The sequence below is a fragment of the Malaclemys terrapin genome, chromosome 1, assembly GCF_027887155.1.
Source record: "Malaclemys terrapin pileata isolate rMalTer1 chromosome 1, rMalTer1.hap1, whole genome shotgun sequence".
NCBI lineage: Eukaryota > Metazoa > Chordata > Testudines > Emydidae > Malaclemys > Malaclemys terrapin.
This window is the reverse complement of record NC_071505.1, coordinates 316,890,535-317,467,250: the sequence shown is the minus strand read 5'-3', so window position 1 is coordinate 317,467,250 and position 576,716 is coordinate 316,890,535. Positions and strand designations below refer to the sequence as shown.

The 576,716-nt window shown below is 43.1% G+C and overlaps 2 protein-coding genes across 2 annotated transcripts; both read right to left on the bottom strand.

Annotated features, from left to right (window-relative positions):
- Window positions 1-156,425: 156,425 nt before the first annotated feature.
- Window positions 156,426-433,109, bottom strand: GUCY1A2 (guanylate cyclase 1 soluble subunit alpha 2). Its single transcript, XM_054015549.1, has 8 exons — window positions 432,710-433,109; window positions 411,464-411,525; window positions 407,810-407,931; window positions 393,354-394,072; window positions 294,294-294,779; window positions 251,995-252,138; window positions 189,800-189,954; window positions 156,426-164,315 (listed from the first exon to the last, which is right to left on the bottom strand). Exons 1-8 carry the CDS (start codon window positions 432,941-432,943, stop codon window positions 164,108-164,110), a joined length of 2,130 nt encoding a protein of 709 aa, XP_053871524.1. The 5' UTR covers window positions 432,944-433,109; the 3' UTR covers window positions 156,426-164,107.
- A 127,749-nt stretch (window positions 433,110-560,858) lies between these two features.
- On the bottom strand, window positions 560,859-574,963 carry LOC128829980 (vitelline membrane outer layer protein 1-like). The gene is made up of 3 exons (XM_054015547.1): window positions 574,742-574,963; window positions 562,785-562,888; window positions 560,859-561,232 (listed from the first exon to the last, which is right to left on the bottom strand). Exons 1-3 carry the CDS (start codon window positions 574,910-574,912, stop codon window positions 560,938-560,940), a joined length of 570 nt encoding a protein of 189 aa, XP_053871522.1. The 5' UTR covers window positions 574,913-574,963; the 3' UTR covers window positions 560,859-560,937.
- Between the last annotated feature and the right edge of the window lie 1,753 nt (window positions 574,964-576,716).

Genomic DNA, 576,716 nt, shown 5'->3' with positions numbered 1-576,716 from the left:
ACTCTGCAAAATATTCTTTTCATGCTATTATCTGGCGTGATCCAAAGACAAAAGTGTGGTGCCGTGTGGATTTCTGTGACGTCCAAGTGCTAATGCATTTACTCAGTGCTGCTGGAGTGCAGCATACACCGACTCAGGATTGTATGTGCTTGACCCAACGGAAAATGAATACCATACACTGGATTATTATAATCATTCATGATGTATGTGTTATGCTTATAAGAAGCACACGGAATCCTTTTTCTAGGGGATAAGGCAATACACGGCACTTATTGAAAGTACAATAAAAATCAGCATATGCTTACACACACACACACACACACACACACACACAAAGGTTCTGCAGCTGGATCTTATAGTTACCAGTCCTTAGCTTTGCTTGGTCAGTTCCAGTGGCCAGCTGAAACTGCACACGAAGGAGGGGAGGAGCAGGAGCTGGGTTTCTGTCAATGTTGATGCAGAACCAACCCAACGTCCCATGACAATACACCCTTCTTTTATAGTAATACCTTCTCATGCAAGTCTATGGACCTTGCTGTGTCACATCAGAGCTGTTAATCATGAGGTAGTTAAGGTTGCTCCCAATAAGCATTATTTTGGGTTGTTACTGGGAGTATCCGCAGCCTTAGATAACAGGTTGTGCTCAGGAGATTTCTTTGACGATTAGGATGAGGAAATGGAAATCTTCCCCCCCGGCTATTCTATTGTTTCTGCAGCCAGACTATAATCACAATTCCATAACGCCTTCCCCTCACCACCGCTTGCATTGAGACTAGGGGGTATCCCACAGAACATGTTTCTATGGTGTCTAAGAACTTTGGTCCAGATGCTCAAAAGTATTTAGGCACCTGAAATCAGTGTGAACTAGACTACTAAATACATATTAGGATCTGGGCCTTCCTTCATTCTGCATAACCATCCACAGCACTATGGGGGACAAGGGTCGGGTTTGACTCAGTTAAGTTTAGTATTAATAGATATATATTTATACTCATTTAATCATTTCATGCCACAGAACTCTAAAATATATTCCTTTTTGGTATTATGAAGACAATAACAATAATTAAAAGCTGAAGAGATAATGTAATTTTTGAACTGGAGTCCAGCTGCTATATGATGTGCACATCTTTATCTGTTTCACACAGTACTGTGAAAATATTTAATTTATAAGGACAACATGTAGCAGTGAGATTAGTAAATGACAGCATGCATTTCAGAACCATAGCAAGGCACAATAAAGCATTTTATCTGAAATGACTGGTCCAGTGCCCTTTAGATTACACCGTTCCATCCTGTAGACTCCTGCTGTACAGGAATCGACTGACAGCAGGGATGAGCTGATTACACTGCAGCCAGGCAGGTTTGTTTATTAGTAGGGAACTTCCTCAAAGAGGTGACCAGAGTTTGAGAAACTTGAGGATCAAATGTATTTGGCAGTAGCAGTCATAATATTGCGCTGACCAGAGAGGGTGGGGAAAAGCTAAAATTGCTAATACAGTGATGAATAGCGAAAGAACCTATCAGAATTCAGCATAATGCTGCTTTTGAAATGGGTCACATCACCCCTCATATTTTAATCAAGATGTGCTTGAATCTGGACTGGCCCCTTAGGGAAGGAAGGAGGATGCTGTAGTGGGTAGAGCACTGGACCTAGACTCAGGAGACAGGGTTCACTTCCTGGTTCACCTACCAACTTCCTATGTGATCTTGAGAAAGTCACTTAACGTAAGAACATAAGAACGGCCGTACCGGGTCAGACCAAAGGTCCATCTAGCCCAGTATCCTGTCTACCAACAGTGGCCAATGCCAGGTGCCCCAGAGGGAGTGGACCTAACAGGCAATGATTAAGTGATCTCTCTCCTGCCATCCATCTCCATCCTCTGACAAACAGAGGCTAGGGACACCATTCCTTACCCATCCTGGCTAATAGCTATTAATGGACTTAACCACCATGAATTCATCCAGTTCTCTTTTAAACGCTGTTATAGTCCTAGCCTTCACAATCTCCTCAGGTAAGGAATTCCACAAGTTGACTGTGCGCTGCGTGAAGAAGAAGTTCCTTGTATTTATTTTAAACCTGCTGCTTATTAATTTCATTTGGTGACCCCTAGTTCTTGTATTATGGGAATAAGTAAACAACTTTTCCTTATCCACTTTCTCCACATCACTCATGATTTTATATACCTCTATCATATCCCCCCTTAGTCTGCTCTTTTTTGGTACTTAATGTACCATATACATCAGCTCCCAATCTATATAAAGGGGGATAATACAACACTGCGGACTTGTGAGGATAAAATCCATTAATAGTGGTGAGGTGCTCAAATTCTAAGGTGATAAGGGCCATATAAGTAGATAGACATATGCAAAAATATGACTTATGCTAAAGTGGACCAGAGTGGAACACTTTGCAACCGAACCCTTATAGACCATTTCTGTACCATATTTATTCAAGTTTCCCTCTTCTAATTGTAGTTAAATTTTTTTTCTCCAGACTACAGTGCAACTGTGTCCAGAAATCAAAACAGCATATTATATGCTAAAAAGTAAGTGATCCATTATTATTCCCTTTATAAACAGTTAGCAATCTTTAAGATGCATATGCATTTTGAAATTTTATGCAAATATTATAAGCAGCAATATAACTAGCTAAAAGTACAAGATTTTTATACTCCTGAAACTCTGTTACTTGGGAAGGTCTATTTTTGGTTTTATCAGTATAATGCAAATACATCAATCACTGTACAATTGTACACCCATAGCATTTTTTTTCATTCATAGCTTCCAGGGCCAGATGGGACCATTGTGATCATCTAGTCTGATCACCTGTACGATACAGGCCATAGAACTTCCCCAAGATAATTCCTAGAGCAGCTCTTCTAGAAAAACATCCAAACTTGATTTAAAAATTGTCAGTGATGGAGAATCCACCATGACCTTTGGTAAATTGTTCCAATAGTTAATTACTCTCATTGTTAAAATTGCATGCCTTATTTCCAGTCTGAATTTGTCTAGCTTCAACTTCCAGCCACTGGATCCTATTATACCTTTCTCTGCTAAACTGAAGAGCCAATTATTAAATATATATTTCCTATGGAGGTACTTACTGACAGTAATCAAGTCACCACTTATCCTTCTCTTGGCTAAGCTAAATAGTTTGAGCTCCTTGTGTCTGTCACTAGACAGGTTTTGTAATTCTTTCATCATTCTTGTGGCTCTTCTCTGAACGCTTTCTAATTTATCAACATCCTTCTTGAATTGTGGTCACCAGTACTGGACACAGTATTCCAGCCATGGTTACACCAGTGCCAAATACAGAGGTAAAATAATCTCTCTCCTCCTACTCGAGATTCCCCTGTTTATGCATCCAAGGATGGCATTAGCTCTTTTGTCTGCAGCGTCACACTGGGCACTCCTGTTCAGCTGGTTATCCACCATGACCCCCAAATCCTTTTCAGAGTCCACTGCTTCCCAGGATAGAGCCCTCCCGCTTGCTTGTTTCTTCCTAGATGTATACATTTACATTTAGTCATATTAAAATGAATATCATTTACTTGCACCCAGTTTACTAAGTGATCCAGATCACTCTGTATTAGTGACCTGTTTTCTTCATTATTTACCACTCCCCCAATTATTGTGTCATCTGCAAACTTTAGAAGTGGTGATCTTATGCTTTCTTCATTAATCAAAATTTTAAATACATCTGAGAAACTACAGTAAGAAGATGTATAATTGACATACTTAAATCATTTTCTGTGCACTAAGACAACACATTGATCTCATGATACAATTGTCATAGAATTATTTCCATTTGGTTATGTATTGACAGGAGGCTTTTTAGCCAGGATGGGCAGGAATGGTGTCCCTAGCCTCTGTTTGCCAGAAGCTGGGAATGGGCGACAGGGGGTGGATCACTTGATGATTACCTGTTCTGTTCATTCCCTCTGAAGCATCTGTCATTGGCCACTGTAAGAAGACAGGATACTGGGCTAGGTGGACCTTTGGTCTGACCCAGTATCACCATTCATATGTACATTCAAGATCTGATTTTTAAGGCATATATTCAAATTGCTATCACCATAGTAAAATAAGAAGAACACCTCAGTACAATTATCCTCTATTTTGACCTGCTCGCATTTTAACACACTGTAGCCTTGTGTAGCGGGGTGGTCACCCTGCTCCTGCCCGGAGGGGTTAAAAGCAGCCCTGGAGAGGGCTGTGGAGGGGGAAAGGCTGATTGGGGAAGCAACCACAGCTGAGCCCACACCCCAATAAGGCCATAGCTGGCCCTATAAAAGGGCTGTGAGGTTGGAGCTCAAGACACTCTCTCTAGCTTCTTGGGAGAGAAGGACCTAGGTGCTGGTGAGAGAAGGGTACCTGAGGTGGAGCAGTGCTGGGGAAGGGCAGAGGGAGCTGGGGAGCTCCAGCCTAGAAAAGCCCCAGGCTGCAGGCCTTAAAAAGGGCCTACAAAAAGGTACTGGGGCTGCAGAGGGGCAGCCCAGACATAGCAAAGGCAGCAGGTCCAACCCCAGGGAGCGGGGGCTAGATGATGACTGGCAGTAGCCACTGAGGCAAGGTGGGTTTAGAGGGTTGGGGGTTCCCAGGGAGGGGAGACCCAAATTGGGGGTTATTGCTGGGGCAGAACCCCAGGGAAAAGGGCACTTGGTCCGGAAGGAACACCGGGGCCAGCGGCAGGCGAGACACCGGCCTGCAGAGGGCGCTCCAGGCTGGAAGAGCGAATTCCCAGGACGACCAGCGGGAGGCACTGCACCGGTGAGTCGTCTCCCCACCACACCTTGCAAAGATTGCTCAACCGTAATTGCGTATTATTCTTTCTGCTGTCACAGAGGCATTGAGGAGGTGATCACAAAGATGCTATGTATGTGGAAGTGTTTCTAAAAAATTTCCATTAGCCCAGAAGGACCATGTTCCTGAATCATTCATGATTGCTTATTATGTCTCTGCACTCGATCAATAGAGCTGGTCCTTGGTCTCACATCACCACTTCTCTTCTGAAATAATCCATACTGGTCAAAGCTTGATCAAGCACGATATGTCCTCAGTCTGTGCTTTAAGGTCTTCAAAGGCAAATATGAAATACTGTGAATTATGCTAATGATAATATCAAATTCCTGCATAACCCAAGATGATATAAATTATTTGCTGCCTTTTGCACAAACTGGTTATTTACTTGTTTCTGGTAGAGCCTACAATGTTTTCAGAAGCCCAAGGGCCAGCTGGATAGGACTAACTAAAGATCCCACCCTCAGAACCGGGACTTGTGAGGCAGTGTCTTGTTTCCCTAGAGTACAATATAAGTTGGAGCCCACTATGGAATTTTACAGGATCAATGCCCCTTTAAGAAAGCCCCGGCATCCTCTGGCAACAAGAGGCGTAGCAGAAGCAGGAGGTGGTAGTAGGAGGGAAATAGGTGAGTCCCATCTCATCTCCACCCCCGTTGCAGAGCCAGGGCTCTGGGGTCACATGGCCCCTTTCAGGTCCACCCTATCTCCCAGCAGTGCCAGAGGCAGCTCCTTTACAGCCTCAAGAGCCCTGCTGGGACACAACTTGCACAAAGGGCCCAAGGTAGCAAAAAGTTACCCTCACCTCCCCCTTGGGGTCCACCGGGCCAGAAAAGTGGATAGCACTGACTAAGGATGGGGCATAGCTGAGGTGAATGCACTGATTCAGCTCCTGTGGAGTCCATCTGGCGTTAACCCTGCCCTCTTCCGAGAATAAACCTGGTGAAAGGCCTGAGGTGGAATTACCACCAACATCCCTACAATGCAGAGAGCCTGGCTGGCATAGGGAGATGCAATCTGGATCTCTCAACATCAGCTGGGGAGAAGCTGGACCTCTGCATGTTTTTTAAATAGAGTATCAATCTCATAGTAGTTCCACCTAATCTTCAAGTCTCTAATTGTTTTAGGAGCTTGCCTTGTGGAGCCTATTAAATGCTTTACAAAAATCCAGCTATACTAAATCCGTTGCATTTCTTTATGCAAATTTCCCTCCCCCCTCATTCCACAAGATGTTTTCCTCAGATTATTGCTAATCCTAGAATCCACATGCATTTCTGCGGGCATCAGATATTTAAATCAAGCCATCTATTGATCAGTCCCTTTAAGGTTACAGCAAATCAGTTGAAAGGAAATCAATTTCTCAGATTGCCCACAGCATCGTAAAAATATCTTGGCTGCTGCAGCAAACAGAGTTTACAGCCTGGGTTATAAAAGCAAATTTAAGGGAAAGCAAGAGACGGAGAAACCTTCAGAGTATAATTAGGCTCTATCTACAAATTCCCAAAATGTCATAGATGAGGAAATACTGTGCAGTTCGTCAAGGTTGAAGCTAAGTGCCTTGAGATGCTTCAATGTCTGCTTACAAAACTGAGCTCTGGATTTTACCTGCCACTCTATCACTGTGGGCCAGACACGCATACCTGTCACCTGGCTGTCAGCTTTGACTTGGCCCTATTTTTAGACCCACACATTCAGGTTCTATCTAAATCTTGCTACTTCTTCCGACACCATATATGGCCTTTCCTCCTTCTCCACACAGCTAAACTCTTATCCATCATCTTGTGTCTTGAATACCGCAGCCTTCCCCTCTCTGCCATTGACTGTTGCAATCTTTACGCCCATCAAGTACATTTAAAATAGATTCTCAACTCACATAGATATAGCACCACTAGTTCTGCTTGAGGTAGCACCTAAAAATAGCAGTATGACGACAGTTGCATGGGTGGCGGCTTTGGCTAGCCACATGAGGATGTACCCAGGGGGTGGGGTGGGGTTGTACCTGGGGCTGCAAGTCTGAGCAGCTGCCCATGTGGCCATGGACACAGTGCTATTTTTAGGTGTTTGCAAACTGGGAATCACGCCTCCCAGCTCATATATAGATGTACCCTGAGTCAGGCCAAGTCAGGCCTGAGCACTTTAGAAAATCTCACCCTAAGTGTTTATGATACAGTGTGCCATAAAACTTTTGGGCCTTGTTTATTAAAAAAATCTTGTTTTCTGCTTGTTTGCCTTCCCATAGTTTCTAAAGCATGCAGTTCATTATGGATGATTGATTACAGACAGCCTCCTCAGACATTCAGAGCATTTCATTTTAAATCACATGTTCTATTCATATTTAAGTAATTATATTTTCTTATCTTGAAATGATTTATCATGTTGAAGAAGAATCTGATATCGACATGGATTCATGCTATAGCCTTTAAAAGTAATTGAAAGACTTTATTAAAATCATGCACAGCTTTCCACTGCATCTGTTTATCAAAAGCAGTGTGAACATTGCAATAAAAGTATTCATAAACATCTGTTCAAATAGAAAATGTAAATTTGATGAGGGCTGTGACATCACTTCCTGAACATTTGTACTAGCAGAGGTTTGTCTTTGAGAATGTTTGGAGAAAGGGAAAGTGCACAAACGTGTATCCTGCACAAGTGTACATGCATCCATTTTGTGGACTTCCATTCAGTTAGGGTGCAAGAACACTACTATATTATCTAGGGGACATCCAACAGCATGAGTAGTACTTTACAAATAGCAAAAGACTCAAAGCAGTTGACACTGTCCATGATTATTGAGGAATCTATAGGCTGAAATAAGCCCACATAAGCCATTCATTGATGAATTTGGAATAATTTGGAACAATACAATTTGGAACAAAACAATCTGCAATAATAAACAATAAATAAACTAAATGCTGGTTCACAGATAATTTACCACAAAGGGAACAGTGCAAAATTCTTCTACTAAATTGTTCACTACAAATAATACACCCAATTCTGTACTAAAGGAAAACCAGTGAATTAAGGTCAATTCTTCTTTGGCCAAAAATCCCCTTTATTCAATAATGGGAAAAACCAAATAAGAGTCTGAGTCAAAAATGAGTAAGGGGAGTGAACACATAGGCCCTACTTCAGCAAAGTATTTAAGTGTGCCTAACTTTAAGCATTAGTCAGTAGACATATTCCCAAAAGTTAGGAATGTGCTAATGTGCTACTTGAGCACCTAACATTCTATTGAAGTCAAAAGAACGACTCACATGCTTAAAGTTAGGCACATACTAATGTCTTCTGGTGAAGCAAAGCCATACATTCCAAGTGAGGAAAGCACTTAACCATACGCTTAAGTCCATCCCTGTTTCGGACAGGATTTAAACACGGATTTAACTTCTAGTGCATGTTTAATTCCCATTCACTTCAATGGGACAGAAACAAATGTTTAAAGCTAATGTTTGACTTCAATAGCATGTTTAAAGCTAAGCACATGTTTGGGTCCTGTGCTGAATTGGGGCCATAGTGACTAGCTCTCCTTGGAATAGGCTGTCTGAATTAGCATCAAAGGGCCAAAACCTAAAATCCTTATTTACTTTTTATTCAGCCTTTAGTCAGGCAAAACCTCCAACGACTTTATACTTTTGGGACCAATCCAGTTAGCCCAGTGCTAAAATGCTTACTGATTATGCAATTGTTGTCATTAAAATTAAAGCATGACTCACCTGAATCCAGATGGCATTTTTTTTTCTGTTTAATTCTAACTAGATCTTCTGTGAGGTTCAAAAGGGAATTGCTATTGTATTCCTGTGGATCACTCTGACCTGTAAAATATTGCCTGCTGATGCTTACAAGGACACTTGTTCTTTTAATCTAAACCCAAAGAGGCATTTTAGCAGCTAAAACACCGACTAATTAGAGGCATTTGTGCCTTTTATATCCTTCTTCTATACTTTTAAAATCATGGTTTGGTACTTCCAATGTCTTTATAACCCAGAGCTTCCCTCTCCATCCCTCCTTCTCATCCACTTTCACAATGTCTGCTTTGCATGTGGAATGGCCATGGTTCCAGGCTTGTCATCTCTTTACACTGGGGGTCTGGTACAGATTTGACATAACTAGTGGAGGGAGACTAAAAATGACTGCTAAGCATCACCTGTCATCAATGTCCCCTTGAATGTTGCATGTTGAGCTAGGGACATGGAGGAAAGTGAAATATTGGTGAGTCTGCTGTGCAGGAGAATAAAAATATATTACCGGTAATACAGGACTGCATTGTAGCAAGCAGCATTTGGTATGGAACACATGTCACACTGCAGGAACAGAAGATACATTTATCTCCAAGGGCTGGACCTTGTAAATTGTACATTAAAATGCAGACCATACCACAAGCTTTCAGTAAATTACTGCATAGTAGCAAATAGAAAATAAGCTTACATTCCCTCCCCCCCCGCCCGATAACCATGAGGGAGATTTGGTTAATGAAAAGCTTTTATCATCAATTCCTCTTACAGTCTGTTTGGAATAACCTTGTACATACTTGAAACAAGTAAGGAAAGGGCTGTATTGTACACTGGCTAGAGCACTGATTCCAGGCATACAAGCCACTAGCTCAATATGTGACCTTGGGCAAGTTATTCATGCCTTACTGAATAAAAATCCAGGACCTCTTCGTAAACCAGATGCTGCTGCATATAAACAGATTTTTTTCCAGGCATATACATTGCACATCGCATATTCACTGTATGAGAGAGAAAGATGGATATGGCAACAAAATAAAAACCATATTCATTACAATGGTACAGTAGCTGTGTCTTAAATATCACACTTACTTGATGGTAAGCGTGCATCATTTTCACAATAAAAAATCCCAGAGGACTTTGCACAATAGAGCTACAGCTACCCAGCTTTGCTACTAGAATACTAAAGTAAGTGCAACAGCTAGTTATTTGGTTTCTGGTAAAGAAGCTAGAGTTTGAGAGGGAAAAAAAATCTGTCCATCCACCTACACTGCCCATCACCATAGTATGTGAGTGATTCCCAGCGCTGCATAGTAAAGTCCAAGAGTATGCACTTTGCCCTTCCTAGGTGCCTCTGATGATGATATATATGTTTATTTACCTCAGGGGAGCACATGCTCTGGCACAAGGGGTGATATTGGGTGTATGGCCAACTGCAACCAGGGATTCTGGGCTCTGGCACAGCACAGGGGAAGGGAATGACCTAAAATTGCCTTCCCTATGAGTGCTTCAACCTCTGTATTTTGTTTTTTCAGACAGGGCAGCAGGGAACTTTCATAGAATCATAGAATCATAGAATCATAGAATCATAGAATATCAGAGTTGGAAGGGACCTCAAGAGGTCATCTAGTCCAACCCCCTGCTCAAAGCAGGACCAATTCCCAGCTAAATCATCCCAGCCAGGGCTTTGTCAAGCCGGGCCTTAAAAACCTCCAAGGAAGGAGACTCCACCACCTCCCTAGGTAACGCATTCCAGTGTTTCACCACCCTCCTAGTGAAATAGTTTTTCCTGATATCCAACCTGGACCTCCCCCACTGCAACTTGAGACCATTGCTCCTTGTTCTGTCATCTGCCACCACTGAGAACAGCCGAGCTCCATCCTCTTTGGAACCCCCCTTCAGGTAGTTGAAGGCTGCTATCAAATCCCCCCTCATTCTTCTCTTCTGGAGACTAAACAATCCCAGTTCTCTCAGCCTCTCCTCATAAGTCATGTGCTCCAGACCCCTAATCATTTTTGTTGCCCTCCGCTGGACTCTTTCCAATTTTTCCACATCCTTCTTGTAGTGTGGGGACCAAAACTGGACACAGTATTCCAGATGAGGCCTCACCAATGTCGAATAAAGGGGAACGATCACGTTCCTCGATCTGCTGGCAATGCCCCTACTTATACAGCCCAAAATGCCGTTAGCCTTCTTGGCAACAAGAGCACACTGTTGACTCATATCCAGCTTCTCGTCCACTGTGACCCCTAGGTCCTTTTCAGCAGAACTGCTACCTAGCCATTCGGTCCCTAGTCTGTAGCAGTGCATGGGATTCTTCCGTCCTAAGTGCAGGACTCTGCACTTGTCCTTGTTGAACCTCATCAGGTTTTTTTCTGCCCAATCCTCTAATTTGTCTAGGTCCCTCTGTATCCGATCCCTACCCTCTAGTGTATCTACCACGCCTCCTAGTTTAGTGTCATCTGCAAACTTGCTGAGAGTGCAGTCCACACCATCCTCCAGATCATTAATAAAGATATTAAACAAAACCGGCCCCAGGACCGACCCTTGGGGCACTCCACTTGAAACCGGCTGCCAACTAGACATGGAGCCATTGATCACTACCCGTTGAGCCCGACGATCTAGCCAGCTTTCTATCCACCTTACAGTCCATTCATCCAGCCCATACTTCTTTAACTTGGTGGCAAGAATACTGTGGGAGACAGTATCAAAAGCTTTGCTAAAGTCAAGAAATAACACATCCACTGCTTTCCCCTCATCCACAGAGCCAGTTATCTCATCATAGAAGGCAATTAGGTTAGTCAGGCACGACTTCCCCTTCGTGAATCCATGCTGACTGTTCCTGATCACTTTCCTCTCCTCTAAATGTTTCATAATTGATTCCTTGAGGACCTGCTCCATGATTTTTCCAGGGACTGAGGTGAGGCTGACTGGCCTGTAGTTCCCCGGATCCTCCTTCTTCCCTTTTTTAAAGATGGGCACTACATTAGCCTTTTTCCAGTCATCTGGGACCTCCCCCGATCGCCATGAGTTTTCAAAAATAATGGCTAATGGCTCTGCAATCTCACCCGCCAACTCCTTTAGCACCCTCGGATGCAGCGCATCCGGCCCCATGGACTTGTGCACGTCCAGTTTTTCTAAATAGTCCCGAACCACTTCTTTCTCCACAGAGGGTTGGTCACCTTCTCCCCATGCTGTACTGCCCAGTGCAGCAATCTGGGAGCTGACCTTGTGCGTGAAGACAGAGGCAAAAAAATCATTGAGTACATTAGCTTTTTCCACATCCTCGGTCACTAGGTTGCCTCCTTCATTCAGTAAGGGGCCCACACTTTCCTTGATTTTCTTCTTGTTGCTAACATACCTGAAGAAACCCTTCTTGTTACTCTTAACATCTCTTGCTAACTGCAACTCCAAGTGTGATTTGGCCTTCCTGATTTCACTCCTGCACGCCTGAGCAATATTTTTATACTCCTCCCTGGTCATTTGTCCAATCTTCCACTCCTTATAAGCCTCTTTTTTGCGTTTAAGATCAGCAAGGATTTCACTGTTTAGCCAAGCTGGTCGCCTGCCATATTTACTATTCTTTCTACACATCGGGATGGTTTGTTCCTGCAACCTCAATAAGTATTCTTTAAAATACAGCCAGCTCTCCTGGACCCCTTTGCCCTTCATGTTATTCTCCCAGGGGATCCTGCCCATCTGTTCCCTGAGGGAGTCAAAGTCTGCTTTTCTGAAGTCCAGGGTCCGTATTCTGCTGCTCTCCTTTCTTCCTTGTGTCAGGATCCTGAACTCGACCATCTCATGGTCACTGCCTCCCAGGTTCCCATCCACTTTTGCTTCCCCTACTAGTTCTTCCCTGTTTGTGAGCAGCAGGTCAAGAAAAGCTTTGCCCCTAGTTGGTTCCTCCAGCACTTGCACCAGGAAATTGTCCCCTACACTTTCCAAAAATTTCCTGGATTGCCTGTGCACCGCTGTATTGCTCTCCCAGCAGATATCAGGGTGATTAAAGTCTCCCATGAGAACCAGGGCCTGTGATCTAGCAACTTCTGCTAGTTGCCAGAAGAAAGCCTCGTCCACCTCATCCCCCTGGTCTGGTGGTCTATAGCAGACTCCAACCACGACATCACCCTTGTTGCTCACACTTCTCAACTTTATCCAGAGACTCTCAGGTTTTTCTGCAGTATCATACCGGAGCTCTGAGCAGTCATACTCCTCTCTTACATACAACGCAACTCCCCCACCTTTTCTGCCCTGCCTGTCCTTCCTGAACAGTTTATATCCATCCATGACAGTACTCCAGTCATGTGAGTTATCCCACCAAGTCTCTGTTATTCCAATCACATCATAGTTCCCTGACTGTGCCAGGACTTCCAGTTCTCCCTGCTTGTTTCCCAGGCTTCTTGCATTTGTGTATAGGCACTTAAGATAACTCAACGATCGTCCCTCTTTCTCAGCATGAGACAGGAGTCCTCCCCTGTTGCGCTCTCCTGCTTGTGCTTCCTCCCAGGATCCCATTTCCCCACTTACCTCAGGGCTTTGGTCTCCTTCCCCCGGTGAACCTAGTTTAAAGCCCTCCTCACTAGGTTAGCCAGCCTGCTGGCGAAGATGCTCTTCCCTCTCTTCGTTAGGTGGAGCCCGTCTCTGTCTAGCACTCCTTCTTCTTGGAACACCATCCCATGGTCGAAGAATCCAAAGCCTTCTCTCCGACACCACCTGCATAGCCATTCGTTGACTTCCACGATTCGACGGTCTCTACCCCGGCCTTTTCCTTGCACAGGGAGGATGGACGAGAACACCACTTGCGCCTCAAACTCCTTTATCCTTCTTCCCAGAGCCACGTAGTCTGCAGTGATCCGCTCAAGGTCATTCTTGGCAGTATCATTGGTGCCCACGTGGAGAAGCAGGAAGGGGTAGCGATCCGAGGGCTTGATGAGTCTCGGCAGTCTCTCCGTCACATCGTGTATCCTAGCTCCTGGCAAGCAGCAGACCTCTCGGTTTTCCCGGTCAGGGCGGCAGATAGATGACTCAGTCCCCCTGAGGAGGGAGTCCCCGACCACCACCACCCTCCTCCTCCTCTTGGGAGTGGTGGTCGTGGAACCCCCATCCCTAGGACAGTGCATCTTTTGCCTTCCAATCGGTGGAGTCTCCTTCTGCTCCCTTCCCTCAGATGGGCCATCTAGTCCACTCTCCGCATTAGCACCTGTAGAGAGAACATGGAAACGATTCCTCACCTGTATCTCCATTGCTGGTGCATGGACGCTCCTCTTTCTTCTTCTGGAGGTCACATGCTGCCAAACCTCCTCACAATCCTTCTGTCCCTGCTGCGCCTGCTCTGAATCTTCAGAACATTGTGGCCGTAGAAGCATCTCCTGACGTCTGTCCAGGAAATCTTCATTTTCCCTTATGCAACGCAGAGTTGATACTTGTTTCTCCAGCCCTCGAATCTTCTCCTCCAATATGGAGACCAGCTTGCACTTTGTGCAGACAAAGTCGCTTCTGTCCTGCGGAAGAAAGACAAACATGGCACAACCTGTGCAGGTTACAACAGCTGATCGCTCACCTTCCATATCACCGTCCTCTTAAGAACTTCCTCAACTGTTGCAGGAACGACTCGGAGAAACCTGCAGATGAAAGCCTCAGTGCGCTCTCCCCAAGCGAGCTCCCAGGCAAACTCCCGCTGTTAGCCTCTGCTGTTCGCCGCTCAGCTGGTTCGCTGCTGACTGCCCTTATATACCAGTCAGGCCCACTCAAGGCCCAGCTGGAACAAAGCACTCCCAATTCACACTTTTCAAACAAACAAGCAAGCAATCAAGCACACGGTCAAACTGACCAACTGTCCCAGCAGCAGACACTCAGATACTCACCAACACAGCCCCCCTAATGCAGCACTTAGCGTACCTCCTCTCGGACAGCTCCCAGGCAAACTCCCGCTGTTAGCCTCTGCTGTTCGCCGCTCAGCTGGTTCGCTGCTGACTGCCCTTATATACCAGTCAGGCCCACTCAAGGCCCAGCTGGAACTTTCCCTGAAGTATTTCTATTTGAAATGCAGGGTAGTGAGCAGTATTTCTGTGTGCACTTATCAGAATAAATAATCATTTTGTCTAAAATGCCCTTATATAATGGGATTTTTATAGATCCATATTCCACACATTTCCTGTGAAGAGAAGGTGCCCTGCTGCTCTGGCTTTTTGTTCAGAGAGAGTGTAGCCGTCAGGCAGGCTCCCACTGATTCAGTTCCATGTAGCTGGCCCGTGTTTTCAGCATCACTCTCAACATGCCCTCCTGCTGTACAATCTTACTGTGGCTGTCGCTTCCCACAAGGCTGTGTAGAGTGTGCATCTTGTGGGGAAGGGACTTGACACCCGCCAGGGTAGTCATTGTGAGTCCCTCACATGACTTCTAGACCCCACATGATCCTGCCTGCATAAATGTTGCTGTTACAGTAAACTTTGAAAGAGCTACTGTCTGAATTCTATCTACAGCTGATAACAGAGAATTTTTTTCTGTAACTATGGATTTATTTCCACTAATGTCAGAGCTTTTAAAATTTATATTTAGTGCAACCATTGCAGAATTAAGTAGGTGAGGTGCTGCGTATCCTCAGCTTCTACTTCACAGAAGGCACTCGATGAGTCAGAGGGTCAGACCATTTGACAAGAAAGCTTGAAATGATGGGCCATTTTTTTCAAAAATAGGTGCCCAAAGTAAGATTGCTAAATCATTATTTAGGGCCTTATAGGCAGGGCTGTTAACATTGCCTATAATTAAGGTTGCCAGATATCTCCCATTACAAACCCCTGTTTTCAGTTGCTTATAACTTTCCTAGTTTGGGCTAAAATTTTCCATGCTGGGTAACTGCCTCAGGCTGAATGTTTTTGGAAAATTTTAGCCCAAATGGTTTGCTAGCTTCAGAGAAGGAGGCTAGGGGAAATCATGTTGTTTTGCCCATGTTAAAATATTTTGGTGATCTTTTCCTTTCTAGTGAAATGAAGGATACGTGGTGTAAATCTGAGTTGCCACCTATAAGAACTCATTGGCAGTGCTTCTCTTTTTCCTTAGATTCTGTGTATATATATATATATATACAGAATCTGTAGTGAATGGCATGCTATCCTATATATGTATATGTATATAGGATAGCATGCCATTCACTACAGTCTCATGCCAGCAAAGAATTAAATATATATTTTTTGTAAATGTGAAGTTCCCATTGGAATAACACAAAGATCATTTGACAAGTCACTGCTGCTAAGATTCAGCTGGAATCATTCTATATAGCTCTAGTTTTGAACCAATATTCTACAGTTTAGAAAACCTGGTTTCACTTCATTACTAGATTAATATCTGCTAAAGACATTGCGGTAAAGTGTCCTTTACTGCATGTTGGCCCTGTGAAATAAATCCATAATATATCAGCTAATCTATCTGCATCAGTCCTCATAAAAAAAAAAACTCCAATAGGAAAAAAATGCCAAAGGAAATTCAAAATTCAGTGGTAAATTCAAAATATTTTCCCGTCGCCTCATCTGACTTTGTTAAATGAGGTCATATTCAACTTTAGCAGGTCTTTCAAGATCAATTTGTGAATAGAGCTATGCAAAAAAATGCAGAGAAATTCAAGGAAAAAAATGCAAATTTTTGGCAACTATTTTCCCTTAACATTTCAATTTTTTTTTATACATTTTGACCATTCTTGCAGCTGTCTGAAAATTTTCAGCTACCTCTGTTTGTTAACCTTTTTAGTGGTTCCAGTCAAACAGAATCTGGGAATGCTTTCTTCTAAGATACTGTCACCAAACAACATTCCAGCAGTTGAGATTCTCTGCAGCATTCATTCAAAGTAGGGCTTCCCAGTTTGATTTTTATTGATCCCACTTACATGACATAGTAAACTAATTCAGAATTACAATACATCTTTCATTTAGAAGGCTAGACACTAGAGATACAGCACAGAGGGAAAGTTGGCATATGTGACAGAAAATTGGCCCATCTTACTAAAAATTAGCTTCAGAGCAAAAAGGGGTCACCATAATCCAGTTTTCAAACTACAAAACTTGATTATGTGTGTGGTGCTGTTGAAGGGTCAATATTGAGATTACACTTTTTTTATTTTTAGAGCAGGGGTGGACAAACTACGGCCTGCGGGCCAGATCCGGCCCGTCAGGGCTTTGGATCCGGCCCCAGGCTTGCCATCCCCATGGCGCCATAGGCCCCGCACTCTGCTGGAAGAGGATGGCACCAAGTCCCTGCGGCTCCTGGTGGGGGGAGGAGCAGAGGGCTCCATGCGCTGCCCTCGCCCTCAAGCACCACCCCCTGCAGCTCCCATTGGCCAGGAACTGGGAACCACGGCAAATGGGAGCTTTGGGAGAGGTACCCACAGGCGAGGACAGCGCGTGGAGCCCTCTGCCCTTCCCTCCCCCAAGGGCCGCAGGGATGTGGTGCCGTCTGCTTCCGGAAGCGGCGCAGCATGGCGTGGGGCCAGCGCAGGCAGGGAGCCTCTCTTAGCCACGCTGCCCACACCCTGCCCCAGCCCTACATTCATGGCCCTGCATGCAATTTCCCCACCCAGATGTGGCCCTCAAGCCAAAAAGTTTGCCCACCCCTGTTTTAGAGAGAGGTCTTGAGATGTGGAATTATAAATAAGATTTCTAAAACACCCCAATAATACTAATTTAGGCCCAGTGTGACTAGTGCAGTGTGGTCATTGAAGTTTTGGAAAATAAATGTAGAACGACCGATCTGGAAGCAATGATCAAGAAAAGGAAATGCAAATTAGCTAAGACTGGTAGAACACGAAGACCAGACAAAGAAAGAACACAGGAAGTGATTGGGAGACGAGGATGCAGAATTTGCTTTGTAAAAGTGCAGAACATAAAGCTAAAGCAATGACATTATGGACGACAAATCGAGGCAACCATATTGGTTAGTATACATATTTAATTATGCAAATTATGGGTTAGACTGAGAGGTGAACACCATGCCCCTGCAAGGAAGTAAGTGGGCTACCCAGACTTTGGGTCTATATAGGAGTGAGAGGGTATTGCAGACTCATGTGCTCTCGCCCAAGAGCAAGTGAGTGGGGACTGGGCTTTGAAGAGTATGGAATTGGCAGAGTCTTGGCTTACCTTCTAGCTGGGCAACTTGGCAGGAGGGCATCATAACTGCTGTTGGCCTGTATTAACAGTAAAATTATTTACCCTTCATCCCGGGAGTAAGGAGGAACTGGAGAGAAATTATTATTTAAAATTATGTCTAAGTCACAATAGCTCCTGGGCTATTTCTGGAGTGGTGCAACTTATGCCCCATGCCTTGCTAAAGTCTGTCTCTAATGGCAGATTCCAGCCCTAACTTTTTATTCAAAAAAGCTGTAAGATAGGCAGTTGCCTACTATACATGCAAATGTCCATTTACACATGGAAATGAAAGTTTTGTGTGTGAGGCAGTGACACCACATTTTGTATTCAATATTCCAGTTCTCATTGAGTAGCTTGACTGTGAAGGTCAACAACTTAGACTCAAGGTTCACCAGAATTTGATTTATTTATAGGCTTTTTTAAAAAAGGAGCATAGTCCCATTTATTCTCGGCATTTAACTAACATCCATCAGATGTTCTGCTGCCTGAGTGTTTGAGTATCTGCCCAGAAATTTGTATCCCAAGAACTAGCTCTGCGTCAAATTGCTATTTGAATAGAAATATCATAACAGGATATGGGGTAAAAATCAATGTGCCCTTTGAAATCAGTGGCAAATCTCCCATTGACTTCAGTGAGGGTAGAATTTCTCCCATGCTGCATGTAAGTTTTCCAATTTTTCCCATTTGGAAAACATAACAAAGCGAGGAAAACTCCACAGTTTCAAAACAAAAAATGTCCGGAGTTTCCCTCTGAAATTTAGAAATTAATGGGAACTAGGTGTCCAACTCCTCTAAATAGTTTTGGCGGTCCCACCCAACAACTACGGAGTCTAAGTAATCTTCACCTCTGGATTTCTCAGCACATCTCATCTTCCATGCATCATCTGTCTTTAAATTGCAAGCTGCTTGAGGAAAGCACTCTCCGAAGTTTTGTGTGTTGCCTGGCACCGAGCTCATTGACAGCACTAACCAAATCATTACAATAATGCTAGATGAAAGTGTTGAAAGGGAAATTTAAACTGAAACAGAAGCAAGGCAATACAAATAAGTAGCCAGAACCTCAGGTGGTGTAAAATCAATATAATTATGTAGTCTTTGCTGGTGCTATGCCAAAGTACAGCTGCTGAGCATCTGGCCTAAAGTGTTTCATATTAATAATAGCAATCGGTCATTTGTATAGCATCATGCTTTAAAAACAGAGGCCTTTGCCTCTGCACATAACCCCAGCCTGTTAAGAGCAGCATGTTAAGTGCTGCACATAAGATACTATTTCAAATGCACATCAACAAGTTTTACTGGTCCCACAAAGCTGCATATTTTAGTGCCATCTACTGGCACCTTATCTATTAACCATTTACTTATATACAACATTTATCTTTTATAGAGCACTCCTGTAACACCTCCTCCTGCTCACAAGATTAATATCCCCTCCAAACCATCTGCATTGATACACAATTTCCTGCTTGCCATCAGACCCAACCTTCATCTTTTACCAGCTGAAAACACTGAGAAAAGTGTCCCAGTTTGGGAGAAATAAAAAATTGGTCACCCGAACCAGTGTTTAGCCCTGATTCTTGGTGAGAGATTTGTTCCAACTGCATCCAAATCTTAGATTTGTTTCTGCCACTGAATTAAACATGTTTAATATGTTTACATTTCTACTACCATGCCATCAATTAATATTATTATTCCACTAGATTGGTGAAGATCTTTATTTTATGAATAATATTTTAGAAACACACACAGCTGTGTTTATCTTCTGTACTACACATTGTGACCGAAATGAAAATGAAATAAAAGTTTGCATGGAATCAGGCAATCATTATCTCTGGTTATCTGGCAGTCAGGTTGGTACAGTAACAACAACACATTACAAACTATCGCTAGAGTAGCTTTCTTATTCTGTCTGCTACGAACTTTCCTTGTTTCTTAGCCTGTCCCTTTAAAAATCCTTCTCCTCTTCCACTCCTCCTACCATGTGACAAATGTGGAATATTGGTTGGTATCCCAAAATCTGCTTCCTGTATTGGATGATAGGTTGGACCGTCAGAGGAGAGCAGACAGTTTCCACACATTTCCCCCACAGGCAGATGCAGTCAGAAGACCAGTGAGGTGATATAAAGCCATTAAGCCTGGATGGGTCTAATGCTAAATAGTGGAGCCTCCATCCTAGGGGTATTCTCCTAAATGGCCTGTCTGAGGGAAAACAGTCTCGGGCAGAAGGAAGACTTCATACATCGGCCCTGTAACAAAGACCATTGCGCAAGATGGTAACTCAGCCCCAAGCAAATGGCGCTCCTAGTCCCAAGAGCTCCTTGGCTTCCCACAAGAATGTAAATGTTCTTTGTTCTGTTCCTGTAGCTGAAGAGAAAAGCCTGCCTAACTTAGCTTGTAGTAAGGGTAAGATTAGATGAGAGTAAACACGCAGGCAGGCAGTTTGCTGTTTTAAAAATCCCTTTTTCCTCTAATGCTTTATTCCATTACGAAATAAAAATGCTTTGTTTTAAGAAGGCTGTTGGCCACTATCCCTGATCACAGGATCGCAAAAAGGGGGAAATGCAGGTGTCCAACACCCCGCTGGCCCTGCAAGGTGATAGGTGGCTGGTATACACAGGGTTGTATAATCAGGGCTTGGTCTAAGAGAAGAAAAATCACAAGGTCTCACCCCAAGATAGATATGCATAAAGGCAAGAGACTGAGCAGCTGAGGGTTTTCACTCAGACAGATGAGAAAGGGGGCAGAGATGCAGCTAGCCCTGTAACTAGGGTGACCAGATGAGAGGAAGAAAATATCGGGACACATGGGGGGGGGTCAGCTGGCAGAGCAAAAAAAAAAAAAAAAAGCAGAGTGCAGCCGGCGGAGCGAAATATCGGGACAAATTGCATTCTGACAAAGATCGGTCGGGACGTGGGACAAACACCTAAATATCAGGACGGTCCCAATTTTATCGGGACGTCTGGTCACCCTACCTGTAACTATGACACCTCTTCGTTTCTTTTTCTCTCTCCCTTTTTCCTGCTTTCTATTTTTCTATTTATTATTTGAATTATAGCAGTACTCAGAGGTTCCAGTCAAGGATCAGGGCCCATTGTGCAAGGCACTGCACATATACATCCTAAGCGGCATTTCCTGGCCTGAAGAGCTTACAACAGTGGTTCCCAAAGTTGTTCCGCCGCTTGTGCAGGGAAAGCCCTTGGCGGGCCAGGCCAGTTTGTTTACCTGCCGCATCCACAGGTTCGGCCAATTGCGACTCCCAGTGGCCGCAGTTCACTGCTCCAGACCAATGGGAGCTGATGGAAGCAGCGCGGGCCGAGGGATGTAGTGGCCGCCATTTCGAGCAGCTCCAATTGGTCTGGAGCAGCGAACCGCGGCCACTGGGAGCTGCGATCGGCTGAACCTGTGGACGTGGCAGGTAAACAAACCAGCCCGGCCGCGAGGGGCTTTCCCTGCACAAGCGGCGGAACAACTTTGGGAACCACTGGCTTACAAACTAGTGGTTCCCCTTCACCATCCCTCAGCTGACTGGAGAGTTGTGCATGATTTCATGTTTGAAGTGAGCATTACTGCAGCAGAAAAGAGCAGCTTGAGCCAGTGGGGTGCAGCCCTGTACATGTGAGCTACTCTCGTGGTGGGCTGGAATAGGGGGCTGCCACAGGAAGGCTGGTGCACTCAAGCAGTAAGCCAGCAATTAGCCTGTAGCTCTGCCAGCACACTCAAAACAGAGCCTGAACTCCAGCCCGAGCCCAAATATCTACCCAGCTGTTATTAGTGCCATAGTGTGTCTGTAAGCCTGGGCTCTGAGACTCACTGCCACGGATTTTAAAACCGTGTACATGTTCCCTTGCGGGGCATCTATGCATGTGGTACAGGACGGAGGGAAGGGAGGAGTTTCAGGGTCAGCAACTTTCCCCATTCCCATTCAAAAAGCACTGGTTTAAAGGGCGAGGGGGGATTCTCTCATTGGGATGGATTGTATCTAGATGGTAGTGTCCCTTTTTGATGTTAAATGTTTGTGAAATAAATTCAGACAAAGACAGCAGGATCAAACCATCTGGTTGGCCCTGCTACCTTACCGAACATTAAAACTCACCATACATATTTTCAGGAAGAAATATTGCTTTTTGGTCTCGAGGGTTTAATGAAAATGGCATTGAAACTATGGGAAAGAAAACAAACCTCTGTAAGAGTAGAAACTAAAGTGCTTCTTGAGAGCCCTCTTAATTCCACAGGCTTCTGCTGGGCCCTCAGGAACCATCAATGTTACTCGTGCTCCCACGTCAGGCCAACTGTCATTGCAGCAGAGAGTCTGAAGGGCTCCAGAGGGAGCCACAGCTATGCCATTTCTCAGGACAGTCGCTGCACAATGACAACAGACCTTCCCATAGGACCTGAGCATGCTACCTGTCCAGCTTTCCTAAAACCTGCCAGCCCGGGACTGAGAGACGAGCGTGAGGCTCAGACTTTGACGCTCCACCATCTGCAGCAAATTTAGTAATCTGGAAAAAAAATTACTTTTTGAATGTGGAGTAAGGAAGTAGAAGAAAAGAAGGAAGAAAATCAACAATAAAAGGCTCAGTTATGGCTGTAGTGTAGTTGGTGGCAGCTAGTAATGAGGAGTTTATGGGACTAAGTCCCACCCATTGGAGGAAATGGGTCAGAAATAATTATTTTGGGCCGTGGGGATGTATCTAATTCTCCAACTACCAGCCCCAGCTCCACCACTTATCTTAGGCACCAGCTGCCAATGCATTCCTGGATTGCTTAATCAGGGCCAGCATTTGACAGATCCTGTGCAGTAATGGCACAAAACCAAACTGTGGTAGTGTTTGAGAATTAATAAAGAACCTCCTTTATGTTACTACACCTCAGCCCTGTCACTACGGATGCTACAGTTTATAGCCCCTAAGCTGATGGCAAGGACAGGGGGGAGGCTTGAGGAATTTTTCTGCTTGAGATGTTGACCAGAATCCTTATGGGGCACACAGAATGTACTCCTACCTAGTGTCCTTACATGCCCTTGTCACACTGGGCCGAGTCCCTCTCTCGGGATGGACACCAGTCTGTTCTGATGGGATCCAACCACTGAATCCAATGTGTTTCTGGGCCCCCTAGGTCTGGGTAGTGACTGGTCACGTACCTGGGTTGGGATCTGTCAGGTGCAGACCATGTGTCTAACACCCTTGTTGGCCAGTAAGACTCTGCAGGCTGGCAGCCATAGACCCCCAAACCAGTGCCACTCCCCTCCCACAGCCCAAATTGCCTAGACAAATTTTCCCAGAATCCACCTGGATGTGTGAACTCTGTTCCTAGTTAAACTCATCAGGGACAATATGGCAGTACAGCAAGAGACACAGGCTTAGAAAAGGAATTTGTTTTTAGCCACAAACATTTTACTCTTAAAAAAAGCACCAAACAAACAAAAACGCAGAAGAGTTACAGATCTAGGCAAACAACAAACAATCCTGAACGCAATCCCCTGGTCTGATCTCACCCCTCTTGGGAGTCCTGCAGTCTGGTGAGTGTCCTTATGCCAGGCAGTGTCTCCTGTCTGCACTATCCCCAGCAAGTTCTGCTTACAAGTAGTGATGGAATGGCCCTCTGCGTAGCAAAGCAGCCTCCTCTTATAACATTTCTGCCCACTTGCTTTTGGCTGGGGGGAGTTGCCAACTCCACCCCCCCGTTGGCTTTTGTGTAGAGCGTCCCAAGGGATAGTGTTAGTTGTTACAAATCATTCAAAGTGGCCCTGCTTATAGAAAACCTATTGCTCCAGGTGGGAAGACATTGCTGGCCTTTGATGGCTCTCTCATTGTTAACCCGACACTCTACCATGAACACACAGTGTCCAGAATAGACTGACCCTGTCAAGGGTTTCGATACCATGTCTGAATCCAACATGGAGGTTACAATACAGCCAGAAGGTCACAGCTAAGGTTGCAATCAGAAGATGGTGTTCTTAAAACAAAATGGGGTTCATAGCTTGACCCAGGCATACCCCCAAACTATTACAGCACCATGTGCTGGTGAGAGTGGGGCCATTGCTCAGAGCTGTCTGGGTGTGAAAGAGGAATGTGCTGTTCCCTCCTCTTCAGGGCTGGGATTGAGGCCATGATGGTGTGTGCTGCCATTGAGACCTCAGAAAGGATTGTGGTTTAATCAGCCCAAGATCTGCCCATGGATTCTGGCAGCAGTCTAGCCCCTCTGCAACTCCTCAACTGCACTTCTGGCCAAATCTAGCCCCAAATGACCAAAACCAAGCCTGGCTTTATATGTCGATGGATTTACATATTATGCTTTTCTCCACAGGCATCAAACTACATTATTTAAACAAGCGAAAGTCCTGTCTTTTGCAGCTTATGGTAACGCTATGCTAGTGGCTAGCTGCTAATGTGCCTTTTATTTTCCAAAGGTCACTGGATGTTGATATTGTTTTGATGCAGGAAATAAGTCTGGTGTAATACATTTTATATTAAATTCAGAGCAGTCATGTCAAGCCTAAAAGAAAGACACCATTCCCCACTGATGAGGAATAAATTGTGAACAGGACCAAATTGGATGAGGGTACACGCAGAGACCTAAAAGTGAGCACTGAGGGGTGAAAGCTGCAGGGCTTATGTGATGAATAGAGTCCTTCACAGTCTGGAGAATCAATAAAAAATTAATGATGTTTGTCAAAGCGAGGCTGAGCTGTGTGCGTCTCCCATACCAAAACTCTATTCTAGGCAGAAGCAAAGGGAAGAATGGGATGCCTCAAGGGATTGTTAGTGCAATATCGAACCTTTAACTTATTGATCACTGGTTAAAAACAGCCCACGGTGGTGCTGGCTAAAAATCTGGGCCAACAGACAGCTCTTTAATGAGCTCTGTAAAACAAACTGGCAGCCATGGTCCAGTTTTTAATATATCTATGTTTCACAGACCTGGTCAGGCTCACTCTGTGGGTGACTAACAGACTGCTGTGAGGGGATCCAAGCCTCTGGGTCTCAGGTATTTAAGCTCCCTCAGCCTAAACAGAGCCCAGCCACTACCTCAGACTTTGGGTCCCTAGGCACAGACTCTTTGCCTAGCACCCGCCTCCAGAGCTGGAACCCACTGTTCAGTTGCCAGGGCAGTGAAGAAGGTGGGTTCAAACAGTGCCAATGGAACTAGGCCCAAGCTGGTCAGGAGCCCATAAAAGGTTGCACTCCCCACCCCTGCCCTCTTTTTTTTTGTTTGTTTATTTCTTTTCTTCCATTGTGGGGCTGTAGCCTTCTCTGTAAGTGCTGCCATCACTAGACCTCGACTGACCTTACCTGTGTTCCTGAGCTCCAGCTCATTATCTCCAGCTCATTAATTTCACCCGATATAGCTCTGAGTTTCACAGAGTTATTATGTCCTTTCGCTTGATTTCTCTCAGTTTCACAGAGATATTGGTTAGATTTTTCATCCGCTACCACAGTCACTGCAACCTTAACAATTTATTCATGAAGAGCTTGCTGGTTGAATTCTTCCGGTCAACCATGATTTCTGTCATGAAAACCAACAGTCACAAGAGTGGGGCTCAAAAGCACAAGCTGCAGAAGGCCTGGGGGAGAGGGAAGTGGAATAAAAAAACTACAAAGTTTCTTGAAACATGTAAAGTTTGACCATGTTCCTTGTTCTACAGCTGGTTCTGCTTCTTGCATTTCTGAGCCTTTCTTAGCTAGCAAGGACATTGATTTGAGTTTATTGAAAACATTAACTTTGGCAAGGCAGATATGGCTACTTAGCCACAAGTGGTGGATTATATTCATTGGTTTTTTGGTAGAAAACGGTCCCATTGTTAATTTAGAGCATGACTTTTTTACCTAGTGAATGCAAAGGAAGGCAAGTTAAAACCCTGGCTCTTTCTCAAAATTCCTAATGGGGACTTATGCCAGCAATCTTGAAGTCCATTTCACTCTTGCCTCCTTGTTCCATTTCACTTGTTTGCTTTCCAGCCAAATTCCTCATCTTTCATAGTGAACTGTAAAATTAGGTGTGACGGGGCAGCTGCCCCTCACTGGCTGGCAAAGGGTTAATAGCAGCCCTTGGAGCAGTTGCGCAGGACCCAGCCAACCAGAGGAAGTCTTAGAAGCAGCCAATCAGGGCCAGGCTGGGCCCTATAAGAAGGGCTGCAGGGCAGAGAAGAGCTCAGTCTCTCCCTGGAGATTGAGGGAGAAGGACTGGCTGCCTGTAGGGAGAAGTTCCTGGGACAGAGCAGTGCTGGGCAGGGTCAGGGGAGTAAGCAGAGCTCCAGCCTGGCTGGCTCCCAGACTGAGGCCTTGATACAGGGGCTGGGGCTACAGGGAATTGGCCCAGGGAAAGCAGATAGCGGCACAAGGGAAGGAGAGGCAGTGAGCGGCGGCCAGCTATAGGGTCCCTGAGTCGGGACACAGAGTAGTGGGTGGGCCTGCCCTCCCCCTTGCCCCACTGGCCACTAAGGGAAGTGGCCAGCCAAAGAACTACAGTTTGCCCCTGAGTAAGGGGCTGGACTAGGGGCTGCAGTTCATTATTGTGGTAAAAGGCCAGACGAAGAACTGCTGGTTCCCCCGGAAGGAAGAAGAAAATGGAGTTGGGGCATGTGACTTCCCCTGGTTTTATCAGGACTGGTGATCTGCTAGGTCACTCCAATCCTTGACTCTGGGAGCCAGCCTTACCCTGCTCTGCTGTGAGAACCCCCACTCCTGGGCTGTTCACGCACAGCCTCTGGCATGTAAGCTGCTCCCAGCTACGTGAGTGGGCACTTTTGGCCAGCTCCTGCTTGGATTGGGCAACCGAATGACACTAGCCAATATCTCTGGTCCCAAACACAACCCTAGGAACCTCCGTCTTGCAGTGTCCAGTTATGCCCACTGGATGCTGCAAGCTTATATGAGTTCCTCAATTTAACAAAGAAATTGATATGTACCAGGTTTGTTATCCTAAGGGGAGTCTCTGACACACTTCAGACCAAATGCACTGCCACAGGTAGAATAAACAAACAAATTTATTATCTACAAAAGATAGATTTTAAGTGATTATAAGTCAAAGCACAAGAAGTCAAATTTGGTCAAATGAAATAAAAGCAAAATGCATTCTAAACTGATCTTAACATTTTCAGTGCCCTTACAAACTTAGATACATCTCACCACAGGCTGTCTGGTTGCCCTTCAGTGAGGCTCTCCCCTTTGATCAGCGCTTCAGTCATTTGGTGGTGATGTCTATAGATGGAGGTGGAAGAGAGAGGAAGAGCGTGGCAAACGTCTCTCCCTTTTATCATGTTCTTTCTTCCCTCTTGGCTTTGCCCCCCCCTTCAGAGTCAGGTGAGCATTACCTCATCGTAGTCCCACACTGACCAAGGGAAGGGGCATGACTCACTCGAGAGTCCTTTGTTCCTGAGAGGCTGGGATGGTTTGTCCCACACATGCCCTGATGAGGTGTGAACTGCCCCTCTGCTCCTGGAGAGTTTTACTTGTTTTAAGCCATGAGGACACATTTTCAGCCTTATAACTATATACCTGAAACTACAACCTATAACATTACTATAACAATGCTCAGTGCATCATGAGCCTTCCGAAGACAGCCAACATGACAAACTTTGCATTGGATACCACACAATCATATTATAAGGATGAACATGGGGGTGCAGGATGTCCCCCGAGATACAGAGTGTCACAGGGCACAGCCAGAGTGCCATGCCCTGAAGAGGACGCCACGGTCCGGGAGTGACGCAGGTCCCCACAGACAGTGGAGACGGCAGAGAAGCAGCGATGGAGACTGAGACACCACAAGAGGAGGGCACCCTGCTAATGGACAGAACTAATTCCCAGAGCAACCAGCAGGAGGCGCCACGGTGGTGAACACAACCTGTTACACTAGGTTCACAAGCTTTTTCCACTTTAGCAAGTGCGTATCCCAACATGAAGGTTCAGAAAAACTTGTGGAGGCAATCACTCTCTGAATGGAACTTGCAGAATTGTTGGAAAAGGGTCACATAATTGGCAAACATGTGCAACTATGCTATCAGATGCAGTAGGAAATGTGGAGCAACATTTTGCATCATCGCTTGGGTATTTTGCTGTATTTAGGTGAGACCCGTTAGTTTTGAGAGGTTCAGACAAAAAATTAGTCAATCTTCATAATGGTAGTTTTGGGGGTTTACTTGTGTAACCCTTCTGCCAGATGAAGTCGGCAGTGACAAGGGCCAGGTTCAATATCTAGAAGTTCCTTTTCAACAATACAACACAGAACCAGCTCGAGCCCCCACCCAGTAACTGGGGGGGAAATTACACACTACCTCCTGGGCACCTCTAAAAACCAATACTTGCCCTCTCTCAAGCACAGAGTTTGAGTATAGAAAAGAAACTTTTAATAAAAAGGAGGAAAGTAACACAGCATTAACTTGGGAAAATGCCACAAGCAGGATTCATAAGCATAAAACCATGAGCAAAACACTGTCCCCGAAGTATGTTGGACACTGTCCTTTTGCCTCAGATTGTTAAATCCAGTCTGAGGCATTCCTTTAAGATGCCCCTCCCATCTCTCTCCACCACATCCCCCTCACAGTTGTTGTCCTTGGTCCATGAAGACCCAGAGTTCAGAGGTGCGTTCATGTGAGTTCACCTCCCACCCAGATGGGGTGGGGGAAAAAGGCACCTTGCTCGCTCTGACAGCCACTCCACCAGCCGCTAGTGCAGGCTGGGCAGCCTCTTTCCCCAGAGACACTGTCTCATCACAGATCTAATGCTTAGATCTGGTTATTAGTGATTTCAGCAACAAAAGACTCCCAATTGAGTCTTAAACAGTTCTGGTAAAACACAGTGGGGAGGGGGAGGGTCAAATGGGGTCTATGACCCTTAAGCAGAGCCCACCCCACCAGGTACAAACCCCTGTCCCCCATCCTCTCTCAACTCCAATAGGCTTTGGCCCTGCTGCCCCCACCTAGTGAGTGCAGTTCAATTGAGGGTGAGTCTCTTAATCAAGGTATGCCAAGCTCAGTTCTGCTGCCCTTGATTCACACACCCAGCAGTATATTATCCCTGCACTCGATAGCAAAGTGACTTGTGATCCAACACCAGCCAAAAGTGATCTTTTGGGCAAAGCAGCCCCATGATGCTGCGCACATAGGCAGAGTGGGCATGTCTATGCCAACTTAGGCGGTTCCTGCAGTCTTCTTCCCCAGCTAGATATCAGGGGAGAGCTCATGCAGACCCTGCTTACACTTGAGTTGCTTGCAAGTTATGACAGTGTGTTGCAAGATCATGTGGAAGCTATTAAGGCCAGTACCACAAACCACATTTACAATTAATATATTGGTAGGGATCACAAGAAAAGTACAGCAGACTATTTTCAACAAGGTTAGGAAAACTAAAAACTTCTCTATCATGTTTGATAGCACTCCAGACCTCTCCCAAATGGAATGAATGTCTCAGATGGTCAGGTATGTTGAGGTTTTGAAAGATGGAGTGAAGGCTGTTGATAGCTTTGTAGATTTCATGGATATCCACACCAAAACAGAGGAGGGTATTACGGAGGTTATTTTACAGAAGCTGACAGGAGACAGTTTAAATATGGCTGACTTCCAGGGACAAAGCTATGACAATGGAGCTAACATGACAGTAGCATACAAAAGGTGTGCAAAATTGAATTCAGCAGGTAAATAAATATGCATCCTTCATCTCATGTGCTGTCCACCCACTATATCTTCTTGAAGAAGCTGCTACAATTGTTCCCCAAGTTGTTCTATTTTTTGGAATTATTCAAAGACTGTACACCCTGTTTTCCAGTTCTACTAGTCTTTGGGATGTGTTGAAAAACCATATGAGTATTACATTAAAATGCCAAAGCAAGACAAGATGGTCAGTAAGGATGGAGGCAATTTGTTTACTACAAAATCAAGCAGAGGGTTTTCCCGGTGCTTTAGAGGAGGGCGAGACTTCATGAAATCTTATGCCAGAATTCAAGGTCAGAAACTGATAGCTTGCAAATGAACATTTCAGACTTTTTTATATTTGTTTTGGCCCAGATGTGGCATCCTATCTTAACAAAAATTATCATTGTAAGCAAAAAATTGAAGAGTCCAGATCTTGACACTCAAATGGCTCATAGTTTGCTTGGTGATCTTTGAGATGCCTTATTGGAATTGCAGTCTTCTGGGTTAGTTGCTGTTTCACAGGCTGAAACATTAGGAATATCCATGCAGTTGGAAGAGATTTAATCTTGAAGGAGGAAAGTAATGCCAGGGGAACTTGCAAAAGATGAAAGGTCATCAGATCTGGAAAACGTTTTTAAATGAGAGGTTTTCAGCCCCGTTTTAGACAGAATAGTAACACAATTCGATGATACAATTGTAAGTATGATGGAGTTGGAGAAAGTTTTTTTTTGGGGGGGGGGAACAGGTGAAAAACTGAAATGTCTCAGCAGTGAAGTCGTAAAGAGGCATGCTCTAAGCTTAGCAATTAGCTACCCTGAAGATTTAAATTTTGAAGGCCAGGAGAACAAGACTGAGCAAATCTTTAAGGGTGAGTTGGAAACAAAGACACACATTGATCTTCTTAGCTACATTCACAAAAGTTCCTTAGATGTGAGTTTCCCTAACACAGAAACAGCACTGCATATTTTTTACTGTCTTCCTGTAACTGTGACTGCTAATGAAATGAGTTTCAGCAAGAAAAAAATAATCAAGACCTATCTAAGAACAGGGCAGGAAAAGTTAAGTGATCTGGCAGTTATTTCTACAGAAAACTTGGAAGCAAGACTGGAATGAGCTAATTAAGGAGATTGCCTCAGTGAAGGCTAGGAAGATCCCTTTGAAAAAATACTTAGCAGTGTTTTCTTTTGTGATAGTTGGAGGAGAAGGAGGATTCCACTAAGTGGCAGGGCACCAAGCAATCTGCGTTGCAGCATCAAACCTTTGTGGATTTAGCCCTGGGTGGATAAACATAGGGTTTCAGCAGACAGACACTGTCTGTCTATCTGGCTAGGTACATATGCATTAGAATTCATCACAGCACACTATAGTCACAGCTCTCAGCCCCATATCTGGGAAACAAACATTTCCTGAAAGAGACCTTTCAGCTGATGCAGATGGGAGGATGGTCTCATAAGCAGAAGGCTCTGTGCTAAAGGCCATGTCATGTCCTTCACCTCAGCTCTACAGTGAGAGTCAAACAAAACTTGTGAAACACTACAATACATTTCTTGTTTACTTAGACATAAGGAATGAGACTTTGCTGTCAGTGCCACTTCAAAGAGAATGTACACAAGTCCAGGGAACACCTCAGAGTCCAGAATACATCATGGAAACATTAACAGTCATAACAACTCCCACAGGAGCAGCAGTGAACTCTAAAGACCTATACTGTGACTGATTGGCTGCCTAGATTTGATACGTACTGAATCAAGGCTTCTGCTCATCCACCCAGAGCCCTATTTAAATAAACTCCAACGTCTGTACCAGTGGAAGATTATTTCTGAGATGAAAATTCTGGGTATCTGTCAGCGAGAGAAAACCCTTTAACAATTGGCAAAGGAGACCTTGGCTGAAGCTCCCTCGTGTAGAAAATAATTTGCCTTTTTCTAATATTTTATTATTATTTTTATTATTTAAATATATCAGATTGGCACGGGATACCATCCATTGTGAATTCATTGTTCCTTTTACTCTTGAAAACGAACGTGGAAAATTGTCCAGATGATTTATCTCCCCCTCAGATGTACACATCATGGGGTGAAGCTACAGAAGGAGGAGTACATGGAGAATTCCACTCTCTTGGTAACTGATCCAATTCACAGTGAAGTCAATAGAAAGACTGCCGTTGCCTTTAATAGGAGCTGGACCAGATCTTTTGTGCAACTGAGGTATGAGAGCTATTCTGCCCTCAGACTCTGCCTGCCCTTTAGGCAGCAAATGCAAAAATCAAACATCTATGAGTACAGCATTCACACCGTACAATATCTGAACTTCTGTGACTGTTACCATTAATAATGACTGAGATCTACACAGCATTTTTTCCCACCCACAAAGTTCCTAAAGGACTTTCAAAATTACAGGTCAAATAGAAACCCCATCTTCAGCCACTGCAATATAGCTGCCTCTAGGTTGAAACTTGGCAACTATTTAGCAGTGCACAGTCTAAAAGCACAATAGTTCAGGACTGGAAGTGAAGCATACTTTATCCAAGGCAAACGAGATAGAAAATTTAGGTAGGCGGAGTAAGAGTTACTAGAGTTAGAATTTAACAAGGACATCAGGGATAATACCCCGTTTTTGTGAAAACTGCCCCAGGAGCATTAAGGACAACACGGTGCCTGCTAACACCATGTTGGAGCACTAAGCTAGTAGTAAGTCCAGGGGAAGATACTCAGATACTATAGTGATGCGCGCTATCAAAATGCCTGGCGATTAAAGTGATTAAGATGAGATTCGGCCTGCGTAATCACTACCACTTCACGCAGCCTCTGGTTGTTCCTTGGACAGCAAACAAGCACTGAGCAGCCTTGGCTATGCTTTCTATGGCTCAGCACATGCCACCTGCTCTCTGTTTTTCAGAGCTGTTAAGGCCAGAAGGAAACATTTGGATTTTCATGCCACCGGCTAGATACAGATGATTGAATGTCACTGAGTGATTCCTGCACCCAGTCCATAACTTCCAGCTGAGCCAAACCATATATTTTAGAGAGACATCCAAATCTTTAGGTAAAGATGTCAAGTGATGCAGAATCCACCACATCCCTAGGTAAATTGTCCCAGTGGTTAATTACCCTCCCTGTTTAATATGAGCATCTTATTTCCAGTTTCAACTGGTCTAGGATCAGCTTCCAGCCAATGGATCTTGTTGTACCTTTGCCTGCTTCATCAGAGAGACCCAGGGTGCCTTCTATTCTCTTCTTTTCTATATTAGATTTTGTATACTACACCTTACTCTTCAGTCTCTGAGTAGCTTAGATCTGGATACTGGAAAGAGAACCTCCATTTTTCCTTTACTTCTTCCTCCTGTTCTCCTTCCCATGTTTGTGGGATTTTTCTCCCAGGCAGCACTTTAAAAACAACCAGTTTTATTGAATTTCAATGGGTATATACAGTATGTTACAGTTGCATAATATTATTGCTATAGAGATCAAATTGGCATGTACAATTACTCCTTATATACTATATTGTAAATATAACACATTTTGAGCTTCTTCGGAGTCAGATTGAATCTCTTAACAAGCTGTACATTTTAAAACTTTATTTTGTAAGTATTAAACATAGCACATATTCAGTCATCTGTTGCAACCATCTGCTGCAGACCTTATTTTGGTTTATCATCCTCAGTCTAACAGGGCCCAATACTGCTACAATGAAGTCAATTGGAGTTTTGTCACTCACGCAATGGAAATGAATTATAATATAGAATCAAAGACGATTAGGATTGGAAGAGACCTCAGGAGGTCTCAAAGCAGGACCAACCCCATCTAAATCATCCCAGCCAGTGCTCTGACAAGCTAGGCCTGAAAAACCTCTAAGGATGGAGATTCCACCCCCTCCCTAGGTAAACCATTCCAGAGCTTCACCACCCTCCTAGTGAAATAGTGTTTCCTAATATCCAACCTAGACCTCCCCAATGCAATTTGAGATTATAGCTCCTTGTTCTGTCATCTGCCACCACTGAGAAGAGCCGAGCTCCATCCTCTTTGAAACCCCCCTTCAGGTAGTTGAAGGCTGCTATCAAATCTCCCCTCACTCTTCTCTTCCGCAGACTAAATAAGCCCAGTTCCCTCAGCCTCTCCTCATAAGTCATGTGCCCCAGCTGCCTAATCATTTTAATTGCTCTCTGCTGGACTATCTCCAATTTGTCCACATCCTTTCTGTAGTGGGGGACCCAAAAATGGACACAATACTTCAGATGTGGCCTCACCAGTGCCGAATAGCGGGAAATAATCACTTCTCTCGATCTCCTGGCAATACTCCTACCAATATACTGTTAGCCTTCTTGGCAATGAGGGCACACTGCTGACTCATATCCAGCTTCTCGCCTGCTGTAATCCCCAGGTCCTTTTCTGCAGAACTGCTGCTTAGCCAGTCTGTCCCCAGCCTGTAGTGGTGCATGGGATTCTTCAGTCTTAAGTGCAGGACTCTGCACTTGTCCTTGTTGAACCTTATCAGATTTCTTTGGCCCAATCCTCCAATTTGTCTAGGTCACTCTGGACCTATCCCTACTCTCCAGAATATCTACCTGTCCCTGGGTGCAACCCATCCCACCATCCGGATCATTAATGAAGACGTTGAACAAAAGCAGCCCCAGGACCGACCCCTGGGGTACTGTGCTTGATACCAGCTGCCAATTAGACATCGAGCCATTGATCACTACCCATTGAGCCCGATAACTTAGCCAGCTTTCTATCCACCTTATAGTCCATTCATCCAATCCATACTTTTTTAACTTGCTGGCAAGAATACTGTGGGAGACCGTATCAAAAGCTTTGCTAAAGTCAAGATATATCACATCCACTGCTTTCCCCATATCTACAGAGACAGTTATCTCATCATAGAAGGCAATCAGGTTGGTCAGGCATGACTTGCCCTTGGTGAATCCATGTTGACTGTTCCTGATTACCATCCTCTCCTCCTAGTGCTTCGAAATGGATTCCTCGAGGACCTGCTCCATGATTTTTCCTGGGGCTGACCAGTCTGTAGTTCCCCAGATTCTCCTTCTTCCCTTTTTTAAAGATGGGCACTACATTTGCCTTTTTCCAATAATCTGGGACCTCTCCCGATCACCATGAATTTTCAAAGATAAGGGCCAATGGCTCTGAAATTACATCAGCCAACTCCCTCAGCCACCTAGGATGCATTAGATCTGGCCACATGGACTTGCACATGTCCAGCTTTTCTAAATAGTCCTTATCCTGTTCTTTTACCACTGAGGGGTGCTCACCTCCTCCCCATACTGTGCTGCCCAGTGCAGCAGTCTGGGAGCTGACCTCGTCTGTGAAGACCGAGGCAAAAAAAGCATTGAGTACTTCAGCTTTTTCCACATCATTTGTCACTAGGTTGCCTCTCCCATTCAGTAAGGGTCCCACACTTTCCCTGACCTTCTTCTTGTTGCTAACATACCTGTAGAAACCCTTCTTGTTACCCTTCACATCCCTTGCTAGCTGCAACTCCAATTGTGCTTTGGCCTTCCTGATTACACTGCTCTACAGCCAAAATGCTTCTGAAATAAATGTAGTCAAACTTTACTACTTCTGGGTCACTGAGAAAGAAAATGATGCTTAAAATTGTTGATTGGCTCTAGTTTTCAAGATATTGGGTCAGTATATACAACCCTGGACTTGGGAATGGCGGAGGATAAGTGAGTTATAAAGGGAAGGGATCTCAATTTAAACCATAAATGACTAAAATACATCTTTGACTGGATCTATGAATAAATCTATGACTGGGTTTGGACAGTACTTGCTTTTTAGGCAAAACAATGAATGATGCAATCTGAAGCTGGTATTGCATCATACATGATATGAATTGCATCATGTTATTCCTAGAAGTCATGGATGATGCAATCATAACAAAGCTTACATCACTCTGCTGAACAAATTGCCCTATATCAGCTCTAGAAATCATACAGTGTCGTACTCTCTTATTTGTCAGTGTTTGATTTTGCAAAGGGACACATTTCTGTTTAGCCAAAGTGAGCAGAGATGCCTCGTACTTGTGTGAAAGTGCAGATAACGTCTGTTATGTTTGTGGTGAAGTGACTTTTGCATCAGAAAAGCGCAGTATAACCACTATGGTTAAGAAAGCCTATCACCTTTATTTTGACTGCAAAATAGGAGATCAGGACAAGAGGTGGGCCCCACACATATGCTGCAACACTTGTGCAACAAATCTTCACTAGTGATTGACCAGGAAAAGGAAATCTATGCCTTTTGCAGTGCCGATGATTTGGAGAGAGCCAACAGATCATACCAGCAATTGTTACTTCTGCATGGTGCCTCCAGTTGGGAAAGGTGTGTCAAAGAAGAAAAAGTGGACTGTGCAGTATCCAAACATTCCATCAGCTATACGCCCAGTACCCCACGGAGAAGGACTGCCGGTTCCTGATGCACCAGAATCATTCTCACTTGAGTCAGACGAGGAAGAGGAAGAGGATGAAACTTCTGGTCCTGAACCATCAATGTCACAGGACCCACATTTTCTCCCATCCTCCTCCTCTGAACCACACCTCATAACACAAGGTGGACTGAATGACCTTATCAGGGATTTGGAACTACCCAAGAGTAAGGCAGAGCTGTTGGGCTCCAGACTACAGCAGTGGAATCTCCTGGCAGGTGATGTTAGGGTTTCCATGTTCCGTGACCGTCAAAAGGATCTTGTCCCATTCTTCTTCATGGAAGGTGATCTTGTAGCCTGCAACAACATCAATGGTGTGATGGCAGCCCTCAACATCGTTCACGATCCAGATGAGTGGAGACTGTTCATTGATTCATCGAAGATGAGTCTTAAAGCTGTTTTACTGCATAATGGCAATGTTTTGCCATCAATTCCAGTTGGTCATGCAGTCCATATGAAGGAAACCTATGACAACATGAAACAACTTTTGAGGTGCATAAACTATGACCAACATCAGTGGCAGCTTTGTGGCGATTTGAAGGTTGTTGCTCTCTGGCTTGGTCTGCAGACTGGATACACAAAGTACTGCTGTTTTCTCTGCAAATGGGATAGTCGTGCAAGAGATTCCCACTACATCAAGAAAGATTGGCCACTCCGACAGTCATTGGAGCCTGGGAGGAAAAGTGTTCAGCATCCACCACTTGTTGAATCAAGGAAGATTTTGTTACCACCCTTACACATCAAGCTGGGTCTGATGAAGAACTTTGTCAAGGCCATTGACAAAACACAAGCAGCTTTCAAGTACCTCCATGAAAAATTTCCAAGGTTAAGTGAAGCTAAGATAAAGGAAGGTGTCTTTGTTGGTCCTCAGATTCGTGAACTTCTTCGAGATGATGCATTTGACCATGCACTGCGTGGCAAGGAAAAGACGGCATGGAAAGTCTTCCAGTTAGTGGCAATAAATTTTCTCGGAAACAACAAGGCAGACAACTACAGGTTGTTGGTGGAAAACCTCCTCAAGGCATTCAAAAGCCTTGGTTGCAACATGTCACTAAAGATACATTTTTTGCACTCTCATCTAGATTTTTTTCCACCGAACTGTGGAGCAGTGAGCGACGAGCACGGCGAGCAATTTCACCAGGACATTGCAACAATGGAGAAATGCTATCAGGGCAAATGGAGCCCATCAATGCTTGCAGACTATTGCTGGACAGTGACAAGAGATGCTCCATTTAATGAATACAAGAGACAAGCCAAGAAGCGCCGAGTAGACACTGAATAGGACTAAACTATGTACATAATAGTTTTTTGCCTTTTGTTTCATAATAAATTTTATTTATATAACCCTTTTGCTGATTTTTAAAGTATTACATAAACAGGACAGGTGAAATATTATCATGTAAAGCAACCATAAACACATGAAAAGACCTAGGTTTACAATTTATTATTAAAACTCTACTATCTACACAATATACATAGACATAAAATGTAAAAACTTAAATATCTTAGAAACAGTAGCCAATCAGTTGTTTTAATTGTCATATTTGAATTCAGCACATCAAAATACACAATAAATAGCACATTTTATCTCTGAAGCTGACGACTTCTCAAAAATTGTAGACCAGTGTTACACCCCTGCATACTCGAGCAATATTTTTATACTCCTCCCTAGTCATCTGTCCAAGTTTCCTCTTCTTGTAAGCTTCCTTTTTGTGCTTAAGTTCACTGAAGATTTCTCTGTTAAGGCAAGCTGGTCGCCTGCCAAATTTATTCTTCTTGCTGCACATTGGGATAGTTTGTTCCTGTGCCCTCAAAAAGGCTTCTTTAAAATACAGCCAGGTCTCCTGGACTCCTTTCCCCCTCATATTAGCCTCCCAGGGGATCCTTCCCATCAGTTCCCTGAGGGAGTCAAAGTCTGCTTTTCTGAAGTCCAGGGTCCGTATTCTGCTGCTCTCCTTTCTTCCTTTTGTCAGGATCCTGAATTTGACCATCTCACGGTCACTGCTGCCCAGGTTGCCACCCAGTTCTACTTCTCCTATCAATTCTTCCTTGTTTGTGAACAGCAAGTCACAACCTTTTTTTATAGCTCTGCAGTAAGGTTTGCAATTCCCACACTGATGAGATAGGAGGACTGTAATTTTTTCATATTCCGGTTATACATCTCCTGCCTGTCACTAACATTGTGAGAGGGTCTCCTATGGTTACTAATATTTCAAAATTCTCAAGAAAAAAAGCCCAAAATTCCACATTTATTTTGAAGGATTTTGAGGCATAGTCAACAATTTCTTTCAGGCGTCACTTAATTTTGGTACAGCTCCTCAACACTGTGTGCATTAATGTTCTCCTTCCATTTGTACTTGTTACTCAGAGACAGACTTGATTTATATGCATGCAGTTTCCCTGGGGTATATTATTTAGTAACTGTAGAATATAAAACAACTCACTTCTGCACAGTATTTAGAGTTGATTGTTCCTGTCTTATATTTACCAATACTTATTAATCTGAAATAGTTTTCCCAAAGCTTATCACTGACCATAACTTGTACTTGCAAACATCATTTTTCACTTGTAGTTACAATTTGCCCTACATTTTTAAATGGATTGCTTTAAGCTTAGCTTACTGACTTCCTACAAAAACAGGAGGGCAGCATGTATTATCTAATTAACAGCAGTAATTCACACACTCCTATTATTTGTAAAGATTTAAAAGCCTCTTCATATGAAAGCCATATTGTTTTAAAATACTAACAGATAAGCAACTTCCATGGGCCTCAAACACACATTTTTTCCCCCTTAGGCACCTATGCCCATCAAGGTTTTCTTCTTGCTCGTATATCCTTCAGTCAGCACAGGTAAAAATATTAGAGGGCTCCTGCCTTTATGACAAAGCTTTCGTAGACCTGGGTTTCACAGAATCTTGTTCTAAATTAATTGTCTTAAACTGGAAAATGCAGCCGCCACAACAAACTTGACCACTCACAAGGCAGTTTCAGAATGGAATCGGGTTCAACAAAGTAGGATAGTCCCTATACCCCATTAAGTTTTGATACATCAGGTCTAGGTGAGATCAGGGCTATGTGCATGCAGCAGTCCATTACCATTCATGAGATTATTAAAAACTGTCTTTAATATTTGTCATACCTTCTCTCCCTGCATTAAAAATAAAGTGGATAGATGTGTGTAAGTCAGTGGTTGTGTGAGATAGTTCCCTCCAATTTACACACATAAGCTGCCTGTTTAATATGTTCCAAATCACAGTTTAAGAGCATGTGAACATAAAACATCACTATGTCAAGAAGCGAAGTTGTGTGTGCAAGTATTAGTCAAATTTATATGAACAGTTACTTTAGTCAGTTAAATGTTTGACCAAATTATGGATCTTTGCTCCATTGTGGACAGAGTGAAGTGTTGGTATTTGTAAAGTGCCAATTACTGAGGTGTCCAGGTGAGGACCCTGTGACGGGTTGGATCACAGAAACACCCTTGGAGCTGCCACTTGATGTGCCAAGACTACTTCTATCCCTGCTTTCCCTGCCAGCTCAGGACTCCAGCACCCTGTCTTGCTGAACCAGACACTCCCGTCTGTTCCAACAAAGACCCAGGATCTGAATTATTCACCCCAAAGCTGCAGGTTTACCTGAAAACAGCTCACAGAAGTGTGCTTGTGTTTAACACTCAGATGCCCAACTCCCAATGGGTTTAAACCCAAATAAATCCGTTTTACCCTGTATAAAGCTTATGCAGAGTAAACTCATAAATTGTTTGCCCTCTATAACACTGATAGAGAGATATGCACAGTTGTTTGCTCCCCCAGGTATTAATACATACTCTGAGTTAATTAATAAGTAAAAAGTGATTTTATTAAATACAGAAAATAGGATTTAAGTGGTTCCAAGTAGTAACAGACAGAACAAAGTAAGTCACCAAGCAAAATAAAATAAAATGCACAAATCTATGTCTAATCAAACTGAATACAGATAATCTCACCCTCAGAGATGCTTCAGTAAGTTTTTTTTCTCAGATTGGACACCTTCCAGGCCTGGGCACAATTCTTTCCCCTGGTACAGCTCTTTTTCCAGTTCAGGTGGTACCTAGGGGATTCTTCATGATGGCTCCTGTCCTCTCCCTTTTTGTTCTGTTCCACCCCTTTATATATCTTTTTCATAAGGCAGGAACGCTTTGTGCCTCTGGGTTTCCACCCCCCTCACTGGAAAAGCACCAGGTTAAAGATGGATTCCAGTTCAGATGACATGATCATATGTCACTGCAAGACTTCATTACCCACTTGCCAGCACACACATATACAGGAAGACTCACAGGTAAAACACAGCCATCTGCAGTTAATTGTCCTGGTTAAGGGGAGGCATCAAGATTCCAAACCACCATTAATGGCCCACACATTGCATAATTACAATAGGCCCTCAGAGTTATATTTCATATTTCTAGTTCCAGATACAAGAGTGGTACATTTATACAAATAGGATGATCACACTCAGTAGATTATAAGCTTTGTAATGATACCTTTTGCATGAAGCATATTCCAGTTACATTATATTCACTTATTACCATATTTTTATAAAACTATATAGACTGCACAACGTCACAGACCCATATTAGCAGAGTTCTCATGGAAGGAGGAATGATGTAATGCAGTGTGTAATCTGGGGGGCCTGGTAGGAGCCTACTCAGTAGCTGAACTTACTACATCTTTACAAAAGGTGCAATGTCTGCTCCCCCAGTGGTGCCCTCCTACACGAGTTGCTGTCCAAGGAAGCAGGGTCATGGCTACATCCTCAACCCACTCAGACATGCCCTTGGCGTATGCAGTATTGCCAGCAGTGTGAGTAGGCCAACCATATTGTCAGGGAGCATAAGCAATCACATTAGAGTTACTTGCTGCAGAGGTGCCCTAGCTGAGGGGAAAATGATTCTGTTCCTACTTCCCACAGCACAACTGCATAGGACTGAGAGTAATTTGGCACCTGATTTTTTATGTGCATACGTAAGTGGATTTACATTTCTGGTTAATATACATTTACAGGATGCTTGTCAAATAATACATAGGCCTTACATTATACATACATACTGCATACATATTAATACAAACAACCTGCAAATCCCCAAATTGTGAAGTAAGTTGTACCAAGCTGCTGAGCGCCAAAGAAAGTGTGAATGGAGATTACTGTTATGGACACAAGCATGGTTAACAGACAAACAAAAGAAAAGGGCAGAGGAAAGAGTTGCCTTCATCTTTTACACACACACACACACACACACACACACACACACACACACACACACACACACACACACACACACACACACACACTTTCCCTACCCTATTTCCTCCTCATCTTAACCTGAGATTTTATTTTCTTTCTCATGCCTGAGAAGAAATGGGTCTTCAAGATGCGTTGGGAAAGCAGACTGTCCTTTGTCCAGGTGCTGGGCAAAACGAAGGCATCCCACTAGGCTTCAGTAGTTGTTATTACTATTTTTAGTGTGAACGCAACTACGGAACCCCAAACAAGGATTAAGGTCTAACAGTGTGGGTGCTGTGTGAATACCCACAGACATTCCCAGGCCCAAAGAGCTCGCAATCCGGGATAAGAAACTTTCTTTTTAAACCACAGGGACCGAAATTCAGCCACTGTGTAAGTAGCTGTCAGTCTCAGTGATGTCAGTCGAGTAGCATTTACATCATAGCAGAATTTGTTCCAAAAGCTTGAGAACTGGCTGCAAACAGCCAATCACCTACTGTTCTCACTTAAGCACTGAGGCCTGGGTACCCAAACGTACTTAAGCACCTAACTCCTATTGATTTCACCTAAATACCTCTGAGGATCTGGGCCTGAGCTGTTAATTTGTTAATAGCTAGAGGGTTCTGCAGCGGCCATTTACCCAGTTCATAGGTTCCCCATCATATATATTTATTTCAACACCATTATTTTGGTAGCTTCACTATCTTTGCTACATTTAGGGAATCTGTTTTGTGTTAACATAATAGCCTGGTAGCCTAATTCAGTAACCAAAGAGTGGAATTGTGAGAGAAAACCACACCATACAAACTGCTGTTTATTACCTCCCATAAGAGACACTCTCACTAATAGCACATAAATATATGTAAGAGTTCTCAAGTGACACACAGCTAATATGCATCTGTTCCCAACTATGTGAACAATTGCAGCAAGCACTTATGTAAAAGGAAACATGTCTGAATAAAAGCTGTAAACAGTATTTGGCCAGTAACAGCTTGACAGGAAGGTTCAAGTAACAACTTTTCCCTCTTCCTATTTGTTTCTTCAGAAGTTCTAAGCTTTATTTACTTCTCTTTGCTCCCTATTTGAAAGTACATTTAAAAAATCCTTCAAGCTTAACAGAGTCTCTAGCCTGTTATTTAGATCAAAAATGTAATCAGAGTTTAGCAATTGTGAATGAAAGAGAGAAGGAATTGAAGCCCCAAACTGTTATTTGAGATGTCAGCAAAGGTTGAGTGAATTTCAACTATGGGCACATTAGGTATGAGAGGGTTGGGGTTTTTTTAATCTAGGCTCTAGCAGCCAAATTCTTCCCTGGTGGAAGTGGATGCAAATCCATTTAATGGAGCTGGGCTGTATTTGACCCTATGTTCTCAAGCACTTACAGGCACTGTTAAATTAAATGGGTAAGCTTTGTATTTCCTGCCTGCTGTGTGACCTTAGCCAAGTCAGTTCACCTCTACATACCTGTATCCCCCTTGCACCTTTTGACTATCTTGTTTATTTAGATTGTAAGCTCTTTGGGCAGGGACGGTCTCTTGCTATGTATCTGTACAGTGCTTAGTGCCATGGGCCTGCTTCTTGATCAGTGTCTTTAGGTGCTGCTGTAAATAAATAATCAGCATTTTCTGTTACAGGGCCATCTCTCTATTATAACTCTTTCAGGCATTCTTAGCACTCCAGCAAGATCTAGACCCCCAGGTCAGCAGGGGTGTTTCTCGCCCTCTTGGAGTCAATGGAAGTTTTGCCACTGACTTTAGTAGGGCCAGAATTTCACCCCTGGTTCCTAAAAGAAGGACAGTGCAAAGTATAGTAAGTACAGTACAGTAACACATCAGCACAGTTTAGTCTGTTAATGTAAGGCATAGGGAATTGCAGTACTCTACCAAAAAGCTGTCAAATTTGAGCTGAACTATCTTGAGGTAACAGCAGGGTGGATGGGAGGCATCTATGGACCCTCACTACAGCACTAGCAGTACTTCCCAGTATTGGGAATTCCTTCCCCAGATGAAGATGGGAGCCATCAACCATATACTCTGTTGCTTCCTTCATAGGCAAAAAAGTTGTGTTTTCAGAGATATAGCTTAAAGAATTCTATAGGTTCTTTGTGAATAAAGATGTGTCTTTGAATAAATCATTTTACAAGATCGTTCCAGCAATCTGAATGTGACATGATGGACAAATATAGCTGTTCACAGGCATAAATAGCTATGTCAGGGTTATTGTGGCAATCCACTTTGGCCATGTCTACACTAGAGAGCTTACAGAGGCACAGCTGTACCGCTGCATCTGCGCTGCAGTATGCTCTCCCATGTAGCCGCTCTATGCCATCGAGAGAGACATAATTAAATCACCTCCAACAAGCGGTGGTAGCTATATTGGTGGGAAACTCTCTGCTGCTAACATAGTGCTGTCCACACCAGCGCTTCTGTTGGAGTAACTTGTGTCGCTCAGGGGGATGTTTTCTCAGACCCCTGTGTGACATGTTATACTGACAAAAGTGCTAATGTAGACATAGCCTTTTACAAAGGGCGTACAAGCAGAACAGCTGTATTATATTAAAGGCGATCCCCACTACAGGCCATGGGAATGCAGTTGCCTAAGGAAATGGCAGCAATAGCAGCTATCTCAGCTGGAATGGTTGGCCAAGAGATCACTACGTGCACTTTTGGCTGGTATTACCCAATAAAAGTACATTTTAAAGTGTGTCCACTGTGTGTGAAAATAAAGGGCATCTTAGCCTATTGCCAACACGTATGCCAGCTCCACTCTAGTAGCGAGAAGTTGTGCCCATTCTTCAAGAGTGAGTAGCAGAACATTTAATGGGACTGGTAAATGAAGATCTTACCAGAGTTATTGTGTACACATCCTTGTCCTCCCTTCTCACCACACAGGGACCACGGGGCTGCATAACCTGCAAAGGGAAACGAGATGATTAGGAGCTGGGATTTAAATCATGAAAGTTACCTGGAAACCTAGTGTGTGTGGGCAGCAAATCTTCCACCATTGCTCCTTCTCAGTCACTCAAAGGGGGAGTTTCACTTCTGGACAATGCAATTCTACCTGCAAGAAGCCAGCTGATTGATAATGGCAAGGCTGACATCAGAGGAGTGAAGTTCCATAACAGCATTCTAAGGCTGTAGTAGAGGCAGAACCAGTCACTTGTTTTAAGACTGAACTTGATACGTTCATGGAGGGGATGGTCTGATGAGGCTACCTACAATGACATGTGGCCCCTCTGTGACTACTATTAGCAAATATCGCCAATGGACAGAGTTTGGAGGCTAGATGAGGAGGGCTCTGAGTCACTACAGAGAATTCTTTCCCAGGTGTCAGGCTATTGGGTCTTGCATACCAGCTCAAGCTATAACTGATCACCATATTGGGGGCCAGGAAGGAATTTTCCTCCTGGTCAGACTGGCAGAGACCTTGGGGGTGGGGCTTGGCCTTCCTCTGCAGCATGGGGTAGGGGTCACTTTCTGGGTTCAAAGAGGGTAAATGGTGGATTCTCTGTAACTTGAAGTTTTTAAATCAAGATTTTGAGGACTTCAGTAATTCAGCCAAAGATTATGGGCCTACTACAAGAATAGATGGGTGGGTGAAGTTCTGTGGCCTGCAATGTGCAGGATGAGATGATCATGTTTGTCCCTTCTGGCCTTAAAGACATTAACTGGGAACAGGCTATAGAGCTAATAAGAAACCCCAGAAGTTTAAACAAAGTCACCACATAAATTATTTGAAAATACAATTGTGTTACCAAAAGTGGCCAGTCTCAAAAATGATCATTGTATCCCTTCCCCCAACTGTTGTCCATCTCTCAGACCCCAATCTTACAGTGTATTGCACATGGGCAGACCCCTGACCCTAGGGGAAGAGCCAATGAGTTCAGGGGACACCACGGTCCATCCAGGTACATAGCACTACAGGATCAGGCCTGCAACTTTATAATCTTTGGAGCAGGGATTCTGCTTTCTTTTATTTTTGAAGAGCACCTAGCACATTCTGGGCATGATCAGAAACAAATAACTTGATAGTATTAATAAGGAGGGTGACAGATACTGTCTGCTCTCCCCATGGGCCCTGACCAGGTGAGATTACAATGTAAGAGACAAGAAAGTTAAATAGAAGTAGAGTGACATATAAGCAATAGTCAGAAGCCCAGAACTACTAATTTACATTAATGTTCAACTTGCCCCTAACAAAACAATCTGCCCCACTCTCATCCCCTGATGTCCCAACACAGGGGGCAGGATCCTCCTCAGCGGAGTGATATGTGAACAGATATTGAATGGGCTGCATACATTTCCCAAATGACAGCTCTGAAACTCTGCTTTGCTATCTCGCTGTAAAATTTTAGTGGAGACTAAGCACTGTAGTTTTCATTTCAATATAGCTAACCAAGGTAAACCTCAGGTCGGAAGTAGAGGGTTTACCTCACCTAGCTACGAGGTAAAAATTACCTGCACATTGTCTCCAGTAGGGAGTTACAGTGAGATAAGTACCTTAAGTTAGCTATCTCACTTTAAAAAACCTCTTTATCAGCAGCGAAGACATAGCCAAGGAAATTAATTGGGCAAGCTGAGCAGCTCAGGCCTTAGTCAGAGTCACAGACAGGACTTGGCTCTTAGGGCTTGTCTACATTACCCACTGGATCGACGGGCAGCAATTAATCCAGCGGGGGTCGATTTATCATGTGTAGTCTAGACACAATAAATCGACCGCCGAGCGCTCTCCTGTTGACTTCGGTACTCCACCAGGACGAGAGGCACCGGCGGAGTTGACGGGAAAGCATCAGCCGTCAACTTACCGCAGTGAAGACACCATGGTAAGTAGATCTAAGTACATCGACTTCAGCTACGTTATTCACGTAGCTGAAGTTGCGTAACTTAGATCAATCTCCACCCCTTGCTCCCCCCAGTGTAGACCAGGCCTTAGAAAGGAGTTTGCAGAGCGACAGAAGTAGTCATTTATGTTGAAAACTTTTCTTCTGGAGCAGGACACTGCCATTTTCTCCACATTTGTATAGCGGCTAGCACAATGGGGCCCGACCTGGTTGGCCTCCGTGCGCTACCATAAATATCAATGCTAAGATAAGTCCCCTTACATGTATTTTTATATTTATCAAGCATTTCTTTCCACTTTCCTGCAGTTGCTTTCTGACAGGAATAATAATGTGTACAAACTGTAGTACAGTAAGATATTCAGATGCTCTTTTATGAACAGTTATCCTGGTGAAAGATATTTTAAAATGAAAAACAGCAGCGTACTATTAGCCTATTACCCGGTGTGCATTACAATTTGCTTTTTAAAGGGCACATTCGCATTGATTGAAGTTAATGATTAAATCTTCTGCTTTAATTACGTGTCAGAAGTAATTTATCAACATAGAAGTAATTAATCTACACTTTAATAAGCAATACAACATTATCTGCAGAACAATTTTTAATCCCCTTTTCTGGCCTTCAGACATCCCAAGGATATTTTAAATGTAATTAAATGAGAATCATATTTTCGTACGCTATTTACTATTAGTTGGTTTTAGGTATATCTTATTAAGGGGGTCTGATCGGGAAACCAGAAATATTGATGAAACTCAGTCACTTTTGGGACTTCAAACCACAAAAGCTTTGAATGAATTATAACCCTTGGACTGCCTGGCTATTCACGGAATAGTCGGCAAAGTGGGATTCAGTTACCCTAGAACAAACAAGGCTACTCTGTGCCCATTACTGTTCTTATCACTTGATTAAGAAAGACAGTTAAAAAGGCACAAACCTGTTTGTTCCATGGTGTAGGAAAAGACCAGCGGATGAAGGAGAAATAGAGCTCTGGGACAGGTTTGCTGAGTTGGAAAATGAAGAAGGGGCATAGCAGGCTGTCAGTGAAGGAGGAAGGGCAAGGAAGAAAAGAAGGGTGGTTAGTCCTGTAAGAAAAGGGGAAGAGCCAATGGAGATACCCAGAGTTAAGAGCCCCAGAAGGATACAGGATGACTTGCAGAAGATTTCAAGGGAGAATAAAAAACAAGAGGACTTGCAGCCAGAAAGAACAGGAGGAAGGGCGGAGAATCACACCCTCACCAGGAAAAGGCAGGTCTACATGACTGAGGACTCCCTACAGGCCGGTCGCCAGAGCTGATCCAGAGAACAGAAGAGTGTGCCATCTGCCAGGAGCTAAGATACCAGATGTGGATCAGAGACTGAAGAGGATCCTAATGGGAGCAGGAAAGAATCCACTGACTGTCCCTCATGTGGGAAGAAATGACACAGCTAGATTCTCGCTGGAACATATCAAGGGAGACTGTGCCAGGCTGGGGAAGATACTTAAGGAAATGAAGGCTCAGTTGATCTTCAGTGGGATTCAGCCTGTCCCTAGAGGAGGAAAAGGAAGGTGAGACAAGATTATGATGATCAACAGATGGCTCAGGCAGGGTGCTAAAAGGAGGGCTTTGAGATGTTTGACCACTGGGAAGCATTCATGGACAGAGGACTGTTCTCATGGGATGAACTCCACCTGAGTAGGGAGGGAAATAGATGTCTAGAATGGAGGCTGGCACAGCTGATTAAAAGAGCTTTAAACTAGGAACTCAGGGGAGATGGTTAGGAGATGCTCATGTAATCTCCACACCCGATTTTAACATTGACAGAGAGGAAAATCAAGTAAGAAAGGATACAATGGAGAAAGGAACAGCAGTGGGTAGGAGAATGGACATTAAGAGGAAGGATAATGCTGATACCAGTCAGATAGGCAATACTGGAAGTAGAATGACTGTACCCAGTTGGGCGAGGAATGTGGGCATAGCTAAGTGGCAACAGTTAAGATGTCTGTACACCAGTGCAAGGAGTCTGGGTGACAAAATGGAGGAACTAGAACTACTGGTGCAGGAAGTAAAACCAGCTATTATAGGGTAACAGACACATGGTGGAATAGTAGTCATGACTGGAGTACAGGAATTGAATGGTATGTGCTGTTGAGGAAAGACAGAAATAAAGGCAAAGGTGGTGGAGTGTCATTGTATATTAATGATGAGGTAGATTGTAAAGAAATTAGAAGTGATGGAATGGATAAAACAGTCTGTTTGAGTCAAAATCACTTTGGGGAAGAAAGCTACTAGAGATTCTCCAGGGATAGTGCTTGGTCTGCTACAGACACCCAGGAGCCGATTTGGATATGAATAGAGACCTCTTTAATGTTTTTAATGAAATAAGTACTACTGTAAATTGTGTGATTATGAGAGACTTTAACTTCCCAGATACAGTTTGGAGGACAAGTGCTACTAATAATAGTAGGGCCCAGATTTTCCTGGATGTGATAGCTGACAGATTTCTTCACCAAATAGTTGCTGAAATAACAAGTAGTGATGCCATTTTAGATTTGGTACTGGTGAGTAGTGAGGCCCTCATAGAAGAACTGGCTGTAGGGGAGAACCTTGGTTCGAGTGATTACGAGCCAATTCAGTTGTAACTAAATGGAATGGATAAACAAAAATAGATCTGCAACAAGGTCCTTGATTTCAAAAGAGCCAACATTAAAAAAATTAAGAGAATTAGTTCAGGAAGTGGACTGGACTGGAGAATTAAAAAAATCTGAATGTGGAGGAGGCTTGGAATTACTTTAAGTCAAAGTTGCAGGAGCTGTCTGAAGTCTGCATCCCAAGCAATGGGAAAAAATTCACAGAGAAGGGTTGCAGATCAGGCTGAATGAGCAAGCGTCTCAAACGGGTGATTAACAGAAAGAAGAAAGCCTTTAAGGAATGGAAGGTGGGAAGGATCAGTAAAGAAAGCTACTTCTTGGAGGTTAGAAAGTATAGAGATAAAGTGAGAACTGCCAAAAGCCAAGCGGAGTTGGACTTTGCAAAAGGAATTAAAAACAATACTAAAAGATTCTATAGCCGTACAAATAAGAAGAAAACAATAAGCACTGAGGATGGGGTGGAGACTAAAGATTATCTAGGCATGGCCCAACACCTAAACAAATACTTTGCCTCAGCTTTTAATGAGGCTAATGAAGATCTTAGGGGTCCAGGGTGGCTAATGGATGAAATTTAATACTGCAAAGTGCAAGGTTATGCATGTAGGGACTAACAACAAGAATTTTTGCTATAAACTGGGGATTTATCAGTTGGAAGAGACAGAGGATGAGAAAGACCTGGGTGTATTGTCTGATCACAAGGTGACTATAAGCCATCAACATCATGTGGCCGTGGAAAAGGCTAATGCTGTCCTAGAATGCTTCAGGCAAGGTATTTCCAATAGAGACAGGGAAGTGTTAGTACCATTATACATGGCATTGGTGAGACATCATCTGGAATAGTGTGTGCAATTCTGGTCTCCCGTGTTTAAGAAAGATGAATTCACACTGGAACAGGTGAAGAGAAGGGCTACTAGGATGATCCGAGGAATGGAAAATCTACCTTATGAGAAGAGACTCAAAGAGCTTGATTTGTTAACCTAACCAAAATAAGGCTGAGGGTAGATATGATTGCTCTCTATAAATACATGAGAGGGATAAATACCAGGGAGGGAGAAGAGTTAAAGTTAAGTGCCATTGTGGACACAAGAGCAAGTGGATATAAACTGGCCATCAACAAGTTTAGGCTCAAAATTAGGCAAAGGTTTCTAACCATCAGAGGAGTGAAGTTCTGGAACAGACTTCCAAGGGGAGCAGTGGGGGCACAAAACCTGAGCTTGATAAGTTTATGGAGGGGATGGGACTGCCAATAATGGCATGTGGCCTCTCAGCAACTGCCAGCAGAAAAATCCCCAATGACCGGAGGTGGGACACTAGATGGGGAGGGCTCTGAGTTAGTACAGAGAATTCTTTCCCTGGTATCTTCCTGGCGGACTGTGCCCACATACTCAGGATCTAATTGATCACTATATTTGGGGTCGGAAAGGAATTTTCCCCTAGGTCAGATTGTTAGAGACCCTAGGAGGGTTTTGCCTTCCTCTGTAGCACGGGTCATGGGTCACTTGCAGATTTAAACTAGTGTAAATGGTGAATTGTCTGTAACTTGAAGTATTTAAACCATGATTTGAGGACTTCAGTAACTCAGCCAGAGGTTTAGGGGTCTATTACAGAAGCAGGTGAGTGAGGTTCTGTGGCCTGTAATGTGCAGGATGTCAGCCTACATGGTCATGATGGTCCCTTCTGACCTTAAAGGCTAAGTCTATGATGACATTAGGGTGAATGAGCCACCTATAAGATTTGCAAAGCAGCCAATAGAGTTACAAATAAAGTTCAGCATGGTTACAGCTTCTGTAACCAACAACAAATGGAGTTATCATAGTGAACTGGGACCACGTTTCAGTAACATGCATATGGTTTTTGAAACAGAATGGCATCATTTTAGGAAATTCAATAGATTTGGTTAATAACTAGCTGAAGTGAATAACCAAGAATGTTGTCATGAGGGCAATCAGTGACACCGTTTCCATTGCACAGCTATGCAAATTGCAAACTGTACTTATTAAAACAGTATACCTACATATTTGTTCATAGATTGAATTATTCTATTAAAATATCAGAGGGGTAGCCATGTTAGTCTGAATCTGTAAAAAGCAATAGAGGGTCCTGTGGCACCTTTAAGACTAACAGAAGTATTGGGAGCATAAGCTTTCGTGGGTAAGAACCTCACTTCTTCAGATGCAAGACTATATCTCCTACTTGATTGAAGCAGTATTTTGACCATACACTTGTAAAGCGGAGCTGAAACATACAGCACCTTGTTGTAGTTTTTCCTCCTGCTATAAAACACAATCTCATTCTTCTTGCAAATGCCACTCATAGAATGGCATTTACTTCCTCATAGCTACTTACTAAATTCTGTCATTTAAATGTAGACAGCACAAAATATATAATTTTTAATCCAGAGGAGAGTGAGGCCAATGGAAGCACTTACTTTGAACCGCAGATTTTCACTACTTGGAATTAAAGCTGGCCAAATATTATGAAAACTGTTTTGTAAATATTTTGTTAAGTTTAAGCATGCTAAGTTCACTCTATTGTTATTCATGGGGTAGTTATTTATTATTTGCAAGTATTCAGATGATCACTAATGTATTCATAAGCACTTTTGTGACTTCTGACAGTTTCATGAAGTTTAGTATGGATGATAACATACTGGGAAAGCACTGGTGGTTATTCACTACTTGTCATTCATTATTCTTCTGTTTAAAGAGTGTCAGTCAGCCTATCAATGGCAGAGATAATACCAGGTGATTCAAAAGGTTAATCGCATACAACAAATAGAAAAGAGTACAAGTGAAATATGTGTAAAAAACACTCACCAGCTGAAATTCATTCACAATATTGGTGAAGACTTATGAATAACAAGTACAGTACCTGAAAATAGGGTTAATTTGTGAACCATTAATAGAAAAATAAAAATAAGCCACAGTTACAATTTTTTAGTGAATTGTTCAACCAGCATTACTTGAAATGTGGACTGCTGTTCTACTAGCATTTAAAATATTTCAAAAAAGCTATGGTTCTTCCAGCTTTTAAGAGATTAATTGTTCTAATCACTTCAGATTTTCTGTACAGAAAGTGGCCTACACCCACTATGCAAGGTTCTCCTCTTAATGAGGCCAAAACCTTGACTTTAAAGATAGCCACAATAATTGACTTAATGACAAAGTGCAGAAGAATCTTGAGAAACCCTTCCAAGTAGATGGAAACAAGTGGTGAATGTAGATAGGAAGGGAATCGCCAACTATATGGAAACCAGACTGGAGAGTCAGACTAGAAAAGGCTACCTTGTTAGATTTTAAGCTCATATAGGTTTCTCCCCCTGACAGAGAAATCCCACAGTCCTCATTCTCAAGGCTGTGCTAATCAAGGTAGGCTTCCCCCCTGGCAGAGGAGTCTCACAGTCCTCTTTCTCCTGAGGGCCGTGTTAATTCCAGTCAATTACAGCCTTAGATTAGCCTCCCATAGGTTGCCAGTTTTTTCATAGTGCTATCCCTCTATGGGTTGGAAATAAGCATCTTTCCTCCACTAGTATCTCCCCTCTACTCTTATGAGGGAAGAAACAGGTTATAAGCCATACTCCTTCCTAGTACTTATTCTGATTGGCTGGGAAAGAGGGGACCCTTCACCCATCCTGCACCACAAGGGTCCTGGTCCCAGGTCCTTAAAAACTAATCATCATCATGGAACCACTTTCTCTCTCAATTCCTATCTCCACCTAGGCCTTCTTTTGTTCCAACATTCTTCCTCTCTGGCCTCCCAGACTGCCCCCTCTGGCCTTAAAGGGCCAGTATAGTGACATCAACTAGTTTGCACACATCCAGTTCCTAATCTGGTATTCCATACCTCATAGGCGTACAGATCAGGACGAGCTGCACTATTACTTAGGTTAACGGGTCTAAAGCATTCCAGAATATCTAGTTTCAAAGCTTCCAATATTCAGCGAACCAAAAAAACATCTAAAATGACAAACCCATTCATGGATAGTTGCTCAGGAATAATCAATCTGTGTCTAAACAGATTATATTCAGAGTATTTTACATCATTTTGCATGAAAACGGGAATAAAAATATTGTAGAAAATTCAGCCTTTCACACCCCTTGTCTACACAGGTATCCCAAGAATGGAACCCTTAAATAGTCTACATTCTTTGGTCTTGACTCTGTTTTCAGGGCTCTCTTCTCTGTAGGCCACATTCTAGGCTAATTCTCTATAATCCCCTTCTGGAGCATTCCAAAATCTTAAATCAGTTGAAGTTCACTTGCTCCTTCCATCCCTACTGGCTTTGTGCCACACCTTAGGACCAATGGGCTCTGGGTCCTTTGGAGCCCTTGGGCTGATGGCAGATCTCAGACCTTAATTTGCCAGGCCCTGGAGCTAGACAAAATTCTTAATGGGGTGGGGGAAGCCTCCACCCACTGGCCAGGTGAGTTAATTAATATGCAGCCCCTCTGACATCTAGGACTTTAAAATTAAAAGAAATCAAGGGCCAGCCAAATTGAAGAACACTTTATAAGAAGGATAGGATTAAATTAAGAAAGGGGTAATAATAGGAAGAACTGGGGTAAGAGAAAAGGCAGGAAAATCAAGGGGAGCAAATAAGTGAGTAGACAAATTAAATCCACAACCATAAACTATCTCCTCTGTGACAGGGTGCGACTCACCACTGTGGCATCTCCTGCTGGTTGCCTTGCGGATCAGCTCCATAGGTCAGTACGTTGACTCTCGGTGGTGTCTCGCCCGCCATCACTTTTGCTCCTGGACCCGTGTCGCTCCAAGGACTGCAGTCTTTAGGACACTACCCTCTGGCTGTGCCACGCTCTCTGCTCCCCTGTTCCAGGGGACAATACCACAGTCCGACAGTCTAGCTGCTTCCTCGGTGGCAAGTGGGAGGGGACAACCTGTGCCCTCCTACTACTCCAAGTCCCGGCCCAGGGACCCTGTAGATGGCAGCCACATGGTGTGTCCCCTCCAACCTCTCAGTCTACTTCCCTGGACTACTTCCCCCCAGCCCCAGCACCTTCTCTGCCCTTATCTCAGGGCATCAGCCTGCCAATCTTAGCAGTCGGCCAGGAGCTCTCTCAGTCCCCTGATCCTACCCAGCACTGCTCTGTCCAAGGTGCTAGCATTCTTCCTCCTGCAAGGCAGTCAGTCCTGCAGCAATGCAGTATATTTAAAGGGGCATTGTGAATGGCTGCTATCTATAGGGTCCCTGGGCTGGTACCTGGAGTAGAAGGTGGGCCTGGGGTCTCCCCCACCAGCCATTGGGAAAATGGCCTGGACTTTGAGGCATCCCAGAAGGGGAACTGAACTGTAGTGGCTCAGCTGAAGAGCTGGGGCCAGAAAGGCCCTGAGAGGGTGAAGACACTGCCTCCAGGGAAGGAACCCTGGGGCACTACTCTAGTCTAGAGCAGGGACAGACTGTGAGAGAGACTGCACAGAGGGCACTGAGTGCAGCCCCTACTGGATTTGAACCCTGAAAGGGGTTTGTGTTGCTTTCATCTCACAGACAGACTGTGTATGACTTGGCTGGAGGGATGAGTCACTGAAGACCCACCACGAACAGAGAGAGACTGCAGGCACATGCACTCGGCCAGGGGGCACTCATGAGAGGTGAGTGCGACCCCGTTACAGGGGCAGTGGGTTTGAAGAAGTCAGCTACAATTACAAATGGGACAGGGACATAGCAGATGGGTATTGGGAAGTGGAATTGAAAATATTTGACTATATTTAGATTAATATTATAGAATATTTAACCTTCTTCTGCCAGAGATTATAGTAAGGTAACAATAATAAGTAGTGTCATCTTAAAAAGGGAAACATTTACATGCATGAAAAATGCTAGGGTCTCAGTTTGGTGCCAGATGGCAGTAGACTGATCAAGTCCCAGACTCAAACAAGCTTTCTGGCTTTATACGTTTGTGTATAAAAAGAACATCACTGGGCTTTTGCTGTGTCTGATACTCAGACATCAAGGGGTTCCTTTTCAAAGTGCTACAGTAAACAGGAATTGTGCACCCAAGCCCCATTGTTTGTTAATGGTGCTCTCTGTGCATACCTGCTGCTCTCTCTTTTGAAATCTGCCCCTCACTGTTCAGAAAAGGATCTTTTGTTCTGAAAACTTGGAATTTGTATTTTAGAAAGAGACAAAATGTCATAGTCTGCCCTGTGCTGTGCAGGTATGCCAGCTGGGAGCAGGAAGAGGGAGAGAGAAGAAGATTTAGGGAGCCTGTTCCTCACCCCATTCACTATACAACACATCAGCAGGATTCCTACCCAAGGCCTAATCCAAAACCCCTTGAAATCAGTGGTAAGTTTCTTCTTGACCTCAGTAGGCTTTGGATCAAGTTCCTAGTTCTTAGTAGAATGCTAAGTGGGGGGGAAGGGGGGGAAGAGGGGGAGAAGGCTGCAGTGCAGATGTGACAGTCTGTGCCCCTATGTTCACCATTTTAACAGACTATGATAACTTTTGTACAATGTATGCTTTATGAGATATTATTTGAAAACTCATAATTTGCTGATCATTATTTTCCTGGTAAAATATGTGTGGCAACATTGCATGTAAAGGTATAAGATTCTAAGATTCTACTGTATAACATTGCTTTAACATGTTCCAAAGCTAGAAAGGCAGCCCAAACCAGTTTTCCAGAGACAAAAAACACATTGACGCCGCAGCCAGATACCAGCATAATCAAATAGACTATCAAGTGGGCTATCACCTGGATAAGCAGCCATGCTTTGGCAGGAAGAAGGGTGTAAGTGAGAACTTTACACATTGGCAATGGAACAGCTGGGGGGTTTCTGTGTAAGCAGACTGGCTGTCGCCTGAACCCCGGCTGGAGGTAATCCTTAAAGAGGGGAAGAGGATATAAGAATGAGAAAAAGAAGCCCTCAAATCACTTCTTCCTCATCTCTAGTTACATCAACAACGTTTGAAAGACAAAGCATCATTGAACTGTGGCGAGGGAGGTCCTGGCTGAAGCAATCCAGACAGACTGCTGTTAGTGTATGGCGAGAAAACCCTTTTTGCTTTTAAATTCACTTAGTTTGTGTTTTATTTCTTTATTTTCTTTGTAGCCAATTCTGACTTTTATGTCTCATTACTTGTAATTGCTTAAAATCTTTTTGTAGTTAAACCAACTTGTTTTACTATTTTATCCAAACCAGTGTGTGTTTGGATTGAAGTGTTGGGAACCTCCACTTGAGATAACAGGGCTGGTACATATCATATCCAATTGATGAAATGAGAGACTTTCTATGAGTATATATGATCCAGAAGGAAAGAGCGGGGCAGTACAAGATGCACATTTCTGGGGACAAGTCTGGGACTGGGAGTTTGCTGGTGTAATTTTGCAGCTTAGTTCAGGAGTGGCTTGCTGGAAGAATTCCTATAATTTAGCTAGGAGTGATTTTGCATGCTAGAGGCTGTGTGCAAGGAGGACCAGAAGTGGTTGTTCTCTCAGAGATGCATTGTAAAAGGTACCTCAGGTTGGAGATTTGTGGGGACACAGCTGTCCATCTGTCCAGATTGCATGCTTGGTAATGTCACAGCAGACAATACACCAGTATTTCAAGGAGGCCTGGTCTGGCAGCTTGGGGGCATGATCAGTCTCCTGCAGGCTAGTGTATATGGTGCCATTTGCAGCACCTTAACCACATTACTTCTTTGGGAAGAAATAGCAATGTGTGTTTTACTGTGTGGTGCTTGGATCCTGCTCATTGCCCCCAGTGTCACTGGTGTGCTCCTGGAAGGCCTTTTAGGGACTGAATACTGGCCACACTGACATTGGTGCACTACTGTTCCCATAACTGGCATTTGTATAAAAGCCAGGGCACCTTTGACAGGAAGGAGAGTCTTGTTTGTAAGGCACTAGCCTTAGGAAACTTGGATTCAGTTCCCTGCTCTGACAGACTTCCTGTGTGACTCTGGGCAAGTCACACTGACTCTGTGCGTCAGCTCCCCACCAGTAATATGGGGAACAATAACACTTTCTTTTCCCATTTTTACACCATTTTCTCATTTCCCATCTAGTTACACTATAAGCTGTCAAGTCAGAGGCTGCCTTAGCATGCATTTACTTAATGCCTACCACATTGTGGTTCTAGGCATCTACAGCTACCTTAATATTAGGCAAGATTGATAGCACCATCTATCATTAAGGTTGTCCAACATTTCTGATTATAAAAATCATGTTTTCAGTTGCTTATAAAGTTATGGATCTTTAAACCATTTGGACTGAAATTTTCCATGCAGGGCATCTGCCTCATCTGTTCATCCAGTTGTGAGAATGAGGCTAGCACCCATATGCTTTAGAACAGTGACATTAAATTTGGCGGCGGGAGCTTTTGCATTAGGGATATACATTTTGCTATCTCCATGACTCACCCACATCTAGCCAACATATACGCCTTTGGAAAAAATCGCAGTTTGCACATGCTAAGTAGTTGTCTTAGATTTTAACAACTAAAATCTCTGAAGATTCTGTCATCACTGAGCATGCCTGAGCAACTCACAGCTTCTAGTGCTGACCAGACTGTGCATGCACCATCCAGATATAGTGACCAAGCATCCTCCATCCTGTCAAAGCTCCTACCTGTGACCCGACTGAACATGTGCCATCCTCACAGAACAACTGAGCATGCTCCAGGCCAGAGCTATGAGGGCTCAGAAGGACTTTCCCTGAAATGACTGCTCCAGGCTATGGTGAGGCTGGGCAGCAGAACTGAGAGCAGGGAGTCACATTCTTTTCCTGTGCTCTCAAGAACTCTCTGCTGCCACCCAGGCAGCATGGAGGAGGAAGCTGTCTGATTTGAATGTAGAGGGAACAAAAGTTGGACCTGCGGGGCAGGACAGGAGTAGATTGGGACAGAGTCTGCTGAGACTGGTTGGTCAGGGAGACTGGGACAAGGAGCCAGGCAGGAGATGAGAGGGAGACTGAAATTGAATGAAAAGGCCAGGGAGGGAGACAGATTAAGAGCCAGTGAGAGGCGAGAAAGATCAGACAAGGATCTGAGAGGGGGAACTGGGACAGGTTGGGCAAGGAGGGTGGGGAGAGAGAGAGAGAGAGTGAGGTGGCTAGGGTACATTAGGATTTGAACAGCAATCTTGGATGGAAGATTTGAGATGGTGTTGAATTATTGTGATATGAATGAATATGGTGAACATGAGCTTGGTAGGGTGTGATGCATCTGAATTTGCTAGAGGATTCTGGGAGCAGGGTTCTCTTAGCATCAGACAGTTGGTATAGAAATTTACTGAGAGTGATCAGAGGCTCTATCTGCGTGTGTGTTTCAACATGGAACTTTGGAACATATCAGCCGATGGCCAGCTCATCAAGTAAAGAAAACGCAAAAACATGCAATCAGTGAGCTTGGCACAGGCTGATCTGGGTCAAAATGACCCTTTTAGATGGCACCACACTAAGAGCTCAAGTGAATGATTGAGAGGGTAAACGTCAACTAATCTTTGGTCTCTGTCTGTTTTGCAGTACCTTTTAAAATATTAATTAGGAAAAACCAGCAATGAAACACCCACAGGGCACATTTTGAGGACATGTGACTCCTTTGAGAGCAGAAGGTACAAGTGTTAATATCATATGTACTCTTCTTAGTTCCCCAATTAATATCTGAAGAGGTCTGTGATGCTGTAAGACAGAGAGCCTCGGGGTAACCAAGACCCTGCTTTGGGCGACATTTGACAGCCCAAGTTCTTGAGAAGAGACGAAGTCTCCATCTAAGACTGGTAGCTATACCTGCTTTGTTTGCCAATCAGGATAAGGCCAACATAGTTGCTGAGGGTTTATGCTTGGGGAATTGAGGCTTATTAGGAAGACTTATTATGTAATCTTTTTTCTGCTTGTGTGATTCTCTCAACCTGCTGTGCATTGAGCAAATTGAATCTGAATTTTCACGGGTACTGGTAACAATCTGCCCAGCTGTGGGCCAGTAAAGATCTGTTTCAACAGAAGAGACTAGGACTTCCTGGGAAAGAAGTCCAGTTTGTGTGTAGCAAACACAAATTGCACAGCCCTATCCCTCTTTGGAGTGTGTGTGTTTGGATAATCTGGCCCCACATTTTCTTGCACCAACGTTCTTCATCTCTGATTTTAAAAAGAAAAGGGTTAGTTAAAAATAAATAAAAAAAGTATCAAATAATTAATGAGAAAAAGTATGCCTGCATTTTAAAAGATATCTTGTTTTATAAAAATGGTGGTGCTATAAATAAACATGAGACTGAGATGTGTTCCACGGAGACAATGTCCTGTAGTTCAGAGCTATCTCTGGTTGCTCTGGTAACTTTACAAGATTTTTTTTCCTTATTAACTGGAGAACAAGTAGGCATATAAAATGCACATTTGAGCAATTAGACAGGGAATCAAACAAAAGCCAGGTGTCCAGGGTGAGATGAATTACCAAAGATACCACAAAATGAAGAGCTACAGTACCTATCTCCAGTGGTGTTACAGGAACTGCCCTGGTTCCTTAAACGTCTCCTTGCTGCATTCAGATTACAAATAGCTGCTGCAGTGGTGCAAAGAGTGCTATTGACAGCACAAAATGTAACATTTGAATGTTGGTAAAATTGTACATTGGAGTCAGTACTGCATTTGGATTTACAAGAGTTTACATGTATTTTTTTAAGAAGCACAGTCAGTCAACACATAGAGCCATAGTTTGTTCTCCTCTACATGTGTGCAAATCCAGTGAAGTCAGTGGGCCAATTTATTCCTGATATAACTCCACTGAAGTTAGCAGAATTACACCAAGGATGACGAATGTAGTCAGTGCATTTAGAAACTTTTGGCTGTGTGTTCACTGGATGTAAGCCAGATTCAGTGGGTGGCATAAAAGTGTCAGAAAATGAGTGTCAAACTTGCACCAGGTTGGCATCCAGTGGCATTGAAAGTGAATGGAGCCTACATGGCAGAAGGGATGAGTATTGTAGAAACAGCACCTAATAAATATAGGTTAAGGCTCAGATGTCACACTTATCTTACATCCTCTTATTTGCATTTCCTGCTACAAAGCTCCTTTCCTACCCTCGTTGTGTAAGTAAGGCTTGACTGCATTTCCCCCCCCCCCCTCCACTGGTGCAGTTACATCAGTCCAAGAAAGCAGATTGTAGATAACCGCTGATGCTAATTTTGCATAACAACTAGATGTCAAATTCATTCGTTACACAACCACACCTATATAGACCATTTTGACTGACTGCCCCAAACACGACACTCTAATCATCATTTATGTTTCAACTGAATTTAGTCCAGAGACTTACGTGGGAGTTGTACCTGCTTACACCAGTTCTGAATTTGACTCAGGTTTCATACATTTTAAAGTCTAAAATAGATCCATAGCGGAACAAATGTATCTCTGCTGTAACACCATTGAGTTCTCCTACTTCAGCCCCCAGCGCACCAGGCATGATTGTTTTCTATTGTTATTAATAATTACTATTATTACTGTAGTACCTGGAGATACCAGCCAAGATTGGGGTCCCCCATTGTACTGGGCACTGTACACAGACAGACAGTCCCTGCCTGAGGATCTTACAATCTAGTGGAAAACAGAGGTGCAGAAAGATGAACTGCCTTGCCCAGGGTCACAAAGCAGTGCTGGGAATGGAATACAGGTCTCCTGACTCTCAAGGGGTGCGCTATGCGTATGACCATGCTGCCTCTCAGCTAGCTTTCTACTGTAAAGAAGGCCTAGCACAATGACAAGTTAGCCATTGGCTAAAGACAAATGACTGTGCACTACCCAAGTCTCACTTAGGCCTTGTGCTGGCCCACTGCAGAGAGGTGCTTTTCTCCTTGGATGAATAGAAAATAGTGGGGGTGGAGGGGCGGGGGAGTGTATTCCAAAGTTCGGTAGAAGATTCACTTAGTTTGTGCAAAACTCTAGAATTAATCAAGCCCTTAATATGGAATGCACATTTCCCAACACAAGATTAGAAATGATATCACAAGAATGGATGACCAACTGTGAAGGGGCATTAAGCGCTGTTTCTATGATGACTAGTTAATAAATCTGAAAGAAAGGCAAAGGCCAGACTATAATTGCTAACAGGTAAGTGACTTTGCTCCTCTAGATATAGTGAAATCCCTGCATGAAACAGAACTAGGAAACAACGCTAATAGACAGTAATTTTCAAGTTACCTCATGGTAATAGCATCATGGAGATGTTATGACTGTGAGATACTTTGGAAGTTAACGTCTGAGAGGATACTAATATCCCGAAGCCATATGTTTTGGCACTCATGCAGAGTTCTCTTTTGGACTGAAACTTCTTTGCCAAGTGTGTGAAAGTTGAAGAAAATCATTTCAGCTGGTTTTGGCTTGTCAGAATTTGGCAAAAAGTGTGATTTCCCTCCCCCCCTCTCCCCAGTCATACTTCAGTAAAAATAAATACACAAACCCCAACCAAATCAATCAGTTGAGCTATACTGATTTACACTTAATGAGATTCTGTCCCAGTGCCCCAGGTAAGTATGTGGCGTCAATATTTATTCCTGACAAGATTATAATGCTACTATGTTCCAATTCCTTCTTTACACAGCAAAGCATGTTAGGATTTTTTGATTGCTGCTGTGCATGGAGCAGATGTTTTTATAGAGCTGTTCACAGTGATCCCCAGATCTTTTTCCTGAAAGGCTTCAGTTTATTTAGAACTTTCTAAGGTGTAAGACTATTTCAGTTTAAACCTTCCAGTCTTGGCAAATGAGAGGACAACTGGATTTCATCTCCCACCACATTGCCAGTCACCAAGCTTAGTTATTAGCCACATATTCCTACTCTTTGTTTTTTGTCTCTAAGGCCGTTTCTGACAGCACTTCATTTCTTACTTCATAATTACTTCGTTTCTTTAGCAGCCTCTTGAAAGGGATTTGGGAAGAGGCTTTTGAAAGTTCACATGAAATGCAGGAGCTAATTCTCCTTCAGTCTATTGTTGATATACTTAAAGAATTCTAGTAAATTGCAATGACATCATCCTTCTTTACAGAAACCAGTATGGTTTGTCTCCATATCATGTAGATGTGTTTTGTAATGCCAGTGTGACAATCTGTACCCCTATGTTCACCCCTTTTACAAGACTGTTACATTTTGCACAAAGCATACAGTGTAAGGTATCATTTGAAACCTCATGATTTGCTGATCATTATTGTCCTGGTAAAATGTGTGGCAACATTGTACGTAAATATATAAGATTCCACTGTATAATATTACCAAGACATATTCCAACATGTTTGTGACTGCTCTCCAGAACAAGTTCCCTTATTCAAGGATATAGTCCCATTGAGATCACTTGGACTACTCACTTTGGTCCAAACCGCGTAAAACAGGGGTACTTTGTGCCATCATTTAAATGAGTAAGGCCTGATTTTACAATTCTTACACTGAATATCATTTACCAAACTCCCTATTCCTATTCTCCCAGGAACAGCACTGTGAGGGGAAGGGAAGGTGGCTTTGCACTTCCAATATTCCGGGGTCCTCCATGGACCGTCATAAGTCTGGGCTGCTCTAGTATACACTCACGGCAGGGACACCCCTCCCCCCACCTCCTCCAAGAGCTCATTCCACACCTGAGAATAGGCTGGAGGAAGATGAGTTCAGCCATAAGGCTGGATGGTAGGTGCTGCAAAAGGGGGCACCGTGGAGCCATTCCACTACTCTTAGCTGAGGAGCTCCTTTATACTGGAGTATTCCTTGGGGGGACAGTTCTGCCCAGTTTCTGGTGCCTTTTCAAGGGATATACGGAACTGATGTGCCTTGGATGATTAATAACTAATGATTCCTTCTGGCCCTCAGCAATGTAGAAAAGCACTTCTGTTTATCCCAAAATAGGATTCACCTCTGAAGACAATAAGAAAATGGCTCATATCATGTTAGACACTTTGTCTAAGGACGCACAGATCAGCCAAAGTTGGGAGTTCCTGTCCCTAAGAATAAAAAGTCAAATGGCTAAAAGTGTTGTGAATCATCTGGGCAAGAATCTCTCGTAATCTGCATATGTGTAAGCAGAGTCAGGATGAGCTCTACCCTGACATCTGGTGGTGAATTATGGCGAGTGTGGAAAAGAACTCCAGGGGCTGATCTGGTTTGCATAGGCACACCCACTCGCCTGGCATGAAACAACAGCAACTGAAAGTGGTTACTTTGGCTGGTGTGGGATCCCCAGTTTCTCTATTATTGGGGCAGGAAGAATAAAGTTTTGTTACCCTGATTCTGTGAATCAAGGCTAGTGGAACTGTTGTATGACGGAAGGACTGAGTGAGTCCTTCACCATTACCTAAGTAGCACTTGCTTGACAAGGGGCATGGGTTACAAAACCCAGTGAATGGAGAGAGGATGTGGACAGGTATTTATACCTGATGGTATGGGCCCTCTTTGAGGGTTTGAAACACCAATTGCACTACCTCCTCTCTCCACTGTTGAATGTCAGAGCTAACTTTGATTCCATTAGAAGTCTAGTTACAGGCTGCTGAACTGAATTCACTTGGCCAATGGTGCACTAGCACTGGGGCTCCCCTACTATGAGCTGAAATTGCTAAGAGCTGAGATCACAAAAGAGCTAAAGTTATTAAGAGCTGAGATCACTGAGATTGTGTTAACTAGTGGGGGAGCCTGAAGCTATATTGCTAAGCGGCTGGCGGAGCAGCTAGCAGAGTGGAGCCTCATGGGGACGGTTGGAGCAGAGCTGAGCGACTCACAGGTCGGTAAGCAGGGCGGAGCGGCTGGAGAAGCAGCGAGCAGAGTGGAGCCTTGTGGGAGCGGCCCAAGGAACGGCTGAAGTGGAGCAGAGCTGAGCGGCTCACAGGTCGGTGAGCAGAGCGGAGCAGCTGCCAGAGCAGTTCGTGGATGGCGGGAGCGGCTCACGGGACAGCTGGTGGAGTGGAGCGGCTCGTGGAGAAGGCTGTGGCGGAACCCCACGGAGAGGCAGCCGGTCGGCCTCGGATCACGTAAGGTGCCCCTTAACACGCTGCGTGCCTCCTGCCCCCGCCCCCCCGCTTGAACTCTGGGGCTGCACTGACCAGGGACAGAGACTTTGGGGGGTTGTTGGACTTTTGGGACTTTGGTGATCCTTGGGTTGCTGGTTTCAAGAACCAAAGGGAAAGGACACAGCCCAATTTGCTGGGGTGGGTTTTTTTTTCATGAAGCCTGTTTGTGGTGTTTTTCCAATTTAATGCTGATGTCGTTTACCTCATGTTATTAAACATTTTCTGTTACACTCAGACTCCGTGCTTGCGAGAGGGGAAGTATTGCCTCTTAGAGGCGCCCAGGGGGTGGTATGCAATTGTCCCAGGTCACTGGGTGGGGGCTCGAGCCGGTTTTGCATTGCGTTATTGAAACGGAACCCCTAGATACAGAACCCGGCCCTTGTTGCTGCCAACTTAGATGGGCAGAAGGGTTACATATAGATAAAAACTCTCTTTCCCAACCTAGCTAAAAAGAACTCCAAGTTACCAAGCAAGGGTCACACTTTGCATTCCTATGCAAAGTGACCCGTTGCAGATTGAGTAAATCAAGAGATAGGTGGGGAAGCTGCAAGTTAAGTAAATTAGAAACATGGCTGTAAGATTGAAGCACAAATTGCCCTTTACCCCAAGAATCCAAACCACATGTTTTCACCCCAAATTATTAAATATATGTTGTTTTCCTTGTAAAGCAAGTGTACCCTGGATAATCTGTCTTTCGTTCCAAATTAGAAGCTTCACATTTGTTTGCCTTGTGAGTCAGATCTACAGCCTTCTATATGTGAATGTCTCTTGTTCTATTGTAAATCCAAAATAGGGATATTAAGCAACTTCTTTTAAAGGAGCATTCCAGTTGATAGTAGGGCTAATAATGGTGTCAAGTATCAGGGGGTAGCCGTGTTAGTCTGTATCTACAAAAACAACAAGGAGTCTGGTGGCACCTTAAAGACTAACAGATTTATTTGGGCATAAGCTTTCGTGAGTAAAAACCTCACTTCTTCGGATGCGAAGAAGTGAGGTTTTTACTCACGAAAGCTTATGCCCAAATAAATCTGTTAGTCTTTAAGGTGCCACCAGACTCCTTGTTGTTTTTTTAGGGCTAATAATGAAATTCAGTCCCCAAAATGAATCAAACAAAGCCTCCAATAAGAAAAGGATTGAAGAAATTTGTTATTCACCATCATCATCTACTAGATACCAATGGAAGCAGCAAAGAAACAGAACTAAAACTTAAGCACTCACTTGACATGTGCCCAATAGAAATAAGATGGCTCCCCGGGCTGGCCTTAGGCACGGGTGAATGAGGCGAAAGCCTAGGGTGCCATTAGAAACAGGGCAGCTCCTGAGCAGGGGTGCCCACCCTGCTGCTAGCGTCTGCAGCACCACGGCTCCTGGCCCTGCCTTGGAGTCGCCCCTGGCCAGCTACTCGCAGGAGCTTCCTGTCTGCTGTAAGGAGAGGGGAGAGGAAGGGTTCTGATGTCAGGCTGTCCCCTGTCCCCCACATGTACCCTATTTCCGCAGAGCGGGGTGTGTGGGTCGGGGGTGACAGGGCTCACCAAGAGAGAGACGGAGCTGCTGGTGGCTGGTGAGTGCCACTCTCTCAAAGCAGCAGCGCGCGATCTCACACACTCCCCCAGCTCACACACGCTGTCTCTTTCACACTCATCACCCGTGGGTTCTGGCAAGATGCAGCCCCCATGTGTGACAGCACGAAGCCCACCTTGAGCCACATGCCGAGCCCCAGGCACCACAAGCCACAGCAGCAGCGCAGAAGGGTGGCAATACACCATATGCCACCCTTACTTCTGCGCTGCTGCTGGCAGTGGCATTGCCTTCAGAGCTGGGTGCCCAACCAGCACCCATCAGTATCAGGCCACCCTGCCAGGGCTGAGCTCTGGCATCTTTCAATACAAATTAAACACTGTGGGAGGCAACAGGGCCCAGAGGTGATGGGGTGGGGGAAGCCCAGGAAGCCCCTGGGCGCCAGGAGTGATGGGGGGGTGTCCCAAAATAAGTTCATCCAGGGTGCCATTTTCCCTAAGGCTGTCCCTGATGGCCCCCTCCTATGAGCCCCGATACTAGGATATACAAAATCCTATAAAAATATAAAATGAAGTCACCGTATACTCAAGAGTTGTCTGAACCAATAAAAGAAGCAGCAGAATCCTAAATGTAACCAACACCTGGACCAGCTGTGTGAAAAGGATTTCACCAATTCCAGGGTTAAAAAAATAAGAAATGGTGAGATTTCATTTAAAAAGATTGTATTTCCCCTTTTGGTCTTTAATATAAATACCCGTAGGTTTTCTTGCTTAGTCTACACACTATAGTGAGACGGCAAGTAACCATATTTTAGATTTTAACTCCTTTATAAATCCAAGCAAGTTAGCCTAAGATTGAAAGCATTTTTTTTAATGTTCTAATATTAGTCCAAAAGGGACCATCTAGTCAAGACTGCATGAGACATTTCAAAGTGCCTGATCATATTTCCTTGGAAGTGTGATAAATGTGTTAAGAATTGAGAATTTATGATCAGTAAATGTCATAAGAAATCTTGGTAGTTGTATTGTTTCTTGAGATAACTGCTGAACCTCAACTCTAGGATGTGATTGCTTGCAAGACTGTACTGGGTGTACTATAACCTATAACATTCATTGTCTACACCTGAGTGTGAACCACTGATTGTATACTAAAGTGGTTCTGGGTGAATTAACAAATTGTTGGTTGGTTAAGAACAAGCAAATATCCAAACTTGTAAAATACTGTTGAAGTTGACCTGAAAAAAAAAAACAGTGTTAAAACTAGTAAATTAATGTTCCCTAGACTCCATCAGAAGGGGTTATCCAATTAGATTATAAATATACTGGCAAATCTAGCTTGTTAAATTTCACTTTTAAAGTCCGTCTGGCACCCTGGCAAATTCATAGATCGACCCCTCCCTCCTTTTAGCTTTGTGCTGCCAAAGCAGCATAAAGGGGCTGGAGTGCAACACAGAACCTGCTCCCTCCCTCCCGCAGCTTGCCTGTTGGTTGGCTGCCATTTTAGCCAAAACCAGGTATTGAGCCAGCAACCTCTAGAGACAGTAAGTACAAGTCTTTGCAGCTTGAGCTAAAGTGGCCAATTCTCGAGTGGAGAGCAGTAACAGACTCCCACCCTCTGGGTCAGACACAGAGGGACAACACACACACCTGTATTTTGGGGATTTATACTGCAATTTTGGCAGGCCTTTGCGGATCAGGGTAGCATAGCAAAGACCATTGGCTCCTAGTTACTTTTCCCTCCATCTGGATAAATCAAGATGTGAAAACAAAAAGAATGGAAGAAGCTATAAAGATTGCACGAGGCTGAATAAACAGATTCAAACCTGTGTCACAAGTTTCCTTTTAATTCTCTAATCTTCCAGGTTAAGGCACCTCCTCCGTATCAGCTTAATTAAAATCTCAGAGCCACGTGTGTGGCATAGGTTTGGCTAGGTCTTGTCTTACACAGCTGCTATTGTCTGGCAACCATGACTTTCAGTGACGATTATTTCTGCTTTGGAAGAAAAAGATATTCTTTTTTTAGAATAATCCAGACAATAGTTCTGACACTAGATATTTGTTTTCTTTTCTCCAGTGCAATCCTGTCAACTTCTAGTTAGCAGTCTACGTGAAAATTTTAGGGAAAGAATGACATTTTGAGAACACTTTAAAGTTGAATTACAAATGTGTTTCAGTGATTAAAGAGCCTAATGATGATACTTAGTCCCCGTCTCAGTCTGTAATATCTTAACCTGTGTGGGTCTGATTTTTTTCTTTCTTGTCATCCTTACTTACATTGAGAAAGACTGTGCTCCATGAGCACTCACTTTGAAGTAAATAGAGTGAGGTACATCTGTGTGAGAAAGGGTTGAGAATCAAGCCCTGAGTTTGTACATGGGACCATCCATGAAAGGCCCAAGCCTGACTTTGGGCCGTTAGGTGCTACAGTAATTATTTGACCATTCTCATCATCACTGTTTGTTTAATTTGTCATTGTAATTTACTTAAATATAAACCAAAATTAGGTTTATTGAAAAGCAAGTGCTGTGCAGTCACTGAAATGCATGAAAAAAGTCAATCGTAGTGAATTGCTGTTTCTTTTTCAAAACAAGAAACGCTTTCCTTGGGTTTTTTTCCAAAGGAGGCTGCAACAGCTGTTTTTGACATCACAAATTCACTATTATGCAAGGAATTTCATGGGGAAGATTTCTGCACTGATCTTATTTACAGTGACATTTTTACACGAATTTTATTTATTTTACATATATGGCATTTATATGAAATTGTACTTTGTTTTGCCCTTATCTAACCCAATGACAAATATCACTTTCTGTTACTGTAAAAAACTGTCTGAGAAGATGGGTTGGAAACAATATTATGCCTGTAGCTGCATTAAAAAAAAATGTATCTCACAGCTAGATGATCAAACCTTTTCCCTAGTCAAATTAAAAATGTGATCTGGGTCAAATTAGGCAGGGATAAGGCAACTGAGGGCCTGATTGAAAGCTCACTGAAGTCAATAGGTGTTTTTCCACTAACTTCAATGGGTTTTGGATCACTTCACCCAGCTTCATCTCTTTACCAACTTTTCTTTGATAGGTTTACATATATTCAACAAGAGCTGGACTTTGTGCTGTGCTCAGATGCCAAATGAGTAACTAGCAGGCCAGGGGCAAGAATAGGCAAATTTCCAGTGTCAATATTTTTCAATTTTGACTCTGCCATTGTAGACATGAACGTTGGAAGTTTATAGATCCCAAAGGCAGATGGGACCAGCGTGATTTTCTGACCCCTTTTTTTAAACATAGGCCACAGAATTTCCCCAAAATAATTCCCAGAGCATTTCTTTTGATGTTTTCAATAGTGATGGAGACTCTCTCATGATGCTTGGTAAATTGTTCCCATCGTCAGTTACCCTCACCATTCAAAAACTTACATCTAGTCTGAATTTGTTTAGCTTCATCTTCCAGCCATTGGATCATGTTATATCTTTCTCTGCTAGATTGAAGAGCCCATTATCAAATATTTGTTCCCCATGTAGGTACTCAGACTTATCAAGTCACCCATTCGCCTTCTGTTTTTCACACTAAATAGACTTAGCTCTTTGAGTCTATCACTTTAAGGTACGTTTTCAAACCCTTTAATCATTCCCATGGCTCTTCTCTGATCCACTCCAATTTATCAACATCCTTCTTGAACAGTGGGTATCAGAACTGGACACAATATTCTAGCAGCAGACAGACAAGTGCCAAATAGAGATAAAATAGCCTCTCTACTCCTGCTTGAGAGTCCTCTGTTTATTCATCCCAGGATTGCATTGGATCTTTTCACCACAGTGACAGTGGTGTAGTCCTAAACTGCAGTGTCTCCCTGCTGGCCTGGCCTTCTAACCCCACAGCAGCATGCTGCTCTAACCCCACCCCCCACACTGCCGGTGGCCATGCAAGCAGTGGTGTAGTGAAGCTGGAACACTGTTCTGGAGTATTCCAGGTCAGCTACACCACTGCACAGCATCACACTAGGAGCTCATGTTCAGCTGATTATCCCCCTAGTCTTTTTTAGAGTCATTCCTTCCCAGGATTGAGTTCCCCATGGTGGAAGTATGGTTTATATTGTTTGCTTGCACCCACTTTACCAAGAGATCCAGGTTGTTCTATATTAGTGACCTGTCATTTTTATTATTTACTACTCCCCCAATTTTTGGGTCATCTGCAAACTTTATCAGAGCTGATTTTGTGTCTTCTCCCAGTCATGGAAAACAAATGCTAAATAGAATAGAGCTGTGACGGGTGCCACTCACCCCTGTGGTGCCTCCTGCTAGCTGTCCTGGGGATTAGCTTTGCTCGCCAATGCACCCTCTTTTGGTGATGTGTTGCTGCCATCACTTGTGCTCCAGGACCCACATCACTCCAAGGACCGCAGCGTCCTCTTCAGGACACAGCCCTCTGGCTGTGCCACACTCTGTGATCCCCCTTTCTGGGGAACCTGCAGTCTGCTGTCCACCCACTTCTCTCAGTGGCAACTGCAGCCCATTGTCTGGTCACTTCCTCAGTGGCAAGGGGGGGCTGGGACCCAGGCTCATCCACTACTCCAGGTCCCAGGCCAGGGACCCTGTTGAAGCTGCTGCTTGAGGCGCCCCTGCCAACTGTTCAGGAGATTTCCCTGGGACACTTCACTGTGGCTTGAGCACCCTCTTGGTGCTTGCCTCAGGGCCTCAGTCTGCATATCCTTGCGGCCAGCCAGGAGCTGTCTGTAGCTCCGTGGGTCTCTGCCTGCAGCACTGCTCTATCCAGGATGATTGCTGCCTTTAGCCTGCAAGGATCCAGTCCTTCTCGAGCTCCAGGGAGTGACTGACACTGCTCTGCAGCCTTTCTTATATGGGCCTGCCCTGCCCTGGTTGGCTGCTCCTTCTCTGATAAAGTTAGACAGGATCTATTTTCCATTAAACCTATGTTGATTGGCACTAATTATATTACCCTCCTTTAATTCTTAATTGAATTATATGTCAGCTGCTCCATTATTTTGCCTGGGATTGATGTCAGACTGCAAAACCTATAATTACTCAGGACACCCTGTTTACTCTTCTTAAATCTTTGCACAATCTTAGCTTTCTTCCAGTCTTCTGGAACTTCCTCAAGACCCACTGAAAATCAACATCAATAGTTCAAAGAGCTCCTCAGCTAGCTCTTTGAAAACTCTTGGATGCAAGACCTGGACCCACTGATTTAAAATGTCTAACTTTAGTAGCTGCTTTTTAACATCCCCCTGAGCTATTCATGGAATGAAAAGAATGATCTCTTCATGTGATGATATTCCATCTGTCTTTTTTCCTAAATACAGAACAGAAATATTTATCGAACATTTCTGCCTCTTCTGCATCACTATTGATAATCCTACCATTTCCACCTACCAATACCATGTTCAGGATTCTTTTTGTTCCTAGTATACTTTTAAAAACTCCTTAACTGCTGGCCATTGTGTCCCTATGGTTCCCTTATCAATTTTCTGCAATTCTTAGCTTCTGATTTACATTCATTACTATCAGCTTCACCTCTCTTTGACTTGTTATATCTATCTATCTATCTATGTATCTATCTATCTAAATAGCTGCCATTACTTCACCTCTAAACCAGGGCAGTTTTCTAACCAGTGTAGCCATCTTCCTTGATTTGAAGGATTGTGGCTTTTTGGGCGTCAAGTAAAGTGTTCTTAAACAATTCCCTGTTAGTCACTTTTTTTTTTATTTAAAATTCTTCCTCCTAGCTGATTTGGCACATAATTAATTTCAGTTTTTGTGAAACTGGACCTCTTAAAGCACCAAATATATATAATCTATATATCACTGGACTTCATTTGTTTGCACAATATAAATATGAACATATCATCACTTGTACCAAAGTTACCATTAATTCTTAGTTCTGTGATCAGTTCCTATTTATCCATCAAGATGAGGTCTAATATAGAATTCTCTCATGTTGTTTGCAATATTTTTGCACTAGGAAATAGCCATTTATATTTAAACATTCCAAGAATGTTACAGTCCTGGCATATGTCAACTTAAGGTGACCAGACGTCCCATTTTAAAGCCAACCTGTATTTAAGCCCACCTGCAGGTGTCCCAACTCTTTCTTAAAAACAGGCAAATTGTCCTGTATTTTCTGTCTCTCCCCTCTACCCCTCAGATCCCAGCTCGCCAGCCGCCTGCTCACCAGCAGTGAGTAGGGGATCCAGTGGCCAATGATGGGGGCGGGTTTGCAAGGCTGGTGGTGGGGCAAAGCTGCAGCGTGCGGGGCCGGCTGCTCACCCTGCTGGTCCATCAGCACAGCCCCCGCTGCGTGCTGACTCTCGGCCAGCAGGACCTTGCCCCCTGTCCTGTTTCCAGACGTCACTGACTGTGCACTGTGAGCTGCGGTGGCTGGTGAGTGTGGGTAGGTGCCAGGCAGTGGCCAGTTATGTCTCTTCTGCTGCCCACCCACCAGCCCTTTATGTGCTCCCCATCTCACTGTCCTCTCCCTGCTTTGCCCCTTCACCCCCTAGCCCCACTGCTCTTCCATATCCCCTGTGGCAGGGTGCGTCCCGCTCCCAGTGCTGTGCGGGGAACCAGCCACTGGTTGGAGTGCTTAGGTAACCAACAGCCTGGCTGGCAGGCTCCTTCCTTCCCCCACTGCTTCTGACTGGGCCAGCACCCTGGGAAACCCCAAGACCCTGCGGCTTGTGGGGCTGGCCAGGAGGAGCCAAGCCCTGCATGTGCCAAAGCCCCGCATAGCGCTGGCACAGGGAAGCCTCTCCTCCCCTCAGCTAAGCTCTCGAGTGGCAGGGGGGAAGCAATTTCCAGACTGTTCATGCCCAGACCCTACAGGCTCCACAGCAGCCCCCCGGATAGGGGCTTAGTACCCTCTTCACCCGCCTTCGCCTCAGGGAGCAGGGGGCTGCTCCGTACCCTAGGCACCCGCCCCTGCTGAGGCACCTCTCTGGCCGGATTCACTGAAGCCCCTGCAGTCAGGTTTCCTGGGCCCTGGTGCACAATGCATCCCTTAGGGCTTAACCCCTTCCTGCCTATGCTGTAGCCAGAGGTGGCTGGGTTATATCGGTGGCCACGAGCAGCCTGGAGGTGTTAGCTGCCTTTTGACACTGTGCGGGCAGGAAGGGACAATCTGCTTCCAGCCACAGGGGAGTGGGATGGGGTGGAAGAGATGAGCTCTTTAAAGACAGGGGCCAGGTCATCCCTTCTCCCTACCCCCTGCCCTGAGGTTGGAAGTAGCTCCCATCCCTTCCCTTCTGCACAGTCCCAAAAGGCTGCTGCTGGCCACATTCTGGTATGAACCCTGGCAGAAATCTGGGGTGGGATGGGGGAAAAGGGGGGCAAGTGATCCTGCATGCTCCCCCCACATGTTACCTCAGGAAGACATGGCGCCAGGTACCAGGAGAGGTACCTGTAATTTTACCCTGTGTTCCATATTCAGGATAGGGAAATATGATCACCATAAGCATACTCAAATTGAAGTCCCCTATGATCACACAGTTTTTTCCCCTACACATTATAGACAGGTATATAAAGGAGTGGGTCATCCTGTTCCTTATTGTGATTGGTGGTCTGTGGCAGACACCAACTAGCTAACACAGAAACAAGTAATACTATTTTTGACAGCATGCCTGTGCCACTCCCCCTCCCTCTTTGCCTAAATGATCCTTCATAAATAGGTTACATTTCATTTATGTAAATTGTTCCAACAGGCTTCAGCAATACCATCTAAATTGAATTTATGCTCATAAATGAGCAATTCCAATTCTTCTCAACTATTACCCAGGATCTTAGAATTGGTGTATAGGCAATTAATGAATTTCATCTCTTCCTAGCCTTTGGTTCCTTGATTAATTTTGTTCTCAACATCTTGACTCTGTGCTAAATGAGTGCTCATTTCTTCCCTCTTTTTACTCCCCTCTTTTGCTATTAGTGTAACACCCTCCTGACTATTCTAGCCAGCTCATCCTCATGGAGATTGGTTCTCTAGCTTGTAGATTCTGGGGGGCCTCTTTGTAAAAGAGATGCCACATGGACCACCCCTTTTCTCAGCCTCCTATTTTCTCACTACCTGGTTCTCAACTGGAATTATTTTGTGGATTATTGCATGAGAACTGCTGCCCTACTACACTTCCACAAGTATTACCACCTCTCTATTGAAGACTAAGGGAGTTGTTTTTTTTCTGTCTATGCAACTCCAGCTTTTAATGTGACCCTCACTTGGGCATCTGTGTGCCTGAGTATTTCAGAGTATGTCAGGCAGCAACTAGTTTGGGGTTTCTTTCTCCATTTCCCCCCTGTGCTGGATGGACTTAACTGGATACCATCCATTTTCCCTTTCAGTGGAGGGTGCCAAATATTACACTGAAATCAGCCAGAGTGGAGAGGCGTTGTTCTCAAATGATGCTAAGGGAACCTCCTCATGTACTGTATATGTTCAGAATGGCTTTATCATACAGGCTTTGGCTGTCAGCTGACTGTTTACAGCGCGTCTCAGTGTCAGGAGAAGAACTGCAAGGAGAAAATGAAGTGATTTAATTTAAAACAAATGCATTCATTTTAATTGTTTCTGGATGAGTTGAAGTCCCAAGCGTTTGGTTGAATTACAGTGCTCTACCCACAAGATAGAGCCCTAGCATTGACCTATGCTGTTAGCTCTAACTCACCCAGAAATAATAATAATTGTGAGCAGGGAGCCCAGAAGATATTTTTTGCTGATTTTTTTTTAAAGATGAGACAAGTTACAGGGGCCTGATTCTTCCTGCTTACACAATGCAAATTAGAAGAAACTACACTGAAGTCAATAGTTCACAACTGTAAGTGAGAGGAGACTCAGACCTCTGTATCTTTATTACTTTCATGGTTAGTTCCTTTCCGAATAAAAGTGTTCTCCATTGCTTTGGTGTTTCACCTTTTAGAAATGAGAATTATGTCTGATCCTAATTCCATAGTATGTGGTGACAACTGGATAAAATATCCTATATCCTCCCTCAGGGGCATCTGATGGTAGTGTGGATTTCCCTTAAATGTCCGTGTGTGTGTATGTGTGTGTGTGTGTGTGTGTGTGCGTGTGCATAGATATAGATATCTATATCTCAGAATGAAGGTTTCCCTTCAAGGGTTTCATGTTGTGTAATGGGAAAGAGGGAAGAGTGATGAAGAATCTCAGAATGTTAATAGGTTTCATGTCTGCTGTCTCTGAAAGATCCTGTTCCTTTAAATATATCTACGTAGGACCGGGGGAGGAGAGGTGCTGCAGTGCTTTTTACTAGGTGGAATTACCTAAGTGCTGAAGGTTTCATGCCCAGGTATAGCTCATTGCTGTAGTCCAAATGAGAGGTGACAAAAGCATATTAGACAATATGTAGCAGTTACCTAAGCAAATGCAGAGTGCAAGGGTGGGAGAAGGTAGCAGATGTAAACTGGTGGTACACTTGAATAAGTTAGCCATAACAGTGGACTCAGTCATATCTCACATGAACCCATGCCCGCTAGCAAGCAGCCTGGGTTATTTTAAAATCCCTCTGTCCTTGAGTATTACAGTCTTGTGTCAAAATGTTTTATTTTTGGTTTGTGGAGATAAAGAGATAGTAGATGCTGCTTCTTTAACAGCAGTCCATCATTATTTGTTTGCTATCAATATGCATTCTTATCCGGTTATAAATGGATTGGTTTTCTATTCCTCTCCCACACTTTGGCACACGAAATCCTCCTCATTTATTTAAATTAAATATATAAAGTTGACTCCATCCAAGCACATCAGCATTCATTTTTCCTGAGCCTTGTTTACAGCCGTGCTGACATGAGCCATGTAGAAATGCAAATGAAACAATTTGCATAAGAGCCCTTGGAGACTTCTGGTTTTCTTTTCTTAAAGGCATCAGAAAGGCTTGAGTGGGGATGCTGGCTAGGCCTGGTATGAAGGAAAGAAGTTCATCTGGGACTAACACAATCTACTCTCACCAAAAATCTCTGCTTAATGGTAGCAGAGGGCAAGGCCCCGCAGGTCACTTTCTCAATGAAGGAGACATCAGTGACATTGAGTCTGGGTATATTCTTAGTGAAACTTCTTTTGTTTGCATCTGTTCCGAGACTGGTGTATAGAAGTGGTTACAAATGCCAATCGCAGCCCAAATAACGATGGTCATTTGCTAGGGAGCAACTTTGCCCCAAGAAGTGACTAGTTAGAAAGATTAAGGCAAAGGAAAGACTCCCTTTGTGCTTGCCACAGCTTCAATTATAAAGAACCACACCACAAAACACCAACAATTAGAACGTTTCTTCAGAAATTGAACAGCACTCACATGCTAAGAAAAATAACTTGTAAGATATGTTGCCACCTAGTGGCTTCTGCCATAGCAATACAGTATATTCCAATACCATCTACTATATAGGACCCCATTGCTGCTTATCTATCCTACCACTTCAGCCTTGATGTTAGCAATACAGTGCAGTTACTGGAGCTGGACTGACAGCTACGTTCAGCATCATATCACTTTAACTTTCTCAAAACAGGTTCAGTTAGTGAATAGGGCACTGAATATGGCTGCTGGAGCCAGACAGACATCTACACTAGAGCTCCCAAGTTTGCTAACACTGATGGAACTGAAATAGGATTAGCAACAATGGAGTCAGACTGGTGTTAGCTTAGTGTAGACAAGGCACATGCAGATGTGCATGCACCACTGCTATAATCGCAGATGTGCACGGTTACAAGTAGTCTAAGGGACCCGCATGGTTAAGAACTATTTGATACCATCCTATATATTCAAATTGTTAAAAGTTTTTCAAGTTTAAAACTATCTATTGTTAGGGCCTAATTATTCCACTAATGCAGTTCCAAGTAGGGGACAGTTTATTGGGAGCTAAATAGAATGGCACCTGGTTATAATCCCCCGTCCTTTCTCCATATTTCCCAACTCTGCCTCTGATTTTATGGCATATTACTGCAGACACTGAAGTCAATAACAACATTCCAATCAGTATCAATGGGTACGGTGTGATGGTGCATTCCATATGCTTTATGAAAATATACTTGGAATGTGAATATAATGTAACTGGAATATGCTTTATGCAAAAGGTCTCTTGTAAGGTATCATTACAAAGCTTATAATCTATTGAATGTGTTCATCCTATTTGTATGTATGTATGGTTCTTGTATCTAAAGCTAGAAATATGAAGTTAACTCTGAAGTCCTATTGTAATTATGCAAAGTGTGGGCCATTAACGGTGGTTTAGAATCTTGATGGCTCCCACTGACTGGGACAATTTGTTGTAAATGGCTCTGTTTACTTGTAAGCCATCTTGTGTTCCTGTGAGTCAGGCCAGAAAGAATGGAGGCTTGGGGTCTCACAGGACATGTGACCATATCACCTGGTACTGGAATCCAACTTAAAATCTGGTGCTTTTCCATTTAGAAGGAAGGGTGGGGACCCAGAGAGACAAAAGATTCTCGTCTTGGGCCAAAGCTATAAAAGTGGGTGGAACAGAACAAAGGGGGCTGCAGTCATGAGAAAATCCTTAGTTACCACCTGAGCTGTAACTAACAAGAATTGTACCAGGGAAAGGATTGGGTCCAGACTAGGAAGGAGTCTAGTCTGTGAAAGAAGCTTATTGGAACATCTCTGAGGGAGATATTTACCTGTATTCAGTTTCTTAAATGTATTAGGCTTAGACTTGCGTGTTTTGTATTTTGCTTGGTAACTTACTTTGTTCTGTCTGTTATTACTTGAAACTACGTAAATCCTACTTTTTATACTTAATAAAATCACTTTTGTTTATTAATGAACCCAAAGTAAGTGATTAATACCTGGGGGAGCAAACAGCTGTGCATATCTTGACGTCTGATTTGTGTCCATTTATTCTTTTACGTAGAGACTGTCCAGTTTGACCAATGTACATGGCAGAGGGGCATTGCGGGCACATGATGGCATATATCACATTGGTAGATGTGCAGGTGAACGAGCCTCTGGTAGTGTGGCTGATGTGATTAGGTCCTATGATGGTGTCCCCTGAATAGATATGTGGACAGAGTTGGCCAGGGGCTTTGTTGCAAGGATAGGTTCCTGGGTTAGTGTTTTTGTTGTGTGGTGTGTGGTTGCTGGTGAGTATTTGCTTCAGGTTGGGGGGCTGTCTGTAAGCAAGGACTGGCCTGTCTCTCAAGATCTGTGAGAGTGATGGATCATCCTTCAGAATAGGTTGTAGATCCTTGATAATGCGCTGGAAAGGTTTTAGTTGGGGGCTGAAGATGACGGCTAGTGGTGTTCTGTTATTTTCTTTGTTGGGTCTTTCCTGTAGTAGGTGACTTCTGGGTACTCTTCTGGCTCTGTCAATCTGTTTCTTCACTTCAGCAGGTGGGTATTGTAATTGTAAGAACACTTGCTAGAGATCTTGTAGGTGTTTCTCTGTCTGAGGGGTTGGAGCAAATGCGATTGTATCTTAGAGCTTGAACACATTTACCTAATCTCACTGCACTGTTCTCAGTTTCTGGATGGCTGTGGTTATTCTCCTTCAGAGAATTACATACAATCCCTGGCCCACAATGATACATACATTTAATACAGTAAGATGTCCCACAGATATGACAGGAAATGGCCACATCTGTCACATACTGTCCATTCTTAGCAATCAACACAACTCCCTGGACTTCTTAGTTCTGCTGTCTTTTAACAGGGGAGCACTTATGTGCTTGCTTTTAATTTGGAAATTCATGCTTCGTTTACAAAGAATTAAAAGTGGGAGTAGGAACAAAGGCAATACAATACCAAAGAGGGGCATTGTACACAGAGTGCATACACTGATGAGGGATGAGTTGCAAAGTTCTGGATCCAGACTGGTGCTTCCTCAAATCATGGTGGTATTTGAAGCCAACCGTCTGTTTCAGGCCTCTTAGCCTACCCTGTGCTGTGATATAAAACAGGTCCTAGAGTATGTCTACACTACAGCTGCTGCAGTCGCATAGCTGTGGCGCTGCAGCTACATTGCTGTATCGCAGTAATGTAGCTGCTTAGACAGAAGGGTTTTTTCTGTCAATGTAGGTAATTCACCTCTCAGAGCTAGTAGATAGACTGACAAAAGAATCTTTCCATCAACCTAGCCATGGCTACACTGGGAGGTAGTTCAACCTAACTATGATGCACAGGTTGAAATTTTTCACAGCTCTAAGCAATGTAGACCTTGTCCACACTAAACTAGCAACCTGGCTAATACGACTTCACTTTTACTCCATAATATAAATAGGATCTTGGTACAATTATAATTTCAGATAACTGTATCATTTTATACTTTGGTTAAGTTTACAGAATAGCTTTTAAATTTGTTTATTTGGCTCGGTTTGTTCTATTTTTGCCATGCAAAATTCATAATGCCATTTTAAATAGAGAGATATAAGATTAGTAATTGAAGCAGTAATAGTATCGTTTTTTAAACTAGGGGCCAAATTAATCCATTGACAGCAGCAGTCACACCATGACTGAATTTAGCTGTAGAGGATTAAACTCCAAGAGTAGAAATACCTCATTATGTAATAAGTCCTAACAGAAATATTAAAATGTTAATGGAATAATGGACCCTTGAAAGAACTTGGAGGATAATAACATTCTGTTCAGCAGAAATTAGTGGTTTTCCATATCGATAAGGTACTTCTACTTCTAAGCACAGCCTTGAAACATGAATTTAATATGAAGAGCAAAGATCAGAGACTGAATTCTGTGTCCCCATCTAATAGATCGAGAAAGACTTCAAGCTGCATTACATGCCAGTCAATCCTATCTCATTATAAGAAACTAATGAAAAATTATTCCATTCTCTAACCAAGTCAGTCTCTCCATCTCTTTGCCCAAAGGGAATTAATCTTGACAGGCTCTGGTCCCAGTTATTCATCAACTAAGGAAGTATGCCCATTCCAAAGTACTTTGCTTTAACAATAAGGGCTGAGATGTAGAAGAGTTATGCCTCTCCATTGGGGTAGGCATTTTTCCCCCACATGAGGAGAAAAGGGTGAAATATTGCATGCAGGAGAGTTTTCGTTCTAAGGGCTTGATCCAAACCCATTGAAGGCAATAGGAAAACACCCCAATTGCCTGATCCTTGCATGTCAAAATTGTGGTAAACTCTGGCCTCAATTATGAGCCAGACTGCACACCTGTGCAGGGGAATTAATGGGTGCAGGTAGCCCCCATTGCTCTCTGGTATGGGATACCCACATTCACAGACTCTGCTTCGTTGGGAGGGGAGCAGCAAGAGCTGATGTGTTGCTCCTTCTCAGGTGGGTAAGGAGTGGGACAGCTGGGGTTGGCAGAGCCAAGTCCCCCATAAAGCTGCCATCCAGCACAGTTTAGCCGGCATGGAAGGAGAAGTAATCTGTGCTAGGAGAAGGTCTAGTACAGTGGTCCCCAACCTTTTTCATCTAGCGAGTGCCAGATGACGAGCCACGGAGGACCGTGGCGGCGGATGAGCATCCACCGAAATGCCGCCAATGAGCGGCAACATCAATAGGCGTCACCGCCGAAATGTCGCCAACAAGCAGCGTCATCCAGAGGCATCACCGCTGAAATGCAGCTGAAAATCGGCAGCATTTCGGCGGTGACGCCTCTGGATGACGCCGCTTGTCGGCGGCATTTCGGAGGATGCTCGTCTGCCAGCCAGTATGCAGGTGCACTTAGATGCCCCGGGGGGCACTGTGGCACCCATGGGCACTGCGTTGGGGACCCCTGGTCTAGCAGAAGGAGCAAAGGGGGAGCAGGGGCTGAATTGTGGTGATTTGGTCCTTGCACTGCTTCTGGAACACAGCTAGGTCTTGCCCCTTACTCTGGTTAGTTTGCAGTGCAGGCTTTTGTGTTCTTTCTCAATCCTCCCTACCCATGGATGGTGGTGTCCAGGAGCCAGTGGTATGCTAATAAAGCACACAAGGACATCAAAGCAGGCAACACCTTAAAAAAAAAAAGACCTGGTCTTTTGTAGGCCAGATTCTGATCTCATTGCCATCAGTGACTTCAGTGGAGTTGCTTCAGATTAACCGACTAGTGTAACAGATTGGATCTGCGCCCAGTAAATCCAGCTGATCTGCCTGCAGCTAGTGAGATACGAGAGACTACTCACCTGCAGCACACTCATTTGAGCTGACACACACTCCAAGAGAAGTGCTGAGCACCAGACTTGCTCCCTTTGATGTCAATGGCAAAACTCCCACTAGCTTGGGGTAGCTACACAAATATTTAGTTCGTGGCTGTAGCGGGGTGCTTACCCCACTCCTGCCTGGAAGGGCTTAAAGCAGCCCTGCAGAGGGCTGCAGCTCTAAAAGCTGGGCTGATTGGGGAAGCAGACGCAGCTGGGCCATACCCCAATCAGGCGCCAGCTGGCCCTATATAAGAGCCTGGGAGCCAGGAGCTCAGGAGTCTCTCTCTGTCTTCAGAGAGAGATGGGCCTGGCTGTAGGGAGCTAGATAGGGTGCCCGTAGTGGAGCAGGGCTGGGGAAAGGCTGAAGAGCTGGGGAGCTCCAGCCTGGATAGCCCCAGGCTGCGGCCTGGTAATAGGCCAAGGGGTACTGGGGGTTGCAGAGGGCAGCCCAGGGCTAGGCCAAGGCAGCAGGTCCAAACCCAACCTTGCCGATGATGAATGGCCTATACTGCAGTCTGCCCCAGAGAGTGGGGGCTAGACGGGGACTGGCAGTGGCCTTATCCTGAGGTGGGGTTAGTGGGTGGGAGTTCCCCTGGGAGGGGAGACCTAGTGTGTGTGTGTGTGGGTATTGCCAGGGGGCAGCACCCAGGGCAAGGGGCACCGGGGTCCCAGGAGGGACACGGGGCTAGTGCAGAGGACAAGGCGGATCACCGGCCTGCAGAGGGCGCTCCAGAGGCTGGTGAGCTAATTCCCTGGACGACCAGCAGGAGGTGCCGCAGGGGTGAGTCCGGACCCTCTTTCAGTGGCAAACTGGGGTGGAAAGCTACCCCGCACCAGCCTGCTACACACTAGCTGTCCACGGGGACCCAGCTTATGTGCACTAACAGTTTCTTATTGCTCTTTGATCTACTCCTGTTTCAGAGATCAAAGTGCACTATGGGACTTTTAGTGTACATCAGCAGGGTCCACAAAGACCATTAATACACGTGAATGTTTAGTTTGTGGAAAGCTGGGATGTGAATCTACCTTAATACGATGTAGCTTCACACCCCAGCTGGTCACACACTAACTGTTCATGTAGACCAGAGGTTGGCAACCTTTCAGAAGTGGTGAGCCGAGTCTTCAGTTATTCACTCTAATTTAAGGTTTCACGTGCCAGTAATACATTTTATCATTTTTAGGTCTCTTTCTATAAGTCTATAATATATAACTAAACTATTGTTATATGTAAAGTAAATAAGATTTTTTAAATGTTTAAGAAGCTTCATTTAAAATTAAATTAAAATGCAGAGCCCCCCGGAGCAGTGGCCAGGACCCGGGCAGTGTGAGTGCCACTGAAAATCAGCTTGCGAGCCGCCTTCGGCACGCGTGCCATAGGTTGCCTACCCCCGATGTAGACAATCCCTTGAATAATAGCATTTTGGGGCCCTAGTATTTGTGCAGCGATTTACTGGATAATCATTACATGGTCCCCAGCTATTTCAAAAGTTTTCCTTTTAAAGCTCGTCTCTTCCTGTTCATTGTGAAAAAAAATTAGAAAGTCAACCATGTGGTACCATAGTATTCAAATGCCTTGAATAAAATAAATGAAAAATCCAGATTTAATAACTCCCCAGCTAGCTAGCCCTAAATGTTTAGATAATTCTGAGCGAGATGTAATCAAATAGTTGTTAAATATTCTGGACAGCACTAACAGAAAGCGCTTATCAACTTCTATTGGACTGATGTACACACTTTCCACCGTCTCTTCTGTGCATTGTCTCAGAGGTTTGATAGATTGAGGGCCAAGTTTGTCCTCAGGGTAACACCATTATGATAGTGGAATTATTCCATGCAAAACAGCTGGAACAAAACTCATGAGGAAGAACCAGTGGTTTAGGGACTACTAGATTACAGTAGTTGTCTGCAATTTGTGTGTTAAGACTTGATGCATTCTGATTTTCAGTTTAAGATACTATGATATGAGTAAAAACAAGGCGGTACAGCTACTCCTGAGATATTATATTCAATGTTAAGGTTAGCCTGGTTGCAGTACAATGAGCGATTCAGGCATATGAGCAACCTCAGAAATCATCTCCTTGCTTGGCTACATTGCAGAAGCAACATCACCTATTCTGGTTCAAGTACAAGATGGATGGTGGTTCTCTTCGCTGGCACCACCTGCAGGATAATGTAGAGAGTGGTACAGGTATCTGTCTACTTTTCCACTACCATGATCAGAATTTTCAGCTGGCTCAAGTGTGGGAAGATTAGCGATTCATTACAGGGTGGAGGTTTGCAAACTTCCTTTAGAAAGATTTAGAAAGTCATATTTGTCTGGAAGAGATGGCAAACCCTGACTTTTCCCAGTATTCAAATGATCAGAAAAATTCAGAGATCTTACTCCATGCATAAGTGAAAACTATGACATACCTGCCGACTGGAATATATATGATATAATCCATTGCCTCTTCACCTGTCAATCAGTATAATCCATTTTCAAATACAAAGCAGTCTTATCTTGCCATAAATATAGTTCCTCTTGGGTCTTATGATCACCATGGTATTTTAGCGCTGCACACAGTTATAAATTAAAGAGCATGAGAGCCCAGATGAATAAAAGGTGGTTTTTAATCTCTATTTCTCCATGCTGAGAAGCAGGACTTTGGTGCCTAGAATTTTAAATACAGTAGAACCTCAAAGATATGAACACCAGAGTTACGGACTGACTGGTCAACCAGACACCACGTGAAACCTAAAGTAACGGGTCAGGCAGCCCCCCCACACACACACACACATTCCCCCCCCCCAAGAGGTGAAGTGCTTGCCAGCCCAAGGAAATCAGAGCCAGCAGAGCAGGAGCAGTGCTGGGGTCTGTGCCACTTTCTGGTCCAGATCTTCTCCTTCTCTCCGCATCAACTGACTGTCGTGCTCTAAGGGCTTGTCTTCTCTACAAGGGTAAGTCGATCTAAGTTACGCTACTCCAGCTATGTTATTAATATAGCTGGAGTCAATGTAGCTTAGGTCGACTTACCCCGGTGTCTTCACAGTGTTGAGTCGATGGGAGACGCTCTCCAGTGGACTTCCCTTACTCTTCTCAGAGAGCTGGAGTACCGGGGTTGACTGAAGAGCACTCTGCCATCGATTTAGTAGGTCTTCACTAGACCCGCTAAATCGATCCCCGCTGCATCAACTGCAGCAGTGTCGATCTCCCCGTAGTGGAGACCAGCCCTAAGTGTCTGGCTTTATATATTGTGCTATAGGGACTTCCTTATATACCCTTAAGCAGTTACCTCATTTGCACATGTTCAGTACCAACCATTACCTAAGAATAATGATTGACAGCTCTGACCTTTAAAACAAGTTGTGACTGGTATGAGTGGGCTCTGACCAACTAACTTCTCAGTTAATTGACCTCTGTCACCCCTTACTGTACATGTCGAATAGCCACCAATCTTGCACATGCTCACTGTTGTCATTTACCTCAGACCAGTGATTTGGCCGATACACACACACACACACACACACACACACACACACACACACACCTCTTTGCTATTTTAGCAATCCTAGGTTTTCACTGAGTATGCGCAGGGTCCACACTGTCCATCTCAGGGTGGAGTGACTTTTGCTTATTCAGAATAGAGATTAGAAAAACAAAGTGGAGACTGGAGAATTTCTCTAGTAATAACAGTGAGTTTCTTTCCCAGACTTGAAGAAGAGCTTGGTGTAAGCTCAAAAGCTTGTCTATTTCACAAACAGAAGTTGGTCCAATTAAATATATACCTCACCCACCTTGTCTCATTACTATATGTAAGATAGATGCAACAGAGTAGAATTTAGCCAATCAATTCTCATTTTTTGTAACAATTACTATAGCTACAACCTAAAACTACCATCAAGACACAAAAATCCACAGATGTTTAACTTGTAGGTATTGCTAGTCTTATAGAATACTCTGTGAGTTAGAAGAGTCCCATCTGATTTATATTTTAGGTGCCAGAATTGCTAAGATGACAATTATCTGACAAGATGTAATTGAACTTCAGTCATATGTTTTTATATACTGCCAGTTAGAAAACAATCATATCGCATTAAGAGCCCTATTTAGTAGTCTTATCTATGGCTAAGTTGTTGAAAAGGCAGTGCCTAAATTTAGCCTTCTAAATGCACATTTGAGTACCTTATTAAGGTCACCTGATTTTAAAAAGAGTAGAGCAGTTCCCAAAGACTTTTACATTTGTAAGGGATAAGGAATAGAAAGCAATCAATTGGTGTCTGAGTTTCTTCATGAAGATAGGGTATTCTGTGGATGTTTCTGAATGCTGGTTTCTGGAATGTTGATTCAAGTTCTTGACTTTCTGTGGGACAAGTGGAATCAGCTTCACATCTTTCATAAATTCACAGATCAATACCATGGAGCCTGGGAACAGGCCCTGCAAGGAACATCTATACCACCCTGATGTTATGTATTGGTATTCTATGTTTCTGACCTTCACACAAACAATTCTGCATAACTAGGTCAGTCCATCTAACTATATTTTCCACTGGAGGGTGCCATCCTGCAAGCTCTCCTTGCGTGGAGCTCCTATTATTTAAATTACAGTGTTTTGTCAACTGGACTCTCTTAGCCTTATTTCTAAAATATTAACTCACAGGGAACAGTTTAATGCACAATGGGACAAACTCCTGTCAGCCTCCTACACTCAGAGCAAGCACTGTACAAGTACCCTTCAGGGTAAGACTAGTAAACACTTCAACTCCTCACAAATTCTTCAAGCTGGAGCTTTCAAAGCATTCTCTTTGGTTATATATGTCATCTCTTGTTTTCCTGAGGGAAGGGTTGAGGATAAAGTGCTTTCCGATCAATCTTTGAAGAAGAGGGATGTGATACAAGCTGAAGATGATGGGTCTGAAATATTTTGAAGAAACCTTTGCTAAATTAAAGCTGCACTGGGGATTTTAATTTTAATAAACACTTGATGCAAAGCTAACTTGCTCCAAGAAAGTGTTCTAGGGGGCAGAAATAAACCCTAGGCCCTCCAGCAAGACACTTAAGCACATGAATAGTTCCATAGAATTAAAGTGAAGCACAAGCCCAAGTATAGATTCATAGATTCATAGATTCTAGGACTGGAAGGGACCTCGAGAGGTCATCGAGTCCAGTCCCCTGCCCGCATGGCAGGACCAAATACTGTCTAGACCATCCCTGATAGACATTTATCTAACCTACTCTTAAATATCTCCAGAGATGGAGATTCCACAACCTCCCTAGGCAATTTATTCCAGTGTTTAACCACCCTGACAGTTAGGAACTTTTTCCTAATGTCCAACCTAGACCTCCCTTGCTGCAGTTTAAATCCATTGCTTCTGGTTCTATCCTTAGAGGCTAAGGTGAACAAGTTTTCTCCCTCCTCCTTATGACACCCTTTTAGATACCTGAAAACTGCTATCATGTCCCCTCTCAGTCTTCTCTATTGCTGAATTGGGGACCTAATAAGTTAGGCTCCCTCCTTTCCCTTCTTTGATTGTCATTTCTTGTTATTGCCTAATAATGAACCCAATTCTGCTAACCCTTACTCACAAATAGCTCCATTGAGTTCAATGGGATGACTTGCATGAGTAAGGCTATTCACATAATAAGTCTTCTGAGCGATAGACCCCTTCTTTGAATTCTCTCTATGGTAGGGACCACGTTTGTTTCCTGTAAGACATCATGCAAACTTGTAGCACTTGATAAATAAAAGACAACTATGATTATTTAGGAAATCTGTCTATGAACAGCTTATAAATTGTTTGATAATGGGGACTTCGTGTGTGTCTTAGTCTGCAATCTCCATTTTGAATGTGGGGCTTGCTGCATTCTCTGCTGTGCTTTTACCTCCATGTTGGACAGAAATTCCAAAGCTAGTGACACAGGGGTGAAAATGGAGAGTTGCTGAACTATAATGATCATCCATTCAAATAGAGCAACCTTGGACAAAGATTGTTGCAGCCTAGGGCACTCCAGTTATTCAAGTCTTTTCCCTCTGGAGTTCAAACTAAGGAAGTCACCTAGTAGGGTTGCCAACTTTCTACTCGCACAAAACCAAACACCCTTGCCCTACCCTCTGCCCTGCCCCTCCTCTGAGGCCCCAACCTCTGCTCACTCCATCCCCCCTCCCTCTGTTGCTCACTCTTCCCACCCTCTCTCACTCATTTTCATCAGGCTGGTTCAGGGGGTTGGGGTGTGGGAGGAGGTGAGGGCTCAGGCTGGGGGTGCGGGCTCTGGGATGGGGCCAGAAATGAGGAGTTCAGGGTGCAGGAGGGGGCTCTGGGCTGAGGCAGTGGGTTAGGATGCGGGAGAGGGTGAGGGCTCCAGCTGGGGGTGTGGGCTCTGGGGTGCAGGAGGGGGCTTCTGGCTGGGGGGCATGGAAATGAGGGGTTCAGAGTGTGGGAGGGGGCTCTGGGCTGGGGCATGGGGTCAGGGTGTGTATGGGGGGGTGAGGGCTCCAGCTGGGGGTGCAGACTCTGGGGTGGGGTTGGGAATGAGGGGTTGGGGAGCAGGAGGGTGCTCCGGTCTGGGACCAAGGGGTTTGGGTTGCAGGAGGGAGCTCCAGTCTGGGGTAGGGGGTTGGGGCATGGGAGCAGGTCAAAGGTGCAGGATCCAGGCGACACTTACCTCAAGGAGCTCCCGGAAGCAACGGCATGTCCCCCCTCCAGCTCCTACACAGAGTCGCAGCCAGGCAGCTTTGTACACTGCCCCGTCCGCAGGCACTGACTTCACAGCTCCCATTGGCCAATGGGAGCTGTGGGGGGCGGCACTTGGGGCAGGGGCAGCATGTGGAACCCCCTGGCTGCCCCTACACCTAGGAGCCAGATGGTGGACAGGCCACTGCTTCCGGGAGCTGCACAGAGCCAGGACAGGCAGGGAGCCTGCCTTAGCCCTGCTGCGCCGCCAACTGAACTTTTAATGGCTTGGTCAGCAGTGCTGACAGGAGCCACCAGGGTCCCTTTTCGATCAGGCGTTCCGGTTGAAAACTAGACACCTGGCAACCCTCTCACCTAGTGAGGGACTGATCACCTGAGAAGGTTGATCAGATATCACCTGACAAAGGTCTCAGGAGGTTATAAAAGACAGGGTCTCTTACAGCCATTTGAGAGAGAGAGAGCAGAGGGCAGTGACTACAGTGATTTCCAGGAGAAGACTTGAACTTCAGAAGGACCCGCAACAACCGAGAGGACTCTGATCTAAGCAAGTGCTCCAGAGCAATGAGGAAACTGAAGCAGGAAAATGCATATGATTTTAATCACTTTTGTCTGGATCTGTATAATTTCTATGGTATAGAAAATAAAGAGGAATAATGTGCTTTAGCTAATGGTAGTCTGTGGGTTCAGCACTTGTCCTGGGGGCCTCAGGCATCTGGGCCACTTGGTCCCTTTTCTTTCTGGAAAGGGGTAATGGAGAGCCTATGCCCCAAAAATGTGTAAGATAGGCCAAAGAATAAGACACGACACAGCCCACTCTGATCAAGGGAAGTTTAGGAGCACATTGGGACACAAACCCAGCACTGAGAGAGTGTCCACCCAGCGGGAACTTGACTAGGCTATGCATGACAACATATTTAGGTGTGCCTTATTGATCTTGGCCATGATAATTCTAAATCCTTTCTGACTGAGAACTGCAGTCTATTTCCCTCTCCAAGGCAGCTCAACTGAGCTGGATGGCATATTGTGGGAACTAAGGCTCAGCTCTGCCTGCCCAACTGAAAAGCAGGGGGCGCAGTAACTCACCGGCAGCTCGTAACTCTTAGGCCTGGTCTACACTAACCCCCCAATTCGAACTTGAATAACGTAGCTGAAGTCGACATACCTTAGTTCGAACTTACCACAGTCCAGACGCGGCAGGCAGGCTCCCCCGTGGACTCCGCGTACTCCTCGCGCCGAGCAGGATTACCGGAGTCAACGGGGAGCACTTCTGGGTTCGATTTATCGCATCCAGACAAGACCCAGAAGTTTGATTGCCTTCCGCCGAACCAGCGCGTAAGTATAGACAAGCCCTTAGGGTACGTCTACACTAACAACTTAAGTTGACCTACAGACACCGTAGTAATTACTGCGGTGGTGCATGTCCACCCTACTATCCTTGGGTCGGTGGTGTGCGTCCTCACCAGGAGCGCTTCAGCCAAACTAATAGGGACAGTGTGGGGAGCAGGACAGCTGTCCAGGGCTTCCCTACCATGGGCGGGGAAGGGGGGGGGAAGGATTCATTCTTGCCATTCACTCCAGAGGAGCAGTGGGTAGCTGGGCTGTAGTTGTCCAGCTTTCTTGTCCATTTCACAGCTCTGCTGGAGCTGTGAAATTGATGAGAGCTAACTGATGTAAGTAATAGTGTCTACTCAGGCTACATCTACACTACAGGGGGGAGTCGATTTAAGATACGCAAATTCAGCTACGTGAATAGCGTAGCTGAATTCGACGTATCGCAGCCGACTTACCCCGCTGTGAGGACGGCGGCAAAATCGACCTCTGCGGCTTCCTGTCGACGGCGCTTACTCCCACCTCTGCTGGTGGAGTAAGAGCGTTGATTCGGGGATCGATTGTCGTGTCAATCCCTGAGAGGTCGATTTCTACCCGCCGATTCAGGCGGGTAGTGTAGACCTAGCCTCAGACACTGCATCATCCGAACTGCACTGACATAAGCCCCAGGCCTCTCGTGGAGGTGGAGTTATGTCAGTGTAATATGGCACTTACATTGGTGGGACAGGGCTGCAGTGTGTACACTGACATCATTACATCAGCATAAACTACCTTATGTTGCCCTAACTGTGTAGTGTAGACCAGACCTTAGACAGGGTGTGACAATGCTCATAGCCCACACAAGGGAGCAAAGGCGCGCCTTACTCCCCTGGATGGCCACACAGCCAGACACAACAGTGAGCACAATGGATCAGACATTTAAAAGTGCTCAGCAACAAGACCCTCCCATTGTGACACTTAAAGCCAGACTTGCCGAACCCTTGAAAATCTAACCAGGCGTATAGTTCCTAGTAAATTGGAGCCGTAATCTGAGTTGGGGGCCCCAGGCAAATACAAATACAGTAATTCCTCGCTTAACATCATCCCGCTTAATGTTGTTTCATTGTTACGTTGCTGATCAATTAGGAACAGGCTCGTTTAAAGTTGCGCAATGCTCCCTTATAGCGTTGTTTGGCAGCTGCCTGCTTTGCCCACTGTTTGCAGGAAGAGCAGCCCGTTGGAGCTAGCTGGTGGGGGCTTGGAACCAGGGTGGACCCCTTAAGTTCCCTGTGCGGCAGCCGCCCAGCAGGCTATCAATTGCTGGGCAGTTCAGCTGTCCCTCCCCCCACTGCCGTGTGCTGCTCCTGCTCTCTGCCTTGGAGCTGCTCCTGGGAGCCTCCTGCTTGCTGTGCGGGGGAAGGGAAGGGGAAGAGGGTGCTAAAGTCAGGGTGTCCCCCTCCCCCTGGCTCCTGTCCCCCAGGGATGAAAGTAACACTTAACACTTACCGGTACGGGGGCCAGCTTCGGCCCCCGGAAGGGGTGGGGCCTTGGGCAGAAGGGGCGGGGCTGGGGGGGTCAGCGTCCCCCAGCCAGCCCATCTGGGCTGCCTAGCCCGCGCCACCTGGGGCTCCAGCAGTGATGTAAAGAGCCCAGGGCTGCAGTAGCAGCAGTGGCGGCCAGTGCCCCAGCCCCTTTTAAATCGTGGCCCCAGGGCAGATGCTCCTTTTGCCCCTCCCCCCCCCCATCGGCTGCCCAGGGGAGCCAAAAGGGGCAAGGACGTTAGAGCACTTCCGCGGCACAGGACCCTGCTTAAAGCACTGCCGCGGCAGCGCTTTAACATCGGCTGATACAGGCCGGTACCGGTGGCCACTTTTTACCGTTATGCCATACTGGCCCATACCAGCTTACATTCACCCCTGCTCCCATCTCCACAGAGCACGGGGGGGACAGGACAGGGCTCAGGACAGAGAGAGCGTGCTGGCAGCAGCTGCTGTCTCAACTTGCTGATCTACTTAAAAAGGCAGTGTACATAGAGTGGGGTCAGCATACTTAAAGGGGCAATGTGCATCTCTCTCTCACACACATTGTGTGTGTCTCTGTCTCTCTCTGCCATGCTGTCTGCCCTCCCTCCCTTTGTGCTGTGAGGCTACATTAACAACGTGTTAACCCTTGAGGGCTCAGCTGAGTGCTAGTTCATCAGCAGTAAGGCATTCCCTGAGAAATATCCCACCCTCTGACTCCACCACCTCAACCAAGCTTCACAATCATCATTGCTGTGTACAGTATTAAATTGTTTGTTTAAAACTTATACTGTGTGTGTGTGTAGTCTTCTGTCTGGTGAAAAAAATTTCCCTGGAACCTAACCCCACCTATTTACATTAATTCTTATGGGGAAATTGGATTAGTTCAACATCGTTTCGGTTAAAGTAGCATTTTTCAGGAACACAACTACAATGTTAAGTGAGGAGTGCCTGTAAACAATGTTTTAGTTGAGGGTCCTTTCGACAAATATGCAGCACAATACTCCTTCCTTAGGGATTTTAACTGTAGTGTTTTACTATAATATGTAATAGTGTTTTTTAGCACCATGTATTTAAGTGGCTTTAACTGTACTAGACATGTTGCATTATATTAATAGTGCTTCACATTGTTATTTAATAAACTCCAGGAAAAAATGTCAACCAGATGATTATGCTTTTAGGTTGCACTATACCAGTGAGGAGCAGCTATCCTGCAATCTAATAAAAAGATCTTGTACAACATGGAGTTGAAAACACAATTTGACAGCCTAGAAAAGAATTCTATTGCTTTTCCGGAGGTAGCGTACTTTAAAAAACAATTTAAAATCTCGTTTTCAGCAGAAGAGGCGGGATGACATTGATAAGCTGTCTGTAGAGATTGCATCATTGATATCTATGGATCGATCCCTCTTCTGAAAGTTGAAAAGTCCATCTCTTCAATGGCAATAGCCCTTTCCTAATTGCTCAGCTTCCTCTTTGCAGAGAAGCAAAGGGAGCTGAGCCTTCAAGGGTCTGACACTCCTGGTAAAAACAAGCAACCCAAGCAAGGAGGGGATCTGCAGGGAAAGGAGTAAAAAGGAATACTAGAAAAGAGGAGGGCTGAAGGAGCAAGGCTCTGAAATAGGAAAGGGGTAGGGAAACAAAGAAAATGAGAATCAGAGCTAAGTAATTGAGAACACAATTGGAATACCTTAAGGAATAAAGCAAAAGCCAGGGGAAATAAATGCAGGCAAAAATGGACATCTTTTATGTCTCCAGAGTTCCACAAAGAAACAAACTGTTCAGTGAAGGTTTCGAAAGAGTTTCTAGTGTTTGGCAAAGTTGGAAGTTTTCAAGTTTCTTATCCCTCTGACGTGGATGCTGGAATTCTGTGTTTGTTTACATCCAAATCTACTTACAGTGTAAGTTTATTCAGATGGTCCAATGAGATTACCATCTTTTAGTTACAGCTGCATACAATGCTTAGCGCAATCGAGTCCCAGGAAGGGTTTGGGACCTATAAGTACAATCAAAAATACTTCTAATAATAGTTTCTGAAAACATGGCTTTGGGTGGGGGTAGGAGGGAATCTATCTTCCAAATTTTGTAAAATTTTAGAAAATTGATCCATTTTAAGACCGTATGATCTACTACTTATGCCTGTGCTTTAGGAGCCAAATTTGAAAATATTATCACTAGTAGGGCCATCCCTAGGGGACTGTGGGGCCTGGGGTGGAAGTGACGGATTCGTCTCTTTCAGTTCTGACCATGCCAGCCAATCACACTGGCCCACGGGGCCCCCCAGAGCACAGGGCATAGAGCAGTCACCCCGATTTGCCCTACCCAAAGGGAACAGGAGTACTTGTGGCACCTTAGAGACTAACAAATTTATTAGAGCATAAGCTTTCGTGGACTACAGCCCACTTCTTCGGATGCATAGTGGGCTGTAGTCCACGAAAGCTTATGCTCTAATAAATTTGTTAGTCTCTAAGGTGCCACAAGTACTCCTGTTCTTCTTTTTGCGGATACAGACTAACACGGCTGTTACTCTGAAACCTACCCAAAGGATGGCTCTGATCCCTAGCATTTCCTATCATATCAACACTGGTGATTTTTTTTTTACTCCAAAGAGGAATTATTCAGAATATCTGAAGTGTATTTCTTAACTAAAAAAGATACTTGCTGAATTAAAAAGGAAACCTTACTCCTAGCATTTATATTATGGACCCAAAGAACAAGGGGTCAGGCTGTTGTTTGATCCAAACCGATTCACCCATGTTGAGCCTGGAATCTAAAATTTCCCAGAGACCAGGAGCATTCAGATCCAGTGACCCGATTCAGTCTATTTCAGAGATATGAAGTTTGGATCTATATCCATATACTTCCTTCCCACAACTTCATATTAGTTTGGATCTGTGATTTTGCTTCAGACCAAGCTGTAGTTGCAGTTGGACCGTGATTCAGCTACCATTATAGTCACTGCAAAGACTCAAAAATATTCCAAGATTCAGCTAAAGATCAAATAAGACATTCCTGCATGAATTTTAGTTCTTGCTGCTTTCACTGGTAACAGAAATACCTCACAAAAAAACTTTCATGGTATTTTGACACTTCTGTTTTTGGTCCTGGCTGGAATGTTCCGTGTGTGCAAAAAATCTCACAGGTGGGATTTTCCCAAGAGTGCTAAGTGTCTACCTATTTCTGCTCCCACTGAAATAAATGGGAGTTTTACCAGTGGTTTCACCAGAAGCACTGTGAGGCTAGTGCTGAGTGCTTTTGAAAATACCACCACAAATGTATATTTGCAAACTGCATTTATACATAAAGCTACATGGAACTACCTCATTCATGAATGCAAAAAATAAAATCAGTATGTGTGCATACAATCTGTTTTATTTGCACTAACACCGGCATGGAAGCATGTCCATATGAAAATGTACACATGCAGAGTTAGAGTCCAGCAGGGAAGCCATTTTGAGAAAGATTTGAAGACAGTGGAGAGTAGCCTAGTTCTGACATGCATCCTCAATTATAATGCAAAGGCTGCAGTTAATTTCCTTCAAGTTGCTGACAGAGTCAACAGGAATACTTTTAAAAAAGGATCTCTATTGTACTAATTACTTGCACTAATCTGCTACAATTATTTTGCTGGGTGAGACAATTAGTAAATAATTGCAAATTTCTCTTTAGTCATTTCCATTAGTGCTATTTTAGAGTCAGAGACACATTGTTAGCTATGGCAGCTTATGATTAATTCTCCCTCCTTTTCCCCCCTAACGAGGCTTAGTGCTCCCAGAAGCTGACTTAATCGGTATTGCATATTAATGAATTGCAGGCAAACAGTACTAATTTGGCAAAAAATATATAAAAATTGTCAGTGAGATCCCTGGGACTGTAAGATGCCAATGGAAGGCAACTGAATGAAGACAAGAGGCTCAGGTATTAAATATACTGATTTACACCCATCATGCATGTGAAGTAAATGATCATGATTAACCAGTGTTATGAAACTTTCTAAATGAAATGGTAACATTAGCAGATCATGAAACCCTTCCCTGTTTCCTGAAGAGAAAAAACTAAAGATTCCCTGGCAAGCTTTCCTGATGAACCAGAATGCTGCTGTTTTGTTTTCCCAGGTGGACGGAATTTCAGAAATAATTATCTTAGTAAATTTTCCAGATAGAAAATTGACTACGTCCGGTCATCTTTCCAAAAAGAGATCTTAATTAACTCAATAATACTTCACAATCTCAAAGCACTTTGTAACTGATAAGAAACTTAGCCTCACAGCACCCTTGAAGTGAAGTTGTATGGTATTAGCTTCATTCCATTTTTAACAGATAAAAAAATAGGCAGAGATTAAGGTTCAAGTTTTCAAGAGTGGCTTTTGTGCACATGTAGAGCCTGAAAGTCAAGAGGAGTGGTTGATGCTCATCACCTTGGGCGGGTGGGGGGGGGGAGCAGGAGGAAGGGGAAAACTAGAGAGTCTGTTTATCACACAGGAGTCAATAAACCCATCTTTTTAAAAAAGTGTTGGCCTAGATGTCTCTCCCAGGGTAACACAGCACACCAGGGACAGAAACAGGAAAAGAACCCAGATCCCCTGACTTCCAGTCCTGTGCCACAATAAGACCAATTTCTGGGGACAGAGAACCCATTTTGGATGAAACACCAAATTTACCCTTGTCACTGTCAACTCAAAACAAACCTTATTTGATGTTCCAAAAAAGCCAAAATAATGGTTGTTCTCCCCTCTTTGCTTAGTTTCTCTTTTTCTTGCTTTTGGGTTCCTTCCAACACCAAAAGCAGAAGTGCCATCGTATTTTGAGATCCTGTTTTCATAATGATATTTCCAGCCAAACCAAATAATCAAACTCTAGCAACCAAATGTGTTCTCATGTGATGTCAACCCAGTTTGCAGGCCCAAGAATTCCAGATAGTTTGACTAAATACTCCCAGGAGTAGAGGTTTATATCTCAACCAAAATTACAAACCTTTTAAGGTCCATGCACTACTGTTAGTGAACTATACTGTTGGACATTTGAAGATATTGGTATCCTGACCGAGTCAGAGTTAATGGCCAGAAGGGACCACCAGCTCATCTAGGTGTACAAGCCTTTTAAACACTGCCATTCCCCTTGTACTTCCACATTTTTAACTGTGACAATACACTCTTTCTCAGCCATAAAAGAATTACCATTACCTCCGGTAATAACTATGTTGACCTGTACCCTTCCTCACCACCACCATAGGCCAGTCTCATCACACTTCCTGAGCAGGGCCGGCTCCAGCATTTCTTCCACCCCAAGCAAAAAAAAAAAAAAAAAAGCCGCGATCGGCAGCGGCAGTTCAGCGGCAGGTCCTTCGCTCCTAGAGGGAGTGAGGGACCTGCCGCCCCCGAATTGCCACCCCTCTCCCTTGGCCACCCCAAGCACCTTGCTTGTTAAGCTGGTGCCTGGAGATGGCCCTGTTCCTGAGTCAATTCTTTCTTTTAAATATAAAATGATCCGTCAGAGCAGTACAAGACCAGGAATAATCCCTCAGCCTCAGCTATTCTCATGGAGGACCCAGATCTTCACCTGCTGTAAGTTGGCTGAAGTCAGTGGATCCATATTGATTTATATGAGCTGGGCCCCTGTCTCTTCATTCTTCATTAAAATGTTTAAAAAGTAACCCAATATATTAATTCATGATCACCTGGCATTGTCTTGGGAAGCATTCCCAGTACTCCACTCAGATTGGCCTCCTCTGGAGCACGGAACTCCTTGCATTCCACTTACCTCTCACATAAAGGAGAGGTACCTGTTGCAGGCAGTACATTAGAAAAAATTATACAGGCATGAGACCTTAGTTATTCAGACCAAGTCTTGCTAAGCTATCTTAAAGGCTGCCATTCTATGCGGAGATTATTTAAGGGAACAAAAGTTTATCTGTGCTCCACCACCAAGATCCAGAGACTGCTTGCTTTCCTAGGACTCTTGAGAGGAGACCATCAATGGCCAAAGTTAAGCATCAGAACGTTGCAACAGCAAGACCATGAGGACATGTGTGTCACACGAACAGACTGTCACTTGGCAGTTCTGAATGCCCTCTCATTGTTAAGACACATGATCACCCCTCCTTAGCCAGCTGGGACAGCCAGCATTGACCTTCACTGCTGGTTATGAGTAAGGCTACGATTTGATCTTGAAGGTCATGGAAGTCATGGACTTCCGCAGAGCTCCGTTACTTCAGCCCACAGCAGCTGGGAGCTGCAGGCCACCCTGACCTCTCCTGGTGGCCAGCAGCTTCATGGTACCCCTGCCACCTGGAGTGGTGGGGGCCCCCCACAGCTCCCCAGCTGCCATGGGTGCTGGGGTGGAATCCCCCAGAGCTCCTGAGCCCCATGGGCAGTGGGGGATCCCTGACAGCTCCTCAGCCACTGCTGGTGGAGGAATCCCGCAGGAGCTCCCCAGTCCCTGCAGGTGGCGGGGGGGAGAGAATCCCCTGGCAGCTCCCCCACCAGGAGGGGAATCTCCCAGAGCTCCCCAGTCAACGGGGGATCCCCTGCAGCTGCCCAGCTGTCACAGGTGGGGGTTCTACCCAGCTCCCAGCCACTGGGCTGGGGCTGCAGCTCCCAGCCAGAGCAGGGCAGGGTGCTTGACCCTCCTCCCTCCCCGTTTTGTCATGGATATTTTTAGTAAAAGTCAGGGACAGGTCACAGCTTCTGTGAATGTTTATTAATTGCCCGTGACCTATCCGTGACTTTTACTAAAAATGTCCATGACAAAATCGTAGCCTTAATTGTGAGATATGAAAGAGAAGGAAGTCAACAAGTGGGCCAGCAATGCACTGAAGAAGCAACTCAGATGGCAAGTGGTAAAATGGAGATGTATCTAATAGTGCCTGCAACAACTCCTGCCAGCCTCTGAATATGACTTGTGGGAAGGAACTTAAGAGCAGAGGAGACTTTCGCTGCCCACAAGGGTGCTAGCTTGCAGAAAGGTATACATGGGCACTGCTGTGTTGCAGGCTATTCTTGCCAGTCCAACTCTGGTTGGCACCTATTCCTCTTTGAAACATGTATATCTGTTTGAGAATGGGCACAATGCCACCCAAGAGATGGCCATGAGTGTAGGCAGGCTGGAAAGCCATTATGTGCATATATAAAGCCAGATTTCCTTTCCAAAAAAATAAAAAATAAAAAAGGCAAGTTGCGTAAAGCTTCTACAATCCTAGTTTGTTAAAATTAAGACAACTCTGAAGCATTTCAAAATAGCTCACAGAGCAGTTCAAAGTGATCTTTGGGCTCTGCTGTATCAGGGTTAGTCATTCAAAAAGAAAACATTATGAAGTTTCCATCCGTGGAAAGTGTGGTGTTAAGCAAAATCTCCTAGCACTCTAGGTCCTCCAATTCCTCCTGAGGACAAGGACATGTTGGAGGGTGGTGGGGAAACTTAATAACATGTGCAGCACTCCTGGGTAATCTTGAATCAAGATCTTACCCTGGTTACACATACCTCCGAGCAGGACCAGATTAACTCTCCTGTGGGCCCGGGGCTATTAGATTTTGTGGGGCCCCTGTATACAAGTCTTTTTCCTGGGAGGGAGTTTGGTGCAGGAAGGGTCTGGGGCAGGGGATTGGGGTGCAGGAGAGGGTGTGGGGTCTGGGAGGGAGTTTGGTGCAGGAGGGGATTTTGACCTGGGGCAGGGGATTGGCGTGCAGGAGGGGTGCGGGGTCTGGGAGGGAGTTTGGGTGCAGGAAGGGGATTCTGATCTGGGGCAGGGGGTTGGTGTGGAGGACGGGATGTGAGGCTCAAGCTCCGGCTGGGAGGCGCTTATCACAGGCGGCTCCTGGAAGCTGCTGGCTGCTAGCACGGCTCCGCGGCCCCTGGGCGTAGGGGGGCAGCGTGCAGAGCTGCCTCCCCTCTCCCCCCCACGCCCCGCAAGGGGCCGCAGAGATGTGCCAGCAGCTAGCCACTTCCCGGAGCGGCATGGGACAATGGCAGGCAGGCAGCCTGCCGAGCACCCTTTTTAGCAGCCCAGAGATCGCTGCCTATGATTTATTTTTGTAGGGCCCCCCCTTGAGCCAGGGCCCTGGGCTGCAGCCCTTAAAGCCCCTGATTTAATCCAGCCCTGCCTCCGAGTGCTCCTTGCTCCTGCTTCCCCTACAATATAGTAGGAGGCTTGGTACTGTCAAGTTATCTGACCAGGATATTAAAGAAGGTAAACAGGGTATTTTGCCTCCCAGGGCTTAGGGGCTACATATAATTTATGCCAAAGCAAACAAAACAGCAGAACATCTCATTTTCCAGTGGCAAACTGGTGAAATTCACACCCCAAACGTTCCAGGGAAAAAATCTATAGCTCGTCAGGTTAAATGCCTTCTCCAGTGTTAACGTTTCATTTGGAAAGCGATATTTTTTCGAAGGCAGAGTTACCTAAACTTTTCTCCTTTCCCTGTCCTTGTTTTCAATTTTTCCTTGAGCAGCGTATAGCACAGAAAGTGATTTTCCTGTTCATTGCTACTGTCCCTGCTTGCTGCCATCAACCTTGACTATTTTATTGCTTGTTTATCTGCTTATTTCAGAACCAATATAACGGAGCTTCTTCTGCAGCAATCAGACCCCTTCCAAGGCTTACATTTTGTTTTCGATCTGAATGCTCCCTTTGTTCTAGTAGCTGTCCACAGTTCACCCCACACACTGATTTTTCTTTTATCACACAGATCTATGCTATTTGATTTCCTCTGCTTTACCACACTTCTTTATAGTTGGTCTAATATGATGTCAGGTTCTCTTTGTGGAAAATTGATTCTGCCAGGCTGCTTTGAACAAATGACTAAGTGCTCCATTCAGCAAAGGGGCATGAGTTTCATATCATCCATATCATCCTCTGCAAGAAGTGCTGGAATTACTTCTCCAGCTACCTTCTACCTAGGCTCCTATTTCTTCTACTCACTGTCTTATCTCCTCCTTATGTCTCTCATGCTCCTGTCTTCCTGTTTCTTTCCGTGCTGCCTGGCAATCCCTCATGTCATGATGCGCAGAGCAACCTTGCTCTTTTCCGTTGAACACTTCCTGAAAGCAACCAAAGCTCATCTACACACTAACCCACCTCATTGAAAATGGTGTCACAAAAGAAATCATGCTGTTTTCCAAGGGCCTGATCCTCAATGGGAGTTTTACCATTGAGTTCAATGACAGCAGGATCAGAAACTAAGGCCTTATCTACATACGGGTAGTAGTAGTGTTACTTTGCACTTACTTTGGGTTCTGAGCATTAAAATGACCTGAATCCACACAGCACAATTCTTAAAGTGTATTAACTGGCCAGTTGATATGTATTCTGTAATCCATTTTTAAAGCGGATTAAGTTAATTGCAGATTAACATTCACTTGGGTGCATGTCTCCTCCTCACTAGCTTGGTGGTGTTCCAACTATCACCCCACACTGCTTTGCATTATTCCAAAGACAGTCCTGTCTGTTTACCTATGTGCCTTCTACTGCTTTGGGGGTCTGATGCCCAGATGTCACTGCTGTTTAAATTCTGGCACAAAGCCAGGATCAATCTGTTTGCTGCTGCACATTCCTGGAGTCACATACCTCAGCATTATACTTTACTATAGCAGCACTATGCCACACTTGAGTTAGCTGCCTCGAGCCATGTGGACACAATTATTGTGGATTGACTAACCCACAACAGTTTGTGCACAAAAACTCACTGTGAAAATACCCCCTGGTTTAGACAAGGCCTTAGAGCTTCATGCTTCTCTCCCCATGTTTGCATGAAGGGGAGCCTTGGCCCACAGAAAAGGGAAATTCTCCCTTGAGAAATGTGCAGGGTCGGGGAATAGAAGCCTGATTTCTTTTACTAATGTGAGTGCTGTAAAATCTGAGTCAGACCTATGAGCTAGAAAGCTCCAGATTTAAAGTATATAGTAAGGAAGTCTCAAATCCTGCTCTCATATTGACCTCAGCTAGAGATGTGAGCAAAAGTACAATGTGCACCTACACCTCCTCTTGCCTTGACTATTAGAGTTATTGGACATCATTCATTACTGCATTAATCCAGTTTTACACTGACAAAAATCTGGCTCAATGGAGAGGTCATACCCCGTATTCTTTCAACATATTCTGTCCTTTTAATCTTTATCTCTTAGGCTACCAAATTAAGAGGCATTGGAAATATCTACTGCACTTGAACATTTTCAGTTTTACACAAAGATATTATCTCTAGCAAGGGAAGTAAAACCTCCCTTCTGTGCCCCCAGTTTGACATACAAGTCATTCAGAATATACAGGTGGCTGTGCTCTTACGCACACATGAGGAGATCAGCAGCAACCTCACTGCCTTCCTAACGCAACCCCTTTCAAAATGGCCCGTCCGTCATATGCAATTTAAAAATAAAGACGCTATCCAAGTGTAAAGGAGTGGAGTCACCACCGGACGTGCCTTTGTGGCAAGTGTAGCAGGCTCCTCCTCTAGCACTCCATCCTGATCAACAGTTGCACCAGCCCTGCAGAGGTCTGCCTCAGCTTGTGACTTGGCCCTCTGGTAAGCAAGTCTCCCCCCTTCTGAGGTAGTCCAAAGCCAGAAGTCCAAACAAACAATAGTCCTGGGGCCTCAAGCCAAGACTTCAACCTAAGTTCTGACTCACTAGTTCTTCTACCCCTGGTCTGGAACGTCTTCATACCATCTTTTCTGGCATCCAAGAGGGGAACTCAAGGTCTCCCCATCTTCTCTGGATCCCACCCACAGACCCTGTAGTAAACAGGCAAGGTCTGTCTATTCAGGCCCCCAGTCTCCTCCCTGGGCTATTCCCACCTCAGCCTCTCTGCAGGCCTTTCCCACCAGCCATTCCTGGGCTCACTGCATTCCTCTCAGACTCCCTGTCAAGGCTGCTTCCCCACTTTGAACTTTAGGGTACAAATGTGGGGGCCTGCATGAAAACTTCTAAGCTTAACTACCAGCTTAGATCTGGTCCGTTGCCACCATCCCAAAGCTAATTCTCTTCCCTGGGTAGCCTTGAGAGACTCTCCACCAATTCCCTGGTGAATACAGATCCAAACCCCTTGGATCTTAAAACAAGGAGAAATTAACCATCCCCCTCCTTTCTCCCACCCACTCCTGGTGGATCAAGATCCAAACCCCTTGGATCTTAAAACAAGGAAAAATCAATCAGGTTCTTAAAAAGAAGGCATTTAATTAAAGAAAAAGGTAAAAATCCTCTCCGTAAAATCAGGATGGAAAAATAACTTTACAGGGTAATCAAACTTAAAGAGCTCAGAGGACCCCCCTCTAGCCTTAGGTTCAAAGTACAGCAAACAGAGATAAACACTCTAGTAAAAAGGTACATTTACAAGTTGAGAAAACAAAGATAAACTAACACTCCTTGCCTGGCTGTTTACTTACAAGTTTGAAATAGGAGAGACTTGTTCAGAAAGATTTGGAGAACCTGGATTGATGTCTGGTCCCTCTCAGTCCCAAGAGCGAACAACTTCCCAAACAAAGAGCACAAACAAAAGCCTACCCCCCCCCAAGTTTTGAAAGTATCGTGTCCCCTTATTGGTCCTTTGGGTCAGGTGTCAGCCAGATTACCTGAGCTTCTTAACCCTTTACAGGGAAAAGGATTTTGGAGTCTCTGGCCAGGCGGGATTTTATAGTACTGTACACAGGGGAGCTTGACAGTGACGAAGGCTGACCTTTCCTTAGCGGGCTCATCTAGTGGTACTTGCCAGTACCCTTTGGTTAAGTCTAAAGTAGAGATGAATTGGGCATGTCCCAATTTCTCCAATAGCTCATCTGTGCGTGGCATTGGATAGTTGTCAGGACGAGTTACAGCATTTAGCTTACGGTAGTCCACACAAAAGCGTATTTCCCCATCTGGTTTGGGAACTGGAACTGCTGGAGATGCCCATGCACTGTTAGAGGGGCGGATTATACCCATCTGTAGCATGTCCTGGATCTCCCTTTGTATAGCAGTTTGAGCATGAGGTGACTCCCGATAGGGTGGGGTTCTAATTGGGTGAGCATTACCTGTGTCAATGGAGTGGTATGCCCGTTCGGTCCATCCTGGAGTGGCTGAGAAAATTGGTGCAAAGCTTGTGCACAGCTCCTTGATCTGCTGTCGCTGCAGACGTCCAAGGGTCGCGGAGAGGTTCACCTCTTCCACGCCACCATCCCTTTTTCCTTCGTAGTAGACACCTTCAGGCCACTCCGCGTCATCTGTTTCCTGGGCTGTAAATTGGCAAATGTTTAATTCTCTGGAATAAAAGGGCTTAAGAGAATTAACATGGTATACCTTAGGCTTTATGTTGGAGGTGGGGGAGGCTATGAGATAGTTAACAGCTCCTAGGTGCTCCAGGACCGTGAATGGTCCTTCCCACGATGCTTCCATTTTATGGGCCTGGAGCACCTTTAAGACCATGACTTTGTCTCCTACTTTGAAGGACCGTTCTATGCAATGTTTATCATACCAGGCCTTTTGCTCTTCCTGAGCATCCTTTAGGTTTTCTTTAGCAAGGGCTAAAGAGTGTCGGAGGGTGCTTTGTAGGTTGCTTACAAAGTCTAGAATGTTAGTTCCTGGAGAAGGCGTAAACCCCTCCCATTGCTGCTTCACCAACTGTAATGGCCCCTTAACCTTGTGGCCATACACAAGTTCAAATGGTGAAAACCCTAAACTGGGATGTGGTACAGCCCTGTAGGCAAAAAGCAACTGCTGCAACACTAGGTCCAATCATTGGAGTGTTCATTTACAAATTTACGTATCATGGCCCCCAAAGTTCCATGAAACCTCTCCACCAGGCCATTGGTTTGATGGTGATAAGGGGTGGCAACCAAGTGATTCACCCCATGAGCTTCCCACAGGTTTTTCATGGTCCCTGCCAGGAAATTAGTTCCCGAATCTGTAAGGATGTCGGAGGGCCACCCTACCCTGGCAAAAATGTCTGCTAATGCCTGGCACATGCTTTTAGCCCTGGTGTTGCTTAAGGGTACTGCTTCCGGCCATCGGGTAGCAAAATCCATGAAAGTCAGCATGTACTGCTTTCCTCTGGGGGTCTTCTTTGGGAAAGGACCCAGAATATCTACAGCTACTCGCTGAAATGGGACTTCAATTATAGGTAGTGGCTGGAAAGGGGCTTTAACCTGGTCTTGGAGCTTTCCCACTCGTTGGCACATCTCACAAGACCGGACATAATTAGCAACGTCCTTGCCCATTCCCTCCCAGTGGAAGGACTTCCCCAACCGGTCTTTGGTTCTGTTCACCCCAGAATGGCCACTGGGATGTTCATAGGCTAAGCTCAAGAGCTTTACCCGATACTTAGTGGGAACTACCAACTGTCTTTGAGGATGCCAGTCTTCCTGGTGCCCACCAGAAAGAGTCTCCTTGTATAAAAGTCCTTGTTCTACAACAAACTGGGATCGGTTAGAAGAGATGAGAGGCGGTGGGGTGCCTCTGTGCCGCCGCCCAAGCTTTCTGAAGGCTGTCATCTGCTTCCTGCTCGGCCTGGAACTGTTCCCTTGATGCTGGAGACATCAGTTCCTCCTTGGACTGTGGACTTGGGCTTGGTCCCTCTGGAAGCGATGCAGGTGCTGGGGCTGTTTCCGTTGACTGTGAACCGCTGTCCGCTGGTGCACTATGTTGTATTTCAGGCTCTGGCTGAGTCTCTTGGGTAAGGTTATCTGCTGCTTCTGCCAGTTCAGGCTCGCTAATGCCCTCTGGCGTTGGAGTTGTAGACGGGTTTGCAAGCGCTGGACTCAGTGCTGGTAATGGTTCTGTTGCTGGTTGCGTTGCCAGTTCCGGTTCTGGGACTGGCTTTGGCTGGGTCTCTGGGATTGGATCCACTACAGCTGTTGCAGTCGTTGGCAGGGGATCTGGTTCCACCACCTTTGTCTGGGTCTCTGGTAACACAGACGGGGCCCTGGTGGATGTCTCAGGAACAGGGATGGGGGTGAAAGCTTGCTTAGCCTGGCTGCGTGTGACTATTCCCACCCTCTTGGCTAGCTTCACATGGTTGGCCAAGTCTTCCCCCAGCAGCATGGAGATGGGATAATTGTCATAGACTGCAAAAGTCCACATTCCTGACCAGCCCTTGTACTGGACATGCAACTTGGCTGTAGGCAAGGTTACCGACTGTGACACGAAGGGTTGAATTGTCACTGGAGCCTCCGGGTTGATGAGTTTGGGGTCCACTAGGGATTGGTGGATAGTTGACACTTGCTCAAGCTCCTGTTAACCCTCTCAGTACCAGTGTGGCTTACAGGCTTGCTTTAGGCAACCGATTGTGATGTTAAGGATGTTAAAGTCCCAGCAGCAAAGTAGTTATTTTAGCAGGAACTCAGCCAGCCAGAGAACTACAGAAACCTTTCCACCCCTCAACATTATGGGAAGCATATCCTCAGGGCTCTCCTCACCCCCTATCTAACAGATGGCTTCTGCAGTGTGCCGAGAAGGTCACCATATTTATACTGGTCCTTCTGTTCATGCTATCACTCGGATGTGGAAGCATTTTACAACTGCTTTGTTCGCATGTGAATGACAGACCCATTATATTTAGACACAGCACACAATGTTTGGGGATTACTTTTCTTTAAATGAAAGAAGCTACACAAAATAAAGTTGCATTTGATTGTGCATTCCAGTCATAAGCTGGTGAAGCAAGTATATAGCAAGAAATATTGGCATAAGTGGGAGTTACTGATTGTGTGTGTCCAGGGGACATTCCGAGCACATGAAGCATGCAGAGGGTGAAATATATTTCTAAGTGGGTTATCTGAGGGTACATAGGGAAAGTAATTGTGAGTTCTTTCCATATGTGGCAGAGCGTCATTCTAGGAAAAGACAGTCAAGGCCTGGCCTGCACTTAAAAACCTCTATAAATATGTGGTTAGAGGTGTGAATTTTACCTACTTAGGGTTTCTCTTCACTGTAACATTAACTTGAGTTATCGACACTCAAGTTCCTACTCTCAAATTACTGTGACCATACTGTGAACACACTGATAAAAAAAGGAAGGAAAAGTACTACTGCTTATACACCTTACAGGGTTCTAAATTAACTGAATCAACTGAGTTAAGGGACTAGCACATTATTGTGCTCAATGCACAACAACTAAAAAAAAAAAGCAAATGAGAAGTTAGGTTGTATAAGGAACAGGATGGACGATCATATAGAAAAATGTATAATGTCATAATATCGATTGTGTGGCCAATAATGCACCCCACTTCAAAAAGAAATATTGCAGAAATTGAGGAGGTTCAGAGAAGGGCAAGGAGAATTAGGGGCATGGACAAATCTCATATGAAGAGAGATTGAGGAGACTGGGGTTGTTTACCTTAGAAAGGAGACGTAAGAGGTGACATGATGACAGTATATAAAAAACAATGAATGGTATAGAGAAGGTAGATTTGGAACTTCTGTTCCTATTTCTCATAACACAAGAACAAGACAAGACAGTAGGTGAAACTGAAAAATGGCAAATTAAAAACTGATAAAAGGAAATAATTTTTCATAGAATCATAGAATATTAGGGTTCGAAGAGACCTCAAGAGATCGTCTAGTCCAACCCCCTGCTCAAAGCAGGACCAACCCCAACTAAATCACCCCCGCCAGGGCTTTGTCAAGCCTGACCTTAAAAACCTTTAAGGATGGAGATTCCACCACATCCCTAGGTAACCCATTCCAGTGCTTCACCACCCTCCTAGTGAAATACTGTATCCTAATATCCAACCTAGACATCTCCCACTGCAACTTGAAACCATTGTTTCCTTGTTCTGTCATCTTCCACCACTGAAAACAGCCTTGCTCCATCCTCTTTGAAATCCCCAGTTGAAGGCTGCTATCAAACCCCCCTCAGTCTTTTTTGCAGACTAAATAAGCCCAGTTTCCTCAACCTCTCCTCATTGCCCTACACTGGACTCTCTCCAATTTGTCCACATCCTTTCTGTGGTGGAGGACCCAAAACTGGACGCAATTCTCCAGATGTGGCCTCACCAGTGCAGAATAGAGGGGAATAATCACTTCCCTCGATCTGCTGGCAATGCTCAAACTAATGCAGCCCAATATGCTGTTAGCCTACTTGGCAACAAGGGCATACTATCGACTCATATACAGCTTCTCATCCACTGTAATCCCTAGGTCCTTTTCAGCAGAGCTGCTGACTAGCCATTCGGTCCCTAGTCTGTAGCAGTGCATGGGATTCTTCTGTTCTAAGTCCAGGACTCTGCATTTGTCCTTGCTGAACCTCATCTGATTTCTTTTGGCCCAATCCTCCAATTTGTCTAGGTCACCCTGGACCCTATCCCTACCCTCCAGCAGCTTAGTGTCATCCGCGAACTTGCTGAGGGTGCAATCCATGCCATCCTCCAGATCATTAATTAAGATGTTGAACAAAACTGGCCCCAGCACCAACCCCTGGGGCACTCCGCTTGATACTGGCTGCCAACTAGACATTGAGCCATTAATCACTACCCATTGAGCCCGATGATCTAGCCAGCTTTCTATCCACCTTATCGTCCATACATCCAATCCATATTTCTTTAACTTGTTGGCAAGAATACCGTGGGAGACTGTATCAAAAGCTTTGCTAAAGTCAAGGAATATTACTTCGATTGCTTTCCCCATATCCACAGAGCCAGTTATCTCATCATAGAAGGCAATCAGGTTGGACAGGCATGACTTGCCCTTGGTGAATCCATGCTGACTGTTCCTGATCACCTTCCTCTCCTCCAAGTGCTTCAAAATGGATTCTTTGAGGACCTGCTTCATGATTTTGCCGGGGACTGAGGTGAGGCCGACCAGTCTGGAGTTCCCCAGATTCTCCTTCTTCCCTTTTTTTAAGATGGGCATTATATTTGCCTTTTTCCACTTGCCCAGGACCTGCCCCAGTTGCCACAAGTTTTCAAAGATAATGGCCAATGGCTCTGCAATCACATCAGCCAACTCTCTCAGCACTCTCGGATGCATTAGATCTGGACCCATGGACTTGTGCATGTCCAGCTTTTCTAAATAGTCCTTAACCTGTTCTTTCACCACTGAGGGCTGCTCACCTCCTCCCTGTACTGTGCTGCCCAGTGCAGCAGTCTGGGAAGACTGAGACAAAAAAAGCATTGAGTACTTCAGCTTTTTCCACATCATCTGTTACTAGGTTGCCTCCCCCATTCAGAAAGGGTCCCACATTTTCCCTGACCTTCTTATTGTTGCTAACATACCTGTAGAAATCCTTCTTGTTACCCTTCACATCCCTTGCTAGCAGCAACTCCAATTGTGCCTTGGCCTTCCTGATTACACCCCTTCATGCTTGAGCAATATTTTTATACTCCTCCCTAGTCATCTGTCCAAGTTTCCTCTTCTTGTAAGCTTCCTTTTTGTGCTTAAGCTCACCGAAGATTTCTCTGTTAAGCCAAGCTGGTCACCTGCCATATTTGCTATTCTTTCTGCACATCAGGATGGTTTGTTCCTGTGCCCTCAAGAAGACTTCTTTAAAATCCAGCCAGCTCTCCTGGACTCCTTCCCCCCCGCCATATTACTCTCCCAGGGTATCCTTTCCATCAGTTCCCTGAGGGAGTCAAAGTCTGCTTTTCTGAAGTCCAGGGTCCATATTCTGCTTTTTTCCTTTTGTCAGGATCCTGAATTCGACCATCTCATGGTCACTGCTGCCCAGATTGCCACCCACTTCTACTTCCCCGTCCAATTCATCCCTGTTTGGTTGTAGTGGCGGCAGCAGCCTCAGCAGCAGGCAGTCAAGAGGAGGGATAGTTCAGTGGTTTGAGTAGTGCCTTGCTAAACGCAGGGCTATGAGTTCAATCCTTGATTGGGCTACTTAGGGATCTGAGACAAAATCAGTTCTTGGTTCTGCTGGTAAAGGCAGGGGGCTGGACTTGATGACCTTTCAAGGTCCCTTCCAGTTCTAGCAGATTGGATATCTCCATTAATTTTTTTTTTATAATTTTAATTTTATTTTTAAGAGGAGCACGGCCCAGTAGTTGATTTCTCCAGCACTTGCACCAGGAAGTTGTCCCCAACACTCTCCAAAAACTTCCTGGATTATCTGTGCACAGATGTATTGCTCTCCCAGCAGATGTCAGGGTGATTGAAGTCCCCCATGAGAACCTGGGCCTGTGATCTAGAAACTTCTGTTAGTTGTCCAAAGAAAGCCTCATCTACTTCATTCTCCTGGACTGGTGGTCTATAGCAGACACCCACCATGACAGCACCCTTGTTGCTCTCACCTCTAAACTTAACCCAAAGACTCTCAACAGGCTTTTTTCCAGTTTCATGCTGGAGCTTTTAGCAATCATACTGCTCTCTTACATACAGTGCAACTCCTTCACCTTTTCTCCCCCATCTGTCCTTCCTGAACAGTTTATACTCATCCATGACAGTGCTCCAGTCATGTGAGTTATCCCACCAAGTCTCTGTTATTCCAATCACATCATAGTTCCTTGATTGTGTCAGGACTTCCAATTCTTCCTGCTTGTTTCCCAGGCTTCTTGCACTCGTGTACAGGCACCTAATATAACTAGCTGATTGCCTTGCTTTCTCACTATGAATTAGGAGGCCTCCCCTGTTACACCCTCCTCCTTGTGTTTCCTCCCAGTATCCCACTTCCCCACTTACCTCTGGGCTTAGGTCACCATCCCCCAGCGAACCTAGTTTGAAGCCCTCCTCACTAGGTTAGCAATCCTGCCTGCGAAGATGCTCTTCCCTCTCTTGGTTAGGTGGATCCCCTCTCGTCCTAGCAATCCTTCTTCCTGGAACAACATCCCACAATATTTTTAACACAATATAATTATACTGGGGAACTCATTGCCACTGACGCCAAGAACTTAGCAAGTTCAAAGAGGGAATGAGTGATTATATGAATAACAAGCATATCCAGAGTTACAATAGATAATGCTAACAAGAAGTACTGGAGGCAGATAAAACCTGATGTTACAGGGTTTAAGCCAGTCTCTGATTACTGAGAATTAGGAGACCACATTCACAGAAGGCAGATGCCAGTAAGGTGTCTTGAACCTTCTTCTGGCAGCATCTGGTACTGGCCACTGTAAGAGACAGGACAATGAACAGACAGACCATGGGTCTGATTGAGTGCAGCAACTTCTATGTTCTGAGTTAGTCTGAGAGTCAAGCTTATTAGAATTGTATCTGAACTGGTTTCCTCATTACTATTGGCAAATTTTCCATACCACGGCCAATGGAATTTCTAACAAGAATCTTTTTCAATGCTGCTCTTATTGAATTTTGGATCAGTTCACAGTAACATGACAGCACTGCAGATGGTGCAAACGCCTATATCCACAACACAACCCAGTCATTGCTTTCCTTTCCAAAGTCTAGATATGAATCATCCCCCTCCCACAGGAAAAAGTTTTTGTACCAACTTCAAGTTCTCTAAAACTTCTTAAATGTACCTTCATACTGAAAAATTGCAGCAGAGTCCTCCTCTGTATCAGCCTAGAGGTACAACCCACCCTTAATAGGACCCCATTTTTGGGAATAGTAATTAAGCCATTTCGATCTCTAAGTACTTAATTAGCAGACACAATTTGGTGGCAGAACTGAACTGTGGTAAGGGAGAGTGAGGAGAGGAAGGGGGGGGAAATAAAGATATAAGGGGTGTAATGATTGTGAGTGTCATTAGATAACAAACCAGTGAATGATAAAGGAATAAAACTTTAATAAAACAAACTGGAGAGCATCTCTGGTGACCTGAAGCACACAACCCCCACCCGCAGGGCACATCTCCGAATTCCTAGGTTCATAATATTGTCCCTTATGAGGGAGCATCTCTATCTTATAATCTTCTACAAACATATCTGTACAAGGGAATAGAATAGGATTCATTAGAGCCAGACAATATCCTGCCAGAGAGGTACCCAGTAGGATGAGAGGAAAATGTGAGGAAGAAAGTGAAAAGAAACAGAAGAGGGATTTGTTCCGGCCACTCCACCTCAAAAGAAACAAAACAAACTGGCTAAGCTATATTATGCCAGTGAGCTCCTCCTGCCCCGTCTCAGCCGTTCACAGGGTCCTGCCCATTGGCAACCTTGAATCTTCTTCTCCAGAACACTCAGGAGGAATGTCTTCCTCTCCATGAAAGCCAAGCCCCTTTATAGTGTCCTAAGCAACTCCCTCTGAGCCACCTCCTGGCCTACATCAACCCTTTCCATGCTCTTCAGCTACATGGGTTTCTGCAACCCAACACATGCATATAAAGAAATATGGGAAGCAGAAGAGAAAGGATAGAAGGAAAGATAAAGGTTCTGGTAAGACAGACTAAGTATCCAATCTTTTTAGTACCTGTCTAAACCGAACCTCTAGGCCCTACACCTGTCATTCCCATTTGTTACCAGATGTGCCCATTACTTTGGGGTATGCTCATTCATTAGGGTTACTCTTCTGGAGGGGGGAAGGGGTTCTGTAATTCTATTAATGTTCTGCATCACTTGTGTGTTCATATGGAGCTCTACTTCTTCCTTCTGCAAGTCCCCTCCCAATGGAGCTATCTTGCAGGACCTAGGTTCCCCAGGGCTGGGTTACTCATGCTTGGTGACATATGTAGACCTGCAAGGAAACCTTACGTTCAATTGGTGAGCCACCAAGGCTTCCCTGGTGGGTAACTTGCCATTCCTAGAGTCTGAGATTCAGAAATAATTGGGGGGAAATGAGGGGCGGGTAGAGGGAGAAGAAGGGAATCAGAAGTGCCTAAGTCCCATGAAAAGCCAATTAGGCACTTTTGAAATTTTATTACAGCATCTCAACTCTAGGAAGCTATTGTCACTTTGTATAGACAGGTTCTTGCAGAACTTGGGTTAGCTAATAATTAGCGAGAGTACCCAAGAGTATTATCTCCCTTTCCCAGGGCTGCAGCAGTAGAATTGATGGCTGTACACACAACATATCTAAATGCAGCACATGGTCTGCCCAAAATAGGTAGGTTTCTTAATATAAAATAATTAAGAGGAACTCAAACCTCATAGTCAATGTTAATGGAAATAACTATAAAATATTCAACACTTCCAGTTGCTGCTCTGCATTCATAACAAATACAGCACAGGAGAAGCCTACCTGTAAAATAAGCTGCTCTGACAGTCCCTAGGGGGTCACAATCCCACATGAAAACATTAATTAGCCTCAGTAGTGATCTGCATTGCTTATATGGAGGCAAGGGGACATACTCAGTGAATGCAATGATACAAGAATAAAGGGAAAGGAGGCTACTAACAGAGCATGCAACAGCAGTGGGCATTGATTCCAATCCATCTTGGAGCCTGATGCAAAGCCCATTGGAGTCATTCCAATGAGTGGCTTCCCTGAAGTCAATGGGATTATTTTGGGGTGAGAGGCAAAACATGCCTTTAATTTTTAAGATGGCCTCAGCTCACTCTCCCCTTGGCACACCCATTACTCTGTGCATATGTACTGGATGGGGGTGCTTACATTCAATCCTGTTTGCATGTGCCAGAGGTGGGTGTCAAATGAATAAAATCCTTTTGGAGATGTGGTTTATGCATATAACAATTCTATCACCTGTACACACAGGCTAGAGTCTACTAGAGCATCCAGGAGTTAGAACACAGAAAGCATGGCATTTTTGAACCACCATTTGAAATTCAGACCCTAAATGTTTCCAGTGGTGCAAATTGTCCCTCCTCTTTTGCAAAAAGAGCTTTCAGATCTGATTGAAAAGTCTCTGTGAAATGTATTAAAATATGGCAAGAGTGCTAAAATTCAGCCCTTACTGCAACTGCAGCAAGCTTATAGGTCTCTGTTTTCAACACTGCAGGCTGGTATTGAAGATTCAGGCACTCCACTGATAATGCTTGCATGGGGCTCATGGGGAAAAAATCTAATGAGTCATCCCTACCTGATTTCCACAGCATGGTCCAAAATTTCTAGACCTGCTGCAAGCACAAGAAATGATCCAGTTGGGTTTACCATGCAGCACCATGTCATTGTGATCACCCATTGTGTTCGAGCTCATCAGGTTCAGGTGAGGAAAGAGAGCCAAGGAGTTGAGGCATAGTCATAGAAACATAGAATCCTAGAATATTAGGGTTGGAAGGGACCTCAGGAAGTCATCTAGTCCAACCCCCTGTTCAGGACCAATCCCCAACTAAACCATCCCAGCCAGGGCTTCGTCAAGCCTGACCTTAAAAACCTCTAAGGAAGGAGATTCCACCACCTCCTGAGGTAACCCATTCCAGTACTTCACCACCCTACTAGTGAAAATGTTTTTCCTAATATCCAACCTAAAACTCCCCCACTGCAACTTGAGACCATTACTCCTTGTTCTGTCATCTGGTTCCACTAAGCACAGTATAGATCCATCCTCTTTGGAACCCCCTTTCAGGTAGTTGAAAGCAGCTATCAAATCCCCCCTCATTCTTCTCTTCTGCGGACTAAATAATCCCAGTTCCCTCAGCCTCTCCTCATAAGTCATGTGTTCCAGCCCCCAAATCATTTTTGTTTCCCTCCGCTGGACTCTTTCCAATTTTTCCACATCCTTCTTGTAGTGTGGGGCCCAAAACTGGACACAGTACTCCAGATGAGGCCTCACCAATGCCGAATAGAGGGGAATGATCACGTTCCTCGATCTGCTGGCAATGCTCCTACTTATGCAGCCCAAAATGCCATTAGCCTTCTTGGCAACAAGGGCACACTGTTGACTCATATCCAGCTTCTTGTCCACTGTAACCCCTAGGTCCTTTTCTGCAGAACTGCTACCTAGTCACTAAGTCCCTAGTCTGTAGCAGTGCATGGGATTCTTCCGTCCTAAGTACAGGATTCTGCACTTGTCCTTGTTGAACCTCATCAGATTTCTTTTGGCCCCATCCTCTGATTTGTCTAGGTCCCTCTGTATCCTATCCCTACCCTCCAGCATATCAACCACTCCTCCCAGTTTAGTGTCATCTGCAAACTTGCTGAGGGTGCATCCACACCATCCTCCAGATCATTAATGAAGATTAATTATATTATGTATGCAACATGGATAAACAATAATGCAATATTACAATATGTTCAAACTGCTGTGGTCAGATTTTCCATTGATGTAAATCAGCATAGGCCCATTGACCTCCAATGAGGTGGTCTCTGACACAGCTGGAATCAAGCCACCTGCGGTCTTATAAAGATTTGGATCAGGTGGCCTACTCATCTGCCCCAGGAAGCTGTGAGAAAAGTGAGGGAGCGCTGGTGTCACGCAGCTTGGAAGAAGAAACTTAAGAAGAGCTGGAATGGTTATATTCTCCTTTACTTGAGGGTGTATGAAAAATACTTTTAAAAGCCTCACAGACCTTTCCCAAAGTGCCTGTGTAATCTAGGCCTAAACGCAGACTTCCCGTGCTCTGTTTCCGCAGCTGTGAAATGAGGATAATAATATGTGCTTTTTGTGAGAGAAGCTGGAGTGGGGTTTATGACTGGAATGGTCTGTAAAGTTGTTACACGCTTGTTGTGATTGCACAGTTTTAACTTACAAGCAATCAGGCCATGCACTGAAAGTTTCTTTCTCTTCAGTCTCATTCATGCTTCGCTGCAGATTCTATGCCAGTTTTCACAGTTCCTCTTTCTTACGCTCCTAAATTGACCCATTCATTACTTCGATGTTTTTCAAATCAAAATATCCCTTTCCGCAGTGCTGTTCCATCTGTTGCTATTGAGGGATATTAACACAATACATCAGTGTTTATTGCTGTAATAAAGGAAAAAAGAAATAATCTGAAACAATTGATATTGAAGGTACTCGTTCCAATACCCAATGTAATATTTTAATATGAGCTCACTTTATCCATTATTTATGAACACGGTGTCTGCCAATTTGTTCTCCTCAGAATGAACTTACTACAGCTACTATCAGTCATCCCTAGAGAAATAATCCAAGGTTTGACTGGAGAGTATTAACAACAAAACATAAGCTTCCCAGAGCTATATCTCAGCTGAGAAGGACTTCCACAATTTATACCTCGCTTGTGTTCTTTCATGAGGAACATCTGGCAATTTGTTATATCCCTAGACTGAAAAATAGACTTTATCTATAGGAATTCTAGGCACAGAGCCACATAACTCTCTGAGCTCTTCACATGTACTCAATCTAATACTTTCTGAACACATTGAAAAGTTCATCCTCTGCATATGAGTCAGTCGCCGGCTGCTATTTTTAAACTAAGCATTTGTCAGGGCCTATGTACTACTGTGATAGGCTTTTTAGGACTTCTTATGGCAAGAATATATTTCACCTAAAAGTCAACCAGTGCTCTGTGCCGTTATTTTGAATGGTGAGACATAACAAAAGCAAAGGTGTCTCCACATAACAGCGTATTTATTAATTATTATTGTTATTATTATCTGTATTACAGTAGTGCCTAGAGGCCTCAGCTGTGACTGGGACTTCACTCAACTAGTCCCTGTACAAACACATGGGACTTGTCTTCACTGTATTGTCAACTCGAGCTATAACTTGAGTTTTGTTACCCATCTGATTCCTGTCCACACACAAAAATCTCTAGGTCCAGAGGTGCTTTAAACTCAGACTAGATGACCCACCATGGAAATCTGAAGTGTTGCTAACTGAGGAGGTAGTAATCAATGCAGATGTAGCAGCTCAGATTACAGCGACTCATCAATCACACTGTGTGTCTCCAGTGTTTCACAGTGTGGTCACACTCACTCCAGTTAGTGGAGTAACTCAAGTGCATTAACTTGAGCTAACTGTTGTAATACAGACAAACCCACGGTAAGAGACAGCTCCTGCTCTGAAGAGCTTTGTTCCACTATATTGGTGACATCACAGCAGAATTTTCTAAAGCCTTCATGAGCCATTGCTAACTTCAAGCACTCAAGAGCTTTAAATTAATTTCCCTTCCTGTGATGCCTGCAGCAAAGCCAATGTTTTTCAGTGGAGAATTCAGTCCCCTTTGCCAGAACCAAGGAATTATTCTAAGCAATCTTCATCTGCAGTGATACAAACATTGGTGGCTAAAGTTCCACTGATTGCTGCCAGCATGTCCCCAGGAGCAAAGCCCGTAGTGGTGAGAAGTCTACCAGGGTAGAGGCTGGGCCAGTACAAAATGAGCATGGGGTGTTGTGGAGGACCACTGCTTGCGCTCCTCTTGAGAGTCCTTCCTGGGGTACAGCAGGCCAGGCTGCAACACGCTTCATGCAGCAGTAGGAAGAATTAATCTGGTTTTGTGTTAGTCTGAAAACAGGTTAGTTTCAAAGCTGTTGAAGAGGTGCTGATGTGGAATTCTCAGAGGCAAGGTACTTAAGCATGTGGCTAACTTTATGCAGGGTGGAGTCACACCCCTGGGGCAGGTCCACACTATGGGGCTAAGTCAACCTAAGTTATGCAACTACTACGTAGCTGGAGTCAACGTACCTTAGGTCAACTTACTGTGATGTTTACACCGTGCTTCGTCGACAGGAGAAACTCTCCCGTCGACTTACCTTATGTTTTTCATTCCGATGGAGTACTGGAGTCGATGGGAGAGCGATCAGTGGTCGATTTAGCAGATCTTCATTAGATCTGCTATATCGACCCCCGGTCGATCGATCACTGCGTCTCGATCCCCCAGTTAGTGGAGACAAGCCCATACTTCAAGCTAGACACCTGCTGGAGTACCTTGCTGAATAGAGGCCAGACTGAGCTGAATAGAAGCCTAGCTGTACTTGGACACCAGGAAACTGGAAAAACAGGAGTGATTCCTCTGAAGTTAAAGGAATTTTAACTTACGAATGTCCTTGTAACTGCTATGGAAAAGTTCTGTGGAATTTAATATAAAATGACAGCCTTTCTGTAGATTTTTTCAACGACTTAATAGAATTAAGTAAGGAGTCATATATCGTCTTTAGAGTTTTATAGCATGGTTCAAAAGCCCTCTAGAAAGGAGGTCATTCACTATTAAATTCTATGAGTTTCTAGAAAAATTTCTTTGGGACACTACTGGCTGATCCCTAGTCAATTCTTTAGGATTTTTCCAGAAGGGTTTTATTATTACTACAAGTGTTTATAAAACTTCCAGCCCAGTGAGAGTTGGTAACTTTATGTACAACAGGGCCGGCATTTCAAATGATTCTGCCTCCTCTTTAACGCACTGAAATCAATAGCTGATCCTTGTGTTTGTCATCAGCCACTCATTTATACACCCACAGCATGATTTGTTGTTCATTTGCCTTTTAAAGTACTGTTCCGTCTCCCTCAATGTGCTTCTTAAATTTCTCTGCAGTTTTTCCCCTATTAAGAAGTGCAGATGAAGATGGCAGCACAGCAACAGCCTGTTGCTGTCGAATGTATATGTTGAGAGCAGAGGTTTGCTTAGACAGATGCAAAACAAAACAAAAAAGAATCCAGCATCCTTCATTAGTATTTAAAATGCCATTAATTTTCCTGCACAATGTAACACTTTTCCTTCTCCCCTGTGCCTTTATTTATCTTGTTTCCCTTATTCTGTAGCCAAAGCATAATTTCACACCTGCACAATTTCCAGACAACCAGAATTTTCCATATCAGTTTAAACAATAAAGGCAGGCTACTAAAAAGGAACAGAGAATCATAGAATCATAGAACTGGAAGGGACCTCAAGAGGTCACCTAGTCCAGTTCCCTTCACTCAAGACAGGACTAAGTATTATCTAGACCATCCCTGACAGCTGTTTGTCCAAACTGCTCCTAAAAATCCCCAATGATGGAGATTTCACCCTAGGCGATTTATTTCAGTGTTTAACCCAGGGGTCAGCAACCTTTCAGAAGTGGTGTGCCAAGTCTTCACTTATTCACTTTAACTTAAGGTTTCGCGTGCCGGTAATACATTTTAATGTTTTTTAGAAGGTCTCTCTCTCTCTATAAGTCTATATTATATAACTAAACTATTGTTGTATGTAAAGTAAACAAGGTTTTCAAAATGTTTAAGAAGCTTAATTTAAAATTAAATTAAAATGCTGATCTTACCTCACCGGCCCACTCAACCCGCTGCCGGCCTGGGGTTCCATTCACCTAGTTTGGCAACAGGCTGAGCGGGGCCTGCGGGACCCTGGCTGGCAAGGGGCCAGCAACCGGGACCCCAGACCGGCAGCGGGTTGAGCGGGGCCGACAGCTGGGACCCCAGACCAGGGGTGCAGGTGGGAATGTGTGTGGGGTGTGTGTGTGTGTGTGCAGGAGCTCATGTTTGGTGCTCAGGGTGGGGGTGGGGATGTGGGTGTGTGTGCAAGAGTCAGGGCATGGGTTGTGGGGGGGCTGGGTATGTGGGTGGGTGCAGGAGTCAGAACAGGGGCTAGAGGTGTGTGGGGGTTCAGGTGTCAGGGCAGAGGGCTGGGTGTGTGTGAGGGGGTGCAGGGGTCAGGGCAGAGAGCTGTGTGTGTGGGGGGGTGCAGAGGTCAGGGCAGAAGGCTGTGGGGGGGGGTTCAGAGGTCAGGGCAGAGGGCTGGAGGGGATATGCCCCATCCCCACCTCTTCTCCCAGAGCCCCGTCCCCACCTCTTCTCCCAGAGCCCCGTCCCCACCTCTTCTCTGCCTCCTCCCCGGAGCAGCAAGCACGCTGTGGCTCGGCTCTGCTCCCACTCCCTCTCGCAAGGGCAATCAGCAGTGGGAGGGGAAGGGGCAGGAAAGCACCACACTGGGGGAAGAAGAGGGGGAGGGGGAAGCTTGGCTGCCAGCAAGACCAAGCTTCTGCCTCCTGCCCCCGCAGGAGAGAGTGGTGGGCGGGGGGACTGAGTGGGGCCAGGACCCCGGCAGGCAGTAGCATGTCATTAAAAATCCGCTCGCGTGCTGTCTTTGGCACGCGTGCCACAGGTTGCCGACCCCTGGCTTAACCATTCTGACATAGAATCATAGAATATCAGGGTTGGAAGGGATCTCAGGAGGTCATCTAGTCCAACCACCTGCTCAAAGCAGGACCAATCCCCAACTAAATCATCCCAGCCAGGGCTTTGTCAAGCCGGGCCTTAAAAACCGCTATGGAAGGAGAGTCCACCACCTCCCTAGGTGATCAATTCCAGTGCTTCACCACCCTACTAGTGAAAAAGTTTTTCCTAATATCCAACCTAAACCTCCCACACTGCAGCTTGAGACCATTCCTCCTTGTTCTGTCATCTGCCACCACTAAGCACAGTCTAGATCCATCCTCTTTGGAACCCCCTTTCAGATAGTTGAAAGCAGCTATCAAATCCCACCTCATTCTTCTCTCCTGCAGACTAAATAATCCCAGTTCCCTCAGCCTCTCCTCATAAATCATGTGCTCCAGCTCCCTAATAATTTTTGTTGCCCTCCACTGGATTCTTTCAAATTTTTCCACATCCTTCTTGTAGTGTGGGGCCCAAAACTGGACACAGTACTCCAGATGAGGCCTCACCAATGTCGAATAGAGGGGAATGATCACATTCCTTGATCTGCTGGCACATTCCTTGATCCCCCACTTATACAGCCCAAAATGCCATTAGCCTTCTTGGCAAAAAGGGCACATTATTGATTCATATCCAGCTTCTCACCCATTGTAACCCCTAGGTCCTGTAGCAGTGCATGGGATTCTTCAATCCTAAGTGCAGGACTCTGCACCTGTCCTTGTTGAACCTCATCAGATTTCTTTTGGTCCAATCCTCTAATTTGTCTAGGTCCCTCTGTATCCTATCCATACCCTCCAGCATATCTATCACTCCTCACAGTTTAGTGTCATCTGCAAACTTGCTGAGGGTGCAGTCCACGCCAACCTCCAGATCATTAATGAAGATATTGAACAAAACTGCCCCCTGACCGACCCAGGACTGACAGTTAGGAAGTTTTTCCTAATGTCCAACCTAAACCACCCTTGCTGCAATTTAAGTCCATTGCTTCTTATCCTATCCTCAGAGGTTAAGAAGAACAATTCTTCTCCCTTCTCCTTGTAACAACCTTTTATGTACTTGAAAACTGTTATCATGTCCCCTCTCCAGACTAAACAAACCCAATTTTTTCAATCTTCCCGCATAGGTCATGTTTTCTAATAATGTTTGTTGCTCTTCTCTGGATTCAGTGGATGGTCCAACAGTTCCACCCCTGCAGTGGACCAACTGGAGCCAGCTATTTAAAGTCAGCCATGACCTTCACAGGACACCAGTCCAGGGAGTCAGGAGAGGACCTTTCCCCATACCTGGGTGAAAACACTGTAAGAAGTCCCATTTTGTTTCCTTTAAGACAGCCAGTATTTGCTGCTCCCATCTCCGGATACATGTTAGGCATTCCATCTTCTGGGAAGGAGCCGGGAGGAAGCTGGGGGTTGTGGTACAGTTGGGAATATTGGGAGGTGGGGAATTTGTTATATTGTAGATGTTTTAGTGTTTTAGATAACCTTAACCCTTTCCTTCCCTAGAGCCTCTTTTTTTCTGCCCCTAATAAAGTCCTCTTTGTTATAGTGTTGTTTTGGGGTGTGGCATTTCATTTGATAGGGCTCGTATTAATGTATTTTGTGGTTTGTGTGCTGGTTTGTACTCCTTGCTAACAGTGATAGCAACAGTCATTTCCTCAAAGGACAGCACCTCTTATGTTGCAGGTACAGAGGGTGGGGTGGAGAGTTACCTTGGGTGGAGACACCGGGTGTTGCAACAAAGAACTCAGAATCCAACTCCCTGTGAGGAAATAGGAGAAGCCGCTCCAAGGAACAGCTGTCAAACAGGAGATTAGAGCCACACATGCTAATTAGCAGTTTGCATCCATGAACATCCTAGAGCCAGAATTTCAGACATCTGCTAAATACCACAGCCATGATACCTCTGCTGTGTGCTCTGGCCAAGGGAATTTTCAGTGTTGTTATGGGCTACAGGGTGTGAACTGGGGAAGTGAGACAAGGAAGAGATAAGTGGAAGAAGCCCATAAAATAACTTTCATCGTGCAGGATATTTGTTTAGTCTATGCCTGCATAATGCTTTGTTTATATGTATTCCTGCGCAAGATCGGATTCCTCACCTTCTGCCTGAATGCATTTGATGCAGTGAAGTTTCTACAACACTCCAAAGGCCCAGGATCTCAGTTAACTGAGTGTCCTCACCAGATCTACGGTCAGATACAGGGGCGTAATATAATAGGAATGTATTTTATATTTGAGCAACTTAGAATTGTAAAGAGCAACTGCTGGGATACTTTGCTACAAGTCCAACAGGCAGCACTGAGCATCTTCCAGCAGGCTGTGACTATGAGAGTCGAAGGAAGCATCAGCGTAAATCAAATTCTGTAAACATGACTTTGTAATGCGGTGTCAAGGGACAACAAACAAACAAACACACACAAAATTACAAGGGCACATCCCTGATGAGCCATAAGAAGCTACAATAAGAGTTCGAATTTTTCCTGAATTCAATAGGTGGCTCAGACGCTTCTGTGAGATGCAAATGAAACTCTGTGCTGCTGATAAATTGCATCTGCCATATTGCTGAAATATGATCACAATATACAGCAGAGAGGAAAGCTCCAACTGCAGATAGGGCACATTATTACAAAATAACTCATGTGAGGAGCAGTACAGCCTGATATTGTGGAAGCAGTTAAGTTTATTGACTGACCCCATACTGCTGTGAAGCGTGCCCTGCAGTAGCCGTGTTTTGACAGCTCAGTAACCTAACACTGCTGATATTATGGTGGTCATTGTCTCATTTAAAATGCTTGAAAACAAAGAGGCATCCAGGGAAGGGTATTGATTCTGTAAATACATTGATGTCTGGTACATGCCTTTACAGTTCCATTATTTATTAGACTAAAAGCCCTAAGGAACATTCCACCATTCACGTTTCAGATTGTGGGGATTGGGATTATAAGAATCATCTGGGGAATAGGACCTGCCAGGATTAATACCAGACTGACTTGTGAATTCTTCCTCATATTCAAACTGTAGAGTAAGCTGGATGTTTCAAAGAACCAACACTAACCTGCAGTTGAGAGAGCATGGAAGAGCATTACTGTTTGTCATCTTTGTGGTTTTTGGACAAAATAACAGCAGAGTTAGGATAAATTGCAGTTATGCAAGGAGCTATCCTAACAAGTTTCTTGCCAATAGCTATTGTGTACCAATCAGAAATTGGAATGGTCATAGTCTACAAAGGGAGCCATAGGACATTACATATGGATATATATATGTCATGTAATTCATGTACATCAGAATTTGCTATAAAAGGTTATCACTAAATGCTTTGTGTTTATGAAGTCCATACCAACCAAGGATTGGATATGAGCCATATATTACGGAATTTATCAGGAACACATGTTGGCCCTGTAGGCATAACATTCCTGGCACTTCAGTGGACATTTCAAAAGGTATGTTGACAAACTAGAAATGATTCAGACTAGATCTACACAAATGGCTTAAGAGCTGGAAAACATGCCTTGTAGTGAAAGACTAAAGAAGCTCAATCTACTGTATTTAGTTTGTCCAAGAGAAGGTTAGAGGCAACTCAATCATGGTATCTATGTGGGGAAGAGATTTCTGATAATAGACCTCTCTTTAATCTAGCAGGAAAAGGCGTAATCAGAGCCAATTGTTGGAAGCTGAAGCTAGACAAATTCAGACTATAAATAATGTGCATATTTTTAACAATGAGGTAATTAACCTTTGAAACAATTTACCTAGGATATGGTGGAGTCTCCATCACATGAAGTCTTTAAATTGAGACAGGATATCTTTCTAAAAAATGTGCTATAACTCAAACAAGAAGTTATGGACTTGATGCAAAAATTACGAGATGAGGTCCTTTGGTCCACGTTATGCAGGAGGTCAGACTAGATGATCATAAAGGCCATAAAATCTCTGAGGATGCCAAAGAGCATAGGGTCTTTGGCTATACTCTGTCTGATGATGAACTTGGTATCATGTGAACTTATAATACTTGTAAACAAATAGATCCTGGAGTTAGAAGAAGATGCAGTAGAACAGCTGTGGGGAGACATGGTGTGACGTTGCACCCCATAATGCTTTATAGACATATGCTTATGAATGTAAATATGACATAACTGGAATATGTTTTATGTTACATATGCCATGTAACATATCTCTGCAAAGATTATGATCTACTGAATATATTCATCCTATTTGTATGCATGTATCATTTTTTGTATTCGACATTATGAATACTGGCTGTGTACTTGTTTGATTTTAAGTAGTCTCAGTGAAGCATTTTGTCAGCTTCTTGAGAAAAGACTATTCTCAGTAAGTGCCCAATCAAGAAACACTTAATCTGACAATAGACTTTGATAGATGCCAATCCACATCTGAGCTTTCCTGGGAACGTTCCTGGAGAAATCTAAGTCATGCACGTACATGTGATTTGCCCAGGTGACTCCAAAACTCCATCTTGTAGAGGGGATTCTACACAGGGGGAGGGAGGGGTTTCCACCCACAAGAGAGAAACTATATAAAGTCCTGGGAGACCCCTCCATTTTTGTCTTCAGCTGGCTCAAGAGATAGCCTCCACCCTCAAAGGATACCTGAAAGAAACTGGAACAAAGGACAGTAACCACAGGGGTATAAGTGATTGCTGGACCCAGACTAAAAGGATGCTAGTCTGTAAAAGAAGCTTAATGGAGCATCTCTGAGGGTGAGATTTCATCTATAATCACTTTCTTACTGTATTAGGCTTTGACTTGCGTGTTTTATTTTATTTTGCTTGGTAATTACTTTGTTCTGTCTGTTATTACTTGAAACCACTTTAATCCTACTTTTTGTATTTAACAAAATCACTTTGTACTTATTAATTAACCCAGAGTATGTATTAATACCTGGGGGAGGGGGCAAACAGTTGTGCATATCTTGCTATCAGTGTTATAGAGGGCAAACAATTTATGAGATAATCCTGTATAAACTTTATACAGGGTAAAACAGATTTAATTGGGGTTTGGACCTCATTGGGAGTTGGGTAGCTGAGTGCTAGACACAGGAACACTTCTTAAGCTGTTTTCAGTTAAGCCTGCAGCTTTTGCAGGACATGATTCAGACCTGGGTTTGTAGCAGGCTAGCGTGTCTGGCACAACCAGGCAGGGTTCTGAAGTCCCAAGCTATGAGGGAAAACGGGCTGAGAGGTAGTCTCAGCACATCAGGTGGCATTCCCAAGGGGTTTCTGTGATCCAACCCGTCACACTTGGGACCACAAGGCAATTAATAATTAATTGGCAAAGTTTTAATTTACCTGAAAAATAGAGGGCATTATATTTAGTATAACTCAACTTGATTGCTAATGTGTACCTTGCCTGGATTTTACTAAAGTCATCTTGTAGATTTATGATGGTTAGAATGCTACTGGAGGATGTAGTTTCAGTGCTATCTTATTAAAATCACTGCACTGTCTGTATGGTTAGTACCTTTTATCTATGTAGGTTATTGGGGAAAATATATGTCTTCTGTATGAGGCTTTCCATTGGTTTCATTTGCAATGAAGTGGCTCAGTTAAGACTTCACCATTGAACCAATAAGTCATATATTGTCCCAGGTGTTCCTGAAAATTATGCCTCAGGCCTGACCTGCTTGGCTAAGGAAAAAAAGTGTAAAATAGAAATAGTATTGTATGACTAAGGTGACTCATCATAACTCAGTTAATTCCAGTTACACAATACTCACTACAAACTGTTTGGGAGCAATCCATAGATTCAAAAATGTAGCATAAAAACATGTAAATAATGAACAAACTCAAGAGAACTGTGATCTGCTTGTGGGCATACCATGTGTGATGCTGTAGAGAAGAAAGGTGACCATTTCTATTACGACTGTTGTTACGACTGTTGCTACGACTGTAATAACTCTTGTACAAAGTATGTCATGTAAGAGATCAATAGAAACATTATGCTTTGCTGAGTATGGTCATCCTGTTTGTATCTATGTATCATCTTTATATTTGAAGTTATGAATATTTGCTATGTGTCTGAATCTGAAACATGTTCTGTTCTTGTAACTCCAACCAGACAAATTTACATTCAGACTAGCCATCACTGGTTGATGGGTTATTCATGTGGTGATGGGCCATTGAGGGAAATCAGCTCTTTAGTGACCCCCTTCCTGAGGATGCCTCAGACAGCATGGAGCCAATGGCTACCCCTATGATTCAGCAAAGTATGTATGGACATGTGATGAGGACATGTGACCTAAGACTCCATCTTTTTTTCCAGTAAGTTTCTGTGCTCTTGGGCTGAAGGTAACTGAGTGGAGACTTTGACATCATTCTTTTGTCTTCGTTTCCTGCTTCATTTCTCAGGACTGCTTTCTAACAAGGAAGCTTTGAACAAGCGATTAATGACCCCAAACCAGTCTGGGTAATCAGAGAGATTCAACAAGCTAGCACATTTACATCACTGCTATGCTCCTGACCTGCATCTCTGAAAATCAGTTGTAATGTATATAATTCCTTAACCATTTAATAACTCTCTTTTCTTTTTATATTATTAAACCTTTAATTTTTAGTTACTGAAGGATTTATGTCATATGTCGACCTGCTGAGGTGGCTGATCCTTTGGGATTGGAAGAACTTTATGAGTGATGAATCTGGTTTTCAGGAACCTCTCATTATAAAGTCCAGTTGTCTGGCTGGTGACTCAGCAGCTGGAATGCCTAAGGAGACTGTGTTTTTGGCTTCTTGTTAATCAGTGTGGTGATACAGAAGTCCACTTTCGTTACTGGTTTGGTAAACTCTAATGACAGAATAACCACCAGTTTGGGGTGTGTCTGCCCTATTTCTCAGCAGTCTGTGCTGAGTTGGCATTATCAGCTGTGACCCACGTAGGCACCTTGTATCTCCAGATAAAGACCATTTAACGTGCTCTGAGATTGATAGAAGGATAAAATTTGTAACAAGGACCTACCTGGAGTGCTTCAGTTAGAAAGCCAAGATACCACTAACATTTTTATCTTGCACACCAGGTAAGCTTGTATAAAAATACCCTAATATGGGGCATACATTTGTCCTAAAGGAAATCACATCATAGAATCATAGACATTAGAGAAAGAAATGCCCCAAGTCATTTTGTCCATCCCTTTACACCATGCTTACAGACCACAGTGATAGACATCCTATAAAGGATAGGCTATAGTACAATATTATTCCCAACAACATATCATCATCATTAATTGAATACTGACAGATTGCTCAGTATATATTCTTAAACGCTTAACAGAGTACCCCTTGTATGTCACTTTTTACAAAGTTTTTACAAAGTATATGTTCAAAGTAAGTAGGATTAATTTTATCTTCCCCAATTGCATCACAGCCTAAACATTACAGGGCCCTATCTGGAAATGCTTTGCTTAGGAAAAGCTCTTTTGACTTCACAGGAGATTTTCCTGATAAGGGCCAATATCTTTTCCAGATATTCAATTTATATTTCCATTTGTTCCATGTCAGATATTGATTCTAGCCTTGCCCCATTAGAAATACCCTTAATTAATCCTGTGTGTCTTTGGTGTTTAGTACTTTCATATATCAGCTACCACTCTTCATTCCTGCCCTCAGTCAATATTTTGCCATGCTAGACATGTGTTTTGCTTTTAAGTCTTTCCTTCTCAGTTACCCTCTTCATCATTTTTGAAAGGTGAAATCTCAAACCATAGGTCTAGAAAGGGGATCAGGGAAGGTCGTCTCAGAATACGGGTACCATTTTTTTCTCAATTTCTATTGATCATTTTAGTTTTTGTTCTTTTCTGAATTTCCTAGTGTTTAACCCTGTCTCTGTACATAGTGTCCAAGGTGCAGTATCCTACTCAGCCTGTGATGTGGTGATGTGTCTGTGTGTTGGTTTATTTTATTTGTTTGCTAAGACATCACACTGCTGTACAAACACAGAACGAAAAGACAGCCCCTGCCCCAGCTGTGATGCACTAAGATGAATGCAGATTAATCAGACCAAAGGATGACAATATCCACACCAATAGTCATTTGTTATGAAGAGGAGATCCGAGGGAACGGAATATTGTCACAGGACAACAAATGTCTTGGCTTCATCTCAGCATTTGTTTTAAATAGAAGTTTCATATTTGGAAGAGACAGAGTGGACCGGTGAATAGAACACTAGCTGAGCTTCAGTAGCCCCTGGTTCTATCCTGGCTCTGCCGTATAACCTGGATCGTCAGTTTGCATGTTTGCTCTGCCCATTTAGACTGTAAACTCTTTGGGGCTCTTACAACTACATGTTTGTACAGGATAGCACCTCAGATGGGGCCTGATCTCAGTGGAGCTTCCAGGCACTACTGTAACACAGATAATAAGCATTTAAGCAATAATAAGTATTTAGCCATGAGACACAATTATCTGTGACAGCTTTGCAACACTGCCAAGGGCCTCCTCCCTCTGATATATTTATCGAGAGCAATCATATCTCATCTCAGCCTTCTTTTGCTTAGGCTAAACAAGCCAAGCTCATTGAGTCTCCTCTCGTTAGATAGGTTTTCCATTCCTCAGATCATCTTAGTAGTTGTTCTCTGCACCTGTTCCAGTTTGAATTCATCTTTCTTCAACACGGGAGACCAGAATTGCACATAGTCTGCTAGATGATGTCTCACCAGTGCCTTGTATAATGGTACTAACACTTCCTTGTCTCTACTGAAAATACCTCACCTGATGCATCCTAACATTGAATTAGCCTTTTTTCATGGCTGCATCACATTGACGCCTCATAGTTATCCTGTGATCAGCCAATACACCTAGGTCTTTCTCCTCCTCTGTATCTTCCAACTGATAAATCTCCAGCTTCTAGCAAAAATTCTTGTTGCTAGTAACTAACATTTTTCACTATTAAATTTCATCCCATTTCTATTACTCCAGTTTACAAGGTCATCCAGATCTTCTTGATCTTCTGGTCCTCCTCTGTTTTGGGCAATACCTCCCAACTTTGTGTCACCCATACATTTTATTAGCACAGTCTCACTTTTTGTGCAAAGGTCAGTAATAAAAATGTTAAATAAGATTGGTCCTAAGACCAGTCCCCAAGGAACTGCACTTGGAACCTCCCTCCAGCCTGACAGTTCAGCTTTCAGTATGAGCCCTTGGAGTCTCCTCTTTAACCATTTTCATATTAATCCCCATCTTCTCCAATTTAACTAAGCATTTCCCATGGGGAACTGTATCAAATGCCTTATTGAAATCCAGGTAGATTAGATCTACTGCATTTCCTTTGTCTAAAAAATCAGTTGTTTTATCGAAGAAGGAGATCAAGTTGGTCTGGCACGATCTACCTTTTGTAAAACCATGTTGTATTTTATCCCAATTACTGTTCACCTCTGTGTCCTGAACTACTTTCTTTTTCAATATTTGTTCCAAGACCTTGCATACAATTGAGGTCAAACTAACAGGCCTGTAGTTTCCTGGATCACGTTTCCCCCCCTTTCTTAAAAATAGGAACTGTATTAGCAATTCTCCAGTCACAGGGTACGACCCCCGAGTTTACAGATTCATTAAAAATCCTTGCAATTGGAGTTGCAATTTCACATGCCAATTCGTTTAATATTCTTGGATGGAGATTATTCACCCTCCCACCCCGATTTAGTCCCATTAAGCTTTTTGTTAGCCACCCTGCCACTACCCCTAAGCTGTTCATTAGCCTCATTAAAAACTGAGGCAAAGTATTTGTTTAGATGTTGGACCATGCCTAGATAATCTTTAATCTCCACCCCATCCTCAGTGCTCAGTGACCCCACTTCTTCTTTCCTTGTTTTCTTCTTATTTATATGGTTATAGAACCTTTTACTGTTGTTTCTAATTCCCATTGCAAGGCCCAACTCTGCTTGGCTTTTGGCAGTTCTCACTTTAACCCTACACTTTCTGACCTCCAACACGTAACTTTACTTGGTGATCCCTCCCATCTTCCATTCCTTGTGGGCTTTCTGCTTCCTACTCAACATCCTCTGATCAATGCCCATAAATCATCCTGAGATAATTGTTTATAGTCCCTGCCGCCTTTCCCTGAGGTAGCTTGGACAGTCTAGTCATGGGAGCATGCTCTGCCTTCCATCAGGCCTCTCCCTGGGAGCTGGCAGACTAGAGGTCTGTCCTTCTCCCACAGCTGCCTCCTACAGAGCTGGTATTTTCCCCTTTTGAACTCTTCCTCTTGTCCTGACGTGCCTCGGAGGTGTTGTGGGGCATTGTCACTTGAGTCCATAGCAACTCCTTAACCCCTTCCTTTCTGGTGAATGGGTTACACACATCATCATAAATACATACAAGGAACAACATTCACAAGACAAATGTTGGCTCTGGTCCTGCACTGGCTAAGTCAGTAGGAGCCTTTCTGACTCATCCAATAAGGCTGCCACTTATTGACAACCAGTTGTACTAGTAGTATGAATTTCAGCTTCAGTAATATATAGAATACTCATCTACATAGCAATCCCAGAGAATCCACTACCTGGTTATCAGCTCTCTTGTCTCTGGGTCATCGGTTGAAATACAGTTGTGTTTGGGTCTAGTAGTACTCTCCTTTTTATGAACTATTCTTCTATTCATTTTTAGAAAAATACAGTTGGCAGATTCTGAGCTCAGGAATCTCTCCTGGCATTGCAGTGTTATTCAGCCTCAGATGCCCACAGGACACACTTACTAAGCAGCCCTCTCACTACAGTCGGTGCATCGGGATGTCATTTTAAAGATACCTAAGTTACATTCTATTTCCAAATTGGTTCTGCAGCGGGATCATCAAACTGTCATTCTGGATGGTAATGAGATCAGCAAATATTGCCAGGAGGCATGAGGTCCGAGGATGGCTAGTATCACCTGGACTAGAAAGTGTGATATTACCACAATGTGTGTCACACCACACAGCCCTGTCCTGACAACATGACAGATCAGGTACAGCTGCACTCATTTACACAATATGTCTCAGGCCATGGCGGCAGCACCTGGCATAATGATGCTGAAATTGTATCCATGATCATTTCCAAATGCCAACCACTCTGTTGTCTTTCAGCAGGTTCTAATCTACATGAGTGTAAATATATATAATACGTATCCTTTTGTTGTGGCTATTCACTTAGCAAGCAGCCAGCATTAGGAGACATGTAATCTAGAATAGTGTGATCCATTGATTGCAAATGTTCCATAAACCACTGGCCACAAAGATATGGCAGGGCAAAAAGTATTGGCTCCCCTCATTGAATCCAGCTGCCAAATCACATTAAGAGATGGCTAACAATTCACTTGATCCTTTACTAATATTATTTTTCCATGTGAACAATTGTAGCGGTTGCCATAAAGGCATGCCAGTGGGAGGAGGAGTCACTGCAAATCAGAGGGGTGTTGCTTCACAAGACTCTCTCTGTTAAAATGAGGTTACTGGGTTCAGTACAGGAGTGCCTGGATGAAATTCTGTCTATATAATGAAAAAATCTGAGCCCTCCTTCCCTAGAGAATCCTTCGGCATAGGGTATGTTTACACTGAAGCTGGAAAGTGTAATTCAAGATCAAGTAGACGTACTCATGCTAGCTCTATTCGAGCTAGCTCACTAGAAACAGAAGTGTGTCTGCAGGAGTGCGAGGGGTTCATCATCCCAAGTACATACCTAGGAACTTGGTTGGGTATGTACTTGGGGGTGATTAGCCCCTCCTGCTACTTGCACCACTTCTATTTTTAGCATGATAGATGTCTACACGAGCAGGAAATTACATCATCCAGTTCCAGTATAAACATACTTGTAGACCTGTTAAGTCTATGACCCATGGGCTAAACTAATCTACCCACCAGCAGGGATATTCTACTCACAACGTTGGAGGGTCCTCAACTATTCTTTTCCAATGGCAATTTTTTAAAAAAGTGTTTATTAGTGATTAGTATCTTTTATAGCTGATGAATGAGGAAGAACAAAATTGCCCTCCTCTTTTTACTGACATACCCTTGTCTCAATAAACCATTCAATCACAATTACAAACTTGCAGCATGTTCCAGTGCAGTACCCATGCTCTGACATTGCCAAAGTTTACTTTAATCAAACCCTTTTTTCACTTGGGACATTCAGAAAATGTACAAGATTCATAGACTCCAAGGCTATCTGGGACCATTGTGATAATCAAGTCTGACCTCCGGTATAGCACAGGCCATAGAATGTCCCCAAAATAATGGCTAGAGCAGAGCTTTTAGAAAAACATCCAAGCTTGATTTAAAAATTATCATTGATGGAGAATCTACCACAATACTAGGTAAATTATTCCTATGGTTAATTACTTTTACCACTAAAACGTACATCTGATTTCCAATCTGAATTTGTCTAGCTTCAACTTCCAGCTATTAAATGATGTTATACCTTTATCTTCTAGATTGAAGAGCCCGTTATCAAATACTTGTTCTCCATGAAGGTACTCACAATTGTGATTAAGTCACCCCTTAACCTTCTCTTTGTTAAGCTAAATAGATTGAGCTCCTTGAATCTATAACTATAAGGCAGAGATTCTCAAATTGGGAGCAGGCCCCCCTGGGACGCCACAGAATGTATTCTGGGGAAGCATGAGACTTTTAGGGGGAAAAAAACATACTGAGCACATTTTACCCACTACAATGAATAACTATCAACGCTGATTGCTCCAGACATATCAGGGCCTCAGAAGGCGCAGTGCATTTGACTCTTGATGGTGCTGTGCATTTTGATGACTTTTTGTTGAGCTTGCATAGCATTAATCAAAGTCATTGTCATCTGTACGTTAATCCATTTACTATGACACAGTGTGCACATTTAACTGTAAGCATGGACCACAATCACAGTTTTGCTTTTGCTCTCATTTACAATGGATCTTTGCTTCATTCATGCAACAGAAAAAACTCAACTCAAGTTAAAAACTGAAACTGATTCAAGTGAAGCACTGCCGCCGCATATATCCATATATGTACTTGTGTGGCAAGGGTGTAAATTACCACAGACACAAGGAAGGGGGGCTACAATCAAATAAGTTTGAGAACCACTGCTGTAAGGAATGTGTTCTAGTCTCTCAGCCATTAATACTTAGTCCTGCCTCAGTGCAGGGGACTGGACTAGAAAAACCTATCAAGGTCCCTTCCAGTCCTACATTTATGTGATTCTCGTGGATCTTCTCTGAACCCTCTCTAGTTTAACAACATCCTTCTTGAGTTGTGGACACCAGAACTGGACACCAGCAGTGGTCTCACCAGTGCCAAACAGAATGGTAAAATAACCTGGCTACGCCTACCTGAGATTCCCGTTTATGCATCCAAATATTGCATTAGCCCTTTTGGCCACAGGGTCACACTGAGAGCTCATGTTCAGCTGTTTATTCACGATGCTAAACCTTTTTCAGAGTCACTGCCTCCCAAGATAGAGTCCCCCCATCCTGTCAGTATGTCTTACATTCTTTGTTCCTAGAGGTATGCAATTACATTTAGCTGTATTAAAAGGCATATTGTTTTCTTGAGCCCAGCTTACCAAGCGATCAAGATCTCTCTGTGTCAGTGACCCGAGAAGACAAGCTCTAATATAGAATTCCCCAGTGTTGGATCCAACACTTTCTGAATTAGGAAACTGTCATCTATTATAATTAGAAATTTTCAAGGATGTTTTAGTACTAGAAGCATGAGACCTCCACAATACGTCACTCAGATTCAAATCCCCCATGACCATGTAGTTTTTTTCATTCCGATTATAGATAACTGTGTAATGAGCCAGTCATCCTGTTCCCTAGTGTGATTTGGTGGTCTGTAGCAGACACCAACTAATACCCCATCTTGTGCTTTACCTGTTATGACATTGATCCATACACATTCAAGATCATTTTCTTCTAATTACCAGTGATTTGGAAACAAATAATGTCATTTCTGATGGAGTGCCACTCTCCCTCCCTTTTTGCCCACTCATTCCTTCCTAAATAGGATATAACCATTGATTTTAACATTCCAGTTCTGCGAACCATCCCACTAGATTTCAGCAATGCCAACTAAATCGAATTTATGATCATAAATGAGCAATTCCAATTCCTCTTGTTTGTTCCTAGCACTGGTGTATAAGCAATTAAATAATTTCTTCTCTTCATATCCTCTGGGTCATTAATTAGTTTTGTTCTCAACATCTTGATTCTGTGCTAAATGAGAACTCAGATCTTACCTGTTTTTATCCACCCCTTTTGTTATTAGTCTGATGCCCTCCTGACTACTCTAGCCAGGCCATCCCCAAGGAGATTGGTTCCCCTTCTACTGGGGTGGAGACTATACATCCCCCTCTTTCCATAGAAAGTGGACCTATGTTCCAAAACCCCCAAATCCTCCACCCTACACCACTTGCCTCTGCAGGGTTCACTTTCAGAATCTTCTATCTCCCTCACTTGTGGGAAGGATCTCCAAGAAGTTTGCTTGAACATTATTTTATTTCTGAGTTTCCTAAAGTAATATATTATCTGTGAGATATCTCGAGATGCAGTTTCATTAGTGTCTATATGAACCATTACCAATGGATTCTTGTCCGTTGACTTCCGAAGCCTATCCAATCTTAGGGTGACATCTCGTTTCTTGTCTCCGCGGAACCAGCATGCCGCCCTGTTTTCCACCTGTCTCCTGCAGAATGTTCTTTTGATTATTCCGAGTATAGAATCTGCAAAAAAGATCTTCTCTCTCCTTTGGATGTTTGGAGAGTATTTGTGGGCAAGCTCGATTTTCTTGGAGGTGGGGTTGAGCTGCCATGCACAGATGTGTCCCATACATTTCTCCATTCGCTTGGAACAGCTGGATCTTGAGAGATACCTTCCATAGTTTCCATGTTGAGGACATGGTATCAGTTTAGAACTTTGAACTGTGTGAAATTCTTCCTTCTGGAAGAATGATCTGGAAAAAGGTGTAAACAGTGAGGTGGCAAAATTTGCAGATGATACAAAACTACTCAAGAGAGTTAAATCCCAGGCAGACTTTGAAAAGCTACAAAAGGATCTCTCAAAACTGGGTTACTGGGCAACAAAATGGCGGATGAAATTCAATGTTGATAAATGCAAAGTAATGCATATTGGAAAACATAATCCCAACCAGACATATAAAATGATGGGGTCTGAATTAGCTGTTAGCACTCAAAAAAGAGATTTTGGAGTCATTGTGGATAGTTCTCTGAAAACATCCACTCAATGTGCAACGGCAGTCAAAAAAGTGAACAGAATGTTGGGAATCATTAAGAAAAGGATAGATAATAAGATAGAAAATATCATATTGCCTCTATATAAATCCATGGTGTGCCCACATCCTGAATACTGCATGCAGATGTGGTCACCTCATCTCAAAAAAGATATATTGGAATTGGAAAAGATTCAGAAAAGGGCAACAAAAATGATTAGGGGTATGGAACAGCTGCCATATCAGGAGAGATTAATAAGCCTGGGACTTTTCAGCTTGGAAAAGAGACAAATAAGGGGAGATATGATAGAGGTCTGTACAATCATGACTGGTGTGGAGAAAGTAAATAAGGAAGTGTTATTTACATAACACAAGAACTTGGGGCACCTAAATGAAATTAATAGGCAGCAGGTTTAAAACAAACAAAAGCAAGTATTTTTTTCACACGACACATAGTCAATCTGTGGAACTCCTTGCCAGAGGATGTTGTGAAGGCCAAGACTATAACAGGGTTAAAAAAAAGAACTAGATAAATTCATGGAGGATAGGTCCATCAATGGCTATTAGCCAAGATGGGCAGGGATGGTGTCCCTGGCCTCTGTTTGCCAGAAGCTGGGAATGGGAGACAGGGGATGGATCACTTGATGATTACCTGTTTTGTTTATTCCCTCTGGGGCACCTGGCATTGGCCACTGTCAGAAGACAAGATACTGGGCCTTTGGTCTGACCTAGTATGGCCGTTCTTATGTTCTGGTCTTCTTCTCTGGTGGCCAGAGCCTGTCATCTTTCTCTGTCTCCAGCTATGTGTAATGCTGCAGTGACCACTACTTGCCTTTAGTGGTTATGAACTGCCAGGGCTCCTCTCAACTTCCTTTCTCTTAATGACTCCTGGGTGGCCAGCTCCTGTCTTCCTTGAAGCTTTAGAATTTGTCTGTGTCCATCTTCCATATAGTAGAGGTCTTCTGGGTTCACTCATGAACTGCTGAGGTCCTTCTTGATTTTCCAGGCAATGCAGAAAAGTCATAGCTTCTTCTGAGCTATAGAAGAACTTAGCTTGAGTTCTATATATAATAAATCCTTTCTTGCAGGAAAGCAAAGGATGATCCTTTGTCTTTTAATAATTTTCTTTTTACTGGAATAAAATGCATCCTCCTTCTTTGACTGGCAGCACAGACATCAGGGAAGACTCTCTTTTCTCCTCATAAATTATAGAGTCCACATCTCAGGTTAATTTTCAAACCCTCTATTTAGCTTGGAAATTCAAGAATATTATCATCACGGCTGTTGGTGTTTTGTCAGCAATAGGTTATGGTAAAGGGCTGCAATGTTCTTTTTCTCATTCAAACGCAGGATCAAAGTTCTCTCATAAAAAGATTTCGTATAGAAAGCTATTTAAAATCGACAGCATCGCTCCTCCTCCTTCCCCCTCAGCAAGACATAGCAGCCTCGTATTCAGCCTTTATGCTCTGTCTTACCATTTTTCTTGGCATTTTGTTGTTGTTATAGGTTGATTTCTGCTCATTTGAGTTGCAGCTGTAATTGCTTCAACCTCAACGACCCCTGTCAAGCTCTTTCCTTCCAAAAGTCTTTCTTGGAAGTCCCCATTACCATAGTAAAGATCATTTAATGCTTTGTACATATAAATCATCTGTTCAGTTACAAGATACATACTGTTTTTGGATTTCCTTTAGAGATTTCTCATTGCAGATTCAGGATTTCTTGTGTACCCTGCCATGATGGAGGTACATGCATCTTTATAGTGGTATTTATTTATTTATTTATTTATATTGAGATAATGCCTACAGCCTCAGTCACAGCCTTGGGCCCTATTGTGTGAGGCACTGTGCAAACACAGGACAAAAAGATGGTCTCTACCCCATAGAGCTTACTATCTATGTGCAACTCTTAGCATATCTCATTTAGAAAAATAGTAATATTCTTGAAGTAATGTATAGGGTGAGGTATATAGAGAATTAAAATATTGTGTATTATGCATGAGACAAGCTGGGGTGAGGTAATATTTATTGGACCAACTTCCGTCAGTGAGAGAGACAAGCTTTGAGCTTATACAGAGGTCTTCTTCAGGTCTGGGAAATGTGCTCAGAGTGTCATAGCTAAATACAACATGGAATACAATAGCAAGGACTGTATTTAGCTGTGACACTCTGAGTACATTTCCCAGATCTGAAGAAGAGCTCTGTGTAAGCTTAGAAGCTTGTCTCTCTCAGCAACAGAAGTTGGTCCAACAAAAACTAGTACTTCACCCACCTTGCCTCTCTAATATCCTGGGACCAGCACGGCTACAACAACACTGTGCATACATGTATCATGTGTGGCACTATTCTGTTAGGAACACTGACTTTCCTTAACCTAACATTCCAACTTTGTTCTTTATATGATGAATGTTTACAGTTGCCTATGGAAGCCCAGGAGACTTCAAAATATTCCATATTTTTGGGGGTATGTCAGAACATGCAAGCAGATCTCAAGGAACTGCAAAATGCAAGTGTGCCACAACCCCCGACATATGTCGAGTCCCCATTTGGAGACACCACCCAAGATCTCTGTAGAAAGTTCACGGGTGCCACAATCTCAGCCAGATCCATCAATGCTATGTTAGGGCCCTATAAAGTGTCCTTAGACGTCCACTCTTACTTGGGCACACTTCTGTAAAGGATGAGTAAACACAGAGGTCGCAAATCACCAGCCAGTAGAGAAACTGAAATTGACAGGGCTGGGGAAGAAAGTCGATCTAGAACTACTAACCTACTAAGAAAGATTTAGATGAAGGAGAAATCTATTACAGTGATTCAGAATTGAGTCCACCATGCTTCTTTCCTCTGGTGATGATGTTTATGTTGGTGGAAGAGAGTCAAGTGAAGATGCGGGGGAATTCAGTGCATTCAGAGTATTGGTCACATGTCTTTGTGCCTTAGTGAGACAGGCAGAGAGGACTTTAGTCTATTTTATTCAGGCTGTTATCCTGCACCCTTCTCCCCTGCCATCTGAATACCTGACCTGGACTCCCACAATAGCCCTGATGGAAACAGCTGGCCCACAGCTGATGTGATGTGGTAGAAGGGGTTGTTCTGTTTGAGCTTTATGGACGTACATTGGCATCAGCTAGGCAAACAGTAACAGAGGCTGGAGGAGGGTCTTCAGATATATGAGGAGTTCTCTGTCAAAGGTTGTTCTTGCCTCCAGCCGTCAGCCTTGGCAAACACAACTGACAAGAATCAATAGTAACACATCCACAGTGACTGACACAATGCTTGATATTTCCAGCTCACTGAAGGAGAAAAGCTGTAAATACAACCATCTTTTCTCTCATGATGGAGTCCTAAAGGCAACTCCTCAAAATAAACTGAATTATGGAGCTAGATGCTGTACTGCTTCGCTGGACTCGAGAGAGAGAGATGAGAGAGGAATCCTTGCCTGAAAATAGAGTATGATTCACTGTGCAGTTTTCCATGATAAATATTTGAGAGGGAAAAAACATAGCTGAAAGATATGAGCTGCAATCCTGAACCCGAAGAAAAGCCAATGCCTGGGGAAACTGAATGAGAACAGTTCATAAGTTACCCTTGCTGTAGTTGCCAAGGTATGTTATACAGCTGTGAGCCAAATCCTAAATCGATGACACATGGGTAGACTGCTGCAACCATGCAGCCCTCCACTGACATTAGTGAACTTTGCAGGGACTGAGCAGTCAACCCACATGCTACCAATTGCAGAATTCAGCCCATCTTCTCTGCTAGTGAATGTTACATTCAGTTTTCCACACGCGTCGCAATGGCCTGTGATCACTCTCATTTCCATATTCAACGCAAGAAGCAGTGACAGCTCACAACAAAATACTGAAATGCGAGGGTATTTGCTGATCTGTCACCAGCAGCATAGCACAAGCTGCCTGCTGGGCTTTATGCATCAGAGAGTTTATTGATTTTCTTAAAGTAATTGTAATAAAGAAACAACTTTGCACAAGAAATAGAAAAGACAGAGCATGTATAATAGGGGTCCTGGCTGGCAAAGACAGCCTATATATAAAGGAAAATTCTAAATATATCACACTATGGATACTTCCACACAGTCTAGCAGAAGTTTTCAAAGTCAAGTAAAGGAGATCGGATCACAGTTCTGTTTTTCTTGCTGCTAAGATTTACACCCATGTATTCAAGTAATTTATTAAGCCACTTGATAAATGAGCATTTCTATGTATAATTCCAGTTACTCATAAGAATTCTCTGGACAACTCTTAGACTCATAGGCTTTAAGGACAGAAGGGATCATCATGGTCATCTAATCTGACCCCTTGCACATTGCAGGCAACAGAACCTCGCCCACTCACTCCTGTAATAGATCCCTAACCTCTGGCTGAACTACTAGAGACCTGAAATCATGGTTTAAAGACTTCAAGTTACAGAGAATCCACCATTTATTCTAGTTTAAACCTGCAAGTGACCCATGGCCCATGCTGCAGAGAAAGATGAACCTCCCCCACTAGGGTCTCTGCCAATCTGACCCAGTGGAAAATTCCTTCCCGACCACAAATACGGTGATCAGTTGGACCCTGAGCGTGTGAGCAAGACCCACCAGCCATACATCTGGGAAAGAATTGTCTGTAGTAACTCAGAGCCCTCCCCATCTAATGTCACATCTCTGGCCATTGGGGATATTTGCTATTAGCAATCACAGACAGGCCACATGCCATTGTAGGTAATCTCATCATACCATCCCCTTCATAAACTTATCAGGCTCAGTCTTAAAGAGGTCTACCATTTAAAAAAAAAAACATATGTGGCTATACCTGTGGGCATAGCTTTTAGATTAGCTATTCCTAAAGACAATGTAATATCAAGGTCTAGGGGATTGATAGTAACATACCAATACTCATGAAGTATATGACATTAAGAACAGATGTAAGGAAGTAACTGTCTTTCTGACATGAAATATACATTTGATTGTGATAATCCAAGGAAAAGCTGAAGCCCCATTGCCTAGCACTTTGAGGCATCCATGAAACAAAGCGCTAGTAAAGGTACAATGGGGAGCATTGAGGGAGAAGACCTCATGGGCTTTTATAGACTTTACATTCTTTCTACCAGCACCACATTTTGCCTACTCTGCCCTATGGGCCAAATTCTCTGCTAGTGTAACTTCCGTGGTGTCAGTGGTGTTATGCTGGCAGAGAAAGTACCTCTTAAGAACGCATTTCTGAGACAGAATAGTAACTCCAGCTAACAGAGCAACCTGGAGCCTGGGCAGTGTCACTCTATCCAGTTCAAACAATTTTTGTGGTTGCATACCCCTAATTCTGAACTCAGGATAGGTGATTTCATCCAATGTTCTTCAGTGGAGCAGAATCTGGTTCTTGAATTAATTTTTCTTTAGCCTTCATGTCCCCCCTTGCCAGCAGAGTCACATTTGTTCAAGTCAATGTTTTCCTTCTAAGCCCTTCATTTCTTCCTAGGGATTTGAGCCTTAAGCAGAAGAGCTGAAGTAGTACTGTGCTTCATTAAAAGACATTGTAAACACAATTCATCTTCCTTACCATGCTTTTCTTTGTCCCACAAGCTTTTCTGCTTGTTTCATCTTTCACAGAATCTGTTATTTTTCTTCTTGAGTAAATGACACCAGTTAAAATGGGATACAACTTTGGACCAAACTCTACTCTTGCACGCACATGTGGATTGAAATCAATAGCAGTTGCTTGCATGAGTTAGAAGATGGAATGTATCTGTCATTAATCGGTATCTCCCTGAGGCCTACATGTTCCTCTGGCCACATTGCTCAGCTAGTGACCAGGATTTTGGTGAGGGCGCAATGCCTTCTGCAAGAAATTTTTGATTCTGAGCAATGATCTGGGGTTTTTTTCTTCCTCACTTAACATCACATCTTGGCCATAAAGTTATTCAAATGTTCCAATCCTATGCTAGCTTGGGAAACCCATTTACTAACGTGCCTTTTAATCCATTTTAGACAGTGCAAATGTCTCATTCAGGCATCTCTCCTGTGAAGCTCTTGCACCTTTTGACAAAGAGCTATGGTTGCCCAAGTGGTAGCTTATCAGTTTCTTAACTAAAACAATTTCCTTGGTGATAGTTTTCCACTCTAGAAAAGCAGCCTAAAATTCAAAGTTCCACTTCCCTGACTTCAATATCTTTAATGAAAAATTGCAAGAAATCCTCAGTTCTCCACACTCATTTGCAGACTCCCCCCCCCCCCCCAAGACATTTTTTGGGAAGCTTAAAATATTGTTTATCAGAGAGCAAACAAACCAAGCTCTCTTTGCTCTATTATCATCATGTCCTGGTTAAGAAGGGCAGGGGGTTAGGGTGGGGTGAAAGGCTATAGTGGTTGCTGCCAGGATCAACATTTTCATTAATTACCCTCATTTCAGAAGCGTATTCTCCATGGGCAATTTGACTCCATGGCTCGGGATCTTCTAATGCATTGCATTCTTCGATTATTGGGGCCAAATGGATGGTGAAGGTAAACTATCTTTCTAATGGCCTCTTGATCTGCATACATTATTCTCCAACTCTAATTCTTTCCAGAGCTGACTTTCACATGCTGAAACTATAAAGAACTTCACTTTAAATATTTTTCAGAATAATTTTGAATAAAGGAACAGGCAAATCTTCCATCAGTTAATTTTTTCTTGGAAGCAGGTGCCAGGCTTGAAACCATACAAGGCAAAGGCAAAGGAAACTCCATGGGCCAAAATCACTAGTGTTTTAACTTCATTGGAGTCAATGCAGATGTAGTTACACCAGGAATAAATTTGGTCCATTTATCCTGAATTTAAACAATCCATTTCTGAATTTTAGTTTGTTGGACTTTTTCTAATGAGTAGAATCTTTTTTTGTCACATGAAAATGAGGTATTACTGCTTTTGGGATGCCATGTTTTGGGGAAGACTCCTTTCTAGTAGTCCAAATTTTTTAAATTAAATGAAATTAATGGAGATATCCTATCTCCTAGAACAGGAAGGGACCTTGAAAGGTCATTGAGTCCAGCCCCCTGCCTTCACTAGCAGGACCAAGTACTGATTTTGCCCCAGATCCCTAAGTGGCCCCCTCAAGGACTGAACTCACAATCCTGGGTTTAGTAGGCCAATGCTCAAACCACAGAGCTATCCCTCCCCCTATTAATTAGCAATGCAAATAAGTGTAGCCTTTAGTGTGTATCTCCATTGCATGATATAGTTCAGATCACATTACACCTACCAGCACTACTGGGAGCATATTTCTGTTGTAGTTTATTTCCCTTGGATCACCCCTCTATAAAAACTACACCACTGGTACTGATCATAATTATGTGTCTCCCAAAATATTAGTTACTATCTGTGAAAGAAATAGAAAAAACAGTGAGGGATTACTATTTGAACTGCTCGTAAAATAAAATATTGATCTTGTGGGAAATTCCCACATTTCAAATTTTATTTTGATCCCAAATTGGGATGAAAGTTAAAAATTTGCTGCAGAATGGAAATTCCAAAATTGTTCCATTCAGAAACATCAAATTGATCAGAAATCAAAATGAAGTATTTCATTTTGTTTTGACTTTTATAAACTAGGATATAAAAGTGAAAACAAAACAGTGCATTTTGATTTTGAATTGTTTCAAAACTTTTCCATAGTAAATTGTCAGAATAGAGATGTTCCCGCCAAGTAGTCTGGTTTTACTGAAACAGCCTTTTCCAACAGAAAACTGTTCCATCAAAGTTTTTTGTCCAACTCCAGTTAATATGTATTCTTTAAAAGATGGTGTTACAAAGACTGAATGAAGCAAGGAATGCATTCAGTTTAGTTACTGTAGATTGTAAAGGTCAAGGGGGAGCTGAGAATATGTAACATACATAGGATCTCTAGCACTGGTGAACTTATATTATGGTAGCTTCCTTTTGCTCTAATCTTCATACCAAGGAGCTAGCACTGATACCTTGATGTATTTTTGCACATTTGTCTGATTAAGATGCATTATTTCTTTTTTTTTTTCACCTGTTCTTCCTGACTTAGCCCCTAGTCTTTTCTCATCACTAGAAAATTCCAAAAGGAAATGTGTCATTTTAGCATGATCCAAAACACACATTCTCTCCCGACATCATACTAAATCCCTTAATCCTAGATGGGTATGTCTGAGCCCTCTATAAAAATGCTGTCAAGGGAACAGTGCTTAACATGTTTTCCCTTGTGCTCCAATTTATATACAAATTGATGTTTACTTTTAATGTCATAATCCCTTTCTAATATCGTTAGTTATATCCACTGTCTGCTTGGAGAGTTTTAATCATCTTAATTTGCTAGTAACAGTTACCGTCAGATATCAGGATTTCCCAGCACGAGAGGGCTGACATCTGGAAGAGTTAAGGTCTAAAACTCATGTGCATTTTAGTTCCAACTTTAGAGACACAAAGTAAAGCAACTTGGGTAAATTCCATCTGCTGTAGTCTATACTTGCTATCTGTCCACATCAGAATACAACCATCCTGTTTGCTCCAATTTTTATACTTCTTTCAAGAAAGGCTTACATTGGAATAGCAGATGTAGGTTAGACTCTGTACTAATTGGTAAATATCTGTACAGAAGTTTGCACAGGACTTATATATAATGGGCCAAATTCTGTTCTCAGAATGAAATAAAGTGAATTGAATTTCTCCAGATTTTTATCATCTGCTCTGGGTTTACACTAGTCTTAGACCAGAATGTGACCGAATACTGTCTGTCTAGCCCTAGAAACGGATATGTATGAATCATACTAGCAAAAAGCATGTTACTTCCATTCACCAGTCACTACAAGGTAAGACAAGACATTGGCCCAGTGGCTTAGGCAATATTTAATATTAGGGTTCTCAACTCTTTGCATATCATGCATCCCAGGCTGAAGGAGTTCAACTATGCTACCTGGATGAAGAAGCATTGGTGACATGAGGGGAACAGTCCCTCACTCATCCTCCACTAGGTGGAGGTGGTTTCCTGGGTAAAATCCTTAACTCTTTAAGACCAGGGTTTTTTGGGGCTACATGCAGCAAGGAAGTAATCTCTCAAAGGCCACACATAGGGATATATCACACAGAACAAAATTAAAATAACAGCACAGTTACTAAAATGTGATATTTTATTTATGGGTTTTTTTTAAACACATCGTTACAATCCTTGCTGGTTCATTGGTTAGCAATATTCGCTGGTTATGCTGTCTGTCCTGTGGGGTTATGTAATGTTTCTAGTGTATTTGAGGGGGATTTGTTTGTTTATTTCTTAAACTCTGCTTTTTATAGGACAATTACCAACAGGCAAAGCTAAAATTTCAATGATTCATCATGCCTTTTAATATATTTTTCTATGTTTTATTGATGTAAATATACTGTAAATAACTGGACATTAAAAGGCAAATAAAAGTTTTTTTCTTTAACAGACAATTTAGAAATGAACAGTATAAATAGGTCACACAACAGTCATTACCACTTTATTTTATGTCATTCAGATCAACTGTTAATTTTTTCATATACAAATTCACCTTTTTCTGTAATCTGTAAATACCTAGAAATTTTGCATAATGAATCGTGCTATTTACACTGTGTATGACTCACAGATATAAGTTACAAAGAAAAAGTATACCAAATGATTAAAAGATATTGTTGCATGAAAAGCAAGGAAGATACACCGGATGTTTTGATTAACTCTATAAATGCTTACATACTTGTACATATACTTCTCATCTCAAATGGCTAGTGACAATAGACAGATTTGATCATTTCATTTAGGAATACTGGTTCCTATGCCTGCTACTACTAGAGGAAGGAAAATATTTTCCAGACACTATAGGAAACATTTTTGGAACTGGACAGATTTTGAGATGCATCTATTTTAGAAAACAAAAATATCTGACATTGCAAAATATAAACGATTTAAATCATGCCCTACAGATACATTTGTACATTAAACCCAGGCTGTATGATGTCATTGTAATTAAAATATGACATAGCTAGAACATTCCAAAAAGAAACAATTCACAGGACATATATTTGTATAATAAAATAGCAGATGTACAATATTATTTACACTGCAACCAAAGAGTTAACCCCATGAAACTGCAGCAAACAAATTGGTCACGATGTTGAAAGTCACAGACCTGATTCATAAAATAGATGTATGTAGTCTAGTGTGGAAGAGACATCTGTATTCTTTATTTTGATTAATGAGCAAAGCCTTACAAATCTTTACCATATATTTAATACAATATTTGAGAAGGATATTGAATGTGTAGCTCCTCCACAACCACCAACAAATGAGATTTGTGTGGAAATATATCAGGCCCAGTCCTGCAAATGCTTTATTCACTTGTGTAGTCTCCTTCAGCCTGATTCAAAACACACTGACATCAATTGGAGTCTTTCTGTTGACTTCAGAATACTTTGGATGAGGACCATAGACTTCAATGTGATTATTCACATAAGTAACATTCCCACACACCTAAATATTTGGAGGGGTGGGGCTTAAACGTGTCATGTAACTAAGCCTGAAAGAAAAATGCTGGTTTGGGAAAGTGCTCTGTGTTATTAGATGGAATGATTTATACAGTCAAGAGTCAGAATAGTTCTCCTCAGTGGCTCAGATATGGCCCAATTCTTCTTGCTTATTTAAAAGGAGTAGCATTTCCTTATGCAGAAAGAATTGCAGAATTGACCCATAGCAAATAACACTAATCTGTTTGGCTCTGCAGTGCATCCAGGGTACAGTTCCAAAGCTTTTTTTTTTTTTTTTTTTTTTTTTGCAGTGTTAGCCAGGGGACTCCTATTAGCTATAAGGAAAGTCATATGAGTTTTACTTTTTAAGGCCAAAAGCTTAGGGGTCAGGAAATCCAAGACTGTTCAAAACCCCAGGTTTCTGACGTGGCAATACTTCCACTGGCCCAGGTTTCTAGTGAGCAGCTGTACTGTCTGAAGTCTAAACTTTCAACTTTATGGTCCCATTCTAACACCCTATAGTGGGACAGTGCGTTCAGGTCCCCCAGAAATCAGAGTAATGTACTGTAATGTACAAAATGCCTATTGCAAAATCTTGTTAGGAGGGAGGGAAGAGTGACATTTACTTGTGATCACTGCCTGTATACTGTCATTCGTATGCTCAATTTATTCTAGTGGCTGCTGTTAAAAAGAAAATCACAGACTAGAAATGAACCGTGGGATCGCAGGTACTACTGTGTAGAGACAGTTGGTAAATACTGGCTTTAATAGCAACCATTGTGCTTGAATGGTGTAAACTCAATGAATGGTAACGGGGCATGGATCTGTATTCACGTTGCACTCCCTGTCAGTACCTGGCCCAGGCCGGGGAAGCTAATGATCCAGCCTGCAGCTCGAATCGGTGATGAATCCTGGTCACATGCCACCCAAGGCATGTTGAATATACACTAAGAAGAAGAATGTATGGTAATGATAAGTAGGGAAGATGGCACATGCCATGCAGTAGGATAAGCTGTCTCTTATCACCATGCTTGCATTTTTTCCACTTTTCATTTTCTGTTACAAAAGGTTTATCAGCGAAAAAATGGGGAAGGAGGAAGTGTGTCAACATGTGCATCTGGACCACATCTCATACTTGGAACAATAACTAGATGTCCATTTTGTCTCACATCTTTCTTTTAAAAACAATGGGGAGAATAGTACTAAGCATGGTCTGTTTAGTTGGTGTTCCGTTGAGTACATGGTGATTACTCAGTACCAGTGCAAACCACCAGGAGATTTGTTTCATGAAAGTAAAGGCAGCTCAACCTCAACCCCTTCCCTGCCTTATCACGTTTCTTCCTGGAACATCCAATTTTCCTGTGTCAAATCTGTGGCTCTGCATTATTGTTCCATCTGATCTGAGCAGTCTTTTTGAAGGGGAGTTGCCTACCCTGGAGCTGGATAGCAGAGATCTGCCTATAATCAGGCCACAATATGTTTTCACTTGAGTTACCTATTCAGTTTCCCTCAATGAGATCTTTCTGGGTGTTAATAATGCGAACAAGAGAAAGTAATGTGAACAATGGACAAGGAAACTAGTCAGACAAAATAAGCATGGTCATGAGCCAAATCTGAACTATAACCAAACCCAAGTCAAACCTTTCTGAGGTTTGTGAACATTTCTGATTTTTTAAAACCAATTATTTCTCCATTTATATTGAACTTCTGGTGAGATTGGAAACAGGAGTGATAAAACACTTCAATAAATGAATCAAGAATTTCAGAGAGCCTGAATAAGCATCCAACCCCTTGAGTGCTTATCCAAACCGAACCTCTGTGCCTTTTGCAGATTTGCCCATCATTAATAACCCATAAATGAGATGTTGGATTTATTTTTCTTTTATGAATCAGGTACTGTGTCAAGGTCATGCAATAAAGTAGCTCATTCATTTTCCCTTTCCTTTTAAAATGCATTGGTGGGGCGGTCATAAAGACGATAGAGTCTATTGTGAATTAGACAAGTGGGAGAAAAAGCGTTTGTTGAATTAAAGTGTTGTTACATTATTATTTCGACAAGGCAAAGCTTCTCTGCTTGGTTCAGTGAAGAACATTAAAACCTGCATTTCATCTAGAAACATTTATATGAGTACTAGTCTAAAACTAGAAGATATCTAGTATATTGTATATTGCTTTCTTTATAGAGTGTACCTTAGGCATCTAATATGGCAACAAACAATGAAAATTCTTCAGGACAAACTAACAAACAGCATTACAGCAGCTTGCACTGTGAAAGCAAGATGTATAGTCACAACACATAGTGGGTGAGTTATTAAAAGATAATCTTGGGCATTTTTTTTTAATCCTGGCATTTTCTATTAACAGCTCACCCACACTGAGTTTGTAAAGTTTGCTCTCCTTGTTTGAGGCATGAAGTGACTTTGTGAAAAGGAATCATGTAAAATAAGAGGAATCTTTTTTGCCCCCAAATTACTTACACCTTACAGGAATCAGATCACAAGTTGAACACAACCTGCTTAAAAGAAGTGGAAGGAAGGACAGTAATAAAATTGGCAGAGGCCGAACAGTAGGAGGCTGTTTAAAAGGCACTCTGTTCATGCTATCTGCCTCATTTTCTCTAACACGTTTAAACAATGCTGTTTATCATAAAAGGATTTAGGCTCCCCAGGATAGACATTCACTGCTCTCTTTAGCTACAACACTTGCAGATAGCATCTGTCCATCCCTTCCCCCAACACCTGCAAAAAAAAAAAACATCCTGTAAGGAAACCCGTGTGCACAAAGGCTCATAGAATGGAATCGAAACAAGAAGAATAAACTTCAGAGCAATTTTCTTTTTAGTAGCTCAAAGGTCACAGCTATCAAAATATACATTCTACTATTATGAAGAGCAGTACAGATGTTAAAGCTTTAAGACCATGTGTAGTTCACTGCACACACAATTTTCCCATGGCCTATACATATGGCACATAAATTTATTACATAGATTCATGTCCCCATACAGGGATTAACACTGAACTCTGTTCTATTTTACTGGTGCTGCAACCTTGAGTAATTCTTGCTCAGTTTCATTCATACTACAATGCAGATTTTGCTGGTATATTTATTATGTACTTTAACTACTACCAGTTAAAGACATCATTACAGAACCAAATTCTATTAATTTTCAGGTAGCTAATTCAACTCTTTGGTTAGAGACAAATTCAGTTAGTAAGGAAGCAATCATAAGTTGTCATTTTTAATCAGACAGAACTACTGTTACTTCCAGAAAGCACAGACCTTTAAGTGAATTCCAGTAAACAAACTGTTTTTATGAAATGGGAGGCGGAATACTTTGGATAGACTTTTTTGGCAGGTAGATTGCTTTGTTAAATAGTTGGGGAAATTAGGCGATTTTTTTCATGTAACTCCATTGGTTTAAATGGGGTTATACCACAGAGGAGCTTGGCCTAATAAATTCATCAGTAAGCTTTTCTGTCCACATGAGAGTTCATAATGGTAAAACCAACATATACATATTAAAATATTGACCTGCCACATGCATATACCACTAGAGGGCAGTTTGCTCATTTACATGACACTATAATGAGGTTTTTACTATTAAGCTACCGGAAATGGCTACAGACACCACACCATGTCATTCACTTGAGAAATGAGAAATACCCTGGCCAATTATTTTCTCTTAACCCAGAAAGCTAATGCTATTCGAAGGGAGCAGTGCATCAGACTGCAAAGTCAAAAGTGTTCTAAAAACCAACACTGATGGACAACTTTAACATTGTTGAATGAGACTCAATTTGATGTCCATACAAGGTCTCTTCTGGTGCTACTACAAGATGCCACTTTTTTGTTTCACAGGTCTCTAGATGTTTGTACAAACAGTGCATAAATCTTTAATGAAAACATTTAACTGAATCAAAACTTATGGAGCACATAAAAATTATGTTATGCAGCTATGAAAAAAATGTTCACACCAGAGTGAAACCAGTCAATTTCCACTTGAATGCACACACATTTCCGGCATTTTAACTTCATATTTTGTATTGCAGTACAATTTCCTTCCCTGGTCCTCAAGCTTTCAAAATATAAACACTGCTTTTCCTGCCCAATAACCCTCGCATGACAATTCACACAACTGACATTGTAGCCACTCCGCTCTGGACAGACCATAGGCTGGGAGGATTCCATAGAATATTCCACAGCCTAGAAAGGAGGAGGAGGGAACATAGAAAGACCCCTCCATAATCAAAACTTTTCACTCATACCCAGATACTACCTTTGGATACACATGGAGCGCTGCTATTGAAGCTGCATGTGAGCAAATTGGAGCAGGATTTAGTCCTCAGTCTTTACATAAGCAAAAATTCCACGGAAATCAAAGGGAACAGACTAACATCATCAGCACTGGGCCAATGACTTCAACCAAGTTGAATCAGGCCCTATAAGATAAAGGAAGGGAGAGATCGGATGCTCCTCAACTCAGCATCAGCAGTTTGGGGCTGTGCCTTGCGTGGTTTTCCATTGCCAGGGAGGTTGGGACAATGGAAGTAGACAACTGGCAAAAATATTTTTTGCTAAGCAAAATTTTGCACACGAAATACAATTAATTGTCAAAAATGTTTGGGAAGTGAACACACTATGCCTTGCTGCAGCTCTGTCTCTGAAGTCCACACCATTAGTCCTGGTTCATTTTACAAAAGCTTCTTGTAATTCAAAAGCCCCACTCTATGAAAAGAAAAACAAATCACAAAATGATCTGTTTATGGAACACAGATTCCTCTCTTAAATCAAAGGTAGCTGGGGTTGTAGAACAATAAGATTGCCCTATTCCCTATTCCATCCCAGCAGTTTTACGTGGGTGTACAATGAAGGTATAGCAGTGTAGCGCTGGGGTAACAGAGGGGAGATTCAGCCCCTCCAGAGTCTCGCTAACACAATATGGAACTTTGTACCCTAGCAAAAGGTAACTATATGTAAAGTAAATCACAGCACTGGAGACCATTATATTAAAAGAAAACAGTGCCAATACCATTACAATATTTCTTTAAACATTGCCTTCTATTAACTCTATAATGTTTTAAAGAAGCATTTTAGGATACTTGCGCCATAATATGGCAGTGATTAAGGACCCAATCTACAAGCTCTTGTGCTCATAACTCCAGTAAAAGACAGGGCCTTACTTCCCTGGCTGGGCAACCTGTATGCGGAGCTGCAAGGTGTGGGGAGAGCAGCCTCTGCAGGGACGATGTTGTCCTTCCCATGCAGGTCAGTGGGGCATGGACAGAACCTTGAATCTGCACGGCCTAACATGGTGACCAGCTTAATCTGGCACAGTTTACTTCTCCCTCCACTGGAACAAGATGTGGGCCAGACACCCTATTATATCACAGTTTGATCCTCAGGCAGCACAACTATGTGCTAACACTTTCCTAGGGCAGGGAGTAAAACCCAAATTAGCTCTGTTGAATCAGAGTTAAGGCTGCAGTGTTAAGATCACAACCAGGAACTGCAAAAGGTAGGGTCCAACAGCGATCTTCACTCTGCTGAGTTGCACACATCTAGTGTTTCATATTCCTAGCTATCCCATTAAAGGTGTAGCAAGGCATGCTATTTATGTTATAAAACAAATATCATGAAACCTAGAATGTATAATGCAGCCAGGTTAATGGTGATGGAGTCTTAACCTTTGCATTTCCTGGGATTTTGTTCTTTTAATTGTACAAGCTTAACATTATAGTAATACTGGTATATATATATATGTGCTAGTCATGTTGCATTAATACTAGTTAAGTCCCACACCCGATGCAGTCTTCTATGCTCTGTTGTGGTTTGATTTCTAATAGCACACAATGACCAAAAGTTCCTACACTACTAGGGCCCTTTCTGTTGATAATACACTATTATATAGGAGGTGCTAATGTAACACTGACAAACCCCAGTCATTGGTGGACAGAAACGAATCTGGGACCTCTGAAGTACATGAGCCTCTACTACGTGAGCTGAAAGCCACATGGCTGTTAGCTAAGACTGTAGCAGACTCATTAATCTCTAAGTGATCTTGATGCCACTACATGGGACAGAGCACCACCTCCAGGGGTTACACTAACAACACTCAACATAGATTCTTTACAAATATGTTTCCTAGGGATTTGATGACCTAATTTAAAGATTATTGATGGCATATACATTTCAATGTTTTGGATTTGAAATGTCGGGATTGAAGAAAAAGATGAAGTTTGTGGATAAGAGATACACAGTAGAGGGAATTTCTAGAGAAAACAGGGACAATTCTATCTGAAACATACAGAGACTAATTCCTTTCACTTTTACATTAGAAATAGTGAAGGGGAATTCACTTGATTTTGGATATGTGCATGTACATGTGGAAGCGCCATTTTTAATTTTGCCAGGAACTGAACCCACTTCCTCCAGCGCTTACAGTATGAGTCTCTCCTGCCTGAACTAAAAGGCTCAATTCCCTTAGCTGCAGCAGGTTAACAGCCACATTAATGAAGCATGCATAGACAAGGGGCACACAACACACTGAAGAGTAGGTGACACATACAGAATATACATATGAACTTAAGAGAAAGTCATAGATGCAAATTAAATTTTGCCAAAAAAGCCAAACAAAAGGTAAACCTACTTCACAAAAATGGCAAAATTGTACTGTAAAATAGGCAAATTCTCATATATATAATCAGGACCAGCCCCAGGGCTTTTGCCACCCCAAGCAGCGGAAAAAAAAAAAAGAAGAAGAAGAAGCAGCTGCGATCGCAATCACGATTGGCGGCACTCCAGCAGCAGCTCCACCGCGCCGCTTTCTTCTTTGGTGGGAATTCGGCGGCAGGTGCTTCCCTCCGAGAGGGACCCACCGCTGAATTGCTGCGGAACAGCCCGACGTGACACCCCTTCCCCTGCGCCGCCCCACACAGCTGCTTGCTGGGCTGGTGCCTGGAGCTGGCCCTGTATATAATATGAATGTTTGATGTGAATGTTAAAAAGCAAAGGACTCCATTTTCAAACTTTTGACATGGTTTATTTTTATGTTTGTTTTTAATTCACTCATTTCATATCAGTTTTTGGCTTTTGTTTAGGTCAGTTGAATCACGTTGGCCAAAGACATTTCAAAATTGTAGGGGTTATGCAAGGTGCATAAAAATTGTTGATTTTGTTGAAAAAAAATTGATTTTTTCAAATTTAAATTGTAATGATTTTCTTTTTACAAATAAACCCGTTTAAAATGAAATCTGAATTTAATACAAAATATGTTAAGGCCTAAACTTATTATAATCTCTTAAAACATTTAAATAAAACAAATAGGCTGAAGCCATGCACCTCTATCAAAAACTTTGCCTTAAAAGCTACTTTGCTATGTAAAGAAAGAATCAGGGGAAAAACACCTAACTTTTGAGGTCAAGTTTTATAAATATGGCACAATGTACTGTATTAAGGGCTTGAATGTTTTGGGGACCCAGCGGCTGTGCTTCTGGTTGCAAAAGACTGGCAAAGTCATCACAGGCATTGGGACCAGGCCTCTGACTCCAGGAGATACCACCATGTATCTCATCAGGATCATTTGCTGAGCCCACCTGGGTGGTATCATATTCCTATTTTATAACTTCTCCCTCCCTAAGCTCTGATTGGCTCAGTTCTCAAATTATGCAAGAATGACTCCATCCCTCATGGAAATGTACTCTAGTTATAGTGTGATTGCCTACGTATCAAAAAGATGTACCAAATCTAGTGTAAAGTCTGTATTTAGTTGTAAATCAAAATGTTTTAATGGTTATATCAGTCAATGAGAATGCACCTTTCTTTAGCAATAGCTGAAGTATAAACGGAAAAGGTGATTAAAACTGATGATTTAAATCTAGGTTTTCTACTTGGTGATTTACATCATGATTTTTAACTGGGTTATGTTAAGCCTCAGGGTCCATATCCTGCCATCTAAACAACCGGCTTGATTTGCAGAAGTGCTGGGCACCAGCACTTCCATCTGAAGTTTTTGGGAGCTCAATCTCTCTGAATTCAGTAGCACAGCCTCTGGGGCCCTCAGAGGAACAAGCCCAAATTAAGGCACTCAAGTTTGACATTTATGGCCAAAGTGACTCAACTGATCAAAGCAACCTGAAGTTGGTATGTAAAGGATAAAAATTAGAATCAAGTCTAAATCTTGTCAATACTCCACATGGTAATTCATGTTTATTTTAGTTTAATCTCTGGAGTGTGTTGCTTTGGATTGAGGATTCCTTGTTGCTCTTTCTCCAGATGTTCTGACATTTTGATTTACCTTCTCTGTTACTGAATTTAGGCTTCTCTGCCAAGTCCATAGATTATTTATTTTTATCCCTGTGAGTTACTAATCCAGTCCCTCTAAAGTGTAGATTTGTTGGAAAGAAGCCTGGTGTTGCCTTGTCTCAAAGCTACGCACACCACTTGAGAAATTAGCTTCTTAGCTGACCTTTAAAGTGAGTGAGAATAATAGCCATGCAATTCAGCACAGTTTGGGTTTCATTATCACAGCAGTTCATGTCAGATGGGGCGCCACTATCTCAGAACTTTGTTTTTTTCCTAGTAATTACAGGAACCATTTACTGTACATAGAAAATCTGCAAGGTTTCTCAGCTTTTAGGCATGATAGTATTTCTAAATTTCATGTCTCTTGAGGAAATGATCATTTGCAGTGTGAATGACTACGTACCATTTCCTCCATCCTTCTGCCAAAATAAATCATTCCCACGGCCTCTGTAACCATCATTTTTCCAGTGGAACTCTGCATGGATGGCTTAGGAATGGAATTGGCAATTTTAAAAGGAAGAGAGGAGAGGCATGCAAGCAATATGTCACTTAATCTATAGACAACAATCATTCCCATTAGGTTGAGAGCCAAAGCTCAGCACAGAATTTCCTCATGTGGCAAAAGATTAAAGAGTGGACTCTTGCTCTCAATAATTATTTGTTTTGGCCAGGCAATTTTTACTCATTGTCAGGTAAGTAATACTGAAGTTCCCAGATGTCAAATGGTATAGTGGAGGGCTCAAAGCTACATGGCAGTAGTCTGACAGCAAAGACACCAGAAGTGTGCAATTTAACAAAGTGCTAATTACTTAGCTGGCAAATATAAACAGGAAGCATAGACAAGGTGTATTGGGAATGCAGGGGATTTTCAAAATCATCTATGACCTTGTCTAGACTAAGATAAAAGGTGTGATGTTAGAACATGTTAACTAACAAGTTCTAATTAACAGACATGAAGTCTAGTATAGATAAGGCAGTACTGTATGTACTTTAACACATGCTAAACTGGTTGAGTGAAATCCTAGCCCCTTTGGAATTAGCTGCAGACTCCCATTGACTTCAGTGATGCCAGGATTTCACTCAACACTGGACTTTTCAAATATGTAGTTAGTACATGTCAGCGAATGCATCCCAACATTGCACCTTTAAACCTTATTCTGGAAAAGACCCAAATGAAACCAGTCGAACTTGTCATCCTAAATCATGTAGGTCCTTTTAAAATCCCACACACCGAACTGTCTCTCAGGTAACAGTACAAAGTGCTTAGCTTTGCAACAGACACAAGCTGACTTCATTTCTCTACACCATGGGCTGAGATACATACAGATTCCTCCAAATGAACTTTCAGTTTAGATATCATCTTCCAATAAAAGTCTCTTGCATAGCAGCAGAGATTCCACTTATTAACAATAAATTTACTACATTCCTATGATATATTTCCAAAGCATCCATCACCACAATGCAACTATATGCTACAAACTCTTCAAGCTGCCTCATTTCTATAGTTTCTTTCATATCTATCCAAAAGTTTCACATTCACTAACTACTGTCTAGCCGACCCCAAACATTCAAAAATTAGGACAAGCACCCCCCAAAAATCACAAAATAATAAAATCAATATATTAAAATAAAAAAAATGGTTCTTTTTCTTTGCCCTTTGAGCCTTTAAGGCTTCACTTTTTTCAAACTTTTCTCTAAAAATATGTGGTCTAGAAACTTGACTGACATTTTTAAAAAGTGAGATTTGCACATAATCACATGACTCCAGGTGGTGGGGTATAACAAATGCATGAAATATTGCAAGACTCATGACAATTTTATGAGAATTAGCAACACTAACACCTTTCTGTAGGTTTGTGCTTTGCGGTATACTGTGTATAATCTATGTGTATCAGTGACTCATCTCTCCTTATCTACCTTCACACAACATATACATTTGTGACAGGCTCTAGGCAGTGTGGCAGCTAGTTGCCCTAAGGAAAAAAAGAAATCTACACAACCTGTTTGAATCCTTCTCTTACCCAGTGATGGATCATCATTCTTTCATTGGATATAAATAACAAAACCTATAGTATCAACTCGGACGCAAAATAAATAAAAGGTTCTAGCTATTTTTAGTGGTCAGCCAGTAATGTGTCCAATTTAGAACACCCATCCTTCCACCTCATTTCTTACAGGAGAGCTTTTGTCTGTTGGATTCATATTCCCACCCTCTAGGAAACCCAGCTGCCTGTTGATAATTAGCCTTGATAAACCATTAGGTGTTTCCTGAGGAGAATGCTAACAAACTTAAACTTGACCTGAAGACGAGCTCTGTGTAAGTTCGAAAGCTTGTCTCTCTCACCAACAGAAGTAGGTCCAATAAAAGATATTACCTGACTCAACTTGTTTCTCTAAACTTAAACACAGGCAGCAGTGGGGTATCTGGTTACCTGAGTCTAGGCTTTAATCCACAACTTGCCAAATGCTATGGAGGCCCTACTCACCTCATTACATTCTAAAGATACATTCTATAGGCTAAATAAGATGATAAAAAAAATCATCCAAAGCACAGGACTTGGTGGTGATGGGGGACTTCAACTACCCAGACATCTGTTGGGAAAATAATACTGCAGGGCACAGATTATCCAACAACTTCTTGGAATGCATTGGAGACAATTTTTTATTTCAGAAGGTAGAGAAAGCAACTAGGGGAGAGGCTGTTCTAGATTTGATTTTGACAAATAGGGAGGAACTGGTTGAGAATTTGAAAGTGGAAGGCAGCTTGGGTGAAAGTGATCATTAAATGATAGAGTTCATGATTCTAAGAAAAGGCAAGAGGGAAAACACCACAATCAAGACAATGAATTTTAAGAAGGCAAACTTTACCAATCTCAGGTTGTTGGTAGTTAAGATCCCATGGGAAGCAAGTTTCATGAGGAAAACAGGTCATATTACAAAGGATGAATATAAACAAACAACACAAGCATGAGACAAAATTAGAAAGGCACAAAATGAGATTAAACTAGCTAAAGACATAAATAGTAACAAGAAATCACTCTACAAATACATTAGAAGCAAGAGAAAGAGCAAGGGCAGGGTATGCCCATTACTTAATGAGGGGGGAAAGACAATAACAGAAAATGTGGAAATAGCAGAAGTTCTAGATGCATTTTTTGTTTCAATTTTCACCAAAAAGGTTAGTAGTGATTGGACGTCTAACAGAGTGGAAGACAGTAAAAATGAGGTAGGATCTGAGGCTAAAACAGGGAAAGAACAAGTTAAAAATTATTTAGACAAATTAGATGTTTTCAAGTCACGGGGTCCGGTGAAATACATCCTAGAACACTCAAGGAGCTGGCTGAGGAGATGTCTGAGCCATTAGCAATTATCTTTGAAAACTCATTGAAGACAGGAGAGATTCTAAAGGAGTGGAAGAGAGCAAATATAGTGCCAATCTATACAAAGGGGAATGAAGACAACCTGGGGGATTACAGACCAGCCAGTTTAACTTCAGTACCTGGAAAGATAATGGAGCAAATAATCACGCAGTTTGCAAACACCCAGAAGATAATAAGTAAATAAGTAACAGTCAGCATATATTTCTCAAGAACAAATTGCGTCAAACCAAACTAATAGCTTTCTTTGACAGGGTAATAAGCCATGTGGATGGGAGGAAGCAGTAGATGTGGTATTTCTTGACTTTAGTAAGGGTTTTGTTACTGTCTCGCACAACATTCTCATAAACTAGGGAAATGCAACCTAGATAGAGCTACTATGAGGTTGGTGCATAACTGGTTGGAAAACCATTCTGAGAGAGTAGTATCAGTAGTTCACAATCAAGCTGTAAGGCCATATCAAGTGGGATCCCACAGCGATTGGTCCTGGGTCCAGTTCTGTTCAATATCTTGAAAAATGATTTTGATAATGGCATGGAGAGTATATTTATAAAGGTTGCAGATGATACCAAACTGAGAGGGGTTGCAAGTGCTTTGGAGGATAGGATTAAAATACAAAACGATCTGGATAAACTGGAGAAATGGTCTGAAGCAAATAGGATGAAATTCAATAAGGACAAATGCAAAGTACTCCACTTAGGAAGAAACAATCAGTTGCACACATACAAAATGGGAAATGACTGCCTAGGAGGAATACTGCGGAACAGAATCTGGGGTCATAGTGGATCACAAGCTAAATATGAGTCATCAGTGTAACACTGTTACAAAAAAAGCAAACATCATTCTGGGATGTATTAGCAGGAGTGTTGTAATCAAGACACAAGAAATAATTCTTCTGCTCTACTCTGCACTGATTAGGCATCAACTGGAGTATTGTATCCAGTTCTGGTGCCACATTTCAGGAAAGATGTGGGCAAATTGGAGACAGTCCAGAAAAGAGCAACAAAAATGATTAAAGCTCTAGAAAACATGACCTATGAGGAAAGATAGAAAACACTGGATTTGTTTAGTCTATAGAAGACTGAGGGGGGACTTGATAAGTTTTCAAGTACGTAAATGGTTGTTACAAGGAGGAGTGAGAAAAATTGTTCTTGCTATCCTTGGAGTTCAGGACAAGAAGCAATGGGCTTAAATTGCAGCAAGGGGGATTTAGGTTGGACATTAAGAAAAGCTTCCTAAATGTGAGGGTAATGAAGAACTGGAACAAATTGCCAATGGAGATTGTGGAATCTCCATCATGGTAGGTTTTTAAGAACAGGTTAGACAAACACTTGTCAGCAATGGTCTAGCTCAGGGGTTGGCAACATTGGCACACGGCTCGCCAGGGTAAGCACCCTGGCGGGCCGGCCAGTTTTATTTACCTGCTGACGCGGCAGATTCGGCCGATCGCGGCCCCCACTGGCCATGGTTCACCGTCCCGGGCCAATGGGGGCGGCGAGAAGCCACGGCCAGCACATCGCTCGCCCGCACCGCTTCTCGCCACCCCCAGTGGCCCGGGACGGCGAACCGCGGCCAGTGGGGGCTGCGATCGGCCGAACCTGCCGCATCAGCAGGTAAATAAAACTGGCCCGGCCCGCCAGGGTGCTTACCCTGGTGAGCCATGTGCCAACGTTGCCGACCCCTGGTCTAGCTATTACCTTGCCTTGCTATAGCCTTGAGTTCAAGGGACTGGACTAGATGACCTATTAAGGTCCCTTCCAGTTCTGCACTTCTACGATTCTGTAAACAGAGTCAGACACTTCCATCTAAGGATCTCACAACACATTATAAAGGTGGGTAAAAAGTCTTATCCCCATTTTACAAATCAGAAAAATGAGGTGCAGAGAGATTAAGAGTTTACAAATCAAATCAGCAGCAGATCTGGGAATACAATCTTGAATAAGGTGTGAGTACCTGGATAGAACAGAACTCAGGTCTCCTGACTCCCAGCCTGTACACTGATACCACATTACTTCCTGGAGTAGTGCTAGTGCTAAAAAAGCAACAAAACAACAAAACCCACATAAAACAAAACAAAACAGATACATAGCTTTTGGCTGCATATGTCACTAGGAATAAAATTTTCAAAAGCATCTAAGTCACATTTTCAAAAGTGATTTATGCGTTTAGGATCCTAAGTCTCATGGAAAGTCAATGAAATGTAGGGTCCTAAGTGCTTAAATCTCTTTTGAAAATTGGGCTTTGGAGCTTAAATCACTTAGGTGGGTCTAAAAAATGTGTTCCTTATAATGAATACAAATAATCTGGCACCACCACATCCCTTGATTATCATAAAATTGCAGGAGAATTTCAACCAATCAGAAACCTTAGAAAAATCAAAAACTGTATCCATGTATCCGACTGCATCACTTTGTTTCTGCACTTTCCACTCCCTCAAACAATATCTCACTTTTTAAGAACATCCCTTGCTCGGTTATTTATTCATAATCATGTCCTACATGCAATAGGTCCCACAAAAACCAGATGTTGAGGCACACCATGTCCAGACCTCATTAGGGAAGGATGAATAATGACTTTGTAGTAAATTGGCAATAAAAATATGATGAGATAGATTAAACCCAATCTCTTCTCTTGGACTATTAATCAGTCTCAAAAGTTATCCCCTTACCATGCACCTGTTTGCTTTATTGCTGATATACAGTATGTATCTATTTCCCAATAATGACCCAGAAGATATTACAAGAATTAACACTTCCCTGGCTTAATTTATTGCTTCAAGAATAATCATAATGTGGTATTGCTAGGGGAATTTTTTTCCAGGCCATATATACAATTCAATGCAAGCCATTATATTAATTCAACGTTAACTTTGAGATTTAAGTGCACAAAAGCCAGAAAACTCAATTTTAAGGATTGCCTGGCAACCATCTCTCTGCCCTCTAGAGTTTATGCATTTTGCTTCCATCTTTCATTACACGATTACTTGTGAGTTATGTATACTCTCTGGCAAATGCTTCAAGAGAAGGCCGCCTAAAACTCTTTCTGAATTGGGCCACGGCGAGCTAGTCAATGGGTCGTAAGCACGTGCTTTGTTAAATCACACCCTAATGGCTCATATCCAGTAACTGAATATTGACCTCCTCTTTAAAGGTTCCAGCCACAAGAAGGAAGAGATTGTTTTATAGTCACTCTTTCCAGCCCTTGTTCCTGTAAGCCACTGTGGTGGCTACCATATTGTAATTGATTCAGCCCAGGATATGCTTATGTACTTGCTAAGCATTTATTTTTGTTTGTTTTGCTTGTCAGCAATACAGTTCTATGAGCGGTAGAATAGATGACAAGGTTAAGATGCACCATTATGTTTGGACAAACGTATTGTGTATTGCTCACTAAGAATTAACGTTCTGAGCTCTACAGAGAGAATATGAAGGTACTGATTAGGCCTCTGTCAAGTATCAACTCTGTTGTCTTTCACTTTCCTCTCTCCCTTCCATCCACAAAACAATAAACATGTTTCTCTGGAACTACCATCCTATTTTTATCCACTGATCAAATTCAAGTTTTCCCTGCCCTCTGTCTCACAGTGTCCACGTAGAACAAACTCCTAGAGCAAGAGGCTAGTTCAGCATCTGTGCCCATTGGAACCCTTGGCTTTTCTGCTAAGACTGCTAACAAGGGTGCCACTTCACATCACTTGGTGCAGTGGCCTTTGCAGAGTAAACTCTTGTCCCGTAGGAAACACACTAAGGCCACTTATGTCATTTTGCAAAGACCACTGAACCACTGCAATGAACTAGTCATAATGATTTGGATTGAAGGTGAACCAGTGACCTACTGTAGAGGTGAATGCTCTGCATCCTAATACTGAGCTATCAAGTTCCCCCCATTATGTATTGTTTAACTGATTTTTTCTGATGGCCAAGGCTGAGAACATCTCTCATTCATGAGAGGTTTAATAGTGTGTACGTTTTTGTTGCAGTGCTGTTAGTAAATGACTGCAATTAATACCATTGTTAAAAATATCTTTAAAATACATGGCTGAATGTTTAATTTATGTGAACGTGAGGGACGAGTTCACTGGCTTCAGCGGACAGATGTTGGGCAGTTGCTATGCAAACTTCCCCCACCTCAGCTCTGCCAACACATAGGCCAGCATATATGTTACACTGCAGTCCTGAGACTCTCTAGAAAAGAGACTGCCAAGCATGCCGGACCAGTAGTGGTTTTGTTATTGGCACGAACAGGAGCTAGAGCAGCCCTACTTATGCTTGGCAGAGAGATCCCAATGGGAGCATTGGATAAGTGATCCAATATGAGTGTTAATCTGAGTTACAGTGTTATGTATGAGCTGCGTGTGTTCTCCTTATGCATCTCTGTGAAAATGGGCCACTTTGTTCCTAAAGTTTGACAAGCCCTAATATATTGTTTGTTTTGCTGCTAATTTGCTGCTTCTCCCTCTGGGCTATTCCAAGTTGAAATCTTTGCAGAAGAGCATCACAACAGCAATGCAAAGCTCTGAGCGACGAGATTATATTGGAGCATGAATTCAACTTTTCTCAGCAGGAATTGAGCATTCGGCAGAAGTCAGGTAATATATCTCGTTTGGAAGAGGGGAGGCACTAGCAGTTTTCAGTGCTTTTGTTGGATAACAGAGAGCTGGCTGCACGGAGTGAATGTGACAACTTGAGTAGTCTGAAGAATTTCAGAGCACAGCAGCAATTATACGTGAAGATACATGCACTGACAATTTGCAGTGGTTTCATATCCACGTGCAAGTCAACATAGCTTTTATACATTTAAATATGCCAGGGGAACTGTCTGTTCAGAGGAAAAAATCTACAAAGTTAAAATGGTTAGCAGAGTGTAGCAAGTCCCAAGTATACAGGACATGTCATGATACTGCATTATCTGCTGACTGAAATAACTTGGGAATTGAAGCATGTCACCCTAATCACACCTGCAGCAGCATCTCAGGTGCATATGTGTATGTTAAACGGAGATAACACATGTGCAAGTTTGTGAAAATGGAGACAAGCTGCAGGTACAACTCTTAAATGTGCAGGTCAAGGCAGGTGGCATGGTTTGGGTATTATAGTATCATGACATATCCCATGCACAGAATAAGTGTGGTAGTACTGCACGAGGACCTGCTACCCAGTCAACTTTGTGGATTTCTTCCTCTGAATAGACAATTCCCATCAAAGGTTTTATAGGTTTTAAAAGCTTTGGGGTTTGTTTGTAGAGGCAAGTTGCCAGTCTTCAATATGCCTTTCCAAACAAACCCTCGGCTCAGCAATCAGATGTGGGAATGAACAGTAAACTCAGAGCGACAAACACGGTTAGTGTGGGCAGGCTCTCGGGAATTGCACAAGTCAAAGGCCCTGGGATCCTGCAGGACAACCACACTTCTAGTGTACTGGTATAGTAGTAAGTGTCTCACGTCAAAGCCTGTGGCATTGTATGGCAGATATCGCCACAGAGGCTTGGAACTTAACTTTTGCCATCACTCTAACATCACTACCACTATTTTTTCCTTGCTCAGTGGGTCAGTCCCTGAACCCTATGCACAATGTTACTAACAGCAGGTATGCTGGGGAAATTCAGCGGGATGAAGGAATCCTTCCTCTTAGGGTACACTGACCTGTGGTTCACACTACAGCCTCACAACTGGTGTAGTCCTTGTGGCTGTTGTGTTCCCTCTCACAAGAGGAGTCAACTAGTGGGTCTGGATTGTTGTAGATCCATTGTCTCCACCCCAAAGTCCTTTGCACTGGAGCAGAGGGGGCCTGAGAGAACAAGTCTATGGCATACACAGGTTGATGAGCCCTTGGCTGGGCTCATTGTATCCTTCCCTTTGTCCTGCACACAAGAATAACTCTGTATTCAGCACCGTCAGAGAAGGCAGATTTTATCCTTGTGGAAGCTACGAAACAGCAGATGCTGTTGCCTACAATTAGGCAAATAAGTTCTTGTGCAATTTCTAGACCATGGCCATACAAAGAGCTTTTACTGTATGGGTGAAAGGGAGGTTCCAAAAACCGGTATCTGGTTTCTGCACAGATTTCAGCACTCCCCAGAAGTTCACCTCTATGCCAGCTAGCCCTCGCAAAATCAGCCAGGGAACCCAAAGACCCACTCCCATAGGCAAAAACGTCCACAGACAGATGAAAGCTACACACAGAAAGGTTTCTCTTCCACCAAAAGTGACCTTCACTGATAGAGTCTGGTGTCTTACTAACATCCTGCTGAGTTCCTGGCTAACACTTTACAGAGCCATCCACAAAAATGAATTAAAAACTAGCTAGCAGTATTACAGCAGGAGCAAATCATAAATTGAACACCACAGAGAAATTTTCCACACTTTTCTCTCACTCTGCGGTAGGGAAATTATTCTCTAGGGAAGGCAGTTTTTGATCAACTTTACTTGTCATAACACAGAAGCAAATAACACAGTACTTTGCATCATTGCTGATGCTTTGGATGTGTCACCTTTATACATGCAGAGATTGTATATTCTTAGTGTGAATCTATTCGGATTTTGGGAGCAGCAGATTTATTTGCAAACACTGCCATTATCTCCCTGGTGATGCTGACAACAATTTTTAGTTTTTGCACTGATCTCTATGATTAGAAATTCACTTCTACTATAAATTAGCTGCTTGGAAGGACACCCTGCAACAGGTTTCTTCAGGGTATCATTCCTACCTTCTGCATGCCATTTTCCAAAGGAATTAGAATGCCTATCACATCTACCTACCCATAGCGCTTTTCCATAGAATTACCATGATGAAATGAGCTATTGACAGGGGTGGGTGGGTGATGAGAGGAAACAGTAGGGACAGGAGAGGTTGTTATCTTCAGATCAAACTATTGCACAGTGAAGATGTGTCAGCAAAGTCTCAAATTTCACAGGTTAGAAATATAGATGTGCAATATATGTACATTACTGTCTGTTCTAATAGTTTGCACACTGATAAATTAGGCAGCAACACCAAAGCTGTGCTGGGGTGGAGGTGGGGGTAGATAAATTGGACCATTTCACCATCTGTGATTTTAGCCCACACCACTTGTTTTCACTACATGATAAATGCACGTTACATACTGTACATGTGTAAACTAATGGTTAAGGCTAACACATGTCCTCTTTTGCAGAAAGCCAGGAGAGGTCTGCAGTGAGGCTGGAAACTCTGCAATCTCAAGTCCAGAGTTTTCATCAGGTCAGCCTTTGGACGGCGGATGGTGGAGGAGGAGCTGCATTTGCTCTGCTGCATAGCAGACAGGAGATAGAGACCTCTAGCCCGAGGGATGCTCTGGGATCCATGGGAGAAACTAGCAGATGAGTGTATTCATGGATGGTTGGGGCATTCGCATTAAAGCTATTCTCAGTGCTAATCCTCAGGTCCCCTCTCTCTCTCATATGCTAGCAGGACACCCTGGTGACAGGATCAGATTTCTCTTACATGAAGCGATCCCTTTGGGTTGGAATTGGCCCTTCCACACCCCGCCACGTTTCCCAGAAACTAAGTAACCCCAAACATGCAGAGTGGTCATGAAATAGATTCTAGGATTGGAGGTGAGGCTGTGCTGACTGATCCCCCACCCTGGCCACAAAGTGTCGGTCAAAGGAGCGAGTTTCTGACTCCTTTTATCCTCTCCATAGCATAACGTGCAGGGATAATTTCACCCAAGGGCCAAGTTTTTTTTAAAAGTTCTCAAATTAGGACCTTACACCAATACTTAGGCAAAATAAGTGGTCTGATTTTGAAAATTGCTCAGCACCCAGCAGCTGCTGGTGAATTTGAGATTTTTTTTTTTTTTTTTTACTTCAGTGGGCTTTGGATCAGGCCCATATAGAGCTATACCTCTTCAAAAGCACTGTACAAACATTAGCTAATGATCCGTTTTCTCTAGGAATAGAACAGCGTTGGTCTGTAAGAACAGGACCCTACTGTGGGTAGGCTTGCAGAGGCAGTTCTACAGCTAGTGCTAACTGAAAAGGAAACCCAAGGGAAAGGGTGAAATCAGAAAAAAATAAAGTCTGTCTGAAGACATGACCATTGGGGGCCAGATCCTCCCCTGGTGTAAATGAGCATAGCTCCAGAGTTGCATAAAATTTTCAATAGATGAGAATCTGGCCCTTTATTTTCACTGACCTTGATTAATCTACATTTTGAACAGTCACTTGCATTATGCTACAGGTAAGCATTCTCCTTTTTTAAATGTGTGCCTGTCTTTTAGTCTATTCTGCACTAGAAAAAGCAGCAACATTTCAGCTAAGCCAGCAGCAGATAAAACTTCCAGCGTAACATTGCTAATAATGGATGTGATTTTCAAAAACTCCCAAGTGATTTAAGAGCACAAGTCCCATGAAAAGTCAATGGAACCTGAATTCCTGTGATTGAGCTGCTTTGAAAATCCTTCCCAAAGTGCTTCCCATATCTGCTGGAGGCTGCTTTCAATAGGCTATATCATCCATTGTAAGGACGTCTACATAAAATCGATGGTATGAGATATGGCCCAGGGTGTGCAAACAAACTTTTTTTTAACCCATCAAGACATTGATCTTCAAGCCTTTGTTTGCATTGTTCTGGAGAGACTGGACACATGTTACTAGTAGGACAAATACTGAACATCTGAACATCATTATATATTATATATGCGAGACAATGTTCATCTAAACCATAAAAGCCATGTAAGAAGACTTATCAATGTATTTTTCTTTTGCAAAATATTAATGTTTTTGTTGCCTAAGTCAAAAGTCTTGCCACTTGTATAATAATAAGCTTTGATAGATAGAGAGAATATCTGAAATATACAGAAGCTTATTCTGAAAAGCTCACTCATTTTACAGTATATGGAATGTAATTGTCCAGAAAGTGAAATATGTATAAAAATAGGTAAAATCCCCACAATATTGTACTGAATTATATATTCCTCCTGCCAGGAAGGTTACAGCACTCTACAGTATATGTATGAAATGTTTGTTCAGAAAGTTAAAAAACATTGTTACCTTGGTGAATGACACATTAATGTAGGAATGCATAATCAGAACTGATGCTCAATTCTGCTTAGCTGGTGCAAATCTACAGACAACCATCACCCACTTTTGTTCAAACAAAAATCAACCCCAAAGATTTGTTTGTTTGTTTTTTAAAAGGGGCCAAATTGAAATTTACAACCAATAATTCCTCTGGAAATACAAGTATTTTGTTTCATTTTCCAGTTTGTTTACTGACAGCAGTCACCCACCTTTTAAAATAATTATTGCCTGACATCAGATAGAGCTTTTACTGCTTGTCCACGACAAGGCAGTGAAATAAAAAGAATATCCAACTTTCCTCTCATTACCCAGTTCTGGGCTTGTGCTTTTTGGACTAGTCTTTGATCTGCAGCAGGCCTCATAGGCTTGTCTCCCGAAGGAACATAGTGCCAATGTTGTAGGAAACCTTTCTCACTCTGGCAGACGTAATGGAGGGCTTTGGCTGCTTCTGACCACTTGTGACCTCCAGGAAGTAACAGATCCCAGGGATTTCCTTTGGAAAGTTGTCTGGAAGCTCTTCACGGGACCGAGGGATAAAAGTAAAGTTTTCTTCCTTTTTCAAAAGCCTAGGGAAAAAACAAAGAGCCAATCGAAAATGTTCTGGCCTTTGGTGAAATGCATATTTGCAAATATGTTAGCTAAATGCAAAACTCTTAATATAATTTCCTAATGTCATTTTTACGTAAATGGTAAAAAGCTTTTGTGTACCAACAAGGATTCTAATAACCTAAACTAATTACTAATGTAATAAGCCATTTACATATAGAATACTTATATTAATGGGAAATTAGCAATTACTGGTAATGCTCAAGCAACTCCCTCACCCAACTTAGGAAGACAAAGAATCATCTCTCCAAAACTGTTATAAAGAATCAGCAACTTCTTTAACAATTATTAAGTTAAAGACTTTAAGAATTATTTAATTTTAAAGGACTGTTTTGAGAACTAAAAACATTTCTATAAATAATAGGAATGTTTGGACTTTTTGAAAACAGAATTTAATTTCCTGTTGAACTCTAACAAAATTGAAGGAATAGTTCAGAAAAGGGACTGAGTAAAGAGAAACTCTTAACTTTAAAAGGTTATCTGGAATGTTCCTGCCACAAGAATAACAGGCAATTAGAAATGTTGCATATTCTTTAAACAGATGACATAGTCAGGAGCTGAAGGTGCCAGCTAAGCCAACCCTAAAAGGCATGAAGCCAATGAAAGAGTGACAACAACCAACTTTGAATCTAAACAAAGCCAAAAGAGTTCAGTTTTCGTATAATTTCATGGAAAGAAAAAGGAAAAAAGAGTGCCGTGACCACTCCTCACACAGATACTCCTCACACTCCTCTGCTACCCTGTTTAAACAGCAAGCACTTCACAACTCATCCTATTTCTACAAGAAAGCTACTACACAGACAACAAGAACAGAGAAGGCTCAAGAAGAAACCAACCAAGGAAAAGCTCCCCAAAACTTCAACTTGGATTAGTGAGAGTGCTTACTTTGCCCATCTATAAACCAACAGGGTCCACCTTTTCCAAATGAAACTATTTTGCCCATCTATATCTAAGATTGGCTACAAAATAATTTGTGGGAATCAGATCTTGGTCTCAATTTACCAAGAGAAAAGTGCCCCATGAAAGGCTGGTCCATTCTTAAAGGTGTAATCTCTGCTAAAAGCACTCCCCAGAGAGGCATACAGAGGAGATTGTAACAGAAGTAACAAGTTTATCATTTGTGTTGTTTTCTTTAATTTTTCTTCCCTTTCTTTAATAATAAAATAGTCATGGTAAATAATAGCTTATTTTACTAGGTCTCAATCATAGGGTCTGCTAAGGTATGTAAAAGTAAACCTGTGACTACAATAGCGGAAGTCACACCATTGAGCTGGCAATAAAAGAAACAATTAGTAAGAGCTGGCCTATCATTTCTTGTTTCTCTAAACTAAAGACTTTTAATATTTTTAAAAATCAAATTGCTTGGCTTCAAAGGAGCTAGACCGATTTACACCAGCTATGGATACGGCCAGCACATGCACTCTAAGAAAATCACTACTGGTGGATACTGTACTCAAAAGGAAGGCTAGATTCATAATGAATATTACCCATAGCACATAGCTTGGCTAGCTTTAATGCGAAGCAAGTTCAGTTTGGCAGAAATGCCCACTACAGATTGCACAGAGGCACTGTCCTGCTATCCAGAAATTCTGGGTGAAATTTGGAATGTACTGGAATCAGAAGTGCTATCAAGGTAGCTAGTCCTTTGCTTCGCTCATAGGCAAACTTTGCAGGCCAGACTATGTTATCCTTCACAAGTGGCTCCGATGATTTCATCGAGACCCCTCACAAAGCAAGATACCCTTACTTGTACTGAAGAGTATCAAAATCTGGTATTATACCATTAAAACCATCCAGCATAGTTGAGAGGAGCCTTACAAGTATAATCTATGCCAACTGGCTATAGTCACATAGAGACATTATGCCAGCATGGGCACACAGCAATAACCCAGTCACATCTACTTACTCCTGGGGGTATTCTGTGCAAAAAAAATTAAAATTCTGCACACTTTCTTTAAAATTCTGCAAATTTTATTGTCAAAACACTAAATAATCATGCCAGTTTCAATTATTTTGATAATTTATTTCAAAATTCCTGCCAGCAAGTATGTCTGTAACAATACAGACACACACAAAAATCCCCCCAGGATTAGAGAGTTAAAGAAACCGCTATGACAACCCAGTTCCTGCTTCTCTGCCCCCTCGTCCCCAAAGCCCAGCGAGGGGGCCAGACACTCACACCTGCTTCCCCACAGAGCCTAGCCATGGCCCCCCTCAACCCAGACACTCACACCCCTATCCCTACTCCACAGAGCCCAACTGTGGGCCCCCCCAGCCCAGACACTCACAGACCCTACCCTCCTAGAGCCCAGGGATCCAGAGGGAGGAACAGCCTGATGCCAGGTCCTGGGCTTGCACAGAGTTTCCTGCATACCACCGCCTCCTTACTCCAGGGTGTGCGGGTAACTGCAGCTGCTGGGAACCCTCCAGTTCCCTCCCTATTCTGCTCCCCCCGGCCTTGTCTTCTATATGTGAGCTGGGCTCTGCTGGGGCCAGCGGCCCATGATGGTGGACAACATCTCTGCAGCCCATTTCTGAGGGGGGAAAAGGAAATTCTGCACGCACATTAATTTCTGCAAAATTCTGCATTGCACAATGGTGCAGAATTCCCCCAGGAGTGATCTACTTTCCTGTAGCTATGGCCACTATGCCCCAGGCAAGAAGGGGCAATGGTACAGACCTGCCTATGCTGGCTTTTTGTCATCTGGGGATTCCTCCCATAGCACAGAAATACTCGGCTGGTCAGAACTGCAGGCCTTGTGGCCCCTTTGTCAAATGTCTTTCCTCAAATAAATTACTGATATAGAAGATATAGTCCCAGAAGAATAAAGAAGTCTAAACAAAGGCACTCTTCCCACCCCCCTGCCCTGAGACTGAGTGGGGACTGAGAGAGTAGTAGGTAACCCCGAGGAAGAATTTTAACAAGCACCACCATCACAACAGCTCAGATTTGTTCTATAAATCTTCTTCCTGTTGTTTTCAAGCTAACAAAAAGACAGTGAAGAAAGTGGAATTCAGTCTCTTGCAGGGTTTTGAAGAACCTTACATTGGAGTCATGGTGAATTCTTAGAAATCAGAAAGCAGTTTGTGCCCCTTTCCTTTCCAGGATATTTATTCTCTCTGAAAGCCTCATCCAAAGCCCACAGAAGTCAACTGAAGGAATCCCATTGGCTCCAAAGGGCTTTGGAACAGGTTCTATATTCCCTTCTCTTATTGTTACCAAAACTGAGTCAGGGGAAGATGCAAAAGAAATACTGCTCCCCGGTGAATTTTCCAGGCTTCCCAGCACATTCTCAAACTTTCCCCTTGTCCTAAAATCCCAGAATGTCTATTATCATGGCACACAGGCTGCCTCTTGTTTGGGTTTTGGCTGAAGAATGGATCTCTGCTCTAACTACTTCCTATGTGCATCTGAAGGCATTTTCCTTCCATTGCTTTAGAATCACGTTGGTTACAAATCTAATCATGTTTTTGTCTTCAGCCTCTGCTATGGTGCTTGTTATCCTGTGGTTTGAGTGTCATGATCTGTTTTCCAGGTCTTCAATTCTATGATCAAAAATACTGTAATCGTTTCTGAATTGCTTGAAATCCTGTGCTGGCCTCTACAGAGGAGACACTCTCCTTTAATCTCAGCAATGCTTGCAGTAAATGTTCCTAGCCTTAAATCTACAGGTTTAATAGAATGCAGGAACTTTTCTCTGGCCCACAGATTTCCAGCCCAGATTTCTGCAAGCAGCAGCAGCTGCTCTTGGAATATTCTCAGAATGAAATCTCCAGGCTCCCTCTGCTTAATCCTTGCTGAATTCTGTATATTCACTGAAAAGCACTTGGCTTTGTTGAAGTCAAGGGCTTCCTGCCTTGGAGTCATTTTAACTTTATGGGTGAATTGTTTAGTCCCAATGACCTTTCACTTGTGGTTTTAAATTAAAAAAAATGGTGCTTTTAAAAGATTGATGTAGGAATGAGCAGATTCGAGCTGAAGCTCGGTAAGGGAAGGCAGATTTTAATAAAATCATCACAGCTATTTCTTATCTCCTGCTGGGAGAAAATCAGTAGTGGTGTATCTTGCATCTTGTGTTGTCATTTAGGCCTTGATCTTTGCAATTTACTATGCTGTGTTTAACCTGGGTTAATGCACAGCCAGGTGCAGGACTGGGGCCTTACACCTGTGCAAAGTGGGTGAGAAATGTTACAATTTTGAGTGTCAGTGATGGCACAAGGTGCAAGGAAATGAATAATCAAGCTCCAGAAGTTATGAGCTTGTGCAAGTTGCTGGAAATTGCAAGTGGAAGGGTGGGGCAGTAGCAGGAAGATCAACCAATAGGAGGGCGTTAACAGGTGTAAGAATTAGCCCCACCAGTTTGAAACTCATTTTTTTTCTTTGAAGCTCAAAGAGATAAAACTAGACCCTCTAAGCTCTCCTGATCCCGAGGATAGACAGGGGCTGCACTGGTATCCAGCAGAAGTTAAAGGAGCCACAAAACTATCAATATTTAATACCAACTGGAACTGTCCCCTAGGGAATGTTCTACCAGCCCAGGATCACCAGAGCATGCTACATTTCAGCTCTGCCATATAAAACCCCCTGTGCCAAAGGGGAGGTGGGTGGATAAGGCCAGCTACATGGCTTTGCCCCATTTGAGAATTCAGGACTTCTCAGTCGCTTGGCTGAGACAGCTTTCAGGACCCTCTGTGCTGATGGAGGGGCACAAAAGTGACTTAACCAGAGTTGAAGATCTGGCCCATGGCCTCAGAATGCAACTATTTCCTTATTCCTTTACACTGTGTATGGCCTAAATCAGTGAGAAAAGAGTCATGCAGTGAACTGTTGCTTAGGTAAGACATTGCTTCAGGTTCTGAAAGTTAAGCCAAGAACTCCTCCTTTAATATACACACACGAAATAGAAAGTCAGAGGTAATGTTTGACCCATGGACCCCATCTCAGCTTGGGAAGCAAATAAGATACGAAGAGAGAATGAGTAGCAGGGATGACACTTTGGTGATGTCTGAAGAAATCAGCATGGCTGAAATGTGGTTCTAACTCCCTTTTTAATTTGGATTCTACAGTTGTGCTACTTTGTAGCCCACAGGTGTTAATATCATTCTAATAGTTTTGATACTAACCCCAGTTGGGCAAAGGAATCTGTTTTAGAACGTAAAAGTAGAATAAGTGGCATAAAATGCGATTTAAAAAGATTTTCACTAGAGTGTGGTGCAGAAGAGGATTTCCTGCCACTGTGTCTTGGGAGTTGGAATTTTATCCAAATAAAAGCTTTATGACTTATGAGGAGGAGCTGAGGGATTGTTTAGTCAGCAGAAGAGAAGAATGAGGGGGATTTGATAGCTGCTTTCAACTACCTGAAAGGGGATTCCAAAGAGGATGGAGCTCAGCTGTTCTCAGAGGTAGCAGATGACAGAACAAGGAGTAATGGTCTCAAGTTGAAGTGGGGGAGGTTTACGTTGGATATTAGGAAAAACTTTTTCACTAGGAGGGTAGTGAAGCACTGGAATGGGTTACCTAGGGAGGTGGTGGAATCTCCTTCCTTAGAGGTTTTTAAGGTCAGGCTTGACAAAGCCCTGGCTGGGATGATTTAGTTGGGGATTGGTCCTGCTTTGAGAAGGGGGTTGGACTAGATGACCTCCTGAGGTCCCTTCCAACCCTGATATTCTATGAAAGGCCATTTGGACAATCTCCAAAAGCAAGAGGCTAATAAAAAATAGGTCACATAATATAGGACTGTGCAGTATATCAAGAGTCATAGTAGTGGATAAATTACCGAATAGCTGCATGGGGATTAGGTGGTCAGTCAACAGTCACCCTGGCACTACTAATATCCACTGAGCGTTTACTGATTCCAAGTCACAGTGCTGGCTCTGTGAGTCTGATAGCACAAGCCATTCCTTCAGTTGGAAGCTTAAATTCTACATAAAGCTATTCTAGCCCCAGCGTGTGTCATACTGATGGGGATGAGGTTGATGTACAACCTCAGTGCCTCAGCAACATCTATTTACCAACTCTTCTGAAAATACTCAAATGCACTTCTCCCTGCTCTCCCTTCTGTGGATTTCATTTTGGACCTTTTATTGTACAAGATGCTTTTACAGAAGGATTTTAATAGATGAAGATGCTGGGTGCCACTCAAGTATCTGGCTACATACAACACCCAAGTTGTTGTTTAGACCTGATCACACAAGTGCTCATGTGACTTGCTCAGGATTGGTCCCTAATTCAGCTTGGTCCCTTTGTTGATGTTTGGGGGCTGGGGGCAGAATTCCTCAAATATTCATTCATAATGTAATATCTTTGGCAGTTTCTTCTCCTAATCTGAAATTCTCCTGAGCCGTTTAAATTCTTCCAAAAAAAGCAGCTGTCACTAAACTACTAGAAGCATTGCTGCCATTGCCCAGAAATACACTGTGTTTGGGAATACATTATTCTGCTTGGGAACATTTTTTTCTAAATTTAGCTTCCCCAATTTTATTTAAAGGCATCAGCATGAAAACAGAAACAGGAAGCATTTGAAAGACTGGGTGTTTCTGGGTGGGGTCAACTCAGACAGGGCTTTAGGGAAACCCTTAAATCAGAGGTGGGCAAACGTTTTGGCCTGAGGGCCACATCTGGGTATGGAAATTGTATGGTGGGCCATGAATGCTCAAAAAATTGGGGATTGGGGTGCGGGGGGGGTGAGGACACCAGCTGGGGGTGCGGGCTCTGGGGTGAGGCCAGAAATGAGGAGTTCATGGTACGGGAGGGGGCAAGGATGTATGAATGGGGGTGAGGGCTCCAGCTGGGGGTGCAGGCTCTGGGGTGCAGGAGGGGTTGGGACCGAGGGGTTCAGCGGACGGGATGGGGATCAGGGATGGGGCAGGGGATTGGGGTGCAGAAAGGGGTTGGGGTGCAGGCTCTGGGCGGCGCTTACCTCAAACAGCTCCCAGAAGCAGCGGCATGTCTCCCCTCCAGCTCCTACACAGAGTCGCAGCCAGGTGGCTCTGTATGCTGCCCCATCCGCAGGCGCTGCCCCTGCAGCTCCCATTGGCTGCAGTTGCCAGCCAATGGGAGCTGTGGGAGCCACAGCATACGCAGAGCTGGACAAGCACCTCGGCTGGTGTTTGAGGCCCTGATTAAAATGTCTGAAGGTCCGGATGCGGCCCCTGGGCCGTAGTTTGCCCACCCCTGCCTTAAATGCATCTTCCTTGAAGCTTTTCTAAATATCCATTTTCTTAAACAGTAGGTGGAGCCATAGTGGAGAGTAACAAGATTTCAAAGGCTATTTGGCAGGAAATTTAGGTACATCTTCAGCTGTGAGTCCTTAAAGCCCCGTTAATGTGGTTTCATCTACAACTGTCTATTTGAAAGCAAATCTACTGCCACTATTTTTTTTCCAGTTAATTAGTGCAAGTATTTGTTGAGAGGCATGGTCTGGATAGCAGAGCACATGACTTTTGCTGTGACACTAACTCCTCCTGTGGTCTTGGGTAAGCAATTAGACCTTTCTGCCTCAGTTTTTCAGCCTCAACATTTGCTGCTTTCCATTAGTGTGTATAACATTCCGATTTAGAAATCAGATTGATAAAAAAATACAACTGCTGGTGAGTAATCCTTTTGAGTCTGCTTAATCTGCTTCACTCAGTAACTATTCCCCATGTTTAGATCTTCCTTCTGTAGGCAACCAGAGGGTTTCATTACTTGCCACAGAGTACCTGGATAATTACAATTCTATCAAAACTAGAGAAGACTGTGTAAAAATTTGGAGGGAGCTAACAAGGCTATATGGAGGGGGAGTAACATGACAGATCAAATTGATCTGGGGTAAAATGTTCAAAAGTACCCAAGGGCCAAATATTTAAAGATACTTAGACATCTAGTGATGCAGATAGCCACGCAATAGGAGTTTCAAAAATTCCTAGGTGCACAACTCCCACTAAAATCAATGGGAATTAGGTGCCTGGGGGGGTTTCAAAAGCCTGAGTCCTGAATGCGCAAAAAGGAGTTAGGTGTTACACCTAACTTTTAGGCACCTAGAAAAATTATTGAAATTCACATGGAGGGTAAAAACCTACTGCTGCAACCAGTTGCTCAATTAGTTCAATTGGTAGAGGTTTGCGCTGTGGATCTAGAAGACCCAACCTTAATTCTGGCATTTCCTAACTTTTGAGTGCTTGACTCTGAAACCTTAATAATGTTCTTTTAATGGGGCTTTTTTTGTATTTCATTAGCCAGATAAATAGATCATTCTGTAAATTGTATAGGATCAATATACACATGTATGTATACATGTACATATCCTGCTGCTAGCTGATGTGATTATAAATAAAGCTTCCTCTGTGAGCAGGCTGTCCTCAAACTGTCCACCCCTCGTTTCTTATGCCTTCCTCAGTAGCATCTGGTATTCGTCACTGACAGACAGGATACTGTACTACATGGATGACTGGTCTGATATGACATGGCAAGTCTCTTGTTCCAATATGAATTGAAGTGACAGATCATTACGGTACCCAGTCAGAAGTATTTCTAAAGTACAACTGATGAGGATGTTAATTTGCTTTTGTAATGTCCAGGATGGATCCATTTTGTCCAAAATTTTAGTGACTTTGGCTTCCTACTACAATTTGTATTTATTGTGGAAAGATTCTTTGGATTCGGAAGACTTATACTGAGCTAAGATATCTGGTTCTAATTCTTTTGACATTTTACCCTATGGTTTTGGCATTGATGCAATGGTCTTGGTATTTTTCCTTCTTGCAGCTCAATTGTAACATATTTCCAAAAGGGACAATGTCCTGTGTTTTGCTTTTGTTATAGGACATAATGTACATCACCTGGAGTGCAGTATAGCACCTGAGAAATGCCCACCTCTGGCTTCGCAATATTGCTATTTGTATTTCCCATTAATCTGGTGAGGAGGATCCTGTTGTGCCTATACACTGCAGCTCAGCAGCTAGTAGGTCTGCTGTCTGTTTTAGAGCGTTAGAAAAAAGTATAACAGCTTGGCAGTATCTCAGAACACTGTACATGCACCATCTTGAGGAACCGATAGATGTAAAACTAAAGAATACTGTAGAAGCGACCAGAAATAGCATTGATTAACCTGAAAAGCTCTTGAAAGAATCCTCAAAGTGCCTGATCATTCAGGAGAGAGAGCCTCGTGGTAAACCATTCTACAGAATTTAATAGAGATTAAATATATCAATAGAGTCCTACAGAAATGAATCTGGCTTCTGTTCAAATTCCTCTACAAGCCTATATAATTTAGGAGAGAAATATATCCTTTCCACACTTTCTTTAACTATTTATAGCATGGATTATTTTATATAAAATTCTATAAGATGGTTAAAAAGTCTATACAAATGATAAGATTTCTAATAAATTCTGCAGGCCTTTTCCATAATGGGTGTATATGCGTGTGTTGGGAAAAGCAGTGCAGAGGAAAGGAGGCGGCAAAAGGTAATTATTTTTAAATGCAGTAATCTGTGAAATAGGAATAAGGATGCTTACCCTCTTTTGTTAAATGCTTTGAGATCCCCAGAGGAAAGGCATTTTATGGTAATATAATTAGACAGGATAAAGGTAGGTATATTATAGTATTATGTAAACAAACAACACATTAAGGCTGTAAACAATAAATAAAAATGGAATTAATCTATTTTACATGCTGCAGAAGGGACCCATGAAACCACAGATTGTGTTTGCTTCCAGAGTATGGAAAACAGGGAGTTTTTATTCATCCACGCGAAATTAAGGAATGAGCCCAAACTAGACAGTTTATTGAAGGAACAGAGGACTGTGTTATTTTCCTTCAATACCTTTTCTAACCCTGATGTAGACAAACACTTGGGTCCTGTACTCCCTAAGCAATCCCTATTGATTACACTGGGAGGTTTGCTGGAGCTGTCCCAGTGTTTCCAATCAGGATCTATTGGTGATGGTCAGGGATTCAGATCAAAGTGGGGTCTTCAGCCCTTCAGAACATTTTGAAAGCCCTAACTGAGACAAAAGCGAGAGAACAAGATGTTTTGAGCAAAAATGAGCTTTTATCCCCAATAGATTCAAAGGCAACCTTTGTTAAGTCCCGCTGTCTTACAGCTTTGAGTTCTTTCCAGACAGGTGTAATTGGAGCAAGGCTGCCCAAGGTTCGTTGCTGTTGCTAGGCAACAGCAAATGTTATATTTATATTTTTAAACTCTGGTTCTTATACAGGCAGATTATGGACTCAAAAGGAAATATCTGAAGCCAATAAAGGCCTTTTAAAAATGTGACTATATTTTGGGAGCTGATGACTGTTTATATTATACAATGTTATATTATCATTTGGAAGCTGAAGAGTGTTAGACACATTGTCAGGACCTGACTGCTTCACAAGCACAAAAAAGTGGGGCAGAATCTCCGTAGCGGGGCACCGGAAGTTACAAATACCTAATGAGGAATGTCAGTAGTTTTAACTGATATAAAGATGAAAATCCAGTTCATTTTCATACCATTTTCTGTTTGTTTTTTTAAAGAACTACTTTTTTAAACAACAACAAAAATATTAGGTACATTCATCAACACAGCAATATAGCAAGAATGGAAGTATCTGATGTGATGTAATGTCAGCACTAAAGGTGTCTCCCGTTTTATGAATTGCACATGCAGATCCTATTAAACAGAAAGTTATTCACAACCATACGGGATTATTATTTTTATTGGTATTGCTGTATTAAATTCAAGTTCTTAGGGCCCTGCATAGTTCTGCCCCTTCCAACTTATCTGCCATCAATTCTTTTTGTATCGCTCACTGTCCCTTCGACTCTCAGTGATATTCCATTTGTTGACTTCTTCCAAACCATCATCTAATGTCCTCCACACTAACTGCTACGTGTGGAAAATCTTTCTTAAGTGAGCTATAGCTCACTCTTCTCTTTGAAATCCCTCTGGTAAACCCACTTCTTTTGAGAGGCCTAGAAGAAATTTGTTGAAAGCCTTCTACTGATTGTTTTTATCCAGTGAGCACACATTTGTTATTATTTTTTTCCTACATCATGCTGTGCACTATAGCCATCATGAGTAACCACCCTGGAGCTCACCCTGGAACTTTCTCCCCTTTCTCCTTTGGAAAATTTGGGCATATGTATATCATGTTCAAAACTATGAGGTTATCCCAGACACTATGAGGACATGGGGTGAAATCCTGGCCCCATTGAAGTGAATGAGAGTTTTGCCATTGGCTTCAATAGAGACAAAATGTCATCTCTGGATTCTCAGGCTTTACTTCAGTGTGCAAAACCCTAATTTGAGGAGTTGTTTTAAATGTCTACCGGGGGAAGGAGCCAAGATACATCTTTTCCAAGCAAGGCTGACCCTTTTAGAGGCTCAATGCACCCATCAAAATGGCAATGTATTGAGAAGTGTTAAACCAGCTATGAGCAAACTTCACCCCAGGACACCTTTAAGGAGAAGGACGACAGTCAAAGCTGAAAGAAAATTGACACTTTTCAACCAAGAAAACTGGATTCCTGGAAAGCTAGAATAGTGCTTATGGCCTATTTAATAACAAAACAATGGTAATAAAATGTCAAAGAGCTTTCAGATAATTTTTCTTCAGCTTTCTGAAATAAAGGGATAAAATCCCAACAACTCAGAGGACATTTTTCTGCTGTTTTCTGGTGGCCTGTTTATAGTGCTAGGAAGAAGCAGGTGAGGTCAGGTAAGCAGGCACACCAGACAGTTTGCAAAAGCACTACATGGATAAAGGAAGCTCTGAATTTAACTTTAAAACAACAGATTAAAGTTAGGACACTTGCAAATATCCTGAAAAAAGGCTCTTGGTATGAGTGAAGTGAAGAGCTGCACAGAGTGCTGCTGAATCCAATGAAAAGATAACCATGGGTTTTTAGATTCCAGCCCTACTTCCTTTTTGCACTGCCATAAAGAGAGTGCACAGGTATTGTAGGAGTAGCTTTTTCTCTTAAAAGATCAAGTGGTTTTCACATAAATACATTAAAATGGGTCTAACATCTTGTTCAGGTTTTCTAGATACGCATTTTTATCACTGAGCTTTGCATGTCTAATACTAATATGTTTATCAACAATTGGGTAGACAGAATAACAACTCTTAAGAAATAGCTCCACGTTTCCATCAGAGAAGTTATACTGAGGGCCAGAGTTTTATGCTAGTGTAAACTGGGCATATCTCCACTGGAATCAATCATTACCCTTTGCTATAATGATTTACATTAGTTGAGGATCTGGCCTTATGGCTTCAAAACTTTTGCTTCTTAAAATATGTAGTTTATTCCTTATTCCAGCCAGAAGAGTGGCATTACTAGGCAAGACAAGTTGTGAATAAATAGAACAAAAAATTAAATGAAACTTTAACTATGTCTGATTCAGAGGATAAAGCTTTCTTTATTCTCAATATTTAGGTGACAACTCTGAGGAAAAGACAGTTACTTTTTCCATAACTGGTGTTCTTCGAGATGTGTTGCTCATGTCCATTCCATATTAGGTGTGTGTGTGCTCGCCACATGCACCAGTTCCGGAAGTTTTTCCCTCAGCTGTATCCATAGGAGACCGGCTCTGGCGCCCCCTGGAGTGGGGCCTACATGGCGCAGTATAAGGGGTGCTGCCGACTCCCCCCGCCCTCAGTTCCTTCTTGCCGGAAACTCCGACAGTGGGGAAGGAGGGTGGGTTGTGGAATGGACATGAGCAACACATCTCAAAGAACACCAGTTACGGAAAAGGTAACTGTCATTTCTTCTTCGAGTGCTTGCTCATGTGCATTCCATATTAGGTGACTCCAAAGCAGTACCCATGGAGGTGGGTAGGAGTTCACGGACGTGTAGATTGCAACACAGCTCTGCTGAACCCAGTGTCATCTCTGGCCTGCTGAGTGATGGCATAATAAGCCATGAATGTGTGGACAAAGGACCACGTTGTGGCTCTACAGATGTCCTGGATAGGGATGTGCACCAGGAAGGCTGCCGAAGACGCCTGCACTCTCGTTGAGTGGGCTCTGACAATCAGCGGCGGCGGAACACCCACCAGGTCGTAACAGGTCCTTATGCATGAGATGATCCAATTGGAAATTCTCTGTGAGGACATCGGAAGGCCCTTCATCCTATCTGCTGTAGTGATGAAGAGCTAAGCTGATTTACATCAAGGCTTGATACGTTCTAAATAAAAAGCCAAGGCCCTCCAGATGTCTAGGGCATGAAGACATCTCTCTTCACAGGTCTTGTGCCATTTGGGACAGAACACTGGGAGGAAGATGTCCTGGTTCATATGGAAGGTGGATACCACCTTTGGCAGGAAGACCAGTGGGGCCACAGCTGAAACTTATCTTTGTAGAAGATCATGTACGGCGGTTCTGAGGTCAAGGCTGTAAGTTCAGAGACTCGTCTCGCTGACATCACTACCACCAGGAATGTGACCTTCCATGACAGCTGGGAAAGGGAGCAGGAATCCAGCGGTTCAAAGGGCGGACCGCTGAGCCTGGAGAGCACCAAGTTAAGATCCCACTGTGGGACTGAAGCACGCACTTGCGGGAAGAGTCTCTCGAGCCCTTTCAAGAATCTGACCGTCACGTTATGGGAAAACACCATCTGTCCTTGGATCGGCAGGTGAAAAGTGGAGACGGCCACGAGATGCCCTCTAATGGAAGAGTGTGCCAGGCCCCGGTTCCTCAAACGGAGCAGATAGTCCAGGACAGCCTGTATGGAAGAACATGAGGGAGAGATGCCATGTTCGGATACCCAGTGGGAAAACCTCTTCCACTTGGCCAGGTAAGTCAATCTAGGGCTTCCTACTCACCAGGAGGACCTGTTGGACTCCTTCCGAACAGGTCTGCTCCTCTGGGTTCAACCATACAGCATCCACACTGAGACGTGTAGGGATTTGAGATTGGGGTGTAGGAGCCCACCATGGTCCTGTCACAGCAGGTCCAGGAGGTTGGGCAGGGGCCAGGGAGGGACTGTTGACAAGTTCATGAGCGTGCCAAACCAGTGTTGGCGAGGCCATGCCGGGGCAATCATGATAACCTGTGCTTTGTCTCTCTTGATCTTTGCCAGAACCCTGCTGATCAGCAGAATCGGAGGGAACGCGTACATCAGGCTCCCTGACCATGACAGGCATCAGAGAGAGAGCCCTTGCTCAGACCTTGCCAAGAACAAAACCGGTGGCATTTCCTGATCTGTCTGGTAGTGAACAGGTCCACTTGGGGAGTTCACTCACCTTTGGAAGATCATGCAGGCTACCTCTGGATGGAGCGACCACTTGTGGTGAGAGGAGAAGTCCCTGCTGAGATGGTCTGCCAATGTATTTTTGACACCAGGAAGGTGACAAGCTTCCAGATGGATTTCATACCTGCTGCAGAAGTCCCACAGATGGAACACCTCTTGACAGAGAGCCGACGAGTGCGCTCCCCCTTGCCTGTTGATGTAGAACACAGAGGCAGTGTTGTCTGTCAGGACTTGTACCACCTTGCCCAACAGGTGTGGCAGGAAGAATCCGCACACCAGCCAGACTGCTAAGAGCTCTTTGACATTTATGTGCAACTTTGCCTCCTCCAGGGACCACATTCCCTGTATCTGGAGTTCGCCGAGGTGCACACCTCAGCTGAGGTCCAAGGCGTCTGACACCAACTTGATGGAGTAAGTAGGTTGTTGAACAGAACCCTCTTGAAGACTGTCCTGCGGTCGGTCCACCATCGTAGCAAGGTGAGTATTGGCTGGGGAATAACGATCTTTTCCAGGGAGTCTCGGGACTGGGAATAGTCCCCAGCCATTGTTGCAGGAGCTGCGTTCAGAGACTGGCATCACGGGTCATCTAAGTGCATGCTGCCATGTGACCAGCAGGTGCAGACAGACCCTGGTTGTAGTCAAAGGGAACACGGAGACTTCTGTGATGAGGTTCGTCAACGCATGGAACCTTTCCAGCGGCAGGAATGCTCTGGCGCAGGTCGAGTCGAGGACTGCTCCGATGAACTCTATCCTCTGCACCGGCACTAACATTGACTTTGTTGTTTACCAATAAGCCCAGAGAGCAGCATCGCGACATCCCTTTGGACTTGAGACCTGGAGCTGCCCTTGATGAGCCAGTCGTCAAGGTATGGGTAAATCTGGATAGCCCGGCATCTGAGGAAAGCTGCTACTACTGACATGCACTTGGCAAACACTCTCGGTACTCTCACCAGGCCGTACAGGAGGATCGCAAACTGGTAGTGGTGGGGTCCCACTGTAAACCGGAGGAAGCATCTGTGTCCTTGAAAGATCACTATGTGGAAGTATGGGTCCTTCAAGTCGAGAGCAGCATACCAATCTCCCGGATCCAGGGAGGGGATAATAGATAGAAGCCAGGGAAGCCATGCAGAACTTTAACTTCTTTAGGTATTTGTTGAGGTCTTGCAGGTCCAGTATAGGCTGTAGACCACCCTTGGCCTTTGGGATTAAAAAGTACAGGGAATAGAACCCCTTGTTCTGGTATTTGAGAGGAACTTCCTCCACCGTCCCCAGCTGTAGCAACCCCTTTACCTCCTGCGCAAGGAGACTCTCGTGAGAGGGGTCCCTGAAGAGGGATGGGGAAGGCGGGTAGGAAAGGAGACGTAGAAAGGAACTGGAGGGTATAACCCTGCTCCACTGTGCTGAGGACCCATCGGTCTGAGGTTATAGTGGTCCAAGCAGGGAGGAAAAGGGAAAGGCAGTTGGAGAACACTGTGACAGATGTATCCGGGGAATAGTCTGGTAGTTGGCCCTCGGGCGCACCCTCAAAACAGCCATTTGGCCCCTTGCTTGGCACGGGTCGAGCCCGACTGGGCTGAGGGTGGAGGCAGGTGGCTCAGACGGCACTTGTACCCATGGCTCGTTTGTGGAGATGGTCCTGCTGAGGCTGGCTTCCCTGGCCCTGAGGCTGCTGTGGTTTAAACCGCTTACATGCTGGGGCTGGGACATAGAGACCCAGGGTTTTCAGGGTGGTGCGGGAGTCCTTGAGGCCATGCAACTTGTTGTCTGTTTGCTCCGCAAATAGGGCTCGGCCATCAAAGGGCAAGTCCTGCATTGACTGCTGAGCCTCAGAGGACAACCCAGAAAGGAGCAGCCAGGAGGGTCGCCGCATGGAGATAGTGGAAGCCCTGGTGCGGACAGCAGCATCAGTGGCGTCTGATGCCGCCTGGAGTGTGGCCCTGGCCGCAGTTGTGCCTTCATCGAGGATCGCTCGGAACTCCTTCTTGAAAGCCTCGGGGGGTGACCCTTCAAACTTGGCCATGGCTGCCACATATTAAGGTCATATCAGCCAAGGAGGGCTTTGTGATTGGCCACTCTCAGCTGAAGGCTGGAAGATGAATAAATCTTACGTCCAAAGAAATCCAGTCTCCTCAAGTCTTTATTTTTAGCGATGGCCCTGGATTGTCCTTGCCTCTCTTTGTGGTTAACCACCTCTGCCATAAGGGAAATGGGGGCAGGGTGGGAGTACAAGTACTCATGTCCCTTGGTTGGCACAAAGTACTTGTGTTTACCCCTCTTAGAGACAGGGGCCAGGGAAGAGGGGGTCTGCCACAGGGCATTAGTGATTTTGGAAACCCCTTCATGAAGGAGTAGGGCCACACTTGCAGGAGCTGAGGAGCAGAGGACGTCAAACAGAGTCCAAGGGCTCTTCCAGTTCCTCTGTCAAAAGCCCCAGGTTGGACGTGACCCTCTTCAAAAGTTCCTGGTGTGCTTTGGCGTCGTCTTGAGGAATTGAGTGTGGGGGCTCCTTGATAGCCTCATCTGGCAAGGACTAGGATGATGCTGGTACCGCAGGGACCTCTACTTCCATTGGTCCATCAGTTTGCTCCTCTGGGTCCTCCTGGACCTGTGGGGTCTTACACAGTGAAGTCTTGAGCACTGGAGGGGAACGGGATACCGAGGCCACTGGCTAGACCAAGGCTCCCGATGCCAACCGGGCAGCCTCGGAGGGTTGGGTGAACCCCCAAGGGTTCCACGGGTATCATGGCCCCACCCACTGCACCTGGGGGCCATGGGACAGGTTTTGGCGCTGATGCTGTAGGTGGCACCGCAGGTACTGGGGTTTGTCCTGCGGTTAGGGAACCTCGCTCCATGCTGGAAGTATAAACGGAGTGGTTGGTACCAGGAGACCAGGATCGGATGGAGTGGCGGCTCTTGTCCGACCAGTGACGATCACTGTGTCCCCAAGCTGACCTGTCTGAGCGAGATGGGCATCTTGGTCGGGATCTTGGAGACCGACCACGTTCAGCAGATCTGCGTCGGAGACCCAGTGATCCATGCCTCAGGCTACTCGACCGGTACCGGGACATCAAATGGGACCAGGAGCTAATATGGGTCGACTGCCAGGAGGATCTTCCCGAGTAGGGCGACCTACTGTTAGGAAACGGGCAATTATGGCCCGGTGATCTGCGATCTCTGATCCTCAATCAGTCCCATGATCGGTACTGGGCCCTTGTAGACTGTTGGGGCTGGACCTGGAGTTCTTGCTGGGTGGCGGGTGCCTCAAAAGGTCTGCACCAATCTACCGTCGAGGATCATCTCAAGTCCCTCGATTGGTGACCAAAGAGGGCTCCGCTGAGCCTGTCTCTCTAATCCTGAGGTGTGATGGCTTCAGGCAGGCGAGTGATGGCGAGACATCCCTCTCAATGGGGAATGGTGCTGCTGAGGCAGGGACACACGCATAGGCCCCAGCATGGGTTTTCCCTGAGACTGGGGTACCGCTGGAGCCAGTGTGGATGGCACTGGGAGCACCAGGATCTCCTGAGCTGCTTGAAGGACTTTGGGTGTCGATGGCACCTGAAGCTGGCCGGGGTCTGCGCCGCTATCCGGAGTCGCAGGTCAAATATGGGATGGGCTGCACCACTCGACTTGAGCTGGGGCCCAACCGAAGCTGCCTGGAATGGGTCGTAGCTCGCCCCCCAGCCCTCTCCTTTCCTTTACAGGAGGTAGGAGATCTTCCCCTCATGGTCTTTTTCGGCTTCTTGACTGGAGCCGTGGAGGGGGACTGATGCCGGCTCGTGAACAGCACCAGCGGAGCACTGCAGACGGAGGCTGTGGTGCTCTGTGCTGAGTCAGACCGCTGCTCCGGTGCTGGAGTGAGTGCCAACTCCATTAGGAGCGCTTTCAGATGGATATCGTGTTTCTTCTTCATCTTAGGTTTAAAGGACTTGCAGATACGGCACTTGTCACTTATATGCCCTTTGCCTAAGCACCTTAGGCAGCTGGTATGAGGATCGCTGACAGGCATTGGCCGTTTGCAACGATCGCAGGACTTAAAGCCTGGGGACTGGGGCATGCCCCATCCCCCGGCTGAGTCCCATCTGGGAATAACAAAGCGTTTGAGAACTACTACTAAGGGTAACTAAGAAATGACTAACTATATACAATTATATTACAAATTTTCAAAGTTCGCAAGAATAGAGAATGAAACAACGCTAGCCAAAGCAGCAGACATTCCAGTACCGTCACTGGCAGCAAGAAGGACCTGAGGGTGGGGGGAACCAGTGGCGTCACTTATACCGTGCCATGCTGGTGCCACTCCAGAGGGCGCCAGAGCCGTTCCCCTATGGATATTGCTTAAGGAAAAACTTCCGGCACTGGTGCATGTGGCGAGCACAAACATCTAATATAGAATGGACCTAATATGGAATTGACATGAGCAAGCATTCAAAGAAGAATTGTCCAAGGTGGAGGTATCAATAGAGGAAGTTTTGGAACAAATTGATAAATTAAACAGTAATAAGTCACCAGCACCAGATTTGATTCACCAAAGAGTTCTGAAGGAACTCAAACATGAAATTACAGAACTACTAACTGTGGTATGTAACCTATCGCTTAAATCAGCCTCTGTACCAGATGACTAGAGGACAGCTAATGCAACACGGATTTTTTAAAAAGTCTTCAGAGGTGATCTTTATAACTACAGGCCAGTAAGCCTAACTTCAGTACCAGGCAAACTTGTTGAAACTATAGTAAATAACAGAATTATCAGACACATAAATAAACATGATTTGTTGAGGGAAGAGTCAACACAGCTTTTTAAAAAGGAAAACATGCATCACCAATCTATTAGAATTATTTGATGGTGTCAACAACATAAGGCAAGGGTGTTCCAGTTGGAGTCTGGTTTTGAAGTTTTTGAAGTTTTTTTCAAAAACAGACTCCCATAAGAAACTGCAGAACTGGAATTAATTTGCAAACTGGACACCATCAAATCAGGCCTGAAAAAAGACTGGGAGTGGATGGGTCATCACAAGAACTAAAAAAACGAATTTCCCCATGCTAATTTGCCCCTACCGTTACCCATACCTTCTTGTTAACTGTTTGAAATGAGCCACCCTGATTACCACTACAAAAGTGATTTTTCATCCTGTTAATAATAGCCCACTTTAATTTAATTGTCTCAACCCCCCACTTGGTAAGGCAACTCCATCTTTCCATGTACTGCTATATATATCTTCCTACAGTATTTTCCACTCCATGCATTTGATGAAGTGGGTTTTAGCCCACAAAAGCTGACGCCCAAATAAATTTGTTAGTCTATAAGGTGCCACAAGTACTCCTCATTGTTTTTGCTGATACAGACTAACACGGCTACCACTCTGAAACCAGTGGATATAGTGTACTTGGGCTTTCAGAAAGTCTTTGGCAAGGTCCCTCACCAAAGGTTCTTAATAGATCAGTAACTGGTTAAAAGACAGAAAACAAAGGGTAGGAATAAAGGTTAGAAATAAATGGTCAATTTTCACAGTGAAGAAATGTAAATAGAGGTGTCCCGCAGGGATCTGTACTGAGAACAGTGCTGTTCAACATATTCATAAATGAACTGGAAAAATGGGTAAGCAGTGAGGTGGCAAAGTTTGCATACGAAACAAAACTACTCAAGATAGTTAAGTCCAAAGAAGACCATGCAGAGCTACAAAGGGAGCTCATGCAATTGGGTGACTGGGCAACAAAATAGCAGATGAAATTCAGTGTTGATAAATGCAAAGTAATGCACACGGGAAAACATAATCCTGACTACACATACAAAATGAGATCTAAATAACTAAATAACCACTCAAGAAAGAGCTCTTGGAGTCGTTGTGGTTAGTTCTTTGAAAACATTCACGCAGTGTGCAGCGGCAGCCAAGAAAGCTAACAGAATGTTAGGAAGCATTAGGAAAGGGATAGATAATAAGACAGTAAATATCATAACGACACTATCTAAGTCCATGGTACTCCCACACTTTGAATACTGCATGCAGTTCTTTTGCCCCATTTCAAAAAAGATATGTTAAATTGGAATATGACAGAAAAGGGCAACAAAAACAATTAGGGGGATAGAACAATTTCCGTTTTGAGGAGAGATTAAAAAGACAGGGACTGTTGAGCATGGAAAAGAGTTAGGTAAGGGTAGATATGACAGAGGTCTATAAAATCATGAATAGTGTGGAGAAAGTGAATAAGGAAGTGTTATTTACTCATTGACATAACGCAAGAACCAGGGGTCACCCCATGAAATTAATAGGCAGCAGGTTGAAAACAAACAAAAGGAAGTACTTCTTCACATGACATACAGTCAACCTGTGGAACTTGTTGCAAGTGGATGGTGTGAAGATCAGAAGATTAGCTAGGTTTTAAAAAGACTTAGATAAGTTCCTGGAGGATAAGTCCTTCAGTGGCTATTAGCCAATCCCATGCTCTTGGTGTCCCTAAGCCTCTGACTGCCAAATGCTTGGACTGGGTCACTTTATAATTGCCCTGTTCTGTTCACCCCCTCTGAAGCACCTGGCATTGGCCACTGTTTGAAGAAAGGATACTGGGCTAGATGGACCACTGGTCTGACCAATATGGCCATTCTTATGTTCTTATTTTAATTACCCTTCATTATTTGTACTGTGTGCAACAGCAAGTGAAATGGTGTTAAAATGACTGAATATACAACAAAATATGGTTCCTAGTAGCATGTCCAATGTTTAACTAGGTTAGAAATTAGTAGATAATGTATTTCTTTTAATTTTAATTTTATGTATTTTGCTGAACATATATGCTAAATATTTAATACTTATTGTATTGATATTGCTCTGTTGCCATAAATGTTAATATAATACTGTATTTTATAATACATGCAAAAATATACATAAAATATTTTATAGAAATAGACAGAACATGTACCTTTGAAATATAAGACAAGGATAATTTCAAAGGGTAGGCTATACTTTTCCAGCATGAGGAACACACAAGACAGCTTATATGCTCAGTGAAGTAAGGGTGAGTCCTGTAGGCTCCTGTGGGTTAATTTTTGGCATTATCTTCATGGATATCAAGGCAAATCAAACAACAAGCCAAATCAACCCTCTCATGGAAAAGTACTTGGGAGAAGGCTGTGGAGGAGGAAGAACTTCCCCTTGTGGAGTGCCCTTCACGTTCTTGTCAGGATACAGGGGTTGCCTCCCCATTGTGGAAGAAGAAAAAGGCAATCTGGTCCCCAAGACCCTTCAAATCCTCTGAGAGCCACTCAGATGTTTAGAATGGGATGGTTTCCGAGGGCTAATCTAAAAACAAAACCCAGGCATCCTCCACAAACTAGCAAAGGGAAAGAGATTTGGGTATTAAGAATGATTTTCAGATGTAAAGGCAATTAAGTGAACTTCCTGTTTTCTTCTCACCATGGGTGTTGTAAGGAAAAGGAATTAATTCTATTCAGCAAAATCATTATTATTCATGCTATTTCAAAAAACTGTGGATATTAACCCTAATATAAACAATTATTTTAGTTTCATAGCTCAGTGGCATGTGTTTAGGAAGGCACGTATTTGTAGCATGTTTCAGAGTAGCAGCCGTGTTAGTCTGTAACCGCAAAACGAACAGGAGTACTTGTGGCACCTTAGAGACTAACAAATTTATTAGAGCATAAGCTTTCGTGGACTACATTCGAAGAAGTGGGCTGTAGTCCACGAAAGCTTATGCTCTAATAAATTTGTTAGTCTCTAAGGTGCCACAAGTACTCCTTTTATTTGTAGCATGTGTTTCTTTTATCCCCTGGAATGAGTAGGTTACAAAGTGAGTCAGAAGCTATACATTTTGTTAGTTTAAGACAGGAATTTCAATCATTTGAAGCTCAGTCTGAAACACATGAATGGAAGAGACCTTCTTTCCTGCCCCTGTCAATACCTTGAAAATGTAAGGCTATAGTTTCCTTGTTAGGTTAATTTTGGGAGGGACAGAGAGTGGGGTGGGAGGAGCAGGGAAAATTGCTATATTGGCCCATTCTGTTAAAGTCAATGGGAGTTTTCCAGTTGACTGAGGTGAGAACAGGATTGAGCAAATAAAGTTGGATTAATAAAAATACTTGGATTATATTTCCTGGGACTGCACAGAATGGAGACAAATTTTAGAGCCCCTTGGCCAAAGTGCTAGTGATACAATGTTATAAACATAGAGCTAAAGGTAGCATAAAATCCCTCTTTACCTGTAAAGGGTTAAGAAGCTCAGATAACCTGGTTGGCACCTAACCAAAAGGACCAATAAGGGGAGAAAATACTTTCAAATCTGTGGGCGAAGGTTTTTGTTTTCATGTTCCTTTGCTCTCTTCGAGTCAGCGAGGAGCCAGGGCAGGGAAAATACATTTCCCTAAGCCATATCTGAACTAAGCATCTAATATTACAGAAATAGTAAATAATAGTAAGGAAATACATTAGATTATTTTTTGTTTTAGCTTGTGAATTTTGCCTGTGCTAAAAGGGAAGTTTATCCCTGTTTTTGTAACTTTAAGGTTTTGCCCAGAGGGGAAATCCTCTGAGTTTAGAATCTTTTTGTTACTCTGTAAAGTTATCTTCCATCCTGATTTTACAGAGGTGATTCTTTTATCTTTTTTTAAATAAACTTCTTTTAAGAACCCAGGGGATTTGATCTGTGCTCACTTTGTAACCAATTGGTTAGGATATTATTCTCAAGCCTCCCCAGGAAAGGGGGTGTAGGAGCTTGGGGGGATATTTTGGGGGAGGTAGGGCTCCAAGTGGCCCTCCCTGAATGTTTGTTTAAATCACTTGGTGATGGCAGCGATACTAAGGGCAAGGAAGGAATTTGTGCCGTGGGGAAGTTTTTAACCTAAGCTGGTAGAAATAAGCTTAGGGGGTCTTTCATGTGGGTCCCCACATCTGTACCCTAGAGTGTAGAGTGGGGAGGGAACTCTGACATACAACCTAGGGGATTCACAGGTGGTGCAATGCTCACTTTTGTGCTCCTCCAATCCTGAGTGGCTGTTTCCAGGGTTTCGCCCCCAAAATACCTTACAGTAGCCGAAAAGCTATTCTGTGTCATGCAAGCAGCCAGTTAGCTGAAGCATTGAATTGGCAGTAGGGGACTGGCAGGGTTGTAGGAAGACATGGTCACATCCCCGTTTCTGTAGCCACACCCCTCACTTGCGGCACAGTGGAAGATGATGTAAGAGAGCCTTTGCACCAGCCTATACTACCAGGAGATCACACACAGGGGCAATCCTCCCAGGGCTAGTTAAATTGGCTTTAAAAGTAGCATGGTGCAAAGCAGATACAACACATCCCAGGATCCGTTCTCCAGTCCCATAGTAAGGCTAATGTTTCACTGTTGCAGCCAAAGTAATAACAGAATGGCTACTGAAACCACTAGGAACAGCACTGGACATTTAAAAGGTAAGAATTCTAACATTCTATGAATGGTCTAAGTAGGTAGGTTACTTCTGTACAGAGCTTTCATCAGACTCACAAAAAACATATATCTACCTTTCCTGGCTGGATTTCCTCTAAGGGCCAAATTCTCTCTCAATAACAACAATGTCAACTGGCACCATGGCCACTGATTTCAGCAGAATTCCAGCCCTCCAGGTTTATATTTGTGTAACTAACATCAAAGTCTCTCACTTCTTCAAAGATCTCTCTAACATGGACAGGACTTCCAGAACCAGCAATAGGAACAGATGGGAATGGAGACAGCCTTCAGCAATAGAGGGCAAAAAGTCTTCAAAATATGGCTGAAGGTAGATTTAAGTGCTGCAAAGACCTGGTGCTAGTCTAAACAGGGGTGACTTTCACCCACTGACTTCTATGGGAGTTCATTCACTGAAGGATAAAGTAACCGCACCTAAGAGTCATTAAGCCCTTGAACCAGGAAAAAACCCTGAAAAGACTTTTTATGTTTTGATTACACTGAGGTCAAGAAGCTAGGTTCCGATATTTTTAAAGAGAAGAGAGATTTTCTAATTTTAATTTAAAATAATGTGCAGAGTTTTGCCCTACTTAAGATTAGTTTGGGTCCCGGTTCTTCTTCTCTATCACAATGCAACTGTCTGAAGCCACCGCTGGGTACTTCATGATCAAAAATCTGCTCAGTATGTCTGCCTCTTACTCAAGTAACTGCACATCTTCTGTTGTGTAAGTTTTATCTGACATGAATGGGTTCTCCAGATGAATGTCATTTCATTCACCAGTTTTAATTACTTTTTAACTTTAGTTTCCCACTGCTTTATATTTTAGCATATCAGAAGCTTCAAGTCTTGGATGAAGAAATTCCATTTAAAACTTTAATTTACATAGATAGGTACAGGAAAAATAAATATGGAAATGCATGACTGAAAAAAAAAATGCAGCATGGCTTAATTGCTGTAATACTGTAAACCACCATTCAGCTAAATGCTGAAGCCTGGGCAAAGCGATGCTTCAGAAAATTACTTCACACGACAAATAATGTAGAAGAACAAGAGAGATATAGATCTCTTGACAAAGAAATGAGCACGTAGGAACTAATCAAATTGCAGAAATTCTTATAGTCAAGCTGTCAAATTTGAACAATTAGAGGAACTTTTCTTTAGGCCAGCTGTTTCTCATAACCTGATTTAATCAAAAGTACTCTGAATTTGCATACTTTCTCCAAAGGGTTAGCAATGAGAACGCTTTGCCATTTTCTATCTTTTTCTTGCATTATGAAAATGTTTTTATTGAGTGCCTCTTGACAGTGCTAAACAATACATTTTCCTCCAACTATACATAGAACTCTGAAATCTCAGCCTCATCAGTAAAATTAAATATACTCTTATAAGCCATTGGAATAGCACCTTCCTACATCAAGTCCACATAGGGGTGAGGAACAGAACCCTCAGCCAAAAACTATAACAATATCCATGGAGTACATGGTATGGGGGAGGTAGGGTAGACATTGCCCACTTATGTGTTATTTTAGGCTAGCTGATATATGGATTTACTGGCCATTTCCCTGCCATTCCTTTGGCCTGCCAACAGCTCACTCTTAGCTCTGCAGCAGTATGTCCTGTAGCAATGAAAAGGGCCTTTGGAATGCTCCTTCCCAGCCTCTCCCAGTGTTTCACTCATTTCATTTGGTGGGAATTTTGCAGCTGCCCTGGAGGGGGTGGAGACTGCAGGATGCATCACAAGATTTCACTCAAAAACCAGGGCTGAAATCAAAGCAATCCAGAAAGACTAGCAGCACTTACTGGTATGTGGTTGGACTGACATTGATGCGACGCGGATGACTTCCTGACTCAAACTTGCTTGCCAGAGTGACGTTGTTTCCAAAGAGACAATAACGTGGCATTCTCACACCAACAACTCCAGTCAGAACTGATCCTGAATGAATTCCTATCCTCATCTGGGGAAAAAACCAACAACAAAATAACTCAACAACCTGTGTTAGTAACTTCTGTAGCTCTATCCATTGCTAATGTAGTCAGAGGGCTTTTACAGTACTCGCCCAGGTCATTCCCAAGAGCCAATTTAAACAGATGATAAACTGTGGGGAAAACAGCAGGCTCTTCCCATGCAATACAGACAGAATTAAAAAGTAAAGGGGATGAATGCACCTTTGCATTATAACTACATCTAGAAAGATAAGACTTTTTAATCGGTAAATGTCAATTTCTCTGCGTTCACGCACACACACACACACACCAACGAAAATATTTCTGTTGATGATAATATAAATTTACAGATAGATGAAGAAAGAAAAATGCTGCTTGAGACCCTATTAAAGTTTTATTTAAGAATACTTACTTTGTGTATTTTGACATATGATGTTGACAGTTTGTGTTTTTAACAATTCTAAAGCATTAACTTTTTGAATCTCAATGTCTACTGTCATTAATTATTGTTTGACACTCCCATTGTCTAACTCACCCATAATTTCCCATGTCTGTGAAAATTTAAAATAAACAAAAATTGAAAAAATGCTTTAAAATAAACTTTGATATTATCCATTGAAATTATGTATATATATATATAATTCTGCCAAGCTTAAGTATAATTTACATATGCAGGGGATTACTGATATGAAAAAAATAACCACTTACAGGACACTGTAGGGGAAAGATCTCAATATTGATACAAAAATTATATTTACAGTATAACACTTTTTTAAGGTAGTTACAAACTTGTTTCTGCCTTTGTTGACTACTAAGATATAGCTACAAGTATGTATTAGCCCGCATGCTTGAAAATATAACAGTACATACTACATTTAGCTAGTTATGTTACCAAGCATATAGCCAATCAAAGACATTCCAGCAGGTTTCTGCTTTCTGTCCCCCAGGACAAGCAAGTAACTCCTTCTTAGCCAAAAGGATTTTTATTGCCCCTAAGTGCTGTACAAATTCAGAAAAGCTGGATTTTAAAGTATATCTTGCTTTAACTTTGTACTACTTTCTGTTGTGCCATGTTTTAAAGATGAACTTATTATTGAAATTTGTGCTTTGAACAAAAGATCCAATAGACGTTTACTTGCTATAACAAGACTGTAACCATGTAAAACATTCCTCTTTTAGGAAGAGACCTGATTGCAAGAAGGAGTGAAGGAATTTATTATCGATACATCTAAGTCATAAAATGAGCCTATACCACAATCGCCACCCTTTTCTTTTCAATGGAAAATCCCTGCTTGTGTCTTTTAAAGCTTAAGGAAAACCATATGTGCTTGGAATATTTTACTGCTGTTGTTTAGTTCTTAAATATTGAAATGGCAAAAATCTTTGTGAAATGCAGATCTGCAAATAAAGTTAATTAAATGCAAAGCTCCTGACACAGCTCCTAATACCACTGTTATGTAAATGGTAAAATGCTTTATGTACAAATAGAGCAAAGCCATTTGATGCTATAACTAGTTACTAACATAAGAAGTCATTTGAGTAAAGAAATGCTTATATTAATTGGGAAATTAGTTATCTGGCAATGCTTCAGCAATCCCTTATCAAACTTTATGAAGACAAGAACCACCTCTTCAAAGATTGGTAAAAAGAAAAGACAATACCTTCTTTGATGGCCATTGAAGCTTAAAGACTCCAAGAATTTAATTTAAAAAGGCCATTTTGAGAGCTAACGTTTATAAAGAGAACAGGAATGTTTGGACTCATTTGAAACACAATTTCTACTCCTTTTAAATCCTGATGGAACTAAAGGGATATCTCAGAAAACTGACTGAATAAAAAAAAAAAAAAAGATGAAAACTAACTTTAAAATGTATCTGATGCTTTCCCACCACAAGAACAACAAAAGCAGTTAAAAGAAATTTTATATATTCATTAGGCAAACTGCACATGTGGGAGCTGAGGGTGTCACCTAACCCAAACCTCAACAGCATGAAGCCAATGAAAGGGTGACGGCAACCGACTTTGAATTTAAACAAGCCTGAAAGAGATGTGTTTTCCTAATTTCATGGAAAGGAAGGAAGAGAGTATAAAACCCTGAAATGAGAATTCCCCACCACATCCCCTCTGCTACCTTGCTTATACACAAGTGCTCCACAACTCATCCTGCCCATCTCTACAAGAAGCTGTCACAGATAGATATGAAAGGACTCAAGAGGAAACCAACCCACGGAAAAGCTCCCCAAGACTTCAATATGGATTGGTTAACTAAGACACTGCCAAGTGATTAGATTTAAACTCTTGTAATGATTTTATTAAGATATGAAATTGCTGTTGTAATTTAAAATGCTAACAGTTCTTCAGTTACACACCAAGTGGTTAGACCACATATTCTTGGAGTGAAGACAGGGGCTAAACATTGTAAACAGAGAAATTGTGGGATTTCATTGGATTTTAAGATAGGCCATTTATGAATACTGCATATCTTAAAGCAGTTCCTTAAATAGCTTCTTCTAAGTAATTGATTTAAATATTTCCTTCACTATCCTATGATTTAGTTGAGATTGCTTACCTTGCCCAATTATGAACTCTGTGGTTATTCTTAATAACCAATAGGATTCACTTTTCCCTAAACAAAATTATTTTGCTCATCTATAACCCTTCTCAGTTATCTAAGGATATAAAAAGTTTGGCTTCATGATAATTTGGGAAAATAAGACCTTGGTCTCAACTTACCAAATGAATTGGCCCACCAAGGCAGTTTCACTCTCAGAGGTGTAATCTCTGCCAGAAGTACTCCATCGAGACACATATAGAAGGGATTGAAATGGAAGTAACCAGTTTATCATCTGTGTTCTGTCATCTGTGTTTTGTTTAATGTTTTCTTTTCCTTTACTTTATTTCATAATTAGATAGCCATGGTTAATAATTATGATTATTTTGCTTGGTCTTGATTATTGTGTGTGCTAAGGTATGTAAAAGAATCACTGTGACTAAAATAATGGAAGTCACACACCTGAGTTGGCAGTAAGAGAAACAACTAGTCAGAGCTGGCTTTTCTTGTTTCTCTAGACTAGATATTTCTAGTCATTTTAAAAATCAAATTACTTGGCATCCAACAATTAAAATGACCCTTTCTACCCCATAAATGGATGACATGACCAGGAACAATGGTGACGGGGCCATAAAAGTACCTTGAAGGATACTTTTTGCCACCAGAGTTAGCACATACCTTAAAATAACTTCTTTAAATTAGTGAGAAGAGGAGTGAAGTGTAATGAATGAATGTGGTATTCGTATTCTTCATTTCAGTTTTCCTCCACAACCTCAAGGCAGCTTTTATCACTTTGTCAAACTGAGAGATGGCAAACACGAAGATGCTGAAGATTGAGACAGTGGTGCTTTTAAAATCATCTTACCACCAGGATGTTCAGGAGGCACAAATCCCTGACAAACTAAAGAAACCATATCTGTTCTAACAGCCATTCCCTTGTAACTGTCTGGGATGTAGAGATTTCATTGGGATATAATGTGTGGAGGCACCATCCAAGCCCCTTTCAAAGCGAATAATCAAACAGAAGAGATTTATTTTGAACATATTTTGACAACCAACTGTGCTGGCCAAGAAAATCAGCTTCACAAATAGGGAACTCTCTCTCTCTCTCTCTCTCTCCCTTTGTTTTTTAACTCGCTCTATAAAAAAAATCAAAAGCAGATAGTTGTATTTACATCTGGAGAGGTTACTCTTGTGCAACAAAATCTAAATAGCCCCAGTGCACAAAATAATAGGCAGGTAATAAATAACAGCTGTTAAAATAGCCACCACAGTGGATCTGAGCTGGGCTCAAACTGGTGACCTTGCAGTAGAAGTCTCCATATCCTATTATTAAATCCCTTGATTCATCTAGTTTACAGTTATTATCCCCTCATCCCTTCAATCACTAGTTTTTTATATCAAGGAAAATATCATATGCAGAGCATAAATATAAACTGGAATGACTGCATCACTAAGCCTATACACAAAACGAATAATTGTTGACATTTCTTAGTGTTACTACACATCCTAACATTTTATTAACCTGTTTACCTGTTCACATGTTTGTGAAGCTCTGAGAAATGATAGGTGAAGAGCATCCTACGTTATTTCACAGCCCACATTTCTCCGCATGTGTCCATATTTTTTCCATGCAAACACACATGCTCTTGGTTTGGTTCCTTAGCTACAAACCACAAAATGACTTCCTGAATAAATATAATATTATACCCATTGTGTACTAAGCCTATGCCTAACAAACACACATGGCACTGATTCTAGATTCACTGAACAATTCTAAACCATCCCCACAAGCACTGCAATGTTCACAATAATGCTGTCAATTACAGGCTAGGACAAAACCATTCTGTAAGTAAATAGCACTTTCCTTCAATTAAGCTTTCAACCCTTTTGGTACAGTTTTCAAGGCAACTATTGAATTCACTCAAGTACCTTTAAGCTACGCGGTTGGAGAATGCCCACAAACTTGCTTAAGAACACCATCTGTGACTTCTCATTTCATATTTTATTTCAAAAATATTATTGGGTATGTAGCTTTACCATTTTTGTTACAGCATATGTTTCAACTATGTTGTCTGTTTCTGATCAAGAGACAGATCCTGCAGCCAAGACCCACACAAATAGTCCTTATGCATACAAATAGCACATACAATTGTTGCTGGAGTAATGACTATTCACATCAATGAAAGTCACCAGACTTGCCCTCAGTAAACTCATTAGAGGCAGTGATATCTCCATCTTTGTATAGCATCAAGGATGCTGTCAGTTCTCAATAAGTAATAAGTAAGCCCTTTTATGATGTCTTGTTATTGTGGGATGAAAGGGGTGAGGTGAAGGGTTAGTTGCTTTGTGCCCAGTTTTAAGAGAATGGAATTGCACTCCTAGTGCTACCTACTTACTCCACTGCTATTTTGTGCGTTTAATAAAGGTTCGCAAACAAAACTACTTATTGTGGTTTGGTTTGTCTGCACCCTCAGTACATTCAATTACATGCTAAAGCTAGGTTGAAACTAATAGAAGAAATGGTTATGTACTGTAACAGTGAGTCTTCGAGATGTGATGCAAACATATATTCCACTTAGGTGCGTGCCTGGCCAGCGCACAGGAGCTGGAGAATTTTGCCTAGCAATACCTGTAGAGGGGCGGCGCTCACGCCTCATGGCCAGAGCTCCTCCCCTGGCTATATGAGGTGGCAATGTTCTGACCTCCCTTGGTTCCTTCACACCAAAACACCTAGAGACTAGATTCCAATGTAGAGGGGCTGGAGGGTGTGTCATGGAATAGACATCTGCATCACACCTCAAAGAACCACAGTTACAGTAAGTAACCATTTCTTCTTCTTCAAGTAGATGCGGCTGTATATTCCTCTTAAGTGACTCACAAGCAATACTCACAGGAGGTGCGGCTTGGAGTCTATTTAAACAAGGTCTGCAGGACAGCCCTTCTAAAGGATTTTTTTTCTCAGTTTGAGCAAAGGGCAGTAAAAAGTTGGAAAGAGATCTATGTTTTAATATCTTTTAATGTGTCTTCCCTCTAATAAAGTGGAGGTTCATTGTTTATTTCAAAAGAAGCAGTCACATTAAATATGGGAGGTAGAAAATGTTAATAGGATGCATAGAAAAATAATAGAGTCCTGATTAATAGAGTAATTCCATTAAGCTCATGGATGAAATCCTTCATATAACAAGGCTTTCACAATTTGAAAGAATGAATCATCAAAAAACATTCTACCCACTTTAAATATGTAAATGATTATGCATTCATCATATGCAAATATTACATACAGGTTTGACACTTGAAACTGGCCCATATCATGTAAGGAAGAGTTTTCAAGCCCATACTTAATACCTGGTATTAGGTAAAATAACCATTATTCAATGTGAAATGTATTAATTTAATAAACATTTACTATTTCTATTGTGGAAGCCCAAAGAGGCCCCAATCAGAATCAAGGCCTCACTGTGCTAGGTGATAGACAAACATACAGGAAGACTGTCCCTCACATTGTTTGCCCTGAAGAGCTTACAATCTGGGATGACAAGCAATATACGAAAGGGCTGTGAGGGATACATCCAAAACATGCAATATTTATTTATACACCTCTACCTCGATATAATGCTGTCCTCAGGAGCCAAAAAAATCTTACCGCATTATAGGTGAAACCGCATTATATCGAACTTGCTTTGATCCACCGGAGTGCGCAGCCCCGCCCCCCCGGAGCACTGCTTTACCATGTTATATCCAAATTGGTGTTATATCGGGTCGCGTTATATCGGGGTAGAGGTGTATATTATACAAGTTTATAAACAGAGGCTTTTATTGAACAGAATAAATACATGCACTTCAACTATGCTGACTGCTCCTCAACCTACTCTTACTTAGCTGGCTAATTACTTGTGAACATCACGTAAGCAGGTCTGAAGGATGGATTTGAATGATGAGAAGCGTAGGGGCATACAGATAGATTTGGAGAAGGCAACCCCAGGCATGAGTGGCAACTTGGAAGAAGGTGAGAAGATGGTTGTGGAAGAAGTCAAAGTTCAAAGCTCCCACAGTTGAGGGAGAAATGGATGGATGGACAATGGTAGCATCCTTTGGCAAAGGTGGGGAAGGCCATGTGGTGAGACAAGATTGGATGTATAAGGAGAGGCAGATCTATGATGGACTTTGAAGATGACTACAAGATACTTGAACTGGATGCACTGGAGAATGGGGAGTGATGTGAGCTGCACAACAGGCACTGAAAGTGACCTTAGCAGCAGTGGTTTGAATGGAGTGGAGAGGAGGTGATGTAGGTGTCAAAGAGGGCAAACAAAAGTAGTTTGGCATGATCAATATAGAATATGAGGATGGCCTGGACAGACCTTTGGTTGTGTGCATACAAAGAATAGGTAGGATTTCCAAAACTTTAGAGAAGGAGTGGCAGCATTTGGATGTGACCTGTATATGTGGGACAAAGCAAATGGAGGAGTCAAAGATGATACTGGTTATTGGCGTGAGGGACAGAAGGACGGGGCGGGGTGTTAACAGTGACAGAGAAGGCAGACTGGGGAAGAAAGCTAAAAAGTACAGCTTTGGTCTTGTTCAAGTATAATTTGATGGTGAAATATCAAAAAAGTGATATCAAAGAGAGAAGTTGAGAGATAGGACCAGACTGAGGGAGGCAGACAGAATGGAGAGGGAGACACTCAGCAAATGGAAACTACTGTTGGATTTGCTTTCTTGAATTACTAAACCCTAGAAGATTAAAATATTACACTGACTTGGAAGCACAATTCCAGAATTGCTCACAGCCATCTTTATTCACTCCATGTTTTTATTCCATTGCTGTAAAGTTTCATCACCTTCCAATGCCAGAGACAACAGCTCTGTGCTTTCAAGAGGGGTCTGTTGTATCTGACTTGAAAGTGGATCCTACGCTGAGAATTCACAAGCACCCCCAATTTACATCATTTTAAAAGAGAGCTATAAATATTTCATTAAATGTATTTGTATACTAAATGAGTGCAGCTGTAAGCATGCATGAACTCAATTCCACCATTGCGAACTGATTCCTTAATAGCTTTCTTTCCTAATCACATTACTTCCACACCAGGCATGATCCAGTTAATTGCTTAAAATTCAAAGCTCCTGAGGATTGTGTCTTTTGGATCCCTGCTGAAAAATTCAATCTCCCCACATAAATATTGAAGAAAACACTCCAACATGAAAATGCAAATGGAAAAATAATGCTTCTATAAAATGCTGTGCTCTCCAGTAAGAGGACATAATTAGCAGTATTTGTCTATTTGAGCACTTTTTAAAAAAAATCTCTAGGAAACTTATTTCTTGAACAATACAGTGCTGTAGATTAAATGTCACCTACATGCAACCTGTGTTTTCCAGCTGAACTCCAGCCATTGTACTGTATGACTTAAAATTGCTTTCCTTATTGTTCAGAGCCCATAACCAGTGCTCAAATTGTAAACATTTCTCAGAGGAAAATTAATTATTTATTAATCATGGTTATTAAAACCATTTATGTAGCTCCCACAGATTTACACAGTGCTTTGCAAACATAGATAAAGCATGCTGCCTATTCCAAAGGGTTTACCATCTACTGTAAACAGGCTAAGGCATCACAGACAAGAAATTCGACAGAACAGTTCAGGGAGGAGTAGGGAAAGAAGAGAAAAAGCCATGAGGGACTGCTTGAAGAGGTAGGTTTTAAGAAGGGATGAGAGTAGGGGCTTCTGATGGATGGGAAGACTTCAGAGCTATATAGGGGGTGAAATGGAGGGTAGGGGAAAGAGCCTGAGAGGAGTACGGTTTCTCCTTGTCCTACAGTAGATGCATTTCGCCTCAGTAGCAGTTCCATTTCAGTAGAGGGGAAAGGGATTGTGTGTACAGCAATTTCTATATTAATTTGTGATGCATTTGGGGATCCCTTAGGATAAAAGGCACTATATAAATAAAACGTAAGATATTCTGTTCTCACATATCCACGGCAGCTACATGTAAATCTCAGTGCAGTATTACAATTTCAACATTAAGTGCATGAAATGTCCTACACTGAAACATCTATTTGAAACATTTATTAACACAAGACAATATCCGCAAAGCACAGCACTATAAAATCAGGGCCTCAAAAACTGTTGAATCAAATGTATATTCCTGCTTGATGGGATTGACAGTTGTGCCCTGATGCATGCTTTAGTGTGTGGGTTATCCATATTCTTAGATGAATTTATAAACATCACGGTGTCGTTCTGAAAAGGGACATATGACAGTACAGCTCATATGGGATTGTTGCCAAGGAACAAACACGTTTACAGAGAAATTCAGCCTGAATTTCACAAGATGGTCTATGGAATCAAACCGTAGGATACATTTTGTCTGCATTCTGAATGGCATTTAGAGAGAGAAACTCTTGACTTTTTCTAATGAAAAACATCTAGTCTTTTTCTGCAAGGGTTAGAGTTCTTGTATCTTGTCCTAGGGTTGAGTGACATACAAAAGTCAACGTAAAGCACTCAAATTACAATAATACACTGACAACAATTAAATTTCCTGTGATCAAAATCACCTATTAATCCATTTAACTAGCCGGTTGCTCTATCGGGTTATTATATGATTTTTGCAAAAAAAGATAAGCAATTATTTATAATCAATATCATGCAAGCCAAACAAATGGCACATGCCACACCCAGACTGCAGTCTTCTGGTCTGTATATAATGTCACACTAAACAGTGCTGAATGCAGAATGAGGATTTATTAAACTATTCTGCTGAAGGCAGCCTCAACCATTTCTTATGGCAATGGTGGAACAACATAAAATAAACATTCAATGGCCAGAGAAGATTTTACTGCCTAGCTTTTCCCCTTAAGGCTTCTGCCTATGTAGTAGAAAATTATGTCTGTAGTTGCAAGGTGGATGTTCAAGGGCAGTGTTGAGTATGGTCATTCAAGATGAGAGGCAACACACACTGAAGTCAATAGAAAGATTCCCATTGGCCTTAATCATCATTAGTTCAGGCACAAAGAGGAAGCGGCTCATTTAGGCCTGATTCCCACCCTGAACTCTGTAGTGTTGCACAGAATGTATATCAGGACAAAATGTGGTCATCTCTGAGTAAACACCTGACCTGAGAATGATTTAGGACCATATGGTGTCCTTGAGCCACATGGCAAAACCCCATTAACATCAATGGGAATGCCTGACGGAAGGCAGAATATCTTCTGAAACCTCTCCCCAGAGCCATGAACCCCCAAAGAACAGACATTGATGCTAATGTGCTTTTCATAAGGTTCATCTCGTCTCTCACACACAAATAATAATACATCTAATTGCTGACACTGCATTAAATCAAAAACAATTATTTCATTGTTTCCTTTGAATAGTAATTTTCACTGCAGGAACTTAATTACTACGTGAATCTGTGCACTGAAGCACTTAAAAAGAGCTAATCATTCAAGGGAGCCCACATAGCAGTGGAGAATTTTTCCGAGCCTCCCCTCAACTCAAACCCAAAAACAGGAAAAAAAAAATCATCCATAAATTCTCCAGTGTGGGAGGACACCTTTGTGTCTGAGTGCCATCACATGAAATACACTGAATGGAGTGGGTGATATTTTAACAGAGATAAATGACACAGGCTCAAAATACATAGTGAACAAAAAGCTTTATGTTTAAAAAATTGGTGATATTGGTTTTAGTCTTACAAAAAGTTCTCTCTGCTTATGTTTTTTTTAAACTTAGTCCCTCAAAAAAGACAGTTTATAAGAGATGTTTGTCATCTTCTCCCTCATCCACCAAAAGAAACAAACCATCAACAAAATGTGCTTCTTGGATTCCAGAGACAAAGGAGAAAAAGTAAGGTCCTAATCCTGTGAGCATTCCATGTGTAAGAACTCCCGTTACTGTTCTGTGAATAAAACACTCCTCGAATCAGGCCCATCTATAAAAGAGCAAAACTTAATTATATCTTAACTATGGCACCACAATTGGTGCCTTCATAACAGAAAATGGCAAGACACGTACAGATCAAATTCATCCTGGTTTCGAAGACTTATTTTGCAGAAACCCTTCCAGTCCTAGAATCTATGAATCTATGATGCAAGGGACCTCGAGAGGTCATCAAGTCCAGTCTCCTGCCCTCATGGCAGGACCAAATACTGTTTAGACCATCCTGAATAGACTTTTATCTAACCTACTCTTAAATATCTCCAGAGATGGAGATTCCACAGCCTCCCTAGGCAGTTTATTCCAGTGTTTAACCACCCTGACAGTTAGGAACTTTTTCCTAATGTCCAACCTAAACCTCCATTGCTGCAGTTTAAGCCCTCATTTAAGTCCTAAGTTCAGAATGGTAAACAGAAGAGGGTGTCAAGCGAACAGATATGCATGGAATCCTCTATGCTCCAGGATTGGGTCTCCCCACCTGCCCAGCAAAGGCCAGCACAGAAGGCAGAGATGGAGGTTGATAAGGAATGGGGACACAGGATTTATATTTGCCTGGATTCTATGGTGCTACCACTCCATAAAAGTCATGCAAATGGGATTCCAACCACTAATCATGGTTGTAGGCTGGGATAGTGTATATCATTCTCCAATTCTCTCTGCACATTACCCTCCTAAAGTTCTGGCTTTACGCGGGTGAAGTGAATTTCATCCTCAGTGAGCTCAAAAGACAGGTTAGAATAGGATGAATTTCTAAACTCCCCAGGAAGAATTACACTGAAGTGAAGAAAACAACTCCAAGGGATAATGAAGAAGACCTTGAAGTTATTACCCTAGCCCAGGGGTGGGGAACCTACACCTGCAGGCTGGATCTGGCCTGCTGCTTAATTTCATCCAGCCTGCGGAAAGTCTCTGCGCCTCAGGCCGGAAGTCCCAAGCCTCGGCACTGCCCCACCCCCCAACCCTGCGGGGCTGGAGCTCCGAGAGCCAGCTCGCCCTGCTGCAGGGGGGAAGCTAGGATTGCCAGGCTATTAAAAGTCTGGTTGGCTCCACGCAGCACCCAGAAGTGGCTGGCATGTCCCTGTGACCCCTAGGTTCAAGAGCAACCAGGGAAGCTCCGCATGCTGCCCCTGCCCCCAGCGCCAGTTCTGCAGCTCCCATTGGCCGGGAACCATGGGGGTGTGCCTGCGGTCACGGGCAGTGCACATCATGCAGAGCCACCTGGCCACACCCACGTCTAGGGGCCGGACATGCCAGCCGCTTCCGGGACCAGTGCGGAGCCAGGGCAGGCAGGGAGCCTGCCTTAGCCCCGCTATGCTGCTGAGCGGAAGCTGCCTGAGATAATCGCTGCCCAGCCAGAGCCCACACTCCAAACCCCCTGCCCCAGGTTGGAACCTCTCCTTCACCCTAACTCCCTACCCAACCCCGCACCCTCCCCTGCACCCCAACCCCCTACCCCAGGTTGGAACCCCCTCCTGCACTCCAAACCCCCTCAGCCCCAGCCCAGAGCCCTCTCCTGTACCCCAACCCCTCATCCCCAACCCCACTGTAGAGCCCACAACCCTAGCCAGAGCCCTCATCCCCTCCTGCACCCCTACTCCCAGTCCCACCCCTGAGCCTGTACCCCCAGCCCTCACCACCTCCTGCACTCCAATTCCCTGCCTCAGCCCAGAGCCCCCACCCACACCCTGAATCCCTCATGTCTGGCCCCGCCCTGGAGCCTAGGGGAAGATCAATTAATTTGTTCATCAACATTCCACACACACAAAGAGAGAGAGAGAGAGAGACTCTCTCAGTCTCTCTCTCTCTCGCTCTCTCCCTCTCGATCACACACACACACACACACACACATATCCAGATTAGGCTTCAGTTATCACAGCACATTCTTCTGAAAATGGCTAGACAAATTAAACACTGATTTGGCTTTGGATGCTGCAGCAGATGATATGCCATGCTCTTTAACTTCTTTGGCACTGCTTCACAGCCAATATCTAATGCAATTAGTTAGGTGAATTTGGCAGCTAAAGGACACAGACTAGCCCTGGACTTCACCTCACCAACACTATCATTGTGTGCGTCTTTCCTGGTGTTGCTCTTGTCTGATTTTGCTTTGTGTGAAATTTAGCCAGTTGACTTCTACTCCTAAAGACATTTTCTCTTGACTCACCCTTTGTTGGTGAAAATTCTTGCTAACCTGTCTAACATTTGATGACTGATTTCCAGGAAATGAATGCACTTTCAAGATTAAAGCCACCCCACCTTATTCTTTGTGCTCTAGGTTTTCAATTCCTGCATATATGTCAGCCTTGTAATCAGGATAATTGGCCACCCTGGAGTAAACTATGCATGCACGCGCACGCGCGCGCACACACACACACACACACACATAAAGAGCAATCAATACAACAATATTTTTTGTGTTTTAAATGTACTGTTATAGACAGACAGACGGAAGCTGCCTTTGAAAATAAATACCAGTTTCTCAGCCAAATATTTAATAAACTGGAGGTAGGGGAAAAAAGGCAGAAAGAACCAGGAATTCCACATACAAGTATCTGAATACAGGGAAAAGTGCTATTCCCACTGTCATTTTGTAGCATGAGACTAGATGGGAAAAAGGTGGTTGAGAAGTGATATTTCCATTGCTGTGCCTGTGAAAAGGTTATAGAAAGTTTCCAAAGCTAATAAATATTTTCTCTTTGTTATGTCATATTTATTTAGTAGGTCACATCTAGGCGACATTCACAGAATTATAGAAATGTAGGGCTGGAAGGAACTTCAAGAGGCCATTTAGTCCAGTCCCCTCTGTTGAGGCAGGATTAAGAATATCTAGACTATGAAGAGAATTAGCTAAAATGTATTAATCCACTGACAGTTGTTTCTGAAATTTATGGAAAACTGAAGAGGTACAGAAAAACTAACCATAGTGATGATTTTCTAAAGAGAAAAGAAGAGTGATCCTGGCCATTACTGACCCATAGATTATCTTTTAGCAACATTAAATAGGGAAACAGTGATTAAGACAAAGATATCACTAAAACATTTAGGGGGGCCATGATCACAGCATCATAAAGAATAAATCTTACCCAATGTAATTGTTTTTAACTAGATTTAAAAATTAGTGGATGAATGAAACATAGTGCATATAGTAGGCCTGCATCTTGATTGCTTTGCACCTAATAAATGATATTGATAAATAATACAGATGGGTCTTATTTAACATATTCATTAATGATCAAGAGTAAATAGTAATTAAACTTATATGATATATTAAACTGAAAGGCACTGCAAACACCAGTTAGGACAGAGAAAGAATACAAAACGGCCTAGAGTGATTGACTGAATTTATTTTCCCTGTCATATATCCAATGTAGGAAAATGCAAGTTATACATCTGGGGAAAATAATCCAAGACACATACCCAATCCAAGGGAGGAACTTGGAAATTAGTAATACACAAAGTGTCTCAGAGGTGAAGGCTAACACCAAATTAAACTTGAATTATCAATATGATTTTGTTGCAAAAACATAGAAAGGGCAATGTAAAAGTTTGGGCTGTGGTAACATTATTTTCAATGGGGATCTAGTTCATAAGCACCTAGACTACTGTGCTCACTTCTGTGTGCCACATTTCTAATGTAGATAATGCCAAACTGGAGTGAGTTCTGAGAAGATCAACAAATCTGTTCAGAGTCAGTGAGGGACTGATGTCTGAAGCAAGATTAAAAGAGTTAAATATTCACAGCTCAGCTAAGCAATGATTGAAGCAGGGTATGATAATAGTTTACACATATTTGTAGGGTGTTAATGCCAAGGAAAGAAAGGAATTATTTACTGTGGTAGATGGGAGCTGTAGTGAGGTAGAGTGGCCTCCCGCTGAGCCAGAGGGGGAGGAACCATTCTGTGAACCCTGGTGAGCGGAGCTAGGCCATGTTTGTTCCTTCCTCCAGAAGTCAGAGGCTGGAAAAGGAAGTATAAAGGACTGGTCCTGGGGCTCATTTCAGCTGCAGCTGCAGAAGGAGACAGATGCCTCCTGCCCGCTCCCGAGCTGGGAGACTGCAGCAGATCCCCACCGAGCTGAGGACTGGCCAGAGCTGCTGGAGCCACCTGCTGACCCAGGCACCGAGGAGCCTCTGGGACTGCCACTGGCCTTCAATCCAGACAAACCGGAGGACCCCTATGGATCTATGTACCCCCCGAGGGGAGGGGAGGAAGTGGCCCAGGGGCATCCGACCCTAATTTGGCTGCATTGCTGCTGGAGACCCTGTCAGCCTGTTGTGGCTGGATTCCCTGCTTACCCAGTGGCAGAGTACTGTTAGGGCCCTGTACTAGAACGCAGTGGAGTCGAGGGGGCCCGCATTCCCCTACCCTGCCACCCCTTTCCTGGGGTGGCAGTCCCCCCTCTCTAGGCCAAGGAGCCTGTGATTGTTGGAGCAAGTATACCCGACCCTCTTGCTGCTCGACCCTGAGCTATAGGCCCGAGACATAGACCCTTTACCGCCCACCCTGACTGAAGGCCTGGAGCTCATAACTAACTGTTTGCTGCTCAATCCTGAGTACAGGTTTGAGCCATAGACTCTTTGTTGCCCTGTCCTGATGAAGCATTTGAACTTGTAACTGTTTGCTCCTTTGCCCTGATTGCAGTCTGGAGACCCTAACTGACTACCATTCCACCACAGGCTAATTCCCTAACTGTAGGTGACGCCCAGCAACATAGGGAAGCAGAGTGGCCTCCCACTGACCCAGAGGGGGAAGGACCATCGCTAATCCACTATACGGGCATAACTAGAAGTAATGGGATGAAATTTTTAAAAAGTACAGTTTAGGCTGAATCTCAGGAGAAAATTCCCAATGTCAAATGTACAATAATAATCCGAGTAATAGACTCCTAAGAGAAAAAAGACACATCATATAGGTGTTTTAATACTAGTTTATACAAAACATTTGAAAAGGTCAGGTAGGGACATGTGACAGACTGCTAGGTATGAAAGCCTGAGTCAACACACTGTTCACAGCAGCTCAATCAGGTAAAGCAGATTGGAGCTGACTAAGCAGCTGTGCCTAATTTGTGGGTGGGGCAGGGCAGAAAAACTATTTAAGCCATTAGCCAGAGCCCACAAATAGGCACAGAAAGGAAGTAAAAAGGGGGGAAAGCAGGCAGTAAGGGGAGACAGAGATTGCTCTCCCCTGTTTGTTACAGGTGCTATATAAGCTATGAAGGTGGTGGGACTCATATATAAATAAATTGCACAAGTTGTAAGGACCAGCACAAGAGTCTCTGCGTGATTTGTAGACCGAGACAGAAGCAGGACCAAGGAGGCCCTGTTACAGGACACTGGCAAAGAAGATGGATTGGATGATCTAACCCATATGAGTCTTTTCCTTCTGTTTGTTTATGCTAATTTTAGGGAAGACTGATTAGACAGTGGTGATAAATGTTTGACTTGTAAGTGATTACTGGGGAATGCATCTGTTTTCATGCTGATAAACAAAATTCCTGCTGAATAGGGACACAGGGAAAAGATTTAGTGCAGTGCATTTCAGATAGGGATGGGAGAACTCGTTTGGCCTAATTTTGAACTCTCTTGAAGATTGAAATCCCCCACATACAATGTTAAATTGAACTTAATTATGTTCACATTCTGCTTGAGTGACACTAGAAAAAAATGGATCATGGGAGGACAAGAAAAAAATAGAGCAGAGAGAACATTGAGTGAAAAACAAATAGAGACTCTGAAATAAGGAGCACAGATGAGAAGCGAGAAATTCTAGTGAAAAATTAAATGTAATATATATACACATATTTCATATGGAACCCCACTTGTCTCTCTCTTCCACAGTCAAACTTATCAGAGTTCTCTTCAACTTCAATAGTGAAAGTTTGATTCAGTGGCCCACTTGATCTTGAAGAATCAGAGGAAATGGATTTTCTTCACTTTTCAGATGAGCATGAATGCTGCTTAATAATATAGTTACATTTTTCATTACTTCAATATACACAACCACTTCCTCACCTATAGATATGTAAATTCAGACAGTAATGTTTGGTAATCACTGAACAGTAATCACCCATTTGTAGTTTTGTTCAGCAGCTTTCACATTTACTACAGTTAGAAACAGAAACAAAAAAAACCCCAACAGTTACTAACCTTTCCATAACTGTTGTGCTAAACCAATGCTGGTGCAGCCATGCTGGGGCTATCAGAATAACTCTCTCCTTGTGCCGTTTGATTTTTTAGGAGGACCTTGTGAGCCAAGGGGATTGGGGGAAAAGCATAAAGTAGGAAGTCTGTCCACAGGAGCAGAAAACCGTCAGACATGGAGCCTGGGCTGTGTCCGCACAGCAAACAAAACTGATGGCATTTCCTGTTATGCCTGGGTGCGAACAGGTCTACCTGGGGAGGCCTCCATCTTTGGAAGATGAATCCGGTGACCTCCGGGTGAAGGGACCACTCATGGTGAGAGGAAAAGGATCTGCGGAGGTAATCTGCCAGTATATTCCGGGCTGCTGGAAGATGTGACGCCTTGAGATGAATGGAGTGCTGTGCTTCACGCAGAAGTCCCATAGATAGGTGGCCTCCTGATACAAGGCTGAAGATTGAGCCCATCCCTGCTTGTTGATGCAAAACGTTGGCTGCTGTATTGTCTGTCAGGACCTGCACCATCTTGCCTGAGATCTGGGGAAGAAACACAGGGCACGCTAAGAATATCGCCCTGAGCTCCCTGGAGTTTATGTGCAGGGAGAGCTCTTCTTGGGACCAGAGGCCCTGAGTCCTGAGGTTGTTGAGGTGGGCTACCCACCCTACGTCTTATGCGTCTGAGACTAAGGCTACCAACAGTTCAGGGGTAACAAGACATCCCCATCATTACCGATCTTGGGTCTTTCCAAAGGTCCAGGGAGGCGAGGACCAGAGGAGGGACCATGAGCACTGACTGCAAGTGGTGTCTGCTTTGGGAGTAAACTTATGCTAGCCACATCTGGATGGGCCTGAGGCACAGCCTGGCGAGCTGAACCACATAAGTACATGCCTCCATTTATCACGGTAGCTTGAGGCAAACCCGAGATGTTGTGGGCCATGACATTGGATATCAGGTCTGACAGGGGCAGGAATCAGGCTTCCAGCAGGAAGGCCGTGGTTTGGGTCAAGTCAAGCTCTGCCCCAGTATATTCTATTCTATTCTCTTAACTGGGACAAGAGTGGACTTCTGCTCGTTTACCAGCCGGCCCAGTGGCTTGGACGATGCTGTTCTGTACTTGAACCTGCGACTGACCTTTGATCAGTCAGTCATAGAGGTACAGATAGACTCGTACACCTGGCTGTCTGAGGAAGGCTGCTATGACCACCATACACTTTGTGAAAACATGGGGGGCTGCCAATAAGCCAAAGGGAAGAGCAGTGAATTGGTAGTGGCTTTGACTCATTATAAACCTGAGAAATCTTCTATGGCCACGGAAGACAAAAATGTGAAAGTATGCATTCTTTAAGTCAAGGGAGATGTACCGGTCTCCTGGATCCAGGAAGGGAATGATGGAGGCCATGGAGACTATGTGGAACCTCAACTTGTTGAGATCTGTGTTTAGGTGACACAGGTACAAGATGGGCCGGAAGCTCCTTTGGCATTAGGAAATACCAGAAGTAAAACCCCTTCCCAGTCAAGTCTTGAGGAACCTTCTTTACAGCCCCCATATGTAGGAGGCATTGCACCTCCTGGACAAGGAGTTGCTCATGAGAAGGGTCCCTGAAGAGGGACAGGGATGGGGGGGTTGGAGGGAGGGATGAATAAAAACTGAAGGGTATATCTGACTGTCACTGTATTCAGGACCCAATAGTCCGATGTTATGTATGATCATGCTGGGCTGAAGAGTTACAGACAGTCCAAAAATAAAAGGCGCAGCGGATCTGAAACAGTGACTGGTACAGCGCCCTTGGGTGCACCTTCAGAAGGCCTGCTTGGATCGGCTGGAGTATCTCTCAGACCACGACTGGGAGGCTGAGGGGGACGGGAGTGCTTGGCACCATTTATAATCTCCTCCTTTTCTTTTGTAGGGCTCCTGTCTTGAAGGCACTGAGAACTGAGGAGGCTGCTGGGGCCTGAAGTCCTTCCTAGAAGCTAATGGAGTGTGAAGGCCTCAGGATCATAGGGTGGCCCTCAAGTCCTTCAAGCTGTGAAGTCTTGTGTTCGTCTTCTCCAAGAACAGAAAGGAGCCTTCGAAGGGGCGGTCTTGGATAGACTGTTGGACATCATGAGGAAGGCCAGAGGACCGGAGCCAAGAATAATGCCTCATGGTGACAGCGGAGGCCATTGTCCTGGCTGCCAAGTCGGCAGTGTCCAGACTGCCTGGAGAGAGGTCCTGGTCATGTTCTTACCCTCCCTCAAGAGGGAAGGAGTTCTCTGCTTTGAATCTTGGGGCAGGGAGTCTTTAAATGTACTCAAGGAGTCCCACAGATTCAAATCTTATCTTCCCAGCTGAGCTTGCTGGTTGGAGATACGTAGTTGAAGGCAACCTGTTGAATAAAACTTTCTTTTGAAAAGGTCTAGTCTCTTGATGTCGTTTTGCTTAGGGGTAGTGCTCAACTGGCCCTGCCTGTCCCTTTTGTTTGCTGCAGGCACCGTGAGGGACACTGGGGGGAGAGGGGCGCATGAGTACTGGTATTTGAACCCGTGTGCTGATACATAGTACTTCTTCTCTGCTGTCTTGGAGGAGGAGTACAGAGAAGAAGGAGATTGCCACAGGGCCTTGACAGGTCCCATCACCACCTCATTGATGGGCAAGGCCACCTTGGAGGGAGCTGCTACAGCCAGGATATCAATAAGGCTGTGTGATGTCTCTTTGAGCTCCTCAATGTCCAGACCCAGGTTTGCAGCAACACGCCTCAGAAGGTCCTGATAGGCCCAGAAGTCACCCTTTAGAAGCAGGCTACTGGCTCCCACAACAGTCTCCTCTGGGGAGGAGGAGGAGGAGGCTTGTACCAGAGGAGGGGCTCCGTCCCCTGCCTCAACTATGTCCATGAGAGCTATCTCCTCGACATTGGTACTGGGTTCGGTACAGGATTCAGGGTCTGGTGCCAAGCAGGAAGGAGCAGCAGCCCATCTCTTGGAAACCACCGAGTAGAAGCGATGGGAAGGAGGATCCAGTACCGGGGAAAACCCCCAGGGGTTCCAGTAAGGCCACTGCATCAGCCAGTGACCTGTTGAGCAGGTGCCGGCAGGGGGACCGGCACCAAAGTCCACTGGCGCATAAGCTGGGTACCAGTGGTGAGCTTTAGGTGGCACAAAAGGTTCCCCTTTGGACTCAGAAGAGGAGTCTTCTCTCAGAGACCAGGGTACCTGCTTCTGCCTCCATATGATGCCAGGGTCCCAGCAACTGGCAATGGACCAGTGATTGAGATGCCGGGATCAGGGAAGGCTTGCCCCTAAAGGGTGCCAGAGGGGGCCAAGTGCAGCAAGGAGCCTGACGCTTCTTGTTCCCTCTAGTTTCTGGTCACCAGAACTGGTAGGTGTTCCATTGGAGTCGGCGGGACTAGCAGAGAAAGAAGGTCCCTAGCCACTTGTAAAGTCTCTGGGGTCGATAGAACTGTCAGATCGCTGGCACCATGGTGGCTTCTGGCAGGGGGTCCCATACTCAACTCAATGCTCTAGGTGGAGTCGACGGTGCCATCGTGGGTCCTGGAGAGGAAGAGTGCCCAGCACAGGTCTCACTGTGCTGTCTTCTCCCTGCTTGTCTCTCTTCTGGACCAGTGAGAATCCTCTGTGGATGCGCTACTTCTTGTTCTTCTTTCTCGGCACCGGAGATGGTGAACAGTGCTGAGAAGAGCTCAGTGCCGGGGGAGTGCTTCTCAATGACACCGAAGTACTTGGCGCTGAATCGGAGAGGCTGAGTTCTGAGACTGGCCTGAGGGAGTCTTCCACAAGGATAGCCTTCAGCCTAATATCTCTGTCCTTTTAAATGCGGGGTCTGAAGTCTCGACATTTCTGGCACTTGTCCCTCACGAGAGTTTCCCCCAAGCACTTTAAGCAACTGGAGTGTGGGTCGCTCACAGGCATATATTTGCCACAAGAGGCACAAGGCTTGAAGCCTGGGCATGCCCAGCCCCTGGGGTGGAGTCCTTCGATGATAGGAATTATACACACTAACACTAATTACAAAATATATATATACTAAACTATGATAATACAAACAAAGTTAGAGTCCGAAAGCCTCGTTGGAGCAAGAAGGGTCATTCCAGCCACCGCAACAGGTGGTATGAAGGAACTGAGAGGGTGAGGGGCTAGTGGCACCCCTTATACTGGCGCATAAACACATGGCTCCAGAGAGCGCTAGAGCCCGACAGATACCACTGAGGGAAAAATCTCTGGCAACTGTGCCCGCGGCGTGCACACACCTAACATGGAATGGACATGAGCAAGCACTCGAAGAACTTAAGAATTCTGTACCATGAACGCTGAAAAAGATGAACTGGCCAGCTTTATACAGGACCACATTATGATTCACAGATTTTAAGGATGGAAGGACAATTATTTCTTCTGATCTCCTGAATAACATAGGCCATAGAATTTCATCCAGTAATTCAGGCATCAAGCCCAATAACTTGTGGTTGAACTAGAGCATAGCATTTAGAAAGACATCCAGTCTTCATTTATATACATGGAGAATCTACCCCATCCCTTGGCAAATTGTTCCAATGATTAATTAACGTCACTGTTATAAGTGAGTTCCTTATTTCCAGTTTGAATTTGTAAAGCTTCAACTTCTAGCCAGTGGGTCTTGTTTTGCCTTTAAAGAGCCCCCACAGGAACAGATATTTTTGCTGTGTGTGGGCACCCAAAGGCTGTGAGCAAATTTCACCTTCAAAAAGTTTCTACATTCTAAGAAATCAAACCCCTGCAGCAGTCAACAACTTCACTCGTCCTTCTCTTCTAAGTCTAAACCCATTAACCATGCCCTCTCTCGCCTAAGCTTAGCAGGAATCTTGCTGTTCTCAACATTTCTCTTTTAACTGTTTAGAGTTAGAGTTTTAGTGTTAATTTTCACTTACAGGTAACCTAATTTTTCTAATATATGTTCTGTTCATGTGAATACTTCAGAGTGTCAGATAAATGTAACCCCCCCCCCACATACACACACAATAATATCACCAAAACAATATAACTAAAAATATTTTGCTGGATAATTTTTAAGGAATAATTGGGTTTTTCATAATCCTGGTTCCAAGAATGTTTAGCAGAAAAACTGGTCAAATAATAGCGCATCAGAGCCCAAATTCTTGTAGAAGTTGACAGAATGCTAACCATCTCCCTACTCCAGTGGAAGTAACAGTCAAAGCAAAATAAAGCCAGCATTATTTAAGCAATACAAATGAGAGTAATAAACTGAAAATGGTATCTGAAAAGATCAGTCTAATGATCAGGTTACTTAACTGCTCCATACCTCAATTACCTGATCTGTAAAATTGGGATAATAACCACCTTTGTAAAGTGCACTGGGCTACTCAGATAAAAGATGCTACAGTTTGCTATTATTATTATTGCAGAATGCCTGGTGGTGCCAATTTTTATATACACTAGACAGGACATTCAGGATGTGCAAGGAGAGATTGTCACAAAGTTAGCTAAGACTGATGCAACTAAATTCCTGGGAGATTTGAAAGATATTGCAATTCCAGAACTTATTGAATTACATCATCTGGGTTTTATGAATGATCAGGAGTTCCAAACTTGGATTCAAAGGAAGAGTCCCATCTAATAAAGTAGTAAAGTGAGTAATGCAGATACAAAACATGTACACTGTTGTTGAAAGCAATGCAAGGTAACTGATGTCTTTCAGAAGGTATGAAATGGTGGACCAACCCCACACCAGGAAAAACAAATAATGCCAGATGCAGCATATTGTGCTGTCAGAATAGAGATGCAGTAAAGGGATTGACTTTATTGACATAATAAAATTCTAGATTATTAGCATAGTTTTAAAATATAATACTTTGTGAAATGTTTACTTTTCAACAATCAACGTGAATACACTATGCATAATGCATCAGCATAATCTCATAAAAGTGAAGAATTAATAATGCTAATTTGAGCCAGACTTGATGTGGGTGTGTGTTGTGTCAGTTATATTAATACACCACATCCACATTCTTCCAGCCCTGGTCTGCTCCCAAGCAGACATTGTCAAACATGTTGACTTGTGTGTTAGTGGTGTAAAGTTCTACCTCAGAGGGACCAGAGTCCAGACCTGCCCCTTTGATTTGAGCTGATAGGACTCGGGAATGTTACAGGAACTGTGCATTCAGTCCCTTTGGTGATCTAAGCAGACAAATTAGGACCATTCCTGAAAGAGTGACCAAATTTAATATAGGCACCCAAATCCATAGGCAGGCATCTAAAGAGTGGCCTGACTTCCAAAGATGAAACAGCTCGTGTTGACTGAATTTTTATATTAAGTTCAGCCTTGAGTGGAATTTTTATGCCTTTGTTATGAACTTTGAGAATGGAATTAAAATGGAAACAATGACAACTTTAATTAAAGCAGGAAGGCCCATAAATTTAAAAGTTTCACTTGAATAAGATGTAGATGAATCTTGAATGTATTTAGTCAAACAACATCTAAATTCCCTCAGCATCAGATTATTTATTCCCAGAAACCACACCGTGCTCACTGACAAATGCTACACATGTTGGTCCTCACACATATTAAAGCTTTACCATGCTAAATTTCAATTAAATGACAAAAGGGATACACTGTATATACAAAAGAAACTTTTAACAATTGCCCTCATTATGTGTCTCTCAAAGCTCATTACAAGACAACTACCACAGTGGACTAGGTCTGAAGAATAACCACAATTTTTCTTCATTTAGTCTACTTTCAAATATGTCTGGTTTTGTAAGCAAATTCAAAGAATCCTAATATACTTCTCATAATCTCCACAGGAAAGATGAAAAACGTTCAAAGTCTGTTTTCTACAGCCACCATTCTCCATTGTACAAATTCTGTGAACATTAATTGACAGGTTTTTTTTTCTTTGAAATCAATCAATTCTTTTCTCTCTGTTTTTATAAAAATAAACAGGCGCTTCCTTCACATTAGAGCAACAGTCCAACATCAGGCAGCCAAGCTTACTGCCAATACTTTAGCAAAGGAAATTCTTTTGAATCCATACATCTTGGCTATATTGAAGAAGGGATTTCACATTTAGTTCTGAAGGCACCAATTACTGACATTGTGCATGTCTGCAAGGTTTTTTTCCCCACTTCCCCAAAAATCAAGCATGCCAGTTAAATTCAGACAGGTAAGAGGAGCCCCTGAAGCCAAAGAGGTTTGTCCTCTTTACAAAAGCGAACCTGAATTACTAAGTGAAGAGAAAAATCTAGAATAAATATTTTGGAATTGCTGAAAGGATTTTGGCTACTTGTGATAATGAAAGAATCCTTCAAAGCAGTGGCTGTAGTGATTTGTTTTGAGATTTTTTGTGAGTCAGAGGTTAGCTAAGGGTTATACACTTTTTTTAGAATCTCTTGGTATCAGTAAAGAAAAATATTGCACAAGGGTTGGATTCTTCAGTGTTGCTCCTCGTTATTTAACAACTGATTGTGTATTTCTGTTCATGCTCTATCTATATCACCACTTAACTTAAAAGTGAACTGGAGAATTATCATCATTATTTGAATTGCCATATACTTAAGCACAGAGATCACTATTTTCTACAGCTGACAATTAGCTCAGGCTCAGTCACGGCATTTAAGCTCTGTCCTGCATTGAGGCTGGTGGGTGGCTCATTATCCTAGAAGTCCAGAATGCTGCACCTTCAGGAGCTGAGCCATACTCCCCTTTGCACACACAAGCCAACTGTGTTGTTCATGTCCAACCTCCTCCTCGCTTCTCTTTAGGAGAAGCAGACACAGAGAGATCATTCCCTGGGCCCAGCTACTTGTATCCTCCCCAATCTTTGTGCCCACACAGCAGGCACAATTTAGCCCTTAATGAATGTAGCAAATCTACTGTACAAAGACACTATTTCATAGAACAGATCAAACAAATTAGATTATTTTCATGGAATCTATTTAATGTATCCTGAAATGCAATAAGTGTCACAGAATTCTGAGCAAGATCCTCAGTTGCTGAAAATCTGTGTAGTCCCAGTGACTTTAATGGAGCTATGGATTTATATCCTAAATGTGGCCCTCGTTTTCTTATGTCAACACTAGAGATGATCAAAAATTGGCATTTGTGTCCCACAGGAAATTCTGATATTTCAATATCCTCAATCACAACAAAAAGCTGGAATACCTAAATTTTTCACAAAACGAAAATAAAAAATTTAATAGGAAATTTCAAAATATTTTGACATAGTCCACCTAAGCTGTCATGGTGCCTCATGGGAGTTGTTGTTTGGACATCTCTTGTTCCCATTTGCCCCCACAAACTTTTGTCTGAAGCCCAGAACTTATGGGTTTAATGCAGAAATTATTGGGTGAGATTCTTCGGTCTGTGTTATGCAGGTCACAACGGTCCCTTCTGGCCTTAAAATATATATATATATATATATGAGTCTATAAATACAGGCCCTTACCACCATGTAATAACTTTATCTAACAAAATCTACCTTCTGAAAATATCAGTACTCAAGAGAATGAGCCCCTTTCAATGGAAATTGAGTCAATACTATTGAATCTTGATAGCTTTAGGATAATTGAAAAGCCTCTTATTGATATTACTTAAATGAGTCATGAAAAGTAGGGCTGTCAAACGATTAATTTTCTTAATCGTGATTAATCGCATGATTAAAAAATTAATTATGATTAATCACATGATTAATCGCACTGTTAAACAATAATAGAATACCATTTACTTAAATATTTTGGATGTTTTCTAAATTTTCCAAATATATTGATTTCAATTACAACACAGAATACAAAGTGTACAGTGGTCACTTTATATTTATTTTTCATTACAAGTATTTGCACTGTAAAAAAACCCACAAGAAATAGTATTTTTCAATTCACCTGATATAAGTACTGTAGTGCAATCTCTTTATCATGAAAGTTGATCTTACAAATGTAGAATTATGCACAAAAAACTGCATTCAGAAATAAAACAATGTAAAATTTTAGAGCCTGCAAGTCCACTCAGTCCTACTTCTTGTTCAGTCAATCGCTAAGACAAACAAGTTTATTTACATTTGCAGGAGATAATGCTGCCCGCTTCTTGTTTACAATGACACCTGAAAGTGAGAAGAGGGGTTTTCATGGCACTGTTGTAGCCAGCGTTGCAAGATATTTTCGTGCCAGATGCACTAAAGATTTACATGTTCCTTCATGCTTCAACCACCATTCCAGGGGACATGCGTCCATGCTGAGGACAGGTTCTGCTCGATAACAGTCCAAAGCAATGTGGACCAACTCATGTTCATTTTCATTATCTGAGTCAGATGCCACCAGCAGAAGGTTGATTTTCTTTTTTGGTGGTTTGGGTTCTGTAGTTTCCGCATTGGAGTGTTGCTCTTTTAAGACTTCTGAAAGCATGTGCTACACCTCATCCCTCTCAGATTTTGGAAGGTACTTCAGATTCTTAAACCTTGGGTAAAGTGCTGTAGCTACCTTTAGAAATCTCACATTGGTACCTTCTTCGCATTTTGTGAAATCTGCAGTGAAAGTGTTCTTAACATGAACATGTGCTGGGTCATCATCCAAGACTGCTATAACATGAAATATATGGCAGAATGCGGGTACAACAGAGCAGGAGACATACAATTCTCCCCCAAGGAGTTCAGTCACAAATTGAATTACATTATTTTTTTAATGAGCAACATCAGCATGCAAGCATGTCCTCTGGAATGGTGGCCAAAGCATGAAGGGGCATACAAATGTTTAGCATATCTGGCATGTAAATACTTTGCAATGCCAGCTACAAAAGTGCCATGCAAATGCCTGTTCTCACTTTCTAGTGACATTGTAAATAAGAAGAGGGCAGCATTATCTCCTGTAAATATAAACAAACTTGTTGGTCTTAGCGATTGGCTGAACAAGAAGTAGGACTGAGTGGACTTGTAGGCTCTACAATATTACACTGTTTTGTTTTTGAGTGCAGTTATATAACAAAAATAATCTACATTTGTAAATTCCACTTTCATGACAAAGAGATTGCAGTACAGTACTTATATGAGGTGAATTGAAAAATACTATTTATTTTATTTGTCATTTTTACAGTGCAAATATTTATAATAAAAAATAATATACACTGATTTCAACTACAACACAGAATACAATATGTATGAAAATGTAGAAAAATATCAAAAAATATGTAATAAATGTCAATTGGTATTCTATTGTTTAACAGTGCAATTAAAACTGCGATTAATCACGATTAATTTTTTAGAGTTAATCACGTGAATTAACGCGATTGACAGTCCTAATGAAAAGATAACCATTTTTTGTTAACTTTATTTCCCCACAAACAACACAGAGATGTTACTTCATATATCATCTTCTCATAGATTTTTAGAAAACTTAAGGACAGAAATGCCCAGTATGATAATCTAGTCTCATCACCTCTACATCACAGGCTATTGAATTTCACCCAGTTACCCCTGTACTGACCCTACTAACTTGTGTTTGACTAAAGCATAACTTGTGACATGTACACAGAGCAATATTTAACTATAAATTAACTTACCATTGACTCCATAGCTCTTCTGATGCAGCAGCTGGGCTAAATCAGAGGCAGGGGAAGATGGTGGGATTTGAGGGGAAATGTAGAGTGGAAAGACTGCTGGATGGAGTGGTGGAAAGGAGGCAAGGTATATGGTGGGATAGAGCTGCGCTACTTGGCTTTGGAATGGAGGCTGGGGGAGGAGGCTGGAATAGATTTATAGATTGTAAGGCCACAAGGGACCACTGTGCCCTCCTGCATAACACCAGCCACAGAATTTCTGCAAAATAATTCCTGTTTGCATTTGAAAGTGTTACCCTTTAAAGTAAGTGGATGCAGTGAAGGGGGTAGGGGTGCACAGAAGATAGGCAGGGTACAGAAAGAGGATGAAGGGAATGAAAGGAGGAGGGAAGGAATGGAGGCAGGTGGAGGATGCATGGAAGACGACAGAGAAAGGTAGAGTCTAATCCATGTTAAACTGGAAAAGGTTAACATTTTGTAAACCTGAAACTTCAAATGCCTTGGGCCTGATTCTTGCTTCTACTAACACCCCTTTATGTTGCTCTGGGTAAAGGGGCCCTGGTGTAAATGAGATTCAGGCCCTTAACGTTTTCAATACAACTATTATTTATCACTTGCTCAGCTGCTCGGGCTAGTGCATTATGGGGATGGAGTCAAAGTCCCGTCAACTTCAATAGGAGTGAGGGGAGCCACCCTGCAGAGGCTCCTCCTTTTTCCTCCTCCCAACCCCATATTGTAAGCCCTGGGGAGCCTTATGTTCCCTTACACATGGCAAATGACAATCTCACCCTTAATAAACCATACATAAGTTCACCCACAGCGTATTTCCATTACAGGCCAAAACAAGAGTTAGGGGTGGGGAATGACAGGTGGGGGAGGGCCAAGTAAACACGGTGGGGTGACAGTGACTGATGAACAAGTCTGGCTCTTTGTCGTGCAATAAATGGGAAAAGCCATGGCTCTGTCAGAGCAAAAAATGGAGAAATCATTATGAGGTTTGCTTATAATAGTATCATCTTCTGTTAGCCCAAAATAATGACAAAACACATTCAGAGCTCTCTCATTTTAGAACCTTGTCACAGTAAATTGATAATATGCTCAGAGAAAAACATGAAGTGACTGTACCAGGCTAGTGGCCCTGCAAAGTACATTATTCATAGTCTTGCTATTGTGATGCAAGTCACAGCACAAAAACAGCTCAGGAATGTCTGCAATCAGACTCATTGCTGGTTATAACAGCATGTATTAATATGTATGTTTTCCTGAGATAGCCTATCAAATTATATTCAGTACTGTATAATTCCTACCGCCTTTCTCTATATTTGGTTTATATCTCCTTTTTGACCTGTGAGGAGAAAATAAGTCAAGTACTATAGTAGGGAAAACATGGGACAAAGCAGAAATGTGTTTTTCTCCAGTGACATGGATGAGGGAGGGCTTTCCTAGCGTCCAACACTGCAGACTTCCTACAGGCCAACCCCACACACCTTTCTCAACTACATTCCCATTGACATCACTGCTTACTACTGGGCTGTCAACCTACTGTAAGACTGACGTGGACATGTCACCCTGAGCTGTACAATTATATATGAAAGTTGTTCCCTTCCTTTTTTGTGTTCTTTTTTTCCTTTGGGAGAGCGTCTGCACTCCCCATTGATATCCCATCTCCATCCTCAAATGCTTTGGCTGAAAGTGACCCTCTGTTGCAATCTAGCCAAGGAGGTCTGAACAGAGCTCCCCATATTATGTCCATTAATACTGCTCCAGATGTCCACTACAGGGAGATAGTTAAGCATTTAGCAAAATAGATTCAGTATTTAATCTGCATCTATGCCCCTGGACTTAATATCTTTTAAACTTGCCCTACAAAACATTATTATGGCTGTAGATCTCATTTTAAATTTTCATATGGGTAAAATAAATAAGTATTTTTCTATCTAAATACTTTAGCTATGTCGGCTGCAGAATGATATGATGCTTATGGCACTGTCATAAAGCAGGGAGATACAAATATTCCTGACCCACACATCTAATTTGCATCTATACTTGTCAGGATAAAGTAATGGTGTGTTCTTACAGTATAAATAAGCACATATACATATTCCATAACCACATCTGCACAATCCTTTTATAGTGCAAATGGGTGGATCACCATATGTCTTTGCATAGTGGAATTAGTTGCATTTAGGATGTGTGCAGAGTGCACATTGTGTACTTGTTCAGCGAGGCTTATAGAATAAATATAGTTACCCTAATCCACATATAGCAGGCAACTAATATTATTATTTGTTTTACATTACAGGTCCCAGCTGAGATCAAATCCCCACTGGGCTATACACCGTACAGACACACAGTAAGAGACAGTCCTAACATGAAAATAAACTTAGTATTGCAAAAGAACATGTTTGCAAACAGTAAATTCTGAATGACTATTATTTCCTACCATGCTCCTATTCATGAACATTTGTGAAACCAAAAAACTAATTCACTATGTTTATTGGGGGAAGACTGTTCTTTGTAAGATTAATCACATTTCCTTGTAAACAAGGGAAGAAGAGTATGCGTGTGAACAAAAGAATTTTATATTTTGCTGTTTGTCACTTACTATTCAGTTTTAAAAGTTTGTCCTCTACTCAGGAAGCTGAAGTGATGCCATGCAATTTAAACAACCAATATTCAAACAATGTAGCAAAAAGCAAAAAGTCAGGATGGAGAGGTTGTGAAAAAACACAGAGGCTAAAAATAGTTTGGCAAAAACTTATGAATAGCAAAACTTTTGTATAAATCAGGATTGACTCGTGGATGATTGGTTAATAGAAGGAAGATACTAAATTCACTGGATATTGTATTTACAACTAGCAACAGAGGGTCCTGTGGCACCTTTGAGACTAACAGAAGTATTGGGAGCATAAGCTTTCATGGGTAAGAACCTCACTTCTTCAGATGCAAGTCAGTGAGGTTCTTACCCACGAAAGCTTATGCTCCCAATACTTCTGTTAGTCTCAAAGGTGCCACAGGACCCTCTGTTGCTTTTTACAGATTCAGACTAACACGGCTACTCCTCTGATATTTACAACTAGTAATTCAACCAGATCTTTTCTAAGACATTAGGGATGGGAACCATTAGAAGCCCAAGTCCAAAGTGAAGTCAATGTGACTTGGGCTTGTAAGTCACTTAAGTGTTTTTAAAAATCCTACACTAAAAAGAATAGACTAAAGAGAAGGTTACTACTCACTCTGTGCAGTAACTGAGTATTCAAGATGGGTGTCCCTGTGGGTGCTCCACTTCAGGTGAATGTGCATCCCTGCATCTTTCATCTGAGAATTTCAGTAGCAGTGCTTGTCTGGGTCGCACATGCACTCTCCCTGTCTTGCGCTGTTGTTGAAGCCGATCTAGCACTGCATGACCAGACCTCCCACCCTCCCAGTTCTCTCTACCGCAGAGTCTGTAGACTGAACTCCGAAGTTGAGGGGAGGAGGGTGGGTAGTGAAGGACCCATAGGGACACCCATCTCAAAGAACATCAGTTACTGCAGGGGATGAGAGACCTTCTCTTCTCCTTCGAGGAGTATTCCTGTGGGTGCTCCACTTCAAGTGACTATTGAGCAGTGCCCTTTGGGGGATGGAAGGGGTTTTGGAGTTGCGTGAGTAACTGATGATAATTCCTAACAAATCATCTGATCTTGAGCCCTGGTCTACATCATAGCATTCTGTGAACCTATGTGCTGATGGCCAGGTGGCTGCTTTACTTATGTCCATGATTGGTACATTGTTTAGAAAGGCTAGTTTAAACTCTAAGATACTGATGGAAATTTTAGCCAGAATTATCGCAGTTACGCTAAAAATAGGATTTCACTTATTTAAAATTATTGTTCAATCGACCGGTAAAAAAGCTATTGTTCCAGAATGACATTTACCCCATGTAGAGAAGACAACACATGGCCTATGCACCACTTACACCCTATTTTGATGCCAAAATAGGGGATACGTGGGATATAAATTCTGCACATGCCATACTCTGGTACAGGGATGAATTTAATAATTACCAAAGGCATAAATATTGACTAATAGACATATTTCATGGCATCAAACCCTACACACCAAGATTAAATGATTTAAAGGTCATGTGTAGGCTGGTGTGCAGACTTGCCAGTTATGGAAGGAAACATAAAATCCCAGCTACAGGTCATTTCACATTCCTTTCCTCTGGGCTGGCTTTATTTCCAAGAACAAAATGCAAAACCAGAAAAAAAATCAACTCTCACTAGTGAATACAACCATCTGGGGCTTTCCAATTTCAGCCAGCTGGCAGGAGAGAAGACGCATCCTCACCCGTAAGGTAGCTTCCTTTGCACCAGCTTCCCCTTTCCTTTTATAACAGTCATGCCATAGGTGAGCAACCAGTTACCCCTTACCTGCCAGAGCATCTTTACATTTTATCACACCTTGTGTTTTCCACGTCCCCCAAATCAGAAGAAATATATTTGGGGATTCCCCTGAAAATTTTTCATTTAAAACTCAGATTCTCTTTTATTGTCACGATAGTGCTTATTTTCTTTAAAACACAAATTAAAAAATATCTTAAAACTGTCAAAAAAACCCTGGAGGTAATGAAAGGGGGGAAGGGAAGAGAGAGGGAGAGGCAGACCCAATGCAGTCTTTGTAGCTAGCTGTTTAAACTGAATGAATTTTACCCTAGTTTGGACTTAAGGAAGAGACCTGAGACAGCAGCTTCTGTTCAAGTTCCCCTGAAGTGTTAGCATTTTTGCTGAAAATACTCTGTCTCAAATGAAAAGAAGCTAACATGGTATTAAACATTTAGCGTGTGCACTTATTTATGGCAGGAAATGCATTTTTTCCTCAGGGAACTAAGCTATTCTGGAACAGTTCAACAATGCTGTTGAACTTGTCAGCTTCAACCAGAAGGTCAAGTATTATCCTCCAACACCCATCTGATTTGCTCGCTCAACTATAGTTCAGGACAATGATAATAGTTATGAAAGAGATTAAAAAAGTCACTGAATCCAGCAAATTATTACTTTTTCCTCTCACAGGAGGTGATGGGAAGGGAATTGCTATTAACTGCTGCATCTTCTCCTTTACATCAAAAAGGTTTACTGTCAGCGGCCCCTGAAACTCTATTAACGGGGTCTCTAGAGCAGCAGCATCTGCAGAAAAGTTAGTGGATCCACAAGATTCTCCAGTGGGTTTGAGAAAGGGACGATGTACACACTGCTCCCAATCCAACAATTCCTGGACTTTGGGGAGAGTTCTTCTTACTTTCTGGGGCAGGAGAAGATGGTACCCTTCATGAAGTAATGTCTTTGTGCATGTGGGACTCCATCCTGACCTGGATCCTACAGTATAGGCACCATCCTTCCACTAAAACTAGCATGTGCTATATTAATAATGGGAGGAGCCTGGAGAAGGAATGAGGGAACCAGCAAGGTCACAAAAGTGACCTAAAGAGAAGTGATGGGCATCTAAAATGAATGAAGGTAGACCTGTTGTGCTCAGCACCAGCATTTTTTAATTATTGCTTGAGTTAACTGACGCTAAAAGAGTCTGGCTTTTGGAATTACAGCTCTAAGATGAAAGAGATAAACTTCCGCTTCCACTGAAATAGGCACAGTCCAGTCTGGCTATAAGAAACTCTGAATCACTTCTGTTATGGAGCTGTGTCAGGATAAAATGACTTGACACTATCACAGCTCAATATTGCTGTGTGATATTTCAGCCAGATTGGCCAGTGTTATTTCTTCTCTGCTGTACAGAAAGGGAATGGCAGTAGGACAGTATTACTGCTTTTCTCCTTGACATTCACACAAATGCAATATGTATCCCATGAGAGTTAATGTAAGAGCCAGATTGTGGCTTATCCTTGCACCTGTGCACAAGGAAGGTTGGAGGCAGGTGTCACATCGAGGACATGAGCAGTCTGACCTAGTGCCCAGAATGTTAGTCAGGAGCCGGGCTGGGTCAAACACCCAGAGGTCCGGGTTGGAGACAGGCCAGAGGACAAACCGAGAGTCGCCTGGCAGGGTCAGGTTACCAAGAGACCAGTCAGGCAGTAGGAGCAGGCAATGCAAGGGAGGCAGTCCTAAACAGGGGAAACCCAACTTCATGGACCACTTCCTATTCCTGTGCTTGGTTTAAATACAAGTAGGGAACCAGTCAGGACCTCCAGCGTTCCACCAACCAGATCCCAGGATTGGAGTCCTCTGTCAGAATTCAGCTTCTAATTCTGGTGACTGCTAGGAGGTCACTTGGTGGCAGGCTGGAACTTACATACTCCTAAGAACCCCATGGACCAGAATTCAAGACCTGTGGTCCCTGACAGCAGGCAGCCTAAGAAGCCTTCACCATAGTTGCACTTCCCCCACCCCCCGTGTTCATCTGAGCCCAGGGATTGCTTTCCCTGGTGTGTAAGCAAACCTGAGAGTGTAGGGAGAATATAGCCATGGTACCACTCTCACTATGCACTGGAAGCACATGCTGCAATTGTCATAAGAGGTGCACACCTTCTGTGTGTTGGGGAGCTCCTGGAGCAGGGGCGACTCTTTTTTTTTCCTGTCCCAAGCACAGCAGTCAGGCTGCTTTCGGCGGCATGGCTGCGGGCGGTCCGCTGATCATGCGGATTAGGCAGCTTTTCTGCGGGTGATCTGCCGGTCCCGTGCCTTCGGCGTACCCGCCGCCGAATTGGTGCCGAAGCCGCGGGACCAGCAGACCTCCCGCAGGCATGCCGCCGAAGGCGGTCTGCCTGCCACCCTCACGGTGACTGGCACACCGCCCCCCGAGGCTTGCCGCCCCAGGCACGGGCTTGCTGTGCTGGTGCCTGGAGCCGCCCCTGCCTGGAGGCATTGTGCCACCTGATTTTTTTTGTGCTCAGGGTTATGAGTTAGTGGCACAGTCTGGCCCTGGGCACAGAAATGGCTTTAGACAAGACAATTTTTCCGTTCAGACATTTTGGAGAGAGAATCAGCAAATGAAGATGGGGCAAATGTACTGGCTCTGAGACAAATATCACCACAGCAGAGACAAATGGCTGAGGAAGAACATAAAAAAAAACCCAGGACAATGAGGGAAGTGCCCAGTCTGATTCTCACCAAACAATATCCCCATGAAGCTTCTTTAAACAAACAAACTGAAAGGCAGGTGCAGACTGTGCAATCATTGACACAGCCACAGCTCAGGCAGTGACAGATGCTACAGCAGTACAGCACAGGGAAGCAGCTGGTTGAAATAATCTCAACAGCCATAAAGACAGAAGCAACTGCTGCTAAGGTAGCATGTGCCACAACAGCTATAGTGGGCATGGTATTTTCTCTTCCTACCTAAAGCCAGCATTAGAAGCACCTATTCCTAACTCAATAAGGCTGCAATCCAAGTCTATCAGCATTCACTACGCTGCCTTTTAATCCTGCAGTGCTCCTTCGTATGTGGTTGCATTGCATAAAATTTCCATTTTTATTAGTACCCCGTGCTAGCATCTGGTGCATACTACTGATTAGCTTCTGAGAGTCCTGGTGTGTCTGTGTGTTGACTCAGACTACTACTGAAATTTAACTTTTATATAATGCTTCCCATCTCTTCACCGCCACAAAGGAGGGAAAGAACAGTCTTGTAGCTAAACAGTGGAAATCTGACTCTGATTCCTACATGGCAGGATAGAACACTGACAATAGTTACCATATTTAGGACTTAATAATATTGTATATGTTGCAAAGCATTGTACAAATACTAACTAATGAATCTTCCCAGCATCCTGTGAGGTAGGTTAATATTATAACCTCCATTTTACACATGGGCAAACTGAGATACAAAGGGCCTGATTCTTCTCTCATTGACACCTATCTTGCACTGTGGTAATGCCACTTATATCAGTGGAGTCATTCTTAACTCACACTGGTACAAGTGACATCAGATCAGAAACAGGCCCAAAGAGGTTAAGTGACTTGCCAAAGGCCATACCAAAAGCCACTGGCAGATCTGGGATTTGAAATAAGGTATTTCTGGATTCTAGACTCATTTACAAGCTACTAAAGCCAAAACATTTAAAAAAATAGAGTCGAAAGGCTACTAAATCATTATAAATAAGTGGCTTCATTTTCAAAAATGCTAAGCAACAGTTTTCATTGACCTTTTTTGAAAATCTGGCTACCTATTTAGGAACCTAACTTCAGGTACCTGTCTTTGAAAATTTTAGCCCCTTTCTTCCAGATGCAATGAGTGCCTTTGGCACAAACTCAGATTTGGAAAGCCTGTGGGTCAAGACAAAAAAATAATTCAAGGTGCAGCTGTGGAAATAAATTTAAAGAAACTTGAGTTTTTGGCAACCCAGAAATGTATGGGTGTTTGTGGGTCCTGGACTTTGTACTGACAGACATGCTCACACAGTTTGGTTATTACAGTAGCTAAGACCCTCAGCACATTTCTAAGAAACACATGTGAATTGGAGGAGCATTCTAGGTGCCAAAGAAACTAACTTTTCTTCCAAATTTTCTTATCCAGTGATGCTATTCATCCAGGACAGGCTCTTCCCCAGACTCCACCTTACAGAACATATCTTCTTCCCCTGATCACCATGATGCCATTCCACAGTGATGACCTTGCCAACATATATAACATCCCTACCATTAATGGTGAACTTAGGCTCCAGCATGGCAGTTGACTAGTCATCTAGAGCACTGGTTCACAACCAGAGGTATGCATATCCCTGGAAGTAAGCAGAGGTCTTCCAGGAGGGACAACAATTCATCTAGATATTTACCTAGTTTTACAACAAACTACATAAAAAGCACTAGTGAACTCAGTACAAACTAAAATTTCATACTTGTTTATACTGCTCTATATACTATACACTGAAATGTAAGTATAATATTTATATTGCAGTTGATTTATTTTAGAATTCTGTGGTAAAATGAGAACGTAAGCAATTTTTCAGTAATAGTGTAGCTGTGACACTTTTGTATTTTTTTTTCTGATTTTGTAAGCAAGTGGTTTTTAAGTGAGGTGTAACTTGGGGGTATACAAGGTAACTCAGACTCCTGAAAGGGGTACAGTAGTCTGGAAAGGTTGAGAGCCACTGACCTAGAGCATTATATGAGATTTGGATCATTCACCAAACCGTGTAAATCAGACAGGGGGAAATGTCAAATTCAGACCCTAAATTTAATCTGGTGCCATGATTACAATATGAGTACAGGGGTTCCCAACCAGGGGTCCGGGGCCCCCTAGGGGGCTGCAAGCAAGTTTCAGGGGGTCTGCCAAGCAGGTCCACCATTCGACTCGCTGGGGCCCAGGGCATAAAGCCGAAGCCCCACTGCATGGTGGCTGAAGCCTGGGGCCCTGAGCCCTACCACTGAACTGAAGCCTGAGCAATGTAGCTTTTCAGAGGCCCCTGTGGTGTGGGACCCCAGGCAATTGCCCTGCTTGCTAACCCCTAATGCCAACCCTGGCTTTTATATGCAGAAAAAACAGTTGTTGTGACACAGGTGGGCCGTGGAGTTTTTATAGCATTTTGGGGGGGGGCAGGGGGGGCTCAGAAAGAAAGGTTAAGAATACCTGTGATAATAGATACACAGGCAGCATTTAGTCAGAAAAGGAAAGGTTATTTACTACAGTAACTAGTTCTTTGAGATGTTTGTCCCTATGGGTGCTCAACTTCAGGTGTGCATATGCCCTGTACTCCTTTGATTGGAGACTTTTAGTAGCAGTGAGAATTCAGTCTGCATATGTACCTTGGCTTTCCTCATGCCCATATCAAGGGTATATAGTGCAGTGTTGGATGAACTACACTCAGATCCCCTGCAGGAAAAACTCCAAAGCAGAGGGGAAGGAGAGTGGGTAGTGGAGCACCTATAGGGACAAACATCTTGAAGAGCATCAGTTACAATAAAAGGTATGTAAACTGTCTTAAAAAGTCATTTGGGCCAGAGAGACAGCAAACAAGCATGAGAATGACTCTACAGCCTGGGGTTAGAGAACTCACTTGTAATGTGGGAGACCCAGGATCCAGTCCCCCTACTCCAAAGACTCTATTTATCCACAGTGTAACAGCTTCATCTGGAGAGAGAGGGAGGTCATGGGTTCCATGACTTTCACAGACCTCAGTGACTTCTGGCTTCAGCTTGAGCCCCAGATGGCGGGGGTTGGGCAGTCAGCTCTGTGCAGCAGCAGAGCTCTGACTCAGGCAGTCAGCCCCACTAGCTCCGGCTGTCATTCCCCTGCAGCAACAGGGCTCGGGCTATCAGCGCTTGGAGTGGCGGAGTCGGGCAGTCGCCTTTGGGCGGTGGGACTCTGGCTGTCAGCCTTGCACTGCAGGGCTGGGTTTCTGTGATTTATTGTTTATTGCCCATGTCCTGCCCATGAATGCTAATAAAAATCCCTGTGCCAAAATCTTAACCTTAATAATAAAATAGAAAATATAATGCCCCTATATCAATCCATGGTATGCCCACACCTTGAATACTGTGTGCAGTTCTGGTTGCTCCATCTCAACAAGCATATATTAAAATTGGAAAAGGTACAGAGAAGGGCAACAATGATTATCAAGGGTATGGAATAGATTCCATATGAGGAGAGATTAAAAAGACTGGGACTTTTCATCTTGGAAAAGAGACGACTAAGGGGTCGGGGCAGGGATATGATAGAGGTCTATAAAATCATTAAAGGTGGGAAGAAAGTGAATAAGGAAGTGTTATTTACCTCTTCATATAACACAAGAACCAGTGGTCACACAATTCAATTAATAGGAAGATGGTTTAAAACAAACCAAAGGAAGTACTTCTCCAAAGAACACAGTCAACCTGTGAACTCATTGCCAGGGGATGTTGTGAAGGCCAAAACTATAATGGGGTTCAAAGAAGAATTAGATAACTTCATGGAAGATAGGACCATCAATGGCTATTAACCAAGATGGTTAAGAATGTAATCCCATGCTTTGGGTGTTCTAGCCTCTGAGTGCCAGAATCTGGAGTGAACAACAGCAGATGGGTCTCTCGATGATTGCCTGTTCTGTTCATTCCCTCTGAAGCACCTGGCATTGGCCACTGTCAGAAGACTGGATACTTGGCTAGATGGACCATTGGTCTGACCTAGTATGGCTGTTCTTATATTCACTTTCAATATAAAATGAGGATGAGGTTGGAGAGAGAGATTGAATTTATATAAAGCTGTGTAGGGAGGCTCCTAGTGAACAAATTCTCCTAGTGGAGGTGACAGTCACTAAGAATTCAGTCTTCATGGACAAGTGTAAAAGGGAACACTTGGTTTGTGGCTCAAAGGGAGGTTTCATCAGAGAGCTGAGGACCAAATTCAAATCCTGTGGTGAGGTGGCTTCCTTGCCATGCGGAAAAAGGTTAGATAACCCTTTGATGAATCTGGAATTGGTGGAATGAATGAACAAGATAACCCTCCAACAGGGAAATGGAAAGCTGTGATAGCTGCTAAATTAACTTGAATGGAACTCAGGAAGAAGCCTGAATTCTTCAAACTCAAAAGATAATCTAAAATATTCAAATGGGAAGAGTCAATAGGGGGAAATGCCACTGGGTACACTAGTGAGAGAATTGCTTCCATTTTTGAAGGAAAGTTTCTAGCTGACACTTTTCTGCCACTCAGCAATACGTATTGTACTTCTTTCAAAAACAAGACCTCTACCCCAAGATCCATTTGGAAACAAAGCCTTGAGTCGTAGTGTGTTCAGGTTAGGGTGAAGAACGTTTCCTTGGACCTGGGTTAGCAGGGTGATTATTATTGGCAGACGAAGTGCAGAGTGAGATGAGAGGCAAATCAAGTCTGGGAACCATATTTGCGTTGGCCAAGATTCTGGCTCTGCCCTACTTGGATTTTGTTTAGAACTCTGAGGATCAGTGGTGTTGGAGGATAGGGTACAGAAGATTCCTCGGCCAGAATATGAGCAAGGCATCTCCCAAGGAGTGATGAGCTAGACCTCCTCTTGAGCAGAATTTCTGACACTTCTTGGGGGTGGTGGTGAAGAATCTATTTCCAGGAAACTCCAGGTGAGGCATATTTGAGTGTCAGGGTGTTGAGTTCCCATTTGTGAACCTGGCATAAGTGTCTGCTCAGACTGTCAGGTATGGTATTTTGAAGTCCTGTTAAGTACATAGCTGAGATGAGGATCTAATGGGTTATTCCCCAGTTCCACAGCTTTACTGTTCTACACAAGAGAAGGAGGATGTTGCACCCCCTCTATGGATTTATATAATAGATGCTGCTCTGTTGTCTGTCATTATCCTGATTATCTTAGGTAGGAAATGTTTGTAGGCATATATAAGTTCCAATAGGTTAATATGGAGAGTGGATTCTTGGGCAGTCCATTTTGCCTTGAATGGTATGCCTTTGAAGATGAGCTCCCCATTCTGTAAGAGATGCATACAATATTGTGGTTCGGAGCAGGGGGGTGAAGGGAATTACTGTGCAGACCTTGTTTGGGTCTTTCTGCCAATTGGGGGAGATTAATACCTGCCATGGGAACCAACACTAACTTGTTTAGTGTGTGTTTGGGGGCATAAACAGTCCTCAACTAAGCCTGGAAGCAGAGAAAATGTAACTTGGGTCACATGGCAGCATGCACATTTGTCATGTTGCATGCCAAGACTTTCTTCTCAACATATGTTTGAGATGGGACCCTGAAAAGGGAAAGGAAGGAGAATGGTGCAGGGAAATGGAGACAAAATGTATAAAATAGCATATTATAACCTTCGAAAAAGATCTTTTTGAAGTAATCTGCTCCTAGGAGGTTTGAAAAATGGGAGAGATGATCCCTAAAGGGTGGAAGGACAGAAGAACACCATTGTAGATCTGTAAGGTGGAACAGACCATGATCCTTGACCATGATATCAAAATGGATGCATGCTCAATGAAGAAGGTTGAGTTGTAGCTGTGGTGGGGGCAGATGGTCTTCTCTTCTGGGATGCAGGCTCCTCTAGGGTGGTTATGAAGATCTCAGATAAACTGGAAATTGTATAGGGTGAGATCTTGAAGCGATCTATGACCTGGTGAATTGTCTTTTATTTACAGGTGTGCAGATACAGAGGGAACAGGGAGTTGCTCTTAAATCCTTAAGTAGGGTGACCATACATCCTGGCCATCCCGGCCTTTTTTACAAAACTGGGCATTTGTCAGTTGTCAGATCATCAGTTGGCAAGAGCAATTTTTTGTAAAAAAAATTGGGGTGGAACCCCTACCAGGGCATGGAGGAATGTGTGGGGGGGGAGTCGGGGGGTTCAAGTGGCAACACTGGCCCTGTACTGGAGAGAGGGCTAGGGAAAGTGGCTTGGGCCCATCGACCCACCCTGCATGCAGGGGAGAGAGGGGGGCCTTGGACCACCAGCCCTGCGAGGGACAGGGGAGCTTGGACCACCAGCCCTCTGCGCAGGGGGGTAGAGGGCTGTGGGAGGGGGGTTGCAGGTTGGAGGCAGGTGGGGTCTTGTCTAAGAGTCTGTGTTTGGTCTCATGAACTTCCTCTAAGGGGATTTCGAGGGAGTCTGAGTCTCTTCATGAGCTCTTGGAAGTGCTTAAAATCATCCACATGTGAGGGAGGAGGAGACATTATCATCTCATTAGGTGAGGAGGAGGTGGGAAAAAAGTTAGTCCATGGAGTAACTTCCTGATCAGTTCTTTCCCATGTTTCTCAAAAGAGTCCTCTTGGGGTGAATATTGACATGGAGTAGCACATGAGGGTGGTTGCTACCTCTGACATTTCCACTGCAGAACTGTTGTCTATAGGCAACATACAGGTCCCAAAAAGGCCACTGAAGAGGGTCATAGGGGAAAGGTGGCCACACCCAAGATTGGTGGTACCAGGAAGAGTGCATGGTGACCAAAGTGCCTTTGTCTTGAGGTTTCCCCTCACAGAATAAGTGTCTGGAAAGGCAGCTCTGGGTCAGTAATCAAGCAAGCCTTAAACCGAGATCTGGGAGTCCGAGGAGCTGTCCTCATCTTAGTCCAGAGTAGGGGCAGATGGCAGTGTTGCAACAGATTGTCTGCCCTTCTAGTGGGTGCCAGGAAGCAAAACAGTACCAGAGAATGATACCAGTGACAGATGTGATTCTGGTACGAAGTCTTTCTATACTCATTAGCCAGGGAGACTCAGGCTCACCAGAAATAAACAGGTCCCTGGAGTATATGAACTCTTCCAGTACTGAGTGCAACTGCTCAGGAACCTGGTGAGGCTCAGGGTGAATGACTCAGTTCTGCTGCCTATCTTGGCTTCATCAGTATTGTCGGATCAGTTTGTGGCATTAACTGAGGTACCAACAAGAGTGCAGCAATAGGCACCAATTTTTTTGTTACCAAGTCCTTAGGGTCGCTACTATTACAATTGTGCTTAGATGGTCTGGGCCTGGCCTCAGTACCAAAAGATGCTGGGTACTGTGGGGCATAGAGGTTCCTAAAACCTTGGATGACAAGGGTCCCTCTGCACTAGGAGCACTCAAAGCATCCGCGGTACCCTTCTTGGGAGGCAAGGACTCTGAAACTGCAGGTCTCTCAGGTAATCTAGATGTCTTAGCACCAACTTCTTTGAGGGGATCTAGAACTTCTTTTTTTCCCCTAAGTCTTGGCGCTGTCCATCAACATTTTCTTCCAATAAGGCCTATAAGGCAACTGAGGTGTGGAAGTCCATGGGGCACTCTGAACACTGGAGGACTTCTGTATAGGAAGGACATCAGGATCCAGGTCTGAAGACAGTTGAAGAGAGTTCTCCATCATGAGAAGCCTCAGATTTATCTCCTTGTTTTTTCTAGGCCAGCTCGTAAACCCTGAACAAATTCTGCACTTATATGGGATGTGTGTGTGTTCCCTAAGCAGCAGAGAAGGTGAGAATGGCCATCACTAATTTGGATAGAATCCTGGCAAATGAGGATTTAGATATAACCTGAGGGAGAAAATACACTTCTTAGAGAAAGCAGGAGGCCCCCTTGGGGATGAGCTGGGGAGAGGCATCTTCCAAAAGTCCCCCAAATACACTATTGAAGTATTAAAAACTAATAAAACTAAAAGAAGCTCAGTAAAAACCAAATTACTCAGAACTGCTAAAAACTACACCTAAAAAGGAAGCTAGTTAAGGAAATGGGCACCACAAGTCATTCTGTCTCAGGCCAAGGCAGTTGAGAAGGAACTGAGGGAGACATGTCCTACACTGTCCTTGGTATGGGACATGGGGATAGCTTGGGGTGGGCAAACTTTTTGGCCTGAGGGCCACATCGGGTTTCCAAAATTGTATGGAGGGCCGGTTAGGGGAGGCCGTGCCTCCCCAAACAGCCAGGCATGGCCCAGCCCCTGCCCCCTATCTGACCCCCCTGCTTCTCACCCCCTGATGCCCCCCCCGAGACTCCTGCCCCATCTATCTCCCTCCTCCCCCCCCATTCCCTGTCCCCTGACGGCCGCCCCGGGAACCCTGCCCCATCCACCGCTCCCTGTCCCCTGACCGTCTCTGGACCCCCTGCCCCTGACTGCCCCCAGCCGCCCCATCCAACCCCTCCTCTCATTCCTGATTGCCCCCCCCCGGGACCCCTGTCCCATCCAACCACCCCTTCTGCCTGACTGCCCCCGGAACCCGTTCCCCTGACTGCCCCCCACTGCCCCATACAACCCCCCCCTCCTTCCTGACTGCCCCCCAGGACCCCTGCCCCATTCAACCCCCCTGTTCCCCACCCTCTAGCTGCCCGACCTCTATCCACACCTCCGGCCCCTGACCACCACCCTGAACTTCCCTGTTCTCTATCCAACCCCCCCTGCTCCCTGCCCCCTTACCGCGCTGCCTGGAGCACTACAGCCGCGCCACCCAGAGCGCCAGGATAGGCAGCCATGCTGCCCAGCTGGCTGCCAGCCACGCCACCGCGCAGCACAGAGCACCAGGTCAGGCCACGGCTCTGTAGCTGTGCTGCCCAGCAAGAGCTCACAGCCCACTGCGCATGTGCACCTGAAGTGAAGTCCCCATATGAACATTACTCAAAGAACTATGGGGTTATATTTGGATAGATTTCACTGTAATTGACCTGAGTGCTCCCTGGTATGTTCCCAAAGAATCGGGATGTCTGGGTATCCTGGTGTAGGGCACATTCTGAAGAGAATGAGGTCTCAGAAAAAGTGGCAGCATGGGTGAAGAATGGCCAGATCTGAAGAGGTATCTGCTTCTCTGCAATCCTCCTCTTGCTAATGAGGCAATTAGCAATGTGCTTCTCTCTCAGGCCTCACTCTTCCTAGTAAGCAGAGGAAGAATAAGTTGGTGGCCCTGTAGCTGAACTGTCGTTAGTTCAGGATTGGGTTCCGCTCTGCTGCCCAATTTGATCAGCATTACTCTGTGGTTATAGGCACAGCACTCTGTACAGTTTTCAAACCCTACCTTCTACTTAGAACTGACATTGTCACAGTCTCTGATTAATAAGAGAAATGTTTTTGATCCCAGAAATCCACATCCTCATAGTAGTAAGGGATGAAAATACCATTTCAGTAAAATAAATACTCCATTCAATTTCTCAGATTCACATATACCATTAAGCTGTTGTACCAGAGCTACCAAGTATGTTAAATGCCCTTATAATTGCCCTTGTTGTTGCAGCATATGTGTAATAACTGTTTCAGAGAAGGGGTGCACTGCATAACTGGATATTAAGGAGTCCCTTCAAAAAGAATAGAAATTGTAAATAAAGGGTGTGGTTTTCTTTACAAAATTAATAAAGCACATGGGAAGTACTTGAGTTAAAATGGCTGGAGTGATGAAAAAGCCCCTGAAGAGGCTAACAAATTCTGCAAATACACATAACCCAGAAACCAGGGAAGCATGCCGAGTTACAGGCCAACTCCTCTTAGCTGGTATTTGTTAAAGACACTGAGCCAAATTCAGCCATGGTGTAGTTCCATTGACTTTGGTAGAGTTTCATCCCCTGACGCCACACCTGAATTTGGCCCACGCTGCCCACATTCCTAAAAATAAAGTACAAAACTTATAACGTCCAACTTCCTTATGAACTATGCAGTTTTTCAAATCAAATACACAGCAACGGAATCACCTTTAAAGTGAGGTGCTGGTGAGCTCAGTAACTCAGCACGTGAACTACAGTTGCATAATCACATTGTTCAGACATTGTCTAAAAATGGTTCTATATGCAAACGTGCTCTTTCGCAGTAACGTTTCCACATAAAAATGACAAATTTCTCATTGAAGTTAGCCAACCTGAAATAGGATATTTTATAGCTTACGGAGACTGATTTAGACATTAGGTAAAAGGAGACGTTGCTAGGAAACCACAGCTTGAGCAAGGAACGTTACCGTACAGATTTCCACATGCTGATGATGAGAATATTCGCATCACCAACAGTCTTAACAATTTTAAAAGAAAACTGCAGCATTTAACTGTTTAGTTAAAACATACACAACTTGAGTGATTTAAGCAGCTGCTTGTAAAAGTGGGGACCAGCCCAGTGATAAAAAAAGGAAATCTGAACTAAAAACAAGCAGTGAAGAGCACTACCCCGGTAACAATATATAAATAAATGATTCCATTCCTACCAGTTCTTTACTGAACATAGTGTTCAGCAAGTCTGCTCTATCAGAAGCCATTAAACACAGTACATTCTAGAAAATTATGATTTTTTCAGTGTACAGAGCATTTGGGGCCACATGCCATATAAAAGTATGAGAGGAGCAGGGATCAGAAAAGGATTCCCCCACCCTAGAGTATGCTGATGGGTTGGGTTTTTGTTTGTTTGTTTGTTTATTTTTGTCATCTTATCAGAAGCATCAGAGATGGCCGCAGCAGGACATAGGGCACAGGAAGGGATGGACCATTGCTCTGAGGTGGCACCAAGCCACCTCTCTCTCAGGTGTTTGGCTTGCTGTTTCTTTCTCAGATGCTCAGGGTCTAACTGATCACCATATGTGCAGTTGGGAAGCAATTTTCCCTCAGGTCAAGACTGGCAGTGACCTTGGATGTTTTTCGCCTTCCTCTGCCACATGGAATGCAGGTCACTTGCCAGGATTATCTGAGTATATCTCACTTAATCAATTCTCTGCCACTGTAGGGGCCTCAGGCACTGGTGCACTTCAGTCCCTCCTATTCTCTGCCTGTGGCACGTAATAGTCTAGTAGTCTCCTGTGGGCTGTGATATTTTGGTCTAATTTTTGGTTGTTGGGTTCAATGTGTGGATGCTGGCTGGTGCTGGTGGCCTGTGATTTATCAGATATTTGATCTGGTAATCCCTTCTGAGCCTAAACTTTATGATTCTAAATTGGTTTGTCTGAACAGCCAGAAGATTCTGGTTACATTAACTATGTCATGTTGCCTGCCATTTAGTTGGAATGGAATTTTTTTGTTAAATTCACTGTGTACATAAGCAATTGCAATTCCAGGGTGTCCCTTTTTCTCCCTGGTGCTCTGATTTAAATGATAAATATTCATAATCCCACACTCCCCATTGATCAGTTTAGCGATCCCCAACTGAGAGAAAAAAAGACAATTTAAGTAGACAAGACAGACAAAGAAATGGGAGGAAAGATTTGTCACTCACATTTTACAGATGGGGAATTTAGTGACTTGCTCAAGGTCATATGGAAATGCTGTGGCAGAGCACGGAATTGGAACTGAGTCCCTGTCCAGATTTTTTTTAAACCACAAAGAACTAGGGAAAGTTCTTATACTAGATGTGAATTGGTCTTTTATTTGTAATTCTGTATTTCTCTCAAGCCAATATGTAAAGCTGTGTAATAGTGGTGCTAATGTTAAGACCACACTCTTAGTATAGAGTTTACAAATTCACTTCAAAATTAGGCTAGTAAAATCACATCCGAGCAGTGTCTCTTGATAATGAAGAAAGAAAGGAAAAGACAATTCTGCATTGCTTTATATCATTGCAATCTAAGTAGATAAAAGTTCCAATCTGACCTAAATGATAATAAACTAATCCAATTTAACCCAGTATCAACTAAGCCATGTTCTGTACTACTCTATTTAGGCTATGTTATTACCTAGTCATTAGTAAGCAAGCAAACAGAGACCAGAAGGGAAGCAGAGTATGTTTTCATCCCTACCCTGATGAAAGCATTTATATTTCTAATTCTTATGCAACTGTAACATTGTAATTTCATAGAAACATGATATTTTTCCTCTGTTAAGCAACATATCCTAAAGCATGCTTTGAATTGCTCTGATAGGGCACAGTTTTTATGCTTTCAACAGGAACAGCTGCACACAACAAATCTACATAATTGTAGAGTTAATTTTAGCAGCTTCATGCAAATCAATGTTAGCTTTTTCCTCTGAGTCTTCTGAGTTCTCTTTCTCTCTCCACAAACCTATTAGTGCCACCTTTGCACACTGCAAAAATATGCAGATAATATTGGAGAATGACTTCTTAGGAAAACATTTTGGTCAAACTCATAATAAAACCTATCCAGCAAGACCAGCACGCTGAAGAATAAGCTTATATGTGAAGCTTTTTGCTTCCTGATAAACTGGAAATGTTACAAATAGAATATTATTGAATAATATTAAAGCCATCAATTCAGCTAAATCACTAGATTACAGTTAAGCAGTCAGAAATAAACAGAAAACCTTTTTGTTTCACTGGAATACACACTTCACATTAAATAATTAGGCAGCATTTTAAGCATGATAAAAAATGATGCCAAAAATAATGCCAAGGATTTTAATACATTAAATGACATATGCCTGTGACCTTTATCTCTGAAGGTCAACACTCTGGAGAATTCCTTTTACAGTATTAACTCTAGCTATTAAGATTAATATGCTGCTACCATATATAAAAGAAACATAAGGAGATAAGAAACAGATCTTGAATAACAGACATCCCAACCCGCCCCGCCCCCCCCAAAAAAAGCCACACAGAAATTGGGCTTGTTTTTTGGTTTAACTGGCTTGTGAATTGCTTGTTGGCTAATTTTTGGCTTGTAGCTTGTTGCTTCTTTTTTTTTGATCGGCTCCCGGCAAGTGGGGGCAAGAGGCAAGCAGGGGCAAGGTGGGGAGAGAGTCAGGGTTGCACAGCTGGCCCACCACAGTCCCAGATGCACACTAGGGGGGTGGGGTCTAGTCACAGAGTGTTGGGGTTCTTAGGGATTAGCTTGTTTTGGCCTTGTTCTGAAATGGGATTAGCTTGATTTTTGGTTTATTGTGAAAGTCGGGGTGCTTCATTACCAGATGAAAGTTGGCAACTGTGCCTTTTAAATGTATGAAACAGTTTTAAATCAATATTGTCATACAACCAGTGGCACATTAGCCACTGGGCAAAGGGGTCTCGTGCCTGGGGGCCCCAGAAAAATGGGCACCCCTGCAACCCCACCTGCTCCATCAGCTTGCCCCGCTCTGCCCACCCGACGTTCTTGCTGTGGAGCAGGGTTGAGGTGTGGGAGCATGCCCTGCTCCGTCCACCCGGTGCTCCTGCCAGGGAGCGGGGTTGGGGCGTGGGGGCTTGCCCCACTCAACCTGCCTACTCAGTGCTCCAGCCAGGGAGTGGGGGTGGGGCAAGCCCCCCCAACTCCGCTCCCTGGCAGGAGCGCCAGGCAGACAGAGCAGGGCAAGTCCCTGCGGCCTGATCCCGCTCCCTGGGTATGGACAAAGTAAAAAATAAATCATGAGCTCAGGATTTGCCCACTAGTCAAAGTTGCAATATCAATGCATTCACTGTTAGCAATATTTTGTTCAGAAACAAATCACAGAAGAGATTCTGTATTACAACAATGGTGACAGGATGTGTGAAAGCTATCAGGTGTACCACTCTCCTGCTTTCTCTGCTAAAGCCAGCAAGCTTTTAGTACATTGTAAATCACAGGACATTGAAGCATGTGCAAGGAATACAGGATCGGCCTCCATTTTCCTCTCACACTTCTGCTTCCTTTAGCTCTACTGAAAGTGACAAAGCTCTGGAAATGCTTTTGCTGCATACCAAGTCTCATCTAAATGCTGAGAGATGTGAGTCATAGTGTAATGTGATGTGCTGGAAATAAAACAAGCCTTTTAACAGACCCAAGTCATATACCTGCAGCCAATCTCAAGTTTCATCAAGATTAAATGTAGTTTATAAGGTCACATGAATATTGTTTTACAGGCCAGATTTTCATAATTGCATGCCCCAAAATCTCTGTGTGTGGTTACCATAATTCAGTGGTTCTCAACCTTTCCAGACTACTGTACCCCATTCAGGAGTCCAATTTGTCTTGTGTACCCCAAGTTTCAACTCACTTAAAAACTACTCGCTTACAAAATCAGACATAGAAGTATAAAAGTGCCACAGCATGCTATTACTGAAAAATTGCTTACTTTCTCATTTTGTTTGTATGAAATTTTAGATTGTACTGACTTTGCGAGTGCTTTTTTTATGGAGCCTGTTGTAAAACTAGGCAAGTATCTATATGAGTTGATGTAGCACCTGGAAGATCTCTGCGTACGCCTAAGGATACACTTACCCTTGGTTGAGAACCACTGCCATAATTATTATAATACCCATGCTAACTGCACGTACAAATGGCTAGTTAAATGTATGCATAAGAATAGTCATATTGGAACGACCAAAGATCCATCTAGCCCAGCATCCTGTCTTCCAACAGTGGTCAATGCCAGGTGCCCCAGAGGGAATGAACAGAACAGGTAATCATCAAGTGATCCATCCCATTGCCCACTCCCAGCTTCTGGCAAACAGAGGCTAGGGACACCATCCCTGCCCATCCTGGCTAATAGCCATGAATGGACTTATCCTCCATTAACTTATCTAGTTCTTTTTTGAACCCTGTTATACTGTTGGCCTTCACAACATCCCCTGGAAAGGATTTCCTTTTGTTTGTTTTAAACCTGCTACCTATTAATTTCATTTGGTGACCCCTAGTTCTGGTGTTATGAGAAGTAAATAACACTTCCTTATTTACTTTCTCTACACCTGTCATGATTTTATAGACCTCTACCGTATCCCCCCCTTAGTCATCTCTTTTCCAAGCTGAAAAGTCCCAGTCTTATTATTCTCTCCTCACATGGCAGCCGTTCCATACCCCTAATCATTTTTGTTGCCCTTTCATGAACCTTTTCCAATTCCAATGTATCTTTTGCATACTGCATGCAGTATTCAAGATGTGGGTGTACCATGGATTTATATAGAGTCAATATGATATTTTGTCTTATTATCTATCCCTTTCTTAATGATTCCCAACATTCTGTTAGCTTTTTTGACTGCCGCTGTACATTGAGTGGATGTTTTCAGAGAACTATTCACAATGACTCCAAAATTTTCTTAAGTGGTAACAGTTAATTTAGACCCCAGCATATTATATGTATAGTTGGGATTCCGTTTTCCAATGTGCATTACTTAACATTTATGCACATTGAATTTCATCTGCCATTTTGTTGCCCAGTCACCCAGTTTTGAGAGATCCTTTTGTAGCTCTTAGCAGCCTGCTTTGGACTTAACTATCCTGAGTAGTTTTATATCTGCTGCAAATTTTGCCACCTCACTGTTTGGCCCCTTTTTCCAGAGCATTTATGAAAATGTTGAATAGGACTGGTCCCAGTACAGACCCCTGGGGGACACCACTATTCACCTCTCTCCACTGTGAAAACTGATAATTTATTCCTACCTTTTTTCCTATCTTTAACCAGTTATCAATACATGAGAGGAACTTCCCTCTTATCCCGTGACAGCTTACTTTGCTTAAGAGCCTTTGGTGAGGGACCTTGTCAAAGGCTTTCTGAAAATTTAAGTACACTACATCCACTGGCTCCCCTTCTCAACATGCTTGTTGACCCTGTCAAAGAATTCTAGTATATTGGTGAGACATGATTTCCCTTTACAAAAACAATATATTAACAGTATATCTGGTCATCTGTGGATGCATTTTGTTTGTGCAATTTTATGTAACTCTGGCACAAATTTTCCAACTTTGATACTGTAGCTTTCCATTTATTGCTTTTTTTACTATTGTTTTTCTAACTTGTTGACTTCCTTTTTCTGTTATCTTACAAGCTGTCAGTTTTCATTATAGCAATCATTACTTCAAACATGAACCAAATATGTAAACATTTACCTTTTCATGAATTCAACTCTCATAAGACCACAAAATATACCAGAAAAGTGGATTTCTAATGTAAACACGCTCAATGACCCATAATCATATAACCCCAAACTCCATTAAGAGCCAAATAAATGTTTCCTAGCCCCAGAGCAGCAGCTAGGCCCTTCATATTCTCTAGATCTTTACCCTTTGTTCTGTGGAACTAAAACCTCTGTAGGCAACATAACTCAATGACGTTCACAATTGGAGGGATATGTTTTAAAAAAATCCCTAAACAATCAACCATTTAAAATAATTCAGCATAGAAGTCAGTATGACTACACATTTCTAGTGGTTCATTTCTAAATTCTCAGCTTCAACTATGATCTCATAAGTTAGCTAAGAGTTGTCTCTGGAAAAGAAATCCCTGTAAATACCAATATGGCATAATAGGGTCTGCTTCACAGTAGAAAGTATTATCAAAATAAAAGGGGGGGTAGAGGGAATAATTTTATACTAAAAGCTGTAAGCTCATTAACAAAATTAAACTTCAATTGTTTGCAGTTTAATTTATTCCATGGAATGACTGAAAAATGGTTACTAATCCTGTTTAGTAGTTGTTGTTCTGGGAGATGCATTGCACATGTCCATTCCACTCTTGGTGTCTGTGTGCCCAGCGCACAGCCATAGGAAACTTGTTCCCACAGTAGTACCTGTTGGATGACTTAAGCATCCTCTACTGTTCTGCATGCAGATATAAAGGGTAGAGTCGCCCCTAGCCCCTCTCAGTTCCTCCTTGGCGGAATTCCAATGCAAGGGGTAGGAGGGCAGGTCATGGAATGGACATGTGCAATGCATCTTGAAGAGCAACAGCTACCTACTGGTTAGTAACAGTTTTTTCTTCTTTGAGTGATTGCACATGTGCATTTCACTCTTCATGACTCACAAGTAAGACTAACATTTTGGCTTGGATATTTTTATTAAAAGTCACAGACAGGATGTGGGCAATAATAAAATCACAGACATGTTCAAAAGGCCAGTGTTAGGGGGTAGCAACCAGGGCAATTGCCTGGGGCCCCATGCCACAGGGGGCCCCGTGAAGCTAAGTTATGGACAACGGGGTTTGGGTTCCAGTCACAGTGGCAGGGCTCAGGGCTTGGCTTCAATCCTGCACAGCAGGACTCAGGCCCAGGGCCAGAGCCCGAGCCCCATTCCCTGGGGCCAGAGCCTAAGTCTTGCCACCTGGGGCCAGAACCCAAGCCCAGCCATGCAGGGCTGAGTTAGTGGAATTTTGAGGAAGTTGCTGATCTTGTAAAATCACGAAGTCTGTGACCTCCATGATTGACTTGTAGCCTACTACCAAGTCACGAATACATCTCTGATGTTAATGTGTCAAGCTAAGTCTTCTAGGGACCACAGACATGGAATCTGTAGAGAATCCAGATGGGCTTCCCACCCAGGGCAGTTACATTTGTCACTACAGTCTATTTAAATAAACACTGGAGGACAACTTTTCCAATTCTAGCATCATCTCTGAAGTCTTGAGCAACAGCATAATGGGAAGCAAACGTGTGGAATGAGGACCAACTTGCCACTCTGCAGATGTCTACAATCAGAACCTGCTCCAGAAACTCTGCTCAAGTCAATATTGTGATCTTGTTGAATGAGCTGTGATTCTGCTCGGTGGGGTGACTTTAGCTAAGTCATAGCACGTGTATGCAGGAGACTATCCAAAAAGAGATTCTCTGAGTGGAGACTATTGTCCTTTTATTCTGTCTACCACTGCTACAAACAGTTGGGAGGACTAACAGAATCCTGGTCCTGTCCAGGTAGAATGCCAGAGCTCATCTGACATCCGGGGTATGCAAATACTCCTCTTCCCTGCTCAAATGTGGCTTCTGAAAGAATGCAGGCAAATAAATGGGCTGGTTGATATTGAAAGAAGACACTACCTTTGGAACAAACCCCGGATGAGGCCCCAAGGAGACTTTTATCCTTAAAGAATATCATACAGAGAGGCCTGGACGTTAAGGCACACAGCTTTCCTACCCTTCTGGATGAGGTGATGGCCATTAAAAATTTCACCTTCATTGACAGATACAGCAGAAAGCAAAGTAGCCAAAGGCTTAAACGAGGCAACCCATCAGGGCATGGGGTTTGGGCCTGAGGATACAGCTTGATAAGGCCTTTCAAAAACCTTATGGACATGTTAGAGAAAAGGGAGCAATTAGCCACTTTAGGTTGGAATGCTGAAATAGCTGCCAGTTGTTCTTTTATTGAACTAACAGCTAAACCAGGTGCAATAAGTAGTCCAGGCTATGTTGAGCCAGTGAATGGGACAGTGATACCCCATACTGGTGAGACCAAATGGAAAAAAAAAACCTCCACTTAGAGCGAACTCTCTCTTGTAGAAGGTTTTTTTTTTTTTACTATTTAGCAGGTTCTCTTGAACCTTTTTCAAGACTGTAAGCTTAGATGGAGTAGGCACCATGATCTTGGGAGATTAGGTCTGACTCTAGTGGAAGTAAGATTGGAGATTTCACTGACAGCACCAGAAGAGTGGAGAACCAATGTTGATGGGCCCCACACTGGAGCTGGGCCCGTCTTATCTTTATTGTTAGTAACACCCCATGAATAAGCAGGACTGCAGGAAAAGCATAGAGAAGCCTGCCTGACCACAGTAGCAAAAGCTGTCAGGGAACCTGGACTGTGATCTTGTAGAAAGTAGAATTGCTGACTTTTCCTGTTGGTGTTTGTCGCAACTGGGTCCCCTTGGGGAATCCCCTACCGATGGAAGATGTATCTGGCCACATTTAGATAAAGAGACCACTCGTGGTGATATGTAAACAATCAGCTCAGGTGATCTGATAGATTTCTCAGGAAGCTTCTAGATCTATAAAGTTGGCAACACAGAGCTCCCAGATCAGAGTTACCTCTCGACAGAGTGGGGAGGCGTGATCTCCTCCTTGCTTGTTGAGATAGAACATAGCTGCTGTGTTGTCTGTGAGGACTAAGAGGCTGTTTCCCTTGATCTGCGGCAGCAACACTTGGCACACCAATCTTACAGCCTTCAGCTCTCTGATGTTGTGTCAAGTCTTCTAGGGGCCATAGACATTAAGTCTGTAGAGAACCCATCCAAGGGAACTGTCTGTCACTAGCGTGAACAGTGGTTCTGGATGGGAAAATGGAATGCCTACACATACATTGGCTGGATTTATCCACCAATCTAGAGATCTGGACAGGCATGTAGAAATCCAAGGACTTTAAGGTGGCTTTTAAGTCCTTAAGCCCATGGAGCCTGCTATCCATCTACACTGGGAACAGAGAAGGACCCTCAAATGGCAAGTTCTGAATAGTATTCTGGACTTCATAGGGGAGACCAAAGCACTGTAACCAAGAGGGTCTCCACATGGCAACCACAGATGTCCTGGTCCTAACTGCTGAGTCTGCTGCATCCAGCCCAGCCACAAGCTATGTTCTTGAGACTAGTCTGCCCTTGTTCACCAGGGAAGAGAACTCCTGCCTTGTGTTCGCCGGAAGCAGCTCTTTAAACTTCTCCATGGAGCCCCATAAATTAAAATCCTAATGCCCCACCAGAGCCTGTTGGTTGGCAATTCAAAGCTGCAAATCCCCAGTTGAATAAATCTTCCTGCCAAACAACTTGAGCCTCTTTGCATCCTTTGATTTGGGGGTGGCAGCCTGATGCCCCTGTCACTCTCTCTCATTAGCTGCTGTAATGACTAATGACCCTGGAGGTGGGTCAGTGTAGAGATATTCGAAGCCTTGGGAAAGCACATAGTACTTGCGCTTTGCCCTTGAGGTGGGCGGCCATGAAGATGGGGTCTGCAATAGTGTTTTTATAGGCTCTTGTATTGCCTCATTAATTGGTAGAGCTACTTTGAAGGGACCTGCCATCAATAAAATGTCAATCGGGCAATGTGAAGATTCCCTAACCTCCTTGACCTGAATGCCCACGTCTACAGCCCCCCTCTTTAACAATTCTCATCAGCTTTAAAATCACCAGGAGGGGGTGAAGTTGCCTCTGCAGAAACTGCCTGTCTGGAGAGGATGAGGAGGAAGCCAAGAGTGGAAGTGGTTGAATTTCTCCAACAGACTGTTCCTCTGCTTCTATGACCTCTTTCTAATGCCTGGTAGCTTGGTGTGCAGTCTCCCCCTGTCTAGATGAGAGCAATGAGCAGGCATAGTGAGAGGAAAATCTGGAAGCTGAAGGGAAACCCCCATGGTTTCAAAAAGGCCATTGATACAGGGCAGGAGCTCCTGATTACACAGAGCTCCTGATTACATTTCCATGGCAGCATTATGGGTTGTGAGGATCTCTGAGGGGACTGGAGGGTCCTGCTTCAGGCTTGTGAGACATAACATCCCACTCCAAGACCAACTAGAGAGATTTCCCTTCCTCCAGCCATGGAAAAGGCAGTTCCCCTCGGTGCCAGGGACTGGTGCCAAGAACCCGCGGATGGGAGGAACCCCGCTATCATTGCTGGCTCCCCCCGGGATGGTACCAATGGGCCCACTCTCTGAGAAGTAGGCAGCTGGTGCAGTACTTCAAGCTGAACTGCTGGAGCTGGTGCCAGATGGGGCAATGGTGCCGAGGGACTGGACTCCTGCACTGTTGGAGACTCCAGCACTGAGAGGCAGAGCAAATTCCTTGCTGCTGCAAATGCCTCCTGTGTGGTCAGCATGGAGATCGCTTCTTGTTGCTATGCCAATTAAGTTGATGGTGTCACTTCTGGCACCAGGCTCAATGGTGCCCTTTGCAGTGCTGGAGACAACAGGGCCATCTTAGGAACTGATTTGGAGGAGGAGTGGTTAGATTTCCAATGCACTCAACTCGACTCCTTGCCCCTCTTCCTAGACTTGGAAGGTGGATATCTTTCCCTGGTCAGAGCCTCTTTACAAGTCTTATATTTCTTCCTCAGTATGGCTGGGGGGAGATCAGTGCTGGGACTCCAACAGCACTGGAAGTGTGCTTCTCACTGAAGCTGCAGCACTCGGCACTGAGTGAGACTGGGACTGCTCCAATGGTGGGCTGAGTGCCACCTCAATCAGCAGGAATTTCAGCCTAGCCTCCTGGTCCTTCTCTGTTCTAGGTTTGAATTCCCAGCAAACTTGGCACTTGCCTTTCACATGTATTTCGCCCAGGCAGTTCAGATACCTATTGTGCTCACCAGCCTGGGCCTGGAGCAAGAAACATACGGCTTGAAACCTGATGACCGAGGCATGCTTCGGTGCTGGCAGCAGGACTCCGAAATGGGAAACAACAACAAAATCGAAAAACTCTATTTTTGTAAAAAACAGCTAAAACTTACTAACTGTGCTAACTATACTAACTACTAAATTAACTATATTATACAGAACTGAGAGAAACTGTTCTGGCAATGAACAGGAGATCCAACGACTGCCACAGGCAGTAAGAAGGAACTGGGGGGTAGGGGGAGGGTGGCTCTGCCCTTTATACTTGGATGCAGTGGCATGCGGCAGTAGAGGACACTTGAGCTTCCTAACAGGTACCACTGCAGGAAAAAGTTTCCGACAGCCACACATTGGGCACACAGACACCAACAGTAGAATGTACATGGGCAATTGTTCAAAGAATAACCATTTCCTGCAGTTAAAGAAGCAGTGTCATAAACAGATAGTTAAGGGTTAATGTCTCTTTTACCTGTAAAGGGTTAAGAAGTTCACCAAGCCTCGCTGACACCTGATGAGAGGAACCAATGTGGGGATAAGATGGTTCAAAAGGAAAGAGGGAAGTTTCCTTTGTTTAGAGTTTAGTTTCAGTTTTTACCAGAGTGGGAAAGCTCCAGAAATCAGCCTCTTATCAAGTAGTGAGTATTAGTGAAGGGAATAAATAGGTTTATGTTTATTTTCTTTGTAACTTGTCTTGGGCATTAGGGAATAATCAAATTGGGTAATTTTTGTGTAACTAAGTTTTTGCCAGGGGAACATCCTCTATGTTTTGAATCTGTTGTCTGTGAGATCCTCTGGTATGCTATCTCCCAGAGGGTTTTCTTTTACCTTTCTTTTCTTTAATTAAAAAAAGTCTTATTTTTAAGAACCTGATTGATTTTTCCTTGTGTTAAGATCCAAGGGGATTGGATCTGGACTCACCAGGAATTGGTGGGGGAAAGGAGAGGGGGTGGTTAAATTCTCCTTGTGTTAAGATCCAAGGGTTTGGATTGGTGTTCACCAGGAAATCGGTGAAGAAGTCTCTCAAGGCTACCCAGGGAAAGGAGTTAGAACTTGGGAGTGGTAGCAGCAAAACCAGATCTAAACTGGTAATTCAGTTTAGGGGTTCACATGCAGGTCCCCATATCTGTACTCTAAAGTCCAGAGTGGGGGTGAAACCTATGACAAGCAGTTATTAGCCATTTTAGTGGGAGAAACACAAAATGTAGTTCTGATTAGAAACTGTGAACAGTAGGTAATTTAGTATTAACATGATTACAATTTAATTTTAAATTTGTATCTGTGACAATGTAGTAATTGACTCACTTCTCTAAACTGCTACTACAGTATACTGTCTAATGAAGATAGTTTTGGTCACACAAATATGTTAAAGCAATTAAAGATATTAAAAAGATAGATGTCAAAAGAAACTGGCAAGACTGGTGTCTAATTTTGAGTGGTTTTGAAATATATGAATACTTACATAAACGTTATGCTAAAATACAACCTCTAAACATATCAGCATTCTATCTACAACAATGTAGACAAGGAGTAGGGAAATGTGTATAGTTCTCAGGAGAACCTACCATGGACAAGAAAAAAATATCACAATTCATCTCTCACTGATGTGAGTGGAAGGTCTGCCATTGATTTCAGTAAGAGTTACAATCAGATCCTGCAAAGGGGGACATGTCATGGTGTACCTTCATTCAAATAACATCTCTAACCTAGGCATATAGCAGCCTTACATTTTGCACCCGTTTGTATCCAATATATCTTTTAAAGTAGGGCTGTCAAATGATTAAAAAAATTAATCACTATTAATCGTGCAATTAAAAAAATTAGTCGTGATTAATCATGCTGTTAAACAATAATAGAATATTATTTATATAAATAATTTTGGATGTTTTCCACATTTTCAAATATATTGATTTCAATTACAACACACAATACAAAGTGTACTGTCTCACTTTATATTTATTTTTATTATAAATATTTGCACTGTAAAAATAAAAGGAACAGTATTTTTCAACTAATTTAATAAAAGTACCATAGTGCAATTTCTTTATAATGAAAGTTGAACTTACAAGTGTAGAAATATGTACAAAAAATAGAAATAGTATAAAGTGAGTATTGGACACTTTGTATTCTGTGTTGTAATTGAAATCAATATATTTGAAAATGCAGAAAAACATCCACAATATTTAATACATTTCAATTGGTATTCTATTGTTTAACAGTGTGATTAAAACTGTGATTAATCACGATTAATTTTTTTAATTTTGATTATTTTTTTGAGTTAATTGCATGAGTTAACGGCGATTAATTAACAGCCCTATTTTAAAGTCAATATATTATCTATAAATACAATAGCTTAATTACAAATATAGAGCCTGATTTAAAGCCAGTTGAAGCAATGAAAAGACTTCAACTTGTATAGAAACTTAAAGACCCCTTACCATACAGTCAGATCCACACAGGTACAAATGTCCCCACTATGTGAATCTGATTGCAGGATAGGTGCCTCCATGATTTATAAACAAAACATACTCTAATGGGCATCTTCTCGGGTGGGGAAAATCATCATAGTTACGTCAATCCTGGCTGCAAGTTAAAGCTAGAAAAGTTCATATTAGAGATAAGGCATACACTTTTAACAGTGAGGGTTATTAACCGTTGGAACAAACTACCCAAGGAAAGGGATGAATTCTGTCTCTTAATGTATTCAGATCAAGACTGGCTGCCTTTCTGTAAAATTTGCTTTAGCCAAACCCAAGTTATTGGGTTCAATACAGAGGTTACTGAGTGAAATTCTATGGTTTGTGTCATACAGGAAGTCCGACTAGATGGTGATATAATTAACTCTTCTGGCCTTATAATCAATAAATCTATGAATGGAGCTAGGATGATTTACACCAGCTAAGGTTTGTCCCCTTAATATTTGTAGAGTTAAGAGTGGAGCCAGATGGATTTTCAGATTAAAAAGGGATAATATCTAATTTTTAGGTGCAATATGTGATGTATCCAGATTGCTTTTTTTCTTTGCTGAACCAGAAAGAGATACAGTTAAGATTTTTAGGCATAATATTTGAGCGTTCGTGACTGTATTCCCTTCAAAAGCACTTTTCTTCTACCGTCTTTTCATGTTCTTATGATTTTTTTAAAAACCAATTGTTGCAGTGCTCGGGAACTTACTATAAAATAATAATGACATAATAATAAAAACAGTTCACAATTTACTATGTGTCGGATGTAATACGTAGAATGTATATTTTAGGTGTTGGGACATATGAAAAGGTGCCTGCTTGTCTGTCAAGAAAAAAGAACAGCCAGGCAAACAACTTGGTCAGCAATCCAAACAGGTAAACAACTGAGTCAGCAACCTAATCTTAGTGTTAGGCAGAAAAGTGTTTATACAATATATAATTAACTTTGTAACAATAGGAAATGACTGCCTAGGAAGGAGCACCACAGAAAGAGATCTGGGGGTCACAGTGGATCACAAGCTAAATATGAGTCAACAGCGTAAGGCTGTTGCAAAAAAAGCAAACATCATTCTGGGATGTATTAGCAGGAGTATTGTAAGCAAGACATGAGAAGTAATTCTTCCGCTCTTCTCTGTGCTGATTAGGCCTCAACTGGAGTATTGTGTCCAGTTCCGGGCACCACATTTCAGGAAAGATGTGGACAAATTGGAGAAAGTCCAGAGAAGAGCAACAAAAATGATTAAAGGTCTAGAAAACATGACCTGTGAGGGAAGATTGAAAAAATTGGGTTTGTTTAGTCTGGAGAAGAGAAGACGGAGAGGGCACATGATAACAGTTTTCAAGTACATAAAAGGTTGTTACAAGGAGGAGGGAGGAAAATTGTTCTTCTTAACATCTGAGGATAGGACAAGAAGCAATGGGCTTAAATTGCAGCAACGGTGGCTTAGGTTGGACATTAGAAAGAACTTCCTGTCAGAGTGGTTAAGCACTGGAATAAATTGCCTAGGGAGGTTGTGGAATCTCCATCATTGGGGATTTTTAAGAGCAAGTTGGACAAACACCTGTCAGGAATGGTCTAGCTAATACTTAGTTCTGCCTTGAGAGCAGGCTACTGGACTAGATGACCTCTCGAAGTCATTTCCAGTTCTATGATTCTATGAATGTATTTAAGGCAAGCACCTGAATGTGGGTGTGTACTTGCATTTAATCCTATGCTGTATCCTGTTTCAGTGGACTGCTCACTCACTGAAGCAGTGAATAAACAACCTACTTCTTCAGATCAAGAGTCTGTCTGTGAACCTGTTCTGGGTAGCGGGAAAAAGAATTGGTCAACACTATGACTCTTCTAGTCAGTCACACACCTGAAAATATCACCATGATCACAGCAATTTATTTAAAAAGAACAACAACCGATATCTAGAACAAGTAGTCTAGAATAGTGGTTCTCAACCAGGGGTCCAAGGCCCTCTAAGAGCCATGAGTAGGTTTCAGGATAAACCCAAAATAAACCAGAGAGCAGGGCCTATGTTCGACTTGCTGGGGCCTAGAGAAGAAAGCTGAAGCCCAAGCCCTGCCACCCAGGGTTGAAGCTAAAGCCTGAGCAACTTAACTTCGCGGAGCCGCCTGTGGAGTCAGGCCCTGAGCCACTGCCCTGCTTACTACCCCCTAATGTCAGCCCTAGCTTTAAATCTACTGAATATGGAGAAAAACAGTTGTTGTGGCACAAGTGGGCTGGGGAATTTTTATAGCATGTTGCGGGAGCCTCAGGAAAAAAAAAGTTTGAGAACCCATGATCTAGAAGGCAGCCCTTCCCAAGTGTTACACCTTCGCTACAAATTATTAATCAGCCTTCATTGTTTGGGAATTGTTTTGTTTATCCAATAATCTGGGAGAAACGGTCCTTCAAAAATAGGATCAAATGAATCAATTGAAAATGTCCATAGGTCAAATGCTGCCTTTTTGTTGTCCGTAGGAACAATGTGTGCCTGTTTATGCTTTCCCACCCGCCCCCCATCTTGAAATGCCCATATGAGAGCTGTATGCAGAGTAGTTGTAGCCATGTCAGTCCAAGATATTAGGGAGACAAGGTGGATGAGGTAATATCTTTTACAGGACCAAATTCTGTGGGTGAGAGAGACAAGCTTTCAAGCTGAAGAAGAGCTCTGTGGAGCTTGTCTCTCTCACTAACAAAAGCTGGTCCAATAAAAAAAAAATCACCTCACCAATCTTGTCTCTCTAATACTAGAGCTGGATGAACAATTTCCACCTAAATAGGTTTTTGACAGAAAATTGGGGTTTCTGCAAAAAGTGTCTGTTTTCTGCAGAATTTATTTTTTTGTTAACCCGCCTTCTCCCTCAAATCCCTAAAACATCTATGTGAAGATGCTATCGCGTTACCTCATGGGATTTGTATTTTGGTTGCCTTAGGTCCCCATTCTCATCTACGGGCTGGGCTCCCAGGATAGACCACATCCCCCATGATTCGCCATGGCCTGGGACTTTCATGCTTGGAAATGGGTGGTGGTGCATCATGGCACAGTGGTGCATGGGAGATTGTAATTTGCTCTGAGAGCGCATAAGGCACCCCCAAAACAATTCCCAGGAGACACCGCAGCAGCATTTCTGAACTGATTTTTTGAAGGATTTGCCTAAATATTTTTAGTTTTGGCCAACAACATTTTTTGGTATTTGAGTTCTTCTATATTTATAGAAAATATAAATTTTTCTATTGAAACCCCCCTCATTTTCCAACCAGCTCTAGTGAGTAGACTCTTCATCATGTGATTCAGAGAACATGCAAAGCGCCACTGGGGGGAATCAGCCTAGCCTTCTCCCCGGCATGGCCTTTGTCAAGCAGTCTGCCCTGAAAACTGCTCGACATACAACTCTCCCATTTTCTATAATAGTTTCTCTTAGATAGTGCTTTGCCTTTTAAAATTAAAAGTCTGCATTTCAGGAAATGCAATTTAATCAGGAAAACAGTATAATAGTAGGAAAAAGCCCTTTCACAGCAGTGGAGTACAGTACTGTATACAGATATGTGCATGAGTCTTCCTTATTTCATGTTGTTCAGGGGGTCCGATTAAAAAACTGGACATTCCAGGGCATTTTTTTTCCATTGAGCACCCATAGTAAAACCCACACATGACATGACCATTGGGAAAGGAAGCCATGTGTGTCCCTGTCCAATTCCTTCTGCATCTGTGACCAAGTTCCCCATCAGACACCCCAGCCCAGATGCAAACAAGCTGAAAGGTTAGCAGGGCATGGTAAGAAGCAACACAACTGACACTGAGTTGGGAATTCCTACGAAAAGATCTATGGTTTTCCTTACCTTGCTAGTCTGTGATGCCAGACTATGAGGAAGCAATACAAACTAAATAGGGAAGGAGGTTCTGCCTGACAGAGAGGGCAGGTAACCCCCCAACAGCTTCATTATTAGGGTTGTCAGCAGTTTGGCAGTGGGGACAATAGATTGATAGAGCCCTATGTGACTGTTGAGGAATATCAAAAAAATTAATATGCACAAAAGACACATTGTCGCATATGGGGACATCTTGATTATGCTGCAAATTCCTCATAACTAAGAACAGACTTCCCTTTCAATCACCATCCAGAATCTGGTGCACAGTGCTTGATCAAATATACGGATAGGTTCCAGTGACTAGCTGGGAATACAGAGCAGTGGTTACCTTAATAGGTCTCCCGTCCGGTGTAAGTACCTCTTCTGAAAGTTCCATCATCTTCAGAGCCATCAAAGCAATGGGTTTCGCATGACTAAGACTCTTCCTATGGAGCCCTGCTGCAACACAGTATGCATCACCTATTGTTTCCACCTGCAGCAATCAGACAAATCAAATGTAAAAGTATGATAATGAGCAGAGATCTGTGCCATTAGTTATCTGCAATCACAAAATGTTGCTTAAAAACATGTCAGCAAAATATCAATAAAAAAAGCAATTAGACAACGGAGCATAATTACCCGAGTTTGCAAACAGGCATAGTCAAAACCTGACATCTCATTGCATAGTTGTTCATCATCATCAACTGCAGAAAATCATTAAATCTAGGACAATGTGCACTATCAAATGAAATATGATAACATTACCCCACAGGAAAATAGGATTTTCTATATTAGAGTTAGACCAAAAACTAGTTACAGCTAAGAGCTGGTGCCACCATTTATTCTGCTGTGGAGTAAGACTTGTACTAAGCAGTAATAATTCATAATTATTATTTACTCTATTTGAAAAATACATTAAGATGAGAGTTACAGGAGCCTAAATGTTTCCATAAAAAAAAAAAAAAAAAACAAGTGAATAGTACATCACTTATCATTAGAATCTTGTTCCTCTTAGGGCTGGGAGAATTCAAGAGAAAGGATTTTATAGCTTACCATAATTTCTGTTTCTCATAATCACACACCCACTGGTACTAGAGCTGACTGCTGGGTACTGTCTGCCTGTCTGTCTACCTAGGTATGCAGCTCTTCTGAAACCTCTTATTTTTGTATAGGATATTTAGGCTCTCTCTACTTCATAGATTACCTGAGCACCAGTTCCCTGCCTCAGACCAATGAGTGCAGCAGATTGCTTCTCCTACCCCTTAGCCTCACTGTTCCTGATGGGAAGCCAACTTACTGGAGTAAGGGGTGCAGGGGAAATTAAGGGAGCTCTCTGGCTTAGGACAAAATCAGCCTATGAAAACAACAAGTCCTATAATCCTCCAATTATACTGACAGAATCACCCTTTGCAAATTTTGTCTACCCACACTTCTGTAGCCACCTCCCTGCACAATCCTTCCGTGCACTCTCAAGCAGGCTTGGCTTAGAAGCATGAATGTAGGTTTTACTATTCACCACCAGTCTCTTTCCCTCCCCTCACTGCAGCTCTATTAAGAGAATGGCAGAAAAGCATTCTGCAAAGATTAGCATGAGAGGAGAGACATAAGTGCTACTGTAGAGCTGCCCTGGCAGCCACTTTGTGCCTGGCCCTTTTGTCCCTGGGATGTCTACTTATATTTTGTCCTCAGGGTTGACAGGTAAGAAATCAGGACATTCAACTTGATTAATTTCCAGTCCTGGTAAGGCACCAGTATAAGACAGACTTTGAAATCCCCCCACTACATCTGATCATTACACAGGGCACCAATCCAGAAGATCAGCTGACCTTAAGGTAGGTAGAGAATCATCACACCAGCCAGGTCACCAATTACAGTCTCCTGTTCTGGGGAAACGGAGTCCAACAAAATATATAGAATTCAACATCCCCAGAAAGGAAAGGGTCTTCAGCCTGCCTCTAGGACCCTGGCGGTAGTATGTCCTTGACTCAGCAGCTTACAATGTATCTATCCTGTCCAAGTAGGAAAGTAGAGAAAAGGGGTTGGTATGGGAGCCTGGGCCCTCTCTCTCCACCAGGCTCCAACTCAGGGCCCTGCAAGAGGCAGTAATAGCAAACACTCCAGAGCACTTTGGGGATGCCTCCATGGACCACTTCTTACCTCCTGCTTCCCCACAGACCTCAAAGTCCTTTGCTTAAAATCCAACAGAAAATAGTAAAAACAACAGACTCTTCAGCTCAGCTGGGCTCAGCCGGTGGTAGTCTTCTTCTTTGCAGGCTCGCTCCAGCTTCACAATGGTCAAAGTTTCTGGGTTGCATCTCACTAGGGATGAGTTGAATCTATCACATTCATTAGTTGCATCTATCACATTCTCCATCTATCCAGAGTTTCAGGCAGGCTGCAGTCCCTGATCAGTCCCCATCTCCAGTCAGGCTCCCAGCTCAGAACTCAGGCTCCCAGACTTCTCTCACTCTAGCCCAAGAGAGAAAGAACCCTCTCACCTGGGTTTCCTCCCTGGATCTAGGACCTGGGGTAACTGCTGCTTGCAGACCCCTCCTTTGCAGTAAGGACTTCTGCTGTATCCTTCTTCAAAAGCTTTCAAAATAGGTCTGTCCTCCTATCCCCTCTGTCCCCCTTCTGAGCTTTCTGGCTCCCTTTCAGGCTTCTCCTCCAGCTGCAGCAGGCTCGGCAAGTGCAGTGGGGTGGCATCACTTGGGCCCGAACTGCTCCTTAATCCCTTATGTCCCAGTGTGGGGTTTGTACACCTCATCATAGGATCCCACAAGGGAGAGCAGAGGACCAGCAGAAGGTGGGGAAAGCTGCTAAATCTCTTCCCTGACTTCAGGAAGTTCCTGGAGGTACTTGCAGATGGAGAAGACAGCAATTGGTGTTCACTCATGGCAGCCATTCACTGCAGTAATACATGTGGGGAGCCACTATTCTGTCCACTCACTAAAATAGCAGAGCTCTTTTCCCCTAAACACCAGTAGATGTGGTAAGTAGACAGAGACTACACGGCAGGAAAGGCAGTAGCTAGAGACACTGAGGAGCGAAGGCAGGACCACCAGCAGCAAGGAGAGAGAGGCGAGGCTTAGAATAGATATTTTGTGTGTATGGGAAAGTGGAGGGGCACGAGAGCACCACTTTAAAGTCATAACAAGGCCTGCTCTGAATGTGTGTTTAAGGACCCATTTGAATATTGTGATACTTCTAAACGTCGGCCTCACAGAGAAACAAGGGCAGAAAGGCCAACAACACTACCTTAAAATAAGAGAAGACAACTGGACTGGACCCAGATAGAAGAAATTACAACCTAAGGAGCTGAGATTGGGCTATCATAATAAAAAAATGATGGCCAAATTCTGTTGTTGTTTTTTTTACAGTGGTGTAAATTCAGAGTAACTCCACTGATGTCAGTGTAAAGAAGAAATTTTGGCCCATAGACTATTTTTTTTCTTGTAAAATTTAGATACCTTTATTTTGTCAGAGACTTCCCCTCTTTGGAAATATCCATTGATATGTAAGTAAAATTAAGAACCAAATTACATTCATATATGTTCACTCAAAGGGCGCCCATATGAGTGCAGAACTGAGTCAACAAAAATCAGTGACAAAACCTGCCCAGTTTTGAAACCTCCCCTACATGGAACAAATATTGGATTAACAGAAGAACATAAGAATGGCCATACTGAGTAAGACCAAAGGTCCATCTACTCCAGTATCCTGTTTTCTGGCAGTGGCCAATGCCAGGTGCTTCACACCTGGTGCAGAATAGGTAATCATCAAGAACCATCACCTGTTGCCCATTCCCAGCTTCTGGCAAAGAGAGGCTAGGGGCATCATCCCTGTCCATCTTGGCTAATAGCCATTGATGGACTGATCTTCCATGAATTTATCTAGTTCTTTTTTGAACCCTGTTATAGTTTTGGCCATCACAACATCCTCTGGCAAAGAGTTCCATGGGTTGACTGTGTGTTGTGTGAAGAAATACTTCCTTTTGTTTGTTTTAAACCTGCTGCCTATTAATTTTATTTGGTGACACCTAGTTCTTGTGTTATGAGAAGGAGTAAATAACACTTCCTTATTTACTTTCTCCACACTAGGCATGATGATTTTATAGACCTCTATCATATTCCCTCTTTGTTGTCTCTTTTCCAAGCTGAAAAAGGAGATCTGCTCCTGCAAGTTTTCTGCATGTACTGTCAGTATGAGGGAATCAAGCTGCCTGGTGATGATCACAGTTGGGAAATGAATGGGACATAAATATGATCACTGGAGTATATGCGACTCCATCCCTTAATGGCCCTCACTGCTACCAAGCTCCTCTCGCATTAATGGTGAAATGTGAAACACCAAAATTGCTAAGACTGCCCTTACAGGTGGATCTGGTATCAATTCCTACTGTGAAAATTGCCTAACTCTTTTTATTATGTCAAGTATCAGGGGGTAGCCGTGTTAGTCTGTATCTACAAAAACAACAAGGAGTCTGGTGGCACCTTAAAGACTAACAGATTTATTTGGGCATAAGCTTTCGTGAGTAAAAACCTCACTTCTTCGGATGCATCCGAAGAAGTGAGGTTTTTACTCACGAAAGCTTATGCCCAAATAAATCTGTTAGTCTTTAAGGTGCCACCAGACTCCTTGTTGTCTTTTTATTATACCACCATTGTCAGCTGCTTATAACTTTGCCAACCTTTAACCATTTCTGCTGAAATGTACCATGTTAAGTGTCTGCCTCTGACTGGATTTTTTTTTTTTTAATTCTCTCATTTCCTGACTTCTGAGTCCTTGATTTTACAACCTTCATATTCTTTTAACATAGGATTTTGTATGTGCCAATATATAAGAATAGTGTAAACATGCTGCATTTGCACGACAGTGTTCAGAAGAGCCTTAAATCAACACACTTTATCTTTCTAGACAATTCCTTCCTTACCCATTGCCATTCCCACAATTCTTAAACAAGACTATAGTTTTATGTGTACAGTATTATGAGGCGTAACAAAGGTGGAAGCCAGCTTCCAGCTATTAGCCTGATCTATGTATAATTTATTATTAAATTTCTGTATTTAATTAACCATTGATGGTAAAGATTTTAAAATAGTTATATTGCTATATACAAACCTGATCTAAAGTCCATTCAAGTCATTGGAAAGGTTCAGATTGATTTCTGTAGTCACAGGTAAGGGTCATAGTGATTTCTGTAGATTTTGGATCAGGCCCTCAGGTTTAAATACATAAATCATTGAAATAGTTTTGTGCAAATCAGCAATTCTGTTCTAATCTTTTGCTGTAGATCCTGAAACTAGGGTATGTAGAGATGGAGTGTGGTCTCCCTCCCTGCCAGACGGGGAGAGAACTGCAACTGCCCCCTGGTGGGCAGAGCCAGGATACCCACAGCTGCCCCGCTGGAAGCAGAGGGGTGGGACAGAAACTGGAAATATATAACTGAACTATAACTATAAATATATATACATATATAGCCGGCCGTCCAGCTCAGATGGGGGATTGCTGCCAGAGAGCAGTACGTCTCCCTCCCACACCCTCTCTGCTGGAGCCTGGACCTGACGGAGTCTGCTACAGTTCCAGAGACCCACAGGGATTGCTGGAGCTGCCAGACACTGAGGACACCAAGGAGCTGTTGGGGCTGCCACTCGCCATTTATCCCAGTGAGACCGGCAACAACCTCAGAACCCAGGTACCTAGGGTGACCAGACGTCCCGATTTTAGAGGGACAGTCCCAATTTTTGGGTCTTTTTCTTATGTAGGCTCCTATTACCCCCCACTCCATGTCCCGATTTTTCACATTTCTGTCTGGTCACCCTATAGGTACCCCCGGACGGAGAGTGTAGGAAGGCGCCTAGGGAAGCCGAATAGGGTTCGGCTGTGTTACTAACTGCCAGCTGGGCAGCATGTTGTGGACACATTTCCCTGCTGACCCAGTGGCTGACCACTCTGCCACTCTTAGGGCCCTGGGCTGGGACACAGTAGAGCAGGTGGGCCTTCATCTCCTTACCCCCTGCCACCTCACCCCTGGGGGTGACAGTATCCCCACCTTTAGGCCAGGAGGCCTGCATTGGTGTGGTCCCCGCCCAAGCTGGGATGCCACAAGGTTTTTCTGTCTCTCTTGCTAGAGAGCTAATCTCCTCCTAGATTGCTGGGCTGCTCTGCCTGGCAGGCAAGAGCTATTACCTGATCATAGAATCATAGAATATTAGGATTGGAAGATACCTCAGGAAATCATCTAGTCCAACACCCTGCTCAAAGCAGGACCAACCCCAACTAAATCATCCCAGCCAGGGCTTTGCCAAGCTGAGCCTTAAAAACCTCTAAGAATGGAGATTCCATCACCTCCCTAGGTAACCCATTCCAGTGCTTCGCTACCCTCCTAGTGAAATAGTTTTTCCTAATATCCAACCTAGACCTCCCTCACTGCAATTTGAGACCACTGCTTCTTGTTCTGTCATCTGCCACTACTGAGAACAGCCTAGCTCCATCCTCTTTGGAACCCCCCTTCAGATAGTTGAAGGTCACTATCAAATCTCCTCTTACTCTTCTCTTCTGCAGACTAAATAACCCCAATTCCCTCAGCCTCTCCTCATAAGTTATGTGCCCCAGCCCCCTAATCATTTTCGTTGCCCTCTGCTGGACTCTCTCCAAATTTGTCCAGATCCCTTCTGTAGTAGGGGGACCAAAACTGGACACAATACTCCAGGTGTGGCCTCACCAGTGCCGAATAGAGGGGAATAATCACTTCCCTCGATCTGCTGGCAATGCTCCTACTAATATAGCCCAATATGCCATTGGTCTTCTTGGCAACAACGGCACACTGCTGACTCATATCCAGCTTCTCGTCCACTGTAATCCCCAGGTCCTTTTCTGCAGAACTGCTGTTTAGCCAGTCGGTCCCCAGCCTGTAGCAGTGCATGGGATTCTTCCTTCCTAAGTGCAGGACTCTGCACTTGTCCTTGTTGAACCTCATCATATTTCTTTTGACCCAATTCTTCAATTTGTCTAGGTCACTCTGGACCCTATCCCTACCCTCAAGCATATCTACCTCCCTTCCCTCTGCCAGCTTAGTGTCATCTGCGAACTTACTGAAAGTGTAATTCATCCCATCATCCAGATCATTAATAAAGATGTTGAACAAAACCAGCCCCAGAACCAACCCCGGGGCACTCCGCTTGATACCGGCTGCCAACTAGACATCGAGCCGTTGATCACTATCTGTTGAGCCAGACAATCTAGCCAGCTTTCTATCCATCTTATAGTCCATTCATCCAATCCATACTTCTTTAACTTGCTGGCAAGAATACTGTGGGAGACCGTATCAAAAGCTTTGCTAAAGTCAAGATATATCACATCCACCACTTTTCCCATATCCATAGAGCCAGTTATCTCATCATAGAAGACAATCAGGTTGGTCAGGCATGACTTGCCCTTGGTGAATCCACTTTGACTGTTCCTGATCACCTTCTTCTCCTCCAAGTGCTTCAAAATGGTTTCCTTGAGGATGTGCTCCATGATTTTGCCGGGGACTGAAGTGAGGCTGACCGGTCTGTAGTTCCCTGGGTTCTCTTTCTTCCCTTTTTAAAATATGGGCACTGTATTTGCCTTTTTGCAATTGTCCGGGACCTTCCCCGATCCCATGAATTTAACATAGGATTGTTGCCCCGCCCTGATGGAGGGTCCTTGGTAGACAGATTCTCTACTGCTCTGCCTGACTGCAAGCCAGAGCCATTAATGGATTATGCTTCCACCCTGATTAAGGGCACCGGGCCTGTAGACTTACAGCGACCCTGCCCAACCGTGGGCCAGAAGCATTACCTGTGTGCTGCCCTGCTCTGGCTGAGAGCTGGGGCTCACAGACCCAATTGCTGCCCGGCCTGGGCTGCAGGCTTGGATCTATTAACTGTCGGCTAATTCCCCCAGAACGGAGTTTCTCTAGGAGTATTGCAGGGAGAGGGTGTGGTCTCCCTCTCTGCCAGATGGGGAGAGAGCCACGACCGCCTTATGGGGTAGAATATGGAAACTGCTTAGTAGCACACAGCAACAGTGCATAAGCACTGCAGAAACAAAGAAGGATATCTTGTCCAATTGAGAGTTCAGTCACTTTATATTCAGGTTGTATGTATCATTAATAGATTTTTCAGACAGGAGCAGTATGGGAAATAGATAAAACATCTATTAATCATTTGTTTATTCCAATTATAAATGGAACCTTAATACAAAGTGTGATTGAAAATTCAGTACTGTAGGCAGGATGTAAGTTCCCTAATTAGAATAAGGCCGAAACATAGGGGCTAGTACTCAATCTCTTGGAGAAAGTGCCATGGGATCTTTAATAACTGCTAATGGTTAGGCCTTCCATTATCCTGATAATCTAAACGAATGGAACCTTCAGCCGCATAATGTCCCCTATTACAGTGCTGACTCAGTCCTAACTCAGAAGGGAGCAGGGATATAAGTAACAACAACTGCTTTCGCTTACTTCGTCATGAATTAGCATCAAACATTAACTGAATGTGTAAAGTAATAAAAGAACTAGAGTGTCACACACAATTTCCCAGGCTTCTTTACATAGGGGAGTAAAAAAGCACATCTTGTGTTTGAAACAACAAACCAAAGGAAGTGATAAAGATTTTCATCTCACACGCCTGAGAATCCCGATGCTCTCGGGAATCTATTAAGCACCTTTTTCAAAGTGCTGTTTAGAAATAAACATCGCAAAATGTAATCGCGGAGGTCACTCTTGTGGGCTGTCTGATGTAATGTTCCTTACAGACAAAACAAATCCACTGAAGGCAGGAGCTACTGGCTGCTGTGGTGGTCCTGCCCCTCTCAGCAGGTTCTCCGTAAAAACGTAATAGACAATTTGGATTAACACAGTTGCAGCCGAGCACTTGTCACTATTTTTCTTAAGCACAGTGAATGAGCACATGTGGATTTTTTCTTAAAATGGATTTAAATTATACCCACCTCAAAAAGATCAGCAATAACCTCCTTGCTGAATATTAAAGAGAACCAACTGTAAAAGAATCTGGTCTGACAATTCAAAACTCTCTCTTTCTGGAAGAAAACTTCACTTTACAGGTTTTCCCTCATAGATTCCCTTCCTCCCTGTAGAAGGGTTCGGCCGGGTTCGACCCTCTCCGGGGTGGCGGGGAACCAGACCGCCTCGCTACGTCCGTTGGGTTATTTTGAGGGAACTAGCCTGGCTGTGGGGTTTCACGCCGTGGCAATGGTAGAGACCAACAAACAGCTCTATCCCACAGACCCAGGCCCTAGTTCAGGGCAGGGCAGCTCAGGCCCTTTGGCAGGGGTGGAGCAAACAGTTTTAACTCAGGCCCTAGCCTGGGTCAGGGCGGGGCAGTACAGAGTCTATGGCTCAGGCCCTTAGGCAGGGGCTGTGCAAACAAATGAGTTCAAGAGGCCTAGGCCCTGGGTTCGAAGGGCCTGGGAGATGGGAAGACTGCCACCCACATGTTGGGTGCCACGGGGGACGCAGGCCCACCCACTCCACTGCGTCCCAGCCCGGGGCCCTAACAGCGGCAGGCAGCCTGCTGCTGTGTCAGTGGGAATCCTGGCCACAACACACTGACATAGGCTCTGGGTGTGCTGCAGCCAGACTAGGGTCGGCTGCCCTCGGGCTACTTCCTACCTCTCCCTCTAGAGGTACCTGCGTCTGAACAGTGTCCTCCACGGAATCAAGCACCATGGGCTCCTCAGGGTACTCGGCAAGTGGTAGGCTTGGCAGCTCCTCTGCCTAGCTTGCCACAGGCAGGCTTAACAGCTTCTCTGGGGTCTGGTCGGCATCAGGCCTCAGCTGGTTTGGCCAGTCCTCGGGTCGGTCGCAGACTGCAGAAGTCTCCCCACCGGGAGCTAGGCCACAGGCGTCTGGCTTCTCTGGTGGCCGGGCCTCTAGTGAGCTGTGGAGTTGGGTTTTTGTACTTCCTGTCCTGCACTCTGACCTCTGGGGGGTGGGCACAAGCTCCACTCGCTCCGCCCACTTTGGCGTCCGGAGGGGCTCGTTCCTCTCCGGAGCAGCGGGGAACCAGACCACCTCGCTACACTCCCTTAGAAATCACTTTGTACTATAGTTTACTGATGACATCTTCAGTTTAGTTCCCAAAATAATGTCAAAGATGTGTAGATACTTTCATATCATACTACGGGTCCATCAAGCCTAGTAACTTTCTTCTTCACTCTGAGCATCTAAGGGTACGTCTATACTCAGTGCTGGGGTCTGATTCCCAGTCCAGAAGACATACTTACACTAGCTAATGTGCCAAAATCAGAGCGTAGTCACAACAGCACCAGTGGCAGGAGAGGCTAACCGCCCCAAGACCCTAGGCTCATTCTCTGCATAGCTAGCCCGTCCCATTGCCCACACTGTCACGGCTACACTCTATTTTTAGCATACTATCTTGAAACAGTTCAAGTATTTTGGGGCAATCATCACTGATGAAGGATCCAAGGCACAAATTCAGGCAAGAAATGCACAAACAGCAGCAGCAGTGGCAAAGCTAAAGCCAATTTGGAGGAATAAAAATATCACCCCGGAATCCAAACTGAAACTGCTGCATGCACTGGTCATCTCCATTTTTCTGTATGCGTGCGAGACATGGACCCTTACGGCAGAACTTGAATGGAAAATACAGGTAGTAGAGATGAGGTACTTCTGTAAAATCCTGGGCATCTCCTACTTCGACCACGTCACTAATGAAGAAGTCCGCAACATCGTTACTCAATGTGCTGGGTCATATGAAGACCTCCTGACGACTGTGAAGAAACGCAAGCTGAAGTGGTACGGCCGTGTAACAAGATCATCTGGCCTATCCATGATCATCCTCCAAGGGACAGTACAGGGGAAGAGAAGAAGAAAAAGAGGTAGACAGAAGAAGAGATGGATTGACAACATAAAAGGGTGGACGGGAATGGACTTTGCGGAGACTCAAGCACTGACACACAATCGTCAGGGGTGGAAACAATTGGTTGATTGCTCATCAATGATGGTGCCCCATGACCAATGAAGTTATTGGAGTGATGATGATGATCTCGATGAGGGTTAGCATTAGTATGTCATCTTGAGCTGCGAATCACAGCCCAGCTTGAAATGTAGACATACTCCAAGCTAGTCTTCTAAATTCTATTTTGTAAAAACGAAGATATCAAGAAAAACGTGACTTGTCTTCATACAAAGTTAACTCCAGTTATAACTCATGTTGCCCCAACTCGATTCCCTTCCACACACAAAACCCCTTAAACTTGAGGGTGGTGATGCTTTTAACTCAATTTGGCTGGCCTGTTGGCATGTAGGTTAACATCGAGTTAGCACAACTTGTCAGCTGCTAACATGACCGCTCTGCAACGTAGACTCAGGCTAACTCCACTCAAGTGATGCTTTTCTTCCAGTGCCTTCCCACAGTTGCCTCCACGTACCCAGGAAGGACAGACAAGTTCTTCAACAATTTACTGGGAAAGAATCTATAGAGCTGCTCAACTTACGGCACTGCTGAGATCCATGACATATGCTCCCGGAAGTCTATTGTGACAAATGGGACTACAAATTTACCTGATTTGTGAGCTCAACTGTAAAAAGTATGTAACAATGCATGAGATGTTACAGCAAGTTCAGCAAGGTTTATCTTAAGCATGTGCCACAGTTTAAACTTGTGAATAATTCCACTGAAGTCAATGAGGTTACTTTTGTGCTTTAAACTAGGCATGAATTTACAGTTTGCTGAACCAGGGCCTTGAGTACAGAAGAATATTACTACACTATTCCAAGAAAATAACATAACTCAGATGTTGATTACTATAAACAATCTGCATCTGTTTCTATTTCTTTGATTCCCCTTTGGATTGATACCCATTTTTTAAAGATTCATTTCAGCTTCCAGCTGTGACAGATCATGTCCTTGGTCTCATGTGTTTTTGTTATCTAAGTTTGTGTTTGCATTTCTGCTTAAATAGGTATGTGTTCATGGTTATTGTCATTTTAAATTGGCAGTGAATTTGGAATCTTGAGCAGTTTTCTTCCAATTCAGCAGTCCCTTTTCGAGCCACAGTACACAGAGTGGATAAAATACATTTAAATGAAGATAAGTTTATTATTAGGAAAAACAACGAGGAGTCCTTGTGGCACCTTAGAGACTAACAAATTTATTTGGGCATAAGCTTTCATGGGCTAAAACCTACTTAATCAGATGCATCTATTATTATTAGGCTGTTTCTTATCATTTATAAGTAGGCTTGGAAGAATAAGATTTTTATTGGTAAACATTGGTAAATGTCAATTTCACTATACACACAGAAACCAACAAAAATATTCCCATGATAATAACAGAAATTTATAGATAGGCAAAGTAAGAAAAACCCTAAGAAGTTCTCTAGCAGTACTTGATTTAAAGATATTCACTTTGTATATTGACATGTGATATTGATAATTTGTGTTTTAACAACTATAAAGCTTGAACTTTTGAATCTCAGCATCTTCTGTCATTAAATAATTGTCTGACACCTCCCCCTAATGTCCCACAACTGTGAAAATTTAAATTAAAAATTTAAAAAATGCTTAAAAATAATATTGTCTGTTGAAATTCCAAAAAATAAAAATTGAATTCTGCCAAGCCTCAGTTGCTATGAGATTGTTTATGACGTTTCATGTTATAATATTAAAATAATAACAAACTGCAATGACAGTGCTATTAGTCTCCTGCTAAAAAGCCTCACAGTTGAAAATATAGCTATAGCTGCAGAGCAAAGGCTGATAGTTTGGAAGAAAAAGTGTTAGTTAACATTCTCTTTTACCACCAATTCCCACCCACAGTACCTTTCACTTTTACAACTCTACCCAATTTTTACCTAAAAGAATATTGAATAAGGAGAAACTAATCTTGAGTAGGCCCTAAGTGACAAACATTTGTTCAAGAAACTACCACAATTAAGACTACAGTGTAATAGAATTCAATATCCTTGTGGGTTAGGAGAGTAAGAAAGCCTGTGGAACTCACTGCCACAAGATATAACTGAGGCCATAGATCTTAGCAAGATTCAAAAAAAATATCAGGTGGGTGAAAAGCCAAAACAAAGACTGAAAAAGGATGTGGAGTGAGGGGTTGAAAACACCAAATTATTGGTTAAGTACATTTAAATACTTTATTTAAATTGTCATGGAAGAACATGACTGCTTGTGATGAGGGATATCCAGTGATGTACATGGCTAAAGACTGAGAGGAAGAAGTTTACAGGCAGTGTTGGAGAGACTCATAAGATTAAAAAAAAAGAAACCTAAGAAATATGAGGTTCTGACATGGTTGTTTTTCTAAAAGTAATTTCTGTGCTAAAATGGTAGGCAATGTGCCATATGCCGACACCACTTAGGCTCAAAAGAAAAGACTAGCAGCTCAGCATAACAATCTATTATACTACACAATACAACCTTGATTAACTGTCAGATCAGGAGATGGCAAGAAAAAAAAATCTTGACAATTTAGATGACTGCTTCTTAGAACAGAGAGCTAGAAAGCACACATGAATGAGATGAGTCTACTTTTGAGTTATTCCTAAATAACACACATAATTTCAAGAACTACTATAATTGATACTACAGTATAATAAACTTCAACATTCTTGTGGGTTAGAGAAGGAAGGGAGTCTGTGGAACTCATTGCCACAAGATATCACTGAGGCCATAGAGCTTAGTAAGATTGAAAAATGAATCATATTATCTATGTGGACAATAAGAACATGCACAGATACATTAGAAAAGATAACACGCTCAGAAGGGATAACAATCCTTGTGTTTCATGGCATAACTCAATCTAAAAGGGTTAGAAAGAAATTTCTCCTACATGCAACTTACTCCATAATTGGTCACTGTGGGTCATCTTGTTCCTTCCTTTGAAACATCTCATGTTTGTTACTGTCACAGTCAGGTTACTGAAGTAGCTGGACCAGGTAATGACCCAGTGTGGCAATTCCTACTATTCAAATCTTAATTATGACACTCCCTGTCCCCCATATATATCTATTAATTACACTGATAATTCCCTCCATTATCCAAATTTATTCTATGTCTCCTGTGACATTTGGATAATTGAGGTTATATTGTTTTCAGTGATGTTTTCCCCGGTAGTTTATCTTTCAATTCCAAAGAGAAAGATCTGCTAAAGCAATCACTCTGAAAGCGTTAAAGTTGAAAACTGTTGATTTTCTCTGATTTGCTGATGATATAGCATATGAACTGCCCAGGGAGGCAGCATTAAAATACTAGTAACATTTAAAGAGGATAACATTTTTATAACTTGTTCATTGAGATAATCTATGACCTTTTCTTTAAAAAGAAAATATTGCTATCAAAATCTATGTATTGTGATCTTTTATTTTAAGAGAACCTTGCTGTCAGACTGATTCACGCACTTGTATGTTGTTTGATGCCGCAACACTGCTGCTTCCCTGCTGATAACCATGCAGGATAGTATCTGCCAGAATGTAGTTCTTTCTTTAGCTTTCTCTGGTGATTATCAGTAAAATTACCAGCTCGATTCCCTCAGATGATGAAATACTAGCTTATTTTTCTCTTCTCAGCTCAGAGAAGAGAACTGAATTGGATAAAGGGCAGAAAAGTGAAGGATTCTACAACAATCATTTATGCCTTATGGGCAGGGCTGGCTCCAGGGTTTTGGCTGCCCCAAGCAGCCAAAAAAAAAAAAAAAAAAAGCCGCGATCGCAAGGCGGCAATTCGGCAGGCGGTCCTTCGCTCCAAGCGGGAGTGAGGGTCCATCCGCCAAATTGCCGCCGAATAGCTGGACGTGCCGCCCCTCTCTGGAGTTTGCCAGGCTGGTGCCTGGAGCTGGCCCTGCTTGTGGGCTCAATCCTGCAAGGTGCTGAGTGCCTTCAATGAGAGTTAAGTGTGCTCAGAACCTCACAGGATCAAAAATAGTATCGTGATTTCATTTTGCCTTGCCCTTTGAGGTCTAGACCTGGACTACTCCATAAGATACAACAAGGGAGCATACTGTGAGGCAGCACTACACCCTTAGCTCAATGGTGATGAGAATTATTTTAATGCCAGCCCTACATAATGTAATGAGATCACTTAAGATGGTATTCTTTCCAGAAATTTATGACAGTGCAACATAACTTCATTTTACACACAGTATTATTCATGCAAAATGTGTTTAAAATATTTTATAAAGTAAATAGTATAGGAGCAAAATTATAAAAGCAGATGGGGAGGAAAAAATAGAAATTATAAGCAAGGGCAGGAAAGATATTTTCAAGGAGTTCTCAGAAACCTGTGAGATTATAAATTGAAGAAATATAGGAAAGTTGTTTCAGAAGCTAAGAAAAGAAAGATTGGGTAGACTGTGTGAAGGGACAGAAGTGTGGAGAGATATCAAAGAGAGAGATGAGTTCTTTGAAGGCTGGAGCAAAATGAAAATTTTAGAAATGAGGAGGGTGGGAGGGAGGGCTTAGTGAAAACTGGAAGGTGCAACCAACTGTTATAGTGTTGAGCACCCAACAGTCCGAAGTTACATATGATATGGATTATATATGATATACAGATTGTCGGGTTCAACGGCTTGATGTCTAATTGGCAGCTGGTATAAAGCAGAGTGCCCCACGGATTGGTCCTGTGGCCGGTTTTGTTCAACATCTTTACTAATGATCTGGATGATGGGATGAATTGCACCCTCAGCGACTTCACAGATGACACTAAGCTGGGGGGAGAGGTAGATATGCTGGAGGATAGGGATAGGGTCCAGAGTGACCTAGACAAATTGGAGGATTGGGCCAATAGAAATCTGATGAGGTTCAACAAGGACAAGTGCAGAGTCCTGAACTTAGGATGGAAGAATCCCATGCACCACTACAGGCTGGGGACCGACTGGCTAAGCAGCAGTACTGCAGAAAAGGTCCTAGGGGTTACAGTGGACGAGAAGCTGGATATGAGTCAGCACTGTGCCCTTGTTGCCAAGAAGCTAACAGCATTTTGGGCTTTATGAGTAGGAGCATTGCCAGCAGATCGAGGGAAGTGATTATTCCCCTCTATTCGACAGTGGTGAGGCCACACCTGAAGTATTGTGTCCAGTGTTGGTCCCCCCACTACAGAAGAGATCTGGACAAATTACAGAGAGTCCAGCAGAGGGCAATGAAAATGATTAAGGGGCTGGGGCACATGACTTATGAGGAGAGGCTGAAGGAACTGGGGTTATTTAGTCTGCAGAAGAGAAGAGGGAAGGGGGATTTGATAGCAACCTTCAACTACCTGAAGGGAGGTTCCAAAGAGGATGGAGCTAGGCTGTTCTCAGATGGCAGATGACAGAACAAGAAGCAATGGTCTCAAGTTGCAGTGGGGGAGGTCTAGGTTGGATATTAGGAAAAACTATTTCACTAGGAGGGTGGTGAAGCACTGGAATGGGTTACCTAGGGAGGTGGTGGAATCTCCATCCTTAGAGGTTTTTAAGGCCTGGCTTGACAAAGCCCTGGCTGGGATGATTTAGTTGGGATTGGTCCTGTTTTGAGCAGGGGATTGGACTAGATGATTTCCTGAGGTATCTTCCAATCCTAATATTCTAGGATTCTATGACCATGCTGGGCTGAAGGGCAACAGGCAGTCCAAAAACAAAAGGAGGGATGGATCTGGAATCGACTGGTATGCCATCCTCAGGTATACCTTCAAAAGGCCTGCCTGGTCCTGCCACGGTATCTATGTGAGTACAACTGGGAGGCTCAGGTAGAAGGTAGGGATGGACATCATTTATAGTCTTTTCCCTTTGTCTTGTAGGGCTCCTGTCTGGGAGGTGCTGGAATTCTGGGAGACTGCTGGGGCCTAAAATGCTTCCTGGAGTCTGGAGGCATGTAAAGAACCAGGGAGCTAAGCATGGCCCTCGAGTCTTTGAGGCCATGAAGTTTGGAGTCCATCTGTTTGGAGATCAGGGAAGTACCCTCACAGAGGAGGTCCTGGATGGACTGTTGCACTTCTTGAGGGGGGCCCAATGACTGGAGCCACGATCAGTGCCTCACAGTGACCACTGATGCCATACTCCTGGCTTCTGAGTTGGCCACATCCAGAGCTACCTTGAGGGAGGTCCTGGCCATCATCTTGCCCTCCTCCAGGATGGCCAGGAACTCCTGCCTCAACTCCTGCAGAAGAGTCCTTAAATTTGGCCATTGAGTCCCACAGGTTAAAATCGTACCTCCCCAGCAGGGCTTGCTGGTTAGAGATACATAACTGGAGGCTGCTCGTCAAAAAAAAAACTTGCATCCGAACAGTTCCAGTCTCTTCATCTCTTTATTTTTGGAGGTAGCGCTTGACTGCCCATCTGTCCCACTTGTTTGCAGCTGACACCACCCAGGGACCCCGTGGGAGTTGGGGTGGGGTGCAAGAACAGGTAGTCAAAACCACTGGCTGGGACATAGTATTTCTTCTCCACCATCTTTGAGGTAGGGGACTGCCATCGTGCCCTGACAGGTCCCAACACCATTTCATTAACTGGCAGGGCCACTCTGGAGGGGGGCATTGCAGCCGGGATATCAATTAAGCTGTGCGCAGACTCCTTCAGCTCCTTGACTTCCAGCCCCAAGTTTGCAGAGACCCTTTTCAGGAGCTCTTTATGGGCCCAGAAGTCAACTGGCATGAGTGGGTTACTAGGGCCTGCGACTGCCTCATCCAGAGATGACAAGGAAGAGGCCTGCACTGGAGGAGGGGCTGCCTCTTCTTCCTCCATCAGGGCTACTTCTGGGACTTCAATACTGGCGTCGGTACTGGAGTCAGGGTCCAGTTCCGGACAGGATGAAATGGTGGCTCGCCTCTCAGACACCACCGAGTATGAGTGGTAAGAAGGGGGTCCTGGTACCGGGGAAACCTCCATAAGTTCCAATACTGCCACTGCACTGGCCAGTGGCCTGGTGGCCAAGAGCTGGCTGGGGGGCCGGTATCAAAGTCCAGTGCTTAGGCTGGGTATTGGTATGTCTTCAGTGGAGCAAAGGATCCCCCCTCTGACTTTAAATAGAACTCTTCCCTTGGAGACCATGGTGGCTCAGTATCCGCTTTCACCTCCAGGTGGTGCCGGGAAACCAGTGACCAACGATGGGCTGAAGACCACTACACCGGGACATTGGAGGGTTTTCCTGTAGATGGTGCCATTATGGTCAGTGCCATGATGGAGCTCACCGCTCCTTGATCCCTTCTATCTCTGATTGCCTGGGGCAGGGGGGGTAGCAGGGGGAGAGGGAATCGGTGGGATCGGAAGGGACATCAGGTCCTTTGCTGCCTGAAAAGTCTCCAGAGTCGAAGGGCGGGCCCACAGGTGTGAAGTCCAATAACCGCTCCCAAGAGTTGGAGGTGGGTACCAGACCGTACTTGGTGCTCCAGATGGAGTCACTAGAGCCAACAGTGGCTCTGGGGAGGATGAGTGACTGGGGCAGGTATCACTATGCCAGCCACTCCCCACTTGTCCCTCTTTAGCACCAGAGAGTGCTCTCTCTCAGTATGCTGTTTCTTATGCTTTTTCCTCAGTACCGGGGATGGAGAATGGTGCTGGGAAGAGCATGGTCACGCTGGTGAAGCGCTTCACACAGAAGCTGAAACACTCTGCGCTGATTTAGACTGGCTCAGCTCTGATGGCAATTTGAGGGCTGCCTCCATGAGTAAGGCCTTCAGACAAATGTCTTTATCTTTTTGAATGTGCGGTCTGAAACCCTGCAGATCTGGCACTTCTCTTTAACGTGAGTGTCCATGAGGCACTTTAGACACCTAGAGTGCGGGTCACTCACTGGCATGGGCTTGCTGCAGGAGGCTCACAGCTTGAAGGCCAGGGACCGGGACATGCTCAGCCCCTAGGACAAAAATCCCTTGATGACAGGGACCACTCTTCACACTATATACACTAACACTGACTAGGAACTAGATACACTAACTACAATAACTATACAATACACTACAAAAACTCCAAACCCCTGGGATAGATGCCTTGCAAGAGCAAGAAGGATTGTTCCAGGCAACCATCATGGGCAGTAAGAAGGAACTGAGAGGGTGCAGAGCCAGCAACCCCCGCTTATGCCAGCACATACACGCATGGCTCCAGGGGGTGCTAGAGCTGGTCCTATGGATACCACTGAGGGGAAAATCCCTGGCAACTGTGCACGCAGCACGCGCACACCTAAGATGGAATGGACATAAGCAAACACTCGAAGAACAACTGTTAGTGGAAAGTAGGTCAAGTTGCTTTCAACAATGAATGTTATAAACAGGTCTCAAGGTAATCCGACAAAGACAAAATTACTGCAAAAAGGCCACATTGCCATAATTCAGTTCAAGGATTATGTTGAAATCAAGCTTGGTAAAAACAGAAAATAAGGAGCTGGAAATTAATGAACCAAAACTGGTGTGTTGGATATCAGGCATAATCAGTGCACAAAATATGGGGAGATGTGCTATTCTATCCATCACTCCCTTTGGGGGCCTTAAAGAAAGATTTGAAAATATGAAAGAACAGATGGTGGCAACTGGCATGAGCTTCACCATCATGGCTGCCACCCCAGCTGTCTCCTGGGGCCCTGGGCCTTCATCATCCTGATCCTGAGAGATGTCCTGACAGACAGAGCTAAAGAGAGGGATCCAGATAACATTGCCACCCCTACCAGCTCCAGCTGAATTTCAACCAGCACTTGATGTAAAATGGGATCAGGCTTTCAGAGCAACAGCAAAAGTTCTAGCTCACCTCAACTAACCTTCTCTTTTACCACTATCTTTAATATCAGCTAAGAAACTGACGAACAAGGGGGCTTTTCCTTCTAAAACTCTCCCAGCTAAAGGGAAATGGAACAAAAATTTTGCTAAAATTAAAGTCTTATTATTTTACATTTTGAATGTTTTAACTGTTTCTCCTTTTCTGTATCATTAATAAGCTGTTAAAGGGATATTTAATGGAGTGTTTGCTATGGTGCTAAGCTGGCTGAGGTCTCTATATACCAACCCATAGACTTTGTTAAACACTGTTTAATGTTGGACAGTGACTGGGTTAAAAGAACAGGAGTACTTGTGGCACCTTAGAGACTAACAAATTTATTAGAGCATAAGCTTTCGCGGACTACAGCCCACAATATATGTATATATGCATCCGAAGAAGTGGGCTGTAGTCCACGAAAGCTTATGCTCTAATAAATTTGTTAGTCTCTAAGGTGCCACAAGTACTCCTGTTCTTTTTGCGGATACAGACTAACACGGCTGCTACTCTGAAAAGTGACTGGGTTATGTCAACAACTTTGGCCCATTTATGTCACCTAAATTAGTACAACAGGTAATTAATCTTGATACATACTGTGATGTGTGGTGAATAAACATTCATAATTATTTTAACAGCCCTCAGGTTAGAGAAGCCTGTTTGTTACCCTAATGCTTTAAAACATCTACTTAAAATGTTATGTAAAATAAAATACAGAGGTGCTCAGGCAGAACAGCAGAAGGAGCCCTAGACAGGTTACGTAGCTGGACACAATCTAAAATGCCTTCCATTCTTACTTAGAATTAAATGTAGATTCAAGCAAAATATTTATCACAGTTTGAGCATATCCAGTTCAAGCAGTTCCTATGCGCTCATTAACACAATCATGATTTAGTATCAGGCCAACTGTCTGAAACACTAGTAAAAGACAGAATTGTGAGACACATAGATGAACATAATTTGTTGAGGAAGAGACTACATGGTTTTTGTAAAGGGAAATCATGCCTCACCAATCTACTAGAATTCTTTGAGAGGGTCAACAAGCATATGGACAAGGGGGATCCAGTGGATATAGTGACTGAGACTTTCAGAAAGCCTTTGACAAGGTCCCTCACCAAAGGCTTTTAAGTAAAGTAAGCTGTCATGGGATAAGAAGGAAGGTTCTCTGATGGATCAGTAACTGGTTAAAAAGATAGGAATCAAAAGATAGGAATAAATGATCAGTTTTCAGAATGGAGAGAGGTAAATAGTAGTGGTGTCCCCCAGGGGACTGTACTGGGACCAGAACTATTCAACATATTCATAAATGATCTGGAAAAAGGGGTAAACAGTGAGGTGGCAAAATTTGCAGATGATACAAAACTACTCAGGATAGTTAAGTCCAAAGCAGACTGTGAAGAGCTATAAAAGGATCTCACAAAACTGGGTGACTGGGCAACAAAATGGCAGATGAATTCAATGTTGATAAATGAAAAGTAATGCACACTGGAAAACATAATCCCATCTACACATATAAAATGATGGGATCCAAATTAGCTGTTACCACTCAAGAGAGTCACTGTGGATAGCTCCTGAAAACATCCACCCAATGTGCAGCGGCAGTCAAACAAGCTAACAGAATGTTGGGAATAATTAAAAAGGGGATAGATAATAAGACAGAAAATATCATATTGCGCCTATATAAATCCCTGGTATGCCCACATCTTGAATACTGTGTGCAGATGTCCATCTCAAAAAAGATGTATTGGAATTGGAAAAGGTTCAGAAAAGGGCAACAAAAATGATTAGGGGTATGGAACAGCTGCCGTAGGATGAAAGATTAATAAGATTGAGATTTTTCAGTTTGGAGAGGGATATGATAGCAGTTTATAAAATCATGACTAGTGTGGAGAAAGTAAATAAAGAAGTGTTATTTACTCCTCATAACACAAGAACTAGGGTTCACCAAATGAAATTAATAGGCAGCAGGTTTAAAACAAACAAAAGGAAGTATTTCTTCTCACAACACACAATCAACCTGTGGAAGTCTTTGCCAGAGGATGTTGTGAAGGCCAAGACTATAACAGGGTTCAAAAGAGAACTAGATAAATTAATGTAGGATAGGTCTATCAATGGCTATTAGCCAGGATAGGTAGGGATGATATCTCTAGCCTCTGTTTGCCAGAAGCTGATGATCACTTGATGATTACCTGTTCTGTTCGTTCCCCCTGGCACTGGCCACTGTCAGAAGACAGGATACTGGTCTAGATGGATCTTTGGTCTGACCCAGTATGGCCATTCTTATGTTCTTCTGTTGACTCCTAGATTATTAATTTTGTTTCAAAGACCTGGGTATGGTTTCCTATATGTGCGAACACTGGGGATGAGGGTTACGTGTACTCCCCACCTTTTTATTGCCTTGTTTGTGTCTGCTTCATTTTGGCTGAAGGACAAGCATTTTTACACCCATTGTCCCTTTGACTCCTGACAACTATTTGTTATAAATGCAGTTGAACCATTATATTCTGACCACACATCAATGACACACCTGAAAACTTTCTGTAAAGAATTCTGTAACATACTAGATGTAACCTGAAAGATCTCTGTTCTAAAGAGAGACTGCAAAATTCGATCTGGCCAGCAAAACTTTCTCAAGCTTAACTTTGTCAAGAGTCTTCCAAGTTTTTATGAGTTCTCAATGGACCCTCATCTCACCAATACTCTGACCCATGTTTTACTGCAGGAGAATTTATGAAAATGCAGTGGTACTTAGAAAAGTGACTCTGCAGACCTTTCGTAGGGTTTCATCATCACCACCTTTTAGTGTCTTCCAGATCAATGGCAAACCAGCCACTTTTTTGAAACTATGTGGTGCAAAGCACACTGTAGAAAAGAGGGTCTGGCCTCTCTCCTTTATCTTTAAATTAGTTCAACAAGGATTTGACAAAATCATCACTCACAACAAGGAGTCATTACCTTGTCTTCAGATCCTACCTCAAAGCCGCCAATACTCCTTTTATCCAAATTCTGCTCTTAAATATTTCTGTACAGATCTGTAATTACCATAGCTGTCCTGTCACTGAGGGCATGTCTACACCAGAACTAAAAACCCACGGCTAGGTTTTCTTTCTGAGCTTGACCACTGTCCACTAATGTGTGGTCCCCACCCTCTGTGATTTTAGGACTCTCTTTGGGTCCAAGTGGATGTAGCCAATGGAAGCCATTTAAAGAAGTTTTCGCTCCTGAGCCACCACAATGTATTCATGGCATTTGATGGGTCATTATCACTCTTCAGACTGGCTTCTTAAAACAACTACCAGTAATGACAGAAGTGCAGTTCTGACCAGGGAACCGGATCCCATGAAAAAAAATTAATCTTAAAAACTTCTGGCAGAGGTTTTGGGTTTTTTTGGTTCAAGACTTTGGAGATCAGTCGGCTCTCTGGCTGAGAAGACTAGGACACAGAGTCTAGATCTAAAGGGGCTTCCAGGTGATCTCCTTATTCCTTGTTCATCTGTTAACATCTCTAATACTAGATGATGCAACTCTCACTCTGGACTGTGTGCTCTGCTCTGAAAAAGGTACAGTGCATCAGCGAACAGATCACAAACTAGTATTATTGTTACTATCAAGACTGTTATTTTTTCAGTAGCAGCAGCAGTGTCATGCTCAGCTCCCAAACTCCTCACTGCTCTTAATGCCCAACAGTCAGTTCACTTGTTTCACTAAACATAACCATCAAGGGTTAACTTCTGCTCCCAGTTACACTAGTGCAAACCAGCTCATTCCATTGCTGTCACATGGGTGTAACTGAGTGCACAATGCGGCCGCATCTTTATATTTTGAGGGATTCTGGGTGCTCATCTTGTCTTTTTATTGCGTGATCTTGTCAGAAAAGCTTGGAAACCTATTTGAATTAAGCAATACTCTGATGTTTAGAAGATCGTATCAGATTAAAATACTTGGGTTTTTATGCCAGAATCCAGAAATGAACTCTAACTGCAGGGTATACCATTAAGTACACAGCCAAAACAATGTTTAGCTTTCGCTTCATAGAACTTTGCAGAGTAGGATTTGAGAATAAGATAGTGTTCAAACTGAACCAGGATTCTCTCCCTGATCCCACCTCTCACTCCAATTCCTTCAGCATCTTTCCTCCTGCTCAGTACTTCCTGCTCAGTGAGAGCTGAGAGGTGCTTTTTACGGTAGCTCAATGATGCTGTAATAGTACTAGATTCAGCTTTTGAAAATTCACCCATAAGATGAATGTGAGCAGGGCGCAGATGTTTGGCAGATGGAAAACTACTCCCATATGAGCAGGAACAGATTCCAAGTTCTCTCTCTAGTGGAGTTTGGAAATCAGTTCATATAGTAAAGCTCTTTCTTTTAAGACCTGTCTCTTCTACAGATCCCAGCTCCTTCCCGGAGACCCTAGTTATGAAGCAACTGCTCTGACCATGCCTAAGGTTAAGGGCATTTTTATAAAGAGAGCGTTTAATGATGCTACATACTGGCAAACTCAGGACTACTGCAGGAAAGCTCTTATTCAAACATCTTTCTACAGCTCCTGCTAAGTAGGCTGGGGCAGAATCCTCTCAGTTAGGGTGACCAGATGTCCCGATATCAGAGGCTCTCTCTTATGTATGCAACTACGCCCCGCCAACCGCCTGAAGAAAAAAGTGTCCCAATTTTTCACACTTGCTATCTGGTCACCCTACTCTCAGTAGCCAGTATAAAGGGAATTCTGACTAGTACTGCATTGATCTGTAGACAGTTATTTCCCATAGGAAAGGCAAAGAAACAACCAATTCATATATTGTAGGCTTTGTACCTGGCATTAAAAAGAAGACTTTTTTTTTCATTTTTCATTAGTAAAAAGAAGTTTTCACTCCTGGGACTATGGGACCACTGTGCACCCTTAACGCTCTCCAGCCTGGGCTGTCTCTCACAATGCTTTGCTAGTGACAAGCAGCAAACCCCACCAGGAGCTATCATCACTCAGCACAACAGCAGGTGGAGCCCGCACACCCAGCTAGAGTGCATGAATGCTCCCAGAGCCACTCATGAACCATACAGGGAAATGCACCAGCCAAATCCCCCCCAGCTCCCAGCACTGTACCTCAGGAATATACCATCTTGCACTGCTCATCTTGAGCAGTGCAGAATTATTAATTGGTTCACCACTTCATCAAAGGAAAGTGGACAAACACCAGCCTTTGTAAACCTGAGCACATTTACCATTCACTTCAGGCAAACTCACTGGTAAAGATAAACAGTAAAACAAATGTATTGACTACAAAAGATAGATTTTAAGTGATATTATGTGATAGGCAAAAAGTCAGAGTTAGTTACCAAAATAAAATAAAATATAAGCACTCAGTCTAAACTCTCAACCCTATTAGACTGGGCACCATCTAGATAAAGCAGTTTTTCCTCACCCCACTGAATATTGCAGTTCATAGTACACAGATTTCACCCTTGAAATCTGGGCTGGTTCCCTCAGTTGGAGTCTTCACAGTGTCCTTGTTGCTTGCAGAGTAGGTGGGTGAAGGAGAAAGGCTCTGCATGGGCCCCGCATTCAGTTTTATACCCTCAGTCCATGTGATTGGAAAACACAAGTCCAGGCATGGCTGGGTGCACTGCTGAGTCTCCAGGCAATGTTGAGCAATTCACCTGGTGTGGCTTCATGCAGGTGAGTCATTGCATTATAGCTCCCTTGCTGGACAATGGTTGTTGGTGGGTTGATTGACACCCTGTGCAGACGTTGGCTACTTTGCTTGCTGTTGCCGCTGGGGAGCGAATATCTGGCTGATTCCCCAACTTACAGCATGTTTTAGTGACCACCATACAACACAATTCTCATAACTTCATATGCATTAATGATATACATATATGGATAGAGAAATGACTTTCAGCAGATCATAACCTTTCCCCAGATACCTTACAAGGCATGCTTTATATGTAAGATCACAATTGTATATAAATGAGGAATATGGGGGGTTACAGGGTGTTCCCCCAAGGTGCAGAATGTCACAGCAATAACTTGTAAAACAGTTGGTTAGAGTCAGGTGGCTGTTTAACAAAGCTTGGAAAATGTGAATGGAAACATTTTTTTTAAGCTCTGATACTGCTCCCATTCAAGTCAATGGCAAAATTCTTATTGCCTTTAATGATTATGCATTAGCTAATTAACAGTATGGGATAAATTGCTATTGCACTCTTGTACCCCCATGCTATACCAATTACTCTGATAAAGAAATTATTAAAATATTGCAATATTTTGCACACCTGGAGTATTATTCATGCAAGGACGTCAATGGCGTTTACATACTTTAATTAAGCCTCAAAATAGCCTCAGGTCGTCTGTATTTTTGTTTTCATTCCAGAGACGGGTAAACCAGGCATGGAGAAGTGAATGGTTCGCTCAGGGTCACACCATAGCCTACACTCGTGGCTTCCAGTCCTCCTTCTTAATCACTACACAACTTCTTATAAGATCCAGCCCTGTGTCAGTTGAATATTTAGTGCTATGTATAGTCACCCTTCCTCCACTGCCCATGAATAAATTTAGACTGAAAATTAGACAATTTCTACCCATCAGTGGAGTGAGGTTCTGGCACAGCTCTCAAATGGGAGCAGAGACTGCTCAAGACAAGTTCCCGCCCTACAGAAGGTCAGTGTGCCGCTAGCCTCTTACTACATTGTGTGCACCCTGCGCACATTAACATAGGTGCTAGGTTTGTAAAAGTTTTGGTAGGGCCCAGGGGTCAAGGGGCATAGCTCCTAGCAGAGGTGTAAGTGGCAGAGCCCCCTATATTTGGGGGGCTGAGAGGATGAAGCCCCCCAGGTAGAAGAAAAAAAATGAAAAGAAAGGTACAAGGGAAAGTCTGGGGCACACAGATTGGATCACACTGTAGTGTGATAATATAGTTACAGCTCTGGTCTGTGTGGGTGGATAAGTGACCCCACACACTTGCCCAGGATCTGTTATAAAGGCGGATGGGACCTAAGCGATTCCTTTAAAACAGCACCCAGATTTCAAAGGAAACACCCCATGCCAGTTCCCCTTTTGGAGTGACAGGGGCAAACAAAGCAGCACGTTCCTCCATAAACAGGCTTCCCTGGAAGGACTCCCCATTAGGGTCTCCCACCCTGAGGAGCCAGCAGCCCTTTCCAGTCCTGTACAAGGATCTATCTCCAAGAGCACCATGTACTGGGGCTCATGGCCTGGGACCATAAGTGCTGACTCTGTGGGTGCTCCGGAGCTGGAAAAAATAGTGGGTGCTCAGCACTGACCAGCAGTCCCGCTGATCAGCTCCTCCCTCTACCCCCTAGCACTTCCCGCCTGCTGGTGATCAGCTATTTAGTGGCATGCAGGAGGTGCTGGAGGGGAGAAGAAGGAATGGGAGGAGGAAGAGGGGGAGTGAAGGCAGGGTGCACTCACGGGAAGGGGAGGAGCAGAGGTGGGGTCTGGGGGGGGGAAGGCTGGAGTGGGGGAGAGGCGGGTTGAGCAGTCCTGGGGAAACCAGAAAGTCGACATCTCTGCCTGGGGATCCATCTGCCCCCCAAGTTGGGCTCTGCCCCCCGCATCTCAAGTGACCCTCTGAGTATCAATCCAAAGAGCAGCCCCTAAGGTGCAGGGGAAGCAGTAACAAGCCGGGGGAGTGGGTCTCTGATGTAAGGCTGGGCAAGGGGAGGCCCATGCAATCTAGGGGTGGAACAATGGGGAGGATAATACAGGGGGACTGGAGTATGAACACAGAGTAGGGATGGGGCCAAGACCCAGGAGGAGACCAGGACACAGGAACAGATGGAGTGCAGTTCAGGACACAGTGGGGAACAAACTGGGTCGAAGGACTATAACAGGGGCAGATGTATGGGGAGGCTAGGGAACTAGGGAGCAAGATCATGGGGCAAATGAGGTGGGGACAGAGGGGACAGATGAGGCAGGATGCTAAAGAAGGCGGCCATGAACTGGTGGGGCACGACCCCAGAGGCAAATAGAGTGGAGGAGCAACACACAATAGGGCAGAGCTCTGGAGAGGAGGAAAGATCCCAGGAGTCAGGTCTGTGGGTGCCAGTAGGAATGAAAAACAGGGGACCACCACCACCCCCACGAGCCCGACTCTCCTTCTCTCCCACCAGCCTGACTATCCAGAGCCCCGGCTCCCCCTGCTCCTTATCTAGCCTTCCCTGCTGGTGAGCCCAAGGGCTGAGGGCACCAGATATCCTGTTTCCCTGTCCTAGCCTGTCCCCAGTGCCAAGAGTTAATGCCGCTGAGAGTTTGGCAGCCAGCAGGTGAGGGCCAGGCTACAGCACGCTCCCAGCCAGATTTTGGCATGGGAGCAATGGCTCTGTCTCCTGCTGCCATCTGCAGCCCCTATGGTGAGGGGGCACATGAGGTGAGAGATAGATGGGGGAGCAGGACCCTGACTGGAAAATGGGCTAGGACACCGGGGTGAGATGGGGACAGGAAAGCTAAGGCAGGGGGGTTAAGGCATGGCAGGGAAAATGGTGGGCAAGACCATAAGGGGGCAGAACAAGGCTGGGGGCAGATGAGGCTCGGGGGGGGGGACCACTTATCTGGTTGCTGCCTGCCCCAGGGGGCCCTTTGTCCCCAGGCTCATCCAGGGAGAGGCCATCAGGGGTCAGGCCTCGCTGGGAGATTCCCCAGGGTGCCTCCGCTGCATGGTCCATGCCAAGGCCTCTGCGCATGGGTTAATGTGCGCAGGATACACACTGTGAGCACCCTGCTGATGCACATTAACAGTTCATTCGTGCATTTTGAGCTCATCCTCTTTGTAACAGGGCTAGATCAAAGTGCATTAAGGAACTGTTAACGTGTGTCAGCAGGTTCCACACGGACTATTCTGCCCACCTCAGGGCAGGCTAATGCTGGGTAGATCACACCCCAGCTTAGCGTAAATCTGCCACCTTAGGCAGCTGCCTTGCTTGCCTATGCCTAGAGTAGCCTGGGGGGGGGGGGTAGAGGGAGGGGGAGGAGAGGGCAAAAATCCTAGCTAGTTTTAAGGCAGACCTTGATATGTTTATGAACTGATTATATGATGGCATTGTTTTCAATTGCAGAGCACTGAACTCAATGACCCATGATGTCCCTTCAAGTCCTATGCCTCTGCAACATAAGAGAAGCAACCTACTGTACTTAGTATTTGCTGAAGACGCAGCAACACACAAATGAGAGAGTTAAGTATGAGGAAGAGATTAAAAGAAAGGATGCATCTATGTACCCTTAACAGTGGCCATATGTCTCAAGAAGATTTGCAGCAGGTTATGACTCATCACTTATTAAATATAAACCTCAGCATAGTTTGGAGCTCATGATTCCCAGCGAGCCTGTTGTGAGGATATTGGTTAAGACTGCACCTGGGCATATGAATATAGACAGTCCTGCCCCCTGCTAAGGGTCAGTGGTCTCCCTTGAAGAGGGTCTTGGGGTTTTCTACTTTTCCAGCAACTGAAGTTAACACCTATATGTTCAACTTCACAAGAAAAAAAAATTAAAAACTAAAAGCACAATTTTTCAAAACTGTATGCTTGAAGTTCGGAGTTTTGGAGCCTTTCTTCAACATCTAAATAAGTGACTTAATTTTCAAAACTACCGAGTAACAGTTTCTCATGTTACTGGGTTTGCTGCACCTTCGATACTTAAGATTTTCAGTGGAAGCAAGAATTGAGTCTGTATGCAGAGCTGACCACCAAGGAATAAACATGAGAAAATGAAGGGAAAGGTTTTTCACTATGTCACTGGAGGAAAAGGATAAGGAGTGAATGGGACACTTTTGCCAGGATTAGTGCCTGAAACACTGGAACAGCTGATTAAGTTGTTTGATGAGTACAGTCTCATTCTGTCTGAGGTGACAGTAGAGAGATACTGTTTTTACCTGAATCCAAGAAGAAAAAGATGGAATAGATACTTATGTTACAGAGCTGAGAACTCTGGCATCTCCATATAACTTTGGAGATATTAAAGATTTCTGAAAAATAGACAGGCTCGTTTGTCAAACAAGTGATGTTAGTTTCCAGGAGAGATTGTTGAGACAAACAAATCTAACGCTAGAGAAATGTGTCCAAATATTATTGGCAGCTGAACTGACCTAGGAAAGGATCAAAACAACGATAGCCATCTTTGCGGAACAAGTACAAAGGCTCAAGCAGGACAGAGACAGACTGACCGACCAAGAATTCAGGCATTGTGGTCCAGAACATATACTACGGAAAGCCACATTAGACAAAAAGAAAAATACCCAAACTATGGGCAATGGTGATCATGGAGCAGACAACTTATATCAATTGAGGAGCTTCCCCCTGGGGTCTAGTCTTGGCTCTGCTGCAGAGTTCTTGTGTGTTTTTTCTACAAGTCACCTGGAATAAGCCTTCAGAAAGGGGTCGGTCCTGGGGCCAGTTTTGTTCAACAACTTCATTAATGATCTGGATGATGGGATGGATTGCACCCTCAACAAGTTTGCGGATGACACCAAGCTGGGGGAGAGAGGTAGATATGCTAGAGGGTAGGGATAGGGTCCAGAGTGACCTAGACAAATTGGAGGATTGGGCCAAGAGAAATCTGATGAGGTTCAACAAGAACAAGTGCAAAGTCCTGCACTTAGGAAGGAAGAATCCCATGCACTGCTACAGGCTGGGGACCAACTAGTTAAGCAGCAGTTCTGCAGAAAAGGACCTGGGGATTACAGTGGACGAGAAACTGGATATGAGTCAGCAGTGTGCCCTTGTTGCCAAGAAGACCAATGGCATATTGGGCTGTATTAGTAGGAGCATTGCCAGCAGATCGAGGGAAGTGATTATTCTCCTCTATTCGGCACGGGTGAGGCCACATCTGGAGTACTGCGTCCAGTTTTGGGCCCCCCCTACAGAAAGGATGTGGGCTAATTGGAGAGAGTTCAGCATAGGGCAATGAAAATGATCAGGAGGCTGGGGCACATGACTTAAGAGGAGAGGCTGAGGGAACGGGGCTTATTTAGTCTGCAGAAGAGAAGAGTGAGGGGTGGATTTGATAGCAGCCTTCAACTATCTGAAGGGGGGTTCCAAAGAGGATGGAGCTAGGCTGTTCTCAGTGGTGGCAGATGACAGAACAAGAAGCAATGGTCTCAAGTAGCAGTGAGGGAGGTTTAGGTTGGATATTGGAAACACTATTTCATTAGTAGGGTGGTGAAGCATTGGAATGGGTTATCCAGGGAGGTGGGGAATCTCCATCCTTAGAGGTTTTTAAGGCCCAGCTTGACAAAGCCCTGGCTGGGATGATTTAGTTGAGGTTGGTCCTGCTTTGAGTAGGCGGTTGGACTAAATGATCTACTGAGGTCTCTTCCAACCCTAATCTTCTATGATTCTATGTACAAATACCCAGTATGTGTATGCTAACATCAGTTTGCATCTGTTTACTGACCAGAGTTTGCATGTGCCTAAGTCTGCTTTGCAAAAAAAAAAATGCATGAACTTGTGCATGTATACTTTGAAGCCCTTCATCACTTTATGTTTTATCTGTTAAGTGAGATAATAAATATTTAATATTTACATCGCAGGAAGTTGTCAAGGAAAGCTATTAATTATTGAGAAGCATTTTGAGATCCTTGGATGCAAAGTGTGAAATAATGGTGAACTATTACTACTTTTTGGTTCATTTCCCTTTCTAAGTGCAAGGTCAAAAGCACTCTCTCACATTGCGATTCTGAATTCAACACACTTTAAAAAGTAGAGCTGGGTGAATAACTGGTAACAGGTAATTTATTTGATGAATTTTGCCTCATTTTCTGTTTTACAAACAGATGTCAATTTCCCCAAATTTGCTATTCAAAAGTACTCACCAACTAATCTCTGCAAATTATTCTTGATCTGTTACTTATACAGAAGGGTATTTGAAAACTGAGCTGTTTTGATTGCACATAAGTCAAACATGGTATGTTTCTGTTCCCTGGTTAGATGAGCATAACACTTAAAATCAGGTTTCATATACAAATACTGGTGACTACAAATTCCCTTTCTGCAAATATTCTGCTAAAATACTATTTTGCTATTTTGGTGAAAAGCAAAAGAGAGGAGGGAGGCAAACACAGTAAGAAGTTTTGTTTAAAAATTTATACAAATATTCAGTAGAATTTTTATTTTGGTTTACTTTTTGAAGCTCTGCTTATAACAATCTGATCTCAGTCACCTCAGCAATGTACTACCTTATTGCAGTGAACAGAACAATACTTACTTTTAACTACCATACAATAATTCATGATGGAAAGTGGCACACAGTTATACAAAAAGCAGTAAACCATAAAATAACTTGTCAAAGTAACAGGATGATTAACAATTAAATGTTCCTTTTTATTTTTCTCAGAGGACTTAGCCAAGCTTCCTTCAAAACTAATGCCAGCCAGATAATTTAAGTACTGTGATGTGGTCTTCCCATGAACCCACAGATTTCAACAAGGAATGTCTCAAAGCAGTTAACTAGAAGTAATAATCCTCAGAATGTATAACACATACATGTACCATATACAGCACACATGACAGGGTCATTGGCATCACTCTTGATTCTGGCTCAGAAAATAATAGATTCAAGTGTTTCCTCATGATTCGGGCTCACATCCAATGCTCACACTGCAGGGCAGTAATTACATGGGTGATGCACTAATGTAATATGTTAAATTGATGTCACTTCCATCCATCTATGATGAATTGTTGGTGACAGTTAAATATTCCATGCCAGTGTTCAAAAGGAATGGGAGATAACACTCATTGTATTCCTTTCTTGGTACATGCTTAAAGATAATCATGTGCTTAGGTGCTTTGCTGAATCAGGCTCTGTCGTGGGGCAGCTGCCTCACTCCTGGAGAACGGGTTAAAAACAGCCAGGCTAGGCTGTTTGGGGAAGCAGCCACAGCTGGGGCCATGCCCCAATCAGGCCCAGCTAGCCCTTATGAAAGGGCTGGAGGCCAGGAGCTGGAAGAGTCTGTCTCTTGCTCTGGAGAGGGAAGGACCTGCCTGCCTGGGAGTTTAGGTTACTGGGAGTAGAATAGGGCTGGAGAAAGGCAAGAGGAGCTGGGAAGCTCCATCATAACAACTCCCCAGGCTGAGGCCTTGGTCAAGGCCTAAACAGGTACTGGGGCTGCAGGGATGTAGCCTGGGATTAAGCAGAGGCCTTACTGGAAAACTTCCTTGCCAATGATGAGTGGCCATTACAGACTGCAGTCTGCCCCAGTTAGTGGGGGCTAGATGATGACTGGCAGTAGCCACTGAGGCAAGGTGGGTTTAGATGGTTGGGTGCTCCCCTGGGAGTGGAGACCCAGAGAGTCTGCTGGGGCAGAACTCTGAGGAAAAGGGTACCGGGATCCAGGAAGGACACAGGGCCTGAGGCAGGCAAGACATCAGCCGTCAGAGGGTGCTCTGGAGCTGAAAAAGAGCTGATTCCCAGGATGACCAGCGGGAGGTGCCGCACCAGTGAGTCTCACTTCGCTACAGGCCCCTAATGTCCAAGTCTGTTTGACAACTATTGCAGAGGATACATTGTCAGATTTGCTATTATAGTCATTTAGCTGAAGGGTCCTCAAGCTTTTTCTACTGTTTTTTCTGACAACTTTATAGATGTTCCATGACACCACCTCCTCGCCCATTTGTGATCACATGAACTATTTTCTCTGTGATCAAATAACATCTCCATAGCAACTACACCAATTACTTAACATTAGGAAAGTAATGAATAATTTTAGATTCTTTTTCATGTGATTTAGCAGCTGGAAACCAAAAGGGACAGCCATCACCATACAGACCACCACCAAGTGCTCTTCAGGCCATCAGACTCCACAGAATCTGTTTGAAAACTGCTGATCTTTCAGATAGAAAATAAGCTCATCATAAAATTTTGCAACCACCTTCATTTCTCTGATCAGTACTGCACTATAGGTACCCATCCATTATTCTATTTAAAAAATTGCCATACACCACATATGAAATGTGTTTTATAGAATTAATTATATTCCATATGTAAGATATTTTCCTCTATGGATTTTATAAGTTGATTTCACAGATAGATGTTATCAGAGCACCTGATCCCTTACTGAACTGAAATACCAAATATATCCCTGGAAGAAATGGGTGTAACTCCGCTTACTTAAGTGGAGTTACTCCTGCACCTGTGGCTCACTGGTAAGTGTTACACATCCCTGTCTGTGCTCGATCCAAGAGGATATAGGTCTCTTACAGAGGTAGGCTTAAGATCCCTGCTCTTTAACTCAAGCTGTAGCAACTTATGCTTTCAGGTCCCGAGGGGCTTGGTTCAATCCCTTGTATGTCAACCAAGATGGCCACTGGTTACATAAGTAAGACTTCCCATGATTTAAAATGGTGTGGGCCTCAGACACTCAGGATGAGCCTCCTCTGTAAAGAACAAGTGTGTAACCTACTGCTCAGTCTGCATCATCCTCTGTGCCCATCCACAGAGGACACAAGTCTGCTCCCATTAATATTCTTTTCTTCATAGTTTTATTACCAAAACAGTTTTAGTCAAAGGCAAACTGTCTAGAATAAAGAGGACTATAGAGACAATTTCTAAAGGTCCCAGGCTCCTTCTGGATGTCCCTCAGGAATGTGCACTTGGAAGCATGTGTATACTCTCTCTATCCTTGGGGAAGGTTAAGATGGACCCTAGTCTAACTCCAGCATGCCAGTGGAGAACTCCAACAGTTTTACCTAAGACCAGATGTGCTGTCAGCCTTGACGTCCTTCATGCATAAGTATGAATAGCCCCTACCTTTTACCATATTTCAGCTTCCTCACCCTCATATTTTTGGGGTGTCCTCATCCTAATGGCTACTATGTTTGTTAGTTTAAGACCAGGGAGCTGGTGTTTCCACAGTTCTGTTCAGGCTATAGGAGCAGAGAGAAACTGAACTTGCCCTTTGCATAGCACTATAATTTCACTGGCATGCTCTTCACTAAGCTGCTAATGGAAACCATTTTCACTGCAGGCTGTTATGTCTGTGATTAATGTATTTATTGTTCCAAAAGTAGAGAGATAAAAAGCTCAAGGGTAAAGTTACATATTTTCAATTTTTTTTTCATTTCAAGTAAGTCAGGGCTTGATCATGCCACACAGACAAACCCTATGGCAAAGAGTGACAGCTGGTGCGACTGCCTGGAAGGCAGATCTAGAAGACATTGTGCTTGGGGGAAGGGAGGAGATGGAATGACTCCTGCGTGCACTCAGGACATATGTTCAACACTACGTTTGTTTATGAGGCACAGCTCTATGTGGACCGAGCTACGGCACTGTCTCCTATTCCCACTGTGCCTTTCAGGGAGATAAGAGGGAGCAGCCACTGAACACGCCACCGTTTTATATGTAAATACCATAATAGTTCCATGAAGTTCCTCCCAATTTACACCACTGCAGCTGGGATCAGAATCAGGTCCAGAGCCTCCTTCTGGAGCACATGATTTCAGCAGTGGATGCCTTATTGGAATCTTATTAAATAGATCTTATCCACATCCTTCAGATAGCGACTACAGGTCTGACTAGTCAACTGTTGCTTGACAGGCATTACTCACGTGAGTAGTCCCATTGAAGTTAATGGGCCTCATGGTTCCTTGAATCTTGACAGCCCACCCTGTCACATTATGTAGGGGTAGGGCTACATTGTGTTTACATCTCCCCTTTTTGAAACCTTCCATGTTACTGCTGCCTAACCTCCCTAGCAGTCCATGGTGGGTAAGTGTTCACTAAGGCTATGTTTACACTAACACTTTTGTTGCTAGCAACAGAGAGTCCTGTGGCACCTTTAAGACTAACAGATGTATTGCATGCATCCAACGAAGTGGGCATTCACCCACGAAAGCTTATGCTCCAATACATCTGTTAGTCTTAAAGGTGCCACAGGACTCTCTGTTGCTTTTTACAGATCCAGACTAACACGGCTACCCCTCTGATACTTTTGTTGCTATAACTTACATTGCTCCGGGGTGTGAAAAAAACCACCTCTCTGACTGACAAGTCCCACCGACAGAAGCGCTGGTGTGGACAGCACTATGTTGGTGGGAGACTCTCTCCCGCTGACATAGCTACCACCACTTGTTGGAGGGGGTTTAATTATGTTGATGGGAGAGCTCTCTCCTGTCGGCATAGGGGGGCTACATGGGTGATCTTACAGCAGCACAGCTGCATTGGTACAGCTGTGCCGCTGTAAGCTCCCTAGTGTAGACATGGCCTTACATTAGTAAGGATTACACTAGTGGACCTAAATTTTTAACTTCAGAAGCAGTTAGTGATTTACTAATATAATTTTATTAAGCTACTTCACTGGCACAAAAGAAAATAAGATGCTCGCTAACTATTATCAGTGATGTTTACAAGTCTTTTGATAGCAAAAAAAGGGGAACGTAAACCAATGTGTGTTTGTTAATCAGGGTGTTTTATCAGTATCTTTCAAGGATCATGTAATGGGAATATCACCAAATATCACTGAGTTTCACCTTCCAGTTTGTTTACAAGAAGGACTAGGTATTATAAAAAGTTAGTTTCATCAGGTTTGCATTTTTACACTTCAGATCTTGGGAAAAAATTATACATAAAAACCAGCCAGACATTATAAAAAATAACCAAATTCCAAGACACTTATCTGATGGATCCCAGGTCACACTTTGTCAAGATTGGTTACAGTTTGGTTAGTCAAACCGTATCAATTCTCTGACAGTAAAATGTAACACACTGAAACATAGGAGAAATTTTCTTGTTCATAAATTTATTAAGCAACAACTAGAGGTTAATGTATAGGGAATTTAAAATGTTTTTATTAGCAGCAAAATGATTATATCCAATGAACCTCCTAATGGAAAGGAGGAGAAAGGTCAAGAAATCAGGAATAGGGAAGGACTGAAGAGCGCTAGATCTAAAGCATGATTCACAAAGATAAACACAGGGGGCTTTAGATGCCTAAGGGCTAGTCTACACTACACTAGAAGTGCTACAGTGGCATAGCTGCACCAATGCAACTGAGCCACTGTAGCGTGTCTGGTGAAGACACTCTATGGCGATGGGAGAGAGCCCCGTCGGCAAAATAAAACCACTTCCACGGGAGGCAGTACCTATGTCAATAGGAGAAGCTTTCCTGACAACAGAATGCTGTCTGCACTGGCAATGAGGTCGGTGTAACTTACATCATTCAGAGGGGTGGCTTATTCACACCCCTGAGCTACATAAGTAATACCAACATAAATGGTAGTGTGTACAAGTCCTAAGGCTGGTTTTAGGTGATGTGACAGTCCCAGTTTTAGGCTCTACAGCAAGTCACAGAACTCCCACCCAATGGTACAGGTGCCTATGCTGACTCGGTGCCTAAGTTTCTGCCACCGGGCATGTACCCTGCTGTCTTTCTCTAAGGTTATGTCTACACTACGAGAGTAGTTCGATTTTACTTAAAGCGAATTTGTGGAACCGATATTACAAAGTCAAACGTGTGTATCCACACTAAGGACAGTAATTCGACTTTGTGAGTCCACACTAATGGGGCAAGCGTCGACATTGGAAGCGGTGCACTGTGGGCAGCTATCCCACAGTTCCCGCAGTCCCTGCTGCCCATTGGAATTCTGGGTCAAGCCCCCAATGCCTGCTGGGGCAAAAAATGTGTTGAGGGTGGTTTTGGGTAACTGTCATCATTCAACCGTCACTCCCACCCTCCCTCCCTGAAAGCGCCAGTGGGCAATCAGTTCGCGCACTTTTCTGGTGATTGACAGTGCGGACGCCACAGCACTGTGAGCATGGAGCCTGCTGTGATCATCGCTGCAGTTATGGCTGTTGTCAACACCTCACACCTTATCATCTGCCTTTTTCAGAGGCAGATGCTGAGAAATCCGGCGAGGAGGCTACGGCAGCGCAGTGAGGACATTAAGTCTGAGAGGGGCACAGACCTCTCACAAAGCACGGGACCCCGCTTCGTGGACATCATGGTGACAATGGGTCATGTTGATGCGATTCTGGGCCCGGGAAACAAGCACAGACTGGTGGGACCGCATAGTGCTGCAGGTCTGGGATGAATCACAGTGGCTGCGAAACTTTCGGATGCGTAAGGGAACTTTCCTGGAACTTTGTGAGTTGCTGTCCCCTGCCCTGAAGCGCAAGGACATCTGGATGTGAGCAGCCCTGACTGTCCAGAAGCGAGTGGCTATAACCCTCTGGAAGCTTGCAACGCCAGACAGCTATCGGTCAGTCGCGAATCACTTTGGAGTGGGCAAATCTACCATGGGGGTTGCTGTGATGCAAGTAGCCAACGCAATCGTTGAGCTACTGCTCTCAAAATAGTGACCCTGGGAAACGTGCAGGTGATCATAGATGGCTTCGCTGCGATGGGATTCCCAAACTGCAGTGGGGCTATAGATGGAATTCACATCCCTATCCTGGGACCGGCCCACCAGGCCACCCAGTACATTAACCAAAAGGGCTACTTTTCAATGGTGCTGCAAACACTGGTGGACCATAGGGGACGTTTTACCAACCTCAACGTCGGATGGCCGGGCAAGGTTCATGATGCTCGTGTTTTCAGGAACTCTGGTCTGTTTAGATGGCTGCAGGAAGGTATTTACTTCCCGGACCACAAAATAACTGTTGGGGATGTGGAGATGCCTATAGTCATCCTCGAGGACCCAGCCTACCCGCTAATGCCCTGGCTCTTGAAGCCCTATACAGGCGCCCTGGACAGTGAAAAAGAACTCTTCAACTACCGGCTGAGCAAGTGCACAATGGTGGTGGAGTGTGCTTTTGGACGTCTGAAGGGGAGATGGAGAAACTTACTGACTCACTCTGATCTCAGCGAAACCAATATCTCCATTAAGAACAGGAGTACTTGTGGCACCTTAGAGACTAACAAATTGATTAGAGCATAAGCTTTCGTGGACTACAGCCCACTTCTTCGGATGCATACAGAATGGAACATATAATGAGGAGATATATATACACACATACAGAGAGCATGAACAGGTGGGAGTTGTCTTACCAACTCTGAGAGGCCAATTAAGTAAGAGGAAAAAAAACTTTTGAAGTGATAATCAAGCTAGCCCAGTACAGACAGGTTGATAAGAAGTGTGAGAATACTTACAAGGGGAGATAGATTCAACGTTTGTAATGGCTCAGCCATTCCCAGTCCTTATTCAATCCTTTGTTGATTGTGTCTAGTTTGCATATCAATTCCAGCTCAGCAGTCTCTCATTGGAGTCTGTTTTTGAAGTTTTTCTGTTGTAATATAGCCACCCGCAGGTCTGTCACTGAATGACCAGACAGGTTAAAGTGTTCTCCCACTGGTTTTTGAGTATGATGATTCCTGATGTCAGATTTGTGTCCATTAATTCTTTTGTGTAGAGACTGTCCGGTTTGGCCAATGTACATGGCAGAGGGGCATTGCTGGCACATGATGGCATATAACACGGCTGCTACTCTGAAACCTGTCAATATCTCCATTGTTATTGCAGCTTGCTGTGTGCTCTACAATCTCTGTGAGAGCAAGGGGGAGACAGTTATGGCGGGGTGGGAGATTGAGGCACATCGCCTGGCTGCTGATTACGCCCAGCCAGACAGCCGGGTGATTAGAAGAGCCCAGTGGGACGCGCTGTGCATCCGGGAAGCTTTGAAAGCTAGGTTCCAGAGTGAGCAGGGTAACCTGTGACTATTAAGTTTGTTTATTCAGAAGCTGAACCTGCCCCCATTTCTTTACCCAGTTAATGTTGACTATCCTCTGCAGTTACCAACCCCTTTCCACCTCTTCCAACACACCTTTAAAAATAAAATAAATGAAACTTTGTTCATTAACACAGTTTTCTTTATTAAGGATTTTGTGGTAAAGTTTTGAAACTGGGACGCAGACTGTGGTGGGGAGCGGGTGTAGTGATGGAAAGGACGCTTCTAAACTTGAGGAATGACAGGCTCCTGCTCCTAGAGCGGTCCACAGTGGTGGACTGGTTGTTTCAACGGAGCCTGCCACCCCTCCTTTTTGGGACTCTGTGGGGGGGGGGGGGGGCTATGTGAGTTTGTGGCGGGGGAGGGCGGTTACAGATCCCCTGCTGTGTGGCTCTGTCATCCAGGCTAAGGACAAACGAGCCTGTCTATCTTTCAGAAATCTTTAATATCTCCAAAGTTATATGGAGATGCCAGAGTTCTCAGCTCTGTAACATAAGTATCTATTCCATCTTTTTCTTCTTAGTTTCAGGTAAAAACAGTATCTCTCTACTGTCACTTCAGACAGAATGAGACTGTACTCATCAAACAACTTAATCAGCTGTTCCAGTGTTTCGGGCACTAATCCTGGCAAAAGTGTCCCATTCACTCCTTATCCTTTTCCTCCAGTGACATAGTGAAAAACCTTTCCCTTCATTTTCCTAAGTAATGTAGATACCTGGACTCACATTTGGGGCCCGATCTGGTAAGTGTACTCAGAGACTGCTGACTGAATTTCTAGCCAGAAGAGGTGGTGGTCACCTTAACATTTTTAGCCCAGTAGTTCGAGCCCTTGTAATCTGAGAAAGATAGGTTCAATTCCCCACTCTGCTAAAGGGGGAGAAGGGATTTGAACATGGGTCTCCCATATGGGTGCCCTAACCATGGGGTTAGAGAGTCATTCCCACTTTCCTTCTCTCTTTGGTTCAATCACTCTCATTCTTTATCCAGAGTGGAACAGCTTCAACAAGAGAAATTTGAGGGATGCCCATGTTAGAGAACCCCATAGCTCAGTGGTTATAGCACTTAGCCCTGTGGGAGACCCCGGTTCAAATCTATTTCCCCCTATTAGTAGAGGTGGGGAACTGAATCTGGGTCTCCCACATCCTGGAGGAGTGCACTAACTACTGGGCTAAAAGTTACAAGGTAGGCACCACTTCCTCCTATGCGTGTTTTGTGTTGGGTTAGGTGCCTGCCTAAATTATTCTTACCTAAGGCACCTAAGTGCCTGACTCCAGGAGAGCAGTTCCTGGTTCTGAATCACTTGCAAAGACTCCTCCCTGCAGCGTGAGCTTGGGCACCTATCTCCATGAGGGGGTGGGGTTTAGGACATATCCCTCTAGTCAGTATCTCCTATTGGCTAGTTTAGGTGGCTCCCCGCCTAGCATGCTTGCTGTTGTTAACTGTATTCTAAAGTGCCTATCTTTCTCCATTCACTGTATAGAAGCAACTAACTCAGGCTTTCTGGGTCACAGGATTGTTCCTGTGATTTTTCTAGACACCCATAATGTAGGTGTTGGGACTGCCCCAACATCTAAATCCCTTGTGAATCGAGCCTAAAAGACTACATTGGGCCCAGACCCCACAATGTTACACAAGCAGTCTTTCATAAAAACATGTATGTGCAAATTAGAAGTAGATCTGTGGGCTTTTATTGCTTGTTGTCACAAAGAGACACCCAGGCCTGTTACTTGCTGCCTCTGCTATCCCTCTGAAATGCTGTTTTGTTTTTAATATTTCTTAGAGTCTGTATTTTAAATGTATGGATGAAATCTTTGTGTGGATCGGTTTACTGTTACCCATCATATTTCAGTTTCACTTTCCATGTTGTGCTACTCTCCTTGACCCATCTGATTTTTTTTCCCTTTGTTACACCTTGTATTATACTGTAGTTTCTTAACAAGTAGAATGAGATGAGGAATCAGTGTTCAGATCTAGAGCCAGATTAGCATTAAGGTTCAGATTCAGTGAAATCTCATGAGCTGTTCTCAACTAGATTTGGTCCTATTGATGCAAATCAACTGAGATTGTCTCCAGTCAAGGGTTCATAAATCTGCTAGGATTTGTCAATCTCACAATGTCAGCTGTTCATGAGATTTCCACCAACTTGTCACATATGAACCCGAAACAGAAAATGCAACCCTTTAATTTTGAACCTGGAACATAAAACACACAGGTGGAGTTTGGGACCTCAGAATTACAATAGGAACCATTCAAATCTGAAAGGACTTAGAAGCAAGTGCAAATGGGATAGAATGCATTAACAGTGTTCTTTTGCGTAAAAAAAATAAAATAAAAAGAGATTCTAACAGATTACTAACAAGGATATTTTCCTGAATCTCAACTGGTTTAAATTGGTGTATTCCCATTGGCTGCAATGGAGTTACACTGATTTACACCAGCTGAAGATAAAGATCTGGCCCCTTCTTTATTAAATCACAAAACACAGCATAACTTGTGAATAAACCATCCTTTAAAGCAGAACTCTCCTACAATATTTTCTCTTAAAGGGTCTGCATGTACATCTCCAAATAAGAGTTATTTCTCCTTTTTTAAACTAACAGAGCCTGAAAACTAGGGTTAGTAAACAAATTACATTGAACCTTTTTCCTGCCAAAAAACAAGGTTTACCAATAAAGATTTGTTGTGAAAACTGTCAGCTTTCTGTGGATAATATTGATTTATTTGTTGAAAAACTGTCCAAAAAATACAAATATTTCAGTTTTTGGCCCAAAACCAAAGTATTTTGACATTAAAAGGCCACTGAAGTACCTCATGGGAGCTGTCATTCCAGTGCCTCATTCTCTTCTCTGAAGTAAGGTCTCCAGTCTGACTTCTTCAGTTGTAATACATGATGGCTATGCATCTATCATTGTGCATCACCTCCTCTCAGAAAAAAGGTGAGACTGTTGTGCATCATGGAAGACATAGTCTGACTAGGGAGCCCAGCCCACAGAGGAAAATGAAAGGATGAGACAGTTAAACTACAGCTCCCATAAGGTACTGCAGTGGCATTTCAGAATCAAAAATATATTTGTTTTCAACCAAGCTATTTTTTATTTCAAATTTTTCCACCAAAAACTCAAAATTCTCCACAAACCAAAACCATAACATTTTCCAACCAGCTTTATTAAAATTGTTTTTGCAACTTAGGAAGTAAGCGAAGAGGGCAAGCTAGGATATGCTTTCCCTAATGTATGAACTGAAGTACCTTACCTTATAGATATCCAGGAATCCACACTGATGGTCAAATCGAGTGTACAGCTCATTCAGCATGCTGATCACCTGCATGGGGGTGCACTGGGCACACACAGCTGTGAAGCCAACGATGTCTGAGAAGAGCATGGTAACATCATCAAACTTCCTGGCCTGAACTTGCTGCCCCTGCCACAATCGTTGAGCCACCTCTTCTGGGAAAATAGAAATAAGAAGATCCACTGTCTTCTTTTTCTCCTCTTCCAGAGCTTGGTGTGTTCGCTCTAACGTTGCCTTCAGTTTATCCATTCGTTTCTTCAAGCCATCTTGGGCCTTTGCCTGCTCCCCAACCAATATGACGTCACGGGTAGCATCGTGGATAGGTATGTCAGAAAGATGTAGGCCTCGGCCCATCAGTTCATCCAGCTTGTCCACGCAAGGGGAACCCAAAAACAAAATAGAATTTGACTCGGGCACATGGATCATTTGGCCTTTGACTTCCATCACCTGCAAAATGTAAATGGAGTTTAAAAAACAAAGTTATTAATTAATAAGTGTACATGGACCCTCACTCCACTCTCAACTCAGCACACATGCAATAGGCCAATTGGTGGGGTCTTCTTATATCCTTAACGTAAACAATAAACATAAACCTTACCCTAAGCACCCCTCTTAAGTTGGCTGTTCCTAGGGTTTCTATCTGCACAACTTCCTATCTCTCCTTTTGCCTTGGAGAGACTCAGGTCTTTTATACTCTCAAATTGGATCTAAAGAGACTCATCCAGAGGTGCTGGAACAATTTGTATAGTGGGGGTGCTGAGAGCTAATGAATCAAACTGTAAGCCTGCATATAATGGAAACTACATCAAGCCAGAGGGTGCAGCAGCATCCCTCACACCCATAGTTCCAGCACCTATGGACTCACCTGGTCTGGTTGCCAGGGTGAGTCAGAAAAATAGCCTTGTATCTCTTTGCATGGCTCTACAACATTACTTTCTGTCACAATGATACCCAAAAATGAGATCCTGAACCCACCTGCATCACATTTAAATGTGAAAAACCATCACAGTAAAATATGCTTCTTAGGATGAGCATAACTAATTGCAGGGATAACTTAGCTGACATGAGCAGGCCCAAGTTAAGACAAGACAACCCCAAACAAGTACTTGCTGAAACAACTAACTGTTGTGTATGTTTAGAATAAATAAAGGAGGCAGGAACTAGCTAAGCTATTGTGTGTATGTTTATAGTAAAAAAGTAGGCAGAAACATCTTGAACTGATTAGCTTGCCTTATGCAATATGGTCCTTACATACAAGTAGTATAGATCAGTGGCTCTGAAGCTTTCCAAACTATTATATCCCTTTCAGGAGTCTGAGTTGTCTTGCATACCCCCAAGTTTCATCTCACTTAAGAATTACTTGCTTACACAATCAGACATAAAAATACAAGTGTCACAGCACACTATTACTGGAAATTTGCTTACTTTCGTTTTAATCGTATAATTATAAAAAATCAATTGGAATATAAATATTGTACTTGCATTTCAGTGTATAGTATATAGAGCAATATAAACAAGTCATTGTCTATATGAAATTTTAGTTTGACTTCTCCAATGTTTATGTAACCTGTTGTAAAACTAGGCAAATATCTAGAAGAATTGGTGTACCCCCAGAAGACCTCTGCATACCCCCAGTGGTACGCATACCCCTGGTTGAAAACCACTGGTATAGATGTTAGCAGCTAGGAAATATGTATATAAAGTCAAGTGTGTAGTGTGTGACATGAATTGGAATTGTGGTATCCTCATATCTAAACCCAAGAGCTGTTACATGCCTAATAAAGTAACTGGAGTGACGAGCTGGAGTCGAACTGAGTTTTTTGGATCCCAGAGAACTGGATGAAGGGTTCTTCCAGAACTGAATAAAACATTCTGGAAAAGTGGAAAAGTTCTCTGAGGGAATCCCAATGCTAATGTTACTAGGTTTGCTACTAGAATGTGGTTGGCCTGAAAAGCAAATTCCACAGTAGCTATCTCTCTATTAACTAACAATAATTCACAACAAGCATGAAAAGAGATTAAAGGGGAAGAGGGAAGTCATTTGAATGAGACTGAGACAGTGAAATAGCTTAGGTTCTATTAAAAAAAAAACCCAATTACTGACTGAGTCAGAGGAGGCTGAATTAGAGAGGAAGCAAATAAGGGGACATGACAGAAGCATACAAAATAATGAATGTCACAGAGAAGGTAAATTAGGTGCTCCTATTGACCCTTTCATTTTGCTGGCTGTCTCTCTATTCTTGCATTATAAGAAAGGACACATTCTGTTACAGTTCATTTATTACCTGCCAATATAGGATTCACGAGATACTTGAATTGTATTTACAAAATGGAAAAAATAATCAGAAAGGTCAGACGGGATAGAAAAGTCTTGTGAAGGATCAGAATGTTCCCAGGCCTCAAACATGATCTGCAGAAACATTCATCTCAGTTACTGGCTCAAATCTAGCTCAGGCTGTTAGTTGTCAAATGTCACTTCCCTAAGGGAGATCTTCAGTGGCCTATGCGAATGAAGCCTTAGGGCTTGTGTACACAGCCCTACAGTGCAGACTACAGCAGTGTGAACTGCATGCGCACCAAAGAGTTACTCTAACTACATGCTGCTAGACCCTGCTAGTGCAAATGAAAGTGGACCACATTAACAGGAACTAAGTACATTTTCATTCAGTCTAGCAGGGTCTACACAGGGCAGTTACAGTGCAACACTTTAGGGCACACTACAACTTACACTGCCATATTCTGCATATTCTGGCAGTATAAGTTCAAATGTCAATGCCTGAGAGGGCATCAAAGCTGAACTATATTTAAATGCTTAAGTGCAGTCTTTCAATTTCAGCACTGAGGCATGTCAGCAGGGCATCATGCGGAAGCTCGCAGTGCCACTGAATGTGTTGTACTCTTCAGTGGATAGAGCACTTAAGTTTTTCATACATCTAGCACTGTTCACCAGCACTCCAACTGAATAATATGTTTCCTAATGAAAAAGTTTATGGGCTACACTCTGATCTCCATTGACTTACTCAGGACTACATTGGTTCGACTGAGATAAGAAGTGGTCCTGTTGTTTCTTCAGGAAGACAGTCAAAAGACAGCTCGGGAGACATGTATGTTTTAAGTGAACAGAAAATCAGTAGAGTAGAACTCCCAGTGACTATTCTACATTACTTTCAATCATAAGTAAAACAAGCCTGGGTCATTCTAATAATCATGATTCAAGTTCATATTCCAGTAGTGCCCTAAGATCACAATCAGCACTGAAGCCCTATCATGTTAGGTAATGAACATACACATAGGAGGACACATTCCCTGCCCAAGGAGTTTACATTCTAAATAGGAAAGACAGAACGATGGACAAACAGCATCCGGAGCACAAAGTTCAAGCTGATGTCTAGGGATCATGTTGTCTGAATTAGATACTTTTCTTTCCTCAAAAACATCTTTTCCTGCTACCCCTCCTTTCACCTGGCCAGCTGCCCAAGCAAAAAGGTTTCATCATAGCTGCTGCTGCAACACTTTACCCTTCTTCCACCCGCCCTAACCTCCAAAATAAAACCAAAAGCCCAACCCATCCAATCTAATGTTATCTGTAATATTGTCTTACTGTAAGTGCCTAAAGGCCAGAAAGCATCTGCTCAGTATCCGCTCAGTGGCTTGGGGAGATGTTGGGAGATTCCTTTTTCCAATGGGGGTTCCCTGAAGTGCAGCCATTGGCCAGCATAGCCTCTCCTGCCCCTCAGTCTGCGGCTGATGACTCCATGCCCCTTCCCAAGCCTGTGTTATTGATTGCCATATAGTACAACCCAGATAACAGCAATACACATCTTACTGCCAACCTCAGACCGAGAATTCAGCAAGTGAAAGATCTTGGGCAATTGAACTGCCACATGCCTAATTTATTTCCCCGGGTGCCTATTGTTAGTGTTTGTATTTCTATGCCTTTACTCCCTAACTTCATTCTGGGAAATTCATTTGAATGCTGCTTGTGTGAGAAAGCTACTAAACTATATAACCCAGCATACGAAATTCTCCAAGATTAAGTGCTCTCTCTCATTTTAAAAACATAATGATCCTTATTTAATACGCAAGATAAATAGGTGACTGTTTCATATGCACAGCATAGCAGTTTAAAAGGGCACATCAGGAAATGTTTTAGCTCTGTAGTGCAAATTGCCAAACGTTAAATTCTCATGTATGGCATTTTGAATTTTTTCTCCCTTTTCAGGGATTAATAGGCAGCAGGTTTAAAAACAAAAGGAAATATTTCTTCACACAACACAGTCAATCTGTGGAACTCTTTGCCAGAGGATGTTAAGGCCAAGACTATAACAGGTTCAAAAAAGAACTACATAAATTCATGGAGGATAGGTCCATCAATGGCTATTAGCCAGGATGGGAAGGAATGGTGTCCCTAACCTCTGTTTGCCTGAAGCTGGGAATGGGTGACAGGGGATGGATCATTTGATGATTACCTGTTCTGTTCATTCCCTCTGAAGCACCTGGCATTGGCCACAGTCAGAAGACAGGATAATGGGCTAGATGGACCTTTGGTCTGACCCAGTATGGCCGTTCTTATGATTGTTTTCTTCTTTGTGCTAATTATTAATTGCCTATAAAATAAACTGCCCTGTGCTACCACCACTAAAGGCATGTCTACACTGCAAAAAAAGGTGTTATCTTAACTCAGCTTATCTAACCTGCATTAGCTAACTTGGGTTTATGTAATAGGCTTCCCTATAGACTTGAACTTGAGCTGCTAACCCACTTTAAAGTCAAGTTGTCATGTCTTCACTGCTGTTTTTAACCTGAGTTAGCTAACATGGGTTAAGAACACACCTTTATTTTGCAGTGTAGACGTATCCTAAATTGCTCAACCTCCAGCTGGCTATATGGTGTCACTTTTGAGAGAAGTATGAGCATAAAATAAACTGAAGGAGACAAGATTAGCCCTGGCCTGGAAGGGTGGTCAAGAACTTCACAGATTTTCACTTTTATTATATATGGGGCATTTCTTAAATTTTAATTAACTGTATTTAATGTGCAGGATGGAAGCATTTAAATTTTTATTTTAAAAATAGTTAGTCATACTGTGTAGGATAAGTCCTCTTGAAATGGATGTGTATCATTATTACCTATATAATAAATACTTTAAAGGGAAATTCTGCTCTCCGTTACATCAGCATAAATTGAGAGCAATTCCACTGGCTTGAGGAGGCGTTACTCCCAATTCACACTAGCATAATTGAGAAGAATAAACCCTCTGAAAATAATAATTACACATTATTGTTTAAAGGATTATGTTCTTTTGCAATTATTGTGCAGTCTAACAGCCTCAGAAAGATAAATAAAAATGCAGCCTCTAAGAGATATTTACTTCCATTACAAACTCAGGCTCATCAGAATGAGGACAAGTAGAGTCTCCTACTAACCTTCCTCCCAAAGATCTACCAAGTACATAGTCACATTACTGTGGTAAGTGCCAAGCCTATATTTTAGAAGGTGAGGGACTGCCTCTGAGTTCTCTATGCCAACAGCTACCTCATTAGATTTCCCAGGCTTGGTAAACTCTGGATTCACACTGTTCTAGGAATACACTGTTCTCTGAAGAAGAGAAGAATGAGGGGGGATTTGATAGCTGCTTTCAACTACCTGAAAGGGGGTTCCAAAGAGGATGGATCTAGACTGTTCTCAGTGGTAGCAGCTGACAGAACAAGGAGTAATGGTCTCAAGTTGAAGTGGGAGAAGTTTAGGTTGGATATTAGGAAAAACTTTTTCACTAGGAGGGTGGTGAAGCGCTGGAATGGGTTACCTAGGGAGGTGGTGGATTCTCCTTCCGTAGAGGTTTTTAAGGTCAGGCTTGACAAAGCCCTGGCTGGGATGATTTAGTTGGGAATTGGTCCTGCTTTGAGCAGGGGGTTGGACTAGATGACCTCCTGAGGTCCTTCCAACCCTGATATTCTATGATTCTATGATTAATCATGAGATCAAGAGCCGACAAACTGAATGCCAACTCTATCACCTAGTCCTTACAGAAAAATCTGGTGACTACCGCAGCACGTGGTGAATTGATGAAAGGGTAAAGTAGATAATCTGGAAAATTCTGTTAACTGTAGTGACTGACAGGCCCACGGGAAGCACAGGGGAGATACTGATGGGCATCTTTGAGAAAGTTTTTGAAACAAAACTTCCTGCTTCTTTGAGCAGGTCTCATATATTCTGTAGCCTTCATAATATTCCTATAAGCAGACAGCTTCCGCTTTGACTTTGATAACTATGCAATTTTCCCTGTGCTGTGACTATTTCCTTTTCCCTTCTAGAGGAGAGGGTCGGGATTATGGCATTGGGCCCCACACCTGCAAAATATAGTTACGAACGTGCTTTATGCATAAGAGTGGATTAAATGGAACTTCTTGTGCAAGTAAAGTTAAGCAGTCTAAGTACTTTAGATATGTATATTTGGCCACTTTGTTCCCTCAACAAATTAAGAAGTCATGTTTAATAATCTGAATCTTGCTTTTCTGTATGATTATGAGAAATTTATAATTGCCCAGTTGGAATGCTGGAGGGGAAATGGAGAAGTGCATTTTCCATACTAGAATGCAGGGTGTAGTGTAAATAGCTGGCTGGATAGGTGGGTAATTTTACCCTGAAGGGTGATTTTTTAGGGAATTCATTTGTACCAGAGTTTTTATTTAATTCATCACATTTGAAACCCTGATTCTTCTTTTACTTACATTTGTAATGTCTACATGGCAAATCCTACCTTCCTTCACTGCCGTTGCTTGCAGTGAGTTAGGTGTGCAAGGGCACCATAATTTAGCAAGCCTATCCAGGGACTCTGCACCTTCTGCATGCAGGAGCTCCCTCCACATTTCTGCACAGTGACACTTGCATGGAGGTGGGGTCGGAATCGGAGAATCACTGCTGCACTGAGGAACTGGTCATTTTCCCCACACTGAGTGGTGGGAGTAGAGGGCACAGGAGCACACAGGGCTACTATAGACTCAAGGCCTGGTTAGTGCAGGATTCCTTCCTTGTCCCCACAGAACTTTCTTTCCACAAACCTGGTCACTTGGACTTGGTGCTGAAAGGAGGGTCCAGCCTTACCTATGCAATCAGTTCTGTACATTGCAATCTGTAAGATTATTTTTCTCTTCTTCTTTCACCTTAACTACACAAGATCTATTTTGTCTGAACTGAGTGTTCAGTCTGAGGACAGACACTTTGGCCCATATCCTCAAGTCAACTGTGGGATGTCCATTTACAGCAGCTGAAGATCTGCCCTTTGTTTCACAAGTGCTTATGATGATTTATTCTAAATCTGTGAACTTCCTAGAATATTTTTTTTTAAATTAAAGATACCTCTTTTTCTATCAATTTTCCCCCTTATATTTGCAATTCCTGGCTATTTTCTGAATTTGTGAAAAAAATTATAAAACGGGATCAGGGGACGAATAGTATGCCATGATATTGTACATATTGTGAAACATACTGTATACTGAAGGCCACTGAAGTTGGCTGCTACACTGAAGAGATGGTTAATGCCACTAAGCTCTGCTGTACTGCAGAAAAGCAATTTACCGTTCTTATTATGAGGCAGCTTTGTGCCACGCAACAAAATACAACAAAAGCCAAGTACTATTATTAGTTGTCATTTATTTATGCATTTAAATCATCGTTACATCACCAAGACACAAAATATGCCAAGAAATGCAGTTTCATCTCCCACTAGAATTCCTAGCTGCCCCACAAGTGGGGCAATTTAGTTAGCTATAGTAATGAATAGCTCATGTGAGCTGCAGGCTGAAATATTGCTGTCTTGCCTTTCTTGATATTTTAAAAAAAAAAAAAAAAAAAAAAGTTGGACACTTCTACGTCTAAGTTTTTCTAGGTTTTATATTTACAATTACGTCAAAAGCAATAACACCAAACTGGAGAGCAAATTTCACACTGATATTGACACCTCCAATTTACTACAAGCACTTTAATTTACCACAGTCACTTTATAACCTTTTAACAAAACTGGTAAGCTTCAAAGGGATCCTTCCTAAAAATCAAATGGCTTTTGACCACTGCACTCAAAAGTTCTAATTTGCTCCAGTATTTTAGATTCAAGCATCTAAGTCCCAGTTTTGAGACCACTGCAATTCACACAATTCACCTGCTGAATCCTGTAGGTGCCTAGACTCCCGGAGCACCTAATTTTTTTCACTGAAAAGTTTCCTCGGTACCCATGTTTCTGCCTCTGCACATGTGCACTGCTGCTTCCCTCTAGGTATGACTATCTCCCACCTGAGCTCTTGTGCAATTCACAAACTAGGGAAGACAGATAGATGTTCACCAGCCTAATTTGTGTGTGGGGCCCCGATGAGTACGCCTACCAGGCTGGCCTTCAGGCAAGTTCACACAAAACAGCCACCAGGTGGAGAAGAGGCCTCCCTCAATACCTTGAGCCCAGAGGGCAGGGTACACACATGGGAGGTGGATGACCCCCCCCCCCCCCCCCCGCAGTTCAAGTCCTCCCATCTTCTTATGAGATGAGATTTGAACAGGGATCATCCACCTTTGAGGGATGTGCTCTAACCACTGGGCTACGGGATATTCTGATGCAGCGTTCCCTCAGTCTTTCCTGTTGAAGCTATTCCATTGTGGATTAGCTAAGTAAAGAACCAATTGGTCAAGTCATTCTCACTACACCTAAGTTAATCACAAAATCTAAATTGGATATGAGAATCACTGATTTCATTCAGCTCTGATTTCAACCAAACCAAGTTTTTATCTTAGAGGGAAGGGAGGACACAAACCTTTACCAGAGGTGCATGGAAACATGTGTATGCATTTAAGGACTGATGCACCGAATGAAGTGCATTGGAGCTGACAGTACCCAGTACTACTCAGCAGATGCTCAGGATCTTGCAGGACTGGAACCCTTAGTATTTGCTCATAAACTCAGCTCCGAGCATTGTCAGACGATGTTATGCCATCAAACAGCAAAGTGACTTACACGTTTCAGGTTATTTTTAGAAATCCCCAGGGTGTTACATAATGTGCAACAGCCTCCTAACTGAAGAAAGGAATTTTAGCATTTTCTATTGTAATTTTTTGAAGAACACAAAATGGCAGTATCTATGCAGCAGGGATCTATCTTAAGGAAAATCAGAGTACTGGATGGAAAATAGTAATTTGCTGTAATGTGAAAGCAAAGGAAAGGAAAGGAAAGGAAAGGAAAGGAAAGGAAATCCTGCATTTGCAGCTACCGCCATAAAGCCAAGTTCTTAGATATTTAATTTTCAATGAATAAGAGTGGGCTAGATTGAAACAAAAAAAGTAAAGTAACCCGCAGACGCACCCCCTGCCTTTCTGCACGTGGAGTAAAAAATTAGATTTTAAATGGAAGCAGTGTAATTGATATCCTATACTACGAAGGCAAGATTCCTGCATAATCACACCACAGAGTAAGGGGGAATCAGGTTGGACCTACTCCAGTTGCAACTTGGGTGTGCATGGAAGGAGAAAGCATGGGTTAAAGACCTGCTATTCCCTTGCAACCGAGTGGACAATACAGTGGGTAATGAAAAACTTAAGTACTGTATTTTCTGGCGTATAAGACTACTTTTTAACCCAGGAAAATCTTCTCAAAAGTCGGGGGTCGTCTTATACGCCGGGTGTCGTCTTATAGGGCGGGTGCTGAAACTTCCGAGCCAGACTGGAAAATCTGCGGTCGCCGCATATGGTGGGGGGAGCTCAAAAACGGCCGCGGCCGCATCCCCGCCCTATGACGAGGTGAGGGGGCGCCTCACCGGGAAGGTGTAAGTGAAGGGCGGAGCAAGCTGCAGGCGTCCGGGACGCCCGGGGTATGGAAAAAAGAGCTAAAGCGGCGCTGTGCCCAGAAAAACACGCCTCTTTCACCCGTCTGGCCCGCCCTTGTATCCTATTACCGTACCTCCTTCTCTGCCTCTCAGATCTCGCTCCTGAGGACTGCAGTGAAGCGGCGCAGGCGCGCATGTGCGAGATCTGAGAGGCAGAGAAGGAGGTAATAGGATACAAGGGCGGGCCAGACGGGTGAAAGAGGCGTGTTTGCGCTACCGCTCTGATAGTCTTAGAGACAAGGAGGGCTGGGCAGGCAGGGAGAGCTGACCAATCCAAGCAGGCTTTGTATACAACAACCAGCCAATCGCTTGCCGTGATTGGCTGGTTGTTGTATACTGGGTACCACATACAGTACAGCACCAGTATCTGTACCTGTTCATACAGTATAGCACCAGTACATACAGTACAGTATACAAATGTCCAACAGTCAAAACCCCATCATGGCTCCACCAGCAAGAAGAAAGAAATATGAAGCCAGTTTCAAACTTAAAGTTGTAAACTTTGCCATGGAACATAATAACTGCGCTGCTGCAAGACAATATGGAGTAACAGAAAAGATGGTTCGGGACTGGAAAGCAAATGAAAAAGCATTAAAGAGTATGCCAAGGGGTAAGTGTGCATTAAGAAGAGGCACTCCACATTGGCCAGAACTCGAAAAACATGTAGCAGACATGGTGAATGAGCATCGCCAAAACGGTTATGTAGTGACACGAAATAAAATACATTTGTTTGCACTTCAGTGGGCCAAATCTAACCCAGATCACAGCAACAGATTTAAGGCCACTGTATCCTGGTGTACTAGATTCATGGGAAGGCATAATATGGTACTGAGGCAAAAGATGAAAATTGCCCCAAAATTACCTGCAGATCTTGATAGCAAAGTAAATAGTTTCCATCGATACGTAATACAACAGCGCACTAAACATGGCTATGCGTTAAGTAGTATTGGAAATATGGATGAAACTCCAATGAATTTTGATATGGTTGGAAATAAAACTGTCCATCAAAAAGGTGAAAAAACAATTTTAATTAAAACAACAGGACATGAGAAGTCCAGTTTTACAGTGGTACTAGGATGCACAGCTGATGGCGCCAAACTGAGACCAATGATTATTTTTAAAAGAAAAACAATGCCGAAATTCAAGTTCCCTGTTGGTTGTTTTGTACATGTGAATGAAAAAGGCTGGATGGATGAAGAAGGGGTAAAGCTATGGCTTGATAATGTATGGAGCAGGCGACCAGGTGGACTTATTCAAAAATGTACTCTACTGGTGTGGGATATGTTCAGGGCTCATTTAACTCCCAGCACCAAGCAAATGCTTGCAAGACTAAACACAGATGCGGCAGTTATTCCTGCAGGATTGACATCGTTGGTACAGCCACTGGATGTGTGCCTAAACAAGCCATTTAAAGATCGCATTCAAGAACAGTGGAATGAATGGATGGTTATCGGTGAAAAGTCATTCACAAAAGGAGGAAACATGCGTGCTCCACAGTTGGATGTTTTGTGCAAGTTTGTCATAAAAGCCTGGAATGATATTGATGCAGAAACAGTAATCAAGTCTTTCAAGAAGTGTGGCATATCAAATTCATTACATGGTATGGAGGACGACTACTTGTGGCAAGATGAAGAGGAAGCCGAAGCTGAGACCACACCATCTGATACGGAATTCTATCCATACGATGACTGCCTTACAAATGTATCACAAGATGTCATTGATGTACTTATGATATCAGATGACGAACAGGAGGATTTTGAAGGCTTTTAAAGGGAAACTGTCACGCCAGCAAAACCTGTAAAAATACCGTAGCTTGCAGTTATGATGGGCGTTGCTAACTCGCCAGGGACTTGCCCGGCACTTGCTCTCTCTCTCTTGTTTGTTATCTTCCTCCTATCATCATCAGTTCCAGTTTGGTTGACAGCTTAGAAAACAAACAGCATGGCAGCTCCCATGGGTTTATTGTCTTATCCTTCCTTTCAGCTTTAGAGTGAATTAGGAAAAGTTTAATCCACTTGCACTGTTTTATGTTTACATGTTTGATGACAAACAGCCTTATGTTTATAAGTGACAGTTTTCCTGCTAAGTACCTGCATGTCATAAGCATTTGAATTAAAATTACCATATTGAAATCAAATCTGTTTTTTTAATTTTTTTTGGTGTGCGTTGGAAGAGGGGTAGTCTTATACGGCGAGTATATCCCAAACTCTATATTTTAACTGGAAAAGTTGGGGGTCGTCTTATACGCCCAGTCGTCTTATACGCCGGAAAATACGGTAATGTAAATGATTCATGGGGTCTTCTACAGTCCCTCTGCACTGGCGTGAACTTCAGTATCCAGTAAGTTTTTTCATGATATGATTACACCACTTGCCAGCCAGTGGAACTGGCCCAGCACAAGATGAGGGAGGAAGTAACTACACCCTGAAAACAGGTTTCACAACCTAGAATGCCTCTTCTCTTGCTACAGCAGAGACAAGACTCTTCCCCTTTTTCAGTGGTGTAGCTACATGCTGCTCCCAACCCAAGCCTGAGCCCAAAGGGTCAATCTAGCTTTGGATGGGACACTATTGAAAAACTCACGTGTCCTCCCTTTCTTAGAATGAATCTTCTTATCCCAAAGCAAGAGGAGCTCCGCTAGAACAAAGAGCCATAATTCAAACATCCTATGGCAGATTTTCTAAATCTTGTCCACTTATGGGTATTCCAAAATAGAGCGATGACTAATGTGGAATCTCTGTAGAGGGTACAGGATGTGGTGCTTAAAGTTCCCTTTCCCCATCAGACACAAAAGAGTGAAAGGCATTCAGCAAAATCACAAAGTAAAAACAAATCCTCTGAACTGGCCTGGACATTCCAAAACATCTCGCTGAATAAAAGAATGATCTACAAACCATTGAATGAAACATTTTGGAATACAGAGTTTAGAATATATAAAATATGACCTGAAAAGATTTTTTTTCTTTAAAATTGACTTTTTAGTCTTTTGCTGGAAAACCTACTGCAAACTTTAGATGCCATTATTAGAACTTTGATTGGAATCTGAGATTTTTGGCATCAAAAATACAAGCAGGGAATTGTAGTAGATTCCTAGGGTAGTGTTTTCAAACTGGTCTGAGTTAGGAGCACAGTTCCCTTTGGCTGACTATTTTGAAAACCCCATCTTTAACCTCTATGTGAACCAGCCACTAGGGGGATACAGGATCACATACATTTATCCAATGTGTTATACGTATATAATAATTTTGCCACAAGGTTATTATATTGCAGGAGGAAATCCCTGGCTCTACTGGTTAGGGTCTTAAAACAACAAACACATGTACATTAATTCTGCACTGCAACTGCCGCAGAATCCATTTGTTTTATTGATAGCCATTTCACGGTTTGAATGCAATAAAACCAACACCAATCAAGTTGTAAGACAAGCATAAGGAACTTCTTATCCTTCAAGTTCTCTCTCTATATTTGCAAGGTGTAGCAGCACTCTGCATTTCCAATAAGTGTTCACCAAACAAGTATTTCCCAGAATACAAACGACAGTAAAGTAGTACAAGTTAAAGAGGGAGCAAAAGCGCAGGAGGTCAAAAATAAGTCATTTAAGTCTAAAGATGAGAACTGTTTAAAAACAAACAAACAAACCAAACAAACTTTGTGCTTCCTGAAAAGTTGGTTGTACAGATTAAAGTAACCTAGGGTGACCAGATAGCAAATGTGAAAATTGGGACGGGGATAATTGGCCCCTATACAAGACAAAGCCCCAAATATCGGAACTGTCCCTATAAAATTGGGAAATCTGGTCACCCTAAACAAGCCCTCCTTTGGTCTAACAAGGCAGCAATCCAAATGCTCAGTTTGCCAGCTTCACAGGGGTAAAAATCATATTTGCTACAACTAACCCTCCTGAAATAAGCAACAAAGAGTCCTGTGGCATCTTATAGACTAACAGAGGTATTGGAGCATAAGCTTTCGTGGGTGAATGCCCACTTTGAAATAATTAGCCCAAATTATTAGTTGCATTTTCCTTCTACCTCCTGCCTTCCTTCTGCACCTGTTTATATTTTAGGAGCATTCAGAGTGAATATACACTTATGCACTGTGGGTTATCCCACTTGCTACCTGCATTCCTGATGTCTCCTGATGTCCTTAACTCTTACAGTGTATTAGGTCAAACTCACACCTTTCTCATTTGAGTCTCCTCTCAAGGTCCTACTCACAAAAAAATAGTCTAAAAAAATGAAATGGTGTTTCAATAATTTCTAGGTTAAATATGTCAAATTTACAAGTAAAGCCACCTGCACCCCTTCCTCCACAGGCCGGTGACAAATACAGATGGAACAGGCCTAAGGATAAGGGATAGCATATACAGTGTAACACAGCTGGGTCACTATTTGGGTGATTAGCTCCATCAACTCTGAATGACAAGCCATGTCAACCTAGAAATCAATCCAATCCCCACTGATGTCAATGGATTCCCATTGACTTCAGAGCTTCATCAGGCCCCTATTACATATTCAGTTTCACCTGCATTGAATATGCTGAATTACAAGCAGTAGAATTGAATCTTTAATTGAAAATTTTATGCACATATTAAGTATGTTTGTCTGCTGACCTATTTAAAAAAAAAATCCTGTCGTTTTTTGAAAATATCTTGGTATCTCTCTTACCACAAATTAAGGTAACGATCAGCACTGAGAGCTAAGTATCATCAGTATGTTTCAATGTATTCCACTGGAACCAATTTTCACAAAAAAGACAGACATTTACAGGGGGAGTTTCTCTTATAATAAATATCTTGACAATACTAATCAGAATAATCTATGGAGTAGCTTTAAAAGTTGTAACTTTTTGCTTTTGTTACAAATTCTATTTTTACCTATTCAGACGCAGCAAGCATCAAAGCCCTTCCCATTCCTAGTGAATTATTTGACAAAAACCTCAGAGTAGATTGAGTAATGCAATAGCTGTAGTGCTCCATAGAATTGTATTAATGAAAGTCTCAATCATGCACATTAAGCACTGGTCCACTTTCCCACAAAGCCAGTCATAAGGTAAATCTTTTCCTACAACTGTGGATGGGCCAATGTCATTTTCTGATATTCAGAGGAGTTTGTAATCATGTCATGAAAAAACCTATTGGAGACTGAAGTTCATCCCAGTGCAGAGGGACTACAGAAGACCCCATTGATCATTTACTCTACTTAAGTTTTGTATTACCCATAACACATATGCACAAGGGAGATATATAAAACATAACATATAAACATTATAGATAATTAAGCACCAGAAGCCCCATTCAGGACTGGGACCCCAGTGTGTTGTACAAACAAAGACTTCACTGACCTTGCAATTTGAGGCCCTAATCCTGTAAATATTTTATTCCCATGCTGAACTTGAAGTCAATGGGACCACCTATGTGCTTATAGATAAGTAGGTGCATAAACATTAGCAGGATCAGGGCCTTATTACTTAGTGTTTGTAAAGCACTTCAAAGATGTAAAGCATTATATAATTGACAACTATTATTCTTTTGTTAAATCAGCCTTTTACATTATTTATTTCAATTTCTATCAATGTGTACATGACGGGGCGCACTTGCCCCCTTCTGGTACTGCGAGGGTTCTCTCTACTTTCTGGGCTGAGGAGGCCAGGCCCCAAGGGCCCTGCTGGGCATGCTGTGGCTGGAGACTAGATATAAAAAGGAACAGCTCAGCTCATTCAGGGCTGACCACCGAAGAGAGAGGATGGACACTGCGAGCTCCAGCCTAGGAACCACGGAAGCCCCAGGCAGCGGAAACCAGGGACACTTAGACTCCGGAGGACACCCAAGGAATGTCAGAGCTGCTAGAAGCCACACCGACCGAGGAGCCCAGAGACCCGAGTGACACCGGAGACGCTGCATCAGGAACAATGTAGGAAGTAGTTCAGGGGGACCAGTTATTGTGCCACGTGGGGTCAGTGTGTTTTGGGTGGATTCCCCACTGATCCAGTGGCAGGCATACTTGCCACTGACAGGGCCCTGAGCTAGGACCCAGTGGAGCAGGAAGGGCCCGGGTCCCCCTACCCAGCCACCATGTCCCACCTCCCAGGTGGCAACCCACTCCCCGACCTGCCGCCAGGCCAAACAGCCCTACTGAAGAAGGCCATTATACTGACTCCGACCGCTATGCCGCACAGCCCTGCTGAACAGGGCAGTCCTATTGGCTCTGGCTGCTAAGCCACACAGCCCTGAGAGGGGTCAGCCATATTGACTTCTACCCCTAGGCCAAGCTATCCGAAAATAAGGGATGGTTGTATAGACTCAGCCCTGGGGCCATCATTACCCCCACTCTGTCCCAAGAAGGATCTGGGTGCACTTGCTCCAAAAGCATAGTGGTTTTTTGTACACTGCTGTGGGGCATGATCCAAAGCCCTCTGAAGCCAGTGGAAGGGCTTCCAGTCTTCACAATTTCAGATCTGCCCCTAAGTATCTGTGACAAAACAAAAGTGCAACAGTGAAAATAAAACCAACAGCTAACCCATGAAAATTCAACTCCCAACAAAACTTCTACTTTTAATTTGACCAGTCCTGCTGTCTTGATCGATCGGTTAATGGATTATGTCCTTTGTCACTCCATGGCACTGCCCTCTCATTTTATTTCTTTTACAGCTCCAGGTATCCTTTTTTTGGTGCTGTTTTATTTTTAAACCAAAAGCAGTGAAACAGTTAACTGAGAATATAGGGTTATTCATAAAGCCAGGAGACAAAGAAACAGTAGTAGCTCTCCCCTTTGATCAGTACAGAACAGATATAGATATATATATTAGAGAGAGAGAGAGAGAGAGAGAGCGCGAGTGCGCGCGCACACCTGCTAGTATATTTGACATTCCATAGATCACCAAAAGGGTATCTGAAAATTCTTGAGATTAAAAGGTCTTTTAGACTATGCATTAACTGGACAGTAGACTGTAGCCTGCAAAAACAAAAACAATGTTCTTTTGTCTTTAAGACATATATACCAACTCCTTCCTGTTCCACTTAATCTGAAGTATATAAACCAGCCTCAGAGCCCTTCCACCGCCACACCAACTAAATAGATTAAATCTAGGATTTAGTCTCTCTTTTTTTTTTTAAACTTTAGTACACCACCTATCACCTGCTTTACTAACAGATTTCACATCTATCATTCCAGCCTGACATGGGCATAATTTATTTCTTGCCAGCGATTTTAGGTGTACCACAAGTGTTCAATGTACTATATCAGGAAAGCTCTAAGGCTGCTTTTCCCAGACCGACCTCCTCCAAATTAGACGTAGATGTGCATCTGGGGCCCAATCCATCTCCCAGTGAAATCAATGTAAGGATGCCCATGGATTTTAATGGAAATTGGATCAGACTTTTTTCTTTTCTTTTTTTAAAAGGACCTTTTCTGTATTACACATAGGGGCCTGAATTCCCCATCAGAATGTACATTACAATACATCATGGAGACAATAAGCCCTCCACTTGTGTCATTCTATTTAGAAATCTCTATCTGGAGTCTCTTAAAGGGCCCTTGGCAAAGTAATGTATTTAGGCCAGAAGAACTGACCTACTTTGACTGTCCCATGTTGAAGGTTTTATTTTTAAGGAATTCACTGTGTATTTTACAACCCAATCCTTGCTGCATCAAGACATTTAAAGAAACCCAAAACAATTAACACTTCTACAACTTTACTATAAAAGGTAACAGCTCACACAATAGGGAAGAACAAGGCCCTCATGAATGTTATTTCCCCCATTTATTTTATGTTAAAACATCTATTTAGAGTTCTGTTTCATTCATTATGAATGATGTATTTTTCTTTGCATGAGTCACAAAATTGGAAAATAATTACGTAAATGGTGTTATTTCAGTTTGGGACATCTGCCATCTGCCAGGATGCCTGATTAGTCTCGTCCCAATTCAGGAAACTGCTTAAGCAAATCATAGCTGCATTCCAGTGATGCTATAGGTACACAGGTTGTCATGTACTTTGTGTCCTTTGCTAATAAATGGTAAAACATTTTTATTATTGTATTAGTTGAAGCTTATACATTAGGATTACTGTGGATGTGACAACTTGGGTTCACATATAGCAGTCTGATTTCAGTGTTTCATATCGTAGGGTGAGGAGTTGGTGTAAAAACTTAGATAAACAGACTAACAGATTAGATAACTAGGAATTCCTCTACAGTTACTGAGGGTAAAATTTTCAAAAGTGCTTAAATGACTGGTAGCAAGATTTAAGTTTATGACTGCTGATTTCTCATGTGAGTGACTAAGAAACGCTACTTGACTGGCTATATTATATTTGTAAGAGAAATAAGATATATTGATAAGAAAAATATATAGTTATGAAAGGATCCTTCTGCAGTTTAAACACTTATTTATGCAGAGAGAGTGCCCCATTTCCAATTCTAACAACAAAATTAGCAGCAAAATTATTCCGCAAGCACTGCAGCCTCAGAGTTTGTGAATAAAATTCCTCAATGAGATGGAGTATTCGCAGTACTGCTTAGAGGAGGGTACTGCTGAAAATTCAGCAGTCTTAGTACTTATTACATCTCAATCAAGTGTCTTAAAGTCAGGAAATAATCTCTCTCCTAGACTGGGTACACCATTCTCTGCACACAATCTGAAGGAGCACTGCACAAATATGAAGAGCAGAGGTTTCCTCCTCATCTCCTGCAGAACCCAGTGACTCTGGAAGTTTGAGGGATGCCGCTTGAAAGCCTCCTGGAGCTCTGAACATGCAGAGAGAGCACATGCACTGTCCCACTCCCATGCAGGGAGTCAGCAAGGTTTGAATCCTATTCCTTCAGCACCAAACCACAGATCTCTTACCATCTGTTTCTTGGTTTGTTGAGTGACGAGCACAGTGGGGTTGGCCTTTGAGTTCTACTGCAAAATAACTTTTTATTAAACAGCAATAAATAATAATAATGGACTAAATCCATTAGCTGGCAGCATTAGCAGGTATTTATTTCTTGCGGACTAGTCACAGAGTGGAGCACGTAAAATACTTTCCATGTGTATTACAAGTGTAATGTGGGCTCTCTTCTGCAGTTGGCCCACACTCTTTCCCTCTTCAACTCTTACAGGGTGATTGCAAAATATATTTTTCCCTCTTGACACTAGGGCGTAACTCTTGCACAGGTGTTCAGTGGGAAGGTTGGAGAGGGATGCACCAGAAACCCCCACCTTCTGCTCACACCCCCATGCAAGAATCAGCCACAGTGGCAAAGTTTCACAAAAAAATTGCTGGCTGCTTTTAAATGAAAAATAAAACAAAATATGGAAATGTTCTGACCTACCTAAATTGCCAGCTGTGCAGTAAGACTGATCCTTTATAGTTATGGTTTTGATCCTATATTGCAGTTTCTTTCATCAGACATTCACAAAGACAAATCTATTCTGATTATACCTACAGTATATATTTATGGAAACTGATGAAAACATGCTTCCTCTCAGATCAAATGTGGTAGGGTAATAAATGGAACTGCAATGAATTTTTATTTTTTAAAGGAAAAGAGACTATTGCTTGGGAGCATGGACAAAAAAATCAAACAGACAGAGCAATTTAGCTCTTGCACGAGCAAAAGAAAGAGTGAAAGGAAAAAAGTGAAGTATTGTTTTTTTGAAGCCAATGAAAGGTTAATGGATTTACTTGTGGGGGCTCACTGGAGGCCCAATAAAAGTAAAACAATAAATTAAAGCTTTTCCCTGGCAGTCAGGAATTCAGTTTTATAAAGGAGCCTCAAAGGGCTTGGCTCCTCTTTTGGCTTTGCTTTTCCTGTATATTCTGCTATAGCCATGTGTCAGACTACAGCTATACCAGAAATCCGAGCTTCCTCGCACCAATGGGCTACTAAGGACAGGAAATAAAAATGTTTCAAGAGAAATACAGTATTTTAATTAAAATGATTGTCACATGACAATTTTGGTTAGTGTTGCTGTAAATCCATAGACACTTATGACAAAGATTCACTGCAGGACCATGTTGCACTAAACCCGTTATGGTACCTATTCTTCTTGCACCTCACTTTTTATGAATCATCTTATTTCTTTGGACCTAATCACCGGGCTATGGGGAAAACAATTACATGCTCAGACTCACCTCAGTGTTTGGGCACAACTCACCTGCTTTCGCTCAAGCAATAAACAATGCCAAGTTCAGACCTGGTGATACACAGATACACCTCTAATGATTTCACACTGAGGCTTCAAGGCTATGATGTGTATTCCTCCTGAAGATTTACACTGGGCATCCTATCCCTTTCATCCTATGCTCTGTTGTCCAACCAGAAGTACACTTCAATTTTACATGTTGCTTGCTGTGATGAAGTGGGAACGTTCTGTAATATTTTTATGAATCCTACACGTGCCTCAGTTTCCATCCCATTTTGAAAGACTACCCAGTGACGGCACTGGGGATGACTGTTTGTTCTCAGGGTAGGCTGAGTCATAGGTATGAATGTCACCTTGCTGTCTGAGCCTGAATAAGACATTGGAAAAAGAGTGGCTGAGGACAACCCAATATCAATGGAGAATCCACTAAAGGAATGGCAAATCCAACCACCAGGACATTGACACCTAGCAACCAAGGACCCAGAGGGAGATGGATTTCCCCATCTCTCAGCAGGGAAGCTGAAAAACGTGCCCCAGCAGAGAATGTAAGGACTGGAGAGGTGTGAGGTGGCATGATAAGAGCTGAGTGCTGGAAGGAGTTCAGGGCTTTCTTCTGGGAACTGATGGAGGTCAGAGAGAGAGACAAAGCCTGAACAATGTGGTTCACTACCACTTGGCTGAGGCTCTGGCTAACCAGAAGGGACTTGGAATAAGTTTTAACCTTCCTTTCTCTGTACTAACCTAAAGACTTCCAGATACTGTAGCCAGGTGACTAATAAATGATTACCTTGTTTTGCAAAGGCTGAGTGTGTCACTGTAAATCAGGGGTAGGCAACCTATGGCACGCGTGCCAAAAGCGGCACGTGAGCTGATTTTCAGTGGCACTCACACTGCCCGGGTCCTGGCCACCAGTCTGGGGGCTCTGCATTTTAATTTAATTTTAAATTAAGTTTCTTAAACATTTTAAAAACCTTATTTACTTGACATACAACAATAGTTTAGTTATATATTATAGACTTATAGAAAGAGACCTTCTAAAAACGTTAAAATGTATTACTGGCACACAAAACCTTAAATTAGAGTGACTAAATGAAGACTTGGCACCCCACTTCTGAAAGGTTGCCGACCCCGGTGTATATACTCCCCGAGAGCATTGCGTCCTGAAGGGTTACAGTATAAGCCTCCTGCAGCAGCCTGGCTTGGCTGGATTCACTGCAGGGAGCCATAGAGAGAGACAGGGAATGCTGGATGCTGAAGGCCCCATCTTGGAGGCCATGGACCTATCCCAGTGGGTCCCTGTGTGGGTCCTTAGGGCCCATCCCACTACAGGGGTCACTACCAGGAGATCAATTACAGGCTGGGGGCATAGACCAGACCCTGACTCTGAGACTTGCATCAAGGCTAACAAGAAATAGCAAACTCATTGTTTTTATTTTGTTTTCAAATACCACTTACAATATTAAGCTGTGCATAACTGTCCTAATCAAAGATTTTCATTAATGAATGTGCTGTTTAATATAACTGAGCTTAATGGAACTGCTCACATGAGGAAGTATGGCACAATCAAACCCTATTAGCATTTGTGAAGTATTATGAAAACAAAGCATTAGCGAGGTACTAAGCATTAATATAATACTGAGCTGATAGTTCTGTGAAAAAATGTAACTCAAAACACTAGGTTGATGGAGTGAGGATTCAGAAGGTTTGATCTGAGCTTCTCACTGCTATGATATTTGATGGACTTATTTGATTGCGGGAGAATTGGCAATGTATTATTGATTTTAATTTTTGTGCAAAATATTAGTTTGCTTTGGGTGGCATATCTAGATTATTCTGATTTTTATAAGGTCTGCCTAACAAATATTACCCAAATCCCCAAAAATCTAGTCTTGCACAGTACTACCTAATAAGAATAATCAGATACACAAAAACTCTGGAAAAAAAAATCAGTTCTGCAATCACCTGGTAATTAACTCCATAAATAGGGTGATTTAAATCAGTGGGACGACTCAGAGTAAATTACTACTACTCAGGGTAAATTCACAATTGGACCTTGTATCAGCAATTTGGAGCATTTGGGTTATTTATTTAAAAGGGAAGCTTTTTAAAAATTTTCAATTAAATATTCTACTTTGACTGTGAAGTTCAGAAAGAGTGAGGGTATTAGTCAATCTCAGAGATGAAGTACCACAGGAAAACAGAACAAGTGCAAATATTCACATGATAGCATCTCTCATAACAACTTTTCTTTAAATACTTTCCTAACGGCCTTAAATAGCTGAACAAGTGAGGGCCTGTTTCTCTCCTCACTTGCACTGGTTTTACACCAGTAAAACTCCTTTGACTTCAATGGTTTTACTCCTGACTTTTCCCAGTGAAAAGGCCTGATCCAAAGCCCAGGGATGCAGTTAAGGTCAATGGGAGTCTTTCCAATAGGTACTGAATCAGGGTCTAAGTGAATGGAAAATCATTCATTTTTGAAAACATCAAAACAAATTCATGAATATATTTTTAAAGAAACAAGAGTGTCTAGGTCTGATCTACCTCTCCCTAAGTGGCACAGCTGCACCGCTGTAGCGCTTCGGTGAAGATACTGCCTATGCTAATGGGAAGGGTTCTCCTGTCAGCATAGGTAATCCACCTTCCCAAGAAGTAATAGCTAGATCAATGAGGGAATTCTCCCATCAACCTAGCACTGTCTACACTGGGGGTTAGGTTGGTTTAACTGGGTCACTCAGTCGTGTGGATTTTTCACACCCTGAATGACATAATTATACTAACCTAATTTCCTAGTGTAGACCAGACCTAATACCAATGTATATCAGGAGTAACTCTCCTGAAATAAATGGAACTAGACTGGTGTAAACCAAGTGTAATTGGAAGGAGAATCAGCCTCCTCATTTCTGTTAACACTGGTAGCGAAACAGCATAGTCAGTCCCTCCTCATCTCCCCACTGCTTCTTCACAGACACATTTAAGGAAATTACACCCTTTAGTGAGGAGGTGAGATAATAAAAAATTGTTTACTGAAAACTCAATTTTCATGGATCAACAATCTGTGAAAAGATTAAAAAGTGCAATCTCCTTTTCTCATCTTTCTTCTTTGATCAAAGGCTCTGCAGTTGATCTAACGACAGGGCCGGCTCCAGGCACCAGCCGACCAAGCATGTGCTTGGGGCAGCACCTGGTAAGGGGCAGCCAATCTTGGGGTGGCAGGGGGGCACTCAGGGTTTTTTTGTTTTTTTGGGGGGGGTGTCGGTGGGGCGGCACTGGGGGTGGGGTGGGAAATTCAGCAGCGGCGCTCCGGGGGGGAGTGGCGGCGCGGCGGGGCGCTCCGTGGGGGGGGAGGGGGTGTTCGGCAGTGCGACTTGGCGGTGGGGGTGTTTAGCAACGCTCGGCAAGAGGTGTGTGTGGCGGCGGGAGGGTTCGGCGGCACGGCGCTCCGCAGGGGGCTAGGAGGGGGTTCGGCTGCGCTCTGCGGAGGGTTGGGGTGGGGGTTCGGCGGCACAGTGCTCCGCGCGGGGCTGGGGGGATTTGGCGGCGCTGGGGGGGTTCGGCGGTGCGGCGCTCCGCGCAGGGGGGTAGCAGCGCAGTGCTGGGGGGGGGGGGGTGTTATGGCGGCGCTATGGAGGGCGGCACTTTTTTTTTTGCTTGGGGCGTCAAAAAAGTTAGAGCCAGCCAGGTCTAATGAACAATAATATGTTTTAAGACACAAAACCACAAAATATATTAAAACAAGCGCAAGATGCACTTAGGCCTCCAGAGCAAAGTCCTGGCCTTTCAAAAGCCAATGGCTAAATTCTGATGGACTTTAATAGGGTCAGAATTTCACAACTGGACTTGTCTACATGAGCAAACTACACAATATTAGAACCTGTGTTTAACACAATGAAGAGCACTCAAGTAAAGCAAGGACTATCAAGGAATAACCTGACAGCTGGTTATTCCCAGGGTCCACTACATATGAATGCTCATATTTCATTATGAACAGCTCAACTGTCAAGTCAACAAACGAAGTTAATCAAACCTTGTCTTGTGACTAAGTTCCAGAGATCATCTTCACAACTTCAGAGTTATACTGCACACATGGCTTGTTAAAATCATTGAAAAACCACACCTATTGTAGGTCAGACTCTGCTGTCAGTTCTGTGACAGAAATGGCAATTTCAAAGAGAAACCTTAGTGAATACATTTTATTTTAGGAGCTTATTGCATTGAAAATGTAAATGTTTATGTATTATTGTAGAATTGCATGTAACCTCTCTAGGTGGGATACATGACTAATGCAAACCCTGGGAAGCCTCAAAGGACTATTCAAAACAATGGGCCAGACAAGAGTGAACTTTTAAAGTTAAATGGGTTTTCCAGGAAATCTCTAGGACAGTGATACTCAACAGGTAGCCCCTGGGCCAAGGCTTCCTGTGTGGCCCATCAGCTCACTTCAAAAAATGTTCATAATTAAAATTAATGAACAGCGATGCGCTGCCTATCATTTTCCTATGACTTCCTTAGTAAGTAACTTACTGGATTTTAAGTTCGCGTGATAGCATCAGCTACTATTGAGCTAGAATGCCACCCATTTTTTCATTAGTGATGGAAATTGTACCAAAAAATGAACGGGAGTGGGAGGAAATGTTGCAAAGGTGACAGTGAAAACTGAGCTTTTGCCCCAAACTGGATAGCAGATTTTCTTTTTATTATGCCACCTCATTTAAATGCAAAGCCTTTGTATTTAATATGCCAAACCACTGTATCTTACTGTACTGTCATGAACATGTGGCACCACTTTGAATCAAAGCACAGTAACTTCAACGCAACTTCTCCTCCTGGAAGTATTGCAAGACATGACAAAATTGAAAATATGAAGTCTTCGTATCTCGCTTCAAATAGCATTCTCACAAGATCAGCGACTGTATAGGAAAAAGCTATAGCTGCTTCTCTTCGGATAATATGGGGACTAGCTAAAGAGAAAAAGCCTTTCCTGAATGCCAAGCTTGTGAAGGAGTGCACGTTGGAAGTGCTGGGGGAGCTTTTTGTCGGAGATAAAAACAAAGCAGCCATGAACTGTGTGAAGAAAGTTCCCCATTTGATTCCATGGAAGTAATTTATGAGGATTGTTTGTCAGCACTGCTTTCCAATTTAAAAACAAAAAAACAAAACACCAAATACATGTCTCTTGCCGTGGACAAAGCAAGCGATTTAAGTGACATTGCCCAGCTATTGCTGTTTGTTAGATTTTCTGATGGTGACATTTTCCAGGAAGAATTTTTGCGCTTAATACCATTAGAAATCTACACCACAGAAGATATCATTTTTGAAAAGGTAAAAGGCTTTGCTGGAAATAAAATAGATCTACAGAAATTAAACTTGTCTGTTACAGACAGAAGTCCCTCCGTGACAGGGAAAGAGAAGGGCTTTGCTTCATGTTTGGCAGTGATACATCCTTCATTAAATACACTTCACTGCATCATTCACCAGACTGTCCTGTGCAGTAATTTGTTTGGGGACATGGAAAAAAAAAGCAATGAGTATTGTGATGAGATTAGTGAACTACATACGCTCAACTTCTGGCTTGCAACATCGTCTTTTTAAAGCTCTTTTACAAGATGTTTCGGCTGAATACAGTGACATGTTGCAGCACAATGATGTTTGCTGGTTAAGTAGGAGACGCGTGTTAGAATTTCTTTCAAACCACAAGACCAACAAGGCTTGTGAGTTCCTGGAATTTATTAAGGTTGTCCTTTATATGTCACAGTAGTTTTTCTATGCGATATTACTGGTCACTTGAATTCCCTCTATTCGCAGCTTTAAGGCTGTGCAAGCAGTGTCAGGGATCTGTTTGAAAGTGTGTGCCTTTCAGAGGAATCTTGAAATCTTTCAGACAGACTTAACAGGAAAGATGTTGCACTGTCCCACATTATGTGTTGTTGCTACAGATGAAACGTCAATTAAAATGATGCAAGAATTCCTAAACAATCTGATCAAAAAATGTAAAATGCAATTTGAGAATTTTAAAATTCTAAAGGATTTGCTTTTATTCGTTCATGAACCATTTGTTGCCTCTGCCAATAGACCTCCTACCCTTTTGAAGCAAAGAACGTTCTTGATTCAATTGATGAAGGTGCCTTCCAATTAGAAATTGTAAGGCTCCAGGGCTCAGATGTCTTGAAGTCAAAATTCAGAGAAGTGGGACTTGGTGATTTCTGGTCTCAATATGCTGACCAGTTTCAGAATAGCCAGAATCTAGCCATGTATCCTTTAACAATGTTCGAATCAATGTAACCTCTGCGAATCTGGGTTTTCTACCAAAAACCAAACACTGCAATTGCCTGACAGATGTGCATCTTCACCCATGCATACGCCTTGCCCTGACCTCCTACAAATCACTCTTCACAAAGCTTTCCAGAGATTGTCGAGGTCACCCCTCCAATTAGAGATTGCCACAAAACACAGATAACGTGGATTTATAAACTTTGTTAAAAGATCGAAAGACTAATACTTACGTTGCAATCACGGTCTTTATTTATTGGCAGCTGAAGTTTTACTTTTTTTTAAATCTTGTCAGCCTGATGCTCAATTGGCCCGCCTCTTGACATAAAATTCTCAAATCAGCCCACAGGTAGGTCTAATTGAGTATCACTGATCTATAACTCCATTGCTGATTTTATTGGGTATATAAAAACACCATCATGCAGACTGGTTTCATGATAATGATCCTGAAATATTAAATCTCCTTGATGCCAGGCAACAAGCACATGCTGCGCTCTTAGCTGGCCCAATTTGAGTAAAAAAAAGCTAAAAATATATGGTAGCTTGCAGCATGCTCCAACACAAACTCCACCAAATGCAAAATATATGGTTTGACTGTAAAGTGAATGAACTATAGGCCCTTTCTGACAAGCATGACTCCAAAGGTTTCTGTGATGTGGGCAAAGCTGTGTAAAGTCCTACCCACTCGGCCTTTACACTGCTAACAAGTGCTGATGGTGAATCTCTCATCACAGATCACACTGCCAGCCACCAGTGTTGGCATGAACATTTTAGTAAGCTACTTAATCATTTATCTACTGTTTCTGACGAGTCACTGGATAATGTCTGCAAATTACCCATATATAACTCACTTGCACATCCACCCACACGAGCCGAGCTGTTGAAAGCTGTTCAAGGAATGAAAAAACAACAAATCTCCTAGTCTCAATGCCATTTCAGCTGAAGTTTTTAAGTATGGAGGAAATCTTCTCATTGACAGGCTTTTTGAATTTCTTACATATCTGGCTTCAAGAAATCATATTGCAACAACTAAAAGATGCCAACATTTTGTCACTATCTATATGCTTAAAGGCTTAAAGAGTGACTGTGGTAACTACATTGGTATCTCTTTGCTCTCTGTGGCCAGCAAGATTCTTGCACAGATCCTCTTGAGCTTGCTCGTGACCCAAATCACTGACAGTGTTCTGAGTCACAGTGAGGCTTTCGTGCTCAGCAGAGCATTGTTGACATGATTTTCATCATCATCATATAGGAAAAATTTCATTAACAGCACCCACCTTTGTACACAGGTATTTCTCGATCTAACCAAGTCATTTAACACAGTGAACCGCACCATCCTCTGGATAGTGCTCATTACATTTGGATAGCCAGACAAATGTATTAACATTGTTCAAAGCAACAAAGTGTCCTGTGGCTTCTTATAGAGTAACAGATGTATTGGAGCATAAGCTTTCGTGGGTGAATACCCACTTTGTCAGACGCATGTGGTGGAAATTTCCAGTGGCAGGTATAAATATGCAGGCCAGAATCATTCTGGAGATAACTGATTCAACAGTTCAATCATGGAGGATGAGGCCCTCTTCTAGCAGTTGAGGTGTGAAAACCAAGGGAGGAGAAACTGCTTTTGTAGCTGGCTAGCCATTCACAGTCTTTGTTTAATCTCTTTGCAGTCTGGTCCTGAATTTTTTTTGCTGCAGGATGGCTACCTTTAAATCTGCTATTGTGTGTCCAGGGAGGTTGAAGTGTTCTTCTATAGGTTTTTGTATATTGCCATTCCTAATATCTGACTGGTGTCCATTAATCCTTTTACGTAGGGATTGTCCAGTTTGGCCGATGTACATAGCAGAGGGGCATTGCTGGCACGTGATGGCATATTTTATATTGGTGGATGTGCAGGTGAATGAACCAGTGATGTTGTGGCTGATCTGGTTCGGTCCTGTGATGGTGTCGCTGGTGTAAATATGTGGGCACAGTTGGCATCGAGGTTTGTTGCATGGATTGGTTCCTGAGCTGGAGTTACTATGGTGCAGTGTGTGGTTGTTCGTGAGAATATGCTTAAGGTTGGTGGGTTGTCTGTGGGCGAGGACTGGCCTGCCTCCCAAGGCCTGTGAAAGTGAGGGGTTGTTGTCCAGGATGGGTTGTAGATCACTGATGATGCGTTGGAGAGGTTTTAGCTGAGGACTGTAGGTGATGGCCAGTGGAGTTCTGTTGGTTTCTTTCTTGGACTTGTTCAGCAATTCCATGAAGGCATGGCAGAAAGAGTTAGCATAGATTGTGATTTAACAGACCCATTTCTAATCATGAATGGGGCGATACAAGGAAGTGTCCTTGCTCCTAGCCTTTTTGGTCTATTCTTTATTGTGCTGCTAGATGAAGCTCTTCAAATAAAGTCTTTATACGCTTCTGTACTGGTAAGTTCTACAGTCTTCCCTGTCTACATGTGAACCCAAAGGCAACAGAAACATTGATTCAAGAACTGCTCTACACTGAGGATTGAGCCTTGATGGCGCACTCTGAAGCAGCACTAGAAGATCTTACAAATTGCTTTTCTGGGGGGCTCATAAGTCTGGCCTTACCATCAGCCAAATGAAAACCAACATTATGAACCAGTGAGGTCCTCAACAAAACTTACCAAGGCCAATCAATAAGCTTGGAAAGTACTGTCAAATAGTTTACTCGTTTCAGCATCATGTTGAACAATGAAGTGACAATTGACCATGCAGTGGATGCACAAATTAAGGAAGCGAGCACTGCACGTGATTGCCTCCATCACCGAATCTGGAAGCAAGATAGGATCTATCTACAGCAAAAGTTAAAGTCTATAATGCTGTCATCCTCATGACATTGGTCTATGGGTGCGAACATGGATCTGTTATCAAAGACACATTAAATAGCTTGACAGTTTGTGACACCTACAACAATTGCTGGGCATCAAATGGTGGGATAGGTTTCCAACATATAAGTCCTGGCTAAAGTTCCGTCAGCATTGAGGCTCATTTGATCTGCAGCCAATCAAGATGCATTGGCCATGTAATTCGTATGCTTGAGACTTATTTTGATAAACAAGTCGTATATTCTTTATTAAGTTCCAGAAATTGTAAGCATAGAGGACAGATGAAATGCTTCAAAGCCATTTTGAAACAATACCTAAGCAAAACAAACATTTCTGACTCAACCTTTGAGCAACTGGTGATTGATTGTATTGCATGGCACCACACCATAATGGTAGACGTCCACATCTTTAAGAATCACATTGAGCAGTTGGAAGCCCAGCACCAGTCATGGAAACAACATGCAGCTCAATCAAAACAACTAGGCAAATGGCTCTGTGCAGTAAACTTTGTTCTTCCCAAAATTGGTCTATGGAGTGAAGCAAAGACCCAATCGCTGCAAACTCTGAATGTCAATTTTATTTTCAAAATCCAGGTGGCTAGCATCGGCATCATGATGCACGCCATAAATAATGATTAGAGCTGGTGAAAAGCTTTCAGATAGAATATTTTTCCATCAGAAAATGCTGGCTCCACAAAAATTAAACATTTTATGGGAACATATTGTCAATTTTAGATAAATAATTACTGAAACATGTTTATAAGACCAAAGCTCTGTGTTTTGATTTTATTATTTAAATGTAATTAATATATAATATGTAAAAGTTGAAACAGTAAAGTCAAAATGAAGCACTTTGACCTTATCAAAACCAAAATTTTTTGGAAGTTTCATTTCGCAGGAAATTTCAGCTTTGTCCCAAATTGGGACAAAAAGGGAATTCTGAAATGACAATTTCTTGAAGAACGAAAATTCAGAGTTTTGACCAGTGCTAGCAAGGATAATATCACACCACCACTGTAGGGCACCAATCACCTAACTAATAAACTGCAGTAGTTTCCTTCCCAGTATAGAGAAGTGGAATTGTCCTGTGATACAGAAGCAAGTCTCTTAATTAAATACATGTTAATAGGAGAGGAATCTAAGAAATCCTACACTTTGGTACCCACATGCTCGGAGGCTATTGTGCAGCGGCCATAGTCCAGCACTGACCCAGGAAAAAAAATATGACAAAAGAGGGCAAAAATGACAAATCATTAAAAATATATACAAATGTTTTAGGTTAAAGAAGGCTTCATCTTATTATTGTGTCAGTCATCATTTATCAAAGTCTCTTTGTGTTACAAAAGTTAATACTCTAATGAGATTAAACTACTTTGACTAAAATGTCTTTAAAAATACAGCCTTTCCACTGAAATAATGCCAAATTTGTATTTTTAAATATATACACTTTCAGATATATCAACACTATTCAGTTTAAATTAAGTACGCCTCTACCTCGATATAACACTGTCCTTGGGAGCCAAAAACTGTTTACTGCGTTATAGGTGAAACCGCATTATATCGAACTTGCTTTGATCCACCGGAGTGCGCAGCCCCCCCCCGGAGCACTGCTTTACCGTATTATATCAGGTCGCGTTATATCTAGGTAGAGGTATATGTTAAAACAAACGTATAATTAAATCTCCCTTATTGAGATCTGGACCAACTGGAATAAAAATAGCTATTTTACAAGCATGTTACATCAGACTTTTTAAAAATTGTTTTAAATTAATGTATGTATGCCTTTCGAGTAGGTATTTTAAGAACTTTTTAAATCTATACATTTTGGGAATACCTCAGTGAACAGTTGAATAGTTGCTTCAGTTAATATAATAAGGTACAGAAACATATTTCCTCCCTTCTCCCCTCAAACTAAGTTTTCCTTACTCAGACCAGTAAATCCCATATGTCATACTTTCTCATGCCTATTTTGCCGCATTAACATTCTCAAAACATTTTGCCAAGGAACAAAATGTCTCTGCAAGCCACATAAGACTGCATTACACATTGTATGACAAGGCAGGCTGCCTTTCTGACACAAAAGAAAGGACTTTCATAGGGGTTTTTTATTTTATACACAAATCTTTGATTTGATATTTAGGGATATTTGCAGCTGGAATGTTATGATTCCACTATAAAAATATAGACATTGATATATTAAATCAGATCAGTGGTCCATCTACTCCAGCATCCTGTCTTTGACTAAGACCAGACAATTCAGAAGACGCAAGAAACCCTATAAAGGAATCATTTTCCCTTAAGTGGATGGCTTATTTCCTGTGACATGAAGGTCTACATTTGGTCATAATGACAGTAAATCTTTCAGGTGTTGGGCCCTCTATTTCTGACATAGCTAATGGCTGCTTCATGATTTTCACATGGCCAGATTGTGAACCCCTGATTTCAAGGGGGGATACTGTTGTATTAATTTGGAAGGAATATATGGGCCCAAAGAGTCAAAGGTGTTAACACGATGCTGAAACTGTCCAATATTAGAAAGTGTTAAACTCAGTTTGAGGTTTGGCACACAGAGTCCTCAGCCTGCTTAGTATCATGGCAATCATATCATTACAAATCTTAACCTTTTATTAAAGACACAGAAAAGAGGGGGAATAGTTAAGGCATTTGAAATGTAGATTACTAAGTAATCTTTCATTTCAACAAGTACTTGCATTTTAACATCCTTTGTGCCCGTTCCTTTTAGCTGGAAAGAGGCTTTAGAAGTGGGGGGTAGAGGGGAGGAGACCATCAAAAAAAAGTTAGTTGAGAGGGGCTGGAGCTGTTGTTGAAGTCCAATCCCGTGTCCCAGAATACCTCCCACACACACGGACACAAAAAAGAACAGTGAAGATAGACAGAAGCAGCATTTTCTCTGGGGTTGACTTTCATTTGCAATTTCATGGCTGGAAAAGCCTGGGCACAGCACACGGTTTCATCTTTCACTCTGAGACCTGGCAAACTTGTACCAGTGCCTGACTGTTTTGGGCTTCACTTTTTAGCTGCTTCTTTCTGGGAAGAGACTAACAGCAGCCCTGCAAGACATACAGAAGGATTGGAAAGAGAAGAAATAAGGTGAGGAAGGAAAAGGACACATGGTGGGTGGCAGGGGGTGAGAGAGACAGAGACAAAGTCTCATATCCTTAGTGATTTTGGGAATTTAGCCAGAGCTGGCGAAGGTGACAATGTCATCTTGGTCCCTCTCTCTGGCTTGGTTTGGTCAGGATACCTCTCAGGATCAGGTTGACAAAGGCGCAGTGGTTTTATGCTGGCACCCAGGGACCCAGGAAACGGTGAGGTTGGCAGCCATGATGGCGAAGCTCACTCTTTCCCCTTCTTTCAGTCAGCGTTGAGGTAGCCAATCCCCCTTTGCTTCCCAATCTTCCCTCAAATGTCTTCTAAGGACCCCAAGAGGGAAGTGATCGGCAGAACAGCCCATCCCCTTATTATTTTGTCCCTCAATTAAGCCTAGTTTCCAACACACCAATTTTGGTTCCACACTTTTCTTATTTACTAGAAAAGATCTTAACACAGTCCTTGAATTACATCAGTAGGCCTTTTTGCTTGGACTAATTCAGTCTGTCTCCCTTTTGCACCTTTACCCATCAACGTTTATTGCTATAGGTTATTGTGACACATTATAAACGCTGTTTTTACAGTTGAGCTCACAGTTCGGATAAATTTATAACCTTAATTATCATAAGACTGCTCACATTAGTAATTACTTAACTGTGGCAATAAGAGTTCACAGTCTGTTCCAGGTGTTGAAGAAGCTTCCCTCCTCCTTTGTAGATTTGGTCTCTTAGCCATTTAGTGGCTCTGTTTTTTCTCCTTGTGATCCACGGCCAATGTCCATATTTTATCTTCTCTCCCATTTTACTTATGAACAGCTACAATCTGCTCCATATGATATCATCTGGCAAGCTAATCTTTCTATCTGAAGAGGGAGGTTACTCTTTCTAATACTACTCAGCCTTCAAAATATTTGAGTGCCTTTCAGAAGTCCACTAATGACACAACTACAGATTTTCACATAGGATTCTTGACTTCACTATTTTCTCCCCTTCTCCTCTCCAAGGGAGAAACTATGTGAGATTTTAGTTAAATTAAAATGTATTTACTCTCACATAATATCTGAGCACCTCCAAAATATTTAACAAAATGCCACAAACAGTTACAATCTCTTTCTTCCTTCCCTTTCATTGTTCCAGTGGAAACTAGCTGTTGCAGGAGATCATAGTCACAAAGGAAGAGATGTATCAATCCCTTGGAAACTTTGGGCAACCAGACAAGTACTATGAAGTTGACTAATGCAATGAGAGGGGCATGGGTCCAATAATCTCGAATGCCGCTGATCCCTATTTAGCAATCTAGTTATCTGCTTCTATACCTTCTCTTTTTGACCTCTTTACTTCTGTATCTATGATCTCAAGCACAACTATGCTCAATTATGAGGAACCTAATTCTGCATGGCCTTGCACCCTGTGCAGAAAAACCGCCTTACACCTATGCAATGGGAATTCAAAGTGGGTATAAAATGCTACCACTCAGTTATTGGAGTGTTCAACACTCAGGGCAGGTCTACACTAGAAGTTCTACATTGGCGTCTGTGAATACACTCTGTCAATGAAAGAGCGCTCTCCTGTCGGCGTAATTACTCCACCTCCACGAGAGGCGGAAGCTATGTCGATGGGAGAGTGTCTCCCACAGACGAAGCACTGGTGTGGACAGCACTTAGGTCACTGTAATTTGCGTCGCTTGGGAGGAAAGGCGGGGGGGTTCACACCCCTGAGCAACATAGACCTGCAATACTCTGCACTGGTGGAAATAACCACACAAGCTGCAGGGCACTCAAGAGTCAGGTCCATGGTGTTGGGTTTTTAGGATATGTCTGCACCTAAAATGCTACAACAGCACCTCTGCAGCCGCACCACTGTAGCGCTTCAGTGCAGACACTACCTATGCTGACTGGAGGGATTCTCCCATCAGCATAGGGAATCAACCTCCCTAAGATGCGGAAGCTAGGTCAACCTACCACTGTCTTCACAGTGGGGATTCGGTTGGTATAGCTTTGTCTCCTATAGGTGTGGAATTTTCACATCCCTGAGAGGCATAGCTACACGAAAATAAATTCCTAGTGTAGATGAGGCCTTAGGGTGTAGAAGATATACTATTTTTAGAATTAAAAGGCAGGAAAAGCAACAGAACTTGATCAATGCTGTGACCTGCAACTGGCTAGAGATTTCTTCCTTCCAGTCCTGAATGATACAAGCCTATATTTTAACTGTGTATCTAGCCTTCCAGCAGAGCCCAATGAGAGTGCATATTCAACTGATTTTCTTCTTTTCTAAAATACACAACAATTGCAAACAAATATACTATGAAAAAAGCAGAAAAAAAAGCAAAATCTGAATTTGTCTTTATAATTTTTTCTTGCTATATCTTTGTGCCTCTTTCTAAAACAGCGTGAGCAATTACTGACATCATGTGGCATCAATTATGTTTTCAAATCAAAACAAGAAGCAGCAGATTGCGATAATTTTAAGTGGTAATAAATCTAAGATTAGATTAATCAGAAGCCTAATTGAGAACCAAGATAGTTTCAAGTGACATGTTCAAACCAGAATTAAATTTTGTATTCATTTTTTAAGTATGAATAATTTAAACTTCCCAAAAGTGTTGTAGTTTTACACAGCGATGGGAATGGCTTTTGACTCATAAATAATACATCATGCTGACCACATATGCTTAATTTATGGTGTATGTGGAATACACCCAGGTGAGTCATGGTGTAGAAAGATCCAAGGAATTGAGAAATCTGCCAAAGTGTCAAAAAGGAACCCAATCATAAAAACTCCAGAATTCACCCTTAACTGTGTTTCTCATCAGAACTTGCCTGCATAATTATTTCAATACATTCTCTCCATCTTGAGGTCGTTGAGAACCAAAAGCAAATTATAGACAGACACTATTACTTAATTTTGTTGTGTGTTTTCCAAGTGAGTAAAAAGCAATTTGGAGAGGATCTTTAACCTGAACACTCACCCAAAGTTAATCGGTTCAATTAACCTGGAAGCACATGAAGTATCTCACAGCATCTGAGGGACCACTCATGTAAGTAAACAGTATGAATAAGTGCTTGCAGGATTTGATTCCAAGAGTCCCCATCGAGTAGTGACCCTCTTTTTCCTTTTCTATGGCTTCAGTTTTTTAATTGCTATAGCAGAGCGAGTCAATATATCTTAAACCTTATTTTAATATTAAAAACATCACCCTCAATAGTGCCACCAAGATGTGTATTTTGAGTGTGATTTTATTGCTATAGCTTGTCCTTCCTTGCTCTATCGATTCTTTTGTATTCTTCACCCTCACTTACAGTCCAACTCTTAGCTGTGTCCTCTTTGGGGAAGGGGCTTTATTTTTGTACCTTCTGTGAAATTTCTAGCATGCGTGTGTTGCACTGCCTGAAGTGGCTCATGACCATGACTGCCTACCTCAGGGTCAAATGTCAAAAGCAGGGCAGATACCCCAAAATGGTGGTGTGTTCCATAATTAGATCTTACCAACACAGAACAAAATGTGAACTCCAAGTACTACAATAGTCTTACAATGGGGTCACAGACTGGAGTGTCTAGGGGGACTGACTGTCTTGCCCCAGAGGCAAGCTGGACTGAGAGATAAATTGTCACTTACATCAAAAAAAATCACAAATATTCCAGATTACTCCCAGTTACAAGAGACCAGTCACTCACCCAGGTCAATTTGCATCCTAGATCTCACACCAAAGACAACAACACTGTAGCCAATTATACAGTAAACTCACTAAAGGTGCATTAGCTGAGAAAAAGGAATGAGTTATTGATAGGTTAAAGCAGGTAAAATATATGTACAAATGAGAAATGGTCTATAATCCAAATGGTAGCAGAGATGTCATAATCTTCCAGTTTCCCAAAAGTCTCTCATGGCTGCCAGGGATGCCCAGAGGATTCAGGGGGCTGGGATCTTCGGCAGCGGGGGGACCCCCACTGCCGAATTGCCACTGAAGACCCGGCGCTTCAGCAGCGGATCCCAGGGCGGAAGGACCCCCCGCCACGGGTCTTCAGGGCACTTCGTCGGTGGGTCCCGAAGCAGAAGGACCCCCCGCCGCCGAATTGCCGCCGAAGACCCGAAGTGGAAGAAGCTCTGGGGGCCCGGGCCCTGCAAGAGTTTTCCAGGGCCCCCTGAGCGAGTGAAGGACCCCGCTCCAGGGCCCCCGAAAAACTCTCATGGGAGCCCCTGCGGGGCCCAGGGTCTGGGGCAAATTGCCCCACTTGCCCCCCCCTCTAGGCGGCCCTGATGGCTACCCAGAATAACTCTGGGGACCTCCATCTTCTCGTTCAGTTATTCTGCCCTGTTTGAAGCCAAACAGTCCAGAGATGCAGGATCTATCCTGAGTCCATACTTATTGCTTCTTCTCACAGAAAACAAGCTGGTGGTGGAGAGAGAGGAGCACATTTAGAGTCTTTGATCATCATACACAATGACCATTTGTCTTCAAATGTGCAAGAATTAGTATTTTCTTGCTGAAGTTCTTCATTTGCATTCCACAAATCTTCTTTGATGGGTTATATAGTTACAGGGGTACATACAATGTAAATGTTTGCTATTACATTATAATAGGATCTAAATAACTGAAAACAATGCATGTAACATCCCATTAGTTTTCATGAAATTTAAACACCAAATACACTCTCATACATTTAACAAATCAGTTTGATCTGTACTAATACACAAGTGAATTGGCCTGAGGCTTTGGAATGAGCTGGCACCTGATCTGCCAGTGTCCCAGTGTATTACAAGTAATTCCTCCTACTTTAGAGCCCAATACTACAAACAGTTATGCTTGTGGTAGACGCTCCAACATTTGGGACAGCTAAAACTGGACAAAGCATTAGAAAAGTTGCCATGAATAACAATAGGCTGTTCCCATTAGGGTGACCAGATGAGAGGAACAAAATATCGGGACACTGAAGCGGGAGGTGAGCCGGCGAAGGAACCAAAAAAAAAAAATCCTAGTGCTGCCAGCGGAGCAAAATATCGGGACAAATTGCATCCCGACCAGAGATCGGTCGGGACGTGGGACAAACACCGAAAAATCGGGACGGTCCTGATTTTATCGGGATGTCTGGTCACCCTAGTTCCCATCCCTCTCTATTTTTAAATTTTATTATATAAGCAGGTTGAAGGGACCTTGCCAAGGGGAGTGGATCTTCCAGGAGACAATACCTTTAGTTTTGTAACTATCAGAGACTGATGCAATCCAGATGTGTCTTTCCTGGACAAGAAAGGAAGCTAATACTGGGAAAATTCTAGTGGTGGAACCAATTATGTATTACATCTTCTTGCTGATAAGAAAACAAATCCTACTGGATCAAACGCTGCTCTCATTTATTCTGGGTTTACACAAATGTAAATCCATTAAGTCACTGGAGATACACTCTAAATCCAGAGTAACTGAGAGCAGAATTTTTCCCCACGGTTTTGGATGAGTTAAAGAGAATTTGGCAGGAAAAAAATAAACAGTTATCAATACAAATTCTAGCTCCTATTGAAGTTAACAGCAAATCTCCCATAGACTTCAGTGGGAGTAAGATGAAGCCAACACTTTCATTAAAATGTATTTTTTTAAAACCTGGTAATTACTGCATAATTGTCTGGAACAAACAGCTATTAAAAGATTATAGATGCTGAAAGAAAATTACAAAATATAATCTCTGCTACCAAAGAAAGTAAACTGTTAATGAATAAATTTTCTTTACTCTAAACTAAATTCTCTTCCACAAATAATGAAACTCTTCAACAAACAGCTAATGAACTGCTAAAAGAATACATTTTTCCATCAAAGCATTAATACTTTTAGTTTTTCTTCTCGACTGAGCAGAAGGTAAATCTCCACTAAGAGACAGTAAACTGGAAATGAGAAATTACATAGTTAGCCAACCATATCCAATTTCATACTAGTTTTCTGTACAGTAGCAATTCAGTGCCCCTTAAATTAATGCACTGAAGTTAATTTAGCACAGCCTGTAGCATTACTTCTGTCTGAGTCATGCTGAAGCCTTCTCTTCTATAAGCTAAGAAGTCTAAGAATCCAGAAACCGCTGGATTTGCGCCACAAATTGAATAGCCAAATTACACAATTAAAATTTTAAGTGTATCATTGTGTCATCTGGCAGTGTTATCAGCCACTTTATGGTAAAGATCTCATGAGGGAGATCACTCTAAAATATAGGTCGCAAATGGATTTCATTGTAACGAGCCCCAGAAATCTGTTTTGTGGTCTTACTAATTCACAGAACTGCACCAGCAAGTGGTTTTGTGAGTTCATATTCTTCCAGCCAGCTTTTATGAGGAGCCTACAGTCTGAAAGGTGGTAATCTGGACTATCTTTGTATGTTTATTAGTATATATATATATATATATATATATATATATTGTGAGCATCCAGAAGTGATCTGAGTATTTTACGGGGGCGGGGGGCAGGAAAGAGGAAGAAACGGAAAGGCAACCTGATTCTCCACGGTTCTTGCAACTGATACTTGTCAGAGATGTATATGAGTGTGAGTGTCAAATGCTACCAAATTAGAATGGTGACCCTTCAGACCTTCTTTGCACTGTTCTTTCATAGGTGTAATGGGGTATAATGGACTTTTAAGAGTAGAGGGGATCAGACGACCCCATTCCTAGGGTGACCATATTTCCCTAAACTGAAAACAGGACATCAGGCAGCTCGGACCAGCCCTGCCGAGCATCACCAGCCATCTGATCCAGCCCCATTGAACACTGCCAGCCACCTTAGCCCCACTGTGCAGGACTGTCAGCCCAAGCCAAAAAAGTTGTGACATCTGGGGCAGAGCTTAAAAGGGGGTCTGTCCCAGCCAAAACAGGATGTATGGTAAGCCTACCTATTACAGGAAGCTGGAACAAATAAATGCCATGGAAATGGCCTTGTAATGGAAGAGAGGAAGTGGACCTGGGGGATTGGTAGTTGGATGGGGAAAAAATACACGGACACTGGTAGGAGAAGGAAGCTGAGCTCCAGATAGAAATGGCTAAAAAGTGGAAACCTTGCATGCTGGCAGGAGAAGAGCTCCATCTAGGTGGTAGAAGAGCTAGAGATAAGTGTGAAGTCTTGGGTTGCAATGATGAACTTTACTTCTGAGACATTAAGGTCTATGTGGAACTGTCTGAGGTCACTAAAATCAGCCCAAGTGGAGTGTCGTACTACTCATAAGAGAGATAGTGTGGAGCTCATGAAGCAACGAGAGAGAGTAGAGGAAGGGTGCTGTGTGGGGACCTCTGGCCATGAAAGGACGCTCAGTAAGTGGTAGCCCTGTTACAGCATAAATGACCAACTGAAGTGCAAGTTAGTGTAGAATCAGGCCCTCCATCCCAACTGCAGAGAGCTTACAGTATAAATTCAGAAGTCACACATGGGAGGAGAGTATTACAAATAAAATAGGACTAAAAATGAAGTAGACCAAGGGTTTACAATAATAAGATAATAAAGTTGGTCAGGGCTTGATCCAAAGCCCACCTGAAATCAATTGACTTCAATGAGCTTTAGGTCATGCCCCTATAGCACATATTGTTCTTTTGATGCTAAATAATATTAGATGGAATCATGGCTAGTTGGCTACATTTCAGTAACAAATCACTAACAGAATTTTTTCTATACAGCAAAATGTTCTCTGGCTTTCAATTCACAGGCTTTTACTGTTAATTTTTATCCAAACTACTTAAAAAAAAAAATACACCATCCTTAGTATTCCAGTATCACAAAACTGGTTATGGCGCCCAATCATGAATTAAAGATTAAAGGAAAAACTGCTTATTTATCATCTTTAGCATGGAAGTGGATTCACAGCGGTTCTTTGATATCACCTCTGCAGGGCTTAAATTCTCAAAGTATTTCCCAGAACCGATCCCCACCCCCCCAAACATGGTATAAAAACTCCATGGGAGTTGAAAATATTTACCAGAGCTCCACTCTGTAGAACTCCATCTGAATTTAAGCCCTGCACCTGTGTCATGTCACCTTCATGGTGAGATCATGGTCATCTTAACTCCCACCAGGGTGGAGACAACTGTATCCATGGGACTTGTAAAACTCTGACGAACATTCTGTCCAACCATTTGGACCACTTTTTTCCTGGCCTTATGGATCATTTCAATGTAACTGCTATGTGAGCCCCAGATACCTACTTCTCCCTGATGTCCTATTGACTTGAACTGAATTGAATGTTCTGTCGTTTCTGATGCAGACCTGTCACCTGATCATAGCTAGCTATGCCCCTGTCACCTCTAGTCTGGACTACTGAAATGAACTCTGCTTAGGGCTATCCCCGAAGGAGACCCAAATGCTTCAGCAGGTATTTAATGTTTATACTTTCATAGCGTACAAGTGCTCCATTCAGGATAAGAACTTCAGTGAGCTCGGTTCTGTACAAATAGAGGAGGATGAATAGCTTAGTGGTTTGAGCACTGGCCTGCTAAACCCTCAGGGTTATGAGTTCAATCCTTGAGGGGGCCACTTAGGGATCTAGAACAAAATCAATACTTGGTCCTGCTAGTGAAGGCAGGAGGTTGGACTTGATGACCTTTCAGGGTCCTGTCCAGCTCTATGAGATAGGTATATCTTGGTGTATATATAAATAAATGGAATGTAGCCCCTGTCCCAAATAGTTTATGTCTAAGAAGTGTCAACAGAATGCTGATGCCTACCTATTAAACAGAACAGTTGATGTGAATGTACAACACAGTAAGTCCTAACACAAGTCATGGTGTTGATCTATAAAGTCCTGAACAGCCTGGCACCTGCTTTCTCAGAGATCACTTATTTTCCTATGCTCCACTAGTACGCAAACTGTCAGAAAACACCTGGGGTCTATCCCCAAGTCTAATCACCATGTGATGTGTGTCAGAGAATTCTTGGCCACTGCTCTGGTAGTTGCTTCCTCAATGCAGTCTTGCAGTTCCCATGTTTGGAGATTTTTAGGGTGCAGTACAACACTCATTTGCTTGTGCTATCCCTTTTTTAATTTGAGTCAAGCCAGAGGATATTGATGATAGCCTAGGCCTGGTAAAGTTGAGGGGAATTTACTTGGCACCCATTTTTGGCAACAATCGTTCATTTTAATCTTCCTAATGTGCCCTGATATAATAATGAGTGCAATACAAATAAAAAAAGTAAATAAGTTAAATTATATTTGATCCTATCTAATAATCCATAAACCGGTTAAATCCTTACATGGATTAATCTATAATTCAAAGCCATTCTTGAGCTCTTTACAATCTTTGTTTCCTGTGAGTTCCAGCTAAATTCAATACAAACTCTCCAGAGCTATTCAGGACATTCATCAAATTGGACTATTGCAAGGGGAAAAACAAAAAAAACTGAGTAACACTATTTTTATGGTACATTTAACAAATGTTGTATTGCAATTTAGCTTCTGCAAAAGAAATAACATCCCCAGTGGTAGAAAAAAAGAATTCATTATGACCTCTGCTGTTCCCATCAAACCCAAATGATTCTCTTATATTATTTCAAAAATATCACTGTTTATATGTATTGCAAAAATGCAGCATTTTAAAATTCAGTGCCTCAGACCATTTGCTGTCCAAAGGGAGAGCGAGATTTCTAGGTTGAAAATTTTCAGACCAGGTATACTAATAATTTGATTCTATAGTCTGTCATTTGCAACCTACAATAAAAATCAATGCTTTCCTCTCCTAGACTCTGATTCAGGAAAGTACTTAAGCACACATTTCAATCCATCCCTATTCAGGAAAGCACTTAAGCATGTACTTAAATCTAGCTGACTTCCCAATGGGCCCTAGTGAATGGCTGAGAACAAACACTTGGATAAGGAAAAACTGGTTTAGATTAAATCTCAGCAAGACAAAGGTTATGCTCGTATCTAGAAAGGAACATTTGAAGAGTTTGCTGCAGTGGCACATCCCTATCAAGTACATACATCAATGATATATGTCCAAAGAGCATCAAAGCAGTCCACAACGTCAATCTGATTAATACTTGATATGTACCACAAACGGAAGATGTCGGACTCAGAAAGACATGAATCATGCTGGTGGTTGGTTTTTAAAACTAAAGTCAGGAGAAGTTAAGAAACGTATTTTAGTTTTAATCTTCTCTTTTTGTACACATCTCAAGTTGATATCTAGATTGCTGGATCAATCACTTGGCTGAACATCGATGGTAGCAAAGCGCTGCAGTCCACCCTCTAATCTTCTAATTGTGCTCTCCTCCACCAGGTGTCTGACGGTCTACATCGCTACTCCGCAGCCACACTGGGAAGCCTGGGGCTCAGCCAAATGTCTGTATTGTGGCAGCCACTCTGGCCTACTTAACCTTGCGTTCTAAGTGACCTTAATTTTAAATAGTACTTTAAACTCTTTCATTCATTAAAATTACTAAAAAGGATAAAACAATCTAATAAATAGTAAGCTGCTGCCAAATAGAAAGAGTAAACATTCAGATCAGACTCATAAAAATCTAGTCCTGAAACTATTCCACTGTAAAAACAGAGCCTCTGCAGACTTACAAGGTAAGAATTAATGAAGGAAAATTCACAAATGTATCAAAAGAAGATCGCTACTATTTAAAACAAGCTAAATGCCCACCAACAGAATACAAAATGATATTCACAAGAGAAGAGACCAGTATAGAAGACAAGCTTGGACAGTCCGGAATACAATACGTCTCTACTGGCTGTTCATTAGAATTCAGATTAATATGCACAATGAACCATCACCAGTCATAAATTATTATAGTAATTTATATTACAGTAGTGTTCAAAGGCTTCTTGCAGGATTGGGGCCCCACTGAGCTGAGCACTGTCAATTGTCTGAGACTTCATCACTGCATACTTTAGTCATATGGGTATTCTTTTTTTTTTTTTTTTTTTTTAATTAAAGAAACCACCATCTACTGCTACTTTCATGTACATTGCTCTGGATTATTCCACTGTTTGGTCTCCAACTTCTGCGCATAAATGAGCATTAGTTGAGCCCTAAATGTATGCCTACCTGCCAGAGTATGCAACTAAAGCTCAATTCAGAAGCCATGCTACATTTGGAAGACATTATGGTCCCAATTCTCCATTGCACAGTACCTTGCATTGTTATTTAAATCTATGCAAAGTGAGCATAAGATGCTACCAATCTGTATTAATGAAACTACAAATGATTTAAGACAGTGAAGAATCATGCCCCATATTGTTTTTGCTTGCTAATTAATTTTTCAGTTTTTCCTCGCTGAGCGCTCTTAAAATATCTTGGAGCTATAACTATTTGAGAAACTAATTTATTATTGTGATCGTGAAGAGTCATTCATAATGGAATTTTGATTTGAAACACTAAATAAATCAGAGAATATCAGAGTTGGAAGGGACCTTAGGAGGTCATCTAGTCCAACAAGAAGGACCAATCCCCAGACAGATTTTTGTCCCAGATCTCTAAATGGCCCCCTGAAGAATTGAACTCACAACCCTGAGTTTAAAGAGGCCAGTGCTCAAACCACTGAGCTATCCCTGCCCACAATACACTGTAAGAAGGAATTTCAAAAGCACACAAGTTACTAGGAGCACAATTCTCATTAGATATCAATTGGACTTGTGATCCTAAAATCACTGGGGTGCTTTGAAAAAAATCTCACCCTACAAGCATAAAGCATGTGGTCCTTGTCCACATTTATAAACATTGTTTGTCCTGCCATACTATGTGGCTGTAAAAATAGAAATAATTGTTGTTCGCTTTAAGGAGAAAATAAGTGTGTGACAAGACACTGGAGCTCCAGCAACAATTTGAAGTTTCAAGTCCATTATAAACCCTCATATTCAGGGTTTGAAATTTCTTAGCCCTTTGGCAAGGCTTTAGGTTGAAACTAGGGCTCTCAATTAATTGTAGTTAACTCAAAACAATTAATCACAATTAATTGCGCTGTTAAACAATAGAATACCAATTGAAATTTATTAAACACTTTTGGATGTTTTTCTACATTTTCAAATATATTGATTTGTGTTACAACACAGAATACAATGTGTACTGTGCTCACTTTATATTATTTTTATTACAAATATTTGCACTGTAAAAATGATAAACAAAAGAAATAGTATTTTTCAATTCACCTCATACGAGTACTATAGTGCAATCTCTTTATTGTGAAAGTAACTTATAAATGTAGATTTATTTTGTTACATAACTGCAGTCAAAAACAAAACAATGTAAAACTTTAGAGCCTACAAGTCCACTCAGTCCTACTTCTTGCTGAGTCAGTCGCTAAGACAAACAAATTAGTTTACATTTACGGGAGATACTCCTGCCTGCTTCTTATTTACAATGTCACCTCAAAGCGAGAACAGGCGTTCGCATGGCACTTTTGTAGCCGGCGTTGCAAGGTATTTACGAGCCAGATATGCTAAACATTCATATGCCCCTTCATGCTTTGGCCACCATTCCGTTAAAAAAATGCATTAATTAAATTTGTGACTGAACTCCTTGGGGGAGAATTGTACGTCTCCTGTTCAGTTTTACGGGCATTCTACCATATATTTCATGTTACAGCAGTGTCGGATGATGACCCAGCACATAGAATCATAGGACTGGAAGGGACCTCCAGAGGTCAGCTAGTCCAGTCCCCTGCACTCATGGCAGGACTACGTATTATCTAGACCATCCCTGACAGGTGTTTGTCTAAGCTGCTCTTAAAAATCTCCAATGATGGAGATTCCACAACCTCCCTAGGCAATTTATTCCCGTGCTTAACCACCTTGACAGTTAGAAAGCTTTTCCTGACGTCCAACCTAAACCTCCCTTGCTGCCATTTAAGCCCATTGTTTCTTGTCCTATGCTCAGTGGTTAAGAAGACCAATTTTTCTTCCCCCTCCTTGTAACCATCTTTTATGTACTTGTTCATTTTAAGAACATTTTCACAGCAGATTTGACAAAATGCAGAGAAGGTACCAATGTGCGATTTCCAAAAATAGCTACAGCACTCAACCCAAGGTTTAAGAATCTGAAGGCCGTCGAAAACCAGAGAGGGACAAGGTGTGGATTATGCTTTCAGAAGTCTTAAAAGAGCAACACTCAGATGCGGAAACTACAGAACCTGAACCACCAAAAAAGAAAATCAACCTTCTGCTGGTGGCATCTGACTCAGAGGATGAAAATGAACATGCATCAGTTCGCTCTGCTTTGGATCATTATTGAGCAGAACCCATCATCAGCATAGACGCATGTCCTGTGGAAAGGTGGGTGAAGCATGAAGGGTTATATGAATCTTTAGCACATCTGGCACATAAAGATCTTGCGATGCCAGCTACAACAGTGCCATGCGAACATCTGTTCTCACTTTCAGGTGATATTATAAACAAGAAGTAGACAGCATTAACTCCTGCAAATTGTAACCAAACTTGCTTGTCTGTGTGACTGGCTGAAGTAGGAGTGAGTGGACTTGTAGGCCCTAGAGTTTTACATTGTTTTAGTTTTGAATGCAGAGGGTTTTTTTTGACATAATTCTATATTTGTAAGTTCAACTTTCATGATAAAGAGATTGCACTACAGTACTTGTATGAGATGAATTGAAAAATACTATTTCTTTTGTTTTTTACAGTGCAAATATTTGTAATGAAAACTAAATATAAAGTGAGCACTGTACACTTTGTATTCTGTCGTAATTAAAATCAATATATTTGAAAATATAGAAAACATCCAAAAATATTTAAATAAATGTTGTTCTACTATTGTTTAACAGTGTAATTAATTGTGATTAATTTTTTTAATGACTTGACAGCCCTAGTTGAAACACAGCAGACCATTTGTCAACTCAGATACAAGTTTTATCATTTCTTTGGCAATTGTGACCTGACCAGGTTAAAGATGTTTGATGTATATAATATAAGCTACAAGTAGGACTCAGTTTCACACTTTTGCATGGCTCTCAAACCTTAGTTTTAAAGCCAGAGTGCCTAACATTTAGTTCTTGGGATGACAATTGAACATGTGGATCTACCAAACTACCAGAGAGTAAAAGGGTAGAATGAGGAGGATAAGGTCATCACAGGGAAGTTAAATAATTTCTGTATTGGGAAGTTACTTGCCACAGATACACTGTCAGAGACTGAAGGGGCAAAAGAGGAGCTGCTGGAACAAACTGGCTGAATAATAATATCAGACCCACTTAGTATTCAAGCTGGCTGAGTTGCTACCAAAAAAATACACAATGTCTCGTTGTAATCCGTTAAAAAAAAACCAGAAAAAAACAGAAAAATGGCAAGTTTGTACTTTTCTTTTTTCTTCTTCTTTTTTTACGTGGAGGGGTTTAGGGTTGACCCTGTGAATTTCAGGCTGTAGACTGTCTCAGTACCAGCTAAATTGATTGAAACAATAATTAAAGATGAAGTTAAAACCCACCAAGAGGAGCATGAGATAATAGGGACCACCTAGCATAGCTTTTCTAGAGGAAAGTTGTGCTTCTCCAATCTACTGGAATTCTTTGAATGTTTCCAAAACAAAACCCCACTGAATAAAGGATATCTGGAAAAGCAAATTTTGTCAAAGGTTTTCTGAAAGTCTAAGTCCCTCCAAGTGGCTGTTAAAGTAACTTAGCCATGGGATAAGAGCTAATGTTCTGTCATGGTTTAGCAACTGATATGAAACAAAATGAAGAACAGGAGATAATTGTTTTTTCTATGTTGAAATATTGACCACACAATGGGGTGCTCAAGAACTGGTGTTTAATATAATTGGCAATGAGTTAGAAAGAACAGAGTGAAAAATAAGGTCTGCAGATGATTATTACACAGGTTTGGTGAGGCACCCACTTGGGAAATGATCATAAAAAATTATTCATTTTAGAGAGAATGAAAGAGGGGATCTGTTAGAAGTTAATACAGTAGTTAGTGGTACAGAGTAGGTAAATTAGGTTCTCCTATTAATCCTTTCTCATAATGGAAGAGCAACGATAGGGGTTCCCCTAGATATTTTTCATGTGGAATGCCCTGTTTTAACTTGTGGTGCCACTCAGGTTTGGCCCAGCTGCCCTTCTGTCGCAACAGAGGAACCACCATGCCAAATGAATGGCATTGCGACGTAGCATGCCAGATCATAATGCCACTCCCTTTGGGGGCCTCTCATACAGGGAGCCAGGGCAAAACTGTCCCTTTTGCCTCACCCCCAGCAATGGTGCGCATGACATGAGTGCAGATGCAGGCACTACCAAACAAGGGGGCAATTGATTGAAGTGAAAGTTAACCAGTTTAGAGATGAGAAAAAAATATCTTTTCCTCCCCTTTTTTACCCAATGCAGAATTGGACTATGGAATTGCCATAAGGTATGAAAGCCAAACATTTAATAAGATTCATAAAAGGATTAGCCATGTATCTGGATAATGAGAACCTCCAGAGTTACATAAGGGATAAAACCCTCATGCTTTGCAGCATTAGATGAGGAGTGGGAAGAAACTTTCCCTATGTCCAAGTTAGTTTATAGTTTGCTTGTACCTTTCTCTGAAGCATCTGGTCCTGGCCAGCGAATGAATCAGGATACTGGATTTGTTTGACCAGTAGTCAGGTACAGTAAAACAATTCCTATCTAAACTCCCCCCCCCCCCCACACACACACACACAGATTGGTTTTTGCCCTTGAACAACAGTCAATGCAAGCTTTTAGGAAAGGAAAACAAGCACTTCCCCAAGGATGTCCCAATAACAGAGGATAGATCAGACCCCCTCAGGTCAGAGAAGAATAACTGACTTTAGCCTCAGAAGGAATAGCTTTTAAACCATCCCTATCATTCCACACAGACATTCCAAGCTAGGGCAGAAGCACTGAGACTACCATAGCTGGTATCAGCAAAACCACAGACCCAAAGGAGGAGATCATTAAGTACACCTGTACCCAGATATAACGCGACCCGATATAACACGAATTCAGATATAACACGGTAAAGCAGTGCTCTGGGGGGGGCAGGGCTGCACACTCCGGTGGATCAAAGCAAGTTTGATATAATGTGGTTTCACCTATAACACGGTAAGATTTTTTGGCTCCCAAGGACAGCATTATAGCGAGGTAGAGGTGTATCTTTGGAGAATAGGAAAAAAAGCAAAGAAAATTAAATATGAAATCATCAAGTTGAGGTATAAATCTATAAAACATTTTCAGAGTCTCTGCAGGATTGATTTTTTTTTTTTTTTTTAATATCCCATTCCATGTTGAAAGTTTTCTTCTCATCAATGTGAAATGAATGCATGGAAATGAACAGTTACACTGTGGCCCTTTTATTTATTATATAATAAATCATAATAGATTTGTAAAGAACCTCCATTGGCCTGAGCCAACACCATCCATGCATTTTAGAGTTATGTCCTGATTTGAAGGAATCTCAATGAAACATTTGAAAAGCATTTGTTTAGAAGAGGTTCTATCTAAGTTACCTGCAGGGCTGGTAGCACTGCCACTTAAGAGTGCCTGATATTTCCCATCATAAGACCCTTTTCTCAGTTGCTTATTATTTTACTAAACTTTAACCATTTACACTGAAATTTTCCATGCTTGGTGTCTGACTCAGACTGAAGTTGCTTGAAAAATGTCTGCCAAAAAACAGTTAAGTTGTTTTCAGGAACAAGGCTAGGGGAAAATGTTTTGCCCATATTAAAAAATTCTGGTGACTTTGTCTTTGGGAAACTCTGGCGCCCCCATGCGCTGGAGCAGGGACTTGAAATTTGTCAAGGAAGTGATTTTTGCTGTCCCTGTGAAAATCCACACAAATTTGGCCACAGCATAAAAGTCTTTGAAAAAGTTCAGTTTGCACATGCTCAATACAGACTTCAGATTTTAACTGCAAAATTCTCCAAAGATTCCATGCAAACTGGGCATGCTCCAGCCCTGAGAATAGAAGAACTTTCCCTGTAACTGCAGCCCATTTATTGTAGAAGTTGGAAGGTGTCTGGTTAAATGAGGCAGAGGTCTGTAGGAAGAGAAAGGAGGGTCTCATAGTTAAAGCAGTTGAATACTGCCCTGGAAAACTGGATTCTATCCCTGCACCTGCCATAGGGTTCCTTATGATGATCCCAGTCAAGTCATTTAAACCATACTTTTTAAAGTTGGTCACTAGTTGTGCATTCTTCATTTTCTGGGTGCCTGACTTGAGACCCTGGGTTCTGATTTGCAGAAGTGCTGAGCATTCATGGCTGCAACTGAAGTCAATGGGAGCTGTGCTTTGAACATATGAAATATTTTATAATGTTCAGTACTTTAAGGGGGAAAAAAAAAAACAAGCCCTTGGCATCTGAAGTTGGGCACCCAAAATTAGTAGGTACTTTTTATCTTAATCTCTGTGTTTCAGTTCCCTATGTGAAAAATGAAGTTAATACCCCCTTGTTTCATATGGATTCTGTAAAAATAAACTAATGTTTATAAAGCACTTAAATGCTATAATGATGAGCATCGTTAATTTCCTCATGGGCTTTTCTGTAATTCTGTCTTTAGATAAATGTTTGAATAAATTCACCACAAGAAATAAGACCTAGGGCCAAACACTACACAATGAGGAGAAAACAAATATTAATAGGGGCTCATTAACTCAGCACCATCCATCCTTTACATTTTCTCTGACACATTGAATGAGGCAGAGGTCCTGTGGGAAAAAAGTAGTACATGATCATGTAAATAAAGATTGTACCAAAATGCATAGGCACAAAGAGGCTGAATTAAGAGGCAACAGGCAACCTTAATTATATCATTTCCTAGCTTCTGAATGCTTGATTTTGCAACCTTAATATAGTCTTTTTGCATTTGTAGTATCATATTGTGATGGGGCATACAGACTACTAACTGTGATATGTAACCTATCATTTAAATCAGCTTCTGTACCAAATAACTGGAGGATAGCTAATGTTTTTAAGAAGGCTTCAGAGGTGATCCTGGCAATTACAGGCTGGTAAACCCAACTTCGGGACTCGGCAAACTGTTGAAACTGTAGTAAAGAACAGAATTATCAGACACCTAGATGAACATGATTTACTGGGGAAGAGTCAACATGGTTTTTGTAAAGGGAAATCATGCCTCACCAATCTACTAGAATTCTTTGAGAGTCAACAAGCACACGGACAAGGGTGATCCAGTGCAGTTGTTCTCAAAGCTGATCTGCCGCTTGTTCAGGGAAAGCCTCTAGCAGGCTGGGCCGGTTTGTTTACCTGCGCGTCTGCAGGTTCAGCCGATCGCAGCTCCCACTGGCCGTGATTCGCCGCTCCAGGCCAATGGGGGCTGCGGGAAGTGGCATGGGCCAAGGGATGTGTTGACTGCCCCTCCCGCAGCCCCCATTGGCCTGGAGTGGCGAACCACAACCAGTGGAAGTCACGATCGGACAAACCTGCAGACGTGGCCAGTAAACAAACCAGCCCGGCCCACCAGGGGCTTTCCCTGAACAAGCGGCGGACCAGCTTTGAGAACCACTGATCCAGTGGATATAGTGTACTTAGATTTTCAGAAAAACTTTGACAAGGTCCCTCACCAAAGACTTTTAAGCAAAGTAAGCTGCCATGGGATAAGAGTGAAGGTCCCCTCATGGATCAGTAACCGGTTAAAAAGTAGGAAACAAAGGGTAGGACTACATGGTCAGTTTTCACGCTGGAGAGAGGTAAATAGTGGTGTCCCCCAGGGGTCTGTTCTGGGACCAGTACTGTTCAATATATCCATAAATTATCTGAAAAGGGGTAAACAATGAGGTGGCAAAATTTTCAGATGATACAAAACTACTCAAGATAGTTAAGTCCAAAGCAGATTGTGAAGACCTACAAAAGGATCTCACAAAACTATGCATCCGAAGAAGTGGGCTGTAGCCCATGAAAGCTTATGCTCTAATAAATTTGTTAGTCTCTAAGGTGCCACAAGTACTCCTGTTCTTTTTGTGGATACAGACTAACACGGCTGCTACTCTGAAACCTGTCACAAAACTAGGTGACTGGGCAACAAAATGGCAAATGAAATTCAATATTGATAAATGCAAAAGTAATGCACATTGGAAAACAATCTCAAATATACATATAAAATGATGGAATCTAAATTAGTTGTTACCACTCAAGAAAGATCTTGGAGTCATTGTGGATAGTTCTCTGAAAACATGCACTCAATGTGCAGCGGCAGTCAAAAAAGCTAACAGAATGTTGGGAATCATTAAGAAAGGGATAGATAATAAGACAGAAAATATCATATTGCCGCTGTATAAATCCATGGTATGCCCACATCTTGAGTACTGTGTAAGATATGGACACCCCATCTTACAAAAAAAGATATTATGGAATTGGAAAAGGGTCGGAAAAGGGCAACAAAAATTATTAGGGGTACGGAACAGCTTCCATATGAGGAGAGATTAATAAGACTGGGATTTTTCATCTTGGAAAAGAGACAACTAAGGGGATATATGATAGAGTCTATAAAATCATAACTGGTCTGTAGAAATTAAATAAAGAAGTGTTATTTACTCCTTCTCATAACACAAGAACTAGGGGTCACCAAAGAAAAATTAATAGGCAGCAGGTTTAAAAACAAACAAAAGGAAGTATTTCTTCACACAACACATAGTCAACCTGTGGCACTCTTTGCCAGAGGATGCTGTGTAGGCCAAGACTATAACTGAGTTCAAAAAAGAATTGGATAATTTCCTGAAGGATAGGTCCAGCATTGGCTATTAACCAGAAGGGTATCTCTAGCCTCTGTTTGCCAAAAGCTGGGAATGAGCTATGGGATGGATCACCTGATGATTGCCTGTTCTGTTCACTCGCTCTGAAGCACCTGAAATTGGCCACTGTGAGAAGACAGGATATGGGCTAGATGGGCCTTTGATCTGGCCCACTATGGCCTTTATGTTCTTATGCTGTCTCAGCCACTAGAGAAACTGACTGCTAAGCTGGGGCTGATTGCAGCCATTGCGGAGCTACCAGAGATAAAAGGGTAGCAAGTCAGAAGGGGAAGGTCACTACCAGAGAGGGTGAGGAACCACTGAGAACAGGAACCTTCAGCAACATTCTGGTTAGAAGTAGCCCAGGAAACCAGATCATCTAGGAGAAAGAATCACATACCATGGTTTTGTGAAATAGCCTTCAAGAGAGGGGGTAGGCAGCAGTCTAGGGAAGCAGTAAGGAATTGGGAGAAACTGGTTCCAATTGTTTCAGACAGGGTCCCTGGATTGGAGCCCAGAGGAGTGGATGGATTCACATACAACCCCAACAACAGGGTTAGTAAGGCTGCAGAGAAGAGAGTCTGAACCTCGAGAGGCCAAAGACTCTTCACTAAGGTTAATCTCACACAAGAATCTGTACTGCCCAGAGAGGGGAGAGACTATTGAACAACCTGGCAGGAGAGATGAAGTCACAGCAAAGAACTACCAAGCACAGAACTAAATGGTCATTGGACAAAACGAAGGGGAAACTGAGGGGCTCACCCTTATATCCCACTCACCTAAAGGGGGAACCAGGGGTTAAAAGCAATCCCTGAAACATTCTGTTTTTTCTGTTTAATGGTATATGACAGCAAACAGGATCTTTGTTAACCATCTGCATTAAAAGTCATAGTGCCAAATTCTTTGCTGGCATAACTCCAAAGAAATCAAATGCTCGTTTCTTGTGAGGTTAGTGGCCATTTTTTGAGTTTAGATACTTGTCCAGGAAAATACTCAGCAAAAACAAGTGTCTATAATGAGAAAATCCATTCTACATTGTTGGCCATATACTCAGCTGCTGTAAATTGCTGCAGCTCTACTGACATCAATGGATTTATGTAGAGCTATCCCAATTTCTACCACCTGATAATTTGGCCTTGTGCATTGAATTTCTTCTTCAAAAACTTACAGCAGGGCTCTAATTTTATCAAAGAAATGCTGGATTTGAATAAAGTCCATGAAATCTTGGATATGGCTATAAAAACACATTTGATTAGGCCCTCAAACCGTGTGGTGTTGCAACCTGGTGGATGTGATTGCAGTGCCACTCAGATCTGGCCCATCCACCCCTCCATCTCCATTCACAGGCTGGCAGATGGGCCTAACCTAAGTGGTGCTGTGACCCAGGGTGCCAGGTCGCAATGCCTGGAATGGGTAGCCAGGCTCAGCCCTGGGAGACACAAGCCATGGCTGTGAGGAGTGAATGCGTGATGGGCTCCCTCTCCAACCTTCCCCAGACACCGCAGCCAGGGCCGGCTCCAAGCACCAGCCCACCAAGCATGTGTTTGGGGCGGCACCTGGAGGGGGGCGGCGGGGCGCTCCGGCCCAAAAGCGGGGCCATGCCTGGGCTCGCTGCCCTCCTCGCGGCGCTCCGGCCGGTCAGGGAGAGCGGGACCCCAGCCGGGCTGGCAGCCCTCCCCCCGGCGCTCTGGCCGCCGGGGAGAGCGGAGAGCTCCAGCCGGGCTCTCCGCCCTGCTCCCGGCACTCTGGCCGCCGGGGAGAGCGCTCTGGCCACCTAGGGCGGCAAAAAAGCCAGAGCTGGCCCTGACCGCAGCCTCACCTTTCAGCACCCCCACTATACTCTTGTGTATGTGGATATAGAAAAAAGTACATTTGGTGACCTTTCTATGATTTGCTTTTTCCCTACACCTGTGCCATGAAATTTCCATGCCAAAATTGTAGCCCTACTCATAAGGGCTTAAGGAAAATGAAGTTAACCTTGTATCTTGCCACTACCCTACAGCCTTTGAAACTTTACACTCCATTCAGAAGCCACCAGGTAGCCACAGCAGAACACAAAGCACTGGTCACAACCACACAGCAAGATAACCCACTTAACAACCGGGCCACCACTTTCTTTACTTGCTTCAGCTTCCGAGTGGATTTAACGCGTTGAGCCATAGGAGCCTGAGCCCAGAGGATTCAGGGGGCCTGGGGTCTTCGGCGGCGGGGGTCCTTCCGCTCCGGGTCTTCGGGGCACTTTGGCGGCGGGTCCCGGAGCGAGTGAAGGTCCGGCCACCGCACTGCCACCGAAGACCTGGAGTGGAAGAAGCTCCAGGTCTTTGGCAGCAGGTCCTTCACTTGCTCTGGGTGTGTTCAGCGGCACTGAAGGACCTGCCACTGAAGACCCACCAAAAACTCTCATGGGGACCCTTGAAAAATCTCATGGGGGCCCCTGCGGGGCCTAGGGCAAATTGCCCCACTTGCCCTACCCCCACCCCCCTCTGGGCGGCCCTGCCTGATCCAGAGGTGATAAAGGCATTGATTACAGTACCGAGGAATATGAAAGAAAAGGCTAAAAGCTTCTGACCAGATGCAGCTGGGGACAAGTCACCACCGCTACTTAATTATATAAAAGCAGCTGGGAATGTAACAAGCCCCCAAACAGTGTACTCAAACAACAAATGATCAGCAAACCCTGCATCAAAGGGACAGAAAAATCTCTGCCTTAATTTTGAGTTGCTTACTGCAAACGGTTCTCACCTTAGTCTGGTCTGGACTGAGCTCAACTGATTGATTCACATCAATGCCCCAAAATCTCCCAGTCACAGAGAAAGAAATTGATTCAGTTCTGGACAGAATAAGCTCAACTTTTCAGGACAGCTACTGCTGCCATTGCCACATCTGCAAATCTTTGCCAAACCAATCTGTTTGGATACTGGAAATGGGGACTATAGGTAAAGTAGTTGCAAAGAGGATTTTTGTTCAAAGCAATTAGCATTTGTTCTGCAGCATATTTCTACATGTAGCTTAGGAAGCATATTGGTTTTTGTTGTGTGTCCATTAAGCCACGGGCACCTGCTGTGAAATGTGAACTCTCTTTCCATTAGACAGTTACCAGGCAGCTTAGCTGATGGTGTATGAGCTTCAGAATTCCTCTTGTGCAAGCTGACACAGGCCATACGCATTGCAGTGGTAAGAGTTTCAGACTATGTTTACCAGTTCAAATGCTTTTGAATGAACATACTGGTACAATAAAGGTAAAAGGCCAGAAATGTTAAGGACCTGTATGAGGATATACAGTAAGGACCCAAACCAACCTCAGCTGAAATCAGTGACAAAACTCTCCTGATTCAACAGGTTTTGGATCAGGCCCTTAGTAAGGCTGTAAACAAAACCCAGGAATCCAGTTCAAAGCACTGAACTACAACTCCTCTGGCAAGAGTCAAATATATGAGGAGACTTTGCTCGTGTCAGGGATGTTCAATGGGCTCTTATGCTGAATTCTCACTCTTGAAATACTGTAGAAAACACAAAATTTAAGCCTGCAATTGACTGGAAAAGTAACATCTATGTAATGAGATAGGGAGACCTATAACAATCACCTTTTCCAATCGAGCCGCTAAGCGCTTAACAAATTACATACTTTGGGGGCAGCTTTCATCAGAATGAGCTTGCTCCAGATCACATACTGTCAAATGCACAAATTCAGCACTCATATTGTACAATCACTGCTGGATTTAAGACTCGTTTTCCCCCTCGCTTCCTAGTCACGAAGATCCGGAGGTCCCAGCGTTGATCCCACTGCTGACAGCCCAACCCAGGGACATTGGAGTTACAATATCGAACACAGAAAACTAAAAAAACACCTCAATTCCTAAACAGAACAAGAGGTTCACTGACAAGTTAACTGTGCTGTGTTTACACTATTAAGGAACGATTAATTCAAGGGGGATACACACATATAATGATTCGTGTGTGTAAAGCTATTGGCAACTAGAAAAGGAATCAACAAAAGTCACAAAATAAAGATGACTAGACAATAAAGACGGTGCCAGAAGATTCAGCTTTGAACGGAATGAGAACTGAAAAAAGTAGATACACGTCTGAAAATAGGTATATACACACACACAGTAGAGAGTGACTCATCCATAAGAAAAACTGAAAAATATTGTACTATTTCACTGTGATAGAGAAAAAAGACCCATTAATCTATTATTCACTTGCATATGACAACATGCAACTAGATTAACTTTTTATTAAACTACTTTAGAACTATGTTTTTTTTTTTTTTAAATACATCCAAGTGTAGAACCATTAAGCCTGGAGGGGACTAATATTAGGATCATCTAGTTGCTCCTCCTGCTTTTTTTCCTAATCTCTCTAAAGAAACATATGTTTAACATTTGCAATGAAGTGTTTGCTCAGTTTGTAATATTTTTTTGAATGTTCTCCAAAATATAGGAGCATGAACATTTTCTAGAAGGCACAGTTTGTATCTGTTTGACAATTCTGTCGCAAGTGAAAGGACAAGAGAACAATTATCACCAGACTCAGATTAAAGAATTTTGGGGCCCTGTGAGCTATGGAAATTGGGTCCCCCGCAACCTTCCCGAACCTCAGCCTTTGCTGCAGCTGCTGCTAGCCCTCCACTGCAATCACAGAATGCTGAGCTCTTCATAGTGGCTGCTCAGCAAAGTGCTCCTGCCCCATACATACCAAGCCCAACAGATGCCAGAATGCCCCAATTCCCACCCCACATGTACCTCTGAATGTCCCTCCACCAGCCTCACTCATCCCGACAGCCCATACAAATATCCCAGCAGATGACATACATCCTGCTCATCACAGCCACCAACACCACCTCGGTCCCACCAGCCTCAGCCCCACTCACTCAACATCCCAGCCTCCAAAATCCACCAGTTTCCCCCAACCCTTGACCCTGTAGTACCCCCCAGCACTCCTCGCTCACCCCATAGCCCACCACCAACTTGCCCACTGCTCCTCATTCATTACTTCCAGGACCTTCCTGGCCTCTCACTGGTACCCTCTCCCCACCTCCCAGGCTCGGCACTCCACTCCCATCCTGATCTAGGGCAGCTCCTCCCAATCCAAGCTGCCCAGCTCTTTTTGCTCCCATAATCCACACCACTCTTACAAGGCCTCACGCTGCTCAGGTTTGACCCAGTTGCCCTCGTGATGGAGGGGAGGGAAGGCCAAATTTGAGTGCTCTGGTACATGGGGTCATAGTGCCACTCCTTTTTGGGTGGAGGGGGTTTCTGGTGGTCAAGAGGCCCCTTTGAGATGGGTGCCTGTACAAGTGCATTGAGTGCACATCAGTTCATCTGGGCCTGGTTACCGCATGAGCATCATCTCCCTCTATAGAGTTGCATAAATATATGCAGAGCAACAAGAACTGAATATGAATTCATAAAAATTCTGACCTATGATTTTGAGTAAGATCTGTTAAAAAAAAAAGTCTAAAAAGGATACTAAAAATAGTTGTACAATACAAGTTTATACACAAAAAAAGCCTGGAACCAAAAGGAAGCTACTTACTATAAGAACAATGAAGATGGGATGCCAAGATACCTTCACAGCGGAGAGTAAGATGACAGAGGGCAATACAAGGCATATGGAAAGACATGGAAAAACATGTCACCATAGGAACCATTTTGCAGAAGTGTGTAGGAGTAAAAGAGCGCAAGTGATACAATAATTTAATTACAAAAACCCCCAAAGAGTAATATGACATACATTCTACCACAACTGAAGGACAGCTGAATGTGTATGATGCCTTATATGCGATTGAATCACTATTAGAAAGAAAACATGGTTTGGCTCCAAAGCAGTGACAGACGCACAATGAAATATGCCATCATTACAGTAGGAGATTTTTAAAGCAATCCAGAGGAATACATCATGAGAAAAACAAAGTCAACTTCTGCACATGGAAGAATCCAAGTAGGAGTCAAAGGCAAGGTGTGTTATCATGGAAAGATGGAAACAAAAAAGTTATGTATGTGTTTAATCTCAGCAGTATTTTCAGAGACAAACATGCTAAGACTAATATTAAAGGGCTTGATTCTGCTCTCAGTTACATTTATGTAAGCCAGAGTAACTCCTTTGAAGTCAGCAATTATTGAGGTGTAAAACCAGTGTAAAATCAGAATCAAGTCCACAGATTAAGTGTGGAACTAGATTTGTTCACGTAGATAGAGATTTATTTGTTAAGATGGGCCTTAAAGCAAACCAAAGACCCAAACACCTTGAATTTGAAAGTTGAATTCCATATCCAAACATGGATCCTAATTTCACAACATGCAGATCTTTCTCTAATGGATCAAACCAAAAACCTTGCATGTGAACTTCCCTGAATTTTAGAAGTTCAATCCAAATTTAGAATCCCCATAGTTCAGATTCATTTCTACTCATCGAAGATATAGATATAAACAATTGGGGTATGTATTTAGAAGTGTAACACGCAGACAGCCAAAGCAACAATGTAATAGGTTACACTTATAGCAAAGGATGATATTCTTAGGCAGATAAAGTCACACTGAATTATAAGTTCAGGTTTACTGTAATTGCAAAGGTTTGTATTTTTCAGTAGTCATAAAGCAAAGGGCTACCAAGAAGACAATACAGACTATTCATAGATTTAGAGATAAGGCCAGGAGGAACCACTGTGATCATCTAGTCTGACCTCCTGCATAACACACGGGACTTTCCTGAAATAAATCCTGTTTGAACTAGAGCATCTCCTTTAGAAAAAAGCATCCAATCTTGATTTTAAAGATAGCCAGAGATGGGCAATCCACCACAAACTTTAGCAAATTGTTCCAGTGGTTATTTACCCTCATTGTTAAAAATCTGCACCTTACTTTCAGTCCAAATTTACAAAGTGTTGGCATAAGCGGCCACAGGATCCAATTGGTTGATGCCAGAGATCTCCCAATTTTGTTGCCAGCCCAACCTTTGCACTCTGTGATGCCTCATCTTCATGGTCTCTCATTGAGTTTCCCCCTCTAATCAGAAGCATCTTGTTCAAACCAGCTGATAACACAAGTGCTATGACCTCACTCAAAGTCTGTGATCACAGATGATTGAATCAAAACCTGCATTAGAGAAGATATCAGAATTTCTGAGCCAAAAAGGCAAGTCTGTCCCATTTACAAATTAATCTAGATCAGTGGTTCCCAAACTTTAACAACCTGTCAACCCCTTTCACTAAAATGTCAAGTCTCGCGAACCCCCTCCTAAAAATGAATATTTCGAGGGATTTTCTCCTTCACCAGAGTATAAATAATAAAAGTAGTGATCTTGGAAATATAAAATTTGTTTTTATGTCATGCTTATTACACATTATTATTTATCATTACAGTATTTGTATTACATTATGAAAATGGCAACTCTCTTCCAAGATCTCACTTTTGTAGCTTGTATCACTTTGAATAAGCCTGTTATAAGCCAAGGCTCCTATGTTTCATCAAGAAGTATCAGATGTGAAACAGCATGAAGGTATTTAAGAAGCCAACTCAGAGTTCCTCCTACACAAGCATTCAGGTCTTGAGCAGTGCATGCAAAAACCCACGTTACAACAAAGCTTAAACTTGTTCTTGATAATAATTTTAAAAACAATACTAGCTGTCTATTTAATTTTAAAAACAGCAAAAAATATCCACCTTCCTTTCCATTTCTTATAAGGAGTCTTGAAGTTTAAATCTCCTCAGTGTGATAGATATGCTTGCTTTGATCTGGTTAGCTCTTGGAAGTCCAGGGGCTCCGGGTTGCTGGCAAAGTGCTGCTTGGGGTCCCTAGGGACAGCTCTGTCCGCCATTAGGGAATTTTTTCCTGAGAACCCCCTGTAACATTTCGCGAACCCCCAGGGGTCCACGAACCCCAGTTTGGGAACCACTGATCTAGATGGAGAATGGATACTGACTATTGTGAGGTACACAACACACATTACATTGTTTTCATATATGCAATAATGGAGGGTAAAATAGTTATTGCTTATTTCAGATGTTTCTGACTTCTTAGTAATAAGTATGCACAATATTAGAGACTACAATGAAGAATTGACAAGTACAACAGTTTCAAAGTTGCTGAATGATATAAAGGTGACTGAGAATCTAATGGAAATATACTACAGAATTCAAAAGAGTAAGCCACAAAGCACTAATATGAAGACTGTATAGATTCATTAGATTAGGGTTATGTAGCAGGGAGGATATAATAGCTCTGCTATTTACTTTCTCCATGTTCTGTGGGCAAGACACTTAATCGCTGAAACTTGGTTTAATTATGTGCAAATGGGATTAACACCTATCTACCTGATAGGAATGATCTGAAAAGTAATCAATGTCTGTAACGCACTCTGTTCATATAATATTTGCAATTTATAGTACACTTTATATATTTTCAAACAGGAGAAATTAGTCTCCCACCTGCTAGGAAGAGCTCAGTAATGTAATTCAAACTCCAGTCCAGAGAAGGTAAAATTATTGGTTTCAAGACTTCCTTCTTAATAAGAGAAACATACTGACATTAGTGAAACATTAAACACAGTTCAGGCCAGAGTGACTTTCATGGAAAAGAAGCTGGATATTTTGACTCACAGGAAGCGAGAAAGGGCGGGGGGGGGGGGTGAAAGAGGAAGAAATCCAATTGTAATGATACAATTTTAGCTGAGATTACCAAGAACTACATGATGCCTTGAAAACTCAAACTGATGACCTGGAAAACAGGCTCAATTTAAAAAAAAAAAAAAAAAAAAAATACAGGCTGGTAAGCTGCTGAGGGTGGGAACAGGGGAGATGTACAACGATATTTTTGGAAATGGATTTCAAACACTACAGGGCAAAATTCTGCTCTCAGTCACACCAGGTAACATAAATCCTTTTATTAAGCCAACTCTCCTCTCAAATGGATTTAAATCAGGAGTAACTCCATTGATATTACACAGATATAAAAAGCATAACAAAAATGTGAGAATCAGACCCACTGACTTTGTCAGATTGAAGTCAACATGATTGGCACTCTGCAATACAGCATGCTGTGTCCTCATACCAGACAATCAAACACCAAATTGCGCTGTGCTTCTAGCTCGTGCAAATCTCTGTGTAAGGAAGGGAGTTCTGAAGCTGAAAGTCTGTGGGTGAAATCTAGTGCCATGAAAGTCAATGGAAAAAAAAAAAAAAAAAAAAAAACTCCCAATGACTTCAACAGAGCCAGGATTCTACCCCTTAAATCCATTATTATGATGTCTATTGTGGCTGCACATAGGTGCCCCAGTCATGGGCCACAACCCGAGAGAGAGCTAAAGGACTGTTCCTGTCCCAAAAAGAGCATAAAGTCCTTATTTAATTTCTTATATTTCAAGCGTCTGATGATGAGCTTGGAGAAGTTGGGGGGTTGTTTGAAGGCCAGAGGAGGGGGGGGGGCGTTTCCAGGAAAGTTGTCACCTACCACCCCACACTGGACCCATATGAGGTATCATCAAACAACCACCCATACTTGTTGGGGACCTCATCCTGAAAGAAATCTTTCCTGGCCCACAGACGAGGATACACCAACTCAAAGCGGCAACAGACCTTGCCAGAACAGATGTAAACCTGCGGAAATATCTCCATTGCTACGCTGATTAATACCCCCTACAACACACACTTCAAGATCCATGGATCCTACACATGCCTATCACAACATGTGGCATACCTCATACAGTGCACTAAATGCCCCAATAGCAACTACGTGGGTAAACCAGACAATCACTCCGCTATCGAGTGATCTTACACAGGAAAATGATAAGAGACAAAAACATCCCATCACCTGTGGGTGAACACTCTTCACAAAGCAATCATTCTATAGCTGACCTATCAGTCCTCATCCTCAGAGGAAACTTGCACAACACTTTCAAAAGATGAGCCTGGGAGCTTAAATTCATAACTCTGCTAGACACTAAAAATCATGATCTTAATAAAGACACTGGATTTATGGCTTATTACAACAATCTGTAACCCACTCACCCTGCTTTTGGCCTATGACTACAGGGGTATTAACTGGCCACTACACCTTGAATGGTCCCTTATTAGAATATGTACTAACTACTTATGTTAACCAATCTGTTCCACCTTGTATTTAGTTGCGACACGGGGTACATTTTTCCCAGACCTGAAAGAGAGCTCTGGGTAGCTCAAAAGCTTGTCTCTCACACTAACAGAAGTTGGTCCAATAGAAGATATTACCTCATCCACCTGGTCTCTCTAGGAAAAATGCATAACAGCTCCAATAGCTAAAATACCTCAAAATTCCCACAACTTGGAAATCTAAACTGGGTAACATAGCAGATCAAGGGCTAAATTGTCATGGGGCCAAAAGACAGACTCTGCCTCCGTGCCTGTAATTTTGCACACCAAACCAGCAGCATTCCCCCCCGCCCACAAAAAAAATTGCAAGCACATAATATCAAACTCCTTAGTTTGTGCCTTCAGAAGCCATTTGTGACCATAAAGCCCAATTCTTGCTGGCACAAAACTTGCAAATGCAAATTTAGAGATTCTGACAATCTGGTTTAAGAAATCTGCTTTTCATTTCAAAGATATCAGGTTCCAATCCCGTTATGTGCTTTTATGCAGTTTGCTATTAACTTTCTTCAGTCAATACAATTATGGATTGAAAACTTCATTCTGCCACCTCTGCTACTGAGGAGAAAAGTACTACTCAGCATGAGTCAGAGTAGCAGAATCAGGCCCTTAGAAAAGAAAAAGGTTATATCTGATCTAACAAATTCAGGTTAGAAAACAAGCTGTACCTTTAATCTGAAAACTGTACAAAGCAGCACTGGTCAGAAAAACAAGACTGAGGACTTCTGTTTTCAATCAAATTTTTTCCAACAATGTCTAAAATATTTTGACTATTATGTTTTAAAGTTTTTATTTCTGGGGGTTTTGTGCTGTCAAATTAACCAACCAAATATATTTTTTTAAAAAATTACAATTGGGAGTATTATACCCATCTCACAGATGGGAAAACTAAGGCACAGAAAACTTAAGTGACTTGCCAAAGGTCACAGAATAAAAGAGACACTGTTTTCAGAAGGGGCTTACTCATGGTTCCATTTTGATTTATATATGCGACCATGACCTCATTGTCGCTCTTTAAAACTATAACCACATAACTTGTCCAACATCATACTATGAGTCTGCTGCAGAGCCAGAATGTAGGTGTCACAAGAAATGAGAAGTTGCTCTACTCTGTAGATCCTAGACCAATGCACCTACAGTGCCAACTGAAGGTGTTGCAGAACAAAGAGATCAGGTGACCTCCTGGCCCAGAAAAAAGACAAAGGGAGAGGAGAGGCTGGAAAGTTTCAGTTTTGGAGCTGGCTAGGAAAATGGAGGGGAGGCCAAACAGCCCTCCTGGCCTCCTCTGGCCCCCCCAAGATGAACCTGACTGAGGGGGTCCTGTTGTCTGTACCTGCAAGACCTGTCTTGGACTGTGTTCCTGTCGTCTAAATAAACCTTCTGTTTTACCGGCTGGCTAAAGGTCATGGTAAATTGCAGGAAGCTGGGGGTGCAGGGTCTTGTCTCCCCCAAACTCTGACACTCAAAAATCCAGGTCAACAAAGACCTTGAATTTAAGTCCGCTGGGACAACAGAATGCCTTTCCAGTGAAAGGCCCTGGCAGAACATTTAAGAATATCTTAACAATTAAAGCCCAACCGGATTCATATAATTTTAAAGTCTGCAATGTTTACCCACTGGAGAGGATATAGAAAAACAATATTGCAAAATAGCATTTGAATCTGAGGAGTTCCGGTATAAAATAGCCCCATACAGAGAAATGTAACCACTGTAGGTGGCCAGGAGACAGGGTGTCGGCCAGTCTCTGTGTAGACCCTTGCACATCCCTGCCCTCTAGGGCTCTACAACAATCGCACACCCTTATTCCACCCCCTAGATACTTAAGAAATGCATAGGGGAAACTGAGGCACCCACACAGTATTCAGAGAAAACATTAAGAACGTTCCCACTTCATCACAGTGAGAAAGAGCAATTTATGATTTGAGCTGTGATAAGGATATCAGGACTGCAGCCTGGCCTAATGCCAACACACAGCATAGGTTATAATGTGATGTTGTATTTATCCAAAAATTTCATACCAAAATAAAAGAAAATATTGTTTGTTAAAATTCTACATTGGTACATTGGCCAAACATCTCTTTGCTTGAATTCCAGCAACATGTTAGTCTATAGCTTGCCTATGTTATGAAATAGTCCATTAATAAATTACTAGTTCACTGAGACTACAAAATATATAATGATGCCAGTCACTTCATAACTGAATGGCACTACATTACATCCAACTTTGGGGCAACTTCAATGATTTCAGTGGAGTTAGACAAATTCATCACTGGTGTTACTAAAAAAAAAAAAAAAAAAAAAAAAAAAAAAAAAAAAATCCTTCTTCCCTTCTCCCTTCCTACTTAGGTAGTAACTGGACTCAGTTTAATCAATTAAATCTTTCAAGGTATGCTCAATAAGTGGCCAGTTTGTGGTTGACAGTCCATATGGGAAAGAAGAGAGAGTGTGACTTTCATAGTCCAAGGCCCCAATCCTGCATTTCACAATCAATGCATGGAGCCTGCAATTCACAAGGGATGCATGGATTGCTGCTCCCACATGGAGCTCCTCTGGATTGATAGCAGGCTACCTACAGGTTGTAAGTTACAGAATCAGTGTCCAGGTGAGGAGCTCTATTCTATTCTAAAGGGGCTAGCTCATTCCTCTGCAGTTCACATTCAAAGGATGACAACGCTTCCACTCCACATATGTTGCCCCTCAGGACATTTTAAGAGGCTTTATATAAAGTTATTTTTCCATGTGAACACTGGAAACAATGTTTGTTCATTTAGATTGGTAAATGAATTACCCTAGAGTGGAATAGCTAGCTCCCCATGCTTCCTAATATATACTGCCTCATTGATTTACACATGATTCTAGTCACATCTTATGCATTTTGTTTTACAAGGAAATTGTATTCTAAATTGAATACATCTGACCCAAGAGACTTGTATTCTCAGAAATAATAGAGTCTGGAAATGTTTTTAGATCCCTCATTAATACTACCCATTAGAAGCATTAGAGAACATTGTCAGCCAATAAATAAAATCGGTACAAACCAACTTCAGATACAATTAACTCATTTGTTAGATAGTGATGGAACTTCCAGGGTAATGTCAGACTCGAATGGCACCTCCTGAAATGCCTAGTGCTCTGAACAAACAACAAAATTACTCAGAGCTAATATCTTGGTTTAAAGAATGCTTTATAAACAAAAAAGGATCTCAAAGGGCTTCACAAGTTTATTTCATATACGAAAGACTATATCTAGACTGACAGATCAAGACACCGAATTGCTTCATCCACCATTGAAACGCAACCATCTCCAAGGTGTAGCGTGGCAAATATTTAACAGCACACAGCAACACTACAAATTCACATAAGAACATAAGAACGGCCATACTGGGGAAGACCAAAGGTCCTTCTAGCCCAGTATCCTATCTTCCAACAGTGGAAAGTGCCAGGTGCCTCAGAGGAAATGAACAGAACAGGTAATAATCAAGTGATCCAACCCCTGTCGCCCATTTACAGCTTCTGGCAATCAGAGGATAGGGTCACCATCCCTGCCCATCCTAGCTAATAACCATTGCTGGACCTATCCTCCAGGAATTTATCTAGTTCTTTTTTGAACCCTGTTATAGTCTTGGCCTTCACAAAATCCTCTGGCAAAGAGTTCCACAGATTGACTGTGCATTGTGTGGAGAAATACTTCCTTTTGTTTGTTTTAAACCTGCTGCCTATTAATTTCATTTGGTAAACCCTAGTTCTTGTGTTATGACTGCTTACTTTGCTTAAAAGCCTTTGGTGAGGGACTTTGTCAAAGGCTTTCTGAAAATCTAAGTACATTATATCCACTGGATCCCCCTTGTCCATATGCTTGTTGATCCCCTCAGAGAAGTCTAGTAGATTGGTGAGGCATTATTTCCCTTTACAAAAACCATGTTGATTCTTCCTCAACAAATTATGTTCATCTAGATGTTTGACAATTATTTTCTTTACTATAGTTTCAATCAGTTTGCCTGGTACGGAAGTCAAGCTTACTGGCCTGTAATTTACAGGATCACCTCTGGATTCCTTTATAAAAATTGGTGTCATATTAGCTATCCTCCAGTCATCTGGTACAGAAGGTGATTTAAATGATAAGTTGCAAACCACAGTTCGTAGTTCTGCAATTTCACATTTGAGTTCCTTCAGAACTCTTGGGAGAATACCATCTGGTCCTGGAGACGTATTACTGTTTAATTTATCAGTTTGTTCCAAAACCTCCTCTAATGACACCTCAATCTGGGACAGTTCCTCAGATTTATCACCTAAAAAGAATGGCTCAGATTTGGGAATCTCCCTCACATCTTCATTCATGAAGACCAATGCAAAGAATTCATTTTTAGTTTCTCCGCAATGGCCTTATTGTCCTTGAGTGCCCCTTTAAAATCTCGATCGTCCAGTGGCCCCACTGGTTATTTAGCAGGCTTCCTGCTTTTGATGTACTTAAAAAACATTTTTTTATTACTTTGAGTCTTTGCTTAGCTGTTCTTCATATTCTTTTTTGGCCTTCCTATTTTTTTTTTTTTTAAAGACAGTTTATGCTCCTGTTTTCCTCACTAGGATTTAACTTCCACTTTATGTACTCTTGAGATAGTTCTAAGATAGTACTTGTATAAGGATATTCACAGAGTTTCTACTACTTGATCCCACAATTTAGCACATGGCTTAATTTATTACATGGATATCTCTACCAGGTATACAGTATGCATGTGTGTGAAGGATATGAATAAATACAACTTTTTATATAAATTATAAAAAGCAACAGAGGGTCCTGTGGCACCTTTAAGACTAACAGATGTATTGGAGCATAAGCTTTCGTGGGTGAATGCCCACTTCGTCACACGCCTGACGAAGTGGGCATTCACCCACGAAAGCTTATGCTCCAATACATCTGTTAGTCTTAAAGGTGCCACAGGACCCTCTGTTGCTTTTTTACAGATCCAGACTAACACAGCTACCCCTCTGATACTATATAAATTATACTTTTCAAAACTTAAATGAGGCACCACAAAGTCTTAGCTCTTTTAAAACGATGTAATCTAAACTTAAGAAACAATACAAGGATAATTTAAAAAGCAAGCAAAGACCAGATTTCAAATATTATAACGTTTTAATTAAAATATGTTTCACACATTAGGGTTGAGCCACTTTATTTGTGAACCCTAACACACATCTTGATAGGTTTAAAAAAAAAAAAAAAAGTAAGCTGTCCAATAAGATTTGAGAAAATTAATCAAACTGAGACGCCTACAGTAAGCACACTGCTGGAATTGTAGGCACTGCATTTCTAATCTGCTGGGGGTGCTCCCCCAACCCATTCCACCCCTTCCCCCAATGCCCCACCCCACTTCTTCCCATCCCTGCCCCGCCTCACCTCTTCCTGCCCAGTTCTGCCCCCTCCCTGAGTGCACTGCGCCCTCACTCCTCCCGCCTCCCTCCCAGTGCTTCCTGATGCTGCAAAACACCTGATCTGCGGCAGGTGGGAGGCAGTGGGAGGGAGGGGAAGACACTGACCAGCAGGGATGAAGGTAGGTGGGAGATGCTGGGGGGACAGGGAGGTTCTGATAGGGGGGCTGCCAGTGGATGCTCAGCACCCACCATTTTTTCTCCCATAGGTGCTCCAGCCCCGGAGAGCACCCACGGAGTTGGAGCCTATGGTTGGAATGACAGCAGCATTACACTGTTCGTATCATGGGGTAGGTTTCTGTATCTCCTTGCACCTTGTCTAGTCACATACACCTGTGAAAGAAAGTGTGAAGTGGGCATAAAATGCGAGCAAATTAGAATTTTTCACTCTTTTACCCAAGTGCAAGGCTGGAGAATCAGACCTGTGTCTTACAGTGCAGCGCTAAAGTTATTCATCAAGATGCTACAAGAAAGTACATTATTCAAATGAAGCTACACTCGAATTCAAATCTCATTTGATACCTTGGATGAAATCCTGACTCCAGTAAAGTAAATGGCCCAATTATTTACCTATGATGATCTGTGTTAGGTAAGCACTGGTGCATGAATAACTAGCTACTGTGCTTGCACATGTGTAAGGTCCAGTCGGGATATCGCTGAATCTTGTTTGGTTAAATACATTCTATTCTATTCTACCACTCTGAAACCTATATAAAATTTGTCACTCATCTGATAAAGCTTCTTAGTTCCACCCAACTCTCTAATTTAAGAACGTTTTTATGATAGAATAATGGAACCTCAATAAGTGAGGCCTAACAATTAATTATTAAACTCTCCAAAGGGAGATATTGCTGAACAAACCCACAGAATTTACTCTCAGTCTTATTTCTGCTAAAGGAGCTTTAAATCAATGTGCCTCAAGTATACATGTGAACAGCTTCAGCATAGCAGTCTTGCTCAGCACAGTAGCTAAGGTAGTGTATGAAACCAGGATTAATATACATGGGGGGAAAAATCATATCTTTTTGGTAGTACCTTTACAACAGTGAAAATGCAAAAGTTGAAGAAATTATAAGGGGAGGGGGAATCTCCATTAATCTTTTTGCTTCCAATGTTTGTATCTGTGATTTTCTTCAAGCAGGCATGCCTCGCACCTAATAAACTATCCATTGACCAGAGAACACTTCATCCAAAAGTTTAAAAACAATCAACAAAAATGATCAAAAAGTCTGACTTCTCAGAAGTTTCATTTCAGTAGTGGCAACTAACTAGCAACTGTAAATGCCCTAAAAATTAATTGTTTAAAAATAACACTGCAGCATCTTATAAAATTAAACATTTTTTTGGTTAACTTCTGCTTTCCCAGTCATGCGAGAGCCCTTCATTGTGCTATACCAGACAATTCGTTCTCTGCTTTGGCTGCTAGTATTACTGACATTGGTCTCATTTCTGCGTAACTGATCTTTATTGAAAGGAGTGGTCCCATTCAGAGAATCCCTATTCAGGAGAATCCTCCTGAAACAGAGCCTACAGAAGGACTACTCATGTAAGTACTGTAAATGTTTGCAGTATCATACCCATTGATTACACTGCCCATATTGCATTTTAAATGAATGAAAAACAGATACTTTGTACCACAGAGGTCTGCAGTATCAACAGTTTAAGATCATTCTCTGCCAGTAAAAATCAAGATCAAGGAAACATCAGTTTCACTAGAACTGATTTGTTTCAGCTGTTAAATAAACTGAAGACCCTCATATAGGGCAGGATTGAGCCTTTAGGCACAGCTAGGACAAATGTGTCCCTGCAGGACATCATGCCAGGACAAGCAACTTCCATAAAGTAAGAACTAAAGACAATTGTTAATTTTAAAAAAATAGTTAAGGATTAAAAACCCAATGGTTTGATCTTGCAAACACTCAGGCATATTGTGACAGAGTGGGATATGTCTGTATCAAATTTTGCATTCAGTTGTACTGCGTGTCTGCACAAGTCTGGCTTGCCCAAGGTGAGTCTATTGTGCTGCATTCCAGACAGCTGCCCTGCCAAGCTAAGGTGTTTGGAGACTCCCTGAAGGACGATCAACCCCAGAGATCCATCAAGAGCAAACTGGGGAGGGGCTATCAACGTTGGATGACTCAACTACTAACCCACCCCCATGGAAAAACAGGTTCTTCTACAGGAGCAAACATAATGGGGAGGGGATGAGGGCTTCTGAGTGTGAGCACATGGCACAGACTCAGTTGCCTTTAAGGAGTGAAGTTCTGCTCTGTGCAAGGGAGAGAGGGGGCTGACCATCACCACAGGTAGGAAAGGACTCATCCCCAGCCTGAAACATCAACAAACTCACAAAGTGCGAGGGTGAGATTATGTAACTCACACACGTCCTGGGTGTGGTGCTCTGTTCCATCTAGTGGCACGGAGAGCACTTAGAGAGAGATTAATGAGTCTGCTCTACAGCCTTAGCTGAGAGCCACATGGCTTTTAGCTCATGCACTAAACTCCAGAGGCCCCACATTCGATCCTGCCTGCTGACGACTGGGGTCTGTCGGCGTTACAAGTGGGGGCTCATCCAGGATTTCAACTGGGAAGACTCTGAAGCTCAGGACATGCTTCCTCCGCTAGGAGAAGTATGTAACCCACACACCTCCTTGGTGTGGTGGTCTGTCCTCCTTTAGTGGTGCCGAGAGCACTTAGAGATTAATACGTTTGCTACAGCCTTAACTAAGAGCCATGTGGCTTTTAGCTTTTAGTAGAGGTTCATACACTAAGCTCCAGAGATCCCAGGTTCAATCCCACCCGCTGATGACCTGGGTCTGTCAGTCTTATGTTAGACATAGGGAAGATGCTTCTCAGGACTTGTTTTTAAAGATGTTTAACTCTCAAGCATTTCCATAGTAAAGTCACTGTATCTAAGAAATTCCTTTGCTAAGCCTGTGCTCCTTGCTTTCCTGCCACATTGTCCCCAAAGGGGTTCAACTGCAAGCCCAGAGCACCCATAGCCCAGGTGGAGTTCTGGGGAAACATGTAAGTGACTGGGGGACTTAGGAGGTCTCTAGCACTGATTTTGGGAGCTATGATAGCTGAGTGGCAGCACCCCATATCCCCAAAACAGGCACCATACACACGGTCTGAGCCCAGTAGTGTGTCCTAATGGCCCCAGAGCTAGAAACAGTGACTAGACACTACCCATACCCAATTAGTTTGGAAGCACAGACACAGCAAGTGGATCCACTGGTGACCATCCAATGAGTTGCTGGGACAGTTTGTAACACATGAGTAACTTTATATATAAGCAGCCCCACTTACGTAAGTGTTCACAGGATCAGGCACTGAGCAATAGTGAGCCATATCAGACCAACAGTTTTTGATCAGAGCATCCCATTACATTCAGTGGGGAGTGCTGCTGGACAACTGATGGGATAGTAAAAATAGTAGCATTTAATCGAACATCAGGAAAAGGAATCAACAATAGCTAGGCAGAGAGGCAGCTGGGAATAATTCATGTATGTGTCTAATATTAATAATTTGAAATTAACAAGACCCAGATCAATCATCATGATTGACCACTTAGCTTGTATGTTTTGTTCTTTTCCCCATACTATATGTCTGTTTAGACTATAAAGCAGTTTGAAGCAGAGAACGGGTCTTCCTACATGTTGTACAGACATAGCATTGTTACCCAAAAAGTGCTATTTAAACAAGTTACAAGAATAAATAATTGCATACAAAGGAATTTAACAGGAAAAGAATCTAAAAACTTTCCAGGTAATATTTATTCACATTAGTGCATGCAGGATCCAGCCTTTAGACTATACCTTCACGTGGCAAAATGTATTTCATGCTATGTTTACAATACAAAGACTGGCTTAGACTAGTCAGAAAATCCTGGATGATGTTAGAGCTGTTTTAACAATGTGTTATTTTGCTCATTTTGGTACAAGAGAGCAGCACTCAGACAATGTTTGTTTTAGGCAAACAGAATTGTGAAGCTGTAACATTTATTTTAAATGTTAACTACAATTTTGCTCTTTTATTTACTATTCCAGTATATTTTAACGCACATTGGGTAGCTTAATTTCATATTTTTGTCAAATGTGCAGCATAGAATCCTGTTTTAATGTGAATAGCACTATTTCACTAAACTGAAGTTCCATGTACAATGCTACAGTAGGGCAGAGGAAGGACAAAGAAAGCCACAAATAACACACACACGGATTGTGACAAGCCAGGGAAAACCCAAGATAGAATTCAAGGCTACAAACAAAACATTTCGTATTTTTTAAAAACACCACCACATTTTTAAGTAGGAACATCATCTTGTGAGGAGAAATGGACTATGTGGTACGATGGATTGAGAGGGCTGGATCAGAATTGGCACTATGCAGGTGGAGCACAGATTTTGAGTTGAAATGAAATGTAGACACAGCTCTGGCCAAAAAAAGCGGGGGTGGGGGCAGGTGTGAGGGAGGGCTGGAGAATTCAATACAGCAAAGTACACCAACCAAATTCAATCTAAGATGCTAGGTAAAATGACTGTATGAACATAAATGTAACAATGTACAAAGTTACGTATTGCAAAATTCAAGAAAGTAGTTCGTACTATGTTGCCCAATGGAGGAGCTGGCTGACAATTCTGAAAGGGAGCGTCAGCTGGGCAGGACAGGGGCTCATTATAGAGGCCTAAAACATCTCTTCCCAGTCAGAGGTAGGGGTGCAGCTAAACATTTGTGACATCACAACCAACCATCAGCTCACATTTTGGGCAGAACTCTGACCCCTTAGCCCAACAGGGCCCTTATGCTGCAGATATTAACACCCATATAATCATGGGGGAGACATCAAGGTCAGAATACGTAGAGATGCTGGAGGAAGGAAATCACTCCCCCATCCTTTGAGACTGTGCAGGTCCTGATTGCTGAACAACCAGTCTGCATTCCCTACCATGCTGCTTGATTATCCTGAGGACTGGTCATGTTAGCATGGAGCTCCATACAGGGGAGTAAGGGGCCAGCATGGTCCTCAAGATTTGCCCCAATAGGACTACCCACATGTTTGATTAAGGGTTCCAGGACAGGGACTTGCACTGCACAAAATAACATACGACGCATTTTTTAATCAGTGCTAAAAATGATTAACGGGACAAACTTTTTGCAAACATCACTTCGTAACCCTACTGACCTAAGTCAAGCTTAAACTTCCACTGACGTACTGCAGGATCAGTCCCTTTGTTTCATTTGAAATATGCAAGGACTTTTTAAATGACACAAGTAAAATAAGTACTGCAGTCTCCTAATTAATGTGATATTAAGAGTAATATCCAGGTCTGGTGTGCTTACATTGATTATAATGTTGTAAGACCAAACCCTGAGATCTCTTCTATTTTTATTCAGCCAAATTCCAAATGATTTCACGGAGAGCATTGCCTGCTTAAATACCTCAGAATTCAGCCTATAAAGAGTAATTTTGCAGTTGAAAAACAAATACAAAAGCATTTTGTATTACTTCTTTTTCCTCATTTATCTGTATTATTCATATTTGAGCATTAATAGTCAACAATATATTAGTCACCATTTATTGTGAATTTGCTAGTAATTTTATCTACATTTTCCACCGTGGAACTGTAAGTACTACAACCTCTAGTGCTACAGTGACTAAAGAAAAGAGGCTTAAAATGTCAGTCAAATTAACACACAGGGAAAAGACAGAACATCCTTTAAACTTAAAGTCATAGCTTGTTGAATAGTAAATGAATTTTGGGGAGAAAATGTAAATAAAAATACAAAAAGCTAGGTCTGAAATATTCTTTCATCCTTCCAAGCTAAAAGATACATACAGCAATGTATTCTCTAGCATTCTTAGCACTCCTTTGGGGGATTGCAGGCCTAGTTCTGCCAGCACACCATGCATAGAATTCCCATTCACCTTAGGCTCATGGCATTTGTAGATCAGTCATCATGTCTGACCCTAAATTGCAGAAAGCAAACTAAATGTCAAATTTTGCCCCCCTTTCCTCACACACCAGTGTTACTGCTCACAGAGCAAGTTACTACTTAGTATAAGGCTGGCAAAGTACATGATGGATTTAAAGGAAATATGATACTGCACCTACTTACCATAAATAAATGGTCTCCTCCTGGACGCCCTCTCATAGCAGCCCTGCAAGTGGCCTCTCACCTCAATTTCCCTCTTGGGTAACCCAAAAGACTCCACTGCAGGTTCTTACTTAAACAATATCCCTTCTGGGGCCCAGTTTATTACAGAAACCTTGTGCAGATAGGCTCTAGCAAAAGTCCTGTATCACCCAAGGACATACAGTCCTTCTTCTCACCACACTAGAGTGTCTTCTGCCACAGGCTTCTTCTCTGTCCTCTTCCGTTGCTCTGCCAGGACTGCCTCCCCAACCCTTCCATCTGGGGTACAACCCCACTCTTCCCAGTAGGAACTCCCACAGCCTCTCTTACTCTCCCCAGCCCTCTCACTGCTCCTCAGGCTCCAGGTCTCCAGCAAGGAGATGCCAGCAAGTAAACCCTTCTGCTGTTCCTCTGCTTACTACCCTCTCTGGCCCTTGGCTCTAGTAGAGCCAGCAGGCATCTCCCGCTGCTGCTCCTCCTACCATCTACCCTCTGGCCCCAGCTCAGGGGACACCAGCCAGCAAAATCCTTCTTTCTGCTCTCCTGGCTTCAATCAATCCCAGGTTTTATCCCAGGAATTACTTTCTATGACTAGCAGCTCTCATCTCCTGCCTGATTCACTCTGCTCTGACTCCTGACTGACCTCTGATAGCCCCCAGCGGCTACCCGTCCCTTTTAATTGGCCCAATTGAGAGCCCCTGGACAGGAACAGGAACACTGAGCCCAGGTTCATACCTCCGCCCATTTCAAAAGAAAAAAACCCAGACCCTGCCAGCCTCTCTCAAAGGCAGGCCCCTTTTCTCTCTCTTTTTCCCCCCTGTAATCTGCCCAGCTATAAACACATACCCCCAGAACCAACACATCTTACACAAATCATTCCTTATAAATTCATGCACAAATTCAGCAGGTCATAGAGGGTTCCCCACATTTCCTCCAAGTACTCAAAACAGCCCCTAAAGAAAAACAAGTCTCCATTTCTCTCAGGCTTCATAATGCAGCTAGTTTCCACTCCACTTGGTCTTCAGTTCCCTCCTTGACATGAGAGGGGGTCACAGCACCCCACCAACTGCACTGCTGCAAACAGCACCCCTCATTGCAATAAATCACTCAACAATACCCTGCTTCTGTTTCCCCCTTTTTGGGGTCCTTTAAAATCTCACAGTTCAAAAGGGGTTCAAACAATCCTCAGAAGGGGTCCCACTTATTTAGTCCTCGGATACATACTAGCCCTCTAAGTTCCAGACAGTTCAATGTCTATCTCCTGATTAACCCAAAATAACACAAAACACAAACCTGCAGTTCTCAGTCCCAGCTAGCCTGTACAGTTTTTCCCCTGCTTGGATAGGGTCTCTCCCAGACCACCCTACCTGGAGAGCTTTCTTGCACTCTCTCCTCCTTCTTCAGATTTTTTCCCCCTGCTAACTCAGAGCCCCGCAGGTGCCTTCTTGATCCCTGAAGCATTTACAGCCCTAGCTGTAAGTGCTTGGCCATGTTCTCTTTACTGCAACTTCCTGCTCTTTTTGTCCTGGGATCACCTGATTCAACTCTGGCTCGTCCTGTAATAGGGCTGTATTAGCCTCAGGCTCTATGGCTCATGAGGCAAGCCACCCGCTTACACTTCTGTTGATGCCCCAGTACTGCAAATAGGAGACTCATGTAGAATAACACCTTATTCCTTAAACAGTCCCGCTAACCAATGGAGTAATGTACTACTCATGTTCTGATACCTTTATTCACTATTAGTACCTACTCCTTGACTAGTCCTGTTCAGATCAAGTGGATTGAAATCAGTGGGACTACTCAAGTAGTAAGGGAGTACTTATGATGAGTAAAGATCTTATATTGGTGCAACATAAGTAAGGATGGTAGAATTAGTCTCAAAGTGTTTCCTGGCTTAGGTTATCAGTAAGGGGTCAAACTGTGATACCCCTAATCCTCTCAAGTGATATTTCGCTCTGCAAACTCTGGCCCTAGGCAAAAGTCAATATCTCAATGCTCAAAGAATGAGCTGAATAATGTTTTTTGTTTTTACAAGTGTGGCAGGCAGCTAGGATGATCTTGTTAGCACTGCCTGCTGTTCTAGAATGATACTCTGTTGTGTATATCATGCTCAATGAACCTTTATATGATTATTTGACACCATGGGAAAAACTGGAAACAGAGCAAGAAAATAACTTATTTTTAAACACTGTTTATGAGTTTGTCAGCACTGTGCGTATGTGCTCAGAGCTCTCTGTAGTCATTCCCATCACCTCAAACGGCTCAGAAAATATTGCCAGAGTCTCGGCTGCTGCTGAACTCAACCAGCAAACCTCTCAGATGTTTCTCTCATTTTGGTTTACAAACATTCTGAGCTATTTTATCCCCATATTCCCAGGAACGGATGCCAGAAACAAGATGTTCAAGACAAAGAACAGAATGCTGCCCAGTGTGTGGATTTGAAGCCTTCACAAGCAGAGTAAAAAATGGAAGCAGTGCCTCACTGAGATGATCAAGGAAGCTTGAAGCCCTTTTAAATTTTATGTTTAGCATTCTTCTAAGAGATGATGGCACATATCTGTGTAAACTCTAAACACAGCCATAAATCTGCTCTGTGTCCATCGTGGTCTCCAAGTATAGTATTTTTTATAGTATAATATTTTCTTCTTTGTAACCTCTTCCTTATTTATAAAGGCTTCTACAAAGTTTCACGTTCAGTTTCTTCCATTACCAAGTATTCCCTTTAACTTTTGCCAAACACTGATATTTTTCCTCTGGGGTATTCAATGGAGCTGAAATAAACATTTATTGATTGTTCTTTTCATTTTTACTAGCACAACACAGCTCTAGGAATAGGCGAATCTAGTCATTCCTTTCCCCTGTCTTCCACCATACCCAAGTGCAGGATCAGTGGGGGCAGAAAGTCCACGCAGAGGAAAGTTGTAGTCATGGAAGGAACCACAAGTCTACTCTGTAAAGGACCCAGAACCAGCTTTTGCCCACACTCATACTTTCTCCATTGGCTGTCTTTGCAGAAATAGAGAACAAACTATTGAAGGTTCCACAGAAATAGCACAGTATTTTAAATTCTGATTTCTCTGTAACAGTGGAATATTTAAAACATAGTTCATTTAGAATCCATTGGACATTCCTCATCAAATTATTATAATAGTATAATAGATCAAACATGGGGCTTAATCTAATGAGAGTCCCTTCACATAAAGACATTGGACTTTAGTGGTGCCCATATCATCCCTTCCCATCCTGTCCCAAACAGAAATAGTTAATTCAACATGCACCCAATATTGCACAGGTTTTGTAGGGGAACCCCAACAGGCCAAGGGAAGAGAAGGAAAACCTGTTTCTTTCCAGCCTTTCCATTCTTCTCCATCCCCTGATGCCTGATTTTGTGTGAACATGTTGCTCATACCACACCCATGACAGAAATACCTGAAGGTTAAAAATCCATGTTCTGACTCTCTCTGACTGATACTATACTTACTGGAGAATTAGACTTACTGACAGACAAGTTATAAACAATTGTTCACTATTTAAAAACACCCTTTAAAACATGCTGAAGGCTCAGACATTTTGGTGTTTAGACTTTTTAATTTATGATTGGTTGGAAATGGTTGATGGTGAAGAATTCTTTACAGCTTTTTAATTTGGGGATGAATTTTTAAACATTTAAAAAAGAAAGGTTTCAGGGTAGCAGCCGTGTTAGTCTGTATCCTCAAAAAGAACAGGAGTACTTGTAGCACCTTAGAGACTAACAAATTTATTAGAGCATAAGCTTTCGTGGGCTACAACCCACATCCGAAGAAGTGGGCTGTAGTCCACGAAAGCTTATGCTCTAATAAATTTGTTAGTCTCTAAGGTGCCACAAGTACTCCTGTTCTTTTTAAAAAAGAAATTCTGTTCCCATGACATGAGCCTTTTGGTCCATCTTGAGACAGAATGGACATTTTTACCAAGTATCAATTCAACCTCTAAATAATGAGGCTTTAAATGCAAATGCTGATACATTGCATTGTCAGACTCTGGCTTGCCTTACTCATGCACAGAATTCATCTGAGTCAATAGGAGTACTCATGTGAATATGTTATGGGAACGATGTGGTATCTCTTGATGAAATTCTATGATCACTGTTATGCAGGAGGTCAGACTAGTTGATCATGATGATCCCTTCTGCACTTAACATCTATGAATATATGAATAAGGCAAACAGGATTTAGCCTCTAAATTATAAACTCATCTAAAAGAAATACGGAGAGAAAAAGAACTTAGATATGGAAATAATATAGGGCCGGATTCAGATGTCTGAATAGTACTTTATTCTATTAGTAGCATCATTGAAATCAGTGTGGAACAAGTTGCTATCCAATGTGAAAGGGAGGGTCAGAATCCAGCCCTTATTATGTAACAAATGGACTAGCTGGAGTATGAAATGCATGAAGAGCACCAGGAAAAAGAAAATACACAAGCCAATTAACCGCACCATGATCCAAATGATATTTACTTTTGTTCTTTCACCTAAGATTACATTTCAAAGCTATCCATCCTCTTCCACAAAGGCAAAGTGCCCGCTGTTTGTTCTGTGCTCTCATAAAGATGAGTGAGTTTATTCAGTTCTGCACAAATGCAGGAGGAGGAGGAGGAGGAGGGCGAGGATAAAATGTCAAGAATATCTGAAGTGCTTGTTTTGACTCTGTTGAAAAATACATTTAATTCTCATTTCAGATGCATTTATTCTCGGATACCATTTCTGAAACCCAAATCTCAACCCCTAAAACACACAATATGGAATATTAATATATGGCTTTACCAATTTGACTTCCCTAAAGACCCTTCCATTTGCATTATACAGGGTGTTTCCTGGGTGAAAGGTATGGTCCTAGACAAAACGTTAATGAGACACGTTTATAAAAGAAAGAGAAGAATCCTCAGGGAAGCATAATAGAAAGCAATGAAATATTAATAAAAAAACTGATCTTATTTCCCCTAAATATGGATGAAAGTCACCCCTGGGCAGAGAGCCTGCACAAGGATCTATGCATTATTTAAATTCCACTTAACCATTGTTCTGGGGCTTACATGGTTCATAAGACCCTGGGGTAAGTCATTAAGCTGGGTTGTGTTTCATTCAATGTCTTCAAGACCAAGATATGTAAGAGCAGCGGTGGAGTAATTTCATTATAGCAAATCTATGGGATTGCCAAAATAGTCTGATTGACTGGTCATCCCCCTTGAAGGTTTTTAGAATATTGGTTAAAATTAAATAATAAGAAGAGTCAGCCATCCAGAAGCAAAAACTTCTAGCTTCCCCAATAGGCATCTGACTGCGAAACACCAATGTATAATAAAACCCTGATTAGAAATCCTAGCGTAGACAGTTTCTCCCTGTGACTGGGGATACAGTGTTATTGACATTGTCAGACATTGCCCTCTGAAGATTCAGAGGAAAGGAGAAGGGTAATATCACACATCTATAATAATACTCTCAGACTGTAGGATGTGACCCAGTCAAACGTGTTCACATCAGACAGGCTGCCTCTCGGCTTTAATTGGAGTTGCCTTTGCTATTTAAAGGGTAATAGAAACAAAATGTCTAAGCATTAACAAGTCAGGACAAAAAGCAGGAGCCCTTGATTTGTACAAATCAGTACAGGTTCTCTTATTCATTTATGTTATTAATAAATAATTTGTACTGTGGTAGCACCCAAAATGAGCTAGGTGCTACACAACTATATGACAGTTTCTGCTCTTAGATCTGCAACATTTACAATATTGTACTTCAATTATAGTGTTACAACTAAAAAAAGGGAGCAACAATAGGTAAGAGCCATGTTGGGTTATCTCTTGGCAGACAGGTATCCTGGCTGGAACACCAAGCCAATGACATGTCACTAATGCAACCTGTGCCTTGCACAGGATCCAGTTTCATGAGTGATTTCAGGACATCTGCACTCTGTATCAGTGAAGATTAAGCATGTTGTACCAGTGAAAAGGCAGTCACAGTAGTGAAAATAAAATGCACAATGTATATGGAGTGTTTATGTCAGCAATTATATTACAACTCATGAGGCCTAGTTTAGGAGGTACAATTTGAGGGCCCGTGCCAGCCAATCCTAGACCAGCAGTTTCCTCACTGATTTGCCCTCCTGACCTAAAAAGGACCACAACAGGGCTGACTTTCAGTTCCTGTGCTTCAGGCAAAATTAGGGGGTGAAGGACAAAGCCATATGTTTTAGCTATTCAGGAGCCAGCCCAGGCCCCAGCATAAGATACAGCAGTCTTAGGTTGCTCTAAGTTATACTCTGCCAGGGACTGGGAGCTGGGTCAGCATAGAGCCCTAATGCTTGCTCTACACCAATACGGGAGACCCTCCAACAAGTGGGTATTCTCAAGGGTCTCTTTCCATCCTCTCAAAGATCCATTTATGCTGCCAGAGAGGTATAAAATGGTCTTAGTGTAACTAGGAATCAGGCCCAATAGCAGTAATCAGAATAGGAGAGGACAGGAGAATGGTGACTTAAAAGGGCTGGTTAAATATTTCTCCTTTTTTGCATGGGGAACGGGGGAGGATCATACTAATGAAAATAGTTCTTTGCTCTCGACATCATAATTATTCACAGGAGTGGACTGTGATGTCACAAGCAGCACAAGAGGAGGTGGAGATAACATTTATCTGTAATAATTAGCTATTGAAGAAGGAGTGAGAGAGGGGAAAAAAATCCTGAAAATCCAACTGAGTTGCATTTGAATAATGTGTTCTTGTAACATGACAGTAAATTGAAACTCGTCGTTTAGTGTTTTCAACAGTGGTGAGTGTAAATCATTAACCCATACAAAAGCTTTCAGTCACTTAGAGGAAGATGGGCATTTGTCTATGGTACTGATTTCCTTGGCATAAAAAGAAAAATGAATCATAAGACAATAGATTGAACCATAGGAGTCAAAGTGGCTGATGAATGCTTGACTCAGTAAAATAATTTCCAGACATCTTCTGCAGTTTTAGATTAAGAGAAGAGAGGGAGGGGTGGGGGTGGGGTGGGGAAAGGAATATTTTATCATTTGCTTGTTATACTTTTCTTCAGCTCTATCACTGTGAACAGAAAAGCCAAGTGACATTGCTATTGCTCTGTCTGGGGAAGAAGTATTAAAAACGCTGGGATGCTTCCACAGCATTATTAAAGTTCTCTGAAGCACAGCTATTAGTGAGATAAAAAAGTCATGTCATCTATTGTTTCACATAACCCATCACAACCTGTAGTAGCTGTCAAGCCAGCCAGTCCAATTCATTTTGAAAATCATCAGAGCACAAACGTGTTTTGACAAGCAAACGTGAGGGATATTAGCGGAAGCAGAAAATGAAATTTGATTTTGAGAGTTCCAGAAGCCTGCAAAGGCAATGGAAGCTTAGTATCCAATGCTGACTACCTGTGAATAAAACAGCTCTGGGAAGGATTAGAGCTTGTAGATCACATGTGACAGAAGTCCTCAAACCAGGCTCACTTTTAGGCCACTCCATTTGAATTTTACTAGAGGTGGCGGGAGATTAAGGATCAAACACAAAAAAATTCAAGATCATGTTGTGATGGATTTTAAAATTACTCAGCCAATGTCAGGCATTCTTTCATATATTTTGTTCAAAATATTTTAAAAAAACTATGCCTCTTTAATTAAGCTCAAAAAAAAAATGTCCTTCATGGATGAAAAAGTTATTCTTTCATATTATGACATTTATTTAAGTACAAGCAAACAAGCAAATGGAGAAAAGTAGCACCCCTGAAATAGGCTGCTCTTTTAATATGCACAACTAATCAGCACTGTATTTGGCAACGCAATGGGGCTATATGAAAATGTTTGGCCAACACATTGCACTGCATAAGCCTAGAGAACTTGTCCACAGTTTTTCAAAAATAGATGACTACATCTGTATTTGGGGCCTGATTCAGTACCCATGGTAGTCAATGGAAAGATTCCTTCTGAATTCTATAGCCATTGGATCAAATTTCCTTGGCCCTTAAAGTCAACAGAAGCTGTTCATCGCTCAATGCTTCAGAAAGTCTGGTCAGCTATTTATGTGCCTAACCATGGGCTTAGTAGCCTAACTTTGAGCTCTTATTTTTGCAAAAGTCAGCCCTAGGGTTTTTCTTCAATTCCGCCCACAGGGCCAGATCCTGAGCTGGGGTAAATTAGCCAGATTTACCCAGTACCATCATTTCTAACAGCTGAAGATCTGGCCCAGTCTGTGTAATGAGCAGAGCTGTGTAGGAACTGCAATTTCAATGCTGTGGGAAATTCCATGATTTCAAAGTTTGTTCCAAATCAAAACAAAACATCAAATTCTCATGTTCCCATGAAAGCAAATTTTCAAAAAAAAATTCATTTGGGTCAATCTATATGTTTTATTTTGATTTTTACTTTTAAAATGTTTATATCATATATTATAATGTATAGTATAAAATAAAATAAAATACAATTTTTGAATGAAAAATCTAAATGTTCCGTTCCGAAAATGTCAAAATAGAACGTTTCAACTTTTTTTCAAAACAATATTTCACTGAAATTGACATGTTCCCAAGGAAAGTTTTGATTTTGATGAAATGACATTTTCCAACAGACAAACATTCAGTCAGAAAATCTTCAAGCAGCTCTGGTAATGAACTTTCAGGTCCCAGGTCTGTTCCTAAAAGTTCTCTGAGTGAAACTGTATGCAGTGCTACATAAGCTCCTTGGCCAGTAGGTGTCTTTCTATAGACTGGTTTATTTGGGAGATTGGGAAAGGGCTGTCAGTATGAGAAAGAGCAGAAAAGCAGCAAGTTTGCAATGAACACAGCTGCACAGTATCTGGCAGTGAATCAAATAAGGACAATTTCTTTTATGATTCACTTAGAATTAGCTCCTTCCCAAGACAGTAGTAATGTCTGCTTTGGCAGACTTCACTGCACTGTTCTGAAAGCATGCTAAAGGCCATAGTTTCAAAAGGGCACACACACAAAATTGTGCCAATAGATTTTGCTGTGTTGATCCACATGCATGGATCTGTCATTGCCTGATTGGATGACAGCAAGAGCCAGCTACCTATGCAGGATTGGCCTTCCCACCATTGACCCCAGAGATCCACATGTGAGGAGGAGATAAACCATGGGATGGAATGGGGAAGATAATTGTGCATCTCTTTCCCAACAATCCCACAAGGTGAAATAAGCTAATGGTCTCACTCCAATTCCGAGGAGAAAGATGTCCACATCACAAATAGGCCTGTCTCGGTATACACAGAAACATTAAATGTGCAAGGAGACAACTACCCTAGAGTTTTCCCTCTGATCTGGTTGAGGCATATTGAAAAGGCTGAATAAGGAGCTTGCACTGCCTACCCTGTGCCTATTTTATGTACAGAGTTTTGTTTCCAGGACTTTCATAAGCTAATATTTTGCAGTCTTTACCACAGAAGACAGTGGGGAAATTCCTAAACCATGACCACTTTTCCTGGGAAAATGAAATGTGGCCTTGATGGAAGTAAAGGAGAAGATTTTCAAAGGCACAAAGAGTAGTTAGGAAGCACTGACTTTCGATGGAAGTTGTCTGCCTAATTTGCCTTTGTGCCTTTAAAGTCTCCGCCTACATTTTTAAGGAGAAGTTAAGAGCATTTTGAGGAACTCAAGGTCAGTGAAACAACAGGACAAAACGGTTACTAATCTTTCTGTAACTGTTGTTCTTTGAGATGTGTTGCTCCTGTTCATTCCACACTAAGTGTCTGTGCATCGCGTATACCCTTGCCGGAGATTTTTCCCTCAGTGGTATCCATTGGGCCACCTCTAGAATCCTCCAGAGCCACGCGCTTATGTGCTGGTATAAGGGACATCGCTGGCCTCCCTCTCAAGTTTTGACATACCTCCTCCATCCCATCCATAGGAGGGTCTGCACCTCCAGGGCAAAGAGCTGCTTGTGAAGAGTGATGGGGATGGGACGGCAAGAGGAGTGGATGAAAATTGAAGTGTGTAACAGTCAGTCCAAAAATAAAGGGGTGGCAGGATCTGAAGTGGGAACTGGTATAATGCCCTCGGGAGCACCTTTGAAAAGCCTGGTTGGGCCCACTGGAGTACCTATGTGACCCCAGCTGGGAGATTGAGGTGGATGGAAGCAGTTGACTGCACTTGTAATCTCTCCCCTTTCTTTTACAGAGGCCCAGTCTCAGAGGCAGAGCCGAGAAGTGTGGTGGCTGTTGAGACCTGAAATCTTCCTCGAAATAGACGGAGCATAGTGGTCCAGGGACCTGAGGGTATCCCTTGAATCCTTCATGCCATATAGTCTCATGTCCATTTGCTTCAAAATAAGCGAGGAACCTTTGAAAGGGAGGTCCTGGACTGACTGCTGGACCTCGTTAGAGTCCTGAGGATGGCAGCCAAGAGCATTGTCTCATGGTGACAGCAGAGGCCACTGTCCTGGCTGCCGCATCTGCTGCATCCAGTGCCGCCTGGAGAGAGGCTCTGGCAACATTCTTTCCCTCTTCCAAAAGGGCTGAGAATTCATGCCTGGAGTCCTGGGACATAGAGTCCTTAGATCTGGACAAGGAGTCCCACAAATTGTAGTCGTATCTCCCCAGTAAGATTTGCTGGTTTGAGGTGCGTAGTTGTAGACCATCTGTCAAATACATTTTCCTCCAAAATAGATCAAGTTTCCTTGCATCCTTCTGTTTGGGGTAGCACTCGAGTGGCCCTGTCTGTCTCTTTCATTAGCCACCAATACAATGAGGGACCCTGGAGAGGGGTGAGAGTATAGATACTCATACCCACTGGCTGGCACATAATATTTCTTCTCTGCCCTCTCTGACGTCGTTGGCAGAGAAAATGGGGTCTGACCGGACCCATTACTGCCTCATTAATGGGTAAGGCCACCTTAGATGGAACTGCTGCAGCCAGAATGTCAAGGAGGCTGTGGGATGATTCCTTGAGCTCCTCAATCTTTAGCCTCAGGTTAGCCGCTATCCGCTTTAGAAGCTCTTAATGAGCCATAAATTCATCCTGTGGTATCAAGCTACTCGGCCCCAAGACAGCCTCGTCCGGGGAGGAGGAGGAAGAGGCCTGTACTGGAGGAGGGGCTTCTTCCTCTTCTTCTGCCTCAATAACTTCTGTAGGGGCCATGTCCTGTAAACCCAGAGACAGGGTCCAGTGCTGATCATAGTGGAGCGGAAACCAGCCTTTCGGAAGTGACCAGTACCGGGGGAAAACCCCAAGAGTTCCAGAATTACACTGCATAAGCCACTGGTCCTCCTGGCCACTGTCCTCTCCACCTCTCACTGCCTCCGATCAGTGCTGACGGTCCAGTGACTGGTGGAGGACCGGGGACGACCTTGCAGAGGACAGAAGAGTTAGCTTGCCTATAGAAGGTACTGGATGGCCCAGTTCTGGGAAGGAGCTCGAAGCACCATGCTCTCTCCTGCTCCATGGGACCAGGAGTGACAGCAAGTCTCTGGGTTGAAGGCACCGCAATTCTGCTGGTACCGCGATGACTTCCCAGCATCAACAGGGGGACCCACATCAGACTCAACAATCTTGGCAAAATCTACAGTGCCACCATGTGACCGGGGGTGAAGGAGTGCACTCCATTGCTGTCCCCTTGCTTGCCTTTCTTCGGAACCAGCGAGTGCCCTCTGTCTATGTGCTGCTTTTTGTGCTTCTTCCTCGGCAGTGGAGATGGAGAGCAGCGCAAGGATGCATGCAGTGCTGGAGGAGTGCTTCACACCAAGGCCAAAGTGCTTGGTGCCAAATCCGAGCAGCTTGGTTACAAAACCGGTCGCAGAGCGGCTTCCATTAGGACAGCCTGAAGTCTGATTGCTCTGTCCTTCTTTGTGCGAGGCTTAAAGTCCTGACAAATTTGGCAGCTGTCTTTCACGTGAGATTCTCCCAGACACTTCAGACAATTGGAGTGTGGGTCCCTAACAGGCATAGGCTTGCCACAGGAAGCACAAGATTTGAAGTCTGGGGACTGGGGCATGTCCAGCCCCCGGGGCAAAAAGAGCCCCTTAATGATAAGGGGGTACTATTTTCACTAATACTATTTACAATATATACACTGTAATTAAACTATAGACTAAACTATCAAAGAAGAAACCACTGATAAGCACCTTGACCAAGGAAGAGGAGACATTCCCGCAACCATCACGGGTGGTAAGAAGGAACTCCGAGGGTGTGGGACTGGCAGTGCCCCTTAGACCAGCGCATAAGCACGCAGCTCCTGAGGGCACTAGAGCCAGCCTGACTGATACCACTGACGGAAAAAAATCTCTGGCAACAGTGTGCCACACACACACCTAGCATGGAATGGACATGAGCAAGCACTTGAAAAACAGGTAATATCCATTGAAGAACGCTGCAGGAAAGGAATATCAGATAAATGCAGGAAATGCAACATAACACTAACCAGGAAATGCAACATAACTTTTAAAATAACAAATAGTTTTGGAGATTAGAATTTTACTTTTATTCTAAAAGGATGACAACAGAACTCCTAAGAAGTTCCCATCTGAGCATCAGTGACACCAAAAAAGAGTAAAACACTTGGATTAGCATGACCTGATCAGCATGGTTTCTATGAGGAAAATCAGGTTTTTCCAACCTTTTAGAGTGCTTTGAAAAAGTCAATAAAATATTACCTAAAAGTGACCCATGCGACCAAATTCCTTAGATTTCCCAATAAGAAACTAGTTAAAAACACAGGGTGATGGAAAATGTTCTGACATCACTTAAAAAATAATTAAACTACATTTCATCTTCTCATGAAAAGTGCTTGTGGTATAAGAATTTCCCCATTTTGTTCTATGCCTTTTACTGATACACTTACTCACTTTGAATAATGCCTTACTCCATGAGTAGTTCCATTGACTTCAGTAGGACTACTCATGAAGTAAGGTGCTATTCAACATGAGTAAGGGTATATCAAGCTGGCTCTAAGATTTTTAATAGATGGCTGCCCTCAAAGTAGAGAGAAGGCAGTAGACAGTGAGGTACCTGAGAGAGTGGTATTTGGGACCTTTGCTATTTAGGGGATTTGTTATTGATATGGAAAAATTAGACAACATGTGGATGAAGTTTGCTAGTTACATAAAATTCCTCCAGGAAGTAAAAAGTACTATGAATTTTGAGAAATTACAGAATATTTGTATAAGAAATAGAACAACAGGGCCTTAATCCTGACTGGGACCTCTGGGCACTACCACAATAATGGGACTTGATTAATAAAGAATTAAAGAAGAGTAATGTTATAAATACAAATCAACATGGGTTTATGGAAAATAGATCCATCAAACTAGCTTGATGTATTTTTGGATGAGATTACCTGTTTGGTTAACAAAGGTCATAGTATTGATGTAATATGCTTAGACTTCTGTAATACATTTGATTTGGTACCATATAAAATGAACATGGCACACATTAAATGGATTAAAAACTGGCTAACTGATAGGTCTCAAAATGTCAGTGTAAACAGGAATTGTCATCACGTGGATGTGTTTGCAGTGGGCTCCTGCAGGGATTGCTTCTTGACCTTTGTCAAGGCTAACTCCCCACTCTGGCCCTTCGAGTGCAGAAGGTGGGGGCCTGCAAGGATTCTAAAAATTAATACTGGCCACTCCAGGCTTATATTAAACTCCCAAGGTTACAGCTTTTTTCTGACCTTGGCTTGGAAGATACTGCCACCACCCAAGTGCAGAACCCCTTTGAGAGCCCAGGAAGGCGCACTTGGGAATTCCTTCCTCTGGGGTACCCTCAAGCCCTTTCACGCCCCCTCCCTCTGGGGAAGAGCTGAGAAATCAAAAACAAGGCAATCAGCTGTTGCCATCACCTAATTAAACAACATGTGCACAAACCTCTTAGGACACAAAAATTCAATTCTGTTCTTAAAAAAGATACATTTTATTTTAAAAAATTAAAGAAGAAAATACATTTGGGAACTCAGGCTATTGCTAGATTTTAAAAGAGCAACTACAAGGACTAAGCACCAAGAATAGCTTTCTTGAGGTCCAGCTTAAAGGTTACAAACAAAACAAAAGCACCTGGGGTTAGCACAGAGGAATCCACAGGCCATAAAGAAATAAAAGGGATAAACCTAATCACATCTTCCTAGACATTTCCTGATCTACTTACATATCAGGGGTTTTAAATGAGTAGTTTCTAGGTATGATACTTATGATTTTTCATACCTGGCCCAAGCTTCTCACAGCATAACTGCTGCCCTGTTGGCCTCTCCCTGGGAGAACAACAGACAGACAAAAGGGGAGTCGTTTTTCAATTTTAAAAAGTTCTAGCCTTCCCATTGGCTCTTTTGGCCAGATGCCCACTCACTTCCTTTTACTTATGCATAGCAGTGAGACTTTTTAACCCTTTACAGGTAGAGCAATTAGAGAACAGCTACTAAGAGGGATTTTATAGCTACTGGCTGGCTGAGTGTTCATAAAAGGGAGCTACCCCACCCCTCATTTATCACAGCCTTATACTGAAGAAAACATAAAATCATCACTGATAAAGTTTGCAGGTGACACAAAAATTGGAATGGTAAATAATGAAGATGATAGGTCACTCATTCAGAACAAACCACCATTTGTATTTTTAATGTATACATCTAGGAACAAGGAATACAGGCCTTACTTACAGGATTGAGGTCTCTATCCTAGGAAGCAGTGACTCTGAAAAAGATTTTGGAATCATGGTGGATAATCATCTGAACATGTGCTCCCAGGGTGATTCTATGGCAAAAGAGCTTATACCCTCTTGGGATGGACACAAAAGAAAATCTCGAGCAGGAGTACAGAGGTCATTTTACCTCTATATTTTGGCTCTGGTGTGACTGCTGTTGGAATGCTGTGTCTAGTACAGATGCCAACATTTCAAGGAGATTGATAAATAGTAGAGTTGAAAGAAGAGCCACGAGAATGATTAAAGGATTAGAAAGCATTCCTCGTAACAAGAGACTCAGGAAGCTCAATCTGTTTAGCTTAACAAAGAGAAGGTTAAGGGGTGATGTGATTATAGTCTGTAGGTATCCACATGAGGGAAAATATTAATAATGGGCTCTCCAATCTAGCAGAGAAAGGTATAACACGATCCAATGGTTGGAAATTGAAGCTAGACAAATTCAGTTTGGAAATAAGGCATACATTTTTAACAGTGAGAGTAATTAACCATTGGAACAACTTATGAAGGGTTGTGGTGGATTCTCCATCACTAACAATTTTTAAACCAAGATTGAATGTTTCTCTAAACAATATGACGTAGGAATTATTTTGGGAAGTTCTATGGCCTATGTTATACAGGAGGTCAGACTAGATTATCACTATGGTCTTTTCTGGCCTTGGAATCTATGAATATAAATAACAGTGGGGATTTAGACACATCGGTCACATGTCCTGCCTTGAAGGCAGATTACATTAAACTTGGACAAATATAAAGTGTTCACATAAGTAAAAATAATCAAATCAAAAATAATTGGTCATATAGAAAAATCTATATTTTCTGGATCAGATTAATGAAAAGACTGCTGTCATTGTAGATACCTCAGTGATGAAGTTAAACAAGTACATATTTAAAAAAAGAGATTGAAAATTATACAGAACATATTATTATAGGTGTTATCACATACCCTCATCTGAATTATTATAGGATCCTATTACACCTCTTTGTGGATTAACATATATAAATTGGGCCCTGATTCTGCACATACTTATGCACATGCTTAACTGTAAGCATGAGAGTAATCCCATTAAAATCAGTGAAATTACTCACATGCTTAAAGGTAAGCAAGTACTTACACTTTTGCAGAACTGAAGTCTTCGTTATTCCACCTTCCCAAACGAAAAGTATAGCAGAGATTGAAAATATTGCAAAACATACAGAAAAGTATTTAGTAGCGTGGCGGGCTTTTCATATGACAAAGGACTGAAAATACTATGAATAGTGCCCTATCAAATTCACGGTCCATTTTGGTCAATTTCACAGTCATAGGGTTTTTAAAATTGTAAATTTCATGATTTCAGCTATTTAAATCTGAAATTTCATGGTGTTGTAATTGTAGGGCTCTTGACCCAAAAAGGAGTTGTGTGGGCGGGGGGGAAGCCCTGCAATACTGCTACCCTTACTTCTGCACTGCTGTTGATGGCAGTGCTGACTTCAGAGCTGGGCAGCTGGAGAGTGGTGGCTGCTGTCTGGGAGCCCAGCTCTGAAGGCAGAACCGCCACCAGCAGCAGCGCAGAAGTAAGGATGACATGGTATGGTATTGCCACTCTTACTTCTGCACCGCTACCTGCAGATCTAGGCCCTCAGTCAGCAACCATCACTCTCTGGCCATCCAGCTCTTAAGGTAGCAGTGCAGAAGTAAGGGTGGAATGGTATGGTATTGCCACCCTTAATTCTGTGCTGCTGCTGGCAGGGTGTAGCCTTCAGAGCTGGGCGCCCAGCCAACGGCTGCTGCTCTCCAGCCACCCAGCTCTGAAGGCAGTGCAGAAGTTAAGGTGGCAATACACAGCTCTCCTAAAATAACCTTGTGACCCCCCTGCAAATCAGGAACCCCAATTTGAGAAACGCTGGTCTCCCCTGTGAAATAGTACAGTGTAAAAGCACACAAAAGACCAGATTTCACGGGAATAGACCAGATTTCACGGTCCATGATGCGTTTTTTATGGCCATGAATTTGGTAGGGCCCTAACTGTGAATATTGTCAAAAGTTTTAGACTGCAAGCTGTAGATTGTATAGTCTTTGAGGCAGGGACAATTTTTTGTTCTGTGTTTGTACAATGCTCAGCACAGTGGAATCCTGGTCCATGACTGTTGTTACTAGGTGCTACCACAACACAAACAAACAAAAAAAACAACCAAGCAAATAAGTAAGATGTGGTGATAGTGTGTTTTCTATTTGTGTCTAAAGTGCAAGCTCAATTGTAGGCACTATATAAATAACTATCCTGTCCCTTCACATAAAAACAAAGGGAAAAAAATTAAATCGAAGAGCAGTACATTGAGAAGAAAAAATAGAAAATACTCTTTTTACACAGCACGTAGTCAACAAACAGAATGGAAATGCTGCACTTGGATTGTTGAAAGGACTGGATCATATTGTTTTCCATTGGTAACATTTGCATTTAAGTAACATGAGAGAATGATATGGACAATGATGGAAAATCAAATACCACGGGTGGGTAAGCCCCTCTCTCACGTACAGTTTTGAACAATTTGCTACTTGTATTATGCCAAAAATGGTAGTTTGGGGGAAGGGGGATGTAACATTCTATTCCTTCGGGGGGGGGGCATCCTGTAACCCCCATATTCCTCATTTATATATAATTGTGATATTGCATATAAGGCAGGCCATGTGAGGTATCAGGGGAAAGGTTATGATCTGCTGAAAGTCATTTTTTTATCTAAATATGTATATCATTATGCATATGAAGTTATGAGAATGTATTGTATGATTGTTACTAAAATATGCTGTCGGTTTGGGAAGCACCCAGACACTAGATCTCCAGAGGCAATGCCAAGGAAAGCAACCAACACCCAGGCGAGTGTCAAACAACCATTAACAGCCATTGTCCAGCAAGGGAGCTACAACTCAATGACTCACCTGCATAAAGCCACAGCAGGGGAATTGCTCAACCTTGCCTGGGGACTCAGCAATGCCCACCAGACATGCCTGGACTTGTGTTCTCCAAGCATATGGGACTGAGGGTATAAAACCGAACGCCGGGGGCCCATGCTTGGCCTTTCTCCTTCCCCCATCTACACTGCAACTAGCAACAAGGACACTCAGAGAATATTGAAGACTCCAACAGAGGTGACTGGCCCAGGTTTCAAGGATGAAACCTGTGTACTATGAACTACAATATCCAGTGGGGTGAGAAAAACTGCTTAATCTAGATGTTGCCCAGTCTAATAGGATTGAGAGTTTAGACTGAGTGCTTATATTTTATTTTATTTTAGTAACTAACTGACTTTTTGTCCATTACTTAAAATTTATCTATCTTAAAATCTACCTGGAGAGTTAAGAGGGCACAGCAGTATCACGTTCCCACGATTGCATGCCTGGGATTCCGTCACATACTCTTCTTGAGATATTTCTAAGATAGGACTTATAGTATAATCTCTGTAAATAACCTTATGCATGATCCCACAATTTAGCACAGGGGTCAGCAACCTTTCAAAAGTGGTGTGCCGAGTCTTCATTTATTCACTCTAATTTAAGGTTTTGCGTGTCAGTAATACATGTTAACGTTTTTAGAAGGTCTCTTTCTATAAGTCTATAATATATAACTAAACTATTGTTGTATGTAAAGTAAATAAGGTTTTTAAAATGTTTAAGAAGCTTCATTTAAAATTAAATTAAAATGCAGAGCCCCCCAGACCGGTGGCCAGGACCCGGGCAGTGTGAGTGCCACTGAAAATCAGCTTGCATGCTGCCTTTGGCACACGTGCCATAGGTTGTCTATCCCTGATTTAGCATATGGCTTAATTTATTACACAGATATCTCTACCAGATATACAGTATGTATGTGTGTGAAAGATATGTATTAATACTACTTTTTATATAAATTATACTTTTAAAAAATTAAATGAGGCACCATAAAGTCTTTAAATCATTTTGAAAGAGCTATCTACTTAAGGAACAGTACAAGGATAATTTAAAAAGTAAGCAAAGTCTGGATTTGAAATATCATAGATGTTTTGCCTATCACTTATAATCACTTTAAACCTATCTTTTGTAGTCATAGAAGCATAGAAGATTAGGGTTGGAAGAGACATCAGGAGGTCATGTAGTCCATCCCCCTGCTCAAAGCAGGACCAACCCCAACTAAATTATCCCAGCCAGGGCTTTGTCGATAAACTTCTTTTACTGTTTATCTTTGTGATGTTGCACTCCATATGAGTTTATGAAAATATGCTAATGAGTGTGAATATAATGTAACTGGAATATGCTTCATGCAAAAGGTCTGTTGTAAGGTATCATTACAAAGTTTATAATCTACTGAGTGTGGTCATCCTATTTGTATAAATGTATCATTCTTGTATCTGAAACTAGAAATATGAAATATAACTCTGAGGTCCTATTGTAATTGTGTAAAGTGTGAGCCATTAATGGTGGTTTGGAATCTTGATGGCTCCCATCAACTAGGACAATTGGTTGTAAATGGCTCTGTTTACTTGCAAGCCTTTCTGTGAGTCAGGCCAGGAAGAATGAAGGCTTGGGGTCTCACAGGACATGTGACCATGTCACCTGGTACTGGAATCCATCTTAAACCTGGTGCTTTTCCATTTAGAAGGAGGGATGGGAACCCAAAGAGACAAAAGATTCCTGCCTTGTGCCAAAGCTATATCAGGGGGTGGAACAGAACAAACGAGGCTGGAGTCATGAGAAATCCCCTAGCTACCATCTGAGCTGGAACAAGGACTGTACCAGGGGAAAGGATTGGGCCGAGACTAGAAAGGAGTCTAGTCTGTGAAAGAAGCTTATTGGAACATCTCTGAGGGTGAGATTTACCTGTATTCAGTTTCTTAACTGTATTAGGCTTAGTCTTGCGTGTTTTGTTTTATTTTGCTTGGTGACTTACTTTGTTTTGTCTGTTATTACTTGGAACCACTTAAATCCTACTTTTTATACTTAATAAAATCACTTTTGCTTATTAATTAACCCAGAATAAGTAATTAATACCTGGGGGAACAAAGAGCGGTGCATCTCTATCAGTGTTATAGAGGGTGGACAATTTATGAGTTTACTCTGTATAAGCTTTATACAGAGTAAAACAGATTTATTTGGGGGTTTGATCGCATTGGGAGCTGGGTGTCTGGGTGTTAGAGATAGGACCACTTGCTAAGCCTTTTTCAGTTAAGTCTGCAGCTTTGGGGGTGCGGGTTAGACTCTGGGTCGGTGTTGCAGCAGATTAGTGTATCTGGCTCAACAAGGCAGGGTTCTGAAGGCCCAAACTGGCAGAAAAAATGAGCTCAGAGGTAGCACATCAGGTGACAGTCCCAAGGGGATCCCTGTGACCGAACCCATCACAATCTTTACCACTGAGTTTGCCTGAAGTGTTTGGTAAGGGTGCTTGCTCAGGTTTACAAAGGCTGGTGTATATCCACTTTCCATTGAAGAAGTGGTGAACCAATTAATAAATTTGCACTGCTCAACTTGAGCAGTGCAAGATGATATATTCCTGAGGTACAAGGCTGGGAGCTGGGGGGATTTGGCGGGTGCCTTTCTCTGTGTAATTCATGAGTGTCTCTGGGAGAATTCATGCAATCTAGCTGGGTGTGGGGGCTCTACATGCTGTTGTGCTGAGTGATCACAGGGGAAAGTTGCCTTTTTCTGAAAAATCAGATGTTGATTGCTGCCAGAGGCAGGATAACAGACTAAATATATCAGATATGTCAAAACCTAGTAGATATGGGTAACATTTTCAAAAGCACCAAAGTTACTTAGAAGCATTTGAAAATTTTACCCTATATCTATAGTTTATAAATCATTATTCATAGTTCACTGTTTTCTAAAAACCTACAGATATTAATACTCTATTCCCTATACCCTTCTTCTTGTTGCTTTCTTTGTTATGTGTTGTCTAGTTCTAGGCCCTGATCCAGCAAAGATATACGTGCAGTCTTATACAGTTGATTTCAATGGCTCTACTGCCAACATGTAAAGATATGCACACACATAAGCCTTTCCAGAACTGAGGTCTCAGATTGTCAGTTCTCCCGGGCAGGGTCCAGGTTATTTATTTGTCTGTATTTTCCATTTGTCTTTTGAGTGCTCAGTGAAGAAGTGACAATAGTAAATGGCTTACTTTCATCTAAACAAAGTGCTGGCAGCAGAAATAACAGAAGGTTCTTTTCTATTCTGTCTTTTTTTCACTGCATGCCTAAAAAAATAAAAATAGAGGAATAAATCTAATTTATGCATTGGAATGAAGATAAAAGTCCCTCCAAAATAAGCTAAAAGGTCCTCTGTGTATCACAAAGCCTTTTATATAATTCCTTTTCCTGATCAAACACTGTATGACTTGAGCAGCTCAAAACCTGGCACAGACTTGTCTTGGTTTCCCCCCTTTGTTCAAACTCACTAAGTCTGAGAAGAGTGGAGATATTCACCAACTCAGAATTCTCTAAAAGCAATATTCTGAAACAGGTGGTTGCTGATAAGATGTGACTCCTCTAAACTGAATGGGGAGTACCCCAGTCCACAAAACAGAACAACTGTCTAACTCAGTGACTTGTTATCTTTTTAATGGCTTCATGTTCCAACAGGAAGAAATATCGGTATCCCCCCTCCCAGCTAGCCTATGAGGAATTACTGGAGTACTGCTTCCAGTTTTGATGTCCACACTTTAAAAAGGATGATGACAAATTGGAAAGGGGCCAGAAAAGAGCTACAGGAATAAATTGAGGTCTGGCAAACCTGTCTTATAGCGAGTTACGTGTGGTGAACAAACCTCAGTACTGATGTAAAATTATTATAACTTCCTTTTTATATTAAGTTATGAACTTGTTTGCACTTTTACTGAACATTACAATATAGCCACAAGTATGTTATAGCCAGGAAGCTTGAAATTATAATAATACCTCTATATGTTTGAAATTAGTTATGTTATAAATGTTCACAGTGGTTAGAGAAATTCCAGGAGGTTTTCACTTCTGTCACCAACAACAAGCAAATGTCAGGAAGATAACCTCTTCTTATCCATAAACCATGTTTTAAAAGAGTGTTATATGAACTCAGAAAAGCTGCAGTTTAAATTTCACCTTGCCTTATCATTTATACTATTTTCCTTTCTGATATGTTTAAAAGATATATTGGATACTAATCTGTTAGTCTTTAAGGTGCCACCAGACTCCTTGTTGTTTATATTGGATACTGAAATTTGTGCTTTGTACAAAATATCTGATAGAAGTTTAATTGATATAACAAATAGATTGTAACTCTAATGTCAAACCAACCTAATATCCTTCTTTGGGTAACAATCCTAGTAGATAGAAGGGAAGTGGTAGATGTGATACATCTCGACTTTACTAAGGCTCTGAATTGTCTCATGTGACCGTCTCAAAAACAAATTAGAAAAATATAGAGGGTTACAATGGATCACAAATTAAATATGAGTCAACAATGTAACACTGTTGCAAAAAAAGAAAACATTTTGGCATGTATTAGCACGAGTATTGTAAGCAAAAGAAAGGAAGTAATTCTTCCACTCTACTCAGCACTAATACGACTTCAGCTGCAGTATTGTGCCCAGTTCTGGGCACCACACTTTGGGAAAGATATGAACAAATTGGAGAAAGTCCAGAGGAAAGCAACAGAAATGATTAAAGTTCTAGAAAACATGACCTATGAGGAAAGATTAAACAAACCCATTTTTTTCAATCTGGAGATTCAAGTATGTAAAAGGTTGTCATAGAGGAGGGTGATAAATTGTTCTCCTTAACACTAAGGACAGGACAAGAAGTAGGGGGGTTAAATTGCAGCAAGGGAGATTTATGAAAAACTTCCTGTCAGGGTAGTTAAGCACTGCAACAGATTATCTAGGGTGGTTATGGAATCTTCATCACTGGAGGTTTATAAAAACAAGTTATCTATCAGAGAGGGTCTAGAATGGATAATACTTACTCCTGCCTCAGTGCAGGGGACTGAACTAGATGATCTATCGATGTCCCTTCCAGCCCTACATTTCTATGATTCTAAGGAGCTTGTGTCAAGAGTAGGGTTGCCAACCCTCCAGGATTGTCCTGGAGTCTCCAGGAACTAAAGATTAATTTTTAATTAAAGATTATGTCATGTGATAAAACATCAAAGACTACATCCTACCAAAATTGGCAACCCTAGTCAAGAGACAATCTCCTAAGAGTGTCTTACCTAGACCAGGACATCTCTATTTGTACAATATCCAAGTCTGATCATCCTTATCCTCAAGAAGACAAACCATGTAAAACATATGTTTTAGGAATAGCCACAATGGTGAAAAGAAATGTAAGGTTTGTTATCAGAGTAATAAATCTGGGTAAACCCACACAAAGAATTCGAGAAATATCCTGATTGCAATGAAATGTATAATTATTCTAAAACTTCATTCAAAAAAACCATGAGGAAAAAAATGTGTAGCTGGAAAATTTTAAACCTTTTCTTTATTTCTTAAATACTAAAATAGCAAACACCTTTGTAAATGCATACTTGCAAATATGTCAGTTAATTTAATATAAAGCTCCTACTATCATTATTATGTTTGCAGTGCTGTAGCCATGTGATCCCAGGATATTAGAGAGACAAGGTGGCTGAGGTAATATCTTTTATTGAACCAACTTCTGTTGGTGAAAGAGTTAAGCTTCCAAGCTACAGAGCTCTTCTTCAGGTCTGGGAAAGATACTCAGGAGTGTCACAGCTAAATACAAGATGGAACATATGGTTTAGTTCTGCTAGTTTAGGCTTTTATCTACACTGGAACTTCATCGGCAAAACTTTTGCCATTCAGGAGCATTAAAAAAAAAACACACACTCCCAAACAACAAAAGTTTTACCGACGAAAAGCATCGGTGTGAACAGTGCTTTGCCAGCAGGAGCACTCTCGTTGGGGGGTGGCATATTTTTGTCAGCACGAGTTCTCTCTCCTGCCGACAACAGCAGCTACATTGTGCATCTTTTAGCGGCACAGCTGTAGCAATGCAGCCATGTCACTAAAAGCTGTGCACTGCAGACAAAGCCTTAGTTTAAGAGATATTCTAAGGGACCATTCAAGGGGAAGTGGCTCATTAACACTTCTGCAGTGGTACCCACAACACCCCCCACAACACACCTTTCAAGATCCATGGGTCCTATACATGCCTATCACAACATGTGCTGTACCTCATCCAGTGCACTAAATGCCCCAATAACAACTATGTGGGTGAAACAAGACAATCTCTACGCTATTGAATGAACTCACACAGAAAAATGGTAAAACAAGAATGCCATATTACCCATGGGTGAACACTTTTCCCAAAGTGATCACTCCATATCTGACCTATCAGTCCTCATCCTCAAATGGAACCTGCTCAACATTTTCAAAAGAGGAGTCTGGGAATTTATATTCTTAACTTCGCTAGACACTAAAAATAATGACCTTGATAAAGAGACTGTATTTATGGCTTATTACAACAATCTGTAACCCACTAAGAACATGTCTACACTATAATCTTAAGTCGACCCTATGTCAGGTCGATTTACAGTCACAGCAGTAATTACTGCGTGGACTGATGTCCAGACTACCCTCTTTCTGTCAGTGGTGCACGTCCTCATGAGGAGCACTTCCACTGACTGAAGAGGGATAGTGTGGGGGCTTAGAGCCAGGGCTCTCAGCTTCACGCAGCTCCCCACCCGGAGCCCAACTGCCCCCTGGGCTTTTCGCCTTCGCGCCCAGCCAGGAGTGGTGAGAAAGCCACCTGGGGCTTCTCACTTCGGGCGGGGAGATCTGCGCTCGGAGTCCAGTCAACTGTTGTGCTCCCGGTGGGGAGCCACGGTCCTGGGGGGAGGCAGCAGGGCTCCCCACGGGGAGTGGAGAGCCTGAGGGCTGCCTAAGCCAGGAAACCCGGCAGCAGCCGGGCTGGCAAACTGGGAGTCGGTTTTCTTGTCAATTTCACAGCTTCAGTGAACAGTCAACAGCCAATGTAAGGAACATAGTGTCTACATCGATACTGCATTGCCCTAGTTACACCTACATAAGCCCTACACCATCATAAGTGCCTAAATGGAAGCTGAGTTCATTTGAAAATCTGCCCACTTGTAGCCACCATACTATCTCCAGGTCCTGGGAGAGTTAACCTGCCTAAGAACACTTGCACCACTCAGCACAAAGGTAAACAAATATTCTTTGGTTGGGGGCTTGTTTTATGATAGGACAGCATCAGAGCTTCCTATATCAAGATTGGCATAAATTATATTTGGCATCATTTATTGTAGTGGTTAATTACTACAGATTTTCCATTTCTCTGCAGCATGAGAGACATGGAGAAGAGTATGTTTTCAAATTGTTATGTAGGATATATAAAGTAAATGGGAATCCTACAGCTAAACTCCTTCAGATAACACCAAAACTGCATTCCCCGGAGAACAATTACATTCAATGGTGTCATTGTTTTCAGTATTATTACAATAAAATTGGAATGAAATTAATGATTAGACATAGGCATTACGTCAAACCAAGGCATTGGGAATTTCACCAATGTTTTAATACACAACCATGTGACTGAGAATTTTTTGAATGGCATTCAAAGTATCTGCAATAACTCCACATGCAGAGTTTACAAATAATGTAGGATGAAATTCATTCCAATCCAGACCCAAACCACTTACATCCCACTTAAGCCTTATTTTGGGGGGTTAAATGAGCTTTCGGTAGTGCACAGTCCTTGAGCTGTTAGACTCTGAATAAATGCGCCCTTCCCATACACACACATCCCATTCTAAATTAATGCTCCTACCTTATCTTTATTTTCAGAGCCAGAAGCCTCAAGTTTGGTCCGAATCACAAATGGTGTTGATAATCTCAGGAGGACTCGTTCAAATGTGGCACTGACCTTCGGGGAAACTATCTCAAAGCATTCCTGGAATTTCAACGTTTTGTGAGTGTCACATTTGAGCTGCTTCCTAAGGCCTTCCCCAAGCTGGAGCACCAGCATGTTTGGATCAAACATCAGATGGAAGGGGAAAGCTCTGCAGAAGGTGCTGATGCTTATCCTCAGGTCTGAGGGAGACTGAGATGATCCGAGTGGAAGTGCTTTTGTGATATTTGCATTTTCACGTTCTTTGATAATAAAAGTAAGACAGCTGCAATTACCTGGGTTCGACCCCTCCGCATACAGTTTCTCATTCGTGACTTGTTCCACATCCACTTCCAAACGGTAGATCTTCTTTGCTGCCGCCTTTATCATTCCCATCATTGCAAATCCAACAATATGATGAGGGTGAAAGTAGTGGAGCATGAGGTTGCCTTCAGGGAGCTCTTTGCATAGGAAAGAAGGGGATTCCAGAGTGACCTGTCTTCCAAATGAAGTTCTAATGTGCTCCAGCAAAGCGTCAAAGCCATTGAAGAAGTCCTGCAGCGTGCCACCTACAGCGCGAAGAACTCTTTCATTCTCATCAAAGCAGATATTGAAGAATTCCTCCCCAAATTTTTCTTGCATCTCCTCAAACTTCAAACCTATAGGGCAATGGTAAATATATGTCAACAACGTGGTGGGGTTATTGTTGTGCAACATTTTTCCTTTATAATCTGCTTTTGTTTGGGGCTTCCCCCCAGCCACCAGACTATGATTTGTCCCCTATTCTGAAGTCTTCTTCATTAAGGATACCTGCTAGTGGGATTCCCATTTCCCTAAGGCAAAAGCTACCAGATTTCATTGGTCTCTGTGGGTGACCCTAAGATGTCTGCATCACATCTCGTCATTCTGGACTGCTTTTTTTTTTCCTGTCCATCTTCCTTCCTCACTCCCCAGTCCCATCTCCCTCTATCAGCCACAGTTTGTGAATCATGCACTTTTACCTTTTCTCATTCCGGTTAGAGCCCAGAGGACTACACTTTCCTCATGCTTTATATCTCACACACTACAACATTATCTGACCTCTTTGCAATGAGGATGACTAGACAGAACTTCCTTCAGAATCTTTTAGTACCACCTTTGAATTGGACAGTGGGATCACAACAGAGCAACACAATAGTTCTCCTTCCCCCTCATTGTCTCTGCAACACTCCAAGGCCCCACTGAGTCAAAGACTGGGACTGGAAATCAAACCTAGAACTTCCACAGAACAATGCGAAACCCACAACTGGCCACTCAGATATACCTCTTCTGGCTGCATTTACTCTGCAACCATGAAATAAGACCGCCTCAGAGCCTGAAATACTTTTCCTACACTGACCACTAGGGATTGCTAAAGAATAAGATGAAATAACCACTTTCTCTGAATTGCTTGAATTTGAGAACGTAGCTTGTGCAATGCTTCCAGGGTTAGCCACCTGGAAAAGCATTTCTGTGGCAAAGGGTGAAGGGGCTAGTGAGTCATCCACCGCTAATGTACTAGATCTTTCCATGTTCCCATCACAGAAACTCAAAAGGCTTTCATTTTTGAAAGGTGATGATACCAAACATCGTATACAGGCAATAAAAAATGGCAGCAATAAAAAGATCCCAGACTGACAATGTGCATCAAATGCTGCTTTGATTTGCTAGTAACTATCTTAAAGGCAACTTTAGAAAATTCCATTTTAAGATGACGACTCATCTCTCTACTATTTTCTATGAATGCTCTTTTAAGCATCATTTGCATTTAATCACTATATCAGATGCTGGAGTTACAATGTGTACAGCATGTGTGTGTCCAGTTGCGAGATGTGGTAGGATGATTTTCATGTGAATTATTAGAATATATACCCAATGTAAGAGTGTGCAGAGAAAATAAATTCAACGAATAAAAAAATGTCCTGCAGTGCATCATTTTTATTAAATGTAACACATACTAGTTAAATCCATGACAGCTGGTCCTAATTATTCCAATAGAAATGAAGGACATAGTCATTTATTTCCTAAGGGTACAAATCAGATCTTCATTATAATACATATTCAACACGTCTTATGCTATCTTCAGTAAAATACCAGTGGATCTCTGAAGACCGTTACATCATTTGTTTGGATAGCTCATAGGCTTCTGAACTTGGAAGAACCATGTAATTAAAATAGTTTCATGCCCAGAGACATGAGAACAGCAGAAGTTATTAATCTATTGTTTGCAGAACAAAACTTTGATAATAATCTCAAAGCAGTATTCGAATAAGTACATGGCTATAATTATAACTACTAGCGCCCTGCAAATTACTGATTTTTCGGTTTGCTGGAAATTCTGAAAATTAAACAAAAAAATCATTTCCGATTCACCCAAAATTGAAGTTTTTCAAAATTTTCAGCAAATCAAAAATTAAAAAAAAAATCATTTCGGGTCAAATAAAATGTTATGTTTGACTCAGAATGAAACTGTTTCTATTTTAGACTTTTTAAAAAAATAACTGAAGGGAATATAGAAACAAAAATTCTTTTAAAAAGCTAAAAAATGAAATGTTTCATTTAAAAAATGTTAAAAGGAAACATTTCAACTTTTTCAGCTTTTTTTGTCCGACACAATTTGGCAGAAACCAATACAAATTTACAAAACATTTTGGAGTTGACAAGAAACTTTCAGACAAAAAATTTTGCCCAATTCTATTGATGTTTGGTATTTACACAGCACCCTTCATCCAAACTGATTTACAAACTATATGTAGTGATCTTTTTACTCACATCTGGGATGTGGCATGATGAGTTTAAAAACTCTTAACACTGCACAACTTATGAAGAAAATTAACTTATGTAGGAAAATTAATAGGATACATTTAGGTAGGTAGCAGAATATAATTATTCATATTGGCATTTGGCCAGAATACCTGGGTTGAAAGCCCTCTTTTATAACTACAAGTGGTGAGAACTGTGGTTTTATGGATAATCCAAAAGAGATTACCTCCAGTAGTACAGTGCCTCCTAGTAGAGGAAAGGGTGTCAGTTACTGAATCACCACCATTACTTTTGCAGAACACAGGACTCTAACATCTTCCAGGCAAGTACCAACCCCAACCAATGGGGGTTATTTTATGAAATTAGGTTCAGTGATATGGCCACAGGATATGCCATTGTCTTTTTAAACATTTTAGGTGTTAATCAGTGGAGTTACCCATGCTCCACTGGAGTATTATAGCAGTGAATCAGTCATAGAAAAACAGAAGTGGCCAAACTGGATCAGACCAGTGGTTTTTCTAATCCAGAATTTTGTCTGACAATGCTCATGACCAGATGCTTTAGAGAAGGGTGAAAGAAACCCTGAAGTAAGCAGGTATGAGATATCCCTTCCATAGGGAAAGTTTCTTCCTAATCCCCATGCGTTAGAAGCTAATTTATGCCCTGAAGCATAAGGGTTTATATCCTGTTCAATTTTTTTTTTTTATACAATTTACTGTTGTAACTCAGAGAAACAAGGTGGGTGAGGTAATATATTTTATTGGACCAACTTCTATTGGTGAAAGACAAGCTTTTGAGCTACACAGAGCTCTTCTTCAGGTCACAAAATTGTATTGTAACTCTGGATGTTCTCATTATCAAAAAATAATTATCCCATACAGTCATACTACGCTCTAGCCTTGATGATATCTGGTGGCATGGAGTTCCACAGGCTATTTGTGCCTTATATGATGAAATATTTTCTTTTACTACTTTTAACTCTAGTTTCTGTTTCACTGAACATCCCCTTGCTCTTGCAATCCATTTCCATCTCTATAAAGTTCATTTTTTGTTTCTCTTTATCTCATCCCCTCTTATTCATTTCCTGTATAAAGAGTCTTAGTTATTTTCACTCTCTCTTAAATGGATTTTTTTCCCCAGGCCTGTTAAATATGTTTAGGTATAAAAAAGGAAATACTACCACCATTGTTAGAAGCACAGAAATTGCCATACCAGATCAAATCAATGGTCCATCTTGCAAAGCATTCTGTCTCAACAGTGGCTAGTACCAGATGCTTCAGAGAAACTGTATAATCTAATGACCAATTATGCAATAACAAGCTTTGGGGGAAGCTTCTCCTTAACTGCAATAATTAGTGGTTGGCTGATATCCTGAAATAAGAGGATAGTAGTAGGTCTGTGGATATTTTTATTATTAATATAAAAGACTGATTTAATAAAAAATCCTCCTAAACATTTTTTCTCAGCATCTAAGTTATAATATTTTGAGAGTCCTACAGGTTAATTATATGTTATATCAACAAGTATCTACATTATTTGTTGCCATTCAATTAAACTAAGTATTCCTCATTCTTTTTCTTCTATTTTGAGAATCTTTTCTCTCTCTTCTCATAGTCTTTCGGGTGATTCTTCATTTTTATCATCTTTCTCTGATCCTTTTACATTTCTGCTACAATATTTTTGCAGGGGAATGTCCAAAATTGAGCACAGTGTTCGGGGTATGAGTGTACCATCTATTTATGTAAAGTCATTATCAGATCTTCAGTATTATTCTCTGTCCCTTTCTTAACATAATCTAACATAAAAGAAATCGCAGCATACAAGCAGTTCAGAATCAATAAGAAGGTGAAAGATGTGATCAAAACAACAAAATACCCTGGGATTGAGCCACAGATCATACCGAAGCAACTATAACCCATCCAATTATTCCTGTAGAGTGAACCAAGGAGACAACAGCAGCCAATAGTACATGTTCCATTGCATCCAATTCCCTTGGTAGATATTAACACATACTATATGGGATATCCCTTAAGAAAATTGAAGTGTCATCTAGTGAACGGTAGAGGTGAGATACAATTTGCAGTTCTAACATTCATATCATGAACAAAAGACTAGGTTTTGTCCCCATGGGTGTAGCAAAAGTTTCCTCAATGAAGCAGATTTATAATAAATATTTAGTCTCCTCTTCATAACACAACTCTCTTCTGCTTTTATCTGATGGTGGTTTAGGCAGAAGTTGAAGACTCCAGGACACCATTTAAAAATAATAGGAAAAACTAATATTTTAACCAACATTCACTCGCTCATTAAAACAAATTTTGATGGGTGTAGTACACACCCGACTGCTTATTAGCTGATCAATTGGCCTCTAGATGACAGTATGACCTATATCTAATTAATTTGTGAAGTACTTTGGCATACCTTGAGTATAAAGATAAATTCTGTATCAAATGGAGGAAGCTGGACAACCGTTTTTATATGGTCATTTTTATTGGTTGCATATAACTGTAGTAAAAGCATTTTATATCTTTACAAACAGCTTTGGCACAGCTGTAAAACTGTACTACAACTTACTTTGTAGAGCTATATATATTACCTAGATACCTTGTACAATTTAATAAACGAAAAAATGAAATTTACATAAATAGAAAAGGTTGGGTAAAAAGTTTTACCCACATGTGCTTACCTGTAATATTTGTTTTACCTGTGTTTATAATGAAAATAATATTTTTCTAATAATGTTTAAAATGCAGTTCTAATCTAACAAGTGACTAAAAATAACATCATGATCACCGCATCTCAGTGAGTTCCAGGCTACAAGCAAAAAGTTTTTCCCCACCCCACACATTACCAGCTCTGGAGACTCAACTTGACATCCTAGAAATAAACTCAGTTATTTTATTCCCACACAGTATTTTCAGTGATAGAGGTTCTGCAAGCCAAAGCAGGGCCTCTGCAACACCAGGGCAACTCCAGTATCTTCAGTGTATGCTCTCATTCACACATGGGGAAGCCTATTGCTTAAATAGGTCTGTACAAGTGTAACCGACTGGAACTTCAGAGCAGTGTGTTGATAATGCTCAGACATTAATAGAATCCAGTTCATTCCCTTTCAGCTGTGTTGCCTCTGCAGGGCAAATAGGAATAAGCAAACAAACTTATTTTTGTCATTTCAGTAAGCAAATATGGCTCTAAATACATAAAGAGAATTCATCTGCTGGCTTAAAAGTTAACTGTTTTTAGTGTCATATTTTACTGAAATCCCAAAAGGCTTCTCATGTTTCCTCGAATATATAAAATGTCTTGTATTTTATTTACGGACCTTTGACAAGTGGCTATGTATATCACGACCTTTAACTACTCTTAACTATTGGCAGTTTCTCCTCTTTTTAATAATACACAGTACTACAGCACCCAGTGGGGCTTGTAATTCAAGTGTATCTATTATTCTTTTAATTAAAGACATTTTTATGTATCAACTCCAATTCCATTGCTACAGTTTGTTCAATTTACTATTGCCATTATTAAATGCTTATATTATAGTAGCACCTAGAGTCTCTGATTTGGATTGGGGTTCCAGTATTTTAGGCACTGTACAAAACTATCAGTAGACACAGAATTACCTTGAAGAGTTTGCAGTTTGAGATCAATTGTTATAGCTATATGCACATTTCTGATATAGAGTTGCTAATTTCAGCAATTACATTAATTCAGTAATTACATAAATAATTTTGTCTATTTTACTTATATATTATCAGTGTGTTGCATCATCTGCACAATTATGGGAGCTCTGTACAGAGTCTGAATGCAGGAGCAAGCCCCATCTGTTTCTAAAACAAATTGATTTTGACACACCTCTACCATTTGATATCTGTTTCCCTTTAGACCCCTTGCAACCTTTTTTTAACAATTTTAACTCAGTTAGGATTTGCTTCCTGAGGTCCATCCAGTTCTTATCACAAGGAAGATGACGCTGAAGGCATATATAGTGTTTTGAGCGCATGAAGTTATTCACTTAAAATTGACGGATCAGTCCATTATTTAACTTTCTCTAACAATACAAAAACAAGAGGAATACTCAATAAAATTAAAAGACAGTAAATTTAGAACAAACAGGAGATGGTATTTACAATGTATCAAATTTGCATGTCACAGAGGAGTCATTGACTCATGTTGTGGATGTTTTTTTAAGAACATAATTACAGTGGATTTTTAGTTGCTTATTTTTTTTATTAAAGATAAACAGAATTGTTGCCAGTATAAATTATTTCCAGGTCTTTTGTTTGAGGAGGTTTATTGATCATTTATGTAGTGCAGATAACTTCTAGCAAGATCAGGTGCTTATACAGCATGTCTAGTGTAGATCAGTGGCTCTCAACCTTTCCAGACTACTGTACCCCTTTCAGGAGTCTGATTTGTCTTGAGTACCCCCAAGTTTCACCTCACTTAAAAACTACTTGCTTACAAAATCAGACATAAAAAACCAAATGTCACAGCACACTGTTCCTGAAAAATTGCTGACGTTCTCATTTTTACCATATAATTATAAAATAAATTAATTGGAATATAATTGGAATGTACTTGCATTTCAGTGTATAGTATATAGAGCAGTATAAACAAGTCATTGTATGAAATTTTAGTTTGTAAGGACCTCGCTAGTGCTTTTTATGTGGCCTGTTGTAAAACGAGGCAAATACCTAGATGAGTTGATGTTCCCCCTAGAAGATTTCTGCATGTCCCACAGGGGTATATGTACCCTTGGTTGAGAACTACTGGTATAGATGTGCCACAGTGTAAATAAGCAGTGAGGTTTTCAAAGATGCAAATGTAAGCGAGGTGCCCAACTCCCATTAAAAGCCAACAGGATCTGGTCACCTGTCATTTCTCTCTGCACAAAAATACTCATTTTTACTTGGCAAGTATTCACATTTGAAAACAGATTTTTGCCAATGTTCATTAATTTGATCCAAGGTTAAATTTCATCACTTCCAGCAGCCAACACAGCTATTCATGGTGGCGACATTCCACCCATTTAGCAAAGTTGCAAATATGTTCCAAGAAAAATATTGTCAACTTCCAATGCAAAAATATGTAGCAAGACCATGCTGCTGAAATTCACTTCCCCAGGTAGAAGTTTGAGCTTGAATGTGTCCACTTTTAGAGCACAGAGTAAAACAAGCTCTTGGTCCACATTTTCCAGTAGCTAGAGATTTAAATTCCCGCTATCCCCTTCTCTGATTCTTTCAAGTTAGCAAGTTCACTGCTGTAGTGAGTCATACAGTGCATTGCTGTATTTTGGAGATATGTTTGCTCTCAATCTAAGCCACGTAAAATTATTTATTTGTATTAAAGTAGTGGCTAGCAGTCCCAGATGAGACCTGGGCACAGGTGCTCTAGGGCAAATAGTATGAGAAAGTCCTGCCTCAAGGAACTTACAATCCACATAGACAGGACAGACAGGCGTTAGAGGGTTAAAGATTAAAGAAAGGAAGTATTATCCCCATTTTACAGATGGGGAATTGAAGCACAGAGCGATTCAGTAACATGCTCAAAGTCACAAGAAATCGGTCATAGACATTTAAAACATTTCCCAAGATACAGCCAGCTTTAGCCACAGGGCTATTCCATCCTCCCTAATGTACCCAGATATAAGATGACAGACACCTAATAAATAAATGAAGTCATCATCATCATCATTATATGCTATGTTTGTTTCCTTTTATTCTCTGTATCAGGAACTGCTATCAAAACGGAGCTCTTGATGCTCATGTTAATTCTGTTTTGTATGCTTGTGACTCTTCAAATGGCAAGCAACTTTGTGCAACAAAGATGCTATTCCAGAAGATTCTAGGGGACATCAGTTGGTCCTATGTCTTATTAAGCCATCACAGCTCCTTAGAGGACTGAACAGAAGATAAGCTAAAAAGGAGATAAAACTTAATTATATGATGATGATGACGAAAGACCTCATTATAGGCTTTACATTTATTTAAAAAAATAATTCAAAGATCTTTTATTTAGAACTGTTCAGTCAAAAATATAATAGAGGTTGTTTACAGAGGAACCTGACTCATTCCCATAAGTGGGTGTTCTAATGAGGCTATGACAGCCTCCTTCAAGCTGGATTCCTGCTTCATCAGGCTCCATTGCCTTGAGCAAGAGATGTGGTTTTAGAGTAAATCAAAAGGCCAGATACACTGGCTCATTCTCACTGTTTTGCACCTCTCTGACAATGCAAAGCAATTGTAAACCCAGCTCAGATAGCCAACTAAGATAAGTTTATGGCTTCTCTGTGTCACCAGACTGAAGCATACTAGTGAATCTGACTCTAGGTATTTCAACACAGGAAATTCTTAATAGTGCCATCCAGAAAGCAAGAGTGTATCTTGGTCACTTTCTCCTTTTCCTTCACATGATGCAGGAAACTGTATAATCTACATAAACCAATTAAAGGAGGCAGAGTCTGTACTATTTTGAAAAGGAGACAGAATTTAAATGTAACATTCCATCCATGCAAGTTGTCACTCCCAAGCAAGGTTGTTGCAGCTGTGTTAGTCCCAGGATATTAGCAAGACACAATGGGTGAGGTAATATCTTTTATTGGACCAACTTCTGTTGGTGGAAGAGACAAGTCAAAAGCTTGTCTCTCTCACCAACAGAACCTCAACCTCCTTGTCACTCCAAGTGACTGGTTGATCGAGTATCCAATCAGTTGACATGATGGATCCACTTCCCTTTTGTGATGCTGTATAAAAAAGGAGATTGTCTGCACTATTGTCACCAATGTTACACAATTGTGATGAATCTTGTGCAAAGTATGCCTTGTAAGGTATCATTGGAAATGTTATAATTTGCTAAGTATTATTATCCTGTTGAAATGTGTGTATCACCATTGTGTATGAGACTATGACATTTTACTGTACACTTGTTACTACACTTATGTTCCTGGGCAACACCCACAAGACAGATTTACATCAGGTGTTGATGGGCCATTAAGGAGAGTCAACTCTTCCAGTGCCCCTCCAGAGGATTCCTCTGATATCATACGGACAATGGAGGCCCAGTGACTCAGCAGGGCATGTAGAATATGTGATGCTTAGCTCCATGTTTGAGCCAGTATTTTTCCATGCACATGGATGGGGGGTATAAATTGGAGATGGTGACATCACCTTCTTGGCTCATGCCTCCCCCACATCTCTAGACTATGATTTCTAAACCTTTAGTTTTTAGTGTACTAAAGGATTGGCTACCTGCATGGGTTTTGGGTGAGATCCTGAAGAATATTTTGGTGAGTGGCTGGTTCTTTGGAACTGGAAGAACCTAATGTGAGATTAATTTTGGTTTTAATGGCCTTTCAGCATAAAGTCTGGTTTGCCTGCATGACACATGAAGAGCTCTCTTAGCCATGTCCCATACCAGGCAGCCTGAAGCCTTTATGACACTGATGTGAAGCAGGAATAAATACACTGATGGCAATGGAATTGCCTCGATGTAAAATCAGTGAGGGCGAGAGGAGAATCAGAATCAGATTGACTGCTTTACACTGCTAGTGACAGCTTACTAAGGGAAAAATTCCAGTATTCATACAGTATAAATTACACACCCACAGCTGAATGCACATCTTATCAGACATCACTGTTCTGTGAATAGTGTAAATACCAAGACCACAAAGTGAGGCATTTGTCCACAATCTCCCAGGTCTACTAATAACCTCAGTGTTCGCTGTGTTTTGTCAAAGAACACAGAATGAGAATTTTAGAGTCAGACTTAGTGGGTCGGGAGAGGTAAATCATACTGAAGTATTTGCAGGTAAGATAGAATAGGATAGCAGATATTTCATTGGCAGGTACCTTTAAGAAAGGGCTTTGTTCCATTACTACAAATGGAAGCTAAGTTCCAAGGTCTTCTGTTTCAAATCTGGACATAGTAAGGACTGAAGTCAAAATGATAACCTAGATATAATTGTCCATGCAACCCACACTGGCAAATATTCACCTCTAGCATAAACAGGCACAACCCTGGGTTGCATGAAGTATAACAGAGTGCCGGATGGGTAATCTTTATTATAAATGAAATAAAATGAGAGCAGAATTTGGATTAACATTTGTTTAAATACCATCACACCACTCAAGTCTTCTGTCTCAACAATGTCATAATAAGATCAATTGTACTAATTACACACCTCAGTGCTTATTTCCCACTTGTATAAAGCAGTCTCTCATTATTCCTTATTCATCCAGGAAAATAACTGTCACATATAGAACTGAGAACTAATCAAGCAGCCTTCATTAACAGTCTGGCTGTTGTGACACAAAGTAAGTCAGAGTTAATTCTGAGATTCCTTCCTAAATTCATGCCATTGGATGAGGAGAAGGAAGTAAGTGTTTATTAATAATTACCTTAAGAATTTCTTAAATTTAGAATTTCTTGTCCTGAACTCAACTTCAAATTTAAAAAAAATATATGAATATTTCCTAATAGTAACTTCCTCCCACCTTATTTAATAAGTGTGTTTTTTTTAAATGTACCTTTCACTCAGTCCAGCATAGTCCCCTGAAGAAAACAGATATTTAGGCCCCATGATCTGCTCAGTACAGATCTCTATCCACTGCAGCACCTGGGCCCACACTATTAGATTTTATTTCATGATCAAGGCCCTAGACATTATTTTAAGAACACACAAACAAGTATTCATAACCATTTTTAAATGCACCCATAGACTTGATAGACCATAAGAGCTGTAGTTTCATAGTGAAAATAAGTACTGAGTTTTTAGTCTGGCCTCTTACAATATTATTATGTATGTTTTAAAAGTATTATAAAGAGAGATTCCTCTGCATGAGTCATGAAGACGTGTACAAGGGCTGATTTTGAAAGGGTAAGGACTCAACTATTTAACAATAAAAGCAAAAAAAATCACTTTAAATAATATTGCATTGTACATTTTTATGATGTCATTAATTCTGAAAAATCCCAAAACACTTTTGGCCCAGTTCTGCAAGGTGCTGAGTGCCTGCTCTCTTCTCATTAACTTCAGCAGGAGTTAAGGGCTCAGAACCTCTCAGCAGGCACTCAGCACCTTGCCTGCTAAGGGTCCTAATGAAGCGAAAGCACATCGACCATCAGTAAAATGCAGCCACCTCTTAGATGGAACATATCAGCTATTTTACAGTGCATACCAACCCTATACAACAGTTTGAGACAGAAAAGGAAGACAAATGGTTACTCCAACTGCAAGAGGGATTTTAGTTAAGCAGAATGTAATAACCCAGACTGGAATGCAGCTAGAATGCCCGAGTTGATACCAGTCCTCTTGCAAAGAGGGTAATGAGATCTTTAATTATCACACAAGGTCAGGACTTCAATTTTATGCCGTTCTTGGGATGAGAACTCTCCAGCCACATAATCTCCTGAAAATGGACCCTGTTCAGGCTTTTGTTCATTACCAAGTGAAAGGGAACCTATTAAGTGCTGAGAGTGCCACCTGTTATACCCCTTACCCCTATCTTCTGCAGCATCTTGGGATTTCCTTGGAGGACTCTCAAACAGTACTAGCAAGGCCCAAGAGTGCTTAGATTACGAGACTTCATAGAAAATATAGCCCCAGGTGCCATAAGTGCAGTACTGAAAATTCAAAAAACATCTAATGCTAGTAAGATGCTTTAAAGAAATAATAATAATTAATAATACTTAGCACTGATAGTATTTTCTATGCATAGATCAGTAACAGTGCAATCTTTAAGTGGTTAAATACTTCATATGCAAATTCACTTCAAGCCAAATTTCAGCACAAGTTTATCATTGATTTCTATATCCCCAGACACAATGGTTTATAATATCAGCTGTGGCTAAAAATCAGTAGAGAGTGTTACTTGTAGCAATGATAAATAATATTTAGCACTTTACATCTTCAAAGTGCTACGTTAAAATTAGCTAATTAATCGGTGGCTTAAGGTGATCTGTAAAGGTTTCTCCAAAACAATAAAAATGAAAAGTTTTATTGAAGAAAAAGGGTTAAATGCCCCCATTTTAAATTAAAGTTCTTAGTAAAAAGTTCTTTGCTTCTTTTTCTTTCTGTGTGGATTTATATCAGCTTTCACAGATTGAGAATTGATAAAACCTTACTGATGCTCCAGAGAAGAGCAGGCACAAAGACTATGTCTAGACAACAATCAATGCATGGGTAGTAGCCAGCATACCCCAGCTATCTTTAATCTAGCTCAGGTCCCAGAACAGGGAGACCATGGCAGCGCAAGCCTCAGCATAGGCTGTACAAACCAGCCCAGAACCCAAAGTAATCACTCACAGGACTGGCCTTGTGAGACTAAACTTAACTTGGGCACATCAACACAAGCTGCAATCACACCCCACGACTGCAGTCTAGACGTACCCTAAAGATGTAGTAGAAGAATGTGAGAGTATGTAGGGCCAGTTGCCTCTATTTGAACCCATAATCTGAAACTGCACTAACTTACTACATAAATTTCACTTTAAAATCCTGTATACAGCTCACCAGTGTTACTAAATGAAGGGTTCACATCTGACTTGAGCAACAAACTACCCTGTTTCCCCGAAAATAAGACAGTGTCTTATATTAATTTTTTCTCCCAAAGATGTGCTAGGTCTTATTTTCAGGGGATGTCTTATTTTTCAGAAATGAAAAATGCCTTATTATCGGTGGATGCCTTATTATCGGGGAGGTCTTATTATCGGGGGGATGCCTTATATTACAACGAGAGGCAAAACTGTAAGTAGGCCTTATTTTCGGAGGATGTCTTATTTTCGGGGAAACAGGGTAGGTTCTCCTTGCAGTTTCAGTTTGATATGGTAACGCTTTTCATTTCCTGTCCTGTTGTGCAATGCTGCTGTGTTCTCTTAAGTAGTTGCGTATGTAAACCCACAGGTCACTGCACTTCAGTGGTGGATGACATACATCTTCTTTACATTTATACAAGTTTGTCATATTTGGGATCCTTCAGCATGAAGAGGGCAAAATAATTTAAGATACTCATGATTCAGCAGGCTATAGGGTGACCAGACAGTAAATGTGAAAAATTCGGACAAGGGGTGGGCAGTAATAGGAGCCTATATAAGAAAAAGACCCAAAAATCAGGACTATCCCTATAAAATAGGGACATCTGGTCACCCTAGCGGGCTACGTTCTGCTAAAACATGGTTTCTCCAGACCCCGAATCAGTATGGCTAACAGAACCCTCGTGCATCTGCTGTTTTGTAGCAAATGCTTAAACACCTCCTGACGTACCTCTGAGGGCCAAATTCCTTTTTTTTTTTTTCCCCAATTATAACTTGGCAATCCCAAATGAATTTGGGCACCAAACCTTTGAAATTCCAATACTCAGTGACAACAAAATGGGAGGCACAGTAAACGCCCAGTGAAAAAGCAAAGTGGATTATTTCAGACAAGTAAAATATGCCTGGAAAAGGAGATAATGTTGACATTAATAACCCAATGAGATGATGCTGACTACAGTCTAAGCTGCCCTGGATGGAACAGGAAAGACCTTCATTCATGATTAATGATGGGCCTCTCAAAAAAAAAAAAAAAAAAAAACCTCCAACCAAAGCAAATGAGCCATATTACAAAAAATAAGTACCGAGTATATTAGCTGTACACTGGAGAATTCCTGAGACATCTTCGGCTTCATCGTTGCCAGAGCAGTCTGTATAGGAGCATCTGTTCGATATATTGTGAAAGTTCTTTTCTGCATCCCTGTAACTAGGGGAAAAAATAAACAATTTCTATACATCTGCTTAACTTATGTAACAAATGAGTTGGGAGACTAACAGTTGATTATTAATGTGCTTTTGAAAGCGCATCCTCATTTTGTCTTTAACTATCTATAACGTAGGGCTTAATCCTTTTTCCATTCAGGCCAATGAAAAAACTCATGTTTATTTTAATGGAGCAGAATCAAGCCTGTAATATCTGGCAAATTATATATTAATAAAGTGATTGGTGGGTGTCCACCAATCACTTTATTAATATCAGCAATAGCAGCCAGTGTTGGGAACTGGAGCCAACATCTGAAAAGTAATAATAGTGAATAATACTGAGCACTTTCTGTAATGAAAATAAAGGCATGCTGGGGAGGGGGAAAACACCAAAGGGCTAAGTAGTGGGAAAATCTCTCTTCCTTTACATGTCATCCCCACTGGGGTGCTGTTCTTAGTAACTGTACACTAAACCAAAAGATTGTAGTAATAAGCCATAAACCCAGTGTCTTTCTTAACACCATAATTTTTAGTGTCTAGCAAAATTATGAATTTAAGCTCCCAGGCTCATCTCTTGAAGGTGTTGTGCAGGTTTCCTTTGAGGACAAGGACTGAGAGGTCAGATATGGAATGATCATTCTGTGAAAAGTGTTTGTCCATGGGTGATATGGTATTTTTGTCTTTTATCATTTTTCTGTGTGAGTTCATTCGAGAGCGTAGTAATAGTCTGGATTCATTCACATAGTTGTTATTGGGGCATAAAAATCCTGGTCTTAATAAAGACACTCTATTTATGGCTTATTACAACATTCTGTAATCCACTAACCTCCCTTTTTTGTCCTATAGCTGGAGAGGTGTTAAAGGGCCACTTCACCTTGAATGGTCCCTTAAAATATGTGTTAACTCCTTATGCTAAACAATCTATTCCATCTTCTATTTAGCTGTGACACTCTTACACTTAAAATGATGCATGCTGTAGCACTTCAGTGAAGATGCTACCAACACGGATCCGAGGGGTTGTCCCATCGGCATAGATAATCCCCCTCGCCGAGAGGTGGTAGATAAATCGATGGAAGAATTCTCCTGTCAACCTAGCATGGTCTACACCGGGGGTTAAGTTGGTTGAACTGCATCACTCTGGGGTGTGGATTTTCACCCCCCTGACCGATGTAGTTATTCCAACCTAAGTTCCTGGTGTAGACCAGTCCTTAGTACCTTCCCCAGACCTGAAGAACAACTCTGTGTAGCTTGAAAGCTTGTCTCTTTCACGAACAGAAGTTGGTCCAAATTTGTCTCTCTAATATCCTGTGACCAAAACGGCTACAACACTGCAAACCACAAATATTAATCAAGCCACTAAAGAAAAATGAAGGATAGCTAAATAAGTTTATCTTCCATTTCACGAATAAAATTTGGGCATGGATTTTGGGTCTGATCTTACTAAATACTGAGCCCTGCTGGGTGAAGAGAGTACTCCCTACCTCCCAGCAGGCCCAAAGGCTCTCCTCCTCTCGGACATATAGACAAGTCATTGTCAGTATGAAATGGTAGTTTGTACAGACTTTGCTAGTGCTTTTTATGTATCCTGTTGTAAACTAGGCAAATATCTAGATGAGTTGATCTGCCCCCTGAAAGATCTCTGCGTACCCCTTGGGTACACGTACCCCAGGTTGAGAACCACTGCTCTAGCATGCTGAGCACCTCCTGGGAAGTTCTGAGCTCCTTCAACTGCCCATGATGTCAAAGGGAGCTGCTTGACACTTTGCAAGATAAGATCATCAAATTGTTTGACCAAAACCAGAGGGAGTCAGTGCAGAGGCAGGACTGGAATGAAGGAGTTCCTGGCTCCCAGCCCTCTGTTCAAGCTACTAGATTCTCTCTCCCCATCTCCTCTCTCTAGTCCATAGCCCTGATTCTCCATCGCTTGCATCTTGTAGTCATTCACAATCATGTTCAGAGCTCTACTATTCCGATTTTGTTAGCACCTGTTATACACAGACTATACCAAGTGCAGAGCAGTAGAGAATGAGGCCCCAGGAATTCACTCTGTCAGAGAGCAAGTTTGGCTCTTTATGCTGATGTGAGTATTGTGTTTTACACTAAAGTGTATCAGGGAGATCCAGCAGGCTTATACATGCAAAACTCCCACTGGTAACAGTAAGAACTGCATGATCAGGCCCAATATAGGACACCTAGAAGAGAGGCAGATGTTGGATAAGCAAGGGGATATAGAAAGTTGTGAAAGTGAAGCAAACCATAGCTTAAGTAGCAGGCATAGCACCAGGAGCGAAAGGTCTTTAGAGTGTGAGAAGAGCTGCCTTATTTTCGTCTCCATTAAAAACAAACAGTTCTGAGTCACTAGTGGCCATGAATTAAAGCTACATTGTTATTATAAATATGCTGTTCTTAAAGCACTGTAGTTCCCCTCCTCCACCCTTCCCCCCGGAGATATACTACTGTGAGACTTCAAAGCAACCCCTTCAAGTGACAAAAAAGAAAAAAAAATTGCCAGAAGGCTTCCCCCGCCTACCCATATCTGCTCCATAATAGATGTCATAACTACCAGCAAAGAGATATACTTGATCCCTGCAGCAATGGCACTCTCTCTATCCTGGGGTGCATGCTAGACGTGCTAGCATTACAAATGCTACGTAGCAGGATAGAGAGGCATGTGAATTTTGACAAAATGTACAAGAACAATTCCCTCCAGCGTACGAAGTTTCAGAACTATGGCATGAATTTTAAATAGACCTTTGACCCAACCTGAGTAATAAAAGAAAGAGTTGCAGACACTATTCTATGTTTGGCAGAGTTGTTTAATTGATACAGTCTTGCAGGCATCGTATTCCGTTCGATTAGGAATGGTATCTGTGACAATAACAACACTTGGGTAGGAATTATTAATATTACCTTGTCATAATTACCCTGTCCTCCCTCCCCCTTGCCTGTTTGTTTCAGCCAGCTGTCAGAACTTGTTTTTTAGGCTCGTATCTGGCAACTGCCTATGCAAGTGAGTAACTCCATGTGACTATTCATGTACTTAAAGCTACTCACATGTGTAACTGTTCGCAGAATCTGGGCCTTAGACTGTAAGCTTTTTACAATATGCCTATCCAGCACAATGGGATCATGGTCTGACTGAAACATAAACATTAGCAATAATTAATCTGTTATGTCATTTTGGCTGACTGTGTCAAGAGCACATTCTGAAAAATCTTATACTTTAACAGAAAGGCTCCCCAACACTGACATAAGTTCTACAACTGCTCCTCCGTGGGCTCAGTCCCTCTCTCATTGACCTGAATGAAAGGAGGATTGGGCTATAGTTATTTAACTGCAGCAGGAGAGATGAAGAATAACAAAAAGAATGTATAATATTTATCATTACTGAGGAAAATGCCTAAGTATCTGTGAGCAAATTCAGAAAAGTTGGTTACTCAAGCCAATGACTTAGAAGACAGAAAGATATTAATTCTACAGCTATCACTTCTCTTTTATTCACCCTTCTAATCACTACTGTGGTCTGTTTTACTTACCCAATAACTTGATGCTCATAATACCGCAGTGTCCTTTGGAGAGTCTGCCGTATGGTCTGAGGCTACAGAATAACAACAAAAACAAACAACCATTATCAGCAAATCAGCAGCAGCACAATGTCTGAATAGGTGACAACTGCTTTATCCCTTAATATACTATTTGTTTTTCCAATTCTACACATTTTCATCTTACACCTGCCATGTTTCCAGCAGTGATGGCTCGGTATTATACCAGAAGTACTACTAAGCTGTTCTTATATTGCAAATACCTCAATATTTCATGGCTCTTTTCCTTATACTCTTTTTCACTATTTAAACAGAAATGAATGTTACGACCTGGCACAGCTAACGTTGTCTGTAAGACAACAGAAACACAGCTATGGGCTGGTCTACACTAGGGAGAGGGATTGATCTAAGATACGCAACTTCAGCTACGTGAATAGCTTAGCTGAAGTCCAAGTATCTTAGATCGATTTACCTCGGGTCCTCACCACGCGGGATTGACAGCCGCAGGTCCCCCGTCGACTCTGTTGGAGTTCTGGAGTCGACGGGGAGCACGTTCGGGGATTGATTTATCGCGTCTAGACGAGATGCGATAAATCGATCCCTGATAGATCGATTACTACCCACCGATCTGGCGGGTAGTGAAGACATACCCAAAGTTGACAAAGGAGGCCCTTGCTTTATTATTAGTTTTCACAGAATATCACCTGTCAATAATCTCATCATTTTAAAATAAACTTTAAAAGCTATTCAATAACATGTTATTACATCAAGACATAATGAACCAGCTTTTTCTTGGGACAATATCATATGCTCAATTTTCATCAGCAGGGAAGGGAATTGGCCTTTCCAAATCTATTTGAGACATGGTAGTAGAAAAACTCACAGAAAAAATTGTTTTAACAAAATAAATAAAAAATCTATTAAGGCCCAGTTCTCTGACATGTCGTGAACCTTCAACTCTCCGAAGTCAATAGGAGTTAAAGGTACTCACCACCTGCAAAATCAAGCCCTTAAAGGGCAAATTGTGAGGAGTTTCTGGCATTTTTGTGCTATATATTTAACAAGGGCTCCCCACACGGTCTCTTATTATGAAGTGCTCTCAACTACAGACAAGTGCTTCTTGGTATTGCCCAAATAAGTCATGAGAGCACGTTATCTTCCCAGAAAGTGAGGGACATTTATCAAATACATTATTAAGCAATTATATTTTAAGGTTCCCACCTGTCCACCTTCTCCTGTCAGTTTAGCAGAGCCCATATTCAGTGTTCCCAATTCTGATACACAAGATTCCCTGTTGTCTCAGTGTCTCACAGGATCACAGGATAACCAAAGGCAGACAAGGTCAGAATCACACAAATTTGACCCTTAGGGAAATTCGAGACCAGTGTTTCCCTGCTTTTTGGAACAATTTCCAGCTGCCTCAGAAAGCAGTGGTAGAAATGCTTTTTAATTAGATGTGTTTCAGACCTCTCTGGCGTTAAGATCAAGCATGATAAGTTTATGGAGGGGATGGTTTAATGGGATACAGTGATTTTAGTCAATAGGTCGATAACAATGGTCAATGATGGGATATTAAAAGTTACTACAGAGAACTTTTCCAGAAGGTCTGTCTAGAGAATCTTGCCCGAATGCTCGGGGTTCAGCTGATTGCCATATTTGGGGTCGGGAAGGAATTTTCCTCCAGTGTAGATTGGCAGAGGCCCTGGAGGTTTTTCGCCTTTCTCCGCAGCATAGGGCAGGGGTCACTTGCTGGAGGATTCTGAGTGACTTGAAGTCTTTAAATAATGATTTGGGGAGTTCAACAGCTAAGTCAAGGGAGAGAATTCTTCCAGGAGTGGGTGGGTCAGGTTTTGTGGTCCGCATCATGCGGGAGGTCAGACTAGATGATCATAATAGTCCCTTCTGACCTTAGAGTCTATGAGTCTATTCCAGAACCAAGGGCAGCCTTGCGGCCCCATATTTTGTAGGCCCTATACAAATTCAGCAGCTCTGGAGCTAGCCTTATCTTCCACTTCTGCCAGTGGGTTTGGAGAGGAAGGCAGCTCCCTGCTTTTGAATAAATAATAAAATAAATAAAAAGGAGAAAACTGTAATATAATCCTCTCCCCCCCACCAGCTCTTTGGGGCCCACAGAATGTAAGAGCAGCCCACACAATTTGAAGAAGAGCTTTTAAAAACAAAAAAAAAACAGCAAACAAAAGAATTTGTCTGTGCTTCTGAACTTCAATCTGCAAAAATGCATGTACTTGTAAAATAAAGTGGGAAAACAGAGTTCAACCTTCTAAAGAGGTTTTTATTCTACATCAGGTAATTACATCTCCTCTCAGCAGGAGTTAAATTTACTCTCTCAGAAAACATTCAAATGCGCTCTTGCAAAACCTACAGACGCTCCATACAAATGAGACAATCACACTTGCAAGACCCAGTCTCCTCCCATTTGGTACAGCAGGTGTCGAAGTCCTAAGGGCCTGATGCAGCTGAAATGTACTTTGGCAGCTGCTGCCACAAGGAAAATTCAGCAGGTTTCCTCTGCTCTGCAGCCACACAGACTAATCCCTGGCAGCGTGAGCAGCGGTACATTTTCCCACTCCGGCAGCCATGATGCAGAAATGGATATAAGAAAAGAGGCCCAAACAGTTGCCCTCTCTACACTCCAGCTCCCCTAACCTTCTCCACACACTCCCATATCAGCTGCTCCCTGTATGATGCACACACACTCTACAAACTTGTCCCCTCTTCCCCTGCATCTACTCTGGAGTGAGGTGGGAACGCAGCCAGACAGCAGCTTCCACTTGTTAAACTGCAGTTCTGGTTTCTTAAACTTCATCTAGTCCAGAGGTGTGGAAGACAGCACGCTAGGGAGGCTGGGCTGCAGGAACAGACAGCAAGCAGCAGAACTCCCAGTTCTGCTTTCTCACATTAAAAGGTTGCATACCTCAGACTCTTATAGGGTTACCATATTTTGTCCCTCCTAATGGAGGACACTCCCGGGGGCCCCGCCCACGCCCCCAGCCCCGCCCCCGCCCCCGCCCCAACTCCGCCCCCTCCCAAAGTCTCCGCCCCCTCCCCTGCTTCCCGCGAACATTTAATTCGCGGGAAGCCTGAAGCAGGTAAGGGGGGGTGGGAGGAGGCGCGGCCCGGCCCAGCCCAGCTCAGCCCAGGCTGGCTCCCCCGGCGGCTCCAGCCTGGGTCGGCTCGGGCCCTGGGGTGCCGACCCCGGCCGACCACCCCCGGCGGCCCGGCGCACCCCCTGGCTCCCAGCCCCGCGGGCCCGGCCCCCGGCTCCCCGATCCCGGCCCGGCTCCCAGCCCCGCGGGCCCGGCCCCCCGACCCCAGCCCGGCTCCCCGATCCCGGCCCGACTCCCCGACCCGCGGGCCCGGCCCGGCTCCCAGCCCCACGGGCCCGGCCCCCCGGCCCCCAGCCCCCCGATCCCGGCCCGGCTCCCCGACCCGCGGGCCCGGCTCTGCGGGCCCGGCCCGGCCCCCCGCCCCGCGGGCCCGGCCCCCCGGCTCCCAGCCCCACGGGCCCGGCCCCCCGGCTCCCTGCCCCGCGGGTCCGGCCCCCCGATCCCGGCCCGGCTCCCCGCCCCGCGGGCCCGGCCCCCCGGCTCCCCGCCCCGCGTGCCTGGCCCCCCGATCCCGGCGCCCCGCGGGCCCGGCCCCCCGATCCCGGCTCCCCGACCCGCGGGCCCGGCCCGGCTCCCAGCCCCACGGGCCCGGCCCCCCGACCCCGGCCCGGCCCCCAGCCCACCGACCCCGGCCCGGCTCCCCGACCCGCGGGCCTGGCCCGGCTCCCCGACCCGCGGGCCCGGCTCCCGGCCCGGCCCGGCTCCCCGACCCGCGGGCCCGGCTCCCGGCCCGGCCCGGCACCATGCCCCCGGCCCCGCACAAAGAGGCCCCGGCCGAGCCTCCCGATTTTCCCGGACATGCCCGGCTTTTGGGGATTTCCCCCCGGACGGGGATTTGAGCCCCCAAAAGCCGGACATGTCCGGGAAAATCCGGACGTATGGTAACCCTAACTCTTAGCTCCACCCCAATGGAATATCTGTGGTCCTCCCTTTCCTGAGGGATAAAAGCCGCACTCCTCACCTAGGCGGACATCAAGATTTGGCCCTACAAGCAGGCTCCCAATCCTACGCTCTGTTCAGCAGTGCACACTGCATGGTTTCCTGTAGGGTGTAACCCTGCAAGAACATTCTGCACATTTTAGCCATCATCACTGTAGTCCAAATTATGTGCATAAATTACTGACAGCATGTTATAACAAAGCTCAAGCCACTTATCAGCAAATCTCAGAAATTAGGGATGGAAAAGATCTGGATATAGTTTTATGATATTGTTTGTAAACATAGCCTTATATAATGTGTTCATCTTGCATATGAATGGTAAAGCTCAAGGGTCAAATTCCCACTTCATTCAGTCAGATTGCAAATGAAAATTGTAACCAGTTTATAACTGTGCAAGGATAGCTGAGGGTAGAACATGAACCTGATGATTTATTGTTCAGATAGCAACTGTATAGTACACAATATGCAAAGCCACATTTACAAAGAAGAAGGTAAAAATATTTAAAATAAAGTTTTTCTATATTCACTAGAAATATCTATTGGTTTGTACTAGAGATCTACAAACTACTCAAAGAATAAAAATCTGTTAGTGTTATTCACCCCTATACACTTCTACCTCACTATGACGCTGTCCTCAGGAGTCAAAAAATCGTACCGTGTTGTAGGTGAAACCGCGTTACATGGAACTTGTTTTTGATCCACTGGAGTGCGCAGCCCCGCCCCCCTGGAGCACTGCTTTACCGCGTTATATCCAAATTCGTGTTATATTGCGTGGCATTATATCGAGGTAGAGGTGTATTTATGAAAATTTCCATGGTTTTAAAACTTGAAATGCCCATTAAAATCAACAGAGTCACACAGTTAAATCCCCAAATTCTGAAAATGTTTAAATAAAGTGGACATTTTATATTTAAACTGAAGTCATCAGGAAAAACACAATTAGTTTTCTGAAGTGGTAATAAGAAAAGAAATTAACAAAAGAAGTACAAGTTAATTTAACAAAACAATCCAACATAAATTATCTTCTAAATTAATCCCATGTGTAAAACTGTAATCCTTACATGAGCATGCGCACACACATACACACATCAAAGCAAGCATTCAAAATAAATGAAATAAACCAGATAGATAAAGAGAATACATATGGATCCATGTGAGATATATTTAGTGCACAAATGAGAAATGACCACTAATGACTTGAACACTTCTGAATTACCATTTAAATACAAATCCCCCCATGTAGTCTCAGTTGGATATGACTGATAACACCATTATGAAGTAGGTAAGTATTGTGAGAATTAATTAAACTAACAAATGCTAAGTATCATATTATTATTCACTTCCTGATTTATTTATTACACCATGTTGCTATGCTCTGTTAAAAAGCTGCTGTTTCACTTCAGAGGCAGCTGCATTTCACTTCTGGGCAATGTGATTCTAACATGGATCTGACTGTGTCCACCCACACAAGAGTAAGCAATGGAAGGAGAGGGGGTAAGGAACACCCCCCATTGTGCCCATGTGCAAAAAGCCATCCACAATGACAGCTTCAGTGCTAGTGCCACCCGTTTTATATTTTCCAAAGGGGACAGGGAGTGGGTGGGTCTCCTCAACCTTTTGCACTTGCCAGCAGAACTGGCTGGACACAGAATATACTGCACCATCTCCAAGAAGCACAATCCACCTGAGCTCTCTGGAGCTCCAGGAAGCACTGCATCTGTCTAAGATAAAGTGCAGCTTGTAACTATCTATGGGACAATGCACCTCTTCTCTGCCCCTAATACAAGTCTTTGCCTTAAAGGCACAATAAAACCACATATTTATTAGAGAAGTGCTAAAGCTCATTGGCATCCTTTGAAATGGAAGACTCTACATACGTATAAAATAGTTATAATAATGTCCCTAAGCCTCTAACTGCCAGATGCTGGGACTGGATGACTGAGATGGGATCATTTGATGATTGCCCTGTTCTGTTCATTCCCTTTGAAGCATCTGGCATTGGCCACTGTAAGAAGACAGGATACTGGGCTAGATGGACCACAGGTCTGACCCAGTATGGCCGTTCTTATGTTCTATAATATTATTAACTATTCACCAGTAATTAGCTCACATTTAATATATAATCAAAACAAAATCATTAGTTTATAGTTAAGTTTTCTAAGTGCATCACCAAAAAAATAAACACACACAGGACTTGACACACTGGATTCAGACCTAAGGTCCATCTAGTCCAGTGTCCTGCGTGACAGGAGCCAACAACAGACTTCTGAGGAAAGTGTAAGAACCATGCAGCAAGCAGATATGGGGTAATCTGCCCCCCACAGTAGGTCTCACCCTAATCTAGATAGCTGGAGATTTTCTCAAGCCCTGAAACACGAGGTCTAACATTCCTTTCAAAGCTTTTGTTGGCATTAACTATTATAATTTTGAATATTCTTGTTATCCATATCATAGAATCATAGAAGATTAGGGTTGGAAGAGACCTCAGGAGGTCATCTGGTCCAGCCCCCTGAACATGTCCTAATTCTTTTTGAATCTTGTAGTTCTTAGTCGCAACTTTCTGTGGCAATGAGTTCCACCATTTAATCACACGTTGTGTGGAAAAGTATTTTCTTTTATCAGTTTTGAATTTGCCACTTTTTATTTCATTTAGCATCCCCTTTTTCTTGTGTTATGAGGCACGGAGAACAGAAGCTCACAATCTACCTAATCTAGATCATTCACTATTTTATATACTTTTATCACGTCTCTTCTTATTAATCTCTTTTCTGAGGTAAACAACCCTCATCTTTTCAATCTCTCCTCATAGGAGAGTCCTTCCAGGCTCTATCATCTTTGTTGAACCTCTCTGAACCCCCTCTAGTTCTGCAATATTCTTTTTTGAGATGGAGCAATCAGTACTGCATAGTATTCCAGAGGAGGCCACATCCAGGACTGGATTAATCTATCACTGGGCCCTAGGCAAATATACACTTCTGGGCCTCTATCTTGTTGGAGAAGGAAGCAGTTTCTTTACACAGTGCCCTCCTCTCTCCTTGTCTCTGTTAGGAATGGTAAAGTGAGACTCAGCTGTGCATGAGGCCTGTTTCTGTCCACTCATCCACTGGTGTGCATTTGCCTGCAAACTGAAAGAATTTAATTCACTTGACTGAGCGGCATTGTGACCTGGTGCATGGGGTCACAATGCTGCTCACTAAGTGAGTGAAGTTCTCTCAGTTTGCATGCAAATCCACAATAGTAAAACACATAATTACATTCATAAATTTCTCCCAGCTACCAAATTTGGGCCCTAGGCATGTACCTGGTTTGCCTGTGTGTTAATCCAATCCTGGATACATCATAGATTTACAGCAGGGGAGTCAACAGGCAGACTGTGGGCCAAAGCCAGACCGCCACACGCTTTTGAACAGACTCCAAAATCTTTTTATTTACTTATTATCGTTGGGATTTTTTTTTATTATTTTCTCTGGAGTCTGGACCTTGACCGTAACTTGACCAAGAAATTTGGACCTTCACAAAAAATAATTGACTACCCCTGATTTACATAAAGTCATTATAACATTCTCCATAGCACTCACCATCCCATTTCTCATGCATCCTAAGATCACACACTAACACTAGGAAGGAAGTAGACCCGATAGAGTTAGGAATTCTAGAGGATAGTCACAGATGAGGGGAGCAGCCTTCTGCCCAGAGAATCTTAGTAGCACTCCAGGACAGGGCCAGACTTAAGAAAAATGGTGCCCTGGGCAAGCTTTCTTTTGTGCCTTTTAAGTACTACTCCCTGAGCAGCGGGTGGCGGTTCAGCAGGCAAACCAACAGCTGGAGTGGAGGTGGTACTGCAGGTGTCATGCTGCTGGGAGGATAAAGAGTGGATTAATGTGATTGCCTGACTCCTGCTCTGCAGCCCCTTTATTCCCTCACCCCGTCTCCCAGGTGGGCATGGCCCTTCTGCAACCTCTTAACCACAGTGTGCACACATACCTTGACCATGGCGCCCCGGCCAGTTGCCCACCCATAAGGCCAGCCCTGCTCCAGGGAGGGTTTTCTGACCCTCTAAAGTCTTTAATAATTTCTCCTTGTATAAACTAAGTGGCTTCTAGCTTAGCCACTGAAGCGCTTCGGCACTTCCACTGTCATGCACTTAAAACTTAAGCCCTTAAAAATGTAAGTGCATGAAAGTTAAGCATTGAAGAACATAATTGGCTCAGCTAGAAACCACTTTGCTTCTATCACCATTTTTTTAAAGGAATTCAGTCAAGTCAGAGGGTCCCCCTAGACTTCTGTACCCTGAGGTGTTGCCAAGCTACCTCCTAAACAAATCAGTTCTGCACATTGCAAAGCCAAGCCATCAGAGAGCTCGGCCAATTTGGTGATTCACTGTTTAAAGTTTTACGTGCTTGAAACTTTTAGTCCTGAATCACTCAACTGGCTGATGTTTACATAAACTGACAGCTCTGCTGCTGGTGATCTGGCTTTAATGAGGAATGCTTTTCTTATTTCATGCTTCAAAATAAATTTTATTCAAATCTCTGTGCACAAGAGATTATAGATTTGTAAATGAGTGTCAGTTGGTGGGTTTGGCAACTGATTTCTTTATGAGTGAAAAGTGGCTGAAAAGTCATTCTGACTTCTGGTCATTTCTATAGTATTTATCCTGTAGTTTTGAAACTTCCCAAAAATCATTATTTTCATACCAGTAGCTTGTTCCTATTAAAAGCTGTGAGGGTGAGGCAAACTAGCAATGAGGCCTTCTCCTTGCAACCTTCAATTTAAGCACTTAACCACATTCCAAAACTACCAGGGAGTTGCGAGAAAAGCTGGGTGAATCACTGAATCTAGAGGGCCTGCAGAGACCAGGGGAAGACAAAGGCTCTGATATAAGATTAGGGTGACCAGACGTCCCAATTTTATCGGGACTGTCCCAATATTTGCTTATTTGTCCCGTGTCCTGACCTACCTTCAGTCGGGATGCAAATTGTCACGATATTTTACCTCCACTCACAGGTGGAGCGGAGCCCGGGGGTGGCTCGTGTCCCCCCCTGCCCCGACTCTGCCCCCATCATCCCCCATTGGATCCCTCCCCAAATCCCCGCCTGGCCCTGCCTCTTCCCCAAGCACACCACATTCCTCCTCTTCCCCTCTCCCCCCCAGGCTTGCGCTGATCAGCTGTAAGGCGGCGCAAGCGCTGGAGGGAGGTGGGAGGTGGTGACGGTCACCCTGTGTGATCTGGTCACCCTATCTAAGATGTGCGGGCACTTTTAGCGGCTGATGGCACTGCAATGGCCTGATATAAGGGGAATCCTTCTCCAGTGGATAGGATAAAGTCGAATGGAGTAGAGCTCCCTTCCTACACATCCTTGCACCAGGAGGAGAATGGACAGAGAGGACACAGGAAGCCAAGGAAAAGGCATAGATGTGGGGCTGGAACCCAGTATTGCCAGTCTCAAACATTTGAAAATCATCAGTCAGCCCACCATCACCACCACCACCAAAAAAAAAAGAAAAATCATGAGGGTTTTTTTTTTTTAAGTAAATAAAATACATTTGTGTGTGTGTGTTTTTTATTATCTACCTTCTGCTTCCTGAGCCCTTAGGGTGCAATCAGTTCACATTCCCAAGCTTTTCTCTGCAACCACAAAGGCCAGAAACTCTCATTTAAAAAGGGTAAGCCAAGATTCGCATGCGATCTCTTTATTCTAGCAGCAGGGACTCTAGGGAAAACACCCATCATAGAAGACCTACAATAAAAAAGCCCAGAAGAGCATTCAATTGGGGAATCAAGCAGCAGGGTTAGCAATGTGGAACCAGCACAGCCTGCAGTCTGGTCCCAATGAGGAGGCTGGCTGGGGAGCCAGGATAGGGGAATTTACGGGAAGGTAAAATAAGCTGCCCAGCGCCATGCGGAGAGTCAGTAGCAGAGCCAGGATTAGCACTCAGAGCTAGCTGACAGCTACCCCATTCTCATTCTTCCAGACCACACTGTCCCGTTGCGCACTTTATGTGTAAACTGTTGTGAGCCCCCTCCCCCCCACACACACACACAAAGTAAAGAAAAACTAGTTTTATTTAATACATAACAAAATATTTGGAATGCACAAATACTTTACCTTGGCTCTAATGGTGTGAGCTCTTTGAAAAAAATAAAATATGGAAAAAATAAATAATATTAATTTGCATGCATACAGCTACCTTTCAATTAGAAGAACCACAGGCCTTCAGAATGGAAATTGCCTATTATATCATCTAGTCTAACTTCCTGACAATGAAGGATAAATATCCCAGGGTGCTATATATTATAATACATGCAGGAAGGAATCACTTTACTCCTCTTTGAATTTCAGCCACATATGGGTTGGAAAAAGAGATTCTCTTCTGTGCTGCGGAAAGAATATATTCTTCAAGTGAAAATATAACACATAATCTATTTGTAATTCTACCTGTTCTACTGTTAAAGTAACAGGTTAGAAATTAAGGGATTTAGTGTCCATTCTCCTCCCCTGCCCCCCCATCCCATGAATTCCTTATATTAAGAACTTAATTTATACCAAATTTTCAGAGAGGAAATGATTTTAGTTTTATATACTATGCTGCAGAGTAACTTATCCCTTTGAGGGCTACAGACAAACTGCACCTCATTTTTTCCTTAACATTGAAAGTTAGTTTTGTAGTTTGCAGGCAGGTACCCATAGAAAGAATTTTAATCATAATTAACTAGAATGACTTATTTTATTCAAAGCACAGTTTAACAGCACTTACAATTAAGACTGGGGGGGGGAGGGAGGAGGCTTTATTTTTTGCAAACATTGTAAGATCCACAAAGAGCTTATTGACATTGTGTCATTGTGAAGTAAGATAGCTCTGTTCTCCAGCAACCACACTGGAAAATAACATAGGCCTCATCTATGAGGGAATTTGCCCTAGTTTAGTTACAGCTATTATGGCATATCCCAAGTGTAGACAGGTAAGATTGCTTTACACTTATGCATGAGCTCAAACTAGATGATCATAATGGTCCCTTCTATTTTATAATCTGTGATTTTCTGCAGTGCAACTTGACATTGAGAAGAGTTGAACCAGTGCAAACCATTTATCGCAGTTTTACCTGTCTACACTAGGGAACCGCACTGGTGCAGCTATCCTGGTGTTTGGTCACCCATGGCTGAAATTCCCTGTATAGGCAAGGCCTTATTTCTGTCTGAATCCTCAAATAGAGTCACAGCATTCTGGAGATGAGAACCTGTCCTCCCCCTATTCTCTGCTTCAAGAGACAGATTTTTTTTCAGAGATTACAAGATATTCAGGATTTCAGCCTGAATATATGAAAACTTTAGGAGGATAATTAGGCTTATTCAAGAATTTCATGAAACTGTATTTTTTATCCCAAGCAGAAAGTCATGGGACATTCTTCTTGCTTGTGCACCATATAGTAGCTATTATTATAACTGGTCTAAGGATTACGTTTGCAATATTGGAACCAAAGTTCAAATCTCTGCAAGGGTAATACAATCCTTCACTCTTCAGAGGCAGATAATGAGTTTTATACAGGGGATGAAGATTCTTTGCATGAGATGCTAAACCCCCAAGATTTTCCCATGATGATTTTCATATTAATAAGGGTTTGCCAGGCTGTTTTAAGTTAATACTTCCATTGCTGCACACCATGCTGTGAGCTGGTTGTCTGCCTGGCTACTGGCCTTCCACCCCAGAAATGACTGTATGTAAAAAGTGATTTTGGATCTTTTAAATTGAAAGGTCCTATATAAAACAGGGGTAGGCAACCTATGGCACGCGTGCCAAAGATGGCACGCAAGCTGATTTTCAGTGGCACTCACACTGCCCAGGTCCTGGCCACTGTTCCGGGGGGCTCTGCATTTTAATTTAATTTTAAATGAAGCTTCTTAAACATTTTAAAAACCTTATTTACTTTACATACAACAATAGTTTAGTTATATATTATAGACTTATAAAAAGAGACCTTCTAAAAACATTAAAATGTATTACTGGCACGCGGAACCTTAAATTAGAGTGAATAAATGAAGACTCGGCACACCACTTCTGAAAGGCTGCCGACCCCTGATATAAAAGGTATGATATTATTAAGTTTAAGAAAATGAACCCTGTTAGCCTGCCACAATCACTTACTTCTTCAAAACAGTGTGTACTCCTGACTTTAAATGTTCTTACTGGAAGTGCCACCGGTGATCTCCCTGAGTTTTATTGACAATTATAAGACTTTTTCCTTTAAACAATCATTCCTAATAGATGGCTGCCTCTGCTGCGGAGGTCAACCAAACCCGCCATATGATGACCAACCAGTCAAGTAGACAAGCTGGTAGCAATTGTGACAAAAACATTGTTTGAATTTACCTATTATTTAAGACATGTATATTCTCCATCCAGTAAGTCAGGCAGAAATCTCTTCTCAGCAATAATGAAATTTGATCCATAATGATATTCTAATGGGTTAATATTGAATCATTATGGTCCACAGTATGTGGTGTAAAATGTGTAAATGTGCTAATTTCTCCTTCTAGTGGCTACAGCCTGCTATTGTTAGGGATCATTAAAAAGGGAATAGAGAATAAGACTGAGAATATATTATTGCCCTTATATAAATCGATGGTACGCCCACATCTCAAATACTGCGTACAGATGTGGTCTCCTCATCTAAAAAAAAGATATACTGGCACTAGAAAAGGTTCAGAAAAGGGCAACTAAAATGATTAGGGGGTTGGAACAGGTCCCATATGAGGAGAGATTAAAACCCTGTGCCCAGGGCTTCAGCTTGGAAAAGAGGAGACTAAGGGGGGATATGATAGAGGTATATAAAATCATGAGTGATGTGGAGAAAATGGATAAGGAAAAATTATTTACTTATTCCCATAATACAAGAACTAGGGGTCACCAAATGAAATTAACAGTCAGCAGGTTTAAAACAAATACAAGGAAGTTCTTCTTCACACAGCGCACAGTCAACTTGTGGAACTCCTTACCTGAGGAGGTTATGAAGGCTAGGACTATAACAGCGTTTAAAAGAGAACTGGATAAATTCATGGTGGTTAAGTCCATTAATGGCTATTAGCCAGGATGGGTAAGGAATGGTGTCCCTAGCCTCTGTTTGTCAGAGGATGGAGATGGATGGCAGGAGAGAGATCACCTGATCATTGCCTGTTGGTCCACTCCCTCTGGGGCACCTGGCATTGGCCACTGTCGGTAGACAGGATACTGGGCTAGATGGACCTTTGGTCTGACCCGGTACGGCCGTTCTTATGTTCTTATCTACAGAAATAATAACTTTCGTTCACGTGGTTGAGGTTTGTGCTTTGATACGGCAGGTCTAGGTTCAAATCCAGCTAACAACTCAAGATCACTGAGGAAAAAACAAACAATGAAGATACATTTTACATTTATTCTTCATCTAATGTTTAGTGATTTTGTGACTCTTAAGTAAGAGTTTATATACTAATTTAAAGGAGAGTCCTTGTTGAATGTTGTTGGAAATGGGGATTGTATAGAAAAAGACAATTCTGAAATCAGGTTATTTAATAGTAAATCTAGAGCTGGATTCAAAGCTTGCTGAAGTCAATGGAAAAAAATGCCTCCTGAATTCAATGGTCTTTGGATCAGGCCATTAAACAATGGAAGAGGTCTTAAATTTTTAAATGTTTATCAGGTTTGATTGCAATTTCATGTACGGTATATATTTCAGGAAGGAAATTCAGACAAAGCCATTCAGACAACAAAAGCAAATCAAAATTTTAAAAGATTTAGTTTTATATAATGCTATAATTGTCTTTCCAAAAACATCAGTTAAATGCTTGAGGACATAGCTTCCTCTAGATGCATGTCTAATTTCCAATGAACTAACAGGAGTTACTCTACACACCTGAAGCGGAGTGAGCCTATGTCCCTTAGGTGGGCACATTGTATTTTATTTTCAAATCAGTGACAAATTATTTTCTTATTTTAATTCTATTTTCAGCCCTACACTGGATACAAGTCAAGATCAAACTGGAGCAAATGTGAAAACTGCTACAAATGTAAAAAGTGTCCTGTGGAATAATACATTGTATTTTCTATACTATAAAACCCTTATTTGATGGAACTAGAGTACCATTGCCTTTTATCAGAGCCCATTAAAGGCAGAAAACTCTATGCTGAAAGTGAAGAATATATAATATCATCATTTTTAGTTATAATTAATCATAATTTATGTCATCACCCAATGTCAAAATTAATCTTTTAAAATGAGGCATAGCAATAAATATGGCAGCATAATAGGAATAGAATTTAAATTTGAGAGAGATGTACATGTGATTATGCCAGTTTCATGGAGGATAGGGTCATCGATGGCTATTAGCCACGATGGTCACGGATGCAATGCCATGCTCTGAGTGTCCCTAAGCCTCTGCCTGCCAGAAGTTGGGAGTAGATGATAGGGGATAGATCACTCAATAATCACCCAGTTCTGTTCATTCCCTTTGAAGCACCTGGCATTGGCCACTGTCGAAAGACAAGATATTGGGCTAGATGGACCACTGTTCTGACCCAGTATGGCCGTTTGTACATTCGGTTAATTTCTCACAAACTAGGTCCTGTTGAAAAAGTGTGCAAATCAACTTACGTGCTGGATTTCTGGAATTTTTTGCCAACTCTTAGAAAATATGAACCAGTCCAATGAGAAAGGCTCCTACTGATTTCAAGGACAGTGGGGTCAGGCCCTGAATGAATGTCTCCCCTTTCCAATCCTTTTTTCAAAATTCTGGACACTTAAAGAACCACCTCACTGATTTCAGTTCAGATGGATAACTATAAAGGGAGTGAGTCTCTTCTGTCCATGAACGTGACACTTAGGGCTGTTCTACACTGGGAGGGGGGAGAGATCGATCTAAGATACGCAACTTCAGCTACGTGAATAGCGTAGCTGAAGTCGAAGTATCTTAGATCGATTTGCCTCGGGTCCTCATGGCGCGGGATCGATGGCCACGGCTCCGCCATCGACTCTGCTACCGCCTCTCGCTCTGGTGGAGTTCCTGAGTTGACGGGGAGCGTGTTCAGGGATCAATTTATCGTGTCTAGACGAGACGCAATAAATCGATCCCCGATAGATCGATTACTACCCGCCGATCCAGCGGGTAGTGAAGACGTCCCTTAGGTGCACAACTCCCATTAGAGTTAACAAAAGTTGCCTACAACTTTGCAGAGACATGGATGAGGGTTGCAAGAGAGCAGAGCTAAGGCAAGCCAAGGGCTGATGAACATGCTGCCTTGTTAGGCACCATTCAGTGATATGTAATATGTCGAAGGGAGCGGACTGTGCAGTGTGAATGACCAGCAAACACTGTGCCCAGGGCTTGCTGTGTTGAGCAGCTGAGTGTGGTTCCCAGTAAACATTATCTTTCACACTCAACTGCTCAACACAACAAGCCCTGGGCACTGCATTCTTCCCAGCCCTTCAGACTGCAGTGCCTGCTTCTTTCAGCTGTGGCTGTGGCTGGGTGTCATAATAGCCTCTATTCTTACTTTCCCTATGCTCAGCTCTTCTGTATGCTTGTAAAGCAGTACTCCAGGGTGGCAACAGGAGTATCTTGAAATGATAACAATGTTCCCTGTGCACACTGTTAACTTGGACAGGATAGGCCTGACCACCTCTCTCTCATGCCACCTGGAGGTTCTGCCCCCTCTGCACACTCCACTTGCTCCCCTGCTCACAGATCAGGGAGGATATAGAGATCTGCTCACGTTGCTTAGCGCTGCGTACTTTTCTTCAAACTATGCAGAAACCTTTCTGTGCAAGTCGGGCCCAATATTCCTCTCAATTACTTCAATTAAAAGAATTGGGCCCATGATAAGCTAACTCTGAACACTTGGTTTTCAGACCACCATACTTTTCAACAGCCTGCACCAAAATACATGGCACATATTCTAGGACATCTTTAGGACCTTAAGCCACAATGGCCCTATTTTCATTTACATCAAAGTCACTTTACACCGCTCTGGCAGGGTATAGGATCCTTAAAGAAGGAGTAAATTACATTTTCAGCCATTTCAAGGCCCCTTTATATGAAGAAAAAAAAAACCAGCATAAAGTGGCTGTAGGATGAATGAGAATCATGCCCCTAAATGTTTTCTAATAACCTGATCCAGACAGAATCCTCAAAAGGGAACTTTTTAAACGGGTATTTTAGAGGCGAGCTCAATCAGGTGATCTGAATGTGCAAGAAACGGTTTCTTTTCAGTTCTTTGGAAGAAAAACTCCAGAATTAGACACCGAAAATACCGGAAGTTTAAAAAACAAATCTTTCTACCTTCTGCAGAAAGTGATACTTATGCAATGGCAGCCTTCAACTAGACAGCCACATCTGACAGATTACAAGTGATTCAGTATCCAATTTTCCAAATCCAAAATTCAGTAGCCAATTTTCTGTATATCTTAGCACAAAATAGCTCATGTAGTTCATGAATGCATTTCTTTCCAGTTGCATTTTGTTTTCCTTTGGCAATTAAGTACTTTTCTACTCACCCTGTCTGTTACATATTTAACAAGAGTTGGCAAGAGCCAACAACTGCATTGTTTTGGAGGGGCATAATAGTTTGTTATGCTTTCATCTCTTCTTTCATTCTAGTACTCTTCATATCTCAGCTTTTTCACTCCAAGCTGCAATAGATTCTCTCTCTCTCTTCCACCCTGGATGCTCTCTCTCATTCAGCACCTTTGCCCCTTGGATGCTCCTTCTCTGTCTGCTCCTCTGCCCCTTGGATGTTCCCTTGCACTCAGCTCTCATGCTCAATTCTTGCCTTCACAGATCAATTCTTTGTAGCCTCTGCTACCTCCTGATTGAAACAACATCACAACAGGGATCCCTCTGCATGCCACAGCATTACACACAAATATTATTTTTCTCTCTCAGTGAAAACTACAAAATAGATACTACTTTGCGTCTGAACCCTTGCCATCTTGGCACTAACATGTTGAGCGTAACACTATGGCTAACTGCAAACATTGAAAGATCTGTGGTGTCTTTCAACTTTGAAAGCATTTAATACAGGGGAGAAAAGTGCTGCGGAATTCACTCTGGAAATGAAGACACCCAGTTGTTCCCTAATATATGTGATCCTTCAGATTTAACTGCTTGAATTAAATTGACATTGCCCTCCTCTCACGTTTTATATCAGTGTAACTCAATTAACTTCAGTATAAATACTCATGATTTACATCAGTGTATGGGAGAAGAAAACTGGGTGCAAAGTATTAAACATAAGAGTGACTTGACAGACTGTAAGACCGGTATTCTGCTGAACACAGCACTACATCTGTAGTTGTGCTGTTGTGTTAACACTGAAAAGACTTTCAACAAAAAAATAAAAATAAAATCATAATATCTTGGACCAATTATTTCTAGAACAGATTGGGCCTGATTCTCCTGTCACTTACATAGCATTTGTGCCAGTGTGACTTTATTAACTTTGTGGAGTTACTCCTGATTTCAACCAGTGTAAGTGAAATCAGAATCAGGCACCATATATCTGGCACTAACATGCTTGGATGAAATTAAGAAAGGGAAATTTTAGGTTAAAAAAATCCAGCAGTAACAGCTATCTCCTATGGAAACCAATGGAAGACTGATTGCTTAGGACATTAAAACTAGATTGGACGCAACCTGCACAATCATGAATGAATAAACCTGTAATGGCAGAAAGGTGGACTAGATTATTTAACAGGTCTTCCACAACTCTAGATTCTATGATTCTGTTTATTCTTCAAACTAATGCAATGATTAACTAAAATTAAGCTGTAAAACAGTAGCTGTCTTTTACAGCATCCCACTACAGAAGGGAACAGTCAAAGCTGTGAAAATACAAATGCTAAAGTTATCAGCAATAGTAATACTAGATATAAAAATACTATACTGAGCTACCTCAGAATATTTTAAATATTGGGTAAAACTTGCTCTAGTTATACCACCTGTATTACTATTATATTAAATAATTTAATTATTTTATAATAATGCAAGATAGGCCACCTGGGATGCCTTCTATTAATTTCAGCATTACAAGATCAGATTCCTCCCGGGGAGGGAAAAATCAATGTAAGAGAAAACTCTACACTGAAACTGCAAAACTATTAACTATGTAATGCACTAAGCTTTCCTTGTTAAACAACTGGTCTACTTCCATCTACCCAATCCAAGTCATAATGAACAAAAAGGAGCATTGTACATCACAAGCAAAGCATCCCCAGTAATATAATATTAGTCAGATAGATAATTTCCAATGCTGGATAACAGAATATAAGAAGGCTTAGTGATTGCCACATTATTCAGCAGATATCTGATTATAGATGAACATACTAGTTGTTAAAACTAGAAATTGATACCTAATACATTAGAGTAATTTATGTCTCTAAGAACCAGATATTCAACTGCAGCTGGAAATGTTCTGATCCTCATATATATGATTATGGAGCTCAACAGACATATCTTATATGGGAGAAAAAATATTTTACATATAACAACTTAACACTGAAAATGTTTGTTTCATTAATTTTACAGTCTTCCAAACTAACAGAATTGTATATAGCAGGTTCTATCCAAATTCAAAATGAATGTTAATGGTCACAGTATTTTAACATTCTTCCTTAATTCTCAGATGTAGACATGATTATTCAAGTAATCATCAACAAAGCATTTTTAAGAGACTGAAGTCTTCAAACTGCACCCATTTCAATGAATGCTAGAACTCAAGGCAAATCTGTCACTCAAAACTTTTTACCCTGTTCAATAAGGAAAAAAACCTACACATGAAAGGAGTTCACATCTATTCAGGACAGGAAAAAATATGTACGGCAAGCACTATGTACATTTTGGGTGAAGTAGGAATGTTTTAGAAAACAATAATACATCATCAGCAGTTAGTTACAATTATTAATCGTAATTATTACTCATTTTTTAAATAATTTCTTTAAAAAATACTGTAGGTTTACTATTTTGAACAGGCTTTTTGCAGGAAGGGAATTCAAGCTGAAATTACAAACATGACTAATAGGATAGCTGAGGGTATTTTTATTTCCCAGCCCAGTTATAAACACTTGATTTCTAATAGGAGTTCTTTAAATCTGGTTTAAGTTGCTTAAAATAAACAGACTAAAACTCCAGGACAAGGGGGCACTGCAATTATGCTAAGTAATATGAAAATCTGTATGAACTAAGATAACTGGAAGAAAGTTAAACATTTATCAACAAAAGTAAATATTAATTTTAATCAAAATAACTAAGTCATTGCTTATACCAAAAACAAGTTCAGTTTTTTTTATTTAAAAACATTTTATTATGTACTAGTAAACACAGCTTGTATGCAATTTTAATTATGATTCTATATTTGATTGCTATTTATACTATGTAATAGTTCAAAGACATTGAATCTGTCCCAATCTCTGTTCATGCTACTTGGGAAATGCTCTGTTTTTATGACTAGTAAAACAGCTGCAGCTGGGTTGATTTTCCATATCCCTCCCCTTACTAGAAAAGGTATGAAAAGGAATATAAGCAACAGCCCATTTTAAATGATCTATGCTGAGTGGTTTGCACAGGTTAATAACTCTCCTCTCAGCAAACTTGATTCCCAGCAGTAGCTCCTGGAGCGCTGGGCATTTTACTTACTGCACAGTCCCTATTTAAATGAGATGCCCCCAATGGCACCAATTTTGGAGGGAATGTGCCCCCCCCACACACACACACACACGCACACACCCCAAAAGGTTTTTGCACTTACTTAAAAGTTCCATAGGCCACCAAGCTATGGGGGGCCATGGTTCAACCACTTTTAAGCAGTGGTCCTCTTTTAAATGTAGGGATGCTTTTAAATCATAACAACTGCTGCTGGAGTGGTCCAGAGCAGGGCACCAGCTGCGTGGTTGCACCAGTGAAATTTCACCCGGCTGGGCCACATTGGAGTGAGCAGCATTGCGATCTGGTGCAGGTGGTTGCAGTGACACTGAAATTTGGCCTGGCTGCCCCTCCCTCCAGATAGTGGAGCAGCCAGGCCAAAGGTGTTGCGACCTGTTGCAAGGGAAGTCTGTTCTGTAGGGCAGAGCACAGAGGGATCCTCCAAGGACTCCACTCCTAGCAATACTGGTTCATGCACTGTGTTGGTAACAGAGAGGGGAAACTCCTGGGGTAAGGAAGACCCGGGTCCCTGCGAGAGGAAAGGGGGCACTGGAATTTCCCCCCGCCAAGAAGTATCTGTATTGGGCCACTGCCCAAGAGCAGCATCAGAGGGTGCTCAAAAGGTCTGACAAGAATTGGGTTAGACACGGTCTACAACTGAAATACGGGCGAGAGGAGAGAGTGAGCGACTGCCGGGACCCTACCCCCATCCTGCAGACCCCCCTGCCCAGCGGGCAGAAGCGCTCCGCAAGTGGCTCCAGGAGCAGCCGAAAGCAGGGGGGCGCGTGCACAAAAGGGGCTGGGGACAAGGCAGCTCTGCACGCCAGGTGGCGGCTGCGGGAAACCCATCAGGGCTGCACAAGAGCGGGCGCTGCAGCCCCCGAGCATCCGCGCTCACAGCCCAGCGCGCTCGGGGACTCGGGCAGGCTGGCGGAGACGGACCAGGGGGTCCGGGCAGGGAGGCCAGTGCAGTGCCCGGGAGGGTGGGGGTGTCGGGGAGATTTAGGTTCCCGCGCAGGGGCACTGGGGGGATATAGGGGAGGAGACGGGGGTCGCTCGGGGCAGCGAGGAGGACATGAGGAAGGGCAGAGGGGTCCAGGCACAGTGGGGTATACGGATAGGATTGCGGGGGCATATCGAGGAGGACGCGGGGAGGATATAGGGGGCCGGACGGAAAGGGGCTATAGAGGTAGATTCTGGGGGGCGGGACATGAGCAAGAGGGGGGCTATAGGGGCAGGATACGGATGCAGGGAGGATATAAGGGTCCGGGCAAGGGGGGAAGGGAAACAGGGGTCGATTCTGGCTGGGGCTGGAGGGGAGGAGACAGGAGTCTAGGCAGGGAAGGATTCGGGGAAGGGGGGATGTGGGGCCCGGAGTCCTGAGCTCCAGCCTGACGCCCCCCACCAAGGGGCAGGCAAGAGATCTGCTGGGGGAGCCCCTCGCCCCCAGGCAGCCGCCAACCCCGGGGCGCGACACGTCCCCTGCCCCCGCCCGGGCTACGTACTGTGGGAGCCGTCAGGCGGCTGATGCTCTCCCCGAGAGAGTCCAGGTTGACCCGTCTCCTGCGCGGAGCCCTCCTGGCGGCGGCGGCGAGCGGGTCCTGCGGGCCGGGCGGGCTCCGGCTGCCGTTCCAGCAGAGCCTGGACAGGGGACATTCTCCCTCCTCCTCGGGGCTGGTCTCCAGATAGTCCGAGCCCAGCGAGCTGAAGGACTCCGAGGAGATCTTCCGGCGGGCCATGCTGCTGCGGGCGCCGGGCGAGCATCAGATGTGCAGGGGCAGCGCGGCGGGGCTGCGGCGGGGCTCGGCCAGGCTGCGGGGACCCGGGGGGCGGCTCATGGCTGGAAGTTCATGCCCCAGCCCGGGTGCCTGCGGCCGGAGGGAGCGGGTCCGTGCTGCAGCCTGGCCCCGGCTCAGCGCCTCCCGCGCCCTGGCCAGGGGGTGCCGAGCGCTCCGCCGGGCTGGGCGGTTTTAAAGCAGATGCCGCCGCTGCCGCCGCCGCTTTGCTCGGCTCCTGCCTCCCTCCCTCCCGCGCCCCCGCCCGCCGGAACCACGTGGGGTTGGGAGGCTTCGCCTCGCCTGTCGCTGCAGCTCGGGAGCCGCAAGGGCACTTTCCCGGGACTTCCCCTGGGCACCCCCTGGAGAGAGCCGACGCCCACCCCCCTGGGCTGTCAGTCCCCTCCTCCACCCCGGTGCGTCCGATTGCCGGGGTCTTCTGTCTCCCGGTGCATGCGATGGCCCCGGCTGTCAGCCCTCGCGCTCCTGGGCAGGTGGAGCCGGGGCTGGGACATGCACCTTCCCCCGTGGCCTGAACCCCCCTTCCGTGCGGAACTCCCCCTGCTCTGCCTGTGGCCCCCAGAGCCCATTGCCCGGCCCCCAGCGCATGGGTCGGTCTCCCCTCCCTGTGCGGACAATGCCCCGGTCTATCAACTCTCCCATCCAGACAGTGCCCTGGGCTGCATCCCTCCCATACACACACATCCCATGGACTGGGCCCGGCTCTGAATCAGGACGGGATGAGGCGCCCTCCATCTGGATGTTCTTCCTGAGGTGTCCCGTCTGTCCCCTAAGGTTTCAGACTCCTCCTCTCCTCTTGCCCTTCATCAGGAGGCTAAACCAGGCCAGGGCTCCCTTCTGCCCAGTGTAGAATGAATTGCCGCTGGCTGGCAGGAGCACAAACTGGAGACGCGATGCTGGATCCCACTTTCTGCCCTTATGATCTTTAATGCTTAACTGTGTCCTATGAACAAATGGACCAAATAGAGAAAGAGCTGGGGAATACAGAGCTGGGGCAATTGTTTCACCGCTGACCCGCTGGGTATCCCAGAAGGGCCAAACTTCTACAGTGCTGTTAATGCAGTGAATCCAGTGATTTTATCCCTGGTTTACATTGAGAATGACAGCGAAGAATCAGGCCCCATGTGCATTGTGCTTGGTGTGAGCAGGGCAATGCTAATGAATCACAGCATCTCTTCCTCTGTTTGTTTGGTCACCTGCCTTGCTGGATGGTGTTTCATCGTTTTGATTAAAAGTGGTTAAATACTAACATATAGTGTACAGATATGCCACATATTTATCATAAAGATATATTGAAAGCGAGTGTCTTCTGCAGCCATGGCAGAAAATAGTTTACATGTTGTAATAAACAAATTGAGTACATTTCAGAGGAGAGACTTACTAGAGGCTGCAAAAATTTGTTTAGTTTAGATCACACATCCAGTTATTGGGCATGTCAGTTTCTCCTGTCTTCTCATTTTGCCTTTCTTGGAAACTCTAGTTACAGGTGTTTATTTATTTATTTTTCAAATACTTTTTTTCCCCCCTGAGTCAGTACTGGACAGCTCCGTTTCTTGACAGTAAGACGTTTTCAGCTCTGCAACTATACTTACTGCTAAAGAAGCAGAATTCTGTTGTTACGTATCTTGCTAGTTGTTTGCTCCCAAAATAAGAACTTTCTGAATGTCGCTCAAAAAGCTAAGAATTAGATAAAGACTTTTAAAAAAACCTGTACTTTGTCATCAACTATATTCAGTACAACAGTTCATTATTCCACTTTTGTACTAGCATCACATCCACTAGCATCAATTATTTATCCAAGAAACCACATGCAGAAATAAAATGCAGGCCACATAACACCATTCAAATGAAACCTTTTTTTAAAAAGTGCTAAACAGAGCTTTGACACCTTTGAAGCCAGTGAAAGGGAAGCTATCTAAATCATGAGTCCGTCCCCCCCGCCCCACCCCAAGCCATGCATTCCCTTTAAAGAAAAGTTAAGCAGTTCCCACCCCAAGCCATGCATTCCCTTTAAAGAAAAGTTAAGCAGTTCCCACCCCAAGCCATGCATTCCCTTTAAAGAAAAGTTAAGCAGTTCATGGCAACAGGGCAAATAATTTCACAAATTTTACACAGGCAAAAAGGCTCTTTACAAATGTGATGTGAATTTTATTATTTCATGTTACCAACAAATAAGGTAGATTCTTCCTTGTTTGGTTTATCGTTAAGGTAATCAAAAATGTTTAGGATGGGGTGCTTTTCAGAACCACCAAGAAAAAAGAAACAGTTGCAATGCTGTGAGCCCATGTACCACGTCACATGTACCCATTCACATTTGGTCTGATTTGGTCCAATTACTATGACATTGTTGGCATCACTGAAACTTGGTGGGATAATACACATGATTGGAATGTTGGTGTCGATGGGTACAGCTTGCTCAGGAAGGATAGACAGGGGAAAAAGGGCGGAGGTGTTGCCTTATATATTAAAAATGTACACAGTTGGACTGAGGTAGAGATGGACATAGGAGATGGAAGTGTTGAGAGTCTCTGGGTTAGGCTAAAAGGGGTAAAAAACAAGGGTGATGTCATGCTAGGAGTCTACTACAGGCCACCTAACCAGGTGGATGAGGCTTTTTTTAAACAACTAAAAAAATCATCCAAAGCCCAAGATTTGGTGGTGATGGGGAACTTCAACTATCCGAATATATGCTGGGAAAATAATACAGTGGGGCACAGACTATCCAACAAATTCTTGGACTGCATTGCAGACAACTTTTTATTTCAGAAGGTTGAAAAAGCGATTAGGGGGGAAGATGTTCTAGACTGGTTTTTAACAAATAGGGAGGAACTCCTTGAGAATTTGAAAGTAGAAGGCATCTTGGGTGAAAGTGATCATGAAATCATAGAGTTTGCAATTCTAAGGAAGGGTAGAAGGGAGAACAGCAAAATAGAGACAATGGATTTCAGGAAGACAGATTTTGGTAAGCTCAGAGAGCTGATAGGTAAAGTCCCATGGGAATCAAGACTGAGGGGAAAAACAACTGAGGAGAGTTGGCAGTTTTTCAAAGGGACACTATTAAGGGCCCCAAAGCAACCTATTCCGCTGGTTAGGAAAGAGAGAAAATGTGGCAAAAGATCACCTTGGCTTAACCACGAGATCTTGCGTGATCTAGAAAATAAAAAGGAGTCATATAAAAAATGGAAACTAGGACAGATTACAAAGGATGAATATAGGCAAACAACACAGGAATGCAGGGGCAAGATTAGAAAGGCAAAGGCACAAAATGAGCTCAAACTAGCTACAGGAATAAAGGGAAACAAGACTTTTTATCAATACATTAGAAGCAAGAGGAAGACCAAAGACAGGGTAGGCCCACTGCTTAGTGAAGAGGGAGAAACAGTAACAGGAAACTTGGAAATGGCAGAGATGCTTAATGACTTATTTGTTTCGGTCTTCACTGAGAAATCTGAAGGAATGCCTAACATAGTGAATGCTAATGGGAAGGGGGTAGATTTAGCAGATAAAATAAAAAAAGAACAAGTTAAAAATCACTTAGAAAAGTTAGATGCCTGAAAATCACCAGGGCCTGATGAAATGCATCCTAGAATACTCAAGGAGCTAATAGAGGAGGTATCTGAGCCTCTAGCTATTATCTTTGGAAAATCATGGGAGACGGGAAAGATTCCAGAAGACTGGGAAAGGGCAAATAGTGCCCATCTATAAAAAGGGAAATAAAATCAACCCAGGAAACTACAGCCCAGTTAGTTTAACTTCTGTGCCAGGGAAGATAATGGAGCAAGTAATTAAGGAAATCATCTGCAAACACTTGGAAGGTGGTAAGGTGATAAGGAACAGCCAGCATGGATTTGTAAAGAACAAATCATGTCAAACCAATCTGATAGCTTTCTTTGATAACGAGTCTTGTGGATAAGGGAGAAGCTGTGGATGTGGTATACCTAGACTTTAGTAAGGCATTTGATACGGTCTCGCATGATATTCTTATCGATAAACTAGGCAAATACAATTTAGATGGGGCTACTATAGGTGGGTGCATAACTGGCTGGATAACCGTACTCAGAGAGTTGTTATTAATGGTTCCCAATCCTGCTGGAAAGGCATAACGAGTGGGGTTCCGCAGGGGTCTGTTTTGGGACCGGCTCTGTTCAATATCTTCATTAACGACTTAGATATTGGCATAGAAAGTACGTTTATTAAGTTTGCGGATGATACCAAACTGGGAGGGATTGCAACTGCTTTGGAGGACAAATTGATCTGGACAAATTGGAGAAATGGTCTGAGTTAAACAGGATGAAGTTTAACAAAGACAAATGCAAAGTGCTCCACTTAGGAAGAAAAAATCAGTTTCACACATACAGAATGGGAAGAGACTGTCTAGGAAGGAGTATGGCAGAAAGGGATCTAGGGGTTATAGTGGAGCACAAGCTAAATATGAGTCAACAGTGTGATGCTGTTGCAAAAAAAGCAAACATGATTCTGGGATGTATTAACAGGTGTATTGTGAGCAAGACACGAGAAGTCATTCTTCTGCTCTACTCTGCTCTGGTTAGGCCTCAGCTGGAGTATTGTGTCCAGTTCTGGGCACCGCATTTCAAGAAAGATGTGAAGAAATTGGAAAGGGTCCAGAGAAGAGCAACAAGAATAATTAAAGGTCTTGAGAACATGACCTATGAAGGAAGGCTGAAAGAATTGGGTTTGTTTAGTTTGGAAAAGAGAAGACTGAGAGGGGACATGATAGCAGTTTTCAGGTATCTAAAAGGGTGTCATAAGGAGGAGGGAGAAAACTTGTTCACCTTAGCCTCTAAGGATAGAACCAGAAGCAATGGGCTTAAACTGCAGCAAGGGAGGTCTAGGTTGGACATGAGGAAAAAATTCCTAACTGTCAGGGTTTTTAAACACTGGAATAAATTGCCTAGGGAGGTTGTGGAATCTCCATCTCTGGAGATACTTAAGAGTAGGTTAGATAAATGTCTATCAGGGATGGTCTAGACAGTATTTGGTCCTGCCATGCGGGCAGGGGACTGGACTCGATAACCTCTCAAGGTCCCTTCCAGTCCTAGAATCTATGAATTACCTGCCTTGTGGACAGGTGTCATGTGTGTGCATATGATGCTAGAAGTTCATGGTCCACAGATGAGACTTTCAGAGACACAATATAATGGTCCCACCCTGAATTTAGCAGCCTCTGTGCTGTTGAGGAGGATGAAAGTCTCAGGGAAGGAGGGCATCTAGCTGAAGCAGAAGGAAACAATCCCGTAGTTGGGAACCTCCTTCCAGATGATGTCATGGCATCCTCTTGCATTGAGGGTACCCCTTCTGGGACAGGAACCCCAGTTACTAGGAAGAGCTAGGAAATAATAGTGGGGGGTTCAATTATTAGAAATCTAGATAGTTGGGTTTGTGATAAGGAGAACCACATGGTAAACTGTCTGCCAGATGTGAAGGTTGCAGATCTCATGAGTCATCTAGACAGACTTTTGTGTAGTACTGGAGAAGATCCAGTGGTGTGGTGCATGTAGGTACCAATGACATAGGGAAAGGTAGGTGAGAAGTCCTGGAGGCCAAATTTAGACTGCTAGGTAAGAAATTGAAGTCCAGGACCTCAATGCTAGCTTTCTCTGAAATGCTTCCAGTTCCATCTGCAGGACCAGGAAGACAGGCAGAACTGCAGGGTCTCAATGCATGAACGAGATGATAGTGCAGGGAAGAGGGTTTTAGGTTTATTAGGAATTGGGGAATCTTTTGGGAAAGGAGGAACCTATACAGGAAGGAGGAGCTCCACCTAAACCAAAATGGAACCTGATTGCTGGCATGTACAGGTAAAAAGGGTGTGGGGATTTTTAAAACTAAGGGCTGAGGGAAAGCCAATAGCTATGGAGGAGCACACAGTTCAGCCAGAGACATCCCTTAAGGATACATATATTAAAGGGGGAACTCTATATACTAGTAAAGAGGATAGGAAAGAAGTTGGTAAAGTACAGGTAGGAGCTAGTGAGGAATAGTCAAACTGAAGTCCCATTTAAATATAACACATGAAGGCGAGCAAAATCTGTTTTCTGATAACCAGTTGTGGCTTACCTCATCTAAAGCCCTTGGCTAGTGGGGCATTGATCTGGTGTCCTTGTCTGGTCTGAGAGGCCTTCACCCAGATCTTCTGTCTCCTCTCAGCCCATGAGCCCCCTCACTGATGGGCCTGGGTTAGTTTCAGTGGGGTGGTTGCTGCTCTGCTGCTTTAGGATCTCCCCAATCACCTTCAGTCTCACCCCAATATTACAGGGTAGGTGAGGGTGGTTGCAAGGCCAACTCAGCACATTTCAGTATGGCCCTTCACTTCTAATCAGACCTTGGCCACTGGGTAGGGCAGCACATCACTGTGAATGCATTGGAGGTAGATAGGAGCCACCGCCGTGTCTGAAAACTCCACCAGACTTGTCTGGACAATAGTCTGGCTGCATCTGGAATCCACTAGGCCCATCCCTTGGGTGCTGTTGACCCATACTGGTAGTAGCAGCTTGGCCAGGCCCCGTTTCTGGGCTCTGGGGCATGCTGTTCATGCCTGTCCATTGATGCAGTCCATAAAGGGACACTCTCACCTGAAATGCCCTTCTTGTCCACTTTCAAAGTACTGGCACTGGTCACTGTGAGCTGGCTTGCTTCTGAAGCAGTGGGTCCTCCAGGTGAGGCATATTCCTCTCTTCAGGGGTCTTGGCCTCCCCTTCAGCCTGCCCCAGTGATCAGGTTCCTCCCTTTGGTCAGGGCTACTTCTTGCAGGGTCAGTCCATTTAGCATTCCTCAATCTTCCCTTTTAGCCTGGCCTCTGCTAGGGGTCTGAGCCTTACTTCCACAAATGCCTGAATTCTGTGGCAGTGAGGCTGAGTCCTCAGTGCACACGTAGTTCTCCATGAGCATCAACCACCTCTGACAGGCTCGACGGCCAATGGCGAAGGCTATGATTTAGTCATGTTTTTAATAAAAGTAATGGACAGGTCACGGACAATAAACAAAAATTCACAGCCTGGTGACCTGTCTATGACTTGTACTATAAATACCCCTGACTAAATCTTAGCTGGGGGCCCCCGCTGCTCTGGGGAGCCCCTGGGAGAGCTGCTGGAGAGGTCTGGGGGGCTGCTGTGGGGGGCACTGCTCGGGGGTGCTGCTGGGAGGCTGCTGCTCTGGGGGGACCCTGGGGCCAGTGGCACCAGCTGCCAGGGGTTACTGCCCCCAGGACCACTGTTCTGGTGGTCCCCAGGACCACTGCAGGAGGTCTATAAAATCACAATAGTATGCAGAAAGTGAATAATGAAGTGTTATTTACCCCTTCACATAACACAAGAACTAGGTGGCCCCTGATAAACTAATAGGGAGCTGGTTTAGAACAAACAAAAGGAAGTACTTCTTCACAAAATACAAGTCAACCTATGGAACTCATTGCCATAGGGTGCTGTGAAGGCCAAAAGTATCACTGGGATCAAAAAAGAATTAAAGGAGTGCATGGTGGCTAGGTCCATCAATGGCTGTTAGCCAAGATGATCAGGGATGCAACTCTATGCTCTGGGTGTCCCTAAACCTCCAACTTCCAGAAGCTGGGAGAAGAGAACTGGGGATGAATCACTCAAAATTGCCTAGTTCTGTTCATTCCCTCTAAAGCATCTGGCACTGGCCACTGTCAGAGAGAGGATACTGGGCTAGATGGACCATTGGTCTGACCCAGTATGGCCATTTTTATGTTCTTATGTCTGGCCGCCCTCTGTCATGAGTGTAGCCAGGCCAAACTTGAGCATCATGGGGCTGTGTATGAGGGGCAGGTGATGGGAGCAAGCAGAGCTGGATAGCTGGGATTGGAAGGAGCCACCCTAGCCCAGGATGATCGCTGAACTGTGGGGGGTCAGGACCGGTGAGTGACCAGGAAGGTCCTGGGGTGATGGGTGAGAGGCTGAGGGTGAGTTGTTTTTGGGTACTGGGGTGAGTGGGGAGTGTTGGAGGGCCAGGATGTTGGGGGTTATGGCTGGTGGGGCAAAGCTCTAGTTTATGGAAGATGGGGGAGGGGGGTTTCCATAGTGCACAGGACCCCCAAATTCTTTAATTTGGGTCTGCTGAGGCTTGAAATGATAAAGGGCATTGGGAATAACCAATGGCCTGGATTGGTTTCTTCTCTTTTAGTAAACATGATGATTAAGATAGGGACAGGCTTTCTTTGCACAATCTTGGTTATTTCTTCAGCTACTGTAGAACAGGAGTTGCAGTGGCTTTGATAAAAGGACTGAAAATTCTGTAGTTTAACACTTGAGCTCCTCTGAGCCTTCATGTCCTTCCCTTGCAGTACATGCTGTGGTTCTAACTCCCCAGTGAATCAGAGCTCTCTCTTTGTATCCTAAAACCAAAGAACATCCAGGAGATAGCAGCTATTGCTTGTCATTCTTCCACAGACGAGCAAGTGCTAAGCCACTAAACCAGCACAAATAGAGACTTTAGGGCCTAATCCTATAATATATCGACTACCCTTAACCCCCACTGGAATTGAGGTGACTCAGCAATATAGTATCAGGCACTTTTAACAGTGTTGGAAGGTTTCTTTGTTTCGAGAGGTAATCCAAAGCCAGGAAGAAGCTGTATTCAGAGGTCTATTTCTTTCATTGATGCCTAAGGCTTGTCTTGAGCCCCTTCCTTTCCTTTTTATGGGCCAAATCCCACAGTCCTAAGTGAGGCAACTCTCCCAATGCTAGTTATAACTAAGAACTGCAGTATTTAGCTCTGAAGTTCTAAATATATTTGTAAATAAGGCCATTACTACAGATAAACAAAATCATATTTAGGTGTCATCTGGTACCTTATTACCGGTGCAGTACTTTGTTAATGTGTATGATCTAAGGTACACATTACCTTGCTGGTAGGGATCTTTACATGTTATTCAGAACTGGAAAAAAACAATATTAAAAACTTACTTATCTGTAAGACACACAATACAACACAATTGTAAATGGCCATTTTCCCTTTTTCTATAAGGATAAAGTCCAAAGCACTATTCCCCAACACATACTATCACCAAACTTCCTATGGCACCTTGTGAACACTTTACAGTGTTAAAAAAACATATTCATGGCTTTGATGGCATTTTGTTTGACATTGAATACAGGTAAAGTGGGAAGAGAAAGACTGGTTTAACTCCTATCCTTAAGGTCAACACTGCTACCACTTCCACCTGTTTATGCTCTCTGTATGTGTGTATATATATCTCCTCATTATATGTTCCATTCTATATGCATCCGAAGAAGTGGGCTGTAGTCCACGAAAGCTTATGCTCTAATAAATTTGTTAGTCTCTAAGGTGCCACAAGTACTCCTGTTCTTCTTTTTGCGGATACAGACTAACACGGCTGTTACTCTGAAACTGCTACCACTGGATCCACTTATGCACAAAAATTCCTCATTCTAAGAATGTAAAACATGAATGCTTTCCTTGAGAGTTTAGATATTGTGCAAACTAAAGTTCAGCATGCAGAATAAAAAATGTGATAAGGACTTCAAGGCTGCTATTGTTCCAGCTGATACAGCACACTGAGAAAACACAACAGCTAGCCAAAAGTTAGTATTGCAACACTGACGTCTATTCCGCAAGAACAAAGACTGTGAAATTAGTATTAGTAGGATCAACACCTGTTTGTCCCAGCCAGAAATATGTCAATGATCTGTCTAGAGGGGGAGGGATAGCTCAGTGGTTTGAGCATTGGCCTGCTAAACCCAGTGTTGTGAGTTCAATCTTTGAGGGGGGCCATCTGGGGATTTAGTTGGGGCTTGGTCCTGCTTTAAGCAGGGGGTTGGACTAGATGACCTCCTGAGGTCCCTTCCAACCCTGATATTCTATGATAAACTCTGTCTTGGAATTCACAATGCCTATAAAATAGATTGAAGTGGATGGAGGAACTACCTGTTACAGTACTAAATGTCATCAAAAGATGGTATAATCTAGGAATTAGAAAGAGAAGATCAGGGGCTATTAAGGTCCTGGAGTCCACTGAGGTGAGGCCAACAAGCCACTCAATCATTTGCCCTCCTTTTACTTCACCTGACTCCATTATAAACTGGCAAAAGCCAAATACCAACACTGCATCTAAAAGTTTAATATCTTTCTTCGAAAAAATATATCACCTAGTCATTGACAGACAGCTACAGAATATAGAGATTACATGTTGATGTTGTATAGAGGTCTTATCAGCATGAGTTCGGGGTAGGCAGATTACTTATGAACAGTGAAGCCAGTAGTGAATAATATAGGACACTTCAAATAAGTGCCAGTGGAACTTTTCTAACACGCTACAACATAGTGCAATTTGCTTATGCCACATATTTTACAGAAAAAATATTTTAGAAAGTTTTCTTTAATTATTGTTTTTCATATTCTGCTGCCCAATAAAATACAAAAATCTGTTAATTTCCAATTTTGGTTTGGTGCACAGTTAGGAGATAATATTGAAGTAAGACAATACAAAAATCATGTTTTGGGTGTGTTGTTTTATAATATCTGATCCCTTAGAACAATACCTTAGAATTTTTAAATAATTAAATGTATTTCTCACCATTTCGGCAGTTCAGGGTTTTGGTTTTTTGTTGTTTTCCGTTTCACCCCAGCCTTGGACAATTAAAATAGATGGCCCCATTTCACTTTGTTTCTAATCAGTTTTCCTGTCCGGTCCGCATTCACTAGCACAATGCTAGTCACAATAGTGCAGAGAAAAGTTTAATTTAAACTGTTTAAATTGAAATACACTCAATAATCTATATTCATATGTAATGGGGCTTGGCCGTGGTTCGTCCCTCAGCGGGGCTGTGGGATATTCCACCGCCTCACTCTAGTTCGCTGTCAGTCCTGGCCCTGCGGTAGTGTGGGACAGCAAACCCACTGTTAGGGGCTCAGGCCCTTTAGGCCGGGGCCGAGCCAATAGTTCTATACAGACTCCCAGACCCTAGGTCAGGGCGGGGCAGCAACCAAACAGTTGGGAACTCAGGCTCTTAAGCAGGGACTGAATCAATAGCAAGAGGGCCCAGCCTCTCCAGACCAGGGGAAAAGGGGGAGTCTGCCACCCAAGGAGTGGGTGGCAGGGGGGACGCAGGCCTTCCCACTCCACTGCGTCCCAGCCCGGGGCCCTAGCAGTGGCGGAAACTCACTGCTGTCAGTGGGGATTCTGGCCGCAACACACTGACATAGGATCTGGCAGTGCTGCAGCCAGACTGGGGTCGGCTGCCCCCGGGCTACTTCCACACTCCCCCTCGTAGGGTACCTGGGTCACGCCAGTGTCCTCGGCGGTTTCCAGTAACATCGGTTCCTCTGGGTAGGTGGTGAAGGGTAGACTCGGCTCCTCCCCGGGGTAGCAGGCACGGGGCAGGCTCGGCTCCTCCTCGGGGTAGCAGGCAGAGGGCAGGCTCGGCTCCTCCTCGGGGTAGCAGGCACAGGGCAGGCTCGGCCAGTCCTCCTCGGGGTAACGAGCAAGGGGTAGGCTCGGCTGGCCCGGTGTGTCCTCAGGCCGGCCGCGGTCTCTCCAGCGGCTGGTTCTCAACTGAGCTCTGCAGGCGGGCTTTTATACTTCCAGGTCTGTTCCGTGACCTCTGAGGGGCGGGCGCTGGACCCAGTGGCTCCCATTGGTGTTAGGGGAGGTTCGTCCCTCAGCGGGGCTGTGGGGTATCCCACCGCCTCGCTACATCATATTAGATTTTTAAAACCCTTTTATTACAAAATCTAAACTCTGAACCTACAGGTAGTTAATTTTCCTATAATAGAAGAGATGGTTGTCACAGGATCAGCGTATCGTACTTAGAAAATAAACATCTGAGTTTTACCAAACTATTTATAAAGCAGAATACCATTATTCCATTTCAGTCACACGAAATCACTGTTGTGTAAATTAATTAATTTGTCACATTGGACCAAATCCTTCACTTTTTTTCATGCGTCCAATGTGGAGTTTTGCCACAAAAACTACCAAGTAAAGACTGAAGGATTTGGGGCACTTATCAATATTGACTTGAACTCCAGTTGGCCTGGAGAACAGATCTGCTTTGTGCTTCAACCTGTCAGAAATAAGTTTATTTAAAAATGTACACGGGATTCTGACTGGCTGAATTTACTGTTCATAGTATCTAGGTAAGACCAGGTTCTACCACCCTTACTCCCATTGTATAGTATCTTATTCTACAAATAGTCCCAATGATTTTACCTGTGGAATAAGGTACTACTCAATGTAAGTAAAGGTGGCAGAATCTGGACCTTTGTACTTATAAAATGCCTTTCAGCCATGGCTCTCAAAACATGTCACAAAGGTGAGTATTATCCTCATTTTACAGAAAGTCACTTGACCAAGGTCACACAGCAAATCAGCCACAGAATCACTAATGGAACCCAAGTCTCTTGACTCCTAGTTGCCTAACCTAACCACTAGGCAGTGCTGTTCAGAGTCAGGCATCTGAAAATCTGGCTGGCTGGCATAGGTTCCATTAGGTGGATATATAAAAGAATTCTATTTTGTGTACCATAATGGCTTCCCAATGACAGATAAAAGCAGTAGGAAATGCATTATATTAATGTTACCTCTATTACACAAATCTGGTGCAGTTGCGGTTGAAGGAATGGGTATGGTAAGAATGCCCAGGTTACAGTATTGTGACATTGAGGCGGTAGGTCAAATCTGAGGCTGCAAATCCAGAGGAAATTGTCTTTCTAATAACATCCTGACTCAACTAATAGCCTAGGAGGAGCACACAGCTGACTAAACATTCAGACTTGGCAAACTATAAAATGTAAGTGAAAAAATGAAGCACTCAAAGCCTATAAACCAAACACTTGTTTTCTTTTTCCTTACACAGAGGGTCAGATTTACTGAACCTGATGCCAGGGCAGGTAAATTAAACCCTCATGCACTAGCCAACTCCTCCTGTGCACTAGGAGATTTACCCTAGTCAGGAGGGATAGCTCAGTGGTTTGAGCATTGGCCTGCTAAACCCAGGGTTGTGAGTTCAATCCTTGAGGGGGGCCACTTGGGGATCTGGGGCAAAATCAGTACTTAGTCCTGCTAGTGAAGACAGGGGGTTGGACTCGATGACCTTTCGGTCCCTTCCAGTTCTAGGAGATAGGATATCTCCATTGACACTGTCTGTTCTACCTCAGGGTACCTATAAAATTCCATAAGAGCACTGAAAATGGAAGCTGCTAAGGGGGATCCTCTGAACACCACATCCCTCAGTCACTTTGGCCTTTTCATCTTCCCAGTCAGTTCTATCCACTATTTATTGGGGCAACCACTTTATGTTGCTACTGCACCCCTATCCCTCCCTGACAGGCTTTTTGACACTGGTGGTCTTCTTCAGGGTCTTCACTAGCATAAAGTAGTCTTGGCCCAACTACAACTGAGTCCGAAGTCATTTTAGACATTTTGGTTTCAAACATACTTTTCAAAACTTCTGAAATAGCTCCCAGAATTTCTTATGCTGACAGAGACAGTTAGGCCCACTGCAGCCATATTAAAAGCTGCAAAAAAAAAAAAAAAGCTGTGTTTCGGTTTTAAAAGAACATCTTTGGTCATAGACAACACTTGCACAGGGTTTTGGAAACCAAATCACGACTTCTAAAGATTCTAAAATGACTATTGAACTGTCTTGTCTCATGAGGGAAATCAGAGTTGGTGGTCTTGATGGGTTGTGTCCCCCACAGGCCTCGGGGCACTGCAGCTCTTCAGAGTAGGGACACTGACTTTCTAGTTGTTCTGTAAAACTCCTAGCACACTTCATACTACTGTAAAAATAACGCATGCACTGTTTGTTCTTTCATTGATTTTCTGACAACTGATTGGCTGCTTTTATGAATAAGTTCTTTTAGTACTGGTTAATTTATACTTTTTAAAATCCCAACACCCTTATTTGCTGCAGAAATTCCACTTAGTACCATTTGAAGCACAGAGTATAATAATTAACCAATGTCTTTATGGTGTGTGCCTTCTTTAGTATTAACTGATCGAGCAAGTCCTTTCCATAAATGTTACACTTTTACTGGAGTCCATCTCTTCACTATTAATAAATTCGAGCTCTTTACCAGTGGTTTCCAAATTTAAAATTCCTAAATCCAGAAGCAATGTTGTTCACATTAAAATGGACCAATAGAGTTCTGTTGCTGATTTTTAGGTCAAATATTAACCCAGACAGGAATCTTATCTACACAGTCTACCTTTTTCTTTTTAGTTACTTACAATAAGAAATCACTGAATGAATACTAGCTCCAGAAAAGTCTACAAGGAAGCTCACATAACACATAAAGAGTGAGTATCTTTCCCTGGGAAATGCTTTTGCACTCCATAATGCATACACTGACGGGTGAGAGAGTTGTCTCCAATTCTTTACTAATTTGGAGCATAAAGAAGAAATAAAGATTTTGTTGCTAGATTGCTACAGTGAAAGAGTGAGACAGCAAAATGTGTACGGATATATAGAATAATGAACCACTGTAATAGTATCCAGAGCAGATTGAAGGTGTGTCTATCTTTGTCCTGACTAGCATACATGGAGTCATTCATTGAACATTGGGGTACAGAGGCAGTTAGTCCATACTTTGCCTATGAAAGAGAATGATAATCTATTAGAGCAGTGGTTCTCAAACTTTCTTTTCCGCAGACCACTTGAAAATTGCTGAGGGTCTCGGTGGACCCTTAATGATCTTTCCAAATGTTGTTTGTACCGTTAGCTAACTATTGTAAAGCACTTTGGATAAAAGCACTATATATATATAAAAATTTAATAATAAACTTTTTTTGTTCTACAAATAAAAGCAGACAAGTCATATTTTCATATCAGTAGTCTTACTTTTCTAATGAGATGGATGTGCCCTCTCTCCCCCACTGCGGCAGCCTCCGAGCTGGGGCTGAGAAGGAGGAGGGTCTCTCCTTCTCCCCCACTGCGGCAGCCCCGGGGCTGGGAAGGACCGGGGGGTCTCTCCCCAGCCACAGCAGCCACAGAGCTGAGGCTGGGAAGGAGGGCCCTCTCTCCCTGGCAGCCACAGCCCTGGAGCTGGGGAAAGTCGCCTCTTTCTCTGGCCGCTGCAGCCCGGCATGTTCCAAATTCCCCCACCCCCACTTCTCATTCCACCTACCCCCTATTTTCCTCAAGGCCACCACCTCACCTTACATGTGTGTCTTCTCCAGGGTCCAGGCACCCAATTAGTGGAGCCACGCCTGCGCAGCTCCACTCATTAGGTGGGTGGCCCTTCATTCCCTCATGTGTGGCCACCCAGGTGCGCACCTTAGAGGGAACTGAGGACCACCTGAATGGAGCTCGCAGACCACTCGTGGTCCATGGACCACAGTTTGAGAACCGCTGTATTAGCGCTTGTCTACACTTAAAGTGCAACAGTGTGCCACTATTGCACTTCAGTGTAACAGGGCCGGCTTTAGGCCGATTCCCCCAATTCCCCCTAGAGGGTGCCTTCACTTGCTCCGGGTCTTCGGCGGCATTTCGGCGGTGGGTCCTTCGGTGCTGGGGAAGACCTGGAGTGAGTGAAGGACCCACCGCCAAAGGGCCACCAAACACCTGGACCACCGCCGGGTATTCAAATCAGGCCCCGCACCTACTAAAGCCGTCCCTGAGTGTAGACACAGCCTTTGCCAATGGGAGGGATTGTCCTGTCGGTGACAATCTTCCATTCTTCCATTGACCTAGCGCCATCTTCACGGGAACTTAGGTCGGTTTAACTACACTGTTCAGGTGGGTGGATTTTTCACACTACTGGGCAATGTAGTTATTATGCTGACTGAATTTTCTAGTGTAGACCAGGCCTTAGAAGAAATCTATTGTGCTTCTCCCCAGAAGTGGCTGCATTTTAGTGGTGGTTGATGTGATTCCAATGTGGATTCTAAACGGCTTGTCAAGTGCTTTGGGATCCGTCTATATAAATGCTACATAACACATTATAATGATGATGTAACTGGAGTACAACTCTGCCCCAGGAGCTTTTGCAGTCTGTGCCTTAAAGGCTAAATCTAGCCTTGCTCTGCTTAGATTTTCAGTAAAAATGAAAAAGTTGTTGCCCCATAGAAAGGGTTCAATTGCTTGTTAGGATTCAGGAATCCCAGCTATTCAGCTGCCTAAACCAGTCTCACCGTTGCTTGTGCAAAAAAAAAAAAAAACCAACAACCCAAAACAAAAACAAAATGCTCTTTATATTATGGAGCAACATCCTACAATATCAATAAAACTTGAGGACTTAAGTTTTATCATCAGCTTATTTAGCCCTATGGCCCTATTCAGTGCGCTCTCCCCGCTTTGTGCTTCCTCATTTCCTCCAAGGTGTCTTTAACTCTCAAAAACTTAATCTCCATTTCACCTCACTTCTTAGTAATATACATTGTTGTTGTTTAATACTAATGGAAATTCTTTTCAACTGTTTGGTTTATGTCATTTTCTGTTTTGGAGAAGGAGTACACATTTTAAATACAAACACTTCTGTAACTTGCAACATTGCCACTACTGGTAGCTTTAATTTGAATCACTCTGCATAGTTTAACTCTTCCAAGATTTCTTGTATTCTCTGCAAAATGTCTGCACTTTTCCATGAGGGAGGATAATTATGCAAGCGATAATGTAAATACCAATGGGAATAACTGATTGTTAGCTTGCTATATGCCGGGAGTGCTTAAATAAACAGATCTGTTCATATTAACAAGGTAGAAAACAAAATTATATGGTTTTAGTTTTAGAATTCAGGTTTTGGATCCCAGAACAGAATCATAGAATCGTGGAAATGTAAGGCTCGGAGGGACCTTGAAAGGTCAATCTCCTCTATGAAAAAATTAGTCCAATCCTAGCTTTATACAAAACTGCTATTTAATTCTCAAGTCCTCTTTCATATTAACACTTTTTATGCAAGAAGGCGTGACAAGGATGGGTCACTGTGAGGGAATCACGTGGGGGTGGGTCACCATATGTCTGCCATAACATCACTATTACACTTTCATAGCACGTTCCGCTGCAAGCTTTACAAAGCAATTTCCAAGCAATTACAAAGCAAATGCCTGTAAGGTGAATAAGCTTCAAATAAACAGCTGAAGTTTCATGGTGGATTTAAAAGCATCATGGGCCCAGACCTGCAAGGAGCTAAGCAACCTCAAAGCCAATTGGAGTTGAGAGCACAGCACCTTGTATAGGAGCTCTCAGGACTTGTCAGGATAAGGTCCAAAATGAGTCAGCCTCAAAAATCTTTCATGGGAGACATAATTCCACAGGCAAGGCACATACTGTTATGTTAGTATTTTGGCTGCTAGTAACAACGTAAAAATAAAGTCTGGCTACCAACACCATTGACTAACATAAGAAATAGGGCTATCAGAAAACTAGCCTTTGTAGATTAATAAAACACAGGAGCAAGATTTTTAAAGTGAAATACCACTAAAGGCCTGATCCATTGGGATCATGTTTTAAGACAACAAAATATAGCACTTGGGATGTAACTGGATGTAAAGTCAGTAAGTAAACCAGCTATACAACATCCACCCTTTAAGAGCCAAAGAAGGTCTCTTGAAAGCTTATTATGGGGGTGGGATTGTGCGGTCAAATGTTTGGTTCACAAACTAAGTAAAAAAATCAATACAAAAAGTTTTATGGCATAACACTTGCTTACATAGTACTTCTGCTGCAGTAGGATTCAACTGAAACTTAACTGCATAGGGTGAAAAAATTATCATAAACATGAGAATTAGCTTCCAGGACAAATTAAAGTACTAATACAGATTATATGATCTATAGTTTGAGTTACATATGGTACTGTACATAACTAATCTGTGTTTAATACAAAGTGCCCAATCATAAGAGATTCATGCTTTCTATTTGTGTTACGAATTGGATAGCTGTTATCTAAATTTATGTTTGATATATAATTTCAAAATCATTACACTGCTTTTCATTTCTCTCACATGGCTTTCTCTTTTGATAGCATCTCATTTTCCATCTAGTGATGACAGTTTACTACATTATATGACTCAACATGATGAGAGGCAAGGCATCTGAAACGTTAAAAAATGAATTTTTTTATTGGATAGAGATCAAAATGTAGCAGAAGGAATCTGAGGTACCGGGAAAGCATCCATGGTGTCTGTCAACTGCTGAATGCCACCATGAATTTTTCAAACTCCCTGAATTACACTTTGTTCGGGTAGTTCAAAACACCTTGAATTCCTAGTGGATTTTGGTAGATAGACAATCATTAATGGTAACATGTCGATGACAGGAACGATTTAACATATAGCAGGTGTGAAAAAACAATTATTTGTGTCTTGCCCAAATTCTAGCATAACAGCTTGATATCTACCTGGGTTTAATTTGGGGGACAGGGGGTGGGGGGAGGTGACACCACAATAAGGCAAATTATGAGGATTCAAGCAAGGGGAGAAAAATTGATCTCCCTATCATCTGGCTGAAAGTCAGAACCTCAGTTGTGCCTACAGTTATTGCAATGCCAAGAAGTTACTAAATGGTATTTTAAGAAATTCTTGGAGCAATTCATTGACGCAATTGTGAGTTCTCTGTGTCCGGGACTGTCTGTATTGTTTGTTTGTTTGTACAGTACATAGAACAATGGGGCCCTAATCACTGTTTAGGGTTCTTAGGTGCTACAATAATAGTAGCAGAGAAATGACATCTCATCTTCAAATCTCACTTTACAGTCATAGGTGCTGGAATTAGGGGTGCTGGGGGGGCTACCACACCCCCAGGCTTGAAGTGGTTTCCATTATATACAGGGGTTTACAGTTTGGTTCAATAGGTCTCAGCACCCCCACTATAAAAATTGTTTCACACCCCTGCTTACAGTTGAAAGAGTCTGGTAAGAAATTTGGGCCCGAATTGTTAAATAATGAGGGTTTTTACAAACCTAATGTAAATAGTAATGTTATTTAAACCTCTTTTTAATGTAAGATTTTGTTTTTATTCAGTGCATTAGGAGCTGGAACTAGAAAGTAAAAATGACCACAAATCAACAGGGCAACTGATCAAGCTCTTTTCATGGCACAAGCTGTAGGACATACAAAAAGTAAATAAATAACATCGATGGTGAAGACTAAATTAAATGTGTATAATTATTTCAGTTTTAATAAACTATGAAGGCAGCTGAGGCGCTCGTCCATGCCCAAGTGGGGAGCTCCAGGTGTGGATTAGGGGATATAAAATCTTGCTTTATGTAAGTGCAATGTAGCAAAGTTAACGTGGAAGTAGGAACCTTAAGTTATGTATACATAATGCAAAGTCCTGCCACAATATGAGATAAATGGGGTGCTGACAGGAAGGATGGTCCAGTGGCAAAGGCTCTAGCCTAGGATTTGGGAGACAGCTGCCTGCTCTGCCACAGACTTCCTGTGTGACCTTAGGCAAATCACTTAGTCTCTGTGCCTCAGTTTCCCATCTGTAAAATAAGAATAATAGCACTTCCCTACCTCAGAAGGGTATTGTGGGGATAAATACATTAAAGAGGTATTCAGTTACTCTGGTGATGGAGGCCATAAAAATATCATGGATAAAAGTGGTGTCAGCCACAAATTAATTCCTAAAGCCAGCCTGATGCAGTAGGAAGACTGGAGCATGGTTGTGGTACTCAGTGTTTTGTTTGTTTTTAAGGTAGTAGCAATGTGCCATGTCTTGCACTATTTGAAACACTTGGTGAGAATCCTGCCCTGCTGCTAGACCGATACAATGTGTGAAAGGGGACAACACAAAATCAGATGTGGAACATAATGATACAGTTGAAAAGCATATGGCTGATGGTAGACGATAGGCAAAGTCTTGGCCTCACTGAAGTCAGTGGAAAAATCCCATTGACCCCAGTAGGGCAAGGACTTCACTCTATAAATCTGACCATGAAGGTAAGACTCCTCTTGGTATAACAAATATCAAACTCAGGACATTCTATTTAAGAAAACTTGATTTACAAAGGAGACTATTGAAGTAACCAAGCAAGTGAACCAAGGTGTCAAACACCTGGCCCATGGGCTAAATCTGACCCACTTGACGTATTTATGTTTCATTTTAAAAAGCAAGTTTCTAGCCCTTATGATTTGCAACGATAACCTTGAAAACTTGATCAGTGCACCCCCCATAGATGTGAACTCCCCTGTCCCCCTCGCGCCATTAATCTCACAGCGTGAGTGGCAGAACAGGCTAGCACCCGAGTATGATCCTGAGACCGTAGGTATGTGCTTGGGCAGCACATTGCCACAGCTACACTGCTATTTTTAGCACACTAGCTCTGATCCATAGGTATGTGTACTCGAGCTGGAAACAAGACCTCCAGCTCCAACATAGATATACCTTAAGAACTACTGCAGAGAAAGGGAGGAGGAGACAGAAAGGCAGGGGGAAAGTAGAGAAACAGGGAAAGGGTATGGGAAGAGATACAAAGGGTGGAAATAGCAGTGGTCCTAAATGTGAGCATATTTTTCCAGTGAGTGATGATGATGAATGCAACAATGCAGTTCTGAACAACAATAAATAATGAAACCTGAAAGCTTAGTTACTATATATAAAGGCCGGATTCTGCCCCGGATCTTTATGCTTTGGATATCCCAGCTCCAAGATTACACTAAAGAATGTATTTTAGCCTACTCCACAGAATGAGTTTGTCACCCTGGTAGTAAGTAAATCACAACACACATTTTCTAAATAATATAAAGTAACATTTATAGTAGTCCAATGCTAGAGAAGAATTTGAAGTTTGAATAAGAACATAAGAACAGCCATACTGGGTCAGACCAATGGTCCATCTAGCCCAGTATCCTGTCTTCTGACAGTGGCCAATGCCAGGTGCCCCAGAGGAAATGAACAGAACAGGTAATCATCAAGTAATCCATCCCATCGCCCATTCTCAACTTCTGGCAAACAGAGGCTAGGGACAAGTGTCTTGTAAAGATACTATAGATAACTAAAAATATACCAACGTAAGCCTTAACAATTCATCTATATCAAGCTTGATATTCCCAGTATAAATGCAGAGGAAGTGTAGCAGCTTATATACTGTAAAGATGGTAAGTCTTCAGACAGGATTGTATTTTAAATTGCTACATAGATCTAAATCAATTAAGTTCTGATAGAGGTCACTATTCAAAAATATTCAAACTATTTATCTGGATTAAAATTTGACAAGCAAAAGCAGAATGCAGAGACATGTGTATAGTTCTATGTTAGAATATTTTAATAAACTGGCAAGTGTTCAAACAGTGTTGGTCCCACTAAATAAGCACTCGGTTTTCCAGTCCCAGATATTACTGCTCAAAAGTATTACTGAGTTATCTCCAAACACTGGTACTTGGCAACGCCAACTCTTGCTGAATTACAGTTTTGATTTGATGCCATTTGATGCATCTGTATGTAATGCTACATTTTTATACTGTACTTCAGTGGCAGCCAACCATGCCAGCCTGAGGGTCAAACATTATGTCAAAAAGATCAAGTTGCTATAGTCAGTTGCTGATTCTTTATCCCATTCTGCTGCCTTTGAACCACCTGAGTAGAAACCACTTGCAAGTTCCTTCCTGGGTATTCCCCTGTCATATAGGAGTTCTCAGTGGGCACAGAACCATGATAGCCAACTACTATGTCCTCCTCTCAGTACCCCTGCCACAGCAGGGCATATGCCTGGAATGGGCTGCAATCCAGCTATCTTCTGGTGGTGTACAGTCTCTTGGGGGCTTTTGCAATTTAGAGTAGCTCCCATACTCCTGTTATCTGTGCCAGGGCCAGGGCAGAGAAGCAGGGGATTAGCACTGGTGGTTGATTCTCAGTTCCTCCTCTTTCCCCAACTGTGTGGCTGTATGGCAGAGGGGAGAAATTCTTTGCTACATGCTTCCCTAGCTCAGGAAGAGCCAGATGATCCCCTAACCTACTCTGCCTGGGGCTTGTACAACCCGCCCACCTCTCCTCCCTCCCCTACAATGCAGCAAATTGCCAGCAGGGGAGCTGCTGAGCAGTCGCAGCTGGAAAGGAGCGGCTATTACTCAGAGCACTCCTCGCTCATATCAGAGCTGCTCTTGGGGCTGCAGAGGAGGGAGGAGGTGTGGCCCCTACCACTTCCCTGTAGTAATGAGGCTGATTCATATGCTTCTCTTCAAAAACTGCCATATGTAGCTTATGGAGCACATTTCCAATTCATAATAAAATAAACATTTTCTTCTTCACACAGTCACTCCTGAGGGTCACCCTGCTCTCACTCTGCAAGTGAAATGAATTTATGAAGGGTATGGAAGGTCAACTAAATTGGCTGCTGCAATTACCTGTAAAATCTGAGCAACATATATGTTCTCCCCCTGTCCTGATACTATTAATGAAGCAATCAAGACACATGTTCTGCAAGTTCAGAGGCTTGATTCTGCCAAGGCTTTCAGTTCAAACGAAACAGGCAAAGAATCAACGACAAGATACTGAAAGATGTGTAGGTAACACACCCAGAGCTAAGAAAAGACAAAATCTCACTACAAGAACATGTGAGTGTGTGACAAATTATGGAAGATTAAATAAATAGAAAAGGGTTGCAAGTCTGAGGAACACAGAAGGAGTGAGAATCCACTAGAATACTCATGTTATTACTAAGAAGGTAAAAAGGAGAGCTCTGTTTTGCCAAGATGGGGGCAGGAGAGGATCAGAAATAAAATGCAGTCATTGGTAGGTAGTAGTGATTTAACATCCACTACAGTTAAGGTGGGGGAAAAAAATATTTGAGCTTTTCTTTACTATTTTTTTTTCAATATAATTTTTTATTATGCCTATTTCTCTTTCTGTTGTAACATGTAAGGATCCCAAACAGGTCACATTGTACTAGGGCCTGTACAAACAAATAACACAAAGACAGTTTCTGCTCCAGAGAGTTTACAATGTAGTGGTTAAGTAATATGCAACAGCGGCTTGAGCCAAAACCCAGTGAAGTTAATGGAAAGACTCCCCATTGACTTCAGTGGCTTTGGATCAGCCCCCGGATGTATAAAGGGATGAGTAGGTGCAAGAGGACAGGTAACAGTGGAGCCAGGCGCATCTGTCAGAATGGTCTCAGGAATAATCAGTCTGACCAGGCATCATGACAGAATCATAAAGAAGCAAAAAGAAAGGCAAGCCCCTGTTTCTTTTTTTCTTTCAATGTGACACTATGCAGTTTTCATTAATTAAGAGTTTGTGTACATTATTACTTTCCATCTGCATAGCATGTATCTCCTGCTGAAGGATCCCAAATTGATTTACAGTCTCAGATTTTTCAGAGGTACTGGGCTCCTACCAGAGCTGGACCTAACCAGATCAGCTACAACATCACCGGCTCATTCACCTGCATGTCCACCAATGTTATATGTGCCATCATATGCCAGCAATACCCCTCTGCTATGTACATTGGCCAAACTGGACAGTCACTACGCAAGAGGATAAATGGACACAAGTCAGATATCAGGAATGGCAATATACAAAAACCTGTAGGAGAACACTTCAACCTCCCTGGCCACACAATAGCACATGTAAAGGTAGCCATCTTACAGCAAAAAAACTCCAGGACCAGACTCCAAAGAGAAACTGCTGAGCTCCAGTTCATTTGCAAATTTGACACCATCAGATCAGGATTAAACAAAGACTGTGAATGGCTATCCAACTACAGAAACAGTTTCTCCTCCCTTGGTGTTCACACCTCAACTGCTAGCAGAGCACCTCACCCTCCCTGATTGAACTAACCTCGTTATCTCCACACTGATATATACTTGCCTCTGGAGATTTCCATTACTTGCATCTGAAGAAGTGAGGTTCTGACCCACGAAAGCTTATGCTCCCAGTACTTCTGTTAGTCTCAAAGGTGCCACAGGACCCTCTGTTGCTTTTTACAGATTCAGACTAACACGGCTACCCCTCTGATACTGGGCTCCTACAGTTCTTCATTATTGTCTTCACTTGGAGCTGGGAGTGCTCAGCACTTCTGAAAATAAAAAATCAAACCCTAAATGCTTCATCTTTATTCTCATAAAAAATCCATCATCATGACAGTAATCCAGTGGGACTATTTGCTTGAATAAGGTGAAGATTTGGCCCTATAAATATCACCTGTAAGGTGGAGAGAATAGTGACATGGACAGCCACAATAGCCTGCACAACAGCGAGCTAAGCAAATCCCTACACTTGTGAAAAGTTCCATAGGATTGATCTTTAATGTTCATGCATGGCAAAGGAAGCCTCAGTTTTCAAAGCCTCAGGTAATAAAAGTCCACTGCACAGAACTCAATGTACTTGATTCTCTCACTTATACTAACGTAAATTAGGAATAGCACCACTGACATCAATGGAATTCTCATACAAAACCAGCAGGAGAAGAGAATCAGGCTCAATGTATCCACCTCTGAAGGAAGAAGGACTGGGTTGAATCCAATGGGATTATATTTTGAGATGCCAGGCTTTGTAGGGATTACAAAAATGAAATACAGTTTTAAACATTTTACCCAAGTAAAATCTTGTCGCAAAGGCAAAAGCTTAATCTTTCCCAGATGAGGTTTATTGTGGGAAATGTGTAAACAGCAACTATTGTTCAGCAGTGCCAGAATACTGCTGAATTTTCACCCATGTCTCAGTCAAACAGATAACACCTGTGTTACAATCCAGAAAATGGTGCTTGCTTGGACAAAGGGGAATGTTCCAAAGTGCAAATATTGGAAAATGTGTGGAGATTTTTTGGCTGGCAACGAGCAAATTAATCAAACAAAAATGTAGATATTTTGTTGTTCAATACCTCTTTTAGTTAGTAATTTCATTGTCCACTGAGACTGACTCACAAACCCCCATCTGGCACACCAGAAGTTACCCTCAACTCTTTGGCAGTCAGCATCCCATGTCTGTACAATTGTGATGGAGCACAGAATACCAACAATGAAACAAACACCTAAAACAGATTGATCTGGATTTTGCCTGCAGCAGTTAAAACACTGCTGCACTGAGCATCTAGAAGTGGCACAGTGAATCGTAATGAAACTTCCTAGGACAGGGCAGGAATGCCAAGAATGTTTCTCCTTCCCGTTATACTTGGCTATTCTCTGTAAAGCAACTTTAACCTGTGTCTGGTTCTTGCCATATAATTATCTAACTCAATCAATCAGTCAGTCTACTGTCTAGTTAAACCAAACTGTTAATGAGATAGGAAGTGCTAAATTATTACTGTTAAAGGAATAGCCATTATCCTGTAGCTCAGCATGGTGCACTTAATTGATACCATGGTTTTTAAAAAGAATAGGCAAAATTAAAACAAAGTGCTCTCCCCCTGTATTGTGTGTGAAAAGCATCTAGATAGCCTTTTGCAATCCATGGGTTTGCACTGAGCATTTAAAATATTTGACAAAATATGGTATCAAATCAGTGGCCAGCCAGCACACAGTTGTTACTATGCTGCAAAGCGTGGCCATTCAGAATGTCTTCATAGTGCCACATATGCGGAGCTCTTCAACAGTATTTGGCACCACAACACATTTTTGCACTAGGGCAGGAGGCAGGGCCGGCGCAACCCATTAAGCGACCTAGGCGGTTGCCTAGGGCACTACAATTTGGGGGGCAGCGACCGCAGCGGTATTTCAGACGTGGGACCTTCCGCCGCCTAGGGCGGCAGAAAAGCTGGCAGCACTCCTGGCGGGAGGGATGCCTCCCTGGGAGAAAATGGTAGGTTTCCCCTTCCTCAGTTTGATCCCCCAAATTCCCCTCTCAGAACCTGTCTGCTGTGAGACTCTGCAGCTACCTATGCCGGCTGTCATCTCATCTTCTTCCTTCCCTCACTGGATTGCCTATTCTGCCAGCGGGGGAGGCAAGCAGCAGGGGAGGGGAGAAGGAGAGGGAGTCTGGCTGTGCTACCAACCCTAATAATGGCTAAAAGCACCCACTAGGCACGAAGCACCCACCCACAGGGGCCTTATCTCCAGGGAGGTGGGGGGAATAGGGTGACCAGATGTCCCGATTTTATAGGGACAGTCCCGATTTTGGGGTCTTTTTCTTATATAGGCTCCTATTACCCCCCACCCGACCCGATTTTTCACACTTGCTGTCTGGTCACCCTACGGGGGAAATCAAATGAAGGAGGTGTCTGGAGGTTTGTGATGGGGGAAGGCTGGTACAACTGACTGGGGAGTCTGGGCTTAGTCACCATGTGCCCATGCCATCAGCCACTGCTATCTCCTGGATAAGAACTGGCAGATGGAGAAAGGAGAGGGTAGGTGGCAAGGCCTTCTTAGAAAGCACCACATGACCTAGTTGCCAGGAGAAGCAACTACAAGTTGCCTGCCCACAAAGAAGCAGACATGAGATTCATGGCAGCTGTTAGCCCCACCTCATGGCAAAATCAGGATTAGAACTTGTTTCCTACTGCTTCTAAAGCACAGCCCCCCACCAACCACTTACATTAAAGGAGAACGTCTGTAGCTCTTAGCAGTCTAAGTGAAGTGAGCATACATCCTGGGCAGTCAGCTCTGGCTTTCCATATAATGTCCTAGTGGCTTAGGGACTTCTCTGAGGCAGCTGAAATGTCCCAGTTTTTCATCGAGCATGCTTCTTGTTTCTGTAAGTACAAAATGTTTGGTTGAGATGTGTTGCTCTGCCAAGGAGAATTTGTTCTGTGTCTACCAAGAACAAGAGTCCAGTGGAGCGAGTGTTCAGTGCGATGAACAGTGATTGGAGTGATCAGTCAAATGAGCATAGACAATATCAATGCTTTGCTCTGGTTCAGACTGAATGTGAACACATGCTCTGTTTCATGATGATTACGTTACGGAAAAACCCTCTACCTTGAGACATCTGCATGCTTCATTCCAGTTATCTAAAAAAAAAGGGGGAATTTTTTGAAAGGGTTTGTTTGCCTTTTGAATGACTATTTTGTGACATCACTCCCACACCCCACCCCACTCCACCCCAAGGGAAAAAAAAAAACCCACCACAACAGTGTCTCTGTTTTTTTATTTTGAAAATATGATCACCTTAAATATAAGGCTTATGACAAAGTATTTTTTTTTATTGAGCAGTTCTGATTGCATCCAGTAGAGGACAGTGCTGCACATACACCATGTTTACAATATATTTAATTATTTAATGAACTGTGTTAAGTTACACACACAAAGGCCAGATTCTGCTGACCCTTATGAGGGTGCTTGGATGGAGCCCGTCTCCCCTTGAGCAGCTTGAATAGGGGGCCAGGCAGAATTGCATGCCTGGGGAAAAACAATTGCTGTTCCCTCATTACTGCCTGGGGATGGACAGCACTCAGACAAGAGAAAGCAGGGGCATGGTTGGCCAGTGGGGAGTAACCTGCAGCACACAAAGGGGATAGCCGCACTCAGACACACAGCCTCTGCACTCCCAGGAGTTCCAAGGTGCCCCCTAGTGCTCCTGCCCTGTAGTAGTGCAGCTGTGTGCTGTTCCCAATATTCATCACCACCAGCAGCTGCAGGGCAGGGGAAGCTGGAGGGGTTGTCACATCAGCCAGCCAGGGCGGCTTCCAAGGCAGAGCATAGAGCTAGCTGGGAATTTTTTGACAAAACAGCTTTTCCATCAGCAAATACGGATTTGTGAAAACAAAGTTTTATACATAGTGAGTACTGTGAACGTTTCATTGAGACGGGTTAGTCAGGTCCATGATGGAATTTGTGGTCAGAGAGAGAGAGAGAGATAGTGCCATTCGCCTCAGAATAGCCAATAGCCCAGGGGTTAGTGCTCACCTGGAATGCAAGAGATCCAGTTCAAACTCCTCCTCAGGTCAGGGCCCACGCCATTGGTCTAGTGGCTATTCTGAGAGAGATTTTTTTGGTGAAAAAATGTGAAAGGACAGTTTCACTCGGATGTGTATTAGGCAAAATGTCTGCCATCATGAATGTTTTCGTGGGATGGCAAAACCATTTCCTGCTCAGCTTTAGGTGAGAGACTGACAGGCCCCTGGAAGGGCACATCACCACCCACAGCCACATCAGCAGGAGTCTGATCCAGCCTGTGGTGCAGGCCACTATCTCCACACCTATCAGGAGACAAAGATCTCTTAAAGGCCACCTGCATCCCCTGTACAGCGGGGCAGGAGCAGAGACGATCCATGGTGCCAATAGCGGAGGGATAGAGTGAGGCCAGCCGGTTATGCAGTGTTACTGAGCATGCTCAGTCCAAGCCAAGCAGCAAATAGGGGTGGGCATATGACCCTGCATGTCCCCCTATGTGTCACCTCTGGGCCAGAGGAGACATCTTTGGGGCTACCATACCATTGCGGCTCTGTCCGAGCCCTTTGGGTAAAATCTGTTTCTGATCTGTTTTTATGTAATGTCCATCTTGTATTTGTAAAAGAACAGTTAAGACTCCATATTGGATACCCTTCTTCTCAGAGGATTTGGCTCCCTTCCAGCCTTTTTCAAATCAAGGCAGGAAAGGCTAGGGCAGTTAAGTCATGTGACAGCTGTAATCTGCCTAGTAACCGCAGGTTATTTAAGGGTGGCACACCCATCACTCAGGGCTGTCCATTGAGTGGCAGCCAGTGTCCCACAAGATCAGCCAAGTGCTAGAAAAGCCCTAGAGAGATCACGACTCAGAGGGCTTTGGATTCTTGGTCCCATTAACACTCACTTCCACGCAACCACTACATCACATTAGCTGTGCGCATACACATACTGGACTATGAGGTCAAAGAGAGACTGCAAGGGCAAGCACAGAAGTCCTACCTGAGAGGAAAAAGACCTGCCCATAAGGGGAGAAGACCTGCCCAGAGGACCTGTCCAGAGGGAGAAGAACACCTAGTTCCTGAGTTCCTGTCTAGTGTCCAGCTCCCCTGATTATCACCATTGTCCCTGTCAGTATCCTGAGTCCCTGTCATTGTGTCCCTGTCATCGGCTATAGTATTGTAATACCCACTGTGGTTTTTCTCTGTTTTACACCCATAGTTTAAGAGGTTGAAGGGCTCTGAGCTTCACGCTCTGGCATCTGTTAACAACCGAGTGTGTTTGCTTACTTTTTCTTGCCACCTGAAGGGGTCCTTGCCTAGCTTGTTCACTAGTTGCATAATGATGTTCTGTGTGTTACTCATTATTCTGCCTCTGTCTTAATAGCTCACCCTATGATAGATGCGGGAGGGAGTAGGATCTGCAGACAACCCATCTTCTGATCTGTGCAGATAATGGTGTCTGAGGCCAGGAATGCCCTCACTCCACTGCACTGCAAAGTTCCTGAGTGAGCTCATGAAGGTCCTTACCACAGTGACTGGCACAATTTGCACCAGGCCATAAAGAAGCAGGAGATGATGTACTTTAAAATGACACCTTTTCCCTAGAGAGAGGCTATTTTTAAGACCTAACCTGAGTAGCCCTTGCTTCAGCATTCGTGAAAAACTAGTTAGGCAAATGCTCTGTTGCAGGCATTACTGTCCCCCGCTGCAAGTATTTTCTGGCACTCACCCCTGACTCCTTCGTAAGTATGTTTGCAAAGTAGCCATGAAAGTGAACACCCACTGTAATATTCAGTACGTGCTATCAATAACTGAAATATTATTGCATATTAAAAATGGGCGTATGGAGACCTAGCTGCCAGGAAATAATGATATTTGTAAAGCAACAGCAGCTACTGAACACTGTGTTCCTTCAACTCTGATCAGCTCTTCCCTAAAGGGCATATCCTGCTGTCTCATCTATTGTACTGTCTGGTTCCCCAATTCGGGGGGTGGCACAGGGTTTGATGGGGGGTATTTGCAGAGGATTAGTACTCTGTGCCACATACAGATATGGAGACCAGTTCTGTGGGCAGTCCTATCCAGCTAGATAGAGGAATCCTGATTTGACTTCAATGAACAAATTCAGCAAATAAATCCCATTAGGTTTGCATAAACCCTCTGTGAGAATTATTCTAAAAGCACAATGCTGATAATGCAATATCAGAAAAGAGCTGCTTTCTCCCAAACCTCTTCTTTCACTTTTGACGGATCTATGTTTATTCATGCTTTGTTTGTGTAAAGGTACCTGGAAATAAAGTAAATAAGACCAATTTCAAATTCACCTCCAGACTCCAGCTAACCTTTTATTTCAGTTCAGTCAGCTGATCAATGCCACGTGGCTAATGCAGAGTAAGTAGTCCTTTTCACCAATTCATGCTGTTATATCTCCAACATATCCTATCTAAAAATAAAACAACATTCTGAATGTGGATATTGCCATGTGAAGTGGAATAATTATGTGATCTTTCTAGGTAAATTTCTAAATACTTATTAAAACTTATTGCCAGCTTATTTCTAAAATCCGTGACATGCCTTACTTTTAGAATCAATTGTATTCCCTCTAGTTAAACAAAGATTGTTATGCTGATAAAGATCTGCAACATCAAGAATGATAAATCCAATTAAATCATTCGAATTGCATAGATAGCTGTAAGCAACATCTTGGGCCCAATTCTCAACTCTCATACACCTCGGTTAACTGAGAGTAATTCCATTAGAGTCAACTGAGTTTGCGGTTCTTGTCCCACTATAGGGCCCCAGTCTTGCAACAAGAAATGTACATGGTTATCTTTAAGCATGCAAATAGTCCGATTGACTTTAATGGGCCTAATGTGTTCAAAGGTGAATAGTTGCATAAGTGGTTACAGAACTGACTTCTACTGAACTAGTCACAAGCTCAGAGTTAAGTTCATGTTGCAGTGGTTAAAGTTAAATGATTTCAGAATCAGGGGCTACTAACCTGAGTCTTTTAAAACTCAACATTTTACACACACACACTTTTAGAAGGTTTTGGTTTTCTGAATATTGGCAAGATAACTATAATGACATAAAAATACCAATATAATTACAGCATGAAATTGTACAGAGAACTGTAAGCTTTGGCTTGTCAAACTTTCTTACAGCCTTGCTTGTTTTGTTAGTGCTAAATGTGAACTTAATTAGTAATCAGAGCTCGAGGCCTTTCTTTGTAATGCTAAACCTCCAGCTCAAAATATTTTAATATCTTTCTCTTTATTTTTTGTTCTATAGTACTGCTAAATGAGGCATTGAAAATTCAACTTTAGACTTGATAGAGCTTTTAAAAATATTCTGAGAAGGCTATAATTATTTAAATTCCAATTCATAAGTATTTAAACTATTTGGCAAAAACCCTAATTAATGATATTTTGACTAATAAAATATTGCAGAAGGTGATGTATGATGTCGATGTGTAAATGGATTTATTGATAATTTAGGAACAGTAAGTGGCTTGCTGTAAGGATTAAGAGATGTTTAGACACACAAAGGAGCTGACAGTGAGGAGACAGTAGTGTCTTGCTACTCAACAGTTGTCCCTTTAGCCAGTTGTGGGATTGGATTGGTTCATCATGTGGGAGTGGGAGGGTCCACCATGTCCAGATCTCACCACTTCCATTTGAAGGGAGATGTATCATACCCCATAACAGTGTCACTCCCCTCCTTTGCCCAGGTGGTTGTTGACCCTGTGGGAGATTTGCATATATGGAGCCACTTTCCATGGTGCTGTCGCCTGCAAGGCCCAGGATTTTCTGGGTGAAAATCAAGGTGTGCACATGTGTAAAGGATAGTAATAAAGCTCTGAGTTGTATATCCTTTGTTTGGGTCCTATCCAGGTACAGGGAGTCACAGCCAATGGCAGCTTAGCTAAGTCAGTAGGACTACTCATCTACTCAGTGCTAGGTTTACAGAATCGGGCTCCAGTGATTTAGGACAATTAAAAACATAACTAACACATTCTCAAAATAAAGTTTCTGGGGAGAATATTTCCCCCAGCCAGGCTTTGAAGCCCTGTATCACAAAAGAAGGGTTGAATGAAACTTCCTTCAGAACCTGTCAGCACAATGGGTCAGCTCACTGGCTCCAGGGAAAACTTGTGAGAGGAGACTGGAGGAGTGGAGGGAGAACAGGGTCGTCTTGCAGAAGCTTTCTTGAATTGTCCCCTGGTGGGAGAAGCTTGGGACCATGAATTTTGGAGGCCAGGCCCCTCTCTCAGTGCCATTGATCAAGGATCTGCTGGAAAGGGAGCCTCCTTCCATAAAACCGTGACAGGGACCATCTTATAACAGTGGCTACTGCTCTGCTAGTCCTTCTCCCTCAAAAATAGAACAGCCCCCACAATAGCTGTGCTACCACTGGCCATGCAGCTACTCAGTAACACCCCCCCCCCCTCCGAGGAGACCCAGAGGGAAACAGTACTGCTCTGAGCTATATTACATCCCACCCAAAATTCCACACACAGATACTTCAAGCTTCTGCAGGAAATAGCATTGATCCACCCTGACTCTTTATCGCTCCTCCAAGTGAAGGGCATCTATGCAGAACAAGAGCAGAGGTGTTAGTGGACTTTTGAGAGTAGATCCATTACAAATAACCTTACAAGATAGTACTGAACCATATAATGTACATACACCTCACAAGATTCCTATCCCATTACTTTATAAAGTGAAGACTGAGTTAAAGAGAATGGAGCTGATTGGCATAACTGAGAAAATCTCCAAGCCAAGACCATGGTGTGCCCCAGTGGTACCCGTTATAAAGAAAAATGGGAAAATATGAATTTATGTGGCTCTTAAAAGACTTAATGAAGTAGTTGAGAGAGAAAAATATATCCTCCCATTACTGGATTACTTCCTCCCCATAGTGAGTGGAGCTACAGTATTCTCCAAGATGGATGTCTTGCATGGATTCTGACAAATTCCTTTAGCCAAAGTGCTAACCTGACTACACTTATCACACTCTTTGGGAGATTTTGCTTTTGAAGATTACCTTTTGGAATTACCAGTGCACCTAAATTTTCCCAAGAAAGATGGCAGAACTGTTAACAAATGGAGCTGTAATTTTCATGGACATTTTTGGGACAATGTAGTGGTGTGGTGGTCGTCCCTCCCTCTCTGAGGGAGGCCATATCGCCTCACTACGCCATCAGGATCACTGCCTAGTATTAGGGGAATTAGCAAGTTAGACATTAGTGTCCTGACTGGTCTAATGGGGCCGAGACCCCAGATAGGCAATTAGTTCCGGCTCTTAGGCAGAAACAGGTTCTCCCAGGAGTCGGTATGCCCTGGCCGTTAGGCCGGGACTCAGTAGCCAACAGTCTCCAGCCCCTGGGCCCTTTGAGCAGGGCCTGGACAAACACTGCAGGCTACAGCCTCTGGATCCTTTTGGCAGGGGCTAGAGCAAACCCAGCAGTCATTTAAGCTCTCGGTCCTTGATACAGGGACAGAGCAAACATAAAAGACTGTTACAAGGAGAAGGGAGAAAAAATATTCTTCTTAACCTCTGAGGATAGGACAAGAAGCAATAGACTTAAATTGCAGCAAGAGAGATTTATGTTGGACATTAGGAAAAACTTCCTAACTGTCAGGGTGGTTAAACACTGGAATAAATTGTCTAGGGAGGTTGTGGAATCTCCGTCATTGGAGGTTTTTAAGAGCAGGTTAGACAAACATGTCAGGGATGGTCTAGATAATACTTAGTCCTGCCTTGAATGCAGGGGACTGGACAAGATGACCTCTCGAGGTCCCTTCCAGACCTATGATTCTATGAAACCAGATTCTATGAAACCAGAGTTAATTAGCTCTGGGCCCTTGGTGCAGGGACAGAGCAAATCCAATGGTCAGGCATCCTAGCTCCGGCAAACTGCCAACAAAGGCAGGCCTCTTGACCTGGAGAGGGGAGACGGGCGGCCCAGACCCCACCTGCCACCCCTACTCCATTGGGCCCCGATGCAGGGCCCTAATCAGTGGTGGAGTGGTCTGCCACGGTTCAGTGAGGAATCCAGCATAACACACTAACCATGCTTACACTGATAACAGACCATAAACCACTTGTAACTCTCAACAGAAAAGATCTGGATCAAGCACAGCTGAGATGCCAATGTCTATTGCTACAGTTAAATTGATTTAACCCAATTGCTAAATATGTTCCTGGGAAAAAATCTGTAGTAGCAGACTCCCTGTCACTGAGCCCAGCATTGCACTCAACTACCTGTGTCCTTAAAGGTTATGTAAAGACATACATGGATGCTGTGGACACATACAGACCAGTGTCAGAAAAGAGAATATTCTAGCTACAAAAAGCAACAACTTCAGACACATAACTTCAGAAAGTTCTAAGTTACATTATGGGTGGCTGGCCCAAGTATCTAAAGGACACTAAAGAAGTGACAAGAGACTACTTTGTGGTGCATGGACAATTAAGTGAGTCAAATGGACTCATGATTTAAAAGGCAATTGCATCATAACTCCAAATGAAATAAGAGGAGAAATCCTAAATCTCATCCAGGAAGGACATAAAGAACTAACTAAATGCTGTGAATAGGCCAAGCTGTCAATCTGGTGGCTTGGCATCAGCAAGGTCATAAAAAATAAAGTTTCTGCATGTGAACATTGAAGAACTAACAGACCAACACAACACAAAGAAACTTTAATAACATCTCTACCACACAGATCTTGGAAGAGACTAGCTGCAGATTATTGCAGATTCAGAGGACATCATTACTGGGTTGTTGTGAGCTATTTTTCCACATATATAGAAATATTGTACTAGAAAAACATAACATATCACGGTGTTACTGAGAAACTCACTTCGGTATTCCAGAACAATTAGTGATGGACAACCAACCATAATTCGCTGCAGCAGAATTTAAGTCATTCCAAACAAAATATGATTTTGACGATATTACTAGCAGTCCACATTACCCACAAGCAAATGGAGAGGCTGAGAGAGCTGTATAGACAGCCAAGAAAATCCTACAGTAGGAAGATCCATTCCTTGCTCTTCTGAGTTACAGAACACCACCAATAGCAGCTATTGGATATAGTCTAGCACAGCTCCTGATGGGAAGACAACTCAGAACAACTGTTCCAGCTTTGGAAAATAACCTATTTCCAATGTGGCCAGACATAAAGAGAATGCCAAATTGGATAAAAAGGCTAAGAGAGTTTATGTACACTTTTACAATAGACAACACTCAGAGAGAGACCTGCCAGGTCTAGAATCTGATGACCATGTTCGTGTCAAATTGGATGAAGCAAAAGAATGAACAACTCCCGCTATCAAAGAAAAAGAATTCAGCACTCAGATCATGTGTGATCGAGACTGACTGTGGAGAATTCAGCAGAAACTGTCAACATCTACAGTTTTTTCCTCAGAAAGAACAAACAAACAAAGCAAACTCTACAGATGACAGATGCAAAACAAGAAGATGACTCAAGGATTCAAAACTTACCACAGCCAGTCGTTGCAACTAATGGACAGCCAGATGACCAAGTTGTTATGTATTCGGGTCATGTAATTCAAAGGCCAATATGATTCAGACACTTAACAGACAGATAGGTACTGAATTCAAAGACAGTATGATAGTATAAATATTGTAAATAGTAGGAATGTAGAACTTGAAGGGGAGCTCTAATGGAATGCTAAGCTGTATTATACTGTTTAGCCAGTAGGTGATGTTGTATGTAAAATATCTCATTTAAATCAACCTCAGCCATACCTGGCAGAGCATTAATAGATCTTATGGTGAACACATCTGGTGTGGTACAGGAGCATGAAACCTCTTTTGCGGACAATTAAGTACCAGGCCATAGATCCAACCAAAGTTCAGCCTTATTGACAGTGGTCTCATTAAGGACCCTTCCATTGTCCCTGCCATCATGCAGCTGTAGTGGGTACCTCACAGAGGCAGGCAGCTCCTCTGGATCATGCAGTTACCACTAGCACCTTGCCAACAGCAGCCTGTTTCCTTGCTTCTTATCCACCCTCTTTTGTCCCAGCTCCTAGTAGGGTTGCCAGTTTTGGTTGGATGTATCCCTGGAAGTTTCATCACATGACATAATCTTTAATTAAAGATTAACTTTTAATTTCTGGAGACTCCAGCACAATCCTGGAGGGTTGGCAACCTAGATCCGAGGCTGCTTGCTCTTAGCCAAGTTTGTTGATGGGCACCAAATGCTGCCACTGGATCCAAAGAGTGCTCTCTCTTCTTGACCTATAACCCTCTGAGTCATTCCTGTGGGAGCGTGTCACTGTTCTACCCTCAGACATAAGGCTTTCTTGCATCAGGAGACAGCACTGCACTGATCTGCGCCTCTAGTGCCCCTTCCTCTGCACTGCATTGGCTTGTCCTTTATCCTGGTGCTCTGTTATCCAGCCCTCCAGTCAGGACACTTCCCCTGTCCTGTCCCTTCCTGGGGTGTCAAAAGTCCAACACAGTAAATTCCATTCAACTGTAAACAAAAAGATCCTTCTGCCCCTCCACAGGGCTACATCAAGGTCATCAACTTCCCTCTCAGTCCTCCCTCAGGACTTCCTTCAAAAGACCCTGCCTTGCTCTCTCTGATTGCTCTCCTTATAGGGAAAGCTTGCCTCCTTTGCAGTCTCTCTGCTAACAAGCTCCCTCAACCTGCTTATAAAGTGCAAGTGTCCAATGGCTCATCACCTCCCTCCAACTCCTCTGGCCAGAGGTAATCAGTCAGTCACACCACAGGTGTGAAGCATGTCTCTAATTCCCTCTCCACTTCTCTAGCAGGTGATGGGGGGAACCCCATCACAGAAGGGAAGTAGTGCAGGATTCTGAGTGCATTGTTTATGTGGAGTATTTCATGTTCTTACCCTCTAGTGGCTAAAGGACTGGAAAAAGGATTTAACTGCTGCTGCTATTACTGACTGATGATTTACAAACATTTCCTCTAATGCTCATTGCTATAGTATCCAAATTGAGAAGTATAATGAAGATTTTCCATTAGCTTAATTGATGGGACTGCTTTTTTGGACTCTAAAATGCCATTGGTCAAGTCTATCCCAGCAGGGACAGGTTCTTCACAAAGGAGCTCCTGATACAAACTAGGGAGATGAAGTAGAAAGAAAAAGTAAAGGCTGGATGGAGAATCTTGTAAAGTCTGAACAGTATCATGAAGAATAAGCTCCTTCTCTGGGTGCCCCACGTTCCAGTGTGCTTTAGTGACAGTGATGGGAACTACAAGTTGTGGACTACAACTGATGCCTGTTGGAAGAACTTCCTGGTTCCTGCCAGGAAATACCCTCTGCCGTCCCAGCAGAGAGTTTCAGCACTATCTGAAGCAGAGAGCACGAGGCAAGTAGAGAGGATTCCAATCTGTTCTATGTTTCCTTACAGAACAGAACTTAGTTCCTGGTGGTTTCTCTGAGTGGTTCTGGTCTGAACACACACTGGCACACCACACAAAGCATACCAAGGTACCTCAGGCCTAGTCCCCCAAAGTTGTGTAAAAAGCCACAAGGCACACTAACTCTAACTTGAACAGCCTTATACTAGGATAGTGAACAAAAGCAGGGCTACATCTGCTTAAAATGGAAGGTGTAACAGCAACCACTGGAGGCAGTGCATACTGATTCCTGCCATGGGTCTATTATAGGAAGGGGTAGGTGAAGTTGTTTGGCCTGCAATATGCAAGAGGTCAGACTAGATGATCAGGATAGTTCCTTCTGGCCTTAACATCTATGAGACAGAAGTATAAGCTTTTGTAATTGTGATTTGTGTGGGCCAGAAAATAAATGCCAGTGACTACCTAGAATTCTGATGTGAAAAGAAAATGTAAACTGTCAAAAATAGAGAAAATGAAGCTGCCTGAATTCCCCTCTCTCTTTAAGGGAACCTGGCAAAGAACTAGAAGAGGTGGTTGCACCACTTCCAAATTTTTCTTGAAGTAAGTGGTGTTGCAAACTCATGATTTTATTGAGAGACTCACAACAGTTGATGTTTTAGCAAAAGACCCAGCTCCTGGAGACAAGACATGAGAATCCCAGCTTTCATTAAAAAAAAAAATAGTAAGTTTCTACATCTCATTTTTGTGGCGAAAAGCTTTAAAAGCTTTGCAAATAGGGGCCACTAACATGGAGTTTCGAGAGGGAGTTTGGAAGGGGACTTGGAAGGGGGTGAGATACACTTGCCATTCTTTAAAACCTTTAAACTAAACTATAATCAAAACTTCTTGATTTAAACAAAACCCCTCTCATTGACCTAGGTAGCTGTAGGAGAGAATGAAGGCAGAAGCCCAGCAGTAGATTGGGGGCTATCCAGTTTATTGCGCTGAGTGCAACATGTATGATTACCTGCCCAGTGGGCGGGTGGTGTATGTGTGCATTCGGTGCAAGGAGCTCCTGGCCCTCAGAGACCGCGTACGGGCTTTGGAGGCCAGGGTGGTGGAACTGGAGGAGCTAAGGGAGGCAGAGAGGTATGTTGATGAGGCTTTCCAGGACACTGTAGATTTGTCCCATCTCCGATCAGACAGCCCCTGTGCTGTTAAAAAGATGAAAGGCTCAGGGAAGGAGAGCACTCAACAGGAGCAGAGGGAAACCTTCCCATAGTTGGGACTCTCCTTCCAGATGATGTTGGGGTATCCTTTCGCACTGAGGTTACCTCTCCGGGGGAGGGAACTCCAGTCATTAGGAAAAGGCAGGTGTTAGTAATGGGAGATTTGATCATTAGAAACATAGATAGCTGGGTTTGTGATGGCTGGGAGAACCATATGGTGACTTCCCTGCCTGGTGCGAAGGTTGCAGATTTCTCGAGTCATCTAGATAGACTAATGTGTAGTGCTAGGGAGGAGCTGGTGGTCGTGGTACATGTAGGTACCAATGACATAAGGAAGGGTAGGAGAGACGTCCTGGAGGCCAAATTGAGGCTGCTAGGAAAGAGACTGAAATCCAAGACCTCTATGGTGGCATTCTCAGAAATGCTTCCAGTTCCACGCGCTGGGCCAGGTAGACAGGCAGAGCTGCAGAGTCTCAATGCGTGGATGGGATGATGGTGTAGAGAGGAGGGGTTTAGATTTATTAGGAACTGGGGAAACTTTTGGGATGGGGGGAGCCTATACAGGAAGGATGGGCTCCACCTAAACCAAAGTGGATCCAGACTGCTGGCACTTAACATTAAAAAGATTGTAGAGCAGTTTTTTAACTAAGAGATGGGGGAAAGCCGATTGCTGCAGAGGAGCACATGGATCGGACAGAGACTTCTTTTAGAGGAGAGTCTATTGATAGATATTCTCTAGGTTTTAGTCAGGAGCCGGAGGAGAGGATGAAAGAGGATAAAGTATGGGCCAGATCAGATGAGAAACTTTCACATAAAAAAGAATCTGACACATCAGAAAAGGGCAGACAAATAAACAGTGACAAATTTTTAAAGTGCTTGTACGTGAACTAGAGTGCCTCGTGTTAAAGGAGGATATTGATATAATAGGCATCACAGAAACCTGGTGGAGTGAGGACAATCAATGGACCACAATCATTCTGGGGTACAAAATATATCGGAAGGACAGAACAGGTCATGCGTGGGGGGGGGGGGATGGGGAGAGTGGCACTATATGTGAAAGAAAATGTAGAATCAAATGAAGTAAAAATCTTAAATGAATCCGCATGTTCCATAGAATCTCTATGGATAGTAATTCCATCCTCTAATAAGAAAATAAGACTAGGGATCTATTATCGATCACCTGACCAGGACAGCAATAGTAACAATGAAATGCTAAGGGAGATTAGAGAGGCTACCAAAATAAAGAACTCAATAATAGTGGGGGATTTCAATTATCTCCATATTGGGTACATGTCACCTCAGGATGAAATGCAGAGACAAAATTTCTCGATACTTTAAATGACTGCTTCTTGGAGCAACTGGTACAAGAACCCACAAGGGGAGAGGCAATTCTCGATTTAGTCCTGAGTGAAGCACAGGATCTGCTCCAAGAGGTAATTATAACAGGACTGCTTGGAAATAGTGACCATAATATAATAACACTTAGCGTTCCTGTGGTGGGAAGAACACCTCAACAGCCCAACACTGTGGCATTTAATTTCAGAAAGGGGAACTATGCAAAAATGAGGGGGTTAAACAGAAATTAAAAAGGTACAGTAACTAGAGTGAAATCCCTGCAAGCTGCATGGACACTTTTCAAAGACACCACAATAGAGGCCCAACTTAAATGTATACCCCAAATTAAAAAACACAGTAAAAGAACTAAAAAAGAGTCACCGTGGCTTAACAACCATGTAAAAGAAGCAGTGGGAGATAAAAAGGCATCTTTTAAAAAGTGGAAGTCAAATCCTAGTGAGGTAAATAGAAAGGAGCATAAACACTGCCAAATTAAGTGTAAAAATGTAATAAGAAAAGGCAAAAAGGAGTTTGAAGAACAGTTAGCCAAAGACTCAAAAGGTAGTAGCAAAATGTTTTTTAAGTACATCAAAAGCAGGAAGACTGCTAAACAACCAGTGGAGCCCCTGGGCAATCGAGATACAAAAGGAGGACTTAAAGACGATAAAGTCATTGTGGAGAAACTAAATGAATTCTTTCCTTCAGTCTTCATGGCTGAGGATGTTAGGGAGATTCCCAACCCTGAGCCATCCTTTGTAGGTGACAAATCTGAGGAATTGTCACAGACTGAAGTGTCACTTGAGGAGGTTTGGGAATTAATTGATAAACTTAACAGTAACAAGTCACCGGGACCAGATGGCATTCACCAAAGAGTTTTGAAAGAACTCAAATGTGAAATTGCAGAACTATTAACTATGGTTTGTAACCTGTCCTTTAAATCAGCTTCTGTACCCAATGACTGGAAGATAGCTAATGTAATGCCAATATTTAAAAAGGGAACTAGAGGTGATCCCGGCCATTACAGACCGGTAAGTCTAACGTCAGTATTGGGCAAATTAGTTGAAACAATAGTAAAGAATAAAATAGTCACATACAATAGAAGAACATAAATTGTTGGGCAAAAGTCAACATGGTTTCTGTAAAGGGAAATCATGTCTTACTAATCTATTAGAGTTCTTTGAAGAGGTCAACAAACGTGTGGACAAGGGGAATCCAGTGGACATAGTGTACTTAGATTTCCAGAAAGCTTTTGACAAGGTCCCTCACCAAAGGCTCTTGTGTAAATTAAGTTGTCATGGGATAAGAGGGAAAATCCTTTAATGGATTGAGAACTGGTTAAAAGACAGGGAACAAAGGGTAGGAATAAATAGTAAATTCTCAGAATGGAGAGGGATAACTAGTGGTGTTCCCCCAGGGTCAGTCATAGGACCAATCCTATTCAACTTATTCATAAATGAGCTGGAAAAAGAGGTAAAAAGTGAGGTGGCAAAGTTTGCAGATGATACTAAACTGCTCAAGATAGTTAAGACCAAAGCAGACGGTGAAGAAGTTCAAAAAGATCGCACAAAACTAAGTGATTGGGCAACAAAATGGTAACTGAAATTTAATGTGGATAAATGTAAAGTAATGCACATTGGAAAAAATAACCCCAACTATACATACAATATGATGGCGGCTAATTTAGCTACAAGAAGTCAGGAAAAAGATCTTGGAGTCATCGTGGATAGTTCTCTGAAGATGTCCATGCAGTGTGCAGCGGCAGTCAAAAAAGCAAACAGGATGTTAGCAATAATTAAAAAAAGGGATAGAGAATAAGATGGAGAATATCTTATTGCCCTTATATAAAATCGATGATACGCCCACATCTTGAATACTGCGTATAGATGTGGTCTCCTCATCTCAAAAAAGATATACTGGCATTAGAAAAGGTTCAGAGAAGGGCAACTAAAATGATTAGGGGTTTAGAACAGGTCCCATAGGAGGAAAGATTAAAGAGGCTAGGACTTTTCAGCTTGGAAAAGAGAAGACTAAGGGAGAATATGATAGAGGTATATAAAATCGTGAGTGGTGTGGAGAAAGTGAATAAGGAAAAGTTATTTACTTGTTCTTATAATATAAGAACTAGGGGCCACCAAATTAAATTAATGGGCAGCAGATTTAAAACAAATAAAAGAAAGTCCTTCACACAGCACATGGTCAACCTGTGGAACTCCTTGCCTGAGGAGGTTGTGAAGGCTAGGACTATAACAGGGTTTAAAAGAGAACTAGAAAAACTCATGGAGGTTAAGTCCATTAATGGCTATTAGCCAGGATGGGTAAGGAATGGTGTCCTTAGCCTCTGTTTGTCAGAGGGTGGTGATGGACGGCAGGAGAGCGAGAGAGAGAGAGAGAGAGATCACTTGATCATTACCAGTTAGGTTCACTCCCTCTGGGGCACCTGGCATTGGCCGCTGTTGGTAGACAGGATACTGGGCTGGATGGACCTTTGGTCTGACCCAGAATGGCCATTCTTATGTTCTTAAAATGTGAAGCAAGTGCACTCTAAAGTCTGAAAAATCAGAATGAAACTAAAAAGAATCCCAAATTATTTTTTAAGAAAGCTATTTTAAGGCTTTTAAACATTTGGGGTTGGCAATAGAGGGTATTACAAAGAAATTCATCAGCATCAAGGCAAATCCCAAAGGGATGCTTTGTAATTGTAAGGGTTTGTCATTGTAAATTGAGCACCTCCCAGATCAGTCTCAAGCTAGGTCCTTAAAATGGTTTAGCTAGATGTTCAGCCTATGTCCATCATTGATGATCTTATCATGCCATCAAAGCTTTTGATGACCGCGTGATTGAACCTGTGTAGCAGCATTCCTCTGGGATCAGTTCATTCACATTGTGAGGTTGTTTCTACTGAAATGGACCACCTGTGACAATCTGGTCAATTCCCTTTGAAGCCAAAATGACGAAGTGTTAGTCTCTGCCACTAACGTGAAAATGCTCAATGACTCCTTGTGGAAGGGCCATCCTGGTATTACAAAGAAAATAGAGAGTGAAATCCTCCACTTTGCTACAGATGGGGCAGGCCTGGAGGCATTGGAAATACACAAAACATTCCAGTGGGAGTGGAAAGCGATCTGTAAAAGCTAGACAGTCATTCAAAAGTGTCAAGAATATTGTAACCCATGTAAGAATATTCCTCGGGAAAGGTTCCATTTCTTTAAAAAAACAGCTGCCAGATTAGACCATTGATCATTATATTACTGATGTACATCATAGTAAGTTATGTGAATTTGAACAGTTAACAAATGGAATAAACATCAACTGAATAGCAATATAATTGATAACCAGGTTATGGAGAGAAATGGATTTGATTCTGTAAAGGCAGGGCTAGTGAAAACTGTATTTCCTAAATTAAAGTGTTAAAGGGAAAGAACAGACAGTGAATGCTAATAGTTATATCATTCACATCAACTTCATATGTCACAATCACCGTGAGCGTCAGTCCTACAGGAGAAATAGAAGATGTCCAAAGAAAACCAAGAAAGACCTTGGCACTAGCTGTGATATTTGGCCATTACATCATTACAAATTATACCATCAGTAAGGAAATCAATGTAGGAAGTAGAGATGATCAAAATTTTCTCATCTAAAAGATTCACTGAAAAATATGTTGAATATGAAAATATACCTGACATTTCCATTTTTAATTGAAAAGAAAAAAAATGAAAAAACCCTGTTTCAATTTTTCCTCTCCTTCCCTCACCTTTCCCAGAAGGTGGAAAGAAAAAAAAAGAAAGGGTTGAAATCTAAAAGAATAGAAAGTCAAAATATGAAAAATATTCATTTTAATTACAATCCAAATAAGTTTGTTTTCTTTTGACAAAAATTTCCATGGAAAATTTTGAATACAATTAAATTTCATAGAAAATACATACAATTTTGACTCATTCTAGCTGGAAGGTTTGCACAACAGAATTTGTACCCCAATGTTGTTTTTGTACTTAGTAACTAATGTACAAGCTGCTCAATCTGCGTGTGGGCCTTTTGAGTAGATTGCAGCTAGCAGAACTCATTTGTAATTCATTGTTCAGTATGTGTTGCATGTCTGTCTAGTGGCTGGTCCACAGTGTATGGCTCTACTCCTCATGCTGATGGCTGTAGTTACTCCTTTAGCTCAAGTGGTAGAAGCAGATGCATTTAGATCTTGGAAGTTTATAGAGCTACTCTCTGGAGGGAAGTTGTGCATGTGGTTAATTGATTGTAGGACTGGGGCATTATGTTATTGCAGAGCATAGACCAAAGTTCACTTTTCTATGTTAAAAACGCTAAAAGTGTCTGATACAAACATTTAATTTTGTCAGTGATAGGCCATACTGTTGCCAAGGTCATGACGCTGCAACTACATCTCTATGGGCAGATTCCTGCCCTCAAAGGGTCTGATCCTGTGAGCATCCTTAACTCCCTATTGTCATCTTTAATAAATCTTAAGGACATTCAGCACAATGCAGGATCTGTCCAAACACTGCCCCATTGATTTCAATGGGGCTCCACATAGATTCCAGAGTCTGTTGACATAGAGGAGTTCAGATCAGGGCCTCATTGCAGTATTTAGACCACCAAAAATTACCAGGTAAAAGCTACAAACAGAAAACAAAACAGAACAGTAAAACAATGGCTGTCTCCGTAGCAGCAGAATTAAAATACTGCAAGTTCATGCATTAACCAGTGTTTGTTTGCTTTTAATTTATTTCTGACATTAGAGTAATGGAGCTTTGGTTTGGTTCTAATATTTAGAATCCAGGAGACATTCCCCACAAGATTAAAATAAATTTTAAGACAGAACAAAACTGAGACATCAGCTGCTTTAGAGCATCCCTTTAATACAAAAAGGCACCGTTAAATGCTTTCTCCAGCTTACCGATAATAATGTTAAAGGGATAAAAGAACAGTGCCACAGCCCCCAGGAGAAGGTCAGACAGCATGTTTTCATGTTGAGTCAGGAGCAAATCACACAGATCTTTGCGCCGATCAGTGGAAATTCCCACTTTAACCCTGACATACATAAATATGCATAACAAATATCTTGTGGCAACATAGCACATCAGGAAGGGAAGAGAATTTAAGAGAAAAATAGAAGCACCAGAAAGTAAATTTAAAAACTGAATGACTCTCACTGGCTGTCTATTTATATTATGCAACCTGACAACTAGATTTTCCATTTTCCAGGATCTACATCATATTTTTCATTTCAGAACTCTGCTATAAATTTAAAGAACCATCAGAAACTAAAGGGCAAATACTAGAATAGATATACAATTTCTACCCATTTTATTTCAGCAAAAGGATATTTTAAAATTCAGTTTGTTATTTTGATATTGTGATTTTATAATTTGTGACATATTAGGCCTAGTAGTTCAACTAAATAGAGCTGGTTTGGGTCTTTACTATTAATAAGGACCAGCACAGATGATCTAAAAAATGATAAAAACTGACTTCCTGCAGATCAAGAAGTGAGAGAGAATTATATTTTCCTAGTCTTTCTGTTTTACATTTTGCAACTTCTCAGTCCATCTTTATAGCAATCCTACTTTATAAAAAGAGATGATAATTGAGGGAGCATTTCCCTCTCTGTATTGTCTACACATGTTCCCATTTTCAGCCACATAGCATGATTCGAGGTCCCTTATTTTTCTTTCCTTAAGGACCAATAAGCTTTACCAAATTAGAAAGAATAACAGACTGATGACATCTTATCATCTAGTTTTCCGCTTTTAAAAATATTCCTTTTCAGGGAGAGGAATTTCTCAGTATGACCAAGATCAGGACAAGAAACGTAAATGCAGCCAGGGTCCATGGTACCTTTAGAAGCCCTAAAATGCCCACCTCTATTGCGGATTATTATGACCTTTGTAGTTTTAACATTTACAATTTTAGTTACGTTTCCAAATATCCCTAAAATAATCCATCCATAGCTTCTAGTGGAGATAGGAGGAGACAGAAGAAGTCCAAGTAGTGTAACATTAATTTATCATTAAGGGGAAGTAGTAATTTTGTAGGTGGTGTGCTGAACCAATGCATAGTGTTTCATGTTACAGTGCTGCACAAGGTGCCATCTTTCACAGGAGATAGACTTGATGAGGTCCTGACCACTTTGTAGTCATTAAAATTCTCAAGGCACTTTCTGGAAGTGAGGGGGTATTAACTTCAGTGACGTCTCCTAAGCATTGTGACAGCTACTCATAAAAGATATCCAAAGGAAGTCAAGTCTTCTGTTCCTTGTAATTGGATGACCCAGGCATTCACCCACAGATTTTGCCATGAACTGAAGCTGACAAGATGAACAATGTATTGTATGTTTTCCTTTTATTCTTTACATTCTGCTATATAAGGGACCATGGTCGTCCCACCCCATTAGTCTTGGTGGGGAGCCGTGCCCCTCACTACTGTGTGACTGCCCCACAAAGCTTAAGCGGGAATTAGTGCTCTCAGTGCTCTGGCCCCCCTGGGTGGGCCAGAGCAACAAGTGGTCTGTGAGGCTCTCGCCCTCTGGGCAGGGCCAGGTAATAAGCAGTCTATGAGGCTCTGGCCTCCTGACAGGACAGAACACAAACAATCTGTGGGGCTGAGGCCTTCTGGCAGGGCTGAGCAGTAAGCAGTCTAGGAGCTCAGGTCTTCAGGCTGGGCAGAGCAACAGATAGTCAAGGGAGCTCATGCCCTCAGACAGGGCAGAGCAACAGTTTTAGGGGGGAGTCTGACCCTCAGGGTAGGACAGAGCAATAGGCAGTCTTTTGCTTGGCCTCTGGGCTCAGGCAGGCATCAGACAAATGCAGGCCTTTAGGCCTAAGGTGGGTAGGTGGCCACCCAAGACATGGGGCAGCTGCAGGGGGTAGAGGGACCCTCAACTCCACCAGGTCCCAGCCCAGGGCCCTCACAATGGTGGAGGGTTCCACCACTGGGTCAGGGGGATCCCACTGAAACATGCTAACCAGTATTTTGGCCACACAACCAGACTATTGTCTGGTGTCCCTGGGCTACTTCCTACGAGCCTGTTGAAATGTACATCTGTCTCCTGGGGGTCCTCCATCTCCCCAACGTACACGGCCAGCGGCAGTCCCAGTAGCGCCTATGTGCTCCTGGCAGTCAGCCAACCCAGCAGTCCTTCTGGGTCTTCAGTGCTGCAGGGCTCATCCTCAGGAGTGGGGCTCAGCAGCAGGTGGGACGCATCTGTCTCCTTTGCCATCTCCCTTCTAACTGAACTGCAGGGCCCGCCTTTTAAGCTTCCTGTCACACCCCTCTGCTTCCAGTGGGGCATGAGTGGTTGGCCTAGCTCCACCCACCGGGGATGGATGGTGCTTCCACTCCATAAGTCTCAGCGTGGGGCCACAAAACCATATCAATTAAATGAAGTATGACCGAAAATAGTTCCTTTAGCCCACCACCTTCTGTCCCCAATGGCTATTCTGTGCTATGTCTGGAACAGGGAGTTACAGTCATACTCTTGTTCCCATGGAGAAGATCAGGAGGTGAATATTTGCAGAAAACAAGACTTCTGACTTCTTTGGCAGTACTTATTTTGGTTTCTGTGTGAAAAGAAGAACTCTATAGGGAGCATCAAAGGTTATTGGGGTGTTTGTCTGAAATAGTTCTTCTTGGGAAACAAGAAAAGAAAGCCTATGTTGCATAAAAATATGAAAGCTGTTGGGGAATATAACCCATTCCCATTTTGTTTACTCTTCCGTGTATTTTATTTGTTTCAAGTAGCCTACTTCTGCACAAGGCTGAAGAAAGAGAATGTCATGTTAAGAAGGGGCCATGGTATTCCTTCCTCATTTTAAGGCATTGGAATGTTTTTCTCTGGCTACCTATGGAACAGAGCATTCACTGGTAAAGACTGCCAGTGAGGAAGGTATAGGGGTGAATGCTGGCCAAGCCTTCCTTCTGCGCAGCCCAGAATGTGGGCAGCAATATGTAGGCCAGAGAGTACCATTGCAGTTGAAGCTGATGGACTTAAATTGAGAAAAATGTGAGCTACATCAAACACCTGTGGCTTCCTAGGGCACGCGATTGATCAAGAAGGGAGGAAGGTAGATCCAAAAAGAGCCAGAGCCATGGCTGAAAAGTCACCACCTAGAAATGTCTCAGAACTGACACTGTTCCTCAACAGGATAAAGGTTTGGAGAAAACTCTTACCTATCCTGTCCGCTGTCCTCACAAGGCCAAGCTCTGTATCGGTGGCTTAAAACAAACTGTGTGGGTCTGAGATAAAGAACAGGAGTGAAAGAGAGAAGGTAAAACATGTAAAGAATCTACTGACTGCATCTTCTGTATCTGAATTTTATGTTTCCAGCCTACAGCACTTTCAGCAGATGCCAGATTTTCTCAGTGGAGGTGCCTGAAAGCTTCAAGATTAGAAGCATATTGTTCCAAATGATGTTTAGGGTGCAGACATCAGATACACTCAGATAAAGAAAGGATGTTTGGTAAGCATATGAACATGCACGAGGTTCATAAGATTTTTGTAGTGTCTAATAATTTCAGGGTAGTGACAGAACATAAGTCAGGTAAAGACCTATACAAAGTGCCCCCTAGATGCGAGAACCTGTTTGTGAATTAGATAAGATTTAAAATTACTGCAGGGAAATGCCTGACCAACCTGATTGTCTTCTATGATAAGCAGGGCCGGCTCCAGGCACCAGCCGACCAAGCACGTGCTTGGGGCAGCACCTTATAAGGGGCGGCCAATGTTGGGGTGGCGGGGGGCGCTCGCAGTGTTTTTGTTTGGCGGGATGGCGCTCGAGGGGTTTTTTTTTGTTTCGGTGGCGTGGCGCAGCGCTGGGGAGGGCGGGGGCTTCGGCGGCCCAGCCCGGTGCTCCGGGGGGGGGGTTGGGTGGCCCGGCGCGGTGCTTGTGGGGGGGGGTGGCCCGGCGCGGTGCTCGGGGGGGGTGCTGGGTGGCCCGGAGCGGCGCTCGGGGGGGGAGGGGGTGTTACAGTGGGGCAGTGCTCTTCCTTTTTGCCTGGGGCGGCAAAAAAGTTAGAGCCGGCCCTGATAAGATAACTGGCTCTGTGGATATGGGGAAAGCAGTGGACGTGATATATCTTGACTTTAGCAAACCTTTTGATAGGGTCTCCCACAGTATTCTTGCCAGCAAGTTAAAAAAAGTATGCATTGGACTATAAGGTGGATAGAAAGCTGGCTAGATCGTCTGGCTCAACGGGTAGTGATCAACAGCTCAATGTCTAGTTGGGAGCCAGTATCAAGTGGAGTGCCCCAGGGGTCTGTCCTGGGGTGGTTTTGTTCAACATCTTCATTAATGATCTCAATGATGGGATGGATTGCGTCCTCAGCAGGTTCGCAGATGACACTAAGCTGGCAGGAGAGGTAGATATGCTGGAGGGTATGGATAGGTTCAGAGTGACCTAGACTAATTGAAGGATTGGGCCAAAAGAAATATGAGGTTCAACAAGGACAAGTGCAGAGTCCTGCACTGCTACAGGCTGGGGGCTGACTGGCTAAGCAGCAGTTCTGCAGAAAAGGACCTGGGGATTACAGTGGACGAGAAGCTAGATATGAGTCAACAGTGTGCCCTTGTTGCCAAGAAGGCTAACAGCATATTGGGCTGCATTAGTAGGAGCATTGCCAGCAGCTCAAGGGAAATGATTATTCCCCTCTATTCAGCAATGGTGAGCCCACATCTGGAGTACTGCATCCAGTTTTGGGCCTCCCACTACAAAAAGGATGTGGACTAATTGGAGAGAGTCCAGAGGAGGGCAACAAAAATGATTAGGGGGCTGGGGCACATGACTTATGAGTAGAGGCTAAGGGAATTGGGCTTATTTAGTCTACAGAAGGGAAGAGTGAGGGGGGATTTGATATCAGCCTTCAACTACCTGAAGGAGGGTTCCAAAGAGGATGGAGCTCGGCTGTTCTCAGTGGTGGCAGATGACAGAAGAAGGAGCAATGGTCTCAGGTTGCAGTGGAGGAGGTCTAGGTTGAATATTAGGAAAAACTATTTCATTAGGAGGGTGGTGAAGCACTGGAATGGGTTACCTAGGGAGGTGGTGGAGGTTTTTAGGGGGTTTTAAGGCCTGGCTTGACAAAGCCCTGGCTGGGATGATTTAGTTGGGGTTGGTCCTGTGTTCAGCAGGGGTTTGGACTAGATGACCTCCTGAGGTATCTTCCAACCCTAATCATCTATGATTCTATGACTCTATAAAATACCTAGTGAATTGTTCATTGCCAATAAATAAATAATCCAGCGAATTTGGCCCCTTCTCTGTTAGCAAATTAGTGAAGTGATCCCAATTTCTTTGAGTATATTCATTATTTTTAAATTTGCATCCTATGGATTGTTCATTACTATACGCTAAGGAATTTTTATGGCATGTGATTGGTCATCAAAGTCACACAGTATTGTTTCTGCTCCTGAAATGGATGACATTTTTTTAAAGCAGAGAATGATGAATAGTGACAAATGGATATTAATAACCAATCCTCTTGTTTGGACACAGTTTTTCTTGTTTACTTGTCGATATGTGTTGCTACAGGGTGAAATTCTCTCCTATGCAGAGGACCAGCCCAAGGCCTATGCACTACCGTAAGTGATGCCCCGTAGTGGTTTTCTACACAGGTGAATTTCACCCTTAAACAGTCATTTGCCAAACATTTATGTAAACAAAAACCATTCACATGTAAATATCAAATAAAAGCAGGCTAGAATATGGCTGATACAAACAACCCATTGGACACTGAACAAATGCTTGTTAACATGGCTTTTGCAGTGTTCCACAAGCATTATCTGTAGCAACAGCTTGGAAATCTGAAAGTGAAATCTGTTTCCTTACCAAGCATAATTTTTTTTTTTTAAAAGTGCCTGAAAGTCAATAGAATTGAGGGTCCTAATTCACTTATGGCCAGTTTTTCAAAAGTATTTAAGTACCAAAGGCCTTTGAAAATCTGGCCCACAGTCATTTTGGAAAATTTTATCCCAAGTTTATGTTTTCTCCATCTTGTAGTGATTTTACAGTTTGTAGGTCCTTATTTCCAAAATAAAAATAAAAATTAAAAAAAAGGTAATTTGCAATGTCTCTCCCTAACAACGGTTAGCATTAAGGAGACACTAGTAATACCATATAGGGAGTCTATTTAAAATAGATTTTTAAAAGGTTGGCAAAAATCTGGTTTTAACAAGCTTGACAATGTCTCTAACACACTAACACTCTTTTGTAGTGTGGCATGTCATGATTACTGTTCATCTACATAATGGCAGGTTTTAAGGACATTCCAGCTGACACCTAGAAATTTTAGTCTACACAGTAATAAGTCAACCCAACAGTTGCCCTTGTTATGCATAACAAGATGACCACTGATAAGCAAGATATTATCTTCAGTATTAATGAGTACTTTTCAATAGCTGCATATAGTTTAGGGAGGGGGAAAATACATGAGGGAAACTTTTTGTTTTGTTTTGTTTGGAACTCTTCACTTTTATTTAACTATAATAAATGTCTTTTACTCTCTGTGCTGAAGAAATTATCAGGTTTGGACAGCTGACAGCCCATAAATTGTAGGATTTTATTCTTCAACCGCAAGGCATAGCAAATAAAAGCTGAAGTGTCTGACTTTGTTTTTGTCTTAGAAACCATTATCAAATGAACACAGACACTATGCATTAAAGATCATGGTTCTGTCTTGTGCCATGTTCTTTAAACAACCAGTGTACTGCCTGAAAGGCAAACCAAAAACCAAGAAAATCTGGCTAAGTTTACTTTAAAGATGATATCCTTTGTTTTCTAAGAGGAGAATGAAGTGTAAACTTAACAGTATCATAGAATATCAGGGTTGGAAGGGACCTCAGGAGGTCATCTAGGCCAATCCCTTGCTCAAAGCAGGACCAATCCCCATGGTAGCACTGGTCAAACATTTTTTTCCAAATCAGAAAATGCAGATTAATTGAAACCAAAACTTTTCAAGGAAATGCATCAATTTCAGCAAAACTTTCTCAGGCCCAGGATGGACTTTGTGGTCAAAACCAAAGAGAGAGAAAAAAAAAAACCCAGAATAGCTAAGAGGGATTTGGGAGACCCATGTTCAAGTCCCTTTGCTGAATCAGGTAGAGCAGGGAGTTAAACCTGGGTCTCCTACATCCCGATAGTGAGTGAGTGAGTGTTCTGGCCAACCCTACTTACTAGCCACAGACCTCATGTTCATTGTGTTCGAAGGAGTCCAAGGCCTGGCCTACACACAAAACTTGCAATGCTTTAACTGAAAATCAATTACTAAACCAGTTTAGTTAAATCAGTGCAAATCCTTTGTGTGAACACCCTTACATCTGTTTACATCAGGCTTGTACAATTTAAGATAATGCAGTAATTGATATAAACCCAGAATAAACAGATTTAAGGGTGTAAACATGGGGGTTTGCATAACTAAAATAATACATGTGATGTGTAGGCAAGACCTTGGATGAACCTGAATTATGAACAAAGCTAGAGATAAATGGTTTTAGAAGAGGTGGAAGGAAACAGTATTTTAACCCTTTAAATCAACTGTTCTTTCCATGGAAATAGCCTGGATAAAGAAAAGCAAATGCTGAATAACACTCAAAATAAAATCCCTACCTTCCTGCCATATCTATTCAAGTCAAAGTTATAATGACCATATATGCACATCTATTGAATAACTAAAGCCTACTTTACATACTGTGGCCCACACATCTAGATAGTCTCTTCATTTTATTAAACTGAGAAGTCGTTCAGCATCCTTAAGTCTGTAACAATATCACCTCCCCATAAAATGTCTCATTCAATCATTCTAAAGAATCTAAGCATAGAGTGGAAGATTGAAATTTTTCTTTTCTTGCAAGCCTGGGTGTGACCTGCCTTTACAGTTGTATTAAATTGTGTTTACAAGACATGCCACAATGGTTATTACACTTTAATGCATGAATGCCTGGATGCTGCATGCCATTGGTCACTATTTGCTCATTCATGTGTCTCTCCATTTCCGCCTCTGGAGCAATCATCCCTCAAGGTAATAATAAATAATGAAAACTCAACAAATACATTTCAAGAAGATCTGGGAAAAACCATGGACCAAATTCTACTCATTTGCCCCAGTACATCACCATTTATATTACATATTGCTACATATTATACTGCCATACAATTTTTTAAATAAAAGACGATAAATGGCTATCGTTATTAATTATTCATTCTTTTATTTCTGCTCAGAGATCTAGGATCAAATTCTCCTCTCATGTATGGATGCTCAATCGGGGTCTTCTAAAGGCTCAGAGACTTCTGACACATCTTCTGAGATACTCACTTGGCTACTCGGTCTAGATTTGGGTTGGGAATGTCTAAGCTAGGGTGCAGTTGTTTGTATGGTACTCAAGAGGCTAAAGAGGAATTGGCAACTATGAAGTTACTGCTGACAAATTTTTCTACTGCAGATATGCTCCTATATTTTAGCATAAAGAACCAAATTTTCCTTTGTGATGTTCCTGGAAGATAGAAATTGCCATACTGGATCAGACCTAGGGGCCACCTAATTCTGTGTCCTGTCCCTGACAGTGGCCCACTCTTCAATGGGATCTGCTCACGCATATCTGAGGACCAAATCTGGCCTAATACCCTTGCTTTGAAATCTTTCCAAAAGAGAGGAAAATTTATCTACTATTGCAGGTTTTCCCAGAGGAAGAAATATTTATTCTTCCCCCCAACTTTCCCAGTTTTCATTCTACATCAAGCAAAATCCTTCCTCCTTATCAAGTCTGAATGTAGTTTGCATGCATTTTTGCCCTACATTGTATACAGAATGGTTTTTAATTTCCTTTCTTCCACTAGAAGCAGGTTAAATACACTGACATGAAATAGGCATTCTACCTTGCTGAAGTTACATTTTTACTAGCCCACACCAGGTAATAGCACATATCAATAAACACATTTTTACTCTATGGTATTTGCAGGTGTCTACTATAAAACAGAACATCTCATTAGAGTAATTAGATATTAAGTGTATCTGTATATCTTCTTTCTTAATTTTCTGTAGCATATTCTAATTTTCATACTGTAAACATTTATGGAGCTATGCTAACACAAATCACATACCTGAACTGAGTAAAACTCATCCCCACCCTATAATACTCAGTACTTAAAGTAATTAAAGTCTGTAATCAAAATGACACTTTTGGTATGACCTGCAGTCCTTACTCATGCGTGACCATCAAGATAAAAGTAACCGTGTAGATGTAGGAAGGAATCCAGGCCAAACCTACAGAATGGGGAACTATATCCTGAACTGTGATGACTCTGAAAAGAATTAGGGGTCAGATAGGGTGACCACATTCACCTAAAGTGAAAACAGAACACCGAGTAAGCGGCAGCGCCTGCCGTTGCTGCTCACCAGTGCTTAATTTGTGCTGGGGCTTGCCAGCGCTGAGACACGGAACCTCTAGGCTTGGCAGTTCATAGCCTCTGGGCGCTTGGACAGCAGCTGCTGCTCTCGGGCTGCACAGCTCTGAAGACAGCAACGCCACCAGCAGCAGTGCAGAAGTAAGGGTGGCAACACCATACCATGCAATATGCTGCTGCTGGTGACGGCGCTACCTTCAGAACTGGGCATCCAGCCAACAGCTGCTGTTCTCTGGCCACCCAGCTGGCCCAAGCTCCACAGTGTGGGGCTGGCCCAAGCCATCTGGTGTTGCTGCTTGCCCAAGCGGATGTTATGAACATCATGTGTTTTTGGCAAAACTGGACATTTGTGCTGTTTGCTCCTGCCTGAATGTTCCTCCGTGCCCCCTTGGGGCAAGAGCAAGTGGGACAAATGCCCAGTTTTGCCAAAAAATCATGAGGTCCAAGATAGAGCTTAAGAAGGGGACTGTCCCAGCCAAAATGTGATGTATGTGTGATGGGTTGTCACCCCCCCAGGTGCAGCCTGGGAGCCATGGGAACCTGTGTGCCCATAACCATTCAGCTGGGTTGGACCTTCCCACACTGCTCTGCTGGTGATTTAGCCATCCTCTCCAGGCCCTGTTATCACCCTACATGACAGCAGGCAGCACCACACACCCAGCTGAGCTACCTGAGTGCTTTACCTAAGCCACTCAAAGACAAACAGGAGACAACAGCCCATTTCCCAGCTTCCAAACCTTGCACACCACTGGAGTATAAAACCAGAATTATACCACCTTGCATTGCACAGGGATCTGTACAATACAAGCTCATTAATATAGTTCGCTTTCCCTTGAATGTGGGAAAGCTATGCACAAGAAGCCTGTGTTAAGCAAGCTGAGATTTTTCCAGACACTTCACTTAAAGACACGCTGGTTAAGGTAAAACCATAAAACAAGTTTATTAACTACAGAAAGATAGATTTTAAGTGATTATAAGTGACAGTGAACAGATCAAAGCAGATTACCGACTAAATAAACAAAAACACAAACTAAGCCTATTATACTGGATAGATAGGATTTGAATTAGCAGTTTCTCACCCTGACCGATGATACAAGCAGTCCACCAAGTTTCCATACACAGGCTAGAAATCCCTTTAGCCTGGACCAGCACTTTCCCCAGTTCAGTATTTGTTCCTCAGGTGTTTTGAGGTGTTCTCTTTCGAGGTGGGAAGTGAGACCATGAGATGTCACTCCCCACCTTATATAGCTTTTTTCATATGGCGGGAATCCTTTGTTCCAAACTCAGTTCCTAGTCCAATTTGTGGAAAAATACAGGTACCAAAATAGAGTTCAATGTCATGTGGTCTGGTCACATGCCCTCCTGAGTCATACCAGCCATTACTCATAAGCTGGCTGAAAACAGTCCATTGTCTTTGTTAATGAGCCATCAGCATTGTCTGGCTTCTTCATTGTTGTACCTGAAAGGCTAGTTGTGGATGTTACCCAGAGTAAGCATATTTGAAATACAGCTATATAGTCAATATTCCTAACTTCAGATACCAAAATGATACATGCACATAAATAGAATACTCATATTCAGGAAATCTTAACATTTCCATAGACACTTCACAAAACATATTTGTACAAGATGCAGCATAATTATGTCATAATCACAACATAATCATACTACTATGAAAAATATGGGATGCAGTGTCACAGTATGCTCATCCTCATCTTAGATGACAAGCAATGGAACATGAAGTCCCAATGAGATGATGTGGCAAAGGGGCTACTGTGCAACTTAGAGGTAAAACAGGTGAGTAGTGAGTATGGGTAAAGAGGTGATTTTACCTCTGTGAATGGTATTGGTAAGACCAATAGTGGAATACCATGGCCAGTTCTGGGGTCCATATTTTAAAAAGGATGTTGAAAAATTAATGATGATGCAGAGAAGAGACACAAAAATGATTCAAGGGCTGCAGAAAATGCCTTGCAGTGAGAAACTTAAAGAGTTCAATCTTTTAGCTTGGGGGATGACTTAATTACAGCATGCAAGTATCTTCTGTGATGTTAAGCCCCCATATTCTTCATAGAAATAGTGTTATGATATGAATATGGCATAACTAAGATATGTTTATGCAAAATGGGTCATGTGAGATATCATTGGAAAGGTTATAATTTACTGAATGTAATTATCCAATTTGTATGCATATATCAGTTCTGTATCTGAAGTTAAGAATATTTACTATATAACAATTACAACCGTGTATGTACTTGGGGAACGCCCACCAGACAGTATGCAATCCGCCTGGATCAATCATTAAGACAGACAATGGGTCTTTAAAGATGCTGATCTCCCATCTTCCTCGAGTTCCTTCCTGTGGACATTACAAATAAGGCTGATCTCAAGGCTGCTTTAACACTGCAAGGTCATGTGAGGATGTCACCTGGTACAAAATACCACTTTGGACACTGCTGGTACTTCTCCGCTAAAGAAGGGGGCTGGTGATCAAACAGAGAAACAAAAGATTCCTGCCTTATGTAAATCCTATTTAACACTGGGGAGTGAGTTAATCTTGGCTCTTCTCCACTGCCTCCCTGCCCAAGATGGAAAACTGCTGAAAACACCTGAAGAAACAAAGGAACTAAGCTGGGGAATGGGAGGGGCTGAGCCCAAACGAGACAGATAAGCCTGTAAAAGGAATCCCTGGAGAGTTAAGCTGCAAGCAGTGCAGTTTACCTTCAAGACACTCTGCAACCTGCTTGAAACAACATTTAGGGTGAGAAATAATTATTTGTAGCCAGTATTTTTAGTGTATTAAGCTTAGTTTGTGTGTTTTGTTTTATTTGCTCAGTAATCTCTTATAGTCACTTAAAATTTACCATTGGTAGTTAATCAACTTGTTCTTTGTTTATTCCAAAATCCACTTTGTGCAATTCATACCGGTAACTGGGAGGGGAGGGGACAAAAAGCTATGCATATCTTCCTCCACATTGAGGGAGGAGGTGAATTTCATGAGGTTACACTGTATAAATTTCTATACAGCACAAGGCAATATAATTTTGGGTTTACACTCTACAGGGGGTGTGCACCAAAGTGCTAGGCAATTCCCCAAGCTGAGTCCTCCCACACAGATTGCAGACTCTGTGATTCTACAGCTGGGTGTGTCCCTACTTTTGTTTGTGTTCTGAAAGGGGGCTGGAGAGCCTGACACAGCAGCACAGAGTGAGGGAAGGGTGGGGACCCAGGCTGGTAGGACAGGTGGAGTCAGTGGGACCCCAGCACCTCAGGTGGCACCCCGGAAGGGGGGGTTTAATCCATCACACCTTCACAAGGAGAAAATATCAGGTATTAAAGGGCTTTTCAATCTAGCAGAGAAAGGCAGAAGAACAACCAACGTCTGAAAGATGAAGCCAGACAAATTCAAATAAAAAATTAGGTACAAAATTTAAAAGATAAGCATTGGAACAAACTACCAAGGACATTGATGAATTTTCCATCTCTTGGTGTCTTCAGATTAAGATTGGGTGTCTTCCTGGAATATCTGCTTTAATCAAACACAAGTTATTTGGCTCAGTGAAAGGTACATGGGTGAAATTTAATTGTCTATGATATATGGAGGTCAGACTAGATGATCTAATGGTCCCTTCTGGCTTTAAATGCTATGGATCTATGCAAAGGCAATTACTGTCCACAGGGATGCTTTTGTTATTAATTGGAGTCTCATCCTGGACCAGAGTCCCTGATGCAGTGAATTTGCAGTGGCACTCCTGGGCTGCGGAACATCTTCCCAGAGGAGATCAGACAGGGCCCAGCCCTGACCACGTTCAGGTCTAACTGTATGACCTACCTCTTTGACAGGACCTTCCCCTCATAGCAGTACCCATAATTTGGAAGTTAGGAAGTGTGTGAAAGGGAACACAAACAAATATGCACACTGGAATAAGGGAGGATGATAAATTATTACACATTTAGGGCACATTCAGTGCCATCTTTAATTGCTTTGTATCACTTAGATACTATGTCGACTGGTGCCATAAATTAACCTCCAGTATTTATTTTGATTATTTGGAACCAATTCAAGACAGCTTCAGAACCAGGCTCATTGAGGTTAACATTTAGCACTGTACCCACAACGTGATACCAATAGTCATCGAAATATGGTACAATTGTATAAAAACTGCAAGTGATCCTGACATGGTATCTCCTAGTGATGCATCTTATTGCCTAGTTAGCAGACAGTACTAATTATTACAGTATTTACATCTATTTGTGCAGCCAGTTTTCATGTGGTTTCCAGAGACACAAGAAATATGTTCTCAAGACAAAAACTGACACCATTGCTGTAATTTGCCCTGCTGAGAAATACATGTCAACACACTAATACAATTGTGATGTCTGCATTGCACACATGATAGCTGTTTAATGTCACTAACCATGACTTTTATGCATAGTTTGAATAGCTACCTTTGCATCCACAATGGCAGGTGGGAGTTGAAGTTATGTACACGCTTACTCCCAGGGGCACATTTTCATCCCACACTGTGCTAGATGAATGCTGGAAATATAGACAGCAGAATAAAGCATGCAATATATTGTATCTACAATCAGTTTGCAATGAAAAAAAAAGAGCATTTTGTTGTTGTTTAGAAAAATAACTTATTTATCCAGGTGATATCAGTCTCATTCCTTGCTGGCTGTATATCATCAAGAAAAGTTATGTTGTGGCTGTTATGTCACAGCCTGCTTTTGGGAACAGGGGTGGTGAAGAGCTCCCCAGCAGTGGGAGTTCTGAGTCAGCCGGAATGCCTCCAGGGGAGCACATTCTGCTACACTTCAGCTATCATGCAGAATTGTGGTCATCAGTGATGTGAGAAAGCAAAGAGACGGGCTACTTTTTATATGTCCAGATAGATATAGCTTTATAACTATGGTATTTAAATTTAAAACATCCCATAAAAAGTAAATTAACTTGACTTACAAAAGTTCAGGTTACAAAGTATAGAAGGTTGCTCACCTTCCCAACTACACTGAAGCTGAAACAGGGAGAATCCTACTGAGGCGTGGGAAATTTCACAGTGTGCAATTAGCAGAAATAGTAACCATTTGTCCTAATCTTGCCTGTTTCTGACAGATTTCCAGAGCATGGTTTTAAAGTGTCTGGTTACAATACTCCGCTAAACCATTGGTTTTGCTATTGTTTTCATATTTTTATCCCCATCTCTTTACATAGAGACTGCATTAGCAAAGGTGTAAAATTTGTGCCTTGATCGGTGAATACTTCCCCTGGAACACCAACTAAAGAATACAGTTGCATTGGTAAACAGCTGGTATAACCCACTGACTTTTATTTCCCTTAGTGGATATGCCTTGTGATATGTAGTGGCAAAATCACAAATGTCATAATGAGAATATTCTGGTAACTTGATCGTCTCCATTCTAAGTGTCTGACTACATCCAAAAAGGAGTTGAATGAATCAGAAGGCACTCGCTTGCTCCGGATGAATCCTGTTCACTGGCACTCTGCTGGTCAGACAATAGGCTTGAAACATGCTTCCCCGGTAAAATGTTTGACCAGTTCAGAAATATATGTTCTCTGTTACCCAGATGTCCTGCCCAAGAAATAGTATACAGCTCTCTGGGAGAGCTCTTGACTCACTGCTGGACGCCCTCTCCTGGCTGGGCAGGGCATAGTAGGCTCTTGTTTTCAGGCACCCTGTGCTGACAGCCACTACAACTCTACAGTGGTCTGCCTCTTCTTGTGACTCAGTCCTTTGGCCAGCCCAGGTTTAGTCCCACCCCTCCTGGGATATACAAAGTATCCAATAAACTACGCTTAAATAAACATAACTCTTCACCTATACCTGGGCTCTGCAGCGTTCTCCTCCTGCTTGTTGCCTGATCTTTAGATTATGTATTAATTATATGGATTACTTAAGAATCCCCAGATATCACTTTGAGGGTTGACAGGTGCTTGTTCCAAGATCAGGCCCAGTATTATTCAAATTATTATATAGTTGGGAACCCTAATGTGCACAGTTGCAACACTCACACGATAGGAACTCTTATATTTACAAATATAGTTTATTAATACATTTAGCACAATCACAAACACCCCCAAAGTAAGATAGATAGAGATACAACAGAATGCACATCCATATACTCACATCATCTCCTGCAGAACAACCTGAAATGTTAGCCATCGTCTTCTTCATCAGCATCACCTTCCCCATCAGCAGCAGTGGCCAGCATTCTGGCACCCCCTAAGGACTACATCTCTCTCCTTCCCCACTAGGCTGCGATGCCATTTTTATAATATGTTTCACTGACACCATTATGTTCAGTGCATATTAGGTAGGGGATTTTTCCCCTTTTCCCTATTTGTATTTCCTCACTTTACTGATATTGGAATTTTTTTCCTATAGGTTAGCATATCAATTATCTTAATTTATTATCATATACGTCCATTCGTTACCATGGCCCTTTTGTGATTAGGTATCACATTTGTTATTTCTGTCGTAACTGGTTATTTTGGTTCTTTCCATGTTGCGGTGTACCTGTTAAGTTTAAAAGGGTATGAACTTAGGAAAGCCTTTATGCCAACTTCCTTTAACACATCCTCCATGTTAAAGGTCGCAGCCATATATGGAATTAATGCTTTAGCTTATCACCATCTATCTAGGTGAAAGGTCCTAAACATATGTATGCTAACTTTACCTTAGCTCACCATTCATGATGTGGCCTGCAGATCCCTTGTGTTACAGCCAAAATATACTCTAATATAAACCTATTATAATAAAGCAAATAATCCAACTCATAAGAAAATAAGAAACCTATAAGAAAAGATATATAGGCAAGCAAGCAGGCTAGCCTTAAATGTATCTCATGTACGTCAATTTGTTGCCAGGACACTTCTGTGGTTCACTCATGTACCTATGGTCAGAACTTCCCCTTAAACTCTATTTTCTGCTCCCCAAATTCTTGGGGTTTTCGTTGGGCCGTTTATCTGTGCAAAGTTTCTCTGTTAAAAGTTCATAGGTCTCAAGCCTTATGCTAACTTGCTGAAGTTAATGTCTTACTGGATACAGGCCTGTAGGTCTCTTGCATTAGTGCTGAATAGAGTGCAAAGCAGTAACTATAACAAAGGCAAGCTAGCCCACTGGGGTACATGCTCACGTGCACAGCAACACCTCCCAGGGCTTTCTCCCTTGAGGTCTGGCTCCAAACTCAACAGTTCTTCACCCCCTTGTGTCACATCACCTTTTCCAGAGGAACCCAGGTCTTCCTTCTCTTCTGGGTCCCAATCCAGGGACCGTAGGCCAAGCATCGCAGATCTACTCCCTAGATCTTGTCTGCATGGGGGAAAGCCTGCAGTAGCTGGTACACACTAGCTAATGTGCACTAACTACTTGGCACTAACTCCCCAAGTGGACACTAACTGAAGTACTAAGAATGCCTTTGGGCAGGTCTACGTGGCTCTGCAGTTCAGACTACAGGGGTGTGAACTGCCATGCACACTAGCGTGCTGTGCTGTGCCTGCCCCATATAGACCTGGTGAGAACAAACTGAAAGGTACCTAGATTGTGTTTCTGAACTAGGTATTTTTTAGTTTGCGCTTCCAAGGTCTACATGGGGCAGTTACAGCACAGCATGCTAGTATGTGCTGCATTTCACATCCCCATAGCCCTCACTGAGGGGCTGTGTAGACAAGCCTTTGTATGCATCAGTTTAATGTACATAGGAAGTGTGCTAAGCTAAACCGCCTGAGGACAATCACAGTACACAGTAAGTGTGTCCACATGGGGAGTTAGTGCAGAGTAGCTAGTGCATTTTAAGTTCACACCCAACTTACTGCACACTAGCTTCCCCATGTAGACAACCCCTCACACACCTTGCTGCCTCCCTGGACTTCTTCCTACCGTGACCTTACTTCATGCCCTTTTCCATAGCCCTTCCCTGGGATTATTGTAGGTCTACCTCTGTTGAGATCTTTCCTCCACTCTCTAGCCACCTGAGAGGAACTTCAGAATTCTTCCTCTCTCCCTACAGCCCCCTCTCATCTGGTTTTCTCAATTTGTGCTCCTCAACCAGCTTCTCCCTCAGCTGGGTTTCATCTTCAGTTGGGCCTGTCCCACCCTCCAGCTGTAACGAAATGCACCAATTGCTCTCTATCTCCACTTAATGCTTTCATTATCGGTGTGGGGCACATATCCCATCACCCTTGAGCATAACCAGCATTTTTCCTGTGAAGGAAAAGAGGATGCTCTTTTCCAGGGTAAACTAATTATCTGGAGCTGGCAGGAGGGGCAGGAGGTGTCTCCTCCATGGGGCACTCAGAGACCTGTACACCCCCTCTCAGTTCCCAGTTAAGGTTAAATAAAATCCCATAGCTTCAGCACGTACTGAACTGATCAGCTGCTGATAGATTATAATTATCATCAACTCTGCCGCATGCTTTTTTTTTCCATTTATCCTTGAAGAGTTCATCCACTGCCTTAGCTGGAGTAATAAGTGTGGATGAGACAAGTCCTTTCTGAAGCAACCCTTGCATGTTTAATACAGAAATGTGAACCTCGTCTGACACCATTCTGTTCACTCAAAGCCCCATGTGTCAATATTTTTTTCATGCTCCTCAGTTCATGTCAGTCAAGTCAGGCAACTGCACACACTACATATTGTACTAGGCTTTCCTTTGCTCATAGGCAAAAGGGGGACCTTTCATCATCATCAGAGAAGGCAGAGTGCTGGGGTACTGAGGGAATCAAAAAGCCAAAAGGTAACCTCCTCCTCAGCCAAGACTTTCCTAGGACACTCATTTGTCCCGTGTCTTTTAAAATGAATCCAGTGCTCATGTAAGGTAGAAGACATCCTCCATTTAAGCACTGCAGAGGCAGCGACTGTGCAAACTTTGCTTCCCACTGACCCCACCAATATACAATAGCCCTGACCTGGACAAACCATTCTAGAGATGAAGGAGAATTTCCATCCCTGTGGCCATTCCGTCTCTGGACTCAGAGCTGAGATTGCCCTATTAATGCCAATTGTGAGTGTGCTGTAAGCGATGTGAGCATTGGCCACTGGGAACAGGAATGAAAGTTGCACTTATTTCACATTTTACATGCCACTAAGAGGCTATCATGTGGAAATTTCTTTCTGTCTCCACTGACTTGGGTGAATCCAGTTCAAACTGATACGCTATTGATGGAAGTGTCCATATGCTCATGCCAATACTCTGAGCAATTCAGTTCCCTTCTAACCCTCTTTTCTGGCCCAGACTTACTTCTGTTCTGTAAGAATCTGTAGTCTAGCAGCTGTATAATATTGTGATATGATTTTCCTCAATAGCAAAAATGCTGAGTCTTGTTACAGGTTATACAAACCTTTATGTCAAATTCTGCGTAATTCCAAGCTTTCAGCTCTGCAGTTTCTCTGTTGCTTTTCAGTGACATCTTTCCTTTCGGCCTTTGCCACATTTTTGAAAACAAGCATCTCACATTTAGGTCTTAACAAATGTGCAGGCTCTGCCTGCATGGTAAGAAATATTTCTGTCCCAGAATTGCAGCATGCAAGAAAGCAAATATCATCAATAACTACAGAACCCCTGAGGAGATTCAAACAGCATGGGTAATTTTGCCTGAAAAAATGTATTGGAGAGCCAAGAAGTCATCTAAAAAGCACCAAATAATGTACTAGTTTAAATAAACATCCATATTAACATTCCTTTTACATGAATTATTTCTCCCTATAGAGGGCTCATAGGGGGTCCCGTAGGGGAAAAGAGAGAGCACTATGTGTGTTGTGTGCCATATAACAGAAGAACACATTGAGGAACCCTTCATTGTCAGCCCAGTAGGTAGCACAGATGATTAATATGATCATGGAGAGGTGGATAAGATTTAGCTGCCTCTGCCAAGTCTTGCTAATCTGCATTCTTCACACTGGATTAGTGAGAATCTCAGGGTTTTATCATTTTCTTTTGAAAAGCAGTGCAAACAACACTGGATTTTCATCCTTACTGTTAGTGCGTCACTAGGGATCTTTCTGAAATTCATAAGGGATTGCCTGTGCTGGGTCTAGAGCAGGGGAGCGATTTCCAGGATCATAGCTGGATTGCTTTAGCATATCAAATGTCTAAATCCACCCAAGTCTTTCTAGGTTGGCACAGGAAGCAGACACTGGGTCATCAGTACTGATTTGGAATGGCCTCTCTGCCTGTATTCATCAACTGTGCACTGAAGTTTCATATCATAGTCCACAAGACACAATCCCTCTTTGCTGCTACATGTGCATTTGCTACCTTAGGGACAGAAACGATGCAAATACACTTATTCTTTCCATTTATTTGGAACAAACAATCTAGCTAGTTTTAAGATGAAATATGAAATGTTTATTAATGGGATTATATGATGGGGTTGCCTACAATAGCACGGGACTGGGCTGGACCATGGAGATCCCTTCCAGTTCTATGTTTCTTTGAAAGAGCTGTCATGATTGTCATTTTCCATAGATTAAAAATATGCACACAGCACCCTATCTTATAAGGCTCAGACTCCTGCAAGAAGCAAAGCACCTTCAATTCCCTGGCAGATATCCAGCTCCTCAAAAGGGATTTTTATATTTCATTGCACAGAAAAAAGCCACTTACTCTCTTGTAGTCTTAAGGATTCACTTTTCTACTACTGCAGATAACATGTTCAGAGAAGAGCTTTCTCCTGCATGACCCAGGTTCTCAGTCCTGAGCTGATCTCACAGTGAAATCACAAGCCTTGACATCCTGCTCTGTTGCTTAGCTAGATACAAGAATGTACCATCTCCTCAGCAATAAGAAAAGGCAATCTACAGGAAAACTTAATAGGAATTAACAGTTTCTCTCCTATTGGAGGAGAGAAAGATGCAACACACGGCATTCCCTTCAAAATGGCCATTATAGTCGGGCCTCTGTTTAGCTTTGCCAAATTTCAAGGGCCTTCCCTAGAAAAGCATGCTGGGGGAAATGATCTTCTAAGAGGACTGCTGCACTGGGCAGAGTTAGTAGAGACCAGGAAGTTACCAACAAAGGTGCTCTTGAAGAAAGGGACTCTTTTGTGATGCGTAAATCACCATTATGTCATAGAAGTAATTGTGACATCACAGGTTCTACAGGTTTTCACTGGGGAATCAACCAGTGGGCTAAAAAAGAAAAGTGTCCTACTTCAAATCCAAATATAATACAACTATCACACGAGCCAGAAAAATTAGGAGCACATGGTGTTCATAGTTCATTCCCTTAAACCCACATACTGTACCTCTGAACATAGTTCAGTCTCTTGTAAGTCAACCAACAAGGCGAAACCTCACAGCACAAAATGATTGCAGTTTAAAGGCCCGAACAATTAGTACCATATGAAAAGTTCAATTTATTTCAGTGTAAATAGACCCTAGCTTATCGCTGATGTGACAAAGTTCCTCCTCTATCTTGGTGGGTCCTGCGCTTATTGGCTGATTTTCTTACCTCAGAGATTCACCATGTGGGCTGGGGAACAGCCCAGAGACCTTCCCCTCTGGAAGAACCCACAGTCCAGGTCAATTGGGAGGTTTGGGGGGAACCCAGGCCCGCCCTCTACTCCAGGTTCCAGCCCAGGGCCCTGTGGACTGCAGCTGTCTATAGTGCCTCCTGTAACAGCTGCATGACAGCTACAACTCCCTGGGCTACTTCCCCATGGCCTCCTCCAAACACCTTCCTTATTCTCACCACAGGACCTTCCTCCTGGTGTCTGATAACGCTTGTGCTCCTCAGTCCTCCAGTGTGCGTACGTGTACGTGTACGTGTACGTGTACGTGTACGTGTACGTGTACGTGTACGTACACACACACACACTCCTTGTACCTCTTGCTCCCAACTCCTCACACTCACACCACAAACTTAAACTTAAGTGAGCTCCTTTTAAATCCCAGGTGCCCTGATTAGCCTGCCTTAATTGATTCTAGCAGCTTCTTCTTAATTGGTTCCAGGTGTCCTAATTAGCCTGCCTGCTTTAACTGGTTCTAGCAGGTTCCTGATTACTCTAGTGCAGCCCCTGCTCTGGTCACTCAGGGAACAGAAAACTACTCATCCAGTGACCAGTATATTTGCCCTCTACCAGACTGCTGTACCCCACTGGTCTGGGTCTGTCACACTGAATATTGAAACTTTATTACTGGGCTGTTTATTTACGGTAACACCTGTCTGTATCCCTCTGAACTGTTACAGTTTTTTTTTTAAAAAAAAAGAGAGTTGTGCTGAGGAAAGTTTTCAGCTAGCATTGGAGAAAGACTTTATCCACAAAAAGGCCGAGTCTGATTAGTAGCGGTGAAAACTTCCCCATCCCAAATGCAATCCTGATTTAGAGGGTGGTCCTTGCCTACTAGTATTCCTTTGCATACAGTAGTACCCAGTGTGATAGGTATTTTACAGACAAGTATGACAAGGCCCTATTCTGTAAGATGGCAGCTTATTCTCCAGTCCCATTTAATTATTGACCTCTTTGCTGAGACTGCAAACAAGAGTGTAAATTCTCAGTAGTTAAATATTTATTTCAATTATGTTGAAATCTTTGGTGAGGTGGACTAGAAAGTGAACTGTGATCACCAGCTAATTCACTGAGGACAATGCAATATTAAATAATGAAGCCTTTCAATTGCTGGTGAGAAGGGTTGGAACTGGTGACCCAAGATCCTCTAAGTCCTCCAACCCCCTTATTATAATATCCCGTTTATCTTTCCTCATCTCTGAAGATCACATGCAAACATTTGGAACTGAGGATTTATTTAGTGATGCACTTTTGAAAGACCCCATGTGTACAACAAACAAGCTCTTTGTTTAGAGTATTTTGCAGTGATGCAAATTGTCATAGGAAGTAAAAATGTCGGTGTTCAGGGTACGGTATTTGAAACATCACAATCTAGTCACTGTCCTGAGCAAGGGTTGATGTGCAGTTGCACCACCTATGAGAAAGGATTGTGCCTCAGAGAGTCCCTGTCCTTCCCTGAGATTTCCAGCGCATGGAAGGACTTACATAGGCTTCACCCTCTTTTTTAAGACGGGGCAGCCTGATTTCCTGAGTGCAGCTGGCCTGTTGTGTGGGCCAGTGCACGGTCTGACTTCCTCCCCATTCTCTTTGTGGCAATGTGTGCTCCAAGGGGCACATGAAGAGAGAGCCATCCCTGGGACGTGGACTGTCCCTTGTCCTGGAGCAGTTCATACTGAGGGAAGGCTCCTTGTGTCCATACACCCATGTAAAAGCCAGAGACAAACTGGCCCTCTGTTTATTTTAATTTAAAATGTTCAAGTATGCCCTGTAAATGAAGTGTGATTGTCTGACGAAGAATCTGAGCCTGATATGCAGGAGTGCTGAGCTGCCAAAACTCCAGCTGAAGTCAATGGAAGTGGAGGGTGCTCAGCATCTCTTAAAATCAGGGTCTCTGCTTATTGCTGAGTAGGTTACCAACCAGCTGCACTGTCACTCAAGCATCAGGGGCCTAATATTTCAGGGACCCTTACCTCACATTTCAGTTAGAGCTGAGGGATGCACTTCGTAGGATCAGGCCCTAAGGAGAAAGATTGGTTTGATAGAGAAAAGTCTATCAGTCCTGGGCGTTTCAACGCACACTAGAGTCCGCACTAGACATTTGGTGTGAAATCCTGGCCCCACTGAAATCAATAGAAGTTTTCCATTGACTTCAACAGAGCCATTGACTTCAAGGGAGCTCCATAGGCTCCCTGCTCCAGAATGCATGTGAGATGCAGCTGCCAAAAGTCAAATATAGTGTTGGAAAAAAAATCATGCTGTTCTGATGCTGGCTCATGGTTCCATCAAAGCTTTTAAATGTCAGCTGTCTAATCTGTCTTTAATTCACCCACCTCCATGGTATGTGAGTACTGACAAAATGATGTAACTCACACCATCCGCCTGAAAGCCTGGCTTTGCCTTGCTTTCCTCACCCAAACACCTGTGTGGGTACTTTATCATCAACATTATTAGTTGTTATCTTCAGGGAAGTGATACCAGGCTACTCTTCAGGGCTGTTGCTATGTGAAAAAAGCAAAGAACGGGGTGGGACCTAGGGGTCTGATTCTCCAGTGCCTGGCACCTTGTGTTGTCATTTACACAAGTTGAAAATGGGTGTTGAATGCTACCCAGTCAGAATGGTGGCATCTTAGTTGGCACTCATCTGAGCAGGTATACATGACAACACTAGGAGCAAGGCAGTCGGGTACCAGCCTCTATCGTTCTGGGTATTTACATCACAGCTGACACCATGGTATCTAAGGCACACCAGCTGTGGAGCAGCCACCAAAGAAGTTCTTGCCCTGCTCTTTAGAACCAGCCCCAGTGACCCTAACGAAGACAGCTGTCATGGCCAATCACGGAGAGAATGGCACTCGAGGTAGCAAATGCCTAGCTCACTGGGGGTTCAGAAGATCAAGACTTACAGTTGAATCTGGTATTGGACAGGGAGCCAGTGTAGTATACAGAGCACCCATCTATTTATCAGTCTCACATCAGTCTAAGTTAGCTAAGAGAAGGTTAAGGGGTGACTTGGTCATTGCCTGCAAGTATCTACCTGGGGAAGAGATTTCTGATCATAGACATCTCTTTAATTTAGCAGGAAAAAGGCATAATGTGATCCAATCACTAGAGGCAGAAGCTAGACAAATTCAGAAGAGAAATAAGATGCACATGCATAAAGTGCAATGGGCAATTAACCATTGGAACCACTTACATAGGGCTGTGGTGGATTCTTCATCACCTGAAGTGTTTAAATCAAGAGTAGCTATCTTTCTAAAAGATATGCCATCACTCAAGCAGAAGTTAGGGGCTTAATGAAGAAATTAAAGGATGGGATTCTGGGGCCTAAGTTATGTAGGAGGTCAGATCAGATGATCCTAATGGTCCTTCTGGCCTTAAAATCTATGAATCCGAGGGATTTGCTCTTGTTGCCCTGTGTTGCTTAGTAGATAGGCTACAGTGTTTAGGCCTTGCTGGAGTCTTAGGCATAACTAGGAGCACGAACTAAAGTAGGCCTTGACAGAATAGTAACACACTAGGTGTCATCTAACCAAGTAAGCACATTCCTGACAGGAGAGAATAGTAAAGAAACACCCAGAGTTCTCAAGTAACTGCATAAACACATTCCTGGGAAGTGGTGCAGGGACACACAGACCCGTCATAAGGTAAGGAGGGAATGACAGCATAGTGGATGAGGATGTTTGTTCAAACTAGCAGGTACAAGGTACAGGATAATAATGAAAAGCATATGGAATGCAATATTTAACTTTTGTATCAAGGTAAAAAAGGAGAAGTCATGGGAGTGGCATCTTTGTACTGGGCTAGGGGACAGCATCATGTTATGTTGATTGAACTGGTACCTTGTAGTGGGCATACATGTGTTAGTGTACCTACAAAAACAACAAGGAGTCTGGTGGCACCTTAAAGACTAACAGATTTATTTGGGCATAAGCTTTGGTGAGTAAAAACCTCACTTCTTCGGATGCATAGAGTGAAAACTACAGATGCAGGCGTTATATACTGACACATGGAGAGCAGGGAGTTACTTCGCAAGTGGAGAACCAGTGTTGACAGGGCCAATTCAATCAGGGTGGATGTAGTCCACTCCCAATAATAGATGAGGAGGTGTCAATTCCAGGAGAGGAAAAGCTGCTTCTGTAGTGAGCCAGCCACTCCCAATCCCTATTCAAGCCCAGATTAATGGTGTTGAATTTGCAAATGAATTTTAGTTCTGCTGTTTCTCTTTGAAGTCTGTTTCTGAAGTTTTTTTGTTCAATGACAGTGACTTTTAAATCTGTAATAGAATGACCAGGGAGATTGAAGTGTTCACTTACTGGCTTGTGTATGTTACCATTCCTGATGTCCGATTTGTGTCCATTTATTCTTTTGCGGAGGGACTGTCCCGTTTGGCCAATGTACATGGCAGAGGGGCATTGCTGGCACATGATGGCATATATGACATTAGTGGATGTGCAGGTGAATGAGCCCCTGATGGTGTGGCTGATGTGGTTGGGTCCTCTGATGCTGTTGCCAGAGTAGATATGGGGACAGAGTAGGCAACGAGGTTTGCTACAGGGATAGGTTCCTGGGTTGGTGTTTCTGTGGTGTGGTGTGTAGTTGCTGGTGAGTATTTGCTTCAGGTTGGGGGGTTGTCTGTAAGCGAGGACTGGCCTGCCTCCCAAGGTCTGTGAGAGTGAGGGATCATTTTCCAGGATAGGTTGTAGATCGTGGATAATGCGCTGGAGAGGTTTTAGCTGGGGGCTGTATGTGATGGCCAGTGGTGTTCTGTTATTGTCCTTGTTGGGCCTGTCCTGTAGTAGGTGATTTCTGGGTACCCGTCTTGCTCTGTCAATCTGTTTCCTCACTTCCCCAGGTGGGTATTGTAGTTTTACGAATGCTTGATAAAGATCTTGTAGGTGTTTGTCTCTGTCTGAGGGGTTGGAGCAAATTCGGTTGTATCTTAGGGCTTGGCTGTAGACAATGGATCGTGTGATGTGTCTTGGATGGAAGCTGGAGGCATGTAGGTACGTATAGCGGTCAGTAGGTTTCCGGTATAGGGTGGTGTTTATGTGACCATCACTTATTTGTACTGTAGTGTCCAGGAAGTGGATCTCTTGTGTGGACTGGTCCAGGCTGAGGTTGTTGGTGGGGTGGAAATTGTTGAAGTCCAGGTGGAATTCTTCAAGGGCCTCCTTTCCGTGGGTCCATATGATGAAGATGTCATCAATGTAGCGCAAGTAGAGGAGGGGCACTAGAGGACGAGAGCTGAGGAAGCGTTGTTCTAAGTCAGCCATAAAAATGTTGGCATACTGTGGGGCCATGCGGGTACCCATAGCAGTGCCACTGACTTGAAGGTATAAGTTGTCCCCAAATCTGAAGTGGTTGTGGGTGAGGACAAAGTCACAAAGCTCAGCCACCAGGCTTGCTGTGGCCTCATCAGGGATACTGTTCCTGACAGCTTGTAGTCCATCCTCATGTGGAATATTGGTATAAAGTGCTTCTACATCCATGGTGGCCAGGATGGTGTTTTCAGGAAGAACGTCAATGCATTGTAGTTTCCTCAGGAAGTCGGTGGTGTCTCGAAGATAGCTGGGAGTGCTGGTAGCTTAGGGTCTGAGGAGAGTGTCCAAATAGCCAGATAATCCTGCTGTCAGAGTGCCAATGCCTGAGATGATGGGGCGTCCAGGGTTTCCGGGTTTATGGATCTTGGGTAGCAGATAGAATACCCCTGGTCGGGGTTCTGGGGGTGTGTCCATGTAGATTTGTTCCCGTACTGTAGCTGGGAGTTTCTTGAGCAGATGGTGTAGTTTCTTTTGGTGTTCCTCAGTAGGATCAGAGGATAGTGGCCTGTAGAATGTGGTCTTGGAGAGTTGCCTGGCAGCCTCCTGTTCATAATCTGACCTGTTCATTATGACTACAGCACCTCCTTTGTCAGCCCCTTTGATGATAATGTCAGAGTTGTTTCTGAGGCTGTGGATGGCATTGCGTTCTGTACGGCTGAGGTTATGGGACAAGTGATGTTGTTTGTCCACAATTTCAGCCTGTGCACGTCTGCGGAAACACTCTATGTAGAGGTCCAGTCTGTCATTTCGACCGTCAGGAGGAGTCCACGCAGAGTTCTTCTTCTTGTAGTGTTGGTAGGAGGGTTCCTGTGGGTCAGTGCACAGTTCAGTGGTGCGTTGAAAATATTCCTTGAGTCGGAGACGACGAAAGTAGGCTTATAGGGCACTAAGACCGTGCTTTGTTGACAATAAACCTGGCCGAGTGCCTTCGCCACCAAACTGAGCTGGTGTCTTTCTTTATGAATAACATCAAGGCCTGCTGAATCAATACTCTGCATTCTCTGCTCATGTAGCTAACATCAGAGCGCCAAGAACAGCTCCAAGAAAAGCATTAACAACTCTGCAGCACTCCACAGCACTAACAACACTGTGTACTGGATTGCACTGCTTTGTCAATTGTATTGGAAGGTCCTACCATTGCCTGCAAGCCTGCTTTCACAGGGAAGTTTGACTAAAATATTGGCGGTCTTCACCCATAGCCCTGATACCATTTGACATACCAGACATTCATTTCACATGCCAGCCAGTATCGATTTTTGTGACTGGCTATTGTGTATTTGTTCTCAGGTGAACATCTCCCCACACCACTAAAGGCTGAGACATTTGTGATTAATAACCATATATATTCCCTCAGGCTTCCTCCCCCCCCACTCTGCCTTTTTAATTTTCCATTCTGCTTACCAGCTGCTCTTGTTCATTAAAAAAAAAAAAAAATCCCCACTAATTCTCTTGAAAAACATTAGCACCATATGTCTGTTGGTTATCTGAGAGACTAATGAAAAATATATTTAAAAGATTAGTCCAATCATGATAGCAAGATGGAAAGACTGAGAAGCAGAAAGAATGAGTCCAACGTAAGACTGTTGTGTCATTGCTACATCCAATCTCTACAACACACGGACAGCCTCTCCTGTTTGAGCCTTGGCCATATGCTAAAACAATACCCCATGCCATTTCTCTCTCCTCCCTCATTGCTCCACTAATGCTTTTAGCAGAAACAATGAAATCAGAAAGCTTTCTTGTTACATGCCATCTCTCTGCAGGGGTGGAACCTTTCTGATTGTCATCAGTTCTCCTATGGAGATTCTTTTTCTCTCACTCTCTTTCAGGAAGATTGTCAGAGTTAACACTGACTTAAAATTAGAGGTACCTGTTATAATAGGCTGATTGGAGAGAGTTGTTTCTAGAGTGCTTGAAAAGTTTAAAAGGGCTGTTTTTAAAGCTTTTGTGGGGATGCACAGCTCAAAATGCATCCTTGTGGTTTTTTAAATCCCTCTTATCCTATCTATCTTAAATGAAAGGACCCTAAGAATGTAGTGTTTCAGCCTACTGGATAATCAGGTTTCCTTGGGACACTGTCATGCAAACTCATTTGCAAATTTAACACCATTAATTTGGTCTTGAATAGAGACTGGGAGGGGCTGGCTCACTACAAAAACAGCTTTGCCTCTCCTGGAATTGACACCTCCTCATCAATTATTGGAAGTGGACTACATCCACCCTGGTCGAATTGGCCCTGTCAACACTGGTTCTCCACTTGTGAGGTAACTCCCTTCTCTTCATGTGTCAGTATATAATGCCTGCATCTGTAATTTTCACTCCATGCATCTGAAGAAGTTGTTTTTTACCCACAAAAGCTTATGCCCAAATAAGTCTGTTAGTCTTTAATGTACCACCGGACTCCTTGTTGTAATGAATCATAGAATCATAGAATATCAGGGTTGGAAGGGACCTCAGGAGGTCATCTAGTCCAACCCCCTACTCAAAGCAGGACCAATCTCCAACTAAATCATCCAAGTTGGAGATTGATAATGCAAACAGTCTAACCTCTTTCTTTTCTCCAGTACCTTCTGTCATGCAGCCAGCCTCACTAGAGTATTTTAAAATTCAGTTCCCATCCTTACACCCTGACTGGAGAAGAAGAATATAAGCAGTAGAGAATGTGGCCTGCCTTAATGCCTCTGCACTTCCTCTAAAACTGTGACATCTCCTCTGATGTGCATCATCACCTCCAGCAGCATGCTATCCCCTGGTAGAATGAACGTGTCCAGATCTCTCAGCCAACATATTTCCTTCAGGCCCAGAAGCTAAAGAGCCCCTGACTGACACCTTTACAGCATCAGCATAGAAATTCATTGGTTAGTACAGCTCTGCAAATGGCTTTGCTGAAAAATCCATGTTTCCTCGAGCAGCTAAACTTTTTATAGGGAACACTGTTTCTGGTGATGGCTGTTTTTATTTATTTTGTCTTCTTCCACTTAGTGGCCTGACCAGCCAGTTAGTGACTTGACCGGCCAGTTAGTGACTTGACCTGACCTGAGACTGCTTTGCATCGAGCCAGTCCCCAGTTGCAAACTATAGCAGCCTGAAAAGTCTATACGACAGCTGGAAATTGCCAGAAACAAAGACACCCTGGCTGTCCTCACCCCCTGCCACTCCCCTCACAGCATTCAGTGTGGGAGGGAAAGGTGTAGAAGTCACTACAGCAGCTTTGTACCACTACACAATCCCTCTAAACTGGGACAGCCTTCCTGGAGTAGGCTAAATAGGCGTAGGGCATCCGGCAGAGTGGTGCTCAGCTGCCCTAATTCAGGGTAGAATCTGCATATTTTTTCCCTGATTTTACCCTTTTCCACTTGTGCCATTTGATTTGCAAACAGCAATCTCTTCTCTGGGTTTGTTTGTTAGTTAACATTCGCAGTATATGCAGCAGAGGTGGTCGTGCTTTGCATAGTTATTCATCCTGCTAAAATGGTGGCTGTGTTGGGAGGAGGAAGGCTCCTTCCGTTGGTGGCAGAACAATGGCTTTTTAAAGAAAGCTATTTAGAGCCTGATTTTTAAAGAGGCCTTATCCTTTCTCCCTGTTTGTGCCTGCAAATAAAGATGGGGGCAAAACTAGCCATGGGCCTCACATAGTCACAATCTGGAGTTCCGATGTCCATGACCTCTGCTGTTCCCACAAATAAATGTGCCTGCCATTACTTACAGCGAGCAAACTGCAATTGCAAAAAGAGAGCCTGGGTTTTAAAAATCCGTCATTTAATTAGACCTTTATGGACATTCTGGATGAGATGCTAAGCTACTTAATAACCTCCTTTAAAACAGCCTCTTTTGTATGCTGAACCTTTCTATATTTCTAAAATAAAAAGGTGCTACAACAAACAATACCTTCTTCAGTGAGAAATACACTATCTGGGTGCATTTTCAGACAGTCAGTTCTCCAGGAAAATTGTTAACTTGTATGTTCAGGATGAAATTAGCAATGAAATGCACTGGGTGTACCAATCCATCAGAGAAATCTGAAATCAGTACCATGAAGAAAAGCCACTATTACCATTTGTCAATAGATTTACAGGGAGTGTGAAAATTAAGCTGGTGTAATTACTGAATGGCTGTTCCTGTTTTCTTAAAATGTTCATTCAGATCAATATGAATTGATCTGGACGTGATATTACCCAACAGTGAGATACTGCAGTTTTTAGACTCACGTTTAGCATTTTATTTATTTTTTAAAGCCTTCTTTTCATGTGGCAAAGATTATGAGTTAGTGCAGATTTCTGCTCTGATTCTGAAACAATTACAGGAATCCAAGCACGACTGCAAGATGTATCTCTGACTCCATTTATAGAACACTGATGGAAAGATGGCATCTCTGTGTGAAATCATTCATCCTCTGTGCAACCGATGAAGAGAGGGCCTGTTGGCATCCATGCTAATAGACTGGTCCCCAAACACATGCAGTGCGTTTCTAAAGTTACAGCTGATCACCTGAAATCCTTGCCTGCTTTTGTTTACAGAATAAATAAAACAACTTTTCATTTACTAGCAGCTGGCTCCTAAGGATGTCAAAACAGATCATTAGCACCCATTCATTAAGGCCTCCCAATTAAGTTACGGTGCACATGTATTATACTTGTTTTGCAGATAGGGAAACTGAGGCAAAAAGCGGTTAAGATAACTTGCTCAAGGTCACACATCAAGCCAATGTCAGAGCCAAATACAGAACTTAAGAGTCCTGATTCTCAGACAATTTTGCTAGACAATCTTCCTTCCCTAGAGAACAGGATATGCTTTTACACCTTTACCTTAAATGCAATTTAATGATCCTGACTTTCAGCCCAACCTTGATTAAGCTGCCCCTTTTTTTGCATATCTAAGTACTTGATTGGTAAACGCATTTAAATGACCTAATTTTTCCCTCAATGAAAATTTCAGGCACAAAAGGAAAAGCAGGTTTTGAAAATCTGCTGCAGTCTCTCTAGCTCCATCTCACTAGTCATGGTTTAATATAATAAATGTCTATCCTTACATCCAAGGATCTCAAAGCACCATTAAAACATAAAATAAGCCTCAGAATATTCCCATAAGGTAGGTATCACCACCTCCAGTTTACAAACAGGGGAAGTAAGGCAGAAAGTCGTTGAAAGAGCAAGAGAGAAAGACTGGGTTTTACATAGAGTCAACGTTTCACACCTGTGAATAATGAGCTTATGTTCCAGGAGTTTATCTTTCATTTCTTTCCATTATTTTTGTGCCACAGGGATCAGTGACTTCTTCACTTGGAACCCAAGATGTTCCAAAGATGGATTACACCATCAATTCAGGTGTGATTTTTTTCCAAGAAAGATTTTCTATTGACAAGAAAATTGAAGCAATGTTGAAAGAAAGAATACAAGAGCAATTAATGCACAAATTAGTTGGTGTGTATTCCAGTGTTTGATTGGATGCCCATCTAGCCTTGTACCTGCTTATCTGTGTGATTTGCATGCCTAATTTTTGGCATGCATGAATTAAATGCATAATTGTTGCATGATCAGGTTAACGTCTATCCTTAGAATTTAAGGTCAGAAGGAACTATTAGGTCATCTAGCCTGACCTGATGTATATCACAGGCCATTAAATTTCACCTAGTTACCCCTGTTTTAAGATCAATAATTGGTGTTTGATTAAAGTATAACTAGTGTTTGGCTAAAAAGCAAATTTTCTAGAAAGGCATCCTGTCTTGATTTGAAGACATTAAGAAAAGGAGAACTCACCACTTCCCTTGGTAGTTTGTGCCAGTAGTTAATCACTGTCACTTTTAAAAAATTGTGCCTAATTTGTCGTTTGAATTTGTCTGACTAATTCCAGACATTGGTTCTTGTTATGTATTTCTCTGCGAGATTAAAGAATCTTTTAGTATTATTCTCTCACAGCTCTGGTATTCTCTCCCTGTGAAGGTACATACTGCAATCAAGTCACCTTTTAGTCTTTTTACTGATAAACTAAACAGATTGAGCTCTTTAAGTCTCTCACTGCAAGGCTTTTCTCCTGCCCCCAATATTTTTGGTGGTTCTTTTCTGCATCTTGTCCAATTTTTCAACATCCTTTCTAAAATATGGGTACCAGAATAGGATGCAGTATTCCACTATCAATCTCACCAATGTCATATACAGAACTAAAATCACCTCCCTACTCAATCTCCTACTCCCCTTTTTATATATCCAAGGATTGCATTAGCCCTTTTGCCACTGCATCGCACAGGGAGCTCATGGTGAGTTGCTTATTCTGTATGACCCCTAAATCCTTTTCAGTGTCACTGCTTTCTGGGATACAGATCCCCATTCTGTACATATGGTCAGATAGTGCTGTATGACTGCCCGGTCCCAATCATTATTTATCAATCTGTTTGTCATCCACCATTTTTATCAACAGTAACTTTATATTTACCTCCAGATCATTGCTAAAAATGTTGAGTACCATTGGGTTTAGTACCACTCCCTGTGGAACCCCACTAGAAACATCCCCCTTTTGATTATGACAGATTTTTTTTTAGATCTGTCAGTTAGTTCTTAATCCATTTAATGTGCACTTTATTGATATTGTATAGTGCTAATTTTTAAATCAAATGTTGTGGCATGCTAAGTAAACCCCCTTACAAGTATATTATATATTTGCATTCACCTTTATCTGCCAAATTTGTAATCTCAGCAAAGAATTAAATCAGGTTTCTTTGTCATGATGAATTGAACATTTACCCCTTAAAGGACACTAGTCATACATGAATGATTTTACAGTCAGCCATCGGATGAATTAGTCCATAGTGCAACGTTAGTACACAGACAGGGTATCTGGTGTACCCTTCGGGTCTTTTAGAGTAGGAAAGGTGAATGGATTGCCAAACATTCATTCAAAACAGGCTGTGAAATGCAGGGCTATGCCTTGATGTCTGAGCAGAGTTTGATTGATGTCAGGGATTTTTCTGCGTGACCCACATAAGGGGACTGAGCAAACAACACTGAAGGAACACTGTCGTGAAGTAAAGCAGCAGCAGTCATCTATCTGTGCAGCACGGCACTGGATGCAGGACAGCTGCCTCGCCACGGTCTCATTGTACCATGGGTGGGATGCTGCTGATTCTGGTGGCCTAAGAGCTGCTGCCAAAACTTGCTGGTGTTAAGGATATAGCTGGGAGGAGAAGGAGCACGAAACCCTTCTGTGGATGTTGCTGAGGACAGTTTGTTTGCAGATGCCCTGTATCTAATATTAACACAGATCTCATTAGCTGATATTGTCACTTGGAACAGTCACACAGAAATCCAAAAACAATGAGGAGTCCTTGTGGCACCTTAGAGACTAACAAATTTATTTGGAGTCTCCCCAAAAACCCTTCGGGGTTGATCCTGCACAGCACAGGTGCAAGCCATTGTGCATTTAAGTCCCAGGTAACTAACGATGAGCAGGGTAAGAAGCACAGGGGAAGCCAGTTCTACATTATTAGAAGTACTGCAGAGCAGCCACAACGTTATTCCTGGCTAGCAGGAAGGCCTAAGGGATCACATAGGTAGGTGGCTCATTAGCACTAGGAAGATTGCTCTTCTACTCATTTGTCTTCAGTACTTGCCTCTCAGGCCTAACATTCTAAACAGATAAGACAAAGAGTGGGAGGGGAAACAGAGACATAGTGAGGTGATGTGACCTCCCCAAGGTTACACAGTGGCAGAACTGGGGATTAAAAAAAAAGTCTCCTGACTCCTAGGTTAGTGTCCGATCCACTAGACCAAATTACCTCCAAATTAGCCAGTTAGACTGTAATTGTATTCTTGTAACCTTTCCCCTACCATTTGCAAATTGAAAGGATGTGTTTTATAAACCTCCCCTCCCCCATACAAAAAAGCCAAGCTGTAGGAGCAATAAGAGGCTGGTAGGCACCTGCAGTGCATTCGTGCAGTAGTGTTTAGCAACCTGCATTGATGGTTTCATCTCTCGGTGCACTCCTTGGGTGGTTCGATGCTCTAAGCTTCATGCCTCACGATACACCCAAAATACACACAATGCACCCCTTTATAATGTCTTATCGCTGTATTCGTTTATCTATGGCAACAGACTCTCCTGAGGAAAAACCAAACCATTCCATCACGCTGAGATACTGCATGAAAGGCATACTGGTCTCCAAATAGAAATGGAGTCTCGCTATTTGCTTTCATTGACTACAGTAAACGCATGTACAATCTAAAACATATGGGTCATAAACTCATGTATCTCACTAGACGTATGAAGGGTATGCCCACCATTAACTGAAGGATCTTAACCTGGGCTTTGAGAAGGGGCAGAAGACCCCTTTGCTCACTCAACACAGAGCTTTACAATTCCTTTGTAATTAATGGTGACAGAAAGTCAGCTGGTGCCCAGCACCCAGGAAGAATTGTTACAATACCTCCTTAGGTAACATTTGCTTGGTAATCCTGGCAGAATCACTGCTCACAAGGCTATGTGTCATGTAAGTTGTCAGTGTCAGTTCTATGCCTCACGCTTTTAGAAAACAAAACCAATTTCAAGACTCAGGTTAGGAAATACACATTGGTTGTTTGGACAAGCTGGATTCTCCTCATTCAGAGCCCCCCAACCCCATTGGGAACCTCATGCTTGGGGGAGGCTTTCTTTGTACTGAGAAGTTATATATTTGCTTTCTGATCTCAAGTCTTGTCCTGTCAGTTTAAACAGGCTGTATTTTAATCAGTGACAATTTGGCTCATAAGTCACAAATACACTCCAATAGTCACAGTCACTGCTGACAAATGAATTAGTCAACAAGGAGACAGCTGTTGGCACCAAAGATTTGATCCACCTCTTTTCAAAATGCCAACTTGTGGGAGCGGAGACCGCAGTCCAACATTACAGAGGAGCTTCTGCAGGTCAGGGTAATTTCCAAGGGTTTTATTCACTCTTCATCCCCAGCAACCAATTTAAATGATTTGGAAAGGGATTCAGAGAGAATACTCACAAAGGGGAAAAGGTTTATGGCTGGGTGCCAGAGTAAGGCTCTAAATCCATATTGAGGCACTTACCATTGAGGAAGCAGAATTGGCTAACAGATAGGGCCTCCACAGGAGATCCAAGTTCTAGCTCTGTTACTGGTTTATGATTAGGGCCCTACCAAATTCACGGCCATGAAAAATGTGAAAAATGTGACCATGAAATCTGGTCTCCCACCGTGAAATCTGGTCTTGGGTGTGCTTTTACTCTATATTATACACATTTCCTGGGTAAGACCAGCATTTCTCAAACTGGAGGTCTTGACCCAAAAGGGAGTTGCGGAGTGGGGAGGGGGAGTCACAAGGTTATCTTGGGGGGGGGACAGTATTGCCTACTGCTGCCTTCAGATCTGGGTGACCAGAGAGTGATGGCGGCTGATTGAGGACCCAGCTCTGCGGGCAGCAGCACAGAGGTAAGGGTGACAATACCATACCATGCCATCCTTACTTCTGTGCTGCTGCTGGCGGTGGCTCTGCCTTCAGTGCTGGTCTCCAGCTGCCCAGCTCTGAAGGCAGCGCTGCCGCCAGCAGCAGTGCAGAAGTAAGGGTAGCAGTACCATCCTCCCCCCACCACACACACAACTCTTTTATGGGTCAGGACCCCTAAAATTATAACATGAAATTTCAGGTTTAAATAACTGAAATCGTGAAATTTATGATGTTTAAAATCCTATGACTGTGAAATTGACCAAAATGGACAATGACTATGGGAGGGGCCTATTTATGGTGTAACTTTGGGCAAATCACCTCACTTCTCTGTGTTTTTGTTTCTCTTCAGGGCAAGACTGTCTTTCACTATAAATTTATACACTGCACAGTGTAATGGGAGCCCACTCTTAGGGCTACTAGGTGTTAGCAAATAAAAACACTAACCAAAAATGGTCTGTTTTTTCATGGGTGCTGAGTTCCTGCAATTCCCATTGACTTCAGTGACCTCCATGTTTGAAAATTTTGTCCCAAACATTTAAAAGGGAAAATGATAAACCTGCTGCAGGTGTTCTTCATTAAAATCACAAATACCTGAGAACTAAGAGGAATCGAAATTCCATTGCCATCTTTCTTACAGATTTCTGCTGCACAAGCCAAAGGCTCAGTCCTAGGGTGTACTAAGATCCAGATCCTCAAAGATAACTAGGCTACCAACGTTTACTGATTTCAATGGAAGCTAGGAGCCTAAATACCTTTGAGGATCTGAGCCTAAGTGCCCTGGCCTTCCATTGAAATCAGTTGGAGTTTATGGTAGTAGCATAACCACTCAAACTTTGAACCCAACACTGTCCCAAAAGACCCTTCCCCCAGGGTATTACTTCTGGGGCAGAGGTTGGCATGTGGCTGGAAGCAAGGAGTGGCATGTGACTCCTCTAAGAACTCCCTGTGCCACCTTCCACCAATCAGAGAGGGTTTCAGCACCATAGGTCCTCTCCAAGAGTAGGGTGGCCAATCAGTGCAAGTGCCATGCTGGTGTGACCCATCCAGAAGAGGGCCATGTGTCCCTTATAAGAACTCCTCCCTCTGCCCTCTACCAGTTGCAGTGGGTTCCAGCCCCATAGGACATCTGGGAAGGGAAAGGTACACCAATCAGCATAGGTATGCTGAGACGAAACAGAGCATCCTTCACCACCAACCTGAGAACTACAGAATTCATATTAGCTCTGAGGCTGCTCCATTGCCTGCAAAGGAAGAGCTACAACAGTGACAGTTCTGAGGAGGAGGGAGCAGCTGAGGGGAGCTTTAGCCCAGCCCGTTATGGATATGCTGGAACCTGTCAGGGAGACCCATGCGATCGTGAGTCAGACTGACAAGCAGTGGTGGATTTAGAGTTAGTGGGGCCCTGTTCTCAGCTTCATTTTTGGGACCCTCTCCTTGGGACCCAGCCAAGAAAAAGAACATTCTCTCTTATCTCCCCTCCGCCCTGTTTTTCATTCTTTTTTTCTTCATGCTCCTCCTATAACAGAGATGGGCAAACTATGGCCCATCAGACCCTCCTGCCTGGCCCCTGAGCTCCTGCCCCTGGAGGCTAGCCACCGGCCCCGCCCCTGAGCTCCTGTCCCTGGAGGCTAGCCCCCGGCCCCTCCCCTTCCATTCCCCCTCCCGCACAGCTTCAGCTCGCCCCGCCACTGGCACAATGCTCTGGATGGGGGGACTGGGAGCTCTTGCCAGGCAAGGCAGCTGCAGAGCCCGGCCTGACCCGGTGCTCTGTGCTGCGCCATGGCATGGCTGGCTCCAGTCAGGCGGCGCAGCTGTAGCACCGCCAGCTGCCAGTGCTCCAGGCAGCACGGTAAGGGGGCAGGGAGCAGGGGAGTTGGATAGGGGGCAGGAGAGTTCGGGGTGATGGTCAGGGGGTGTGGATGGGGTCGGGGCAGTCAGAGGGTGGCGAAAGGGGGGTTGAATGGGGGCAGGGGTCCCCAGGGGGAAGTCAGGAAGGAGAGGGGGGGTTGGATGGGGCGGCGAGGGGCAGTCAGGGGCAGGGGTTCCGGGGGAGATCAAGGGACAGGGAGAAGGGGTGGTTGGATGGGGCAGAGGTCCCGGGGGGGCAGTCAGGATTGAGAAGAGGGGTTGGATGGGGTGACGGGGGCAGTCAGAGGCAGGGGGTCTAGAAAACATGACCTATGAGGGAAGATTGAAAAAATTGGGTTTGCTTAGTCTGGAGAAGAGAAGAATGAGAGGGGACATGATAACAGTTTTCAAGCACATAAAAGGTAGTTACAAGGAGGCGGGAGAAAAATTGTTCTTCTTAACTTCTAAGGATAGGACAAGAAGCAATGGGCTTAAATTGCAGCAAGGGCGGTTTAGGTTGGATTAAGAAAAACTTCCTAACTGTCAGAGTGGTTAAGCACTGGAATAAATTGCCTAGGGAGGTTGTGGAATCTCCATCATTGGGGATTTTTAAGAGCAGGTTGGACAAACACCTGTCAGGGATGGTCTAGATAATACTTAGTCCTGCCTTAAGTGCAAGGGACTGGACTAGATGACCTCTCAAAGTCCCTTCCAGGTCTATGATTCCACCATACTACCTTCCCTCCAGTCTGGGAGAAAACCAGTTTCTCTCTTTGTTATGTCACAGACTTCAAAGCATAATATAATTAAATATCTATAATTCTTCACGTAGTGTTAATGCATACATTTGCCAATGATATTAATCACCAGTGTGTCATTAGCTTTCATAAAAGACCTTACTTGATACATTTTATAGTACAGTGTATACAATCAGTTGATTCACTTACTTTTTATTTGAGGTTCAGATACCCTGTCTTTATAGTCCACTAACCCATTGAAATGTATTCTCAGATAAAGTACTTTTGCTCCCCCTCTGGTGATAGTTGAGTTGTTACCTTCTCCCCTTTTTAGCTTGATGGCTTTGTTTACCTTTTATGTAAATGTACCTTCACTGACTCTGCCTGACAACGAGGCTGGTCATCCAAGCAAATTCACATTCCAGTGTCTAGGGCAGACTGGGTTTATGTATTGCTTGACAAACACATTTTAAGAACATAATTCTAGCACATATCTGTAGCCCTTTATACACACTTCATACATACAACATGCAAGAATATTAACGATCAGTGAGGCATTAGTTTTCCAATGATATATTACATGCCGCTTTTTGGGTATAAATCATGGCAACAGCATCTGAGTTGTAGTGAGTATTTCATGCTAGACAATTACAAGACCCCCATTCTGTTGCCTGTGGCTATCACTGATTGTTTTTATTGATACTGTTCCAGTTGTGCAGGTATTGTATTTCCACTAACACCACTTCCCAGACACCCAGCAGATTCAAAGGCCCAACTAGCTATATTGTAAAGTTCAAGCTGGTGTTTTGGGGGGGAAACCTAGAGCTGGCCTTGTGGGGCAAAGTCATGTAGCTCATTTTTCTCTTTGCAGGAATAACTTTTTTCCCCCAGATTTAAATGTCACAGAGTGGAGAAGCTTCTACTGAATGGTTCTTGGGCCACCCCAGCCATTTCACTAGTAGCCACTTTTATCTCTCCTTTCCTTTCTCAGTTTGAACATTTCCAAGCCTCTAAATCCTGTCCTGTTTGGGGTTATTTTTTTGTAATTCTTCAGGGTAAAAAGATCCAGTAACGGTTAGATCCCCTGAAATCTTTTAATTGAGATACAGTCTCTGTCTCTTGGATAAATTTTCATCCACTACAAATATTTCAACTGTAAACATTTGTTCATAACCTCTTTAAAAACTCCTTTGGTTTTAGATAGTCGCACATGGTTGCCTTTTCTAAAAGGGACAACAACCTGGTTCATCTTAAAACTTTCTTCATAAACCATTTTCCGCATCAGCAGGTCTGGTACATGTAGTTCTGTAAAAGCTGATTGTAACTCTTTGTAAATTCTGGTAACACATCGATGTAGTGAAAAGTTGTGGGATGTAAAATATCTCCACATCTTAGATTTTAAAGTTACGTTAAATTGCTCCACAGCCTCTACTTTCTGTTCATTATTAGTAACAAAATGGTGAACATTATGTTGCTTTAACAATTTGCTTAAAGGTTTGTTTGTGCTTTTTGCCTGCTTGTGGGGTGGGGGGGAAAGATTCACCCCTTCAAAGCTCCCAGCTTCCCTGGAGGTGTAATATATTTTCTTTAACAGCGCCTCCGGGTTAGACATGACTGTTAGTTGTAGCATCTTTTACTAACATGAGGAAGGAGGGGTGTGCTCCCCACACTGGCCCTGCAAGAGCTGAATTGCAGGTAGGCCATTAAGCTAATTAGGCTGTAAACAGGGGGGCTTTAGGCTGGTGACAGCTAATTAGAGAGAAGTTCACCTGCAAGGGACAGGCAGGACTTCTACAAAAGATGGGAGATTGGAAGCAGAGGCAGCAGGGAGAGGGCTGCATTCAGTCCCTGGGAGAAGGTAGGAATGGGCAGGGGGAAGAGGGCTGCAGAGACAAGTTGCCTACAGTTACTCCCTTGGAGAAGGTAGTTGAAGAGCTTGGCAAACTCAGTGGAGTGGGGAAAGCAGGAGGTATGGAAATGGCTCCAGGAAAGGCATCAAGGTACAGGGAACAGACCTTGGCTACTGTGTAGAGGGCCCCTGAGTCAGAATCCAAAGTAGAGGGAGGCCCCAGGTTCCCCTGCCAGCCACTGCTGGAGTGGCACTGTAAGGGAATGTGATGCTGTATGATTGAATATGACCAATTATATCATTGATATTCCCACTGTTATACAATTGCAACAAATCTTGTACAAAGTATGTCATGTAAGGTGTCAAAGGAAAAGTTATGATTTGTTAAGTGTGATTATCCTGCTTATATGCATGTATCATCTTTGTATCTGAAGTTATGAATATTGGCTATGTACTAGCATCTTACACATATTTTATTCCTGGATAACACCCCCAGATAGAATTTAAATTAGGGCCAGACAACTATGTGTTGATGGCCCATTAAGAACACTCAGTTCACAATGGGCCATTGAAGAAATGCATCCCACCCATTCTGTAGACACCTCAGAAAGAATACGGGCAATGACTGCCTCTGTGAGTCATTAAAGCATGTACGGGCATGTGATATGCTCATGTGACTCTAGACTCCATCTTTTGCAGTAATTTTCCATGCACCTTCTCTGTGAGCTTTGTTTGTGACATTAAAATTCCATGCACATTGCAGGGGATATAAAAGGATCCCTGAGATATCTCCATTTAGTCTTCATTTCCTGCTTCATTTGTCTGGACTGGATTTCTAACAAAGACTCTCACAACTAGTAGTTTATTCCATCACTGATATGATCCTGATCTATGAACACTTTGAAATCACTTGCATGTATATAATCTATTAACCATTTGTAACTCTCTTTTTTTTTATAATTAAACCTTTAGTTTTTAGTTACTAAAGGATTGGCACGAGCATGATTATTGGGTGAGATCTGAGTTATATATTGACCTGGCTAAGTGGCTGATCTCTTGGGATTGGAAAGACCCTATATCTGATTAAATTGGCTTTCAGTAACTACTCATCATAAAGTCCAGGGTCAGGGTGGTGAGCCAAGGGCTAAAATGCCTACGGAGACTGCATTTTTGTTTTTTTGTTAACCAGTGTGGTGATACAGAAGTTCATTTTTGTTACTGGCTTGGCATAATCTGATGACAGAATAACAGTTTTGGAGTGAGTCTGCCCTATTTCTCAGCAGTCTGTCCTGAATTTGGCATCCTCAGTTGTGACCTACTGAGGCACAAAGAACAGGAGTACTTGTGGCACCTTAGAGACTAACAAATTTATTAGAGCATAAGCTTTCGTGGACTACAGCCCACTTCTTCGGATGCATATAGAATGGAATAAATATTGAGGAGATATATATATACACACATACAGAGAGCATAAACAGGTGGGAGTTGTCTTACCAACTCTGAGAGGCCAATTAAGTAAGAGAAAAAAAAACTTTTGAAGTGATAATCAAGATAGCCCAGTACAGACAGTTTGATAAGAAGTGTGAGAATACTTACAAGAGGAGATGGATTCAATATCTGTAATGGCTCAGCCATTCCCTGTCCTTATTCAATCCTGAGTTGCTTGTGTCTAGTTTGCATATCAATTCCAGCTCAGCAGTCTCTCGTTGGAGTCTGTTTTTGAAGTTTTTCTGTGGTAATATAGCCACCCGCATGTCTGTCATTGAATGACCAGACAGGTTAAAGTGTTCACCCACTGGTTTTTGAGTATTATGATTCCTGATGTCAGATTTGTGTCCATTAATTCTTTTGCGTAGAGTCTGTCCGGTTTGGCCAATGTACATGGCAGAGGGGCATTGCTGGCACATGATGGCATATATCACATTGGTAGATGTGCAGGTGAACGAGCCCTTGATGGTATGGCTGATGTGATTAGGTCCTATGATGATGTCACTTAAATAGATATGTGGACAGAGTTGGCATCGGGGTTTGTTACAAGGATAGGTTCCTGGGTCAGTGTTTTTGTTCAGTGATGTGTGGTTGCTGGTGAGTATTTGCTTTAGGTTGCGGGGTTGTCTGTAAGCGAGGACAGGTCTGTCTCCCAAGATCTGTGAGAGTAAAGGATCATCTTTCAGGATAGGTTGTAGATCTCTGATGATGCACTGGAGAGGTTTTAGTTGCGGGCTGAAGGTGACAGCTAGTGGTGTTCTGTTATTTTCTTTGTTGGGCCTGTCTTGTAGGAGGTGACTTCTGAGTACTCGTCTGGCTCTGTCAATCTGTTTTTTCACTTCAGCAGGTGGGTATTGTAGTTTTAAGAATGCTTGATAGAGATCTTGTAGGTGCTTGTCTATATCTGAGGGGTTGGGGCAAATGCAGTCATATCTTAGAGCTTGGCTGTAGATAATGGATCGTGCGGTGTGTCCTGGATGGAAGCTGGAGGCATGTAGGTAAGTGTAGCGGTCAGTAGGTTTCCGGTATAGAGTGGTATTTATGTGACCATCGCTTATTAGCACAGTAGTGTCCAGGAAATGGACCGCTTGTGTGGATTGATCTAGGGCTGAGGTTGATGGTGGGATGGAAATTATTGAGGCACAGTGACAGGCAGTGAAGTAGAAGACTGCCTGAGACTGCTGGAGAGCAGGAAGCTAGATACACTCCTTCCCACCCCTCCCGGAAGGAGAAACCACAATAGTGACCTAGCCAGAGTGCTGAGTCATGAACAGGATACTTCCTGGAAGTAGAAAGGGGCAGCAGAAAAGTAATGGACAGGGTGTGATTGCTGGAAGGGGTGTGGGCCTGACCAAGCTAATCCCCAGAACCACTAGGAAGCAGCGCCCTCCAGCAGTGAGTGGAGCACTCTATCACAAGCAGACACATTCACAAAGAGATTTAAACAAAAAAAGTTTGATCAATCACAAGGTTTAAAATATCATTTGACAGCTGCCAGTGGAAAATGGACACCATGACCCATGCCATTACAGCAGCTGAATTGATTCAGTATTCCATTTTGTTCATATCCAGGGTCTCTAAGTTCTGTGTCTCAGGCATAAGCAAAAACTGCTAACACAAAACAGATTCACCCCCACTGGGCTACCATTGTGTAGGTTCTTAAGGCCTCTAGAAAAGTGTCAAACTGTTGAGAGATTTTTCAGAAAAGAAACAGCTGTGTCTGTCCGTCCCCCCATCCCCCCCGGTTTAGATCTAGTCATCCACAGGTCGGTTCCTACCCCATTACAACCCCATTGACCTCCACTTTTTATAGTCTAGTTACCTAAGCAACGTCTTCACAGTTTGGGTGATCAGATGTCCCGATTTTATCGGGACTGTCCCGATATTTCCTTGTTTGTCCCGCGTCCTGACCGATGTGCGGTCGGGACACTGGACAAACAAGGAAATGCTCCAGAGCCCAGAAGTGCTCGCCCCCCCCCCCCCGCTCCGACTCCGCCCCCTCCTCCCCTGATTGGCTCCCTCCCCGAATCCCCGCCTCTTCCCCAGGCTCACCATTCCCCCTCCCTCCACAAGCTCTGGAGGGAGGCCTGGGAGACGCAGAGGAAGCGCGGGGCTGGGGTGAGTGAGAGTCCGGCCTGGCCCCGAGCAGGCAGGACTCAGTCGGGTGGTAGGGAGAATAGGGGGCGGCCTGCGGGTCCAGGCGGCGGCTGTTCTCCCCCCCTGGGCAGTAGGACTCGGGAGCAGCCGCTGCTGCAGCTCCCATTGCCGCGGGGGGAGGAAGCGGCCAAGCACCTGGCGCTCGGCGGCTGCGGCTCTGGCGCCCGGGCCCGGGCCTGCTGCGGGGACCCAGCAGCGTGCACGCTGTGCCCAGCCCCTGGCCAGTCGCGTCTGGGCTGCTGCCCAGCTGGTGCAATCCCGCGGGCGCCCCCCGGGGCGGAGGCATCGGCAGCCCCGTTTGTTCCCCTGTGGGACCTGAGCGGGACGGGAGGGCTGGGGCCTGCTGCCCCCACTCCGGGGCCGCCGCGGGATAGCACCAGCTGGGCAGCAGCCCAGAGGCGACTGGCCAGGGGCTGGGCTGGGCGCAGCGTGTGCGCTGCTGGGTCCCCGCAGCAGGCCCGGGCGCCAGAGCCGCAGCCGCAGCCGCCGAGCTTGGCCATCGGCCACTTCTTCCCCCCGCGGCAGTGGGATCTGCAGCAGCAGCTGCTCCCGAGTCCCACTGCCCGGGGGGGGAGAACAGCCGCCGCCTGGCCCCGCGGGCCGCCCCCCTCCTCTCCCTACCACCGACTGAGTCCTGCCTGCTCGGGGCCAGGCCGGACTCTCACTCACCCTGGCCCCGCGCTTCCCCTGCGTCTCCCGGGCCTCCCTCCAGTGCTTGTGGAGGAAGGGTGGGGTTTTTTTGTTTTTTGCCTTGCCTCCCCTGCCACCCCCCCCCCCTCGCATCACCCTCCTGCCCCCATGCGTCCCGATATTTGACTTGGGTGATCTGGTCACCCTATTCACAGTTCACCTTGTCCAACAGTGGCTGGGGAGCCATAGTTCCCTTCCTGATGGGGTTCAGACATCAGGCAGGTGTCACGCCTGTCGGCCTGACTCATGATCGCATGGTTGTCATAGTCAGGTTCTGGCATATGCAGCAACAGCTGGTCCAAAGGGCTCCCCTTGGCTTCACCCTCCTCTTCAGAGCCATCACTGAAGTAGTGCTTTCTGTGCAGGTGACCCAGCACGTTGGAGCTAAAACGAATTCCATAGTTCTCACAGGCGTGGGGAAGGATACCATGTTTCCTCTGCCTTTCTATAATTTCTGAACACACCTTCTTGAAACCAGATGCCCTCTTCCATAGGGTGAGGAGCTTCTGGGGGCAGCACTGCCAACCAGCCAACTGTTAAGCTCCAAAGGGTGGAGTTTAGAGCCTAGACACTTGTGCTATACCTATTCTGATAGGACATCCCAGAAGGGAAATGTGTACCAATGGGGCTGGAACCAATTCCAAGTGGTAGAGGGCAGTGGGAGGAGTTCTTAGAGGGGACACACAACCCTCTTATGGATGGGCCACACTGCCCTGGCCACCTGCTTCTGGCCACTGTGTCAACATCGGCCCTGGATGTCATACCTCAGGGGGATGGAGGGTTTTTATGGGGCCAGGCAACAGGGTCAAAATTTGAGTGACAGTAGACCCTTACACTACTTATGGTATGCTGTACCTAGCAGGAGGCACTCAATACCACCCAAGAACAGGCCCTATGTAGAAGAGGTTAGCCTTATATTAGACAGCATGCAAATAGCATGAGCTGCTTTGTAATCTGAATTGAATTAATTGATCTCCCAGGCTACTAATCTTGAATTTAGTGGGAGAACTTCCAGAGCAGAAATTTGCAAAGATGGACTTAGCTATTAAACCACTGCTGGGAGTATACATTTAAAGATGAACGTAATACAATTAAGGAAAAGAACATTCAAAGTCTCATCCTGAAATAAACGAGACTCAAGCAATAGCTAACAAACAGAGCTGCCAGATTACCTGTAGAGTCAAGGGGACAGGATTCAGATATGGATTCCCTATGTCATTATGACTGGATATAACTGGCTAACCAGTCTGCATTCTCAAATGCTCCCGGATGTGAGGAAAGGTTAAAGAATGCAATTACAAGGTGGACTAAAAATTAGAAGGAATGTCAGGTGCCTGCACATCTTACCAGAGTCACTATCATGAGCAAATGTTTTTCCCTTCTCCCTCACCAACTCCAGAATGCCATCCCCAGAGTAGGGCACAGTGGATGGAGGTAGACCTCACTCTGCATGCCTATCCCTGGAGGAAAAGGAGGAGAGGAGATGGCCCATGTTCCCTCACTCTGGGGTCTGTCCTCCCAGCTAACATGAAACATTTTCTCCAGGGTCCCATCCCCACAGAAGGATGAGGGGGAGCCCCCTCACTCCCCTGATTGGGGATAAAAGCAAGCTGACATTTTCAGGGCAACTGGACCTGTGTTCCCCCTCCATAGTCCCTTAAAAGCACCCACTTAAAGGTTTCCACTCCCAGCTGTCACCTCTTTTGAGTGGAGACCTGTATTTCACTCCCTCCCTGCCTTACAGTGTGATATCCCTAGCAAGCCAGGTTGCCTAAACAGGTGAGCACCTGCATTTTGCTTTCCCTCTGAGGGTTATAATCAGTGCATTGCCCACAGTTATAAGTTACCACACAGCTCCTTCTAATCAAGCACATTTATTCTGAATGTAAAAGCGTGACACAAACAAAAATAATAAAAGTTCCTACTCACATGCTGAAAAACTTACCAAAGGTCACTCCCAACCTCTGGTAGGTTTTAGTCCTTCAAACCCCACAACTGTTCATCCGTCTTTGATCCAGAATCTGAACAAAGGCTGGGCAGATCAGCCTTTTTTTAAATACAGTTTTGACCTTAGAGACTAACAAATTTATTAGAGCATAAGCTTTCATGGACTACAGCCCACTTCTTCGGATGCATCCGAAGAAGTGGGCTGTAGTCCACGAAAGCTTATGCTCTAATAAATTTGTTAGTCTCTAAGGTGCCACAAGTACTCCTGTTCTTCTTTTTGCAGATACAGACTAACACGGCTGCTACTCTGAAACCTGAGTTTTGATCTTGACCTTCGTCTTCAGTAACAGGCAATTTGCAAACAAGTACCCTTTCCTCAGGGCATAGCTTTAAAAGAATGGATTTTTGCATAACCAGAGTTGAGGATTTTCATTAACTTCTCCTTAAGTATTCCTCAGGAAATCCATTTCACAGTGATTGTCCCAAAAATCACTACTTGTCTGGCATGTTTTTTAATTAGTATTTTGAACTCCTGAGTCTCACACCTGTCACATCTCCCCCTAGAGAGGTTACATACAATCCTGGCCCACAGGAATACATAAACTTAATACAATAAGATTTTCCCAGGAAATTGCTTTATCTGTCACACAGGCAACCTTTGATCTGGGGCCTATCCGTAGAGTCTGGAGGGATAAGCAGCTGGGAAATCATTTATGTAGAAGGGATGAAAAGGAGGAATCCTTCATTTCCCTATATCTGGAATAAAGGCCAAGTATCTTCTGGGATCCTAGAGTAGAGCAGGAGCCAACCCATCCCTATAGTTGGGATAAAGGGTAGGTGAGACACAACCATCTAGCTCTGTCTATGCGGCAAACTGGTGCCCATCGACTCCCTCACTCCTGTACTTCTAGCTCTTATGTGGGTAGGAAGTGTGTTTGGGTCAGTGCTGGAACCAAAATGGAGAATTCCCTAATTTTCTGGTATTTGAGAGTGGGGTTTTCAAAAGCGATAGGGAGTCAAGCACCCGACTCCCATAGGAGTCAATGGGCGACTATTTTAAGATGGTAGTTGGGTGTATAATTCCCTTAAGCCCCTTTGAAAATCCCATCTTGTATTGTCTATCACAGTAGAATGCCAGAGTTAAAATTAATGTTTTGTAGGAACCCGTATTCTCTGCTTTAATTGTGCACTAGCTATTTATTGATTGATTTGCTGGGTGGGGAATATGTGTTTTGCCATCATTAGAAACATTTAGGGGAATTAACAGTGTAAGTACAGCTCATATGGGATGCTGGCCTCTCTTGTTGTCCATCATCTAGATACTCCCCACTCACTTTCTTTGATCTATTGACATTTTGCAGGTGAAAATATGTGGAGAGTGGGAGCAAGTGGCCATCTCAAGACAGAAGCAGGACCAGTAAGCAGTGTTATGGCAGGTGGTGATATTACAAATAGTCTTGCCAATTCTTTTTGTTAGTGTGCAAGCAATTATTCATCCTGGGGAAGACATACTGTGTGTTGTTGTTAGCTTTATTATGCAAAGTTCTGGATAGAGGGACCTGTGCAAGCAGTGTGAGAGTTTGCTCTTTGCCCTGTAATCTGACTGGAGTCAATTCTTGAGGTAGGGTTGCTCCCTGGGAACTGAGAATTGGCATTGGGCTGAGATCCTGCATGCTCTGTGGCCATTTCTATTCCAGGACTGGAGGATGTAAATAAAACAAGTTACACTTAGAATATCTCCACACTTCACATTGCTGATTTCTCTTTCAACAGGAAGCCAGCCTGCAAGTTCCCAGACATCTGCAACCACTTGGGAGAATGATGACAGCAGGAAGCTTTGCCCACAAGAATGGAAAGGGAAGCTGAGCTCTCAAGAGCTTGGATTTTGGATAGACATCTGGGGCAATGCTCAGATGTACAAGGCTCCATTGCCTGCCATATAACAGGACCTGAGAAAAAGTCTCACTGAGGGAGAAAGCAGAAAGCTTTCTAAGAAGGGGCCAGCAGTTGGAGCACAGGCCAACCAGAAGAACATGCAGTAGGTAGTGGTAGGGAGCAGGGAGAGGAAGGGGTGATGAGAAGTCATCATTTTAGGGGACAGAGTGCATGTGTTGTGTCTTGTGCAGCCCCAAGCACAGAATCATAGAAGTGTAGGGCTGGAAGGGACCATGAGAGGTCATCAAGTCAGCGCTGTGGCAGGAACAAGTAAACCTAGACCATCTCTGACAGCTGTTTGTCCAACCAAATTCTGCAAGGACAGGGATTGCACAGCCTCCCTTAGTAACCTACTCTAGTTCTTAACTATCCTCATAATGAGGAAGATTTTCCTAATATCTAACCCAAAGCCCCCTTGCTGCAGAATAAGTTGATTATGATGCTATTATGACGATCTTGAGGCCATACTGAGTGGGGATCCCACCACCACCACCAATGGATACCTTGTGAGCTCCAGGAACTGCAGACTGAAGGAGCAGCTCCCTGAGGAGGGGGAACATGGAGGATGTGGGGCTGACCAAGAGCCAGGACTTCTTCAAGACCCAGCTGAACCCAGAGAGAAAACCTATTGAGAAAGGGGATGAGAACTCAGATAGGTGCAAATTTACTGCATTACTGTACACCCTTCTATTTTGTTTTCTCCCAGGCCCCTGCAATTCCCTCTCCACACCCTTCTCCACTTATCTTCTGCTGTCTGCTAACCCCTTAAATTAACAATGCCTGTCTGTACAGTTGTTTATCGGCGAGCTCTGCTGGGGTATCTTTGAGGATCACCCCTTGTATCCCTGCTGAGACGCTCACCATGATAAGGAGGAAAAAGAGAAAACAGGCAAGAGAAGACCTGTTTTCAGAACTGATCAAGACTGCCAGTCCAGAGCCTGTGAGACCCAGAAGTTATAGGACCATCTTCTAGATGAAATACAAAGATCAAGAGGGATGACAGAAGGACAGACAGGTGCACCAAGACATCCTGCAGCTCCTCAAACACCACACACAAAGGCTTGAACACATTATGGAGCAAAGCACCAAAAGGGCAACACCCCAGGAATCACAACACTGCCTGGACAGCAAAACCTTCTTCACAGGGCCATAACCCGCCTATCCTATCCCCAAGACACCAGCACTCCTTACAGCAGTATCCCTTCTGCTCAACCCTGGGAGATAATAAGGAGAACTGCTTTGAATATACCTACACAGACCTGTGATGCAGCTCAGTGTGGCCAGCACCTAGCACTTCTTTTTTTAGTAGTTTATTATTGAGAAAAAAAAGTTCTATTTTGTGAAAAAAACACATTTATTTACATTGTCTTTAAATCAGGAGACACAACCCCCTCAATGCAATAGCTTCACAAAGATTAATAAGTCAGTTAATTACTGTATGTGCAATAACACAAAGGGTCTCTCTATATTGCACTCACGGGGTATGATTGCAGCTCAATTAGTACAGCCACCCTGCGAGTAATCACCCAGGGTTCTGGGCATCACTGCCCCAGTACCCAGCTACCTAGATTAAAGCTAGCTCAAGTGTGTCTACTGGAGGTGCAATCTTGTGATTGCAGTATAGACATACCCAAAGTAACACACTGAATGGCGATAGCACACTGTCAAAGTATGCTCTTAAGACTCCCTCCATACACATCTCATCTCCATGGGCTCTAGTAACTAGCCTTGTGTCAGGCTATGTGTCTGTCTGCTGATTTTCCATCTGTCCACCTCCCTGCTCCACCCTGGTGGTAGCATTGCCCCCTTGTCCTCACAGATATTATGCATAACACAACATACATCGACAGCGAAGGCATCCGAATGAGAACTCACTCTGCTGAAATAATGATGTGGCAAGCAATATGCTGGCAGACTTTTGGCTGGTACTGATTTCCAGTGCAGACAAGCCCTCACAAAAGTAGAAGAGGGAGAGCGCAAGAAAGGAATGAGGACAGGGAAGGAAGAGAGAGGTCAGCACTAGTGGCAGCTGAAAGGGAAGCAGATTTTCCTCACTGAATGAGGTTTAATTTCTATAGGAAGGCTGTTCTCTCCCCTCGTTATGTCACAACTCCCATGAGAGCTCTGCTGTGGAATGAGGGGAATAAGAAGTCCTGATTGGACATCCCAGCCATAGACTGTAGCCAAACATGGAATCCAGCCCTTTCTTCTGAATGACTTTGACATGCTGTGACCTGGCGCACGGGGCAGGTTTGGCCTGGCAACCCCTCCATCACAACAGGGAGGCAGAGCCAAATTTGAGTGAATTACATTGTGACCTGGCACATGGGGTGGCAGCACCACTCAGCGGCATGATGGTGAGGAGGGGGCATGGCCAGGCCAGCTTTGAGCGAGTAGTGTTGTGACCTGGAGCACTCAGATTAGGTGTAGAGGCTGATGGGTCAGGCTGGCTGGGAAGAGCCAAATTCCCCCCCTCCCCAATTTAAATGACACTCCGCAGCCCCTAGGTTGACATTTCTCTTCTAGATACCACATGGCTCCATGATAGCCAAGTCTCTCATGATCATTAATGTATTTATCCCACCATACCTCTGTGAGGGAGTGAAGTATCCACTTTTTGCAGGTAGAGGAATTGAGGTACATACTCTTGGGGGAATTCTGCGCCAAAAAATAAAAATTTGGCGCACAATATTTTAAAATTCTACAAATTTTATTTGTCAAAACAACATTACATAATCACACCAGTTTCAATTATTTTGGTAATTTATTTCAAAATACCTGTCAGCAAGTACGGCTGTAGCAATACAGATACACACAAAAGTTATGAGTTTTAAAAAACAAAGAAAAAAAATTAATTTTGCAAAGCACACCCAGCATTCAAAAGAAGCCATACAATTTGCCACAGATAAATCCCAAGGATGGAATGGGAACTAGGAAGTACTGTTGTTTACACTGTTCTATCTCAGCTGTCAAAATTCCACTTATTTTCATTACTCATATGGTGAGTATAAAAAAAGGCATTAGCTGCCTCCAGTTGTCCTTGAAGAAATAACTGTGGAAGGGAAATAGAGTAACAGATAATGGATACCTAAGGTCTCAGATATGCAATACAAAGTTCAGTCCTATTTGTCCCCATATAGAAATAAAATCCTGTCACACAATAATGATTAGAATCACTCCAGAGTCCAGCTGAGAAGATAGATAAGTGCACACAGATTAAATCAAAGAACAAAAGTGTTGCTTGTCCAACAATAGATGTGCTGATTCAGTCTCAGCAGTACAATACCAGCCACGCACCTATTGAGATCATGCTCCAGATAGCTAATTTACATGATTATCAAAATGGTTATAATCAGAATGACAATAATTCATCTAGCAAAAGCTTCCTGGGTTCTGGTATGGAAAAGTGCATGGCAATCAAAGTTCTTCACACATGGGGTGCCAGCGCCTAGAACAGGGGCGGGCAAACTACGGCCTGGGGGCTGCATCCAGCCCTCCAGATTTTTTAATCCAGCCCCGTCCCAACCCCTAGGTCCCAGCCCAGAGCACCCTCCTGCATCCCTCATCCCCAGCCCCACCCCAGAGCCTGCACCCCCAGTTGGAGCCCCCCCACACCCCAACCCCCTGCCCCAGCCCAGAGCCCCCACCCAAACCCTGAACTCCTCATTTCTGGCCCCACCCTAGAGCCTACAACCCCAGCTGGAGCCCTCACCCCCTCCCGCACCCCAACCCACAATTTCATGAGCATTCATGGCCCACCCTACAATTTCCATGCCAAGATGTGGCCCTCGGGCCAAAATGTTTGCCCACCCCTGGCCTAGAAGCTCCTAAGCAAGATATGGTCCCATTCTGCTAGGTATTATATGCACATAGTAAGAAACATTCACTGCCCCAAACAGCTTGCAAGCTATATTGAGAAGACATACAAACGGTGGGAGCGGAAATAGAGGCAAAGAGAAGTGAAGTGACTTGCCCCACGTCACGCCAATGACAGAGCTGAGAACAGAACCCAGATCTCCTGATTCCCAGTTCAGGGCCTAGCCACCATGCTGCCTCTGAAAATAAAAGTGTATATACATTGGCACCTAGAGGGATGGTTGGATTGCAAATGCATAGTTAAGCACAAAAATAGATAAGCCAGAAAGAAAAGCAACTTTCATAGCATGCATATGCATCCATCTTTGTGTCTTCAATGATGCAGCAATTGCACCTTTGTGCTTTTATTATGTTGGTACCTAGGTCTCTCAACAACTTTAACAAACTCAGAGCTGGTAGGTAAGGTCCTTGGGAAGAAAATCTAAGGGAAAAGGGAATTCAGAAGAGCTGGCAGTTTCTCAAGGAGACCGTATTAAAAGCAGGCGGCAGAGCTCCTCCTCTGAAGCTGCGTTCTCGGCAGCAGGGGTCCTTCTGCTCCAGGTCTTTGGGGCACTTCGGCGGCAGGTCCCGGAGCAAGTGAAGGACCCACCGCCGAATTTCCACCAAAGACACGGAGCGGAAGAAACCCCTCTGGGCAGCCCTGGTTCTCGGTGGCGTTTCCGCGGCCACTTTTCTTCCCACCCAGAGGAATCACCGCCAAAATTCCACCGAGGGCAACGAAATGCCACCCTAAGCAACCGTCTAGGGTCGCCTAGTGGAAGCACCGGCCCTGATTAAAAGCACATCTGCCAACTATCCCAATGCAGAGGAAAGATAGGAAAAATATTAAGAGGCCAATATGGCTCCATCAGCAGCTCTTTAATGACCTGAAAATCAAAAAAAAATCCTACAACGAGTGTAAACATGGATGAACTGCTAAGGAGAAGTACAAGAGACTAGCACAAGCATGTAGTGACAAAAATCAGAAAGGCTAAGGCACAACATGAGTTAAACCTAGCACAGGACATAAAAGGCAGTAAGGGAAGGTTCTTTAAATACATTAGGAGCAAAAGAAGTGTAGGTCCTCTACTTCGTGGAAAGGAGCACTAATAACTAAATAACTAATGACATCAAGAAAGCTGAGGTGTTGAATGCGTATTCTGCTTCAGATTTCAGTAAAAAGGTTAATGGTGACTGTAGTGGTTTTGGGCCAAGGTTCGGCCCTCCGCGGGGCTGTGGGGTATCCCACTGCCTTGCTCTGGTCCGGCGGCAGTCGGGGACCGCAGACCCACAGTTAGGGGCTCAGGCCCGTAAGCTGGGGCTGAGCCAAGAGGTCCGAACGCAGGCCCTTAAGCAAGGGTTGAGGCAAAGTCTATAGCAGCCCAGGCCTTAAGTCAGGGCGGGGCAGTAATCAAATAGTCAATCAGAGGCCCAGGTCCCTAAGCAGGGGCGGGTCAGTAGCAAATAGTCAATCAGAAACCCAGCCTCTCTAGGCCAGGGAAAAAGAGGGAGTCTGCCACCCAAGGAGTGGGTGGCAGGGGGGACACAGGCCCTCCCACTCCACTGCGTCCCAGCCCGGGGCCCTAGCAGCGGCGGAAACTCGCTGCTGTCAGTGGGGATTCTGGCCGCAACACACTGACATCGGCTCTGGCAGTGCAGCAGCCAGACTGGGGTCGGCTGCCCCCGGGCTACTTCCACACTCCCCCTCGTATGGTACCTGGGCCGTCCTACTGTCCTCGGTGCTCTCCACCAGCATCGGCTCCTCAGGGTACTGGGCGAAGGGCAGGCTCGGGTCCTCCTCGGGGTAGCTGGCACGGGGCAGGCTTGGCTCCTCCTCGGGATAGCTGGCACGGGGCAGGCGTGGCCAGTCCTCCTCAGGGTAGCGGGAGAGGGGTAGGCTCGGCAGGCCTGGTAAGTCAGCAGGCCGGTTGCGGCCTGCGGCTGTCTCCCAAGCGGGAGCTCAGCCAGAGACGTCTGCTGTCTCCACCGGCGTGAGCTCTGCAAGCAGGCTTTTATACTTCCGGGTCGGCACCTGACCTCCAAAGCGTGGGCACCGGACCCGGTGGCTCCGCCCACGTCAGGATTAGGGGAGGTTCAGCCCTCCTCGGGGCTGTGGGGTATCTCACCACCTCGCTACAGTGACCAAATAATATTAATTGCGTTGAGTAACAACAAAAGGGAAAAAACGTACATCAAAATAGGGAAAGAACAAGTTAAAAAATATTTAGATAAATTAGTTGTACAGTATTCAAATTGGCAGGCCTGATAAAATTCATCCTAGTATACTTAAGGAACTAGCTGAAGCATCTTGGAACCGTTAGCAATTATCTTCGAGAACTCATGACTAGGGCCCTACCAAATTCGTGGCCATAAAAACGTGTCACGGACCAGGAAATCTGGTCTTTCGTATGCTTTTACACTATATTATACAGATTTCACTGGTCTCCCTGTGTTTCTCAACTTGGGACCCAAAAGGGAGTTGCAGGAGGGGTTGCAAGGTGTTTTTTTTGTGGGGGGGAGGGAAATCGGGATATTGCCACCCTTACTTCTGTGCTGCCTTCATAGCTGGGTGGCCAGAGAGTGGTGGCTGCTGGCCAAGGGTCCAGCTCTACAGGCAGCAGTGCAGAAGTAAGGGTGCCAATACCATACTATGCCATCCTTACTTCTGTGCTGCTGCTGGCGGTGGCTCTGTCTTCAGAGCGGGGCTCCCGGCCAGCAGCCTCTGCTCTCCAGTTGCCCAGCTCTGAAGGCACCGGCGCCGCCTACAGCAGTAAAGGGCAGCAATACTGCACCGCCTCTATAATAACATGACCACCCCCCACTCCTTTTTGGGTCAGGCCCCTACAATTACAACACTGTGAAATTTCAGATTTAAGTAGCTGAAATCATGAAATTTACTATTTTTAAAATCCTTGACAGTGAAATGGACAAAAAATGGACTGTGAATTTAATAAGGCCCTACTCATGATGAATGGCAGAGGATTGGAGAAGGGCAAATATAGTACCTATATTTTAAAAAGGGGAACAAAGAGGACCCATGGAATTATAGACCATCAGCCTAACTTTGATACTTGGAAAGATACTGGATCAAATTATTAATCAATCAATCAGTTTGTAAGCACCTAGACGATAATAGAGCTATAGTGAATAGCCAGCATGGATTTGTCAAAGAAGCTATTCTGCCATCAGAAACAGGAAACCCAGAAGAAAGTGGAGGGACATTACATAATGATAAATGACATGGACTAAACCCAGGGAGTCAAAAAAAGGAGTGAGGTCAGACCGAGGGGATGCATTCAGGTGTGTTTCTTGTGCTTTTTAAGAGGAAAGTGTTTAGGATTAAGAAATTCCTTGGTTGCTGTTTTACTGCCCTATTGTCCCTGAAGGAGGGAAATAGATAACCAGAGCTCCCACAGATAGGTGCCGCTGAGCGAGGAGGAGAAAAGTGTCTGAGGTACTGGTTCCAGGGTCTAGGTGGCTGGACTGCAGGATTCTACTGCCCAAGAAGGGTTTTAGACACAGGGAGTGCACCTGAGTGACTCAGAGCTAGGAACAGTGATCAGTCACTACTAGATCGAGGGAATTTAGCAACAGGTGGGATTCAGTGGCTGGGTCCAATAGCAGCAGACTAGTGTCTGTTCAGAGAGCCAGACTGGGCCCAGTTGGGACAGTGAGATTTTATTAATTTGATCCAGGGCAATGTTCTGCCCAGTTGTGCTACTGAATAACTTTAATTGACTATAATGAGAGTTAAAAGCATGAACTGCTGAGATAATTGGGCCCAGATGTTTTCCAGCAAAACACAGGGCCTGATCCTGCCCGTTGCTGAATGCCTCCAAGGCTCATTGACTTCAGAACTAAATTTAGCTTGCTATGGTCTATCCAGTCAACATGAGTTGTGGCTGCTACATACAGGTCCACCTTCCATTTTAAATATTCAGCATTCTAAAAGGTATGCCACATAGCAATTAGGACATCTGCTCCTGGGGAGATTTCTATTTGCATATTAAATTTAATGCTTTCTCAAAAAGCACTGAAAGCAAATAAGAGATGCTGACAGTATGAGAACTTTCTAAGACCATACACCAGTATAAAATTTCCAAAGGTTAATAGTTGTGCTTAGCCACATAAATGACAGATTTTCTGTTTAAATGTCTAGGATTATTAGGGTACATCTACACTACAGCGGGGAGTCGATTTAAGATACGCAAATTCAGCTACGTGAATAGCGTAGCTGAATTCGACGTATTGCAGCCGACTTACCCCGTTGTGAGGACGGCGGCAAAATCGACTTCTGCCACTTTTTGTCGGCGGCGCTTACTACCACCTCCGCTGGTGGAGTTAGAGCGCCGATTTGGGGATCGATTGTCACGTCCCGACGGGACGCGATAAATCGATCCCCAAGAGGTCGATTTCTACCCGCCGATTCAGGCGGGTAGTATAGACCAGACCTTAGAAAGACAGGGTGGGTGAGGTAATATCGTTTGTTGGATCAACTTCTGTTGGTGAGAGAGGCAAGATTTTGAGCTACACCGAGTTCTTCATCAGGTCTGGGAAATGTATTCAGGGTGTCACAGTTAAATACAAGGTGGAACAGATTGTTTAGCATAAGTAGTTAACATAAGGATACCATTCAAGGTGAAGCGGACTGTTAACACCCTTCCAGTCACAGGGGAGAAAGGAAGCGGGGGAAGGGGTTGTTAGTGGGTGAGACAGGGTGTGCGTACTCTGCACTGGAGAAGAAAGGGTTAACCCCACACGGTTGGTGACGGAAGTCCCGCCCCTCAGGTCGTGCTGGGCATGCTCCAACTGCTGCCTCAGTATAAAAGGGAGCAGCCCAGCTCATTCTGGACTGAATGCCAGAGAGGAAGGACCTTCAGCTGAAACTCCAGCTGAAGACTGCCACAGCCCTTGCCTGCAAGAGCCAGAGACCCTGCGAACCGATTTGGAGGTGTTAAGGCTGCTTCCCCACTCTGAACTTTAGGGTACAAATGTGGGGGCCTGCATGAAAACTTCTAAGCTTAACTACCAGCTTAGATCTGGTCCGCTGCCACCATTCCCAAGTGGATTCCCTTCCCTGGGAAACCTTGAGAAACTCTTCACCAATTCCCTGGTGAATACAGATCCAACCCCCTTGGATCTAAAAACAAGGAAAAATCAATCAGGTTCTTAAAAAGAAGGTTTTTAATTAAAGAAAAAGGTAAAAATCATCTCTGTAAAATCAGTATGGAAAATAACTTTACAGGGTAATCAAACTTAAAGAGCTCAGAGGACCTCCCTCTAGCCTCAGGTTCAAAGTATAGCAAACAAAGATAAACACTCTAGTAAAAGGTACATTTACAAGTTGAGAAAACAAAGATAAAAACTAACACGCCTTGCCTGGCTGTTTACTTACAAGTTTGAAATATGAGAGACTTGTTTAGAAAGATTTGGAGAACCTGGATTGATGTCTGGACCCTCTCAGTCCCAAGAGCGAACGAACTCCCAAACAAAGAGCACAAACAAAAACCTTCCCCCCCCCCCGACAAGATTTGAAAGTATCTTGTCCCCTTATTGGTCCTTTGGGTCAGATGCCAGCCAGGTTACCTGAGCTTCTTAACCCTTTACAGGGAAAAGGATTTTGGAGTCTCTGGCCAGGAGGGATTTTATAGTACTGTACACAGGACAGCTGTTACCCTTCCCTTTATAGTTATGACAGGAGGCCTGGAGCCCAAGGAGCCCCAAAGGACCACCCGCACTGAGGAGTTTGGAGACCCTGACATCCCACAGACAGCAGTTTCTGGAACTACAGTACGCCAGGGAGACTAACTGCGGTGATATCGCCACCCTGCCCCACCTCAAAGGGGGGTGGGGTGTGCATACACTGCGACAGTGGGTTACAGATTGTTGTAATAAATGATAAATACAGGGTCTTTGTTCAGTCTAACAATGTTATGAATTTCAGCTCCCAGACATCTTTTGAATATGCTGTGCGGGTTTCCTTTGAAGATGGAGGACTGATCAGATATGGAGTGATTGCTTTGTGAAAAGTGTTCATCCACAGGTGATATGGAGTTTTTGGCTTTTATCATTTTCCTTAGCATGGTGATACTGTGGTTTCACCAACATGCAATAAATGCCACAATAATAGCTATTGGATGAGGTACACCACATGTTGTGATAGGCCTGTTTAGGACCCATGGATCTTGAAAGGTGTGTTGTGCGGGGTGATGATCAGTGTAGATATGTCTACAGGTTTTGCATCTGTTGTTCTGGCAGGATCTGGTGCTGCTTTGAGTTGGTGTCCTGGTCTGTGGGGACCTTATTTCAGTTGATAACCTTGGAGGGTTGTCTGAAGGCCAGAAGAGGGTGTTCAGGAAAGATTTCTTTCAGGAAGAGGTTCATTGATTATGGGTTGTAGATTGAGGATACCCCAAATCGGTTCCAATTTGGGTGGTAGGTGACAACTAGGAGCATGCAATTGGAGGGGGGTTTATTTCTGATTGAAGCAGATTCAAGGAATTTGGATGGCCCATTCCATGATGTAATCTACTTCTCTGTTGGAACATTGTTTGGTATAGGTAGTTTTCAGTGCAATACGGTGTATAGCCCATACTTTCTGCTTGGAGCATATTCTGTGGTATCAGAATGCCTGGTTGTAGATAACAGATTTCTTGGTGTGTTTGGGGTGGTTTCTGGATCTATGATGGCAGGTGTGGTTATCTGTGGGTTTCTGGTATATGTGGGTTGTCTATCGGATCCCTTTATTGAAGCTGATGCTAGCGTGGGAGTATTCCAGAGAGTTTAGTGGACAGATGGTGATTGTTGAAGTTGTGGTGGAAGTCTGAGGGAATTGAAGTCATCTATCCAGAAGATGAAAATCATCTATGTATGTCAGGTATATCACCAGGTTCATGGTGCATTTATCCAGAACTTCTTCAAGGTGGCCCATGAAGCAGTTGACATATTGGGGAGCCATCCTAGTACCCATGATTTGGGCAAAACTCCATAACCCCCCGCCTGCCTTTCCTCTCCCTCCCTCTCCCCCGCCCCCATGACTAGAGGGGTGTTATCAGGCCACTTCACATTGAATAGTCCCTTGATGCATTAACTACATATGTGAAATAACCTGTTCCACCTTGTACTCAGTGTCAATTAAGTACATTTCTGAGACCTGAAGAAGAGCTCTATATAAGCTTTTGACTTCTCTCACACCTATAGAAGTTGGTCCAATAAAAGATATTACCTCACTCACCTTGTCTCCAATATCCTGGAACCAACATGGTTACACCACCACATGGGTATATTATTGTTATGATTAAAACACAGAAAAGAAACATGTGACTATCTGCATAAATCATAAAGCCACTTTAACTGAATGGACCTATGATTATTAAATTCAAGCCTTACTTTCTATTTCCCTCTTAAAATAAAAGGGAATTACACTGCTTTGACAAAGCAGTTTAGCCTTGAGCAAAAACTGAAGTGGAAGACACTTGTGTACAGACAACAGTTAATGACTTTACAAGTCACTAAATACCTCTGCAAACCTCTGGTGGTTTTCATAATACAATACTTTGAATCCTGTTCTTGTTAGAAATACTCCTGACTAATTAGCCAGGTAATCCTAAAACTATCTTTCTTTCTAATCCACATGGATTCATTCAAGCTATTACCAGTAAAATAGGCACTCTCTCTGTAATTATATCCAAATAACTGGTTTAGAGTTCATGGCCTTAAGTTATAAAGCCGGATAATGCATAAGTGTCTCTAGAAGGGTTTGTTTCAAATTTATCTAGAGTCCTTGACAATTTTGATACTATGCAACAGGTTCCCCCCAGTTCCCACTGGAATCTCTAGGAAGTATGTTATTGTATATTGTTTACACCTGTTGTCAGTTAGGTGGGTGTGTGCTTTCTCCATATACTGTCCCAGCCCTGCTCAGGTAGTTGGTTCAGACGACCTTGATAGTACTACCTAGAAAGAATGACCGTTGGCATAATTTGGTGTCAGAGACACTCGGCCAGGTTTCTTGCCATCAAGACACAATACTAGCACCCTGGCTCTGAGGTTACAGGTACACTAACACTTTAAAAAAAAAATCTTAGTTAATTAAGTTTTAGTTAAGTTTAGAAGAGTATTGGTTAAAATATTATACATACAGATATGAATAGAGTTCTTAGGTCAGTTTCATAGCAGAGATGGTGAGCTTTAACGTTGCAAAGAGTCCTTTCCAGAATCCATTCTATAACTATTGGTTGTAGTCCAATATCCAGGCAATCCAGAATGGACCTGGAGACCTCAGTCTTGCAACTCAAACTTTCCCTAATGAAGCTTAAGCAGATCTGAGATAAAAGGATCAAGGCTTTAGAGTTCTTTTTATAGTTGTCTAGCAGCCTCCTGACAGCATGCAGTCCTGGGGTGAACAATAGTGGCTTTGAAGTAACCTCCTATTTCCTAAGTACCACTGATAATTAGCTGCATGGATTAGCATAAGGCAACTGCCCATCTCCTGCCTATAGATAGTTTATTACATACTTCAAAGAGAGAAGAAGACAGTGATATTACTACATTCACAGTTCATCTAAATTTTAACATCTCCTTTTGACCTCTGAATTAACAAAATACAGTGATAGGAATCGTTCGGTTACATTACATATATATTGTTAGATGACAAACACATAAAAACATAACTACGATACCCACAGGAGGAAATAAGGAAACAGATCAACATTGCCAGATGTGTACCCAGAAGCCTCCTACTGCAAGACAAGCCCAAGAAAGAAACCAACAGAACTCCACTGGCCATCACATACAGTCCCCAGCTAAAACCTCTCCAACGCATCATCAGTGATCTACAACCCATCCTGGACAACAATCCCTCACTTTCACAGGCCAGTCCTCACCCACAGACAACCCACCAACCTGAAGAATATTCTCACCAATAACTACACACCACACCATAGTAACTCTAACTCAGGAACCAATCCATGCAACAAACCTCGATGCCAACTCTGCCAACATATCTACACCAGCGACACCATTACAGGACCTAACCAGATCAGCCACACCATCACCAGTTCATTCACCTGCATGTCCACCAATGTAATATACGCCATCATATGCCAGCAATGCCCCTCTGGTATGTACATCGGCCAAACTGGACAGTCCCTACGTAAAAGGATAAATGGACACAAATCAGATATTAGGAATGGCAATATACAAAAACCTGTAGGAGAACACTTCAATCTCCCTGGACACACAATAGCAGATTTAAAGGTAGCCATCCTGCAGCAAAAAAAACTTCAGGACCAGACTTCAAAGAGAAACTGATGAGCTTCAGTTCATCTGCAAATTTGACACCATCCGCTCAAGATTAAATAAAGACTGTGAATGGCTATGGCTAGCCAACTACAAAAGCAGTTTCTCCTCCCTTGGTGTTCACACCTCAACTGCTAGAAGAGGGCCTCATCCTCCCTGATTGAACTAACCTCGTTATCTCTAGCCTGACTCACTCTTGCTTGCATATTTATACCTGCCTCTGGAAATTTCCACTACATGCATCCGACAAAGTGGGTATTCACCCCGAAAGCTCATGCTCCAATACATCTGTTAGTCTATAAGGTGCCACAGGACTCTTTGGGGAGGGATAGCTCAGGAGTTTGCGCATTAGCCTGCTAAACCCAGGGTTGTGAGTTCAATCCTTGAGGGGGGCCATTTAGGGATCTGGGGAAAAATCAGTACTTGGTCCTGCTGGTGAAGGCAGGGGGCTGGACTCGATGACCTTTCAAGGTCCCTTCCAGTTCTACAAGATGAGACATCTCCATTAATTTAATTTAATAGTTATCTACTAATGTTTCTAAAGGTTGAATCTGTGTCAATTAGCGGGCTAGCTGTATAACTCTTTCTAGCCCTGTGTCACACCATCTCATGGGAAATTATATTTCAAAATAGGTTCCCAAACCAGGACAAAAAAATACAAAGTGTCAAAATTTGTCATGGAATTGACAAAATTCCAAAAAAAATCAGTTAAGTGTTAATGTTTTGTTTCAACTTGGTTCAACATTAATCTGTCACCCAGAGCTGCCATGATGCCTTATGGGAGTTGTAGTTCCAGTGCTTCATCCCCGCATTCTCCTTTATTGAACCAAGCTCCCTGGCCAGACTTCACTTCCCATGATGCAATGTAATCATGTGACTCCTATTAGATGCTGCATCAGTTCAGAGGGATGATCACAGTGCAGCATGGGAGATGTAGTCTATCCAAGAATCCTGGTTCACAGACATTAACCTGCTATACTTTTTCTTAATTTATTTAAAAGAAACAATCTTTTACTCACTGGTCTTTCCTGAAAGTTTCTCACACAGAATTTCTGCTCCATGTGAACTACTTCTAATCCACCTTAAACTCTTGGGTTAGGAACTAGGAACTGTTAGGAACAGTTACATAAAATAAATGCACAAAAAATAGCATGAATCTGACTTGCAATGACTTGGGGATTTTATTATTCATTATGCAAGTGTATTGAGGCAGCCACTAGGTAGATTTGAAAACAGTCACAAATGGAGAGTTTCAGGAGTTCTAGCACAGATTAGAGGGAAAAGCACACCAGAAGTGCCACATTTCACTTTTCATAATTCTCATGTGTAAAAAGTTTATCATCCAGTCAGGGAGCAGAAACAATGTCATGTGATTTGTGGCCACACACCACTAATAATAAATAGTGCAAATTTGAAGTGAATAGTTTGTTACCTATCAAAATATTGCTCAAGCTATTAAGCAAATATCTATGAACAACAAATATAATTAAAGAAAATGATTATTCAAGAACAATTTGCTAGCTGCACAAGGGAATACATGCATCATGTTCAATGGAACTGAAGTCACAGAGCCAATGTGCCCTGGGGGCAGGGTAATTGATGGGACACCAGCGGAATAGGGAACGCGGGGAGTTAGGCTGGAAGCAATTCAGCCACATGAACAGAGCAGTCTACAGGAATAAATAAAGTTTCCGTTGTTCAACTTAAACTGCCTTCAGCTTCACATTTTGTGCATGAAACACGGTGGCAGCATCTGAGCTGTGATTTGTCTGCAGTGCAGCAACTGGCAGCATGAGCCAGGGAACTCAGTCTGAAGCACCCCAGAGCCCTGGCTTTGAGACAGAAGCCTAACCCAGCAAGGAACCTGGTGCAAGGAGGAATTTGAGCTGTACACAGACCTGGCCATGCAGGAGGACAACATCAGGAAAAATAAAATTTACTTTACCTTATTAGGGAACAAGACAGAGAGGTGTGCAGCACACTGAAATTCACCACTGTCCCGAGCCTCACAGCAGTCCTAGGAGCCCTGGAGACCTATAGCTCCCCAAAGCAGAACAAAACTGACCTCCAGTGAAAAACCTGCATCATGCCACAATCTGAAGGGGAGAAGATAGTATGTGCATAAGGCAGTAGCATAGGGATCTGACTGCTACATGCCATTTTGGGGGCTTGACAGACTCCCTGATTCGGGACAGGATAGTCTGTGCCACTTGGGATCACCTCCAGTGGAAGCAGTTGCTCCAGAAAGGCAACCTCACATTTGAACAGATACTTAGACATGGGGCATGCAATGGAAGCCAGGAGAGACAAGAGACAATACCAATCTCTGTGCAGGCAACAATGTTAATAGAGAAATGCCATCTGATATCAGCTGGAAAGTGGGGCCTCCTGCAATGTGATTCCTTGGGGTGAATTGGACCCAAAGGCAGCCATAATGTAATGATATACAGTAAGTGCATAATGCAGGAAATGTGACCTCACAATAACTGAAGCAAGAAATTTCAGCTGGTACCAGCTGAAGTTTGTGGTGGTAGATGGTAAGCACCACAGGCCATCCAAGCCATGGCTTTGATCTGGGTGCAGCATCAGAGTTTCATAGCTGCAGAGCAAGAAGGAAAAGGGGGAGTCCCATCAACAAGGGAGACCATTTTAAATGCATAGGGGGATGTTTTCAGAGGTGATAGATGCCTTGAAGGAAAGCTGCAACTGGAGGTAGAACCTATGTGCTTACCAAAAAGGAAAATTCCAGTTGCACTACATAGTCTAACAAATAAGGAGCTTGAAAGTCTGCAGAGCCAGGGTATCCTAGCACATGTAGAGACCAGTACAGCCTGAGTAAGCACCATGGTGGTGGTAAAGAAGCTATCAGGCAAATTACACATCTGCATAGGTTCAGCATCTTTGGTTCTGTCATTAAAAAAATGCCACTATTCACTGCCCACAATGACATCTTTCAGAACTTTCTAGAGCCAGAATCTTTACTGTCTGATGTGAGGAAGAGGTTTTGGTACACAGAGGTTAAGACGAGAAGGGACCACTTTAGTCTGATCTCTGGTATATCACAGGCCACCAACACCACCCAGTACCTGCACTCTAAAACCCAACATTTGAAATTAGACCAAACTATTAAATGCCAGGATAAAGAGTCCAGCATTCTGACAAGCTTTGCAACAACATTTGGTCACTATGGATGCCTGCGCATGCCAAAGGCATATGCCCAGCACTCTGTGTTCCAGAGAAGACTCACCCTAGTGCTGGAATGACCGCCTGTGGATGTCCTCATTGTAGGTGAAGAGACCAATGATCCAGGAACTGATGGAGACTGACAAAACTACAAGCTTTTCTACAGTGATTCAGGGACAAGAATATAAATTCAACCTAAAAAAAAAAAAAAAAGACTCAAACAGCACGAGGTGACACATTTGACATCTGCTCACAGCAGAGGGAGTGAAAACAGATTCCGACAAGATCAAGGCAGTCAGAGACATGCCAACTCCAGTGGGTGTGAAAGGGAACAGTGCTTCATAGGAATGAAAGAATTTCTGTCCAGGTTCGGGCCACACCTGGCTGCAGCAGCAGAACCTGTACATCAGCTCACAAAGCAAGATGATGAGTGGGCTGGACAAGTCCCCAACAGCAGGCATTTGACTCTGAAACAAATGATAAGATGCCCCGTCCTGAAATACTAGCAGCCTGGAGAGGCAATGACACACTAGTGTGATAAAGGATTGGGTGTAGCTCTGTTACAGAAACAGCCAGTCGCTTATGCCAGCAGAGCCCTGACAGACTGAACAGGGGTACAACCAAATAGAAACAGCTTCCAGCTGTGGTGTTTGAAGTGAAGTGATTCCATCAGTATAGCTATGGCCAATCAATAATAGTGCAATCAGACCACAAACCCCTAGAGATAATCGTGGCAAAGCCCTTTTAGTGCTCCAAAGAGATTGCAGTACATGTTGATACACCTCAAACTCTACCAGGTAGAGACCAGATATTGTCCAGGATGATTACTAATGTTAGCTGACATCTGGAGCTGGGCATATATACCCAGCATCAGAGAGTTTGGGGACAGATCAGGACACAGTGCAGCATGTTAATGGATTCAATCTCCCAATTTCAACAGTGAAGCTGGTGGAAATCAGAGAGGCTACAAGCAGTCAAGAAAGCAATACTAGCAGGGTAGTCAGAAGACAAAAGCCAAGTACTGGTAGGAGCAGAACTATATTTTCAAATTAAAGATGAGCTGAATGTGGAGGATGGAATCATATTTTGAGGTCTGAGAGCTGCTGCCTGCAAATCCTTACATAATAATGTTATTTAAAAAAAAAATGCCTCACACTGTGGCATTGAAAGCTGTCTTGGTGTGTTTGCTGGCCAGGAATGAACATGCAATTCTGCTCCTGAAAAGAAGGGCATGATCCCTGCTGATCATGTGATAAACCACCAGCAGAAAGAGACTCTTACCACGAGCTGGCCACCTGACCATCGGAAAAGGCAGAGCGGATTCATTTACTTTCAGTAAAAGGCAGTACTTGGTTGAAATGGACTATTACTCAGATTTTTGGGAGGTCAGTGCCCTCTCTGATACAAGCAGCAGGTCATTGAATGGCAAACTGAGGGCCCTCTTTGTGGGATATAGCATTTCAGACACTATAGTTACTGACAACAGACCTAAATTTGCCTTGGAAGAATTTTAGGCATTTACACACAAAGGGTGGTTAACAACACACCTCCTCCCCAGCATACCCACAGAGTAATGAAATCATAGTAATGGAATCAGCTGTGAAAACAGCTAAGTGACTGTTACACAACGTTATTTCTTCTGGCCAGACCCCTTGTTAACATTTTTGGCACTCAGGAATACCCCATCCCAGTGGTGCCAGAACAGTCCCACCCCAAGCATTGATGGGTCAAAACCCTATTACCAATAAGGGGCGACCTATTGCAGCCAGAATGATGGAGATGCCACCAAGAGGAGGTGGCCAACAATATGAGAAAGTAGGCACTAGAGTACAAGAGGCTAGCCAAGGATCTACCAGGCCTGGAGACAGGCAGTCCTGTGAGTATCCAGCCACTAGGGAGACATCGGAAGGAGTGGATTAAAGAAGCTGAGGGGTGCAGTGCCACTGAGGTCATGCAAGGTGTCTAAGTAAGAGGGACAAGTGACCCAAAGGCATAGGAGGCACTTATGAGTCAGCAACACACCACCGAGAGAGCCCACAGAGAAAGACCAGAGATAAAACCTGCTGGAGGCCGACCCCAAAGGGAGGTAGAAGACCTGCACAGAGAGTTTTCTACATTCTGAGGCAGGTGACATGGGGAGGCCATTCCCAGTGTGGTTGCTTGTTGAGGAGACCAAACTCTCTCAATGACTATGTAATCAGATGAGTCTGTGGTAAAGATGAGACTCCAACTTGGCTATGTGCTAGCAACCTCTGGCCAAAGAGACATGGGGGTGAGGTCTGGGTGTCAATTATGTGCTTTTAGTGTTTAGATTAAAACATTTTAAAAATTAGGAAAGATGTATCATGATCAATAGAAGTGGAGTCAGAGTGTCAATGTTGTTTGGGAGGAATGTTACTGATGGGACACCAGTGGAAGAGGGAACATGGAGAGTTAGGCTGGGGAGTTAGCCACATGTACCGAGCAGTGCTTAGGGTTTAATAAAATTTCACTTGTTCAACTTAAACTGCATTCAGCATCATGTTTTGTTTATGGGTGTTCCATAAGCTTTTACAGTTACATCATCTGAAGATTTGTCTGCATTATTTTAATTTTCTGCTCACTCCCTGTTCACATTTCCAAACAGTTCAAAATGGCAAACAGAGCTAAATGTAGGTCTCTTAGATCCTCTGCCCACCTCAGTCTGGCTTTGCATTTTCACCCCACATTATCTCTATCAATCTGCAATTGGCTGGCTAGATATACTCTGCTTCCTAACGTAATTCATACTGTAGCTGAATATTTGTGCTCAAATAATTATCCCCATGACAGCTGGGTTGTGAAACTGTTTCTGAACTTCAAGGACCAGAACTTTAACTAGTGTTGAATCAACACACATCCATTGACGAATGCAGCTATGCTGATTTACATTAGCCAGGGATCTGGCACCCAAAATTTAAACCATTTTATTAATATTTAATTTATACATATCCTTACTATCTACCCTCATGTTTTTAAATTGGTTTATGGAGGATATACATGGTTTTGTAGTTCATAGCCCATCACTAACTAGGTTTTGATGCAAGTATTTACTCATGCAAGGAGTTAGAAGGCCTAATTTGAGTGCTTTTTTTTTTTGAGAGACAGAGAGAGATTTGAACACTTATGGATATGCAAGGAGGGAAAGTATTTGAGACCAGTGAGGTGCAGTGGCTGAGTGGTTAAAGGTGCTTCTCTCTCTCAATCTCACACTGAAAAGCCACCAAAATGGTGGAAAGGCAGCTGGGCGTGATGCTGGTCACATCATTCCCTTGTGTATTGCTGGTTATGAAACTGAGGAGCTTTAACGTGTCAGCCTGATGAGCTATTGGCTATGGGGAACTGTGACTTGACTAGTCTTCTCCACTACATGAAGTCAGAAGAACACCACAGACTGAAGGAGCTTAGAAGGGGATGATAATCAGTCTATAAATCCCTTCCAGGTAACTATGCATGGGGGAAAAAAACTATTCATAGACTCAGTAACTGGAGGATTGTTCACAGCCTCAATACAAGGAGCGAGAGCTTGAAGCTAAAGGAAGAAAAAGTTGGTTAGATGTTTGGACACTTGTGGGAGTAAGAGCAATTAGGTAGTAGAATGGACTCCTATGGGAGGTGAATGAGATCCTGTCACTTGCAGATGTTAAGAATCCCTGGGATACACAACAATGGGGATGATGTAGCATTGGGAGTTCTCAAACACTTCAATAGAACTCCGATACCATCATGATGGCCCATTAGAAATGAACATTTTGTAACCTTAAAATATGGACCATTTCATTGCCTACAATCATCTTTTACTGGTTAGGCAAGTGGCAAGCTCTGTTCTGTTTTCTGCTCAACTCATTTGTTTTATTGTTACCTCATCTTCTAAAGCACCCTCATTTGCGTGTCTCATCCACATTTGGGGTGTCAACAACTTCCCTGAAGAGGAAGGGTCACTTTTTATCCAGCCAGAGTTCCTTTGTCTTCTCAGTTCCCAGTCTTTTCACCCTGCTTCAGTTCAGTAACCTGCAGGCAATAGCACAGGCATTAGCCCTTAACCTACAACCCTTGAGAGTTTACTGCAGGGTGGCTTATCTCAAGCCAATCTTTGTTCTTCCCTCTTGTTTTCCTTACAGCCCACTATTAAACTGAACTATATTCCCAGTAACCTCCCAATAACCAGGTCAAACACAATATTCATAAGTTTATAGGGTAGCCTGTGATAAGGTGAGAATTTGGGTAATATTTTTGATTCCTATGTATGCCTCACTTTCCCTCTGTGGTTTGCATTGCTATGCATGGAGTGTAAAGGGTTAAATGCGGTTCTTGGGGCACAGCATGACACATGAGGTGTTGGTTCACATAACTGTCTGGGATGGTATAAAAAGGACTGGCTGAAACTGACCCATATCAATGGAGGAGCCAGAAAGACAATGGGAACCCCAAGAACTGAACAACTGATACAGGAAACTCCAGCAGGCAAAACATGTGAACGCAACATCGGTCTGCAAGAGGAAGACAATGGATCAAGAAGTAACAGCAGGAGAGGTTAAGAGCTGGCCTTTGGAGAAACACAGCAGCTCTAAGCGAGCGTTGACAGAGTGAGAGAGACAGACAGACAGACAGACACACACTGCACCAAAATGGATTCTGCAGCAGTGTGGCTAGGCAGAGTCCTGAGGTTGGGCAGTCTAAACTCAGTCTTCACCTTTGCTTCTCTACACTAAACCTAAGGACTGTCCAGTGCTGTAGTCTTGCTGATTAATAAACCTTCCTTTGTTTTGATAAGGCTGCCTGGTGTCACCACAAATACAGGCTGAGGTGCACGGATCCCTGAGGAGAGCAAAAAGTCTCCGGTTCAGAGACTCTCTCAGTTGGACTCGCTGGACAAAGCTCACAGTATGAAAGAGGAGTGCTGGAGCCTGGAGGCTCTGTCTTGGAAGCATTGAGGCTGCATGGCCTACTCTTAAAGAATGGGAACACGGCAGGGGTTCCTCCAACAGACTGTTTAAAAGATGGGGTATAGCTCATATTGATCTGTGACACCGCCCTCCATCTGTCACAGTGTGGTCTTATTCAATGTCTTCATTCATAGAAAAGAATATGGGGTTCCTGCGTGGAACACAATTTTAAAAGGGGAAATTTTAAATTGAATGTCAGGGAAAAAGCTTTGACAGATAATTTTTTTTTTTAGATTGTGGAATAGCTTCCAAGTGAAGTGATGGGAGACCCATCTCTTGGGAAGATTTAAAACTAGTCTTGACAGAATATGAGAAAATGTACAAATGAGACATTTCTGCACTGGAAGAGAGATAATAAATTTGATTGATTCTATTACTATTCTAATCTATGTTGGTGTTTTGCATTGTGACTCCATAGGGTTTAGTAAGTGGTTTATATATTTGAGCACTGCAGGGAATGGACCATCAGGGAAGATCAGGATGGCTGCAATGCAATTTTGTGATATGCAATTTTAGCAGGGGCAGGGCGGGAGGTTGTGCATTTTACCACACATGATAAACTTGAGTAACAAGTGTGGCATTCTCTGTGACAGCATAAAAATGGCTTGACTATTTATGGCATATTTTGCAGGTCTGTAGAGATCTGAGATTACATTAGAGGAAGGATTTAGTTATGTTTCTATGGAAACCATAACTACTATATAAAGCCTGTTTAACAAGAGAGCTTGTGACACAGTATCTCATTCAAGGTGAACTACCTCCAAGCTGTACCACTGACAATTTTTCAACTGGATTTTAATCTTTAGCAGACACCAGTGAATTCCTGACACCTCTAATAGGAGGAAGAGAATCAGTGGGTGCTGATGGATAACTAGTTAGCACGATATCATAAGAGCTAGAAGGTTACAATTCAGAATCCCATTCACCCTGGTAACTCTTAATGAGGCAGTTTTCATATGGTAGAACATACAAGTATTGGCCCTGATTTAGAAAAGTATGTGGTCAGCACAAACATGTGCGTACGTGCTTTCCTGAATCAGGGTCACTTGGCCCGATTCTCCTCTCACTTGTACACCATTTATACACTAGTGTGGCTCACACTGAAGTCAGTGGAGGTAGAGGAGAAACTGACCCAAAATTTTTACTTTAAAATATTGAAGTGCCCACAGCTGTTCATTCACAAACACTTAGAGGCCAGAGGGATATTTTCTTGAGTAAATTTACCACTTTGCTCTATGATGAGAGTCTGCTTTGAAATTAAAAAGTTTTCATGTTCAGTGGCCCACCTGACATCTTATTCATATTTATAATGAATACACAAAGATTATCGCTTAGCTGAACTGAGTAGAAGCTGGTTGCCAGAATATATTTTCCTCTCTTCTTCAGGGAGGAAGCTTTTAAATAAACTTTCAGGAGGTGCTTAATGTGAAATTGACAGTGTTTCTTACCTTGTTGTGCATGGCAGTGCAATACAATAGAAATAATTAAGCTGGCCATATCTGATATTCGCCCTAGTGGCAAAAGCTAAGGTGGGACGTTGCTATATAAATTGTTAGTTATCTAGCCATAAAAGGCTTACTGAAGTGGAAAAAGTTACCAGAGCTGGCTCTGAATGGGGGCTCAAAGTGGTTTCTGTACATTATCATATTTTTTTCCAAATCCTCAAATCTGCTACTGCAGTATATTTAAAAAAAATGCAACAAATTACAAACATTTTAAGATAATGTGAAGGGGGGGATGGGGGAAATATATGAAATAGGTAAATGCCCCTTCTTAAAGTTGACAAAAAAATATGTAATTTTTTTTTTTAAACGTAGCTTTGTATTTACCCACCAAACAAATAGAGCTTTCTCCCCAACATACCTCAGCTCTGGTCACCAGGGGCTAATTCATTCTCTGTATTCATTCAGGTCCTAGACTTGCAAAGACTTAGGCATATGCTTAACATCACAAGAATGTCATATGTAAGACAGAGGAGTTCTACTTGGCATTGGTGAGGCTTCAGCTAGAATACTGTGTCCAGTTCTGGGTACCACACTTTAGGAAAGAGGTGGACAAATTGGAGAAGGTCCAGAAGAGAGCAACGAAATGATAAGAAGTATAGAAAACCTGACCCATGAGAAAAGGTTAAAAAACTGGGTATGATTAGTCTTGTGGAAAAGACTGAGGGGAAACCTAGTAACAGTCTTCAAATATGTTATGGGCTGTTAAAACTCAAATGTTCTCCATGTCTTGTAGGACAAGAAGAAATGGTCTTAATCTGCAGCAAGGGAGATTTAGATTAGATATTAGGAAAAACTTTTTACCTATAAGGGTAGGTAAGCTCTGGAATTGGTTTCCAAGGGAGATTGAATTCCCATCATTGGGAGGTTTTTAAGAACAGGTTGGACAAACACCTGTCAGGGATGGTCTCTAGGTTGACTTGGTCCTGCCTCAGCACAGGAAGCTGGATTTGATAACTTGTGGAAGTCCCTGCTAGCCCTGCATTGCCAGGATTCACATGCTAGGAGTGTCCTATTGAAGTTAATGTGATTACTCCCAATAAGTAATGCTAAGGACATGCGTAGGTCTTTACAGAATTGTGGCCTCAGTCCTAAGCTTCTCTGCTATAACAACCAATAAAGGAGCCTCTTAATACCAATTGTGGTGGGGATTTTTACAAGGTATATGGACGTCAACTCACTAGGAAATGGACTGAGACCACCAAACTGGCATCACAAGGTAACAACTTCCAGTCACTGGCAACTGGAGTGGATTTGAATAAGTGACCTAGAGGTGGGAGGCTGCTGTGTGAAGCTACCAATCCTCTGTCTGGGTGAATGAGTTACTAACATAGCCACATTTCTTAGAATAGGTGAATTGTTTCCCTGGCCAGTCACACAATACTCCTGAATAATAATTGTTTGTAACAGACTAGAATTTGGCCCAGATTGATTTACTCTGGAGGAGTATGGAAAGTGCAGGAGAGATGCACCAAAGCGAGAAGAGATGCCCTAAGGCAACTGTCTTTTCTTAAAAATCACCCAAAGCAAAATAGGGTTCTTGTCTGTTTGATGTTTCCACTTGGCTTTAAGTTCTTCAAAGAAATAAGAAACGAGTTATCAAATCTAGATCTAGGATTGCTTTCAAATCTCTGTAAAATATAGAAGCAAGAGAGTGATGCTTCCTCTCCACAAGCATGTGAGCTGCAAACAGAACTGAAGGGGGAATAATGTAGGATGCTTTGACCATAAAGCCTCCTGCAGGAATGTTGTAGAAAGGAAAATAGTGTTGGGCCAGACCATCCCTTCTGCTTCCCTTGAGTTCAGTGGAGGCCCTTTCATGGGTCAGCAGATTTATGCAGACAAACTCCACACTCCAGCAAGAGAATGAGATGATAGAAATTGTGCAAGTGTCTCTTGTGGAGGTTTGACCCATGGAGGACATGATCTGGCTATTGATAATTTATATAAAGAGTCATTTTTTTCTTCCCTTTACTGGTAATACTAAAAAGGTGACTTTATTCAAACATGAGTTGCTGAGATTTCATCCTGCTGGTGTTCCCACCAAGCCAGGTGTAAAAGAGAATGAGGGAGATGGTCAGATTTGCTTTTTCTCCTTGGTCAGCAGCCATACATCTTCATAAGGAAGCAAGGAGCTTATCTTAAAGAGCACAAAGGACATATGTGGGCCCTTACTCGCCTCTGCTGGGGTTGGGGAGTTTACTCAAGTCCTATAACCCTTCTCCGTCCACCAGCTCCAGTTCCAGCTTAGGTGTGGGGAAGGCAACAGTGTTGAATACAGAACCCCAGCCGTCAGCCTCCCAAGGGGTTCCTGGGATGTGGTGATTTTTACCCTTCAGACCCATCACAACCAGATGCTAAGGGGAGGGTGATGCACCAGCCCAGTGATCCTTGTTGATGGCTCTTTTCAGGGCCTTATACCTCATTCAGTTTCCCCAGAATTCCATCAGCTGAGGAGGAACCCCCTCCCTGCTGAGACACTGGCTTCTGACATCTAGGGTATGCCAACACTGTGTCTTAAACCCAAAGTAGCAAGTCTCAGAGCCCAGGTCTACAGACACAGGCTTGTGGTACTTGTACTACGGTGCTAAAACCAGTATTGTAGACATTGTGGCTCAGGCTGGAGCAGGACTCTAAAGTCCAGCCCCACTCCCCAGACTTCAGAGCTTGAGCTTCTACATAGCTGTTTTTAGTGCAGTACAGTAGCATAAGCCCCACAACCCTGAGTCTATATACCTGGGCTCTGAAACTCACTGCCACGGGGTTCTGCTTGCCCTAGCCCCCTGACTAACATATAGCAGTCAGGGTGCAGCATCACGAAGGCCCTATATAGCTTAGCTATCTCTGCAGCAAGTACTTAGGAGGCAGTTTCACCTCCACAGGAATATAGCACAGACCAATCAGAAAGTTCCAGAGGGCTCTGTGCTGCAGGGGTACCTAGAGCAAAGATTCAATAAATTCCCCCTTGCAAAAGCCTTTACTGTTTTAGTTTATATATTATAGAGCCACAGATTAACATTTTCTGCTGCTCATGTACAATAGCAACATTTCCAAATAATTGCATTCAGGAAATTTTCACTAACAGCTATTTTCAGTTGTTTTATCACTAACAGTCACCAGTTAATTAGGTTTGGCTCTATGGATACATGTATGCAACTATCATGGATTGAATAAGGACTGCTTGGTGCTTTTCATTCCCATACAGTGCAAAAAAGGTAAGATTTGTTGTATAACCTATGAGAGGTGTTCACATGGGGGTATAATGCAGTTTAACGAATCCACTTTTAATTCACACCTTTAATTTGAATTAATTTTCCTGAGTGTCCCCATGTAGACAAGTCCCATGTCTCATTTTCTAAAGGGATTTTAGGCACTTAGGGGCCTAAATCCTATTTGAAGGGCCTAAATCCCTTTAAAAAAGTGAGACTTTTTAAAAATCAGTGACTGGTTGCAATGCTGAGTGCAGCAATGCCAAAATACCTTTAAAAACATCTGGCCTTACTCATCATTGTACAAAGCGAGTGGCATTTGGTTTTACAAGACTTTATTTCTATACAAGCAAATTCTATAAGCATAGAAACCTATGTCTAGCTATGACATTTTCTTGACCTCACTAATAGAAGCCCATTTTGTCAGGATAAATGCATGCCTATGGCATTTTGAGGGATATTTTTATTTTTATGAGGGATCATTTATTTTTATTTCACCATCTCTCCCCTTCATTGTTCTACTGCACACTCAGGGTAGGATATCCTAAATCTTGTTAAATGGAAGTCAGGCAACAAGCATACAAAGCAAGATGTTCGAGTGTGTGTGGGGACATAAAGTAGCCTGTCAATTCTGAACACTAAGTGTATATTTTTTCTAAAAAAACAAACACCAGCTCTAGACTCCAGCTAAATATGTGGTAGCTGGAGAAAATGTTCTTTTTGGGGGGAGAGGGGGGTGGAAGGAACCCACAGGTTGCTATCTCTGCTGGCATCTTACTACCTTAGGTCTCTTGTAAGGGCCAGGAGAGATCAGACCTTGATTTTTTTTTTTTATATATGAGTAGAAAATGATAGGTTCCGCGCCTCCCCCCCATCTCCTACATAGACAGTGGAGCTATTTAAAAAAAAAATCTTTCCTTGAAACCAGGAATCTGTTATATTTCCAGTGCTGAGTCAAGATATAGCAAAACAAGCATCTCTGTAGCAGAAGAATTGCCCACTCAGAATGTCTATACTCAGAAGCTGGGGAGAAAGTTGCCGATTATTTCTGCTAGCTAAAAAGACATTTAAAAAAATAATAATAATTTAAAGTCTACAGTAACAAGCCTGATCCTCAGCTGGTGTAAGTCAGCAGAGCATCCTCACAATGGAGTGAGGCTGATTTACACCAGCTGAGGATCCATCTAATGAGTTTCAGAACACACAACTTAAAAACAGAAGCTCAAAGCCAGGAATATTGCAGGGCTTGATTTTACAGTGTAAATGCTATGGGACAGAGCCTCAGCAGGTAGCAATCAAGCTGATATCAGTGGAGCTACATCAATTTATTCCAGCCAAGGATCTGGACCAGTAAGTGAAATCTTGGCAAATACCCTGCTTGTTAAGGATAGATCCAGAAGAAATATTTTATTCTGCATCTCGTAGGAGCGATTTGATCCTGTTTGAGTTCTGAATTGCTGCCTCCTCTATTTCTCACCCACAGTTCTTAAAATTGCTAATGTTGTTAAATAATGAGGGTTGGGGAGGGTGTGAAACAAAAATATCAGAAATTGCTTTGTGCTCCAAAAGTCCAGACTTTGAAAGTATTAGCAAACATTGGGTTGTTTTGCTTTCCTCAAAGCAATTCATTCTGATCACTTTTCTCTGTCAAAATGACTGTGACCATTTTGTTAGATATTGGTCATTGCCCCCGGAGGCAGGAGACTGAGCTTAACAGACCAGTGGTCTGATCCCATATAGCAAACCCTGAGTTTCTGTAAAACCCCTGTAACTGCAGTAGTTGCTATGTTCATTGTATTCTTTCATCCCTCCATTTAAAGGACTACTTTGGTTTAAACAAGATCAAGCTATAATGAGATTTTCACTGGAAGCTGGAGAGATTTCACCAGGTTGAAGGGTCAGATTGTGAATGGCCACTGAATTCCTGGGTGGAGCAGAGGATGTGGCATGACACAAGGATCCTGTCCCCCATACATTTATTTTGGAACAAGGTGTGTAGCTGCATTCTTAGCACTTTTCTAAGTGCAAGGACCTGCTAGCCTGACTAGCCACTTCCAAAGGGGCAGAGAAGCAGCAGTACCAGGAGTCAACTCTCCTTCTGGCACAGAAGCAGGTCCACTGGATCTCTGAGGGGCGCAGCAACAGGAACATTCCCAGGTGGGTGCTCGGGGAGGCACTGTCTCCCTCGATCTCTTGCTGGAGTGGCCCACCTGCTCAGGACAGTGCCATAAAAGCACAATTGTGCTTCAAATTAGGAAAATGTGTTCTTTATGCCTAATATTCCAAAACCAGATAACCCCCAAAGTGTTCAAGCACCCTGGAGCGTAAAGCTTGTCTACACGACAGAGACAGTTTATTTTCACACTGCATTCCCCCTAATTCTGTTTAGCTTCTAAAGCTTGAAGACTACTAACAAGAGTAAATCCAATGAAAGTCAGATATTTTTATTAACAGTTTACTTAGCTGGTCCAGCAGTGAGGCAGAACTGGGCAGCAGTAACCTGTGGATGCTTTAGCTAGCCTCCTGCATCAGATTTCCACTTTTGCAGAAACATTTCAAATCATCAGAGCTAAGTGTCTTGAGGAAATGGCCCCTTCCCTTAGCGACTAATAGATCCCTCACTGGTAGGCAAAGAAAACCCAGCCTGAGCTACCAGCAAAGCTTCCTTCCTAAATTTTATGCCGTTCCTCCTCGGCATGCTCTCCCCCAAGGGTATGATATAGTGCCATAACGTAGACACTTGCTACAGTGACGGAAGGGGTTTTTCTATCACTGTGATAAATCTACCCCCTCAAGAGGCGGTAGCTAAATTAACAGAAGAGTTCTTCCATCAACTTAACTACATCTACAGTGGAGTAAGGTCAACCTAAATATATTGTGCAAGGGACAAAATTTTTCCCCAACCCTGAGCAATGAAGCTAGGTTGAGCTAATTTTTAGGTCGAGACAGGCTCCGTTAAGAGGCTGGCACAAAATACTGCAAGGACACACCTCCCCCTTGTTAAGCAGTCTGAGGGTGTCCTCCCCTCTAGGATCTTGAAGATAAGTGATGTCTAGCACCTGGTTTGTCAAAGCCCCCAAGCTGACACAGGAGTCACTCTCCCATTTTTCTTAAAGTGAACGGTGAGTTTTAAACTCAAAGCATTATAGGAATATTCTTATTCAAAATGATTTTATAAAATACTGTAAAGTCTTCATGTATCTTTAAAGGAAAGGTGTATAGTTACACAACTCCTGACCAGCACAGAAAACCAAGGATCACCTCTCCAAAGGTGGTTAAGAATAAATTATTTAGGTTTGAAAGACTGTCTTTAAGAATTATTCAAGGTTAGACAGACTATTTTGAGAGCCACAAGACTTTTATGTATGTTATAAGGGTGATTTGAAAAATTTCAGCTCTGATTAAATTCTAATGAAAACTAAAATATTATTTCAGAAAATGAACTGAGTACAAGAGTTAAAACTAAACTTTAAAGATATTCTGAGAGTTGCTTCCACAAGAACAAAGCAACAAATTGCCTATTCAGGAGCTGAAAATACTGCCAGATCCATGCATGAAGGTGTTAAGCCAAGGAAGGGAGTGAAAGCAGCTAATATTAAAATCCACCCACACCCTATAAGGTGTTGCTCCAAAATCCATTTTTGAGGTGCTGCTACAATAATCTGCCTATTGTCCCCTCAATCTGTTCTTCTGGAGGTAAAAGTTTCCGAGTTGCTAAGGAAAACCTATAGGACATGTATATAACCTTCCAATAAAGTAATTGACACTTTGTTTTGGAAATAATACTGCCTGTATCTTTTTATTGAAATACACTGTATTTGGGATTATTAGTTATCCTAAACAAGGCACAAACACCCCGAGAAACAAATCCCTTATTGCAAGTTAAAGAGCACTTAGAATCATTTGAACTATATGCTATTGTAGTTTAAGAGAAGCAATTTGTTCCAAGTAGCCAGTTTGCAACAAATTGCTGACAGCAGTTCTTAAATTGCTTTAAACTATCATACACACACACCAAGCATACACATATTAAACACTCGTATACTATATTTATGCTGAACTATAATTAAGAATATTAAATCTATTGCTGCTTTAAAAAAAAAAGCACGCTGCTGCTATTCAGTTCCTGGTCAGTCAGCTCCGCTCCGCTCCAGCTTTCTTTTCTGTCTCTGCAGCAGTTTTTCTTGGACTTCTCTTGCTGGCTTCCCCGGCTCTTCCTGCACACCTCTCTCCTTCTCAGATGCAGCTTCTGGACTTGGAAACGGTTGCTGGCAGCTGGCCATTTATTCTACATTGTAGCTCTTTCTTTATATACCTTCCTGTTCTTAGCCAGTTACCTCACTCACACATGCTCAGTCTTGACCACTATCTCAGAATTCTGATTGACATCTGACCTTTAAAACATTTTGTGACCAATATGAGTGGGAGCTGACCAGCTAACTCACCTCTGTCACCCCTTGCTGCACATGCTCACTAGTTGCCAATCTTGCATCCACACAGCTCTTTGCCAGGTTTTTTTTTTTAAATCCTAAATTCTTACTGAGCATGCTCAAGGTCCACAGCATCTATCTCAGGGTGGAGTGACTTTTGCTTATTCAGAATGGAGATCAGAAATACAAAGTAGAGGCTGGAGAATTTTTTCCCTTAGTAATAAAGGGGTGTGTCTTTCACCTCCAGTCAAACGATAAAAGGAGATGAGTGTAAGTCTCTCTTTCAGGCAGGCAGCACTCTCGGCTTCCATCTCTCAACTTTGATAGCACTTCCGTCTCAATATTCTCATTTCTTTCAAGCAAGCAAACAGCAGCAAGACAAAGAACAATACAGCAGCAAGAAGGAACAATCACTGATTCTGCCACATAATAATATCACCAACACTTCAACATCAAAGCACTGCCAAGGAATTAGATTTACCCTGGTGATGATTTTAACAGGATATTGAAATGGTTTAAACTATTTACTCCCTGGAAAGGGCAACAGTTAAATGGAGAAAAATAGCAAATGACACTTGAATGTAATATTCTTAGGCAAATTAATGAATCTTATCTCAAGACAGCTCCTTGAATGGCTTCTTTTGAATAACGTATTTAAATACTTTCATCAGTTTCATAAGGCTTAGTTAAGATCACACTGTTACCTATTTATAAACTGTTTGTTATCCATTATGAACTAAACAGGCAACACCTACCCCTTAAACAAAAAGTCCTTTGCCCATCGCAGGCCCTGGTTCTCATGGGATACTTTAATCACCCTGATATCTGCTGGGAGAGCAATACAGCAGTGCACAGGCAATCCAGGAAGTTTTTGGAACATATAGGGGACAATTTCCTGGTGCAAGTGCTGGAGGAACCAACTAGGGGCAGAGCTCTTCTTGACCTGCTGCTCACAATCCGGGAAGAATTAGTACGGGAAGCAAAAGTGGATGGGAACCTGGGAGGCAGTGACCATGAGATGCTCGAGTTCAGGATTCTGACACAAGTAAGAAAGGAGAGCAGTAGAATACAGACCCTGGACTTCAGAAAAGCAGACTTTGACTCCCTCAGGGAACTGATGGGCAGGATCCCCTGGGAGAATAACATGAGGGGGAAAGTAGTCCTGGAGAGCTGGCTATATTTTAAAGAATCCTTACTGAGGTTGCAGGAACAAACCATCCCAATGTGTAGAAAGAATAGTAAATATGGCAGGAGACCAGCTTGGCTTAACAGTGAAATCCTTGCTGATCTTAAACGCAAAAAAGAAGCTTACAAGAAGTGGAAGATTGGACAAATGACTAGGGAGGAGTATAAAAATATTGCTCAGGCATGCAGGAGTGAAATCAGGAAGGCCAAATCACACTTGGAGTTGCAGCTAGCAAGAGATGTTAAGAGTAACAAGAAGGGTTTCTTCAGGTATGTTAGCAACAAGAAGAAAGTCAAGGAAAGTGTGGGCCCCTTACTGAATGAGGGAGGCAACCTAGTGACAGAGGATGTGGAAAAAGCTAATGTACTCAATGCTTTTTTTGCTTCTGTCTTCATGAACAAGGTCAGCTCCCAGACTGCTGCACTGGGCAGCACAGTATGGGGAGGAGGTGACCAGCCCTCTGTGGAGAAAGAAATGGTTTGGGACTATTTAGAAAAACTGGACAAGCACAAGTCCATGGGGCTGGATGTGCTGAATCCGAGGGTGCTAAAAGAGTTGGCGGATGTGATTACAGAGCCGATGGCCCTTATCTTTGAAAACTCATGGCAATCAGGGGAGGTTCCGGATGACTGGAAAAAGGCTAATGTAGTGCCCATCTTTAAAAAAGGAAAGGAGGAGGATCCGGGGAACTACAGGCCAGTCAGCCTCACCTCAGTCCCTGGAAAAATCATGGAGCAGGTCCTCAAGGAATCAATTCTGAAGCACTTAGAGGAGAGGAAAGTGATCAGGAACAGTCAGCATGGATTCACCAAGGGCAAGTCATGCCTGACTAACCTAATTGCCTTCTATGAGGAGATAACTGGGTCTGTGGATGAGGGGAAAGCAGTGGATGTGTTATTCCTTGACTTTAGCAAAGCTTTTGATACGGTCTCCCATAGTATTTTAGCTGGCAAGTTAAAGAAGTATGGGCTGGATGAATGGACTGTAAGGTGGATAGAAAGCTGGTTAGATTGTCGGGCTCAATGGGTAGTGATCAATGGCTTCATATCTAGTTGGCAGCTGGTTTCAAGTGGAGTGCCTCAAGGGGTCGGTCCTGGGGCCGGTTTTGTTCAATAATTTCATTAACGATCTAGAGGATGGCGTAGACTGCACTCTCAGCAAGTTTGCAGATGACACTAAACTAGGAGGAGCAGTAGATACGCTGGAGGTTAGGGATAGGATACAGAGGGACCTAGACAAATTAGAGGATTGGGCCAAAAGAAATCTGATGAGATTCAACAAGGACAAGTGCAGAATCCTGCACTTAGGACAGAAGAATCCCATGCACTGTTACAGACTAGGGACCGAATGGCTAGGCAGCAGTTCTGCAGAAAAGGACCTAGGAATTACAGTGGATGAGAAGCTGGATATGAGTCGAAAGTGTGCCCTTGTTGCCAAGAAGGCCAACGGCATTTTGGGCTGTATAAGTAGGGGCATTGCCAGCAGATTGATGGACCTGATCGTTACCCTCTATTCGACATTGGTGAGGCCTCATTTGGAGTACTGTGTCCAGTTTTGGGCCCCACACTACAAGAAGGATGTGGAAAAATTGGAAAGAGTCCAGCGGAGGGCAACAAAAATGATTAGGGGGCAGGAGCACATGACTTATGAGGAGAGGCTGAGGGAACTGGGATTGTTTAGTCTGCGGAAAAGAAGAATGAGGGGGGATTTGATAGCTGCTTTCAACTACCTGAAAGGGGGTTCCAAAGAGGATGGATCTAGACTGTTCTCAGTGGTAGTAGATGACAGAACAAGGAGTAATGGTCTCAAGTTGCAGTGGAGGAGGTTTAGGTTGGATATTAGGAAAAACTATTTCACTAGGAGGGTGGTGAAGCACTGGAATGCGTTACCTAGGGAGGTGGTGGAATCTCCTTCCTTAGAGGTTTTTAGGGTCAGGCTTGACAAAGCCCTGGCTGGGATGATTTAGTTGGGGATTGGTCCTGCTTTGAGCAGAGGGTTGGACTAAATGACTTCCTGAGGTCCCTTCCAACTCTGATATTCTATGATCTATGAACTGGCTTAGAAATCTAGGATCATGAGAACAGAACTAGCTCTTAATTTTACAACTGATACGTTTGATCTTGACTTTCCTAGAGAAGAGCACCTCCACCAGAAGCGGGCCTACGAAGATATAATCTCTATTAAAAGCTGTCCATGGAGAGGCAAACCTGTGAACTGCTGGGTCATGGGTGGCCTACCTAGTAGGGGGAGCAGACCTCACCTGGTCGTTGTGGTGGCAATTCAGATAATGACAAGCATGGAATCAGGCACTAGTCCAAAGGCGAAACTGATGTCAGAATCAAGCGACTAAGCTGAAGGTCAGCACCCAAAGGGTAAATTGGAGTCAGTCAGAGACATATCCAAGAATCCATCAGAGCCAGGAGTTAAGAACCAGACTAGAGCAGGTAGGCAGGAACTGGGTTGGGAGCAGGGCATGGCACAATGGCTGGAGTAGAAAGCAGCTATACGTATGGATGTAGTACATGTAGAGCAGCTGCTGCAAGGCTCCAGTAGCAGCAGGTTGGTTCCCCTGACCAATCAGGCAGTACAAACATTTGGAGAGGGCTCATTGGGTCCAGGTGAGCTTGCTGGGTTGCCTAGCGATCTGGCTGAGAGCCAGCTGTGCCCCCACAAGACCAAAGAGATTGTAATGGAAATAACCCTTGTTCAGAGCTGGCTCTAGGTTTTTTGCTGCCCCAACCAAACAAAATTTTGGCTGCCCCCCCACCCCAGCCCTAGGCTCCCACCCGCACCTCCCTGCTGCCCCAGCCCTGGGCTCTCCCCCCAACCCACACCCTCCTGCTGCCCCAGCCCTGGGTCACTGGTAACTCGCTCCCAGGGGGGGTCATTCAGCAGGAATTTTGGATGTGCACAGAACACAGACAGGATTGGTTCCCAGATGGTTACAGAACTGCAATAAAGCTTGTGTGAGTGGAGGATATCTGGATGCATATTATAAGACTGTCCTACATAAATGAGGAAAAGTTGAGGTGCCTTTATTAGTCTTTTGTTCCACTCTTTGTTTATATGGGGAATTTGCCAATGCAATATCACTGTCTTCCTTTTAAACAATATGGCCATGCCTCCCTTCTCTCTCCTTATCAGAGACATTATCTCTCCCCCTTCCACACTCCTCCCTGTCTCTCCTCACAATCCAGCGTTCCCTTGTAGATGTGGAGATGGTACATGATCACATGTCTGATTTGGGTCAATAAGACAGACACCTTCCTGTGCAAAAGCAGAGCTAAACTTTAATGGTGTTTAATGGGCAGGTGCTGGTGTTGGGGATTGGGTAGGAACAGGTGCTTGTTTAGTTGCAGCAGAAGAACTTCACGTCATTGAGCGCTGTGTCATCCCCACCTCCCTGGGATGCCTCCACCTTCGTCTGGATCCCACAAATCCCCTTAGAGCTGCAGCGAGTGCTCCATGGGCCAAAATCACCCCAGGACTGTGCAGTGCCCACCATCTTGGCCCCATCTGAGCATTCAAACTCAATGTTGTTGGCCGCCGTGTCATCGCCCAATCCCTGGGGCGGTTCCACTCTCAGTGAGAAGGAGATCAGGTCACCCTCGGTGCACCTTTGGACCTCAGTCCAATCGCCCCACCTGCCAAAGAAGAAAATAATTACCTGAGACTTACTCAGGGTCTGCTACCCACCACGGGGCACCAGTCATCCTAGCTACTGTGCACCAAGCCCAGTGTTCATAGGACACACAGCAGTGACCTGAAAACAGGCCTGAAAGAACCTGGGGTATTTTGTTTTCTTTTTCTTGAGTAGTGTTTTTTCTTGCTTGGATTTAACCTCAGAAATATCAGACGTGTCAAGCCTGGTCTTCCCTGGTTTTGCCGGAGGACTTCCTTGGGGACTCAGGAGATGAGCCTTGAGTGACAATTTGGGGAAATGTGTGTAGAACTTATCAGTTCTGGTTATTATTACTGAGTTATGATGAAATGTTACTATGAAAAACTGCTGTATCATAAATGCCTCTCTGTATGTGGATCCACCACTGCTGACAGGACACGTACCTGTTATATTCTCCAGACTGAAGACAACGGGGAGGTACTTAATGTTACTGACAATGTTTTGACCATGCAAAAGTTACGCAAAAGAGTAACTGCATTCCAATGCAAAAAATACTTCCTCCGCTGTCTGAGGGGAGGGGGTTTTTTTTTGAGCTATGGAAAGTTACCAAACACAGAACTAAAAAATCAGCTAGGTGACCTGGAGTCAGGAGGTATTTAAAGATGGGGAAAAAGTCAGACAGGAAGAGGAATCAATGGGCAGGAAAGAGCAAGATCAGAGAAGCAGGGGAAGGGAACTCCATGAATGAGAAGTCCTCTGGCATGTGATACACGCTGACCCCGAATAAAACAAGGAGAGAGGACAGGATGGGATGATGGATGAAAATGTTTTGTTCGAATCAGGAGGTATGAGGAGTAGGGTTGGTAACTAACCACATCAGAAGGGTAATATGTTTATATAAGTATATGAAAAGAGGTTTCAAAGGGGGTGTCTGTCTGGCCTAGGGGGAAACGGAAAGTCACGTCAGTTACTGAGCTGATCCGTTGTCATAGGCATACATATATTAGTGTTCCTGTAGAGTCTATGGGGTACTAGTACCATGCTTTGTTGACAGTAAACCTGGCTGAGTGCCTTCACCACTGAACCGAGTCTTTGGTCTTCTTGGGCAGTTTGATCGAGGCCTGCTGCACCAACTACCTGGCCAGAGCCAGTGCAATTCACAGAGCCAAGAACTGACAACAATGTCAATGGCAAAATCCCACTCATTCCAGTAGGGCCAGGATTTCACCCAAAGAATATGAAAGGATGTAGTGAAAAATTTCTTTTCCCACCCGCCAATTGCTGTAGATTTCACACTGGACTCTGGGGTCGGTATCGTTTCACTGGTTCTCTCCAGTCCTTCACAGCAACTTCCAGGGCACACAAGATATGAATTTTAACATGAAATGGCCAGCTGTGTCCATCATTAAGAAGCAGAAACAGCCAATGCCCTATTTCAATTTTCCTTTACAGATTTCCTCCAAACAGAGGGAATAGTCCAAGAAGAGACCCTGTGCAAATGGCATTGTTCATGGTTATTCTCCTCGGCACTTGCAGAGCAGGAGGGATGGGAGAGAAACCAAAGAGCTACTCACGGGCCCACCGTGGACTCGATGACAGAGCCGTCAGTGCAGTACAGGCGAATGCCATTCAAAGCCGTGTCATCATATATTATCCCAGCGCCTTGTTCAGGCTCCACCTAGGAGAGGGGTACAGGAGATGGTGGCACAGGTAAAGATTGGGAGAAGAAGGGTTAGGAATCCCACCCCCAAGCCAATAAACCAGGCATTGGCAACCTTTGGCACACGGCCTGTCAGGGGAAGCCACTGATGAGCTGGGATGGTTTATTTACCTGCAGCGTCTGCAGGTTCGGCTGATCGCAGCTCCCAGTGGCTGCGGTTTGCCGTTCCAGGCCAGTGGAGGCTGCGGGAAGCAGCGTCCAGCACATCCCTCGGCCCATGCCACTTCCTGCAGCCCCCACTGGCCTGGAATGGTGAACCGTAGGTAAACAAACCACTCCGGCCCGCCAGCGACTTTCTCTGACGGGCTGCGTGCCAAAGGCTGCTGATCCCTGAAATAAACCCTCCCAACTACCTGTTATTAAATGAACTACATTTTTTTTTTTTTTTTTTTAAAGGAAAGGAAAATCTCCAGCAATGCACATCTCTCTCTCTCACATAGACACACACCGTGAGTCTCTGTCGCTCTCCGCCATGCTGTATCTCCTCCCTCCATTTGTGCTGCCTTGTAGAGTGCGAGGCTACATTTACAACAATGTGTTAACCATTGAGGGCTCAGCCAAGTGCTAGTTCATCATTTAGCAGTAAAAACAACGAGGAGTCCTTGTGAAACCTTAGAGACTAACAAATTTATTTGGCCATAAGCTTTCGTGGGCTAGAACACATCTAGGCTGGGTTTCCTTGCTGGCCTGGTGTCAAATCCATCTGGGAGCAATCACTCATTGCCACGTCCCGGCGCCTAGGCACCTACCCAACCCCGCTCGCACACAAAGGGCTCATCACTCCCCAGTAAGACTGTCAGGGGCTGAATGAAACTGCTGCCCAGGGCCTGGGCAAAAGAGTGGCAAAGTGTGTCCTGAGGGCAGGCTGTGGATTTTAGGGCAGCCGCTGAAGGTTCAGAGGGAAAGAGAAGCAGGGGAGAGGACCTTGCTGCTGTGTTGGACAGAGGGTCCTGGGATTGCCAGGGGGAGAGAGAGAGAGAGGGAGATTTTTTTTCCCTTTCATAGCTTTATCTCAGGGTCTCATTTTTGCTCCCTGCAGCTCCCTCGCACTGAGTGGTGAGATTTTCCCCCACCCTCCCTACCCCATCTCCCTGTCCATAAGTCTGGGCACCAGCCAAATGGTAATTTTATCCATTCCAGGTTGGAACCACATGGTCCTGGATGAGCAAACACATTGCTTTACCTGCTTTTCCACTCATTGTTCCATGCTCTTCACCTGCCGGTTGCTGTCTTGCTTACCCCGGACTCTGCCCCATGGGCTGGTGGGGGAGGTGGTCCCCGTTCAGTCAGGATGTGGCACACCCATAGAATAAAGCTAAGACACTCACCCTTGGCTACTTACCTTTATGCCCCATCCAACCCCCACCTCCTTCCTGACTGCCCTCCCAGGACCCCTGACCCTTCCAACCACCCCTTCTCCCTGTCCCCTTACTGCCCCTGGAACCCCTGCCCCTGACTGCCCCCCAAAACCCCATCCAACCCCCCCACTTTCCTGACTGCCCCCCCAGGACTCCTGTCCCCATTCAACCCCCCTGTGCCCTGCCCCCTGACAACCACCCCCAACTCCCCTGCTCTCTATCCAACCCCCCCTGCTCCTTGCCCCCTTACCGCGCTGCCTGGAGCACCAGTGGCTGCACCACCCCACTAGAGCCAGCCACGCCACAGCACAGCTCAGAGCACAAGGTCAGGTGGGACTCAGCAGCTGTGCTGCCCCGGGAGCTCACAGCCCCGCCGCCCAGAGCATTGCACTGGCGGCGCGGCGAGGCGAGGCTATGCGGGAGGGGGAACAGCGGGGGAGGGACCGGGGGCTAGCCTCCTGGGCCAGGAGCTCAGGGGCCAGACAGAAGGGTCCCACGAGCCGGATGTGGCCTGCGGGCATAGTTTGCCCACCTCTGAGTTAGACCGTTTCTTCTGAGGTGCCTACTCAATTCTTAACCCTTTCCCTTTAAATCTGTGCAACAAGCCCACGTGATTAAGTCAAATCCAGTTTCCACAGAAAAGTTTCTTAAAGAATAAACAAGTCAGCTTCTGGGGAGAGAAGCGCCAACACAGAAAGGCTGCAAGATCTGAGGTCATTGTTAACAGTTGCATGTGTCAGTCCTGTGGTTGAAGCTCCCAGAAGGCAGGGAGCTTGCTGCTATCATCTGTTGGTGAACAGGAGAAAGAGTGGCCAAGAGCTGCTTCAAAGTTGTTTACCCAGAACTCCAGAGAGACAGAAGCTCTACAGCAGGGGTAATCAATTCTTTCTGTCAAGGTCCACCAAATTTCTTGGTCAAGGTATAGTCAAGGTCCAGATTCTAGAGAAAATGCAAAAATAGTAAAAATAATGATAATAATAAGTAAATAAAAAAAATGTTTACACTTGGCCGAGGCATCAGCTTGCCCTCTGTCTCTGAGGAACAGGTTTGGCCACTCCCCAGACTTCTCTGGAAAACATACTTTTAGTCATGATCTCAGCTTATGTTTACATCTTCACAGATAACGCTGCTATGGACATTTTGCCATGATATTACTGATAAACAAATTATGAGTATTTACAAGGTATGCCTTGTGAGGTATCTTTTATGATCACCATTACAACAATGTGTATAGTGTGAACACAGCAATATATTCTGTCAGTTTGCTCAGCCAGCATTGCACACACCAGCTGGGGTCAAGCAGATGTACTATTGGGCCGGAGCCCCCACGACCTGAAAGGAGGTGGGAGGGAGCAGAGTGGGGCCCTAGAGTGAAGGCTATAAACTTAAAAAAAACAGCACCTTTCTGCATCCCTCACCTGCCAATCCTGAAATCCTCTCCCCTGCCCCGCTGCACTTCAAGCATCAATCACTGAAATCCACAGCCTGTCCTATGGGCCCCTTTTCCCCACTCTACCTCTGGACTGAGCAGGGGGTCCCCCCCCTCCTCCCTCTCTGGAATGATCACTCGGGAATGATGAGCCCTTTATGTGCAAGGGGTGGTCAGGCCAGTGAGTGCCCGGTCAGCGCCGGGTGCAGGGATCTGGCAATGAGCGATTGCTCCAACATGTGGTTGGCACCAGGCCAGTGAAAAGAACTCCAACTTATCTGGGTATATGTTCCCCCGGTGCCTAGGGCTGCTAGTCATTCACCAGCTTCTTTTCCTTTGCAGTGAGAGGAACTACCATGCAGCCCTGTGCCAGTGCCGTCCTCAGCCGGCTCCTCTCCTGCTTCCTCCAAGATGACAGAACACTATCTCCACCCTCGCTGTGCCCAGTGGAGCTGTGCGGGATGAGTGGGGAGCTCAGAAATTGGGCTCCAGAGACTTGGATTCTCTCTGATGGTAACATTACCCCCTCTTCTCTCTGCCATTTCCCCACAGTGCAAATTACCCAGTCTCTCACTGAGGACGTTGCTTGATGCCAGGGTGCATCTAGGTTTTTGATTCCTTCCTTCCTTCCTGACCCCTCCAGCCAACCCTCAGTGCATGGTCCCTTTTGTTTACTACAGGAGGGGAAGCAGGTTGTCCCAGAACTGGGGCTGATAAGGGCCAATGACAAAAAGAATTATCTACACCACTGGGTGCAAGGGACTTCTTTGTGCACAGAGAGGGATGTCTATTGAAGCAGAAAGGCTCTGGGACTGCAGTAGTAATCTGTTAACCATTGGCTAATGTGCTATCTTGTCTTGCTGCAAAACCTACCCTGAGGTGTGGAATTGCCTACCCCATCACTTGTCCCCGCCCAGGGAAAATCCATATATTCCATTGTAATCTATTGATTAACCGTGTCTCTGAGCCTAATAAGCAAGGTGACACTCCGCCAGTGCTGTGCGTAATAAACTCCTATGCTTGACCTCTACACGGTATGGATTTATGTTCCTTCAGGGTGGAGGGGAGAAGTTTAGGGGTAAAACTAGGAGGAAGGGAATGAAATGAAGGAAGCCTGTTACACTTGAAGCTCAGCTTGTTTATTATCCTCAATATTTATTCCACTCTGTATGCATCCGAAGAAGTGGGCTGTAGTGTTCACAAGGCTGATGGACCATTACCTGCTCAGTGGCCATTCTTTGGCAGGAAAGGCGGCAGGTGCAAAAATCTACATCTTAGCTGTTAAACAACATGGAGCGTCCTTCCACACAGACAGCCTGTCACCTTGCTCCCAGCTGGAAATGCTTCTCAAAAGGGGCACAGGACTATAAAAGCAAGGGGCAGACACCCCATCTCTCTCCTTGTCACTCACATTCTCTGCACCTGAAAAGACAAAAGATGCAGCCATTGGCCTCTGGGGGAGGGGTCCTGACCTAAAGAGTTTGGTCTGAAAGCTGCTGAAAGCACGTGGTGAGAAACCTTTGCTTTGAAACTAACATAGTGTAAGTTTAGTGCCCTTGTGGCCAAGATGGAGTCTGCTCTGCAAGCAACTCTGGCCAAGAAAAAGTGTGCACAGGAACGCAGCAGTGAAAGTCCCTTCCACCCCTGGGGCACCTGTTCCAACCCCCCCAAAGTGAACACACACACACAGCTAAAGAGTACAGTGAATATTGGAAAGGGGAATATTTATTTACATTGGGATGAAAGGAGAAAAACAGGGGGAAAGATAGGGGGAGCGGTAAAAGAGGGTTGCATTCAACACAAGGTCCCACAGGCCCAGTGGTACCACAGTTGGAAAGGGCAGACACCAAGAAGAGTTCAGGAGTCCTGGGCAAAGTTCCAGTCCAGTGATGAGTCTTGGGTGCTCCTTGTCATCTACAGCACCAGAAAACTTCCCCCAACAAACCCCCTCTTCTGCCGCTCTCTGCACAGAGCGACAATCTCCCCACTTAACTAGCTACAGCCTCCCTCTTTGTTCCCAATGCAAAGTAGGGTGACCAGATCACAAGAGTGAAATATCAGGACACTTTGGGTGGGGAGGGGGGTGGGGGGAAGAGAGATGAGACGGACACAGGTGCACAGCCCCAACCGGAGCTAGAGGCACACTGGTCCACCTGGCCCTGTGCTACCAGCATGCCCCTTCCTGTTGGGGTGGGCCCATGCTGCGCCACACAGCTCCCCTGCCCAGTGCCCCCTGGATCCACTATGCCCAGAGACCCCCTACAACCCTTCCACCACAAATGCACAGTGCTGTACACACAGACTCCCGCCCAGCGCCCCCTGCCTACAACCCCACCACAGCTACCCAGCACCCCACACAAAACCCCCCACTGGCTAGTTTCCCAATACACACAGATTTCCCCTCCCTTCCTCCCTCCCAGTGCCCTTCCCCACAGCCCCATCACCACAACTACACAAATGCCCCACACAGACCCCCACTGCCCAGTGCCCTGACACACAGATCTCCCCCACTGCCCAGCACCCCCAACAGGCCCCCCACTGTTTAGCATCCCAAAACACACAAACCTCCCCCACTGCCCAGCACCCCACACACACCTCCCAGACACTTACTTCATCACACCCTGCCCCCTTCCCTGGCCACACTCACCAGCCCTGTGGGAGGTCTCTGGGTCCTAGGGTCAGAGGAGTCTCCAGACTCTTCACATGCTGCGCCTGCCACAAGCGTGAGCTCTGTGGTTCCCATTGGCCGGGAAAAGCGCTAATGGGAGCTGCCAGAGCCGTGAAGTGGGGCTTGCAGGCACCTACAGCACTCAGAGCCCCCCCACCATAAGAGCCAGAGGGACCTGCCAGGGGGCGAAGTGGGGAGTCCCAGCAGTCTCTCTTTCAGGCAGGCAGCACTCTCGGCTTCCATCTCTCAACTTTGACAGCACTTCTGTCTCCATAGTCTCATTTCTTTCAGGCAATGAAACAGCAGCAAGACAAAGAACAATACAGCAGCAAGAAGGAACAATCACTGATTCTGCCGTATAATAACATCACCAACACTTCAACATCAAAGCACTGCCAAGGAATTAGATTTACCCAGGTGGTGATTTTAACAGGATATTGAAATGGTTTAAACTATTTACTCCTGGAAAGGGCAAAAGTTGAGTGGAGAAAAATAGCAAATGACACTTGAATGTAATATTCTTAGGCAAATTAATGAATCTTATCTCAAGACAGCTGCTTCAATGGCTTCTTTAGAATAACTTAGTTAAATACTATCATCAGTTTCATAAGGCTCAGATAAGACCACACAGTTACCTATTTAGAAACTGTTTGTTATCCATTATGAACTAAACAGGCAACACCTACCCCTTAAACAAAAAGTCCTTTGCCCATCTATGAACTGGCTTAGTTACCTAGGATTAATTAGAACAGGACTAGCTGTTAATTTTACAACTGATACGTTTGAGCTTGACTTTCCTAGAGAAGAGCACCACCACTAGAAGCAGGCCTACGAAGATATAATCTCTATTAAAAGCTGTTTATGGAGAGGCAAACCTGTGAACTGCAGGGTCATGAGTAGCCTACCTAGTAGGGGGAGCAGACCTCACCTGGTGGTTGTGGTGGCAATTCAGGTAATGACAAGCATGGAATCAGGCACCAGTCCAAAGGTGAAGCTGGTGTCTGAGTCAAGGGACCAAGCTGAAGGTCAGCACCCAAAGGGTAAATTGGAGTCAGTCAGAGATATAGCCAAGAGTCCATCAGAGCCAGAAGTTAGGAACCAGACTAGAGCAAGTTGACTAGGACTGGAGCAGGAACTGGGCTGGGAGCAGGGCATGGCAAGATGGCTGGAGTAGAAAGCACCTATACATATGGATGTAGTACATGTAGAGCAGCTGCTGCAAGGCTCCAGTAGCAGCAGGTTGGTTCCTCTGCCCAATCAGGCAGTACAAACATTTGGAGAGGGCTCATTGAGTCCAGGTGAGCTTGCTGGGTTGCCTAGCGATCTGGCTGAGAGCCAGCTGTGCCCCCACAAGACCAAAGAGATTGTAATGGAAATAACCCTTGTTTATTCTCTCTCTTTTGTTGTCATTGATTTTGTTTTTCTTTCATGATGAAACAGGCATAGTTCACAGTAGTGATTATTTGGCCTGTTTCAAATCATGGTGTTCCCTAAAGCACAGCAAAGAACACCATGTGACTAAAATAGTGGGAGTCACTTTCCTGAATGGGTGTTAAGAGAGACAATTATCAAGATTGGGCCCCTAATGAAGAGGAACTCCCTGAGTCTGGAGCTCTTTGTGAAAGTGCTGAAGGGGATTGTTCACAGCCCTTGAAAAAAACCCTGTGCCAAAGCATATTATGTAATATTAAAAATGTTTCTCTGGCTCTCAGGCTCCATTTAATACAACAAAAGATTTTATTCAAAATGTATTGGACACCACAGAGATTGCCCAAGATAAAGGCCTTATCCTCTGATGTTAGTTGGCCCTGTAACAAAGAAAAAGGAACCCAGGTTCTTAAAGGCTCCAATGATTATCAAGTGCATACGTTTTACAAAATTGTTTAGGTAGGCTTATGCCCAGAACACAGCAGTGGCATTAGGACATGGCTGAGTAGCAGCCAAAGAAAGAATAGGTTATCGCTACTGTTAGTACATAGGCTTCTTTGTCAGCCTAAGATAGAATTTTGGGTTTGACTTTTTGATACTCTTATATCTTATACTAATGTGTGAAAAAAGGACAAAGACATTGTGTATGTTGCTTCTACCTGGTCAGATGGGTTTGTTAGTATAATGGGAAGACATAAGGGATAGAACTACAGGATGTGGTGGGAGTGTAATATATGAGCATACACTGAAAGGCTGCCTGGCTTCTTTCTCAAGCCAAGGTCAAGCAACCACTTAGGAGGGGAATGGGGGGGGCGGGAAAGGCAGGGCCAGTGCTACCATTTAGGCAAACTAGGCGGTTGCCTAGGGTGCTAAGATTTGGGGGCACCAAAAAGCGGTGCCCCCAATTTTTTTTTACAGCATTCCTACGCTCCCTCCCCAAGCGTGCGGTCGCCGCTCCACTTCTCCCGCCTCCCAGGCTTGCAGCACCAATCAGCTGTTTGGCGCTGCAAGCCGGAGGGGAGGAGAATTAGAGCGGGGGCGGCGTGCTCGGGGATGAGGCAGAGCAGAGGTGAGCTGGGGTGGGGAGCTGCTGCACGGCTCCCCGGGGGGGAGGAGCTGCCGTGGGGGGCGCCTCAGGACAGGGGGGTGGAACTCCCACGGGGGGGGTGCCTCAGGGCAGAGCAGGGGCGGGGAGCTGCCGCAGGGCGGTGGGTGCTCAAGGTGGAAGTTTCACCTAGGGCGCAAAACTTCCTTGCACCAGCCCTGGGGAGAGGCATAAGAAACACTAAAAGCCAAAGAAAAGCCTGGCCTTGGCCAGTACACAACCTCACTCCTTACCCCTCCCATGGGATACAAAAGAGGTGTGATGAAGACCCCGGACGCACGACCCTCCAAAACAGAACATGACCATAAGTTGTAAGGGGTGTCAGTAGGGGCGTGCACTGCAGGTATATTTGGGCAAGCTAAGAAGGAGGAGGGGGGAATAGGGAACAGGGAGACAAGCAAGGCTCTGAGGAGTCAGAGCTGGGAAGGGGGCAGGGCATGCTCTGCAGCATCCGAGCTAGGAACAGAACACTGGGAAACAGACTCTGCTGGCGTGTAGAACTATGGATATGCTTGCTTGGAACTAACCCCAATAAGCATCACATTGCCTGCACTTCAGACTTCTGGTCTTCTGCTTTCTGTCTGAATGACAAGAACCAGGGCAGGAAGGGGAGGGAAAGTCCTCCAACAGCCACAGAGATCAATTATATGAAGTTGAAGAAATTTGGACCTTGTTTCTAGATACATTTGGATAAAAATGTTGAGATAACTCAAATAATGCCATGCTTCAATTCAAACTTACCCCTCTGCTTTTTTACTCACCCCCAATCCCGTCCCTCTCTCTATTCATGTATGCCTTCTCTTATTGTATTACTGTTACTCACACCCTAACATGTTATGTCTATGTAGCATTGCCTGGATTTGTTGTGTCTAGTCTTGCAACTTTGACAAATTGTAAAATTGTGTAATTGCATAATTGTATTGGAGATCCTGTGAAGCATGCCATATTTGGAAACACACACAGCTGTAAATCATTTACCTTTTTGAATCTTTCATTGTCTACTTCTTTACAAAAATCAGTCACACACACAATATTTGGCCCCAGTTGTTTCTTGGTTCTCTCGACAAAAGTTTTTAACAATTTTTAGAATAAAATGACTTGGTTCCCAACATCTTGAAAAACCCCTTTCTACCCAATATGGCCATGCCTCCCTTCTCTGTCCTTATCAGAGACATTATCTCTCCCCCTTCCATGCTCCTCCCTGTCTCCTCTCCTCCTGGCTCACCTCACAATCCAGTGTTCCCTTGTAGATGTGGAGATGGTATAAGATCACATGTCTGATTTGGGTCAGTAAGACGATACCTTCCTGTTCAAAAGCAGAGCTAAACTTTAATGGTATTTAATGGGCGGGTGCCGTGTCATCATATATTATCCCAGCGCCTTGTTCAGGCTCCACCTAGGAGAGGGGTACAGGAGATGGTGGCACAGGTACAGATTGGGAAGAGAAGTGTTAGGAATCCCACCCCCAAGCCAATAAACCAGGGATTGGCAACCTTCAGCATATGGCTCCTCAGGGGAAGCCGCTGGCCGGTCAGGCCGGTTTGTTTATCTGCAGCGTCTGCAGGTTCAGCCGATCGCAGCTCCCACTGGCCACAGTTCACTGTTCCAAGCCAATGGGAGCTGTGGGAAACAGCGTCCAGCACATCTCTTGGCCCATGCCACTTCCCGCAGCCTCCATTGGCCAGGAATGGTGAACCGCAGGTAAACAAACCGGCCCGACCTGCCAGCATCTTTCCCTGACGGGCCGCGTGCCAAAAGTTGCTGATCCCTGAAATAAACCCTCCCAACTACCTGTTATTAAATTAACTGCATTTTTTAAAAGAAAGAAAAAATGTCCAGCAATGCAGGTCTGTCTCTCTTTTACACGCACACGGTGTATCTCCTCCCTCCATTTGTGCTGCCTTGTAGAGTGTGAGGCTACATTAACAACGTGTTAACCCTTGAAGGCTCAGACGAGTGCTAGTTCATCATTTAGCAGTAAAAACAATGAGGAGTCCTTGTGGCACCTTAGAGACTAACAAATTTATTTGGCCATAAGCTTTCGTGGGCTAAAACCCACTTCATCAGATGTGTTCTAGCCCATGAAAGTTTATGCCCAAACAAATGTGTTAGTCTCTAACGTGCCACAAGGACTCCTCGTTGTTTTTGCTGATACAGACTAACACAGCTACCACTCTGAAACCTGTCATTTAGCAGTAAGGCATTCCCTGGGAAATATCCCACCCTCTTCCACCCTCTGATTCCACCACCTCAACCAAGCTTCACAATCATCATTGTATGTGCATATACAATATAGATATAGTTATAGGTAGATATATAGATACACACACACACACACACACACACACACACACACACAGAGTCTTTTGTCTGGCAAAAAAAAATGTCCCTGGAACCTAACCCCCCCCCAACTATTTATATTAATTCTTATGGGTAAATTGGATTCACTTAACATTGTTCACTTAAAATAGCATTTTTCAGGAACATAACTACCCTCTTAAGTGAGGAGTTACTCTTATTCCCCTTTATGTTTTCCACGTCTTTGACATACACTCTGTCAGGCAGAGACCCTGGATCCCAACTGGGAAGGGTGAGGAGGCTGCCCCTATCCATAACCCCCACACTGGATTTCCACTCTCGCAGCAACACACAAATTCACAGCAGTTAGAGAGGGGAGATATCCAGGCTGGATCTAAATGCAGTGGTGATGGGACTCCCACTCATTCCCTTACTCCACAGACTAACAGTTCCTTCTCTGGCAGGGAAACCTGAGGCTTAGTTTACACTAGAATAGTTTTGCTGTTCATTGTTACTCGCAATGTCCTCCTTGTGTAGCCGTAACTGTAGTACCAAAAAAAGACTTTTGCTGGTATAACTTATTCCAGTTTGGTGAGCAAAATATACTGTTCTGACAACAGCACTTTTGGCACATCTACTAGGACTTTTGCCAGCATAGAAATATTTTCAAAAAATGAAAATAAATCACACCCTTAACAGGCATAGCTCTGCTGGCAAAACATTCTAGTGGAGGCCTGCCCTCAGAATGAGTTTCAAGCAAAACTTCCTTCACTCATTTTATTCCCTTCCTCCTACTTCCCCCACCCCCCTTCATGTTAACACCTTCCAGATACTTACAGTGGTCACATCCCCACGTCTTAGGCCTTGGCTACACTTACCAGGTAGTTCGACAGCTGGAAATCGAAGTTCTGGGTTCGACTTATCGCGTCTAGTCTGGACGCGATAAGTCGAACCCGGAAGTGCTCGCCGTCGACTGCGGTACTCCAGCTCGGCGAGAGGAGTACCGCGGAGTCGACGGGGGAGCCTGCCTGCCGCGTGTGGACCAAGGTAAGTTCGAACTAAGGTACTTCGACTTCAGCTACGTTATTCACGTAGCTGAAGTTGCGTACCTTAGTTCGAATTGGGGGGGGTAGTGTAGACCAAGCCTTACTCGCGGCTCACCCGAGCCAGACAGATTTAGCTCTTTTAGTATCGCCTCCTAACTCTGCCCCTACACTCCCTGGCCCTTTCTGCTTTGACAAATGTTTCTGGCTGAGCCCAAAGCAAAGCCCCATTAACCCAGCTGTGCGGACAATTGTGTTCTCATCTCCTTTCTGCCCCAGCTCTGGGGTCACGGACATTTCCTGCCTCACACCCTTTAATAAACTCAGTGGCCCTGTATGCCAATGGCTGACCAGAGTCTGAGGACGAGAGGATTTTGAAAAACCCAGAAACAGCCTAGAGTCAAGAGAAGTTCTTGCTGAGATACTGGGTGATGAGTGGCCGGGGGGTTGAGGCAGCGGCAAGGAGCTGGGAAGAGTTTTACCTTCAATGCAAATCCATTTGCGAATCCTTGGGGGCAAAGGTTCTTTTCCCCCCATTCACCCCATGAGCCTCCGTTGGATACAGCTATGGTGCCGGTGTACCTACGCGCCCCTGCACCTTGGAAGCAGCAGGAGAGGAGCAGGCAGAGCCCTGCATGGATGAGGGGCTGCATGGTGAAGTATCAGCTCTGGAGCTACCCAGGGAGAAGCTTGTGAGTGACTAGCAGCCCCAGGCACAGGGAGCTTTATACCCATGAAAGCTGGGCTGGGTTTCCTTTCTGGCCTGGTGCCAAATCAGTTTGGGAGCAATCACTCAATGCCGCATCCCTGCACCTAGACACTGACCCAACCACCCCTTGCACACAAAGGGCTCATCACTCCCCAGTGAGACAATTCTCAGAAATAAATGCACAGTATGTACTAACCGATAAGGCCTGGTTAGAGGCCTTTGCTCTTTGTTTGCAGGTTAACCTATAAATTTATGTGTAACCCTTCTGCCCATCTGAGTTGGCAGCAACAAGGGCCGGGTTCAGTATCTAGGGCTTCCGTTTCAATAACGCAATGCAAAACCGGCTTGAGCTCCCACCCAGTGACCTGGGACAATTACATACCACCCCCTGGGCGCCTCTAAGAGGCAATACTTCCCCTCTCGCAAGCATGGAGTCTGAGTGTAGCAGAAAATGTTTAATAACATGAGGTAAACGACACCAGCATTAAATTGGGAAAACACCACAAACAGGATTCATAACACAAACCATAAGCAAAAGACCCACCCCCAAAGTCCCAAAAGTTCAACAACTCAGAAGTCTCTGTCCCTGGTCTGTGCAGCCCCAGAGTTCAAAAGTTTATCTGCAGAGTCTTACCCGTCCCAGGCTGGGTGGAAATTGGTGGTATTAAAGGGCACCTTACGTGGTCCGAGGCCAACTGCCCCACCTCTCCATGGGGTTCTACTGCAGCCTTCACCACTAGCCGCAGAGGTGAAAGTAAGCCAGTATGGCGTACCAGGAAGAGCCAGTACACCGTGCCAGACCGCACCAGCTTCCGTGGCGGGGATTTAAAGGGCTTTGGGGTCAGCTGGGCTGGGGCCGGGATTTAAAGGGCTCAGAGCTCCCCGCCGCTGCGGGCAGCCCAGAGCCCTTTAATCCTGCCCACAGCTCCAGCGGCTGGGCTGGGGCCGGGATTTAAAGGGCTCGAGCTCCCTACGTCTGAGGACAGCCCAGAGCCCTTTAAATCCCACCCGTAGCTCTGGCTGCTGGGCTGGGGACGGATTTAAAGGGCTTGGGGCTCCCCGCAGTGGCAGGAGCTCCGGGCCCTTTAAATCCCAGCCCCAGCCCAGCAAGGCCCAGGCCCTTTAATTTGCCCGTGAGCCCCGGGGGCACCCAGCCACCTCTGCATCTGGGAGCCCCGGGTTGATTTAAAGGCCCTGGGGCTCCCAGACACAGCTGGTGCCCCAGGGCCTTTAAATCTTGAGGCCCCACCTCTTTTGGATGAGGCCACGCCCCCCTCAGGACTCCAGCAGTACCGGTAAGTCCTGTAAATTACTTTCACCCCTGACTAGCTGCTCCTCCAGCCGTCCTGTGAACCTATCCTCCATTAATCCTCCATTAATTTATCTGGTTCTTTCTTTTTTTAAAAAAAAATTGTTACAGTCTTGGCCTTTACAACGTCCTTCAGCAAGTACCACCACAGGTTAACTGTGAAGAAAATATTTCCTTTTATTTTAAATCTGCTGTGTATTAATTTTATTTAGTATCCCTAGCTCTTGTGTTATACGAAAAAGTAAATAACATGTTCCTATTTAGTTTCTCGATACTAGTCATGATTTTATGGACCTCTATCGTATTCCCTCCTTCGTCATCTCTTTTCCAAGCTGAAAAGTCCCAACCTCATTAATCTTTTCTCATGTGAAGTTGTTCCAGACCCTGATCATTTTGGGGTTTTTTCCTGTGCCTTTTCCGATTCCAATACATTTTATTG

What these genes read in the sequence shown, in the direction of transcription:
- GUCY1A2 (XM_054015549.1), bottom strand. Translation starts at nt 432,943, where the DNA reads ATGGCCCGCCGGAAGATCTCCTCGGAGTCCTTCAGCTCGCTGGGCTCG. An exon ending in TATGAGCATCAAGTTATTGG is followed by an intron (nt 407,932 to 411,463) that starts GTAAGTAAAACA and finishes TTTTTCCCCTAG; the next exon opens with TTACAGGGATGCAGAAAAGA. An exon ending in GATTCCTGGATATCTATAAG is followed by an intron (nt 252,139 to 294,293) that starts GTAAGGTACTTC and finishes TGATTGCTGCAG; the next exon opens with GTGGAAACAATAGGTGATGC.
- LOC128829980 (XM_054015547.1), bottom strand. Translation starts at nt 574,912, where the DNA reads ATGCAGCCCCTCATCCATGCAGGGCTCTGCCTGCTCCTCTCCTGCTGC. An exon ending in CAAATGGATTTGCATTGAAG is followed by an intron (nt 562,889 to 574,741) that starts GTAAAACTCTTC and finishes CCCCTCTCCTAG; the next exon opens with GTGGAGCCTGAACAAGGCGC. An exon ending in ATCGAGTCCACGGTGGGCCC is followed by an intron (nt 561,233 to 562,784) that starts GTGAGTAGCTCT and finishes CTTCTTTGGCAG; the next exon opens with GTGGGGCGATTGGACTGAGG.